This window comes from Talpa europaea (assembly GCF_964194135.1).
Source record: "Talpa europaea genome assembly, chromosome: 7".
NCBI classification, from domain to species: Eukaryota; Metazoa; Chordata; class Mammalia; order Eulipotyphla; family Talpidae; genus Talpa; species Talpa europaea.
The window spans coordinates 61,124,147-61,649,360 of NC_140074.1; the positions used below are offsets into that span (position 1 = coordinate 61,124,147).

The 525,214-nt window shown below is 42.3% G+C and overlaps 4 protein-coding genes and 1 pseudogene across 8 annotated transcripts; 2 read left to right on the top strand and 3 right to left on the bottom strand.

The window, feature by feature from the left end:
* Window positions 1–109,193: 109,193 nt before the first annotated feature.
* Window positions 109,194–402,603, top strand: PALM2AKAP2 (PALM2 and AKAP2 fusion; the record flags this gene model as incomplete). Of its 4 annotated transcripts, XM_084238937.1 has the most annotated exons (11): window positions 109,194–109,238; window positions 169,604–169,684; window positions 177,324–177,454; window positions 213,545–213,659; window positions 214,537–214,558; window positions 219,697–219,798; window positions 283,803–283,888; window positions 375,410–377,792; window positions 393,296–393,474; window positions 397,573–397,611; window positions 402,505–402,603. In XM_084238937.1, 11 exons carry the CDS (start codon window positions 109,194–109,196, stop codon window positions 402,601–402,603), a joined length of 3,282 nt encoding a protein of 1,093 aa, XP_084095063.1. The 4 variants fall into 4 exon arrangements, with proteins under 4 accessions (XP_084095063.1, XP_084095064.1, XP_084095065.1 ...); XM_084238938.1 differs by lacking the exon at window positions 397,573–397,611; XM_084238939.1 differs by lacking the exons at window positions 283,803–283,888; window positions 375,410–377,792; window positions 393,296–393,474; window positions 397,573–397,611; window positions 402,505–402,603 and adding an exon at window positions 228,315–229,054.
* Window positions 142,622–143,150, top strand: LOC311172691 (leukocyte elastase inhibitor-like; annotated as a pseudogene). The gene has a single exon. The product of its transcript is annotated as a leukocyte elastase inhibitor-like (transcript).
* A 22,548-nt stretch (window positions 402,604–425,151) lies between the features above and the next one.
* Window positions 425,152–429,830, bottom strand: LOC311173715 (uncharacterized protein C9orf152; the record flags this gene model as incomplete). Its single annotated transcript, XM_084237802.1, has 2 exons — window positions 425,152–425,651; window positions 429,638–429,830. 2 exons carry the CDS (start codon window positions 429,828–429,830, stop codon window positions 425,152–425,154), a joined length of 693 nt encoding a protein of 230 aa, XP_084093928.1.
* A 17,331-nt stretch (window positions 429,831–447,161) lies between these two features.
* On the bottom strand, window positions 447,162–458,932 carry TXN (thioredoxin). Its single transcript, XM_084238499.1, has 5 exons — window positions 458,884–458,932; window positions 454,495–454,599; window positions 453,646–453,705; window positions 447,921–447,986; window positions 447,162–447,278 (listed from the first exon to the last, which is right to left on the bottom strand). The coding sequence occupies exons 1-5, from the start codon at window positions 458,905–458,907 to the stop codon at window positions 447,216–447,218; spliced, it is 318 nt and encodes a 105-aa protein (XP_084094625.1). The 5' UTR covers window positions 458,908–458,932; the 3' UTR covers window positions 447,162–447,215.
* A 24,214-nt stretch (window positions 458,933–483,146) lies between these two features.
* On the bottom strand, window positions 483,147–501,578 carry LOC311173716 (thioredoxin domain-containing protein 8-like; the record flags this gene model as incomplete). Its single annotated transcript, XM_084237803.1, has 7 exons — window positions 483,147–483,209; window positions 484,130–484,195; window positions 494,212–494,277; window positions 497,570–497,629; window positions 500,171–500,324; window positions 501,331–501,380; window positions 501,546–501,578. 7 exons carry the CDS (start codon window positions 501,576–501,578, stop codon window positions 483,147–483,149), a joined length of 492 nt encoding a protein of 163 aa, XP_084093929.1.
* Between the last annotated feature and the right edge of the window lie 23,636 nt (window positions 501,579–525,214).

Here is a 525,214-nt window from a genome sequence, read left to right on the forward strand (position 1 = left end):
TTCAAAAAATTTTTTAATTTCTTCTTTGATCTCCTCATTAGTCCAATGGTCTTCCAGTAGTGTGGTTTTTAATCTCCATGAGGTAGGAAAGTTCCTTGCCTTCTTTTTATGGTTTATTTCTAGTTTGATGCCTTCATGGTCAGAAAAGATGGTTGATATGATTTCAATCTTGGTGTATCTGTTGATGTTTGTCTTGTGCCCCAGTATGTGATCGATCCTGGAGAATGATCCGTGTGCGCTTGAGAAAAATGTGTACTCCGTTTTTTTGGGGTTTAGTGTTCTATAGATGTCTGTTAAGCCTAATTGCTCTAGGTCCTTATTTAGAGCTTTGGTTTCTTTACTTATTTTTTGTCTTGTTGATCTATCCATTGTTGATAGTGGTGTGTTGAAGTCTCCCACTACGTATGTGTTTTCTCTGATGTCTGTTTTCAGAGAGGACAACAGTTGTCTGATATATTTTGGTGCTCCTTCGTTTGGTGAGTATATGTTAATGAGTGTTATTTCTTCTTGAAGTATTGTCCCCTTGATCATAATGTAGTGACCATTGGGGTCTCTTTTTATCTTTTTGAGTTTGAAATCTGTGTTATCTGATATAAGTATAGCTGTTCCTGCTTTCTTTTTTGGTCCATTTGCTTGTAGGATTGTTTTCCATCCTTTGACTTTGAGCCTATTTTTATCTTTTGTAGCTAAATGTGTTTCCTGGAGACAGCAAAAGTTTGGGTTTTGTTTCTTAATCCAGGCTGCAACTCTGTGTCTTTTTATTGAAGAGTTTAGTCCATTTACATTTAGAGTTAATATTGATATGTTAGCATCTGTATTTGCCATTATGTTTGTCTTTCCTTTGATTTTATTTATTTATTCTTTTAATAACTTTTTTTTTTTTGGCCTTCTTTCATTGTTATTCGTCCCTCTGAGGTTCTGGCTTTAGGACTCCTTGTAGTATTTTTTGGAGTGGGGGTTTAGTTGCAATGAAATTCTGGAGTTTCTGTTTGTCTGGGAAGGTCCATATTCTTTCTTCAAAGAGGAAGGAGAGCTTTGCGGGATAGAGTATTCTTGGTTGGCATCTGTTTTCTTGGAGTCTGTTGACTATGTCCCTCCACTCTCTCCTTGCCCGTAGTGTTTCTTCGGAGAAGTCTGATGTCAGCCTGATTGGTTTTCCTTTGAATGTTATCTGTTTCTTCCCTCTTGCCAGCTTCATTATGTTTTCCTTGTCCTGGATTCTTGGGAGCTTTACTATTATGTGTCTTGCTGTATTTTTCCTTTCATCGTGGAAGTTTGGTGTTCTTCTTGCTTCTTGTATATCAATTTTCAGCTCCTTCTTCACATTTGGGAAGTTCTCTTCAATTATCTCTTTGAATATTTTCTCTGTTCCTACATCTCTCTCCTCTCCTTCTGGTATTCCTATAACTCTTATATTTCCTTTCCTCATGGAGTCAGATAGTTCCCGAAGTCTTTCTTCGTTCTTTTTCCTTCGTACTTCTCTTTCCTTTTCTGTTTTGGTTCTTTTTATTTCTGTGTCTTCAAGATTACTTATTCGTTCTTCCATTTCATCTATTCTGCTTTCATTGCTTTTCCCAGAATTCTTTAGTTCTTCCATTAATTCTTTGATCTCCTGCATTTCTTTTACTTCCCTCTTTAGGGACTCAATTTCTTTCTTCTGACCATTGTTTTCCCTCTCTAGGGACTCAATTGCATTCTTCTGATCGTTGATTATTTTTCCCTTATCATTGTTTTCCTTTATGACTTCTGTCAGTTTTTTAATCACGGCAATTTTAAATTCTCTTTCTGGAAGGCTCAGAAATTCTTCCAAGTTATTGTCTTTGCAATCTGGGGGCTGGCTTTGTTTTTGTGGTGTGCTTTTTCTCTGGAGAGTTGCTAGGTTGCGTGTGGTTCTTCTCCTCCCTACTGTCTGTTTTCTAATTTGCCGTATGCGTTGGGACACTGTGTTGTTGGGACTGGCCGGCATCTTGGGTGGGCTTCTCTGTTCCCCTCTGGTTCTTCCAGGAGTCATCTGTCAGTTTCAAGCAGCCTTTACTGGAGAAAGGTCCCTGTTCTAAAATGTCGATGTGGGGACACACTCCCCTGTGCGCCTGGTCTGCCCCGGCGGTGGGTTCCTGCTCCCCTCTGGGCTTGGACTGCAGGCCAGAGGGGGTCTGGCGTGGGCGAACTTCCCCCCCCCCCCCCCCGCTCACCTCTGGCTCCTGAGGAAGCCTTCTGCAGGTAGTCTTTACTGAAGAAATGTCCCTGTTCTAAAATGGTGATGTGGGACACACTCCCTGCGCGTCTGGTCTCAGGCACACTCTTCTGCGCGCCTGGTCTGCCCCGGCTGTGGGTGCTCGCTCTCCCTGTGGGCTCAGACTACTTGTTCGGAAGGAGCCCGGTGTGGGCTAACTCCCCAGCTGGCCACTAGCTCCTTCAGTAGCCTGTGCTGGGGTCAAGTCGCTAGGTGGCGCCAGAGATCTCTCCTAGAGCCCTTGGGGAGCTGATTTTCCACCCCGTGGGACAGGGAGCAGAGCGGGGATGGTAGGGTACACCTCAACGGCTTTGGGGTGCTGTGTCTGCCTTGTGCCCCACCGTCGTGGGGAACCCACGCCCCTAATTTCGTGCCCCGGGTCTCAGTTCCAAAGCCCTCAGTTCCAGGACGCGGGCTGTAGCCCAGATCAGTGGCGCAGGAATGGCGCCTTTTGAATCCTGCTCCCCTGCCTGGGCGCCTTGTTCCTGCTCACTCAGGGAGGGCCTCAGCGGTCTCCCCGCAAGCCTAGGTCGCAGGCGCGTGTACCTGGGCAGCTGCGATCCGGTCCGGATCCGCGCCACTTTCTGCGCAAGCTTACCGGGCGGCCGGGGCTGTGTGCTGGCGCTGGTCTCCTCCTGGGGGGCGGGGCTCTCTTCAATGGCGCCTGGAGCTCACCTCCGCGGCGGATCCTGCAGGGTTCGCCTCAGCTCCCGTTCACGGGGTGTGGTGGCTGAAATAGTTCCTTTCCACTCACAGTCCCACTTGCTGTGTCCGTTTTTCTTGTTGGGCGTTTTGGTTTGTTGTTTCCTTCCTCTCTGCAGGTCGGAGAGTGCTGACTTTGTGGGCGGGGGAGGGAGCAGGGTTCTGCGCTTCCCTCCCTTCTGGTCCTCTTTTATGGCCACTTTCTTCTTCGGGCAGTTTGCTGGAGTCGTCCGTTTATCTTCCGTGTCCCAGTTCTCACTGGGACCTGCCGCTTTTCCTCCCTATTAACTTTTTTTAATGGGAGATCTTACTCGCAGCGTCTCCTCGCCGCCATGTTGCTCCGCCCCTCACCTCAGTCCATTTTAAAGTACCATCTTTTTCTAGCTGGGGTCCTAACTCATGCCATTTGTAAAGGACAGAGGTGTTTGAAGTCTTCCAAAATCTTGCACACTTCACATTACTGTGATGGACTTGGGCAATTTTTTGTTTGTCCATATATTCTGGTCATTGGAACTCAAATATATGAAACAAGTATTGAGAATTGTTATGAGTTTGCTACTTAAAAAGAAGTTCCAGGGGCCTCCCTGGTGGCGCAGGCGGTTGAGCACAGTGCTATGAAACTGTCCGCAGCCTCTGCAGTGCGGGTTCGATCCCCGCCAGCCTGCAAAAATCCCACATGGAAAAGCAGACCTTTCCTGTCTCACCTGCTGCTCCCCTCAGCAGTGTATTTCATCAGTCTGCCTGTTCTGTTCCCTGCTCTGTCTCTGGTGAATCCTCTCACCCTCCCGTGCATCTGACCTGTACCCCGGTTCTTGTATAAATAAATCTTAAAAAAAAAAAGATGTTCCTGTTCTATAAGCTACCAAAAATATTTACTTTCCATTGAAAGTGTTATTTTTTAAAACTAATAATAAAAATACCCCCATCTTTGACTCTTTCAAGGAAAGACCAGTCTCAGTTATAAGGGGATTTAATTATTTTGTTAAAGGAAATGAAATTTTTTCCCTTTCATTATATATATCACTAGTCAAAATTCTATTTTTGTGAGATCTTTATAGTATTTGACTAATTGTTTAAAAGTGTAATATATTAACCTATCAGAAGTATATAAATGAATGTGCCCTAAATTGTTCCCAAGTCAATAAAGTCTTTCCCACCTTATTTAATCTTTAACGATAGTATAAAAGCATTAAAAGATAGTCTAACCAAAAGGCATGTTTTATAAGTTCTGAATAAATGGACATCATAGTTCATACTTGGAAAATAGAGTTGTTTAGGCTTCTTATCTTGCTTTCAGTACCTCCATTTTGCTGCCAGTTATGTTCATGTATTCATTAATTTAACTCATAATCGTTAAGTACTATGTGCTAGACATTGTTCTCAATATGAATATGACATAGTGCCTGACCTCACAGAAACCACAGTCTAGTGAGGAATAAACATAAATGTGAAAATAAACATAATTGATCAAGTACTGTGTAATCAAGTGTCCTCCTAGGGGAAGGTTTGATGGGCTACTGTGTGAAGTACACAAGAAGGAGACAGGCACCTAAGTGCATGGTAGGAATTCAGGGATTCTAGATGAGGCCAAAATCCAAGCCTACTTCTTGAGATTCATGTAGCATTAAAACATGTTCTTAATGTCTGGACTAATCATTTTACAACTGCTTAAGCCAGTTTCTAAACAAATAGCCAAGCCAATTACAATGTTAAAAACTGGTTTGGACAGTGGACAGTCCTCAAATGTTTTTATTTGCACTAACAAACCTATGACTAGGACTGCCGCCTCATCCATTCATGCTGCAGTATCTTGGTGAATGCCTGCCCCCTTGAGGAATCAGATACTTAGTTTTTCAGATGACAGTGCAAAGAGGGAATCACTAAAAAAGGAAAGAAAAGCAAAGACAAACAAAAAATTAAAACAGAACAAACAAAAACATATGAAGACTTTCCAGGCACTGCTAAACCTTTTGATGCTTGATTTGTTTTAGCAATCTTTGTTGAAATCATATCAGAAGCTTCTAACCATGGAAAGGCACTTAGATCTACCAGCTCATAGCTGTGAATAATTTGGGGAAGCTCTAAAAAAGTTGGTCCAGAAACAGTTTCCACGTCCCTCATCTTTCCAATGCTTCATCTCCTATCTTTGAAGAGGGAGGCACATAGCATTTAAAGTTAATGACATCAACAATTAGGTCTCATCTCCTCAGAGACTCCCACTGCTATGTGCACACAAAACACCTGGGAATAACGTTAAAAGGCAGATCATGATTCTGTAGGTTTGGGGCAGGGTTGGGGAGTCTCCAGTCACAGATTTCCTATGACGTGCTGCTGCTTTGCCCAGCACGCTGAGTGTCAGTGTTCACACCATACAGACACAGAGCTGGGCTGTGAGGGTGACCTCCCTTCCTTCTCTCCGACTGCTTCATAATCCTCAGTGAACTAGAGTTCAGCATCTCTCTGTGAAAGAGGTCAGCTTGGTATAACTTGGCAGTTCCATGTGAATAAAATATTTATTTTTCTTGGAAAATCAGGACAGGATAGAGGGTTGTGGAAAAAATGTGTGCGAGGTAAATAAACATAATCTTTTAAATTATAAATTTGAATTTTTTTGTGGTCATAAATAATTTAAATTCTGAAAGTATTTTCTTTGGCCTGTTCCTTCCTATTTTAAAAAAATGACCAGTGAATCTAATTATCTATGGCCCCAAGTATTTGCAAATCAGTAATGTCTTGGTGTAAATGTCAAATTATGATTCTGTGAATGTGATTCTCATGTGAATATGATATATTAGGATCAAGAAGCTTCTGGTATTTAATTTTCTGAACAAGATCAGCAAGCTTGGGGATCCTTACCATTGAAATCTGGGGAAGAGCAACCTATTTCCTAAAGGGTAATTCAAGCAGGCTATTAAGTTGTGTATTCATTTATGTGGAATGGGGTATTATTCTGAAAACACTTTCATTGTTATGAGAGCTAAATAGTATAAAGACAGCATATATTTGAGAATTAAACTATACAGTTTATGGTTCAATTATAGATTCTTGATTGCTAAGTGAGATTGAAGAAAAATAAACAATGGCTCCCCACGCTTTGTTACATTTGGGTGAATTAAAGCACAGCTGTTAAGGGCTCTCGCTATACTCTCCCTGCCTTTCTGTTAGTGTCACTCTGGATCTTGAAATCAGAAGCATTTTATTCTATCAGGTTGGTGTGCATAGGACCTCAGGGCACCATGATTTGGAGGGTTGTGTCTGGGGAATACAAAGATCAGGGGTTGTGTTTATTTGTATGGAACTTTCTACTTTTTAAGGCCGTCTTCTAAAATGCTAGCTTCAGATATGTATATCTGTATCTTATTGTGGTAGTTTTCCTTTCCTTCCATTCATCCTTCCCTTGGGAATTATAAAAGGATTCCTAATACCAAAATCTTCAAGTTCAGGGAAAAATTTTGGCCCTTGTCACCTGCTGCCCAAATTTTTTTTGTTTAGGAAATTAGTCCAAGGTTACAGTGAAAGAAATTTGTACAGCCCTTCTTACAGATGGAGATGGAGGAGCAACACACACACACACGCCCACACACTTTTGTCTTACAATGTACATGTCATAAAATTTACATTTTCACCACTTTTAAGTGTATGGTTCAGCAGTGTTAAGTATTGTCTCACAATGCTGTGAAATCATTATCACTACACTTTCCAGAAATTTTCAAGCATATGTAACAGAAACTCTAGCCATTATACAATGACTCCCTATAACTACCCATTATACAGCTCCCCTCCCCCAGCCCCTGGTATACTACTTTGTCTATGAAATTGCCTGTTCTAGGTACCTCAGATAAGTGAAATAAGACCATATTTTTCCTTTTGTGACTGTTATTTCATTTAGTATAATGTTTTCAAGATTTATCGATGTTGTAGCATGTATCAGAATTTCATTCATTTGAAAGACTGAATAATATTCCATTGCTGAATAGTCCTTATTTTATCCATTCATCTATTGATAGACATTTGGGTTGAGGTTGACAGAAAATTTAACCATGTGAAGAATACTGTTATTAACATGGTTTTACAAATAACTGCTTTTAATTCATTTGGCTATAAGCATCAGTAGATAGCTATTGAAAATGAAAGACTATTATGAACCAATTACAGTATTTTCTAGAAATTGGGATTACAGAGGAAATGGACAGAATCCTAGCCCTCATGAAAACACATGAATGATAAATATACAATTTTAGATACTAATAAATCGTAAGAGAAAAGCAAAATTGATATCTGAGGGGTGGGGTGAAAAGTGGACCTGGGCATCTTCACTTAAGATTGGGGTGAAGTGTGTTCCCTATAGAAAGATTAGCTAGTAGAAAGTCTGAGATGGTAGTGAGAATGGTGGTGCTGTAACGAGCTGTGGAGTTGGGGGGTGTGAGGGAGATGGGGTCAGAGAGGTAGGCAGGGACCAGGTCTGTGGGGCCTCCTAGGCTACTCAGGGTTGGGCCCAGGCATTTTGGGGACTTAAGTTTATATAATTCTGTAGGGTCCTTTGAAGAGAAAGAATGCAAACGTATTTCCTTTTGCAATTTTGCAATGCAGTATATGTTTTAGGGGAATAGTTTCATACCTCCTCAGAAGCATGTCACCACTCCATACCTACCACCCAAGCACCCACACTCCTCCACCATAGTCCACTGGGGCCCTCCCCTCTTTCTCCTATCTCCCTCTATTCCCCTCTGGAAGCTTCAGTTTTGCAGTCAGATTTCAAGGGTTTATTTTGGTTTGGTTTTGTCTGTTTCCTTGCCTTGTTTCTTTGTATTCTACATATGAGTGAAATCATCTGGTATTTGTCTTTCTCCTTATGGCAAATTTTGAAAAAACATTCCTGTTTCATGTAAACATATGACTAGCTCCCTTCCAGTGCTCACAGAGGCAGCGCAAGTGAGGGGCACTAGCTCTCAAGCTCCAGGAGCTCCATAGTAATCTGCCTCCTTGCTGCTTGAGTACTAAGGCAACTTTTGGGGAATTGAAAGCAGAGAAGTGACATTTGATTGGTAGGATGGAAAGATAGCTTTGACTGCTGTGTGAAGAATGGACTGTAGGGGGCAAAAGAGGATGCAGGCTATAGAAATGTGGTTAAGATGTGCTGGTGTTTGGTAGAGCATAGTAACAATTGTGATGGTGAAAAATGCTCAGATTTGACAAGAGTCTCTGAGGAGAGAATTCAAAACTGGGATTACTAATGATGTCTGGACAAACCCTATATTGTTGCCTAAGAGGAAGTCATTCATCTCATTTCACTTCAACTTCCCCAGTCTCCTGACTCACCATAATATTGCAGCAAGATTGTCAGTGAAATTTGGGAGCTAAATGGTCTCTTTACTAGGCTGTGTGATGTTTACCTAGACCAGCAACAACCACCTGCCTTACCGTTGAAGTTTCAGTGTCTGGGGACTGAAACCTTGAACATTGAAGAAATAAATGTGTTCTATAAAACAGACATCAGGTACATACTAAAGGTCAGAGGCTCCAGTGTCAGGATCTTTGTAGTACACTATTCACATATATATTTTTTTAAGATTTATTTATTTATTTATACAAGCGCTGGGTACAGTCAGAAACACGGGAGGGTGAGAGAATTCACCAGAACCAGAGCAGGGAACAGACCAGGCAGACTGATGAAATACACTGCTGAGGAGGGCAGCAGGCGTGTCAGGAGAGATCTGTTGCGCCATGTGGGACCCTCGCCGGTGGCCAGGGATCGAACCAGCACTGCAGATGCTGCTGGCAGCTTCGCAGCCCAGCACTCAACTGCTACGCCACCAGGGGAGGCCTTCCACATTTTTTTCAAGAAAAAAATTGCTAGTCACTCTGAGATTGTTCCAGATTCAAGAGAAAAGCAGTCATTTATCATTTGTAGTTTATAATTGCACATGTCATCCACGACCTACCTGATGGTCATTCCTCTGAGTTGTGAGATATCACAGCTTTTTAGTTTCTTGAGGAAGAAAAATGTTCATGTCTCAAAACCAGCATATTTGAGAGATAGGAACCCTGGATTAGAGGCAGGAAGAAAGACTTGACTTGGTGCATGCTAAGTTTGAAATGCTTGTTAGCATCCAAGCAGAAATCCTGAAAAAGCAGAAGTCTATATGAGTCTGATGTTCAGGGAAGTTAAGCACTAAACATACAAATTAGGGAATCATGTTTAAGGTCATTAAGGATTGGATGAGATCACTTTGGGACTGAGTATAGATAGTGTAGATAGAGGTAAGATTCAAGTTGACTACAAAAATTTTCTGATAACCTATAGTCAATAATTTTCATTACCTAGCTTGAACTGATAATCTCAATAAATCACCCCTGATAGTTCCCTCACCCCCTCTTTCTATTTATCTATCTATCTATCTATCTATCTATCTATCTATCTACCTACCTACGTAGTACTATATGTGTATATTTAAAATGTATGCATATCATAAGGAGATTTAGGAGTTAGGGGTGTAGTACATAAATGTCATTTTGTAATTAAAACTCTTAGCAAACTAGAAATAGAAGAAAATTGTCTACTACAAACCTATAGCAAACATCATATTTAATGATGAAAAGTTGGAAACAGTCCCTTCTAAGTCACAAATAAAACAATAATTCCACCAGGATGACTTTAGTGAAATGCAGAACTAAAAATCCTAGCTAGGCTATAAAACAAAATCAGAAGTATGAGATGTTCGCCTCTAACATCTCCATCATACCAGGACAGTTCAACTTTAACATCCCAATCATAATTGTTTTAATTATAACATACAAACAAAATTTTCATACCTCTTTAACCAGAACACTTTGACATGAGGCTTTTGCTTAGTTAGCACTTTCTTCTTTCCACACTTACCTGGACACAGTTGGTGTTTACATGCCCCTTAAGTTGCACGACTTGACACTTACCATGTCTTATCTTCATAAGATAACTAGCATCACTTTTACCATGCTTGTAGAATTTTTTTGAATGATGATGGAAGACTCCCTTGATGGTATCTGCCCATCAGTTTCTAAGACAGCCTGCCATGCTAAATATCTTGCCAGAATATCCATAAAACACTAAAAAGACAAACATTTTCAATACCAAAAAATAGAGGCAAATCACTTATTTTACCCTCTGCAAGCAATTTCCACTAATTATAAAGCCTATAGAATTGGGAAGAAGAAAGCAGCCAGTGTCCTACCTATGCTTTGCCTCAGAAAGGGGGTAGCTTCACATCCACAAAAGAAAGCAAGTAGAGTCCTTCCCCTCCCTTACTCTGTCCAAGCCAGGAAACCAGTCACCTTTATCTCTTTTCATTTCAAGGCGTATATTCTATGACCGCTATGCCAAGAAAGCAGAAAAGAAGCAGAGGGATTATTTTTTGTACACTGTAATCTTGGAGTGTAACTAATGAGGAAAGTGCTCTAGGGCAAGGGAAAAAAATAATTGGATTGATGTTAGTATCTTTGTTAAGATCAGGAATATAGTAAGGAAGAGCAGATTTAGATGAAAAATAAAAATTCAGTTTTGTACATGCTGAGTTTGAGGTTCCTGTGGTGTTTTATTATAATCATTACTATTTCAGGTGCTTTTAGATTTTATTCATGTTCATTAAGACTATTCAAATATGTCCAAGGGAATAACCTGTAGGCACTTGGCCATGTGACTGGTTTTAAGCCAAAAGTGATATAGATTTGGCAGACATAGAGTAGTTGAAGTCAAGGATATGGACAAAAGAAGAGGAAAGGGTCCAGATAAATCTCTAAGGAGCACTAACAATTTTTTAATACAGCCAAAGGAGAGGGACAAGCAGAGGGATGGAGACATAAGAGAGGTGGAAAAAAGTCAAGTGGAGAGCAGTGCCAGAATCCAAGGGAGTACGTTCAAGAAAGAGGGAACAGTTCGTGGTGTCAGATGCTTCAGATTAAGACAATAATTCATTGTGTAAACTGTATTAAATATTAAGTAAATGCTGAGAAGTGTTTGCTGGAATTTGGTTGCTAGCTGCCATTGGTTATTTTGGCAAAGAAGTTTCAGAGGAGTGGCGAGGACAGAAGAGAGCTTTCCATGGGTTGAGTGAATAATTGGAGCAAAGTGAATGCCATAAAATTCCTTCTAGAAATATGACTTTGAAAGTAAAGGTAATATGCAGTATCTAGAAGGTTCTGTAGGATCAAGGGAAGATTCTTTTGTTCATAAGAGAGGTGAATACATTTATATGTTTAAAGGAAGAGAGATAGACATAGTAGAGAGAATAATGATTAGTTCCCAAAGGATGACCCCAGGGAGGAACAGGTAAATTTATTGGCAAACCATTCAGTCTGTGAGTCATAGGACCCAGTTCAGAGGTTTCAGGATCCTTTAGTTTTAAGTGAAATTATTTTGATGTAGGGATCATAGAGGAACTTAACATACGTCCTCTGTGACTTAGTTATCAAATTCTTAGCATACCAAGGTGGGGTTGACTTTATCCGACATTTAAAAATTGACCTTTCTTCTACTACAAGCCCGAACTGTGGCATGCATGCAATCAGTAACATTAATAACATTAACAGAACCACCTAGTACAACTTGTTTCTAAAAACACTTTGAGAGGATGCATTTTAGTAAATGTTTGCTATTTCTTAATTGTTTTAATAATATAATTGACTAAGAATAGATGCATGGTAAAATGAAGACAAAAGGAAAATTAGGTTTGGAAATGGAGATTAAAGCTGAACAAGAGGGACATATACACTCTTGTGTTCATTACAGCACTGCTTACGATGACCAAGTTGATGGAAAAACCTAAAAGCCCAATGACAGAGTGGTGGATTGAGAATATGTGGTGTATATACACATTGGAGTACTACTCAGCTATAGAAAAAGATGAACCCTTGCCATTTGTGGCAACCATAGATAGAACCAGAGGGGATTATGCTAAGTGAAATAAGCGAAAAAGGAGAACAAATTCCTGATGTTTTCACTCACATGTGGAATATGGAGAAACAAAACAAAGGAACTGACAAAACGAAAACAAAACAAATCCTAGAAATATGACTGCAGAATTGGGGCTGCCAGAGAGTGAATGGGGGTGGGAACAAGGTGGGAAGGAGCCCAGCGATCTGTGGTTAAAAACTGTGGGTGCTTGGGTAGTGGTAGTGGGTGTGCTGTGGAGGTGTGCCCCTATTCCCCTAAATCATAGACAGTGTTGTAAACCAATGTTACCTCAATTAAAAAAGAAAAGAAAAGAAAGCTGAGCAGGATTAGCATGCAGCAATTAGATACCACATTGTTCTCTTTACTTGCTAAAGGTGGGCTGCAAATTTGCCTCTAGGCTTGCCAGCAGCCAGGACAAAGAGGGAAAAACAAATGGTTACAAGATTCAGAATGCCTGAATGACAAAAACAGCAGACTGTTGATTACGGAGAATTTTTTTTTTTTTTAATACTGTGAGGAGAGAAATTTCTCTTATGTTCCCACAATCTATACAAGAAGGGGTCATAGGAATTTCCTTGAAGTGCCCTTCACTGAAAGTAGATCACAAAACAGCTGCATGTGTTACTTTTTATAGAATATAGTGGTAGCACAGGTCATTTAATAGGCACTAAGTACTTAAAAGATTCTGCATACTTTTTGTAAGTCCTGGATGTGACATCTGTCACTCCATGGGTGGCCAGGGTTGATTGGCAGATGTGGCTGTCTATGCAGGTGTCTCCCCTTCCTTCCTGCCCCACGTGCGTCCTTCTGAAGCTGTGCACTCCATGGAGGAGGATGTCTTTTCCCAAGCAGCTAGCCAAAAGACTTTTTTTTTTTTAAAAAAAAAGATTTTATTTATTTTTATATAGAAGCACTGGGGTGCCAGACAGAGGTGTGGGGTGGGGGGTAAGAGTGGGGACAGAGTGGGGAGCAGAACAGGCGGATTTATTGAAATACACTGCTGAGGGGAGCACCGGGAAAGACTGTTCTTTGGTTAAGGGTATAGGGGTAGCTGTGCTCCCGAACTAGACCCTCCAAACAAGTGCTCACAAGCCTTGTTAATATAAGTTTTGTTCCTCAAACATCATCCATTCTTCAATTAATTTTTATTCCCCTTAAAAATCTATGAAATAGCCATGATCCGCATATCATTTCAGAATGAATGAGAAAATGATCTTTGCGTCAGTTTCCTTTCTCATTATTTACCAGCTTACCATGCTTTATGCTCAGTCTAAGAGAAGTGAAGCACTTGGTACGAGGGGCCGATAACGTTGGCTTTCATTTATGATCATTAAAATTTTCAAATGGAGTCCATTTCTCAGGGCACATGCTTATTATCTAAGAGAGATAATCTGTGGTCTTTGCTAGTATCCAACCAAGACAAGGTACAGAGGAAATTAAACTTCTGGGAGGAGGAAATCATTGTTGGCCCCAATGTTATGGTGACCTTTTTATATTTTCTGGCTAGAGTTAAGGCAGAATTTACACTGCTGATGATTTGGTTTGATAAGCACAATGAGTGTAATGGATGCTTATGTCATAGGTGACTAGAAATCCATGCCTTTTTTTTCAGTGAGTAATCTATTTCTCTGAAATACTTATCTAAGTGTAAGATTCCATGTGTAAAGCTTTTTGAGGTGAAAACTCTGAGAAATGCAATATGGCAAAGGCAGATTTGAGTTTAGGGTTTAGATTTGCCCTATAGGTGGGATTATAGAAGCTCTCTTTACCTTTGTGATATCATTTTAGAAATCTCCATACACCAAAAAGCCCTCCCAGTGTCATGACTCTGTTACTGGAGACGAGTCCTCTACGTGTCTAGAAATAAATTAGCTCTCTCTTGATGCTTCTTTCTATGAGTATTTCAGATTAAATATTGCTAAGCTGTCGCTGTGGGTGGCTTTCTTTTGAGAGCATGGACTTGAATGAAAATGTGTTCATTCTTAGCTGTACCAGATTAGTGGAAAGGTATTCTCAAAGCCAGCTGTCTCAGAAGTGAGAAAAGCAAAGATTTTATACTAAGAGAGTAGTGTTATGGGATGGGAACAGTAGTGGTTGGGGATTTTATACTAAGAGGGTAGTGTATAGAACACGAAGCCAAGTGAAGAACTTGGGTCTCGTTTCTGAAGCAGCTAGATGATCTTGTGTTTTTCTTTTTCTTTTTTTTCTGTTTCATGCATGAAAAACTTGCCCTTCACTGGATGGAAGTCAATAACCATTTCACTCTTGCAAAAGGAGCGCATGTCTACAATGGGTCCCTGTCACCAATCTTTACCTTTGGAAACTGACTTATATGATCTGTGGAAAGCAATTGAACTTCTAGACTTCAGGTGCCACTTGAGTATCATCTAGACTAAGTTATTTGTCTTTTTCAAACCCCATTGGGAGATGCAGAGTGACCCCAAAGCATAGAAGGTAAAGCTCAAAGGTCAAATAGGTTAGCATAGTCTCCAGGTATGTGAAGGTGTGTATTCTCTATCACAATTGAACCCACATTAAAAAACGCCACCCCCCCCCCCCCGGTCCTCCCCTGGTGGCTCTGCGGTTGAGCTCTGGGCTGCGAGGCTGCCGCAGCCTCTGCAGTGCCGGTTTATTCCCCGGCCACCGGCAAGGGTCCCACAAAAAAATAAAAAAATAAAAAATACCCCCCAAAAGACTAATTATAATAAAGTAAAAATCAAAATCAACAAGCAACAATAAACCAGAGACACACTATGGGGGGTGGGGATGGCAGGGAATAAAGGAGTAGGATCAAAACAAGGGTGGTGGGAATTGTATGGGGAACATAACCAAGATGAAAATGCATACATTGTGCAAAAATGAAAAATGATGTAAAAATATATAAAATTAAAAAATAGGGAAAAAAATGTCCCCTATTCCAAAAGTTATGCAACTTCCGTAGTTGATTTTTTAGAGTCCTAGATAAGGAGATGCTCTTTGTTATAAGATATATTGTGATGTAGACACAGGCCTCCCGTCGTGCTTGACATGGCTCTTGCCCTTCACAGGTGGAAGTAAATTGCCATTTCCCTCTTGTAATTCCTAGATGTGATATGGTAAAGTCACCTTGATCATTTTAAATAATTCATTCATAAAATGGACTAATAATCCTGTCTTTGAGATTCATACTGGATGAGAGTTTTTTTTCCCCCTGACTTTTACATGCTAATGTTATTTTATATTTCATTATATTTATTTATAAAACTGGGAATGGACCAGTTTTCACCGATGACTCATGTGCATTATAGTCCACCAAGATTCCAGGTGCTTCTGGCTACACCTGGATCTCCCCAGTCAGCTTCCTCCTGCCTGATATTTGCATGGTTTAGTTTTGAGTCAGATGGTGCACATTATATTCAGATTTCATCCTTTCCAAATGACTCCCGGGCATGTACACAGACAGGGAGATGTGCCCATCTGCATGTGCCCAGACTCAGGTGCAGATGGCCCCCTTTTGCTCATATATCATCAGAGCAGATCAGTCACACAGGAGTGCACACACACCTGTGCTCACCTGCTCGCAACACATGGTTGGAAATGCTGTTCCATAGCAGGTGAATGTCCATGTGCAGTTGGCCCCAAAGTGCAATTCTGGCTTTGGGTATTATCTCAGAGAAAGGTCTCTACTGTGTGTTAAGAATAACCACTCCAGGCCTCCCCAGTGGCGCAGCGGTTGAGCGCTGGGTTGCGAAGCTGCCTGCAGCCTCTGAAGCGCCAGTTCAATCCCCGGCTGCTCCCCGGCCATGGAAGGAGGGTCCCACATGGCGCGCAGACCTCTCCTGCTGCCCGCTGCTCCCCTCAGCAGTGTGCTTCGGTCCTTCTGGCTGCTCTGCTCCCTGCTCTGGCTCTGGTGAATTCTCTCACCCTCCTGCACTTCTGACTGTACCCAGTGCTTGTATAAATAAATAAAAATAAAAATAAAAAATAAATCTTAAAAAAAAAAAAAAGAATAACCACTCCTAGGGTATAGACCAAGAGTCCTTAAATATTTTTTATGTGCCATGGATCTCTGGTGGTTTGGTGAAGTTTATGGATGCCTGCAAGAATCCCATAGAATATAAACAATTGTAAAATTAAAAATTATATTGAACTATGATCATTAAAATATTAAAAGAGGCAAAGTTGTGGTACAGTAAGACATATACATTTTATTCATGGGTTAAATACCAAGACTGACAGCATTTTAGATGACTGATTTCAGAGCTGTGGTGAGTATAACAGTTATGTCAGTATACCTGCAACAACTTTTTTATTATCTTTTTATAAATTTATTATTTTTTAAATTTTCTTACATCATTGTTCATTTTTGTACAATATTTGATTTCTCCCCTCATGAGGACTCCCCATAATTCTCCCACCACCATGGCACCCATGACCATCCCCGTAGTCTGTGTGCTCTTCCCTCCTGCAGCAGTTTTAATGTACCATGAAAATGCCTGTGATTTGTATTGGTGACAAAGTCATAGGGATACTGCTAATCCTACTGTGGTTTGTTACCTACATTCATGATCGAGGGAAATGCTAAATTTCAGTTAGAGGTTAATGAAAATCAATACGTAATTGTTTTCCTATACAAGTTCAGGGGTCTCCTGAATTTGAAGTGATGTTAGGAACCCTAAGTTTAGATAGGTAATAATGAAAACAGAAGAAAAGGTAAGCATAGTGAAAATGGAAAGCTTTCTTTTACAATAATAAAGTCATATGAATGTTAATTGCATTTCAAACCACTAACAATAAATGTGTTGTAATTTTCTGGTTCACATAGTTTTTCATGTACTGTGATCTCAATAAATATCTGTTGAAGAAACTAACAAAAAGCATTTGCTCCATTCATCTATCCCTTGCTTTTTTCCTGAAGTGGACAATGAACTCTTTAAGGGTGCATTATCTGTCCTATGACAGAGGAATTCAGTGGATGTTTGTTGACTGATAAAATGTTGATGTGATACAAAATAATATCTGCATTAAGTCAGAGAACATCTTCAAAATATCATGTTTGTTTAGTTTTGTAATATCCTATCAGATGGGAGAAAACTCTCACTAATTTCTGGCAGAATTCTTTTCTGTAGCCCCTACTTACTGAATATTTGTTGTATGTCAGGGATGAAATGCCTTTTTTTAAATGTTATTTTTGTTTGTTTTTAAAGATTTATTTATTCATGCACACAATAACTGGGGTACAGGCCAGATGCGCATGAGGGTGAGAGGATTCACCAGAGACAGAGCGGGGAACAGAACAGGCAGACTGATGAAACACACTGCTGAGGGGAGCAGCGGGCAAGACAGGAGAGGTCTGCCACGCCATGTGGAATTCTTGCCGCTGCAGAGGCTGCAGATGCTGCGGACAGCTGCACAGCACTGCGCTCAATGCCTGCACCACCAGGGGAGGCCCTGGAATGCCTTTTAAAATAATAAGTCTGCAGATATACATGCTTTACATTCAGCAATGCACAGCAAATATTGTGGAGAGTTCATGTGTAGTAAGTGATGGCAAATATTGCACTAAGCTTAATGGCACTATGAGGGTATAGAGGTGAACATAATAGTGGCTCTTGTCTACCCATAGCTTATAATCCAGTAGGGTGGAAAGTATGTCTATGACTAATTATGAGACCAGGTAAATAGAGCAAATGGAGGAATCAGCATGACAAAAGGCATGCGGCAGGAAGGAGTGTTGTGTTGTTTTTGTTGTTGTTTTGTTTTTTTTCTGGGAATGGTGAATTTTCAGAGCAACTAATCTTTGAGGAAAGAAGGAGGGGAAACAGCAGAAGGGAAGTCTGAAAAGGCAGTTTGAGATATGAATTGCAGGACTGAGAATTTTAGACTTATTATGTAGATAGTTCAAGAAACCCATCACTGCCTTCAAACTGCATACTAATTTCATCTCATTCCAAGTGACTGTATGCTAGTAATGATGATTTATAGGAGCCTCTTAGAACATTGTAATGAATATTGAATTTTTCAGATGAAGTTTAATCAACATTCCAAATCCTCAGTAGAACTATTGTTCAAAGAATTCAGGTGACTCTAGATTTCTGGAAGGAACAGAAGCATCTAAATGCCATCTTTCAGCAACCTAATGGTGCTAAGCTGAAGCTCGACCTTGCTGTGAGACTCTGGTTATCATTATAGTGGTTCATAGTAATTTTCTTCAATTGGAGATTTGAGAGGGTTAGTAACACATAGTACTTAGTAATATGTTCTAACTTCGTTCTCCTTAACTAGTTGAGGTAATTAGATAATCAGTCACATCATCTACCAAAAATATGTTTTTCTTGTAATCTGTGGGAGTATATTTTTATCCTTCCAATGTCCACAGAGAGAAAAGATTTACCTCAGTTTATTTGACACATTTGTAGACCTTAGAGAGGACCCAGCCAAGGTATTTGCTCAAGGCTGCTCCCATGTGTGCATAGTTATTAGGGTACTTGATTTTTCTTTGGAGCATATTCTCCTTCATGTGAACTTTTTGCTTTGTCAGGTTTCTGGGGCCTCTGACCAAGTACCTTATGTGTTTTGCACTGAATGAAGTAGTGTTATCATTGGTGAAGCTCTTTCCTTTTCTTACCTTTATTGCTGAACTTCCTTCTTGAAATGGGGGAAGAGGCTTCCAAAAAGATGCACCCATGTGCTAACCCCCAGAACCTGTGAATGTGACCTTCTTTGCAAAAAGAATCTTAGCAGATGTAATTAAGGATTTTAAGATGAGATCATCCTTGATAGGGTGGGCCCCAAATCCAGCACTGAGCTGTCCTTAGCAAAGACAGAGGGAGATTTGAGACACAGAGACACAGGGGAGAAGGCCATGTGGAGGTGGAGCAGAGCCTGGAGTCTTGCAGCTACACATTAAGGAACAAAGAGCATACCAAGGAATACGACAGCCGCTAGAAACAAGGAAAGAGATGAGAGCGGAATTCTCCCTTAGAATCTCCAAAAAGGAATCAAAGTAGATACTAATAAATATTTATGGATCAAATGAGAGGCAAATGAATGCTTCTAAAAGGTGCATGATGGATCAATTCATCAGGCTGCCAAGAAATCCGGCACTGCAGGGGAGTTAATGAAAGGTTGAAACTCTCAGAGGAGAAACAATTTCCATTGTAACCTTTGTGATGCCAAATATGTTCTGTAATAATTGATTACGTGGTTCGAGACTCCAGTTGCTATCATCATCTCTAAAAGACCCCATACTCTTTGAATACTTCCCCCTATCAATCAGTAAGGGTATTGATGTCCCTTACTTGTGGTGGATGTAGACTTTAAGAATCTCATTCCCAGTAGAGGGCTAACAAGATAAAAACACCAAACAAGTTCAGTGGTTCACTCTGGGGTCCTTAATACTTCTGATCTTCACTTTTTTCCATCGTAAAATGGACAAAAATAGTATCTTTCTCAGAACTTTTTGAGATCACAACATACTATAGTTGTTACACAGGTCTTTAAGAGGGCGCAATAAATAGCATTTCTATTACTTTCCTAAGTTCTAAACAATTCAAGAAATAAGACAAAAGAAAGAAGCAAAAATCTCAAAAAAAATATCACTTTTGTGACTCATTAAGGCTAAGATGACACCTAGGTGAGAAACTAACCCTGGCATGGGACATACTTACCCCTAATGTGTCGGGCTACACTGGACTTTGCTATGGTGCAGAGCCTGTCTCCTAAGGAGTGGAGCAAACCACATGCTTCCTTGTGGTCTTGCCCACTGTACAGAGTAAGAGGCAGGGTTACATGCCATTCCTGCCACAAGTCACTATTCGGCTAAGTGAGACCCAGGGGAAGTGTGAATGAGAGGTAGAAAGAGGCCAGGAATGGCATGGAAATAGAGCTTCTGCCATATGAGCAGAACATCAGGAGTGGGGAATTCTGTTTTCTCCACGCATTAGGACTATGCCTGTGCTCGGCCACATGGCCTTTCCCCGTGGGCAGGGACCTGTGGGTCGTCTGCATGGGCCATTCTCACCCTCATGAGACTGTCCTCCGTGCCAGCTACTGGGCACCAGCACATCATCCTGACTTGGCTTGTACCCAAGTTAATACCTTCAATCTATAAATAGTTTGCTTTCTAGAAATATATACTTTAAAAATCTGTAGTAGTTGGTAAAACATCTTGAAAGAAACCAAATCAATTACAGGTACATTGTGTTTTGATCATTATGATGTTAAAAGACTCAATCTTTCTTTTCTGGATGCCGGCTTAAGAAAGAATGTCTGAAATTCTTTTTCTCTCCCATCTTCCTCCAAAGTTTCATGTGTCCTCTGCTCTAAATTTATTCTCTCAATCTCAATGAATCTGGCTGGCTTTAAGACTCTATAATTTTGAAATAATCTTCTGTTTTCCTTTAACTATTGTAGCTTACTACTGCATATTCAGGAAAAACACACAATGTTCACAATTTGTATTATCTATGCAATTTTAATTTTTCTCATACATATTTACTTAGGGTCCCTCCCTTCTCCAAATGGAATTTGAAAATAAAATTAACATAGGGTACATGGAGACCCAGGATCAAATGTTCTAAATAATACATATTTGCTCAATGAATACAACTTATAATTGAGTGAATCATAAAAATTTTGTTCTTAATGTGTACATAACCCATTTGGGAACTGGTTGAAAACTTACAATCATTTCATATACTATTCTGTGATAAACAAAAAAAAAGATCCTGGTTTTATCTGTTAGATGTTTTGTAACAGCAGTTTTGCCTGTCTGTGATATTTTCCTGACTTCAGCGTGGGCATGCTAGCCACTTCTAAGAATGAAAAATGAGCATGGATGTTTCAGAACAAAAGCTATAAAAATGACTTCTAAGTGCCTTCAAGAGGAGCCTGGAAAATCTTGAAAGAAGCAGAAGAGGGGTAAAGTTGAAGGGGCAGGGGAAGAATTTGCTATTGGCAGAAAATCAGAGGAGGTTAAAACATAACCCCAATATAAAATATACTAGTATTGTCCTCCAAAACACTTAGATCTCTGAGATGCATGAAGGTTGTATTTGAATTTCTCTCTCTCTCTCTCTCTCTCTCTTTCTCTTACACACACACACACCCCTTCATATATTCTGTAGCTAATTATAATTTTTCTTAGGGCAAAAGCTGAGTTAATGGGTGAAAATGCAATTGAATTAGTATGATTGGATAGTAGCTTAGAAAAATTCCTCCTATCTCCTTTGATTTTCTTTCCTTTTTGAGTAATTTAACTATATTTATTTACAACATAGACTCATGGGTTGTGGGAGGTGGAAGGAATGTTCTCCTAATTCTCTAAATTCTGTTTTACGTTTACTTGAAGAGGCCTGGGGTGGACAGATGTTTATCACAGGGACTTCCTTGGTCTTTGTGGAGAGTGCTAGCCATTAGAATCTGAGCTGACCTTCCTTTATCTTCATAGTCTTTTGATTTTTCATATCGTCTTTTGGAACTAAAGGCAATACATTTAGTGTCCCTACCCCTGCCATCTTAAGCCTTTCTCAGATGTTGGAAGAAACCTTTCACATTGCAATAAGCTTACTCCCCTAACTTACCGATATATCTAATTCTTGTTCATCTCATGAAATGCCACAATTAAGGGACGCAAAAGTTCAGCTGAATAAATGACTGTTCTTGGGAGGGATATTCAATATTATCAGATATTTATTCACCTTAACTTAATCTGTAAATTTAAAATATTGCCTACAAAACCACTAACACTTTCCGAAGAGTGTAAGGAAAAAAATCTGCCAGAGTTAAAAGGGAGATCCTGAGAAGAGAAGACCAATTAAGAGTGACCAGCTCTCCATGGATCATATAAAGTTACCCTTATTAAAACTGTGCAGTACGTAGTCAAACTTAGACTCTGAACAAACCAATGAGAAAGGAGAATCCAGAAATACACTCAAGGACACATAGAAACTTAGTTTCTCCTAAAAGTACCATTTCCTTAGTGAAGAAATGATTAATTAATGAATGTATCCTGTTAAGGCAAATGGGATTCCATCTGGAAAAAGATTTAACAAAAAAATGGGATACCCACTTTACTCCTTACATTACCGTAATTCTAGTTGAATCAAAGATTTCAATTTAAAAATTAAATCATAAATATCAATAATCACTGGAGAATTTTTATGATCTTGGAAACTTTGGAAGCATGACACAAAACTGAGATCCTTTTAAAAAGAATGATACACTTGATTGTTAAAATATTTATTAAATTTCCTGAAATAAAGTCAAAAGTCACTTTGGAAAGATCTCTATGTATTTTCACAAAAATGGCTAAAGTCATTTACTATTAAGTACACTCTGAATAAGAAAAAGAGCAACAGCCAAATAAGAAAAAAAGGAGTCTAAGTAGGCAATTCACAGAAAAAAATAGCTTTAAACATTAAAATCTTCAAAATTTCTCATGACAGAAGTTGAATTTACATTGCAACAAAATGCTATTTTCTACTTATCATAGTGAAAAAGACTAAAAAATATAGCAATTTATATTTTCAGCATGGGTGAGAGAAGACAGAAACTCTCACATGTTTTGGGTAGGAGTGTAAATTGGAGAGCAATTTGGCAATATCTGCTAAAATTTTAAATGTTTATAGCTTTTAGACCTAGTAATACTACTTCTGGGCATTGATCATTTTGGTGGTACTGACACATACACAGATGCATATGTTTACAAGGATATCAGCATTGTCTGTGCTTGCAAACTTGGAAAAGACCTCATCTTCTTTGAGGTGCTCTACCTAAGATTCCCTTCCCTGGGCCACAGTGTCTCCCTCCATCCACTGTTACTGTCAGATGCTAGTGCATGCATCTTCAGCGTATTATCCTCAACTGACAAGGACCTTTTCATCTGGAAATGACTGGGAGGTTATCCTAGATGTAACCCAAAGCCAGTGTCTGACATATGTGCTGTTACTAAAGCTCAGCACCCTTTCCTGGTGCTGTGCTCCAGAGTTCCGCAGGGCTCAGGCTGAAGTTAGATGTTATAAAAATACATTTTTGCTTTGCTTCCTTTCCAGCCATCTTTTCTCCCTGGCTTCTGTACAGGTTTCTTTTGAAAGCATTTTTCCCAGAAATCACTTGCACAGGAGTCCTCCTCTTGGACTCTACTTCTAGAACGTCTAATCTAAAACAATCCATGGGCTCCCCTCCCCCGCCCACAGAGGCGGCACTCTCCGACCAGCAGAGAGGAGGAAAACAACAAACCAAAACGGCCAACAAGAACAAACGACGCAGCAAGCGGGACTGTGACTGGAAAGGAACTATTGCAGCCACAACACCCCGTGAACGGGAGCTGAGGCGAACCCTGCAGGATTCGCCGCGGCGGTGAGCGAACGGCTCCGGGCGCCATTAGAGAAGAACAAAGACCCCGGAGACGCGCACACGGCCCGGGCTGCCGGTAAGCTTGCGCGGAAAAGCAGCGCACTTGGCGCACTTGAAAAGCAAGTGCAGACCGGGATCGCGGCTGCCCAGGTCCCCGCGCCTGCGACCTAGGCTTGCGGGGAGACGCGCGGAGGTCCACACTGAGGTGAAGGTCCCTCCCTGAGTAAGCAGGAACCAGGCGCTCAGGCACAGGAGCGGGGTGCAAAAGGCGCCATTCCCGCACCACTGAACTGGGCTACAGCCCGCGTCCTGGAACTGAGGGCTTTGAACTGAGACCCGGGGCACGAAAATTCGCAGCGTGAGTTCTCCACGACGGTGGGGCACAAGGCAGACACAGCACCCCAAAGCTGTTGAGGTGTACCCTACCATTCCCGCTCTGTTCCCTGTCCCACGGGGTGGGGGGAGGCGAAAAACAGCCCCCCAAGGACAATAGGAGAGATCTCTGGCGCCACCTAGCGACCAGGAAAAAAAAAGTCACTAACACCCCATAGAACAGGAAATTTCTTAAGACTGCTTGAAAAGGGCAGAAGGCTTTTGGAGGACCCAGTGGCCAGCCGGGAAGTTAGCCCACGCCAGGCCCCTTCTGACCAGCAGTCTGAGCCCACAGAGGGAGCAGGCACCCACGTCCGGGGCAGACCGGGTGCGCAGAAGAGTGTGCCTGAAACCGGAGGCGCAGGGACTGCATCCCGCTTCGCCATTTTAGAACAGGGACATTTCTTCAGTAAAAACTGCCTAAAACCAGCAGAAAGCTCCCCCAGAAGACAGAGATGGCTCCTGGAAGAGCCAGAGGGGAGCAGAGAAGTTCACCCAAGATGCCAGTCAGTCCGAGCAACACAGTGTCCCAACGCATACGACAAATTAGAAAACAGACAGTAGGGAGTAGAAGAACCACACGTAACCTAACAACTCCTCAGGAAAGAAGCACACCACAAAAAGAAAATCACTCCCCAGATTGCAACAACAGCAACTTGGAAGAACTTCTGAGCCTTCCAGAAAGAGAATTTAAAATTGCCATGATTAAAAAAGTGATAGATCAGAAGAAGGAAATTGAGTCCCTAAAGAGGGAAGTAAAAGAAATGCAGGAGATCAAAGAATTAATGGAGGAACTAAAGAACTCTGGGAAAAGCAATGAAAGCAGAATAGGTGAAATGGAAGAGTGAATAAGTACTCTTGAAGACACAGAAATAAAAAGAACCAAAACAGAAAAGGAAAGAGAAGTACGAAGGAAAAAGAATGAAGAAAGACTTCGGGAACTATCTGACTCCATGAGGAAAGGAAATATAAGAGTTATAGGAATTCCAGAAGGAGAGGAGAGAGATGTAGGAACAGAGAAAATATTCATGGATATAATTGAAGAGAACTTCCCAAATGCGAAGAAGGAGCTGAAAATTGATATACAAGAAGCAAGAAGAACACGAAACTTCCACGACGAAAGGAAAAACACAGCAAGACACATAATAGTAAAGCTCCCAAGAATCCAGGACAAGGAAAAAATAATGAAGCTGACAAGAGGGAAGAAACAGATAACATTCAAAGGAAAACCAATCAGGCTGACATCAGACTTCTCTGAAGAAACACTACGGGCAAGGAGAGAGTGGAGGGACATAGTCAACAGACTCCAAGAAAACAGATGCCAACCAAGAATACTCTATCCCGCAAAGCTCTCTTTCCTCCATGAAGAAAGAATATGGACCTTCCGAGACAAAGAGAAACTCCGGAATTTCATTACGACTAAACCCCCACTCCAAAAAATACTACAAGGAATCCTAAAGCCAGAACCTCAGAGGGACGAATAACAACGAAAGAAGACCAAAAAAAAAAAAGTTATTAAAAGAATAAATAAATAAAATCAAAGGAAAGACAAACATAATGGCAAATACAGATGCTAACATATCAATATTAACTCTAAATGTAAATGGACTAAACTCTTCAATAAAAAGACACAGAGTTGCAGCCTGGATTAAGAAACAAAACCCAAACTTTTGCTGTCTCCAGGAAACACATTTAGCTACAAAAGATAAAAATAGGCTCAAAGTCAAAGGATGGAAAACAATCATACAAGCAAATGGACCAAAAAAGAAAGCAGGAACAGCTATACTTATATCAGATAAAACAGACTTCAAACTCAAAAAAATAAAAAGAGACCCCAATGGTCACTACATTATGATTAAGGGGACAATACTTCAAGAAGAAATAACACTCATTAACATATACTCACCAAACGAAAGAGCACCAAAATATATCAGACAACTGTTGTCCTCTCTGAAAACAGACATCAGAGAAAACACATACGTAGTGGGAGACTTCAACACACCACTATCAACAATGGATAGATCAACAAGACAAAAAATAAGTAAAGAAACTAAAGCTCTAAATAAGGACCTAGAGCATTTGGGCTTAACAGACATCTATAGAACACTAAACCCAAAAAAAACGGAGTACACATTTTTCTCAAGTGTACACGGATCATTCTCCAGGATCGATCACATACTGGGGCACAAGACAAACATCAACAGATACACCAAGATTGAAATCATACCAACCATCTTTTCTGACCACGAAGGCATCAAACTAGAAATAAATCATAAAAAGAAGGCAAGGAACTATCCTACCTCATGGAGATTAAAAGCCACACTACTGGAAGACCACTGGGCTAACGAGGAGATCAAAGAAGAAATTAAAAAATTCTTTGAATTGAATGACAAGGAGGACACCAATATCCTAAATGTATGGGATGCAGCAAAAGCAGTAATAAGAGGAAAATATATAGCAATAGAAGCTCACATCAAAAAACAAGAAAGAACTCAAAGAAACAACCTAATCTCGAAGCTCAAAGATCTAGAAAAAGAACAACAAAAAAACCCCAAAACCAGTAGAAGAAAAGAAATAATAAAAACCAAAGCAGAAATAAATGAAATTGAAACTAAAAAAACAATCCAAAAGATCAATGAAACCAAGAGCTGGTTCTTTGAAAAAATAAATTAAATAGACAAACCCCTAGCCAGGCTCACAAGGAAAAAAGGGAGAAAGCACAAATAAACAGGATCATCAATGAAAGAGGAGAAATCACAACGGACACAGCAGAAATCAAAAGAATAATCAGTAACTACTATGAACAGTTATATGGAAACAAGTTCAACAATCTAGAGGAGATGGACAAATTCCTACAACTCTACAATCACCCAAAGCTAGATAAAGAAGAAATAGAACACCTAAACAGACCAATTACAATTAGCGAAATTGAAATGGTAATCAAAAACCTCCCCCAAAACAAAAGCCCAGGACCTGATGGATTTACAAATGAATTCTACCAAACATTCAGAGACGAATTAGTGCCTATCCTTCACAAACTCTTCCAAAAAATTGAGAAGGAAGGGACAATACCAAACACGTTCTATGAAGCCAACATTACACTAATACCAAAACCGAACAAGGACAACACAAAAAAGGAAAACTACAGGCCAATCTCCCTAATGAACACTGATGCAAAAATCCTCAATAAAATTTTAGCCATCAGAATCCAACAATGTATCCATAAGATAATTCACCACGACCAAGTAGGATTCATTCCAGGGGCACAAGGATGGTTTAACATCCGAAAATCAATCAACGTTATCCAACACATCAACAAAAAGAAATATAAAAACCATATGATAATATCAATAGATGCTGAGAAAGCTTTCGACAAAGTGCAACACCCATTCATGATAAAAGCCCTTGAAATTCTTGGGATACAAGGAACATACCTCAACATCATAAAGGCTATCTATGACAAGCCAACAGCCAGTATCATTCTCAATGGTGAAAAGCTGAAAGCAATTCCATTAAGATCTGGAACAAGACAAGGATGTCCACTCTCACCACTGCTTTTCAATATAATACTGGAAGTCCTAGCCAGAGCAATAAGACAAGAGAAAGACATCCAAGGAATCCAAATAGGAAAAGAAGAAATCAAACTACCACTATTTGCAGATGATATGATAATATACATAGAGAACCCCAAAATCTCCACAGAAAAACTAATTCAACTCATCAATCAATTCAGTAAAGTGGCAGGATACAAAATCAACACGCAAAAGTCAGTAGCCTTCCTATACACAAACAATAAATCTGAAGAAGAAGAAATCAAAAAAACCACCCCTTTTATTATCGAAACAAAAAAAATCAAATATTTGGGAATAAATCTAACAAAAGAGGTAAAGGACCTATACAAAGAAAACTATAAAACACTGTTAAAAGAAATAGAAGAAGACACAAAGAAATGGAAAGACATCCCCTGCTCATGGATTGGAAGAATAAACATTATTAAAATGGCCATCCTACCAAAAGCAATATACAGATTCAATGCTATTCCAATCAAAATCTCAATAGCATTCTTCAAAGAAATAGAACAATTATTGATGAAATTCATATGGAATCACCAAAAACCCCGAATAGCCAAAGCTCTACTGAAAAAAAAAGAAGGAAATGGAGGCATCACACTCCCAAACTTCAAACTATACTACAAAGCCATACTCATCAAAACTGCATGGTATTGGAACAAGAACAGACATACAGACCAATGGAATCGAATAGAAAATCCAGAAATAAACCCACAGGTTTATGGTCAACTAATCTTTGACAAAGGAGCAAAGACTATGCATTGGAGCAAAGAAAGTTTGTTCAATAAATGGTGCTGGGAAAACTGGGTCGCTACATGCAAAAGAATGAAGCTTGACCACTACCTCACACCATACACAAAAATCAACTCAAAATGGTTTAAAGAACTAGACATAAGACCTGAAACCATAAAATACATAGAAGGAAATATAGGCGAAACACTACGTGATTTGCACATCAAAGACATCTTTACAGACACATCACCCAAAGCAGTGATAGTGAAGACAAAGATAAACAGCTGGGACTACATCAAATTAAAGAGCTTCTGCACAGCAAAAGAGACAATAACAAAAACAAAGAGAAACCCCACCAACTGGGAGAACATTTTTGCACACAACACTAATGATAAAGGACTGATCACAAAAATCTGCAAAGAGCTGATGAGACTCAGCAACAACAAAGAAAATAATCCAGTCAAAAAATGGGCAGAAGAGCTAAAAAGAAACTTCTCTGAAGAGGAAATGCAAATGGCCAACAGACATATGAAAAAATGTTCAACATCACTTGTAATCAGGGAAATGCAAATCAAAACTACCATGAGATACCATCTCACACCAGTGAGAATGGCACATATTAAAAAAACTAGCAACAACAAATGTTGGCGAGGGTGTGGAGAAAAAGGAACTCTTCTGCACTGTTGGTGGGAGTGCAAACTGGTCCAACCACTATGGAGAGCTGTGTGGAGATTTCTGGACCTACTAAACATAGAGCTTCCATATGATCCAGCAATTCCACTCCTAGGTATTTACCCAAAGGACACAGAAACATCAATTCCAAAGAGCACCTGCACCCCCATGTTTATAGCAGCACTGTTTACAATAGCTAAGCTTTGGAAACAACCCAAATGCCCAAAAATAGATGACTGGATCAAGAAGATGTGGTACATATATACCATGGAATATTACTCAGCATTCAAAAAAGATAAACACATGCAATTTGCAGCAACATGGATGGCGCTGGAAGGGATCATGCTCAGCGAAATAAGCCAAAAAGAAAAAGAAAAATACCGGATGTTCTCACTCATAGCAGGAATCTAGAAAACTTAAATAAGGGACCAGGAAAATGAATATAAGAAAGTGAAAATCAAAATCAACAAAAAACTATGAACCAGAGACACTTTTTGGGGGGTGGGAGTGGGAGGGGAGGGATTGGGGTCAGAATGGGGGGGGTTGCAATTGTATGGGGGAATATAAAAATAAAATTTATTATTTAAAAAAAATAAAAATAAATAAAACAATCCATGAACAGGGGACTGGTTAAATTATAATATTCCATTTGTGGAGTACTACTTACTCCATTAAGTGGAATCCAAACAGCTTTTTGTCCATTAAATAAAGAGACATCAGTTCTTGATACATTCTTATAGAATGTTATTCCCTCTCTCTAAAACAGAGTGAATAAAAAAGTTGCAGATAAATATGTATAGTATAACACCATTTATGTTAAGTTAAGAAATTTATAAATATATTTGAATATGAATCTGAGTAAAGCCAAGAAGTGATAATAGTATTTACTTGATGATAGGGAGCCTGGGAGGTGGAGAGAAAAAACCTGAGCACACTGCACTGTATCCTCTTTTCTGCCTTTTTAATATTTCACCATGTAAATAAATTATCAGATTATTTTATGGTAATGATGTAAAAGAAAAAAAAAACATTAGTACTATCAAATAACTTTTGGCTTTGGAGCATGTTACTTACCATAAGTCTTTTGTCTTGCTCTCATGAACAAATAACATTAAAAAAATAGCTTTTCAGGACTCTAAATTGAAACATATGTATTTGGAGTCTTTGGAGGGTGCTTTAAAAATTATTTAACTCTCTGTATTCTTAAGGGTTCTCTTTGCCATTTTAATTTACTCACTAAACAATTTCCTTATAGATAATGCATAACTTTCAACTGATCCTTTCTAAATGACCACAAATTACCAAGTATCTTTGTTCAAATGATTGTGCTTTTTCTAAACTTGAACTTAATTACTATTCATTTTACTGTATTAATTATGATAGATTTCTTACTTCCTCCATGCCCATGACCACATAGTCTTCACACTATTATTATATTTGGCCTTTGGTTACTAATTAAATACACATATCTGATGTGAATTACGCATTATATCAAATATGCTGGATTTAGAGCTTAAACACAGAAAGTAATGAAAATAAACAATCTTAAAACTTGAGAAAATACATTGTCTTTGCCTCATTAAAAGAGGTTATCACTATAAAAACTTTTTTCCAACTGAAGCATAATGGAAGATACCACATGCTCTCTCTCTCTGTCTCTCTCTCTCTCTCTGTCTTTCTCTCTCGCTCTCTCTCTGTCTCACTCTGTCAGTCACTGATAGTCAATGAAACCAGGGTGTGTAACAACAAGAAATTGTCCTTCATCCTTTAACTTCATAGATGCTATTTTTGGAAGCAGGTAAAGTACTCTTCCAGAGTGTACCACCCTGCTGTCACCTGTCACCATCTCTTTCCCCTGCCACTTTTGAATGATATTCAAAGATGGCACAGGAAGGTTGGTGTGAATCCATCCTGGAGGTGTGGCTATTTGTCGTGCATTACTTTTAGAACACATTAAAAGATTATGTCAAGTGAGAAGGGAGAGACATAAATACACCCCATTCATCTTGTGCCAAACCCAGATATTTATAGATGATGTGTTTTAGATGACTGTTTTTTTCAAATCCTTTTAAAATTGCTGATGTGCTTCTTTTTTTCCAATTACATTTAGTAAGGTAATGTTGGTTAACATCATTATTCTGCATTGGGGGTTACGGGTTCAAAATTCGACGAATGGGGCCTCCCCGGTGGCACAGCGGTGGAGTGCTGGGTTATGAAGCTGCCCGCAGCCTCTGCCGTGCCGGTTCGATCCCCAGCCGCCAGGCGAGGGTCCCACATGGCGCGCAGACCTCTCCTGCCGCCTGCTGCTCCCCTCAGCAGTGTACTTCCGTCCTTCTGCCTGTCTGCTCCCTGCTCTGGCTCTGGTGAATTCTCTCACCCTCCCACTCTTCTGACTGTACCCAGTGCTTGTAAAAATAAATAAATAAATCTTTAAAAAAAACACCCCAAAAAACAAAAAACAAAATTCTACGAATGTATGTTTTCACACAATGCCCACCACCAGTGCCCTAATAATGCTCTGCCATCTTCCATTGAACTTCCTTCCTACCTCATTTCTTTTTTGTTGCCTCAGTTTTGCAGTCAAATGTCAGGGGTTTATTATACTGAATGGAAGAAAATCATTTTATAGCTATAGAGTAAATCTGTGGGTAAGTTATGGAACTTTTAAAACCATTTCTTAAGAACATTTCTCATTGGGTTGAATTTAGAAATTCAAATGGCCATATATTTATAACTTTTCATTCTCTTTTGCAATAATGTGGGTATTTAGGTCAGTATTCCCAGTAAAAATTGAGAGAGGGATTAGAGGGAGACAGGGAGGAGCACAGGGGACTGAGGTGATGGTGCACGGGTGCATTGGTGAAGGAAATTCTATGGGGACTACACCTGAGGGAGGGGGAAGCAAATATTGTTTAAAAATGAACAATGATGTAAAAAATTAAAAAAAATTAAAAATTATTCAGCATTACATAACTTATTACAAATATAATTTTTTGGCTTCTCGTAGTAGGAAAAATTTTATTTGGGGTCTGTGTGTGTTGTGATTAAAGAGAAAGATTTTTCTTACTATCTAAGTTTTCAATATAGAGGTATTCCCATTCTTAAAATTTTTTTCATTGCATATCCAATATGTTTCAGGCATTATGTTTTTCTGGCAATTCTAATATGTTCTGAAAATGTCTTAAGTGACATTTCATAATGGCAAAATTTTTAGAAAAGTTCATATGTATGTAGTCTTTTCAAAATAGCATCTTTGTTCTTATCAGAACTGTGGAAGTCAGACAAACCCTGTCGTGAATTATATGACTAATGAAGAATCACTGGGAATAATTTGCTTATTTATTCAAATCAGAATACAGTATTATCTAAAGGGAAGGGAGAGAGTTACTGTGAGAGGCTCCACAGTGTGGTTGTGTTTCATGGAGCAGAATCCTTAGATATTTAAGTTCAGTGTCCACAAATGATTCAGTGTGATAGACAGTAAAGATCTTTCATTGTAGTTGAAAAGGTATACAAAATTCTTGATCTGAATGATAGCCTGAGATATTTTAAATAATTCTGTGGAAATTATTTTGACTGTTCCACCCTTGGATACCAGAAAATTCTCTTCTTTTAGCTCCTAAAATCACATTAACCTGCTCTGAGCCTCTCCACTCCTGACTAGGGAAGTTCAAACTCAGTGTTTTGTGGGCACTTCCCTGACCTAGGGAAGTACAAAAATTGAGGGGTTCTATAGACTCCAGACTGTTGGGAAGAACTGGCTTGTCTTCAGTTCATATTGATCACCTCTGTGGCCAACCCTTGTGTCCTGGATTTTACCCTGTGGAGCCTTCCAGCCTTGGGACAGTGGTGAGGGGACATCTCTGAGAGAATAGATAGGTGACTTCCTGACATGGAGTTTAGGACAGAAAAGTCAAGTGCCCAGTGGCCGAAAAGAGAACAGGAAACACCTTTCCCAGGAGGCAGCCTGACGGGGGAATTCAGTTGGTGAGGAGAACTGGCGCTCAGATGCGAGCGGTTCTGGATCTTGGCTATGAAACCCTCAGCTTCATGCTTCTTCCCAACTTTCCCACTTAAATAGTGAAGTCAGTCCCTGGTCTGGATAACCTCCCTATGTGCGATGTATCAATGACTGAAATCAGATGGGCCATGACTGTAAATTCACTCAGATAAATGTGCGAATTATTGACACGGTCCAGCTGAATGGGGAGAGGAAGCAACATTTCGCTGGGGCAACAACCCAGGGAGAAGTTTTAGAGAGAGGATATCGCAGAGTGGGGACTCTGATGGGAAAATTCTTTACCCTCACAGACTTAACTGCACGGGAACACAGTAACTCAAATTTAGGGAGGCCAAAATGGCCATAGGGAGCTAACTGGGGGGACTGTGGGATACCCCTGATCAGTTTCCGGGCCTTGATTTTTCATCGTCTTAGACCTGTCACTCTTTGGTCTCTTTTCACACTTACAGTAGTCTCTAAACCCAGCTCTGCCACTGTCTGCTTTCCTCATTCCTGCCCCCCTGCTCTGCTCCATCCCAGAGGCTCTGAGACAACACATAACCATAAAAACCTCATTGAGCATCCATTCTCTTCCACTTGGCTCTCACCAGTGCCTGACAAGTCTTCCCTCTATTTCTCCTTGGCAGGTCTCCAAAGGGACTGCTTTAAACCATTCCTCTCTCCTTAGCCCCCAGTCCTTCCTACTGAGAATCAAAATGTTTGAGAATCTGGTGTATCTATAGCTTTGCACTCACCAGTATTGCACCTTCCCTTCACTGTCTTAACTGTATTTACAAAATAGAGACGATAATCAATAGAACTTAACCTCTTAGTATTCATAAGCCTGGAAGGGTAATATCTGGAAAGCACTTAGTGTGTGAGGACAGGGCTCCGTGAATGTCATCTGTGTTGGTGGGCAAGCTCCCCTTAAATGCTTGAGCAACCTCATTCCTTCTTTGCCTGGGAAATGAAGCTCCCTCTGTCTAGTCTCCTTCAGCTCCTTGAGACTAACCTCCACTCTATTTCTGCTTAATCACCATCCCAAAATGTACCCACAAACTGGTATTCTTGGATGCATTGGGTTTCTTGTTCCCACAATTATCTCCACCTTCACTGTCATCTTTCTCGACTTTCAGGCAGACTGGAGCACACTTAGTGAAATGCAGCCCTCCCTTGGATTGCCCTGCGCCACTTACTACTGTGTTGCTTGGGTGGGTTCTCCGCTTCTCCCTGTGTCATAGTCCACGGTTCAGTTCTTAACAGTTTGGTGTTGGCTTTTGTATGACTTTGCTCTGAAAACTTCCACTAGATGATGAGTAAGAAAAATTGTTGCTAAATGTCTCACATTCTGAGAAGAGCCAACAGTTGGAGCCAGACACTTCCCCATAACTTAACATCAGGAGGCAGAAGGCAGATCTGCTCCTTTAAGTGAGGTGAAAGCATTGAAAAGCAGGATCTGGCATGCTCAGCGCAGGGCCGAACTCACTGGGTTTATTTTTAGATTGATTTTGGTTGTGAGAAAATATTGCTTTGGCTTCTGGTCCTGTCTGTCTTTTAAGCCTGGTTCTTCAACCTGCTAGCAATTTAATGAACAGATTAATATTCTTCCAATCAATTATTTTCCTTCCATGGTTCACTTCTCTATTTGCAACTCAACTTTTGAAACTGTTAGTAAGTGAATGTGGGTTTCATCCCAAAGTACCTCTGGGAGTCATCCTTCGAATTCTATGGGCATTTATATGTTCAGTGACTACTCTTCTCATCCATTATCTCATTTATTCCTCATATTAACTTAGTGGCATAGATACCGTTAGTTCTCCTTTCACAAACAAGGAAACAAATTATTTGGAATAAATAACTTGTAGATTCCAACCCAGGCCAAACCCGGTGTCCTTCATCTTTGTGGCCCCGTCTCTGTTTTCACTACCTCCACATCTTATCCATCATCTACGAGCAGAAGTCCCCCACTCCTCTCCTTCTATTCTCTAACTTCTTTATATAGCTTGGGCATCAGTACCAGATTTTTTCATAAAAGTGTTGTTGATTCCTCTGTATGAAAGTCTGTGCTACTCCCTATTGTCTAGACACGCAGACTTCAGCCAAGCATTACGGCTACATTTGACACCTCCTTTCTCTCTGGCTGTATTTCTCACTAATTCTAAATAAGCCCATCACATACCGCACAAAGCGCTGTTTTCTATTAGTCTGGCTCAACTTACTGCAGACAGTAGGCCCTCCATAAATCTTCTTAATCTGGAGACAGACTAAAGACAAAATGTTGAATTCATTCCTTAATCATAAACTTCAACTTCCATGACAATGATGATTTGGGGAACAATAAAATAAACATCAAACATCATATGAAAAAAATCTATTAGAATGTGATATTCTTGGCAGGAAACCATTTCAGAGTGGGGAATCTTTGCTAAATATAAACACTTGTAAAGACATGTACCATCAAGACTTTATTTTGGATTCCCCAGGATTTTTATTTAGAAGCTAAAGAACTCACAAGGCTATACAATTCCTGGAATGGAATTTAGTTTTACTTTGTGAAATCAATCTGGGCAAGTCTTCTTACACATGAACATTCTTAGAAAGTCTTTGAACATTTATTCTTACTCACTTATACTGGTGGCAAGAAGTCCAAAAATAAAATCACCACGAGGGTCTGCCTGCTTTCTGCTTTAGTTGCACTGGAAAATCTCCAAGGAAAAGTGGATGAAAAGTTCTCTTCTTCCTCTCCTGTGGCCAGCACTGAATAGCTTAAGCATAGATCAGGGCAAGGTCAGGCATGATATGATCCAAAATGAATCAAGGAGGCTGAGCAAGAGATTGTAGAGTTCTGGATTGCACTTGTCAAGAATGGATCTGGAAAACAAGGGCAAGCAGGGAGGGGCCTGGAGAGATGGGGCCATTCAGCATGGGTACGTGAACCCTGCCAAGGAACCAAGTAGAAAGGCCCAGCCTGGCTCCTTTCTTTCACTGTTCTTCTCCCTCTAATGGAGTAGTTGGGGCTCCAAACAGATCCTGATCATCAGCAAGAGGAATTGAAAGATCTAGAGCCTACATTCTGGGGCAATACAGCATGCCCCCTTAAATGCTGGGTCTGGCTCTAAATTTGGGCCCTAAATGTGATAACTTGTGAGACTGTCTGCTCAACTTCTGCCCACTCATCCAAGGTCCAGTCTAATACCAGGATGACTGACACCTGTCCCTTCTCTCCTTATGCTTCCTTATGCCTCCCATTTGTCCTTTCCAGAGGGCTAGCACTCCAATCTTGTTGCTCTGAGCTTTGAGTCACCTACTGAGCAACACTCCTGGATGCTGCTTGTTAATATGGGCCATTGCCTGTTGGTAAGGGATGATTGATAGAATTCAGTACCATTCTTCACATCTCTTACAGGTAGAGTCTTTGCCCTCAGGGCCGCCTTCCCACCCACATGACCCAAGGTCAAACCTTGACCACATGCTGGCTGCACCAGACTCTACTTGCGAGAGGTAACAGGAGCTGAGGAGGCTGTCAAAGGCTTGGGCATAGCCTCAAGACCCACAGAACCTTGGAAAGAAAGAATGGGTCAAAATCCTGGACTAATAGATAGCAGGAATCAGGGAACACTCAGGAGACCATGGCATTCATTAGCCCACTGGGTGCCTTTGTGCAACATAGAAATACTCACTCCTTTAGGTTGAACAATTAGAATAAGCTCTCTTCCTCTGGGTGGATACAATCTGTAATGAGTTGTATGATTGCCCTCCCAAAATATCCAAGTCCTAACCCCCAGCACCTGAAATAAAGTTGTTGGCAATATGATTAATTTAAGTCTCTTGAAATGGAATGCATTTAGGTGACCCCTAAATGCAATGCAATGATAGTGGTCCTTATAAGAAGGGGAGAACCACAGATGCAACCCAGAGAGAAGGCTTTGTGATGATGGAGGAAGATTGGGAGGGGGAGGGAGGTAATATTTGCTGATCACCTGCTGGGAATTGTTATTTCTCTGATTTTACTGAATGACTGTCAGCATCTACCCCCAAAGGATATTTATTTTCTTTCCTCGTCCTGGCATAAGCAGTTGAAGGGGCAAGAAGACAGCTCAAATCTTTACTCTTCACTTAGTTGAACTTTGCTGAAAGAATGTTCGGAGCCTCTTGAAGCAGCCAGTGGCATCTGCCCTTAGCTCCTTGGGTCTTGCATGGAGGATAACATGAAATTACTTGCTAGAGAGGACAGAGAAGGGATAAAGCAGGAACTAAAGCTTATAAATGCTACTTCTCCAACATGGCCATGGAGATCTACTCTGTATACTATCTTACATTGAACAGTATATACATGAAAAACTGATTTAAGACCGTTTCCATGATGCATGCAAACATTTTAGCCACGATTTTGATCTCAGTAGGAATTCAAGTGGGAAAGGGATTCTTTATTCCAGTCTTCCCATATTTGGATGTTATTGCCTTTGCCAGGGAAGAAGGAATAATTTTGTTTTCATTAAAAAAATAATAGGGCCTCCCCGGTGGCGCAGCGGTTGAGCGCTGGGTTGCGAAACTGCCCGCAGCCTCTGCAGTGCCAGTTCGATCCCCGGCTGCTCCCTGGCCACGGAAGGAGGGTCCCACATGGCGCGCAGACCTCTCCTGCCGCCCGCTGCTCCCCTCAGCAGTGTACTTCGGTCTTTCTGCCTGCTCTGCTCCCCGCTCTGGCTCTGGTGAATTCTCTCACCCTCCCGCACTTCTGACTGTACCCAGTGCATGTATAAATAAGTAAAGTAAATAAATCTTTAAAAAAATAATAAAAAGAAGCAACAGTGGTGTTGTTAGCCTTGGTTAGAAGAGAATGTGTTCACATGTTCCACCAAGCGGAGTCTGTCTGGCTTCTGAAGCACAGGGACATCCTACGTCTTCTGAATTTGAATATAAGAGTTTGTTGAAGTCTGGTAGTACTGTGGGAGCAACTTAGTCCCAGGCTTTCCTTGCAGATTTACTCTCTTTTCCTTCCCAGCCGAAACCCTCTCCCACAACCATGCTTTGCCAGACCCTGGGTCCGGCCCAGAGGTGTTCTAACTTGATCCTCCTCTTTGTATTTGTTGGAGGCAGAGGTACTAGACTAACCCTGCAGGTCATGTGCCTGGAACTGCTCAATCCAGAGGTCAGTTGGGATGGAAAGAATATCCCAGAGTCCTGGAGCAAACTGAACCCCAATGATCAATGCAAGTTCTGCTCAGTGAATGTAGATGACAGCAAACTGGAGAAAGAAGGCCCAGACTTCTCAATGACACATTTCATTATAAAACTGCTTAAAATGAAGGTCTTCCAGAAGCCATTTGCACAATTTCCACTTAAAAAGGAGATACTTCCCCTCTAAGTGCATGAAATCGTGCTGGTGTATTATGTTGGAGTTTACACTGATTAATAAAATATGAAATTTGAAAAAATAGTAACATGCATTATTAAGAAGATCTTGAAGATTTTTAAAATCTTTGTGACTCTTGTATAAGGTGATTACTCAAGAGTCTCCAGAGCGCAAGTAATAACTATGCACAGCTTGTACATTTTTCATTTGATTTTATTTTGCAGTTTTGTTACATCTGTTTGATGGGTAAGGGAAGTCAAAGGCCTTTTTTAAAATAAACCTATTCTTGTGTGACATTGGAGGATAATTTGTGTCTCTGAGTGGGGGAATTGTGAGAACCCAAGGTTGATCCTGAGCACCCTGGTCATAGAGGTGCTCAGGTTCCTGATTCTGCAGTACCCTGAGTTCAGGGACAAAGAGGAGAAAGGGGTGGTTATATTCTGTACCCCTTTGAAACTGACTTATGAAAATTGTGGAACCAAGTGGAGGCTGAGGACACAGGCCTCCTCCACTCCCATCACTTCTTAGGGAAATCTGAGCACATATCTGTTGGATTCAGCAGATGCTATCAGCCAATCCATTGCAGTTCTTTCAGAGGAGACAGCAAAATCATGGCATTTATTATCTTTAAGTATGTATTTATTAATAAGACTGACTCTAAATAAGTGAATCATTTGCTGAACTATCTCTGTGGTGTACACCTGTCCTTGTGTGCATGCTTGACTGTGTGTGTGCGCACGCGTGTGCATGCACATGCATGTGTGTGAGCAACTCACAAAAAAGTGGACTCTAAAGGGTTTGGTTCTGCCTTCTGAACAGACAGATACATATACATTGGAATGATGAATTTGTTCACCCAATAAAATAGAGGTAATATAAGAATCTTCTAGTCTTTATTCCCCGTCTCAGCATTACCAGACTCTCTCAGGCAGAAGTTCATGGCTTTGATTAGAAGGTAGTTAAATAAAGATACTAAAGGATTAGCTAAAACATCATCCATGTGTTATCCTAGAGTCAGCAGCAATAGCTACCAACAAAAGAGATTCATTTCAAAACCTTTTGTTAAATAAGCTGATGCCTGAGTCATGTCTTGACATCTTTGAAGGGAGGCTGTTTTATTGCTATCCAGGATGATATTGATAGACTTATGGAATAGTTTTCCTGGTCTCCAGAAGCTTGTCAGCCTTCCAATGACATGGTTTTTCAAATAATTCAGCAAGTCAAGTCCATCTGGAAACAGTTGTTTTGATGCCTTATGTCTTTCATGTAACCCCTAATAAAGGTTACAGAAAGAATATGGTTTGCAGCAAGATTAGGGGGGGTCCCAAAGTGGTATTTAATGCCCTACTGACATTCAAACAAGTCATCACCTTCATCTTTGGAAGTTTGTGTGTTAATACAAGCGACCACAGAGGTTTGGACTTATGGACTGTTTGCCCCAGAGGGGCTTAGTGCTCCCAAGCCCACCTCTCAGTCCCTGAGACATAATCTCTGTGGTTTTCCCTCCTGGTGGTCTCCAGCTAGCTCGGGTCTCTGTAGACTCAGGGGAAGAGATACTAACCACTTCCTAAGGTAGCCTATTTATATTGCTAGGACATAGGTCAAGGAAAGTTCTGTTGAGCTGAAAAATGTTTATGCAATATTTGGTCATACTTCTGCTTTCTAAAGCAACAAAGAACAAATCTCTTTCTCCATGAGCTGCATAATTAGACAAAATGGATAGAGATACTGGGTTTGACCTTGCTCCTTCACTTAACTGACTTGATAATTTAGAAGCCCCCAGAACCTTGGATTCCTGCTCTCTTAGGTAAAGATCAGAACCACAGTCACCTTGCTCATTATGTGGTTTGAACCAAATAGTATATTTTATTTTATTTTTTTTTCACTTTTTTTTTTTTTATAGAGGCATGTTTTATTTATTTATTTATTTGTTTGTTCGTTTGTTTTGTTTATACATGCACTGGGTACAGTCAGAAGCGCGGGAGGGTGAGAGAATTCACCAGAGCCAGAGCGGGGAGCAGAGCAGGCAGAAGGACCGAAGTACACTGCTGAGGGGAGCAGCGGGCGGCAGGAGAGGTCTGCGCACCATGTGGGACCCTCCTTCCGTGGCCGGGGAGCAGCCGGGAATCGAACCGGCGCTGCAGAGGCTGCAGGCAGCTTCGCAACCCAGCGCTCAACCGCTGCGCCACCGGGGAGGCCCCAAATAGTATATTTTAAACACCCATCATAGCACCTGGCATATCATGGACATTTACCGAATGTTCCCTTTTTCCTTCTATACCTTCTATATTTTTCAGTTCTTCATACACTTGAAGACAGCTTGTTGTTCCTTTGGACTTTTCTTTCCCAGCCTCTAAACTGTACATTAAAGGATGGAGTTGAAAGTGGGGGTTGGGAAATAGCTCAATCAGTGTTTCCTAAAGTGTTAGTATTGACAGATGGTGAGAAAGATTCTTTTTAGATAGCACATGAACGATAATTTTACAATTAAAATTTCAATCTTTTTCTCCAGATGATACATTTCATGGTTGTCTTCTATTATGGCGGAAGAGACTTTTTTCCTTACATGGTTAGTGATATAAAATTTGCTTTAAAAATAAGTTTAAGAATAAAGGTGAAGACCTAGGGGAAATGCCTGGAGGGAGCAGCCACATCTAGAATGGAGCTGGGGGAGCGAATCAGTGTCTCAGCAAGGAGAACCAGGAAGCATCAGAAAGGGAGAGAAAGATGAGAAACAGTAAGTCAAGAGTGATGCCAGTACACTGGAAGGGCTGCCGGTGTCTCTCCCATGGGCCTGGTGAGGAGAGAGATTAATTCACTGTGAGAGCATAGCTGGCACCCAGTGACCAGACTGGGTTCATCCTTGGCATGGTCCCTGGGCTCCCAGGAGTGCCTGGAAGACACTTACCCCTCCCCCACCTGCATACACCTGTCTGCACTTATCGTGGGAGGCCACAGGGAACTCGGCCCACTTGGTGGCTTGTTCAGGGCACATGGTGTGCACAGACTTTTTGACATGGGGCTTCTATATGGTCCCAGAGACTGGAGGCGCCCTCGCTGCTCTCCCCACCACCTGCACATGGCCTTTGGACTGTGATCACAAAGTGGCAGCAAGCCAGGAAGCCAGAATGTGCGGTCAGGAACTACTGGTCACCAGGGAACAGAGCCTGTGAACAAAGGGCTTCCTGGGCTGCTGGTAGGGGGCGCGGGTATCAGGGGTATTATGCTCCCCTCTCCCAATGTGCTCTCTTGGGTTTCCCCTGAAGCTTTCTACTTGCTACTGCTGGAGAGAACAGAACTCCAGGGAAGAGGATCTAACATAGCAAAATGAGCAGATGAAAAAAACACAACAGAAGGCAACTTGAGGCCTCCAAGGAACATGTCCCCATAGGAGGGAACAACTCTCCAGCACCCAACAGACTCAATCTGCAAAAATCAGGGATGAGCTTGAAGAGGAAGAAATCCAGAAAAAAATCCTGTTCTCAACTGCAACAGAAAGAATTGAGTCCCTTGGCATTAACTTAACAAAGGAGGTAAAGGACCTATACAATGAAAACTAAGATGTTGTGAATAGAAATAGAAGAGGACAGAAGGGCAGGGACAGGGTCAATAAGTCATCCTACACAGAGCAGGAGATAGGCTCAGTGCAGTCCCTACCAAGACTTCAAAGGCATTCTTCAAAGAAAGAGGACAAACAATACTGAAATTCACGTGGCCTCACACAGGACTGGAATAGCCAAAGCCATCTTGACAAAATGGAAGGGTGGCAGTGTCTCCGCTACGAAACTATCTTGTTCCCACAGCCGCTGCTGGGATTGTTGGCTGCTGGCAGCTCTCAGGTGAGTTGCTCTCACCTGAAGACCAGCACCTTCCAGACTGGCAGAAGTGGGAGGAGAAGGCCTCTATCTCCCTACTCAAAGCAGAACATTGCAAAAGGCCCTCCAAGTGCTAGAGCGCCCATGGGATTAGCTGTCTGTGGGGTGACTGAAGACGTTTCAATTCATCCCCTTTTTCCCCACTGTGGGTGCTCACCTGGCACTCCTCAATAAACTTTCTGCACATAGATCTCCATCTTAGTGTCTGCTTCAGAGGGAATCGGATCTATGACATTATCCCAGGTCAATCAAATTCTCAGTCTGTGCTATTTCCACTCATATAGACTATATAGACTCTCAAAAAAGGAGAGATAAAGAATAACTGGCACTTGTTGAACATCTTCCAAGTGATGTATTTTAGGGTATTTTTCTTTATTTAGGACACTTTATTTATATTCTAATCTTTATATCAACCCTGTGCATTAGCCTGCTTTCCAGATGTCAGTGCAAATGATTAATAAAAATTGGAAATGTACATGCAGAAGAGGTCCAGTCAAAATGGTGTTTGGATTTTAGAAGTTCAGTAAGTCGTAGCAGAGGCAAAGCGACAGCTTATGTGACTTGCTCTTGAATTATCACCTCAGGCTCATTTACTTCTCCCTGCCTGGGAACAAGTTTGATGTGGAGCCATACAACCAGCTCTTGGCTTTCTGTTCCCAGGGCCACATCCTTCACTCAGCTTCTGCACAGGAGCCTTCCATTGCAAGTCAGCTACTCTGCTTTCCATCTTCTTCCCTGAATGTAGCCCAGCCTAGTACCTGCCTTTGTCTTTTCCTTGGTTTTTCTTCAGAAATGTCCATTTGTCAGCATGTCCATTATATCTCTTTCATTTGGTTAAAAATTTATCTCCTTCAGAAGGGTTACCTAATGTGACCTCCACAGACAGAATTCAGCTCCCCAAGTGCTGAAACTCTTAGGGTGGTTTTAATTGTCCTGTCTTCATTCACATCTTGTAGGAGGTTGTCCTTAAAGTTGTGGAAGCTTCTTCTGTTGGATATTTGCTTGGGATGGTGGTCTAATCTTACTACCATTCTGAATCAACTGAGAAAAAGGCACAAAAACCTCAATTTGTAATACTAAATTTGTTATGCTAAAATTAAGAGTTTTTGGACATTGGCTTAGAGGAAGCAGCTCTGGTTTTTGACTCATTCTCTTCAATCTGGACTCTGGGCATTAATTCAGGTGTGGTTAGTACATGGGGGGCAGGATCATAGCAAGATTCCAGGGTCTGTTTGTGTTCTGGAAGGTACAGAAGAAAGCAAGAGGCCAGACTAGTTCAGTCTCACCAGGAGGACAGAGAAGCCAGTGTAGCAAGGAGGGAGTGGGAAAATGAAATGTTCCTTCAATACCATGTCCTCCTGGGGAGGTGAGGGGACATCTTCTCTCTTCTGTGGACATACGAGGACAGAGTACACTGGCCTCCCATACCCTTTCTGAGTAGATGTGTGTGCTGTCAAGTCAACCTAAGTGTCAGTTCCTAAAGGGAAGCATCTTTTTTTTTCTCCCATGCCTTCACCCATAAGAACAGTGTCTCAAGCTTGACATTATGACTTGTGTGCAGTACCAATGCTCCTTAGTATAACAAACCCAGGAAAGTTAATTTTAAACAACTTTATTAAGTGGATGTACTCTTCTCTATTTATTGAGCATCTGAGATGGCCATGTGACTTCACCTTGTTTTTTTGGATACCATTGGACTTGAACTTTTCTGCCAGGACTAGACTTTCCTGACAGGAATTTATCATCTGCAGCTGGGAAATCATTGAACTGTCTGAATATTTTCCTATGTGAGCGAATTTTACGTTAGCCAAGGCAGAAGTAAGATTTTAAATAAGCCCTAAATGGTTCCATGATGTAATCCTAGGGGTAAGAATTATACAAAAATGACTGAAAAGTAAAAGTTTTCTTATTGTGGTAGCTCTGTTTGTCAGAACTCTCTACCCTTTATGTCACACTCTAGAGAGTCTTAATGCATCTTCATATGTTTACAGCATTATCAAGGATCAAAAGCACATGAAGTAGAGCATAACTGAATGTGGTTCCTATTGACCATTCAATCTTCACTAGACGTAATGAATTTTTATGTTAAGGCCCCAATAATGATATTTTGGTTATTCTCATGGTTCCACTCGCTAGGCTGGCATAAAAGTTGCCTGGTAAAATACAGGATGCCCAGTTACATGTGAATTTCAGATCAATAACATAATTTTTAGTATAAATATGTCTCAAATATAGCAAATTATAATATATGTGTGCACTCTGCATTTTTACTTCTTAATCTGGCAACTGTAGGCTGGCAGGAACCTGGAAAGCCCTTTCCCTCCTTCCCAAAGAAAACCAGGTCATGAGTGAAAACTTTAGTCAGGGCATAGGGGAAGGAACATGTTTTTAGTGGTACCAAGGTCAAAGTAATGTACATTGCTCCATCAAAAACTATTCTCCCTTTGAAAACCAGAAAGAGTTATAGGAAGGTGGGCATAACCAATGATCTGCAAAAAGTGAGAAATAAAGCAGATGTCCCCATATGTGCATATCCAGAAAACCAGTTGGCTTATTTGGACAAGTTTGGCAACTGGTTGTGTTGGCAACTGAATCATATACTGAGCAAGGGGAAATTCAGATAAGAAAGGGAAGTGGATGAGGAAAAGGAATTCAGGATAGCAGAACTGCCTTCAGTGAGTGGTTCTGGCAGGATGTCTGGTCATCTGATATCCAGTATTCAAAGTTACAGGCCTTGGTTTGGATTGTTAACATTTTCCAGTAAGATCCAGTGTGGTGGGCCAGTCATAAGAGAAAGACTTAGAGACAGGGTTGGCATGAGTCAGATATGAATTCTGACTCTTATCCCAGTGGAGAAAGCATGATAGGTGATGGTGAAGGAAGCTGGCAGCTAGCAAACAGGATGACAATTTTGGACTCCTGGACTTGTCCCAGTACTCTAAGGATCCTTCCAGGGGGCCCCTTGGGTTAGGATCTAGTCTAGGAGTGGAGCTGTGGTATGACACATGCTGTCTGCTTAGACAATCTGACCAGAGTCCAGGAGGCATGAAGTCCATGAGACAGATGGAGGAGCCAAGATCTGAGTAACTTGGGGGAGGCTGGGGTAACAGTCACAGGATTGCCTTCATTTGTGCCAGGAGTGTGTTGGGGTAAGGAGAGGGGAGAACAGACTATGTACGTTTGAAAAAAATAGCAGAAACAGTTGGAGAAGCAGGACTGATTGAAAGAGGAAAGTAGAGGCCAAAAAGGCAAGTGAGTCATCATATAAAGATAGCACTAGAAGCCATAAAGGTCTTCTTTCCTTGAGAAGCAGAAATAATTATGAAAAGGGGGGAATAAGCTTTTATAAGTTGCCTGTGATCTCTGACTAGGCTCGCAAGCTCAGCAGGAACCTGTTCTAAAAAGGCTTTTATTGGGGAGAGCTCGTAGGTTGAGCAGCCTAAGCTTTCGACAGAGGGGTGCGGGTTTCCATAGCTGAGGTCTCAGCTGATTGAACTTGATGTAGTTTGCCTTGTGCAAAGTCATAGAAATAATTCCAGGTGCACTGGGGGCATCCTCAGAGAGAGTTTTGGAGATGTGAGTGAGAGATTAAAAGAGAAAGTAAGAGAGATAAAAGGAGAGATATAGGAAGATAAAGAGACTGCACAAACATACAGGTATTATTTGCCTTTAGTTCCACTGACTTAATGTATTTTGATTCAACACCCTGAAGATTAGTGTTGTCTAGACACTGCTACCTATTTTTTTTTGATATTTAAGTTAAATTTTACACAAAAATGATTGTAATGCAGTTACACACTTCTCAAAGACTTTCCTTACTCATTTGCTTTTTACTGAGTTGATTTGAATTAAAATGTTCAAAGTTTACTGTGTGCATGTGAACAATGTTGGCCTTGAATCAACTTCTAAGTGTAACTTCTAGGTACTTCTCATTTTCAGGAGTTGAGATCTATTGGGGTCACTATTTTCTCTAACCCGGTAAGCCTGAACCTGTCTTTGGTTTCAATGTCTGGTCCCTGGTGAAGAGATGTTTTCTTGCTCTATGTTCTTAAATGAAAAAGAAACTATTTCAGAATGACTTTTCTCACGTGTAGAGTTGACACTGAGGCAGAAATGCATTGTTCTGGCAAGGAAAAATACACTAATGGGAGTGAAATGAAAACACTCATTTTCCAAATTCAAGACCAAACCCTGGAATTTAATCATCTCATAAAAATAAACCATTTGAAAATTACTTAATTCATCACTGATTCAGCCTGGAAATTAGATATCAAGGAACAAAGACAATAGAGCTCTGTTAGCATGAAAATGCCAAACCAAATCATGTTTAGATTGAGTCTAGATTAATAGACAATCATAGTGTTCAATCTAAAGAAAAGTTCTCTTTCCAAAGAAGGTTCTTGGGGTCAGCTAGGTATACTGCCAAGTGCATCAGAGCATAGACCCAGGCATCTACTTACAGTTTCTCAGGCTGATGTATCAATCCCAGGCAGGCAAATAGTTAATCACGGGTATGATGTTTATTGCCTGTGCATGAGGGATAGATAGACATCATGCTGTGGTCCAAATGTTTATGTTTCCCCAAAATTTACAAGTTGAAATTTAACCGAAGGAGGTGGGAAATTAATGAAGTCATGAGGTTGGAGCCTCACTCATGGGATTAGTGCCCTTATAAAAGAGATCCCAGAAAACTCCCTTGCCCCTTCTACCATGTGAGGACACAGCGAGAAAATGGATTCTGTGAACCAGGAAGTGGGCCCTCACTGATAAAGAATTTGCTGGTGCTTAATTGGTCTTGGATTTTCCAGCCTCCAGAACTGTGAGAAATAAGCCACTCAGACTACGGTGTTTTTTTTTTTTTTTTTTTAAATAATAAATTTTATTTTTATATTCCCCATACAATTGCAACCCCCCCATTTTGACCCCAATCCCTCCCCTCCTGCCCCCCACCCCCCAAAAAGTGTCTCTGGTTCATAGTTTTTTGTTGATTTTGATTTTCACTTTCTTATAGTTATTCATTTTCCTGGTCCCTTATTTAAGTTTTCGAGATTCCTGCTATGAGTGAGACCATCCGGTATTTTTCTTTTTCTTTCTGGCTTATTTCGCTGAGCATGATCCCTTCCAGTGCCATCCATGTTGCTGCAAATTGCATGTGTTTATCTTTTTTGAATGCTGAGTAATATTCCATGGTATATATGTACCACATCTTCTTGATCCAGTCATCTATTTTGGGGCATTTGGGCTGTTTCCAAAGCTTAGCTATTGTAAACAGTGCTGCTATAAACATAGGGGTGCAGGTGTTCTTTGGAATTGATGTTTCTGTGTCCTTTGGGTAGATACCTAGGAGTGGAATTGCTGGATCATATGGAAGCTCTATGTTTAGTAGGTCCAGAAATCTCCACACAGCTCTCCATAGTGGTTGGACCAGTTTGCACTCCCACCAACAGTGCAGAAGAGTTCCTTTTTCTCCACACCCTCGCCAACATTTCTTGTTGCTAGTTTTTTTAATATGTGCCATTCTCACTGGTGTAAGATGGTATCTCATGGTAGTTTTGATTTGCATTTCCCTGATGACAAGTGATGCTGAACATTTTTTCATATGCCTGTTGGCCATTTGCATTTCCTCTTCAGAGAAGTTTCTTTTTAGCTCTTCTGCCCATTTTTTGACTGGATTATTTTCTTTGTTGTTGTTGAGTCTCATCAGCTCTTTGCAGATTTTTGTGATCAGTCCTTTATCATTAGTGTTGTGTGCAAAAATGTTCTCCCAGTTGGTGGGGTTTCTCTTTGTTTTTGTTATTGTCTCTTTTGCTGTGCAGAAGCTCTTTAATTTGATGTACAGACTACGGTGTTTTTGTTAACAGAGATGGTTTATGCTTTCTCTAAACCCTAGATTCTGATTCCACAAAACAATCAAATCCCTAAACACTAAGGAGTCTAACTGCATATTATCTTATGATTCACTTGACATTTAGGATCTTGCTGTGGGTGAGGGCACCAATATGGTTGTTAGCTATCATGTTGATGGTATGTGTAGGTGAGAATTAATAGAGATTTTGAGCACTGGAGGCATATCCATGCTTCAGAAGTCTCTTAATGAGGTGGCACACACAGAAAACTGAAGTAAATAGTGGGGGATGCTCACATCTAAGGCAGCCGGCCTGAGTGCTTAGCTTTCGTAGGTTCTTGTCACATGGCCTGAGGGCTGGGAGGATTGATAGCTTGGGCATCAATTTATAACCCACAGCAGCGGGGGCATGCATACTCTATCACATTAACCACAGAGTGCTGGACTAGAAAATGGAACTTACTATGGAATGGAGAGTGACTGTTATTCAATAAGCATGATAGCTACTTAAAATAAGTTTAATTTTTATTATTTTAAGAATTGTAATTTTTTAAAAAGATTTATTGATTTATGCATATAAGAGCTGGGATACAGGCCAGAGGTGTATCGGGTGAGAGGATTCACCAGAGACAGAGTGGGGAGAAGAGCAGGCAGACTGACTGAAATACACTGCTGAGTGGAGCAGCGGGCGAGACAGGAGAGGTCTGCTGCGCCATGTGGGTTGCTCCCTGGCCAGCCAGGGATGGAATTCATGCTGCAGAGGCTGTATATTGCTTCATAGTGCAGTGCTTAACCCCTTGTGCCACCAAGGAGGCCCAGAAATGTAATTTTTATTATTATTTAGTTGTAAGAAAATTACAGAATGAATCAGCAGGAACAGATTTGAAAGGGGTGAGATAAATTGGTGACACACTGTTTCTGAGGTATCTCTGGGACGTCTGTGTATGAATAGTGAGGTCTAGCTAGATACCCAAATCTAAAAGTCCTGAAGGAAGTCTGGGCTTGGAAGTCACTAGCTTGTATAGAGGAGATTTGAAGCCATTTGGTGAGATTTCTCTCAGAGAATGAGAAAAGAACCCTAGGATGGAGCATAGTAAAACACTAATGTTTGAGGGTTTGGCAAAGAACAGGAGCTAGCAAAATGTATAAAGTTCATTTGGAGCTACTTAAAAAGTGATTTAGTGTCATTTCATAAATGAAAAACATGACAAATTAATGTCCATGTGTAGATATAATTTGTGTTATGACAATCGTAAATGTAGGCAAGGGTACACACATAGAGTGGATTTGTTCATTTATTCACTTATGGTACATGTGTTCATTCTTTTAACCAGTGTTTACTGAACACCTACTGTGTATCTAGACTTATGACCACTGGGAATAACAGTGAGCAAACAGGTCCTCTCCCTTCCGTAGTAGAGTTTTTGTGGTATCTCACACACACATGCACACACACACTCACTCACACACATACCAGCACCACACCACACTAAATACTTTAGAGCTTGCTCCCTAAGACATTGAGCAGAATGTAGAGGGATCTGTGTTTTCAATAGGATAAGATCCTTTGTCCTTCCAAAGGATTGCCTGTCATTGCCACCGATATATTGTTTTGGCCCTGTTGTTGTGTTTGTCTTCACTGAAAAGGTTAGCTGAAAAGTTGAATTGCAGGATTGTAACTAAAATATGCTTCCCTAAAAGGAGTTTCCAGCTAATCAGTAAACTGAGCTCGTTTGGCATCTGTCTTGTATTACTAAGGAGCTTGGCATCTGTAGGCTGAGCTCATACTACGGCAGCATCCACAGGACCTTGATCTGCTGTCATACTGTCATTTCTGGATGACAGGGGAGCAATGGAGGTCATGGTTCACAACTGAGATGGCAGGTTCTGAGGATAGAACCCTCAGCGCTCACTTTCAATTGGAAGCGCTTTCATTTTAAACTCTTGTCAGAATATTCTAACTCCGATGAAAGCAAAGGAAAATCTTCCCTCTATCTTTCCACCTTATCATTTTTCCCAGATTATTATTTTCTCTTAAGATTTTCTTAGATAATTAGGAGATCAGAGATTTCCCCCACTTTGGAACCTGTATGTTTTGGATCCCTAATAAGCCAACTCTATCTCTGGAATTTTCTATTTCTATTAGTGGAACTACCCGTCATGTCTCTAATCTCTTTGGTTGGTTGGTTTGAAGTAATCTACCATGTAGGAGATTTTTCTTCCTTTATCTGATTGTCTTCTATTGTCCGAATAAGACCAAAGTGAAATACCTCCATGATATTGGAGATGGGAAGTTGGGTGAGATGAGTGAGAAAACACTTTACTTTGCCCAAAATGTTGGCTGTCCTAGTCCTTTTTATTAATGAACTTGGAGTAACCTTTGACTCCTTCCTCTTCCATCATCTGTGATATAGAGTTAATTATATATGAAGTTAATTTCTTAAGGTAAGACTTGTATGTGTGTTCCCCCAGGCAATCATGCTCACCCATTCAGACTTGGTGGCTTCCACCCCTGAATTCCTATAATTTTGACTGCCAAGCACTGCCCAGAGCAGACCTTGCAGGGCCACTTACCTTGCTGTGTATGTAGTGTGTGCTGCCCAACCCAAACATTGATGCCTTCAACAAATATTTATTGAATGCCACCTTGACACCATGCCACACAGTAGCAAAAAAAAAAAAAAAAAAAAATCAAGACCCCCTCTTCCTGTCATGGACCTCATGGACCAATAAATTAACAATTTAAGTGAGGAAGCCATCACTGAGGTTAGTGGGGCATGGCAGAGAGGTCTCCAGACTCTGTGTGGGGGATCAGGGAAATTTGCTGCAAGGACACTGTACTTAACATGAGTCATGAGGATCTAAAAGGAGCTTTTCAGGGTGACAAGTAGAAAAAGAACAAGGGGAAATAAGATATCTAATGGGAAGAAATTTCAGGAGAATTGCAACTAGTTTGTAACCCTAATGTACATACCACTTGTAAAGAAGTAAAGGGGGTGCAGATGAACTCATGGGTATGAGCTTAATGAAACAAAGCACAAATTTCTGTTGAATGTAGGCTTCTTTTTTTTTTAAAGATTTATTTATTTATGCATACAAGAGCTGGGGTACAGGCCAGAGGTGTGGGGGGTGAGAGGACTTACCAGAGACAGAGTTGGGAACAGAACGGGCAGACTGACTGAAATATACTGCTGAGGCGAGCAGTGGGAGGGACAGGAGAGGTCTGTTGCATCATGTGGGTTGCTCCCTGGCTGGCCAGGGATCGAACTCGGGCTGCAGAGGCTTCGGATTGCCTCATAGTGCAGTGCTTAAACCCTTGAGCTAACAGGGAGGCCCAAATGTAGGCTTCTTAATGGCAGGGATTTTTCTGTTTATTGATGTATCCCTGTTGCTCGACTGTTCCTGGAATGTGTTCAATAGGTGTTTGTTGTATGAAAAAAAAAAGTATAAATTATAAATTTTTATAATTTTTTATAAAAATTATAGAACTTTAAGAGTAAAAAGAAAATTTGATTAAATAAATAGCAATACCATGTTCTGGACAGGGAGACTCATATTGTAAATATGTCATGTGGCCCTAAAATAATGTATAAATTTAATGCAGTTTCAGTTAATGTCCCAGTGGGATTTTGTGGTACTTGAAAAATAGCTTTAAAAATTCATTTGTATGCATAAATGAATGAGAATGGCCAAGAAAAATTTGAAAAATTAAGAAAAATGAGAAGGGAGCTTGCTTAACTCGATCAAAAGTCAGTATATAAATCTACAGTAATTAAAACAGTGTGGTAGTAGAGCAGAAAAATGGAACAGAAGTATGTATCCTGAAACAGACTCATGTGCATGTATATATATATATATATATATATATATATATATATATATAGTTAGTTAGTTAGTTAGTTAGTTAGCATATAATGGTAGCTATAGTATTTATTGACTATTTACTATATGCCTGGCACTGTTCTAAGCATTTTGTATTACTCAGTACTCAAAAAATCCACGAGGTCATTTCTTCTGTTATTCACATTTTACATATAGCAAAGCATATGTAGTTTGTGTTATAAGCAAGCTAGTGAGTGGTGTACAGGGTATATGAATCAAAAACCTTTATTTTCAATCACAATAAAATGATCTTCCTGCAGGTAGAAGTAAGGGGAACTCAAAAATTAAGAGATTAACAAATTTTACTACATAAAAATCTAAAGCCACAAATTGAAAAAAAACCAAAATTAAAAGGAAAATAAAAATTAGGAAAATACTTGCAAAATACATGTCAGCAAAGGGGTACTACCCATAGTATATAATGAGTTATTACAAATCAATAAAATGTGAACATTTCAATAGAAAAAGTAAGGAATCAGTATGAACAGGTCAATTCATAGAAGAAATATAACTGACCAATGAACATGTGATAAGATGCTCTCTCTCAATGACAATCAAAGAGATGAAATTTATATATCATTTTTCTCTTGTCAGTGTGGTAAAGAGATAGCAAGAGTTGCCTAGAGTTGGCAAGAACAAGTTGGTGAGAGCAGTGCCATGTCAGAGCCTGAGGCAAAAGTAAAAACTAGTAGTATTGATCCTGCCTTTATATAAAAAATTGATAGTAGCTAATCACTTTTTTTGCATTAATTTGATTTTTAAAATATTGCATTAAAATATTTTTTGTCTTGATTACTGAGTTTTTTTTCCCCCTATCCAAATACTAAGCAGGCCTGACCCTGCTTAGTTACTGAATAAAGCACATTCAGCATGGATTGACTACAGGCAATTACTGGATATTTATTATGCCTCCTTAAATTTTGTCCCCAAGGTGAAGTGATTTACTTATCTCATCCTATTTCCAGGTCTAACTGGAAAAATGAGTTATTACTACCTTTGAGAATGATTTGCAAATATAAACGGACATGTTAGATGTATTTAGCCACTAATATAGCAATCCTTTTACTGGAAAGTTTACTTGCTGGGCATGTACAAAGCAATATATATATACAGGGATATGCATTGTAGTACATTTTGAAAGTAAAACTTGTAAACTTATTTTTATTGGTTAAAGTACAGTGCATTTGTGTGATGGAGAACTATGCAGGCATTAAAAAGAATGCCACCTCTGAAGGAAAGGATATTCATGTTATATTAAGAAATAAATAAGAAAGCTAGAGTTTATAGAAATATTAGCATGTAGTTGTAACTATAAAACAGTAATCCTAATTATACAACATACACACATCTCAAAAAACTCTCAAAGAGTAATATAAGTCTTAGAGTAACATGAAAAAGTAGCAAGAGGAAATAGTATACTTTACAAAATATCACATATTTTGGCAGCTCCTGTAAAAGTCTGTATGGTATCTCTCAAAACTTTTTTTGCTAGCTCACCTCATTCTAATTTTCTGACATAGTTTCTTTTTTCCATGGTAGTAGTAAGTGCCTCACATGCCAGAAATTAATCTATCCTGTCCCCCAGGCCTCCAGTCTTTAATTCTGTAACACTACCCATCATTTAGGAGGCCTGTTGCCTGTAGCACATTAACTTTTTTTCCCTAAAAGTCAGGTGTAAAGGACATTTGTTTTTGTTTGGAGAACTCCTCAGCTTACCAGTCTACTCCTCCCTGTGGAAGTTAGATTCTTGCTCTTCCAGGCTCCCTTGCAAGTAGAGTGTAGACATGTGACCTGGACTCAGTGTCACCAATCAGCTGCTCAGTCTGCTGTCATTAGCCAGTGTGGGGGATGTGATATCTCCTTTAGATCAGCTCTGCAGTATGAGTGACTTAATATTCTTTAATCACAATTCTTGCTTAAATTAGTGAAATTTATTTTCCATTACTTGCAGCTAAAAATTCTGATTTATATGTACATGGACATACATATGTATACATATGAGTGTGTGTGTGTATATATGTATATAGAGTTGGCGCCTTTTTATATTCATTTTATGGAGAAATCTGATTTTAACACTCATTATTACATATTCCTGTCCTCCCCTGAACCCCCCCAAAAAGCCAACTTATATGTCAAGTCCAGTTGTTATATTTTGGGCAACGTTATTCATGTGTAGCTACGTTGTCCAACGTGGGAGCTACCAGGCACATCTGGCTATTTAAGAATGAGTTAATTTAAATGAAATAAAATTAAAAATTGAGTTCCTCAGTATCACTAGCCTCATTTCAAGTGTTCAGTAGCTACAGGTGGCTCTTGGGGACTGTATTGGACAGTGAGATGTAGAGCATTTCCATTGTGCCAGACAAATTCCATTGGACAGCACTATCTAGAGGCATCTTTTGATCTTAGAGTTCACCTCAATGAACCATCACAGATAGTAAAAGACTTTGGAATATATTCATTGCAGTATCTGACCATACCAAACACATTTTATGTTAAAAGGCAAGTAATCTTCCTAAATAGACCAGGCATGCACTATTTAAATTGTTCTTGCTTGCTTGTTGTCTGTTTTCCAACCTTTCTCTTCCCTCTTTCTTGCCAAACCCATGTTGGTGAAGTCATTCAAGTTGTTTGGGCATATGTTATAAGTCTTCTGAACAGATTTGCCCTGTCAACTAGGGCTGCTATGAGCATAATGATATAATTCAGGGGAAGGGGGATTTCATATTTGTGACTGGTCTGAGTGAGCCCTGAGATTAGAGGAGTCTATGATTTTAGCCATTTGACTTTGAGCAATCATACAATTGCTGGATTCCAGTTCTCCCCCCAGACTATTGAAAGTTGAATGAGATCATTTCTAAATTCTCTTCCATAACCAACATTTAAAAATTCTTTGATTCCATATAGAATCCCGAAGACTTTATTGTCTTTTTAGGGGAACTAAGAATAGGGTTCTGAAGCTGGTAGGCAGTGGTCAGGGAGGAAGAGATGATAATCTAGAATGATTCTTTATTCAAGATTTGATGGACAATAGCCCTTTTTATGGGTGGCAAAGATTAAGATGTGAAAGACAGAACAAAAAAGTGACAAGTTTAGACTACAACCTCTTTCTCTCACATTACCCCATGGTTATATTCTTATTGCACTGTAGTTAATGTTTAAAAGTTCAGATATAACTTGCAAAGAAGTGAAATTTTAAATCTGCACTTTCTCTTTGGGAGGCCCAGCTTCATGTTTGGCAACTCATTCCTTGCTGTGGGAACACAGTCTACCCGAAAATGATTAGATTATTATTCCAGATAACTAGCTGTGTGTTCTTTTTAAAACATTCAGACACATATTTCCAAGCTACCCATTTAGGTCAGCCACCTGGTCTATCCCAGAGAAAGACTGTATGAGTCCCAACAAAAGGCTTTCTATTCAGAAATTCAAACACACACAGTGTCAACCTGTTTCTGTTGACTCTCCTGCTCCTACAGCATTTACTACCAGGTTGAAATGTTAGGCCAACTTTGCTTGTGAAGCAAGGGTATTCTAGGTCAGAGAATGTTAAGTAAGCCCTTGTAGATTTGGCAGCTTGGAGCATTTTTAAAGTACTTTCTATCAGGAAAACGGACATTCCTCATTGTCAGTAGGGAGTTATGTTATGATCACAACACTTATTGTCATTAACATTCATTAAACATTTTCTATGTGTTAAGTACTTTATTGACATCCCCATTTTACAGATGTGGAACCAGGCCTACAGAGAGAGGTTTAGCAGTTTGCCTGCCTTATAGCTCATAGTGAATCAGTGGTATAAAGTTGAGAGGATTTGAAATATGGAGCTGTTGTACCATTTTGCTACCCTGTGTAGGTTGAAAATGATTATAGCACATAGAAGGAAGATGCAAAAGAAGCTGGGGAAATCTTGTGCTAATGATGACAATTGAGCTGTAAAGGTAGTTGTGTCCAAACCAGTTCTACCCCTGCTCTTTGAGCTTTGAGGGGTTGGTGGAAGCTGCTCAGGGTCAGTTTCTTTTTCACTTGCATCTTCAAGAATCTGCTCAATACAGACTTTCCCCCTGAATGTTCCCAATACAAAGATACACAACCTTATCCAAAGGATAAATTTCAAGTTGGGAATCTATAGAAAAATAATTCATTTTTTGCTCAGATACAAAACCACATCTCCTCGAACATGACCTTTGAGACCTGCTTGGGTGTGGCGGTTCTCATGTCAGACTCATCCCCCTTACCTCGTTCTGGACCCTACGCCAGGAACTGCGCTAGAGAAATAATTTAATGTGGCATTTCACTGAAACATCCTGTAGATATTTTAGGTATTTGCACAGGGAATTTTTTGACCTTTGAATAATATATGTGCTGAGAAAGGTCTTGGGATATTTTAACATGTTGAACTGAGATAGGACTGAAGGGGTTTATTTTGGTCTCTGTTGGCTGCTACTATTTTTCAAATCCTGTCGGAATTTTTTGGCTTCTGTTAGACACTTTCAAGATTTTTTTTTAGTGCAACATATTTCATGGTATTCTATTGTCTCTTTATCAAAGGTGGCAGGTAGGTCGTTGATTAACTTTTCAGGAAAAGACTTCATTAGTACTCTAGGTGCATGTCTGCTGACCTGCCCCACCCAGCCACCTGGACCCCGAGTAGGCACTGTTAACTGTATTCCAGACCAGGTGCCAGGTGCTTAGAGTGGAGAAACTTCCAACATTTCAAACCACTGCTTAATTCTTGAGAGAAAGTACAGGTGATTACAAGCATGAACAGGCTAATGTAGCCAAAGGCATCTTGAAGGCTGGCTTTCTCCCACAGATGGTTTTTGATGGAGGAGATAAAGATGATCAGATCTAGGCATCAGCCCTTTAGCAGAGGAGACCAAAAGTAATTCTGCTGTCAGTGCAGTATGATTGACCTCAGCCTAAACTGAAGATTAATTAAAACCACATGTACTTTGGCCATTCTGCCAAAACACAAAGAGACAGATTCTCCCAAGATAGTCCCTAAGCTGGAGTTTGGCATCTTTAGAAGAGCTGTTAAAGTCTCTGTGCAAGTAGGCTACTAGGAAATATATTCTGAACCCAGAGGACTCTTTGTGTTGTTAACCAGTTTGGGGGTTTCTAGATATTTCCACTTCTGGGATTCCTTTGTTCTCGATTATGCCATGGAAGAATTCAAAGCCAAGTCTTTGCAGAAGAAAAATAAAGTTTATTTAGAGACAGGATGAAAGTACACCCAGGGAGAGATCTGGGAGGACAAATCCTGAGTGTTTTTTACCCCATTGGTGGGTGCTTCTGGTTTTTATGGGGTGCAGAAGACTGCTAACTTCATCTCTTCTGGAGTGAACTGTGCAGGCACTCCTAGGGGGTTGTTGGTTTTTTTTCAGTCTAGACAGCAGTTTCTAAGTCAATCCCCCTTGCACTATGTAGTTTTATCAGCCCCAGCAGCAGGGCATACATCAGGTGTCCACTAATTATCTCTTAAGGAATAAAGGCACTGAAGTAGTGAGCAAATGCCTTAAGGAGACAGAAACCACCTTGCAGAGAAGACTTCTGAAGCTAGTGAAATAAGGGAGGAGGGGTGGCAGAAAGGGATTATAATCAAAGGGAACAGTGTATATATATATATAAAGGAATGGAGATATGAATTTCAAGCATAAATTCATAGTAGCAATCCATGAGTAAAATCTTGCATAAAGTAATAAATGACAAATCTTCACATTCAAAGTACAAATTAAGCCCAATTCATAAATGTCCTGCCATGGATATTGGCAGAAGTTGAATGTTAGCCAAAAGTAAGCATTTTATTAGGCCAATTACCTTTGTAAAGTGATGAGCCATTTCTGGAAGTTGGCAGCTTCCTCCCTGCTTGTTTTTTGTAAAGGCTGTTGCATAACGTCGACTTATTCTAGAATGTTGCCTAGGGCTGCATGACCAGGAATACTAATGAATCAAGGGTTGGACAGGAAAATACACTAACTTTCTGTGTTTGATAAAGTGGGAAATTCTTCTTGAGTTGGTCTTTGGCAATTTCTTTTTTTCAATTGGTCTTTGGCATACTTTTGCCAACAGTGTACTTCTGAGACATTGGATTTGGCTAAGAAATCTAAGATAATTCTTAGCAATCACTATATCTTTAAACGCATTTATCATCCTCTTCATAGTTATATGCATACAGAGTTCTTAAGGAATAATAATCACACCACTACTCTGCTCCATGGCATGCTTCCTGAAGGAAAATGGGAACATAGTCATTTCCAAAAGTCAGGCCACTGGGTTTACTAAATTTTGCACCTTACTTAAGCCAGGGTAGAGATGTCTGCAGTCTTTCTGACCAACCACACATCTTGAATAGTACTCACTTATCAAAGGAAGTAAAAGCCCTGTAACATCCCTGATTCTAATTACCAAACCATCTGGTGCAGATTTTGATAGTCAATCTTGAAGTGCTTGTCTCTGTTTCCAATTGGGGACCCATTAAATGCTAGTCAACAATCCTGGAATATGAATTTCCTATTAGGCCCTGCAGGTGTTAACGAACCACACAAGTATGCATATACTTGCATATGCATGTACACACAGACACACACCATCCATGCTGAGTTGTTTTGAAGTAATTGCAGAGAAAACTGTGTCTGACTCCTGATTTTTAACTCACCATCCGTTCTGTGTCTCTATTGCCAATGAATAATGGAATCAATATGCTACATGAATGAATGAACTTATAATGGACGTGTTTCTTTTTTGTGTGTCAAAGGATGCAGTTATTTTTTAATAATTTTTAAAGATTTATTTATTTATTTGTTTGTTTATACAAGCACTGGGTACTGTCAGAGGCACGGGAGGGTGAGAGAATTCACCAGAGCCAGAGCAGAGAGTAGAACAGGCAGAGTGAGGAAGTACACTGCTGAGGGGAGCAGCGGACGGCAGGAGAGGTCTGCGCGCCAGGATCCAGTTTTTGAACAGTCTGGAGTAGCTTCGTTTTCAAAAACAAATCTAACATTTATCCTGTCTCATTTTATCGCCCTTCTAAAAGTAAAGAAAAAAATTATGCTTAGTAGCTAAGCAGGTGAAAAGAGAGGCCATGATACACGTGTATAAAACCTATATAAAATGGTGCAAATCAGAAACTCACTAAGTGTACCTTTCTTCCCCTAGCTTGCTTTTAATTAGTGTCGAAGGCCATCTTCTCACCTGCAAATGGCATAAACCACCCTGAGTCCCCTCTGTGATTGACAGTTTATAACCCTATGGCTTTTATCTCCCAGACAAAAAAACCAACTCTATCTAAATCTGCCCTTATATTTAATCAAGCATTTTAACTTACTCATTTGGAGCTCAATCTGGAAATTTTCATGAATTCTTTCTTTCTTTAAACAGCTACTGCAGAGAGTGATTGTGCAACAGAGTAGGGGAAAGATTTTTGTTTTTGATGTTTCAGGAAATGGAAACTTGCTGCTGTCAGCCACTTAGTCAAAATCCTAATTTCTTTTGTGCCAAAAAAGAAGACTTGTAGTGGACTAGAAGATGGTGCTGGGTAGCCCAAATATATATGCAGCAGTGAATGTCCCATTGCATAGGAGTTGTGCCTGGGTTTGTGAAGTTGCTCTAAAGAACAGCTAAAACAAATTGAGATGATTTAACCTTGACTTAGTGTAAACCCAAGGGAGAAACCATAATTATAACTAATTTCTCTTTTTCTTGGCAGAGTGTAGAGACTGTTCTGTTTTTATTTCAAGTAAGGTACCCCCTTTACTCTATCTTCTTTTTAGGTTGTGGCTTTAAATGTTTTAAGAATCTAAGTCATTTTCTTCTTTCACTTATGTCCTAGGGAATCAATCTAGACTGCCAGAAGCAATGCATCATAACTGGTATCTTGTAGCTAATAAAAATAGGGTATATTACAAATTGAATATTTAATCTAACAAGATTGTGCTAATAGGTAGTTATCAGGCACTTATATCTATTTAAATTTAAATTAATTGTAATTAAATAATATTAAAGTTCCACCCCTCAGCCACACTAGATGCATTTCAAGAGCTCAGTAACCATGTGTGGTTAATATCTACCATATTGATAGCATAGATGTAGACTGCTTTCCTCATTGTAGAAAGTTCTATTTGAACATCCTAATTTTAATAGTTGGAATCAAGAGAGGAGTTCTTCAGAATGTATAGAGAGGCAGGAGATTCTTGTCAAACTGTTTCCATGACATTTTAATTTCATACTTCTTAGCCACTGACATCTTCAGCAATGAAGTTGACTAATAACCCCAGAGGAAGAAAAGTAAAGCCAACTTTCCTATTATTTCCAATGTGTTGGTATTCCCAAAGTCTTACATTCTTCTGCAAAGTGGCCAAAAGCATTTGTGGCAGGTGGAAAGCACCCATCTATTAAATAACTCCAAAGCCCTATTGCAGTGAACTCAGCCATTCTCATACCTGGAGAAATAGATGGAAAGCTCTCACTTCCATATTGATAGACATATTTACATTAATCAATCAGTGTGGGAAAGAAAGAAGCCTTGCAAGTAGGAGACTCATGGGCTGAACTGTTTCTCAAAGAGCACAGAAGAATAATAGCAACTCCACAACTTCTCAGATTCTCTCCTCTCAAGATAAGGCACATGAGAACTTAACCTTGTCCTCCAAGTGTAGCTGAAAGAATATGTTCTTTTCAGCTCTCTGTGCTCTTGTCTTGACTTTGGCAGGAGTTGCCCTCAGGACCCTACTATTGTCCTGGACACTTGAGCCTTTCCTGAAGCTTTCCTTGCTCCTTCCCTGAAGCTCCATTGGGGCCGTGCCCACCCTGTTCTCTAACAATTTACACTCAGATGGAGATTGGATTCACTGTCCTCTATGATCTCCCAGCACTATAGGAGAGGACACATTGTATATGTGTGCCTTTGCACGCTTGGAAAGCATGCTGTCTGAGGATTGGAGGCCATGTTCCAAAGACTTCCCATATCTGGTGAGCCTGGATTAAAGGCAGCTTCATAAGACAAAACTCCAGCTTGAATCATGTCTTGCAGGAGATCAGAAGGGCAGAGTTTAGTGATTTCCATTTTTAAAGCTGTGGAATTGGTCACAGAAAGGCTTGATGAAATGCCTGTAGTCACACAGCCAGTTAATTGTGGAATCAAGAAAAAAAGTTTTGACTGAAATGCCTGTTGCGTGACAAAGAACTTTGTTTTCATCACTCTGTTCTATTCTTCATAAACCTCTTTGTGTGCTGAGGGAAAAGGAGAAGATGGTGTAGATGCTTCTTTTCACTTAATGGATTTTCCTTGGAACATTTGTTAGTTTTGTTAAAAGCATCGGTGGCAAGTTGGCTTTCATGTACCTTGTCATCAAACTACCAGTGGGAAGAAGAGAAGCAGAATAAAGAATCGTTCTTTCCCTGTGTTTCAGACTGTAACTTGGATTTGCCTTCTGTTTGTATGCAATAGCCTTCAGAAGACCGCCCAGCTCTCTGGTTCTCAGATGTTAAGGAACGGGGCCAAATGTGAAGAAGAAAGCCAAGCAGGCATTTCTCCCACGGTGGTTATCTTTAGTCTAAGCTGAGGTCATTTCCCACTGTGAACAAGTTGCCTGCTTGTGGGCTCTGTGCCATGTTCACCCCAATTCCTGGGATCTGGAGGGTCAACTAACCCAGTGTCCAGGATCAGACTTCTTCACAGGCCTAACAGGGTTAAAATCCTTTGTATTTATCTTGCCTTTATATACTATATGGGAAAGAGTCCGCAGGGGACCTGCACACACACACACAAAAAAAAAGATAAAAAGAGTGGTCATAAACACACACATATTGATTAATGTAAATATACACACCCACTGCAAAATGATCTGTTTTCTGTAGTGAATATGATCATGATAACAATAGTTCATTTAAGTTTATTTATATATTTTTATGGAGGTATATTAGTTTATAATACTGACTATGTTTCAGGTATACAGGTACATAACAGCACGTACATATCACACCACGCTCGCCATCCAATTGTGTAGTCACTGCCCACCACCATCCAGTCCACGTCCTCTATCTGGTCCATTGGGAAGCATGTTCAAATAATGGTCTAGATGTTATAAGACTCTTACTACAGTCTTCATGGCCAAAAAATAGTCTGAGCCTGTGTTTTGGGACTGTAACTTGGATTTACCTTCTATTCGTATGCAACAGCCTAAATGAGTTACCCTTAATTTTAGTAGAAGACAGTGACACACAAGCACTTTCATTTTATAACTGAAAAGATTTGCCTGCTATTTTCTGACGGCTGGAGAAAGCATCTCTTCCCTGGACCAAAGCTCTAAAATATTGATATGAATGTGCAATCCATTTACAGTCTATAGAAAAGAGTAAAATCACCCTAAAGAACCAAAGAGCTACCCACTTTAGCCATATCTTTTGCATTTTAGGCTTATTCATTCTAATCATTGGCAGCTTTGTGGAGAACTGGAAAGCATTTGAAAATTGAGAAGAAAGACAATAGAGCAAAAGATTCATTTATCTAAGAAAACATTTATTTGGAATGGTCTTTGTCCAGAAACAGGCCTTCTCATCCTAAACCCTAGGAGGAAGGCTAGGGAGGGATCACTGTTCTGAATCAGAAGTCTTCAAAGGGATACTAGGAGACATACCAATGTAGTGGCTTACAGAGATGCAGTGTAAGATATAAGGGCCAGTGGTCTGTATAGCAAAAACATGGGACCAACATCTCAGGTAGCCTGAGTGGTTATCACAACTGGAAGGAAGTGATCAGGGGCTCAATTTGTCCTGTGAGAACACAGCTAGGACTGTGCCCTTTAAAACTTGGGGAAATTTTAGGATAATGAACTGGCTTCTTGACCATGTAGCCAAGGGCGAGGTCTGGCTTGATTATGCGTAGAAGTGTCACTTACTCTGCCAAGTGTGTATCTGAAAAGAGACAGAGGAAAATAAAATGTTAGAGACAGCAGCCGCAGCAGCAGCGGCCACTATAAACTGAAATCAAGCATGCTAAGAGTCCTGCCACAGAGAAAAAGTAAGCCAGGCACACAGGAATGAAAGGTTGAAGAAAAACAGACCAGGTCTAGAGATCGGGCTTTGCTAATTTTAGCTAGGTGCGTTTACTGACCTCATGGTAACAGTAATTGACAATCCAACAAGAATAATAACTAGTAAGAGTAACTGACAAAACGGCAAGAATAATAACTGGTTAACACACTGTAATTAGTGAATTTTGACCCGATGTTGTTTAGCAAATCTCTTAAGTAGTATGGGGCCACAGGGTTCCAAAGCTTGTGTTTTCAAAGAACCAAATTAACTCTGTTCAGACATTATTACTAATCTTAAAATAGGCAGTCTCCATGCAGTTTTAAGGTTTTATTCCAACTGTGTTGGAACCAAAAAAATTTGAGACCAAATAGATGAGACACCAGCTTGCCTGGTACCTCAGTGTAAAAAATCTCTTTTTTTAAAGATTTATTTATGCATACAAGAATTGGGGTGCAGGTCAGAGGCGGGGGGGTGAGAGGTTTCACCAGAGACACAGTGGGGAGCAGAATAGGCAGATGTACTGAAATACGCTGCTGAGGGGAGCAGTGGATGAGTCAGGAGAGGTCGGCTGCACCATGTGGGTTGCTCTCTGACCAGGGATCAAACTCATGCTGCCGTGGCTATGATAGCTTCATAGTGCTGTGTCTTAACCCCTTGTGCCACCAGGGAGGCCCCCTCCATGTAAAAAATCTTAAATGAGTTTTCCAGATGGCAATAGGCACAGACAATCATTGTATAGCTGGCCTCTAAAATGAGAGTGTTTGTGATACCAGCATTGCCAAAAATAATACTCGTAAATGAGCACTATATGTAACCTACTATATTTACCAATCATTTCTTTATATAATCTTGTGTTTCTCTCACAGAATAACTGGAAGGTAGAATATTATTCCCATTTTAAAGATAAGGATACAGTGGTATAGCGTGTCAAGTGGGGTCATCCTCCACCTTTTCTCACAATTGCTTCCAGAACCTACTACTAAGAACTTATTGTTTGGGCAACCAACAGCTGTACCAGAGCTTGCTAATTGATGTACTATTTTTTTAATAGTAAAAAAAAAATTCATATTTAGAATCAGCTAGCTGGACTGTCTATATGGGCCCAATTTTGTGGGCAAGATCCAAAGCAGTGATAGTCAAGGAGTCAGTTGAACACATGCCTTCTCTCCCTTGGGTCTGATCAGGGTATTGAACTTGGCCACATGAATGCCCTAGAGCCTGTTTTATCTGGTGCTTGTTGGCCTTGACATTCACTATGAATGCAAGTGTTTTGTCTTCTGTCTTCTTTATTGCTGACTTGGTCTTTGGGGGAACTTGATGATGGCATAGCAGTCAAGCTCATTTCTCCTGGGAGCATTCTTCTGAGGATATTCCAGAATATTTGGGTTACCTTCAGAGCTGCCATGTCCTGGATCTCTGGAAGATGGGTGAAATGTGGATCTTCTTCTTCTTTTTTTTTTTTTTTTGATGACTGTGGCTGCCTCTCAGCCTTGATTTCTTGGTCTTCTATACTTTCTTTTGACTTTGGCTTTGGGAGGGCAGGGAATTCTTTCTTTATGGTTGGTGCTATCTTCAGGAAAGTAATAGTGCATCATTTTTGAAGAATCATTAGAAATAAAATACATGCAAATAAGAAAAAAATATTTATTTATAGGATAATGATTGTTTATGTAGAGAATCAAGAAACCTACAAAAAGAAATCTACTCAAACTAATAAATGAATTTAACAAGATCCAAGATAAAAGGTCAATTTCCAAACATCCAATGTTTTTTCTACATACTGCATCGAATAGTTGAAATATGACTTTAAATATTCCACTAACAAAAGCAGAATTCCTAGAAAATGTTAGGATCTGATTTATCTTTAAGAGAATCTGCTATCCAGCAGAAAAGGGGAGTCAATGAGAATAGTCACTAGGAAAACATAAAATGTTCTACATTTCACTGCAGAGTTGAGACTCCTCAAATGAACCCACTACACAGGACCCAAGTGGTTAACTTTCCCAAAGCCACACAACTAATATAGCCCACAAACTGGATTATGAATTCTGGTCTTTAAGATTTAAACATCTCTGGTTTTCACACCCAATACCTCTTTTCTCTCCATGTGAGCTGTGTGTGGTAGACAATCTACTGAGTGCCCCTAAATTTAAAGATTCTTCTTGAACTTCTAGCACTTCCATTTGATTTTAGGTTGGCTTCCAAAGTCTAATAATATAATACCAGCTCATATTTGCACCATATGTTTTACTAAGCATCCTCATATATTCATTGATTTTCACAATAACTTGTGGGTAAAGAGAGACTAGAATTGCCATTTCAATTTTATAGAAAATATATAGATTGACTCAGATGGGTTTGTCTCAAGCAAGGTCATGTTGCTTATGAATTGACAGAGCTAGGAACAAAACAAAAATCTGCTTCCAATACACTGATTCACAAAGAGCACCAGACTTGGCTGACAGGCAGATTTCATTGCTAGTGGTTGAAATATTGACTTATGCAATATCTGAGCATTGAAACAGATTTAAGAAAATGCAAGTTGTTACATCTATTTACTTACCCAGTACTCCAGTTTAGATGGGGGAAGGGAAGGTAGGACTCGGGTTTTAGGGAATGCTGTCGGGTTTATAAAGAAATAGCAAATTCATTTGTAATAAATACATTTTATAAAATGTAGATGTTGTGCCTGAAAGCTTTGCTCAAAAGTTGAACTCAGGTGAAATGGTAAAGGTGGTCAAAAAGTATAAACTTCCGGTTGTAAATAAGTCATGAGAATGTAATGTGTAGCCTGATGGCTATAGTGAATAATACTACAATGCATAATTGAAAGTTGCTAAGAGAGTAGATCTTAAAAGTTCTGAGCACAAAAACATTTTTTGTAACTGTGTATGGTGACAGATGTTAACTGGACTTATTGTGACCATTTTGCAACGTATTCAAACATTAAATCATTATGTTGTATACCTGAACCTAATATAATGTTTTATGTTACATGTACCTCAGTTAAACAAAAAGTTGAACTCTTTCTTGATTTAGAGGTATAAAGATCACAGATTTTTCAAACTTCAGAATTGGAAAGTGTTCTAGTTAAGCCCCCTTTCCAAACTGATGGAGCAGAAGCTCTAGAATTTTAGCTGATCGCTATGGTCATATCCCTTCATTAGTTGCAGAATAGAGCTTAGTATCCAGAGCTAGACTCCAGTCCAGTTCTGTGGTACTGCAACCCCAAACCTGAGAATGTTTCCCCTATGTTTAGTTTGCATTAGAACATTTTAAGAATACCTTTTCAGTCTCTGGCTCTGAATGGCTGTGATGGTGGTTTGCAAATGTTGGCAAGTCAGAAACTCCATGCCTGACCCCTGTCAAGGGCCATGGGGAATGGGAGTTCTGTGGAACATGGGCCACTCCCAGGGACTTGTCATTTCCTGGGGGTACCTCACCCCGAATACAAAGGACAGTCTCACCTCTTAGCTTACTCCATGACTTCTTTTCTTAAAGGGCTTGTCCAAGCCATAAAGATCCTTGAAAATATTGCTGAGTTCTTTGAAGTATGTTGTTTATTTTTCCTGAAACATATCTATTTTCTATCTTGTTTGTGTTTTAAGATGCAAGTGTCTTGACCAGCAGTAGGAAGGAAAAATCTAGTAAAAAATAAGTATTTCAGCCCAATGTGGTATTTCTCATATGATCTACCATCACCATCTCCATTTATTTGCTGATTCTTTAGTTCTGTCAACAGCTACATACTACATACCAGAAATTGTTGTAGCTGCTTGGAAACAGCAGTGAGCAAAAACCACGTCCTTGCTATCAAGAAGGTTTTATTACAAGGGGAAAAGACAGACAATAGCCAAAGGTATAATTAATGTTTTGTATATCATATCTAGAATGAGTGCTATGACAAGAAGTATAGTGAGGAAGGATAGGGACTATGGTATGGGTGGTGGTGGTTGTAATTTTATACAGGATCGTTAAGTAAGGTTTCTCTGCTAAGGTAGCATTTATACAAAGACCTGATGGAAATGGAGAAACAACACATGTAGCTATCTGTGGGAAGAACTTTTCAGACAGATGCAATAGCAACACATGGTCCCTGAGTTAGGCAACTGCTTGGCATGTTTAAGAACTAGCAAACAAGGTCCATGTGGCTGGAATGGTGTGAGTGAGGTGGAGAGTGACAGGAGTCAGGGTCAGGAAGGTAGTAAGGCAGGTCATGTAGGAGCTTACAAAACATTAGGACTTTTTCTTAATTTTAAAAATTGAGGTGTAATTTACATGCAATAAAATATATAGATCTCAAGTATTCATTTTGAAGGCTTTTAGCTGTTATATATACCCTGTAATCACCACAAAAAGCCAGATGTGGAACATTTCCCTTACCTCAGAAAGTGCCCTATGAACCTTTCCAGTCTATTCACCACTGTCCAGAGGTAACTGTGTTATGATTTTTATCACTGTTCTTGAGCTTCATAAAAAAGGAATTATGCAGCATGATTGCATTTGAATCTGGTTTCTTTTACTTAATGTTTTGGAAGTTCACCTATGTTATTGATTATCAGTAATTCATTGCTGAGTGTATCGCATTATATAAATATATCATAGTTTATCCTTTGTCCCATTGATGGGCCTTTAGGATATTTCTTGTTTTCATCTATTTTGAATAAAGTTGCCCTGAATTTTGGGGTACATTTTGACTATCATTTCCCTCATTGCTCACCCCCTGTCTCTGGCAACAGTCTGTTCTTCTTGGCTTCTGTGATCTCAGTCAGGAGTATCCTGAATAACTCACCTTGTATATATTTTCATTTGGTTTAGGTACATATGTAAGAGTGGAACTTCTGGGTCAATGGGTGATACATTTTTTTTTTTAAGATTTATTTATTCAAAAACCGGTGTACAGGCCAGAGGTGCGGGGGCTGAGAGGATTCACCAGAGACAGAGCGGGGAACAGAACAGGCAGACTGACTGAAATATACTGCTGAGGGGAGCAGTGGGCAAGACAGGAGAGGTCTGCCGCACCATGTCGGTATCTTGCTGGCTAGCTGGGATCGAACCCATGCTGCAGAGGCTGTGGACAACTTCACAGCACTGCGCTCAACTGCCTGCCCCACCAGGGGAGACCCGCAGGTAATAACATTTTTAACTTCATAAAAACTGCCAAATAGTTTTCCTAATTGGTAGTGCCATTTTACACTCCCCTCAACAATGTAGAAGAATTTGGTATTGTTTGATGGATTTGTTTGTTTTGTTCTAATCTTTCTAGGCAGTTTGAAATATATTTTTTAAAGTTTTATTTATTTATTTATATAAGAACTGGGGTACAGACCAGATGCGTGGGAGGGTGAGAGGATTCACCAGAGACAGAGCAGTGAACAGAACAGGCAGACTGATGAAATACACTGCTGAGGGGAGCAGTGGGCATGACAGGAGAGGTCTGCCGCACCATGTGGGACCCTCGCCGGCCGACCGGCCAGGATCCAGCCAGCACTGCAGAGGCTGCGGACAGCTTCATAGCGCAGCTCTCAACTGCCTGCGCCACCAGGGGAGGCCTGACAGTTTGAATATTTTGGATTGTGATTTTAGTTTACATTTATCTGCTGACTTTGGGTAGTGAGCGTATAATTTTGAACTTTCTGGCATCTACATATTCTCTCTTTTTTTGTGTGTGTGTGCAATGTCTGTTCATGTGTTTTTCCCAGTCTTTTAAAATTGGGTTGTCTTTTTATTGATGTTTTTAAAATATATATTCTGATAAGTATCCTTAACAGGAATCTGTCTGCCTGTCTCTGTCTGTCTGTCATCTATCTTATACACATCACCAGTTTGCATAGGTCTTTAAAATTTTTTTTAATTGAAGTAGCTTTGCATTATGACATTATATAAGGTTCAAGTGAGCATCATTATTTTCTTAATGGTACCTTCTGATTGGCATAGATTTTTAATTGGGATGAAACCCAATTAAAATGACTAGTACTTTTTGTGTCCTGTATAAGATCCATCTGGAATTAATTTTTTTAAAAGATTTATTTATTTATACAAGAACTGAAGTACAGGCCAGATTCGCAGGAGGGTGAGAGGATTCGTCAGAGACAGAGCAGGGAACAGAACAGGCAAACTGACGAAATACACTGCTGAGGGGAGCAGCGGGCAAGACAGGAGAGGTCTGCCGCACCATGTGGGACCCTCGCCGGCTGGCCAGGATCGAACCAGTGCTGCAGAGGCTGCGGACAGCTTCACAGCACTATGCTCAACCGCCTGTACCACCAGGGGAAGCCCTGAAATTAATTTTTGTGTATACAGTAAGGTAGGATGCAGTTGCAGATTTTCAGTTTCAGCAGCACTTGTTAAAAATGCTTTATCTTCCCAGTGAATTGTCTCTAAAGAAGGAGTTTGTTTTTACTCCAAGTGAGAAGAAAACTGCTGGAACATTTGGAAGAGCTCTCTGCAGGCAATTAACACTTTCTACCTTGCATAATAGTTGTGTGTATATTTTAAAACACACCCACACGCACTTTGAGAACAGAGACTAGATCTTATTTGGAATTTTATCCCCAACTTTAGCACACAGCACAGTGCTTGGCACATTGTAGGTACACAATGAATGAATTCCAGTGAGTAACAGCTTTTCTCCATCCTCAATTAGCACATAGGCGTACTCATTTGTTTATGTTCTATGTGGCTCCCACGCAGACTATTTCCATTTAGGTTTGTTAGTCTGAGATGTACAGGATATTTATAATGTTTATGAGGATTATATGTCTTTGATCCATACCACAAAATATATACTATTTCCTTACATGGTTAACTTAGCTTCTATTTTTGTTCTCATTTCTACTTGTCATATTTGGGTAGAGAAGATTAAAAAGCAGATGTAGATGCCAGAGTATGGCATCTGGATGTCAGCCTTCTTGCAGCTCTTCCACCTTTCTTCTAAAATGCCCAGAAAGACTCAGAAACAAGAAAAATGCTCACAGCCCTGAAAATTATGGTTGTCAGACCACCTATTGCCTAGGTCAGCACAGCAGAGAAGAAGGCAATGGAGAAAGGCTTTCAGGCCTCTCCAAAGGTCTTCTTACAGACACTCTTGCTTTGTTCCAGTCAGAAAACTGAGTCATTTTTCTCCTACTTCTGAGGATCAACGACAAAGCTGTTTCCTGTCCACCCTTCCTTCTTTCTCTGTCCACCCATCCTCAACAACTCTCCAAAACCAACATAATGGAAAAAGGGAGAGACTTTTTCTCTCCCTTGAAACATGAATAAAGCCTTCATTGCATCCTGGGAAGTGTAATTCCATAAATTTGTTGCTTAGGAGGGCCCACAAAGTAAATTTGTGGCAGAAATACTCATATATGGGGTTGCGGTTTCTCAAGCACTTGAGTCACGGTCTCAAAGAACAGACAGTGGGAATAGGAGGAGGAACCCTGCTCCCCGCCCCCCAACTTACAGGATAGCAGAGCTGCATTAGAATCTGCAGTTTGGGCAGAAGCTGCATGTTCACCTCTTCTCCAACTCTATGAGCTACCCTAATTTAAATAGTCATACTGAAAAAAATCTATAATAAAAAAGACTACTTGAACCCCAGGAAAGGGAGCATCAAAATTAAAAATTCAGAAGGAAGTGATACCTCTGAAAATTGTCTATTGCAAGAAACAGAAGAAAATTTCAAAAAATAATTAATATCAAAATATCTTTTGAGATTTAAGTCTCTCTTAAGGTAGGTAATACTTCCCCCTTGCATTATGGTTGTTTATGAGGTGCATTTCTTACTACATATCCACACACACACATTGAGAACAAGGGATATCTGACTCCAAAACCTAGTACAATACTTGGCACATGATAAGCTATCAATAAATGAATGATTAAATTTCAGCAAATGACAAAATATGCTTTTTAAAAAAAACTGGTTTAGTATGTGGATATAATCATTTGTATATATGACATATGGCCTCTAAAAAATAGAAAATGATAAAGTCACAAAGATAGGAAGGAATGAGATGTTTTCATTGTTTGCATATAAGAAGACCACTGGTTTATGTCAATTGATTTTCTAATTTATGTGTTGTTTCAACTAGTTTTTTTTAGTAGAGTCTTTAGGGTTTTCTATGTATATTATCATGTCACCTGCAAATAATACTAGTTTTATTTCATCTTTCCCAATTTGGACTCCTTTCATGTCTCTGGCCTAATTACTCTAACTAGGACTTCCAATACTAAGTCGAATAGTAGTGGTGAAAGTGGACATACACATCTGTACCATATCTTAGTGGAAAATGTGAAAGCTAATATATTAAGATCAGAATTAAAGTCCTTATTAGAAGTATTGAATAACTGAACCAGTGGAGGCTCGAACCAGTTGGAAAAGAGAAATTGGAAATCTCACTCACAATGCACAGAAAAAGGAAAAAGATGTGTTAATGACAGGAGAGATGACTATGGAGAAAAAGGAATAGAATTCCAACCCAAAAATTATGGGTGTTTGAGTTAGTAAGTATAACCAGAACAGGAAGAGTTATAAAGACTTTGAACAAACAGTTTTCTGTACTGTAACCAAGAATGTGGTTGTCACACTCCAGGCAAAATGAATGACATTATTTCTGGCTCATGAGGATAAAGAAAACGATTTTGCAAATCCCAACTCACACTATCTTGCTTCATGACCTGGGGCAGTTTTCTGAGCCTCAGTTTCTTCATCTTTAAAGAAGGTTAGCAGTGAGTCACTAAGTCTTTATGATTCTATTGGGGTTTTGAGAGCTAGAGATTCTAAAATAGTGATTGACTCTTCCAACATCTCATTTTCAATAAATCAAGCAAACAGTGGTTATAAGTCCTCCCAAAAAAGACCTTACTTCCTTTTAACCTCATTTGCTCATTTAACTGGGATTCCAGGAATGTTGCAAGTACCCCAGACGTTCTCTTGGTAACATCAGGACATCAAGACCTCTAACATCATCCACTTCTTGCTCTAGTCTCACATACAGAAAAGCTGAACTGAGTTACATTTTCCCTGAACTTCCTTACATTCTTGTGTGCCTTCACCCCCAATAATTTTTGGCTCCCCAACCCCTCCTTTCAGCATAGGCACCAAACAACTTCTCTGACAGCTTATTCAATGTTTAAGCCACATCTTATTCATGAACACAGGCTATCTTTTTGCACAATCTGAGCCCAAACATGAATTCTTAGGAACTACCATTCATAGAATGACAAGATATCACAGCCAAATCATTCAGACCACCCTGTCACTTGTGGTAAGTATGAACTCACTTAAAAATGGAGCTCATTGTTTAAAGTTCTCACTTCCTAAGGGACTGGATTTGCTGCTTAGAATGAATGCTACTACTTCACCTCTTTTCTTCCTTGATCTCTGAGTCAACTCTAGTGACTGTGTGTGTGTGCATCTGTGTGTGTGTGTGCAGACATGGACACACTCAGTTCCCAGAAAGAATAGAAATAAATTTCACCAGTTAGAATGTATGCTCACACTCTCTCCCGTCTTGCTAAATCCCACTTCAGGTCATCTCAAATGTTACTGAACTTCCAGATACTAGCCACAGTAAAAAAAAAAGGGCAGAAATCATCAATTCTAAGAACAATAAACATATTTAGAAAAAAAGCGGCAGACAGTAAAGACCTCTGGGAAATGTTTCAAAGGCGTCTTCTCTGCACACGAGCCTGCAGAGGCCCAAAACTCCTTGGCTTCTGCACTTGATTTACACAATGGTCTGGGTTGCCCCACTTGTGACCAGGCAGCTTGGCTCTGGGCTTCATAAATTCAGACCCTAGAATCCAGTTTATTTGTGTTATGACTCCGTCCAAAATGTCCCAGGGAAGCCAACTCCCCTCACCCCATTAAAAAGGTATACTACATATTTTCACTAGCCTGTGGAGATTGGCTTTCAGAGGTAACAATATGTGCTTTGTTACTCCACAAGTTTGCCATGAAGTGTGCTGGAATCTTTGCCAGGGGTGTGCTGCTCTTTCCCAAGAGGTTCACAGCCCTGAGGAACACTCCAGACTGCTTAATGGCCTGCTCCAGTCTTGCCTTTTACGGTATTTTCCTTCTGCACGAGGGGATGACAACCACTTAGAGTGTCAGCCAGCGAGGAACAGATGACAGCAGAAACTCCACTCTGCTCCTGGTCCCAGGATGCCCTTTCTCCTTGAACTATTGGTCTTTGAGCCCACTCTGATAATGAGTTTGAGATTGCCAGTAGGTGAGAGGGAATTTGGAGTCACTTAGAAAAGCAAGCCAGATAATTCTACTTTAGAAAGCACAGAAAGTCTCTCCCCCTCCCCCCTAAGATAATAAACACAGGGCACAATAAAGCCCCAAATAAATGGAAGAAAAGGAGCAAAGTAGAAGCTGCAATGTGTGCTTCATCACATGTTAGTGTTTAATTTAATTCTGTCTTTAGGTCAGAATGAACAGTAAATGTTTATTATTTAGTATTACTAATTTTTAAAAAAGATTGATTTATTTATTTGCACAAGCACTGGGTACAGGCAGAAGTGTGGGAGGGTGAGAGAATTCACCAGAGCCAGAGTGGGGAACAGAACAGGCAGACTGATGAAATACACTGCTGAGGGGAGCAGCGGGCAAGACAGGAGATATCTGTGCGCCATGTGGGACCCTCACCGGCGGCTGGGATCGAACCGGCGCTGCAGAGGCTGCCGGTAGTTTCGCAGCCCAGCGCTCAACTGCTGCACCACCAGGGGAGGCCCTAATTACTAATTATTAGAACCATATTGGAGTGTCCTTGTACTCTGAGAGTCTAATGCGCTATTCCGCTAGCATAATGCACTAGAAATATCCACTGGAGAAGAGAGGATGATCTATATCTGGTTCAGGCTTTGTTGTACATGCTTTAGATCTAGTATCTGATGTAATCATCACAGCAATTATCCTCATTTTTCAGATGAGGGTACCACCTCACAGAGAAGTCAAGAAACTTGCCCAAAGCCACACAGCTAGTTTATGGAAACTTAGCATTCTAATCCAGTCTGGCTCTAGGAGAATTTTGACATAGATGGGAACACTCTGGGTGTGGCAGAAGTAACAGAAAGAGCAAAGGCAAAGGCCTGGAGGAGGAAACAGATAAATATTGGACTGGAGCACATGTCAGAGAGTGGTGGGAAATCACACCAGGAACAAAAGCTGCCACAACATTGTGGAGGGCCTTGGATGCTGATGTGAATGCACTGTAATTATTAGTGTCACCACTGCTAGTACAGGTCAGTATTTGATTAGTTTATAGAAATTGTTTATGGCGTCTGTGCTAAATACATAATAATCTGTCCCTGTTTTGCTAAAGAGGTCATTAGCTGACAAACTCACAGCCTTATTTCTCTTTGCCCTTGTCCTACAAATGGCGATGTCAAAACAGCCACACTGGTTTTCAGTTAGTATCTGGTATCATGTCTTTCATTAAAAAATTCCTTCTTAAATGGATACTTTATTCTAGAAATGTTCCTAAATATATATTCTACCCAATTTCTAAGTAATGGCTTACAAATATTTCTGGGTAATGATGTCGTGGAGTTCATGCAGAATTTAATATGAAATCATACATAATCATACAAAATCCTAAGAACCAAATAATCAAATCATTCTTCCTGCTAGTCACTTGCATGTTACAAAACAGCATTTCTGAGTAAAAGTCATAATCAAGTAGGATTTTACCAAATGTTGCCTGTGTGTGCAGTGGGTCAACAAATATTAAATCAGGAAGTAAGGCTCTTTCTATTTCTGAAATATGATGCCTCCACACTTTTGAAGGCTAGGATATGTTTCTGTAAAGTTATTCTTTGACTTACTTCATTTAGTACAGTCACCTTGTCACAGAAGCAAGATTTCATCTTTTTAATAGCTGTATAGTATTCCCTTGAGTATGTATACTCCAGCTTCTTTGTTCAGTCATCTGTTGAAGGGCATTTGGGTTGTTTCTGGCTATTGTGAATAATGCTGCCTTTATTTTTTCTTTCTTTTTTTTAAATAATAAATTTTATTTTTATATTCCCCATACAGTTGCAACCCCCCCGTTTCTAATCCCAATCCCTCCCCTCCCGCCCCCCACCCCCGCAAAAGTGTCTCTGTTTCATAGTTTTTTGTTGATTCTGATTTTCACTTTCTTATAGTTATTCATTTTCCTGGTCCCTTATTTAAGTTTTGGAGATTCCTGCTATGAGTGAGACCATCCGGTATTTTTCTTTTTCTTTCTGGCTTATTTCACTGAGCATGATCCCTTCCAGCGCCATCCATGTTGCTGCAAATTGCATGTGTTTATCTTTTTTGAATGCTGAGTAATATTCCATGGTTTATATGTACCACATCTTCTTGATCCAGTCATCGATTTTTGGGCATTTGGGTTGTTTCCAAAGCTTAGCTATTGTAAACAGTGCTGCTATAAACATAGGGGTGCAGGTGTTCTTTGGAATTGATGTTTCTGTGTCCTCTGGGTAGATACCTAGGAGTGGAATTGCTGGATCATATGGAAGCTCTATGTTTAGTAGGTCCAGAAATCTCCACACAGCTCTCCATAGTGGTTGGACCAGTTTGCACTCCCACCAACAGTGCAGAAGAGTTCCTTTTTCTCCACACCCTCACCAACATTTGTTGTTGCTAGTTTTTTTAATATGTGCCATTCTCACTGGTGTAAGATGGTATCTCATGGTAGTTTTGATTTGCATTTCCCTGATGACAAGTGATGTTGAACATTTTTTCATATGCCTGTTGGCCATTTGCATTTCTTCTTCAGAGAAGTTTCTTTTTAGCTCTTCTGCCCATTTTTTAACTGGATTATTTTCTTTGTTGTTGTTGATCTCATCAGCTCTTTGCAAATTTTTGTGATCAGTCCTTTATCATTAGTGTTGTGTGCAAAAATGTTCTCCCAGTTGGTGGGGTTTCTCTTTGATTTTGTTATTGTCTCTTTTGCTGTGCAGAAGCTCTTTAATTTGATGTAGTCCCAGCTGTTTATCTTTGTCTTCACTATCACTGCTTTGGGTGATGTGTCTGTAAAGATGTCTTTGATGTGCAAATCACGTAGTGTTTCGCCTATATTTCCTTCTATGTATTTTATGGTTTCAGGTCTTATGTCTAGTTCTTTAATCCATTTTGAGTTGATTTTTGTGTATGGTGTGAGGTAGTGGTCAAGCTTCATTCTTTTGCATGTAGCGACCCAGTTTTCCCAGCACCATTTATTGAACAAACTTTCTTTGCTCCAATGCATAGTCTTTGCTCCTTTGTCAAAGATTAGTTGACCATAAACCTGTGGGTTTATTTCTGGATTTTCTATTCGATTCCATTGGTCTGTATGTCTGTTCTTGTTCCAATACCATGCAGTTTTGATGAGTATGGCTTTGTAGTATAGTTTGAAGTTTGAGAGTGTGATGCCTCCATTTCCTTCTTTTTTTTTCAGTAGAGCTTTGGCTATTCGGGGTTTTTGGTGATTCCATATGAATTTCATCAATAATTGTTCTATTTCTTTGAAGAATGCCATTGAGATTTTGATTGGAATAGCATTGAATCTGTATATTGCTTTTGGTAGGATGGCCATTTTATTAATGTTTATTCTTCCAATCCATGAGCAGGGGATGTCTTTCCATTTCTTTGTGTCTTCTTCTATTTCTTTTAACAGTGTTTTATAGTTTTCTTTGTATAGGTCCTTTACCTCTTTTGTTAGATTTATTCCCAAATATTTGATTTTTTTTGTTTCGATAATAAAAGGGGTGGTTTTTTTGATTTCTTCTTCTTCAGATTTATTGTTTGTGTATAGGAAGGCTACTGACTTTTGCGTGTTGATTTTGTATCCTGCCACTTTACTGAATTGATTGATGAGTTGAATTAGTTTTTCTGTGGAGATTTTGGGGTTCTCTATGTATATTATCATATCATCTGCAAATAGTGGTAGTTCGATTTCTTCTTTTCCTATTTGGATTCCTTGGATGTCTTTCTCTTGTCTTATTGCTCTGGCTAGGACTTCCAGTATTATATTGAAAAGCAGTGGTGAGAGTGGACATCCTTGTCTTGTTCCAGATCTTAATGGAATTGCTTTCAGCTTTTCACCATTGAGAATGACACTGGCTGTTGGCTTGTCATAGATGGCCTTTATGATGTTGAGGTATGTTCCTTGTATCCCAAGAATTTCAAGGGCTTTTATCATGAATGGGTGTTGCACTTTGTCGAAAGCTTTCTCGGCATCTATTGATATTATCATATGTTTTTTATATTTCTTTTTGTTGATGTGTTGGATAACGTTGATTGATTTTCGGATGTTAAACCATCCTTGTGCCCTTGGAATGAATTCTACTTGGTTGTGGTGAATTATCTTATGGATACATTGTTGGATTCTGATAGCTAAAATTTTATTGAGGATTTTTGCATCAGTGTTCATTAGGGAGATTGGCCTGTAGTTTTCCTTTTTTGTGTTGTCCTTGTTCGGTTTTGGTATTAGTGTAATGTTGGCTTCATAGAACGTGTTTGGTATTGTCCCTTCCTTCTCAATTTTTAGAAAGAGTTTGTGAAGGATAGGCACTAATTCGTCTCTGAATGTTTGGTAGAATTCATTTGTAAATCCATCAGGTCCTGGGCTTTTGTTTTGGGGGAGGTTTTTGATTACCATTTCAATTTCGCTGCTTTTAATTGGTCTGTTTAGGTGTTCTATTTCTTCTTTATCTAGCTTTGGGTGATTGTAGAGTTGTAGGAATTTGTCCATCTCCTCTAGATTGTTGAACTTGTTTCCATATAACTGTTCATAGTAGTTACTGATTATTCTTTTGATTTCTGCTGTGTCCGTTGTGATTTCTCCTCTTTCATTTGTGATCCTGTTTATTTGTGCTTTCTCCCTTTTTTCCTTTGTGAGCCTGGCTAGGGGTTTGTCTATTTTATTGATTTTTTCAAAGAACCAGCTCTTGGTTTCATTGATCTTTTGGATTGTATTTTTAGTTTCAATTTCATTTATTTCTGCTTTGGTTTTTATTATTTCTTTTCTTCTACTGGTTTTGGGGTTTTTTTGTTGTTCTTTTTCTAGATCTTTGAGCTTCGAGATTAGGTTGTTTCTTTGAGTTCTTTCTTGTTTCTTGATATGAGCTTCTATTGCTATATATTTTCCTCTTATTACTGCTTTTGCTGCATCCCATACATTTAGGATATTGGTGTCCTCCTTGTCATTCAATTCAAAGAATTTTTTAATTTCTTCTTTGATCTCCTCATTAGTCCAGTGGTCTTCCAGTAGTGTGGTTTTTAATCTCCATGAGGTAGGAAATTTCCTTGCCTTCCTTTTATGGTTTATTTCTAGTTTGATGCCTTCATGGTCAGAAAAGATGGTTGGTATGATTTCAATCTTTGTGTATCTGTTGATGTTTGTCTTGTGCCCCAGTATGTGATCGATCCTGGAGAATGATCCGTGTGCACTTGAGAAAAATGTGTACTCCGTGTTTTTGTGGTTTAGTGTTCTATAGATGTCTGTTAAGCCCAAATGCTCTAGGTCCTTATTTAGAGCTTTAGTTTCTTTACTTATTTTTTGTCTTGTTGATCTATCCATTGTTGATAGTGGTGTGTTGAAGTCTCCCACTACGTATGTGTTTTCTCTGATGTCTGTTTTCAGCTAGGACAACAGTTGTCTGATATATTTTGGTGCTCCTTCGTTTGGTGAGTATATGTTAATGAGTGTTATTTCTTCTTGAAATATTGTCCCCTTGATCATATTGTAATGACCATTGGGGTCTCTTTTTATTTTTTTGAGTTTGAAGTCTGTTTTATCTGATATAAGTATAGCTGTTCCTGCTTTCTTTTTTGGTCCATTTGCTTGTAGGATAGTTTTCCATCCTTTAACTTTGAGCCTATTTTTATTTTTTGTAGCTAAATGTGTTTCCTGGAGACAGCAAAAGGTTGGGTTTTGTTTCTTAATCCAGGCTGCAACTCTGTGTCTTTTTATTGAAGAGTTTAGTCCATTTACATTGAGAGTTAATATTGATATGTTAGCATCTGTATTTGCCATTATGTTTGTCTTTCCTTTGATTTTATTTATTTATTCTTTTAATAACTTTTTTTTTTTGGCCTTCTTTCGTTGTTATTCGTCCCTCTGAGGTTCTGGCTTTAGGATTCCTTATAGTATTTTTTGGAGTGGGGGTTTAGTCTTAATGAAATTCCAGAGTTTCTGTTTGTCTGGGAAGGTCCTTATTCTTTCTTCCTAGAGGAAGGAGAGCTTTGCGGGATAGATTATTCTTGGTTGGCATCTGTTTTCTTGGAGTCTGTTGACTATGTCCCTCCACTCTCTCCTTGCCCGTAGTGTTTCTTCAGAGAAGTCCGATGTCAGCATGATTGGTTTTCCTTTGAATGTTATCTGTTTCTTTCCTCTTGCCAGCTTCATTATTTTTTCCTTGTCCTGGATTCTTGGGAGCTTTACTATTATGTGTCTTGCTGTATTTTTCCTTTCGTCGTGGAAGTTTCGTGTTCTTCTTGCTTCTTGTATATCAATTTTCAGCTCCTTCTTTGCATTTGGGAAGTTCTCTTCAATTATCTCCTGGAATATTTTCTCTGTGCCTACATCTCTCTCCTCTCCTTCTGGAATTCCTATAACTCTTATATTTCCTTTCCTCATGGAGTCAGATAGTTCCCGAAGTCTTTCTTCATTCTTTTTCCTTTGTACTTCTCTTTCCTTTTCTGTTTTGGTTCTTTTTATTTCTGTGTCTTCAAGAGTACTTATTCGTTCTTCCCTTTCATCTATTCTGCTTTCATTGCTTTTCCCAGAGTTCTTTAGTTCCTCCATTAATTCTTTGATCTCCTGTGTTTCTTTTGCTTCCCTCTTTACGGACTCAATTTCATTCTTCTGATCGTTGATTATTTTTCTCATATCATTGTTTTCCTTTATGACTTCTGTCAGTTTTTTAATCACAGCAATTTTAAATTCTTTTTGGAAGTCTCAGAAGTTCTTCCAAGTTACTGTCGTTGTAATCTGGAGGGTGGTTTTCTTTTTGTGGTGTGCTTTTTTCCTGAGGAGTTGTTAGGTTGCGTGTGGTTCTTCTACTCCCTACTGTCTGTTTTCTAATTTGTCATATGCATTGGGACACTGTGTTGCTCGGACTGGCCAGCATCTTGGGTGAACTTCTCCGCTCCCCTCTGGCTCCTCCAGGAGCCATCTCTGGCTTCTGAGGGAGCTTTCTGCTGGTTTCAGGCAGTCTTTACTGAAGAAATGTCCCCGTTCTAAAATGGCGACGCGGGACTCAGTCCCTGCGCTTCCGGTCTCAGGCACACTCTTCTGCGCGCCCGGTCTGCCCCGGCCGTGGGTGCCTTTTCCCTCTGTGGGCTCAGACTGCTGGTCGGAAGGGACCTGGCGTGGGCTAACTTCCCAGATGGCCAGTGTCTCCTCTGGGAGCCTTCTGCCCTTTTCAAGCAGTCTTAAGAAATTTCCTGTTCTATGGGGTGTTAGTGACTTTTTTTTCCTGGCCGCTAGGTGGCGCCAGAGATCTCTCCTATTGTCCTTGGGGGGGCTGTTTTTCGCCTCCCCCCACCCCGTGGGACAGGGAACAGAGCGGGAATGGTAGGGTAAACCTCAACGGCTTTGGGGTGCTGTGTCTGCCTTGTGCCCCACTGTCGTGGAGAACCCACGCCCCGAACTTCGTGCCCCGCGTCTCAGTTCCAAAGCCTTCAGGTCCAGGATGCGGGCTGTAGCCCAGTGCAGTGGCGCGGGAATGGCACCTTTTGCACCCGCTCCCGTGCCTGGGCGCCTGGTTCCTGCTTACTCAGTGAGGGACTTTCACCCCAGTGAGGACCTCCGCGCGTCTCCCCGCAAGCCTAGGTCGCAGGCACGGGGACCTGGGCAGCCGCGATCCCGATCCGCGTTTGCTTTTCAAGCGAGCCAAGTGCGCCGCTTTTCCGCACAGCTTACCAGCTGGCCCGGGGTGTGTGCAGGTCTCCTCCAGAGTCTCTTTGTTCTCCAATGGTGCCAGGAGCCGTTCGCTCACCGCTGCGGCGAATCCTGCAGGGTTCTCCACAGCTCCCGTTCACGGGGTGTGGTGGCTGCAATAGTTCCTTTCCACTCACAGTCCCGCTTGCTGCGTAGTTTGTTCTTGTTGGTCGTTTTAGTGTGTTTTTTTCCTCCTCTCTGCTGGTCGGAGAGTGCCGACTCTGTGGGCAGGGGAGGGGAGCAGGGTTCTGAGCTTTCCTCCCTTCTAGTCCCTTTTATGGCAACTTTCTTCTTCGGGTAGTTTGCTGGAGTTGTCTGTTTATCTTCCGTGTCCCAGTTCTCACTGGGACCTGCCGCTTTTCCTCCCTATTAACTTTTTTTAATGGGAGATCTTACTCGCAGCGTCTCCTCGCTGCCATGTTGCTCCGCCCCCTATTTTCGATGATTGCCTTTATTTTTTCAAATTACTTTTTTCATATTCTTCGGATAGTACCTAAGAGTGGTAATACTGGATCATATAGCATTTCTATTTTTAGTTTTTCAAGGCATTTTCCATAGACACTGCACCAATTTATATTCCTACCAAGAGTAAATGAGTTCTTTTATCACAACACCCTCACCTATAATTACCACATGATTTCTTTCATATGTGTAATACAAATGCCAATGCAAATGAACTAACTAATCATGACAAAATATCTCTCAGACTCCGTGGAAAGTAAGTTGAGGAGAAGATGGTAGAAAAGGGCTGAGGGGGTCAATTTGATGGTGGGAATATCACTTGAACTTTGGTGGTGGGTAATGTGAGGCTTATATTCATAGAGGTGAGAAGCTGTACTCCCAAAATCTATGTAGTAATGTAAATCAATAGTACAGCAATAAAATTTAATTTAAAGTGACTCACAACAATAAATAATTCAACCATATAACTCATCTGTAGCCTTCATTGCAAGTATCTTCCACTGCTAATATTTTTTTTTCCAATGTAATTGTTTTCTGTTTTTTAAAATATTTTATTTTATATAATTCTTACATCATTTTTCATTTTTGCACAATGTATGCATTTTCATTTTGGTTATATTCCTTATACAATTGCACACCCCCCTTATTTTGACCCTAATCCTTCCTTTCTCCACCACCCCCGTCCCGTATGTGTCTCTGGTTTATAGTTGCTTGTTGATTTTGATTTTTACTTTGTATTAATTAGGCTTTTTCATGGGCCCTTATTTAGGTTTTCTAAATTCCTGCTATGAGTGAGACCATCCAGTATTTTTCTTTTTCTTTCTGACTTATTTTGCTGAGCATGATCCCTTCTAGCTCCATTCATGTTGCTGCAAACTGCATGTGTTTATCTTTTTTGATTGCTGAGTAATATTCCATTGTGTATATATACCACATCTTCTTTTTATATTTAAGAGTGCTTCAAATTCAAATCTTGGGCTTAAATGAAAAAAATTCAGAAAGAAGAGAGAAGGAAATATATGGGGGAGGGAAATTGATAAGATTTTGGCTCAGATGGTTTGGTAGGGGATGAGTAGCATATGTGTGCATATGAAAGGAAAAATGTAGTAACCCCAGATTGTAATTAAAAAAAAAAAAGAATTACAGCAAGAAAAAAGCCTAAAAAACATGTTAAAGCAATGTAGCAAAGGGAGATGGGGTAGATCACCAATAGCAAGTACCAGCATTTTAAGATAAATAGAATTGACTGGGTAGCCAGATAGCAGGTAGATGGCTACCTGGGTCATTGTATGTAGCTAGATATTTAGGTACATAGTTAGGTAGACAGCTACCACTAGATTTTTAGTAATTTAGGTGCGATGTTTAAAGTGGTTGCCTCTATAAAGTAGGATCTCAGGGGATTTTTTCTTCTTTCCCATAATATATCCCAAATTTCCTTTTATTCAGTTGTAAAAAGAAAATGTTCCAAATTCCATATATGGTTTCAAAAATAGACTAAAGGTGTCTCAGGCTCTTAAAAAATAAAAATCAAACAAATAAACAAAAACAAAAAGTTATTCTTTTGATCAGTTTCACCAGCATACTTACCAGTTCAACTTTCATGCTGTCAGAACATCTTCTTTTTTACACACTTAATTTTATTCTAGTGCACTAATTTAATCAATCACCTGTAATGGAATAGTGTCGTGAGTTTTCACTGTACTAGAGTAACCGAGCAGATGAGGAGGAAAAGAGATGCAAGCCATGGCAAATCTGCCCGCCCACCCTGGTACCTTCCACTTGTACTTGGCAAATGGGCTGCCCTTTTGCACTGGGGACCCTTAGGCTTCCCTGATGCTCATTTGCTGCATGGCACTGGAATGTGCAGGTAACCAGCAACTCGTAAGAAGAGGAACAAGGGAAAATGGCCTAAGCGAGTCTACTGGTGACAGTTCCAGCTTACCTTTATCTTTTCTACCTTGATCAAATAGTGTGGTGCTTATAGCACCACATTAGAAACAGTCATGGTGTTTCATAAGTTCGGTGGCTAATAGTACGTGCAACATGTCATGTCCTCTCATGACTTATGACATACGGTACCTATTGATGCTCTGGATCCGGGAATTAGTTAGATGTTAGGGTGGGATGTGTTTCCACTTAGGGTTCCCAAGGTGATGGGGCCACCTACCTAGAACTTGAGGTGATGGAAGCAGCTCTTGTTTTTCCATCTTTATCCCCCTGACCTGCCTATTAGCCTTTGTAGGCATCAGCCTGAAAGGTCAGTGTGTCCTTCAGAGGAGCCCAGATCTTTCTCAAGATGTAGGATGGCATCTCCAGATTTCTCCAAAAGTCCTTTGAGATTGATCAGGTGCCCTGCTGTATTATAACCACTTTCCTGGGCTTGTGCCATCCCCAGTGCTGAGAAATTATCACTGGACCAGGGATCAAGAGATCTGGTTCTTGTCTAGACTGCTATTAGCCTGCTCTGGACAAGTCTTTTTCTTACCTGGGAAATGATGAACTTTCTGATTTCTAAGGTCAGCTATATGTGAATTCCTTTAGTAAGTGTAAATATGTTTTTGTCATCTGGGCATATAAATCATAAAATCTTTTCTAAGAACTTATAATTTTATAAATATTCTCACTGTGCAAGTTAAAATATTGGGTAATCTGGTTGAAAGATTCAGAACCATTGTGTTGTTTTGAATTAAATCAGTGATCTCAACCTCTGAAATTGATATTTGCTGAGTGTAAATCCCATACAGAGCAGCAGTGTTGAGCACTGTCATTGGGATGCTGGAATTCAGAGGTAGATAAGTCCGGGTCCCCTACTCCTAAGGAGCTCATAGTAAACCTGTCTCCTTCGGGTATTGGGAGCTTTGGCTAATGTCAAAGGTGTCTCTGTTGGATAGGTTGGGCTTCAATTCCCAGTTTTCCTTCAGCATTTAGAGCCTAAACAGCTCCAGACTGGTAGACGTCATCGACACGTCTTTATTGCTCCCCTGAGTGAAAATTGTACACTTAAAACCGCTTGAGCACAGGAGCAGTGATTTCAGTGTGACCAATATTGCCAGACCTCCTGATTTATCAGGAAGGAGTCAGAAATTGAGATTGCCTGTAGCTGAAGGGCTATATTTAAGACAGGAGAACAGAAAGGCAGGGAACTGCATGAAATAAATGCCAACAAAAGCTTTATTGGAGCGTAAGACTGTTGCAAGGATGCTCCCCAACACTAGCATGATTGGTTCCTCATTAAGGAAGAAAATAAATGAAAAACTTAGCATTCCTATAACTCTTCAAAAGTAGTATAATGTAGGACCTTCCTGGTGGTACAAGGGGTTAAGACACAGCACCATGAAGCTATCGCAGCCACTGCAGCACAAGTTCCATCCCCAGCCAGGGAGCTAACATGACACAGCAGACCTCTCCTGACTCGCCCTCTGCTCCCCTCAGCAGTGCATTTCGTCAGTCTGCCTGTTCTGTTCCCAGCTCTGCCTCTGGCAAATCCTCTCACCCCCTCCCCACACCTCTGGCCCAGTTCTTGTATACATAACTAAATAAATCTTTTTTTAAAAGGTAGTACAATGCAAAGAAAAGCAGCAGCAGAAGAAAAGGGAGCAAGAAAAAGTTCTGCTACTCTATGGAAAAAAAAAACATGTAAAATATGAAGATACCCAAATTGCACCTGAATTAGAGTGTCCAGAGGTGGTCAAGCAGTAAAGACAAAATTTATTTTCTTTGCAGCTTCGGGAACTATAGCGGCTGCTATAGGTGTGTGTGTGTGTGTGTGTGTGTGTGTGTGTGTGGCTGTGTGTGAGTGAGTGTGTGCGTGCGCCTGGATAAGTGACTTGGACTAGGTAAAAGGGAGTGGTTGGACTGGGGAAAACTAGAATGTGTCTTTTTCTAAAGAGAATTAGCAAATGGATACTACTCAGATCCAGAATATTGTTGCCATGCAGAAAATTTAAAATGCTGTTAGCCAATTTAAAACATTCTTTCTAAAGACAATATGGTCCAAAACAAACAAGCAAGCAAACAAACAGTTTCAAAATGAAAAAACAAAGAAACATGTCTTGGCCATTAATTTACAATTCCTTTTCTAGAGCGACTTTGGGATCTTTATGTTTAACATTCATGATCAGAAGCAGCAAGCACAGTTCAATACACGATTCTTTTCCAGTGAAGAAACTGACAGAAGCTAGAGCAAACCAAGACTCTCGAATCCCCACCCTACTGCTACTTATGGCTTCTTGAGCAAACCATACAAGCTACTTAATGGGCTGTGTTCATGTGGGTCTTTTAAAATATACCTGGACCCAGCCAGACAACCCTGCATTTGCACAGACAGTTCTGTTTAATTTGATGTCAAGTGTTTTTATTCTCAGTATTTTAGGGAGAGAATGTGTACACTGAGGGGGAAGTACAGTTGAGTGGGGCATATGTAAGGACATCCTTGGTTCTGAGACTGCCCTAAATATCCATAGTAAAAAAAGTTTAACAATAAATTATTCAAATACTCATTCATTCTTGAAACATTTTAAGGATGTTTACATTGAAACCATATGCCTCCTCCACAGACAGCCCCCATTTCTGTTGATTTTACAGCTCTACTGCTCACTTCAGTTTTGTCAGTAGAGTCTTTGTTTCTCTCACAAGTAGAAAGAATGTATCTTTTGTTTGCTTTCCTTTGCCATCAGTGTGACCAGCTCTGGAGGGGACTCTGGCCATGCTGTGACTTGGCTAGTCTCCCTTTCATTTCACTCCTGAAAGTCACGTGCACACTTGATGGGAAATCGTTTCTGATATACCATGAGCCTGGACTTTTCCTTGAGCCCTTTGCAATTTGGAATTTCACAGTGGTTTAAGCCTGCTCCCAAGTAAAGAGTTGAGTCAGTTCAGGGAACCCAGTTCTTAGAGCAAGACAACACCTGGATTTCTAGGGACGTTGTAGCCCTTGAAAAGTGTCATCTGAACCCCAAACTTTTATTTCTAATCTGAACTGAATCCATAGCCAAACAAAGAGTTGGACACATGTTTGTTCCAAAACCTGCAGTTAGTAGTCTGCAGGATGGGGAGCTCTTTACTCCCAAGAGTATACTGTTCTGTGTTGATTGGCAGTTGAAAGTGTGGCAAGAACCAGAAAGGAGAAACATCTAAGAAAAAGCAAATGACAGAAAGATTACCTAGCACACCTTTTCTGCTCAGACTTTTATATGACCTTGCTCATCCATTCATTTATTGAAAAGCATTCATTGAGCATCTGTTTCATATTTCTAGGCTTTATGCTAGGTTTTGTGAGAGAACAGTATATATCTCATGATGGGGGAGACGAAAAGTCCAGAAAGTAATAATATGGCCAAAAATAGGAAGGGAAATACATAGGATGATGGAATACCAGAGCAAAGCATTCCATGTAGACCAGGGAAATAAAAGTAGTGAGAGAAGACTTCTGGGAAAAGGTCATGCTTGAAGTGACAGTAAGTAGTAGTTAACTAGAACAGGGCTTCTCAACCTTTCCTGTGCTTAGGAACCATCTGAGGGTCTAGTCATACTGAAGGTCCTGATTCTGGAGGTCTGGGAAAAGTCTGAGGTCCTAGCTCTTTAGAGAGCCCCACACTGCCCATCCCCCACTGCCATGGGATGCTGCTGAACACTTTGAACAGCAAAGAGCTACATGGTGACTTGGTGTGGGAAGAAGGAGAAGAACATGGGGAAAGCAATTCAGGCAGACAAACATGCAGGTATAGGAGTACGTGGAACTTTTAGGAAATTGCAGACAGTTCAGAAAGGGGGAACACAAGGATTTGAGAGGGAAAGTGGCTAAAGATGAGTTTGAAGCTAGAAGCAAAAAATTGGTCCTGAAGGACTTTGAAAGTAGTGCTAAGGATATGGGACTTTTTTCTCAAGGGCAAGAGAAACCCATTGAGGAATTTTAAGCCAAGGAGGGACTAGACATTGTTTTAGAAGCACCACACAATCCCATACTAGAGGCAGGAGACCCCGTGACGGGTAACTGTATGAATCCAGTTGAGAAAGGGCGAGGTCGTGAACCTAAACAGTGGCAGTGGGTAGAACGAAAAAGCAGCCAACTTTGGAGGAATGTGGAGGTTGAATCACGAGTACCAGGTGATCCAAGAAAGGAGAGGCATGTTCAAGAATTGCCTGGTTTTGGGCAGGAAATGAAATTCACTCACTCTTTGTCAATGCTGCACATAGCTTCCTCTTCCACAAGGTCAACATGGTGACTAAGATAATGAATCAAGAGGGAGCTTTCAAGAGAAAATACTAAAACCAAAGATGTGTTGGTCATGATGGCTTGATGCAAAGCCCATGTTACTTTTATTGTGCTCATTGTTTCTAATGGTCTTTGAAAACCTCACTAGAGAAAGCAGGAAGGGAAGACCTCATGCTCATAGAGCCGTGGAAATCCCCCTGCCTTCAGCTGCAGCACTGGGGAGAGCTCATGGCTCCAGAGTGTCAGAATGACTGGTGTGTGCCATGGTTGTTTCCAAAATAACCCAGGTTTCCTCTAACAAATGGGAAAGGAGGAGAAGTCTACTCATCTTCCCCCGTTTCCTCTTTCCAAAAACATTTTATTTTATATCTTTTTAAAAGATTTATTTATTTATGCATACAAGAGCTGGGGTGCAGGCCAGAGATGCAGGGGGGTGAGAGGATTCACCAGAGACAGAGTGGGGAACAGAACAGGCAGAAAGACTGAAATACACTGCTGAGGGGAGCAGCGGGCGAGACAGGAGAGGTCTGCTGTGCCATGTGGGTTGCTCCCTGGCCTGCAGGGATCAAACTCATGCTGCAGAGGCTGCGGACAGCTTCATAGTGCAGTGCTTAACCCCTTGTGCCACCAGGGAGTCCCCAAAAACATATCTTAAGAAAGCAACTGAGTACCTGTCAAGTGCTGCCCTACTATGTAGGGACACTGTGACAAAACGGACATTTCTGCCTCTGAACTTTCTGTGAGATTCAGAGGCTGTCTGCATCTGCTGATGTGACGAAGCAAGCCAAGCCTGCAATTTCTAACATGTTTCAAACCACTTCACAGATGTGTGTTATGAGCTCTTTTCAGATTTATTATGAATGCTTTTCTGGGTATTATGGGGAATTTGATCTACATATCCCACAGTCATTTAAAGTTACCTCATCAAGGCATTTAGAGGTCTTACCCATTATTTATTAAAAGACAGAAAGGATTAATGAAGCTTAAAAGTCACCCAGTGAGTCTACAATTTATTTTAAAAATTTTTTTGAATCCTACTTTTAATTTTAAAAGTTAAAAATACAGTAATATTCTTTAGATTTCAATAGTAACATAAATTTGTCATAAAATTTTTGAAAAATAGAAAAGACTAAAGAAGAAAAAGAAGAAATCATAATTGTACCTGTTCTCTCCCCTCTCCTCTGCCCAGAAGCTCTGCCCTCTTGGTGCACCTCTTTCTCATCTCAGAGACAGGAATACACATTTAACTTTCTGATGATTGATATCATACTCTGTACACTGCTTTCTCACTCACTATGTATTAAACATCTTCCCTTGACCCTTTTTCCCCTATAAATTAGGTTTTACTGGAATGTCAAGTATAAAACATATGACATGAGAGATGAAGCTGAAAGGGATCTTCTACGATATACAAAGCACCTTACAAAATTAAGTCCAGCTAGGTTAGTTCTCTAAGACCCCATTGTTAGGAACAGAGCAGGGTTACAATCTAGGCCTTCTTATATGAAGTTCAGTGTCATGTTACTATGAATCCTAGAGCAGAGTCCAGAAATTGGAAACTGAAAATAGTTTCAGAAATCATCAACCCTCCTAATTCCCTCTTTGAGTGTGGATGTGCATATGTGCATGCGCGTGTGTGTTAAGAACACTTAATGTGAGATCTACCATCTTAACAGATTTTTTGACATGCAGCATGATACTGTTAACACGTAAATGGATAATACAGTATTGCTAACTGTAGGCACAGAGTTATATAGCAGATATCTCGAACTTACTCATCTTACATTTCACTTGTCATTGACTGTCTCTTTCCCATCCATCCCAGCCAGTTTGAGCTGTTGTGACAAATTGCCATAGACTTGGAGAATTAAACAACAGAAGTTTATTTCTCACAGATGTGGAGACTGGGAAATCCAAGGTCATGGTGTCACTATGGTCAGGCTTTGGTGTGAACTTTCTTCCTAGTTTCAAGATGGATTCTTCTTGCTATATCCTCACATAGGGTGAGTAGCGAGAGAGAGGAAGCAATCTCTAGTGTTTCTTGTTTCTTTTCTTAAGACCACATCATTGTAATCTTTATTCATGGTATTATAATCTTTGGGCTTGAATGATTATTGGTGCATTGGTGTTGGGCATGGTGTAGAAACATACCTAAAGAAGTGTGAACCTATACTCATATCACATACAGTGCTGGATGTAAACCAGTGTTACCACCATAAAAATAACAATTAAAGTTTTTTTTCAATTTCCACATAATGTTGCAAGCAGTTAACTTTGCGGGGTAGTTTTATAGAGCCTTTTATCCTCCTGCATAACATTTGAGTATTTATGGGAAGCCCAAGGAACATCTTAGAAAAAATGATTTTTCCACCTTGTCTATCTAATTCCAAAATGTCCATATTAAAATGGATGAAGTCATCATTATGTGCTTTAAGACATCTGGAAATTTATCTGAAAATTGCTCCATTTTTTTAGTCATGTTTTGTCGTCTAAAGTAAGAATGACTAATAATTTTCCCCCCATCATCCACCATTTTGATACTTTCTTCCTCTTAACCACACAAACCACACTTTGGTTACCCATGTCTACTGATCTACATGCTTTGCCACCTCATTTTTTTGATTCCTTATTTTACTCATATATATGAAATCATTCAATATTTGTCTTTCTTACTTTGCTATATGTATCATTCTCCTGAATGCTTTCCAATTTGAATTCTTACCATGAAATGGTAACATTTCGCCTTTCCTTATAGCTGAATAATATTCTATTGTGTGGCTATAGCACATCTTCTTTACCCACATCTCTAACAGTGGACTTGTAATTTACTTCCAAATCCTGTCCATTGCAAATAATGTCACAATAAACATTGTGGAGTTGATTTGTTTTGTATTCTTTGGATAGACACCCCAAAGTAGGATTGCTGGATCATATAGTATTCTCATTTTCCATTTTTAAAGGTAGGTTCAGACCTCTTTCTAAAATGACTGTGCTATTTTACACTCCCATCTACATATTATATGTAGGGAAAGTCCCACTAGGAAAACAGAAGGAACTTGTCTATGGTTACAGAACTTAATAATAAAACGGGAGCAAATCCTAGGTTTCACACTTTCTTTCCATTGCTTTATTACTTTTGGTTTTATTTATTGGCTTATTTATTTTTGAGTAGGTTAAATATTTGCATGACTAAAATTCAAAAGTCACAAGGATTATATACCAAAAAAGTCTTCCACCCATCATCACCCCATAGATTTCCCCTGTAGACAAAATCTGATTGCTGACAAGTCTTTCTTTAGCCTAAATGTTAACATAATGTATACCATTCTGTATTTTGACTTCTGTTTCTAATAGTCCTGGGTGATTACTTTTTATCAGTAAGTGAGGAACTTTCTCATTCTCCTTTATAGTGAAGTAGTCTTCTACTGTATGATGTACAATGACTCATTTAACCCTACTCAGGGATATTTTTCTGCTATTAAAATTAATATTTCAGTGAGCAACATGGTATACATATCATTTTGTAGAATCAGGTTTGTGAAAGTAAGATTGCTTGGTCAAAGTCATTGTATTATTAATAGGCCAAATGGTTCTCCATAAAGATTGTCTCAGTAGTAACTGATTTTCCTACCCCCTTGCTAACACATTAACAACTTAGTACCAAACTTGGTGAACTTTGCTAGCCTGATGAGAACAAAATACAGCAGTTTTAATTTACCTTTCTTCTGTGTAAAGAGTTTAAGCATCTTCTCATGTTTCAAGGGGATTTGCATTTTCTGTTCTGTGAACTGTCTATTCATTTCCTTTGTCTTTTTTTTTTTTTTTACTGGATTGTTGATTTTATCTCTTACTGATTTATAGAAGCATATACCAAGAGAAATAGTCCTCTTACTAATTATATTGAGATTGAACATCTTTTCATATGCTTGGGAGCCATTTGATTTTCTTTCCTGAACTGTCTGTCTCCATAGTTCTCCTGTTTTACTTTTGAGATATTCATCTTTTTCTTCTTGATTTGTAGAGTTGCTTATGAATTATAGAACCCAGATTTTTGGACTCCTGTTCCAACTGCTTACACTTAACCTACTGACATTGTACTTTTCTTCATTTCAAAGACTAGAAAAACATTTCATAAGTGGACATGTAAGCACCAATTTCCTAAACACCACAAATCCAGAAAATACTGTCTCAAAAAGATTGTGATTTTTTTAGGGAATATGATAATACGAATCATTTCATCTCTGGCAAATGCATCACAATATTCAAACTTTTAGAATAGAAAAATAAACCCATGATAAATTTTACAAGTAATTTATAAACACATGCTAGAGTCTAAGATAATTGCTCATAGTTGGTAGAGAAGAAAGAAAAATCAAGTGATTAATTGCAATCTTCAGACCCAGTTTAAATACAACTCTCCCATGAAGTATGTCTTCAGCTGTCTCTGGATGGCTGTTTTTCTTGCCTCTGAAATCCCAGAGAACTCTGTTCCTCTCTCAGGGGAACTGTCAGGGTCTGCTTTTTTTAAATAGTTTCTCATATAACAATATTCCCAGGAGCACTGCTAATTTCCTGTACTGATCATAGATTTTTCCTAAAGGAAGGCTCAAAGGTCCCAGATCACACTCTTCTTTTTGTTAAGTCAGACTTATTGAGGTATGATTTATAAACAGTAAAATTCACCCTTTTAAAGTATCTAGCTCAATGAATGCTGACAAATATATACAGGTACAAATCACCTCCAAAATCAAGATTCAAAAAGTTTCCATCCCCACAAACTATTCCTTTGGACCCCTCGTTATCAATCCCCCCTCTTCACTCTGCCCCTGTCAATCACTGATATGATTTCTGACTGTATAGCTTTGCCTTTTCTATAGTGTCATATGAAAGGCCTCATACGTGCTGTCACTTTTTGTGTCTGGCTATTTTTACTCTAACTGACAATATTTTGCAATAAACACAGAGGAAACAATTTTCCCCTTCGTTTGTGGTTAACTGGCTGTCCTAGACAGAACCCCAGTAAGTGGAGAACCAAGACTGCACCGAGCTCTGAAGAACTTGGTTTTGTAGACCTCTCAGGCCTTCTCTTCCCCAAGGCCTAGGAAGGGAGAATTAGCAAGATCTGTAAGCCCTGTTAGGAAGAGGTTCTCTTTTCATTTACCCCTGTGAACCAGAAACTCACACTGTATCCACCTGATAGTAGGTGCCATTTAAATAATGATAAAAGAACCAGTCAAAGAGGGATCTGCCTCTCTGCTCCTTCTAATGTAAATGTACTGAATTGTCCTTCCTAATAGCTCCCAGGGATTTTCAAACTGTTTTATTTTTAAACTTCCTTTTTTACTCACAGTAAAATAGAAATGATCTCTCAATCCCTAAGATTTTGTATCAGGCTACATTATTGCAACACATGCATTGAAGGAGTGTGAGTTCCAACTACCCCTTTTGGATTATCTGTCATTTGAATGAAGAATTTGGTTTATGTTCCAGAGATAATATTCAGTTAATCATTACTTGTCATGTTCTGTATCTTAACTCTATAACATAATGTGAATATCTAGAAATAATTTTTTGTTATTTTTTAATGTTTTATTGATTTGCCACTCGTTTACCTAACTATATGATTTGGGGAGTACAGCTTCACATCTTCATATGTGCACATGCTTCACTCACCCTCCACCAAAACCTGTCCCTTGCCTCTCCTCTGTCCTCTTCTCTCCCCAGTTCCCTCTGGGAACCGGTATGTGTTATTCACACAGTCTAAGAATTATTCTGTTGTTTTTCTGGTCTGTTCTGTTTGGTTATTTATATTCTGCAAATGAGTGAGACTGACGGGTAACTGTCTTCAATTTTCTGACTTATTTCATGTAGCCTAATTACCTCAACATTCATCCATTTTTGTCTCAAAACATACTATTTCATATTTTTAATAGCTGAGTAGTATTCCATTGAGTATATATTTGAAAGTTTTTTGCAATCATACCTAGACACAATTTTAATAAATATTTAATGTCTTTGATATATTTTAATGTAAAATAGACTATATACAAAGCGGTATTTTTTTTAAAAGATTTATTTTATTTATACAAGAACTGGGGTACAGGCCAGAGGCATGGGGGGGGGTGAGAGGATTCACCAGAGACAGAGTGGGGAGCAGAACAGGCAGACGGACTGAAAGCACTGCTGAGGGGAGCAGCGGGTGAAACAGGAGAGGTCTGCCGTGCCATATGGGTATCTCCTTGGCCGGCCAGGATTAAACTGGTGCTACAGAGACTACGAACAGCTTCACAGCGTGACGCTCAACCCGCTGTGCCACCAGGGAGGCCCTATAAAGTAGTATTTTTAAGAAAGGAAAAATAATGATATTTTAAGTTTCTGACAATAGGATACTTGGAAAATTTCTTTCCAAATAAGGTTATTGCTTTTCTGAAAACATTCTGAGTGTTTGAAACCAGGTGAATATGTGAGGAATGAGCACAATATTGCTTTGTGGAATGTTGTGAAATGATGTCTGAGAACAAAGAGACTGTGAAAAATAGCATTCTATCCTATAAACCCAAGTCCTTCCCAAAGAGGTTTCCAAAGTATTTCAGGCCTCAGGGAAGTTTTGAAGCCTTTGGATTTGTCATCCCTTCACATAATTCCATCTCCAGATGGTTCTCATTTTGGCTAGGAACCTGAGTGAGAGTAAGTATAGTGGTGCACCTAGGTTTAAGTAGCCTTCTTTTATTTAAAATATTTGTCTGTTTAACATCCTGGGTCTTTCCAGTGAAATGCCATCCCAGAGTATAAGAAAATTGCTTAATTCTAGTTCTTAATGAGTCAATGGGTTGTGTTCACTGGCAGCTTCACCAGCCCAGACCCACAGAGGGAATTGTAGGAACGGCAAATTTCTTGAAATAGCAATATGTGCATCTACATGGTGATAACACAGCAAGCTCTGCTTCATCATTGCAACCCTGGCGACTGAATTTGCTTGCCATGGACCAGAGGACAACTTCAATTATTAGAATTATTATGTGCTTTTTGGCTACTTGTCTTGAGCTGAGGGAATGGAAAGTTTTGGAAAGAGAAGTAGCAAGGCAGCATGGCTCAAGTGATGTTTTGTATTGGAAGACATGGTTTCCTACCAGCCCTTCCCCTGGATACTTTCCTTCTCACTCTCGAGTGGGGTGGGGAAAGAGGCAGGACAGGTCAGGGGATGTTGAGTGCAGAGACCTGAAGATATATTAGTATCCTGAGGTCAGAAGAAGCTTGAGTCCTGGAGGAGCCCAAAGAGGCAAGAGCTCACAGCCAGTGCTAAGGGAGAAAAGGGCAGCGAGACCACTGTTCACACAGTCGAAGGGGTGGGGGCCACTTTAAGGGCCTATTTGGGGACAGTTGAGGGACTGTCGCTGAGAATCAGGTGCAAAGAGCAGGAATGAGATTTGGGCAGGTTAGCATGTTCCGGGATATGGCACGGCATGCAAAACCAGTGGAGGCTACTCAGGATGGAGGCCCTACGGCTCTTGCAATCCGGAAGGCCAATTCCTTTGCCCACCCATCAGATGCCCCATTACTTACCTGGTTCTAATAAATTATCAACTCACATCTGCCCCTTCCTCTTCAGGTCTCCTGCTCCAGAACCAGGAGCTAAGGCCCCAGACTGCTCCCAAAGGACCATGTGTAAAACCCTGCTGCTCTGCCACCTACCAGGCTTGTCGCCCTGGGTAAATAAATGACTGATGGTCCCAGTGCTTCAGTCTCCTCATCTGAAAGTTGGGGATGAGCACAGTAGTCATCTTACGGGATTGCTGGAAGCACAAGCACTGAATGAACTAACACTTGTGAAGCACTTCCAGGGTACCTGGCTTAGAGGAAGTACTCGCTGTTGCTATATTCCTTCCCGTGGCTGCCCTAACAAACGATCACAAGCAGGGGACACGAGGCGTAAAACAACAGATTTACTTATTGCATCAATTTAAATTGTGGCTCCCTAAGTCTTATTCCCAGAGATTTTGATAAAGTCTATCTGGGGCAGGTTCAGTGATTTGTGGAGAAATTAAAAGTACAAATTCTGACTCTGGCATTTCCCCTCTGTGTGATCTTAGATAGTTTCTTAATTCTTCATCTCTGAAGTGGAGAAAGTAATAGTAACTCCTCATAGGACTATGCTGAGTTAATATAGTTGTAAGAATAGTTTGTTATATATGTGTGTGCTCAATAATGTGACCTTTTACTCCTCCTCCTTCTTCCTCCTTCCTCTTCTCTTCCCCTCTTCTTTCCTCTTCTTATCTAAATCAGTGGTTCTTTTTTTTTTTAACCTTTTTTAAAGATTTATTTATTTATTTTTATTTTTAAAAAAGATTTATTTATTTATTTATACAAGCACTGGGTACAGACAGAAGCGCGGGAGGGTGAGAGAATTCACCAGAGCCAGAGCGGGGAGCAGAGCAGGCAGAAGGACCAAAGTACACTGCTGAGGGGAGCAGCGGGCGGCAGGAGAGGTCTGCACGCCATGTAGGACCCTCGCCCGGCAGCCGGGGATCAAACTGGCACTGCAGGGGCTGCGGGCAGCTTTGCAGCCCAGTACGCAACTGCTGTGCCACTGGGGAGGCCCAAGATTTATTTATTTTTATACAAGAGCTGGAGTACAGGCCAGAGGATTCAGCAAAGACAGAGCAGGGAGCAGAACAAGCAGAATGACTGAAATACACTGCTGAGGGGAGCAGCAGAAGAGAGAGGAGAGGTCTGCCTCGCTATGTGGATTTCTCTCTGGCTGGCCAGGAATCAAACCATGCTGCAGAGGCTTCGGACAGCTTCACAGTGCAGCACTCAACCCGCTGCGCCACCAGGGAGGCCCTAAATCAGTGGTTCTTAATTCCAGCTGCATAATATAATAAATCTGGGATATTTGAAAACAAATCCTATAATGGTGTGGCCAGCGGGGAGGGGTATTTAAAGCACCCCAGGTCTAATGTGCTATCAAAGTTGGGTCTCAGCAGGCTACAGATCAGCGCTTCTCAAACTTGAATGGGGACGTGAATCACTAGAGGATCTTACTTTGATTCAGAAGTTTCAAGTTAAGAATCTGCACTTCAACTAAGATGTCGCTATTGCTGCCCAAGTAACACTATAAGCAGACTTACAAGAAAACCCACTGAATTCAAGCAGACATGACCCACAGCCATGAGGGTTCAGTGTTAACAACAGGACTAAGTGTGAGGAAGGCCATGTGGCTCCTGCTTCCGTGCTGGGCTGTCACACTTGTAGAGCCACACTCTGCCTGGAAACACCTCAGCTCCTCCCTCGAACAGCCAGACCCTGGGGGCGATGCAGACAGACTCTCACTGGCTTCTCTGATAAGATATGTCATATGAACATTCATTACTGTCCCGGGAGTCCTTTCAGAAGACATTTAAGGAAATGCCGCACACTTAGCTCTTCAGATTGTGGAACTCAGGGTCATCATTTTGCCCATAAAAGGAGCATTTGTGTATCTAAGCTGCTGAGTCAGAGACCCTTCCAGGTGCAAATAGTATCACTGCCTCTGTTTTGACACTAATGTCTGGAGTGTTTTCCAAACACCATTAAATGGCAAAGTCCCTGGCCCTCTTATGGTCCAGGTGTAACAGTTCAGGGACCTCCATTCAAACTGAGCAAGTGATGGGGTGGAATATTAAAACCAGAGCCTGCTAATAGGCATAGGGTATTCATTCTCCAGTGCAGCATCTGTGTCTGCATCTTCCTGTGACTCATGTGGCTTCTCCAAAGAAGCCCCTCGCCAAGATAAGCAGAGACCTTGGCTGCGGTGTAGGCCTTGGGGTTCCCAGTATCATGAAATCACCCTGGAGGCGGCACTGTCAGTGTCTTCACTTGTCCTGTGTGTATTTAATGTTACTTCATCCCTCTGTGGAGTATTGACTAGGCACAAATGGCAAGTCACTGATTACAAAGACTCATTTTCACACGAGAAACCTATCTTTTAGGTTTTCATTTCATATTTTGTGATTCCTAAAATCTAGAATAACACTAACTTTTTTAGAGTACATGCATTATGGATCCTTCTCTCCTCCAATCCTGGATTGAAAGTTTCCAGAATCTATCCATGCATTGATTCCATCAGTGCCCATCTCTGCTTACTCCCCCAAAGTTCCTTCTGCCGGGTAAAGTAGCGCAGTCACAGATTTTGGCTATCAGAACATGGACATCTTTGGAGGCCATTATTCTGTTTACACTTCCACACCGTGTCAGTATTCTCTCATGTGGCTCTTGCATGATCCTCCATTGGAGGATCTCACATCTTCCTCCTCTCTTAGCCCTTACCAGAGGGATCTTTTAAAATGTAGGCAATCACCTCACAGCTTATCTTAGCCTTAAAATAAGGTCATGACCTTAGCCAAGGTCATGATCTGAGACCACTCACTGGACTCTGTCTTCTCTGCTGTCCCTCCTGCTCCCTTTGCCTCTGCCACCCCGGACTCCTTGCTCTTCCTCCAAAATGCTGAGGCTGGTCACACCGCAGAAGCTCTCCATGAAGTCAGCTTGGGACACTCTCCCTCACTCTCCCTCAGTGGCTCCGTCACTTGCTCCAGTCAAGTCTCTGATGGAAGATCGCTTCATCACTCCTCCCTTAGTGTAAATGGTTTTCTTCAGAACAACTCTGAAGCTATTGTAGATTTCCCTACTTGTAAGGTCTTTCTCCCATCCCTGGAATACAAGTGCAAAAGGGCAGGTTCTTTGTTTTGTTTTCTGCACATCTCTAGCTGATGTGAGGTATGTAGCCAATGCATGTGCAGCAAGAAGAGGAAGGGAAGGAAGAAAAAAAAAAGGAAAGAAATGATGGGAAAAGCTCACTTAGTTGACTGCCATTTTGATGGTTGTTATTTGAGCTCTTTTTCTGTAGGGAAGATAATATTCCAAATACCTCAAAAGGAATGGTATCACTTTTACAGAAACTTATAGTTAAATCACCCCAGCATTTAATAGTCCCACATAGGCATAAGCTTCCCACATCAAGCTCTTTTCCTGAGATTATCACTTCTGCCACTTAGAAGCTATGTGACCAGAAGCTCTCTTTGCTCCACTTTCCTCATCTGTAAAATGGGTATGAAAATAGTGCTGTTAGGTGGATTACATTATTTTATATTTGTAAAGTACTTAGAAGGGCTCCAGGGACAGAGCAAGCATTATGTAAGTGCTTATTTAATTAGACAAACCAAACTTTGACACTGAAAGTAGAATAATTCTCTTGAATATGCAGTTCAAATTTTTATTTAATTTAGAAAGACATTTGGAAACATTTAGGTTTTTACTTAAATCAGCTTGTATCTGCTTTATTATATCTAGGGAAGTACTACTTTACACCCCTGTTAAAGTCAAACTGCAAAAGCAGATCTTTGCCCATTTTTTTCCCACCAATGCTCATATTCTTACCAAATAAGTATTTCCCCTATGGGCTAGAGCTGTTACCTTATTTCTTAAATAATGGGATTATTAACTTTAGAATTTTCCATGTTGAGAGGGGAAGTGTGTGTCTCTGGGCTGCTCAGAAGTCTGTCCTGAAAAACAGTATCACCTGCCCAGCTTTCCAGGTTGTTGCGGTTTGAAACCCGACACTGATTTGTCGCTTGTCTCATTAGGTCACAGCCTTCGAAGGGCTGCTTCCCTCTTATTAAGGAAAAGCTTGCTCCATTTGTTTTGGCTCCAACCAACCTAACAGTGTCTTTAGTTCAGCGGCAAACTGTTTTCCTTGGAAGCTGGAGATCCAGTGGTTTTGGATCAAGCTTGAAGTCTCGCTGGAAGTTCCAAAGTGGAAGTAAAATGACTTCACCCAGCATTGGTGGAGGAAAGTGGGACAGATCTATGGAAAATGGATTTTGAATATTGGAGGATTTTCATAATGGTGCCTAGTGAGGTGGAACCAAATCCTGTTAAAGGTGATGTGAGCACACCAGCTTATTCTAGTCAAGTATAATATCCTAATATCTAGTTTTAGTTTTTATTGCTTCCATTTAGACTAGAAAGCTAATCCTGGGAGGCAAGAATGGATTGAAAGGATACCTGTAGTATATAAATGCAAGAGAGAGCCCTTTTGGAGGAGACTAAGTGAAGGCCTCTCTAGAAGGACTAACAGCTAGTTAGAGGTCAGAGGAAGGTTGGAGGAAGCTTTCTTTGGAATAAAGACCATGGAGGAAGCCCATGCCCAGGGAAGGGGGGTTTCATTGTGCCCGAGCATTTTTCTTCCAGCAACCATGAGTGGACACTAATAGGGGCAGGTCTCCAAGCGGACACCAGGAGGCTTGGGTTCAGTAGCTGGGCTGCCGGCTTGAGCAGAAGCTACCTAGACTCTCAGGGCTATTATATGAATAACCAAGGTGCACTTCTTGGCTCTTTGGAGATAAATCCATTCTCACTTGTCTCTTCCAGTTTCTCTGATGTTTTAGTTTCTAGAACAGAGTTGTTTTTGTTTTTTTTTAACCTGATGTCCATGGGTCTTCTAAGAGTGTCCATGGAAGAACTCAAGAGGTTCCCAAAAGCCCAGAAAGTGTATACAATATGTTGTGCACATGCACATTACTCTGGGAATTCATTACCAATACTTAACAGATTCTTGAAAGGATTCTCTGATCTGCGCACTCCCATAGCTTAGAATCACTGTTGGAGATGGGGCATAAATCACACAGTAGAACACTTTGTACTGTTGTCTCCTTCAGTCTCTCATGGCTGGCGTGGAATTTGGCAAAGCCATTCAAAAAGATCTGCACAGCATCAAAAGACCTTGGATTGCAAACTCTAGTTGTAAGAAGCAGGAGTCCAGAACATTCATGAATAAGTGCTGGTTTAGTCTGAGGGCCATTCTGGACACACCTAGTATCTTAGCTCAGGCTGCTATAACAAATTGTCACAGACTGGGGGACTGAAACAACAAACATTTATCCCTCACCATTCTGGAGTCTGGGAAGCCTGAGATGAGGGTGCTGACAGATTGAGTTCCTAGGGAGGACCCCTCTTCCTGGCTTGCAGACAGCTGTCTTCTTGCTGTGTCCTCACATGGCTGAGAGAGAGAGAAAAGCAAATCCTCTAGTGTGTCATTTTATAAGGGCACTAATCCCATCACGAGGGCTACACTCATGTGACCTACTCACCCTTTCCCCTAAAAACCCCCTCTCCAGATGCCACCACCTGCAAGATTAGGGAACCAACATGAGTTTGAGGGGAAAACAAACTTGCTGCCCATAGCACCTGATGCTGGGCTGGCAGAGCAAGCAACTCAGGAGCTTTCTCTGGAACCAGGCACATTTATGTGGGCACACACCCAATGGGATTAAGATGTCAAGGAGCAAATAAAATTACGCTTGTTATTGTAAGAATATTCATTGACCACCTATGATAGATATGCTTGGAGCTTTAGCTATACCCCCTCAATTGATCATCACCATAATCCTATGATATGGAAACTCTTTCCCATTTTTAAGGAAAGAGTAATTTAAACTCAGAGAAGTTGAATAAATTTTTTAAGTTCGTTAAGTGGTAGAATTGCGATTTAAGGACTGGATTGTCCAAGCCCTGCTTCCTCACAACTTAACTAGTTTTAATACATGCAAACAACCACCATGGTGCCCTCATGGGGCCCACAGCTTCATGGAGACACTGATTAATCTACGAGCTCCTTCAGCACTTCAACTTTATGATTTTTAGGCTTAACAAAGAGTAACAAGTCCAACAAAGGATTTGTAAGTCACACGCCATGGTAGGAATTGGGAGGGATAACCACTTCTCCTTCCCAAAGGGACTGCCAGGCATACCCCAAGGGGGTGGGATTTCTGGAACTCTGTAGAGTTAACAAGAGGAGACTTGGAACGTCAGAAAAGGGAGGGGGAGACGCATTCCAGGCATAGCTCCTCGCAGTATGAGAAAATGCCAAATTTGGAGTGGGACAAACAGATGAAGAAGGTGTCAAGTTCTCTGGGGAGGAGTAGGGGGCAGTGGGGCTAAAAACAGGGTAGCCCTCTGGCAAGATGCTGGGGTGACTCAGCTGAGCCTCAGACAATAGAGGGCATGTCAGCACCGCAGGAGCCTCCTGTCCTCCGCCCCAACAAAAGGAAGTGCCATGCAAGGAAGGGACCCAGTCCCAGATAAAAACTGATTGTCTGCTCCACAGGGAGATCTTTAATTCTGGCCGAGGAATCTTCAGTCACAGGGATAGCTACCTAAGTTGCCATGACTTGCCTACTTGCAAAAAATGCTGTAACCAGGGCTTGACTCAGGGGTGAGTGAAGAGTAAGGCATTTGAGGAGGAAGAAGGGAAATCCTGAAGGACCAACATGAAGTGTCTGGGCCCCTACCCAGCATCACCCATCCTACATGCAATTATGGGCGTGCAACACTGAATCCAACCCAGATCATGCAGATCATGGAAGGCAACAGCCTCCCTCTCCTCCACCCCCATCTGAGGAAACTGCCCCAGGAGAGGAAGCAACTGGAGAGACACCAATACAGAAGGCAAGCTCAGCTTTCAGAAGTGGCCCTGCCAGCTGCCTGCTGCGCTCCTTCAGGACACTGCTTTCACCTCGGAGGCCTGGAGAGCTGCTGAATCTCTGTTTCCGGAGGGTTGGGACAGACTGGGAACCCATGGGAATTAGGGAGCTGCTTTTTCTCATACACCAGACCCAAAGTCTTGTTCCTGCTCACACTCTTCTCAGCACAGAGAGTGCAGATGCTACAAGAAAATGCATCCCTTTGTCAAGTCGGCACCAGCTTCCTTCTTGGAGCCTCTGAAGTAGCCACCTCCACGTGCTGGGGCTCCCCAGTGCTCCTGGCATCCAGCCAAGCAGCTGCCTCTGTGTTGATTCCACCCCCACCTCCCCAAGTATGCCTTCCCCACTAGTGGGATAAATTTAGCTCTGAATGAAGGCAGAAAGGAGAACACATTGATGTAAACACAGACCAAATAGCTTTCAAATATAAGTTTGACATACACAATTGGCAAAAAAAGAGCCAAGTTTTTCTATTGCCCTCTCTCCTACTTCTCCTTGCGTCTGGAGTCGCATTCTCCAATCCTTGCACCTTTTAACCTAATTAAATATGTACATCAGAATGAGGGGCTGTGTGTCTTCAGAGTGGATAAAGCAGACAGGACTAGAGAGACTGAGGAACTTCGAGGAATCAGACCCTCGGGGCCATCAATCATTTTCATTCACTGGTTTGATTGTCAGAAACTTGGAAGCCTCCTTGTCTTAGGTGCTAGCAGAGTCTTCTGTCCTGAGGGCTGAGGCTATGGCTGCTGTAGATTGCTGTGCAGCCCTGCAAACATATCCCTGCTGGCTAGCCATCTTGTCCCTAAGCCTAACTTTGAAGTTATCCCTTTTGCAACACTCACACTCACAGAGAATTTATAGTTCTTATTCCTGAGTTCATTCAATCCTTACAAGAGCCGTATGGGAGAGTTAGATATCCCAGTTTACAAAAGGAAAAACCTCAGCTCATAGCAGTTAAGGAACTTTTCTGAGGTCAAACTAAATTGCAGTTAGGATTAGGATCTAGGATTGAGGTGTTGTCTTGTGCTCTTCCCACTATGTAGCTGTTTTGGGGAAAGGCAGTTTATCCTGGAAGTCCAGCTTGGGATGGCAGGTATATTAGTCAGGAATGGTTTTTGAGAATGACTGGCCATCCTCAGTAAGACAGGTTCAGAGGGGCTGGACACGAATTGTGTGCATTTTATTAGTGAATAGGGTGTGGGCAGGCTGGATTCACATCACTTCCAAAGGGCATTAGGAGGGCACAGCAACCATAAATGGTAGAGCTGGAGCTAGGCTTTCTGAATTTCATTATTCATTCACCAGCCAGTAGGGCGCTCAGATTTATCAATAGTTGGTAGGCCCCTGTCCCTATAACACCCACTCCAAAAGAGATCACTCTCTTTTCAGCTGTGCTGACTTGTAGAATGCATATGGCGTGATCAAAGCACTGCTAACAATGAAAATGTCGATGACCACACTACAAAAAGGGAGTCCAAGCTGATGGGGCATATTGTGGTCTTTGTAGTAAGGCAAACCGGATGGGCCCCTAAGCTCTCTGAGAAGCCAATGACCCAATTGTGTCTACTGGCATTAACAAAACCACAGAAGTTCCTGATCTTCCCAAAGACTTCTTCTTGTAACTAATGCACACCCAAACCTGGAATCAACTCCACTGAGGAGCCTTGCATATGCGGGCATGTAGCCATCTTTTCCTAGGAATTCGTCTTTCTCCTCTTAAGAACTCCTTTCTCATTTCTTCTTATTTACAATTATTAAATTTATCTACCCCCAAGCATAAAACTGTAGGTGTGTGTGAATCACTAATCACTGATAAAGAAACATCTAGAAAGTCAATGGCATAGAGCAGTCTTCCCTTTCAAAAGATGAAAAAGAGGAATTTTATGTGAGGAATTTGAAGAATACCTATAATTTACCTATTTTCTAAGAAAAAAGGAAGACTACATAAAACAGTAGATAAAAATCAAGTCATTTATTTGACATTTTTCTGGGTGTCACACCCATCTCCCACTTTGTAGTCCCACTTTTCAAAACTTTTATCAGTAACAAGACTATTAAGAGGAACATGTGAGTATCACAGCAAGGTAAACAGAGAATGATCCCCTAACCATTCATCTCTAATTCGTGAGTACTCTCCTTATTCATCAAGCTTCCTCTAGCAGCTGGCAAAGTCATTCAACTGACATTGCAGAGCTGACCAAGAGAAAAGGAAGCCATCAAACTGAAATAGTAATGTTCATTTCTAGATAGATTTCCAGTTGCTTATTTTGAATCTGCTACATAAAGACCTTCATCAGCATATACTTTAAGTAATATCCAGCCTAGTTTATTTCCCACACTGGTGCTCTGTTTTCTAACTTCTTTCTCTGTCTCCTCATGTCAAGGAGGACACTCTTCAGATGTATCATTTGACTCCCATAGGAAAAAAAAAAAAAAAACCAGCACATACATGAAATCCCATTAACTCTCCTAAGATGTTCACAACCACAGGAACTGAAAGAGTTCCAAGCGCAGTGTCCTGCCCTTTGATTCTGTGCAACCATCGCATATGCTTTGAATGACCACACATTTTAGAAGATCCTATGAAAGAGACAGTTCTGAAAATACACACATTTTGGAGAACCCTGGCATTCCTTTTTAAATTACTTTAGTCAAAAGAAAGCTTTGGGTTGCCATGAAATCTCATACCCTGAGCTACTACTCAGCAAGACTTTAGCTTTTATTCACTCAGTGTGCCTTGGCAAGTCATTTTCTTCTCAGTTTGCAGAACTCCTGTTTTCTCCACAAGGGAATAGGCTGTGATCATCTGTTTCCTAAAGTTCGCAAGTCCTAAGTTGCCCTATTAACAAAATCTCTAGTTTACAAGTCTAGCATTCCTTTTTTCTCTCTGCATAGTGCTTTACAGTGTAGCATTTAGGGAAAAAACCATTATGCCAATACAGACAGTGCCTGTGCAACATTATTTAATGCCCCAGCAAGAACCAGTGATTTTTTTTTAAAGATTGATTTATTTATGCATACAAGACTGGGGTACAGGCCAGGCGTGTGGGAGGTGAGAGGATTCACCAGAGACAGAGTGGGGAACAGAACAGGCAGACTGACTGAAATACACTGCTGAGGGCAAGACAGGAGAGGTCTGCTGCACCATGTGGGTCACCTCTCCGGCCAGGGATTGAACTTGAGCTGCAGTGGCTGCAGATATCTTCACAGTGCTGCGTCTTAACCCCTTGTGCCACAAGGGAGGCCCAAGAACCGGTGATTTCTAATACACACTATGCACCATTATAATGTATCTTTCCAGATTTTAAATGTGTGGGATGCAAAAATTACACCAATGTTAGCCCTAGGCTATGAATTACTTGTAATGATAAACCACAGCTTAATATCTAGTGTAGAATAGCTACCTAATAAAAGTTCTTTAAAGAAATGGCATCATTTGGGTTATAAATGTCTGTTTATAGATTTGGTAATGGATTCAGTGATTTTAAAATGCTACAGTTTAGAAATTTGAGGAGACAAGTGCAGGAAGAGGAGAAAATCTTTTCCTTCTGCCCTTTGGCCAAGTATCAGCTCTTCATTTCATATGCTTTCCTGTGTCTATTTAGTCACAAGCAACAGAAACCAGTTCTTGATAGGAACAGATAAGGCATGGAACAAAAATGGATTAAATAGCTCACAGAATAACTGGGAAGACCACAGAGGGAGACTTGGGCATTGGGCAGAAACAAAGGTGAGCAACCAGCATGTAAGATTGTTTAGTGCTATGTCTTCCAGATCCTTGGCAGATCTATGTGCCCAACTGATCCCAGACTCTATGCCATGTCATACCTTCTGGGATCTGGGGAGCCAGCTTCTGTAATGGTAGGTGACTCACTCTCAAGGATGGCTCATAATTTGGGACTTTCTCAATGATGTAGAGGGGTTCACCTGTTGAGCATCCCTCAAATATGAAAAAGTGCTATATTTCCATCTGGTCGAAAACCCAGCTCCAGTATTCTGAATTTCTTCTCTCTTCTGATGATCCACAATGCTGAGTAAACACAATCACTGCATATCGTTGGCTTTCAGGCAGTTAAAAATCATAGATGTGCACATAATTGGTCATGAGTCTTTTCTCTATTCCTAGTAAACTCAATCAGTGCAGTGGTTCTAAACCCATCCTTACTCCCCACCTCACCCTGTAGAAATTTAATTCTGTACCTATATTCAGAGAAATGTTCCCTGAGAGAGTCTGATATGTACATCTGGTTAAGAACCATCTTTTACCTTTCTCCATCTCTATTATTTGGACATCTCCCCACCCCAGCCCATCAGTCTCAACCAATGACTCTTCTATCAACTAGGAAGGCAAAGCTATCTGATGCAAATTCACTCAGCTTCTCTTTTTTAGCCCCAAATTTCTTCTTTACATTCCATCCTCCTTCTGTACTTCCTTCTTTCTAAGGCTAAACTAGCCACCAGCGCTCACCTGGATATCCTCTGGTTGAATCTGAGACTCTGACTAATACTTACCTTTCCTATGATGGTGTCTTTGGCCTCACTTCCTGATGTCTAATTCCTTTTGGCCCTGTAACATTCAAGTCTCACTTGACTTAACAACCCTTCAACTCAACCCTAACCCTCATGAACCACCTTCCTTCTACTCTGCCTTCATCCTTTACATGCAAAGGTCTACAAGGAGGGGTTTGCACATTTGGATTCTTCCTTCCCACCTCTCATTCTCAACCCCCTGTCATTGCTTCCAGGCTCGCCCTCCACATACACGCTGCTCTCCCAATGTCACCATGGCTTCACCACTGCCCAAAACGTGAGCTCTTCTTAGTCTGTGTCTTTCTTGACATCTTGGAAGAAAGTGACTTTGTTCAAAACCCCTTCTGTCCAAGTTTTTCCCACTCAGATGATACTTTTTCAGCTTCCTTTGCTAGGCTTTCTCCTCTCCTTGTTCTACTTTCTCCTCTCCTTGTTTCTACCTCGGCCATTCCTATTTCTTTTCTATAACCTAAAATTAGATGACACTGGTGTCACTAATCCTGATTCTCCTAAACTTCAGAGCTTTCCAACTGGTCACATCCAGGCTGCTCAAACTCTTCTCCTAGTCTGTCTCCCCTTCTATTTCTCCTTAAAAAAATTATTCTAGTAAACTATACATAACATAAAACTGACCAGTTTAACCATTTTTTAATATACAGTTTGATGACATTAAGTCCATTTACTTTGTTGCTCTCCACTATTCTTTTTTTAAAATCTATATATAGCTGGGGGTGAAGAGGAGAGAAGGTGATTTCTCTTTGTCTACATTTTTTTCTTTTTAAAAAATTGATATATAATTGACATGCACTATTTTAGTTTAAGGTGTACAACATAATGTGTCAATATTTGCCTGCACTGCAAAATGATCATCATAATGACTATTGACTGTCTTTTAGTAACTTTCAAATTTCCAACACCGTATTATTGATTATAGTCCCCATACTATATATTACTCTTTGGCTTATTTATTTGTATATTTATCTTGTAACTGGATATTTATACCTCTGCTCCCCTCTGCCCATTTCTCCCATTCCCCAACCCTCCAACCCTCTGGCAACTACTAGCCTGTTATGTTTTGTTTTGTTTTCATTTATTTATTACTGGGGCCTGCCCCGCCTCCATAACACAGCAGAGCCTGCTGTGGTGTCGTCAAGAGCATGGGCTCCAGACAGTGTGTCTGAGTTTAAATCCCAATTCCATGACCCTGAATAAATCTCTCACACTGTCTGGTCTCACTTTCCTTATCCTGTTATTCTCTCCACTTGTGGGGTACACAGTCACTCTGCTGAAATAACAACAGTTTTGTTTATTTGTGAGCAAACACCCCTCAAAGGACTTGTCCACCTGGAGCTGGTGCTGGAAATGAAGAGAAAATGAAATGTTTGAAGAAAGTAATGGGTCTCAGCCTGAAAGCAGACGAACTGGATATATTGGAGGAAGATGTCAAATGTGGTGTTGGCTTAGATTTATGACATAAACAGCCCCACCCACCCACAGCGTTTTGAAAAGGAAGGGAAAACAATCAGTAAAACTATTTGGTGATGGCTTCAGTCTTCAAGCAGAGTAATAATTGCTCAGGTGACTGCCATGAAAGTTGAAAAACCTGGATTTAGTTAAAATGCAAGAATTTGCTCGGGAAAAAGGTGTTTTGGGAGAAATGTGATGTGTATATCCTTTAGAATACCTTCTTAAGTCTTTCATTTAGAGACTCATGGATCTAAAGAGGTCACATTGCATTTCATTCATTTATGGAGGAATGCTGGCTTATTAATGTAGGGGATTCTAGCAAGTCCTTCCTGAGTGTTAAGAACTATTTTGTTTGTTTCTAGCACTTATTTCCTTTCAGATGGGGCCTCAGCCCAGGGCCTGTCACAAAAGATACACTTCATACTGTCTCCATTTTTGGTAAAGAATAGGTGAGGTATTTTTGGTGACCAGATCTTACTTTTCCTTCAGAGACTGTGAAGTAATGACTCTCAAAGTGTTTCAACCCAGAATGTCACAGGATAATAAGAACAGATTACCCTTTACCGAGCACCTGTATGTACTTTATCTCATTTATCACTGAGGACAGCTCTGTGAGGTTAGCCGTTGTGGGCATCCATTTTTCAGATGAGGAAACTGAGGTTCAGTTGCCAAGGTTTCCACAACTAGTCAGTTGTGGAACCCAGCCTAGCGGAGCACCCATAAGGACAAATTCTCAACTTTTTCTAAAGCACATTTGCCTCACAGAGGGGTGGCCTGTTCTAAGTTACACCCTGCCCTTGCCCAGAGAGATGTTTGGGAAACTGGCCAAGGCCATCAAAGCGGCATGTGGGCGAGGAAACGTCCCCACGCGAACGGAGCCCAGGCATCTGGCAGCCAGAACCCCCGGTGGTCACAGCCCTCACGGAACCACACAGACTCAGGGCCCATTTTCTGCTAGAGGTCCCTCAGCTGGCGTCTGTTCCGCCGAGGCGCCACCTTGCCCAGCTCAGGCCCCAGCGGGCGCGTGTTTTCTCGGGCGCGCCAGGGGCGCACCTAGCAGCTCGCCGTGCGCGGCCACCCAGGTGCCCATCCGCGCTCGCGCAACACGGGGCGCCTTGAGGACCTTCCTGCGGCGGCAGCCCCGGCCTCCCCTGCCAGCCTAGAGCTGTCCCGGGTCGCTGCCGCGGGTCCCCCACACCCCAGGGGCGGAGCGAGGCGCCGAGACGTCAGGGCGGCGAACGAGCACGGGCCAAGCGCGCCCTCCCGGCGGCTGCCCGTGGCCCACGTCCCCGACTAGCGCGCCCGTGAGATGCAGTTAGCGGCGGCGCTGGGGCGCAGCCAGGCGACCCGGCGGGAGGGGGCCAGAGGCTGAGCCCGGGCCGAGCCAGCCTGCGCACAGCTCTGCCCTCCACCCCCGGGAGCGGATCCACGGCCGCCTCTCGGCTCTCCCCAGGGTTAGAGCAAAGCCCCCCCGGGGTGCCCATCAGTTTCTTTGGGTGACTACAGCGTGTGTTTTGTTTTTCTTTCTTCCCCACTCCCGGTGTGCCCTTCTCCAGGATGGCAGAGGCGGAATTGCACAAGGAAAGGCTGCAAGCCATAGCAGTAAGTCCACTTTCATTTTATTTTCTTCTCTATTGTCCGGGATGGAAGGGGACCCCGAGTGTTTGGGGGCGATCGGCATTCCAGCACAGTAGCCGCAGGGCATGTTTTAATATTTTGGCCATAAAAGTCTGTCAGGGCTCCGCTATGCTGCTTTTGCTTTTGTATGTCTGTAGGCAGAAACCCTCAGGGCGCACTTTGGGCTGGGCATTGGACTGTGGTAGACCGGCTGAGAAATAACTGTAGAGGCTTGCTAATGCGCTTTGGGGAGGGCAAATCCTGGAATATTATCCCCAGTGCTCAGTCACCCTCTGACTTCACACACTGGAGGAGAGAACGGTGACGAACGGCGGCTGCCATCCTCTCTGCGGAAGCCGGTCGCCTGCTAAGTGAAAAACCAGCAGTTAGCTCCGCTGCCAGCCACATGGTAGAACCTCCTCCCAGAAACCGGGAGTGAGAATTTCCCCTGCTCTGTTTGATACTGACAAGGGCACTGGCCAAGAAGGGTATGAGGACTTCTTATAACCACGGGCTACTGGGAATAATATTCCAAGAGAGCCTCCTTCCACCGGGTGTGGATAATGAAAACCTCTTTTCAGCATACAAAGGAGCGACCCGTTTTGGCAAAGTTTATATGCACTTTCAGAAAAGCATACCCATGTTTCTTTGGTATAAAAGAGAATTCACTGAGACCGCCCAGATTTGAGCCATCTTGCCACAACGTTGCCAATGATCCACAGATGTGGTATTTTTGCTGGAGCCACCACAGCTGGATTATATATTTCCTTTGCAGATGAGGGAATGATTACTGCTGTTACATGAAATAATAGCAATTAAAAGAGAAGGTCTGTTTACATGTTGGCATAGAAGAATCTCCAGATTCTCTCCCACCTATGTGCTTTTATTTTTGGTCCAGGAGTTCCCTGGAAACATGTAAAGATGTTGGAGAAATAGTGTGTAATGTTTTGGAAGGAGAGGGTATTAAAGTGTTTTCAAAAGTCTTTGGACAGATTCTTCATTGGGAAAATGTGCACAGGCCTTTTTTTTTTTAAAGAAGCATTTGATGTGGTCTCTGTGGCTCTGAGACCCCTTTATAAAGCTCTTAATATATTAAATAAAACTTTACCACTGAAGTGAGAGAGACACTTGTTGGCAATGTTGAAATGCTGTGGTTTGCCTGGGCCATCTTTGAACTTGGACTCCAGAACTCAGAAGTGTTTTTCTTTTCTTTCCCTCTCCCCTGTGCCTGTGTATTTTGATGGTTAATGAAGCTGTTCATGGTTTCCAAAGTTAGTGGCAAGGCAGTGTGGCCAATATATCATGGACTTGATAAGAATGGAGATATTCAGTTATTGTGCCATGTAGCTGGTGGATGTTTTATATAAACTGAATAATAGGCTGCTTTAGCTGTCCAAGGAGTGGCTGCTCCAGAGAATGTTCTGTTGCTCCCATAGGCTGATGCTGGAGGTTACCAACTGTCACATTTTCTGCCTTTGCATGACCAGCTTTACTGGATGCCTGAGGAACAGCTGAGCCCCATGAAAGGGCTTGCTTTCTGAACAGGGAGCCAGTAGCAGCTAAGGCTGGGGCCACCCCTTTGCAAGTGGGACTGGGTAATCCCAGCAGGGGCCAAGTAGATTTTCAAGAAAGATTTAACTAGTCTTTTGGAATTCTCTTGGATGTATAAGAATATTAAACCTCAATTTTTGTTTGTCCTGGATACCTGGGAAGGTGGTGATGATTCTTAGCAACTTAACATATATATGGTTATCAGTGCAGATTTTCTAACAATGAAGTCTGAATGTGTGTGTCTGTGTCTGTGTGTGTGGGGGGGGGGCGGCGGCGGGAGAGAGAGAGAGAGAAGAACTAAGAGACAGGAAAGGGAGTAGGAGACTTGTGACCACATCAATAAATAGTTCCGCGCCATGCTGGCACCTAGAGCACTATCTCCAAACTCAGCAAGCCTGCCTCACTCTGCCATATTCCTAGAGTTCTCAGAGGATCTGAGGAGCCAACCAGCCTGCACTCACAGTCCAGCACTCCTGAAGCCTATCCGGAGATAAGAGGGTGGAGAGAACAAATCTCACCTCTTTACCAATTTGAACACCTCTCGAAGACATAGAGCAGAGAGAGGGGATTCTAGTCTGTGGTACCTTGGGCATTCTTTATTCTGGCCCTCAGTTTCTTCATCTGTAAAATGGACTCATGAGATAGGCCTCATGGACTGGTTGGAAGGTTGAGATGTGGTATCCATGGGAAGCACCTGGCAGGGAGTTGCCCTTAGATGGTGTTGGGGCAGAGCCCCCAGTTCCTCTCTACTCTGCTACCTTGCCCTGTGGGTGGCAGCATCTCTGAAGCAAAAAGAGTCCGAGCTGCCTTTGTAAATTCTTTAACTCTGAACTTGCCATTTAGGGAACATTATTTTTATTCTTTTCTTTATCTATGCCCAGAGTCGGTTTCTCTAGCTGCTTCAGACACAGGTGCAGGGATCCATTTGAAGATCACCCATCACTCAGCAGGTGCTCTTCTGGGAAGGTACTGGCAACACCAGAAAGTCAGAGTCCCCAAGTTCCAGCCACCAGAGGAAAGATTTTAGCCTTTGCACACTAAGTTCTGAAAGGATAGCTGTCCTGTGACCTGAGATATTTGTCACATGATTATCTGTGGCATTTTTCCCCCAAGGGAATCAAATATTCAGAAATGACAGCATTTTAATTAAATTTTTCCAGTTAAATCCAGAGATTAATCAATGAGGAAGGATGTATCTGATTCTGTTTCCTTCTAAAAGAAGAACGTGTCCAATTTTGACAACTGAAACTACTCCCAGGGGCTCCGTTCATGTGTAGGGTCACCCCCAAAGTTGTGATTTTAGAAGATAGCAATCTGCCTTTGTGGCAGAATGAGTTTGAATGATAACTCCAGGGAATAAAAATATAATGCCTTTTATGGAGCATTATCTATTTAGGAAGACACCATGTGAAGTGTGTGTGTTTTTTTTTTTTAACTTAAATGGCTAATAGTCTAATGCAGGAAATAGGAACACACATAAACAACCCCCACACAGCGCCAGGAGTATTTCGGCAGGTGAGCACACATTTGGGGTCTGCCAGCCTCATGAGCTGTGGAGCTGTTCCCCAAAGAGAAGGGGTCTGGGCCAGTCCCAAAGATTGGGTGAAATAAGGTATAAAGTAATAAATACAGTGACCTGCCCAAAGAGCAGAGGCATTAATTTATTTATTTGCTGTTAGTATGTTATTTATTTGGAGCACTTAGTATGAGAAAATGGAAAGCAAAAGCATAAAGAAGGCAGGAGCTAAAGGCATAGACTCAGTGATAAGATGGAAGTAACGTTAACACGCACTATGTCATTTAATACCACTAACCAGCTCGTGAGGTAGGTACTCCTCTGTTATCCATATGTTATAGATGGAGAACCCAACAATAACAGATAGTGTCAAAACTGGGATTTGAACCCTCACTACTGCCCTGAACTGCTTCCCAAGAGGGTGGCCACCTCTCACACCTTTCCTGTGAGAACACTGTGTAGTTCGCAACCTCAGTGTGAATTGATGAGGGAGAAGCAGACTGGCTACCAAGACAAGCCAGACAAGCTAGGAGGCCCTCATTCTTGTGAGAGTCTTCAAGACTAGGTTTCTGTGCATGGGAACATCCAATATAAACTCTCACTGAAGGAGTAACAGTCTTTTGGGGGACAGAGCTACTGTATCTCACTGGAAACCAGCTTTGGGGGAGGACGTTGTTATGTCTCTGCATCCAAGAAGAAGATAGTCTTCCTTGGGTGTGTGTGAAAATACTAAACATTTCAGAGGTCAACTTGGCAGATGCCTGCAGAGCCAGCCACATGGACAAGGCTTCAGGGGCCAACGTGAGTGTGTTCATGCCTGCTGAAATATGAGTGTCAATCCAATCTCTGCTTGCTCTTTAGGGAATTTGGTCATTTAATAAGAACTTAACCTGTGGAATAACAAGAATGATCGTGTACATTTGTGTAGCACTTTACAATTTATGAAAATCTGCACATTATTTTAATTCTAGGCTGTCCAGGGCAGACCTCATTATCTCCACTTTACAGCTGAGTGTGGAGAGGTTTCCAAGCTCACAGTGAGATGTGGGAGAGTTCTGTTAAGTCCAGTCTTTCCAACTCCAATTCCTTGTGTTAGTGACACATCTGGCCATGGAGGGGGTAATGTGATGTGGGCTGAAGCTTCCTCCAGGATCTTTCTGAGTTGAAGTTCTGGGGTGGGTATAGGAGAGGGTTGGGCTTGAATGTAAATGGGCCTGAATGTGTCTTTATGGAATTCAGTCTTTTTCAGACCTCAATTTGGGCCCCTTTGTTTCTTGAAACCCTCACTCAGAGAGTGCAGTTTCAAGGCCCATGTCTCCCACCTAATCCTGTTCTCTGTCCTGAGAAGGCCTGGGTATGGGTGAGCAGCTTAAGGTTGACTCAGGTCTTTAGTTGCAGTGAAACACATTGGTGTTTCCTTGGGTTCATCTGTCAGTACCCCTTTTTGCCTTGGAGTGATCAAGTCTTGAGTGCCAGCACTGGAGTGTGCGACCAGGAGCCAAAGAGACTAGTCAGTCTGCTTTTGATGATGGCCTCTTCACTTGGCTTGCATAACCTGGGCAAAAGTTTTTGCTGTGATTTATATGTGATGCAGCCCAGTCCAGATTCCCAAGTCAGGGATCCCTCAGATAGTTTAGAAACCCCAACCCCAACCCTATAATAAAAAAACACTGTGATTCTTCCTCAATAAAATTTTAGCTATCAGAATCCAACAATGTATCCATAAGATAATTCCCCACAACCAAGTAGGATTCATTCCAGGGACACAAGGATGGTTCAACATCCGAAAATCAATCAACGTCATCTGACACATCAACAAAAAGAAATATAAAAAACATATGATAATATCAATAGATGCCGAGAAAGCTTTCGACAAAGTACAACACCCATTCATGATAAAAGCCCTTGAAATTCTTGGGATACAAGGAACATACCTCAACAGCATAAAGGCCATATCTGACAAGCCAACAACCAGTATCATTCTCAATGGCGAAAAGCTGAAAGCATTTCCATTAAGATCCGGAACAAGACAAGGATGTCCACTCTCACCACTGCTGTTCAATATAATACTGGAAGTCCTAGCCAGAGCAATAAGACAAGAGAAAGACATACAAGGAATCCAAATAGGAAAAGAAGAAGTTAAACTATCACTATTTGCAGATGATATAATAATATACATAGAGAACCCCAAAAACACCACAGAAAAATTAATTCAACTAAATCAGTTTAGTAAAGTGGCAGGATACAAAATCAACACGCAAAAATCAGTTGCCTTCCTATACACAAACAATAAATCTGAAGAAGAAGAAATTTAAAAAAAATCCCTTTTATTATTGAAACAAAGAAAATCAAATACTTGGGAATAAATCTAACAAAAGAGGTAAAGGACCTATGCAAAGAAAACTATAAAACACTTTTAAAAGAAATAGAAGAGGGCCTCCCTGGTGGCGCAGTGGTTGAGCGCTGGGTTGCGAAGCTGCCCACGGCCTCTGTGTCGCCGGTTCAATCCCCGGCTGCTCCCAGGCCCCTGGAGGAGGATCCCACATGGTGCGCAGACCTCTCCTGCCACCCGCTGCTCCCCTCAGCAGTGTACTTCTGTCCTTCTGCCTGCTCTGCTCCCCGCTCTGGCTCTGGTGAATTCTCTCACCCTCCCGCGCTTCTGACTGTACCCAGTGCATGTATAAACAAACAAACAAACAAACAAACGAATGAATAAAACATGCCTCTAAAAATAAATAAATAAATAAATAAAAGAAATAGAAGAAGACACAAAGAGCTGGAAAGACATCCCCTGCTCATGGATTGGAAGAATTAACATTATCAAAATGGCCATCCTACCAAAAGCAATATACAGATTCAATGCTATTCCAATAAAAATTTCAATGACATTCTTCAAAGAAATAGAACAATTATTGATGAAATTCATATAGAATCACCAAAAACCCCAAGTAGCCAAAGCTCTTCTGAAAAAAAAAAGAAGGGAATGGAGGCATCACACGCCCAGTCTTCAAACTATAGTACAAAGCCATAATCATCAAAACTGCATGGTATCGGAACACGAACAGACACACAGACCAATGGAATCGAATAGAAAATCTAGAATAAACCCACAGATTTATGGTCAACTAATATTTGACAAAGGAGCAAAGAATATGCACTGGAGCAAAGAAAGTTTGTTTAATAAATGGTGCTGGGAAAACTGGGTCGCTACATGCAAAAGAATGAAGCTTGACTACTACCTCACACCATGCACAAAAACCAACTCAAAATGGATTAAAGAACTAGACATAAGACCTGAAACTATAAAATACATAGAAGGAAAATATAGGTGAAACACTACATGACATGCACCTCAAAGACATCTTTACAGACACATCACCCAAAGCGGTGATAGTGAAGGCAAAGATCAATAGCTGGGACTACATCAAATTAAAGAGCTTCTGCACAGCAAAAGAGACAATAACCAAAACAAAGAGAAACCCCAACGACTGGGAAAAAATTTTTGCACACAACACTAATGATAAAGGACTGAGCACAAAAATCTACAAAGAGCTGATGAGACTCAACAAAACAAAGAAAATAATCCAGTCAAAAAATGGGCAGAAGAGATAAAAAGAAACTTCTCTGAAGAAGAAATGCAAATGGCCAACAGGTATGTGAAAGAATGTTCAACATCACTTGTAATCAGGGAAGTGCAAATCAAAACTACAATGAGATACCATCTTACACCAGTGAGAATGGCACATATTAAAAAAACTAGCAACAACAAATGTTGGCGAGGTTGTGGAGAAAAAGGAACTCTCCTGCACTGCTGGTGGGAGTGCAAACTGGTCCAACCACTATGGAAAGCTGTGTGGAGATTCCTCAACCTGCTAAAGATGGAGCTTCCATATGATCCAGCAATTCCACTCCTAGGTATTTACCCAAAGGACACAGAAACATCAATTCCAAAGAACACCTGCACCCCCTGTGTTTATAGCAGTACTACTTACAATAGCTAAGCTATGGAAACAACCCAAATGCCCCAAAATAGATGACTGGATCAAGAAGATGTGGTACATATACACAGTGGAATATTACTCAGCAACCAAAAAAGATAAACACATGCAGTTTGCAGCAACATGGATGGAGCTAGAAGGGATCATGCTCAGCGAAATAAGTCAGAAACCGGATGGCCTCACTCATAGCAGGAATTTAGAAAACCTAAATAAGAGACCAGGAAAAAGACTAATCAATACAAAGTAAAAATCAAAATCAACTCGCAACTATAAACCAGAGACACACTATGGGGGCGGGGAGGAGGGAGCGGTGGGGAAAGGAAGGACTAGAGTCAAAATAAGGGGGAAGTGCAATTGTATGGGGAATATAACCAAAATGAAAATGCGCACATTGTGCAAAGATGAAAAAAGATAAGAATTATATAAAACAAAATATTAAAAAAAAAAAAACCACTGTGATTCTTGTGGGCACCATACCCATACATATCCCTGGTGAGCCTGTTTTGGTGGCAGGCACCTGGTAAAGGACCCCAGAATTGAAGATCTTGGCCAATCATTTGTATTCTTCTTCCTTCTCAGAGACACTGGTGATGGTCTGCTTCTAAAATTCCAAGTTAAGGCCTAAAAATAGTTTGCCCAGGATATTAGAGTGGTCCTGTTTGGGTTTGCAGGGCTGTGCAGCAGCTAGGCCACAGTTTGGGCATTTGGAGTCATTACTGAGTCTGGGAGTGCCAAGGCAGGCCTTACATAAACATGCACAAAGGTCATACACCTCTCTGAGTATTTCAGGCTTTAGTCTGTAGGGACAAAGAGCAGCTGTCCTGGCAGGTGCTCAGATAAATACAGGAGCCATCTTTTAAATAGCCAAGGAAGAAAGTTTGTGTACTGTGATTTGTCAATATACAGAGGAAAAGTAGGGTTCAGTAAGGCATTTATACACTTTTGGAGGGGACTGTCCAACACTTTGGTGACTGCTGTTGTTGATCATATTTCAATGCTGATCCCTTTTAGGGGTGTTGATCACTTGGTTGGCAAGAAGAGTGCATCATGTGGTGTGACTTTGACTGAGACAGCAAGTGGGCATTGGTGCACAGAGATAATGGACCACTGTCAGTGCCTGTCAGTGCCCCACACAGCATGGCGGGTTATAAGCATTGAGTTTGGTGTCCAAAAACCTCGACTTAACTCCTGGCTTTTCCAGTATCTGAATGACCATGCTGTCCCTCAGTTTTCTCGTCTGTGAAATGGGGATAATGATGATTACTATCTCCTAGAACTATTGTGAATGGTATTTGAGATTCATGGGGGAAATGCTTAGAGCAAGGATATAGTAAATGCTCAGCAAAAGTTTTATATTTACAGTAAGTGAATCAACAGATCATAACACAGGCATCTTAAACACAACATGGACTCAGAGAGCCAAAGGGGTATTATTCACCTTAGCATATATAATAACTATATAATATTATACATTATATAGTAACATACATAATATTATATATAATAGCATATATAACAATATATATATAATAATATATATTCACCTTAGCAATATAATAACTACTGAGAGTTTGAAGCATGAGGACAGTAATAACAATAGAAAGGATTTGTTTAGAGTAATCGGGTAGTGCAGACTCACAAAAACTCAAAAAAGCATGTAGCATAAATGAGTGACATAGACTCAGTGGGAAATTGTGAGGACCTGGAGAGCAGATGGCACTTCTCAATTAAGATACAGCTAATTTATACCATGTGAAGACGTGGGTCTTACATTGTCACATCAACTCAAATCTTCTCATTTTCAAGAGAAGCTAGAAATCTGCTTTTGAAAAATGTAAGATCTCCCATGTAAAGAAGAGTAGCCTCAACTAGTTTGAAAACTTAAAAAATAATTGTGGGCATACTAAAATTCTTTTTGGCCAACACGTCACCTTTTGTGACCTCCAGATGTTGTGGAGCTTTGAACTTTACAATGTGCTTTCCTTATGCGTTCACTTACTTGCATTTCATAAGAATGCTGTGAAGTTGTTCTGCCCACACATCCTAGATCTTTCATAATGTTTCAAAATCAGGATGCATTTCCACCAGAGCTTTGTGAGTTTGTTGTCCAAATGTTTGTTGGATCATTGGAGAACCTGTGTTGGCCCCATCTTTTGACATGAAACCCCTTGCCATCACTAGCATTGTTGTAACTCGAGATTCTCACATTTATTTAGGTGATTGCTCTCTCAAAATCAACAGAAAAATATAAAAAACAATCATACCTTAATGTGGGAAATTCCTGTTATTACAGAAGACTCTTTCCAAATAGTACCCAGGGTCTGCAAATCTATGCCATCACTGGTCACTCAGGGCGAGACGATTTTGATTTGTCATCACCTGCAAGTAACAATTTAGGGAGATTGGATGCGGCTCAAGATTTCTAGTCACAGCAGTAACTGCCCTTAGGCTTAGCTTTTTGCCAGATTCAGTGTAGAATCTTGATTCTCAAATTTGAATGTACTAGGATCACCTAGGCTGCTTAAAACACAGAGTGCTGGACCCCACTCTCAGGACATGTCAGTGGGCCTGAGAATTTGCATTTCTAACAAATTCTCAGGAGACACTATTCCAAGCTGCAGCTGCTGTTCTTGGGAAGACATGTTGAGTGCCCCTGGTGAAGTGGTAAGAGACCAATGGTGAAGGCAAAGCAGGCCTGGGTCTTGATAAGTGCCACATGCCCTTTGGGAGATGCCCAGAAGTTTGTGAGGTGTGTATATTTTGAAAAGATGAGATAGAATAAAAGACCAAATTCTGTTTTAATTAATGAGAGAGCCCACCTACATCAGTTTGAAAGTGATATGATTGTGTTCTTCTTACATCAAGTTACTGATCAGAAGGTACTTGGGTACTTGCTTTTAATCTATTCAAAGAAAATGGAATTTCTATCTGTCGATCACTTCAGGACACCTGTTTAAAGGGAACGCTTGGGATTGGCTGACTAAAACTATGGGCTACAAAATTTATGTGTGGAGGCATGCAGGGGCAACCTCAGTGAGGCCAGAAGTCATGCAGCAGAGCAGATGCCCTCCAGTACAGTGGGGGCTCTTCAAGAGGGCAGGGGGCATCATATAATATGCTCTATGGATTGAAAGGCCTACAGCCTATCAGACAATCGAGTCTCATGGCAGCCTCTCCAGCTCAGTCCTGACTCTCCGTGCAGCTGTTTCCCATGTGGGACACTGTAGTAGGAGACCAGGATAAGCAGCAACTGAGGTTCCTTACTCAATGCTGTCTAAAGGATCTCTTAAGCTAGTCTGTGTGTACACAAGCAGGGCTTGTCATTGGCATATCAAAGAGAAGTTTATTCTCACAAAGATGTGATACTGTCTTCCCTCACTCTGATTTGTAGCATTCATTGTTGGGCCAGACCATTTATTTTTAAAAGGATTCCACCTCCGCCAAACTCTTATCTGTCCTAAGCACAAAGCACAGAAGCCAGGCTGTGTAGGATGAGGTCTAGGAGAACATGGACGGACTGTGGGTGATGGCCGCAACGCCAGGTACCTCTTAGAGGAAAGTTTGCTCATGAGAGCTGTGGGTTTGGACAAATACCGCACAGCTGAGGCCTATTTCTGACAGGAAATGCCAGCAGAAGCAGAGGTTTGTGTGGGGTAGAGTGTGTTGGAGTGCATGTGCCCTTGGTTAGTTATGATGTCAGCCTTTTTCATTAGTCTCCTGTTGAATTAAAATGTTCCAAAAGGGATTGAGTGAGAGAGTGAGTGAGAGAGAGAGAGAGAGAGAGAGAGAGAGAGAGAGAGGCAAGGATAGCCTATTTGTGTAATGCTTGAAGATACATTAAAAATGCTTTGGGGATCGTTTGACTCTGGATCAGTGCTTCTAGAGCATTGTATGTGCTTAGCTAGAAGATAGGAATAGGGAACCTGGTTCCATCCCTTTATACAAGACAGACAGGGAAAGAAAAGCCAGATGTGTCTCCAAGACAAAGCCCTGGCTGCAGAGAAGGCCCGAGGGCCAGACCTCAGAACACATCTTCCCTGTCTGTCATTCCCCTCTGGCTGCCTATTTCATTACCCTGTGGGCTTCCAGGCTCTTGTCAGTCTGGACATTACCAATTTCTCCAAGGCATTTGTAAAACCTGTCCTTACTTTTTTGCTGAATTATACTAGTTTACTTACTATTCTAGGTGGGTGGGATTCCCTGCCCGCCCCCTCTAAATTATAACCAGTCATCTGAGTAGTCACTTTATTTTTAAATTCAAGGCTGAAACCCAAAACTTTGAGGGTTACAAAAAATGTTACTCTTAAGAGAAAAACATATGCTTTAAAACTTAACCCCTTTGGTGGTAGACCAGGGATCTTCTTTCTTTGAGTTTGAGCAATAATACTAATAGCTTTAAGTCAAATAGCTGCTACATGGGGGTTCAGGTTTTAGGCAGCTATGACAGTGTATCTTGGATGTGACGTGATAGAGAGGTTGGGATCTAGGTTGAGATGCCTCTTGGTTAAGATTCTTGGGGTCAACTCAGTGGCCTCCCCAGGTTCCTCCTGGTTGGTCTTAAGCATTGAGTTTCTATGACCTGATGGATCAGCTTAGACTGATAATACTGGCCAGCTTTAACAGGGTGGAGAGTTATTCAAAAATTTCCTTGCCCCTGGAGTACTGTGAGACATACAGGATCTGGAAATTGAAAAAGAGTATAGAGTTCCCTCCAGAGATTAAAAATAGAGCTACCATATGATCCAGCAATTCCACTTCTGGGTATGTATCCAAAAGAAATAAAATCACTAACTCAGTTATCTACATGTTCATATTCATATTCACTGCAGCATTATTCATAGTAGCCAGGAAAGAACCTAAGGGTCTGTTGATAGATAAATGCATGAAAAAAAGTGAAAGCTAGATATGGATGTACAGTCATGCCTCACTTAATGACATTTTGGTCAATGACAAGCTGCATGTGTGGTGGTTTTCCCAATTAGGCAATATCATATAGCCGAGGTGTAGAGTGAACTCTACCCTCTAGGCTTGTATAATTACACTCTCTGATGTTTACACAATAATGAAATTGCCCAACACATTTCTCAGAACTATCCTAGTTGTTAAGTGACTCATGACTATATATATACACTGGAGTACTATTCAGCCTTAAAAAAGAAAAAACCTCTGATTGTGACAAGATGGATGGACCTTGAGGACATTATGCCAAGGGTAATAAGCCAGATACAGAAAGTCAAATATAGCAAGATCTTATTTATATATGGAATCTATATATAGAATATATTAAAGAATGTGAAATTTGTAGTAACACGAAGTAAAACGGTAGTTACCAGAAAAGGGTTCTCAAAGGGTACAACTTTAAGTTAAAAAATGAAGAAGTTCTAGAGCATGTACAGCATGGTGACTATAAATATAATTAGTAGTAATGTATTGTGTACTTGAAATTTGCTTAGAGAGTAGATCTCATATGTAATCATCACACACACACACACACACACAAATGGAAACTATGTGAAGTGATGGGTATGTTAGCTTGATTGTGATAATCATTTTACACTGTGGAGTAATATCAAAACATCATTTGCACTGCAAGTGTATACAGTTGTTATTTGTCAATCATACATCAATAAAGCCGGGGTTGGGGGAACGACCAGTTGAAAAAAAGATCTTGAAAGCTGAAACTCATAGCAGTCACCCGGAGAGAAAATAGTGCTTATCCTAGCAAAGAAAGGCACACTGGAAGATAGTGAGGACCCCATCCTATTCCATGTGTGCCTCATTTTTCTTTTCCAGCTATGTAGACACTCTTGCTTCTGAACAGTGATATGTGAGCATAGGCATTCAGATTTAACAGGGTTCATCAAATAAAACTCATAACCAAACCTAAAGGATATTTAACAATTGTCAGGGTAAATCTCGGGGGGTACTGGGGTCAGTGAAGTTTTTCTATAAAAACTGGAGGTTGTCTGTGGAATATAGTCTCTAATCCTCCTGGTTACTACAAAGAAGAATCAGGTAGCCTGGTCACCCCCATCCTTATTCACACTGGAGTGGGAATGGTAGATAGGCCATCAGTATCAGACGGAATAGGGAGAATGAAGAGAAAGTACTGGTTCTGATGACATGAGCAGAGGAAGTGAAGGTCAAAGTAGTTCAATTGCTCAGTTACCCTCCTGTCCCTGCCCTCATCTCTGTTTTGTCATGTCACTGCTCCAATCTCTGGATGTTTCCAGCTCTCCATCTGCTGTAAGCCTGGGTCCTCAGAGAAAAACTGGAAATACAATAGTTTTTTTTTTAATTTATTTATGCATATAAGAACTGGAGTATAGGTCAGAGGTGTGGGGGTGGGGGTAAGAGGATTCACCAGAGACAGAGTGGGGAGAAGAACAGGCAGACTGACTGAAATACACTACTGAGGGGAGCAGCGGGGAAGACAGGAGAGGTCTGCTGTGCCATGTGGGTAGCTCCCTGGCTGGGGATTGAACTCTTGCTACAGTGCCTGCAAATAGCTTCATAGTGCTGTGCTTAACCCTTTGTGCCACCAGGGAGGTCTGAAGCATGATAGTTTAGAGTGGGACATCTTCCCTACAAGGAGACTGAGTACCTCAAGCTCAGAAGGTAGAGTAAAGGATAGTAACCTCCTCCTGTAGCTTCTTTTAAGGGGATGGAGGAGAGCCTCCCATTTCCTGTGGGCTAGACATCCTGCTGATTGCCTTCATTAGGCTTTGTATGCCAGGCTAACCTGACACAGTGACTGAGCTCGTGGGACTGGTGACCCAGAGGGCCAGCTTCTAAGGAGGTAGGCCACACTTGACTCCAGCAGACCATTGCTTTGTAGGAATATAAACCCAGGATCTCTACTTTTTCAAGAGAGTCTGGAAATCCAGCTTTTGAAGGAAATTGGTTGATGTTTAAATGTTCACAACAATATAAACACTGTGAGGGCCAAGGCAAACATGATGAGATCGTCACACAATGTGGGCTGGATTCAGTCCCTACCCCAGCCCTCCTGTCAGCCCCCACCCTTAGCCACCAATCTTTCATTTCTGCCTTCCTCAGCAAGTTTTATTTAATTTGTAAAGCCATTAGTATTAAGGGGGTTGGGATAAGAGCTTGAAGCTAAGGGACATCTTGGGCGAATAGGTGGGGTGAGCCTGTAAGAGCCCCTTTATAGTAGAAGCCAGGGCCTATGGCAAGGGGCCCTGTAAAAAAATCCATAGCCTTGGTTAGAAGTGGGACTATTTAAATCTGTTACCTACCTGGTATCATAAATGCACCCAACAGTTCCCTGTAAGAATTAAAAACCGAAAGCTCTTTTTAAAAAAATTTACAAGGGACAACAGTGACCATGTGGATAGATCTACACGCCTCTGAATTTTAGCAGGGTAGATTTCATGGAGATTTGTGTAAGCCAATCAGGACACAGGACAGTGAGCTCCATCACTCGCAGAATTTCCCCAGGAGGCAGTGTTTTTAAAACTATCAAATACCGGAATATAAGTAGTTCTGCATGGCCCCACCTTGCACCCCGACTTTAAGGATTCTAAGAATGAATCAACTAGGGGTGGGAGGGCTGACCAGAACAGGGAACTGGGGGGACCAGTTTTGGAGGGTAACTGTTTCATAGTGAGTGTTCCTCCCATACTGATGACTATTCCCCAATAAATACCTTCTGTTTCAGCCTCACTCTTCACTTTTCTCTAGTAGAGCTGTCACATTTAGCAAATAAAAATATTGCCCAGTTTTCCACAGACATGTTATATAAAAAATTATTTTTTGCTTATCAGCATTTCAGATTTAACTGGGCGTCCTGCATTTCATCCCTTCACATACAAGCTGCATTCACATCTGAGGCCAGAATCCACTTTGTCTAGGTCTGTGTTTCATTTCTTCTATTGTGAGTAAGAAAATACAAATGATTTTAAAACAGTAATTCTTGTAGGGAGGACAGGTTATATATTGGGAGAAAAAGAATACCTTTTCAGTACCTTAATGTGTTTTCAAGAAATGTTTTGTGATCCACTAGATATACTGGAAAATAAGAAATGGCTTAATTTCTTAGTGTGTTTAGGGAGGAAGACACTTGGATTTCAGAAATTAGAACATTTACCAGCTCCCTTCTACCCCTCCCCCCACTTCTTTGGCTCAACCTTTGAATAATACAGATGAAACCAGGAGAATGTTCACCCTGGATGAGTTTAAAAATATAGATGAAATGCTAGCCTTCAGCCGACCGGCAATCTTCTACTACTAAGTGGGCAAGATGAGCAAGGTGGGCCAGTAGCTGCAATCAGATTGGTCCTAGCCTGTACATTTTAGTGAAGAGAGTCGTGGTGGTTGATGTATTTGTCTTACTGGTTTTTTCATTTATCAATTTTACCAATGTGGTCTCAGAATCACATTGAGACAAGAAAGGAAATCAATTTTATATTACAGCTGCAGAGTGAAGACCAATGGAAATTCTGACTTTCTGCGTAGACCAAAGGTCAGCAAACAGTAGCCCCAGGGCCAAGTCTGCCTTGCAGCTGGGCTCCATGAGGCCAGGGACCAACACAAGGTTGTTACATTTTTAAATGGTCGGGAAAAGATTTTTAAAGAATATTTCATGACGTGAAAATTACGTGAAATTCAGATTTCAGCGTCTGCACCTAAAGTTTTATTAGAACACAGCCACATCTATTCACATATAAGTTGTCCAAGGCTGTTGTTCTACAATGGCAGGGTCGAATAGTTCTAAGAGAGACCAGGTGGCATCCAACCTAAATACATACCATCTGACTCTGTATAAGCTTCAGCAACTCATGGTCTGGATGATACATCTTATAAAGAGGGTCCTACTTGCCATCAAGGCTTTGGGAATCTTCGCCATAGATGTGGTCCCTATTGCCGGCAGTCCAGCAGCCTTTTCACTCTTTCCTGGGTTACCAAGATGGGAAGCTTGTAGTTGTCAAAGAGCTCACATGTATATTTTGCTACTGGAGAACTTTCTGTTGTATGCTCACCTAAGCCAAATGCATATTGTTTTCTTTTGAAAGCCCAGAAAGACGGATCTCTCAGTGGTAACAGTTTGACCCATCTAAAAATAAGTCATTATATTTAAAACCTTTTTTTTTTCCCCTACTGGCAGAGGGAGAGAGAGTAGAGGGAAAGCCCTGGTTATTCTCCAGATCCTGTTTTCTTTAACCTTGGAAATTGCCAACTCCCTCCCTCTGATCTCCTGTGGGACTTTTAGGGTCAGAATGGGAGTTAAATAACACAATAGCCATATTCCCTCAGTATGAGCAAGAAGTCAGTGAGGCATCTCATGGTACTTTGATAGCCCTTCACCAAGGGTCCTCACTTCCCAGAACCCCTGGGGGGCAATGCTTCAATTAGCAAGTGCAGTGACCACCAGGTGAAAGCTGCCAATGGCCTCTGGTAGCTGAGCCCATGCTGGTTTCTCTCTGTCATCAAGTGTTTCCTTTCCTGCCCCCTTCCTTCTTTTGTTCCAACTACAATTTTGAGTCGTGTCTCTGCAAATTTCCAAAGGAACTTTGGTGTCTTAGTAAATATTTTCTAATTGCCCAAGGTTTGGGGAAGCTAGCAGAGCAATAATTGTGAAATCAGGCCAATTTGGGACTTGGGCTGGCCATGTGACCGTGCAACGTGTGGACACTCCTGGTTGCTCACTCTGCAGATGGATGGCTTCTGTCCTCATAGCCATACATACGCCTGACCCCGAATGTCTCCATCTGGGCTACTATGGAGCAACTGCTTGGGGAATAGGAAGTCAACCATGTAGCGTAGGGTTTCTCGACTGTGACACTATCAACATTTTGGACCCCATAATTCTTTGCTGTGGGGAACTGTACTGTTCATTGTAAGCAGTTCCGTGGTCTATACCTATTGTTTGCCAGTAGAAGCTCCAAGTCCCCAGGTGAGAATCAAAAAGGTCTCCAGACATTTCCAAATGTCCCCTGGGGGAAAATATTTGTGTATACAGAGCTTTTTTTCACTAATATCTCTGTAGAGATTCATTGCAGTCAGGCCTTGGCCTACAGTTGTAACTACTCCCAGGGGGCACCATTTAACGGGGTATATTTGCTAGGGCTGTTGTCCAGCAGGTTTCAGAAAGGTGTCTTGAGGAAGGTGGATCTTTCCAAATCTCACAGAATGGCCATATGGGCTAGTGGAGGTGCTGTCGTTGGTTTGATGGGGATAAGCCACAGGAAGCAAAAGGAAAGGAGTAAAGAATATAACTTCCTGTCTCTCTGCCCCACTTCATTGTAAATTTCCAGAGAACAAGGATGACATCATTTCATTATTTCCCTTTTGCTGCCTTCCATGGTACATTTTACATAGTGTCAAACCTTTTTTGGTGACTTTAAGCAAAATTTGTTAAGGTTTTAACCTGTTAGGCAAAACCTCAGCCTGTTTAGTATCTTGGGCCCCTTTGCAGACCCTGTTCCCAAATGAAGTCACTTTTTGAAGTACCAGGGATTAGGACTTCAATACAACTTTATTGGAGGTGTACAACTCAACCCAGAATAGGTGTCAGGTGGCATATACATCTCATAGCAGTGGCCATTTGTTCCCTACTCTGCTTCTGGCTATGGCAACAGAAATTGTGTCCCAAGGAAAATGGCCTAGGGACCCACAAGTAGTGCTTGCCTTTTGCCACTAATGCCTCAAGCCTCTGCCTTTTTTTCACATGCATGACTTACTGTTAGTACCCTTCAGTATCCCATAACACTCTGTCTCTAGTCAAAGCCTTTTTTCTGGAAAGGTGCAGAATATTCACATTAAGGTGTTATGGAGAAAGCTTCATTCCCTCCCCCAAAAGCCAGCTAAAAACAGAGGGCAAAACTGTAAACTACTGTAATCACATGAGTTCAGACTGGCAACTCAACCACTACTGTTTTTTTTTTTTTTTGGTTTTGTTCAGGACCCTGGCCTGTCCACCTACTCACCATCAATAATGAGCAAAATATTCCTCCTGTATTCATGGCTATTTAGAGCTTCCAGAATTCTTTCACTTCCATTATCTTGCTGGGACATCTGTGAGCAGGACAAGTATCATTTTCTGCATTTTATTTCAGAGAAAACAGAAACTCTGCAGAATGATTTGTCCAAGCTCATGTTGGGATACATGATCTGTGTCTCTACCCCAGCTCTTTTCAATATCCCCAGCATGCCTGCCTGTTGTGCCCCCATTTCTCCTGTTTTCCCCCCCCCATTTCTCCTTCGTGTCTCACAGAGTGGTCCATGTAGCTCAAGTCCCAGAGATCCACTGATCCCCTTGCTCTCTCTAGGGTCTAATTCCAGCCCTCCTATGCTCCCCAAGAGGTCAAAAAGTAGCCTAGACATTGTAAGAGTGATTGAAGTGTGGGAATTCTTTGTTATAAGTTTTAGACCAAAGTTGTAGCATGGGCAAAGGCACAAGGCTTGTGATGAAACAGAACAGCCTCAGGAAGTGACAAGGAGTTGAATGTGGCTATAGCACACTGAGAAATAAGGCTTGAAGAACAGGGGACACTGGATGACGGAAGGCCAAGTGTGCCAGGAAGGGGCACTACGAGGTCCCATGGGTGGCAGGAGTCACTGAGGGTCTGTGGTTTATCAGAGACTGCTCTAGTGGCAGAGTGGAGGGGAGATGAGGCAGAGGGCACTCCAGGTCCCTGTGCCAGGCCCTGTCGCTGCCAGTGCGGGTACATTCCTGAAGGCCATCCATTCCTTCTGTGCAGGGTCACCTTTAGCTTTATCATCACTCAAATCATTCACTTTGTACTGAAACCCTGAAGAAGCATCTTAACCAAGTTCAGCTGAAAGCTTTCGAGCCGATGGAAACCAATTTAGAGTTGGAATGTGGAGGCTATTTCTGGACATTGTGACATCCTGTTCAACTTTCAGAGGAGCCTGGGAATAAAGGGGTGACTCAGTCTGTGAGCTTATTTTTAGGGGAAGCTGAGAACTCAGTCTGGAGCCTGTCAGAGTCCCCAATGCCTGTCAGTGCAGAGTGTGCAGTTGGTGAGGAGATGGCTGGTCAGAAATGCTGTATTTACCATCTGCTGGTGGTTATCCAGCACCTCCTACATACTCATGTGAGGCTTATTGATTTGAAAAGATGGAAATGAACGTAAACAAATCTCAGGGCATTTACATTTGAGAACTGACTTTAGGAGTAAAGAACTAATATCCTAAGAACTCGTGATTACTGGGCACTTAGTATATAGTTCACATTATGGTAAGCGCTTTGCACAAATATGACATCAATCTCATCACTCTGCTAGAGATATGGCATTGTCATCACTGTTTTAATAGATGAGGAGATGTTACCCTAAGGAGGTTAAACTCATGTAGGCCCAGGTAGCTGAGTCCACATTTGAACTGAGATACAGTTTCAAAGTCTGTACAAGTGAAGACTCTGGGTTGAGTAAATAAATGGCTCATGTACTTCTATGCTTTGATTCTATGTATCACTGATTGATCATTGAATTAATTCCTGCTTTTCTCATATTTGGCCTCAGGATCCTTCATAACATAGTACTCTTGGTAGTGATGATAACCAACTAAACATCATTATTGATAGTACTTGAAATAAAGTCTATCTGTCATCTTAGTTTTATCTTTGTATTTGCTCAAAATGGAGTCTATTAAGTGTGAAGAATTTTGTTGTTGCTTTTAATTTCTACAAATCTATTTATAATCTTTTACTTCTAAGCACTTACAAGAAGTGGAGAATTCACACAGTTTACATTTACTGTCAGTGGGGCCTTTGTATTCTTTAATAGGGGATCCAAATTGCCTTGGAGGAAGAGTGACATTTTATTTTTTTAATTATGCATATAAGAACTGGGGTATAGGACAGAGGTGCAGGGGGTGAGAGGATTCACCAGTGGGGAGCAGAGCTGGCGGATCTACTGAAATACACTGCTGAGGGGAGCAGCGAGTGAGACAACAGAGGTCTGCTGCACCATGTGGTAGCTCCCTGGCCGGCCAGGATCAAAACTCATGCTGCAGAGGCTGTGGATAGCTTTACAGAGCTGAGACTTAACCCCTTGTGCCACCAGGGAGGTCTGAGAATGACATTTTAGAATTCAAAATCATGATGCGAACAACTGACTTATGATTGGTGTTTGTGGTGATGAATAGGAGATGGAGAATGAACCTTAAGAATGCCAGTTATTTTAGCAGCGAAGCTTTCAGGTAGAACAGTACAGCTGATTACAGGGGGATCACGAGGTGGGGTGAGGGGTGTAATGGGCAGGCTAAGAAAGGAAGATGATGGGACAGACTCTGGGGGAACTTGCTGTGTTTTAGTTGCTGTGAAAAATATCAGCCCAGAAGACTAACCTGTTGTCCTAAAATATAGCGCCATGGGGACTGGAGGTCTCAATGGAGAGAAAGGCACTCTTTAAAAGCAAGCTCTAATCAGGAGAAGGGAAGGGAATCTGCAGGATGATGATGATGAAGGAAGGACCTAGTACCCAGCTAAGCATGAAGAGATAGCTAGCAGTCTGTCCAAGAAGTCCATGGTCAAGGGCTAAAATGGAAACATTAAGAAATGGTAATAGAAATGTACTGCTTAGAAACTTGGAGATTGCCATGATTTCTTCAAGATTCCGGATCATTGTGCTGAACCAGGGTCGACTAGCTGAACAGGTTGAACAACTTAAATAGATGGGAGATAGCACATGTGAATTGACAACACAGGGTCTGCTCAATAAGAATAAAATCCTTTTGCTTTAGAAGAAAAAAAGAAAAATAAAACTAAAGTCAGTGCCCTCCAGAGGCTGCCAGTAGGATCCTCAGGCACAGGTCTAGACTTTAGGGCCAGCATTCCAGGTGCTGGGACTAGGATGGGTAAGTAAAACAAGACTCAACTGAAATATGGTAGTCAGAACTGATGCCAGAATTCAGGACAGAACTGGAATCAAAATGCTATTGGTGGGCCTCTCTGGTGGTTCAGGGGTTAAGTCTCAGCACTATCAAGCTATTGCCAGCCTCTATGGCATGAGTTCAGTACCCGGACAGGGAGCTAACCCACATGGCGCAGCAGACATCTCCTGTCTTGCCCACTGTTCCCCTCAGCAGTGTATTTCAGTAGGTCCACCTGTTCTACACCTCACTCTGTCTCTGGTGAATCCTCCTATCCCCCTCACCCCCACACCTCTGGCCTACACCCCAGTTCTTGTATGCATAAATAAAAATAAATCATTTTTATGAAAAAAGTGCTATTGCTCAGGCTGGATCCCCTCCCTCTGATTGCATCTTACTATGCCTTATTTATGGTGTATAATGCAAGCTCAGGAGCCCTCAAAATCATTTGAATCCAAGCTTGAAGGAAGAGGACTGGAGTCAGCTTTACCTTTCCCCTGAAGTGCTGGTGGTTTGCCAAGCAGAGATCAGAGACCTGGAAGACTTCACAGAGCTGTGTAGTTAGACATCCTGTCCAGTCCTCTCTTGATGTGGGTTCTGAGGGAAATACGGTGTGCCTATGGGCTTTATGGAAAGGGCACTGAAGCCATAAAGGCAACTTAGTGACAGTAAGAAGAGGCAGGCACCACAGGCCACAGGCCTAATCTCCCATCTCTCACCGTGTTCTCCCTCCCCAGTAGACACTGGGAAGAAGAGATGGAGACAGCAGCCTGGAATTTGTAGTGTCTGTGTTTGATGGGCAGGCACTCTTGGGAATTGAGAAGGTAATGAGATTAACAGAAATCTAAATAAAGACAATGGCCGTAAATATGCTCCTTGGAATTTGGAAGACCTGGGACTGTGTTTCTGGCCAGGACCGTTAGAGTCCAGAGAAAATCAAACACTGTCACCTTGCAGCTTTTCTGGCCACCTGGAAACCCCACCTTTTCCAAGGCAGCTCCAGAGAAAGAACTCCCACCCCTGCTTTGACAGCTGAATTGGATGGCTGAGTTGTGGCATGACTGTTGCCAGAACCACTTGGATTGTTTCCCCAAGAGGCTGAAGGAAACAGCCAAGTTTCCTGCTTTACCCTGAGTGAAGCAGAAATCTTCACCTGCCTGAATGTTGTTGTTCTGTGTCACCTCCTCACTGGAGAAACTTCATTAGCACCTCCCGCAGTTTCTTTCATGCCACGGAGCGTGGCACCAAGGAAATGAGATAGTCAGCATGGTGTCGCTGCGGCTCACAAGTAGTATCATCTATTTTGATTATGTTTTAAAATTCAGTTTACACACGATTTCCGTTCAGTTAATTAACTCCAAGCCATAATATCAATCTGGATTCGATGACTCTGATGTCAATAGGTTCTTTGTCCAAAATTATATGTACGTGCCCAACAGAAGTCTATCTCTCTAATGTGGAAATCATAGAACTTGGTTGTCTTCCCCATAGGGTTCAACAGTCATTATTTATGCAGTGGTAATTAAATCAAGTCATTATCATCTGACTTTTTTTTGTAGTTGAAGCAATTTTTCAATTTCCTGCCTTTCTTGCATTACTTCCAGGACACATTTTCCTGGTTAGCTGACAAATCAGATGGCAAAGCAAAGGGAACTGGCAGTGTTCAAAATCCTGCGGATTTTGGGCCTCCTCTGGTAGCGCAGGCGGTTGAGCTCAGCTCTGTGAAGCTGTCCATGGCCTCTGCAGCGTTGGTTTGATCCCAGTGGCCGGCGAGGGTCCCGCATGGTGCGGCAGACCTCTCCTGTCTCGCCCGCTGCTCCCCTCAGCAGTGTATTTCTTCAGTCTCCCTCTTCTGTTCCCCACTCTGTCTCTGGTGAATCCTCTCACCCTCCTGCGCCTCTGGCCTGTACCCCAGTTCCTGTATAAATAAATAAATAAATAAATAAATAAATCTTTAAAAAAAAATCCTGTGGATTTTTACCCAGATCATAATTGGTTGATATTTTTCCTTTAGATTTTCCAGAACAAAGGATCTCAATAAATATTTTAAAATGTTAAATTATTTTAATGTCTTTTAAAAATGCCCTTAATCTCAACACCAAACATAATTGAGGGATTTATTCATGGATTTTGTGTAGTTGCGACTAATCTCCAGCTAACTTTTACTTTCATTTAACACTTTCATGAATATTTCTCACATTGTTATAAGCTTCTCATAAGTATAATTTTAATTGGTTAATTAGGAGTATATTTGGCTTTCAGTTACAGAAAACCAGAGAAACAATGGTGTGAGGTTTTTGGTGGTTTTTTTTTTCCCATTTCATGGAAGAGTAAATTGGGGCAGTTGCAGAGGCTCTTGGGATAAGGTTCTGCTCACTGAGGGCACAGGAATGCTGGATGTTCTGCCCTTCTCAGGGACAGCCACGAGCCTTCCCTGAGGAGCAGGAAGAAGGGGACTAAGTTACATCATCACCCTAGTTCAAGATCTAGGAAGGTGAGTTTGATAACTTTCCAAACGCTGCAGTGGAGGAATGTGAGTTTCTAAGAATTAAGTTTGGTCAGAATTAGAATTGCCATGTCAAAGAACAGTTAATTATTTTTTCCCTAAATTCCAGTTTGATCGCTAACCTGATAAGCAACAGGATTTAAAAGCCTGTGCTCCCATAACAGTCCTCTAATTTGTCTCTGTAAGCACAAAGGCACAAGTAGCCATGAAATCAGCATTAAAACCCAAACCAGTGGAGACCAATTTTGAGAAGGTAGCAGTCGACCAAAAGATAAGGAAAAATTCTTTGACATTTAGAGATGGTCCAGTTTGGAATGAACACCTTGCCAGGAGAGTGAGCAAGTTGTCCCCAGATGCAGAGACTGAATAGTTGGTGTGTGGTGGAAGAGGCAGTTTTTGCATCTGGTGAAGCAGACCAGGTAATCGCTGACATCTATCCATTTCCATGATTTTAAAATAAGGAAACACTGTTAGAATACTTCCCCAAGTTCTCAGGGTACCATCCATGCCGTGGAATCTTGCGCCAGTATTGTTTAAGTCAGATATATGATCTGAAATGTCTCTGGGCAGAGAGCGTGCATGGCACAGTAGAACTCACCTCTTAGGCTGCCTCCAGTGCCTTGGGAAAGCTCGGCCTGGGGTTTAAGGCCAGCCACATCCTGGGTTAGGCCTGGAAACTACATCAAAGTTATACACCCTTTTCCACACTACCTGCTAGCATGACTCTATTATTTTTCCTGATGTGAGGTTTTCCCTTTTATGCCAACAAAATGTGCATGTTCCTCATGTAGAGTACAACAGGGACTCTGTGCTTGATATCACTCAATTATAAAACAAAGAGAAATACAAAACCATTGTCCCTTTGATTTATATGCAAAAATGCCCAGACCAAAACCAAAAGTTTCACTAATGAAAATCATTTTATGTGAACAACATAAAACTGTCAAGTGTCATCAATAAACAAGTGAGTCCAACTTTTTATAATTTAGTCAACAAATATGTTTTCAACATCTTCTATGGGGTAGACACATTGGTGGGTACCAAGAGTGTCACAGGAAATGTAACACAGTCTCTGCCCTCATGGAGATTTCATTGTAAAGGGATGGGACAATTTTAGAATGGACAGCGAATATCTATTGTATCATCCATGTTCATAGTATAGGAGCTTGGAAGTATAGGGGAGGACACTGCTACAAGGCAGCCTTATTAATAATGTGATATTTGAGCTGTGACACAAAACCAGTGAGTGGTTCTTTTGGATATCTGGGAGAACCACACTCTTGGCAGAAGGCACTGCAAGGGCTTTGGCTCTGAGTTGAGAGTACACTTGGTGTGTTCAGGAAGCAACAGGAAAGCCATTGTGGCAGGAGTGGAGTGGGTGAGAGTAACAGAGATGGCCCCAGAGATGTGGTAGCCAGAGCCAGATTATCAGTCGTCTAGATACTGGAGCAGAAGTCATTTACTTCAGGTGAGCTGAAATCTGCTGGAAGTTTTAGAGCACAATATAACCTATTTTTAAAAATGGTTTATTTTACCTGCTATGATGAAATAACTTGGTGAGGGTCAGGTAAGTGTCGATGCTGGGAGGCCACTTGGGAGGATGTGGTAATTCAGGAGACAGATGAAACCAATGCACCAAGATAGTTCTAGAGAAAATGGTGAATGAAGTAGGTGTTGATGGTACAGAACAGGGCATTTCCTCATTGAGAAGTAGAATGTGAGAGAAAGAAAGAAGTCAAGGGCTCTCCAAGAACCTTGGGTTAAACCCTAGGTTAGAGTTTCACTTTAGTGAGATGGAGATGACTATGGGAAGGGAAAATATGGAGGGAAAATATGCAGTCAATCTTAAAAATATTGGAAATGCGTATTTGATACCCAAGTGGAAATGTGGAGTAGGTGGTTGGGTGAATGAGTCTGGAGTTTAAAAAAGAGGTCAGGGGTAGTGTGTAAAGAGAGAAATGAAGATAGGAAGTGGATAAGAGGCAGTGAAAGGGTGATGAGATCAAAAGAGTATAGAGTATTATGCATTATTTGTTTTTATAAACTAGATTCCTTTTTATAAACAGAATCATATTTCTAATACACAAGGGAAAGTGACTATGTTAAACATATAAATGTTTACATATGAAACTTCCTGTGTACTAGTAATAAGTATCTACTGGTGTTGTGTAGTAGTAATAATTATCAACAAAAATGTTTATGTTGCATTTTCTTAAAGCAAGTCGAGGTATATCTGGATAAACCCCAGGGCAGCTGGCTGACTGGTAGGGATCTGGGTGGAAGCCACATGGGAACTAGGGGTCACTGGCCCACTTCCCAGGGCTGAATTTGAATACGCAGCTGGTGCTCATTGGCCGAGGGAGCGATAGTTTTGGTCACCGTAAAAGCACTAGTGATCAGTGGAACGTCTGGTCAGAAGGGCAGGGACTGCTGACAGGGAGAGGGCAGCTGGCCACCTAGAGCTAGCATCTGAACGATCAAGGAAAAAGAAGCTGATAAGAGTTGAGGACAGCCAGCAATGGGGAACTCCTGTCTCAGCCTGGAACAGGGTAAGAGGCCTGGTACTAGACAGAACCATGGAGGGGGAACAGCAGGGAAAACTGGTCATTCCTCCTGCCTTGTCAAGTCTGGATTTGGGGACCAGGATTGTTTACGGAATCTAATAGGCAGCAAAAGTCACTTAGACAAAAGGGAAGAACTTCACAACAACTTTTCCCACTGTGGTCTTCACTGACTCATGTATTGGGTAGCAGTGAGCCTGAGGGTGGGGGCGCTGATAGGTCCAGCTGCAGGATCTGGGAAAGGCAGGGGCAGAGGAAGTGAGGAGGGTGGACGAGTAACAGCTGCTGTCTTCCTCTGCACAGATGGAAGCCCTAAATACCAGCACACCATTTATTTCATCTGTGGCAAAATCCATGTTTGTTTCATCCAAGGCCCATTGTCTGTATTTAACATAAAGCAGGACAGGGTGAGGGGAAACCACAGGTCCTCCTCTTGGCTTGCCAGCTCTGTTCTTGCCTAAGGCAGGTGCATGTGACCTGTTAGAGCTGAGAAGCAGATGACTGTACTGGGTGAGTCCTGTTTCTAATCCAGCAGCATCATGGCCTTGTCACAAGACCTTCCATGTTTGAGTCTCCTCATCCTCGATAAAGAAATGGCAATACTTCTCTCAGCAGCGTGGGATGCGAGATAAGGAAGTGCTTGGAAAAATGAGATATGTGATACAGCTGGAAGGATTTAGTGGTAGGTGGGGATCCAGGGACCCCGGCCTTGCAAAATGAAGTGAGGTCATCACAAATTAAGCAGACCGAATCAAATCTTTGATGGTTGAATGATTTATAAAAATGATTGCAGGTCTGTCCAAGTGAGCAGAGCTGCCCATAGTAGCTAAATACAATTTCTAGACCAGATCAAATAAAGGCAACTTAGAAAATGGTCATTTCTGTAAATCAAGTGGTAGACTATCAATGACCTCAACTTAACCAGAAGTTTCCCCACAGGAAGTGAAAGAAAATCCACCCTGTGGCTGCTGAGGCTTGATTTGTCAAGAACTAAGAAATCTGCACAGAATGCTGCAGTTGCCCATCTCTCATGTTTGCCATAATGAACTGGGGCCCATCTAATTCAGAAGCCAGTAAGATGTGTAAGTCACATCTGGAGAATAGATGGTCAGATGGCAACCCCAATTGCCAACAATCCACAACATCCTCTGTGGAGAAAAAGGAAATCTCCCGCATTGCTGGTGGGAGTGCAAACTGGTCCAACCACTATGGAGAGCTGGGTGGAGATTCCTCAACCTACTAAAGGTAGAGCTTCCATATGATCCAGCAATTCCACTCCTCGGTATTTACCCAAAGGACACAGAAACATCAATTCCAAAGAACACCCGCACCCCTATGTTTATAGCAGCACTATTTACAATAGCTAAGCTTTGGAAACAACCCAATTATCCAAAAATAGATGACTGGATCAAGAAGATGTGTTACATATACACAATGGAATATTACTCAGCATTCAAAAAAGATAAACACATGCAATTTGCAGCAACATGGATGGCGCTGGAAGGGATCATGCTCAGCGAAATAAGCCAGAAAGAAAAAGAAAAATACCGGATGGTCTCACTCATAGCAGGAAACTAGAAAACCTAAATATGGACCAGGAAAAAGAATAACTATAAGAAAGAAAAAAATCAAAATCAATAAATAACGATGAATCAGAGAAACTCTTTGGGGGTGGGGGGAAGGAGGGGTTGGGGTCAAAATCAGGGTTGCAATTGTATGGGAATATAAAAATAATTTTTAAAAAATCCACAACATCCTCTGGTTGCGTTTTTCTTCTCTTAGCTGGTAAGTGCCTGGCTCATGGCGAGGGTGAGCATAGTTCATATGCAAATAGGCACACAGTGCACGCTGTATAACACCTGGTGCCTGCTTGGTTCCATGGCACTGCTGTGCTTTCTCACCTGTGTGCACATGGAGGTGTAAATGGACCTGTACTTAAATGGACAGTGTTGAGAGCCACCGAGGTTGAAGACCATAGATCTGCAGTGCATTTGCCTGCATGGTGGTAGGATTTTCTCCAGCAGGGTGTGGCATCCTACAAGAGCGTGGAGTCGGGAAATGAGGATGGGGGTTTACCCCTGATTTGGGATCTTGTCAGATAAAAGTTAAGGAGGCAGGGTAGTTGAGAATGTAAGAAAGCAGAGGTTGGAAATGAGTGTTCACCTGGTCTTAGTCAAAAAAGAGATGAAGGGAAGGATAGGAGAGCTATGATGGAAGAAAATAAAGACAGTTGGAGAGGAGAGGGCTTGAGAAGACTCAAAAGCAGGTGTGCTGAGGACAATCTAGTGAGAGATAGAAGGAAGAGAGGCTGTGGTGGAGTCTGGACCTTTGTTCCTGAACATTTCGTTTGAGGATGAGACCAGACCTTGGCAGGGGTGGTTCGGGAGATGGGTGATCACCATCGTCTGAGATGGGGTTGTCAAGGAACCGTGGGAATAAGCATTGGATGAGTCGCACACACAAACACTGAGGTCACCCAGCATGATGGTGGGATTTGATATGGATTCTGTGAGCCAAGGAATGAAGTCATCAGTGGATATGAGGAAGTGACCACAAGGTCCTTTGGTGAGAGAGACTGGGAAGGATAAAACCAGGGAATAAGCATGACTATTTCCATGAGGGCAGAGAAGTCATGGTCTGGAAGCAACATTAAGGAGTAAAAATATTGCCAAACCCACTTCCTGATCCGGATGCAGTCCGGTTTAAGGGCTCATGTTCTTGAAACTGTTCTGCACTGTTCACTGAATCTGAAGCTAAACTTGCAACTACCAGTTTTTTATTTTTTGCCTGGAGGTGATACCAGTGCTTTTCTAATAAAAAGAAACGGTGGGAGGTCATTCATTCTCAGCTTGATTCAACCAGATTTATTCTTCTCTACTGATTTTTCCAAGTTAGCTGGTACTCAAAGGAACAAATCTTAGGCCCACAATTTAACAGGAATAAAATGACACGAACCAAAAACTCTTTTAATGAATGCAAAATAGTCTTTTAAATCTCTAGCTCAAAATTTAGGTTACAGTGGACACTTAAAATATGAAAACATTGCATTTGGCACTTTTGTGGCTGTTTAGTTGACACTTCGGCACAGTTGCTGGACTTTTGGTCTGCTCTGAAGCTAATTTTGAACCAGGAATATTCTGTGCATATGTATGCTGGCCTGCTGCCTCTACTGCATGTCTGGTGTCTGAGCCCACCGGTTATACATCAATTATTAGCCCAGAGAAAAGTAAATACCTATGAACCACAAGGTAGCAAGTTTAATCTAAAATCCCTCTCTCATTAAAGGGTTCATACTCTTTATCAGGTTTCTTTTTTCAATTAAAAAAAACAAAAACAAAAAACAAACACTACGGTTAAAAAACAGATGATCCAGGTTTGTGGAAATTCACCCCCTTTATGCTCTCTGTTCATGGGTGTAGGTAAAAAAACGGAACCCAGGGGTGCTCAGCATTCCTCAGCACCAGCCTGGTGACCGTTGAGTTTCATTCTGTTTGGTGACTTGATGTACAGTGAAGAAGGTAGCACAGCTGCAGACCAGCTGTATTTCATTTGTGCTGGGAAACAGGGCCCTTTTGTCTGTTCCAAATACTCCTGACCCCCTCGCTCAATTTCATGGACTTTCATTGTTAGTGGAAACGTAGTTGCTGAAATACAGGTTCAGTCTGGCAGAGCCTGCCACTCACCAGGACTTCTGGGGACCTTGGGGTATTGAATTTAAGACAACAAATCTCATCTATGATAGTGGCAAGGTAATGAAGTCACTCAGTGGATTTCCCACGTGTTCATATGTGACTTCATTCATAGAAATGGTTGATACCTGAACTACATTAAGCAATCCGCTCACTGTCTGAAAACATGAAAGGATGTAGTGCCCCCTAGTGGCAGCAATTTCTTAGCATGTGATGGCCCCCACACCTTTTGTTTCTGGAATGGACTAGGGTATTAATGAACACACCAGTGACTGCATTTATTAAATGTGGGTAGCAGTAAAACAGAAAGGTATAAATGGGCCTTTCAGATATCTTAATTTGCTACACAGTCTTTTAGTGGTGAAGGTAATGGCCCTGAACATAGCTTCGGAACTACAGAAGCTGCACAGATTAATTATATGGAAACTAAAGTTTTCAGAACTAAACTTTTAATGAAAACAGAGGGATTGAAATTGGAAGGGGGCATATAAAAAAGCTTCTAGAAATGGCTGTCAAGTTATTTTTAACTGGATGGTGGTTATAAGGGTGTTTACCTCATAAGAACTCACTCATAAGCATTGATTTTATGGTGTTTTCTATATCTGTATTTAATAAGAAGGTTAAAAAATACAGAAATTTCTGAACAACCATGGAATATCCTATATTTATAGATCTTTTTCAAGAAAGCTTAAGTGCTATGACATGCCTGGTTTTGATACTTGCTTTTGTCATACTTTCAAATTAATGCTTAGGTACCAAACAACCCCTGCATTGACAGGCCTGGTAGCATCATTTAAACCTCATGAGTAATTTACTTCAATAAGTATATCATGCTTTTTAATAGACTGTGTATTTTTTTCCCTGTTGTGTATTGAATACGAGCTTTATATTCTGTGGTACATTTCCCCCTTCCAGCTCTTCACAGAATTCCAAATTCAGTCCTGCACTTGGGACATTCATTTGCCATGGAATTTTGGTTGCAAATTCATTTTTGTGACAAGCGGGAGAAACTAAAAATTACTTAGGAAGCCATCCATCCATCCATTAGAAAAAGTCTCAAATTCAGAAAGATTGCATTTTGTTTTAAAACCATGAGGTGACCGGATACATTAGTAACACAGAATATTTGAATTTTCTTCCAATGGTGAGAATGCCTGCAGAGCATTTTATGGGAGAAATTATTTAAGAGTGATATACATGATGGTAAGTCACCATTGGATTGAAGTGTTAAATCTAACATTGCTTAATTCTAAGTTATTTAATTATAACTAAATTTCACCAAGACACAATGCAATTGAAACATTTATCTTGAAGGAAATGTCAAAAAGGTTTTCACATTCTTATTATCCAGACAAGAAATGAGAAAGAAAACAAAACAATGAAGTTGAAAGACCGTAATTGATTCCAGCAGTCTTCACCAAGTTTCCCTAATATCTCATTAGCTGTTCGTGGGGGGGGGGGGAAGAGCAAAGACTCCTTTCTAGGTTTTCAGTTTAGGAAATGAGCTTTTGATCTGGCCAATCTGATCTTGAATCTCCATCACATCTTTTACCCTGACATGGATAGATCTATCCCCCACCCCACCATAGATGAACAGGATGCAATAACCACAAACATTCCACAGGCAGCTCCTTCTACATCCACCTTGGAACGCTGCCAGATTCCCAGTGGTTTGGACACACACACACTTAAATAAAGACTGAATTATGTGTGTGTATATTATATATATTAAGCTGGGATTCTGGGAGTGGTGCTCTTTTTCTTCATAGCACTGCATTTGTGCAGATCAGCCACATTGACTTGGACTAAACTGTCCTTATTTGCTTGACATTGTGAGACCACCAACCACCAGCCACCAAAAAACTAACCTTTTAAAAGGCACTAAAATTGAAGAGAGGGAATGTGCATAAGGAAACATGGATTAGGTAGTTTATTTTAACATTTGCAATAAAAAAATTATAAATAATTCAAAAATAAAATAGGAAAATGGCTAAATATGATATGTTCATAGTATGGAATACTATGCAGCAGTTTTAGTAGTAAAGTAGACCTATTATGTACTGACTTAAAAAAAAATCTACATTTGTACACATACCTTATGTAACTACATAAAGAAGGGGCTAGGGATTTTAGAGAAGATGGTGAAAGGCGCTTTGGTATTGTTAGGACTTTTTAGATATCAAAATTGTTTTTATATATTATTATGTGTTCATATTATTATTATATTATTATGTTCATATATTATTATTATGTGTTATAAAATTTTTTAATTTAGTCAAATTTAACCTCCTTTGGAAACTACTTTTTATTTTATACCACCTGAGAGTAAACATACTGATACAGTTGAAGTTTCTATGGTAACCTGAATTTTTTATCTCTTTGGACCTTTTAATCTAAAAACTGTTTCAAAGGAGGACATATGGGGAACACCTTTTCGTGTGTCTGCGTGGGTTGTTCTTGGGATGGGGGATATCGTCTCAGTCCAATGTGTTGCTTTATTGTGATACTTTAGGGTTAATTTCAACCCTTCAAGACCTGCCCTTTATTAGCTCACCACCCCTTGGTAAGGAAGGTGAAATCAAATGCCTACTGTTTCCTGGGACTTTAAAATCAGATGCTGTCTCGATACATCTCACTCAAGATTTCACCAGCCCCAGTCGGTCACTGGGAGAGACTCACCAAAGATGCTGGCTATACTACTAGCTGCTCCTTTGTCCTTTGAGTTCTTGCTTGAGAATAGATCTATGTCCAAGACCTAGGGAACCTCAGTCTTTGGAGGAATCCATGTAGTGACTACAGAAAGTGGGGCGGCCTTTTCCTCTGAATAGCAGTTTGCACAACATACACCAGTGGCTTTCTAGACCTGGTTTTCATTACTGAAATATTCTATCCAGGGGCAGCCGTGGAAGCTGCCTGGACATTTCAATTATTGCAACAGGCTGGAACTCATTTACTTTCATTTGCAGCCCAAAGCTTTTCCCGGCTGGGTTCCCAATTACCCTAGCAAACTCTTAGATATAACAGCATCCTTATTTCTAAGAAGTTGGTCTATATCAGTCTCCTCAATTTCAAATCATTTTTAAAGTGCTCCCCTGTACTGCATCAGGCACAGATTCTTTTTCCAATTCCTAACAGTGGAAGTGACCACCTCGTTAGCACCGGATTGTCCAGGCACAGACTAGATGCTGAATTATATTCCCCAAACAGCTGAATAAATGAACATTCATTTGACCTGGGAAAATGAATGGGCTTCCTCCCCACCACAGACACATTGGAACTGCTCCTGGGATCTACCATATTTAGGAATTGCTCAGAAGTCACTGTGCCTCTATCTACCAATTATACATTCATTCATCAAATATTAAGAACCTACTCTGGGCCAGATACTGTGCTATTGGATAGGGATATGATGGTGTGAAAGTCACAGACTCACAATCTAGCAGAAAATATATTCTGGTGCAGATGGAGGGTGTTGTGTGACCCCCCCCAACATATTGATAGTGATGTTTTCCCTGTTGCCCGAGACCTCTGACCCCACGTTATTATCATCTTCTCCCTGGACAATCTTCCACAAAGGGGGAGCCTGTTCTCTTAGGTACTTTTGTAAAATGTTCTCCTTGTGTCAAAAAATTAAATGCCATCCAGCCCTCACACCCAAGCAGGAGCCCAGCCAGCAAAGCATCCGCTTTCATGGAGCCTCTGAGCATAGCAAATACCCATTTCACTGCGGACCTGTTCCTCACCTTGAATGAAAGCAGTCCTGCTGGAAACATCTTCATTTCTCCCCTAAGCATTTTTTCAGTGCTGGCAGCGATCTTCCTGAGGCCGCAGGCAGTACTGTGACACAGGTGACCACAAATCTTTATTTCAATACGGTTGAGGAGAGTCAAAGTTTCAGAGTATGATGCTGCCGTCAATGAATATGAAGCTCAACCTTTCATTTTTGCCCTGGGTTCTTAGCTTCAACTCAGAAAATGTGTGACCCTGAATTGGCCAGTGTGGATTTTCGGCTTGCCTCTGGAGATGTCAGGAAGGTGATAAATACGTGGGTGAGAAGGCAGACAGAGGAATAGATTCTGGAGTTGTTGGCTGCAGGTGTGGTTGAGAGCAGGACTAAACTCGTGCTGGTGAATACCCAGACCCTCATTTTCAAAGGGACCTGGCAGAAGAAATTCATGGAAGAGGCTACTGTGGATGCCCATTCAAACTGAATATGTGAATTCAGCTACATAAACAGTGAAAACAATAGAGCAGCTACGTGGACCACCCTAACAGCGAGAAGGTCAGTGATTACCTTGCTATTAATGACACTGTGGATGAGTGTACAGGTCTGAAGAAGACTGAAGGACAACTGGAAAAACTGGGTGTGTGGACCAAAGCTGAGAATATGGGTCACATTGAAGTCAATGCCACTTGCCCAGCCTCAGGCTGGAAGAGAGCTACAATGTCAGCTCCCACCTGACCCGCCCAGGGGGAGAGGATCTCTTTAACAGTAACGAGGCTGATCTGTCTGGCATATCAGGAGCCAGTGGTATTTTCATATCAAGAATTGTCCACCAGTCTTTCATGAAAGTGAATGAGGAGGGCACAGAAGGGCGGCCACCACGGAGCCACCTCCTTCTGCATTCTGATGCCAGGGGAGATCAGGCTGACCATCTCATCTTTTTCTTGATTTGTCACAATTCTTCAACTAATACCCTGTTCTTAGAGGGATGTTCTCCTTAGAGACTATAAATACAAGGCTGAGCTTAGAGTTTTATTATCTGGATTTATAACGGTGACAATTTTCATTTAACTTTTCCAACAAAAATACTATCTAAAAACACAACAAAACAGAATTGTAAAAAACAATGCCTTGGATTTAATTGCTTATAACAGGCACAATGGGACCAAAGACCTTTTTTTTTTTCAATGAGAAATACTTTTTCATAAGTTAATATTTATCCTTCTAGACCCACATGCCCCTCTTATTCATCTTCTGCCCATGCAGCTAATCAGATTTGAAGGGTAAAATAATACCAGGCTCATCATTGCATGTTACATGAGAAATGTATTAGTTAGAAGCCTGGGGTTCTAAGAAATAGAGACCAGATTGAACTAGTGCAAGGAAAAAGGGGTGGGTTGTTTTAAGGGTGCAGGAATGTCTAGCAGAATCAGAAACAAATATGTAACTGGGCCTAAGGAAAACATCAAAACTGGAGAACAGAAAGCCACTTAAATGCTTTCTCTGTCTTTCATCTCTTCAGCCATCTCTCCCTCTTTCCCTGAGACCCCCTCCCTGTACCCTCATGTCCCAACATCTCTTTCCTCACTTCTGCTTTTCTGGTGCATGTGGTTGATCAAATATGGCTGCTCCAGTGTTTCTAGGTTTATATGTCACAGGTCCAGGCACATCACAGAGACTCCCTTCAAATCAGGTGTTGCCAGAATCCAGGGTCATATTGTCCCAACATGACTCCTGGAGGTCACTCTTCTGAATGTCAGTAAGCGTCCAGAGAGGAGGAATCACATCTTGAGGACAGACATGCCCCCAAAGATCTCAAGTATGCCTGGGTCTGCAGATACACATGTAACAAATATACCCAAATACGGAATCCATATGAGAGGTTGGAGTTTTGACTTGAGCTGCAGAATCTGCAGGGTTTGCGTTGAGATTCTGAAAGCAGCTCTGTGTCTGAGCCACAATACATGATACTAGCCACGGATCCACTTTTAAAGAACTCTGAGATCTTGAGCAAGTCCTTAAACTCACTGAGCCTTATCTTCTTGTTTAAATTGAGAGTCACAGGGCCTCCCTGGTGGCGCAGCGGTTGAGCGCTGGGTTGTGAAGCTGCCCACAGTCTCTGCAGCGCCAGTTCGATCCCAGGCTGCTCCCCGGGGGAGCACATGGCTGCTCCCCGGAGGAGCACATGGCGCGCAGACCTCTCCTGCCGCCCGCTGCTCCCCTCAGCAGTGTACTTCGGTCCTTCTGCCTGCTCTGCTCCCTGCTCTGGCTCTGGTGAATTCTCTCACCCTCCCGCACTTCTGACTGTACCCAATGCTTGTACAAATAAATAAATAAATCTTTAAAAATAATAATAATAAATAAATAAATTGAGAGTCACAGAGGCAACTTTTGGTTATGTGAAGGACCATATTGTCAGAGAAGGAACGGGTGTGTTACCTGTCTCATTCTACAGGTGAAACCAGTGGAAACAGTCAGTGGTAACAGTGGCTGAAGATCCCAAAGAACTGTCTCACAATCAGGTTGCTCCACCAGGGCCTGGAAACCTCATGGAGAGGTTACCCTTGTAACTGCTAGAGGTCCAAGGGAAACTTAAAATGACCTATGGGGTAGAGCTACCAGTCCGTTCCCTAGGAGAACTGTTTGCATGTAAGTGTGGAGGGTGTGATATAGAAGTTATGAGCACCATATGCAAATGAACATTTTTTATATTGTCTTAATAAAGAGGGTTATTTTGCTGTACTTTCTAAGTTCTTTCAAAGTCTTCAAAGCATTGTTTTTAGTGTTTGTGTCATGAGTTTTCAAGGTCATTAGTGTGAAAAAGAAAAAAGGGGGTGTCTAAGTGACATGTGCCTCTCTTAAAAACAATGCCAAGTGGGTCTCTTCACCCTAATGACTGTAATTTTTGGAATTCTTTCTCCCTTCCTTAACTTCTTTGTCCTTTCTCCTATTGCTAGACTTTCAGAGGTAGGGAAAGGACTAGGGGAGAGAGCATATACCTGAAGTCCATCTTTAACCCTGAGTCCTACATGTGGATCTAGTAATAGGATGTCTCTTCTAGTTCTCTGGCTTGGCTTGCTATGCTGATAGCTCAATGTCACTTCTCTATTGTCCTAATCTCTGCTATTGTCACTGCATATCTATTTGTCTCCGCATACCTGTTCTTATTAGTGCTGCTAATGCTATCTTGTTTAAGGAAGGAAAGAAAGTTTCGATATAACTATAGGAGTTTCCAGCTTCCAGAAGGGTTGTGCTCCAAGTGACTTGGTCTGTAAGTGTAGAGATGGTTACTCCCCATGCCAGTACATAGTCATCAGTTTAGCACATATTGTAGTCGAATGAGCACTCGTTTCCAAAGAACTTGGGATAAAAAGGAGCCTTAAATACCTAGTAATGAAATAAAACAACTCAAATGTTGAATAAAAAAGCAGTGTTTTTTAATAAACAGTGCTTGAGGAAAAGCATGTTTAATTCAAGGCGGTAAAGGGAGCAGATGAGTCTCTCATGGAGATTCTTAAAGGAATTCTTGGCTTTCTCGAAAATTTAGAAGATAATGACACTGGCACTTTATTATGCTTAATTACACTGAAAAACACATATTTGATATGGTTATAATTACTGGTGACATTATTTGGATTTCTTTCTTTTTTTACTTTGAAAAAGGAGCAAGGAAAAGAAATTGCTCTGAACAAATTGGGTAAGAATTGAAAGAAAAAGGGGGAATGAGAAGAAAAGTAAAGAAGATATGAATATTTGTGAAAAAGATTGCCTGAAGGTGGGAATAGGGGATGGGGAATGGAGAATTGATGTTTCTGGCAGGACTTGATCTTGTTACTGGGGGTGATTGAAGCCAAGACCACGTCATTTTTCACATCATTCCTAAGTGGGTATAATTGAATCAACACATCATGATTGAGTTCTAGGGCAGCAATTCTCAAAATACAGTCCTCTCAATACTTGATCCTCCTGATTATGAACTGAGATAAGATTACAAGTTTTGGTGATGAACATATTGTAGTGTTGATGTTGATTTATAATGCTATACACCTGGAACCTATATAATATGATGTAAATTAAAAATAGTTTAAATATGAGTCCTTGTTTAGATGAATGATGAATGGTTCTATAAAATAGAAGTCATTATATGTGACTAAGAATTGCTAGACTAGCCCACTGAGTGAGTTATTAAGGGTCTTTCTGAAATCAAATTGGCATGCTACCACAGACTCTAATTAGGCCAAGGACTCTAATTAGTTTACTGAAAAGTCTAACTGCTATTCAGCAACAAAGCCCCCATAATGCAGCATGCATGTTGGTCATTGGAATTGCCAAATGGGAAAGACTTGGGATGATGAAAGTGGGCAGTTATCAAAGCAGCTAGAGTTATTGGTTGAATAAAGCAATTGTCAGTCCTGGCTGGCATCACCGTTGATTCCCACAATTGTCCGTATAGTGTGTTTAAGAGTTATAAGCTGTTGGACTCCGTGATGATCTGTTCAGTAAGGAGCCACCCTCTCCCCAGCAGACTTTGCCTTCATCTCATTGACAGAAACTCATTACTTGTTGCCCTATTCCATTCAGGGGCAAAGGGAAACAAGACTGTGAAGATTCAGCCCTTGGAACCAGAACCATGGCTGACCCAGGAAAACCACACAACTATGTTTACAACACATTACATAATATACTACATGTATAAAAATTCCCTATGGTTAGTGAACTTGTGTAGATTCTCTTCTCTTCTTGGGATGCCCACCTCATTTTCCCATTGGTCCGGGGAATACAAATCCTGTTGTCTCATCATCCCAGAAAAGTCCAATGCCCGTCCTCCCCCAAGAAGCTAGACAGATGTGGTAGTGTATCTGTAACATTTAGTGCATTTATTGTTTCCTCACCTGCTTTTCTCTATTAGATAGTGAATGCCTTGAGGACTGCAAGAGTGATTTTTCTCTCTTGGTTTTCCCAGCAACCTAGAACAAAGAGCACAGCATGTAGTTGGTGCTTGTAACACATATAATTTAAAGAATCTTGGGACTGTCCCCGTCACTATAGACAGAGGTTAAAAACTGAGATCTTAATGATCTTTACTTGCAACAGAATTCTGGGATTAAAAAAAAAGTATGAAATTTTCCTTTGTAGCTCCCAGAAATCTTCTGTTTCATAATTTCCCAACTATCCTGCTGCTGTCTTTCTTTTCCCTATCAGGGCTACACATCCTCTGTCTCGATGAGCTCTGTCTTTGGAGTAGGAGGTGGGAGACATGTGAGTTAATTAGTTGAAGTTTCTACTGGCTTCTGTTCATGAATTTAGTGTTTGATCTGTTTTCCATACTTCATAGCCCCTAAACACAAGCCAGCTTTCTTTATCTGGTGGTAAAACAAAGAAGTGATGACTTGGTTCCCAAAAGGAAGAAGAAGTGTCTGTGTTGAATTCCACATGAGATGCTGTCATTGGATACTTCAGGAACACTTTAAGGGACTGTTAAGGGTAATTTTGATTGTGGGTGATTCCCCCCTTAAACACTGACTCAAAACTGAATATGACTTTGTTGGAGATATTAACTTCATTATCCAGATAGACTCCAGGGTTGGCAGACTTTGTGACTGCATAGTGTATGCGGATAGGGTCGACAAGGAGGGCAGGGAAGGGCCTGGCCAGGTCAACAAACCAGGGCCATGTGTTAATGTTTGCATAAGGAAACACTTGTAGGCCTAGGATTCTGATCGCGATCCAACTGCCAGTTTAGGTTGAGCAAAGCTTTTTCATGCCTACCTTTCTTAGAGTAAAATAGGAACTATTTAGGAAGGGAAATAATCAGCTAAGCATTTGTTCCATTCACTGAAGAGAATGGAGTGTTTATTTAATTTTATCTAAAAAGTCCCAGCCAACAGTTCTAAGCCTAGATTGGAGTAATAGAATGGCCTTGGGGAGGGGGGAGAGTGAAGAAAATGCCTGTTTTTAGCATCTGCTGCATGCTGTGTGCTGTATTTAATACTTACAACAACCCTAAGTGAAAAAACTTAACAACTCTCTCCGTTTACCACAGTGCAGCTGAAACTCAGGGATGACTGAAGGTCATGGTCATGCAGGGAACACTGACAAAGCCTAGCTTAGAATCCAGACCTGTCTCAATCCTAAATTTCCACTTTCCTTGCTGCAGACTCTTAAGATTGACCAAGGGTGAAGGTTGATGGGGACAGGTGGATGCTACTCCAGAATACATAGGACATCTGGTTTAGGGGTTCCATATCAGGAGAAGAAGTGGATTGTGAGTCTTCGGGTTCCCAGCATCATAGAGAGAAAATTTGCTATTGTGGTTAGTTGCTGTTGAGTTGAAGGTGAGGTGCTCAGTGGGTTTCCAATGCAGTCTTTTCTTTCCCATTGATAACTATAAGCCCCATCACATTCCCCCCCCATACACACACAGATGAGTGCTCATGCATGCATGCACACATGTGCACACACATGGAGCATGCGTTTTCCCTCTCGTAAGGACTCCTTCTGTTGCTTCCTCCCACCATAGCAGTGTGTGCCACTCTGTGGCTAAACTCTACCTTATGTCAGGACGCTGACCAGTCAGAACCCTCCACACAGGTCCAGAGAGTATGCCTTACTCATCTTTTTTTTTTTTTAAAGAGGCATGTATTTTTATTTATGATTTATTTATTTGTTTGTTTGTTTTGTTTATACATGCACTGGGTACAGTCAGAAGCGTGGGAGGGTGAGAGAATTCACCAGAGCCAGAGCAGGGAGCAGAGCTGGCAGAAGGACCGAAGTACACTGCTGAGGGGAGCAGGGGGCAGCAGGAGAGGTCTGCGCGCCATGTGGGACCCTCCTCCGGTGGCTGGGGAGCAGCCGGGGATCGAACCGGTGCTGCAGAGGCCGTGGGCAGCTTCGCAACCCAGCGCTCAACCGCTGCGCCACCGGGGAGGCCCTATGCCTTACTCATCTTTAAACCCCTAGCCCAAGAATGACAAAATTGTTTGGGTGATTTTTGATAAGTAACATAGGCGTCCAGCTGATACCTTTATGCTATCTTCTGTCCTGTTGTGTGGGTACATAGTAAATGAAGCTGGAAAACGTCTAAATCACAATGAAAGTATTTCTAGCAGAGCCAGTCCCCTGGGAGAGGCTTGGGAATCTCCTTTGTTGGCTCTTTAGACAATGGGCTCTTTGCTGTACTACCTCACAGTTAGTGACAGAAGCAGTTAGAGAAACAGAATAAAGAAGTCTAAAATTATGCATGCCCTCTTCACTGTTTATAATTGATATGCCTGGTGTCCCCTGATAATCGTTGGAAAATATTGAGCTTTACCATGCTTAAAATAATTCATTTCTCCGATAAGCAGACTATTTAAGTCACTATATAACTCTATCTTTTCGATGACTAAATTCCTCTTGTTTTTGTCTCTGTAGAGAAAATGATCTAAAACATTCTTGTTTTGGGTGACTTGAGCTGTCAGTTAAATTTAAAAAACCAATTATTTTTGAGCAGTAGAGCTTTACAAATTCTAAAGTCACAGTCTGGAAGCCATCCAGGATGTAAATATTTCCTTTTGGGGTGAATACTGTCAGATTCTTTCTGTTTCGTTCCAGTTCTGGTGTCCCACCTCCCCTCACTTAGAGACAAGGGAAAGCCTCACTAATTGGCAAGGCTGAACAGGTGTAGCAGATTCAGTGCATGAAGAAGTGAGACCCTGATCCTCTCCAGGGGACAAATAAAGAGTGTGCTTGTGTGGGGCAGTATTGAATGCATGGAAAGTGCCAGAAATGCCCCAGGTTTAATTAAGGTTTGGCAAGTCTCACTACCTGAGTTCTCATCCAGGCTCAGTCACTTAGTATTTGTTGATTCAGAACCTCAGAAATGCCCTAGGATGAAATTCAAAATTGACCCCATATAGACAAGCAGAGACCAGAGGGGCAGATGCTCCCAATTCATAGGTGGGCCCTTTGAGAACAAGGGAATGAACTTATGTACAAGGCTCAGCTTGGGCAGCTGCAAGACAAGTAGATATCTATACCCACCCGCCAAAATTTAGAGTCACGTATGTAGTCCAGATGGTTTTGGTAACACATTACCTGCTCAAGGCTGTGTCCTTGATGTAGCTCTAGTATGGTTATGGGGGGCAGAAGGCTATTCCAAGGACAGGGGAGGGTGGAGGGAAGAAACCTCCATTGCCAGGTCAGGTCCCAGGTCAACCAGATCACCACTTTCAACACTAGTGTGTAAACATGGGTAAGCTACTGTGTCTAAGCTCTATAAATGCTGGTAACCACGCCCACTTCATGAAGATGCCGTGTGAGGAGAAATGAGCTGTTTGTGTCAGTCTGTAGCACGGTGCTGGGTTCACACTAGGTGCTCACTTGATGTCAGTTATTAGCTCTTTGGAACTTCTTACTTCATTTTTCTAAGGCTACACTGTTCTTGCTTTCCTGCCAAACAGTAATCCGGGGCCAATTGTCATTTTCTTTCTTTTTTTTTTCAGTTGTCATTTTCAAAGGAAATGTTATTTGAAAGTTAAGGAAAATATACCTACAGATATAATTTCAAAGTAAATTTCCATGTCCCTAGTGAAAAAAAAAATGTCTTAAGGCTTTCAAAGAACACCAATTTCTATCCAGAAAATTTCTCAGCAGTTGTGACAAAGAGCTCTTGCAAGACCCAAATTTCCTTTATCCCAGCAAAACCACTCCTCAGGCACAGATTACCTGGCATGCTTTTATTGAGGTTCTCAAGTGTAAGAGCTTGTTCAAATGCATACATCAGAGCCCCATCCCTAGAGAGGCGTTCAGGGTCTGGGAATGTGCATTTGTCAAATCCCAGGCAACAGTTGCTACAGACAGCCAGACAGCACTTTGAGATCTACTCCAGGCCAGGTGTTTCTTCATCCCTGCAGCACCTGTCTCTGCGGGACAGATGCCCTCTGCTCTTTCTCCTGCTAGAGCTGGGGCCCAGGTCATGCCTTCCTTCCACTAAAGATTAACTGACTCACCCTTCAAAACCAAGTTCCAACCATGGCCTGAGAACCTTCAGTGTGGTAGGCTCCAGGATTGGTCTGGTACTTACAAAGATGAATTCAGTGCTAACACAAAGCTCACAGTCTAACCGAGGTGCCCTTCAGAGAAAGGTGTCTTCATGTAATGAAGATGTTCACGAAGCATGAAAAGAGGGCTGACCCGGGCTAGTCTGGCCTCATAGGATCTGTCCAAAGGTCTCTGCATCTGATCTGTGGGCTCACCTAGTTTGAAGATCCCCTTGAGCATCAAGGAATGTTCCAGGCCTAACTCATTTGGGGATGATTAGTATATATGGCAGGCAGTATTCATCTGCGGAGAGATCCTACACATCCCAGGAAGTTAGCATCAATGCTCTGCCAACACTAAATGCCAACGCCCCCTCCTCCCAGTAACTGTGACAGTCGGGAAAATAAATGCCACCATGCCATTTTCAACACCCCAGGTGAGCTGATACTGCCCTAGGGTGGGGGCATCCACCCAGTCCTTCCTCACTTTATCTGCAGCTCTGCTCCCTCCCTAAGTGACTAGCTCCCTCCTGGCTGTGCTGCAAACCTGCAGTTTGACAATGACACAATTTATAATTTAACTTACAGCATGGAATTTTATATACAAGTGAGTTAACATAATATCAACCAAGAGTCACTTTGTAGCAGGGAAAAACCAACTGGGATTTCAGAAGCACCTTAATCACTTTTTTTTCTATAAAAGAGAAGTTTTCTTTCTTTCCAGTGACATGTGGATGAACCTTAGTGGGGTTGCCTTAGTGAGTAAATCCAGTGATTTCTAATCAGCGTCTGTAAAATTGTACAGAATCTGAGGCTGAACTTTGTGGTGGGAAGTGCAGTGGTTCTTGGAGAGCAGAGGGGCCACCTGAGGCCTCAATTTGTAGGTGCCTCTCGGTGCTGCATGGGCTCCCCACACCGGGAAGTCAAGCAGAGGATCACTTTCTGCTTACTGAATGTTAACCACATGCCATGTGCTGTGTTGATGCCAAGGAGAACCTCTTAAATCTTCAGCAACACCCACAGTTTTAGCATCTTACAGTGTGAGCCATTAAGACTTAGCCCCACCCCAGCCCACCCCATTACACAGCTGGGAATGGGGTATGGTGGAACTGGGAGCCATAGTCAGGCTGTCAGTACCTAGAGCCAGGACTCTGGGACACTGTCCCACCTGACTTCTCACCTGTCCTTTGCTAGAGTCATCTCTTTTCTCATTCATTCTCAGAGCTAAGGATTTAGTCTGATTCCCCCCGATTTTAAATTCTTCAACGATAAGCAGCACTATGCACACAAACCTTTTCTGCTTCGTGTCAGGAAAGGTCTCTACATAGATGCCCTACTGCCACAACGCCATGAGGTCTGGGGCTGCTATTGTGGCTAGGGTGGTGGCCTCTTGGAGCTGACATTCAATTTCTAGTGGTCTGATAGGTGAGACAAAGAGGAGAGGCCCGTGGCAGAGGCAGAAAGAGAGGACAGGTTAAAATGAAAAGAGGGCTGGAGCTGGCATTAAGAGACATGGGTTTAAATCCACTTTAAAATGTATCCATTGGGTAACACCATCCATGTGCAGATCCTCTGGGCTTCAGTCTATTCACCTGTGAAAGGGGGTTACTTACCCGGTAGGGCAGTTGTGACAGATCTGAGCAATGGGACCAAGGAATCCAAAGACAGATGCCCCCAGGGGTGGGTGGACAGGCAGTTCTTGGGAACAGGGGTAGAAAATCTTGGCTTCTCTATTTTAATAAGATGTGAATAAGAGATGAAGCTTTACTAATATCTAATATGTGGCTTGACCCTGATACCCACATACTTTTCATGATCTGGGCAGATCCTGAAAACAAAGGTGGAGTTCTGGAAGTGGAAGGGGTTGACAACTCCTTCAGCACTCTGTGGTGTTTTGTAACAGTTTATCTCTGCAGGTGACGTGGGCCATAGAGTGCATACCTGGTTTAAAATTAACAAACCTTACCAAACTGAAGATGTGTCTTTAAAAAGGTTTTTGAATAGAGACCATGAATTAAAAACTAATGTTAAAATGGTAGAGCTAAAACTTCCCTGGGAAGGAGTTTTTTAAAAAAAGAAAAAAAAACAACTCCATTAAGATGTAAAAACAAAGACAGGTTAATCATGCTGGATAAAAGGTTGACCCCAAGAAACCCAAAATTATCAAGAAGACTCTTTGAACTAAATACTTACATCTATTCTCATTAACAGTACTATTAGTTTTTAGTGAGAGTAGCATATGATTTCTTTTACAAATTATCTGCTTTAAGTGCACATTTTGTGCATATTCTATAATGTCCACATTAGTTCAGTGGCACACATATTTTATGTTTATCTGTTATATTTAGAGACAGAAAGACAGATGATAGAGAGAATACAAAATATTTTACACATAAAGGTGTGTGGAAAAAATTGTAGACTACCATGCATAATACATACATAAAATATATGAAGCCTGGCACACAGGGCACATTCAGTAAGTGTTGGCTTCTATGCTCTTTCCTGCTGGAATGGAGTCTGGTTCTGGAGTGGAGCATGCTGGTTAAAGGAAAGTAGCTGCCTTGACTTCTGGAACAAAGTACCTCTCAAACCAATTGGCTGTGCTACCCAAGGCCTGGCCCCATAACAGCTGTTCACACCGAGCCAGGAGCAGGCCAGCTGGCTGCCCATTAGTGCCCACTTCTGTCACCACTGCACAGTTGTCACGGCGCTGGCACCCCACCACCAGACACAGCCAAGAAGAGGCACCAGCGTCAAATATTTGCTGCCTATCTCAACTACCACACCAGTTCCTCGATTCTACAGTTTTTCAGATTTGGGGTCTCCTCCTCAAACTCACTTGTGACCATTCATTTATTGGTGAATCTGAACAGGAAGGCAGTTGCTCCTCTCATTGGTTGGACTGCAGGAGTTAATGTGCTGAGCAGGTAGTTTGCCCAGCCTTCTGCTAAGGAATTTTCCAGAATTATTTCGATATTGTAACAATGACAGGAGGTAAGTCCTTCTACTAGTTCCACTTTACATATTAGCAAACTAAGACTTAGAGAGGTTAAAGGAAAGCAGTTTTTATTTTCCAAAAGGAAGTAAACTAAAGACAAAAGAGAGAAATGTCAGCATCTGGTGGGCCTGAGAGCCATTTCCTCTATTTCCAAAGCCCTCTTAGTAAGGGATTGAGGGATTTTGCCATCCTAAATCTTCAAAATAGAAGTGCCTCAGTGCAGTGTAGGATTTGGAATGGAGAAAAGACATTTGAGGGGGAAACAAGGGTGTAAGCCAAGGGCAGCAGTTTCGCTAGCAGCACCCTATCAACGTGAACTTCTTCGTTTTGGCAAATGCATCCTGGACCTGCAAGATTGACATCATGGAAAGTTGAATGGGTAAAATTTTTATGAATCTAAATTTTTTTATAAATTATAATTTATATTTAGCGTTTTATAAATAAAAAATTATCCCCAAATAAAGGTGTATTTAAAACCAGATACGGCAAGGTCGTGTGTAGGTTTGTGGACAGGTGTGCTTGTGCAGGGTGTGTACACAGTCGTGTGTGTGTCCAGCACTTGAAACTCAGCCTGCACGACATGCTGCTGTCCCTGGGGCCCCACCTGGGGTGCACACGGATGCCAGCGAGAGGGCAGCTCACACGGTTCACACGTGACGTGCCCGTTCCCTGCACGGTCACGGCTCACCTTTTCCGAGATGGTCACGGCTCACCTTTTCCAGGATGGTCACATCTCACCTTTGCTGTAGAAATGCTGTGTCATGGGCAGTGGTTCTGTCCCCCACTGTCACGTGTCAGGAATGGGGGTGGGTTATGCGTACCATATGGAGAAGAATTCACAATGAATAATTTACCCGAATGCTCTTTACAGGTCAGGTCATTTACAGCAACCTTTTCGTGAGTGCATTTGAGGACCCCTGCTGGCCTGTCCTCATCCCCCCCAAAGGGAAACCAAGGGTCCCTTGGAGCCTGTGCCTAAATGGCAAGCCGAGGAGCTGCTGGCCCCAGCCGTTTGCTTCCTTAACGTGTGCTGTGTCAGTGCAGAGAGAATGTTTTGATTGTCATTGAACTAAGGCATCTCCAGCGGCAGGAGGCTGGAATAGAGGCCCTTCACAATTTGGGAGGGAGCAGTGGATTCCCCAGATGGTTCCGAGGCAGCCATAAAAAGTGCTTAACTTGCTAAAAATTGCTCTATTAACTAGATTCAGGGATTTTCAGGGTTTATGGGTTAGACTGTTAATTTTGTGCTATTTCTCAGTATCATTGCCAGGGGCCCCCAGTGAGCACAGGAAATGTGTGTGCATTCTTTTCTGAGCTGTTCTTACGGAGAAGAAAAATGCAGTCCTAGGGAGAAGGAAAATACCCACTCTTCTGAGTGTTTTCCACGATGATTTACAACTCCTGCGCCGTGCTGAGGGAGGACTCACCCTCAGGCGGAGTGTGCTGTCTGGGCTCAGCGTCCCTGAGACAAACAGAACTTGCCAGGTGTGTGTTTGTGTCCCTCCCGCCCTCATTTATTTAGTAAGTGTTTACCAGGCAGCAGACGTCACCCTGGGCAGGATACAGTACAGGACATTCAGAAGCTCCCAGACTCAGGAAGCGCCATGTAATGAGAGGAGACTATTAAAAACAAACAGAATAGTAAACATATAAGCCAGAAAATCCTAGACTGTAGAGAGCACCTAGGAAGAAAACACAAGGAATACATGGATGTGATGGAGCGGGCTGGTATAGGGACGGGTGATTCGATCAGATGCATCAGGATGGTGCCTTTTGAGTTGAGATCAGAAGAAAAAGAAGGATGTGGGAGAAGAAGTGGTAGGCAGGATGGGCCAGTGTGTCCCCTGCCTCTGATCTCTCTGAGTCCTGCACAGAAACTGTGGCAAAGGAGAAATCCAGAAGGGAGCAACATGCCCGCAGCTTGGGCTGGGGGAGAAGCTCCTGGTACCCAGATTAGTTTGTGATAACAGGAACCTGCCTCCTCTCGAGGAAGGGAAGTGGGCACAGATTGGTGCCGTGACTGCTGTCCAGACCATTCTAAAAGACTCTTGAGGTGGTGAGGGGGCGGAGGGAGGCGGGTAGGCAGCCTCACTGCTGAGAGTTCAGCAGCTTATGAGAACTCTCTGGCCATTGTGCTTCTATGTTGCCCGAGTTCACAGTTGGTGGCCAGCCCTCACCGAGCTTTGTGATGTAGGATGTAGTCAGAAAGCAGAATGCAGCAGGCCCCACTACCCTATATCCCTGAAGCCTTAGCTTTTTTTTTTAAATATATTTAAAAGTGCAGGTTTATTAGAAAAAGGGACAGAAAAATAAAGAAGCACCTGCATAGTCACAGGTGGGCAGAGAACTGCTGCTGAAGTGTGGGCTTAGCATCACTCCTTCCACCCTCCACACCCTGGATGTGTACCCATCTGAGCCTTAGTTTCTTTCTCTACAAAGATGGTGAATGGCCACCTTCTTCTTGGTGTTGTGAGACTTAAACAAAATAATCCCTGACACAGTGTTATCCACGTCCATATAACACTGAGTGAGAATCCTCTCCCTGTGCTCTCCCCTTTCCTCCAGAAATATGACATACACCAATTATAGACAATTTCTTTTCTTTTCCTCTGCAGCAGCTGCATTCCCAGCCAAAGAGCATAATATGTATCAGATGTAGCTTTTCTTTTTCAGATTCATAGTGCCTGTTGAATGTTGGCCCCACAGCTTTCTGTCCTTTGGACAATTTCCATTTTCCACAAGTTCTTCATGGTCGGTGGCACGTGGCATTCTGTTCTACCAGAAATGCTGCCAATGGGGAGCAGGTTGCATCAGTAACATCTGTGTGTAGTAGACCAAAGATGCCCCCCCCCCAAGATAGGCAAAAATCTCTGGAAACTGTGAATGTGACCTTAGTGGAAGAAGAATCTTTTGCAGATATAATTAAGTTGAAGATCTTGAGATGAGTATCCCCTCCTGGATGAACCGGGTAGATCTTAATCCAATGACAAGTGACCTTATAAGAGATATACAAGAATGACAGATGAAAAAGGAGGAGGCAGGGTGACCCACAGGCAGAGATGGATTGCTGCAGCCACAAGTCAGGGAGTGCTGGCAGCCACTGGGAACCAAAAGAGGCAAAGGATGAATTGGCCCTTAGAGCCTCTCAAGGGCATAGTGTCCTGCCAACACCTTGATTGTTCTCATGTGTTTCTTGGGTAGCATTTCCTTTTGCAAGATGTTTGGCTTTCTTATGTTAAAAAAGCAAATGAGAAGTAGAAACATGATGATAGAGGTGGGAAGAAGCCTGCCACTTGCCAGGTTTGTGATTTCCCATTTTTGTACTTTTTTTTAGACTTTTCATTAAATCAAACCTTTATCAGATCTCAGCATGGTTTCTTCAGTCTTCACCCTGATCAAGAACTTGCCTGAAATAAGTACTAATAAAGAGCATGGAAAGTTCCAGAGCAAAGTAAAGGATAGAAGAGTCCCCTTGCTCTTTCTGCATAGGGTGCCCCTAAGGAGGCTGAGCCAGTTTCAGAGAGACACATGGGCCTCCCAGATTCTCACTAGACCTGAGTCCCTCCCATGTCTCAGAGGGCCATCAACCACTGAATGAGATGGAGCAGGGAGTCCTGGGGGGCTTTGAAGGTCTATGAGGGATCCCCTTTCCTGCAGTGAGTAGGCGGCTGTGGGCCTGCTTAGGCCAGATCTGCTGCTCTTTCTCTACTTAGCAGATGTTGTCAGTGGAGCCTGCATAGAAGCAACTCATTCTCAGGGATGATCTTTTCCTTAGCTGCTGTTTTTTGTTGTTGTTGTTGTTGCCGTTTTAATTTTGAAAGTTATTGTACTCTTGAGGCATTTAAACAAAATTTTAAAGCGCAAATCTTGTTTACCTTAGACCAGTGTTTGTATAACCAAACTCCTACCATGTCCCTCCTGCCATGGTCTATCACCCATATTCTGGGAAAGAAAATAGTAACCTAAACTAATCCTACGAGAAGGAGCCTCACAAGAAGGGAAGAGGAAACAGATATTAGCTTGCAACGATGGTAACTATTGCAGTGAAGGAGCGGCATTGACTCTTGAGGGCCATGTACAAACTAAGTGTCAAAAATCCCATCGACATTTGGCTGAAACCCAGACTATGAAGAGCAAAGAAAGCAGAGATTCAACTGCAAAAACAGAAAAGTGACTGACCCGGGGCAGAGTCTTCTAACAAAATTTAACCAAATTGCGATTTCAGACTGATGAGGAAAGAGCTCAGGCCGGCTGAGGTGGTTTTACATTCCAGGCAAACAGATCCAGGTTGTCAGCCTGGGTTGAGAGCTTGCCACATGTGCCCAATGACTTTCCACCTTGGCTTGTATTAAAACTCGCTGGGAGCATTTATAGCCTCCAAAGCCCAGACCAATAGGATGGAAGTCTCTGGAGGTGGGGCTGGGCTTGGTGCTTTTTAATGTTCCTCAGGTGATCTTAATGGTCATCTAGGGCCATACTCTCTGAGGAGAATTAAGGGCAAGGCATGGAGGCATCGGCCAACTCATGCATGTGAGGAACTGGATGAGACTGGAATTCTGACACTAGAATAATGATGTCAGGGCACCACTTACATGGTATTCATAGCCAGAAATCTCAAATATCACCCCAGACAGCAGCCTTAACTCTGGAGGGTTTCTGAAGGAGATAGACATAGGGGGGTTGATGACTGTGACAGCAAAGTACCACTTTATTCTGAGCCACACTTAGCAAGAAACCCATCTTACCTTCTTTCCCTCCCATGAAAAATCTCTGGTTATCTGGCTTGGGGAAAAGTGCTCCTTTCCTGAACTACAAGAAAGCACTCCTGACGTGATGTGATGACCACTGCTGTGTGGGGGAAAAGAGATCAAGTGGGAGAGCACCTCACCAGCTCACTGCTCCATCGCTCAGGCGGAAGAGGATGCTACACAGATCCACTCCCGTGGACTTGTGCTTTGGAAGCAGGGACGGATCCCCTCCTGTGGAGGGACCACTTCAGGTGTCTCCAGTATGATGAATCAAATTATGTCCTCTCAGAAGCAGGGAGGACTCAAGTAGGAGAATGGGGGAAAATGGAAACGCCCAGTCCCTTCTTTTTTATCCTGTATAGTAAAGCTATGTTTTATAAGGAGTTTCCACCAACTATCGGCTTGAAGTCTTTTAAGGGAAGACCCTTGCCAGAAAATTCTTGCTTGTCCCAACTGGAATCTGGAACATAGAAAAAGACTGGCAGAAAATTGGAGCACAGCCTTTGGTTGGCATATCCTAACAAGAGAAAGGAGAGCAGGAACACAACAGCATGGCAAACACTTCCCTCTTGGAGATGGGCTTGTTTCTGCCACTTGAGAAGGTTCGCAGAATAAGATAGCCCTTGGGGCTGTCCCAACAGGCAGCTGCAGGGAAAGAAGCTGTCCATGAGAGTGATAGCAGAGGAGAATCCAAAGCTCAATATGAACCTCCTGGGACCTCCAGAGACAGCTTGAGTGGACCAGCGCTGCAGAGAGGCAGAACATGAGAGGATTGCTTTCCACCCTTGGCTGATGCTGAACAGAAATCTGCTTGCCTAAAGATGATGGCAGACATCTCCTGAACTTCACCATCATGATCAGGTGACAGCCAGATGAATATAATCACACCACTAGATTTGAAGTTTCCCTGCTATCTTATGATCTGCTTCTGAACAGCCTGGACCCAAGGGATTGAGAATAATCAATACCTAAATTAGCAGGTCATTGCCTGATGGCTAGTTCTGACACCCTAAAACTAAAGGGCTAAGTACTTTAACTGGGTCACTTCTAGTAGTGGGTAAAAGTTGTGTGACCCTCACTTTCTGAAAATGCTGTGATAATACATTATGGCAACCAACAGCTCTCTAAGAACTGACCACAGGAGGCAAGGTGACTACTGAAGTCAAGACATACACATACCTGATTTCACATAAACAAGTACAACATAGTGGTTATCAACACAAAGCCAGAGTGCCAGGTATGAATTCTGGCCTGCCACTTAAATCTGGCCTTGGGGCAAGTTACCTGGCCTCTCTGTACCTCAATGGCTTTATCTGTAACTGAAGGGTAATATGTTCTGTCTCCTCCCGTTGAGACTTGGGTGGATGAGTTGATGTGTGTAAGTGCTTTGTAGCTTTTCACAATTATCGATTCTTGATGTTTAACAGTGACAGCACCTCACAAATCACCCAAATCACATGGATGGACATTAAAACCTCTGACATTTCAATATATATCTTTCTACTGTTTTCTTTTTTTTTATTAAATAATAAATTTTATTTTTATATTCCCCCATACAACTGCACATGCCCCATTCTATACCTGTTGTTTTTGTCTTTTAAAAGTGAGATCATCTAGACATGCTCTTTGCTTTTCAACTGACTTCATTAAGAAGAGGTAAAGGACCTATACAAAGAAAACTATAGAAGAAGTTTTAAAAGAAATAGAAGACTCAAAGAAATGGAACGACATGCCCTGCTCATGGGTTGGAAGAATTAATATTATCAAAATGGCCATCCTACCAAAAGCAATTTTCAGATTCAATGCTATTTCAATGGCATTCTTCAAAGAAATAGAACAAATATTGATGAAATTCATATGGAGCCACCAAAAACCCGGAATAGCCAAAGCTCTCCTGAAAAAAAAAGAAGGAAATGGAGGTATCACACTCCCAGACTTCAAACTATACTACAAAGCCATAATAATCTGCATATTATTAGAACAAGAACAGACACATGGACCAATGGAACTGAATAGAAAATCCGGACATAAACTCACAGATTTACGGTCAACTAATCTTTGACAAAGGAGCAAAAAATATGCAATGGAGCGAAGAAAGTTTGTTCAATAAATGGTGCTGGGAAGGGCCTCCCTGGTGGCACAGGCGGTTGAGCGCAGCGCTGTGAAGCTGTCTGCAGCCTCTGCAGTGCTGGTTCGATCCCTGCTGGCCTCAGAGCAATGCACATGACAAGCAGACCTCTCCTGTCTCATCTGCTGCCCCCCTCAGCAGTGCATTTCGTCAGTCTGCCTGTTCTGTTCCCCGCTCTGTCTCTGGTGAATCCTCTCACCCTCTCGCACATCTGATCTACACCCTGGCTCTTGTATAAATAAAAAAAATTAAAAAAAAAAAACCTTTCTCTGGTGAATATTAAAAAAAAAAATGGAGCTGGGAAAACTAAGTCGCTACATGCAAAAGAATGAAGTTTGACTACTACCTCACACCATGCACAAAAACCAACTCAAAATGGATTAAAGAACTAGACATAAGACCTGAAATCATAAAATATATAAAAGGAAATATAGGCAAAACACTACATGACATACACATCAGTATCATCTTTAAAGACACATCACCCAAAGAAGTGATATTGAAGGCAAAGATAAACAGCTGGGACTACATCAAATTAAAGAACTTCTATGCAGCAAAAGAGACAGTAACCAAAACAAAGCGACACCCCACCAATTGGGAGAAAATTTTTGCACACAACACTAATTATAACGGACTGATCACAAAAATCTACAAAGAGCTGGTGAGACTCAACAAAAACAAAGTAAATAGGGCCTCCCTCGTGGTGCAAGGGGTTAAGCACTGCACTATGAAGCTGTCCACAGCCTCTGCAGCATGAGTTCAATCCCCAGCTGGCCAGAGAGAAACCCACATGGTGAGGTGGACCTCTCCTGTCTCGCCTGCTGCTCCCCTCAGCAGTGTATTTCAGTCAGTCTGCCTGTTCTGTTCCCCACTCTGTCTCTGGTGGATCCTCTCACTCTCCCCATCTCCCACCACCTCATCTCTGGCCTGTGCCCCAGCTCTTGTATGCATAAATAAATAAATCTTTTTTTTTTAAAAAAAAAGAAAAACAAAGAAAAACAAAATATATAATACAGTCAAAAAATGGGCAGAAGTGGGCCTCCCTGGTGGCGCAGCTGCCTGCAGCCTCTGCAGTGCCAGTTCGATTCCCGGCCACCAGCGAGGGTCCCACATGGCACGCAGACCTATCCTGCTGTGCCCGCTGCTCCCCTCAGCAGTGTACTTCGTCAGTCTGTCTGTTCTGCTCCCTGCTCTGGCTCTGGTGAATTCTCTCACCCTCCTGTGCTTCTGACTGTATCCAGTGCTTGTATAAATAAATAAATAAATCTTAAAAAAAAATTGGGCAGAAGAGCTACAAAGAACTTCTCCAAAAGGGAAATGCAAATGGTCAACAGGCATATGAAAAAATGTTCAACATCACTTGTAATCAGGAAAATGCAAATCAAAACTACAGTGAGATACCATCTCACACAGTGAGAATGGCACATATTAAAAAAACTAGCAACAACAGATGTTGGCGAAGAAAAAGGAACTCTCCTGCACTGCTGGTGGAAGGGCAAACTGATCCAACCACTATGGAAAGCTGTATGGAGATTCCTCAACCTGCTAAAGATGGAGCTTCCATATGATCCAGCAATTCTACTCCTAGGTATTTGCCCAAAGGACACAAAAACATTAATTCAAAAGATTGGGATTGGCTTCTTTGAACTTGGTGTAGATTCTTGCTCTTATTGGACTTTCTGGAGATCCATAGATAGGGCCTCAAATACTGTATTAAAATACACAATGTGTGTGGGAATAGGGAGAGTATATTTCATTGGTGATGGAAAATGGCATCTCAGTGCTTCATTTACATTTCTTTGGTCATTAATATTGCCATTCATTTCCCTATATTTTATATGGAACTATTGTATCTAAGATTTCCCTATATCTTATATGAAACTATTCCTATATCCTGTACAAATTCCCATTGATTTATAAGAACTCTTGGTTTATTAAAAATCATAGCATTTTGACAAAAGTATTGCAAATAATTCTCTGATTGACACTTACCTTTGAGTTGTTAGGGTTAGTTAGGATCATATAAATCAGTTTTAAATTTTATATGGTGAACTGCAGTCAGTATGCATGTTGAGGCTTCTTTCTGTACTTTATGTTTAAAGTCCTTTTCCTAAAATCAGATTGTCACTGTACTTTCTCATTTTTTTACATTGCCTGAGTGTATCTAGAAATTGTATTGGTAGATGAAGATTTTGTACTTTAAACCATGTAGTACAACAGCAGCAGCAGAAGAAATAACCCTCTTTCATTATAGAATAGTAAGCACGACTTAGCTATGTGATCATTCTAACATTAACAGTGCAAAGAAAAGAGGTACAAATTTGATTCCTTCTAGAAAACAAATTCAGTCATAATGAACTTCTGCTCACAAATAGCAAGTTATTATTTTTAAAACCTGAAAGGCATCTTTTTAACCTGAAAATACAGAGAAATAGTCTATGATAAGGACAGATTACCCACGTATGTTTTAAGAATAGCTGCAGTTAGTTATTAACAAAGTGATAGATATTTTCTTTCCTTTAAAATCCCCATGGCCCACTTGGATTATGGCTATTAATGGGAAAGACTGTCAAATGCTAATTAGCTATTTGAGTCCTATTTGGTACTTGTATTTATATCATTTAAAATACAGAATATGGGCCTCCCCTAGTGGTGCAGCGGTTGAGTGCTGGGCTGTGAAACTGTCCACAGCCTCTGCAGCGCCGGTTCGATCCCCAGCCACCAGCGAGGGTCCCGCATGGCGCGACAGACCTCTCCTGCCTCCCGCTGCTCCCCTCAGCAGTGTATTTCGTTGGTCTGCCTGTTCTGTTCCCTGCTCTGCCTCTGGTGAATTCTCTCACCCTCCCACGCTTCTGACTATACCCAGTGTTTGGATAGAGAGAGAGAGAGAGAGAGAGAGAGAGAGAGAGAGAGAGAGAGAATACAGAATATTTTTGGAGGGCAATTTAATCCTATCAAAGTCTTAAATGCCCAAATCCTTTAACACTTCTACTGTTGGAAATGTACCCTATGGATATAGTCACAAAAATGTATCTGCGATGTCTGTAGAGAAAGAACCATTGCAAGAATCATTTATAGTAGTAGGTGAGACACTGGGAACCACCCAATAATCTACCAGCAGCACACTGGTAAAACAAAATAAGCTACCTCTCTGAACTACCATCAACAATTAAAAAAAAATGTGATTGCAAAGAATCCATGTTTGATAGAGAAAAATCTGACACCTCACTGAGTAAGAAGCCAAAAAGCAGGAAGTATATGGTGTAATTCCTTTTATGTGAAAGAATCAAAGATCCTTATGGATATGTTGGTGTATTTGTAATTTTTTTCTTGAGTAGATGCTTTTAAAACCTAAAGGAAGGGAGTTGATGGAGAGTTGATGGAGAGTCAGCTGTTCATTTCACTTCTTTGTATATTGTTTGAATTTTTTCACCATGCACATTTATGAATTAGATTTATATTTTTTAAATGTTGTATCTATTGGGGCTAGTTGATTTCCAGGAGATAGAGACAGAGACAGAGACAGAACTTCCCCAGATACTGGCATCTAATGAAACAATCAAAACACTATTGACAGGGCCTCCTCGGTGGCGCAGCGGTTGAGCGCTGGGTTGCGAAGCTGCCCGCAGCCTCTGCAGCATCGGTTCAATCCCCGGCCACCGGGTGAGGGTCCCACATGGCTCGCAGACCTCTCCTGCCACCTGCTGCTCCCCTCAGCAGTGTACTTTGTCAGTCTGCCTGCTCTGCTCCCTGCTCTGGCTCTGGTGAATTCTCTCACCCTCCCGCTCTTCTGACTGTACCCCAGTGCTTGTATAAATAAATAAATAAATCTTTTTTAAAAAAATACAAAAAAACACTATTGACAACAGTCAGAGAAGGTGTGTATGTCTGTGTTTGGAATTATGCTGATTTCTTGGAGTTTGTGTTCCTTGGCTGTCATCAGGATGTGCATGTTGAGATCTCTTTCTCTTTTTTGTGCATGCTATTTTTCTTTGTATTTCCAATGACCACAACTATGGTGGCACCCCAGTCCTCTGCTGCACAAGGCCTGAGAGGAGCTGGTGGGAAAAGCTGCTCAGTGTGAGTTCCATGTAGTGCTCACTCCTGCTTCCTGAAGAGGGATATTCCTGCAGACCTCACTCAGGCTCCTAGGATTGCACAATCAATCTAGAGGTGCCTCTGCCCCATACTCTTACTGTCAACTAATTTTAGAGCAATCAGTTCTTATATTTAGCAGCCCTGGATTTTTAGACTCTTGTCTATTTGTGAGTCCAGTGTGATAAATTGGGAGATTTCCCAGCACTACCCTAAAAAGTGTAAATGGGAGGGAAATATTTTGCAGTTGTTCTTATTAGCTGATTCAATCCCTTGGAAATGTCTCCTACCAGCTTTGAAGTAAATGCAGTTATTGGTTCACCTTCAGTACTGCTAAAGGTTCCAACCCAGACTCAATCTATTTCCGTTTGGAATTAGGAAATGCTATCAGATTTTGTAAGTGGCCTTCTGTTTGAGGGGTTGGAGAGATTTGACATCAGAATGTCTTGCCTTTTCAACATCTCATTTGTCCTGGAAGGTTTTTGGCATATGCACATGAAAAGGGCATGGGTATATGTTTCATGTGTCCTGCCTGGAGTTCACTCAAATCTAAACAAATGTTAATAGCCCAAACATGTCTCTGTGATTAAGCACCATGAAGTCAAACTATCTGGGCTTCAGCCCCTGCTTGATCACTTCCTAGATTATGGCCTTGGACATGTTTACTCATTCTAGCTGACTTTTCTCTCTTCTCATCCATAAAGTGGGGATAATAAAGGCACCTGCCTCAAAGTGTTCAGAGGATTCAGTGAAAAACTGGGCTATCTAAATTCTGGGATATCTTGATGGCAACAGTTCCTCGAGTGGGTCTCCTGGTGCCTTCCCGCTGCTGGGTTCTGGGGCCATCAGTAGCAGTACAAGTTGGAAATGGGCCTCAGCGGAGGAAACACCATACCTTTGCTTCTTACTGTGCTTCCTGTTGAGCCTCTTCCTCTCTCTCCCTGTTTCTTGCAGGCTCACTTAGGATCCCTGCCCTAGTCACCATTTTGTATTCCCGTTACCCTGTGGCAGCTCAGGCAGCAGGAGAGAAGAGGGGGTCTGTCTGAAGCTGCACAAGGGTGAAGATAGGCTTCCCTGACTACTTTTAATCCTTCTTTCCCTCACACTTACTAACATCTTTGAATAGAGCATGCTCTGTTTATAGGGTGCTTTTACTATGCTAAAGGTTTATAGTTTCCTAATATTGCAGTACTTCCAGAAAATACTTGCAAGGAAAACATGTAATTTACACAAAGAATCAAAGTGACTTGCTAGGCTTCCCAGATAGTGGAGGAATCTGGACATCTTCCTAGTGGATTGAGATTGTTTCCTTCCAGATGTCTCTTGAGACATGTTCCCCCTGAATGATTTGCTACTGTCAGCTCATTATGCTTTCTCTGGAATTTCCACTTCCCCCAGTCTTCCTCCCCAGAATGAACTTTTTGTGATTCTTTCCCAGAATTAGCTTTTCCAACTCTTCTCTTATATGCATATTAACCATGATCTATCTAGTCCATGTGAGCTAATGTCTGCACCAGAAAGGCACTCTGGTTTTGTAGACTGATAGCTAATGCTTTTTCAATAATATATTTTATTGCTATTGAAATAAAGAGGACAGTTTTATAATGCCTTTGAATGAAGGATATGAACAAACAGAAATACGATGAGCGGAGGCAAGCATGTCACTTAGAAATAGTTACCAAGTACCTCTCACATGTGTTCACCATACAGTGCCTGGGCTTAAATACATCAGCCACAACCGTTGTCCTTGTGAAGCCCATAGCTTAGTAAGAGGGAGCTCTGTGAATCGTTAACTGTATCAAGAGCTAAAGTGCTCAAAGAGGTAATGTAGAAAGATCCGCAATGCTTTCATCTTCTCACTGTGCCTTCTCAAGATGGAAGGGGAGAGAGGGAGCTCTCTGTGGTTTCTTTTGTAAGGGCACTAAACCCATCCATAAAGGAGGGCTACATCCTCATGACCTGATCTCCTCCCAAGGACCCCTCTTTTAATAACATCACATTAATAATTAGGTTTCAATGTATGGATTTTGGGGAACACATTCAGTATACAGCAAACATAGCATTCAATTAGCGTTCTGGGGAATACTGAGTCATTAACATATCATGTACTACATCTTGATTCTGTATTTAAATGTAGGACAACCGCATATCTCAACAGCAAATGGGGAATGAAAAAGTCCAGTAAACCTCCTGTTGGAAATTTCTAGAATATAGAGGAGGTTCTTGTTTCTGGGATGTTGGATATATGGGCTCCCCTCACTAGACCTCACTTATCCTGTTTACAGTCTTATGCAGTATGTTCTTGGACATACTCTGGGATTAAACAATACAGTTATGCACCATTGGTTGGCATTCTTTGATAAATGGTTTGTTCCAAAAATCCACAGGCCTCACTTTAGCAGAAAGATTATATCTCTGACTTGAATATTATCCAATAACTTGAAATTATAGGCTAATCTTTCTTAAAATTCTATTGCAAAGAAAAATTTGGGGATAAAGCAGATTACTGTTGACTTGAATAGTCGTTTTGCAAGCCTATGCTTAGTGTCCTCAGGAGACCATAAAAGAAAAGCTCCTGTTAACACAGAGCTGACTTTAGTATTAGTGTCTTCTCTAGCATTTAACTTTGCATTGGAAAATACTGTTATGTCTTGCCTAAAAAGTTTCTCCCTGAGTATGTGAGTAAAGGGAACTAATTCAGTGCGGTAAACGTCTCAGGAAACCAAGCCAGTGTACTTTAGAAAGAAAGCATTAAACAAGTAAGGTATCATAGGGGCAGCCCTGTTCTTAAATTAATCACATTGATTTACTTATTGTCTACATTTGAGAAGCATGAAGAAGAAAAGTGTGATATGTGCATGCCAATGAAAAGGTTATACTGTGAATAAAGGGGGATTACATCCCTCTGAAATCACTTTTGAGGCATACCTAAAAGAAAGTAAATAGCACTTATTGAGCATTTACTATGTGCCAGGCGTTGTTCTGGGTCTTTTACATATGTCATCTCATTTTATCTAGTTCCCCATACATGCATGGTCTAGGTACAGTTATTAATTCCTTTTTATGGACAAAGAGACTTTAGATCCAGGGAGTTGTTCAGGTAGCAAATGGTAGACGTGGTAGCTAGACCCAGACAGAGCTAGACCCAGCTCCAGGCTTCATCTTTATCATGACCTCAGCAAGCCCCACCCACATGAAACGCTCCCGTCAAGGCAAAGGATAGCAGTCCACCTTGCATTGTTTGGTATATCTGATGGATGATTTGTCCTACAAAATATGAAATTGTGTTGTATTATTTATGCCAATACATGATTTTTAAAAATATTTTTCCATTTTTTTATTGTGGTAAAATACATATAACAAACTTTACTATCTTAACCATTTTTAAGTGTATAGTTCAATGGTATTAAATGCATTCTATTTGTTGTGAAATCATTATATAGATGGTTTGGATGAAAGAGATCTAACCCTAGAATTTCCCACTCTTTAATTCTCTCATATTTTGCAGTTTACAGCAACTGTCTTTTCAATTGAGACAGTTTTATTCTTTGTCTCCAAATTAACACCAAACAGAATATTACTCTGTGTGTGTGTGTGTGAGTGTGTGTGCACACATGCGAGAGCCTGTGTGTATATGTAGAAGTCGCTTTTCCTTCTGGATTAAATTGTTGCAGCTTGGCTGAGTGAAGAGAATCTCTCCCACTCACCGAGCATACAGCAGACATGTTAGGAGAATGCTGCTGCTTGCAACACACCCAGAGCCAGAAAGGCAGGTGACACTGCGTATGTGCCCAGCATCTCTGGAAGTGTCTGTGCAGATGTGTGCTGCTGCTGCTGCTGCTGCTGCTGTTGCTGCTGTTGCTGCTGTTGCTGCTGCTGCTGCTGCTGCTGCTTTCTGTCTTAAAATTCCTGGAACCAACACCCACCCACTCTTATAGCGCTCTCTCTTTATTTTCAAGGAAAAAAGAAAGAGGCAGACTGAAATAGAAGGCAAGCGGCAAGAGCTTGACGAGCAGATACTTCTGCTGCAGCATTCCAAGGTAAGTGGCTGATCCGCGGACCTGTTCCATTATTAGACATGCAGATCACACTCCAGAGAGCTGGGCAGAGCCTGCCCTGGTGTGAAGGCGCTCCGCCAGCTGAACTAGCCCCTTTTCATTCAATTGGGAAACCATCTCTTGGCTTTTCTTGTGAATTTCTCAAATCCAGGGCATTGTTACAGCATTCCAATTTCTGAAAGCATGATAAGATTATAATGTGCATGTGGACCGGGTGTGGGGGGTGGCATGTGCATGAGAAGTGTGATGGTTATATATAGAAATTGGGTGAGGATTTCCACATGGTGGGTGAGGCAGTGTTTCAGGGCTGGGTCTCTGGTGCATAGGTGTGTGAGTGTGTTTCCAGAGGCTCCAATAAATACATTGAGCATAGTGTTCTTTTTTAAGTCAAAATAATATTTTCTTTCTGAATATGGAGAAAGGGAGATAAAAGCATATTGATCTGGTAAAAGCTCAATCCTGGGTATTTTAGATTATTCATTTGCTTTGTTTGTACTTAACCAGTGTTTTATTAGAATGAGCAGTTGGTCAAAGGCAGCACTGAAATTGTTTGTGTTGGTTGTGGCTCCATTACTGGGTGGGGGGAGAGAAAGAGAAGGAGGAACAGGGAGAGAGAGATACAGAGAGACAGAGAGAGACAGAGAATGTTGATTTATTTTTCTTTAAAACATAATACACTTGAGCATGGTAATTGATTACAGCCCAAGAGAAAGCTCTGTCACTGTCCCAAGGGCTCTACTGGTTGCAAAATGTTGCTTTCTGCAGGCTCAGGAATAATGTGATCACATCCCAGTGGCCAGCCAGGAGCCGCTTTCACCTTCCACTGCTCCTGGGCATTTTGAGGAGAGCCTCCCGCTCACCTCAAGTTGCTGCAACATTACACATATGGAATGCATTGATCAGAGGGCTGGCATTATCTGGACTTTTTTCCTAAAACATGGTGAATCTTTATGGTTGTCTTTCCTGTTATTCTGTAGAGGACTGAATTGTGCTAAATGAATCCTCAAAATGTGAATCATCAGCAAGCCAACTACAGGTCTCAAATAACAGTATGACCTAAATCTGCTTAGCGTATTTATCTGTTTCCATTAACTTTAACCAGAGAAGTGCATTTAAAAAGGAAGAAAAGCAGCAGAACACTGAGACTGTTGCCTGTTTCTCTCTGCTCATCATGTAAATTCTCATGGAGCTTTCTTTGTAGGAGGTTGTGCCATATCCCATATGCTGTTGCTCTTGTCTTACAACATTCCTGGAGGAGGGTTGAGGGCTGAGATTAGTATCCTCTTCTTACAGAGAGGGAGGCTTTAAAACACTTTCCAGAACTGAATGAATTGTTCAAGGTCAATCTGAGCAGAGCTGAGCCTCTGGCTCAGAGTACAATCAACTCTCTCCTTATCAGAGATGAAAATGAACTAAAACCCCAGTGAATTCAAGCTCACTGTGGTTCTTTGCTTTTGCATTCTTTGAATCAATGGCCCGGTAATACACATTTCTTCATTATGAGTGCCAAAAAAGATGCCAGGGGCTCATTCACTGCTGATATCTAGCACAGTATTGAAACATTCTATTCATGTTTTATCTGTCCATTTTTGCATCCATTCACCTGTGTATTAATGATTCATGTATCCATCCATCCATCCATCCATCCATATATTCATCAATGAATACATCAGTGCACTCACCTAGCCAGCTATCCACCTACCCAGTTAAGAGAGACAAAAATAAACATGACAGCATTGCATGGGAAAGTAGTGCAACTCCTTCAAGAACTTGGAAACAAGGGAATCAGATAGTTCTTCATGGTTACCCTGGTAAAATTCTCACACAGTTGATGAGATTGGCTATTTAAGAACTTTCACCATGGTAATCTTGCTGTAGTTTGGAAGAGAAAGAACTGGAACCGATGGTAATTTTATAAGTGAAAACCAATGCATTGTAACTTTCTGCCCTCTGGACAAGGCTAGTGTAGACAGAATGAGGGTGGATTGCCAGCCTTGAAAAGGAGAAAGGAAAACTCAGAGGTCCCCAAAATGGCCCATCTGATACCACACTGGAGTGAAACCCCAGCTGTGGGAGGTGCCCAGTTTCTATGCATTGGTGAGGTGGGGTCTGCAGTTAGGCCAGAAGAGTCATCGGCTTCAGTGGCCCAGAAGAAACTTCCCTTCCAACTCTCTCTCTAGTTCTGAGTCTCTCCTCTCCAAAATAACTGAGTTATTTGAGTAAAAGAAAAGTGGTGCCTGATAAAGAGATAGAATCACTTCAGGCACCAGAAAGGTGCCTTTAAAGCAGTTGACTATTGACTGAACTTGAATAGCATGAGTCATTATTCAGCTTCCGGCTTGGCAGTCTCATCCCTGGATGGGAGTAAATTCATTGAGGTTATAGTTTCTCTAGAGCCTCTGGGTGGACAATCAGCTGGCTTTCTCCCAGCAGCTGGCAGACTTGTCCTCCCCTTGTCCATCCTCAATAATAGTCAGGATTGTTTTGAATGTCTAACATGTGCCTGGTACTTTAAATGTGTCCCCTCAATATTGACCGCAGAGCAGATACTACTCTTCAGTCTAACAGCTCAGGGAACAAACTTGCAAGCTCAAGTAATCAGCCCAAGAACTTAGAGGCTGCAGGTGGGGGGGCTAGGTTGAAGCCCAGGGCATTCTGCCTCTGTGACCCTGATTTCCCCAGGACACTGTTTCTTCAAATGAAACATTTCCTGTTGAATAATTTGTCTAGAGAGATGCCAGTTACCATCATTGCTGTCTCTTTTACCCTAAGTTTATTTTCACAAACTCCAGAAAATTTAGACCATGTGGAGACTGCCACAGTGCTTACTGGTAATTCCTTCAAATAGAAAATATTAGGAAACATATCAGTAATTAATATTTATTTCACCAATTCACAAAATCCCAGATGCTCTCTTAGAAAAAAAAAAGTCAGTGCAAAGTTAAGTGGAAAAGCATTAGAATTAGATTTTATATTTATTAAGATGGAATTCTCATCAAATAGTCTGTGGATACTTTTTCTCATGCAATGAGGTATGAATTATTTAGATAGAATCAGTATTTTTCAAAGCAAATAAATAGAGTGCAAGATAGCAAATTTGATACTTACATACTTAATGAATAGTTACTAACTGCAGTATAGGGTTTTATAGTGAGTAACTACACAAAGCAGAGTTTGATTGCTGGATATGTGGACAATGAATCCTATAATGCAGTGAGGGACCAGTGTGCACCCCCGGATAATTAGGGAACCTTTGGGTACTTTGAAGTTCTGGCCAAATTAAACTCAGATTTCTTTTTACAAGATCTTTAGCTATATTTAGTATTTGATATTTGTGATGTAATTTTCCAAGAACTAGTCACATATGGAACCAGTAAGCAATTTTAATAGCTGTATTATTTTTACTGATTATGGAAGCAAGGGCTATATCGTAATTGCAAAAGTATAGGAAAATGTAAAGAAAAAAATATATCCACTGTATTCTCACCACTCAGCTATATAACCCACATAGAGGTAAATCCTTCTATACTTTTCCCCCAATCTATTTATTTCTACAAATTAAGATATATAACCCTATTCACAGGCCTCATCAGCCTATGAATAAAATAAAATTATATTAACATTAGTATCCAAAACACATTAACTTTTACCTCTTTTTGGTTTTTAATTGTTGGATTTTTGAACTAAACAAACAAAAATTCATAATTTGTTTGTGAAATCACAACTGACATTCATTTACTTCATGATTTCTGACTTTGATATCATCCTTGGAAAGAGCATTCCATCTAAGCTCTTAACATGCTGCTTCTATACTTCAATGTTATTAATCCATCTAGAATTTATTTTCCTATAAAATGTGAGGTAGGAATAGAACTTTATTTTTCACCAATGGTGAGCCAGTTGTCTCAACATGATTTATTGCTTAATTCACCCTTTTCCTCAGTGACTTAAATGCCTTCTTTATCACATATATATTTTTCACTTATACTCAAGTCTGCTATTTGTAGATTTTTTTATTACATTAACCTGCTATTCCTGTGCCAATATCATCCTCATTTAATCCCTCTCGCTTTTTAATATATTATAATATTTCATAAGGCAATAACCATCATTATTCTTCTTTTGAGAAATTGTCTTGGCTTTTTATTCCATGGAAACAATTATTTATTTTTATTGTTTTTATTATGTGACTTGTGATAATGTGAGTTAAAAGAATAAATCAATGACTGCATTATATACTAGAACAGACTAAATTTAATAGTCCTTCTTTCCTCTTGGTTAGATTACCAGAGATTTGTCTATTTTATTGGTCTGTTCAAAGCTGCAGCACAGAGTAGGCACTCAACATACAAGGCCACATGAATTCCTCAGGGACTGTCATATTTATAAAGGTTTGTGTCACGAAGTCAGCACTATCAAATTGCTAATACCATATCTTCAATATATAAGCTGTCTTTGAATTATTTATATATGAGCTGGGAACCCTGAATAGAGTTTTCTTCTAGTACAAGCATTGAAAATTATCAGTATATTTTAAAAACCAGTCTTTCCTTTCGATAAGACTGAATAAAAAAAATTAGACTAAAGAGTGACCCTGGGAGATATTTATTGTCAAGCCACCAAGGTCATTTTCTGAATAACCTGAAGGTATTAGGAACCTTGCTGCAAAGATATTACAGTGCCTCTGACTATTGTGAACCTTTGGTACTCATTTTAGACTTTTCCTGATTATTAGTATGTGTGAAAAGCCAACTTAAAATTAAAAATATTGGACAGGCAGTCAGGGTACACAGTGTATATATCACATATGCATAGTTTTCTGGTAATTCATTCATCTGACAGTTATTATCCTCATGTCATCATGCCAGCCTTTGTGGACAAATGAAAGATACAGCAGCTATTCTGGGGGACTTGGGGTGAGTGGGAGAGAGATCACCCATATAGGATCTGCTGTTAGACATTCTAGAAGTGGTTGTCCCTGTTAGGAAGTAGGTCAGTAGCAGCCAGTGATTTTGTAAATCCTACTTAAGGGGGAAAAAAAGATTCTTAATTGATGGTAAGCAGAGGTGGATAGCAGAGTGCACCTTTTGGCTTCAGATATCAAATGCACACTTTCTAGATGTGTGACCATGGGTAAGTTACTCAATAGTAGCTCCTGCATCCATCCCTAGGTGCCAGACCCTGAAGACATAGCTTGGAAAGTCCTTACTTTCATTGAGTCACTGTTCCTGAGATGGGGATGCAGGAAGAGAGGCGGGTTTCCCAGAGGATACGGCATTCCATCTTGGATCACTGTGTCTGGCCAGCCAGCAGGAATGCTCATGCATTCTTCAGGCTTTTGGGTGCATTCGCAGGTTCATCTGCATCTGCTCAAATTGCCATCCATGGACCAACAGCCTCAAAGACAATGTCACCTGGAGCTTATTAAAATCCAGATTGCAAGCCCTACCCTGCACTTTACAGTACTAGCATCTCTGCGGGTGCAGCCCTCGAGTGGATCTCCTGGTGGTCCTTGTGTCTACTGACATTTAGGAGGTTCTGTTCTAATTTTGTTTTCCAAGGCTGGAAGGGCCCATATAGCATGAAGCAGATTTACTTTAGGAGTCTCTCTGTCTTACCCCTGTCAGAGCTCTGTTTGTCCAGCTGCCAGCTTTCTGTCGGCCCTTTCCTTCTCTGCCTCCACTTGACAAATAAGAATTCTTGATAGTTCTTAGCACCTGTAAGCTGTGATACATTTTTTGGTGTATGTTATTTAGATAATAAGAGCCAAAAAAAAGTTTGAGTTTTCACTTCTGCTGAGCTCTGCTCGTCACTAAATTCTGAAACACTCAAGCCAGCCGGAAGAGCCAGAACAGTACTGGGAAGCTCGTGCTTTGACTCTAACACCATCAGTCCTCAGAGACAATGGGCCTCTGGAATAGTTTAAGGCAGAATTAGAGGCAGATGTATTGAATTGGTGGTTTCCCCCAACAGCATTACTTTGGGGGCAGGTGGAAACCCAACTATGCTTTTTTGGTTTTTGAAAGCCGAAACTTCTCTGTTGAAACAGACTTCCCTGAGACCAGTTCTACGACCTTGTCATGTTAGCCCTTCTCTCCCTAGCTCTTCCTCTGCCATATTCAGAGAAGAGGCAGATCTAGGGACACATATGCTACCCGTACTTACAGTCACCAGTTTATCTCAGTTAACTTCAGTCGCCAGAGGTACTAATTGGTGGTTGAGGCTACATCAGCAGAAAGGACAGTGTTCGACCCTCCCATGGTGGCTGGAGGTATTGTGTGAAGAAGAGCAGAGAGAACATTTCCTAAGATGAGCCATTTCCTCAGGCTGCAAGAAGCCGGGCTGTAGAGCATCCCTGCTGGGGCAGAGACAGCTAGGGCTGTCATGTCCATGGCTGCCTTTCCAGAAGGATCCACACATTAAGACCAAGGTTGCCAGTGTATCCATCTCCCAAAAAAGTAATAAGGATTTTACCTCCTATGAATTGAAGTAGGTTAATTTCAAACATTTTAGCACAGGAAGCAGTCTGAAAGAGGTAATTAGAGTGAAAGAAAACACCCACCGAACTAGACAGTGGGGTATGTCTCTAACATTGTGAAATCCATGATAGTTGCCTTTCTACACCTCTTAAAAGCAAGATACACAATTCCATATTTTCTCATTTTTATGTGGGATTAAGGGTTACTTATTATAAAAGTATGAACTGGGCCTCCCCGGTGGCGCAGCAGGTTGAGCACCGTGCTGTGGAGCTGTCTGCAGCCTCTGCAGTGCCGGTTCAATCCCGGCTGGCCAGCCGGCTGGTGAGAATCCCACATGGCACGGCAGACCTCTCCTGTTGCACCTGCTGCTCCCTTCAGCAGTGTACTTCTGTTGTCTGCCTGTTCTGCTCCCTGCTCTGCCTCTGGTGAATCCTCTCACCCTCCCATGCTTCTGGCTGTGCCCCAGCTCTTGTATGCATAAATAAATAAATCTTTAAAACAAAAAATCTTAAAAAAAAAAAAGTATGAACTGCTCATCATTCACTGGAACAGGGCTAGGAGTGACAATGTAAAGGTGAATAAGGGGCAGTCCAAGCCTTGGAGGAGCTGGGAGGCTAGAGGATGAGCAGATATGAAAACAAATCATTTAAGGACAGTCTAAGAGTTCTGTGAGTATCCAGTAGCTGCCATCTGTCTTCTAGGGACCATGTAAAGGAGCTCCTTCCTCTCCCCCCCAGGAAATCCTTTCTCACATCTTCCTTGCCTGTTGTTCATTTTAGTGAGTTTCCCCATGCCTTTCTCATGAGTTTTTTTCATTTTCTTTCTCAAAGAAGTGATTACTTCCTCCATACCACTGACCTAAACACAAAAACTGTTTCATTCTACAGTATGTTAGGACAGTGACATGGCTTGGGTGCATGAGTCTAAGACTACTGCTAAGAATGGTTGGGAATCATTAAAGATTGAAGATTGGGTTAGAGGGAAATAGCCCAGTTAGTGAGAAGGTGAAGGCAGAGATTCAGGGGAACACTGATTGTGGGCAGAGCCGAAACAGGGTGGGACAGAGAAGGTGCTGCCCTGCTGATGGAGCAGAGGGTGACACCAAAGTCTCATCTAGGGTTTTCTTTCATTCAATCTCACAGTCCAAATTACTTCGGGAAAAATGGCTGCTACAGGGTATACCTGCTGGAACTGCCGAAGAGGAGGAAGCCAGGAAGCGACAGTCTGAGGAGGATGAGTTCAGAGTTAAACAACTTGAAGATAACATTCAAAGGTAGGTGGTTTCCAGCCCAGGGACCCCATGTTTAGCTTCACAGTGCATTGACCACTACTTTCCACTAGGGGTTGTGCTCAATGCCATCACCTTTTCCAGAACTCTAGAATTGTTTTCCACAATAGAGTACATTGATATCATTCACAATTTTCCAGATAACCCACAATTATCGACCTGAGTATGAAAAATTGTGTTGGCTTGTAATGCGGCACACTGAGGTCTTCGTGGGCCAGTGGGGTGTTGCAAACTGCTTGCCCCTACATGGAAGTCCCTTTGAAGTTGTTAGCATTGGTCTTTTTCCTCCTTTGGATCTGGTTGTTAGTTATTGCTGTTGTCCTGAGTCCATTTTCAAATTTTCTACATTTGAACAATTTTCAGTGGAGAAACTGTAGCCAAAGGTCTTAGAATTGAAATAAAGAGTAGAGGTTGAATGAGTATCCTTTTGGGTTATGTGCTAATTGCTCCCCACATTAACTTTGTATTATCTATTTTCACTGTTCAGCCTGGCTTTCTTTATGGTCCTTTCATTCTTGGAAATAAGTGACCTTCCTGTAGTCAGTGGCTGGCCAAGCTACACAGGAGCCAAAATGTAGGTTTCCACTTGGGAACTGTAGCCATGCCAGTCCCAGGACATTAAACCAGAGATATGAGATGTGGGTGGAGGGTGGTGAGTGTCATTTCGATGGCTTAGAACCAAATCTCTCCCTCCTCCCCACTCCATCTGCTTGAAATTTCACTCTGGAGAGCTTTGTCTCTTTTTCCTAAGGTTATAAGTTCTTTTAAGATATGATGGGTAATGTCACCAGAGGGAAAAGCAGACTGACTCTAGCCCCAAAGGCCTATGTTCCTACTTTTCTTGGGCCTCAATGTCCCTTAAAGAGTGTGTAGAATAGCTAGGCTAACCTTTGCTTGTGGGAAAACTGCTAAGAAGTTTGTATAGAGTAGCTGTGCAAATATATAAACATATCAGTGCGTACACACACACTTTTTCTTAGAATTCAAAGGGTACCAGGTAAACTATTAATTGCCATTATACTCTCTATATAATCTCAATCATTGGGAAAGAGAAAATTTTGATCTTACAAATACAGGAGCCACGTTTGTGAGAACAAGTACCTCCTGACTCCAGAAAGAAAAGGACTTCCTATTAAAACCCCAAAGATAGGTAGGGATGGAGGTGGGATGAACAAACTCACAGTGGCTAAGCTGGTTGCTTCTTAGGCAGATGAGGAAAGGACTAGTGACAATGAACTGGAGAAGAAAAGGTCACCCTGAATGCTTTTATAGAGGGTTTGTTTGTCTCAATATGGTAAATCCATGGTGCTTTCCACTGCAGAGAGAGTTGACACATGATGGCATCTCTTTGTCTTTCCTCTTGTTAAGAGTTCTGTCATTTCCCTGTCCCTTTCTTACTGGGTTTACATAATCACAGCATATGGGTCTGGCACAAAGCAGATGCTCCATAGTTACTTGTTGAAAGAAAGAATTGGGGTTGAATACACTGTGCCTTGGAGACCCCAACCTGGCAGAAGCAGCCTGGTAGATCACTGCCAGTCCAGTTTGACAAAATCCTAGGAACTGAGTGGTCTAGGCAAGGTCTGTTCACAACAAGGACAACGGGCCTGGTTTCTAGTTCTGGGTGGGCTGGTGTCATCTTGCTGAGGAATTCCAGGCAGGACTGGAGAAACAGGATGAGAATCCCAGGACCCCTCCAATATGGGGTAGTCAGCGTACATATGCTGTTTATACCTGGTTGGCAGAAAATTGAATTTACCATAATTAACCAAAAAAAAAAAAAAAAAGCTAACCTGGCTATCTTTTCTTCCTTGAGCCTGACTTGTACACCCATTTCATTTAGTAGATGTTGTTATAGATGGAAGTCAAAATGGATTTGGAAAATAGATCGGTGCTATGATCTGTTTTTCTCTAAGTGGCATTGGAAGATGTTTTTCCCCTACTAAATTGGTAGTTGCATCTCAACTGGAATATAAATATGTAGTTATGCTGGCTTATAGCAGATAAATCTCCCCTGTGGGGTGAGCCATCACCCACAGATAGAGTCTTAAATTGAAACTCAAGTGTTGGCTAAATTGACCACTAGAGTGAGTGTGAGGGTTTGGGATTGGCTTATTGTTCAGGTGGGCCTGGCCATAGTCAGAAAAATAAAGAAATCCTCTTTCCATCTTTTGAGTAAACAAAAGCTCTCTCAATGTATGCACATAATCTCTTAGAACCCACTTAAGAGATAGATACCCAGTCAGAGACAAAGCAGTCATAACAGCCTAAAAGGATGGCAGTGGGGTGCTTACGGGACATTTCCTTCTGCCAAAGTCAAGGTTTTGCTGTGCAGTGGTCAAGTGGACTGATGGTTTGCTGGGGAGGGACTGTGTGTGTTCCTAGAAGCTGCATTTCTGTAGGTGCTGCCTGTTAGCTCCCATTCCACCTCAGGCCTCCTCAGGAGGGGTTCTCCCCACTCTGGAGGTTGATTTCTGCTTCTCCTCAGTTTATTCACAGTTTCTCTACTATAGTATTTAGACTCTTTCAGCTCTGTGCCAAGGGAAGAAAGTATTACCCACAGTTCTCCTTAAAGGATACTAGTCCCCTAAGCCAGTTCCTGTGGTCAAAAGTAGTTTGGTTCTCTCTCACAGTCATAGTCACACTCTAAAGGCTTGTTGTAAACACAAGCATCCTACAGTTTTACAAGGTGCATGTGGATTGGCTGCTCTGGCTCTGCTCCTTTTGGCTGAGCTTGACCAAGTGACTCTAAGCTGCAGTTAGAGTCTGCACGGTGTTCCCTGCACTAATGAGATACCACAATTCTTTGTACAGCAGCGGCACAGAGGCAAAAGGAATGAGCAGAAACAAGTCTCAGAAACTACCCATAAACCACTAGCCGAAGCAAGTCAATGACTGATGCCACACCCACAGGGAAGAGACAGACAGAGCCATTAGTGGAAGGAGCTTCAGAATTATGTAGCAAAGAGCACAGATATAGGAAAGGGTAAAAATAGGGCATCATTCAATCTTCCAGAAACATGATTGTTCAATGGAAAAACTGGAAATATTCGACTGAAGGGTCCAACTTCAGAGAAAGAGCAGAGGAGCAACTTAATAAAGAAGGTGAACTAAAATCACTCACAAATTCAGAGCGGAGGGGAGAAGAGTATAAAAGAGAATATGAGTGGGTTCAAGATTATTACATGCAGAATCTGATCTTTATATAATAGGATTCCCGGAAACTGCCTACAGATCAGATGCAGCAGAAATGCTAAATAAAGGAATTCTAAAGGAAACTCTCTGAAGCAGAGCATCAGTCTTCAGGTCTTTAGAATTGGGTCCACTCATCTAATTCCCTCCCCAGCAATTAGATTCTCCTAAAGAAGTACATGACTGCTTGTAAACTGTATCATTTTTTTGTACTGTTGTACCGTGAAGTTATTCAAGTCCCTGCTGGCCATCTAAGAGTAACTCGGAGAACCTGAAGGAGCAACAGAGATTAGTAATTAAAGAACAAGGAGAATTCCCACAAGGGGGATGAAGGGAAATCTGGGTCATTTTTTTTAGAACACACACACACACACAAATTATAGCAACCTAGCTAAAAAATTTAAGTGCCTATTGGATTTAGGTCATGTCTTAATTCTTTGTGTTTGGCCATTCTGAAAGACTTCAAATAATGCACAAGAATTTGCAGTTAGCCATCTGTGCCTTCCATATCTTTAAGAAGAAGGAACATAACCATCTTTCTAATTCTGATTTCTGAAATTGTTTACCATGCTACTAGTCATAAAAATGTTTCAGATTTACAGACAAATTTCTTCCAAAATGTGATTTGTAAATTGGTGGTGGTTTGAAATTGAGAATGTTGTCTCTCTTCCAAAGCTATTATCTGTGGTGTTCAGATTTTGAGTACAGCCCACAGCAAAGGAAAAAAAAAAAAAAAAAGGAAGGAAAGCAGAAAGGCAGGACAGAAGGGAACTAGACTATAAATCCTGGGCATGAGAATCACCAGGAGCTTTGTATTGAAAAAATGCAAATTCCAGGAAATTTGGATTCAGTGACCCAGGTGAGGAACCCTGGAGTTGGTGTTTATTAAAGAATGCTCTGCATAATTCTCTTGCACAAATTCAAGAATGATTGTTGTAAATAGAATAAAATAAACCACACCTAAAATCCTATTTTAATACCTAGAAACCCCAAAAAGGAAGTATAAAAGTAAATAGTATTTATAGGAAAATAAATATAGGAAGATATATTGAAGAACCCTGACCTTTGACCTCATGCTGATGGGAAGCCTACTGTTCTGACTCAAGGAAATCTGAAACCTGCATTGGGACTCCTGTAGGTGGGAACCGAGCTATCTCTCTGGCATGGAGTGAAGGTCTCTCTGCCACAGGCCCCACAGTGGGGTCAGGCTTTCATTTGAACTTGATTAGAAACAGCCTTGGTTTAGTCGGCTAAAAAGGATACAGGCCAGAAATGCTGACTACATTCCCAAAGGTCAGAAAGTTCTACAGTTTTTCAAAGATTTCTGGCTGAACTTAAGAATCCTACAGCCTTGAACATTGGTGATGACATCCAAGTGGCTAGATATGAAGATTAGTCATGGCAGTGGATGAATCAGGCGGTGTCTTTTGCTCTTTTCCCCGGGCAATGTCAAGGTGGCCCTACCTATTGATTCTACTCTTGGCTCACTAGAAACCAGAGGTAAAATAGGCTTTAACATAGGCTTTATTGAAAGTAAAATCTATACACAGATTTATGTTGAGTACTTTTCTTTAATATTTTTTTTTCTTTTTCAATATGCTGAATGTGTCCATTTCTGTGAGATCTGTTTCCTGTTAGAATGTCGTAGCGAGAAAGCCCAAAGAATCATATCTGGCTCAGTTCCATTGTCAACCATTGTCCAGGCCCGCACTAGAGGTGATGGGTCCTGGGCACCACATGTGGGCCTCACGTGGATGCCTCTGAAGAGTTTAGGCAGGTAGAGCCACACTAGCCCACATCTACGCTAACCAAAGTCCTCTTGCGTGCCTTGTGATTTCCGCTTTATGATTCTCTTTCTAATTTCATCAGGTTTTGTTCAAGTATTTGAAATCTCATGTTCTTAACTTTCTTTGTGAGAGAAATATGGGAAATTTTGTGCTGACTTGGTATTGCCCCAGTGAAGATGAGAAACCTCATGGAGTAGAAATGAAAATGGAATGGGCTATTGCAAGCCAGGGTGCTGATTCCACCTCTGATGATAATTTGCTGTGTGACTTTGGGCAAGTCTCTCACTGTCTCAAGTCTTGATTTCCTCATGTCTTCAGGGAACAGTCTCCCAGGATCTTACAGCTATCATAGTTTGAGATCCCCTAATTTGGCCAGAGATTCCTTTTCTGAACAACTATATCTATGCAGAGAAATGTCATTGTTGTAGAAACAGATTTGGACACAGGCCAGCATTGGGGAAAGAGGTTGAGTTTTCAGGAAGCAAAAGCCCTGTATGTGAGTAACTGACTCATCACAGAAGAGACTAAATCATCTGAACAGCTGTCAGTTCTCAAATATATCATATCAAACATAAATTGAATAAAATATCAAAGTCCAAATTACTAACCCTGAAGAGACCATTCAGCTTTTTGAAAGGGAAATTCAAGATGCAAATGGTCTAGTAATTTCTGCTTGTGACGAAGATTCGTGGAATGCCTCTGTTGGTCTCTCATGGAATCCAGAATTCACTTAATTTTCCACATTCTTAAGAAGCTCAAAGCAGAAGGCTGGAGACATCAGGCGTAAGCATGTGTGTGTTATATTATGGGATTCTGGAAATTGAGAAGATGACAGTCACCCACAAATAACTGTTCCAGAAAAGGCAACCACAGAAATGCTCACTGGAATCACAAAGGATACTTGCTTAGGATTCATAGTGTTCTTCCTATTTACTATTTTTAACTCCGTGATGCACTGTTCTTTCAAAGCAGGGCGTGGAGCACTCCACACTGGCATTCCACATCTGTGGCCCCCCCCTCACGGTCACATTCTGCAGTCCAGGCCTGTTCTCATTCCCATTCTTTTTGTTTCACCAGAATAAAACCATATATGCTATGAATCATAAAGTGGTAAAGTGCACTTTAGCTCTAATCTTTACTGGGCTTTTACTCAGCTCAGGGTACTGACCTAGCTTTTTGGCCTCCTTTTAACTCATTTATTTTCTCATTTCATCCTCATAGAAGTCTCATGAAGCAGTGGGGATGGTGATGATGCCCTTAACACAGTTGGGAGAACTGAGGCTTAGGAGATAAAGTAACTTGCTGCCAAACACGACCCAGGAATATAAGGAGGAGAGTATTTGAATTTGGCTCTCTCTAGCTCCAAAGCGTGTTCTGAAAAAAATCTCAACAAGAGTTAGGTTTTTGAGAATTATGATGATCAGTGAAATCACACTAATGTTCACCTTGTTGTAGGTGGATGGAAAGGTGAAAGGCTACTCCTCCCCCCCCCCCCCCAAACGTCTCTTCAAGAAGCATTGTATTGTAGCTAATGGGCAAAGACTAGAAATCTAGAAATGCTGGGCTTGGATTCACCGAGTGGATTTTATGTGAGCAGTGAGGCTGCCCCCTTCAGCTTCTTTTAGGAAGTACAGGTTCCATTTTAGGTTTTGGGCCTTTGCCTCTTTCCTCAGTGCTTGGCTCTTGAGTGTACTTTCTTGGCTGTGGACAGCCTAATTTTCTGCTGGAACGAGTGTGTGGTTATATAAATGGCTCCCAACATACCATATTGATTAGTAATCTGGTCCCAATAACCTGACCAATCTTTTTTTGAACCCCAGTTCTGCATTTACGAGTTGTTGGCTCATGAGCAAGCCATGGAATCTCTTTGGACTTGAGTTTTCTCACTTGTACACTGAGGATAATAATGCCCACTTTGAGGAGTTGTTGTAATGTTTAGAGGTCATGTGCATTCATGAAGTGCCAAGTCCAGTACGCTGGCAGTAAGAGTAATACTATTGTTGCTGGTTTCCACCCCCCCCCCACTCCATCCTTTTAGAGCAGGGTCTCTTAATTTTGGGCTGGATAAAGTTTAGTTGTGGGGGTTTCATGTGCTTTGTAGGATGTTTAGCAGTAGCACCACCCCACACCTCCAAGCATTACTAAATGTCCTGAGGGGATGGAGGGAGATTAAAATAGCTCCCAGTTGAAAACCACTGCTTGGAAGTCTGGATGAAAATCATCCCATCAAGTCATCTCAGAATTTAGACTCCTAAAAAGATTGATGAAGCATCATTAATGATGCTCAGTGAAGAATGACATAGAGGGTTTCATTTGCTTGAAAATATAAGGCTTCTTTCAAGCATTGAGTCATGAAAGTCAGTTCTGAGTTAATAAAGACTGGTTCCTTTTTTTTTTTTTTTTTTTGCATCCAATGCTGCACTGATTTTGCAAAGGCAGTGATTTTATGGCAGCTCATAAAGTCACAGAATCTTAGAGTATACATAACTGACGTGTTATCTGGATGCTCCTAACTGATGCGTGAATTTGCAATGAACTGAGTGAGGGGGAATTAATTGACAGTCTCTCCCTGAAGGCTAAAAATGAAGAAATCTCACTTCCTCAAAAAGTAACACCCAAATCCACTCTGGAACAACTCTTATAATTATAAAGGATCCTCCACTGGGTGAAGGTTAAGTTTCCTGCAATGTTCACCAGCTCTCTGGCCCCTACTTTGCCCTTCTTCCCAGACTGAAATCTGGATGCTTATGGTTTATGTCCAGCTTAGGAAGCTGAGGCAAGTTGGAGGGTGCATCTTACGTTGCACTCAAGTGTGCCCACTCTGCATGTGTGTTTCTTAGGGGCAATAGTGCGAGATCCTGCTGCTAGATGTTTTGTGAGTATCTTGCCTTACTTGGGTTTTGTAGATTCTATTATAATTGCCTTGTTGTTGGCCAGATAAGTTGGGTTTGAATTGTCCAGAGTATGAAAATAGTGAGATAATTTTACCCATACTCTGAGACCACCTAGGAGCCACGCTTGTGGAATGCCTGCATACTCCACCTCTTAGAACAATTGCTGTCCTTGAAGGAATTGTGCAGTCAACTTTCTTGGCAGCTGGTCCTAGGCTTTTTGGCTTATGACTGCCATTCCTTAAGTTTCCTCTCCCCCTAAAACTGAAAATAATATTTTTCTGCTCCTCTAGTTTGTAATGTTATAATTTCTGATCCCTCCATATTTTTGATGGAACGAAAACACCAAGTGTCCAGTGGATATTTTCCTTTATGGTTTTTATCAACTTTGTGTGCTGAACACAGTGGGTGGTCTGTCTGGTCCTGCTTACAACATGGAAGTCTTACAGGCGAGCCTGAGGGCTGCGGGTCAGTGGCCATGGGCACTTGTTGGCTGTGATGGTGAGTTCACATGCTCAGGCAGCTTGACTGGACACCTCCAGCACCGGGACCTGGAGCCAAGTCAATCTCAAGGCATGCTGTATCCCCTCTTTTTACTGTGTGGATCCTGGAAGATTTCTGTGAAACTGAGGATGACTGAGACTTGTCACAGCCAGGCCTGACTCTACTCACCTTTCTAGTTTCTCCTTCCCTTGGAGCTAATCCTTAAGCGCCCCCAAGGCAGCAAATGAGAGGCAAGATGCACAAATGCTCTCCCATTCTAAGATTCCAGTTCCCTGGCAAACTCATGCAAGGGCAGTAGAAGAAACAAAAGAAATGCCTGTCTCCCTCCTCTACCCAAAAAAGCAAGCTCTGCCATCTGGATTTGTTGGAGCTCTCACCAGACGTGTAAACCATAACACTGGGGATTGAAGGCCAGGTCAGAAGAAAGGGGGCATAGTAAGAGGTGAGGACACAGCAATAGGTTTGGGACACATTAATTTAGGGGGGATTTGCCTGAATCCTCACTCCTGTCCTTTTTATGAGAAACTATTTTTAGTATATTTGGAGCATGTGTGCAGTTAAAATGAAGAATGAGGCTCATTGTGCTCACAGATTTGGAATCAGGAATTTGAGCAGAGAACATTGGGGATGGTTGGCCTCTTCTTCACAATGTGCAGGGCCTCCTCTGGGAAGACACAGATAACAGTATGTGGGGGGGTGGTACAGGGAGTGTACCCAAGAGGCTGGGAGATGGAATCGCCTGGAGACTTCATTGCATGTCCAGGAACTGAGCTAGGGGGACTCAAAGGCTGCAACTAACACATGGCGTCCCTGCAGGCTTGACCTGTGCCCGCATGGCAGGTGGGTTCTGAGAGGGAGCACCCAAGGGGGAGTGTCTGGAGAAAGGTAATTGCAAGGGACCCAAGTGAAGTTACAGGACTCTGTCCTTCCTCCTTGAAAGTCTCATAGGACCGACTGCTTCTGCTGCATCTTATTGCGTTCAGCTAAGCCCCTAAAGCCAACTCAGGTTCAAGGAGAGGGAAATTAACTGTATCTCCTTGGTGGGGTGGCTGGGACATATTGCAGAAGAGCATGGGAGATGGGAAATATTTTTGTAGCCAATTCCAGAAATACAGTCTGCCTCAGAATCTGTGTTTAGCACGTATTTGAAGCTTAGCCTTTATTATTACGTATCTTTTGTGTGAATGTTCCTTTTATGATTATGTTGTATTCTTCTTTATTTTATTAGTCTTAAATTCTTGCTTAATGTGGCTTAAAAAGAGAGAGCGTACTAAGGAGTGTAGGCCCAAGTGTGACTTAGGGAGGGCCATATGTGAGGTGGCCAGACCACTGTGCCTCCTACCAGCAGAAAGATCTCCCACCTCAGGCCTCATCTTTTCATCTGCTTTATAACAAAATCTTGGAATAAAATCCACTCCAGGGGGTCTGAAGTCTCAGCTTTGTTCCACCCACACAGAAAAAGGCAAAGTTAAAACTGAAATGATGGCTAAATGCGGCAGTGTGTGGACTCTGCCTATGAGGGCTCGGGGGCGCTCCTGCCAGCAAAGATGGTCACCCACCCGGGTGCCTGGAAGAAGGCCTTTAAGCACCACCACGCCATGTGACTTGAGCTTGCCACCTTAGCCACGGACCTGACCTACGTGCCAGTGGCACCCAAGGCCAGTGCTGAGCCTCGTGACTCTTTTGTGCAAATTAGAAAATGCAGATCTGCTTGGGGCCGTGGCCTGGAAAGAGCAGTGGCTGCGCACCAGCTTCCTGGCTCCCCTCGGCCAGCGTCCTTGAGCCAGAGCACGTCCTGCTCCCTTCTTGGTCTCCACTGGCCTCCTTCTTGGTCATCGAGGTGTGCCAGTTCCCCCCCACACACACCCCATTCTGAAATAATGTCACGTAGGGCTGAAGAAGATAGAGATGAGCTTTTTACAGGTCACCAGGGAACACAAACATATAATCCATCAATTAGAAATGACGGGAAAACTCCTGTCATGGACATTCCAAAGGGCTCTCTGGCGCACTTCCCCAGTCGGGCACTTGGCACTCAGATTAGGCTTCTGCAGAAGGTGATGTTGAAGAGAATGTATTTTCAGCTGTTATGAAAGTGTTTTTATCTTATTTCATTACAATACATTTCATTACCTTTCAAAATAATACGTTTTATTGCCTTTTCTTCCTTCTTGGCTAGAATGTAAATTCCATGGAGAGCAAGGACAGTACTGGTGCCCTAAGGCGGATGGAACAAATAGCACAAACTTAGTGACTTAAAATAGCAGAAATTTATTCTCTTCCAGATCTGGCTACCAGCAGTCCTTGTCACAGTGTCAGCAGGGCTGTGCTTCCCCCAACCCCAGCCCCCAGGGGCTCTCGGGGAGGATCGGTCCTGGCCTCTTTCAGTTTCTGGTAGTGCCAGCCGGTCTTGCTGCCTAACTGTAGTCCCTGCTTCCACCATCACATGGCCCCTGTTTTCTCCTCCCTGTGTTTTCTCTTCTGTCTCTCACATGGGCACTTCTCACTGTAGGGCCTACCCGGACAGTCCAGAACGATCTCCTCTTGAAATCCGTAAATTAATTACACCTGCATGGCTGCTTTTCCCAAATAAAATCCCATCACAGGCAACAGGGATTACAGTGTGGACATATTTTGTGGGGGCCGTCATTCAGCATGCTGCACCCACTGTATGTATCCCAAATGCTAGGGATACGCCTTGGGCTTAAGTTGCTTGATGATTATCTTTTAACTGAATTGATCTGCATCAGCCTTAGGGCGTCCATAGGAGTGTCACGTGCTTCAAAAACAACATGTATGTCACATCGGGGGTTGTGACTCTAGGCCTGGGTATCAGCATTACACTTGCTAGCTTCTGTCCAGAAGAAGATAATGATGATAATCATTAAAAGAAGATAATGAAAATAAGATAAACTTATTGGGTAGTGGTGACGATTAAATTACCCAATGCAAAGGGTTTAGAACCATCTAGGACATGGCGCCCAATAGGTTTTAGCTTATTTTTTAAATAAAAATAAAAGAGTGAAATGACAATGTACTATCTAGAAATAACCCCACGTTATTTGATTTTACCAGACTCCCTCTCCACTTTTAGAAACAGCTGAGAGAGATGCCACCACCCTAAGAGATGCCACTGTTTCAGAAGTCAGCTCAGCTGGCCATAAACTGGCAGGGACTCGGAAGCACCAGCGGGGAAGCACCACTGGGCAGGGCAGGGCAGGGCAGGGCAGAGGGAGGGGCAGCAGGGAGCACAGCTCTGAAAGCCCAGTGGCCACTGCCTTGCAAGGGCTGACATGGGAGATGAAAACCAACAACTACAAGGCAGAACAAGTAGGACAGTGTGATTTGAGAAGAATCCAGCCAGCTATGTGGCTGACCAGTTTGAATAGGGTCGTGAACTCAGAAGGCATTATCTTTTTTAAAATATGTGATATTGCACTTTGCAGTGACTTACTGAAAAAAAAAAAAAAAGTCTGATTTTTTTCTTAGCGATGCCCTGCTCAGTCCTTAGGGGACTGGCTTTGTTAGAGAAAATGGGTTAAACTCAGTACTATGGGTGGCTTCCAGCTGGGCAACTGTTTAATACCAGGCTGTGGCAAGATGAGGACAGAAATCCTCAGTAAGGTGTTTGAAAACTTTTACAGCAATTTGACGTCACTATGACAACCAAGTGGGTACATTAGATCCATGACATTCCTTTGTTGGGGGCAGGGGCAGTGAGTCTCCTGTGTCATGAGCCAAGTGCTAGTGTTGGTCTATGAAATAGGATAAAATCTTAGGCCTAGATCATTCTTTTATATATATATATTTATTTATATTTTATTTTATATAATTCCTACATCATTTTTCCACAATGGATGCATTTTCGTTTTGGTTATATTCCCCATACAATTTCCACCCCCCTTATTTTGACCCTAATCCCCCTTCTCCTCCCTACGCCCCCAGTATGTCTCTGGTTTATAGTTGCTGGTTGATTTTGATTTATTTTTTTATTATAATAAAAAATTTAAAAAGTAAAAAAAAAACTTAGTCCTAGAGAGTTTGCGAAACACAATTGCAAACCAAATTGCAGAGAGATGAATAGGTGCCCAAGACCTCATTTTTCATCTAAGTGGTTAAATATTGTCATTCCATTTTTTTTTTTTTGCACCATTTATCTTTAAATTCAGTGGGTACTTGAGTCTAAACTTGAAGTCTTTAGACTAAGCCCCTCCCCATACTTCTCACCTTAGTGATGAGGAATCTGAGGTCAGGACAGGCTATAGGACTCTCAGGATGAGCCAGCCAAACTTTGATCTTCCTGGAACTAAACCCAGGCCCCAAATGCTCTCTCCGAGCTACTGCTCATTACCTTTGGCCACTGCAAAAGCCATTTTAACTCTTAACAGGGAATCACAAATTCCAAATTAATGCCCCAGAATGATAAGATTGTCTTGGTAGCAACTGCGTTGGTAAGATGCGGGGACACAGCTCAGGCCCTCCATACAGGGTAACCTGTTGGGGTCTTCTTTGTTAAGCAAACATAGGAATTCAACACACTGATGTTTTAATATCATCCTCACACATTTGTGATCTTGAGAAAATCAGTTAATGTCCCAGCTGAATCTGTAAATAAGAAAAAAAAAAAATTTTATTCCCCTGGGGACATCCTAAGAATTTTTGTTTGGCAGCAAGAGGAAGCCTAGAGAGATAATTTGGTGTGAGAAAGCAGAAAGAAAACTTTATTAGAGAAAAAGGGTTAAACTCAGGGTTACTCCAAGTGCTGTCAGACTCTCCATGGTTAACAAGTTGTTCGAGAGCTAGAAGAGACCCTTGGCACTTGACTTGTTCAGCATTGTGCTGGGAATCGTACAATTGAGTGGCTTTTCTTTCAGCCAGCACTATTGTGGCCTTGATACTATTAATGGACTCATGCATGGAGGGAGTGTGGCCATCTGAGGACACCATCCCTCTCGCTGGAGACTCAGAGGCAATCCTCACATCCCAAGGACAGTGGCACTAAGGTTCCCAATGTGTCCTGTGTTGAGTGGCGTCAGTGCAGTTCTCATAAATAATGTTATTAAGATGCTCTGAAGGACTCTCTTCAGACAGTAGACCGAAGGCCTCTCTTCAGACTTGCTGACCTTCAGATGCTCCTGAAGGCCTCTCTTCAGACTATCTGACCTCCAGATGTCCCAACTGAAATTTTCCCCAGTCAACTTTGGCTTCACTTATTCATTAGCCCCAAGAGTTTTTTGTCATTCCGTAGATGTGAATCCATGCTAGACACAGAGTCCCAGTAATAGGGTATGTGGGTTTTCCTCAGAGTTTAAATACTTACCACCTAACCTTTCCACAGAGAGTGCTGAAACCAACCTGGCATCCTAGAGGGAGGCAGAGTGGTGTGTTGTCCAAAGCAAGCATTTTCCCTGAATTTGAATCTCTGCTTCACCACTTCCTGTGGCCTTGGACACTGGTGACTTGGTGTTATCCTCCCCTGTAAAATGGAAGTACTCGTAGTCTGTACTTGGAGGATTGTTGTGAGGATGAAATGAGTTCACACACATGGAAAGTGATCAAAATAGTGTCTGGTAGTGACAAAAGTTCAAAACCTATGTTTGTGTCAAGCAAACAAGGTGATTCTCAGACCAAGAGGGTTTAATTTAGAGCTGATTTGTATACTAAATCATCCTTCCTTTGGTCAATATAAATATAAATATAGATATATATTTATTTTTTTCTTTTGGAGGGGGAATGGGTAAGCTTCCCTATCACCGTTTTAGAAATGACCCTTGTGTTTCACACTGCCCATCTTCTCATCAAAATTCCCCTTTGTTTGCTCCCAGCTCATTCACTAAGTTAGGGAGCTTGGAGGTTACTATTTAGGTTAAATCTTCTTTAGTTGCTAGAATAGAGGAATTTTGCAGTAAAATAAATGATAGGTAATCACATTAACAAATCAAAAAGGTTTGATTTAATAGGGCAAGAAGTAATTACTTCCGTTTCATGAAATCTAGTTGTGGTTATCTCTGTTCTCTCAGAAGAATTGATATGCATACATCTTTTTTTAAAAAGAATAATTTGAACAAGTAGGGCACAAAAGCAGTGGTGCCCTACTTCCTTTGCAATAGTTGTACCTTCACACCTGCCCCAACTCATAGCTGGTTCAAGCTCTTGATATTTCAAGTAAAAGTATAACTTTGACTCTGAACCACATTTGCACACACACTCCCATTCTCCAAAATTTTCTTCCCATGCCAGTTTACACATGAGGAAATGATCTCAAAAGACCTCTTTCTTATTCATTCAGTGACACGTTTTGTAGAGCACTTAATTTGTAGCCCGCTTTTATGTATGTTAGAATCACCTCCTGCCCGGACTAATTTATGTTCACATTGATAGTAACCAACAGGTTACTACTTTTGTTAGGACACACCCCACATTGCTTGTTGAATTATTACACCCTTCAAAAATCAATCTAGAGATTATAAGTTGGAAATTTTGATTTAAAAAAAAAGACAAAGCAATACTTTGTAAAGATTCTTGTAAAGTGTAGCTAAGCTCGGAACAGCCAGTGCTTATATAATATTCTTCCTATCCTCAGACAGACCATTGATTCTGTTCTCCCTTTGCACTATCCTTCCCCTCCTTCCCTTTGTGGAGCATGCATTCAACCATCCAAAACATCTCCATCTTCTCACTTCCCATTCACTCTCCTAATTGACCTCTGACCCTGCACTAGCCAAGTCATCAGTGACCATTTAGTAGTGCCATAGAGATGGATCCTCACCTAACTTGACGGCAATCGAGAATGCTGATTGTGCCCTGTTTCTTGAAATACCCACTCTCCTTAGTTTAATTGATATGACAAAACCTATGCTGTGGTCATCCTTGAAATGTTGATTCTTTGAGGATCTTATGGTACTATTCTCCATTCTCTTTGAATGATATCATCATTCCCATAGCTTCTAAAAGCAAACTCTTTTATCCTAATTTTGTCTCCAGAGTTACCCATACAGCTAACCATCTTACCAATTTGTATGTCTCCCAAAAACCTAACACTCAACATGTGAGAAATTGAACTTAATCATTTTATCTAAATAGTTCTGTCTCTTTGTATTTTAATCTTATTGAAAAGTACCACTGCATGCTCAGTTGCCCAAATTTAAAACCAGGGTATAGATGTTTGTAACAATTTCCCTCTGGATAGGCTTTTCTACCTGAAAGTTGGGGTGTCTTTATGTCCATTGCTTTGACATGTAATTATATGAACTAAAGGAAAGAGATTATTTTCTTGGCTTGGCTTTCATTTAGCTCAACATGTGGATAAGTGCTGCCATGAACAAATGTCCATGCTGACAGCAAATTGCTCTGAGTTGTTGATATAATGCTCATTTGGATCAATATTATTAAGTAGATTCATTGAGCATCATACTTAGGAGTGCTGAAGTTGTAGAAAAGAGGTCCAAGTCTTCTCCCCTGTTCTTCCAGTTCTAATAGTCTAGGTGCCTGAGGAAACAGGGATGTAGTAGGTGCTGGAAAATGTCATTATCTATTCTCAAGATTGAAGAAGTTCAGAAAAAGGAGTGATCACTGAAGCCCACAGGATTTGGGCTTTTATTCCAATGGGATTTGGTTAGATTAATCTTTCTAAGATTTATTCAACTCACTCAATAAAAATTTATCAAATATGTGTGCTGGAGGCCAGCCTAGGATAGAGATAAGAGATGAAATGACATAATCAATGACTGCCCTCAAGAGACCTAGAATCCATTTAATTATAGCAGAGACAAGTCTTCAGAAAAGTCCCTTAACTTTTGGTATTCAGAAAGCTCCTGCAGCTTTTGGACTTATATTTCTATTGCTCATGAAACTTTTGATGTTAGAAGGTTCCCTTCCAAGAAGTATTTCTTACCACAGAGAGAGTTAACTTTGACTTCAGACAGTACAGTAGGGTTCCAACCCAGAACTTTTAATACAGGAATATTTTAAAGCTTTTAAATCTCTCTTCTGAAAAAATAAAAGCTATTGCATCAAGTTTGATATGCTTCAATTAATTGGAGGAAATTCAGGCTCATAGGAAACCATTGATGCTGGGACATGGGCTGAATGACTGTCATTGAGATGGAGCCAGTGCACATGGATGTCTTTGGATATAACCTGACAGGAAAATGGGGGCCCTTGCTTGACCTCCTTTGACCCATTTAGCCTCAAGCCCTGCAATAAATTTGACTTACTGAAATGATTCAATCTTTAGGAGATGCTGGCCACATGGCCTGTGTTGAAATGGAGCTTAACTGGCAATGTCAGCTGGTTGTCATGGATGCTCTGTGCTGACCCAGCTCATTTGGCTCTTTACAACTCAACCACCTGCTGTAAACAGCTGAAGGGGGCGCCTAGCTCCATTTAGATGTTGTCACTATCTCTGGTATGTTGTCTCTCACTTGGAAGGGAGGCAGTGTGGAAACAGGGAGGAAAATCAACAGTGGATTTGCTCTCAGAGAGTCACTGTCTCCATCATGAGCAGTGTTCCAAGCCTGGTGGGCTACGGGGTGGTCTTTCTGCACGGGATCTGCCATCTCTGTAAAGACAGCATAATCCCAGACCTATGTATAGAAGCATCTCTTCAGAAAAGACTAGAATAGTAGATTGGAACTAGATCAGAGAGAGCTTTGAATACCAAACTGAGGGGCTGAGAATTTACTCAAAAGGTCATGGAGCATGTTTGAAAGTTTTAGAGCAGGGGAGTTGTGTAAACCCAGTGGTGAGGACAGGGTGCTGATTCAGTGCTACTGCTAGAGGAAGGGAGAGGTGGAGAAGTCAAGGATGGACTGGGAACCAGCTGGACAGGTGATCAGGTCAGGTTGAATTTTGCAGGAGTGAGATGGAGAATTACTATTAGAGGATGAATCAGAACACCAGAGGGCAAATAAAACAGGTCATCCAGCAATCTCAACATCATCATACCTGGGCCAGAGAAAGCATTTGGCATAGGCAGCCCAGAGTACTGGCGCATTCCCAGGGAGAAGTATTGCTGAACCCCAAAGGAAGAGTTCCAACTTGGAAACCAGCTCTAAACCTATTCAGTTTTTTTTTTTTAATGTCAATGTTATCTCAGTCCTGAATAGAGTTCTATCATGAGTTGGGGCTTCTCTTCCCCCCAGGACTCTGCATGACTGAGCAGGGCCTTATTATAGGTGGAGTGAAGAATATGTTCTTCAGCCTTGACTGACTTTAGTCTGAAATTCAGCTCATTGTTTAATTTCATGAAACCCTGGGCAAGCTACTTAACCTACCTGTAAAGCTACTTAACCTACCTGTAAAGAATCAATATGTATCTCATTTGGCTGTTGTGAGGCTTAACTTAGTTAATATATATATAAAGTGTGTAATCAGTGTCTAGCAGATAATGGATTCCCAGAACCTATTAGTATCTGTCTTTTTCTGTCTACAAAATCAGAGCTTGTCCTCTGAGGATTTTATCTCTAGCCAGAGGCAACGGCCTATTGGGAGGGCATGACCAGAACAGCAGCATTCTTTCATTATGATGTCAGTTCTGCTTTTCACGTTACATGCACTGGGTTCCTGCAAGGCTGTACAGGAAACCATCATTTTAATGCAGTTAAGTAGCTGGGCATCACAGCAAGTGAGATGTCATCATTGCATTCTTTTATTTATGCTGATTCTGTTGAGTTCAATTCATTGAAAATTGGGGTGCATCTGTGAGCTTTCATAGCCACACAACCACTCCTCAGCTAGCACTCAGAGTAGAAGGCCCTTTGCCTCATAGTAGGGCCTGACTGTCTTTTCCTAGACTCTTACTGTGCCCTTGGCCCTGGCTGGCTTGAAAATCCAGATGCATATGACATATTATCTCTGGGAGGACTCTCTGTCCAGAAGGGAGCACAGCTGTGCCCAGATGAGAGGAGAACATGGGTCAAGTGAGCTCACCACGCAGGACCCACTCACTTCCATAGTACCTAGGATCCACTTCGTATAAGTCCTGTGTTGGGTGCCAGGGTTCCTGAGATGACGAAGTTCCAGCCTCTGTACTTGGAGCCTCGCAGACTTGGTGAACCTTTCCTTAGGTTTGAGCTCATAAGCCAACTATCACTCCTGGCCCTGGGCCCCAGGGGAAGAGCTGCTCCTTACGTGCAGTGCTTCAGAAGTACAGTGCCGGGGACACTCACCCGTGGAACGGTGTGCTGAGACAGCCTTGGAAAGGGGCCAGGTCCTCGCCCCTGCTTTGCAAAAGTGGAAATAGCCTTGAACTTTGGGATCCTGTCAGAGCAGTGACTGGCCTCCAGTGGTAGGGAGGACATGTGCTTTGGGAGGGGCTGGCTGTGTGCGGGCTAGAGGGTCATGGTGAGTTGTTCACAGCTGGCCTTTTGGGGACACCTCCTGTAGCCTCGTGGTGGTGTCTTAAATCATGTGGCTCCAGTAAAAGCAGTGGCCTCAGTGAAGGTGATTCAGATATGCCCAGACTCTGTCTCTTAAAGTCTCAAACCTTCTCAGCCAGTTAGAGAGCATACAAGTTAGTTTCACAGGTGATGAAGCTTGGCTGGAAATCTCTGCACCCAGCTATAGGGGAAAGTTCCTTCAAGAAGAAGAAGAAAAGTGTTCAGCGTCTCTGAGCTTTCTCTTCCTCAGTAACCACGTAGATACCAAATCCATAGAATGACAGCAGTTTGTTCCCAGATACCTTTCCTCAACTCCTGAACATACGATCCTGTTTACCTGAGTCAGGGCGCTGTGACTTCACCTGCCACTAGATGGCGATCGTGTATACCTGAGTCAGGGCGCTGTGACTTCACCTGCCACTAGATGGCCCCCTAGGTGCACATAAACCTCTCCTGCATTAAGAATGGGAATTAGATTTTTCCTTTTTTTTTTTTTTTTATGGACACGCGCGGCGCGCGCACACACCTTCACTTTCACTGTCCATGAACCCCAAAATCAATTCTTTCATTTTCCTTTTAGCATGCAAATGACTGGACTTAGACTCTCTACAAAGTTTAACATAGAATCTATGGGTGTTGTAGTAATAGCATCTTTTGGGTCACAAATCACATGATTAAGAAGCTGAATTTGAATTGGTTCTATTAAGTCGAACATTTTTGTTAGTCTTGTAAAGTAGTCCATGAAGTTTGTTTGTTTGTTTGTTTGTTTCAACATAATAGTCTTCAAGTTCACTTTTCAAAAAACCCTGGTGGAGAAAGGAAAGGCAAGCATGAACTAGTACTCACTGGATGGCAGGCGATGTTTTAAATATGAACTAATTTCACTTTCATAGCTTTGAAACAGCTCTTCCATGTATTTTTTTTTACAATTTTTTAAAAATTTTTATATTCCCCATACAATTGCACTCCCCTTGTTTTGACACCAAACCCTCCTTTCCCCGCCTCCCCCCAACCCCCTTAGTGTGCCTCTGGTTTATAGTTGTTTGTTGATTTTGATTTTTTTTCTATCTTATAGTTATTCTTTATCCTGGTCCCTTGTTTAGGTTTTCTAGATTCCTGCTATGAGTGAGACCATCCAGTATTTTTCTTTTTCTTTCTGGCTTATTTCACTGAGCATGATCCCTTCCAGCTTAGCTCCATCCATGTTGCTGCAAATTGCATGAATTGATCTTTTTTGATGGCTGAGTAATATTCCATTGTGTATATGTACTGTACCACATCTTCTTGATCCAGTCATCTATTTTTGGGCCTTTGGGTTATTTCCAAAGCTCAGCTATTGTAAATAGTGCTGCTATAAACATAGGGGTGCAGGTGCTCTTTGGAATTAATGTTTCTGTGTCCTTTGGGTAAATACCTAGGAGTGGAATTGCTGGATCATATTCTTCCATGTATTTTTTTTAAGATTTATTTATGTATACATTCAAGAACTGGGGTATAGGCCAGAGGTGTGGGGGGGTGAAAGGATTCACCAGAGACAGTGTGGGGAGCAGAACAGGCAGATTGACTGAAATACACTGTTGAGGGGAGCAGTGGGTGAAACAGGAGAGGTCTGCTGCACCATGTGGGTTAGCTTCCTGGTCTGGTAAGGAATGAACTTGAGCTACAATGGCTACGTATAGCTTCACAGTGCTGTGCTTAACCCCTTGCTTGTGCCACCAGGTAGGCCTTCTTCTGTGTATTATGACCATCTTGTAGATGGGGAAACTGAGACTAAGAAAAGTGAGGGGTGTACCCAGAATTTCAGCTAGTAAGTGGCAGAGGAATCAAACTCCTGATCCTGGCTTGTGTGCACCACATCCCTTGTCCCTGTCCCTCACCCCTAACACTCCCTCCTCTATCACCCTTCACGCTCCTCCATCAGAAATAATCAGGGGAGGCTTAGCAGAAATCATATGACAGCAAGAAAAATATTTGGACACTGACTTCTTTTTTTGTTTGCCTTCCTCACAATTTTCTTATCTATAACATAAGAATAAGACAATTCCTAGTTTCTGTCAAAAAACTTTGCAATCTCCAAAGTATGACCAAAGTCTTCTATTATATTGTGGGATAATTTGTATTTTGTGAGAATATGAGAATTCTCTGTGTCCCAGGAGGCCTGTGATTCTTCACTCATTCACACAAAATACATTTATTACTGCTGCATGAGACCTCCCATATCAAAATGTCTGTACTATTTCAGTAACATAGATAGTCTGTCTTAAAGTCCATTTCAGTTGAGTGCTGCAGTAAGATTTCCTTGTGCTTTCAGCAGGCAATTAATCCTTCTTAGCCTCAGGATCCAGAAATAATAGACAGTGTGGGGCAATTTCAGGGGTTGCATCCCAGCTGAATAGGGAGATGGCCAGCGTCACTTCTGCGTAAGCCAAACCTTTAGGGAAAAACAGATCATTAAAAAATATATATGTTGGAACAAAATGTACTATTTTATATATATTAAAGAGTTTCTATTTCAGATGGCTAATCAAATGGTCTCTTTGACAGGGCTTCAATGATAGGCATATATCTATGGATACATTTTAGGGGGTATTCTTCTTTGGGACCTGATACAGGCCAATTTTGTGTTGCTTCTAAGATCTTCTTTAATTTGGTTTGAGTAATGCTGTCAACCCAGATTTTGATCCCTGCACATGACGGTTGTATGCCTGGAGGTTCTCATTGGTAAGCTGTTGGTATAAGGAAAATCCTGTTTTCCTTCTGAATTTGAAATAACCATCACTCTTCTTCAAATTGTCGATACACTAACAGTTATAAAACAGAATCAGGGTTGATCAGTTTAAAAGGATAAAATTCATCACATTTGTCTTTAGTTTTATCTCAGAACCCTACCATACATGTTTTGCATATGATCTTTTTTAAACTTCTGTTTTCCATAGGACATTGGCCACTTAGCTGCCCCGAAGTCCTATTTCCCAGAGCTATGGTGGATTTCACCACCAAGTTGCTTCCATCGCTGCCTGCCTGGCCTGCAGGCGGCAGAAGGCATACATGAGCCAAGGCTGGGGGGAAGTAGCTGCTTCTATCTCAACACCTGCACCACCAAGAGAGGGTCCCCTAGGACTTCTTGCTGGCATTCTAAAGACAAAATATCTCTATTATATCTGTAAGATCAAAAAATGACAGGGCGATGCCAGAGGGACTCCTGTGAATGTGCCAAGAGGAAACCAACAGTGCAGGGTCGCCATGCGCCTAAAAGCTGGCAAGACTCTCAAGGGGGACGTGGTTTCAGTGGTGACTCACTTCTCAGCTGTACAGGAGAAAGGAAGCCTCTGGTTTGCCCACAATCTGATGAGCCTTAGTCTATCCCTTCAAGCCCTTTCCTGTTGCAGCCACGTGAGGGCAGTGATGCAGCTTCTCAGGCTACAGAGTAGTTTTCCTTGCAGGAACTTGTGGATTTGAGAAAAATGTCTATGCTTGGAATATTTTAAATTAGGGCCTTGAAGTTCAAATTCATGCCTGCTGGCCACCCCTTTACATTGACCATAAAAGGTTGCTGAAGGGCTGGCTTTGGCTGTATTTCCTCCCTTACCCCACAGAGAAGAGCCTTCCGGTGCTCTCGGAGTTGGGCAGTGCTAGGAAGTAGCTGAGAGAAAAGTGGGAGAGAAGGAAAAGTGGAGGGTCTTGCTAACCTCACACAAACTCTAGTCACTGTGCTTCCTCAGTCTACCTTTGCATATGGTTTCACAATGTAATGTTGCTCTTTTTTTGCAGGATAGCTTGTGAGTCCACATTAGAGAAAAAAAAGTTTGACTTACAAAGTCCTCAATGCTATTCTAACATAAAAATCAATAAATGCTTCCTATAGTAGTTCATGCCCAGTGCGGCCTTATTATCTCATGCCTGGACAACTCTTAAGGTCCTTTAGGCTTTTACTCTTTACCTCTTTACACATACACATCCATTTTCCATACAGCTGCCTGTGGGGACTTTGTAGAACATAGTCGATCTTCTCACTCCTTTAATACAAACAGCTAAACAGGCAAAAAAAAATCAAATGGTTTCTTGTTGCCTTCAGTCTCAAACTTAAACCCCTTAGTGTGGCATTCCAGAGCTGTCACATCCGGGGACTTCCCTTCCCCATCACTCACTTCCTATCCTGGGCACGCTTGGACGAGGCAAGTCCTAATCACTCACTTGAACCCTTTGCACATTTCTGCCCCAGAACCCCTTTGTCTATGTCCTTAGCCCACGATGCCTTCTCAGCTCTCTGCCTTGATATTTTGTTCCTGACCCTTTGAGCTCCTAGGAAATGCTCCCAGCTCTTCAGCTCCCTAAGCCGTGTGGCAAGCTCTCATCTTTGCATTCTCACAGCATTTTGGGCTTCCACTTTGAGCTCCTCCAAGCACCACGTTATAATTGTTCATACACCTGCCTCCCCCATCTGATGACTAGTCTCTCAAATGTATACTCTGGGCAACTATTACTATACTAGCTCAGTGCTTGCTTGATAAGTAATTCACAAATGATCCAGAATATTTCATACTTCTCTCCCAAGGCCCAGAAACTGTGGTTTCTGCTCTAACCACCTGGACCAGAAACCACCCCTATCTTCATTTCAGACCCTTTCCTCCTGACCAGGTGCCTGTTCTCTGAGCCTGGCTCCAGAGCCATGGGTGCAGCCTAGGCTCCTGAGAGGAAGAGGCAGGCTCAGGAGCTACACCTCTGAGAACAGGCCTGAGAACAATAGCAGGAAGTGTCCGAGTGGGAAACAATCAGCGGGCACAGCCCATGTGGAGGAGCTTCCTGATTGGCTTGATTTGTTCTGAGCAGGAACTCTTAGAATAACTTTGGAATTATCCCAGTGGGATGACAAATTTCTCCGCTAAGGAGGAACTGTCACCTGGTAATGTCAAGCTTGGAAAACATGGTTAGAAAAAAAACCAAACCTAAGAGGAAGTTGCCTTTAGAAAGATGGGAGATTAAGCCTGCCATCTCCTGCCACAGCTCCCCAGACCAACTTCCTTCTGCATCTCCACCTCAGGCACAGTAAAGCTGTGAACTCTACCTCCCAGATGGACAGTTGTCTCCCTTCTGGGGCCCAAAAGCCAGAGGTGCTATTTGTCTTTGGGTGACCTGTTGGGCAGAAGCCCAGGCTGGAGGTTGCAGCAGGTGGAAATGCCCCCTTCAGAGGCACACTGCACACTGATGTGCACTGGCTGTGTACAAAGCATCTTGTAGGCACTGTGGAGGCACAGCAGGGCACCAGAAGCTCTCGCCACTGTCACGGAGCAGTGGTTTCTGCACCACACTAGGTTCTATGGAAAGGCCCAGATGAAGCAAGGATCAGGGGGAGGAGAGGGGAGACTCACCCCATGTCCCAGCCAGAGCCATTCTCTTTGATGAGGATGTTGGAAAAGAAAATCATGCAGTGGAAAGAGGAAATGCTCTAAACATTGGAGCAGGAGTGCTTTTGTTTACTCTTGGAAGGAGGCATCACAAAGCAGTGTTAAATATCCTAGACTCCTGGAACCACCAGACCTGGCTTGGGATCCCAGCTCTGCCAGGATCTGTTGGTCGGTCATAGGTCCCTGAAGCTTCTCTGCCTCAGGTCCCTCATTTCCCAAGTGTGCTTTATAGTAGTGTTCTTGCAGATGGCAGAGGACTGAATAATGCTTACAAACTATCTAGCACATTGTCTGGCCCATGGTAAATGTCAATAAATGTTAGCTATTTTTACCATTACTACTCTTGAATATTAAGCACGTTTTTTCAATGAGTAACTCATTAAGATACTGACTCAGATATCTCGAAAGTACCATCCGTCTCCCTAGAGTAGCCTCCAATATGGACACCAAAAAATGTGTCAATGATCCCCAATGCGAGCATTTATAAAGGCTGCAGCTGAAGCTGTGGATGTGTGCACAGAGGCGAGCGGGAAACCAACTCAGCAGGAAAGCTGCAGCAGAGTGCTGGATTTAGACACAAGCAATGAGTAAACAGGGATTTGGAAGAGAGGAATGCGCCACATAAACAGTTTTCACAATCAGATATGAAAGCTCTTACCCTTCCTGCGTGAAAGGATGAACTCAAAGAGAATCATGAGGTGAGATGAAGTAATCACTGACGGTCCATCATTCTGGCCCAATTCCTGCATGTCTGTATGTCCTCCAAGGGAGGTGAGCCCTGGAGTAGATGAGACCATCACACACCCACACCCCCACACACACACACGCAACACAGGGGGTCAGGTGAAATGATATATTTGAGATATTTGGGGAAAAGAGTAAAAGGTCAAGGAAACACAGTATGTGTCTTCTGCCTTATCGCAGCAAAAACAAATATAACAAACTTCCTTTTTTTTTAATAGAAGCATGTTTTATTTTATTTATTTATTTGTTTGTTTGTTTGTTTTTTGTTTATACATGCACTGGGTACAGTCAGAAGCGCAGGAGGGTGAGAGAATTCACCAGAGCCAGAGCGGGGAGCAGAGCAGGCAGAAGGACCGAAGTACACTGCTGAGGGGAGCAGCGGGCGGCAGGAGAGGTCTGCGCGCCATGTGGGACCCTCCTCCGGTGGCCGGGGAGCAGCCGGGGATCGAACCGGCGCTGCAGAGGCTGCGGGCAGCTTCGCAACCCAGCGCTCAACCGCTGCGCCACCGGGGAGGCCCCATAACAAACTTCCTTTTAAATCAGTTTTTTTTTTTCCTTAGTAAGTCCAGAGTTGATGTCATCTTCTTTTTATTGAAGAAACCTTAGTTTCCAACACTGTATATGATTTAGGAATATAGGTTTACACCTCCTCAGATGTATGTACCACACCACACCCACCACAAAGCACTGACAAGCCTCCACCCTCCGCCCCTTAGCCTTGACCCTTTGCTTTCTTTCCCTCTCCCACTCTGGTAACTTCATTTCTGTTTTCAGAATCCAAATAATTTGTTTTGTTTTGTTTTGTTTTGTCTGTTCAATTTGCTTTGTTTCTTTAGATTCCGCAAATGGTATGGTAGTTTTTTCCCTCCTCCTGACTTAACTCCACTTGGCATAATCCTCTCAAGTTCCATCATTGCAAATATCAAGATTTCATCTTTTTTAGAGCCGAGTAGTATTCTATTATATATATATATATACCACATCTTTTTTATCCACTCATCTGTTGATGGGCACTGAGGTTGCTTCTCTGTTTTGGCTACTGTAAATAGTTCTGTAGTTAACATGGGGGTGCATATATCTTTCTTAATTAGTGTTTTCAGATTCTTCAGATAGATAACTTATGATTGCTGAATCATGTGGTAGATCTATTTTTAATCTTTTGAGGAACCTGTGTACTGTTTTTTTTTTAAGATTTATTTATTTATTTATTTATTTATTTATTTATTTATTTATTTATTTATATTTATACAATAGCTGGGGTACAGACCAAAGGTGTGGGAGGATTAGAGGTTTCACCAGAGACAGAGTGGGGAGCAGAACAGACAGACAGACTGAAAGCACTGCTGAGGGGAGCAGCAGACATGACAGGAAAGGTCTGCCCCGCTCCATGTGGGAATCTCCCTGGCTGGCCAGGAATTGAACTGGCACTGCAGAGGCTGCGGACAGGGGAGGCCCCTGTGTACTGTTTTTGACAGAAGCTGCAAATACATTTCCACCAACAGTGTACAAGCTTTCCTCTTCCTCCACAATACTTGTTGTTTATACTCTTTTTGATATAGGTCATTCTCACAGGTATGAGGTGATATCTCATTATGGTTTGGTTTTGCCCTACCCTAATAATAGTGAAAATGAACATTTTTTGTCATTTGCCTGTTAGCTATCTGTATGTCTATTTAGATTGTCTGCCCATTTTTAGATTGGGTTATGTGTTCTTTTGCTGTTGAGTTGTGTGAGTTCTCCATATATTTTGGATATTAACCTCTTGCACATATGATGTGCTAAGTTGCTGTTTTGAATTTTTTGTTTTAAGAATCATTTTGAATAAAGCAATAGAGCCAAAGAGTGTGTCTTGAAGCCACTTCCAGTTGAGAAACAATTTATGCATTTGCTGAAACATTCATTAACTCAACCAGCTTTTCTTGAGAAGTTTCACTGAGCCAGGCTCCCTCCTAGATGCTAGAAGCCATATTCAAAGAGAGATAAAGAAGAGATAGTTATTACCTTCAAGAGATTTGCAAACAGGAATCAGAGAGGAAACCTCAAATCCATAAACAACTGATTCAAATACAATGGGATAGGTTGGTGATAGAAGTATGTCCCCAAGATATGGCAGCAAGGAGGAAGGGAACTTTACAGGAAAAGTGGCAGGGAAGACTTCCAGAAAGAGATGATACCTAATCAGATTCTTAAAGGATGAGTAGTTACTACCTAGAGGATGAGAAAAGGAAAAAAAACAAGGGCAGGCCAGACAGAGAAGAGGTGTGAGCACAGGCATTGAGGCAAGCAGGAGCACTCTGTGTACAAGGGCCCACAAGGAAATCATTGTTTCTGGAGGTAAATGAGAGGCTGGAAGTGTGTACACTGAGGGCCTTGTACCAGAGAGCCTGTGAGGGGTTTTCAGTAGGGAAGTGCAGATGTGGTGTGTTAAGGTATATTCTGGATTTGAGGGTGACGGGGCTGGTTAGAGGTAGACAGGTTGCTTAGAAGGTTGCTGTAGGCATTTGGGAGAAAGGAGAGAGTCTGTAGAGGAAGAGAAATGAAAGGCACTTGTGGGTCAAATTGGCAGGACTTGGTGGCTAACATACATGTGTGGCAATTACCAGAGAGCACTAGTGAGAAGCCAAGATACCATCCAGGTTTCCATCTTAAGTAGAATGGATTGGTGGTGATGCCAGCAACTGAGCTATAGAATGCCAGAGGGAGGAATGTTTTTATGGGAAGGATGAGTTTGGTCTTGCAGATGTGGGTTTGAGGTTGTTGACCATTCAAGTGGAGACTTTCAAAATGCAATTGTACACAGAGGCTAGATTCAAGAGAAAGACTGAAGATACAGGTTGGGTAAGTGTCAGCATGTAGGTGGGAATGAAAGCATGAGGCCAGACATGAATGGCCAGGGATAAAATGTCAAGCAAGAAGACCAGAGAGCCAGATGAACATTTAATGAAGGAGTAGAAGAGAAATCCTTATTGAGAACATGGCTTCATGGCCTCTGAAGTAGAAAAGAAAAATCCACAGTGTTTGAAAAAAAAAAAAAATGAGGAAGTCAGTTGGTTCATGCTGAAGAGCAGAACTATTAGAAGACTTGGCAGTTAGGGCCTCATGGACTTTAACAAGAGCAGCCACAGCAGAGTGGTGGGGGCAGAAGGCAGAGTGGAATAATATGCCAAAGGATGACTGGGATATGAGGATGCTGAGGCAGCCAGAGGAGGGTGCTTTGGGGGGAAATCTGGAAATGAGATTGAACAGTAACTTGAACAGGATGCAGGGTTCAGAGAAGTTCACTTATTTTTAGTGAGAGAATTTAGTCCTATTATTGGCCTAAAGGGAAGGAGGCATGTTGGAGAGAGGTTGAAGCTGGGTTGGGGGGAGGGCTTATTGATAGATACCATCACAGGGAAAGTCTGCACAAGGTCAGGTACACGGGTGGAGGCCTGGTTCTTAACAGGAGAATCTCTGAGTCAGAGTTTGAGCTAAGAAGACCGGATGAGACTTTCATTCTTCCTACAGAAAGAGACATTTCTTGGGAATGGAGGATTTAAACTACTGGATAGTATACTGCTTTGGAAGTAGGCCATCTCATTTTTATGTAATCAAAACTCTATTTCTGATGAGACAGAATCAAACAAGAATCACACTCAAGAAGTCAATATTCAGTGCAAGCTCAGAAGTGATTTCCTATGGCAGAAATCAACTTGCACAGATTCTGATGGGATAAGTCATCAGGTTTCATTTTCCCAGAAGAAATAAATAATCAGGAGAAGGAGAGATAGGCTGGTCCCCACGGACTAATGAAAATGTATGGAAAGAACTTTTTATTCACATTTATTTAGGATTAAATTGGATTGCACCAACATCAGTCATGAAAAGCACAGATATCTCCTCGCTCTATACTTAAATAAAGCTATAAATCAACCCCATATTAATGTTTTTTTCTCAATGAATATAAGAATTACTATACTGGGGTCTAGCAAAACCAAGATTTAAAGTATGTCTAATATCACCATCTCCAGACCTTCACTATAGAATCCCTTGAACGTGTGTTTTTGGTTTGCATTCACTCAACAAGTATGTACAAGAATGATATGAGGTACAGTAATAAAACCAAACGTAGTCCTAGCTCTCAAGAAGTGTGTACTGGGTGGGAGGCAGGCAGAACTGGGGAGGATAAATGCATATTTCATGTCGCTACCTGGTGAGGTGTACCCAGTCCCTGTGAGGGCTAATGCTGTGGGAACCCATGGGGAGTGAGCACATCAGGTTGAGGAAGCTTGAGAAGAACTTTCTAAAGAGAGCATTCGGCTTGGGCTTTGATTATTAGGTGGTTCGCAGCAGATGGAGCTGGGGGCAGGGAGCACCCCTGACATTTTCACAGAGCAGTTTGTAGCCAGTTTGGACTGAAACCAAGGGAAGGTGAAAGGCTGGGAGGGGTAAGGGCAGAGCATGGAGGGTGTGAATTTCTGGCCTAAGAAGTGGGATTGGATTCAGGGAAAAGGTGAGGGGCAGCCATCAGGAGACATTCAGCAAGGGAAAGGATATGAGCTGTGCTTTCGGAATTCTTAAGGGGTCCATTCTCCGCTATATTACGTGGAAAAAAAATGAAATGGGCTTGAGTTTCCACTGACACCATAAGTCAAGGAAGGTCCTGTTCTTTCATAAGGAGAAGTGGAAATCCTCTGTTTATTTAAGGGCCATTAACATTTTCTCACAGTAAACTACCCAGCGATGTGCAGCGATTCTAGATAGACTCATCTAAATAAAAGGAAGCTGTTTCCTTGTAATGGAGTCACAAATGAAAAATATTTGGGGAGTGCCATAGAAACAAATGCATTGTCTTCCTGAAATAGGGAAAATTAATTCTGAAGCATCTATTTCTGTGAAAATAAACAAGATTCTTCCCAATGCTCTACCTTGAATAGAGGAAGAGAGAAGCATAGAGATGTTAAGACAGAAAGAGAGGGATAGAGATGAAGGGGTGGGGGCCTACATATTGTTAGAATGGAGGAAGGGGTCAGATAATCAGGTCTCAAGCAGAATTGGGGACCCAAGTGGCAGGAACTAATGGCACAGTCTTCAGATTCCTGATGTGGGAATGATTCACCCCAATTATTCTCCATTCATAGGTCACTCCTCTAAGATGCTGGCAAGGGTCCAGTTGACTTAGGAGAGTTATATCTGCACTCCTTTTCTTGGGGTGTGGGGCACTCTGATCAGTAATTTCTCCAGATCTACATGGAACTCTACAGGATTGTTTTCCAGAAGAGGGGCTGAATGCTGTTCCCAAAAAGAAAGGGGTACTGGTCCTGAGCAGGCTACCTGCCTACCACCTGTCACCACACTCACTTCTGCACCACACAAAATGTGTCTTGCATGTAATTGAAATGGATGTATAAGGGTTATTAGCTCAGGGCACCGCATGGTGGAGGGAAAGGTGTTTAAAGTGTATAGACAGCCCAGTCTTGGCCTTCACTTTCAAGGGACAGAACTTGGGCAGTAGTGAAGGCTACAGAGACATGTGAAATCTGAGAACATTTTTTTTTTTACTGATTTTTTTAATTGAGGTAATATTGATTTACATCACACCTCCCCAGCTTTAATTTACCACAGCACACCCAACATCAAAACACCCATGATCCTCCACCATAGTCTACTGGGCCTCCTCCCCTCTCTGCTCCTCACCCATCATCCTCCCCTTCAGGTAGCCTCAGCTGTACAGTCAGATTGTTAGCGTTGGTTTTGGTTTAGTTTTATCTGTTCCTTTGTTTTTGTTCTCTGTAGTCTACATGTATGTGAGATCAGTTGGTATTTGTCTTCCGCCATCGGACTTACTTTGCTTAGCACAGTTCCCTCCAGTTCCATCCATGTTGTCACAAATGGCAAAAGTTCATCTTTTATATAGCTGTATAGTATTCCGTTGTGATGGTCAACACTGTTCAAGGAAGGAGTGGGTTGCTTTTGGAGGCGGTGAGCTTCCCAGGTGTGGAGAATTTCAAGAAGAGTAGGAATTCAGCTGAGGAGCTTTATGTTTCTGAAAAGCAGTTAGGTTAAATTGTTTCCACTCCCAGCCTGAGCGTTGGTTCAGAAAGTATAATACTGGGTAGGAGACTGGGAGTCCCCACCACACACTCCTAGGCAGAACTGACTATTCCTCAATGCACCTCTCCTCTATCATCAATTTTGTAGGTTTTTGCTGTAACTTAGGTGTTTACTTGGCTGTTCTCATCACTTTCCCAAGAACTCTCATGACAGACACTGGGGCAAAGTCAGCTCTGTGTCTCTGATGCTCATCACAGAGCCTGATGGAGAAAAGGCACTCATAGAAGGTTGGATGAATGGCTTTTGGAATGAGAGAATGAACGTTGCACTTCCTAGATCAGAGTCCTTTGTGTTTTCCTGTCAGGATAAGGTAGATTTTATAAGACCATTTGGCCTTATCTCCAGTAAATAAGGCCTCCACAGCTGCAGTGTGTCATCTTTCCTTATAGCCTATCACAGCCTGCTTTTTGCGAAAAGGAAACCGAGTGAGTGGGTCAGGGGCTGTTATGTGCACCTGTCTCAGCCTAAAGAGCCTCGATTGACCTTGCGTATAAATTACACTTCCTGCCCAGACTTTATTTTTAGCTCGGCAATATCTACTTGGCTCCTCCAGGGAAGACTGCATTAGATTTTGGTCATGAAACTACAAAACAGTGGCGTTTCTGGTCCCACTAAGATGACTTTTATTAACCCTGTAACTGTTCTGGGGATGCTCCTTAATGCAGGGACTTGGGTTTTCCAGAGAAAGATCCTGTCTCGGACCACCCAGCACCCAAGAATCTGTCCCAGAGGCAGATATGCATCTGTTTGCTGTTCACTCTGACTGATTTAGATTTATGGAAACTGTTAATTTCTAGAATTTGTTCCCTTTGGGGTGAAACTCAGTTGTTATCGTAAGAGTCTAGATTCTTTTCATTCCCCCCCTCCATTTCTTCTCAGTTACATGGTATCTTGACCCAAATCTTTAGCACTTGAACTATATAGCTGAGAGGACTGAAACCCATAGGGGCAGAAGCAGGCCATGGAGACAGTGGGGCCAGCCAGCGGGCATCAGGTCACAAAGAATTCTTAACCATTAAGGCTGCTTTAGCAGTAGCAGAAGTGAGTTACTTAGAGGCATCCTGGTTTTTTTTTTAAGTCAGTCATTTTTAACACCATCTTGTTTGTGTTGGAGACTTTTATAAATACCTAGCTCCAAGTCCAGCCAAACAAGCTCCCTAAATATTGGTTGAATCAAATGTAAATAGACATTGGAGTGCACCCATGAACCTCTTCTTTCGACACTTGAACAGTTGAGGTCCAGCTGCTTCCTTATGCCTCAGCCTGTGAAACTCTGCCTTATCAGCACTAGACCAAAGGGGGATATTTTAAAAGGCAATTTGTTGTTTTTATTCTGGTTAGATAAGGAACACACGAATTTTTTAAACATTAGGAAAACATTGGAATTGTATCCCATTACCCAGAGACAACGACCACTGATATTTTCCTATTTTCTCAATCTTAACCTTCAAGAGTGGCTACCCTATTCCCTTGCAGGTTTCTTTGAGGATTGGACAAAGTGGCACAAGGATAGCTTTATATTCTTTTTCAATCCTTAGCTTTAGATATTATTTGAAGATAGATCTGATGTGTATTATTGATATGTATTACTGAGTCACATTTTTAGCATATATATTCTTATATATCCTTATATACATGTTTTATATATATGTATATATATACATATATATATAATAGCTGTATCAGCATTTGTGGCAATAATGCTATATGACAACATATTCTCAAACTCAGTGGATTGAAATAAAATCATTTATTCTTGCTCACATTTCTGTGGGTAGGCTGGGTGTTTGCTGATCTAGACTGGTCTCAGCTGAACAACTCTAGTGAAGGTGTAGTTCTTACCTACAGGACCTAAGGTAGGGACCTACATTGTCCATAGCTTCTGCCTCTGGGTTGGGCTCTGGGCTGTTCCCCCATGCTCTTTCCAGAGCCCAGGCTGAAGGGACAGCAGTTGCCCAAGAAGCTTTTTGATGGTGCTGGCAGATGCTCAGGAGGACAAACCCAAGTGGGCAGGCAAATTCCAATCTTCTGCTTTTGTTGTGTCTGCTAACCTCCCATTGGCTAAAGTAGGTCACGTGGCTAAGCTCAAAGTCAAGGGGCAGGAAGTACTTCCCACCTACTTTCAAGTGCAAAGCAGATCTCAAAGCTAGGTGTATATCCATGAGTCAATATACTCTTTTCAGAGAGGTAAAGGGGGAAGGCAGGGAATATGTTTGACAACAACTGAGTCTGTTCACATTCTGACTACCAGCGGAGGTCCTCTGTCCTTTGAAATTCAAATGAAATCTGCTCAGAACCCATCTGGTCACTGCTATCATTCAGTCTATCCACAAAACCTCTGGCTTGGAACTCCTCTATTCATTGATTAGTTCAGTTGATCTAACTGTCCAGGTGTGTTGTCCCATTCTATGCTCAAATCTCTTGCCTTAATTGCCCCAGAAAAATTTGAATAGACATAGAAGATTTGCTGAACATTTAGAGTATCAAAGGAGTTTTATATTTTTTTTGTTTATATGTCTTTGTCACTTGGCCTCCACATCTTTAGATTCTGTTTGAAATTCAACCCACGCTTCTCACGATAAACTTTGTTGACAAACACATCCTGATCTCCAATCTGGAAGGTCCCTTCTTGGCAGAACCACACCTTTTTGCAGCTTGGTTTCATCATTCAGTATACGTTATTAACCATTTATACCCTCCCCCAAGATGAATTTAGTAGGAGAAAGGAAGAATGTATATTCTAACCCAGCATTTAAAGTTACTAAACCTAGTACTATCAATATTGGGAGCCAGGGCCTCCCTAGTGGCACAAGGGGTTAAGACACAACCTATGAAGCTATCTGCAGCCACTGCAGCATGAGTTTGATTCCTGGCCAGGGAGCTACCCACATGGTGCAGCAGACCTCTCCTGACTCACACGCTGCTCCCCTCAGCAGGGTATTTCAGTCAGTCTGCCTGTTCTGTTCCCCTCTCTGACTCTGGTGAATTCTCTCACCACCACCCCCACACTGATGGCCTGTACCCCAGGTATGCATGCATAATAAATAACTGCATAAATAAATGCTTGTATGCATAAATAAATAAATCTTAAAAAAATTGGGGGCCAGATAATTCTTTCATGTGGGTGCCTGTGCACTGTAGAATGTTTAGCAACATCCCTGACCTCTACCCGCTGGGTGCCTGTAGCACCAACTCCATTTGCCTTGACTTATGAGCACCTGAAATAGATCAGCATTACCAAATACCCCTGGGGGATAAGATCACTTTAGTTGAGAACCACTTTTCTAACATATAGTAGACATAAGACCCCTGATAAACCAAAATAATGTGCCAATAAATGTTCAGAGAACCAAAGTTATTTCCTGGTGGTGAATTTTTAAAAGCCTAATAGGGCTGAGTGATATCTGAGCTGAAACTTCAAGAATGGTTAGAACTTTCAGATGAATTTCTTGGAGGAGGGGAAAGCCTAATGTACAAATCAGTGAACAAGTAGTAGCTCTGTTTAACAAATCATAAAGTGAAATAGGCAAGTCGGGAAGAGTGGTGGCCATATAAGTACTGAGAGGCTAGATGCCATAGGGCCTTGCAAGTCATTACAGGGTCTTCCACTTTTACTGTGAATGAAATGATTAGTATACTGGAAACTATTTATTTGGAGGGGTTGCAATTGGATGTTTATCATAACTCAATTGCTCCAAAGTCTCACCCATCCAGACATTTTTCTGAAACGCCCCCAAAAAAGCAGAAAAGGCATCTAAGGGGCACAGTGCATCCCTAAATAAACCCATGTGGCAATCTCAGTGGTTGGTACCCCTCAGAAAAGCTCACGTTGAACTCTTCTTTTAGGGCTTATTCTAGGGGACAGTTCCGGATAGCAGGTTAGAAGCTGGAAGAGGAAGAAGGGAGTGAGGGGCTCATACAGGCAGGAGTGGACTCTGCAGTGCAGCACAGCTGCTAGCATGATGGAGGGAAAAAGACCAAAAGCAAAGTGGAATGAATGAATGAATGAATGAGATCAAACCAAGTAATTCAAGAAGCATGGTAGTCTGGAGTCCTTTAGGCAAGCAAACATCCATCCCTTCATAACAGCCCAAAACATGGCTGCATAACAGGCCACCCCAGTCTGCTGACATGCCTGGTATTTAACACGGCAGGATGTGTGTGAAGCTCTGTAGACTCCATTCAGTGAGAGTCTGCGCAGTGGTTAGGAACAGGGTCAAGAGTTAGACTTCCCCGCTTGAGTCTGCCCTCCAAGGTTCTGCAATAGTAAACTAGTTTCTTAAACGTTGGCAAGTTCTAATAATCTCATTTGTGAAATGGGGATTCCCTACTTAGGGAGTCATTGGGAAGGTTAAATTAAATAACCCTTGAGAATTTTTAGCTGGGTTCTTGGCACAGATTTAATGCCCAATCAGAGTTAAGGGTTTTTATTATTGTTTCATTGAAAGAGTACAGCTGCTGAGACTTGCCCCACATCATAGCTATAGCTGCTGTTCTGGAATATTCCCAGAGTCTCTGGAAGTACTGAAATTTCCCTTTCAGAAAATATATAAGATAGATCTGAATAATGAAAGTTCCAGAAGAATAAGCCAGTTGTGTCCTCTCCCCTCTATTTGGCAGTAGAGGCCCATCCACTGGGGGAGATGACAGCCAGTTCCCAAGGATTCTGGCAATCAGCCATCTCTTGGGATTTATTCCCTTTGAGCAAGACTGGCCCTTTACCCTTTTGCCAACCCAACAGAAGAGAGTTATTCTGAGACAGCTACAACTTCAGATTTTATATCCTCTTTAAAATACCTCCCTCCAAGTTGAGAGTGTGCATATTAGTCAATTTGGAGGGGAGACACCAAATCACATTGCAAAGTGGTGGTGGTGCCCAGTGGAGGCACAGGTGGTGGTTTTCCATTGACTCTGGGGCAAAGCTGAAAACACAGGGCTCTCTGTAATATGAAACGTTGGCGTGGCACCTCAGCGTAATGTATGAGACTGCCAGGAAGTCAGCCCACAGGAAGGGGCTGCTCTCCTGCCCAGGGATGGCAGGACAATAAAGTGACCTATCCTCTGTTTGTGTGTTTTCCAGGCTGGAACAGGAAATACAAACACTAGAAAGTGAAGAGTCCCAGATATCTGCCAAAGAGCAAATCATCCTAGAGAAACTGAAGGAGACAGAAAAATCCTTCAAGGACTTTCAGAAGGTGAAGAAAACAAATGTGAATTCTATATGGGGAAGTCAGCTCTAGCAAAATGGTGCCAGCTGGAGAGACCCATTGCTATTGATGAGATTGGGCCACAGACTCTGTGAAATGAGGGCTGATTATGTGAGGACCCATGGCAAATCTGAAACTGAGGGCAGCCTGGCTTCAGATGTGGGACCTCCTGGTCTCCCAGGTAGCATAGATAAGAGTCTTTAACACCTCTACCTACTGTCTGACCCCTTTATGTGCCCAGTGCCTGAAACTCCTCTCCCATTGGACTCTAGAATTCTAAAATGAATTATTTTTAATGTTCCCTGTGGTTTTAATTAGACTCTGCTTTTAAAGTCTTTCCTTTATGAAAAGACTAGAGGCAAAAGCATAGCAAACAGACAAGATTTCCAAAAAATAATGTAAAAGCATGAAATTTTGCTATGTATAAACACAGGTGCTGCCACGAAGCCAGGAGGGAGCACTCTATAAAGCCAATAGGCTCTGCCTCTCTCAGGCCCTTCCTCCATTCTGTGATTCCTGTTTCTTCAGGTGCCCATCAGCCACAGGAAATCAGTCTAATCAAATGAATCTTTATATGTTAAGATTTCCTGATAAGGCTTCTCCAACACAACCAAGCGTATTTGCTGGCTAAATGGAAATAAGTCTGTGTGGGAGAAATTCAGTATAAGGTGGGAATGGCAGAGTCTTCCCTCAAAATTTGGAATCGCCATTTTCCAGAAGAAATTGAGAGCACTGGGTTTGCCCACAGGGGTCAAATTCTGGGGGGGGGGGTGTGTGGTGAGGGGAGGGGGGCTAGGGGACAGAATGAATGAGGGCTGGTTCCTCCACTGTGTAGTAACCCTCTGTCCTGCTTTTGTTTCCACAGAGCTTCTCCAACACGGATGGAGGTAAGTGAAGTGATTGCTGCCCATCTGGAAATGAATGTTGTCATCCCGGTCAGCTTAGCGGGTTGCATTAGGACGTGTTGGTTCGTAAGGGCGTCAGAAAGAAGGGCGGTGCTGTTTGCAGGCCACTGAGGAGGTTCATGTCCCTCATTGTCATCGCCTCTCTCGCTCGGGGACAGTCTCTAGTCTTCCACAGTTGGCCCGGTGGTTCTCCTTCCCATTCAACCCCAAAGGTTCACTGCTTGGGCCTTTCTTGAAAAATGCTCAGCCAGGTCTTGAGAAATGCTCAGATCAGGACCAGTCCTTGACAGACACTAGCCCATGTGTACTGGTGGCGAATTCCCCAGATGATAGCACACATGTGAAGAGCATCATCTGGTGCTGAGGAAAACTTTCCAAGCCCTCTGGGTTTCTTTGAACCAGAAAACAACAGTTTCTCCAGCCTTCCAGGGAGATGGGACTGGGCAGAACTCCCTCCCTGTGAGGTAGGGTTGGCCTGGAGCACATGAAGGGTAAGAGCAGGGCCTGGCTCCCTGCCCCCATCCTGATAGGAGCAAGACCCTCCCTTTCCTACCTCTACCCTTTTGGTCCTTACCTGGGCCGTGGGGGTGAACTTGGGCCTGTGTACTTCCTGTCCTTTGCCTTGTACCCCTAACCTTAACTGCAAACTCATGAAAACCACGTGATTCCCACTTTCACTCTGGGCCTCAGCTAGTTGGAGCTGGATCAGCTCTCCTCCTCTTACTCGGTTCTTAGAGAAAAGTCAGTCTCTAAACTAGGAAGATGATCAGGACCTGAAATAAGAGTTGGCATCAGTGTTTTCCCAGGATCATTTGGAAAAATATGGGAAAGGGTTTAAAAGTGCAGAGGTGTATCATGCACTTTTCTGAATTAGCTAAGATGCTTGTATTAAGGATAATTCTGACTTGGACCAAAAAAAAGTTTGGGGTGTATGTGTGTGTGTGTGTTCCCAGAAAGTGAAAGGCAGGATATTTGGAGTTTGGTTCACTTGTCTTTGGGAATATATTAAATTAACCCTTATGCTCCCAGGGCACGTTGACAGAGAGAAGTCAGGGTCAAGCCACAGGGACTCAAGAAGGGGCACCTGCAGCTCCAAAGCCTTCTCTAGGATGCAGCCAAATCTGAGCTGTCATTCTGTGCTTTGGAAATGGGCATAAACTGCCTGTTTGGGGGACTTGGGGGTGGCAACATGGAGCAACTAGCAAGCTTGCCTGGCACCCGAGACCACCTGAGGCCGTGCACACTGTCAGTCCTAAGTGTCAGACGGGTGGGGTCAGACATTGACCCACAGATCCGCAGACACCCACTTACCGGAAGGGTGCACATTTACTTCTTGTGCTTTCATTTCATTTTCTCCTTTCCCTTCCTAAGCCAGGGCCTTTCTTAGATTCTTCTCTGTGATGAGGGAAGGGGCGGAGCCTGCACATCATGTCTGCAAGGCGGTGTGAGACGTGAAACTATATTATAAACTCATGTCACTGCTCTTTCATGTTCATCCTGAATTCTCTGTTTCTCCTGAGTTGTTTCCATCATTTCCATTCATTTACCTACACAGTTCCTAGAGGTGAGAAAACTTATGGTGACTACAGAGAGTCTACAGACAGTTGTCCTCATGTTTGTCCTCCTTCCCTTTTTGAACTTGGGCTTGAGGCTGCAAGGTGCTTAGGGATCCTCAGACACATCAGGGATTGTTTTTGTGGCTTTCACTGTCACCCTGAACTATGACTCCTGCCATCTGTGGTCAGGGAGGACCATTCTGTCACATCCACAAACCAAGGGTGAGGTTTAAAGGAGGGAATATGTCCTACCAAGAATGTGGTCATTGTGGTCATGCTGTGGTCTGAGGGTAAAATCTGGAGCACAGGCAGCTGAAGGTCTTTGGAACCTGATGATTTTCTCATTCTCTGATTTCAAAGTAGCCAAGGCCCTCTTAAATCAACCCACTGTTGTTGCTGAGAGCTAACAAAAAAATAGCATAAAATAATAATGCCTTAACAAAGCAACCCAACTTCTGAATCCAGCTAGGATCATGCAGCTCTACAAAAGGCTGCAGATAATGCTACAAATAATTAATGGGGTGCCAGGAGATGGCTGTTGGTGCGTGTGTGCCATGACCCACTTCAGGTGTCCTATGTGTGGGAGAGGAAATAAAGTACTAAAATGCTGGATCACAATTTTGAATGGAATTTCCTGGCCATATACATTCTGATTTCCCCCTCATTTTCTCCCTTCTCCACTCCCCATATTATGTAGCAGAATCTTCACCCATTCATGGGTTGTTTTTCCTGCCCTAAATAGACCCTTGTCTAAGCTGTAGCTCGCTTATAGCATGTGTCTAGTGCTAAATCTGTTCTTTATCTACTGAGTAGCTGATGTAGAACTCTTGACTAGAATGGGTAAAGGGAAATGTCTGTCCTGGGCCTATCTCAGTCCTTACTGTACGATACTGATCTTCTTAGTGTACACCCACCCCAGTCTGTGGTGGCCTGGCACCCTCCCCACATCCATATCAGTTGTTAGAAAACCAAAGTATGTCTTCCATGGCCCAGAAGTCATATTTTCATCATTTTTTTCCCTCTAGCTTTGGGAATTCATGTCTTCATAGCTTGTGCTATCTATGAAGAAGCATTATCTTCAATTCTGCTCTGTATTTGACTGTACTCCACTTCTCAGACAATGGGAAGCATAATGAGAGGCAACCCTAACTTTTTCAGGAAGGGGGGAGTTGACTGATTGACATTATGTGAAGAGATTCTTCCCATGGGAGCTTTGACACCCTGTTTCTTACTCTTGTGTTGGTTTCTGAGACTCCTCCTAGCTGTACCACCTCAGGGTTTACTACTGAATGGTATGTTGAGAGGCCAGCCCTCTCCTCCTCCTCCTCATGCCACATTCCTCACCACTCCCTTATCTCTAGCAGGAGCCATGTAGCTTCGGCGCCCCTTCACCACCAGCACCACCAAGAACTGTAGTCCTCAAGCTTGTGGCCATTGAACATTGGGAAAAGGCAACTCCACCACCTGCTCTCGTCTAGCAGGGAGCTGCCTCACGGGAGAGGCTGAGACATAAGCACTAGAAAACACATGCTCTTTCAGACACAGAATCCCTATCTGCAGCTGCCTTTTGTTTCTAGCTACTGAAACTTTCAGTATTCAGGGATGTCCTAGAAACTCTGTATTTAGCATAGAATGCGCTAGACACGTATTCCTGAGGTCTCACCTGGTCTTAGTGGCTTGAGTCTCCATTTCATTTGATTGGAGATATCTGGAATTCCTCAGTGGAAGTTGGTAGTTCTGCCAATATGCTTGGATTTATTATATCTTGTCCCCCCAAAGCTGTCTCCCCAGCCTTACATTGCTGCTCTGTTCTTCCCATGGGCCTCTGTTAGCAATCTACCTCTAATCCCTCAGGACTGGGTTATCCCAAGTTGATACTCTGTCTGGTTTTGCCATGTGCAGGTTTGGGGCCCAGTCCCTTCATGTAACTCCACACAGAGGGAGTAAGTCAGAGCCTAGCTTTAAGAACAACGGCAGGTCAGTTCAACCTAGAGACACAAATGCAACTTCACACACACATGGCCACACTCAGATCCTCTGACTCAATTCCTGGCCCATCTTCAGGGGGTCCTGCAGGCTGATTCATAGCTTTCTCCAAGCCACCATCATCTCAACTATCCACCTTCCTTCCATCCAGTGGAGGACCTTCAATCTTGTCTGACCGACCAGGGTCCAAATGGCAACACACATAGGGTCCAGGTCTCACTCCAACCTAAGGCCTGCCTGTCTACTCTGGATTTCTTCTTCCTTCTCCCCAATGGATATGAAAAAATCTATCCCCTTAGGGAAACTGCACCCCCCCCCACACACACACACAGAAAGTGTCCTTTGATCTAAGAACATTATAGTTCATTTATCAGCATGTATTGGATTGTTGAGATTCACATGTGAGTCAGCAAACCATATAGTTGGTGTAGAATTGAATTTACCCTAATCCTTATTCTGTGTCTACTCATGGTCCTTTCCAGAATGAAATTTAAATTTAAAAACAAAACAAAACAAAACAGAAACCTGACAGAACTAAGAGATTGTCAACAGGGATGCTGAGGATGGAACAGACAGAAGAGATGTAAGGAGGTAGGGGCTAGGAGACTGACGGGATCCTGGGTGGCGAGGGAGGGCAGTGAAGGACACTGCCTGAAGGCCTGGATGAATTGTGTGCCAAAGGAAATACAGGGAACAGGTAAAACAGCTGATGCACCAAGATGAGAACTCTGTTTTGGACATGCTGAGTTTGAGGTGATTGTGGATGTTCAGTGGAGAGACGCAGCAAGCAGGTAGCTGTCGTCTGCAATGAGTGAGGGGCATTCCAGGATTCTATGACACGGTGATGGTCATGATACAGGAAGGAGTCAGCTCACATAGAAGCCAGTTTTCTAGACTTTTCCTTTGTTTTCTCACTCGCCTCTGAGAGATGCACTAGTTCTCTTTGTCTTACCTCAGTGGTTTCCTTCTTTCTTCTGATATTTCCCCTGCACATTTCTTTCAGCTGAGCCTGTGGTGAATCATGGTGTTTTTATTTGAAATCTCAGAATTTTCTGCCTAAAATGCCAGCCAGGAAATTGAAATTGTGGGCTCAAGTCTGGGTTGTTTATTATTACTATTATTTTTTATTTTATGCCTATAAAACTGGTCCTGTGAATGAATCAGGTATCTCACATTATATTTATATTTCAGGGAATGAGCCCTAGATCTTTTACGTCTGTGGAACACACATTTCTAGTTTGATGTCCCATCTTTGGTCATTCCCACCTAGTTGATATGGCTTTTATCAGCCTCTCTAGTTTCTTCCCCCTGAAGTCATTGTACTTAGAATCTAGAGCTTTCTGATGAATCTTTTAATACATAATGCAGTTGTGGGGCTTGAGCACTCTGGCCGGGATCCCTCTTACCTCAGCTACTCTGCTGAATGCCAGTCGCTGGGCAAATGCTTGTCTTTGTTTACCCTGATCTTCTCGTGCCTCAGCAGCCCATTATGTAGGGCAGCAAGCTGCTGTCTCGGCAGTGAACCCATTGGGTCTCCCGACACTGTGCCTAATTGTATTCCCTGTTCTCTGCTACCAGATGCAGTAAATTACATTTCCTCCCAGCTCCCCGACCTGCCAATCCTCTGTTCACGAGCAGCAGAGCCTTCACCTGGGCAGGACGGGACCAGCAGAGCAGCTGGTAAGTGCTGGGGAGCTATTTGGTTTGAATGCTCAGACTGGCCATGAGGCTTACATTTCTCTGAGCTTTATTAATGAGGGATGCCCAGATATCCTTACATAGTGGGACCCTGTCCTCAACCCAACCTCAGGGATAGAATTTACAGAGGCCAAGCAGGGCAGACCCTGGGCCCTAAGGAGTAAATGAGGACCAAATGGGAGGGATTATTTAGAAAACCAGTTTTCTCTCCAGCTTCAGAGTCGCCTGTCTCTCCTTTTTGTGCTCTTATTTTATCTGTCCTTATTCTCAACGTTAACCTAAGCTCTGTCCCCAGGGATTTTTATTTTCCATATGTATGGAATTGTACAATATTAAATGAATTTTAATGGGAGCTGGGTGGAGAGCATTTTCAAAGTGTCTAAGTGCGTTGCTGGAATCCATTGGGAACTGAGCTGTTTATATGTTTTGAACATATATTTTCAAGTCTTCCCATTTCTGGAGTTATTTCTTAGCTACTGTGGCATATTGGGGGCGGTGGAGTAGCAATTTCGAGAACATGTTTCTGGCTAATGTTTCTTACAATTATGAATTTTAGAGAATAATGCGTTCGTGGCTGTCAAGTACACAGAGAACTGTGATTTGCTCTGTTCAATGCGATTGTGACTCAGAAATCAGAACTAGAAGGATGTGAACAATAAACCTCTGTACCTTTTGCTCTATGCAGAAATGCACTGAGGGCCAGGGGTTAAATGAAAAAATGAAATGCCCGAGGTTATGTAGTTAGTGACGATGTAGGCGAATTCAAACATGAACATCAGATTATGTTTTATAGAACCTAGGTAAGTTTATGTTTAAAAGAAATCACACAATGGGAATTTTTATAAACCACAGGACAATCATGAACTTTTAAGTCAGAGGAAGTCTTTTATAGAGGCCATCTAAATACTTTATGAAACAGATACTCTTAATTTTATTATAAAAGTGAAATAAAATGGCAAGTAAGTATATCCGTTGTTGTCATGTGCACTGATCCACTTTAGGATCTCCTGCCTCTGTGAACATCTTAGCATATTCCTTTTACATACAGACTCACAGAATCCTAGAGTTGGGTGGGACTGTAAGAGGTATGTGGTCAAACCAGGGCACGGGCCACAGAACCCTGGACAGTAACAAGATGGATACAGCAGAAATTGCAGCCTCCAGTTGTCAACAAAGGAATTATTAGCAGTGTCCTAAGCTGCAGCCTCCTTTGCATGCTCCGAGGTGCCCTTTGGAGCTCAACTCAGGTAATAACTGTTTAAAAGTCACACCTCCCCACTTGTTATTAGAGGTGAGGGTATAGGCAGGTCTCATCCTTTAAGCCTGCCCGTCTGTGCCAATGCAAGCGTCTCTCATTTTCTTTTTTTCTCTTTTCCTTAATAAACTTGCCATGTGCTGCAGAGGAAAAAAATAGAGATGTGGATGTTGAAAATTCCAAGTAGTTGTGGCTGAACAATTTCTCATTCCTTTTACATGTACCTGCACTTCATGCAAAGAATGGACGGGCTCAGGCAGAGACTAGGCACAGTGTATGAGAACTAATTTTTAAGAGATTTTAAAGGGATGTGAGCAGTGTTATTAATCAAGGAGTGTGAAGTCAAGAGCGGTGTGTTACTGGGATTTTAGTGCTGTGTGTGGGAGTACACGTACTGTCACAACCTAGCATCCTGCAGACCCTTATGTTTGAAGATAATGCAAAGTCGTTAGCATCTGAAATAACAAATGCTTTCTTTTTAAAAAGGATCTTTTAAAAAATAAGTTTGCATGTGTTTTTATTGATTTGTTAAGAGCTCATTTGCATAAAGACATCTATCTTGGAAATGTATATAAGCAGAGTTGTGAAAGGAGTTGCATTTGATGTGGTTAACTCTTGCCCAGGCTGTTTTGGGAACAGAGTGTTCAGATTCCTTACCAATTATGGTGAACAGGGACTACACAGAGCGTGGATAGCAAGCCAGCTAATGACACTTGTCACTAGAATTCTCCTACATACAAGCCATCCTGCTTTAGGAATGCCCATTTGGAAATTTGTATAAACTGAGGGCTATTTTTATAAATGTCACTTGTCATTATCAGCAGTATGACAAATATTCCGGTTGTTTAGAGTTTGAGAGGTTTAGAATTCCGTATAAATTGGTGTTTATTTTTCTATTTTAATTTTAATTTTTTGTTGTAGATTTACAACACTGTATATGATTTAGGGGAACAGTTTCACAATTCCTCAGATCTCTGTCACCACATACGCCCACCACCAAAGCATCCTTTCCTCTAGCTCTTAATGGGTATTTATTTGGAATCATTGCTTTTCAGAATTAGGAGGCTTCGCTTCCCTTGTTCAAATATAGAAGCCGAGGGGAGGCCCTCAAATCACGCCGTGCCCCGCTGTGGCTGGCGCTTAGTCTCCCTTCGAGTGGTCCAGTCTGTCTATGATTGGCTCTGTGGGGAAGTCCTTCCCTGATGGAGCTATCATTCCTCTGCCTTCACCTTCCACCCATTCGCCCTACCCCCTGGAGCTACTCAGAACAATCTAAGTTCTGATTTCCCTTTTAGTTTTGAAAATGACTATCATTTCCTGTTTTTCCATATCCCTTCGTGAGCATAGCCCGTCTCTTCAGCTGGTCCCCACATGATGAGACTGCTCTAAGACATCCCTGTCCCCTGCCACCCAGTCCCTCTCTGAACACTACTCACCCCACGTTGCCTCTTGTCTTTCTGGGCAATGCTCAGAGCTCCCCAGTGCACTTGGGGGGGGTGGGTGACCCCCCCCCTCACAGAGCAGAGCAGACCATGAGATTCAGATCAGGGCCTTTCAGCTTCAACTTCTAAAGTAAAGCCGCTAAGTCACTTGACCGTGTTCAGCCTCAATTTGTCATTAGTGTAGTCCCTATTCCAGAATCATTTGGGGTGAAGCATGCAGTCTGCCCCACACCCCCATATACATACTGTCCCACCTGCCCACTAGAACCTACGCAATTCTTTATTTCTCCGTCTCATAAAGCAAGAATAAGAATGAGCCATGCCCCTTCTCGTCATTGTAGATTTGATGCTACTGTCCAGTGCTGTCCTTGTGAGTGGTCAGGGGTCCCATGGAGTTCCAGGAGAGCTGGAGGGAAGGTGGGGAGTGAATGAAGTTGGGGATCTGGTGGTCAGGCCTTGTGTTGTCTCCCGCTTCAATCACAGATGATCTTCCTTGCTTATGTTTACATATTGTATTTCTGTGTCAGCTTTCATTTGAAAACAGCTGTAACAGTTTTGAAAGCAGGAACCTCTCATCTGTATTGTCAGTACTCTTTAGAGTGCACGGCTGTGGCACTTTACTGCCTCCCTCTTCTCAGTGAATTGATTGTCACCTTAAATTGGAAAAGCCAGCTCTTGTTAGTTTTCATCATTTCGCTGATTAAAACGTTGCACCAAAGTCAGAGGCATGTGGCACACCATTAGGAGGTCTTCTGGCCCTCGGGAACCCTAAATCGACAGCTATGAAGCGTGGTCATCCAGCAGTTATCCTGACACCTACGGCATATGTTTCTGTAAAGGAGTGTAAGGGACTTGATGATTCAGACAGGCTGTATCTTTGACATTTTCCAACTAGCTCTAGAGACCTTGAACACAGCCAGCGAGTGGGGAGGAGCTGAGTCACGGGCTTCAACACTGGTTGGGTTTCCTAATTCATGGAACGCAGTGACATGTTTTGCATGATCTTGCCTTGACTCATGTCCCCCAACCCCTTACTTATGTCAGGTGTTCTGCCCTAGACTTCTTCCAGCACTTACAGTTGCTCACTGCAACAACTGAAGGTCACAAGAGAGCTCACAGCGCCAGGGGAGTGAGTTTGAACTGGAGTCAGGCATTCTAGGCTCCCACACCCATCTCTGGATCCTGCAGCACGCAGACACAAAAGCTCTTCATTCCACCCTCACCCTGGTTCTAGGCAGGGGTCTTCCCCAGGAGCCTCCCATTCTAGCCCTCTCCTGGATGTTTTCTGAACCTAAAGATTGAGATTGTCAATCTCCTTTGGAGTCTCTCTGCATTTGCAAGGAGGTTCTATTGACAAGAGAGTGATGAGGGAGCAAGAACCAAGAAACCAAACACAGAGGCCCAAAGTCAAAGACCCAGTTCAGTCATTTATTTCTCTCCTTTTGCGGAAACTACCCACTTTGGTTCTCGTTTTTCTTAATGAAATGCACATTTTACTCCGCTGTCTCACTGGGTTGTTGGACTCCCCAGAAGGCCTCCTCCCATGAGCAACACCCCCTCCTCATTTTTTTCCCAATAAGATGAGCACAGGCACTGACCCTGTGACCCCCGCCCCTGCACAGCCTGTAGTGCGCTTGCACCATCGGGAAGCTTGAGGGCACACAGGGCAGAGAGTGCTCTTGGGTGAGAGATGAGGGCGTGATGTCAGTGAGATGTCTTTTCTATGCACTACTTGGCAGCAGTGAAAAGAAGAGTTTTTCAAATTGTGTACATGAAAAAAACATTGAATTTAAAATGTAAGTCTTATTTTCCAACTGGTTATATTCACCCTTTGAAATAGTGTTGGCTAAGAATCAGAGCAATATATAAATGCTTATCATAGACAACACATTTAAGATAAGCATTCACACTTCCTGTGTGGTTTTCTGAATGTCTAAATAACACTCTCATATATGTGTCCTTGAAATCTAAATATTGTCTTTGTGTGGTAAGTCAGAGCTTCTCAAAATGTCCACTGAGGTACTCCTTTCTAGAAAAGAGAGGGAAAGCAGACAAGGGTTCTGAGACTAAACTCTGAAGAAAGTAGCTAAAAATTTATGGTTCCTTTGAAACGTTGTTTTTCTGTGGGGAAAAAATATAGATGTTGTATTTTATGGTATAACATATCTAGGCTTACTTGATTATAAAATGTCCTAAAATGTTATACCTTCACAGTCTACAAATATTGCAAGAATAGAGTACTACATGTCAATATAAATATATAATCCTAATTAAACCTGTCACATATGATTGAGTCCCAAAGTGATTTCACATTCAGCAAGATATCGTTCAAAAAAGGAAAATTAAAAATCAGAAAAAAGGAAATATTAAAAAGTAGGTTTTTTCCTGGAGGCTATTAAAAGGAGTTCAATTCAGATCTCCACCCAGAAGCTCTTCTCATATTTCCTTTCCTTTCTTTTCCTCTTCCTTTCCTTTCCTCCACATAGCACTCTCTCCAAACCACCATCCATCACTACAGCCCTCCGTTCCCTCTCTGTGCAAATCCTAACAGCTTTTATTTACTATGTCTTCCACTAAACTCCTGCTTTCTCAGTTCTTTATTGTATGGATCTATTTCTTTATTGTATGGATCATCTAGTAAAGAACTTCTCCTTTCTGTCCAGTTTCTGATTCTATGAACAGGCAAAGACAAAATGAGATTTGGGACAAGAACGGTGGAGAGGGAGAAACAGGACCAATAGTTACAGCATTCTCAATGGTGGGTAGAAACAGAGGCTTGTTTTCAAGATGCCCATGTTCATAATTTGTATTTTATTCCATAGGGATATAAAAATAGAAGTATCTGTTTTATACTTGGAATTGATCATAGGTCAGAGTGTCATTTTGTTCACATATTACTGGAAGTTTGGGGATCATTGAATATTGTGCCTACAACTGACAATCATTATTACCTTTTTTATTTGTAAATATGTCCCATGAGTGTGTTAATAGTGATGGGACATAATATTTCACCTAAAACTGTTGTGCTTTTTAGTGTAAATGTATTATTGAAAGAACAAACTTTTGGAGTCCATACAAAATTTTAAATGCCTATTCTAGTTCTCTGATGATACATCTTTTGGAAAATCAGGAAATAATTGAAACAAGTATTTCTCTTGATATGACCATAATTGTGTGAGCCCCTGCAGCTCAAGAACCAATAGTGGTTGACCTCCATTGTGTCACTTAAGGAAACTCAAGATTTTCATGCTAAATAAGTGAAACTTTCAAAATGGACACAATGAAAATCAGCATTGGATTTTGCTTCACAAACTTTTTTGTTAAGCATTAACCATAAACAGATTGTATCTTATTATGCAAACAGATGGAACAATTTTATTGCTGTTTTTATTAACTAGTTCAAACAGTAATTACTGTGTGTACTTTTTCATTGGTGTCATATTATACAAAGTGTTTCTGACTAGATTAAGACAACCAAATTAGACTTTTTAATTAGTAGTATTTGTTTCACAGGTGTGTATATCAGGTAGGAGAGGAGGAAGCATAAAAGATGTCAGGCAAAAATAACGAGCCTACACAGATCCTAAAAATCAATGGGAAAAATAAAACATCTCTAAAAGAATTCTTCTACTGGGCAGAAAGTATTTAAATGCATTCAGATAGGTTCAGAAGAAGTGCTCAGGTTATCTTAAAAGAGAGATGACTTAGAAATGGAAGGCTCAAGAGAGCTTGTGGAAGAAGGGGCAGTGACCTGGACATTGATGCACAACCATAGTGGGATGTATAGAAGGTCAAAAGATGGAAATCTTAACAAAAGCAGGAAATTTTTGGGATGGTGTTTGGTTGCACGAGGACAAGGGGGTTGACATAACAGAAGAAAGAGTGTTTGAATCTTCTTAACATGGATGGGGGACTTGTAGTCATTCAGAAAGGGATAAGGACACTCGGCTGTGGTAACAGAGATGTGACGTAGGACACACGTGCCAGTGGAGAGGGATAAAGAGCAGCAGAGGCAGACAGAAGAGCAGGCGTGGAGGTGCCCAGTATCCTAGAACAGCAAGAAGTTTGCTGTGTTTGGAGAGTGTGTGCAAGGAGAGAGGGCCTGCACGCCAAGCCTGGAAAGTAGGCTCGCAGATGAATTCTGAAAGGATCGTACGCCAAGTTGAGGGGTTGTTTATTCTATACAGACACAAGGAACCAACAGCAGGTTTATAAGGTAACTCTGTGGGCAGGACAGAGCATACAGGCAGGGGCCACCATAGGTCTACATCATATGGTCTTTGATTTTTTTTCTTTTTCTTTGTCTGAAATTTATTTTCTTCTTTCTTTTCTTTTCCTCCTCCCTATTTTCCCTTTCCACAGTCTTTAAAAAAAAATTCTTTCTCCTCATGTCATTCAAAAGCAGGGTTACCTTTAGCCCTCTGACCATGAGAGAGAGTTGTGGCAGGTGAATAGGAGACCAGGCTATTGTGCAGAGAGCAGGAGAGACTCAGTCTCCATCAGTGGTGATGGAGAGGTGCTGAGGAGATGCCTGAAGGTAGTCCTGAAGTAGAATTAGTTACTCCCAGCAGTTGTTTGGTTACAGGTAATTAGTAAGAAAAGGACAAGCCAGATGTGACTCTAAGATTTCGCTCTTGAAAGATGGGTGGTACTGGTAGAGGAGTTTTGGGGAAAAAAAGTTGAATTCAGTTTTGAAGCTGCGGAACTGGATGTATTCATGGATCATCCAAGGGTTGGCAGCCTGGGGACAGTTGGCTCTTGGGTCTAAGGTCCAGTTTCCTCCAATCCAGAATGTGCGCCTCCCAGGAAGACTCTGAGGTAACAGATTTGAAAGGATGGTGTGTGTCACCAGGTCCACAGCACAGGAAGGAGATGGTTCTTAGCAAGGCCACACTGGCAGTAGGGTTGGGGATGAATTGAAGAGGGTGCAGGAAGTTGGGAGGCTTAGCAGGAAGACCAGGTAGGAAGCTCTTGCAGAAGTTTAGGGAAGAGGAAGAAACTGAGGACCTCAGGTGGAGTGGTGACAGTGGCACAGAGAGAAGGCCACAGGCGGGACAGCTAGTATGGGCCAGAATCACGAGGACTCAGCACTGTGTGCATGAAAGAAGAAAGAGCTTCTGTGATCATCTCCCTCAGACTCTGGTGTCATGAGATGATGCTTCCTCTTGTTCTTTTTCCAGTCCTTGTTTTAGAAATCTAGCTACGGAGTGAAGTACTCACAGGACATATAATCTGACCACTTTGGTAGCTTTTCCTGTTTCCTAGTGCAGTGGAAGATAGCCATGTCTCACCTGTACAAATTCTCCTATTCTCCATTAATTCTTTGCCTAGTCTCCATTAATAATAAAAGGGGAGTGTTGGGAAAACAGGAGAGCACTGGTAAAGAGTTTAAAAGCAAAAAGATTTAAGATTTTGGAACTACCTCTTAACCAAGGGCTTTAAAATTGCCTGTGGGCCTCAGGTGAGCTGTCCATCAAGGTGAACTGCATGTTGCCATCCTTCCTGTTCCTCCTTACACTGGATCTCCACAGCCACATAAGGCCTTATTTGGGCAGGTCTTCTTTAGACGTAGGCATTCCATTGAGATCCGGTCACTCTGTGCCTCTTTCTTCCCAGTACATTAAGCTGCTGTGGTCAAACACAAACGTAACCACCTCTGTCCACACGTGCACGCACTCTAACATGATGCTTGCCACTTAGACTAGGAAGGGCACAACACCTTTTTTGTCTGTTTGGCAATTAACCATTCACTGGCTTTTTTTGTTGTAACATGCACTTCCTTTCTCTTGTTTTCATTCAAGCTGTGTACGCCATGGAAATTAATGTGGAGAAAGACAAACAAACAGGAGAGACCAAGATTCTCTCTACCGCCACGATTGGCCCAGAGGGGGTCCATCAGAGAGGAGTCAAAGTCTGTGATGATGGTACCAAAGTAGTGTATGAGGTGCACTCAGGAGGCACCGTAGTAGAAAACGGAGTGCACAAATTAAGCGCCAAGCACGTAGAGGAGCTTATTCAGAAGGCTGGACAATCAAGTTTGAAAGGAGGGCGCGTGTCAGAAAGGACTGTGATTGCAGATGGGAGCCTCAGCCACCCTAAGGAACACATGCTCTGCAAAGAAGCCAAGTTAGAGATGGTACATAAGTCTAGGAAAGATCATTCTTCTGGGAACCCAGGGCAGCAGGCCCAAGCCCCCAGCACTGGAGGCCCCGAGGCAAATTTGGATCAGCCAGTCACCATGATTTTCATGGGCTACCAAAATATTGAGGATGAAGAGGAGACTAAAAAGGTGCTAGGCTATGATGAGACCATCAAGGCTGAGTTGGTCCTCATTGATGAAGACGATGAGAAGTCGCTGAGGGAGAAGACCGTGACGGACGTGTCCACGATCGATGGGAACGCGGCCGAGCTTGTGTCCGGAAGGCCGGTCTCTGACACCACAGAGCCCTCATCCCCAGAAGGGAAGGAAGAGAGCCTGGCCACAGAGCCTGCCCCAGGTACCCAAAAGAAAAAGCGCTGTCAGTGCTGTGTTGTCATGTGACCACTTCTTTCTTCCCTGTTCTCCTGGGCAGCCTCTGCTCTCCACCACTTCCGTAGACCTCACTGTACCACTAACTGCAATACTGTGAACTGGAAGCAAACACCTGCCTTGCCTTGCAGTTGGATTGCTTTGATCTCTTTTATTTTTTTCCCTTTCATTTTTTCCTCCAGTTTCCTCACCTGAGAGAAAACGTGCATGTGTGTGCTTCATTCTTTCCAAGAACTCACTTTTCCTCTACACCTTTCCTTGTGTCTTCAAGAGTGAATCGATTCCTTACTGCTCGATTGGAATGGACTCTTCATATCAGCCAGTTATATAGTAGCCTTAATTCACTTGACTGGAATTGAACCCATAGGCACTGGGGGTTTCATTTTATAATGTGTTCCTGTAATGTAGTCACTCACCACGTCGCTAATTTCTCACTGGCCTCCTTTGCTGTGGATCTTTGCTTCTTATATCTTGTGGGGCAAAATGCTGTTGGCTCTAGCTGGTGTAGCCAAAAGCGGACCTTACTTAGTCTGTCTAATCTAGGGTGATGCTTTTTGCTGCCTTACATAAGCTTCCAGATTACAGTATTGTGCATCTATGGCATTCCTTCTGTTAAAACTCAAATGAAGTGGATGTAAAAGGAAAGAACCAGTTCTTGTCAGAGCTGAAATGTAGGGACTGATCGCATAACCTGCCCTTCAGCAGCTGTCTCTTTCTCTTTCTATGGCTTACCTGATGGATCCTTTCTATACAAAGCACCATTTTTAATTTTCTAAGGACATGAAACAAATATTATTTTAAGCATCAGTAGTAATCTCCAAACTTAGGCAAACCCATGAGGTTTGCTTCTATGATCTCAAAGAAATGTAAATTTTTATATTGTTTCCTTTTTCATGGGTATTTTCTGATCATGTTAATCTACTTTCAATGAAGGGATCATTTTGAGGAGTATCTCTGCAGTGACCACATCGCTCCAACAGTCTCTCTGGCTGGCAATGGTCACTGTGGTGCTCCCTTCACTGTGGATGGTGCTGTAACTGCATTCCCTGTTCCTCTCTCCTGCCGGTTGATTACAGAGCCTTACATCTGGACTCTTTTCTTTCTGTCCCCATGAGAAAGAGAATGTCCCCAGAACATCACTATGGAGGTTTAAAAGGAAACTTTAAAATGTCAAAAAAAATTTTTAAAGATTAAGAAAGACTTATCTTCTCGACATAAAATATTTAAACTCATTCAATAGATACTGAGTGGCACATAGCCTTTTAAAGTATTGTTTCTTAAAATTCTGGGAATTCCAGAAAGTGAAAGAACAGTTTTTTCTAGAACACAATGAATACTTCTTAAAATAACGTCTTAGCTTTCCCCCAAAGGAGCCAGCCACATGTGGAACAAAACCAAAGGGAAGCAATTTAGTAAAATAATAATATAATATAGTAGTGAAATAAAGGTATAACATTTTAACTGATATTAATAACTGAGGTATCTTAACTTTATTTCCCCATGTTCACAGCATTTTTGCAAATCATTCACAAAATTATCTGTGTTTCATAGAACATAATTTCAAAGAGCATACAGTAAGAACACTGCATCAAGTCTAACCTCTGTGGAAAGTCGATGAGAGGAAAATAAAGTAGCTTCAGAGAGTTTTATTACAAAGCCAATTAAATTTGTCCTAAGTCGTTTTCTCAATGCTGAACTACTTGTTAATATTTTTAATTTCTTGGCTTGAAATTATAAATACTCCAGTTGGAAAGGGAAAAAAACAATTATTTCAAAGTTAATTTTTCTCAAATAATTACATTTTTAATGAACACATTTTATTACCAATATGTAAACAAAAAAGTTTTTAAAAAGAGATAAATAAAGGACCTAGTAAGTTCTGTTTTCTAAGATGATTCCATCCACACACAACTTGGTTTTTAAAATTATCTCTAAACGTCAGGTTCACTGGAGCAGCTGCAATTAAATAAAACTGCTCTATTACCTAGAAATAACATTTGGTTTAGTTGGCTCTAAATCTCACAGTTTTCAGCTTCACGTTCCTCAGTAAATGGTCAATGAAGCATCACTTAAACGACAAATAAAATGCCATCGAAATTTACATAGAAAAAGTTTCAATGTTTTGGACAATCTGTTATTTTAATTTCTTTAGGACAGAAGCAATCTAAAAGTTTACCATAGTTTAATATATTTTTTCTCACTTGGAGTTTAAAACTATCTTGGGCTTGCTGCTGGATAAACAGATAATTTCCTGAAATGTCCTACCCCTCAATAAGTGAGCTAGTTCTTCAGGAAGGACAGGATCTCTCCTCGCACTGCAGCAGTCTTCGTAAGAGCCAACCAACCAGTGATCTGCAGTCTCCTTCATCCATTATTATTCTAGGAATTAGCAAATTATATGAACTAGACTTCTGTTTAACACTACACTTATTAAATGGTCCTTAAAGTAAGATGTGTTGCCTTTATTAAGGTGCTCTGTGATGACCGCTGTGGGAGAAGGTGTGCTTAAATGTGGCATATACGTGTTCCTATTTGGCATCATTTTCCTGTCGTAATGGAGGAGTCAGGCTCAGCCAGTACTTTTATGGGATGAGACCTATAATCCCACCTACAACAAGTAGTGAAAATATAAACTGATTTGCAATTGTTCTGCCTTCCCTGCTGTTAGTGGCATTCTCTCTGTGTAAACTTTATTATGTATGGTGTCACTCCCTTCAAAAACACAGGGTATTGAGTTACATAAACAGACTAATTAGCGATTCAGTAATGAAGCTGCAAAATCTTGTTCCTTTTTAAGCTAGTGGTTAGTTAGGCTTTCTTTTAAAGCATATAATCAGTTCCCTTTTAAGAGAAAGGAGGACTATTTCCCTTGTTTATATAGAGATTTTTAAGTATAAATTTTATTTAATTAAAGATACTTTAATTGTGAAAATTTAATTTAACAATGAAGTTATTTAAAATTTAAAGTGTTAACCTTACATACCCCGAAAAATCTTTTTCTCCAGTTTCATTGAGAGATAATTCGCATATAGTACTGTATACGTTTAATGTATACAACACAATGACTTGAATTACATATATTGTGGATGAAAAATCTTGATGACTTATATGTAATTGACCATTCCTTCATTTTTGTTCCTTTAATATACAATAGGACAAACTAAGGGAAATTTTTTTTACCTTGTACCTTTTTTTACCCGTAATTATTTTTTTTTCCTTATATGAGCAACAATTATTAGCCTCTAAATGTGATTTGATAATGTCTAGCAATGTCACTTAATTTTGGGAGTAGAAAGGATGAGGGTCTATGGAATTCCCTTCAGGCCAAAACAAAATGTGTGTTCTTAAGCCTCCTGAGAAACCTAAAATTATTCAGACCTTCAGAAAATTCAAATTTTAGACTAGTTACTTGCTTTGACTCCTTTCTAAAATGTTGATTCAGATTCCCACCAATTCATTTTAATTTCTGGTGGTAAATGTTTTTTCCCCCATATTCAAATAGAATATTTCAGTTAAGGTCAAATTTTTATAAAAGGGGAAAAACATGTAAGTATAGTTTCCTAGGTACACTATCATCTCTGGAGCAAAACATCGAGGCCAATTATGAAGACAGCTTATTTCTCTTCACTTTCTGTAAATTTCATTTCAAGGTGCCCTTGACAATGGTCATTGATTTAATGCCAGTTAACCAATGGGTAGCAACAGAGGAAGGAAATATGGTGGGCATCAAAAATCGAACCGCTACACCAGTACTTCTTTTTTAAAAAGCATTAACCCTGTCCATTCAACATACAGATGAACACAGACAAAATATGCACTGAGGACTTTTGTTCTTACCTAAAATCTAGATGCTCAGCCAAATCTGCCACTGGACCCAGGGTAGAGTTCAACTCACCAAAGGGCCCATTCTTGTAGGAATATTCTCACCTCCTGCGGTGTGGGCTTGTTTACAGTGAAAACCATTCCAAGGCTAGCAGCTTTACATTGTATTTTTGCAACATACACGTTATTGAAACCACACATTCTCCCCGTATTTAAGAAGTTTCAGAAATTTGTAAATATGCACTCTTTTATTAGCTTCTTATTTTACTAATGAAGGTATATTGAACTCCACTGATTAGGACAGAACCAGAAAATACCTTTTGTCCTGTTGGCTAGTACTGCCCAGCAGGTATATGGAGTCTGGAACATACAACAAAACAGCTCGAGGTAATGAGCAAAATGAGAGCTTTTGTTCTTGCTGCCAGTTCATTCATTGTGTAGTCCTCTTCTGGGGTTATCAGAAAAACTTTCCTGCATTTTCTAAGGGAAAAGTCTTATTAGGAGCACAATGCAGTCATGTGTCTGTGTTGTCGCAGCTGCAACAAACTCCGTAATGAGGTCCCATTTTAACAAAAACCAAAATACTTATTATTTGAATGTAAAAAAGTGTAGGATAAAGATTACATCCTAAAAATTGCAATGGAAAGTTTCACTGGGGATTCTTAGACCAGTCTCGCCACCCCCACCTCCCCACTTCATTTTTATGTGTCTTAAATAGGCCTCCACTTCCCTCTGCTCTCCTAACACAAGACGGTCAGAATTGTAGCACAGAAACTTGCTCTCAACATGAAAATATAACATGTAATTTTGGGGACCACAGACTTTCTGCATTAAAGATCTGGACAGCCTTAACTTTTATAAAAAAAAAAAAACACAACAACAACAATTTTTTCAATGTTCTCTTTTACTAGCAGGAAAACAGTGTTTCCTGATATGAATGACTTTTTTATATTTTGTGACTATTTTCTAAGTTTCTACAGTTTGAGGTGTGAATGGTCATCTCCCCATAATGCCTCTTAGTCATTGCCTGGGCTTTTTTTTTTTTTTTTTGCAATTCACTACATTTTTATCAAAAGTAAAGCATCTCTCATGAACCATGAAATTCTCCCTAGATTTCAGGCAGTCCGTATGGTGTAAAAACAAACAAACAAACAAATAAACAGGAATACAGAAAGAAAAGAATTACAGGGTGGCTTCCTTTTCGTTTTCCTATGGTTAATGTACTGTATGGTATATATGTTTACAGAATGTATCTGCCTTGTGATGTTAACAAAATGAATGACAAAAAAGTTCTGATGTGCCATTTGAAAGTTTGCCTTAGTATCACTGTTTATGTTCTTCTTTTCTGTCCTTTAAAAAAACACAGGTTGTATTCCAAAGCTGTATTAGCACAACATTCTCTTCCCCACCCCTACCCAGTCCTCATCAGAGCTGTGAATTTCATCACAGAAGCCTTGAGGCTGAACCTTGCAAGTGTGGCTCAAGGGAAATTAAGGGGGCATGGCTTGGGCACTGCCTCTGCCCTGTCACTGACCTAACATGTTTCTGTGTTGTCATCTCCCATTTCTGGGACAGGCCACGTGACCTCCTGCAGTCCTTCCCGCTTTGAGGGAAGTGAACTGCGGACCTATCTGGGTCTGGGAGCATATTTTTAAGCACAATTGGCATGAAAAAGCAAGAGAGAGGGACTCAAACGGTGTGACTGAGCCATAACTGAGGGGTGTGCCCATTTGTTCTAGTCTAAGATGAGTAGCATGTGGGTGAGAGTAAGGAGTGGCTATAGAAATGGAATAGTTTACATTTATGTATTTTTTTAAGGAAAAATATTTTTATAATGAAATCTATATGCATTATGAAGCTTGAGTTTGACAACACCCTTGATTAACTTATTTCTGCATTCCAGTAAGCTAACTTTCTGGTGAGTTCTGTAGCGACAACCCAGGCCTTGGGGAGCATGAACTAAGGTCCTGTGACCTGGCCCTGCACCACCACTGCATGAAATCCAATGCTTCCAAGCAGTCCTAGGTCATAAGGTCAAACTTTCTGTACCTGTCATTAGATAAAATGGCTTGATAGTTCCCTGGGCTATGCCCTCACTACTCCATAATGATTTTTTGAAAGTAGAGTAATTTTAAATGCAAGCTAAGTCTGATGATTACCAAAGTCCAGCTCTTTCACACATTTGAGGAGTAATTGCTACATTAGAGATGAAGGGACCACTCACTCTGGTGCATTTGAGTATTACAGGTGATGTGGTGAGTCAGAGCATCTGGCCATCTACCGTCTACATAGAAGTGTGTTTTATGGATTTAGACACATCAAACCAACAACAGAAGACTTAACAGCCTTGCAGGTATCAGTGGGGCTGTGTCATTTTTTCAGAGTTAAGAAGAGATAGGAAAGAGTTGTATTTGTCCACCCATAAAGAAGATTCTGGTTTGTTAGAATTCTTGAGTGTTCCCCCCAACTTTGTGCCAAATTCTTAAGTTCCCATCCCAGCCCCTGCAACTTGATTTTGTGAAGATTTTCACCCTCGCCCATTCCTCTATCTGGCTGACAGAGTGAGTGAAACCTCAGAATCTGCTCACCTCCCTGTTAGGTTCTTGCAAGCAGCTCCTACCCAAGGATAGGGCATTTTTCTTCTACCCTTAAAGACAGAGATCTTTTTTCCCAATAAGGCAAGGTTATAAACAGTCTCTGTTTTGACAAAAATAGCCCCTCTGGTTCCCATGCAAATCATTTTAATTCCTGCATCCTCAGAGTCCCTCCCAAAAGCCCAACTCAAGCGCAACTGCGAACATTGATGTCCTGGAGACAGCTCCAGAATGAAAGAACTATGCAAGTGTCTGAAGGTGCTAAGGGAGAGCCACCTTCATCTCTTATTACTAAGGAATCCTCTCTTAATTTCGAGGTGGGGTGGGCAGAAGACCTGCAGTCATTTGGTTTTGCAATGACAAGTCTTTCTGTACAAAGAGGTCACTGGGTTAATGCCTGAAGTGAACTGTTCTCTGTACAGCTCCAGCTCCAATTCTGTGATATCCCATTCTGGCAAGTGGAAAGAATCCTATCCTTTGTGGAGTTCTGGAACATTCTTTCCCTCTCTCAAACTCCTGACTTAGGAGGCTCAAAATAATACAGGGGTTCCAGAAAATGTTGTGTCTGATGCAGCTTTTCAGTGAATGTAGATTGTTGATGGAATTTCCAGCTTTAGCAGCTCGCTCGAGATGAGTGACATCTCTGTAAATATATCCACTTTGTGTTTGGTTGGGGGGTGGGGTGGGAGACTGTCGTGCTTATTCTGAACTAGACTTGCTGGACTAGCTGCTGTACTTTGTAACCTGAAGTGTACTTTGATTGTTCTGTCTCCTTCAGATGAAAAACAAAACAAAAACCAACTTCAGAAATAACACTGCCAGCAACAGCCCATGCTGTACTTGTAGCTTCTCTCTGTTCCTCTGTACAGTATTAATATACAATAAACTGCCTTTTCACTGCATCTACCTCTGTGTGTCTGTGCCCTGATTCTTTCCTCTTCTCACCTGCCATGGTGGGTGTCAGTCCGGACCGCCTGGGGAACGCCTTCGATCCCTCACTAAAACTAAATACTAATCAGACACCTTTCAAACCAGCATGCCTCAGACTCACCTGGGGGAGACTGCTAAGAATGTGGATGTTCTGTCACACCTCTGGAACTCATATTCAGATTCCTGGATGTGGCCCAGTCACCTGCATTCTTAGCCAATGTCTCCAGATGATTCTGATACATGTAGTACCTGACCAATCCAGGGATTTGTGTGCTCCTGGATGGGAATCCTTGCCTGTCCCAGCTGGTTTCCACACTAACCAGATCTCCTAATGTTTCCTCCATCTAACCTCTTGCACATCTGTGTCCATACCTGTCATCCGTTTTCTTGTTCCTTGCAAGACACCGGCAGTGCCATTAACCGTGATTCCAAATTTGGTTTGCCCCTTAGTAGATTTAAATAGTAAGTCTTCTAGTGCAGCCTTCTAACAGAAGCATCTGAAGACACCTGGCTTTGTTTCTCCTCTTGAATCACAGTATCCTCTATCTAGAATGGAGTCAGCAAACCTTTTCTGCAAATGGACGGGTAGCAAATATTTTTTACTTGGTTGGCCAATTGATCTCTGTCACAACTACTCAACTCTGTCTGGAGCAGCCATATACTTACATGTTCCAATAAACTTTATTTATTGAGTGTGGCTATATTCCAATAAACTTTGTTAAAAAATAGCCAATTGGCCAGAGTTAGCCCACAGGCTTGTAGTTTGTTGACCCCTTGTCAGAAAGGTGACCTGGCATATCGCAGGTGCTCAATAAAATGTTAAAGAGTGATTGCAGGAAAGAAGGAACAGATGTGATTCCACCCAAATAACTGTCACAGAAAGTTGTCTTCATTGAGGGTGTGGAATAAATGAGCTCAGCTGAAGAATTCTTATCTGTTTGGGTTTTCAAACAATTCTTATCTGTTTGCGGTTTTTTTTTTTTTTGGTGATGTCTTTGTGCATAAAAGATAATGGTAAATATTGACACTTGAATGGTGCTTTGTAGACTACTCAACCTGTCAACCTGCCAGGCTGAAATTATTAGAGTTTCAACCAATAGAAGACAAGGAAGTATGAGGACAACTTGTCCTTTTCAAAAGTGCTGTCAAATGTACAGAATAGGGCGATCAGTATGCTGATCCAAGTGTTTGTGAAACTAACTTTTATTTGATCCACCCACACAGCAAGTAACAAGACTTTCTTACATTGCCCTCTTTTTGAAATATTTGAAATACTCTTTGGTGCGTGGACATGTAGACTATGAACACACTGTACATGTGCAACTCTAGGGCATATTGGTGTTACACATTTGTAGTGTAGAACAAGCTGCGTGATTGCATGGGTCCCTGATGTTGTGAGTTAAAGGAAATTCAATTTATACAAAGCACTTTGTAACCAGAAATAGATAACTAGTGTTTACCTATAATGAGAAAGTATCTAATCCTCTGCCAAATGTCATGTCTCACCCTTTCCAAATGTAAAGATTAAAGACTGTTTGGGTTCAGAACCAGTATAAAAAGGAAAATTTCTTTTCCTGTCTTTGGGTTCGTGAAGTCTTTTGTGTTGAACCATCTGAAATTACCATTTTGTAAGTCAATAATTTTGAATAGTGACTTGGGATATAGCTCAATCTAATATTTCTATTCCAGGCATCATTGTTCACCATGGAGGGCAAAAGAGTAACCAATGAACTCTAACTATTACAGGAAGAATTTAGATGAGAAAGAACTTTGAAAGGAAACATGGTTCAGAGCTACTGACACATACCTAAGCCTTTCTCCTTGGTGGGTGAGATTTCCTTTAATCTTACCGCAACCTTTAAGGTATACATGAGGAAATTGGGTTATGGAGATAGTAAGTACCTTGCCCAATGTAACAGAGCTCAAAATTGGAATAGAGATGGGAGGGACAAGTTTCAAACTCAATTCTCTTCACGTCCTCCACACAGAAGGCTATGTGTCTTGCACACAGTGTGGGTATGCAGCTGATACAGGATACAGAAAGATTTGGATAATGGAGCCATCTATGCAAAAAAGACAAAAAGCACTAATTGTCATATTGACCTTTGTCTGTTCAAGCAACTGCTCTGTAAGAACACCACCCCCTGGAGGACGGGAGGTGTCTGCAGCACTTCCATCCGTGAGTGGAGGGAGAGGGTATAACCATCCATTGTTCTCATTGCTTGATGGTTATTCTTCCCCATTCATAAAATGAATTAGCAAAACTGCCCAAAACAACCATGTATAGTGTAGTAGTGGCATGCCCATCTCTGACTAGTCAAGGTAGTTTTGTTGTTTGATGATGAAGATGGTATTGCTATTATCACTGTAGTTTCACCCACATCACAGCAGTTAAAAGGAATAATACCCTAAGGCATTGAGCAAGTGCATTTTTATCTGGACTTTATGACTCTTCTGCAGTAGTGAAGAGAGCACACTTTCCCAACAGCCCAGCTCTTCTCCTTTTTTCCCCAAATGATATAAACACCCAATTTTAGGGGCAACACACAAAAGCAAGATTTGCTATGTAGAAGTTATGGTTTTAAGATCTTTGAAGAGAAATCATGTGGTGCAGAAGTCACAAAATGTCTGTCTATAGGCCAGATCCTGCCTGCAGTTATGTTAGTTTTGTCTGCATAGTGTTTGTAAATCATTTAAAATTCATTGTCAATAATAAATTCTCATAAATGAGAGAATCTCTAACATAAGATATTTCTCACTTTAAAAGCATGCATTTTCAGCTTCTCCTGACATTTCATAGCTCTGTCAGTAATGGGCCTGTTCTCCTGGCTACCCATTGTCTGCAGCTAATGGTAGCTTGTCTTTTAACAGGAACCACACAGCCACCACTTCCCATTATCTCACTGCTGGCCAGCTTCATTTGTTTCTATCACCTTCCTGGCCCCTGTTAGCGTTTGAATATGTTGCCCCTTAATCTGTTAAAATCTACTCATTTTATGTTTGGGTCAAATAAGTCTGAGGTGGAGATGAGACCCATAGCAAGGTAAGAGCAGAGCCAGAACTAGAATGAAACCTTGTAAAGTCAGGAATGGACCACTGAGCAGGTTTTCTGATCCCATGTAGACCGTGTAAAGGAGGAGTCAGAGTCCTCAGTGGTTTTTTGCAGGTCTTTTATTGGGGTTCACCAAGCATATGGCAGGCAGGGGTGCTGGGGGGCTGAGAGGCTAGCAGTCCTCCCAGCCCCCAGCAAATCTTCACTCTATCTGGGCTCTCTGGCGTTCTCTGCTTCTGCTTTGGGCTTCTTCTCTTTCGGCTTCTACTTCGGCTTCTACTGGTGTCCCCATGACGCCGCCCTTAAAAGCACAGTCTTAGCCCAGGTGTACCCACTTCAGGTGCCCGCCATCAGGCATGCATTCAGGACCACAGGGTTCCCTCATCTATCCTGATGGCGGGAGGGCAGAAAATCCTGATATTTTTCCTTACCCTACAAACCTCCTGAACACTTTTGGGAAGAATGAGGCTTTGCTCTGTTTGAATTTGAATCTAATAGAAGCATTTTAAAATTCTGAACAGACTATAGGCAAAAAGCCAGTATCAGAAATTTTCTCAAGACTGGTGACCTCATTCACAACTCAAAAGAACAAAAATCCATTTTCTTGTAACAATTTATAATGCATAGATTCTTTTCTCTATCCCTGATATTAAAGGACCAATATAATGTTTTAAGTACTTTGTGATTTCATGTTTCATGGTAAAAAGTTACATTCCTGGAAAAATTAACAAACTTTGTAGTCAATAGTCAAATAGTTCCAGGGGGGCTTCATATTCCTTTTTAGAAAAAATACCTATACAAAGTCTATATAGATTTAAATTTATATGTGATCTCTCCCCTCCTCACCCATGGCCTTTTATCATGTTCCTGAGGTCATGTGGTCACAGGATAGTAATGTTCTCTAGTGTTTACTTCCTTATCTTTTTTTTTAAAGATTTATTTATTTATGCACACAACAACGAGGGTACAGGCCAGAGGTGCGAGCAGCGAGAGGATCCACCAGAGACAGAGCAGAGAACAGAACAGGCAGAATGACTGAAGTACTCTGCTGGGGGAGCAGCAGGTGAGCCAGGAGAGGTCTGCTGCGCCATGTGGGTAGCTCCCTAGCCGGGGATCAAACTCATGCTGCAGTGGCTGTGGATAGCTTCAAAGGTTGCGTCTTAACCCCTTGTGCCACCACGGAGGCCCCTACTTCCTTATCTTAACAAAGAGTAATAAGAAGTTTCACAATTCAAAGAACTGATACAATAATAATCTTTTCTCTTATGCCTTTTTTGTCATCAAAAAACAAACAAAAAAAATGGTGTTTTCTTTTGAAAAAAATAAACCAAAAACTAATCAAACTTAAGATAATTGTTGTATTTCCCAAATTGTGTTTTCCATTTCTGAGTCACTAAGTATTGAAACTATGAGCAGCAGACCATCTTTTCAGACCAGGGTTCATAGGTCACCACCAAAACAACCTAAAGGTCAATGTGATTGTTCCAAACTATCAGAAAATGCAGATTCCATTTCTTAAAGAAATATTTCAGGGCCTCCCCGGTGGCGCGGCAGTTGAGCTCTGGGTTGCGAAGCTGCCCACAGCCTCTGTGGCACTGGTTCCATCCCCGGCTGCTCCCCGGCCACCCGAGGAGGGTCCCACATGGCGCGCAGACCTCTCCTGCCGCCCGCTGCTCCCCTCAGCAGTGTACTTCGGTCCTTCTGCCTGCTCTTCTCCCCGCTCTGGCTCTGGTGAATTCTCTCACCCTCCCGTGCTTCTGACTGTACCCAGTGCATGTATAAACAAAAAATGAAACAAAAACAAACAAACAAACAAATAAATAAATAAAACATGCCTCTATAAAAAAAAAATTAAAAAAAAAATATTTCAAACCAGAAGAAGAGGACATGTTCAATTCACTCTTTTTTTCCCTGAATTCTAGCTGAACCCTAACTATGTTCAGAAACTCATTATTAGATTCTGGCACATGCATTAACTCAATTTTTCCTAACCTTCAACTTTTGGATATTGCCTAAATATACTTGTCCTGTGTATATATTACCTAGACATATTATTGAATATTTTAAACACTTCTTTTACTTAAATTTATTTTAAAAGTTACTTTATAGCTCTGTAACTGTTAAATAAATGTAAATTGACATTTCTTCATTTCCAGCTGTAGATAGTTGTCTCATAAGATAATTATCTAAGGCCAGATAATTATCTTTGTTAAAGAAGGACATTAGGGCCTCCCTGGTGTTGCAGGCAGTTGAGCGCAGTGCTGTGAAGCTGTCCGCAGCCTCTGCAACATGGGTTCGATCCCGGCCAGCCGGTGAGAATCCCACATGGCACGGCAGACCTCTCCTGTCTCGCCCACTGCTCCCCTCAGCAGTGTATTTCGTCAGTTTGCCTGTTCTGTTCCCCGCTCTGTCTTTGGTGAATCCTCTCACCCTCCCACGCCTCTGGCCTGTACCCTGGTTCTTGTATAAATAAATAAATAAATCTTAAAAAAAAAAAAAAGAAGGAAATAGCCAACTTAAAGAGGCATCAAAAATATGCCTCCCTCCCTGTGAGATCATGAAATAAAAGAGAATCAAAATGGTAATAACTGTTTCACCATGTGGTCAGTGTTATTTATTGCCTTGCTGGTTTACCCCTAAAATATGGGAAACGCTGCCAGATTGCCTCCCCTCAAAAGCCTTCTTTCCTCATTTGTGAAGATTAGGGTGAGCAACAGGAAGTAAGAGCAGAGACACACCGCTGGGATTCAATCCCAGGGCAGGGCAACTTCAAATTATTTCTATTACACCAGCGTGCCTGTCACGCTGTTCCTTTTATAAGAAATGAGTTGAACACACATCAGTAACAACAAATCCTCCAGTAAAGATCTCCATCATTTAAACAAACAAAAGTAACAGCTGTTCCAGCTAGAGCTGTCTCTGGTGTCAGCAGTTTTTCACTGATGAAGGCCAGATCAAATTGGGCTCTTCTGCCTTTACTTGAGCAAAGTTACATCATGAGCTGTGAGTTTCCGGCTAGACGGGGAAAGCATGAAGTATGCAGGCCCTCATGGGCCCAGCAGCTGGCTCCACTGTGAAGTACCCCCACCTTCTGCTTCATCTGTGTCTCCTGAGCTCCAGCCAACTGAATCCGGCTCAGACTTCTTGGTTGACTCTTAAAGAGTCAGGGAGTTCATCAAGGCAGACTGCAGACCTAGAGAATAAGTCAGCACTAGAGAATAAGTCTCTTCTTTCCACCTTCTCTATTTTTTTCTGTTGAACAAGTCTTTTTCATGTGAGATGTATTCCCGCCTATAACATGAGTTGAACTTCTCAGTAAGTTCTCCTGGGAAGCACCCTGCAATAGCTCTGTGGTTCCCATTGCTTGCTTGCTGTGTGTTGGAATCTAGGACATTTCCTTAAAAATAACATTATGCTGGGGCCTTACCCCAGAAATCCTGATTTAATTGGTGGGGGTGAGATCTGTAGTATTTATTAAATGGCTCCAAAATGTTTCTAATGTGCAGCTAGGGTTGGAAACAGCCGCACAGAAGAGCCCAGGGTAGGAAGGAATGGGTCCAGGCTGAACACTTTGTCTCGACTCTGCAAACTGGTGGGGGGCACAGAGGGAAACTTCCCCTCCCTGTCTGGGTTCTTCTAAGACTGGAAAGAGGAACAAATGAACATGAGAAGATTAGTAGGAGAAATGGCCAAAATGGGGCATGTACATGGATATAAATTCTAGGAATAATGGAGCAGACCTGGGACATTTCTCCTGCATTTTAGGGACCTGGCGCTTCAAGGGGGAAGTGGAGGTGTGATTATATGACAAACAAGTAGGGGTTACCTCACCCTTACTGTGAGAGTAAAGGTGAGATTCTTAGAGAAGACACGATAAGTCTACACCTGGAGGAGACCTCCCCAATGACATTCTTCTGGGTCATAGTGGAGATACATTGATTGCTTCTCTGATTACAAAAAGGGCAGAAGTTTAGGTTGTGATGATCTTTTCTTCAATTAGGGTAGAGGTAAGGACTTCGGCAGGGACAGAAACTTTTCCTCAGCCCCCAGGGATCTTATTGCCCTTCGCTCAAAATACTCTGTATGCCAAAGAGCAGGCATCTCGAGGAAACAGTTCTGAGACCAGGTCTAATTTAGGCACCTCCAAAACCAAGAAAAATATGTAGGCTTTGGAGTCAGGACCAAAGTCAAATCTCAAACCTGCGTATGAAATTCCGTGAAGGAACACAACTTACTGATCGTTAGAGTTTACCGTGGTTGAAACACTATATGTTCCCTTTAAAATATGAAGACTTGTTTAATTAGGGACTAATGCCTAAGGTCTTTCTGATTCTGTCCTGACTCTGAGTTTGGGAGACTTGGTAGATCCCTACCTAGTGTCCTGGGAAGTGAGTACAGCAGTTGCACACCCCCTCCTGCCTGTCCTGGGTTCATTGGTGCTGTCCTTTCCAACCTAGCTGCCCCTGACAATCATTTGGAGCGTTTGTTACATGCTCATCTATTCTAGATGGTTTCTCCAAAGGAACCTCGAGTATTTGAACAACAGAATGTCAGTGCTTCTCTCTGCAGACAATGGATGCTCTCGGTAAAAATTTAGCTCCTTCTTTTGTGCCCACTGGAACTGAAACTGAAATCAGTAAACCAGGCCTGCTTCTTAATCGCTCTATGTCTTTGGGCTAGAGCCTTTGTGCTCTGCAGTGTGCCAGAGACAGTTAACTAAACATAAGCATACTTGTATTGATTCAGAGAGCTTTAGAAACAGTAAATAAAAAGTTAGTCATGGAAGTCCCCAGCTGAATGGGATTAGTTTGGTTGAGGGTAGTTAGGTCCATGTCTTTTTATCTACCAGGAGAAAATTCCCCTCTTCAGGTTAGAAGAAGCAGGAATCTCAGATCATTTTCTGAATCAACAACTGGGTACTGGAATCTATTGTTCGAAGTGTAGAAGCATCCATCCCAGCATTGCCAAGGCAGTCCCAGCTTCATTAGAACAGGGAATTGCTGCTTTATTCTTTCCTTCTAGAATCAAATCAAACTCTTCTCTCTGAAATTCAAAATTTGCCAAAATGTAGCACTTCTCTTCCATCTCCATGCTCTACCAAACCTTACTTCCATGGATTCCCTTTTTTAATTAAGGAGCCCACCCCACCCTCACTGGACACATTCACCCCCAGCTTTCCCTATGCTGCTTTCTACCCATCTTCCAATAGTCCCTTTCCTTCCTGGAAGTAAGTGAAGTCTTAGTTATTCAACTCAACCAACTCAACCCTGCTGAAGTGCCTTTGTCTCTATATCACGCAGTGAGCAACCTGAACAACCTCAGGTGGCAACCCTGCTGGGAAGCTCCACTTCCATTACCCAGCAGCTGGAACCGATCTTAAATAGCCAGCCACCCTCAGGGTGACTTGGCTGTCTGTTGTCTGCTTGCCTAGTGACATCCACCCACTCACATACCCTTGTCCTATGAGGCACAGGAAAATTATTTTATCTGTGCTCTGTGGTTAAACCTGCCTGAACCTACAAAGGGAGGTTCAGTCTCTCTGCTGTCCTGATAATAGAAGCCCCAGCCTGTCTGCATACCATCAACCCCTACTTTTCTGACAAGGGGAGAAATTAAAATCACAACTCTCTTTTATGGCAAGCATACTCAGACACTCAGATTCACCTTCCTATTCTACTAGTATTAACAGAGTGCTGATTAAATGCCCTGAACTGCACTGAATATTTTGACAAATGTTATCTTATTTAAATTTTGCAAGAGGTAGTTCTTTAAGGTCTATGGAACTGTCACCTCATTTTCCATGTGGGCTTCAGAGCATTTGTGACTTGTGTGAAATTATTAAGCCAGGATTCATATTCTAGTCTCCAGATCTTAAATCCAGAATTTTAAGAGCCCTCATGGTGTGTATATTGAAGGTATTAGGTTTGCACTTGTTCTTGAGCAATGAGTGTGGTTGTCAGTAAGCAAGAAGGAGACGCTGGGGAGGGCCTTCCAGAGGAGCTCATGGATCCAAGGGCCCGAGGTAGTTCAGGCTGTGTCTGGCCATGTGACTGGATGGGACATGATGAACTGAAGGGACAGAGGACATGAAATAGAGAAGTGGCTTGGGGCCAGGATGTGGACTGACAGGGTGTTCCTCAAGGAAAAAGCTGTAAACTGAAAGTTCAAGGGCAGGTCCGTGGATGTATTAGGTTTGGCCTTTACTATATTGACTCACATAATATTTTATTTGGTGTGGTTTTAATTGGAGTTTGAAACCAACACATTCCACAATTTTATCTTTTCTTGAAAAAAGCAAAATATCTAGACATAGTGGATTGGCATTCCCAAGAGGCAGGAATTACCTGGATTCGACTTCACCTGCCACCTTTAGATATCTGTTTTCCTATGGGCTTTTAGGAGCCATTTTAGACCCAAGCAAGAGAAACCCCTGTCCTGGCTCCTGGGCTCTAACAGGGACTTGCCTCTTCACATGCTTCCCCATGGGATGAAGAATCTTTGGGTCCCTTATTTATGAAGAGGAAGTAACAATCCCTACCATATATTTGTTTTGAAAATAAATCTTTAAATGCCTCACTCACAAAAGAATTAAAAGCAAGGACTTGAACAGATGTTTGTACCCCACTGTTCATAGCAGCATTATTCCCAATAGCCAGATAGCTTCACTGGAAATAACCCAAGTGTTCATCAACAGATAAATGGATAAACAAAGTATGGCATATCCATTCAATGAAATAGTATTCAGTCTTAAAAAAGGTATGAAATTCTGACACATGCTACTACATGGATACATCTTGAAACATTATGCTCAATGAAATAAGGCAGACAGAGAAGACAAATACTTTATGATTCGTCTTATATGAGGTTCATACTATAGTCAAATTTATAGAGGTAAAAAGTACAATTGAGGTTACCAGGCCCTAAGAGGAGGAGAAGAAAGGGGAGTTAGTGTTTGTTGCTTCAGGTTGGGGATGATAAAAATGTTCTGGAAATGGATAGTGGTGGTCATTGCATAGTATGATTAATATACATAATGCCTTTGAAGTGTACACTTAAAATTATTAAATGGAAATTTTTTGTGTTGTGTATATTTGTAGCACAATAAAAAAATCAGTACCTCATTTAGTACATGGTTATGAAAGATACTAAAAATTGAAAGAGCTAAAAAGAAGCTACAGGTTCCTCTTGCTTTATCCCACTTCCCCCTAATGAAATAACTACAGTAGTAACTGTTTTTGCTAATAACCAAAAGAAATCTGAAGAGAAGTTGTACCTTTATGGTAAAAGCTGAAATGGACAACTGGTGTCTGTTTTCATCAGCCATTCTAGGTGCAGCATCTCATTAGTGAGAGTGGCCCCACCAAACTCCTTCCCAGGTTTCATAGGAACCTCTGATTTCTGTTGGGGTTGGGGGAACCTGGATAAAGATGCTACTAGGTGTTAATGGAGGTCAGAGATGGGAGGTCACCCTTTAAAGGTAGTCAAGGGAGAGTCTGAATGGAGCTGGCATTTGAGATGGGGGTGGAAGGCCAAGGAGACCAGGTAAGGAAGCAAACCAGGCAGTTGTGTAAGCAAAGCGGAAGCTGGAGTGCATGGGGCTGGAGGCCCTGCAGTGACATTGTGTTCTCTCCTGTTTTCTGTGAAACAACAGAAATGGGAACAGGTTTCAAGGGCCTTAGAGTCCAGGTTGATCCGATTCAATGTCAGGTAGAGAAGACACTGAAGATATTATGGCAGGGAGGTGACAGGAGCAATGTTTGCAGAAAGATTAATCTGGGACCTTGTATAAAATGGGTTGGGTGGTGTGACATGAGAAGGTAGAGGCAGCCTGGACCTATTGTAGTAGTCCTAGATAAACCTGGATGGTGGCCAGGAAGAAGAAAGGAAGGGATGAATTGAGACTAATTTCAAAGGAGATTTTATATATTTAAGATGTGGGGGGAGGGGGGGAAGTGGCTGGAAAAAGTATAGCTTAGACCTGGAGTCAGGCCTCCTGCCTTTGGATGCCACACTTGTTGCTTATGAGATGGTGACCCAATCTTTCTGTCCTCGGTGTCATCATCAATAACATCAAGATGAAAGATCTAGAAATACCTCCTTATAAAGCTGTTGTGAAGAGTAAATGAACTGCATTAGTGTTCACAGAATATATGATTACTTAATAGCTGTTAAGTCTGGGTGGTAGGTATATTAGAATGTACATTGTTTTTTATTTAATTTTTAAGCATTGCATTAAATTTGGTATTTTTCTCTAAAAAGATATTGCAGGGCAGTGCTCCCTAAACTTTAATGTGTATGTGAAACTTGTGCTAACCTTGTTAAAAGACAGATTTCAGTTCAGTGGGTCTGAGGTGGGATCCAAGCTTCTGCATCTCTAACATGCTCCTAGGTGGTCCCGGGCTGCTGGTCTGCTAGGCCTCTGCTTGAGTAGCAGGGTGATAGAAGAATGGAGGCCCACCCATGTTCCAGGACAGGGCGCTACCCCGATTATCCCTTGCTGCATAACAACACATCACCTGAATCTAGCAACTGAAAACAAAGCTGTTATGACTGCTCTTTCAGGGTTCACTCTCTCTGCTTACTCAGGCTCGTGGTGTGGCTGTCAGGGGGCGGCTGGGGCAGGAACCATGTAGAAGGTTTCCTCGCTCTTTTGTCTGCTGGTTGATGGCTTGCTAGGACATCAGCTGATCTCTCTGCCCAGATATCTCCCTGGGGGCTGCCCCGTGGTGAGGGATTCTTCAGAGCCCAGCAGCTGGGTTCCAAGAACAAGTGTCCCAGGAGAGGGAGCCAGGCAGAAGCTGTGTCACCTTTTCTAGCCTCCCCTCCAAAGTCACTCAGAGTCACTTGTGTCTCTTCTGCCACCATCCATTTGTCAGAAGGGAATTGGACTCTCAAGCACAGCACTGTGTTTATAGTTCACATTATTGTATTATATACTTGAAAGTTGCTAAGAGACGCCATCTGAAATGTTCTCAACACAAAAGAAACATGGGAGAAAAAAAAAACACCAATAGGTACTTTTGGATGAAAAGCAGCTGTGTCCCTGAAAGCTGTACTGGTCCTAGATTTAACACCCCAATTTTGCCATCCCAATTCTGCCATTTCCCAGTCACGAACACCCCCCACAGATGATTTTACTTTGAATCTCAGTTTCCACATCTTGCAAAACGGCATTCTTCTTTAGAAATACGAAAGCTAAATGAGATCACGTACTTGAATGAGCCCAGCAAAGGGACAGCTTCTCGATAGCGTTGGCTGCTTGTTGTTGAATGAGAGAGACAGAGATGGGGCTGGCCTCGCTCACACCGTGTAGAGGAACAGGCAGTCATCACTGATATAAAACATAGCACAGGGCTCGTGTAGGTGTTTTTAAGTGATGAAGCCAAAGAACCATATATCTGAACATTAAAATACGATTTAATATCATTTGTGCGAGTGTCAAAAAAGAAGCAACAGATCATGAAGGTCAACCCGTATGCCAGGGAAGTGCCAAAGTGTTTGCAGATATGTCTTGACCCCACCACAGGGGCTTGCTTTAGGGTCACAAAGGGGAGATAGAATGTTCTAGAAGAAGTGGGCACGATTATAGTTAAATTTGTGAGTTCATGGGTTGTGGCGGGCCAGATGGGCTTCTTTCTCCAGCAGGGAGGAGAGGTGAGCATCTGGGTATTCAGTTCACCCACTAGAGCTTCATGAAAGCAGAGACGTGACCTTTTGCTCCACAGTAGCCCCTGTGCCATAGCCCAGCACAGAGCTTGGCACACAAAGGGCGCCCAGTCAGTACTTCCTGGATGGATTAATGAATGAACGGATGAGGGTTTAGGACCAACTCTCTGCGCTCATTTCTTCAGCACTGCAGTATCTGGTCTGTGCTGTTGTTTTGGGTCCTCACAGTCCGAGGGGCTGTGGCAGACCTGGATCTACTAGAAACCTTCTTGACTTCCACTGAATGGAAACTGGAACTGAAATTTCAGGAGAAAATTTAAATCCACACTGGCTATTTTGATGGTAATGCTAGCTCCTATCTAAGCAGCTCCCTCCATTTCCTGTTTATATCCTTAACTGAGAGGAAAAGTGACCAGATCTCTGAGGGGTGATTCTCTCTGGGGATTTCTGGCCAGATCAGATACAGGAAACGGTCAGGACTCTGAAAAGGCAAGTTCTTCTTCCTGCCAGCGGCAGCTTGACTCAGGTGGAGTGGCCAGGGTGACTCCTGTGTCCAGCCTCCTGCATCTACCACACAAACCGCACCCCCTCCGCACCCCCCCCCACCCGCTGCCCCCAGCCCCTTGAAGCCTTGGGGCTTCATGTGAAGTCAGTGTGGAGGGACAGGGTGGAAGCCCCAAGGAGTACAGACCCCTAAGGCTGCAGCCCCCCAGGGCAGCTCTGGTATTTCACTTTCAGAACACTTGACAGCAAAGGCAGTCTGTCAGGCTTCTGTCTTCTGATGGAGAATCTCAGGATTTCCTCCAAGAGACACAACAGGATCCCCAGGTTTCCAGGGAGAGACCCTAGACCCAGTTCCTATCTTGCTACAACACTGGAGTTTGACACAAACTTGGGGAATTAGCAACTAGTAGAAAACTAGACCAAAAGCAACTGACCCACTGTAGGATTGCAAACTGCAAGGCCATCTGCTGTGACAGCACTTCCCTGTAACCACGCATATATCAGCAAAAGCACACCCCTAACACATACATATACTACACAATCACATCTGCACCGCCATGTACACATGTGCACACACATGTAAACCCACAGCACATATACACACAGAATATGATACACCCACACCCCCATCTCCTGGAAAGGCTCTTTGAAGATGGAACATTTTGGCTAAGACGTGAAAAATGAAAAGCAGCCAGCCATGCAGAGAGCATTCCTGGCAGAAGCAAGAGCAATTGCAGACTCTGCAGCTCCATGACTGTCTTCAGGACTGGCGAGGGCAACTTGTGGCTCCCTCTGCACCCCATGCTTTCTCACCTCCTGCATGGTGAGCCCGCTCTCCTCTGAAACACCCTCCCCTCTGCCCTAACCTTAATCTCATTTACTGCAACTTCTAAATCCATTCCCAAAAGGTTCAATATTGGTCAACAACTGATGTGCAAGAAATAACACTTTCATTTCTTTAAATCAAATTACACTGGACTCTGCCTCACGGCTGCTGATCTGGCTGACAATTCAATCTCAGTCATTCTTGGGATTCTCCAAACTAGGCTTTGCAAGGGCTCCACACTCACATGGGGGATGGTGAGCCATCACTGGTGCTCACCTATTTGTCCTGTGACCCCATGTTCTGGCGCTCGCACTGAAGTCTTGGTGGCCACTGAGCCATGCTTAGGATCAAGTACCTTGAAAGAGGCTGGGAGCCCCTGGACTTGCATTATTTCCTTATGGACCTCAGTTTTGCTCTCTCACATCTCTCCTTCCCTGCCTTCCTCTGCCCTCTTCTCTCTTCCTTAGAGACAACCTCAATGACCTACCCCTCTGCAGGCCCTGGAAAGAAGTGTATCCCTCTTTCCCCAGGATGCCTAGCTTAGTATCTTTAATGCATTGTGGATTTTGCAGAAGACCTGCAGGCACGCTGACCCAAAGCAGCTTCTGCCACAATCCCTCCTCCCCCCAAGCAAAAGAGCTTGAGACCTACCACCTGCTAGAGGTGGAAAGGAGAGTGGATCATAGGAAGCGCCTGCACAGATGTTTCCTGGACCTCACTCTGAGGGGCCCTCTGTTCTCAGGGATGCTGTCCAGCCACCCCAGAATGTGCACTCCCTGAGAACAGTGCTTCCCTGAGTATCTGTGGTGTAGGATCAGATTTCATTTTCTTCTTTTTAGACTTATTCACCCCAGAACAATACTTTGGTAAAGCAGCCTGAAAATGAATTCTTAGAAAAAAATGAAATGAAAAAGAAAAGACAAAATACAGGTGCCCATTTAGTGTGATTGTTAGAGCAATTATAAATTGCTTTAAAAGTTTCTAAACTTGTTCTCTCCATTTCTAGTCACCTGGTGAGACTAGTTGAGAGGACACCACTTGGTGGGCTCACACTTTGAGTTCTGCCTGAGCACACCCAGGAGGGAGGACAGGATCCCCTCACCCCTAAAAATGTGAGGCTTACTGAAGTATGGACTCTTTGAGAGAATAAAGTAGATCCTGGAAGCAGAGGGCCCAGAGAGCTGAGAAGGTGACATTGAGCCTCCTTTACAGGAGCTTACAGCGCAAAGTCAAGACCGCGTCTGGTCTGGAGCCCCCTCTGGAGCAAGCTGCCTGGCACCGCATTCTGGCTCTGCCACTTGCTGCCTTGACCCCGCATGAGTTAGCTTGAGCCTCAGGTTGCCCATCTGCACTCCCAGGAGAGCCGGACTATCTCAGGGTTGTTGTGAAAGCTCAAAAACTGGCTAAGCGCATAGAGTGATGCCAGGAACATATTTACGTGCCTGAAATTATTAAGACGTTTCCTTAGAATAAAAGCTTTAGGACAGCAGGGATTTTGATTCCCTCAGTGAGGTAGGTGATCATTATCCCCATTTTCAGGGCAGAAAATTAAGATTTGGTGTGGGCTAATGTGCTCAGAACCCTGTCAGTCAATAGCAGGTTTGCGTAACTCGAAACTGCTTCCATTGGTGTGTAACTAGCCTGGCAGCAACTTCTGGAAGACTGATTCTCAAATAGATGTTGTCAATTAATTAGCATTTATTGAGCTTCTATTATGTGTCTGGCAGGCACTGGCAGCATGTGACAGACAAACACAGTTCCCACCCTCCTTGAGTCTAGAGTCAGTGGAGGAGAAAGGCAGCTGTCAGGTATGGGGATATGTGCTCCTTCAAGGGATGACAGGACACAGTGAGAGCCGTGGTGGGTCTCTGATGACAGCACAGAAGCTGAGAGCTGAGGGTCTGTGGCACATATATATGTAAATATGTATGTATGTAAATATATGTGTATATGTATGTAAATATATATATAAACATACATACACACACAGAGGAATATGTACAAAGCTCTTTTTACCCTTGATTTTCCTTCTGAGAACTACAGCTGGACAGCAGTGCACTTTGAGTCTATATCTCGTTTAGAAATTCCTAGTTTAGGGTTAGCATAGGGCTGGGCTCAGGGAGCAGACTGACTCTCAGCCCCTGGCCGCAGGCAGGCAGGGAGCCTGAAGAAAGTGTACTCCAGAGCCTCCTTGCTGACTCCGTGAGGCTCGAGGCTTGTGGCAAAGCAAAGAAGAGCCACACTTTGCTGGAGAACCCTGAGGCCTGTGTTTTCAGGGTAAGCCAGGAGAGAGAGAACAGATTAAGCAATTATATCCCTTGCCCTGTGCTTTAGTGATCAAGGTAGATATATTTTAATGCAATATTTTTGCAAATTAAATTAGCAAACTACAACCATGGGCCATCTGCCTGTGTTTGTAAATAAAGCTTTATTTAAACCATTTTTTACTAGAACTATCTCAAGTTCTATTGGAATTGTTTTATACCACTTTTCTTTTTATGTCCACACCAAGCCATCACTCACCTCACCTTAGAACTGGCCCTGCCCCATATCCATTCACTCATTATTCCTTCATCGATCCTACATATAGAGTACAGGCATCTGGAGACAGAGCTAAAGTTCCAGAGGTCTACTGTGTGTCAGGTACTCTTATAAGCCTTTGCACATATTGCCTCATTTAATGCCCCCAACAATCTTATAGGTAAATATAATTATTTTTTTTAGAACTGTACATTTTTATTGGTGTGCATCTTTTTTTTCACATTTTATTTAAATTTTATTTTTTATATTCCCCATACAATTACAACCCCCTTATTTTGACCCCAAGCCCTCCTTTCTCCGCCCCTCACCCCCCCATAGAGTGTCTCTGGTTCATAGTTGTTTGTTGATTTTGATAGGTAAATATAATTATTCATTGCATTTTACAGATGAGGCATAGAAAGGTGAAGCAGCTTTCCCAAGATCAAACAACTAGGAAGCTGCAGAGGCAGGGTTCCTATCCATGCATGTGAAGACATTGATGGAGGACGCTGGGCAGAAAGACATAATAATTCAATTCTGGGAGGCCACCACAGAGGAGGTGACCATAAGCAGGGTATTGAAGGGCAAGTAGAAGTTTGCCAGGCCAAAAAAAAAAAGATACAGGCTGTATGTATTACCAAGTGTTTTAAAGAATGGGTTACTCTGGGAAGGTCCGCTTTGGTTTCCCTGATCCTAGGCCCACCCTGGAATCTGAGCAGCAGCAAAAACAATACAAAAACCAACATCTATGGAGTGTTTACCCTATATGTACTAGGTATTGAATTAAGTACTTTATGTGTATTATCTCATTAAATCCTCAAATCAACTATGTGTGACTACTACAGATATGAGTGCTTTACAGATGAAGAGTCTAAGCTTCTTCTAAGCTGCTCTGGGAAACTCAAGTACCCAGGCTGTTGAAAGAAAATGTTCCTTCTTTTTACATAGATTAGAATTAGCCTGCTGGCCAGCTTTCAACCTCTCATTTTTGATTCCAGTTTCTTTCCTTTTCTCTGATGCTTGCACTGAGTTTTCTTCATTGTCCAGGCTCTTTATCTTGCTTTCTTTCTTTTTTATTTATTTATTCATGCATACAAGAACTGGGGTACAGGCCAGATGTGCAGGAGGAGATGTGCACCAGAGACAGAGTGAGAACAGACAGATTGACTTAAATACACTGCTGAGGAGAGCAGCGAGTGAGACACAGGAGAGGTCTGCTGCGCCATGTGGGATCCCTGCCGGCCGGGATCAAACCTGTGCTGCAGAGGCTGTGGACAGCTTCACAGTGCTGCGCTCAACCGCCTGTGCCACCAGAGGAGGCCCACCTTTATCTTGCTTTCTATCCATGTGGCTCTCACGATCTCCATCCAGACTGGTGCTTCTGCAGAATTAGGTGTCCCTGGATCCTGCCACCTTTGTTCTAAGCCCCATGTGCTTCCTGGATTTGATGCAGGCTCTATCAACAGGAGGGAGGAGCACGGCAATCACGTGTTTCCCAGTGATTCTCAGGGCTCCATGGAGACCTAAAACTACCAAATAGTACTCATTCCACCTATTAGTCAGGAGTGTTAGGGTTACAAGTGACAAAACTCAATTTGAACTGGTCTGGAAAGATCAGGTCCTTGCTGACTCACAGAGCCTGGTCACAGGAAGGGTGGGGTGTAGCTGGACTGCAGACGTGATTAACCAGGTCCAAATGCCATGGCCCTCAACTCTCTACTGCTGCCACCGCCTGTGAGTGTCAGCTTCCTCCTTCAGGCAGGCTCTCCCCACCGAACTCTCTAGCCATCTGTTTTGTTTCCCACCTCAAAATAGGGACAAAATTCCGGTGTTCCTGGGCTGTGTCAAGGGCTCCGACTGGCCCTTGTGCAGACGTCGAGGGAAATTTCCCCAGCCTGTCTGGGTTCATCTAAGGCTCACAGATGAACAAATGAACATCAGATGATTAGTTGGAGAAAAGATCAAATGGGGAATGTACATGATCATAAATTCTAAAGATTAATGGAGAAGACCCGGGATATTTCTCCTGTGTTTTAGGGACCTGGTTTCAGGAGGGCCAGGGGTTGTGACTACATGATAGACATGATACCTCATCCTTACTCTGAGAGTGAACATGAGATTCCTAGAGAGAGAGAGGACATGTTCACTGATAAACCTACCCTGGAGTGTAATCCCCCAAACTACATTCTTCTAGGTCACAGAAACAGAAACACTGATTGCTTCCCCGATTGGGAAAAAGGCAGGTTTAGGGCACGATAATCTTTTCTTTGATTAGGGAAGAGAAAAGGACTTGGGCAATGGCAGAAGCTTCTCCTTAGCCTCAAGGGAGCTCATTGCCCTTGGCTGAAAATACTCTGCATGCCAGAGCAGGGCGTCTTGTGGAAACCAGTTCAGAGACTCTTGGGATGGTCTGACTTGGGCACCTTCACCCAGCTTGGAAAATCGTCATCTCTGGACCAGATCCTTTGCCCTTTTGAATGTCCACCCATAGCCCAGTCTGGGCGAGGTGGATCGGGCCTTGGAGAGGATGTGATAGCTCCCTGTGAAACTGTCACATGGGAGTCATGAAGGATCCATTTCTCATGAAACAGAGGAGGTCCTGGGCAGGAAATTAAACCCCTCAGAGGGGTGGGTGTGCAGGGAATGGAAGGGCACGTGCCTTCTCAGGGTCAGGCCCTGAGCAGGCAGCAGCTGTAGATAGAGATTAAGCAAGAAAAGCTCCAGCCTTCCTGAAACTCACCATCTAGAAAGCAGGCCCAGGCTCACCCTTGATATACCTGGGCCAGGCAGGAAGTTCCGTGGGTCACAGCGGGAGGCCTAGCATGGGTCTCGCAAAAGCTTTGAGAAAACCTGACCAGGCTCCTTTATTCACCCACCAGCCAACTTGTAAGCATCTGCTGTATGTTAAATAATCTGCCTGTTCTGTACACACTTAGTGCAGTGGAGCCTTAAGGTGGCATCAGCAGTCAGCGGCCACCCCCGGAGTTGCTCGCAAAGCTCCCTGAGAAGGACCCTGTACCCCCCACCCCACTTCTGATGCCCCATTAGGACTTCCTTCCTCTCCTGACTCAGGTTTTCATAGGCCAAGGTTTGCATCATCCATGCAGGGTAACCTCAAGATATTAGTCCACCCTCTGGCCTTGTCCTTGCTCACTCTGAGCCGTGAGTGGAGATTCTTTGTCCATCCCTTTCTGTCATCTTTGATTTCCTGGACATTGTCCCTGGCACACCTTGGCCATCCTAAACTGTAGCTTCAAGAGCTTTTTAAAGAAATGGATCTAGAGCTGTGAACCCCCCAGATGTCTGTACGTCACCAGGGACATACTTGACTCTGCTCTGAGCCATGAGCTGGGGTTTGTGTTGCTGAAGGAAGGAGGCGGATGTCACTGGCTCCTTGTCTCCATCTGTCTTCTCCACATGCCTCTCTGCTCTGGGTCTCATTTTAAGAGTCTGGCCATGAGGGCAGAGGAAGAATCTGAGGGGCCGTATGTGGAGCTTTGTGTACAGAGTAGGGAGACCCATCCCCTCTCCATCTCTTCTTTGGTGGGAATGCGGAGGCCTCTCCCTCTGCAGAAGTGTGTAAAAGCAGGTGTAAAGTTGTCCTGCATCGTCTCTCTACTTTCCATGTTGGCATTACCTTCCCTGTGCCCGTCTCCCCAGGAGTTTGACCCCCATCTTTGTTTCCTTGGTGCCCAGCACAGAGGTTGAACTCTTCAGCTGTTTGGTAACTGTTCTCCCCATTGGCAGAACTCATGCAAGAATCAGCTCGCTCTTCATGTGAAGGGAAAGTCTGAAGTAGGAACACCAGTTATGCCAGTTTCCTATCATATTGTTGGGTTTGAAGAATGATAAGAATACCTGCTAAGGGGCCTCCCTGGTGGTGCAGGGGTTAAAGTCTCAGCGCTATCAAGCTATCACCAGCCACTGCTGCCTGAGTTCAATCTGGCCAGAGAATTAACCCACATGGCGCAGCAGACCTCTCCTGTCTCTCCTGCTGCTCCCGTCAGCGGTGTGTTTCAGTAGATCTGCCTGTTCTGCTCCCCACTCTGTCTCTGGTGAATTTTATCAGCCCCTGCACCACTGGCCTACACCCCAGTTCTTGTATACATAAAACAAATAAAAAATAAATCTTTAAAAAAATATATCTGCTAAGTCCTCTGAATGCATTTGGTAATAAGGCACAAACAATTTTTCATCGTAAGCTGATTGGAGAATATTGCTTAGATCTGTGGGCTAAATAATTTCCCTCAGCTGAATGAGGGAGCAGGCTGTTTTTTGAAGGACAGAGGACAGACATAGATGTCCTTGGGATGCTCTTAAAAGAATGGAAGGCCGTACCACACATGGTCAGATCCCTGTCACGTTGACTCTAGACTCTGAAGTCCTGAGGCCTGAAGCTGAGGCTACTCTGTGCTCTCTAAGCCTCACCTGTGCCCTCAGCTTACTGTGGGCCTCTCTGCCATTACTGTACTTGATTCTGAAGTCTCAGGAGCTTTGAAAGCAATGGATGTTCCCCTGGCATAAAGAAAGGGACAAGCTTTGGGCTATGGGTCACCTCTCCTCCTGGCCTTTGCACAAAGTCATCTCATCACCCTGAACCTCATTTTGTTCAGCTATCGGATGCATGTGATAACAACTTTGCCTGCCCTCGGGGCTAAGTTGACCTCCAAATACTAAACCACTCAAGTTCTTTTGTGAGGGGGGGTTATTCTTTTTTAAGGCAATTTGAGGGATCAAATAAGATAATTTATAAAATTTGAAAAGGGCTTCATGTTCCTTTTGGAAACAGAGGCTTTGGAAAGCAGTACAGCTTGCCAGGCCTCACAGTGCATGGGCTGGGATTCAACCTCAGTGTGTGTGTCCTCCATGTACCGGCCTCCGGAAGTCCTGACTTCTCCCCAGCACACGGCTTCTCAAGATGAATCCCATGACCACCTGGGCCCCCTGTTAAAAATGCAAGCTCATGGCCTCCCTCCAGACATGCTGAGTCAAAATGTCTGAGATTTGTCTGAGGCTCCCCAGGGACTTCCTACTGCAGGAGCCCAAGCTGCCTGGTTTCCGTGCTTTGGAGCTGCCACACACAGACCAACTGTTCTAATCTGTTACTTTCATCTCTGCCACTTCAGTAGCACCAATGCCTATTTCTGTAATGTGCAAGGCACTTCTCCAAACATTATTTTGTTTACTTAACAGACAGAACCATATAGTGGTTAAGAATCTAGTTTCTGGAGCTAAGTTGCATGGGATCCTATAGGGGCAGGACATGGCACAGAGCAGGTTTTCTGTGATCCAGCAGACCAGGTAAAGGAGAGAGTCCTGGAAACCTCAGTGGCTTTTGCAGGTCTTTTATTGGGATTTACCAGACATACGGTAGGCAGGGATGCTAGGGGGCCGGGAGGCTGGCAGGCCTCCCAGCCCCCAGCAAATCTTCACTCTTTCTGGGCTCTCCGGCCTTCTCTCGGCTTCTCTGCTTCTCTCTCGGCTTCTGCTGGCGTCCCTGTGACACCGCCCTTAAAAGCACAGTCTTAGCCCAGGTGAACCCCATCTACCTATGCCCACACCCTACTCAGGTGCCCGCCATCACGCATGCATTCAGGACCGCAGATCTGTCACCTATCCTAATGGCGGGAGGGCAGAAAAGCCTGATACTTTTTACCTTACCCTACAGATCCAGTCCCAATTCAGGTGCTGGTTAGCTATGTGACCTGTGCCTCAGCTCCCTTCCCTGTAGTGCATTCTGCCCTATAGATTGTTATAAGGAGCAAAAACTTCAGTATATATGAACCACGTAGATTAGTACCTATCACGGAGTAGGTGCTTAAATAAATCGTATTTTGCAAATGAGCACGTGGGGGTCACCTTCTGTAGGATATCAAGGTAGTAGTCAGACCACAGTCCAAACTCGGGTTTTCAGGCTTAGTTTCCAATTTTTTGTAGATTTCATTTTTGCTTGCCTTTCAAAGACACTTAGAATTTTTTTTTTCCACTTAGAATTTAAAGCAGCCAAAGTGCCTGGAACCCAATCAACCAACAAATATTTACTGAATGCATGCTAGTGTGTGCTGTGGGGGGAAGCAAACGGATGTGATTAGCTACAACTGAACCTGCTTCTGAGCTGCTGAAGGGTCTAGAGAGCAGAGCAGTGGCAGGAGGAATGCAACCTTGAGTGGCAGCAGCTGGGAGGGAGATGTGACCACAGCCAAGGCCCGGCTGCCCACCTGGCCCCACCAGCCACACTTCATCAAGCAGTTAACAAGCGATAGCTTGATGTCCCAAGCAGTTAACAAGTGATTAACACATAAATATCACTTAGCAAACTTCTCCCTAACATCTGAGACAAGAAAGCAACAGAGTGGGAGTTTCTATGATTTTGTTTTGCTCTTCTTTGGTTCAGCTTGGTTTGGTTTGGTCTTAAACAGGGAAGAGTCAGCCACCTATCCACACACTGACTGATGGTCTTCAAGCTGCAGAAAACCAGAACACTCCTGCCCCTTGTCCTGGAAGATGGGCACAGAGCTGAAAGAGGCCTCACCTATTTCCAAATATTTCCCTACAGTCCTTTTAGGACATGTGAAAAGGGTCCTCTCCTGTGACTAAAGTGGGGACTCTTCTGAATTCCCCTGGTAACCACCCGAAAGCTCTACATGCTTATGTGAGTGAGCCCGGAAACCCACGTCTACTCCTCAGACAAAGTGTGTTCATTGTTCCGGATAACTGATTAATGCTTTGAATTTTGTTCGTATATATAATGCCAAAAGGAAGCTGAGTCCCTTCTTTTCTTCCATCCTTCATTCCTTTTTTCTATTCTGCCTCCTCTCTCACCATCTCTTATTCAGGTTTTCTCTCCTTCTCTCCCTTCCTCTTAACTCCTTCTGTTTGTTCTTATTTTCTTAATCCCACATTCCACAAGTGATTTAGGGTGACTTACAGAATAGAAACTACTGAGTAAAATATAAATAAAGCATAAAGGATCCAAATGATATAGAATATAACTTAGAATGTGCTTGCAGGGCTGCATGGATCAGTCTTTGATGTGCAGAGGCAGATAGTCACAGCTGTGGTGCAGTGGGCCAGTGGGGTTGCTCTAATTGGTTGCTGGGTAAGAGTTAATTTTGTCCAAGAAAGCATTAGAATAAGGGCTAAAGCAACTGAGACCAGTGGGTAGGGACTGACCATGTTGGCAACCTGTTTCAGTGACCCTCAAAGTTACCCATGCATAAACAACCTTTAAAACAATTTCCAAATTAGGACAGTTAGACTTAAGATATTTTGATGATTAATCACCACCAACTGCAATATGGAAAAAGCATTGCTGAGTTAGTGTCTTAATGATTTTTTTTTGCCATGTGATATATTCGCATGTTCAAAATTAGGATGGTGTAAAAGGTATATACATTGAGGGTAATTTTGAAAGCATGATCCCTATTCACGTTCAGAACCCTGAGTTCAACAAAGGCTCCAAGACTGGGAGACACTGCAATGTTGCTGGGAGACAAAAAATTTGGTTTGAGGCCAGGCTGTCTGGATAGGAGTGTCCTCAAGATTTTTCCGTTTAAAATTCTGCATGTCACAGAAACATCAATTCCAAAGAGCACCTGCACCCCTATGTTTATAGCAGCACTATTCACAATAGCTAAGCTATGGAAACAACCCAAATGCCCAAAAATAGATGACTGGATCAAGAAGATGTGGTACATATACACCATGGAATATTACTCAGCATTCGAAAAAGATAAACACATGCAATTTGCAGCAACATGGGTGGCGCTCGAAGGGATCATGCTCAGCGAAATAAGCCAGAAAGAAAAAGAAAAATACCGGATGGTCTCACTCATAGCAGGAATCTAGAAAACTTAAATAAGGGACCAGGAAAATGAATATCTATAAGAAAGTGAAAATCAACAAAAAACTATGAACCAGAGACACTATGTGAGGGGTGGGAGGTGGGGAGGGGAGGGATTGGGGTCAAAATAAGGGGGTTGTAATTGTATGGGGAATATAAAAATAAAATTTATTTAAAAAATAAATAAAAATTAAAAAAATAAACTTCTGCATGTCAGGGAGCTCAGGGCATCGAGATGTTTCATTCAGAAAACAAATAGTGAGATAAGAATTTATTGCGTCACCAGAACTGACATCCTTTTCAATGTCAAAAGGTGAAAAATCATTCCCAAAGGAGTAATTCTTACGAGATTTACCTAATGTGTATATGACTTCACCCCTTATTTCAGTCTTGACCATTTTTTGGAGCTAACATCTCCCTTGATTTTGAGATTCTTAATCATATATATATACATATATATATATATATATATATATATTTGGATTATTGCAATGAGTAGGTAATTACATCAAAGGAGAAAGCTCCAAATCACTGACATGGAAGGACTAGTTCTAGAAATAAATTAGTAGAGTGAAATATATCTCTAGTCTCTTAAGTGGGTCTTTTAAATAAGGAATGTATCTCTAAAAATCTCCTTGTATGTGTAATTATTCATATTAAATGTCTATTCCCTTAAAAAACTAATCTCTTTTTAAAATGATGATACAAGGTAGCCCTTTTAGAACTGATGAATATTTTCTTCACAACTTCAGGCATTTTATTTAATATATGTATCTGTAGGGTCAGGAAGACCACAGTGCAGGTTTTCTGATCCTGCAGACTGGGTAAAGGGGGAGTCAGAGTCCTCAGTGGCTTTTATGGGTATTTTATTGGGACTTTACCAGGCACATGGCAGGCAGGGGTGCTGGGGGGCCGGGAGGCGGGCAGTCCTCTCAGCCCACAGCAAATCCTCAGTCTATCTGGGCTCTCTGGCGTTCTCTCTGCTTCTCTTCTTCTCTCGGCTTCTGTTCGTTCTTGGCCTCTGTAAGGCAGGACAGGACACAGAGCAGGTTTTCTGATCCCATGCAGTCCAGGTAAAGGAGGAGTCAGAGTCCTCAGTGGTTTTGCAGGTTTTTTATTGGGGTTCACCAGGCATATGGCAGGCAGGGGTGCTGGCTGGGGGGCTGGGAGACTGGCAGGCCTCCAGCCCCCAGCAAGTCTTCACTCTGTCTGAGCTCTCTGGAGATCGTCCTGCTGCTTCTCGGCTTCTCTTTCAGCTCGGCTTCGACTTCTACTGCTGCTGCTGGCGTCCCCGTAACGCCGCCCTTAAAAGCACAGTCTTAGCTCAGCTGAATCCCATCTACCTATGCCCACACCCTATTCCAGGTGCCCGCCATCAGGCATGCATTCAGGACAAGGATCCATCATCTATCCTGATGGCGGAAGGGCAGAAAAGCCTGACATTTTCTTTACCCTACAGCCTCTCTTTCGGCTTCTACTGCTACTGGCATCCCCGTGACACCTCCCTTAAAAGTCCAGTCTCTCAGCCCAGGTCCAGGTGCCCACCATCAGTCGTGCATTCAGGAACCACAGGGTTCCCTCATCTATCCTAATGGCGGGAGGGCAGAAAAGCCTGATACTTTTTCCTTACCCTACAGTATCTAACCATTTAGAAAGCAGGGCACATTTGTAGATTACTTCTGCACTAAACACTGGTTATTTATAACAAAGTAGAATGTGCTTAGACTCTTGTCCTTTAAAACTCTTGATCTTTCTTTCATTCCACTACACATCGTTCAGTTAATCTGACATCTCTTTCACATCACTAAACTTCACCTCACTAAACTACCTTCAACTGGTAGTACTTCATCAAATTAAAAAAAAAAAAAGTTTCTCCTCCCCCAAAGTCCAGATCTGAAGACAGCTAACTTTTCAAAGTAAAACGAAAGCTCATATTTAATAAAGCCTTAACATAGTGTGTTCCTTGAGTCAACATTTGTGAAGCTGAATTACAGAAGGGCTGTGTGAAAACCTAGGGGGTGGGCAAAGTTCATTTCATCAAATGTAATTAAATGTTTTATGTTGAATTACTTTACTACAGCTCCTAGAAAACTTCCCAATATTCCTCATTTTCTTGGCTTTTATTTTTTGATTCAGCCTAATTTGGTTGTCAATATCATAAATAACAGAACTCAGTCCCATTGGTTAACTCTTGAGAGAGGAATTTCAAAAATAAAGGGCTATAACCTCTTAGTACGAAAATATTCCCACAGCCTTTCCATGTGATGTGAATTTGATAGGCTTCCTTTATATTCATTTTTTCCTGCTCAACATTATCTCTGATGTTCAAACAGATGCAGACAGTTTTTTTAGTATGACAACCTCTCTGACTTAGATTTTCTATTTCCCTTGTGTTTGTGCCAATTAAAGCAAGCCTCAGGCTGTGCTTATGACATATTTTCGGAATTTCATTGTGTAAGAGACTGCGTGCTTTGCACTCTTTTCCCTTAGTCTTCTGTCCTCGCTTCCTTCCAGTCCTACCCTTTCTCTCCTTTGAAGTCTGTGTGTTTGACATTTTTTGAAAAGATCTCTCATACATTTGGGTTATTGCAATGGGTAGGTAATTGCATCAAAGGAGAAAGCTCCAAATCACTGACATGGAAGGACTAGTTCTAGAAGCATTTTCTAAAACACATGTCCCTCCCCCTCAATAGACATTTCTCCCCATGTACTTTGTGCAGAATTTCATCTTAGAGACCTGACATGGTCTCCTTTTTCATAAGCTTTAAAATAAATATTTCAGCTTGAGTAATAATTTATAGAAATAGAATCTAATGAACATCCTATGATAAGCTGTTGCTGTGAAGTTGAATTTTTTCATGATCTTTTGTAGCAGCTGAGTGAATATTGACATTGTCAGCATCATGTACCTACTTTTTGTATTCTGCTTTTTTTTCCAGAATGTCACTTCACCTATACATGTCTCTGTATGTTTCAATTTGGGATAAAAATTGTTAAACTGTGGGTCATTATTTCTTCTCTAAATGGAATTATTACCTCAAAGAATACAAATGGAATTATTACCTTGAAGAATACAAACAATTTTATAGCTTTCTGGAATACTTTTGCTACAAGTAGCAGAAAATCATATCATACTTGGCTTAAAGAATGTAGTTGCCCATGGTAAGAATGCCTGTGATGGAAGATCACAACAGGGTAAGATCCTCAAGGGCCCAGCTTGCTTCCATGTTGCTGTTCTGCCATCTTGAGAGTCTTGAGGGGCTCAGTAACTAGCTCTGCTTGTGGCCACAAAATGGCAGCCATACTCTAGGCATCATTGGCTTTCATGGATATGACTACGTTCAGTGAAACATTTTAAGGACCAAGGAAATACTTCCCCCAAATCCATACCAGTCTGTTTTTCATTGTTTCATTGTTTCATTGTTTCATTCTTTGACCAGTGTCATTCCTAAGCAAGTTACGGCAAAAGGCCTCTGATTTTCTATCACTGATTTAGTGAAATATAGTATTGTGGAGGGTGCAGCTTACCTGGATCAGACGGGTTCTAGTCAACAAAGAAAGAATGGTTTATGCTACACTTCCCTTGCATGTGCTTCAGATTGTTATCTAGGTTATTATCTGGATTATTATCCCACTTTACAGTACAATCAGCAATGTCTAAGTGCGCCTGCTCCCTGACAAAGTTAAATTGCTGTCATTTTTGCCTATTATTATAAATTTGAAAGGTAATTATATAATGAAAATATTGTTTTAGTGTGTGTTTCTTTAATGATAATAAAGTTGTATGCACTTTTTTAGGATGAGTTTATCCGTTTATATTTCCTTTAGTGTTTCAAGACCACTGAATTAGAAAATCCCAATTATGTTGTAGTTGTGCAAGGGCATTTGCCTCCACTCATTATCCCTGGAGGATTTTTGAGTCAGAGACTATATCTACTGAGTCAGTCTATATTACGAAAGCCTTCTTAAAAAACATGGAAGTTTATAAATAGGAGAGAGGGGAAAAGGCAGGGAGGGAGGGAAGGAGAAGAAAGGAAGGAAAAAAAAATGGGTAAAGTTGTGTTAGAGAGTAAGTCTTCACCACTCAAGAATTTTAGGTACTTTGGGATTGAAGAAAAATTAAATCTGGAGCAAAAGCAATGCCCCTTTGTAACCCCCCCTTCATCCAAACATCAGGTCATGGGGTTCTGCCCTGCAATGACTGTAAAGGCAATTAGCCAGCACCATCTACTTGCCATAAATCTCCAACTCCAGAGGATGTTGTTGTCATGTTCTCACTTTTCCTCTCCACTTGCACTCACTGGTACTCAAGTGACCCTCTCTATTGCCATCCAGTCGGGAGGCAAGTCCTGCTTGCTGCTGTCATAGTACCCTCCCGCCCAGTAAAGTCCCCTTGTAATAGTACCCCAACTACACATTCTTAGAGTAGAGGACCATCACCAAAACAATAACAAAGAGCTTTTTCACTACTATTTACCACTCTAAATGGATTGTTTGATCTATTCCAGCCAGAGATCGTACACAGGGGTGCTTACTCCTATGGGGATAACACAGGTGAGGAGATAACACTCCTATGGGGATAACACAGGTGAGGAGATAAGAGACCCTCCTGCCCCCATCTTAACCTGCTGTGTGCACATCCTCCTGCAGAAAATCTGCAAGCTTCTATTGCCACACTCGGTCCCCATCTAAGTTGCGAGCTATCCTAGACGGCTGCCTCCCTCACTGCTAGCTATGTGGGCTTGTAGATAGTATCTCAGTCTGTCTCCCAGGATGCCCTATCCTAACCTGACTGCCCAACTGCCACTTCAATTAAAAATTGTGGTGCTAAGGGTTAAGACACAATCTATGAAGCTATCTGCAGCCACTGCAGCACAATTTCGATCCCCGGCTGGCCAGGGAGCAACCCACATGGCAAGGCAAACCTCTCCTGTCTCGTCCACTGCTCCTCTCAGCAGTATATTTCAGTCAGTCTGCCTGTTCTGTTACCCACTCTGTCTCTGATGGATCCTCTCACCCTCCACACCTCTGTCCTGTACCCCAGTTCTTGTATGCGTAAATAAATAAATCTTAAAAAAAAAAAAAGAATTGTTTCCCTAAGCAGTCACTGAGTGGGGTGGGGAACCTATTTTCTTCTTGAACCAGGATGGAAAGAATTTAGGAAGAAAACAATCTTCATGGCAGAAGGCATCTTCATGGCAATGCAGCTGCTACCCTTCCCTGTGTTGGTATGAATGGATGGCATGCTCCTCGTAAACATTCCCACATGGTGCTGTCAAAGGACTTTCCATAGGGGACCCCACCCTGATGCCATCTGAAGATGGGCGCTGGTGTGAAGTCTGAACCAGCTCTTCAGATTCTTAATCCAAGCTGCAGGAGTTACCTTTAAAGTGCTCAAAAGTTTAACAATCCTCCAAAACAAAAGTGAAGAGCCCTGACTAAATAGAAGGAAGGAAGGCAGCTTCACTTTATTCACTAGCCCTCAGACCAAAGCTACCAGTCACCCAGTGTGGGATGTGATCCCGAGTCGTGACCTGGCCAGAAACCGGCACATCTATCAGAACACCTTGCCTTTCCTACACAGTGAGATCAGCATGTGTCCTGAATCCTGTAATTCTGTTATAATATTTTTACTCTTGGAGAAAAATAAGAAGATAGCATTGAAAGATGATGTTCCCTTCGTTTTCCAAATTTCCCGTATTGCTGAGGAATTTTGGTATCCCCTAATATTGGACCTTCTCTTAGGCTAGTAAGGACTTGCTCTTGGTTATTGTCCAGGGATGTGGGCTCCTGATGGCAGTTCCTCTCTCCCTCTGATTCTGACTGTGGGGGTTTAGGAGCTCCTGGAAGCCACTGCTTCCCACTAGAGATGGGCTCTAAGAGACTCTCAGAGACTGGCTCTGAGAGGAACATCCCTGCCTTCCCAGTTGGGAGACTTGCCAGGATAGTCTTCAAATGCAGCCTTTTGACAATCTTCTCTCAGTGTCTCGCAGTTTTGCTTCTTCCTCTAACAGCTTTACATCACAGCTTTAACCATCATTATATTTCTTTAAGACTATGAGTGAAAAGGTAGAGGAGTCATTCTCACAGCTAGCAAATGCTTCCCTTAATACTGGAGTACAGTCCACCCAGAAGCCTCATTATCTCAGATCTGAAAGAAGGAAGCCCTGAGGATAACATAGCTCTGGTGTCCACTGAAGAAAGAGCTGCCTGTAACCAGACTTTGAGAGACTCCAGCCTTGTATTGCCTAGGAATATAAATGAGGAGACCTCTCAGCTGGGACATAATCACAGCCTGGAAGATGTGAAGCTGTTTTGTAGAAGAAGAAATAGACATGTGTTTGAGTCCAGAAGGCTTAGCTGGGGACAGTACTTGCATCGAGTTAAATTTTAGCTGAACATCAAGTATAGTCTGACATGAAACTCACTAAAAATGGGATGGGCGGGCCTCCCCGGTGGCGCAGCAGTTGAGCGCTGGGTTGCGAAGCTGCCCGCGGCCTCTGCGGCGCCGGTTCGATCCCCGGCTGCTCCCCGGCCACCAGAGGAGGGTCCCACATGGCGCGCAGACCTCTCCTGCCGCCCGCTGCTCCCCTCAGCAGTGTACTTCGGTCCTTCTGCGTGCTCTGCTCCCCACTCTGGCTCTGGTGAATTCTCTCGCCCTCCCGCGCTTCTGACTGTACCCAGTGCATGTATAAACAAAACGAACAAACAAACAAACAAACAAATAAATAAATAAAACATGCCTCTATTAAAAAAAAAAAAATGGGATGGGCTGTGTATTTGTTCCCCCACAAAGTCACACAGTACCACAAACTGCTTGGCTTGAAATAGCCCTGTTTTTCTGGGGTTAAAGTTACTCTCTCATAGTTCTAGAGAATTGTAATCCAGAAGTAAAGTACAAGGAGGGCTCTGCTCTCTGAAGTCCCAAGGGTTAGATCCTCCCTGGCCTCTCCCACCAACTGGTACCCAGGGCATTCCTCGGCTTGTGGCAGCGTAACTTGAATCTCTGCCTTCACCTTCACGTGGCCTTCTCTGTGCAGCTGACTCTCCTGTTACATGGACACCAGTCTATTGAATTAGGACCCACCCTAATGACCTCATCCTAACCTGCTTACATCTGCAGAGCCTGTTTCCACCTATGAGGCCACATTCAGAGATGCTGGGGGTATTAGGACTTCAGCATAGCTTTTTGGGAGAACAATTCAATCCATAACAAACTGCCTCTGTGGGAGAAAGTTCTTTACCCCCAGAAGTGTGCAAATAGAATTAGAGTGAGTGGTTTTTCAAGATGCTTACGAGGATTTCAACATTAAGTGGAGAACAGGGCTAGATGATTTCTAGGATCAGGTCCAACCAGGGCATTTCCTGATGCCGCGGGTCCTGCTGTAAAGGGACCTCACTTGGTCTAGTCCTTGTGAGATGTCAGCCACAGAGAAACACAGTTCCTGCTTCCAAAAATCATTTAAGGATGTGTTGCTCTTCACTCTCAGTTCCTGAAGGCCCTCATTGGAGATCCGTTTTCTGGGTCCTGCAACTGCTCCTCTTGGAGTCTCTGTTTTCGTCAGTACTCTTTGGGTTACACATGACAGAAGCCTCATTCAAAATAGTGCTCAAAAAAAGATTCTAGGGCCTCCCCAGTGGCGCAGCGGTTGAGCGCTGGGTTGCAAAACTGCCCGCAGCCTCTGCAGCACCGGTTTGATCCCTGGCTGCTCCCCGGCCACCCTCACCGGAAGAGGGTCCCACATGGCGCGCAGACCTCTCCTGCCACCCGCTGCTCCCCTCAGCAGTGTACTTCGGTCCTTCTGCCTGCTCTGCTCCCCGCTCTGGCTCTGGTGAATTCTCTCACCCTCCGCGCTTCTGACTGTACCCAGTGCTTGTATAAATAAATAAAGATCAAATCTTAAAAAAAAAAAAAAAAAGATTCTATTTTCTCATAAAATTCCAAAATCCAGGGGTCTTTTTTATTTCCCCTTTTACCTGGACTCTATTTCTCAGCTTTGCTGTCCTCTTCATTGACTGTTCTCTGGGAAGCTTTTTTCCTTGTGGTGACCACCAGGACTCCCTGGGTGAAATCTCGGCAATTAGCAAACTCACTGGGAAAGCTGCCCTTGTCCAGCATTCTAAGGAAAGTTCAAGGACTGACTCTCCCTGGGCCAACTTTGTCACCTTGCTTTTGTCACATGCCTGTTCTGAACGCACTACCGGGACTCTGCTCACTTCCTGGGGAAGGAAGTTGAGGAATGGAAATAGCCCTGTCTGAGTCACACAGATTAGGAATGGAGGAGGGTAGCATCCCCAAGGGGAAGAAAGGGTGCTATTGACATAAAGAGGAAGCAAGGCTGGAAAGAACAAGCAGCAAGGACTCTACTCTGAGTCCTTGGTGCCTTCTCGCAAACCACTTATGTCTTTCCACAGAGACAGTTGAAGATCAGTCCTCTCTCTCCCTCTCTCCCTCTCTCCTCCACTTAATAGTTTAGCATCTGTCTTTTGGTTTTCCTTTCCTCTTTCCTCCCTCCTACCCTCTTTGTCTCTTTCTACCGATTTCCCCCCTTCTGAGTCCTTTCCAACAGAACTCATCTGATCCCCAGGCCTGCAGTGTACCCAGAAAGTACTGGTCCCCTTTAAGAGTGAGGAAGGAAGAGAAATGGAGACAGCCAAGATTGGGTTTCTTTAGCAGCAGGGGCAAGGGAGGAATTCATGTTAGTAATTTTTGTTCCCATCCTATATCAAGTCACCAGAGTAATCTTGTGTCATTTTGACTTGTGGCTGCTTTTAAACTCTGCTTCTGCATCTGGGGAAGAAGTAGCTGCATTTGCACACAATGGGAAAAGAAGACTTTGGGTTAAAAACACTGATGGAGAGTCGTGGACGCATCCCAAGCGTCCTGTCAGTGTCTGCGTTTCAGCTTCCAGACTTCTTTTGTGGGTCAAGCCAAACTCCCAAATGGGTTTTTAAACTTGAGAAACATCAGGCTTGTTTGTTTCCAGTCATACAAGCACTCTTGAATTGAAAACAATGGATCATAAAACGATGTCAAAACTAATTGCTGTCTTTTATCCTTTGCCTTCAGCACAATCAGCCCCAAGGCAGTTCACACTCAAACCCTTTAAACAAACTAGCCCCATGTACAAACAGACTGAGAAGAGCATTTAATATCCCAGCCAATGGCTTTGGGCCTGTCTCTGGAATCCATCTAAGAGATGGATTCCTGCATGGCTGCTCTACTCCTCCTCGCTCTCTGACTCAGAGGGCAGCTCTGGTGCCAGTCCGGCCATGCGCCTGGGGTGTTCCCACTATCCAAGATGTCCACTGCCAATCTGGGACTCTCTTGTCTTATACCCTGGCCCTGTGGTACCCAGTTGGAGTCATCTGCTTCGGCTGCTTAAATGATTGAAATTAATTTTGTCGGGGCCTCCCTGGTGGCGCAGGCAGTTGAGCGCAGCGCTGTGAAGCTGTCCGCAGCCTCTGAAGTGCTGGTTCGATCCCCACCAGCTGCGGAGCAACCCACAAGGCAAGCAGACCTCTCCTGTCTCACCCGCTGCTCCCCTCAGCAGTGTATTTCATCAGTCTGCCTGTTCTGCTCCCCGCTTCATCTCTGGTGAATCCTCTCACCCTCCCGCGCATCTGGTCTATACCCTGGTTCTTGTATAAATAAAATCTTGCAGATGGTCTCACTCATAGCAGGAATCTAGAAAACCTAAATAAGGGACCAGGAAAAAGAGTAACTATAAGAAAGGAAAAATCAAAATCAACAAACAACTATGAACCAGAGACACACTATGGGGGGTGGGGTGGGGAAAGAAGGGATTGGAGTCAAAATAAGAGGGGTTGCAATTGTATGGGGGAATATAGAAATAAAATTTAAATAAATAAATAAATAAACAAATCTTTGAAAAAAAAGAAATTAATTTTGTCAAGGTTCTGGAAAGGAGAAGTCCAAGATCAAGGCGTCTGTAGGTTTGCTTTCCTCAGAGGCCTCTGACCTTGGCTTGCCGCTGGCCATTTTCTCATGTGTCTGCACCTCTGTGCACACACAGTCCCGGCGCCTCTCCGTGTGTCCAGATCTCCACTTCTTAAATGGACACCTGTCAGATTGGACCATGACCTGTTCTAACAGCCTTGTTTTAACTCAATCACTTCTTTAAAGATCCTGTCTGCAAATACAGTCACATCTTGAAGGATCAGTGTCTAGGGCTCCAATATAATGAATCTTGGGAGGCACACAATTCAATCAGCAGGCTAGTTGACTCTCCACCTACAGACCCCCAAATCTGCAAAAAATCTGGAACCAGAAATCCCCAAGTGTCTAATTTCTACATGAGCCTAATTAAGAACTGATACTTTGGAGGCAAGGAAGGGACCACATCTTCACCACTATTTATGGAAAAAAGAACTGAGCAAGCTAATTGTGATCTCAGCCATGTGAAGATTTTAAAAGCTTCTACTTAGAAATAAATATATGCTCTTTCTCTTGGCAACGCTTCTTAGCCACATTGCTCCAATATTCCTAGAAGTCACTTATGTAAGAGTACAGCCACAATGGTGTCACAGAAAGAGGATAATGGTCATAATAACTACTTGTGAGTGCTTGATATATTCCTGACACCAAGCTCAGGAGTCACATGTATTATCTCCTTAATCCACACCAAAACCCTAAGGATTTCCAGTTACAGTCATACCTCATTTTATTGCACTTCACTTTATTGTAATTCACAGATAAAACACTTTTTACATGTGGGAGGTTTGTGGCAACTCTGTGTCAAGCAGGAACATCAGCACCATTTCTCTTTTTTTATTTAAATTTTATTTTTATATTCCCCATACAATTACAACCCCCTTATTTTGACCCCAATCCCTCCTTTCCCCACCCCCAACCCCCTAGAGAGTGTCTCTGGTTCATAGTTGTTTGTTGATTTCGATATTTTCTTTCTTATAGTTATTCTTTTTCCTGGTCCCTTATTTAAGTTTTCTAGATTCCTGCTATGAGTGAGACCATCAGGTATTTTTCTTTTTCTTTCTGGCTTATTTCGCTGAGCATGATCCCTTCCAGCTCCATCCATGTTGCTGCAAATTGAATGCGTTTATCTTTTTTGAATGCTGAGTAATATTCCATGTACCACATCTTCTTGATCCAGTCATCTATTTTTGGGCATTTGGGTTGCTTCCATAGCTTAGCTATTGTAAATAGTGCTGCTATAAACATAGGGGTGCAGGTGCTCTTTGGAATTGATGTTTCTGTGTCCTTTGGGTAAATACCTAGGAGTGGAATTGCTGATTACAAGTGATGTTGAACATTTTTTCATATGCCTGTTGGCCATTTGCATTTCTTCTTCAGAGAAGCTTCTTTTTAGCTCTTCTGCCCATTTTTTGACCGGATTATTTTCTTTGTTTTTGTTGCGTCTCATCAGCTCTTTGTAGATTTTTGTGATCAGTCCTTTATCATTAGTGTTGGGTGCAAAAATGTTCTCCCAGTTGGTGGGGTTTCTCTTTGTTTTGGTTATTGTCTCTTTTGCTGTGCAGAAGCTCTTTAATTTGATGTAATCCCAGCGTTTTATCTTTGCCTTCACTATCACTGCTTTGGGTGATGTGTCTGTAAAGATGTCTTTGATGTGCATATCATGTAGTGTTTCACCTATATTTCCTTCTATGTATTTTATGGTTTCAGGTCTTATGTCTAGTTCTTTAATCCATTTTGAGTTGGTTTTTGTGCATGGGTGTTAGGTAGTAGTCAAGCTTCATTCTTTTGCATGTAGTGACCCAGTTTTCCCAGCACCATTTATTGAACAAACTTTCTTTGCTCCAATGCATATTCTTTGCTCCTTTGTCAAAGACTAGTTGACCATAAATCTGTGGGTTTATTTCTGGATTTTCTATTCAATTCCATTGGTCTGTGTGTCTGTTCTTGTTCCAGTACCATGCAGTTTTGATGATTATGGCTTTGTAGTATAGTTTGAAGTCTGGGAGTGTGATGCCTCCATTCCCTTCTTTTTTTTTCAGGATAGCTTTGGCTATTCGGGGTTTTTTGTGATTCCATATGAATTTCATCAATAATTGTTCTATTTCTTTGAAGAATGACATTGAAATTTTTATTGGAATAGCATTGAATCTGTATATTGCTTTTGGTAGGATGGCCATTTTGATAATGTTAATTCTTCCAATCCATGAGCAGGGGATGTCTTTCCATTTCTTTGTGTCTTCTTCTATTTCTTTTAACAGTGTTTTATAGTTTTCTTTGTATAGGTCCTTTATCTCTTTTGTTAGATTTATTCCCAAGTATTTAAATTTTTTTTGTTTTGATAATAAAAGGGATTTTTTTTTATTTCTTCTTCTTCAGATTTATTGTTTGTGTATAGGAAGGCTACTGACTTTTGCGTATACATTAGCACCATTTCTTCCCAACAGTCCAGATGATGGTAGCATTGTTTAGCAATAAGGCATTTTTTTCATTAAAGCATGTACATTCTTTTAGACATAAGGCTGTTGTACACTTACTGAACTATCTATAGTGTAAACAGAACTTTTATATACACTATGAAGCCAAAAAATTCATATGACTGGTTTTACTGTGATTTATTGAAGTGGTCTGGAACTGAACCTGCACCATCTCTGAGATGTGCCTGTAATATCTTCATTTTGCAAGTAAATAAAAGGAAGCCTTAGAGTGGTGAAGTAACTTGTCATGGTCGTGTGCTTCTCTTGCCCATTCCCACAGCCAGTTACTAAACAGCTTTGGCCAAATCAGTTTTTTCAGTTGATGGTTTAAATTTAATCTGCTGCAAATAATCTTTTTTTTAATATATTAAACATGTGTGTTTTCTTCAAATGATCTTATTTAGAAAAGAATTCAAAGTGGGATTAGTTCACAACTTTTCTGTGAACTAACAAGATCCTCATGAAGGACCTGAGGGGATTAAGCAATGTTGGGATTATAAATGCAGATACCATCAGGGGCCAGACAATTAACATTAGTGAGTTACATTGACCCCCAAGTAAAACAATGGAGTATAGTGGAGACTGAGGCCCTTGAAAGCAGGCAGATGTCATGGGAAAAAGATGGAAATAGTCACTTAGCTCTTGGTAGCTATTGCCATGTTGAACTAAGATTTCACTAAACCTTCTAATTTTCTTCAAGAGAAACTAGGTGTTGGATATTAATGTAAATTTTTAGAAAGTTTAAATAATGGCAACTAAGTGATTTAAAACAACATGCAACAGTACCTTGCAGACTAAGCAGAGCATGTGTACAGGCTAGAAGGGCTACCATTCACTTCTGTACTGATTATTGTCCAAAGAATCTTCCAAAACTTTCCAAAGGGTTCTTTTTGGATATTCTCTCCTATGCACATCTACTTGATTCAAATGGGTTTTCTGAATGACTTGGTGAGTTCCTTAAGTCACACCACACTACCATGACCACCAGCACCACCCCACCCTAGAGAAAGGAGGGGAAGTTCTGGCAGGACGCCCAGAACTCAGGGCGGAAAAGTAACATCCTGGCTACCTACTAAGGGATACAGTGAGGAAAGGAGCAGGGCTAGAAATCAGATTGCCCAGAAGAAGAAAACTGCCTCCCACAGGGCCAGCTCCCTGAGGGCCTGGGCCAGGTCTTCCTAGCCCACCTATGGGTCTCCAACCTGGTACCTGTCACACAGCAGAAATGTGAGAAATGGATCGAATGGGAATGATGTGAGGACAGGTACAATGAAAGTTGATGATGGTGATGATATAGAAGACAGGTCTGTGTTGGGGCACCCTCTCCTCAGAGGACCCAAAATGGTACACTTGCAGTGGGACTGGAGGGGAGGGAACAGGTGGGTAAGGCATGGATGAACCCTGCTTCTTCATGTTTCCATGCTCTCTGGTCTACCGTCAATCCAGTGACACCCTTTTCAGAGCTCAAAGAAGGAAGGTCACAGCACACCCAATAGATGGCTCACCCTCCAAATTGCCCAAGACCCCTATATACCCTGTATTTTAATTATTAAAAGGTCAGTGCATCTCCTCTGAACAGAAACTGGAACCAAAATGGTGGCTTGGGTTTTTATTTAATTGTATGTCACACTGTTGAGTGGATAAATATCAACTATCTTTCCAGCCTCATAAAATCAGGCTGCCAAAGCTAGTTATTGGGACGCTGTAGAGCGCATATAAGTGAATCGTTACTGGCCTTGGGGAGGAGCTCTGCAGAATGGTAATATCTGCAAAATAATGTGAGAGTAAACCAGGTTTTAAACTCTTAATTCTTGAACCTCTGAGTGGGGAACCTGTTTGTCAACCTGTTTGTCAGTCCCCTGAGTTTACTGTAAGTTACACAATTATCTAGTTTTGTCTTTTCCTTTCCCAGTTATCTATTTAATTTCTGAGGACTGGTTCAGGCCAGCCAAAACAACCATTTTCAAAATTGGTTTGGGCCTCAAGAGTCTTGTAAAACTCGTCTTAAACACTGTGTTATGATCCATTTTTTTCTCTCATATGCATGCAATTAGAGTCTGCTTCCCCTTCATATACAGAATGATGCTTAAAATGCACCATTGGGGGATAGAGCCAGAGATGAAACACCCAGTTTTCAGACACACTCTCAAATATTGTGCCAGAAAGAGGCTCTTTTCTCCTTGAAGGGAGGTTCAAGATTCCTGAGCATAATGGCAGCTGAAAAATGATTACAGCTTTGTGCACAGGTGTGTACACATGTATGTATGCACATGGCTGTGTGCATGGGTTATGCATGTGTACATGCATGTATGTACATAAGTGCACATTATGTGGTAGGTAGGTGAGCACATGTGTGCACATCTGCTCACTCTTAAGAAGAGGGGTGTCCCGTCTTGCCCTTCTGACTATGAGCCCCGTAGTTAGCAGAAGTGATAGCAGTAGCACACTGCCACGTGAGCACAGGAGTTGGAGTTTTATCCAAATCCCAGATCTGCTCCTCACTTGTTTTATTTCTTGAGCAAATTATTTACCTCTCTAAGCCTCATTTTTGCTCTCAGGAAAATGAGGGAAAAATTGTGCCTACTTCTTTTGGGGTTTTTGATTATTAGTAAGATAATATATGTCAAATACAGAACAGTGAAGAACACATTTGTTATTACTGTTATTTGTTCTTATGCCCCCTGCTTCCCGGTAGAGAATTGGGTAGAATCTGTACTGTTTTCCAGTCAAGGGCAGTGAGTTTCTACCTCTTCTCTACATAATTGCCTCTAAGATCACCCACATTTTTCCTGAAGTTTTTGGTGGGTGTCTACACCGAAGGTGGAGCTCAGAGGCTTAATTCTCTCCATCTTTCAATAGTTCAGCAGTTTAGATCACCCTCTGCAGAACTAGGTTGTTCCAGAATCCCACAGGACCATGTCTTAGAGTTCTTCCAGCAAGAAAGGAGAGCTGCCTGATCCTATTTGCCACAGAAAGGCCCTCTAAACCCCTAATAATTGTTTGCTGAATTGTGTTAGATTAGACTCAGGACCAACCAGTCTTTTATGTCTCCCTGGGGATCCAGCCTTAGAACCTTGATTTGATCTGTACAGTGTAAGCTCAGGAGTCTTGAACAGCAACATCTTGACTCTTCTTTTTTTTAATATGTCCTCAACCTTCCTGTTCCCCTGTCTCTGGTGTAGTAGTGAGATGTACTGATTAGCAAATAGCCTCTGACATCAGAGTACTTGGATTAAAAATGGGTTCCCTCTCTTACTGATACAGTTATTTTGTGTTCCTTAAGCCTCAGTTTTCTTACCTGTAAAGAGAGAATGATATTGTATCTGCCTCACCTATCCGCATTGGATGGGACTGAACGAGATGATGCACATAAAGTCAGAGTCTTGGCCCCTAATATGTCCTCAGTACAGATTAGCTGTCAGGACTGACATTTTTGTGGCCATATTTGTGGAGAGAGCAATGGCATTGAGAAGGCAAAGGCACACCTGGTAAGATGATTAGGTTTTCCCTGTACATCTTTATACTCCCTGAACATCTACCCCTCAGAGGCACCAGAGATTTCTCTCACTTAGGCAGGTACAGGTGGAGGTGCAGGTCCAGTGACCTGGTGAGTTTGAAGAAAATAACTTGATCAAAAGGTGGACCTTTCCCTTTCCCAGTGAGCTCTCCTCAGGGTGAGGCGTGGAGGGGAAATGCTGGACCACCGTTGCTTCTAGAAATCTCTGGGCCTAGCCCTCGCCTCTCTTACAAGGAAGAGAAAGTTGGGGTGCCAGGGCGAGGAGGAGCCACCACCTGGAGTGGGGTGGGATGGGGTGGGGTTACATCCTGCCCTACTCCTCCAAACCCCAGGGTGGGGCCTCCCATCCAGAGGAAGCAGGCCCCATCAGCTTATCCTTGGGTGGGGTTTCCCAAAGCAAAATATTTAAAGGCAAATCATTGTTCTGAAGTTCCGCTAAGTTTTAATGACCACCCTGTTGAGAACTCCTCCAAGAACAAAGTGAGATTTCTAAAACCCACAGAGAGCCAAGGACAATTAAAAGGCTGAGAACTATCTGGCCCAGTCTCAATTCCAAGAAACCTGGGTGAAGAAGAGAGCTAAGATGCTGTGGGGCATAGGCCTTACCCTATTTTCATTGTCATCAGCAGGTCTCTATCTTTTGTCCATAAAATGAGGTTGATATAACTTGTGTCCTAGAAGAATCCAGGTCTAGGAAACCTGGTCTCTTTCAGCCCCAACTTAGCAACTTCTTTCTGTGAGATCTTGGTGCATTTTTCCCACCTCAGGTCCTCAGTTCTCTCACTGAGACATGAAAGGCTGTCTCTGGACTTCCTCGCAGTTGTGTCTAGGTCAGTGGGCTGATGAGGGTAGAGTCAAACGTGTGATGAGAAGAGAATAGCTTGGATAGAAAGAAGGTTCCATGTATCTGTGAATGCCCCACCAAAGTCCCAGCAAACAAAAATTACACTCATAACAACTGGAGCTCATCCTTCATGCCTGCTCTCCTCTCCTTAAACCAAGCTTACCTCCTCTTGTCCTTGCTTCTCTTCTTAAACCATTTTCTGGAGTCTTTTTCCCCCAAACTGGTTGTGACCCATCTCTTCCTAGGACAATCTTTTCCAGCTTCCTAGTCAACTTGACCAGTGACCTAGTCGGTGGTGAGGGCATGACCACGACCAGGAAAATGTCATGGGAGGACTCCTCAGAGGACATTGTAGAAGGGACTTCTAACTTGATAAGAAAGTAGCATATAAACCCTCCACACCCCTTCAACTCCAGTTTGGTTGGGGAAATATTTATTGAGCCACAAGTATCTCCCTGTGCTGACTGAGGAGTGAGGTGGGCCTAGACTGGGGGCTGGTGAATGGACGGCCCTTTTATCAAAGTGCTCAGGTCTCTTGTCCCACACCCCCCTCACCACCAGGCATCTTATGTCTGGTGAACTACTTCTCCATGTGTTTTCTATGAAGGCTACCAGACTTGCTCTGGAGGCCAGAACCAATTAGTCTGCTTATTTCTTCAACATCTAGAGTGAATCAACTCAGAAGTGTAATTTTTGTACATAATCCTTAGTACAAGTCAACAGCATCATCTGGTACTTAGAAAAAATGGTCTGTTCCAAGGCTGGAACAAAAAGTGGCTCCTTTGGCTTCGTGAAGGACAGTACTATATTGTACTTTATGAGAGATTTAAGGACTTTTCAAGTCAGTTTTGATTATGCACATATACACCTTTTAACCTTAGAACCTAAAGATTTCATGTGATGCTACTAAGCTATGCAGTAAACACAGGGCACAGAAGGAACAAAGAATGGCCACAAAGAAGTACAAAGTATGGACCAGTGTAATCTGATAGAGGAGACACAATTTAAATGGCACAACTGATTCAGAGGCTAGAACACAGATTTATCTAAAGAAGTCTCTCTAATGGGAACTAGAGATTGATGGGGAAAGCAAAGTTGAAAGTCTCTCCTAAGGCTGGTTAGGTTTTGCTGCTATAATAAACAGTCCCCAATTCCATGGCTTAAGACAATAAAGGTTTTGTTTTCATTCATCCAACATTAGCTGTATCTCTGATCTGTGTTATCCTCGTGCTGGGACTCAGGTTACAGAATTGCCACTATCTAGAACATTGCCATCCACATTGTAGAGGAGAAGAGTTTTGGGGTGGGGAAAGGAGAGAGGGATTCTAGACAGAACTAGTCACATGACCTCACGACCTCTAAGGAGGCCAGGAAGTAAGATCTGGTTGGTTACATGTCTGCAGGAGGAAAGAGCTGGAAATGTTTAGTGAGCAGCACTAATGACCACCTCTGCCATCCACTCTGTCCAATGATCTATTTAAAATCTATCGCATAAGCTAGGACAAAGGACCCCTGTCTTGTAAATAAGGACATATGTCCACTTTTCCTTCTTATGCTACTTTCATCTGGTAACACATGATGATGCCAGGGATTCTGGGTACCGCTACTGCCTTCCCATGCCTTCCCAAAAATACATCAAACTGACAAGTTTTATCTTTTATGATTATACACGGAGTTATTTAAATGTTTGCATTATAGTTATGAATTTTGGATTTTAGCTGTGCAGAAATTCATCTCAGGAACTCAGACATGAAAGCAGATTGAAAGTTATTGATAAAATCCTAGAACTGAAGGAATCTCAAACCAGCATTCTAAGCCCTCCCCTTGTCCACTTGCAGTATAGTGCATTTACGTGTCGGGCAGCAGAAATCGTTTTAGAAATGGAAATGGCATTCTTACATGTATGAGCAGCCTCCTATAGAGAAGGGTCATCTCAAGGCACGTATAAGCATCTGTATATCCTCAGAATGAAAGGGTCTCCTGTTGACAAAGAGAACTGACCAGTAGCCTATCATATCTAGCATGTGGATCTCATAGCCCCTCCATGATTCTTCTTATCATGTCCTCTTCAGGACCACCTTTGCAGGGACCTCCCATGTGCACCTGACCACTCTGCTCTCTCTACCTTGAGGTTCAAATGTGGGACCTCATTCACTTGCCACCAAACAACAGCAACACAAGACTGTTGGGTAGAATAGATCTCTCCTGGGGTGTGATAGTGAGAGGAGAATTACATCCAGACAGCATGAAAAACAATTTAAAATTGATTTTTAAATGCGACTCTTTTCAATAGGCCTTTTTATTGCCCCCTGGGAATTTCTTTCTGCAAATTCTTGTTCTAGCTTCTTCCAATTTCTTTCCTTCCAAATGGATTTTTCCCTTTTTCTCTCTCCATTAGGTGGGACCCACCTTTTCATACCCCAGTGGTCCATAAAGTTGCTTTGTTCTGCAAAATACAATTTTCTCTGGAAGGAATTTTGCCTCTAGCTTGTATAGTAACATTTTTCTGTCCTAACAATTTATTATTAGCATTAATAACATTTTTAAATTAAAGTGTTATGTCTGTTTTCTCTTGTGCCATGAAATGATAGGCTCTCTAATTTGAAGTGTTTCTTGATGGCAGGCCAAAATTTTCAGAGCACATGTATATTATACACACACACACATATGCACACATGTACATATATGGTGTCTCACATGTACACATGTACACATATGGTGTCTCATATCTTTTTCTTATGGCCGTATACCCTTTAATATAGTATTGCTGGCAAAAGAAATGGTTACAGAGCAAAGATCTTTCCCAAAGTGGAATAATGTGTGTGTGAAATTTTAATGCAACAAACAGAAAATTATATTATATATTATATATATTATTATATAAAATATTATATATTATATAATTATATAAAATATAATTATATGTATTTTTTATCCAAAAAAGAACTTTAAAAAGAAAAACAAAAAAAAAACTAAAATCAAACAAAAAAGTATTCTATCCAAAAAGATTTTCATCTATAATTTTGGTTATTGATTGTATCTGTTTTCTATTATTACAATAATGCTATTTGATAAATTGTCCCAAAACTCGCTAGCTTTTATTGTCATACATCTGCAGTTGAATTGAGAGTTAGCTGCTCTAAACTTGGCTTAGCGATCCTTGTAGATCTGCTCCAAAGTGCAGATTAGATCCAGGTCTGCTCGCTCATTCTTTTGCGGGCCAAGTGGGTCATGTCTTTTTTGTGTTGAAGCAGAAGTTGAGAAAGGCAAGCTCCACCTCACAAGCCCATTTCAAACCTTTGACTGCATCACCTCTATTCACATCCTGTTGGTCAAAGCAAATATCAATGTAATACGGAAGAAATTTCTCTCAGAGCTAAAGAGGAGAATGAATATTTGCTGAATAATAATTCAAACTCTTCCATAAACTAAATATCACAGGAGTGACTGCCATGCCCAATACCTGTGCTTCTCTTCCAGCCAGATCCATCAGGCCCCAGTGATCACTTAAACCAGGAAGGACTATTCGTTAAATGCAAGGCCTGTCAGACAATCCATTCCTGCAGGAGCAGACTTTTCTCCCAGAAAAGCATTAAAGACAAAGCTTACATCTTCCTTGAGCAGTTTCTTGTGAGACAATTATAGAGCAAGCCACTAAGCTGACCCAATTTCTACAACTTAATGAGAATTATTTGCACCTTGCAATAAATTGTAACCCATAGATCTTGAGTGTTCCTTTGTGCATATATCCTGCAAAATGAGGCTTTGAAGGATTCACAATATTAAAATGGGTAATATAAGCCATGCTAATATATTAAAATTTTAACTAATTTCATATTAGCTTATTTAAAGTGTCATGTAATTGCAAACAATTGTTTTTGTTTCACCACATGTTTATCCTTACAAAAATGCTGGAATATTGAATTTTTTCCTGTGCCTGTCTCTGGTTTTCTGATTTAGCACAGAGGCTGGTAAAGTATGTCTCTGTAAAGTTTTATTGGTACCCAACTCTGCCTATTTGTTTCCATGCCATCTGTGGCTGCTTTCACACTACAATAGCTTCTTAAGAAGTTGCATTAGAAATGGCATGATTGCAAACCTAAAATATTTACTATGTGGCAAACGGAAAAAATGTACCAATCCTGTTTTAACATAATGCTAGACAGATGAAATTTTGAAATTTGGGTTATTCACACAGATCTAGAATGAATATTGTCCTTGAGTTATCCCAAGGGAAAATTATTTGAGGAAATCAGTAATGTAAGCAAAATTTTACAATTTCAGCCTATTTAAGAAGGCAATATTTTTAATAATTTAGCTTATGGGCACTCATCTTCAAACAAATAATTATACCAATTATAAATTTGCATCTGCCTGTTAAATAAGCCCCAAGAAATCTTACTGTTTTTAGCTTTTAAAGAGATTATTTTAGGGCCTCCCCAGTGGCACAGCAGTTGAGCGCTGGGTTGCGAAGCTGCCCGAGCCTCTGCAATGCCGGTTTGATCCCCGGCTGCTCCCCAGCCACTGGGCGAGGGTCCCACATGGCGCGCAGACCTCTCCTGCCACCCGCTGCTCCCCTCAGCAGTGTACTTCGGTCCTTCTGCCTGCTCTGCTCCCCGCTCTGGCTCTGGTGAATTCTCTCACCCTCCCGTGCTTCTGACTGTACCCAGTGCTTGTATAAATAAATAAATCTTTTATAAATAAATAAATAAATAGATTGTTTTATCTGTAATAATCTATGTTTTTTTAATATGTACTATCGTACATACATTAACATTTTGTTAATATAGATTATTCTACCTTCATTCACACACATAATATCAGTACCATCTGAATTCATGTAGCCTTACTATATTGTGTTCATGGGTACTTCAAAATACCAGTCCCTGATTTCATTTTGGAAGTTGGAGAAAGTGACCTTATGATTTGCCCTTTGTCCATTCTTGGAGGTCATCTGACAGCTTAAGAAAAAAAAAAAAGGAGGGCCTCCCTGGTGGCACAAGGGGTTAAGACGCAACCTATGAAGCTATCTGCAGCCACTGCAGCACAAGTTCGTTCCTCCGCCAGGGAGCTACCCACATGGTGCAGCAGGCCATTCCTGGCTTGCCCTCTGCTCCCCTCAGCAGTGTATTTCAGTTGGGCTGCCTGTTCTGCTCCCCAGTCTGTCTCTGGTGGATCCTCTCACCCTCCCACACATCTGGCCTGTACCCCGGTTCTTGTATGCATTAATAAATAAATCTTTTCTTTTTTAAGATTTATTTATTGATTTATACAAGCACTGGGGTACAGTCAGAAGTGCAGGAGGGTGAGAGAATTCCCCAGAGCCAGAGTGGAGAGCAGAACAGGCAGACTGATGAAACACACTGCTGAGGGGAACAGCGTGTGGCAGGAGAGGTCTGCGCGCCATGTGGGACCCTCGCCACGGCCAGGGATCAAACCGGCGCTGCAGAGGCCGTGGGCAGCCTCGCAACCCAGCGCTCAACCACTGCGCCACTGGGGAGGCCCAATAAATAAATCTTTTAAAAAAAGAAAAAGGGGGGAAAAAAAGGACCGCTACTATTTATCAAGACTGGGAGGAAAAGGGCTCGAAACAGGGGAGGGAAGAGCAAAAGGGACTATGGTGATGGTTCACGGGTGAACTGGTGGTGGGAATTTTACGAGGAATATACAATGAGGTAAAAGATATAAATAAAAAATAAATAATTTTTTAAAAGACTGGGAGAGAAAGCATATATAGATTTCAAAAGAGAGTGTCAACTCTGGGTTAGTTTAGGCAGGGATGTAGAACCTAGGGTGGAGAGTGATCTAGAGTTGTTTTGATGGGATGTTGAATGAGATTCAGAAGTTTGTGTTTCTATGTTCTGGGATTCATTTAAGGCCCAAATAAAACCTTAATTAGAAGCCTAGATTCTGGAGGAGTTCAATCCACTTCTTCTCCACACTGGACCCGCACCTAGAACTGTCTAGAAAACACAGGATTTAGACAGTGGACTCCAAAGTTGGAAATTAGGTAGAAACAAGGGAGGTGCGAAGCGACTTCTGAAAGGAAGCTTTCCAGTGGTATCTGCCAGGCAGGCAGGGGCTGTGGATCATCAGTTTCCTTTACAAGTCATGTGGGACTAGAATCTGTGAAATGACAGTTCTCCATCCATGTCAGCTGAACGCACTTGTTCAAATGCACTTTGTTCAATGTTGCTTTTTTTCTTTCAGGAGTTGGATGGGAGAGTTTGCTGCTAAAGGGAGAAGAGACAGCCTTAGGGGTCTTAGAAACATCCAATGCAGACATGACTATCCAGGTAAGAGATCCTTCCTCTATTTTGATTCTCAAAGTGCATCTTTAGAGTAAAGTGAGCCCATGCTCTAGGGACAAAATGAGTACTGTCTTCTACCCTGCTGGATTCACTCTATTCCCTGAATCCCTAGTGAGTCAGTGGGAATAAGGTTTCCTGAAATTCGGGATCTGGAATAGGAAACCACCTGAGAATTAGAATACAAGATGGGTGGTTTCCAATGAGCCTGAGGTAGGGTCCTCAGGGAATATCTACCCACAGGGTGTCAGTAAGTGGATAAGTGGTGACCCCAGAGGGACAGTAAAGCAAATCTGAAATTTCTGAATTATGAAATTGAGCCCCACTGTGCATTGTGGAGAAAGGTCAGAGAGGCAGAAAGAGCTTTGATCTTGACTCAAGATTTCCACTGATGTCAGTGGGAAGGCAGCACATGGCCCACGCCAGCTGGAACACTCATGGCCAAAGCTTTACAAAATGAGTCATCTGGAAATCAAGCTAATTATCACTGTTCAAATTAAATGCTTGAATTTATAATCATCATCATCTAGATTAAGGAATCTGTAGTGTAAGTTATCAGAGCCCCAACCACCTCCCCTTTTATTACTGGATTAGACACTAAGGAACAGTCTTTCTCTCTTGGAATTCTGTTTACACTTCAGTTAACAAAGACTGGGAGTAGGAGGGCTCTTAAATATTTTTGCTCAAATAATGAGAATTTAAATATATACCACTTACGGGTTTTTCTTTGAAAACAGAAAGTAAAGTGCCTCGTTTTTAATTGCAATATAACTTGAGATATTTCATTCCTGGATTTATTAGTAGGGTTGAATGAAAAACTATAAAATATAAATGTATTCAAGCTTTCCTTTGTTGTGGGAAGGCTGAACTTACATCACTTATGTTAAAAACGTCAGGGAAAGCAAACAAAAATACCACAGTGGAATTAAAAAAAGGTGGGATAGTAACCTGATTAGTTAAAAAAAAGGAAAAAAATCAACCAATCTAAATAATAATTATCCAGTGTTGAAAATTCATTACTTTATTATTATGTTTAGCAGAATTTGGAAGACGAAAATAGAAATTACAGTGCTGTATATTGGTGTTTCACTGGTTATTATTGCAAAGACAGAAATCTATCACCATGTTGGATAGAGAGAAATGAATGTTGATAGTAAAATTTGATGGATTTAAATTTTCTATTTTGGAATCTATCTTCACTTTAAGAATTAAATTCTGTATATACCACATGAGTGAAACCATATGGTGTTTGTCTTCGTCTGGCTTATGAAAACAAACATATGAACTAAATAAAACAAAAATAAACTTTTGGACTCTAAGCTAATTAGTGGTTACCAGAAGGAAAGGAATAAAGGGTGAGGGTAAATCAGGAAAAAGGGGACAGTGGTCTGTGAAGAATAGATTTTGGGCTTTTAGCTGTGATCTTCATACAGGATATACACATGCTGATTCTCAACAATGAGAACCTGAAACTTACATCGTGTTACTTCAATAAAAAGGGGAAAAGTTCTATTTTCCAGCATTAAAAATCAAAAGAATTCATTTCTGAGTTGTGTCGCTATCATGCTGCACAGACACTTAAGTAATCAGAAACATTGGAGTTTGCTAAATAAGAGCAAAAAGCACACTCTATTAGAAGCAGGTCTTGTCCAGGGGCCACTGAATTGTTAAGGCTGCAACTTCACCAGTCTGTTCATTGGTACCAGATCTCAACTCAAGTTTTATTTGGCTCTATCCAGCTTAAGTGTGATTCTCAACCTTTCTCTTCTCTTTTATTGAGTACCTGGGAATTTTTTTAAAAATAAAAACAGGCTTTTAAATTCACAAAAACTGAACAAACTCTGAGGATTGAACACCATACGCTTTGAAAAGTTGAAGGTCCAGGTTGGAGAATTAGCATTTTTTAAAAAGATTTATTTATGCATACAAGAGCTGGGGTACGGGCCAGAGGTGCAGGGGCTGAGAGGATTCACCAGAGACAGAGTGGGGAGCAGAAAAGGCAGATCTACTGAAATACACTGCTGAGGGGAGCAGCAGGCGAGACATGAGAGGTCTGCCTCACCATGTGGGTTGCTCCCTGGCCAGCTGGGGATGGAAGTAGTGCTACAGTGGCTGGCAATAGCTTGACAGCGCTGTCTTTAACCCCTGCACCACCATGGAGGCCCTGAGAATTAACATTTTAACAAGTGTTCCAGGTGTCTCTTGTGATCTATTTGGGACAGCAACTTAGTGTGGCAATTAAGGCGGTTGGGAATGGCCATCAGCCCTCCTGCACCAGGCCTCTCATTGCCCAGCTACTCTGAGACAGGATGTGGGACCTCCCTGTTCAAAACCTTTTGATTATGTTCCTTTGAACACGATGAAGGCTGCTCTTGGCGTTCCTGATGGCCTCTCTCTAACCACGATATCATTTCTAATCCTGTCTGCCACCATGTCTCTCTCTGTGCCATTCTTGTCCTCTCCACCCAGTCTCTTTGCGCCAAAGTGATCATCTGAAAAGTCCAATCTGATCATGTCTATCCTCTCCTCAAAGCCCCGCCTGCCCTCCCCATTGTTCTTAGAACCAAGCCCACGCTCCTGTAGGTGATGTGCTTTGTAAAATTCCATGACTGCTCACAGCTTCCTTGAATTTCATCCTCTCCCTTCCTCTGCCACCCAGCCTGGCTTGCTTTGCTTTATATCCCAGTCTTTGGTTCAAATACTCCCTCAGACAGACAGCACTTTCTGACCTTGTGTGCTACATGAGCTCATAGAACCTAGCACTGCTCCTTCCTAGCCAATCACATAAATACCCATACAGGTCATGCATGCCAGCCAAGCTCCCCTGTACAACATCATTTCCATAAGAGCCTGCACCCCAGCACCTAGCGAGAGGCTAACTCAGGTGCAACCGTCACCACTGGATGAACAAATATTTGAATGAACAAATGAAGACCAATCTTTGCCAGATTTAGGCTAGAAGCGCTGACCTTCTTCATACTTGGGTTCTCAGCTCAGGGTCTTTCTCCCGTGTCTCCCTCCCTGCTCCCCACCCAGATGCCACTGTCCTCAGAGCTGTATTTGTCTTTTACTTGTTAGAGCCTCTAAATTACAGTTCATTTTCTTGAACATTCTTTTTTTTTTTCCTTTGCACAATGTTATCGAGGTGTATAATATACATGTCATCAAGTTCATAATTTTAAGTGTGCAATTCAGTTATTTTTAGTAAGTTTACTATCACCATAATCCAGCTTTATGACGTTTTCCTCACTCTACTAAGATTTCCTCGTGCCCTATTATAGTTAACCTCCATCCCCAACCCAACCCCCAGCTAACACTAGTCTACCTTTTGTGTCTTTAAATTGCCTGTTTTGGACATTTTGTATAGGTGGAATCATCCAACATGTGGCTTTTACGCAGCTTTTTTCCACTTGGCATAGAGATGAGGTTCTTCCATGGTACAGGCTCTATCGATGTTTCATTTCATGAGGAGTAGGATTCATCTCATGGCTGTATCAGTTCTTGGCTTTGGTTCATTCACAAGTTCATGGGCTTATGGATTATTTCCACTGTAAACTATTATGAACTATTATAAATTATTATGCCACAAATATTCGTATGCACATCTTCTGGGGACATGCATTTTCACTCATTTTGGGTGTGCACCCCAGAATGGACTTGCTGGGTTATATGATAAATCTCTGTTAAACTAGTTGAAGAACTATCAGATTGTTTTCCAAAGTGGCTGCCCCCACCAGCAATTGGTGAGGGTTCTAATTTTTCCATATCCTAGCCAATGCTGGCCATTATCTGTTTTGATTGGAACCAGCTTAGTGGATCTGAAGCAGCCTTTCATGGTGGTTTTAACTTGCATTTCCCTGGTGGCTAATGATGCTGAGTTTCTTTTCATGTGCTTATTGAGTGGGTTCTGTTAGTAAATGTTCCAACACACTTGGCATCTTCTCATTGCAGGTGCTCAATGTTTTTTAAGCAAGGGACCCTCTTCTTGACTATGGGAGAGGGTTCTCAACCACTCTCAACCACTCAGCCACTCATCATCCTTTGGATCACTGCCATCACCCCTACCTGTGCCCTGGCTGCTCGCAGGGATGGGGGAGGGGGTTGGGGGGAGTGGCTCATTAATCTCCTTCTTTACATTTATTTTTATTGCTTTCTCTCTTTTCTGTCTGGTTATTTTCCCTCCACACCACAGCTTTTTGCTTTAATTTAATCATCTTCACTAACCTATTTGTGTTATATATTTTGTGATAAACTATATGTACGCTACACCTAAAATGTACGTAACATAAAATTTACCCTTTCAAACATTTTTAAGTGCACATTCTTTGACATGATGTCATTCATATTACTCTGTAATCATTCCTACTAAGACCCCCAGAACTTCTTCATCACCCCAAACTGGAACTCTGTTATCTTTAAAAACTAGTTCTTTTCTCCCTTCTATTCATCATTGAATTCCTCATTCTGTCTTCCCTCCAACTCTAAGCAAACTCTGAGTGTCTTATTTTATATGTAATACCCTCTAGTTGTCTACCCAAAGGAATTTTAAATACTTTTATTTGAAATTGTAAAAATGCCAGTAAGATGGCTAAAATAGTAAAAATGCCAGTAAGATGGCTAAATCTCAAACTAATATGTTAATGTCCTTTGGAGAGGCAAGCTAGAAAGGCAGTCACTTTACATATTTAAAAGTAATGTTTCAAAATAAAGTTACTAGGAAACTGTTACATGCTAGATTTTTAAAGAGTTTGCTGCCACAGAGATTCCTTTCTTCTGGGGAGTGAGGTGCCCAGTGCCAACATAGTGGAAGTGTCTTGGCTTTGTTTAACTGGGTGAATTGCTGGAACCACAAATTACACCTGTTTGGCTCTGCAGTCTTTTCTTGGATTTTGTTTATTTGGTGCCTACACAAAGCTGTATCAATCCAAGTTAAAGAAATGGTGACTTAGCTGCCGTTTTAATGAAATATACCAATTTGCTCTCTTGTTCTATTTAAAGAGACTGAAAACTAAGTGTTTGCAAAAAGGGATATAGAAGGGCCTCCCTGATGGTGCAAGCAGTTGTGTGCAGTGCTGTGAAGCTGTCCGCAGCCTCTGCAGCACAGTTTGATCCCAGCCGGCTGGGGAGATACCCACATGGTGCAGCAGACCTCTCCTGTCTCACCCGCTGCTCCCCTCAGCAGTGTATTTCAGTCAGTCTGTCTGCTCTGTTCCCCTCTCTGTGGGGATTCACTCTGTGAATCTTCTCACCCTCCCGCACATCTGGCCTGTACCTGGTTCTTGTATAAATAAATCTTTAAAAAAAAAAAAAAGGAGCACAGAAAATTCTAGTAAACTGGAATTTTTCTCTGAAAGAAACTTAGTACTTATTTACATTTTTTTTAAAGATTTTATTTATTTATACAAGCACTGGGTACAGTCAGAAGTGCAGGAGGGTCAGAGAATTCACCAGAGCCAGAGAGGGGAACAGAACAGGCAGATCAACGAAATACACTGCTGAGGGGAGCAGCGGGCGGCAGGAGAGGTCTGCGAGCCATGTGGGACCCTCCTCCGGTGGCGCGGGAGCAGCCAGGGATCAAACCAGAGCTGCAGAGGTTGGGGGCAGCTTCGCAACCCAGCGCTGAACTGCTGCACCACCAGGGAGGCCCTACTTATTTACATTTTTAAAATACAAATTGAGGCCTGTTAAAATTTTTAAGAATTTGAGTAAAACTTGATTTGAATGAAGAAAAGACTTTCCTAGAGAAAGGTGGAAACAAAGAAAGGAAGTTATTGGCTGTTTGTGATTGATTGTCCTGTTAGTGACTCTTTTTGATTTCATAAGCTGGAGGAATTTATAGGTTTAGATTTGGTTTTCCTTATATAGGCCATGGCATTTAAGCTACCACAGCCTAATGGCCTGCTAGTTTGATTAATTTAACAGTATATACAACATTTCTTACTCGTGCTTAAAACGAGAAACAAGATGTGTGCCATATAGGCAAGTTGGAGATTCTGGCTGTAATAACACCTTTTGAAAATGGCATGTTTCCTATCATCAAGGAGATAGGAAAATCACATTAAGAAAAGGATGTTGCTTCTCTATATGTAAAACTCACTGCCTGCCAGGAGAGAGATTGTTCTCCTGGAAGGGCAGATGTTCTCAGTTACAAAAGGGGAAAAGCATTTGGACTCTTCCGGTGGTGAATAGAGGCCACAGGTTACAGCTTTCTTTGGACTTAGCTTTCAAAAGCCATTCTGCTGAGGGCCTTTTGTTGCCAGCTGTGTTGAGCCGCTTGGCCTTTGTATTTCATGGAGACATTGAGGATTGTTTTGTGTGGGGACTCTGGACAAAAAGACACATTTGGGACCAAAAGTCCTTTCTACATTGTATACACACAAAAAGATTTCTCTGAATTTACCTCACGCCAAAGGAAATGTTTCATTGTATATTGTTTTATTCCTTAAAACTTAAGGACAGTGCATCACAGAGGGGACAGTAAAGATAGGATTTATGGCTCTTATATGGCTAAATTTTCACAATATCCCCTGTCTGAGAATCACTGATTTTTTTTTTTTTTTTTTTGCATAGAAAAACTGGGGTATAAGCCTGAGGTGCAGTGCAGGGGATGAAAGGATTCACCAGAGACAGAGCAGGGAGCAGAACAGGGGGATTTACTGAAGTACACTACTAAGGGGAGCAGTGGGTGAGACAGGAAAAGTCTGTGCCATATGTGGGTCAGCTTCCTGGCAGGTACTGATTCAGGCCATAGCAGTGATAACCTTGAGACTTAACTCCTAGGCCACCAGGGGCCAGTAGGTCCCTTAATATTCATGTGAAAGGCTCTATTGTCAACTATATTTGCTACATTGTTGATAGTTATTATTATTCCTCTGTGTTACTCCTTATTTGTCAAGTAAATGAAGTCACAAGCTTTGACAGCTCTCAATTATCTATGTCTAGGTAAGGAATATTCCTGATGTATTAAAAGGCTCAGTCTTCTTTGTCATGTTATTTCTTCACCATGTTCGTTTGTCAGCAAAGGTAGCTGATATGACTGAGCATATCCTGTGACCTGAGTGCTGTGCTGGGTCCCTTCATGTACCATCTCATATAATCTCCAATGTGACCCTACAAAGGAGAACTGTTATTAGTCCCATTTTACAGATGTGGCCACTGTGGCAAGGTGAAGTTAAGGAACACATCAAAGTGAACATTAGAACCCAGGTAGAAAGGCTTTTTTTTAACCTTTTTATATGCATATTGATGAATGCATGTTCATTTTACTGTTAGCTAAAACAGGAGAGCTACAAGGATGGGACAGGAAATACTACACATCCAGTTACATTTGAATTTTAGATTAAAAAATGAAGAATTTGTTAGTATTAGTATGTACCAAAGATTTCATGGGATATACTCATATAGGAAATTGTTTATTGGTTACCTAAAATTCAAATTTAACCGTATGTCCTATATTTTAACTTTCTACCTCTGGGGAGGGGTATTGCAAAACGGATAAAAGGAAGTTCTTAGTGTATTTGATTGTTGTGGTCTGGAACTGTTAGCAGGGTTAGGATTTTTTGTTGTTTTACTATGACTTTATTCATTTTAGGAATGCAATAAATTATGGTAGGCTTTAAAACAGTCCTATATATTTTCAGTATACGCAGTATACTGACACCTATCAGCAGTATCACATATACGGATAGCCTGTCTTCTGATACACTTTTATCCTAGAAATTAAGGCTCCCAAATGTGACCCTTATCCAGATTTGTACCTCATTAATTTCTCTACAAAGTAAAACCAAGATTCCCTTGGGTTGAGAGACAGAGTAGGGAGGAAACCAGGGGGATTTACTGAAACACACTACTAAGGGAAGCAGTGGGTGAGACAGGAAAAGTCTGTGCCATATGTGGGTCAGCTTCCTGGCAGGGACTGATTCAGGCTATAGCAGTGATAACCCTGAGACTTAACCCCTAGGCCACCAGTAAGGAATGGGCTTCAGTTTGTTTGTCTTGAACTCAAAAAATCTCTCCTTCAGTCTGAGCATATTATGATTTTTCTGTAGCATGGTCTAGGATTTTCATTTTAGCTGGGCCCTCAGTGTTGACCTGATTTCATTTTCTGCAGATAGTTTCATCATCCCAATTTTTAAAGTGTTGATGAAATATTCTTGTACTTTACCAACTCTATTGCTTAGGAAATCTCTCTCTTGCTCAGTGGTCACCTCTTAAAATAGATGACACTGGCCTGGATATTCCCAGCAAGAGTTCTGAGATGTTCACAAATATTTCCTGAACACACCACTCTGTTTCCTTTATGCACATTTCGAACGTTCCAACAGTGGGAGAGACAAATGATGATAAAGCTCTAGAAATAGTCTCTTGTTGCTGTCTATGTATGTCAGAGCCCAATGGCAGATAAACCTGTCTTCTTGTGAATGACCTACCCCAATCCAACTAACTTTGAGACAGGGTCCATTTGCAAGGACCAAAATCTGTGACTTCCCACAGAACCAAGCTAAGCAAATCAAACACAGAGCTTGGCAGAAACCATTGGTCTTCAGTGCTCTTGGAAGGTTGCCAATCTGGTTCCCACTCAGGCAGAGATTTATTTAACTAGTTGATTTGTAAATAAGTTGTCATTAGTGTCCCCAAGGATTTGGGATAGTCCCAAGTTATTCCTGAAAAACAAATTATTCATGTGGCCATTTACAGTATTCTTTGTCCTTCTGAAACAAATCAGCAATCACAGAGATCTTATAAATCTTGAGTGAAATTCTCAGGAATATCTGCTGGGTGCATAAGCAGAAAGTTCTTGCTTCATCATATAAACACTGAAGCTTAAGTGAACATCTAGTGTCCCTTTTGATCAAGTAGCTGATGCCTTCCCTATTTATCCCTTTTTGTTGTTGTTGAAGTAATGTTGTCTTATTATATAGGCTTCAAGTATACAGCCTTTTATTTAACTTATTTATTTATATTGTTATTGATGTACCATTATTTTACATCCTTGCTAGTGTTGACAGTATAGGATCCCCCTCCCCCCACCAGGTATAGTTACTCTAGTCCTCCTGCTACCAAAGCACTCATAGGCCCCACCATTCCCCTGTTTTCTCCCCCTCTATGCACTCTCTAAAAGCCAAAGATCAGGGCCTCCCTGGTGGTGCAAGGGGTTAAATCCCAGCACTATGAAGCTATCAGCAGCCACTACAGCATGAGTTCAACCTCTGGCCAGAGCAGCAGACCTCTCCTGTCTCGCCCACTGCTTCCCCCAGCAATGTATTTCAGTAGATCCACCTGTTCTGCTCCCCACTCTGTCTCTGGTGAATCATCTCCCCACCTCCGACACCTGCACCTCTGGCCTACAGCTCTTGCATGCATAAATAAGCAAAATACACCCAGCTCTTGTATGCATAAATAAAATAAATCTTTAAAAAAATTTAAATAAAAAATAAAAGCCAAAGATCAATGGTCAGTTCTCAAGTGTTGGTTTTAAAGTTTGTCTTTGACTCTTTGTTTGGTTTTTCTATATTCCACATATAAGTGACACCATGCCATATTTACCTTTCTTCTTCTGGCTTATTTCACTGAGCATAACACCTTTTAACTTACCCGTGTTACTGCAGATGGCACAAGTTTATCTTTTTTGACTGTTGAGTAGTATTCCATTGTGTATATATACCACATTTTCTTGATCTACTCATCCATTTTTGGGCATTTAGCTTGTTTTTCTGTCTGGGCTATTGTAAATGCTGCTGCTATAAACATAGGATTGCAGGTTTCCTTTTAAATGTGTTTTTGTGTTTTTGGATAGATACCTAGGAGTGCGATTGCTGGATTGTATGGCAGATCCAGTTTTAGTCTTTTGAGAAACTGCCACACTTCTTTCCATAGGGGCTGGACAGTCTACAGTTCCACCAGCAGCTTGGCCATACGTATGTCTTCTTTGGAGAAGTGCCTATTTAGCTGCTCTGGTTCTTTTTTAATTGGGTTACTTGTTTAATTTTTGTTGAGTTGTATAATTTCTTTGTAGATATTTGATCTTAGTTCCTTGTCATATACATGATGTGCAAATACTTTTCCCTTTCAGTAGGGTGTCTCTTCATTTTAGTTACTGCCTCTTTCACCATGCAGAAGCCTTTTAGTTTGATGTAGTTCCAATTTTTCATATTCTCTTTTGTTTTACTTGCTGAGTGAAATCATATGATGTTTGTCTTCCTCTGTCTGACTGATGCCACTAAGCATAACACCCTCTAGGTCCATCCATATTACTGCAAATGGCAGGATTTCACCTTTTTTAATATAGCTGAGTATCGCATTGTGTATATACCTCACAACTTCTTTACCCACTGATCTGTCAGTAGACACTTAGGTTGTTTCCAGCTCTTGGCTATTTTGAATAGTGTTACAATGAAAATGGGGGTGTATATATCTCTTCACACTGGTGTTTTCATATTCCTTTGAAGAGACACCTAGAAGTGGGATAGTTGGACCATAGTTTTTCTATTCACAATTTTTTGAGGCATCTCTGTACTGTTCTCCACAGTGGCCGCACCAATCCCCATCCCCACCAACCTTGTGCAAAAGCTCCTTTTTCTCCACAATCTCTCCAACACTTGTTTCTTGTGATTCCATTCATTCTCACAGATGTGAGGGGATTTGTCATTATTGTTTCCATCTCTTTCTTCTGCCATCTTCCAATGGCCCTCACCCTTGCTTCTTCCTATAAAAACATGTAGTGTATATGGTAAAACTCATGACACACATTCATATTGTAGGTAAAAAGAAAATGTGACAAGAGAATTAATTCATTGGCCAGAAGAAGAGAAACTGATAGATTCACCTACCAAGAATTGGGCAGTTTTGATGTCAGTTGAGCTGCTATGGCAACAATTGCTTCTTAGAAGTAAGCCAAGTAGAGATGTCACGTTTGTTGTAGCTTCACATTCTTATGTCTATTTCGGAAGGGGAAAAAAAATGTGCCAGCAACTGCAGTCTCCACTTCCTCTCCCAAAGAAATATGGGCTGGAAAGTGGAATATCAGAGCAGTCATCATACTCTCCACAGACTCCTGTACTGTGAGTTTGACCCTAACATGATGAGTTTTCTAGTGAATTTCAATATAGAAGAATAATGAGAATAATAGCTTACTGTTTTCTCAGGCTGTCCCCTGTGTCCTATACCATCTGAGTACTTAGAGCATTTGTGTTATTTAATTTTTACCACAAGCATATGAGGAATGTAATATGAGTATCTTCCATTTACAGAGTACGAGAAGGAAGAGAGAGACTAATCTAACACAGGCAGCCCTTGCTCTTATGACTGTGTCCATAACCCGTAGCACCAAATGATGATGTTTCTGTGTAGACATGTAAAGAGGGTCTCACAGGCCCTAATCACTAAAGAGCTTTTCTGTAGTTCTTTCTGCAATTGTTCTTTGAATGCAAAGCTGGAGTTTACTGGTGGGAGAAGATTAGATTTTCATCCCAGAGAATTGGTTGTTTTTGAGGTTTGCCCTTGGGTCTTCATCCTATCAACATTCTGATTAAATTTTTCATTATTATCCTACTGCAGTGATTCATGAATATGATAAAATAGAACTGTCTCTTCGGTAAATAAGGGAAGCTGGGCCTACAGTGAATAAATAGACCTTTCATTGTATCTGGAAAAATTCAGCATACTGTTATTCTGCATTTTTTATTAGGAGACTGCTCTAGCCACCATGCCTGAGTTTGGGGCAGTTTTTTCATAGTTTTTCCTAAGATATTGGCATTTCTATGTTATACAATATTTGTTAACTTTCAGGGGGAAAAATCCACTCATTGAATGTTGTGTTGCATGCTTTTATATGTGGCAAACCATATTTAAATAAGCTCAAATCTTGAGGGTGATTTTTCAAATTCATGTCAATAAATCCTGAGGACATTTTGGAAAAAAGCTTATTTAAGTTGAGAAATAGACAAACATTCATCTACTGAGAACTATTATTTTTATTATTCTTAATGTGTTTTTAAAATTTGGTTCTTCCAAAGAAAATATAAACAAATCCCAAATATGAAAAAAATTTCCAAGTTTATATTAGATTTATCCCAGGAGTGACATAGGAAAATCCCTCTTAAGAGAAATGCATTGCAAAAGAAGAAAAGACTCTTTTTCTTTTTCAAATAAAAATATGCATGCTTCTAAGCATGTTTCGTAGATTTTGATAGTTTATTAAAATAAAGCTATCCTCCATGTGGATTTTATAACTTTCTTATCCTTGATAGTCATTGATCCACCCTTCCTATTTTCTTTTCTCACCTTCTTCTTTCCCTTCTTCTCTCCTCTATTTCCCGCCTCGCTCCTTCCTTTATTTGCTTCCTACATCCTTCCTTCCCCCCTCACTCATTTCCTTTCCCCAGATTCAAGCGCAGTTATTTTTCCTGCATTGTTTCATTCAGCATTCACAATACCCTATGAAATAAGCACCCTCATGTATACTGATCTGTACAACAGATGGAACTGATCCTCTGGAAAGTCAGTGACTTTCCTAAAGTCACAAAAATCTGTTAAAGTGGAGTCAGGATTCAGTCCTAGTTTGGTAATATTCCAGAGCCCATAATATTTTATATTCTGTATAATGAATAAGTATTTCTTTTATAATCGGGAAAATATTTTCATTAAAATTGAGTGACAATGATCCTCTAGTAGAAAAAAATTGTTCAAGAACTGACCTGATCCTAGACCCTCTGGCTTTTTGGACTGGCCACAGCAAAGTTATGCAGCAGCAAATTGGCACAGATTTGTAATAACAAGAGCTAACACCAACTGAGAATCTAAAAGGAAGTTTCTATTGGCTCTATTAGCATTAATTCATCCTGTGCTGTCACCACAAATCCATGATATGGACACTATGCAGTTGTTCCCATTTTAAAGATTAGGAAATTGAGGTACAAGGGGGTAAAGTAAGTTGTGGAAGGTCCCACCTGAAATCACTGGAGGATGAAGATTGAGTCTTCAGCCCATATGCACCTAACACCATGCTAGATCTTCCTTTTTTGGGGAATTCTGAGCCAGTTAACTTCACAAACAGCCCTTCACATGGAGTCAGATCTATAGCAAAGAAAGGACCGCAGATTAAGCTTTCCCTACAGAGGGGATCAATAACTTTCACATTCTTTATGCAACTGACATGTCTGAAAAGTGGCATATCTGTGATTCAGAAGCAAAGGTGCAGAGAATTGCTACAGACAATATAAGAGAAAAAGGGGAGGTCAATTGAACTTGCCCACGGTAAACGTTAGTAATTTGGAGGTCAACATGATTCTTTCATATGAAATACTAAAACCTTCTTAGAAATCATCTTATAGAAAAATTTAGTTTGTATAGTGTTTTAAAAGTACATTTTTTTATTTGCTGAAAAGTTCAAGAAGTACTTTACCCAGTGTAGTTGAAAGGGCTGTTTTGTTGAGTTGAAAAGGAAATTTCCTGGAAACCTGATCAAATGGGGATTTTTTGGAGCTAGTCAAAACAGACTCACTGCTAGGAGCATCTGATAGATATGTGTTGATGTGTTCCAAGTTCATTGCTTCGTGCCTCACTGCTGGGGTAGCTCCCCTTCCAATGACATCTGCAATCTGATTCCATCATCACTCTTACCCCCACCCAATGACTATTGCAGTTACACTATTGTCATCTCTTGCCCAGATCATCCCAAGACTTTCTGAGTGGTCTCCTGACTGTTCTTTTCCCGCCACAAAGCAGCAGCTGCAGTGACCTTTTAAAAATCTAAGTAAATGAGTGGCTTTTTATCTTATTCAGGAAAAAAGCACCCAAACTATTCATCAAAGTGGCGAAGCCCTCATGATCTGGTTTGGTCAAGCTGCTTCTTTAATTACGCTCCCTGCCTCCCTCCATTCACCCAGTCCCCTTCAACCATGAACGCCTCTTGGTTGCTCCAAACATGGCTGCTCAAAGTCTCCACAGCTGCTGTTCCCCATGCTGAAATGCTTTTCCCCTCAATATTCCCTGGCTCACTCTCGCACTTTTCCACATTATTCCTCAAGTGTTACCTTATCAAAGAGTCTCTTCACGATCATGAAAGTAGTATTGTCTGCCATCAATAACTATCCCGTTCCCATGCTTTACTTTTCTTTATAAAAATAACTACCTCCTGATAATAATATATTTCTAATAGCTACATGGAATCATAATCTCTATATTATTAGAAATAATATATTTTTAATCATTAATTCAATTGGCCTTTGAATTCCTTTTCTATTATTTATTTTTTAGTCTTTCTCCATCTTTATACCCTATGAGAATAGAAACTCTATAAACACAAAGATGTTTAATTCTGTTCTTATCTATTCAATAAATTTTAATTAATGCCTACTTATGACCAGCTATGGGCTTCTAGAAATTAACAAAGGAGTCTATACCCTGTACTCATGTCGATTACATTTTGGTAGGGAGAGGTAGATAAGAAACAAATAAGTACATACATTGTATGGAAGATGGCGATAAGTGACTTGGAGAATAGCAAATCTGAATGTTGTAGGGTGGGGTGACCTGATTATGACCGACAGAGCTATAATAAGAGATAGGTCAGGATTCAATCCCAGGCCTTTGGATCTAGAGTCCCTGTTTTTCACTGACACTTCACTAGACTGTGAAATGAGGAAAGCACCATGGATGACATACTGTTTTCCTCCTAGCTCTAAGTCCCATGTCTCTGACTGTTTCAGATGCTCCTACCCATCCCAAGCAAGTAAATTCCTGACAGAAAGCAGCAGCACTAACAGCAACAACTATGTAAACACACAGTTCTCATCTCTGTACTTGCCTCTCTTATCTCAGCCAGTCTATAAATTACTTAGCAGTCAGGCTCCTCCATGCCTGAGTCAGAGCTTTACTCATTTATGCTATCTGTCTGGCTTCTTAAGTTATTTGAAACTGCAGTGTCGGCTCCTAAAATTAACTAGAAAGAAAGAAAAGAAAAGGAAGGAAGGAAGGAAGGAAGGAAGGAAGGAAGGAAGGAAGGAAGGAAGGAAGGAAGGAAGGAAGGAAGGAAGGAAGGAAGGAAGGAAGAAGGGCAAGAGGAACAGAAAAGGGATGAGAGAGGAGGGGAGGAGCAAACCAGAGGAGACGGAGAGGGAGAGAAGGCAAAGTGATGACTCGAGCTGGAGAATCTTCAAAGATAACGTGGGTGTGTGTGTCTTGGTTGACTTTATTAGAAGCTACTGTGGTTTCTAAAGTAATTTTACTTTGGCCACAGTCCCATTCCAATAGAGACTTTTAATGTGCTGTGGAAGCAGTGATTAACATTCTCCATAATATAAATGATCTTAACCCTTTATAATCTAAGAGGCTACTTAGTAAGTCATTAACTCACTCTGTGTACATAAATTTAGAATGCCTTGAGCTTGTAATCCCATCATCTTCGGTGAACTTACATTAATTAACATGTAACTACTTTACTATGTTCAGGATCGTGGAAGGAAAAGACCTATTTTCTCATTGGTTAGGTCTCAGTATTAAAAACTTTGATGAGTAAGTCAGAGGCTGATGCCAATACTACCTCTGGGATAATTAGAATTAGGAAAATTTTAAATGTCAAGATTTAGTCTTTTTTTCCCCCCTTAATAGTACTAAAAATCCTTATGGGTCTTTCCATAAATTACCAACTTGTACTTTAAAAGTTTTGGGGAAACACTTAGAAATTACTAGGAAAGGTTTGCAGCTCCAGATTTTAAAAATAATTCTCCACCTTACCTAAATTTGATAAGGTGTTAAGCAGCACTGGATAAAACAGTAGTTGTGATCTAGAGCACACATCACTTTTGAGATACAAATTTGAAATACATATTCTCTGGTTTTACTCCTGAGAAAGGTCCTTTACGACTCCACACTGGTGGCTTGGTTCCCACCAGCTCATCTGTGAACACGCAGTGAACATTCCAAGTATACTTGGTATATTTTATATTTTCAATGCCACATCGAAAGAGGACCTTGTTTTTACACTATGTCTCCACCAGAACATGAACTCTGGAGTGTTTACTAGTTTTTTTATTTTTTATTTTTATTTATTTATTTATTTTTAAAGATTTATTTATTTATTTATTTATTTATTTATTTATTTATGCAAGCACTGGGTACAGTCAGACGCGCGGGAGGGTGAGAGAATTCACCAGAGCCAGAGCGGGGAGCAGAGCAGGCAGAAGGACCGAAGTACACTGCTGAGGGGAGCAGTGGGCAGCAGGGGAGATCTGCACGCCATGTGGGACCCTCCTGCGGTGGCCGGGGAGCAGCCGGGGATCGAAGCGGAGCTGCAGAGGCTGCAGGCAGCCTCATAACCCAGCGCTCAACCGCCGCGCGAACTGGGGAGGCCCAATTTACTAGATTTTTAAAATGCTTCATTTGTTCAATAAAATTAAGTTCTCAGTCAAGAAACAAAGAACTGGGGGCTCATAGGGTTTTGCTGTTGTGAATTACCGAAGGATACATGAGTACCTTCTTGTCAGAACTCAAGATGCTGAGGATGTGAGGCCCCTAGTACTTAGTCCTGTGTATCTGGCTTCCCTCCCCAGGGGGACTGTGTCCTCTTTGTGGGTGTCTCTCTCTCCCACCTTGTCTTTCTAATACTCAATAGCCCGCTTTCTCCATCCTTGTCACGGGATTTCCCGTGTTCCTTTCCCCAAAAGATTTTAGTTTGGATTATTATCTGACTTTCTCTTTATAATGGTGTCATTTGTGGGCAAATAATGGTGTCAACAGTGGGCAATCTGGATGACAGAATGTCACGTTGTCAGTGTAAAAAAGGCATGGCCTTGTTGCCATGTGATTGATACTAAATTAAAACATCTCAATGGGCAAATGTTGCTTGGGTTTTGGAATGTTTCCTTGGAGAGTTTTTAAAGGTCTTTGGAAAAAAAGAGTCTTAAGGGGTGGGGGTGAATGTACTGTGGTCAACATTTCCTTATGTTAGAGAGTTTGGCAAAGGAGAGGCCCAGATGAGGATGCAGGGAAAGGAAATAAATGTGGAACAGCAGGAAAGGAACTTATTCGGGCACAGGATGCCAGAGACCTGAAAGGAAATGAAGGAAAGGCAGGCACTGAAAATTAGGCCAAGAACGGGAGTAAACACAGTTCAAGAGCCAAGTGCTCTCATATGACACCATCCTTGCCTGTGCATTCACCGCTCTCTCCTTCCCCTGCTGATAGATGACTGTGTCCACTGTGTGTGACTCCCGGACAGGCTGTGTATCAGAGTCAGATGGACAGACTAAATAATAGGGATGCCAGATCAATCCCAGAATCCTTCCTTCCTTCCTTCCTTCCTTCCTGCCTTCCTTCCTTCCTGCCTTCCTGCCTTCCTGCCTTCCTGCCTTCCTCCCTCCCTCCCTTCCTCTCCCCCTTCCTCTTTCTCTCTTCTGCCTATTCTCCATGTGAACTACCTTGGGAAATACTGACTTGCAAAAATTTTACAAACTGACCACCACTCAACAACCCAACCTACCCTTAAAGAAGAGATGGTTTTAGAAGGGTGATAAAATGGAAATCATTGAAAAAAAAAAGAGCCCATAAACTGACACATGTCGATATTATGTTAAACATTCAGAAGTTGATAGTTAAAACAATCTATGGATGCATCATCCTTTGAATGAAAAGGCAACATTATCTAGTGATGATCTTCTTGTCCTTAAATAAGAACCAGAGATCAATGCAGAAATGTCTGCAGTGGGAAATCCATAAATATACAAAACATTCAGATGAATAGGGTATTTGAATGCAAAACATTTGATGCAAAAACAAGCAAATGATGTGTGTGAATCCAAGGAGTTTGTTGGTTCCTTTTATAATTAAATCAAAATTATTTGCTTCCCTATATTAAAATGTTGGAGGTTGTCAATTACTATTATTTTTAAGGATTTTTAACTCAAGTGGCTAACTCTGTAGAGTGGAGTTAGTTCTAGTCATTTCTTGTTCTGATTTTCCACTTTGTTTAAATTATTAATCTCACATCTGTATTGCCTGACACTTGCCCTGCACCAAGTCACATACAGGTCCCTTTTCCAAATAAATGTTTTATCTGAGGTATAAGACACCACAAGTGCTCACATCACAACATAACACAGCAAATAAAACTTAAATATTGTCTTTAATTTCACTATCTCTGTAGTCAGAATTTCCCATTAACTCTTTCCCACCACTCCAGTCTTTCATCTGACTCCATAGAATCTTTAAAGTTTCTTAATTATCAAAGTGAATTGCAGTTTCAAGTGTATAACATTTTTTTAAATTTTAAGATATATTACCATTGTCATAAGCAAAATATATTATCCCAATACTTACTTGTATTTCTTTAATTATGAAGAATTTGAACATCTTTTCATTAGTTTAATTGCCAAAAACATATTTATGGATAAATAACTAGTTTCCTTTTTTTCTACTAGGTAGTTGGTAATTATTGGCTTGTAAGAACTCTTTACATATTAGAGATAATAACACATTGCTATGTATGTTGCAAATATTTTCCCTATTTTTTTCTTTCCTTAGGTTTTTGTTTTAATTTTATTTTTATATTCCCCATATAATTGCAACACCCTCCTTAGGTTTTTAATCATGCATCTGGTTCCAAGGGTATGCCCTTGAACTTGTGATTATTCCAAAGTTCAATGACCTCAACCGATGATCACAGGAAAACCTCACACATATAGGGTAATTGGTTTGATGGGGGCCAACCTTTTGATATTAGTTTTCTTTGCTTTTCCATCTTATTCTTACTTTTTTTCCTAGCAGGCCTTTTTTTTTTTTTTTAAAGTTCTTAGGATTATACCCAGCTGATGCTTTCTGGTCTTCTCCTTAATAGAAGGAAATGGCAAATCCTCTTTTATGAAGGACCAGTCCTAGGCCCTCCTTTGGATTATCAGATTAGTTCTCTGTATCTCTCACTTGTCATTTTTTTTAGCTTCTACACTTCTGTAGTTGAGGGGCAAAAAGCTACTGCTGGGTCATTATTTGTTGAATTTGGATTATTTTATTCAATTTGGGAGAAAGAAAAGCCTGACAATCTCTGTCTAGTCTCACTCCTTTCCCAGAAAACTTACCTTTATTTTTGGTGTTTCTCTAGTAAGTGTATTCTATTTCTTGGGCCCCCCAGAGACTGTTCTTGCTCAGAAGCACAGTATAAAGTGGGCCAGCAGCATGGCGGAGGCCACATGAGCACTTAGGCCATAGTGAAGGAAACCCTGGTCTCTCTGACCAACCAAAACATCCACAGGCTTTGTGTCCTAGATGATGTAGGGCCTTTGGGAGCATTTAACACTTATATATCCTAACCTTTTATTTGCTTCACTGTGCTTCTAAAGTTTATCTAGGAAAAGAAATGTGCTTCTTTGATAAAATATTCTCACCTCTAATAACCATTATCACATTAAGAGATATACAATAATGAACCTATAGCATGTGCTTGGTAACCAAGCCAGTCCCTGTCACCATGTTTCTCACTTCCATGTTCTTAAGACTCAGGAGGCAACTATTAAAACACAGCTTCCCTGGCCCTGCCCCCAGAGAGTCTGTACTAGTAGGTAAAGGTGAAAGCTGCATTATTTTAACTAATGCAGAGGTAGTTCTGACACCTGTGGTCTTTGGGGTCCTGGCTTTGAGAAATGTTTTCTTAGTCCATCAAGAGATCTCAGCCTTGGGCCTCCCCTGGTGGCGCAGCAGTTGAGCGCTGGGCTGCGAAGCTGCCCACAGCCTCTGCAGCACCGGTTCAATTCCCGGCCGGCGGTGAGGGTCCCACATGGTGCGAAGACCTCTCCTGCCGCCTGCTGCTCCCCTCAGCACTGTGCTCCTGCAGTCTGCCTGTTCTGCTCCCAGCTCTGGCTCTGGTGAATTCTCTCACCCTCCCACGCTTCAGACTGTACCCAGTGCTTGTATAAATAAATAAATAAATAAATAAATAAATAAATAAATAAATAAATATTAAAAAGAGAGAGAGAGAGAGAGAGATATCTCAGCCTCAGTGCCAGTCACATTTGGGATGAGAGAATCCTTTGTTCTTAGGGGACTGTCCTGTACAGTTTAAGATGTTTAGCAGTATCCCTGCTAAACAGTATCCCTCTAGCACCACCCTCCCCTCTGTTGTGATGATCAAATATATCTCCGGATACTGCTAGGCATGCCCCCAGGAGGTAAAATCATCTTCAGTTGAGATGTCAGACACAAGAAAATAAATGAAAAAAAAATTAATTAAAAACAGTTCATACCCTTGCATTGATTTCATTGAACAAACTAAAGAAATATTTTTGAGCACTTGATATGCTAGCAGACCTTTTATATGAAAAATATTTAATGTAATCACATCTGTCAGTTTAATACCTTATAGCTGAAAGAAAAAGAAATATTCTTGTGAAGTAATGTCTACTCAACGTGCATATTTCCTAAATTAGTATTACCAATAGTGTTCTCTAGGATATAACCAAACACTAAAATTAGTTAACAGAACATTGACATTTCTATAGGAAAGAAGTAATTCAGAGTAAGGTCAGTGTGGTTTTGTTCTAATAATGAAACAAATTTAATTTGTAAACTTTACTTATTCTAATTTGGGACTATATGAAGAAAGTGTATGACCTACCTGCTATAACACTGTGCAAAATCTTTGTTGTACCCAAACATGCCCATTTCGATGTGAACTTTTCACACAATACTAAATTGTTGAAAAATACATCACAATGTAGGTACTCAAATATTCATTGCTTTAAGTCAGTGACCTGAGGAGCCAAAAGGAAGGAAGAGGAGGGGGGGGGGGGGAAAGAAGAGAAAGAAAGAGGAAAGAAGGGAGGGAAGGAGGGACAGAGGAAGGCAACAAAGAAAGAAATTGATGGAGGCCTAAACTCTGTAATCTCTGGTCACTGGTCAGTAAATTCTATTGAAATTCAATAGTGTAACAAGAGACAGGCATACAAAAAAGATGGAGAAGCAGTTGCTAATTGCCAAAAAAGGAAGCCAATTGACATTCAGGAACCCTGAGAAGAACAGCTGATGTCTCCACTGTAGATTTTATTCCCATTTTTGAGTGAAGATGTAAATAAAACAGGAAAGAAGCCATTTTTATTTTTAAAGTGTCCTTTGAAGAGCATGCTCTCTGGGCAGTTGCAGATGATGTCATTTCTTTGTATTGGAAATCGGGGACCTTAGTGCACTAGGGAAAAAGACCCAGACCCGGGGGCCGTTGTCACCGCCTGCTCTGGTTAGCAGGCAGAATTGACTCTCAAAAAGAGCACCCTAGGGTCTTGGCCAGGGGACAGCCTAGGCTGGAAAGTCCTAAGAGAGCAAGAGGCAGTGACTTGCAAAGCTGGAGCGAGACAGTCACTAGGAAAATGAAAACATCATGCATGCCTCATGGAAAGTTTGAATTCAAGAAATCTGACTTTGTTATTTCCCTCTCCCAGGGAATGTGCAAAGTAAGATAGCTGCATGATCTTTTTTGGGGAAAAATGCTGTTTTCTACAAGGGGTCTTTCTGGATGTCCTTAGTCGGTGCATTTTCAAAGGGTCATTAACATTATTTAAATATTCATGGTGGGGGAGGGAATTACAGACTGAAATTTCAGACAGCCCGGGAGTGAGGGGTGGCTGGCCACCCGCCTAATCGAGCCCCACGCCGTGTATCAGCTGCCTCCTTCCTCGCCGCTGGCTTTGTTAACACGCGCGCCTCGCGCCAGGTGTCACGACGGGGAGGGCAGCAGGAAGCCTCTGGAGGTCAGTGACATGAAAGCATCCCTCCCTACAGCTCAGTCTCCGGGCCACATCAGGGAGAGCCCCAAAACACACGGAGACCCCCTTTCTGGTCACAAAGACGCACTCCCCAAAGGTTTCCAAGCAGCCCTGTTTACCCAGAGGCAGCCGCGGCGCGGGGTAAGGGCTGAGGGACTCGCTCCCTCCTGGGTTGGAACTCAGCAATTGCGGGGCTTGTGAGCGCGCACGGGCACTCACATACTTCCCTGGACACTCGCACACACGTTTGTCTACACCGACACACGCACGCACGCAGACACGCCCACCGCTGCCCTAACGCAAGTGCACAGAAACACGCGCAGAGCCCTCGGCCCAGTTCAGAAGCACGCCGCCTCGCTTGGCCTCTCCCTCCATCCCCCGAGCCCCCACTTCTCTCATCTGGCCATTGGTCCATTTCTTGGGGTACACACTCCGTCAAAGCCCCAGGGAGCAGTGGGAGGAAGGAGCGGGCGCTCCAGCCCGGGGCGGACCGTGGGCGGCGCCGGGGCCGGGGGGCGGGGCGGGGGGCGGCGCTCCGGGCCCTCCAGCGCGCCCCGTGGCCACCGCGTCCGCAGATGCGCTCGCCCCGGCCCGGGGCTGCTGCGCGCCTTTCCTTGGAGTCTGTCGGATGCTCCTAGGAGAAGGCAGTGGCCACACCACGCGGGAGCGGAGCCCGAAGACCGCGTCCCCAGGATCTGGCGCCCAGAGGTGGGTGTCAAAAGCTGGGCGCGGCGGCCCTGGACACTACGTCCCTGGGGCGCCCTCCTGGTGTTGGGGGCTGGGGCTTGGGGAAAGGGTGGCCTGAGACAGTCTGGAGATTTGGGGAGCCCTTGGAAGCACCACGGACTTTAAAGGGCTTTTTATGGCCCTTGCCCTGCGGAGCGTGTGCGGGGAGGGGGCCTGTCTGGAACCGGCTGTGGCCATGTGGCTTTGAATTCCCAGATTTGGGGGAGGGCAAGCCTTTCGCTGCTTTATTCAGTACTTACATATGCTTTTTAAAAAATGAACTTATGAACCCTCTACACACACACACACACACACCACCCCGGGCTGTACAGGAAAAGCAGTGAAATCAAATGCCTTGGCCGCCTCCCCACACCCGGGAGCTGCGGTGGATGGAGCCACCGGCTCCAGCTCGCGAGGACGACGCGGGTCTTTCTTCCCTTCTTAGATGGCAGAGCTGGGGGCATTTTCGGAAATCCTGAGCTTTGCTGGGAGACTGAGACCGGGGAAGGCCGGGTCCCCGACTAGCCGGAGCCTTTTTGGACTGGGGTGAGGGTGGCTGAAATTGAGGAGCTGTTGCTGTGCTAAGAGGCAGCCCAACGCGCGGGAGGGAGCCGCGTCGGAGTCCAAGCTGAGCCCTGAAGTTTGACCTGAGGCTGGAACCCCAGCTGTTAGGGTCTGTCGTTTTAGTTCAGGGTAAAACTGTTTAGGTCCGTCTCTTGGGGCCCTCTGGGGAGACACTTTGGAGATTCGATGGGGCGGGTTGTGGTGGTGAGCGCTGGACAAGCCGAGCTTATGATGAGGGTGAAAGCGCGCGGGCACGAACGGGAGCAAGGAGATGCTGGCCGCCCCGACAAATCCTAGAGAAGCGAAGTGAAGGACAGAGGACTGCATCCAAGTCCGTGAGAGCCCGGAGCCCGGGAGCCGGCGGGGGGAGGCGGGGCTGCGGGTGGGGGTGCCGGCCCGACCGAGAGCGGTGGGGCTGCCATCCGAGTGAAAATCCAAGGCGGAGGGGCGGCTGCGGGCTGTGGGGAGCCAGGCGGCCGGCAGGACTGGCTACGGAGCGCCCCCTGCGCTGAGGACAGACACTCCCGGCTTTGGGAACCCTCCCCAGTGCGCAAAAATAGGGCGTCTGGGAAGGACGTTAGGAGGGACGTTTGATTATCTCTGCAGACCTGGTAAAGTCAGTTTCCCGCCTGGGTAGAATGGTGTGGCGCTTACAGGCTGTGGGGTCACACTGTGACAAATCTGTACCCTCCCCTGTAGCATTTTTAAAATGCAGCGACGTTAATTTGGGCAAACTTCCTCTTTTTTCCCTTCTAACTGTATTTACCTTTGAAGAGATCACTCTCTGACCCCCGTCCCTCTGTCTGTGCCTGTCTGTCTGTCTGCCCCTCCCTCTCTCCTGTACTTGTCTTTCTATTGTATATTTTATATTCTTGAATCTTCGAACAAATTAACTTCTAGGAATCTTCATTTTAACACAGGTAGGTTCACACACACCCTGAGGCAGAAGAAGTTCAAGACCATCACTCACCATTGTGAGTGATCTCAGGAATTTTTTTTTTTTTTACTTTGTTCTAATTAAAGCGCATTCACTTAAGCATCACACTTTTCTTCCTGGAAATGTTCCCAATTTAATTATACACTCTTTCTCCTAGTCTGGCAGCTTCACCAACATTGATCGATAAAATTTCATAACAGCGTGTCTAGAAATGAGGTGTATCTAGTAAGGAGTTTCTTCTTCTTCTTTTTTTTTTTTTTCAGTCTTACAAGAATTAAAAACTTGTCCTAAAGCCTATTATTAACAACTGTCTACTGCCAGCTCTCTCCTCCCCACTTTTGATGCTAGTCCTTTCCTTAAAGGGTATCTTCTCCTGTGAGTAGTCACACCCCAAGATCCTTGTCGAGACTGCAACTGTTTGGGGCTACACTAATAAAATGAGTCCCTGAGCCAGGAACAAGGAGAGTAATACTACTTGGGTCTCTCAGTCCCTCTCCCAGCAGAGGGTACATTAAGTGTGGGATGTTTCTATGGAGTTCATTTCAGCTTCTTTCTGGGATGCTGGATTTTGAGATGGGACAAATATTTTGAAATACCCATTATCTCATAGTTCTGGCATGACAGTTGGCACAGACTCCAGAGTTCAGGGTAGTGTCAGAATTTATTTCACTTTCATAAGTGGTTTATTCTGACTCAGTAGCTTCAGGATCTGTGGCTAATGAGATGAAGCAGGTTGTCCTCGGTATCGGTATCAAGTGAGGGGGAAAATGATCCACTATTTGTTTTAACTCTAAAATTTTAAGTATTTTATTATCAAACTAACTTAGGGAGTGTTACTTTTTAAGATGTTAACACCTTGGACTTTCTAGTTATAATCATTGTCTAGATACCCATTTTTGCAGATGTGTTAGATTCTTAAAACTACCATGTCCCAGATTTCTATCAATGTTGTCCTTACATGTCTCTCCTTATTAGGGCAATGAGAAATGTTTCAAATAAAGATGAAATTGAATTTAGGATGGAGGTTGTGTTGAGGGATTTTAATAATTGAAAGAGGAACTTGTTGAACACGTATTTCTGAAGTCCAAGAACATGGTCTTTGTTCTTTAATTTTATGCATTTAAAAAATATACTACTTGACTCTGATAGAATTGATACACTCTCTTGAATTAGCATCTGAAATGGCTTTCTTTGATCTTAAGAAACATGGGCTTTACCATTTGCTAAAGTTATCTATATGGTATCCTGGCTAACTAGTGGAAATTTGAGTAATTGATTATACTTATCAGATTCTATACTTTTAATAAGTGCAAACATAAAACCCAGATGCAGATTTTCTGTGAAGCGTAATAAATATTGGGCTGAGGAGCCCTCAGGGGAAGCAGCCTCATCTGCAGCACTGGATAGCTTGTACCTGAGGAATTCAGTCTCCATGAACCATGATAGAAAATGCACATTATGTGTCTTGTTAGCTAGTCCCCTTCTAAGAATACGTAAGGCTGCAAGTTTTGGATATTTGCCCTTTGAACACATTTTTCAGGAATGTATTTTAAGAAAGTTGAAAACATCTCTGTTCTAGCAAGAAAATCCGCTATTTTGCTTGAAGAGAAAGTTCTAGAGTTTGTCTATGTGACTTTACAAGTCCTTGATTAACTAGAATACTTGAGAAATGGAGGGCTCTAAGTATGACAATAACTAAAGTTGAAGCCTAACCTAAAAACTTTTTTTCAACTGGTGATGAAAGTATTTCTAAGATGTAATGAATGACTATCTTGCCTTTTGCCTTGCTGAGTTTAGGTGGTGATTACATTGTTGTTTCCCTTGACAGTTCAGGATTTTGTCGTCTCAGTGTGACATTAGCATAGATGCAAATTATGATTTATAGGAGTGTAGGAGTATAATTGTGGAACCTACCCCAGGACAGACTCTGGGGGCTGGCTTTTGAGAAAACTAAAATCCGCCAAGCGAATTTCATTTCTGTTTTTTATCCCACTCTTTTAATAGTAGATTGTCATAAAAATCAATCAATCAACACCTTATCATTTTCCTACAATATAAAATAGGTCCAGCAAGCGGTTCTTTTTTCCTTCTCAGATTGAGGATGTATTGACCAGAATGGAAAGCATAGAAGGGACTGAGGAATTCTTGGGCCCCACACCTCCTTTTCCTTTCACTACTCCCCTCTCTCATCTAGGAGCACCCTAAGGGTCCTAGGAGAAACAAAACTGGCATGTTTTTGATGGGAGTCTCACAATGACCCAATGGGCCATGTAATTGGAGGCGGTGCCATGTGGAGACAGATGCTATTGATTTCCTTATCCAGGGCAGGGATGGGGGATGGGGCACTTACCCCATCACTGAGGAGTAGTTTTTGTTTTGTCTTGTCTTTTAAGTAGTAGAGGAAATGTATCCTGGTTGAGAAGGTTATGGTGTGAATGCCAGAGATGAGAGATACAGAACTTAGTGGGGAATGTCACTGTCCATTGAACCTTTTTTAAATTTTAAATGTGGGTTGGGACTTTGTATTTAGCTTTGATGCTTGATTGGAGCAGACTGGGTGAGCAAAGCCATCTATGCAAACACTGTAATAACATGCTAGCCATTTAGAAGTCTGGTGGGGACCATAGCACTAGCACCTTGGCTAAATCTTCTTTAAGATCTGGAGCATGTCACAAAAACTGAAACTTAGTTCTCTTTATAAAAATGGGAATACAATAACTGCCTATTTCAAAACTGTTTTAAATGAGATATATATTAAGCCCCTTGCATATGTTGTATTTCCCCCCAAATTGGTCATTTTCTAAAGTTGATCTCTAGTCTTCTTTTATCTTTATGGTAGATGCAAATAATTAAACAGTTTTTATATATAAAGCTAATTTTTAAAATCCCAGCAACTGTGTGGCCTATCAAATGGAGAAGCTTTGAGTATGGATGTTCTCCAAACCTGATTTCCCCTCCCAACCCCCCCCAAGTTATGTGCAGATCAGGGGGTTCCTTTGGTAGCCATCCTATCTGTGCCCCAAGCCTCTTCCCAGGTTGTTTGTGGTGAAGCTATGGGGCTCAGCCTGAGCCAGAACTTCTATGGCAGGGATGGCCTTGGACCTTGGGAATCCCCAGCCTGAGGCATTTTAACCTGGGGAGTCTGCCTGACTTCATTCTCCTCTCCTTACCAAAGCACTTACACTGTTGAGGCTTTTTCTATGATTTCTTTATGCTTCCTCTTTTCATTTTAACTCAGAATTTGTTCCTCATTGGAAAAATGGACCCACATTTTCAGGACCCTAACACTGGACTTTAAATTTACGTAGTGATCTACAGTGTGATGCCTGCCAGGGATCTCCTTGAATTGCTTCAGGGCTCTTGTGCAGCTATGTATGTGCTCACTCTCTCACCAAGGAATGAGGATTAATATTTTAAGCAAAGATTTGTAGTGAAGGTTAAAATAAAAAAAAAAAAAGATTTTCAGAAGAACCCCAGAAGCCTAGTGAATCCAATCTTTTTTGTTCTGCTGTTTAACTTTTCATGGATTTACAGTAGGGCTTGCTGGTTGGGTAGATTATTGCATAGCACTGTGGGGCAGACATACCAGAGACATTATTTTGAGTTGATCTCTAAGCACTATAAATCATTCTTTCAAACAAGCACATGTGAAAGGTATCCTCCACCCTTGCTCCCAGTTCCTCCACCAAATCGAGGTGCCAGCCAGCACTGGGTACTGGACTAGGATAAACCTGTATATTTAAGTAAGTGAGTCTGTTAGAAAAAGCAGCTGGGGATTCACAAGCAACATTATTTCAAAAGCAGAAATTGTAGCACTGAACCCAGTTTGTGTTGCCTCTGCAAGGTTTCTTTTTAAGTCATTGTATGCTTGGAGGGAAGTCCCCCCTTAAGATTTCCATGGGGGCTGGGGAGACTGTCCAACTCAGGTCCCGTGACTCCAGTGTCTACTGTTTAAGGACCTCCATGCAACATCTTGGGAATCTGCCTTGTTTGCTTGGGCAGCATGTCTGCATCGGGCTTCAGTCCCCCAGCACCCACAGAGAGCCCTGGGCCCTGGTGCTCTGTCGGGGCTCACACATCCGGCAGAGAATGGGTGCTTCCTTGTAAACTGGCTGTGAGGAGATGCCAAATAGAACTTGAGAGGTTTTGACTCAGGGTACAGGCCGTACAGGCCTTAATGGAGATTCCCCCAACCCCCTACGTATAGTCCTAGCTCTATCCTAGCAGAGAAGGACCTGTGTGGGGCCCAGGTCCCCAGTGAAATTCTTAAGTAGACTGATGGTCCCAACCGGCCTGCCTTAGTTCTTGAACAATGTCATTGCTACTACCCAGTGGTGATCCTGGGACCACCGCAGCAGGTCTGTAGGCTCTGCTTGAGCTTTCTGCCCCCGGTGGAGCCCCAAACCTCCTTATCTGCTACATAGAATTGGTGAGAGATTGAGTCAATGTATAAAGATAGGAATGCACAGGTCCACCTGTCTTTGAATTATTTAGTTCTTCCCATGGGATTATTACAGTGCAGAGAGAGGATAAACATGGAGGTTAGAGCAGTTTTCTAGAACTTCCTATGGCAGAGATGACCAAGGACCTTGGGGAATCCCCAACCCTGTGACATTTTGACTTGGGGGGAGTCTGCCTGACTTCCTTCTCCTTTCTTTACCCCAAAGAACTTGCACTTTGGATGCTTCTTCCATGTTTTCTTTATGCCCCCCCCCTTTACATTTTGAGTAACTCAGAAATTGTTTCTAATTGGGAACAGTTTCCTTGCCCCTCTCCCCGCTGCCACCCCCCACCCTGCCCCTCATCAGCCTCCCAAGTAAAGCACTGCCAGGCTGCACCTGGCTGAAATGCAAGTCAAAGGTGTGAGGATGAGCAAACCACACTTTACAGAGGGCACTTAACCGACTGCATCCCTCTCCTAGCTCACTGAAACATCTGCACAGTGGAATAATGCAGAAACTTTGTTTGGAGTAAGTTTTGAGAGACAGCCTGTAAGTGGAGAAAGATTCCATTGTTCAGCCCATTTTATGTGGGGGCTGAGGGAGTGACTTTCCCAAAGGAATAAATCTTAGTTCATATTCTAGAAATTCAAGTACTTCCCAACCCTGAATTCAAAAGCTCTCTCTGTATGTGTATTAAAATCAAGGTCCATGCACCATGACTGTGTGATCCCAAGGCTATATTTAGTCTGGCAAACTTGAATTTTGCATTAGAACATTTTATCCTTGCAAAGGATAGCAAGAATTCTCCTCTGACACAATTGCAGATGAGCAGGAGTTTTTCATGGGGGTGGGGAAGAGTATGAACAAAACTACACTGGAAATTTAGTTTGTGTCCAAGAAGTATGTGATTATTTCTGTTTGGGACCATTTTTCTTTAGAGAAAAGTTCAAGTCAGTGTTAAATGCAACACAGTGATAGCCTTCAGTGGGAGGCATTGGCTTTGCATGAAATCACAGTGTATACATTGTTTTAAAATATTCTTTCATCATATACTTCTCTAGTAAAACAACTCACAGCCTCCAAAGGATGACAGATGTTATAGTATAACCACCATAGAGGATACAAAGAGAGCAACAAAAGGAGAAGAAATCCCTCCTCTCAGGCACCACTCAGAATGGAATTTCTTTTTTAGGGAATTCCTTGTAATCCCCACGCCCCCCAACCCCCAAACTTTGCTGTTTTGATGCTTGAATTCCCTGGAATCCCCAGGGTTGCTGGGAGGAACTAAAAGGCAAGAGGAAGGAAACTGACTTTTTTTTTTTTTTTTGAGTGCCAGATGCCAAAATGGTTGCTTTATCTCCATTATCCTACTTAATCCTTCCAATCACCACCATTTTTCAAATGAGGATGATGAGGCACTTGGAGGTAACCAGTCAAGGGTCTCAAGGCTATATCATGTCAGGTCAGTTTCCCTCCCAGCTTCCTCTAGTTAAATCAGTACTGTGGTCCAGGAGCTACTGAAACTAGAGAATCCTGAGCCCCATCCAGACTATGGAATCAGAATCTACATCTGTATGCATCACCTGAAAAGCTCTGCCACCTTGGAGTAGGACTTGGAGAAGGAAGATTCAGCGGTTATACTATGAAAACTGACCAAGCCTCAGGACTAGAATTCGGTACACTTGACCAGAGCTTCTAGAAAGAATCTCTGTGTGATGCAACTAAATAAATATGAACAATGCTCAGGACAGCTCCCTCCACCCCAAGCCTACGTACAAGCCGCAGTCTAGTTGTCCGTATCTAGAATTCACATCCTGTTAGATAAGTTTCTGTAGCTTCAGATATGTGCAGGTCTCTAGCAAGCATATCTTAAATGAGATGGTACAAATTGCAGTGTTATGCAAATGGGATTCTTTTTATTGGGATTTGAGAAAAAGAGCTTAAACTTGCTGCAAGAAAGATTTCCCTTAGACTTTTGAAAGTGGAGATGTTTCAGAACATGTGTCCACCACTGGAGGTGCTAAGAGGTGGCACTTCCCTGAATCCTGCTAGGCTACTACGCCTTGGTTATTTTATTTTAATTCCTAAACCTGCTGGACCTCTGCCCTGTCCTTTAGCTCCCAAACAAGCTGTGCTGGGTCAGCTGTGCCCCCTGGAGGCTGGGGGAGGAAAGGGAATCTGAGACTGGTGAAGGGAGGTAAAAACTCCTTCCCTGTGCTACTCCCTGTGCCCTGGGATCTATGCGTCTCCCTCTCTTCTCACTCTCCTCCTTTAATTCCACCAGGCTGCAGCACTGTCACTGGAAAACAACTGTCCTTTTCCCCTTCTCTTCCTCTTACCTTAACTTCTGGTCCGAAACTGTCTTCTCTCCATCCATGGTCCCTTCTCTCCTTTTCTGTCTTTTGCCCTTTGTGAGCTGAAAATCAAATTGAAGCAAGACTGGAAAGTGGAGCCAGCATGCTCAATGTATATTAGGACTGTGTGGAGTTTCAAAATGAAATTGTACCCAGTAAAGAGCCCGTGCCACAGAGCTGCTACAGTGGCTACCTGCTTTCTTGTATGACTCGATTATACTTGCTTTTGAGCTCCAGAATTTAATTTCTTGCTCTGTTCTAGTATGTTTCCAGCTTTCTTTCATTGTTGATATCATAACAATCATTTCCTAATACTTCTCAGTGAACATTATTAGGGAAGTCGATTTTTCTAGACAAGTTTTGGAGACGAACTAGATTTATAACCAAGGTGTTCCGAGCAAAGAGAACCTCTTTGCAACTTTCTTGTACCTCCTTTTCATGACTTTCATCATCCTTTGCAAAGAAAGGCGGGGCCACAGAAGTGGAGAGGGCCAGAGGGAGGTATGTGACTGGCGGCTATGCAGAGCATCTACTTAAGCATTGGGAATCACAGGTCAGAGCAGAAGAGGCCAGAGAAGAGGCTGGGCTTCTGGCCAGAGTGCAGTGTGTCTTCCCAGGTCTGGGAGCCTGTGTTTTTCCAGCAGACCAGTGGCTATGCTCCAGAGGGCTTTAAATGGGCAAGTGGGGAGTTATGGGGAATTGTGGGGATCAGTAACATGAGAACAGTTACTGTGGAGAACTGATACCTGGTAATTGATTCCTAGTAATTGTTTTGAGAAAGTAGTTAAGAGATCAGTAAAGAAGCTCCTCAACTTAAGGTGAGGTTACATCCCCATGGACCTATGGGAAGTTAAAAATATAGCAAATCAAAAATGCATTTAATACACTTAATCTGGAACATTGTAGCTTAGCCCAAACGACCTCCAGCTTGCTCAGAACACTTACATTAGCCAACAGTTAGGGAACTATTTTGAATTTTATCTCAAGAGTAATTCCTTCCTCTTCTCATCAGAAGCATCTTGTAAATGTGATGGCAAAAAAGCAAAAATATAAAATACAGTTTCCAAAAAGCCTTTGCAACACTATAGTACACTATAGAGTGTGGGTTGTTGACCCTTGTGGCGTGGATATCCGACTGTACATCTTTAACCTGGGAAAAGATCAAAAACTCAAAATCAGAAAAATGGTTTCTGCTGAATACACATCACTTTAGCCCCATTGAAAAGTTGAAAAATCGTAAGTGGGGAAAAATCTGTATTAGAAAACAATTTTGTCTTTAATGTCCATCTTTTTTTCCCATTGAATATTGTTATTTTTGGTGACTTTTTAAAATTAAATTAACATTAGTTTACAATATTATATATAATTTAGTGGCTAGTTTCACACCTCTTCAGATGTATGTTACCACACCATACCTATCACGAAAGTACTCATCATTTTCTACCATAGTCCATTGGATCCCCTTCCCCCGCTTTGCTCCCCACTCCTTACATTCTCCCTCTAGTAGCCTAAATTCTGCAGCCATATTTCTAGAGTTTGTTTTGTTTTATTTTTTCTGACCCCTGTTTTGTTTCTTTGTGCTCCATATAGGAGTGAAAACTTCCGGTACTTGTATTTCTCCTTCTGACATTTCACTTAGCATAATTCCCTCCAATTTCATCTATGTTGTCACAATGGACAAAATTTCCTCCCTTTTTATAGCCAAGTTGTGTGCCATTATGTATATCAAATATCAATCTTGAAGATTATAAATGAGAGGAAGAAAACCATAGATCTGAACTGAGAGCAGTTTTCATTACTGTAATCAGCAGCTGAGTAACTGTTATCCAGGTACATCTTATTTTAGCTGTACAACCACCCCTAGATACAGGGGCATTTTCATCCCGTTGTAAAAGTGAGACACTGCAGATAGGAGAGGTAAGTTGAATCAGTCAAGGCCCGATCCATGGAACACATATTTTTCCTCCTCACCTTGTTTCTGTGCTGACTCCTCAATAAGAGAAAGAATGGGTAGGTCCAGGAGTCTTGACTTTAAATATGGTTAGGATGTTTGTTTAAACTCTGAACATCCATTGCTGGGGTCTTAGTCCCTTTGTTTAAGGGCAATCTCTGCTTGTATGTCTTCTTCTAGAGGTCTTTGTCTCTCTGGGGTGCCACTTCTCTCCAGCCATGCCCTCTAGCCATACTGTCCTGTCTCATGAACTCCACAAGGCTCTTCATGGGCTTGATAATATCTGTCATGTCTTATAAGATCCACTAAACTTTTACTGCCGCAAATGATACCTTTCACAATTAGCCTGGGAACGTGGTGAATCATCACACAATTGACTGCTGCAAATACTTGGTCAAATGCAAAGTAACAATTACTGGGGCTTTGTGAGAATGGACCTGAACCAAGGACAGAGTTTATATGAAGAGGAAGGCATAATACAAAATGTGCACGATTGAATCAAACCTTGAACCTTTAACAAAGGGCCCGTTTTCATCTACAAATTATGATCAGGTGTTTTTCCGACAAGGGTAAGGTTGAAAAAGTTCAAGTTTTTATATTTCTTCAGTGATTTCAATCTTCCATAAAAGCAGATGGAGATGAGGTTTAAGAGTGAATTTAGAGAGTGTAGGCAGAAATGGAAAAAAAGAGTGTAAGCAATTTCCTTTTAATGAATATTGAAAGTTGGACCCTATTTCAAGTACTATATATGTTTTGTTATATTTGACCTTATGATATCCTACCGGGGAAGACACCACTATTAAAATTTTTGTTACTAGTGAAACTGAGGCTCAGGGCCTTAGGAAAAGGGCATATGACTAGTGACTAGGTGAGGATTTGAATCCCTGTTCTGGCTTTTTAGAGCCTTTTAGTCATTATCCTCTCCTCTGTCTTTTAGTGCTTAATATGCACTAAGCTTGCCCTTATCTGTAGTTGGAAGTATGAAGCTGTTCATTAACAAAGACTTGCAAAGATATAACATTTTAACCCTTACATAAATTAGCTCAATTTGGTCTCCAAGCCTTTAGCCTGTCAACTAATAAAGTATTTTACCTCTGTTACTTTTGGAGCATGCTCACCTTGTAACTGCATCCAAATAAAGGTTTTAGAAGGTGCTAGGCTGTGGGAAGGGGTCCATTCAGATACCAGCCTATACTGGTTTTAACTGTGATGGCCAGTCAAACATCTTTATCTCTTTGAACTAAGTGTCTGTCCACCTGACCGACCCAGTGGGAGACTCTCTGCTGGTCTGTGAAGGTGTGGGCAGTGCACAGGAATCCTTGAAAGCTGGGAATCTGGAGCCTGGAAAAATCTCCTCTCTGAAGTCTTGCCAGTTCCCTTAGGAGCTTCCAGAGAACAAAGCAAAACACCCAGAAGTAGAGGGAGACAGGACCCTCTCTAGAGCACCTGTCATAAACTGTTTGATGGCTTACATTGTTAACAAATCAGGAAGAACCATAACTCCCTGATGGCTGATCCCTGAAGCCAGCATTTAATGACAAGCCTGCCTTCCTACCTAAGGAGGAGTAAGGAAGAGAGAGAGTGAAAGAAGACAGTTATTCAGATCTCAAAAATGTTTAAAAAGTAGAATGGGGAGGAGGGATGGAGAGTTAGTGTGTGTTTAATGGGTCAGCATTTCAGTTTTGCAAGATGGAAGAGTTCTGTGGACAAAATGGTGGTGATGGAGGCACAGTTGAATATACTTAATGCCACCAAGCTGTACATTTTTCTGTAGTTAAAATGGTCAATTTTGGGCCTCCCCAGTGGCGCAGCGGTTGAGCGCTGGGCTGCGAAGCTGCCCGCAGCCTCTGCAATGCCGGTTCGATCCCTGGCCTCAATCCCTGGCCGCCGGCGAGGGTCCCACATGGAGTGCAGACCTCTCCTGCCGCGCCTACTGCTCCCCTCAGCAGTGTCCTCCGTCTGCTGCCTGTTCTGCTGTCCGCTCTGGCTCTGGTGAATTCTCTTACCCTCCCGTGCTTCTGACTGCACCCAGTGCTTGTATAGATAAATAAATAAATCTTTAAAAATAAATAAATAAATTTTAAAAATGGTCAATTTTATGGCATATAAAATTAAAAAAAAAGCATAATCACCAATGAAGAATTTTAGTTTTATTTCCTTTGTACAAATTCAACTTCTGTTAAAAAGAGCAAAAAGATGATATCCAAATGATAAAAATGTAAAAATCATTATAGCCATCAAAAAGAAATGTTCATGGAAAACTATTTTGGAAGCTACCAGAGAAAAGCAGACGGGAGTCCTGAAATGGTGGGCAGGCTCACTTCCCTCTGGGAAGCACCTGGCCTCTGAGTCTGGCCTGGGTCTTGAACACAGCGTGCCTGAACACCCAGGAGTGAAATGGCTCAGAGAGTGTCTGAAGGTGCAGAATGGCGCCCTCTTGGTGGTGCTGAGGAGTTGGGGTCACATGACTGTAGTTTGAAGAGTAGCACGTGAGCTGGCTGTGTTTTCCCTCCTTTCCAGGCAGCTACCTGGCCCTGCGGCATCTCCTTAGTCACCTGTCTCATCAAAGCAGCCCTGTGACATTACATTTCTCAATATTGTGTGCTTTGCAGATTGACTGGCTTGTTGCATTTCCAAGTTGGAAACTACCTCTCCCCATCTTTGTTTTTGCCACAGGGACTCCATAAGGGAAAGGATAGATATCTGGACTTGTCTTTTGCATTGAGAGCACTAGCAGGCAGGACCCACTCTGGCCTAGCTTCTGGAATGGGAAGAGGGTTGCCTGTGCATGTCAGAGACACAGCTTCTTAGAGTTTGCTGCTTCCTCAGGCTCCAGGGCTGTCAGGCAGGGCTTGTTCCAAGTGACCCAGGGGCTGCAAGGCTGCAGGCATATCAGCCGCCTGGCTTCCCCGCAGTAGGCTTTGGTGCCCTGCCAGCAGGTGACAGCCTGGGGAAGGCCAGCTTCCGGACACCCGTTACACTGTGTGATGTCTGCCTGCCAGCCCTGACAAGGCCTGGGAAGCATTTCTACAATGGACACTCCTCCTAGTCCTTGCCCTATTTGTTGGATTTTTTGGTTTGTGGTGAAATACATGTAACATAAAACTGACCATCTTATCCATAACATGTACAGTTCAGTGGCATTAAGTCCTTTCACATTGTAAACTTTTCCACCTTGCAGAATTGGAACACTGTCATTAAACAACCACATCCTGTTTCCTCCTCCCCTTCAAGCCTCTGGCAACCTCCATCCTACTTTCTGGCTTTATCTGAATATTCTTGGTGCCTCCTAGAAGCGAAGTCACAGTGTTTGTCCTTTTATGACTGGTTTGTCTCAGCAATGTCCTCAAGGCTCACCTGCCTCCTTTTTAATATTCCCTGGTAGCCTAAGGGTTAAGTCTCAGCACTACCACCATGAAGGCCCACCACGAAGTTCTGAGTTCGATCCCTGGCCAGGGAGCTAACCCACAAATGGCACAGCAGACCTCTCTTGTCTTGCTTGCTGCTCCCCTCAGCAGTGTATTTCAGTGATCTGCCTATTCTGCTCCCCACTCTGTCTCTGGTAGACCCTCTCACGAAGCCCCCTGCACTTCTGGCCTGAACTCTAGTTCTTCTATGCATAGATAAAAACATCTTAAAATAGTAGTAATATTTCCAAATATATTCCATTGTAAGGGACGTTTTGTTTCCTCATTCATACCGTGATAGACACTGGCATGCTCCCACCTTTTATCTCGGCCTCTTTTTTCTTGAGAGGCATAATCCAGCTCAAGGAGTCCACTGTCTAGCAAGCGCCAAAGCACAGACACTAGAAAAATTCACTCACGATGCAAAAGTTTTATGAGATGTCCGTTCAAGACATGTCACAAGGTGCAGGTAAGACCATATTAAAATATGGAGGAAGCAGCATCTTGCCCACTCAGAATTAGCCATTTTATCTGTTTTAAATATATTGGTCTTGGGCCTCCCTGGTGGCGCAGGCAGTTGAGCGCCGGACTGTGAAGCTGTCTGCAGCCTCTGCAGTGCAGGTTTGATCCCGACTGGCCAGGGAGAAACCCACATGGCACGGCAGACCTCTCCTGTCTTGCCTACTGCTTCCCTCAGCAGTATATTTTGTCAGTCTGCCTGTTCTGTTCCCCATTCTGTCTCTGGTGAATCCTCTCACCCTCCTGCACACCTGGCCTATACCCTGGTTCTTATATAAATAAATCTTTAAAAAAAAAAAAAAAGCTTAAAAGAAACCCTACATTTAAAAATAAATAAGTAAATATATTGGTCTTACCCTCTGAACATTAGTAAGTGTATTTGCTACAGCCTTGCAAGTGTTTATGGGGCCTGTTCTGTCCTGCTTCACTTTTCTTTAAAATTATGGTCATTTTAGCAAATACAGTACTTGGGAAACAAGATCAAGTAGGAACATGCTTTTTATTTATTTATTTATTTTATCAGAGCATTGATAATAAAAGATCGCCTAGTTTCCTTATCATTGCCTAGTTACAGAATGAGGAAGAAGTACTGTTAGCAGATAATCTTCATCTGATTGACAGGGAGGGAGCTTTCTAGAACTCTGGGCAGATTGGAGAGAGCAGGCTCCAGTCTCCTGGAGGTCAGACACCATTGCCCAGCTAGATAGTGCTGTCACAGCTGTTCTCTCCCCTAAGGATTTCATATTTCAATTATTTTAATCTCAAATATTGAATCACTCTAGTAATAATTAAAAGAATTTCTTCAAGTAGAAATAAAATAAAATTGAGTGGTTTGGCTGAAGGCTGAATTTCTCTGTTAAAGGATGCCCTAAGGTATTCTAGAAAGTACGTCTGAGACACATCATCTGGCTGGTGTTGACCTTTACTCCATTCCTGTTTGCCTGCTTGGTATTTCCTACCCGAGGAGTTCATTGACTTAAGGCAATGAAATCCATTATTAGCTGAGAGAAACAACATGAGTCTCCCTTACTCCAACAATAGATTTTGTAAATGCATTGTACACAGTTCACTCTCTCTCTCTTTTCTCTCTTTCTTTTTTCTTTTTCTTTTTTTTTTTAAAAAAGGCATTTGAGGGGAGTGGGTGTGAACAGAGGAATTTCCTCCTCCACCCTGGCTGTTGCTAAGCTGTAAACTAATATTGTGAGAGAGAAAAAATATCAAGCTCTCAACTTTCCTTGGCATATTTGCTTTGTGTTTTTGTTTACTTGTATTAATGAAAACTCCCCTGCAAGGGCTAGTGAGAGCTGAAGAGTTTGTACTTTAACTTGCAGACTTTGCTTGGATGAACTCAAGATGTCTCGGCATCGTATACTCCTCCTGGAGGTTCTTTTTACACCTTCCATATTATTCTGTTGTTGTCTTTTTGTCATCCCTTCTGATCAACCATTTCACTTATGTTGATAATTGCTCAATGTGCTGGGGTGGAGAAGGTATGCTGTGCTGCCTTTAAATTCATTTGGAAATTTATTTTCTCTATTTGAATTTTGATGCATTTCTCTTTGTCTAGATATCTTGAGAATGACATGGGAGCAATGGTTAAAATGCCACTTCTGTGCTTTTTTAGGCAAGGGAGGATTTAGCATGTGAGAATTTCCCAGATTGAGGTTAGATTCGTATTTGTTTATGTTCCAAACTTTTTTTGGTAAGACCACAATTTCGAGTATCAGAGGAACTTGGGGCAGATAGAATTTCATGGACTGTATAATCCTTTTGGGTTGTGTATTTTACTCAAATAAGCCTTCATGATGGATTGGTTAAATAGGCCAGTCTCCAGCAGATTTCACTTGCTTAATTTTATTCTTTGGTTCTTTTTGTTTTCCTGATTAGAGAGGGCAGCTGACTAGCATGAAATAAGAGGCATGGGTCATGGTGCAGTATTGTAATGGGCTTGGTAACATATCACATTAATGAGATGATATGGGAAGCCCACTCCACTGCTCCATGGGGTGGGGGGGGGGTGGTTCTGGGGTGCTCTCCAGTGAGGTCAGGATTAGAGTTTTCTCAAAAGAAAGCAGCTCCTCTGTTGATTGCCTTCCATCTTGGTAATCACCTTTCCAGATACAGCCTTTGGTTGTCTCAATGTAGAGATGGCTACCAAGAAGGGAGCTTGTAGTATGGAAGCCAGAACATATTGTAGGAAGGATGTTGGCATTTTTCAGTGTTTGCTTGACTTAATTTGCAAAATATTTTATTCTCTTAAGTTACAGAAGACACATCAAGATCCAAGGTTACAGTGTCTAAAAGCACTAGATGTTAGGAAAGCAGCCTGAAAAGGTGGGAGGCCCAGAATAACCTCATTGAACTTATTCTTCCCAAGTCTTGGTTTTGTTAACTGCATAATGGGGGCTAATGGTATCTATGATGAGCTGTTGCTCTTAAGAATTAAGTACAGTAATAAATCCTAAGTGACTGGCATATGCTAAATGCCTAATAAATACAAATCCTGCTCCCTTGACCTTTCATAGAAGTGTGAATGTAGTTTTGAAAGCTACAGATATTAATTATTATTTGGGTTTGCCTCTTAGCTGACTTTATTTATCCCAGGTACAGAAGAAGAATATTCTTTGGTCATGAGACAGGTATATGTTTAGAATGCTAAGTCCATTGCATAGCATTCTTGTGCCTTATTAATGTGAATCAACTCTGTTCTTGGGTTTTAAGTCACTTACTAGGTGATCTTGCAAGCCCCTGTCTGCTCCAAGATTGAATGATGTGTGCATTTGCTGATTGGCTCTAAAACCACGGGATGACTGGAGATGCTGAGGAAATGACAGCTTCCAAACAGTCCGTTGACTCACAGAACCTGTGACTTTGGGAGGGCAAATGAGGCAGAGCTAGAGCTGCAGCTAGTGACTCCTCAGTGGTCACTCACACTCACCAATTTCCGCCTGTTCTGACTTATCAGGAATAACATGAACATGATTCAGAGATGGTTTCATGAGAATTTTTATTTTGGGTGAATCATCATCTGGTGACTATTTCCACTTTTCTAATGACATTTCATCAGCTCCAGGATGCCCACCCTTTATTGTCCTGACTCATTAGGCTGCTTACTAATTAATAAGGGACTCTGGGGAGGAAGAGGGTTGGCAGACATCCCTACTCAATGGGTATCCTGGCAGATTCCCGAGAGGGAAGCCTGTGATCATGACTTCCAGCAAAACTGCTACCAGCCTTGGCCAAACTCCATTGCAGAGAATCTTGCAGCTACTTTAATACATTCCTCGTCCCCTCTGAGGAGGCTGGGCTGACACCACTTGCTGCCATTTTGCACATAAAAAAACTGAGTCTCAGAGAAGTTAAGTGAATGGTTCAAGGTCATGTATTTGGATTCTGTAAACTTTCAGAATATATCTGATAACCAAAGTTAGAAGAGAAGGGAAAAAGCAGAAAGACTCTCTTTTTTAAAAAAGATTTATTTATTTATGTATACAAGAACTGGGGTGTAGGCCAGAGGTGTGGGGGTGAGAGGATTCACCAGAGACAGAGTGGGGAGCAGAACAGGCAGATTGACTGAAATACACTGCTGAGGGGAGCAGGTGAGACAGGAGAGGTCTGCTGTGCCATGTGGGCCAGCTCCCTGGCCAGGGATTGAACTTCACACTGCAGTGGTTGCGGGACAGCATCAAAGTGCTGACACTTAAACCCTTGCATCACCAGGGAGGCCCCAAGACTTTCTCTTTTTAAAGAGAAAAGTTTCTCTGTCAACTCTATTGTTGGATAGTTTCCAGAGAACAATGATATCATTTTTTACATAAAATATTCAGCTTACTATGTTTATAATTATTTTTGCAATTTAAGACAATGGAAAAAAAAAAGGACTGTATGAGTCCTTAAGTCCAGTTCTTCCAGTTTTACAGACCAGAAGACTAAGACAATTAAATAATTTGGTCAGTGTGATAAACTGACTAGTGTATGATGTGTTTCAAGACTTAATAAACTAAATGTGATGACTTAAGCCCGAACTAGCTCAGGTGACTCCCAGGCTTCACTGCTGGGAGGGCCCCTGGGGCTGTGAGACCCTGGTCATCACGAGCCTCTGGGCTCCTCTGTGACGTCGGGCAGGTCACTCTTCATCTGAGTGTGTGTTTCCATCTGTAAATGGGAATAATAATAATATCCATTGTCCAAGGTTAGAATTAGTAATCAGAGATAGTGAATTAGGTAGAATCCATCTGAAATTGCCACTTTTATAGATTGAAGATGTCAAATATCAGGAATTTCCTGTGGTTTAACCTAATGCATAAAAAATCTGCTATGGAACTCTGGAAAGACTATTTGAATTGTAATAGGGGATAAAATATAATTCTTATGGCTATTATATTTAAATTCCAAATGTCTATTTTCTTTTCTCAAAAACACAGGGAACATGAATATGGCTTTGCATTCTTAAATGTATACAGGTGCCCTCTGACTTCGGAAAGTCTTACCTTCTGAGTGCCCACTTTCCCTCTTGGGCCCTGAAATGGGTTCCAGCTTTTCATCCGTCATGAACTGAATTGAGTCAGCCCATGACTTGGTGCACTCCCCACCACTGCCCACTCTACTATTGCTCCCTTGGATGGATAAGGTCCTTCCTCTGTTATCCCTCCTTCTTCTAATTTCCTTTCAGTAAAAATCAGTTTTTAGGTTAGAAGGTTTTCTAGTGCAATAACTGTCCTGCCTAACTGTTGCCTAGAAAAATGGGTTGCTTTTCAGGATTATTAGTACCGTCATAGTTACTTATTGGGTAAGTTTTAGCTAAAACTTTATCTATGGAATTTCATTAAACTGAGGTAGTATTACAAGTGATAAGAGCCTGGATGGAGTAGATTTTTGGGAATAACTGTTTTCTGGGTATCACTGTGTTGTTAACTGAATGTTTGACCTTAGACTTCCTATGACTTGCTTATAAATATATATGATCTATGAGATCATTCTAAATTAAAAAAATGGTTATTTGTGATTCTTTTACCCTCTCATATGTATAGATAATGCAGACAGGGAGCGTTAAGGAAACAGTGAAAGGTAAATTATCGTTAGTTTGTGTTATTGGTTCATTTTATTGGATTTTTGTAGTATTCCTTTTCATATATTATCTCTGAAACAATATAACACTCCACCCAGTCAATACTTTGTTTAAGCCTACTGGGAAAATGTAGCATCTTAACTACATTTCATTTACAAAGCAAACTGCTGACATGGGCAAGAGGTCTGGGGTGATAGTGTGCAAGTGGAAAAGACCCATCAGGATTCAACCAGTTTTCTACTCTCAAATGGGATAAGCTCCAAGTTTCTGTTGTCTTTTGAACAATTTTTTAAAAAGGAAGCTAACATTTATGCAAAACTCATTCAACAACCTTCTCGTGCCTCATGGTAATAAGCATCTCTCTGCATACATTTTCAAGATTTATCCTGTCTCATTAAAACTGCAGGTGTGTGTCATCTGTTTTGCTTGTCTGCATAGTGTTATTACTTGAATCTTCTTAGACTTGCAATCTGGATAAAACAGGAAGTAGAAGACATGGAGAACTTGGAAGGATAAATTCCACTATCTCCTTGTGGTGTGTGATGTGAAAGGGACAGGCACTGCCTTTTGATGCCCTACTAAGAAGCCGGATCTAAGGCAGAAAGATTGAAATGACTGTCTGATGTTTCATTATTTAGTTAGATTTCTAAGGGAGCCATTAGAGGAGGGACTTAGAAGTGGCTGCAGTGGTTCAAGTCCAGTGTCCTCAGAGGGCAGAGGCAGTGTGCCTGAGGAAGGCAGCCTCATTCCACCCTAACCTTTCTTTTTTTTTTTTTTTAATATCATCTGGTAATATCAATTTTATTCTTTTTTTTAAATAATAAATTTTATTTTTATATTCCCCATACAATTGCAATCCTCTGAGCTCCCTCCCCATCCTTCCCCCTTTGTCTTCTCTGTGGGGTCAGGCTTCTACAGCAACCTTTCAAGATCTGGCACTTACCTTATGCTCTGAGAGTTTACTAAATGAATGCTTGTGACTCACAAACTGCAACTCATTAGCCAGTGTGACATGTGAGAGAAACAGGATGGGATGTCCAGCCATGGTCCAGGCTGCTGGTGCTTGAAGCAGGGCGTAGCCACACAACGCTTCCCGCCCCTGTGTGAAGGATAGAGGAGTGCCCAACCCAGGCCAGGAGGGCTTACACAGCCTCTCAAATAACCTGAAGTCAGGAAGCCACCCCGCCCATTGTAGCTTGGTGTGGTGGCCTTGCTGGCCCCGCTCTCTGGCTCACCAGATTCTGGGATGAGCAGAGCAGGGTGGTCCCTGATCTATCAGAGGTCTTCAAAAAATGCCTGCTGCTAAATGTGGATCTTTCTAGAATCATTCAGACGATAGAATTTTCCTCTGGTGTCATTTGTGCAAAGAAAGAAAAACTGAAGGTAGATCTGAGAGAATTACTTGTCCTGTGTGTTCTAGTGTCTGAGAATGAAGAAAGGGGTGGGGAGGGAGAAGGAGAAGACTTTGGATTTGGAGTTAGAACACAGTCATCCTTAGGGAGAGAAGTGATGTCTAATTTTGCAGAGCAGTGTTGATAGGGCACAAATACCATAAAGGTATATGCACTACCAGAAAGCAAAATCTGTCCATGTGATTTGTGCCCACATAACCCACTGGGGGAAGCTAGCTCTTAAACTACCTCTGATAGTTGCCCCCTCTTCCTGGGCCTGCTCCCATCACTTAGGCAACTCAGTCACTCCCCCTGTGTCCTGAGTTCTGCCCTAGGTTTGCCTTGATCTGGCATCCCAAATGACCCTTCTTTGGTTTACCTACCTAGTGTTCCCCTCTCTTCCTTGCCTGTGCCTGTCAACTCCATTTTGATTCCATAAGACAATGTATTATTTGAAAGTGGAAATCTAAGGCAATGAAAAAGAGTAGAAATGTTTATTTTTAGAGCCTTCACTCAGGCCTAGGAATTCACACAGCTACAAACCCAAACTGTTAAGTGTTTATTGCCTTAGGAAAGCTTTCTCCCATTGTTTGCCAGGTACAAGAAAGGAAAATTACAATGGATTTTGCATCACTCTTGTAATAAGCTCATCATAAATTCTAAAGCACAGAATGAGCCTTTATTGCAAAGCCCTGAAGCTTCCATCTGCAAGCCCATCTTAATGACAGACTGTCTGTTCTGAATAAGGGTGCGTCAGTGCTGGTCTTGTGTTTTCGGACCCACGCAAAGCTTTTGGGAAAAAATGCTTATATATAAAAGATTTCTTATGCTTTTTTTCCCATGGGGGTCCCTGGAAGCCCTCTCATCTCAACTGGGCCACTCAAAGTGAGTCTCCTGACTGGGGCTGAGAAATGCCACGACCAGCGAGGCTTTAATACCATGTGCTACCTGGACTCACTTTCTAAGTGACCCACTGACCAGCGCCAGGGTTACCCGTGCTTGCTGCTTTTTCTCACCTAAAAGTCCTTTGTTAAAATAACAAACAAGAAAGTTCTACTGACATTTTAGTTGCCAGCCCTAAGGATGTAAGTAGAGGGCAAATACTATTTGTTTTCACTGTTCCCCAGGGTTTGCAAGTCACACATCCAAATGCCATCACTTCTGTAATGTGTGTGATAAAAGCAGAGTTATTTTTCAAAATTGCAAGGCCAAAATTATGGGAAACTCCCCACAAAACTTTTTTCTCTGTGTGTGTTCTGAAAAAATCTTTTTAGGAACACTGTATTTCTTCCTTTTTTTCTTAACAATGATTTTTTTCCCAAAACCAGAACTTTATTTATTATTAATGTGTCAATCATTTACATGTATATCTAAGTAACTTTGGAAGTTTGTTGTCACATTTCCCTATGTATTTCTTAAATATATTGGAAAATATAAAGATGTGTTCATCTGTTTTGGAAGCTGAATTGATTGCTACCAGGACATATCTGTCTCACCAAAGACAGGGAAAAAAAGCATAATTAATACATATTATTTGCAAAGGGAACATTGTAAGTTTACAGTGGAGGAAACTGGCAGCTACCACCTAGTCAAACACTGAAAGTTAGCATCCTAGTAATTGGACAGTGAGATGAATAGGAAAAAAACAGTATTACTTTTATAATAATCCCACAAAAATGCATAACTTATACCTAATCATGAGGAAATATCGGATAACCTCAAACAAAGGAGCATTAAAAAAAAACATTGGTCTGTAATCTTTAAAATGTCAAGGTCATGAAAGACCAAAATGTCCAAGTTGAAGGAGACTAAAGAGATACGAGAAATAAATGCCATGGGACACCCTGAGATTGGACCTCCTTGTTGAGTAGAGCATCGCCTAGACAACTGTTGAAGTTTGAATGGGGTAGAAGTTTAGACAGTAGGTGTCAAAATTAGTTGCATATTTTCAGTCTATTCTGTGGTTAGGAACAGAAATGTCCTTGTCTTTAGGAAATGTAAACTGAAGTATTGGGAACTATTGGACATCGTGTCTGATTGACTCCAATGATTTAGAAAAAAAATACATGCACAAAGCATATAGTATTCTAATTTTTAGGACTGGAAATATGTAAAAGTTAGTTTTGTTTTATGCAGAGAAGAACTGGGATATAGACCAGAGGTGCGGGGCATGAGAGGATTCACCAGAGACAGTGGGGAGCAGAACAGGCAGATCTACTGAAATACACTGCTGAGGGGAGCAGCGGGTGAGACAGGAGAGGTCTGCAGCGCCATGTGTGGGGTAACTCCCTGGCTGAGGATCAAGTTCAGGCCTTAGTGGTAATAGTGCTGAGTCTTAACCCTAGGCAGCCAGGAAGGCCTAGTGAAAGTTATTCTTATAAGAGACAAATTAGAAAGATATGCTCTTTCATATGTGCACAACTGTTTATGCAGTCAGCTTGACAATCTTGAGAGAAAGTTCACTGACGTTTGGAGTGCCACCCTCTTCATGCACCAATCCTGACCTCTGCCCCGACTCTTCTGGTTTGAGTGGAAAGTAATTTCAAATACATCTTGAAATGTCCTGATGGCTGCTGTATAGAGAGTTTAATATGTTCAGTACTAGACATCCTATCTTCAAATTCATCTGACATGGAGTACTAAGGTAGTGTATAAAAGTTTTTGGAGATGGAATCACATGTTTATGTGACTCCTGAAAGTATAATTTTCCCCTAATAGTTCATATTTCCTGATTATGAATATGTTGCATATTCATGCTAAAATGATAAAAAGAGCAAAAAGATAAAAAGAACAAAAAGAAAATAAAGCTCAGATAGTTCTCCCACTGAGAAGCCACACGCCACTGGTAACATTAGAACCCAGCTCAGAGAAGGTCTGTGAACTGCTACAGTGATGGAGGAGGTGAACTGGGAGGGAGGCAGGCCGGCCTCCATCTCCATCCTCTCATCACAGACCAGGGCTCTTTTCCTGAGATCCACTGCCTTATTCATAACTCTATATCTGGGGCCTCCCTGTTGGCACAGGGGTTAAAGACAGCACTATGAAGCTATCACCAGCCACTGTGGCATGAGTTTGATCCCCAGGCAGGGAGCTACCCACATGGTGCAGCAGACCTCTACTGACTTGCCCGCTGCTCCCCTCAGAAGTGTATTTCAGTAGATCTGCCTGTTCTGCTCCCTTCTCTCTCTGGTGAATCCTCTCACCACCCCCCACACACCTCTGGCCTATACCCCAGTTCTAGTATTCATAAATAAATAAATCTTAAAATAAAACTCTGTACCTGGAAGTCCCAAGCTATTTGGGCAAATGTTGAATAAACCCCAAGTTGTCCTATAGATAGATGTGTCTTGATAGAGACCAGGCATTGGCAAGCATTTCTACAAAGAGCAGAGAGTAAACATTTTAGACTTTGCAGGTGATAAGGTCTCTTTTGCAACTACTCAGCTCTGCTGCTGAAACTTGAAAGCGGCCTTAGATAATATATAAACAAACGGGAGTGACTGTGTTCCAGTAAAGTATATTTACAAGAACTGGTAGCAACCAGATTTTGCTCTGGTTTGCCTTTACCAGTCAGATTTAGAAAATCAGTGCATTTCTGTGGGGGGGCACTGGGTGGAGTGTGATTTTCATTCCACTGGTCACACAAGGATCAAGGAGCTTTTTTCTGTTCTTAGCCATAGTGAAGAACACTCTAATAGCTTAGACCTGGCACACAGTACATACTTGATACTGCTTGCTGGACATAGGAGCATTTCATCTATAGGTCTGTGTTTACCGACAATGAATTTTTCTAAAGTTAGAATTTTCTAAAGTTATGCCTATATATTTTTTAATGACTTTTTTTTAGCACCTATGGATTTTTTATCTTGTTTTTGTTTCATGATGCTTAGAAATGACATTCAAAGCAAATTAGGAGAAGAGCTTTTATCCCCAGATGTAGATTTTTAAAAAAAAAAAATTCATATATTCTTAGTGTTTATTATATAGCAGTTTGTTATTTTATTTTCATTCTCTTGCCCCGAGGGTAGTGTTCAATGACAACTCTCTTTGAGGATTTAGATAGCTTTTGTTTTAATTAGAAAGACACATTGCTCACTCACACTCTTGTACTACTTTTGATGCAAATAAAAATCAAGACTGAAAATGCATTTGTTCTTTAAAAAGTAAACATCTGTCCTTTGTAACCTAGAAAAGAGCCAGCCTGTGAATACACATGGGGCGTTTGCTCCAAAAATATGTCTTGTGGTGTAGAAAATGGCTCTGGTGGCCTCCTGACCCTGGGCCCGAAATGCATTTAGCTGGTCTTTGCCCGCAAGGGCCAACAATAGCAACCTCATAGGACAACTCATTTTAGGAAACGTGTGCAGTTTATTTGCAATATTGCCCTGGGCAGTTCAACTTTGGCTGAATGAAGATGTTTTCTTTGCAAGTCAGTACTGTGTTGCCCTTCATGATTGTTTTATATCAGCCTGCCAGGAATTATCATATGTCATCTGTAAGTGTTGATGAACTGCCTCAACATATCCTGGCCCTGGTCAGCCTTTCCTGTGGCAGAAAACAAATACACCTTTCAGATGTAGGGTGGAGAGTAAGGGGACATGTGACTGACTTCTGTCATCCGCTGCGAGATGTTAGGTTAATCTTCAGACTCCCCGGTTTTTCTACAAGGAATTGAATGGGAAAGACCTGGAAAGAAAAGTCATTGTGATTTAGACAGCGAAGAGAGCAGCATTGTCAGTGTTAGAGGATGCGCAGCGGGCCTAGAGTTGTACCTGCCCCTCTCTACTGCTGCCTACTGGGAGTATCTGCAGACTTTGATGAGAGGGGTGGTGTTCCCTATCCCAAAAGGTGCCTTTTTGTTCTTTCTCATCACAATGCAGTTTTTAGAACATGCATTTGGCAGTTACTATGAGCAGTGCTCTGGGCTAGGCAGCCCTGAGGATGGAAGCTGGTAACCCATGACTGCTGTTAATGTACTGATAACTTGAAGGCTGCATCTCAGCAGGGAGCCCAGTGGCCGTCATGGAAATTGAAATTGGCAGGCCAGGTCTTCCTTGTGTTCTGTTTTCCTAAAAGGAAAAAAACTTCAGGGAGTAAAAGTCATCATTTTATGTCATTAAGAGAGGATTCAGTATGGGCCCCCTCAGTATGGCGCAGCGGTTGAGCGCTGGGTTGCGAAGCTGTCCGCAGCCTCTGCAGCGCCGGTTCAATCCCCAGACACCGGCGAGGGTCCCACATGGCGTGACAGACCTCTCCTGCCGTGCCCACTGCTCCCCTCAGCAGTTTATTTCGTCTGTCTGCCTATTATGTTCCCCGCTCTGGCTCTGATGAATTCTCTCACCCTCCTGCACTTCTGACTGTATCCAGTGCTTGTATAAATAAATAAATCTTTGGGAAAAAAAAGAGGATTCATTAGAAGTTGCCAAGAACATTGGTAATTCTAGATAATCAAAACCATGGAAGTGGATGTCAGATAGGATAAGAGACAGGAAGCCCGTGTCAGAGTCCGCCTGGCACACATTTTAGCAGTTATGGCTCGACACGGGAGGTCTGTGCTGAAGAGAGCTGTCATCCCTGGTGATGTTTCAGATCTGTCTCTAAATGCCGTGCCTACTTGTATTAGAATGAATAAGTTGAATTTTAAAGTGTTTTAAGCTTCTCAGGAAACCAGTGAACACAAAGTTGATGTCCTTTCTAATGTATGTTTGTGTTTACAACACAAAGTTGTGTTCTAAGATTCTGTATCTTTCCGGAGATTAAATGAACCCTAAGTATTTCAAGTGAATGTAGAAAGGTTGCTTCTTCAGTCTTGTAATTTATAGAAGCAACATGAAGATTTTAATAAGAGATGGTGATTTTTCTGATACTCAATTTGCTTAATCTTTTAAAAATTTTCAAGAAAATGTGTATTTTGGAAAATCAGTCAAATCAGTTCAGTGTGAAGATTTTCCTCTTGATGAATCCACGATTGTTTTACACTTGAGCATTTCATTGAGAGTTATTTTTGTTTGCATTGTGGGACTTACACTGTTTAAAAGGGACATTTTGGCAAGGCAGGGGTGGAACTGAAATCATGACTTGTGTGTTACCTATAATCATTTCTCTCTTTTAGGTCCCTATTTTTCTTAGTGGATTATGTTCTTAAAATAGAGCTCCCCACATTTACTCTGCAGCTCAACGGAGCACATAGCATTTTGTTTACAGTTTAGGTGAATGTTCTGTAACATGAATCTTCACAGACAATCCCAGAGCTGAAAGGGCTCTGAGATGTCAGCTAGTCTAGGACTCCGCATCCCCTTCCTACATGGTCTTTCTGCCAACAACAGGGCAGCGTCCAGTGGCAGCCCAGTCTATAGTTGGGCAGTGCCCAAGTGACAGAAAATTCTCCCTCGTACCAAACTGACTTCTCTCCTCGAGCTTCATCGTTGTTAGAGCTTTCACAGACTCTGCAATGCTTGTTTCTATGACAGCCCTTCCGCAGCTGGAGATTTGAAGCAATGTCCTCATGCCCCCAGCAACTGGCTTCAGTCTGAGCCAAGCAGTCCCTGTTGTGTTTCATTTGACATTGAAATGCCATCACTCAGCCTTCTTCAAGAACCTGTGTTTTGTCCAGAACCTCACTTCTGGCTAGTAGTTTTACACCTTTGTTACTCTAGCCCAAAGGCGAGCAAGTAATAACATCTTGATCAGGTCCTGATGCAGCGGGTGAGGTGAAGACCCTGCAACTGTTGAAAATCATCCTTGAAATCTCCAGTAAAGAACAGTATATAGAAACAACACATGGTTTGGTGGCAGTAACCTTTTATAATTGTTCTTATCTGCCCTACTAGCCTGGCCTATAGAGTAGAATTAAAAGGAAAAACAAAATCTTATCTGCAAAACACTTCTGCATAAAGAAGTAGATAGAGCACTTGCATCTGCTTTTGCTCCCTACCAAACAAAACCTCATTCAAGGGAGGTTTTTTGTTTTTGTTTTTGTTTTTTTATTGTCGTGAAAGATGTGCAACATAAAATTTACCTTTTGAACCTGAAAAGGTATACAGAGTAGAAAGTATTAAGCATTGTCACATGCCTGGGCAATCATCACCATCATCCTTCGTAGACAGTTCCTTGAAAAGCTGCAGAGAAGAGCTTGGCTACTGACCTTCGAGGATAGCATTTGTTGCTGTGGCTGATCAGCACTGCCATTGCTGTCCAATGGGCATTGGATTCATGGCCCCATGTTTGCGTGTATACGCATTGGGTTGTAAAGTCACTCCAAATGCTGTGACTGTGTCAGCCTGTCTCTGGCAGCCATGTGACCTTGGCTCAGTTGACATCATCAGGCTTCTAGACACACACAGTATTTTCCATCCCTGTCCTACAGAGTGTATTTGTATCAAGTGCTATGCTCATTTCCAAATTCTTTATCACCAGGGCATCTCAAGAAACATGGAGATCATTCAGAAGCAGACCATCATTTCATCCCTTTTCTTAAAGCCTCTGTCACATTGCTCTAAGCATAAATCTTAGGCATTCAAGGACTGAATGGTCTATAATTTCATTCCACCCCTTTCTCTGTGTTATTTCTTGCCACTCCAAACCTCACTCTTTACACTCAGTAAAAGCAATGTATTTGCCATTCTCTGGAAGTAACCAGCCATTTTGTGTTTAAGTGACTTTGTGCTTGCTATTCTTTCTGCCTGAAATTGCCACCCCCCAGCATCTTGTCACTTTTTTTTTAAGAGTTCTTCTTTTTTTTTTTTTAAGATTTATTTATTTATTTATACAAGAACCAGGGTACAGGCCAGATGTGTAGGAGGGTGAGAGGATTCACCAGAGACAGAGTGGGGAACAGAATAGGCAGACTGACACTGCTGAGAGGGGCAGCAGGCGAGACAGAAGAGGTCTGTCGCGCCATGTGGGAACCTCACCGGCCAGCCGGGATCGAAACGGCACTGCAGAGGCTGCTGACAGGGAACAGAACAGGCAGACTGACGAAACACTGCTGAGGGGAGCAGCGGGCATGGCAGGAGAGATCTGTTGCGCCATGTGGGACCCTCGTCCAGCAGCCGGAGATCAAACTGGCGCTGTAGAGGCTGCGGGCAGCTTCGCAGCCCAGCGCTCAGCTGCTGCGCCACCAGGGGAGGCCCCCATCTTGTCACTCTTAACCTCCACCCTAACCCATCATGACAGCTTAACTCTGTTCCCCCTTCAAGATTCAGCTCAATCAGTTCTTCCTCCAGGAAGCCTTCCCTGACCACCCCAGGATGGTTGAGTTATCTTCTTTTGTACTCTCATAGCAGGGATAGAGGCTCAGAGCTAATGTTCTTCAAGCTAATCATCCTAACACTGTTGATATGTCTGTCTCTTCCAGGAGGAGGTGAGCACCCAAAGGGGAGAGAGGGGACCTGGGTAGCTTCTGTCAGATGCTGGACATAGGTTCACAGCCCTGTGTCCAGCATCTAATGGAGCTCATTCCCACTAGGGCCTGGACTAATCTGGGGGTCTTCAAGGCTGCAGCCCTTTGTTCAGAGGAGGCTCTTCCCCTCCTTGAGAGTAGCCTTGGGTCTGTTCTTGGAGCCAGGGCCTCCCAGTCTCCAACTTTATGTTCTTGGCTTGGAGATTCCTTTACCTCATCATTTGAATGCAGCACAGGTGCTATGGGTGACTGTGGTTTTATGAAGGAAATGTTCTGATGGGTCAGAGTTCTGATAAAAGCAATTTACAATTTACTCCTTAAGATACATGGATTTCCTTCTCTTTCCACCAAGGAAGCCAGGTAAATTGATTCAGTCATTGACTGAGTCAAATATTTACCGCTCTGTGCCAGGCACTGTTCTGGGTACTTGGGAGACAGCAACAAATAAGAGAGAAGGGGTCTCTGTGTTCAGGGACCTTACATTCTAGAGAATGAACAATAGAAAACTAATACAGTAAAATCATGTCAGTGGTGGGAAGAGAAGGGTGTCTGTGTGAGGAGGCTGTGATCAGGGAGGTCTCTTTTAGAAGGCAGTTTGAGCTGAGACCTATTAGCAAAAAGACATTGCTTGGCTGAACTGCACTGTCTAATGTAGCCACTAGCTACACGCCATTCTTTAAATTAATTAAATAAAAAGAGCTGGTGCTCTTCAGTCACCAGCCGCATTTCAGGCAGTCAGTACTCAACAGATGGCTGGTGGCTACCGTATTGGATAGCTTAATAGAGAACATTTTTCTTCATGGTGGAAAAGTTTTGTTGGACTGAACTGAGCTAGAGAAAGAATATTCAGGATGAGGGGACAGCAAGATCAAAGACCCTAGGGCAGGAGCGGATTGTTGGTGGGTCAGAAAGGCAGTCGTACTACTAGTGAGCAATGGGGAGAAAGGGTGCTGGTGAGGCTGGTGAGATGCCGGGAGAAATGATGTGTGGGTTATCATGAAAGCGCTTGTTTGAATTTCAAAGAACTGCCTCCTTAAATTATTTCACTTTGTTGATCAATTGGAGGTGACACCGAGACCAGATAAGACTGATAGAATTTTTTAAATAGAATGGAAACAATCTCTAGAAATAATGTATGTGAAAACTAATGGGGAGAAGATACAGCAAGTCCTGGCAGGGAGATAGATGCTGTTGACTCCAGTAGCCAGTGGGTAAGTCAGTCACATGCTGACCTTTGAACTTTGAGGGAGCTGGCCATTCCAACTGAGGCCAAGAAAGTAATTCCATGTCTTTCCCCAAAATCTCCTAAAAACATGATAAAAAAAAATCCTTCCTAATACAGCCCTTAGTAAAAGTAGTATTTTGATTTTTGTGTCTTAGGAGGCTAGAATTATATCTTGTCCCACAACAGGGACCTGGGGCCTTGACTTCATTTTGTATCACTTTTCATGAAATGCTCGTCCCTTTTTGCGCCAACCTCTTTGCTAAACTGGTTTTCTTCCTCTCTTTGTAAAGGTGCCTTTGTTTGAACTAATAGAGTTACTTGTCTTTACTGTAAACAGTGTCCAGTGACTTTCCTTACTGTGGAGAGCCAGCGGCTTTACAGGAGGAAAAAAGTCTTGAAGGTCACTTTCTGGCGTTTGTATGATAAAATAAGTCATCTTGACTTAAAAAAATTAAATAAAAAGAACTACATACCACTTTTTCAGGGCTTGTTGCCCCACTACATTTGAATTCATCTACCTGTGAGCATTTGTTGAATCATATTTGATCTGATAAAATGTAATCTGATCATTAGTAGCTCTGTAAAAATAAATACACTCGACTCCTGTTTCATTTGCCCTTGAAGGCGCTAATATGGTTCCAAATCGTACCTTAGAATCGGAGACGTCGGGCAGGTTCACGTTGCAGCCGGGTGCTTCCTGGGGCAGCGCCTGCCGGGTCCGCGGGCACCAACGCGGGTGCCAGCTCAGCCCCTCTGCACCTGAAACGCCGTAACCTGGCACCGGCTGTGTCCTTACAGCGGATGTCCGACCCAGGAAAGGGAAACTGGGCGAAGCTGTAGGAGCAGCTGGTTCTCAGGATCGGGTGGTAGCGGGAGAGTTGGGACATGATTGCCACCTGGATGCTGTTCTCGCTGTTCACGGTAGGTCTCGGGGGGACTTGCTTTTCCTGCCGACCTCTGCTGTGTGGGAACATACACCTTTCCTGCCTCCAGCTCATTAAGGCACATATCCCGTTATTCTTCAGGGAAATTACCTTTATCAACTGGAGGCGTTGGAGTCGCCCAGAAAGAAAAAGCACAGCCCTAGCTTTTCAGGCTCTGGAAGTTTTCTGAATAGCTAATGGTTTGCTTCTGTGGCCAACGTTTCTTTAAGAAAGCTAGAGCAGAGAAGCTCAAAGGCTGTAACTATGGTATTCTGCTTCAAGTTCCAGTTTTGCTGTCAATTATTTCTCTTTACCTAGTAATTACTGTAACACTATAGCACCTTCAATTTGCATAGCATTTTTCTTCTCAGGGAGGCCAAGCTTGAGTAGAAACGTTCTCTGATTTTTACCTGATGATTTGCTGCTGTAATTATTTCTAAACCAGTTAGCAGTGATTCTAGGCGCATTGCTGGGACACTAGGCATATAGCTCATAAGCTGTGGATTACAAGAAAGGTATAGATGCCATGCTTTGAAACCTGGTCAGATTATTTGTGACTGACCTTGAGCATGTTGACAAGCTAGGCAGGCCTGGGTAAAGCTAAATAATGTCCTTCTTAGGATCTAAAAATGATTCTGTGAACTCCCTTTCACTTCTGTCTAGGCATTTTATACCCCCACAGGTGTCTAGGGGGAATTTTGTATTTGGACACTTTTCTTAGCCCAGGTTGAAGTGGAGGGGGAGATATTATACAGTCTTGAACCTATCACTATCATGATAGTGAGGTAGAGAAAGGAACTGCACGCTTGAACCCTTTCAAGTTCACAAAGGTTAGATATTATCCATGGCCAATATAGACTGTTGGAAAAAAATTCCTTTTAATTTGAGTGGTAACTTCATTCTCGGAATTTTTTCAGATTTGCCTGTCCTGGTTTTGTAAAGTGATGTGTGCAATCTGCTGATTCCAGACATTTTGATGTGATTTTATGTATATAATTTTATTTATACACAAACCCCCTCTTGCTCTACAGTGTTATTTAGTCAGATGCATACGGTTCAGAATCCATTACCACAGTCAAGATACAGACAATCCATTTACCCCACAAATATATTTTGTTTTTGAATTTCTGTTGCCATACTTAATATAGACTTTACTGTTATTTCTGAAGATAGTCATTTTATCTGTCATTTTACTGTTATTTCTGAAGATAGAGTTATTTGTTATTTATAACAAACAACACAGCCCTATCTCACACTTTCCATGCATAAGGGTTAGTGAGATGTTTGAAGCAAGGTTGATTTGCTGATTTTTTGCTCAAGGAGTTATAAACAGGAAAATTACACTGTCTGATTAATCATTTCTTTATATCATTAAGTATTAGATTTGAGTGGAATAACATATTATACAATGTATAAAGACTATTTGAAGAAATTTATAATACTGTAATTAAAAATAAAAATTAAAAAGTTAATTTTTTGCTGTTTAGGTTTTAGATACATAAATTTAGTGTGGTGTGAAAGAATGTGATATGCTGCTGGAAGCAAGGACTGTTTCACTCAAACTGATTTACAAGAGGGAATTTGATGGCTCAGTTCATTCTAGGGAACAGTGATAGGCTTCAGGCACTATGGGATCCAGGGGTTCAGATGATATAATCAGTGTCTCTTTTCCCCCTGTAGCCATGTTTTCCTCTGCTGGCTCTGTTCTTCGAAGGCTGTTTTCCTTGTGATATCAAGACCGTAGTTCTAAACTTTCATCCCATATTTTTCAGTTTCTTATAGCTCCCACCAAAGTCAGCTAATGGAGTCTCATTGTCTCTGGTTGACCTGATTCTTGTGGTCCAGGCAGGTTGTGGCTGGAGCAGTGGGGTGAGATGCAGTGTTCTGATTGTCTGGGCATGGACCATGTGCTTACCTGCAGAGGTAAAGGGGTGTGTCAGGTCCCCTAGACCTCAAGACAGAGGGGGTCGTGACAAAGTCCTTCAGGGGAACCAAGGGGCGGGTATGTCAGGCAGATCAAAGTTGCTTTGTCCTCTACAGCAGGCATGTTCAGGCCATGTAGTCAGTTGTTTGAGATTTTTTTTAATTAATCTTTTTTTAAATAAACATCTATTCTAAGCTAACTTTCTAAAAAGCAAAAGTTTTTGGTATTGATGAATTTTTTTTTTTTTGGCTTGTAAGATAACTATTTATTGGCTGTAAGATGAAATATTTTTGGAGACTAGTGGAAATTGAGTGACTGGTAGGACTCTGCTAAATCAGGTTGATGGGACAAAAGAAATTTGTTCCTGGCTCATTAATGAATAGGAAAACTGGCATCTGAGGAAAAGAGGAAGGAGAAAAGCAGAGCAGAGATTTGGCAATTTAATGAAAATTCAGTGCTGATTAGCACAGCTGAAAGAGCAGAAATATTGTTTTGCATAGAAATATGCTTGGAAACTCATGATGAGAATTCATGAAGGTTAAAGAGTGGAACAGTTGATCTAATCATGTGGCGGTGATCGCCTCCAGGATCAAGTCCAGATTCCAAAATAACAGCATTTGTGACCTGTTGCCTGTCTCCCTCACCAGCACCCTTTCCCCTCATTGCCATCTTATATTTTGTTAATATCCCCAGCCCTTGTGGTTCTGAGCCTATAGCAGGTAGGGTTACACCACCCTGTTTTATCACCTCTGTGCTCACCTTTCTGGCTTACTCCTATTCATCCTTTAGGATGCAGTCAGATGCACATTTTCTGAGAAGCATTTGCTAACTGTGTCTCTCTGGTTTAAGAATCGCTCCTCTGTGTTCTCATGATATCCTGTGTGCATCTTTACCAGTACTTCACAAATCCTGGTTGTTTTATCCCAATAGGGATATCTGACAATGTTGTGAGACATTGCTGATTATCATGTCAAGTGGGTGCTACTAGAATCTAGTTTATAGAGGCCAGGAAGCTGCTGAATATCCCATGATGCACAAGACAGCCAGCAACAAAGAATATCTAAATGGGATTGAGTACCCTGGGTATGATTGCACTTGCCGCATTGTTTGATGCTTCTGTTTGGAGTCTTCTCAGCTCGGCTGAGGCCCATATTTAATCTGCTTCTTTGCATCTCCTACATCAAAATATCGGTGCAGGATAGTTTCTTAGGAAAGAGTAATTTGAAGTAACTGGAAAAATGAGAAGATGAGCTATTTCTTAGTTTAGTTCCCAACGAACTCATGGAAAAGACTGGTCATTTCAAAGAATAAGGCTAGGAGACCCTACTCATATTGTACTAGGTCCTCTTAGACCTCATTCTGTATTTTGCCGCGCCTGTGTGTTCCTGCTCTTTTGCAAAAAGAACTTTGGTGTTTACTATAGCAAAGAATGGGCGATCTTAAAAGAAGTTACATTACACTTAAAAAATCACCATATCATTATTAAGGTAATATCTCCTCTGGCTATGAATGATTTAGGAATGGGTAAGTTGTTCAGATTGAATATTGATTTTCACAGATTTAGAATCTGAGAAAACCCACAAAACACCATCCCCCTGAAGGATGGGCACTTAACATAGATTAGGTGATTGAGTGCTCAATAAATGTTTGTTGAATAAATTTAATCCTAATGCTTTGAGGGACTTAAAGTAAATTTACTCCAAAAAAACCTCTTCCGAATCTGTGCATTTTCTATATAATAATAGTGACTTTGTAGGTTCTTTGGGAGCTCTCTATCATTTTGTGCCAAACAGATGTGTGTTGGGGTTATTTTATTGTTTTTAGTAATGACCTAGGTTATAATGCCCCTGTAGCAAGAGAAATGAAATCTATAAGAAACTTTTCTGAAGCTAATGGACATGAAACTTCTGCGGAAATGTAGCTGGATAAAATTTCCTTCTGTAGATGAGATGATTTTATGAATTCTTGGAATGCTAGTTCTAAAAGTTTGGATCTAGGGAGCATCAGATATGCCTGGTTGCGGGATGGAGGGTGATGCATTGTAAACATGAACTTTACAACATTCTACTTTTAGTTTGGCAGAAATTTATGAAGTTGCACCTCTGAATTGGGGTCTATTAGGTGTTAGAGATACAAATCTCAGTCTCTGAGAGATATCCTGCCCATTTTTTAAATTATTATGGTAAATATTTAACATAAAATTCATCATTTTAATATATAAATTTCTATAGTATTAAATGCACTCACAATATTACATCACCATAACCACTATTTCCAGAATTTTTTTACCATCCCAAACAAAATCATACAGTATTTTTTCCTTTACTGTCTGTCTTCTTTCACGTAGCATAAAATTTTTAAAATTCATCTACATTGTATATATAAAAATTTTTTTCCTGACTAAAATTCCTGTGTGTGTACCACATTTTATTTATCCATTCATCCATAGGTAGGCACAAGTTTTTCCTACCTTTTGGCTGTTGTGAATAGTGCTGCTGTGAACACTGTGGCACAATATCTGTCTAGGTCTTTGCTTACAATTCTTCAGAGTGTTATATTTGGGTTTAAGTCCAGTTTTACATTTTTTATGGGGAACTGGGCATTTCAATGCATCCTTTAGCTGCTTCCGGCCAAGATTTCTGCTAATGTTTACCTTTACTCCTGACCATTGTGCTTTTCTCTACTATATATGTGAGGATCTGAATTGGTAAAATTTAATGGGAAAGATAAAGGAAATCAGAAAATAACAATTCTGAGAGCAGAACTAATGAATCTTCGACATTCTGACTGCCAACATTTTCCTTCTTGTGTCAAGCATCAGTGTAGACAGCAGCGTTCTCTTTCCCAGGAGCTTTTTGCCTGGGAGCAAGAGCCTGCCAAGATATCTCAGAAAATCCTCATGAAGACCTCTCCAAAAGCCTTGTGAGTGGGGGGACACGGTCCAAGTGGGTCACCTGAATACATGATGCAGAATGGAGACCTAGACAGTAGGGGACAAAGCCTCACCATGTGATCTGTAGCCCCCCACCCCCCATAGCTTATCTATTCCATTAAACCTCCAAATGAGTAACCCTGTGATGTCTGATAGCACTTGCTGGAATATAATTTCCACTTAGCATGGAGCAGGCTGAGCAGTTTCATGCATCTGTGTATGGAGGGTAATGTGTTTCTCCTTGGTTTATCTGGACTGAATCATTCTTCCTACTCCCAAAACAAACAACCACAACAACAAGAAAACTGCAACCATAATGCCAGTTTCAGGTTCAAGGGCCTATGGCACCAGATGGTGATGGCTGATGTGATTAGAATCTGGTTAATAATCTGCCACTGGCTCTTCCTTCTGGCTGGCCTAACAGAGACTTCTTGGGGTTTCATGCATAATGCATGACAGGCAATATTCTTTACCTACCAGTCAGTCATTTATTGAGATTCCGCTGTGTGTCAGGTGCTGGAGACCCAACAATGAGTCAGATGTATCTCTGCATCAAGGGCGTACAGTCTAGGAGTCTTTCTGCTACTTCCTGGGAAAGAGACATTTTTGGCCTAGGACAGCAATTTGTCAAAAACATGAAAAGAAAGACTTGATATTTTATTTTTTTATTCATAGCAATCATGACATAATAAGTTAGAAACTTAACACTGTCAGAGTCTTATTAGAATCACAGAATTTTCAAACTGGTGAAGAGGTTGACTCTGCAGCAACACTGCCTGGGTCCACAGCTCAGCTGACTTCTGTAAATTGGGGGTAGTAATAGTTCTAATGTCATAGGTTTGTAGAGGTATTGCGTGAATTAATTCACTCATAGTGTTCAGAATATGGCCTGGCACTTAAAAAGCCATGTTACCTTTAAACTTCTGATTCATTCATTCATTCATCAAAAAAGTAATGGTTGCGCAAGTCTGTACATATACTAAAAATCACTGCATTGTACACTGTAAAAGAGTGAATTTTATGGTATGTGCATAAGACTTCAATGAAGCTGTTATGAAAAGAAAGTTCATTTAGGACCAATGATGTGCCGGGCACCGCCTTTTAAAACGAGCAAGTAAGTGACTTGCTGAAGGTGAGTGAATGCCAGAGGTAGTTGTAGCACTCAAGTCCCCTGGCACACAAGACAAACTCATGTTAAACTGTTAGGGATAAAACCAAGATTGCAATTCAGATTGGAATCTGAAGTCTTGTTCTGTCCTGGTGTTGTAGAGCAAACCCGATACAAAACGGGGTGCCTGACTGTGGGTCCTCACCCGCGCGCTTAAAAGGGCTTATCAATGCTCTACTGCAGTCACACGCGAAAGGTTAATAAAAGGTTTATTTACAAGGGAAGGGGAAATGAGGAAATGTACAGCTCAGGGAGGAAAGTGGGAAACAAAGTTTTAAACGAGTCCTACCCGATCCACCGATCAGGAATCCCAAAATGGCACTCTGAGAGCTGGCCGCCAGCCAGGAGCCATGAAGCCAGGAGGCGAGCGATAGCGAGCCCCCCAAGGCCCATGTGTTTGGTTTTTATATCCAACCTGGCTGCCCAACTCCACCCCCAGGTCCCAGCCACCTTCCCTTTGGTGGTGATAGGATTTGTCTTTCCCAATGTCTTGATGGCTTTAGTCTGGAGTGGGGGTGGGGTCCACAAAGCCTGTATGGGATTAACTCAGGACATCATTTCCCCCTAACAATTGTACTGAAGCCAGCCTTAAGTTAAAGGATAGTGGTGCTATGACATAAGACCTTAGCATCATACTTTCACAGGCTATTTCCAGCCACTTCCTGCACCCACTACACACCTCTGTGTTTTGCAAGACTTGAGACAAATATATGATGAGTGCCTATATAAATACACGATGCAAAATATACCAACATTCTTCCCACCCCTGCTCTGGGCATAGAATGAATACTCTGTCATTCTATGGGCATAGAATGAACATTTCAGGTGGGTTTTTTCAGTAAAGCTGTTGCTTCCAATTCCCCAGTTTTTGACATCTAAGAATTATAACTTCCTATAAAAAGAAGAAAAAAAGAATTATAGGTTCCTATTACAAGACAGACAGAGACAGACAGCATTTAAAAACCACGCCTACTCACCACCAATACTGAAAACTAGTTGTTTCTTTCCTCATAACAAAAAAGTTTTACTCATTCTTGAGATTTCCTAGCTAAGTTTAAAGATCCAGCGTACATGAGAAGAGAAGAGTACATTCGAAATAAAATGGTATTATTTTTTTCCTGCTGAATCCATTTCTATAATAATAGAAACCGGTTTAGATCCAGAGTTGCCCTGCAGGTATGGCCTCCCACCAGCCTCCTGGTTTTTCTGCCATATGCTTTGTTCTGGGATTTCTTCCTTCTCCTGACATCTGGTATTCAGGATAAGGGAAGATGACTTTTCCCTGAAGGGGTGAAATTACTATCAGGAAAAATGCTTCAAGATTCCTCGCATCTATAAATGAAATATTTTTCTCAGTGTCCTGAGCAACTGTCTTCAGGAAGGAAACTTCAGAAGTTACAAGTTTGGGCCCATGTATTTCCTCAAAATGAACTTGAAATGCTGCTTCTTTCTGTGGTCCAGACAGCATCGCCTTTCCTAGCAGCTGGGAGGCATTACCTCACCACCATTTAATGAATGCGTTTTCCCCGAGGGAGTGGAATTGTAGCTGAGTCTATTATAAAATCTCGTTTGCTTTGCTTGAATCTGTTCGAGTCTGGAGAAGACAAAACCTGAAAAACGAAAGTGGTAACATAGACCTGTGAGCTACTCATCTAAATCAAGTTTGCCCCCAAACTGTTCTGATTTGGCAGGTAATAATCATAGTAATTTTGTTCTCTTATGATGGAGAAGGCTTTTAACTGAATGCCATTGCTTGTGAGTAGGAGCAAAACCAGTTGTAAACACCTTTTACCTTCCCCTCCTACTTGCTTTTTTTCTAGGAATTTAGCATCTAGGGCATATAATTTCACCCTGGAGGCAGAGAGCTGGAGGGAAAGAGTAGAGGGGCATGATTAAAAAGAGAATCCTTCAGTTCACATACACACACACACACTCCGCAATTTTTTTTTCTTTTTAATTTAAGCATTTTATTAAGAAAGGAATAGAGAAGTGGTTACAGAGTCACTTCACCAGCAACCTCAGGCCTTCTATAGAGTTAGACATTTGACCTTAACCTAAGCTGAGGCTTGAAGGGCAGGGCTGGTAGCACTGGGCCCAGGGAGATGAGAAGGCTGTGTTGCTGCTGTCCTGGGAAGGGACACAGTGTGAGGAAGGCTCTACAGCAGCCCCTGCCTGTCTAGAAGGAAGCTGAGATTGTCCTCCTGATTCAGCATTGGCCCATGGACTAAGTCTCCTCTCAGTCGCATAGAGAACAGAGGCAACTTATAATCTTTGAATAAAAAATAGATTCAGATTTTGGTTCAGATGATAGGATGATTGTCATCCCCCCATTTCCCCAAGACCTCTGTTTACAGGGACTGGGATGGGGCCCTGAAAAAAGTCATCGGAAATGGGTGGCTTAATTTTCAGCCCTCTACCATGGCCCAGATATGAAATTCCTCATGCCAAAGAATGGAAGATCGTGCCACTGGGCCTGTCATAGGTGGACACCAAAGCATTGCTTCCTGGCCCCATGGAGACCACCCAGCAGCTCTTGCAAGACAGAGATTGTTTTGAGGATTTGTGTCAAGGAAACTTTTTAGAAGTTATCCTCTGAATAACTTACACTGGACACCTGACAAGGACAAGTGAGGTTGACCCATTCACTTCTCTACCTAGAACAGGAAGGAGTGGATACTTGCAGCTGACTTGAAGGCTGGCCTGGGGACTTACCATGAGGCTGAAAGTCTCTGATGAATGGAGGGAGGCTTCTGGGGAGGTGAGTGGAGTATGTTCCCGGAGCCAGGTCAAAGTGCCTTCTGCCTTCGGTGAGATGATCCATCCAACCTTTCCAGAAATCCAGACTAGAAAAAATGTGATCGAGATTATGAAGAACATTTTATAGGAACTGACCTTTGGAGAGCCAACAGGCCTCCATCGGGCAGCTGAGACCCCAGTGTGACTGCCTCCCTAACAGATGTTAGCCCCTCTTGAGCTTTTTCTATTCTATTAGGGATCAACCTTGCTTAAAACAGAAATCTTATAGAGCAAGGCATGCAAGACACAAGGTTGTTCCCAGGAGCTCTGCTGGCTTGTTTGGGGTCCTGCACACTCTACACCCCAAGTACCCTGAGGGTCAGGAATCTATGTCCAGAAATGATTCCCCCACTCCTCTGACTATTTGCTGAGACCTCATCCTCTCTGATTGTCACTTTCTGGATCTACTTGAAAGACATATAGAAGGAAGAAAAAGGCACCTAAGACAGAGGGCAGGCAGCACACACCTACTCACACTTGGGGCTTTTGGACATACGCTCCAGTGACTTTCTCCACTTGAAACCCTGGGACAGCTGTTGCATCAGCCCCTCCGGCCTCCCAAGAGAGAGAACCCAGCCGACTTCTGTGGGCCGGCCTGAAATCATCCACAGCTGTTTGCATGCTTTTGAAATGAGACTGGAGGAGTTTCAGCAGAGGTTAATCTGGCAAATCCTTGGTATGAAATATTTTCATTTCGTGATTCCCTTTCCTTTTGGAGGTAATGTCTGACCCACTTCCTAGGCAGCCCGTTGCATGCTGGTCCTTAGGAACTGTGGGTGTCTTCTCCAGATCCCTCCTACTCCACCACCCCACTGGCTGCCATGACTGTCCCGTGTGCAGGCACCCTCTGTGCATGTTACACACGTGACCTTCTTGGGCACAGTGACACTCCAGGGACCGTGTTCTCGCCCCATTTTCAAATAAGGAAACCAGGGTTCGGTTTGGTTTGAAGCTGAACCCCACATTCTCCACACCTCTGCACTGCCCTTTGCATTTGCATCCTATGAGCCCTTTCAGCCTCCACTGCTAATCTAACCCCACCTGAAAGCAGAAACATCCTCATTAACAGAATAACGCCTCCCAGGATCAAGTTCCTCTATATACTAGAGGCTGTTCAAAAGAGGCAGTGTATTTGGAAATAATTCGGGGATTTATTATTATGTATTAAACATTAGAGAACAAGCTTTATTAAGCAGAGAATAAATTTGCCAGTGTTCTTGGCATTGTGTATTTTGTTTGTGTTATCTCCAGGGCTAGATTTATAAAGATTAAGAAAAAAGATCAGACATTCAAAGTAATTGCAGGCCTGGCTCAAGTTCATTGTTTGTCTGGGTCTATGGAATCCTGATCCTCAAGGGCTTGGGCCATGCCTTCAGGATGCCAGGCAGCCTGGGCACTGCCAGTGTTATATGGCAGGGAGGGAGTCTCCTGCAACCCCCAACCTGCCTTCTCTAAATAGGTTCTGCTGCATCAAAACAAAGCATGCTGTAGTGTGTAAGGCCTTCCTTCAGTGGAAAAGAACTTTAATACAATTAGTGTTCAAGAAAGAGCAGAGAATCGTTTCCACTTGAAACACCCCAAGTTCTAAGGACTCACCACAGGAAGGTGAGTCAATGGGGAAATGAGTGCTGAGGGGCTAGTTTTAGCAGGGTAGGTTACGTAATTCCCTCTGGTGCCTCTTGGGGCTCTTGTTAAGTCATCTCCATCTTTCACTTCTGTCCTTCCTGATAGAGAAGGGGTAGGGATCGGTTGCCTTAGCAAATTCATGCCCTGCCTTTAGGCAAAGAGCATTTCTTATATCTGCTTCTCAGATACAAAACCTTTGTGCCTTTGTTATAGGGCAGCCCTGATATTGAACGGGTTGCCTGGCTGTGGGTCCTCACCCGAGCGCTTAAAGGGACTTATTAATACTCCACTACAGGCACACACAAAAGGATAATAAAAGGTTTATTTACAAGGGAAAAGGAAATAAGGAAAATGTACAACTCAGGGAGAAAATAGGGAAATGAAGTCTTTAATGCGTCCTACCCGATCCGCCGACCTGGAAACCCAAAGTCACTCTCAGAGCTGGCCTGACGTGGCGAGCTGGCGGGGAGCCAAAATGGGGGACCCCCCCCCCCCAAAGCCCACGTGTCTGTCTTTATACTCACTTGGCTGCTTAACCCCACCCTCAGGTCCCAGCCACCTTCCCTTTGGTGGTGATGGGATTTGGAGTTCCCAGTGTCTTTGGCTTTGGCCTGGGGTGGGGGTGGAGTCCACAAAGCCTGTATGGAATTAGCTTTAGGACATCCTTTTCCCCCCTAACACCTTCAGCTTAGAATAAACTGTATGCCAAAGTGGCACACACTGGTTTTTGTTTTTCTTTCATGTGTGTGATTGTGGGTTCTTTATTTTTCATTGAAGTAACATTGGTTTAGGACACTATATAGAGTTGGGTATAGAACATTATTATAAATCGACATCTGTATGTCCTACATTATTTTTACCACCAACAGTCGAGTTTCCATCCTTCACCCAGGCTGTTGAGTTTACCTGTTTACCTATTTCTTATCCCCTTCTGGTAACCACTGTTTTTATCTTCCACATACAGTAAAATCATCCACATACAGTGTCTGCCTTTCTCTGTGTAACTTATTTCACTAAGCAAAGTGGCACATTTTAGGGGTGACATGGTCTGCTGCCCTCCACCAGTCACTATCCACCATTTCTTCTAAGTTAATTTCTTGTAACTTCTCTGGCTTCCACCTCAGAGAACGGGCTTCTGTCCCTTCACCGCTGAGTGAACACTTCATCTTTCAGTGGGCAGCTCAGTTGTCACTTCCTCACAGAAGCCTGCCCTGACTGCCCCACAAGCTCACGTTGCCCACAGAGGCTGTGGAAGCACTGAGTTTCCTCCTTTCAGAGCACTTATCACACCTGCAACCTGACATTTATTTGGATTGAAGATGGCTTGTTTTCCCACTGTGGTAAATTTCCAGAGAGGGACTGTCGTGCCTGGCCAGCTTCATTGTGCCCAGTCCAGTGCCTGAAGCACAGTAGGACTGACTTGCAAGGGGGAATGAGTGAATGAATGAATGAATGAATGGCACAATGCCCAGCACAGTATTGAGATCCCAGGCTCCTGTTCTGTGTGAAAGTGACAACAAGGGAGACATGAAATTGCTGAACAGCTCAGATTTCGTAGAGGTGGTGTTAAATTTAAAAGGAGTACTAGTCACCTCACTTTAAGTTTCCACACTTGTAGGCCCTTGGTGGAGCAAATAGCCTATGCAAGGCTCTTTGAGGGGAGAGGGACAGAATTGCAAAAATTCTGCTTTTCATAGAGCCTTGATCTTTCACCTCATGTGAATTCTGCTTAGGAATTAGAATTTGGAGTAAGGCTTGCTGCTGAGAATCTTTGAAATTTTCTCTCTGGCATATTTTTCCAGTTTCTCTTGAGGAAAAATGTCACTTGAGCATCTGTGTGGCATTTACATAAGTAGGACCTAATAAGTTTATTGGTTTGAAATTTGAATGTTCTCCTAGGTACTCGAACCAAAACCTTTGGGATTAGATAGAGCTGAGTCCTTGTTCCAGGAGCCTTTTCAATGCAGAGAAATTATTTGCTTTATTGGCAAAAGATTCCCTTTTTATTTATTATTTATTATTTTTTTAAAGATTTATTTATTTATTTATTTATGCAAGCACTGGGTACAGTCAGACGCGCGGGAGGGTGAGAGAATTCACCAGAGCCAGAGCGGGGAGCAGAGCAGCCAGAAGGACCGAAGTACACTGCTGAGGGGAGCAGCGGGTGGCGGGAGAGGTCTGCGCGCCATGTGGGACCCTCCTCCGGTGGCTGGGGAGCAGCCGGGGATCGAACTGGCGCCGCAGCGGCTGTGGGCAGCTTCGCAACCCAGCGCTCAACCGCTGGCCACCGGGGAGGCCCTCCCTTTTTATTTTTATTACTTCTTACTTGCTCAGATTCCTTCCTTCCTTCCTTCCTTCCTTCCTTCCTTCCTTCCTTCCTTCCTTCCTTCCTTCCTTCCTTCCTTCCTCCCTCCCTCCCTCCCTCCCTCCCTTCCTTCCTTCCTTCCTCCCTTCCTTCCTTCCTCTCTTTCTTAAATTTTACTTTTATATTCCCCATACAATTACAACCCCCTTATTTTGAACCCAAACCCTCCTTTCCCTGCCCTTCCCCCCATAGAGTGTCTCTGGTTCATAATTGTTTGTTAATTTTGATTTTTTCTTTCTTATAGTTATTCTTTTTCCTGGTCCCTAATTTAGGTTTTCTAGATTCCTGCTATGAGTGAGACCATCCAGTATTTTTCTTTTTCTTTCTGGCTTATTTCGCTGAGCATGATCCCTTCCAGCGCCATCCATGTTGCTGCAAATTGCATGTGTTTATCTTTTTTGAATGCTGGGTAATATTCCATGGTGTATATGTACCACATCTTCTTGATCCAGTCATCTATTTTTGGGCATTTGGGTTGTTTCCATAGCTTAGCTATTGTAAACAGTGCTGCTGTAAACATAGGCATGCAGGTGCCCTTTGGAATTACTGTTTCTGTGTCCTCTGGGTAAATACCTAGGAGTGGAATTGCTGGATCATATGGAAGCTCTATGTTTAGTAGGTCCAGAAATCTCCACACAGCTCTCCAAACTGGTTGGACCAGTTTGCACTCCCACCAGCAGTGCAGGAGAGTTCCTTTTTCTCCACAACCTCGCCAACATTTGTTGTTGCTAGTTTTTTTAATATGTGCCATTCTCACTGGTGTCAGATGGTATCTCATGGTAGTTTTGATTTGCATTTCCCTGATTACAAGTGATGTTGAACATTTTTTCATATGCCTGTTGGCCATTTGCATTTCTTCTTAAGAGAAGTTTCTTTTTAGCATTTCTGCCCATTTGTTGACTGGATTATTTTCTTTGTTTTTGTTGAGTCTCATCAGCTCTTTGTAGATTTTTGTGATCAGTCCTTTATCATTAGTGTTGTGTGCAAAAATGTTCTCCCAGTCGGTGGGGTTTCTCTTTGTCTTTGTTATTGTTTCTTTTGCTGTGCAGAAGCTCTTTAATTTGATGTAGTCCCAGCTGTTTATCTTTGCCTTCACTATCACTGCTTTGGGTGATGTGTCAGATTCCTTTTTTTTATTTCATTTTTTAATATATATTTTTTACATTGTTCTTCATTTATTTTTTACACATAAACTTATGCCATTCATATTTCTCTTTTGAGGCCATTGCTTCCGTTGCCTTTCAGGCCTATGTCAATATCCCTTGCCATCTAAGGGAGGGCGGGTAACATCTTGTAGGATCGTTCAAGTGTCTTCAGGAAAGGTAGAACCCATTGAATTTCCTCAGGAAACTCCCATATTCTTTGTTCTCTTCCCTCCTCATCCATGATCTAAATACAACCCAGGGGACTTTCAGGAGTTCTGCGTTTTTTTAAATGAAATTTTACTTTTTTAAAGGGCACAGTGTCACATCTTGAGTTCAGTCACAAACTGGATTCTGTCCAGGTGTTTGTTTGGACTTCAGATGTTAGTCCCAAACAAATTGAGACTTAAGTGGAAACTGGTTCAGATTTGGTCATGTTTAAGATTCTTCCCAGAGCACAAATTGTCCCTTACTTGAAGCCACTCTAAATGCAGTTCTTGAATCTTGAATCTCTGAGTTCCTAGTAAACACTCAGGGTAAAAACAGTTAACGATTAATCTGCTTATGTTCCAGTGACTTGAAAAATAACCATCAACACCTCTGAGACCTCCTCTTATCAAGTTCTGAAGATGGTTTTTATAGCAGGTGGAAGGCCTTGGTTTATCAGCTCCACTGGCCTGGAAACTCCTTAGGCTCAAATATTTGGGATGAGCAGAATGAACCCAGCCTAGGAATTCCAAGAAGGCAGAATCAAGATAGAGAGCTGCCAAAGCTCACAGATGTGGAATGAAACCACCTGATTCCCTTGGCCTGTGTCCTGAGCGTGTGAGCCTACGTCCAAGCCTGGACGCACTTGAGAGTTTTGTACCTGTTTTGAACCTGGAATTATGCTCCTTTGTGTATTTATCTGTGAAACATAATGATGAAAGATCCAAGCTATCTCATGTGACTGCCGTTGAAACCATCTGTGTTAAGCTTCCTAGTGCTGCAGAAATATGACATAAGCAGGTGTGTGTTTGTGTCCTGAGATGATCTTGGCCCTTTCTCTCTGGAACTCAACCCCCTAAATTGAGATGTTAGTTGACAGATTGATCAGGCTAGTGATATTATCTCTTAGATGTATGGTATCGTCTATGCAGTATCCCCCTTTTACAAGAGAAGAAATAAAGATGGCAGAAGAAGCAAAGCTAGAACTCCTACATTGTAAATTCAGTTAGGGTCTTTGTACCTTTCAGTGGTTGGTTTCCTGAAGAGTTTTACCTTCAGGACTGATAAACTGGAAGCTTAAAACACATGCACCCTATGTCTTCTTTTAAGATTGGCTTGCAGTAGAATTCTTGGGTTAATTGTACCAGAAAATGCGCACAGCATCAATTTTGATGCAAATACTTGCATTGAAGCTCCTGTGCAAGTGGTTCCATTCTAGCCTCTACACATTCGTATTATTACTACTTAAAATTTGGTTGCTTTGTACATCTTATTGGGAATTGAATCAACTTCAGTGTATTCTGTCCCCAGAGCAGCCTCTGATTCCAGGTGTGTTGAGTCCATACTGCAGCAAGATTGGTGACTAGGAAAGGGGGAGAATCCCCAATCAAAAGTGGAGTAGAGAGGCCAGGAGGACAAAGGCTTGTGTTGCTTGTGTGTGTGCACAGCACATGTGCACACTGACATCCCTCAGCAGTTCAGAAATTGGATTTTCATTTAGTTCTCAAACAAGTGGCTTGTTTATTAAACTGAAAGCTTCTATCTCCATTAGGAAATATTCAATTCCAGCAATTAGCCCTGAGGGTTAAGAAGCCTCCCTCTTTTCAGTCTACTTTACTCTGTTCCCGAACAATGCTTTGAAGTGCTAGGAGCTCCTAATGGAAGATAAGTCATCAATTAACCTACCGGAAGGTTAAACTAAAAACAGACTTTTCAAGGAAGGGATTATCTCTTGAGTTGTTAACCACTGATTGACATTATCTGTCTGAGATATATTCTAATGCAAAGGCTAATCTGCACCCAGGCAGAAGGTGACAGAGGTGCAAAAGTATTCTAGTTATGTGGTTTGTTTTTAAAGTCTCTGTAGAAATTAGATCTTAGATCACTTGAGGCTGGGGTGGAGATAATCATAGTTTCCTTTCCAAACACATAAACATTTTAATTCCTTCAAGTGGTCCTAATACTATTAAATTGCTTTTTTTGTTTTTTTTTAATAAAAAGTAAAAGCATGTATTTTTATAACAATAATAGAAGTATTAGAACTATTATGCAGATGAAGCAGAGCTGTAAATGTATGCTTGAGATATATGTAAGTCAAAAATAAGGTTATTTTGGTTTTTGTTTAATTTTTAAATAGTGAAAAACCATAGTTAATTTGCACACAACTTTTCTGGAAAATATCATTTCATAAACTATTTCACTGTTACTTTTTTTGGTATAACTATAGTTTTCTGGTATGCTAATGAACTGAAAGGGGCTATTATAAATTTATTACCAAAAATGTAGAAAGATAGGGGAGTTATTCCACTACCCTAACACAATTAATAGTCACTTTATTTTCTCCCAGTCTATTTTCTCCCTAAATTTGCTACAAAGATGTAATGCTGCCACCTAGATTCTATTTCCCTCTTCGTTTAGCCTCATAAGATATCTCAAAAATAATACCCCATATTGCCAGTGTGTACAGAGTTTTTATTTGGGGTGATGAGAAAATTGCAAGTATGTAGTGAAGATGGTCACACAACATTGTAAATGTAATTAATGCCATTTCATTGAACACTTAAAATGGTAAAAATAGCAACTTTAGTTTCTACATATTTTATTGCAATACTTTAAAATTATATAAAAATTGCAGCTCCAAATTATTCTTTTCTGAGAAGTAAAGCATCAACAGAATTTGGAGTTTGTAATGCTAGGAAAAAAAATTAGTGCAGAGTTTATTTTTCACGGGATTCAAAATTTAAAATTGCTCAATACTATTTAAGGTTGACAATAGGGCTGTAATTCTGAGGGAAAATTTAAGCAGTGAGGTGTTATATTCTTAAAACTTCAGAAATCTTGAGATTGAGAGGTCAGCTTTCAGGTTGGGGTAATTAAAGCCCTCTCTTCTCACAGAAGCTTACTTCCTACTCCAGTTTTCTGGGAAGGGAGTGGAGAAGATAGTGGTGACTGCCCTAACTGTCAGTGACTGAGGCGAACATCTCCGGCTAACCTCTGGGCAACCGTTCAGGGGTCTCAACTATACCTTTAGGTCCTAGAAGGACCTGCAAGGTGTGACAAGGTGAGCAGTTGTTCATTCTCTCCTGGTGGGAGACTTCAAGATGCGGTTGACGAAGGCCTTGCTGGAAAGTGAGAGAGGGAAGGGCATGCCAGGGCGGAGGGGTCAGTGAGGCAGCTTAGGAAAATAGGTGAGGTTTGAAAAGGGTGATAGGCCCTTAATTCAAGAGTCTGTTGTTTCTTTAAAAAAAAAAAAAAGTCCAAGTGATATTTATTGGGACCATTTTATACTTTGGGTTGCTAGGGAGCTCCCCAGTTAGGGCTTAGTAAGTTACAGGTCCTCCGGAACAGTCAGTACCTGAGCTTTTGTTGGGGAAAGGAAGACCCAGAGCCAGGCACAGAGGCCCTCTTGATCTGGAGCACTCACTGGGCTGCCAGGGTTCAGATCACAAACTGGGGCCATCTTTCTGGACTACACACCTGACTTCTTTCATCTTTGGCATCTCTGGTCCCAGAAGTGGTTGTTGTGGTGCTTTCATGTTCTGAATTCTTAAGTATTGAACTGATTTGAATTGGGCTCAGTGTTCAAATATCTCACATTTTCTTGGGTTATTGTTTTGTTTATAACAAACTCTGAAACTGATGGCCTAGTACATTACTGGCTAAACATGAATTAGAGAGTGAAGTCAGGAAGTGATTTTTAAAGAATGCTTTTCATAAGAGGTTTGGCTATGTTACTGAAAGGAAAACATATGCTAACTTATGTGTGTTGACTTTGTGCAGAGACATTGAAGGAGGTGAACTTAGTGGGAAGCTTACAAACCTGTCTTTGAAGATTAAGCCTCCCTCCCTCCCTCTCCCTCCCCATTCCCTAAGGGCCAAATGACTTGCTGAAATGAGATGCAAGAGTTTAGTCCATTCTGAGGTTCAATCTGAAAACACTAATGCAGGGAGTGTGGCTTGGGGCTATATTTTTTATTTTGTGTAAGTTGTGCTTTAAAAAACCAAGGAGGGAGGAGGGGAAAATGGGGGAGCAGAGATTTAGAATACAACAAAATGACATCGTGGCCCAAGTCAAGTCTTGGCCTTTCAGTTTCAGCAACCTTTTAACATTTCACAGCTTGAGGTATTTGTTGGTTGCATGCCTGCAGCATTGAAGCCCCCCAGCCCCTGTTATTTCCTGTTCTTGAACCCCCACCTCTGCCCTGCTTGTTTGGAGAGGGGTCCGTGTCCGGAATGGCCTGCCTGCTATTGTAGTCCAAACTGTGTACAAGACAAACATTCTTGGGAGTGGCCAGACATTAGCTAGAGAATTCCAGTGACTCAATTGAAGAGAAAGCCACTCACCTAGACATTTGCAGAAGAACTCCAGGCATCTGAAGTAGGGGCCGATGGCAGACACAGCTTTTTATCATTGCCACCCAAAGTACAGCTACGAGCTCAAAGTGAGTTCATGGATTCCATGAGCCATGGCATGGCACATGTCTTGGGAAGGTAAAAAGGACATCAAGGTTTGCTTCTTTAGCATGAGCTTCAGAAAGCTGGACAGGCCAGGGTTTAGAGTTCAACTCTGCCATTGAATTGCTCTGTGTTTTTTGGACAAATTGCTTCAGTGTCTTCATCTTCAGAATAAGGAAGTATATCCAACTTCAGGGCATTGGCTGTGTGCAGTTATTGAGATAATGTATATAGAGGGCATAATAAAATGTCTACATTTTGTCATGTTCAATTAATAATTGTTAACTGTGTCAGCCATACCATTTGCATTTCTTGTAAAGAAATCTAGCACACAACTAAGCCAGAAAGGCCATGGGAAGTTTGGAATTTATCTGGAGTATATAGTAATATAGATACAGAATCTCAGCACTAATCTTGTTTGATAAGACTCTGTCCAGATTATTCTGCCTTCTACCTTCACATCCACAGGAGGCAGGATGGTAGTTAAAGTCCATGAGGGAGATGGTCTCGTGTTAATCTCAGTCTCAACACTTACTGCTCGATGTCATGGGACAGGTCACTTAAACTCTTTGAAACTCAATTTCCTGAGTTGTGCCATAGACATATCAAGAGCCCTGGCCTCATAGTTTGGTTTGGAGGAATAAGTGTAGATTGTGCATCAAAATAGCTTAGCAGATCATGCACATATAAGGTTATGATCACCTGATCTTCAACCTCTGCCAGAGACCCTCAGGTCCTGTTGTTCCTTTGCCAGCTTGGCAAGGCTCATACCCATAGCCATCTCCCAGACTTTGCAGCTTTTGTCTTCCCAAACAGGGATCAGCATTATCCATGTGTGCTTCTGCTCCGGCAAGGCTCTTGGTAAGCCTGCAGCCATTGCCGTCTGAGAATGCCCTTGTACCACAGGTATCTCTTCACTCTTCCTCTTTTGTCTGTAGTTTTAAAAAGCACAGACACCATGGGGCCACCCCCCTCTGACAAGGCTAGAAAGATCCTATTATGGCCTGGCTGCTAGAGTGGAGAGCAAGAATAAGCTGCTGTCTCCCCATGCTCTCTCAGGCCATCTTTTCCTACAGCCTCGGAAGGGAGGCATGTTAGTTGCCCATTGCTGCTATAATACATTACTCCATACTTAGTGGCTATGGCAATCAGGAACCAAAAGCCTGAAATCAGGGGTGGTAGGGTTGGTGCCCCCAGAAAAGGAGCATCTATTTCATGCCTTTCTCCTAGTTTCTGGTGGTGTCAGTAATCCTTGATGGGTGGTGAATCAATCCAATCTCTGCCTCTGTCTTCACATGACATCCTTCCTCTGCGTGTATATGTATGACCTTTCTTATAAGAACACCAGTCCTTGGATTTAGGACTGACCCTCCTCCAGTGTGACCTCATCTTAACTAATTATGCCTGCAAGGACACCATTTCCAAATGAGGTCATAGTCTGAGGTTCTAAGTGGACATGACTTTTGGAGGGACACTCATTAACCCTTTGCAGTAATTGTCACACCCATTTAACAGTCAAGGAGCTTGAGTTTCCTTGAGGAGAAAATCCTTTGCATAAGCACCACGCAGTTTGAGATACAAGAAGATTCAAATGCTGAACTGCTTTTCTCTAGACTCCTGTTCTTCCTGTTGGATCATCTTATCACACGTAAATAGGTGGAGAATAAAATGATCTACAAACCATGGCAGCAAAATTGTCAGCAGCCATTGGCCACTAGATCAAAGAGGGCCTGTGGAAGGTAAACAGGATGAAGCAGAAGCTGAGCAAGCAAAGGCGACCCCCTTCCTCGGTACAGGTTCTCAGACTTTATCCTGTTTCCATAATCAGTATTGCTTCTAGCCTCTGAACTACACCGCTCTGCTCCCAGGCATCCATGGCTGGGCAGAAGATTGCTCACAAATGAGACGTGAGGTGGTGGTCAGGTTAGGTCAGCCCTGAGCAAAAGGAAGGAGCATGTTTCTTTGCATGAAGCCTAGCACCCTCCCACAACTCCCCCTGCACCCCATCTTACTGCTGGCTTATTCTTATCGCGCAGCCCCTTGGTAGAAGGAGAAATTCCATGCTTTCCTTCTCCTGCTGAGGTTCCTTCCTGGCATTCAGAGTCACAAAAGCAGTAGACGGAAGCAGGTGACTGGCCCTTAGCTGCCCCCAGGGCCGGGCTGCCCAAACTTTTCCCAGAGTGCGGTCCAGCAGAACTGACCCAGGGCAGAATTGGGAGAGCACAGAGCTGAGGGCAGCCGAGGGGTGACTCATGTGCTCCTCCTGATTCTGGCTTAAGCACAGTATTAGGGCAGTCAACAGGAGCAAGGTCCTCAGTGTTGTGGGTTAATTGCTCTTGGTTTAAGCCACATGTGGACTACTACCAGGCTCAGAATCCTATGCTTGCTGCAGGAGATAGGAGCAGAAAACTTGGGTGGGCCTGACTTGAATTTTCACAGCTTGACTGCCTGCCCCCATGCCAGGGCCCTATGTCCTGATTTAGGATCCCCACTTAGTCCTTGTGGAACAGGACTCTCAGATTAACCATCTGGACTTTCCTGGAGTTCTCTCTTCCTCCCAGAGTATATTGAAATGAACTGGATCCATTGCTGCCCAGTCTGGCTTCACATATGGTTTTGTGCTTTTGAAGAAACTTAAGAAAAGGCCATTTATGAGTTTACAGAGTGAGTAGAAGTTCATAGTGACACCAGCATCCACGAGGAGGCCAGTCCCTGGCTGCTAGGGCCTTGCAAGAGCTCCCTGGTAATCAATAGGTAACTGATTCAATAGGATCTTTTTCTTGTTGGTAGGTGGTAGGTCCTTTTGTTGAGTTTTCTTACAACTCATCAGGTATATAATTTAGAAACACCTTATGATTGTTGGGTTTTCCTTTTTCCAGAATTGTGAGTGATGTCTTGGGGGATGTGAAAGCTTGCTGATTACACATGCTGTCTTTAAGCAGGGAAGAGCTTGATGGATAAATCTAGAAAAGGTTTCAGTTCCATGTTAAATGCTGCCAGGTCTGGCAAGGGCTGGGAACCTGGTGACAAAAGAGAAGGGATTTCGAGGAAGAACTGACATTTGGATCCAGGGTTCAGGATTGCCTTGATGTAGTTATCCTCAAATCCCTTAGCATTCACTTTCTACATAAATAAGTGATGTTTTTGCTTACCAAAGACAAAATGCAGCAAAACAAAAATGTTATTTTTAAAACTTTGAAGAACTTTTAGAACAGACAATTGATTCAAATTCACTAAAATTGCGTGTGTGTGTGTGTGTGTGTGCACGCTAGCACATGAGCACCTGTCTGTTTTAATCCACCCATGTGGGTGGTGGTTATTAGATTGACTCGCTGCACATTTAAATTGAATGGAGCAAAGACAAACTGCTGAGAATAACATTGCTGAGAATAACAGATAAAGCCAGTCTCCAATTTTTGTTCTCTTCTTGACTTATCAGACCTTAGGAAACTTTTTCAATGGGGGTTTCCTATGACATATCCCGTCTGTGACATAGCTCGTGAAATTCTGTGACATTTGACTCCCAAAGAGGAATTTGGCTACTTGAAGGGTGTTTCACAACTTTTCTGGGAATAGGCAGCTCATGGAAGGAAAATGTCTATGAATAACAGCAAATCAGTTACTTTTCTTTGATGGAAAAAGAGGATTATGTTGTCATACTATTGTGTAAAGTGAGAATCTGCTCCTAAAAAATATGATAGATTACAGAAAGAAAGCTCAGCTTCCTTGAGAGAAAGTCCATATTTTGATAGAGTTCATGACTGAGTCAAGACCTCGTTTCTTGTTAGAGGGGTAGAAAATGGAATGGAAATAAGCAGCATGGTAACACTTAATAAGTAGACAATCCTCGGCCCTTTTTAAGCCTAACTAGATTTAAAGCTCAAAATATGTGACTTGTTGATGTCTGATAACTTTCAAACGTTACATTTCTATTTGCAAAAGTAATACATGCTCATTAATTCAAACTTTTATAAAATAAAAATTATAGACTCCAGCTTTAATCTTTCAACACTGAATTCCCCCCATTTTCCGGGGTTATGGTTAACTACCCTTAATATATTGATGTGATTCTTCCAAACAATATAAATGATGCCCTTGGTTTTTGGACAACAATCTAATCTCCAGGTGCCTAATCTCCCAGCATGGGCACCGTATTTCATTTTAGCTTTTGCCCATCTCTCTGTCTTACTATTTATGTTTTTATGTATTTAATTCTTTTTTTTTAAAGTTAACACATGCGTGTGGCTTAAAATTTAAAAGATGTAGAAAAGGACACAGTGAATATATGTTCACAAATCTATATATACAGTCTACCCCATTCTAGAAAAAAAAAACATTGTCAGCAGTTTCTCCTTGGTCTTTCTAGGTCTAGTCTCTGCATATAAAAGTACAAATATACAATTAAATACTAGATTTTCCACATTCACTTTTTTGTTAACAAAAGTAGCATTGTACCTTAAAAAAAGATCCTTTTTAAGGTCTAAAGTATCACTATATTTGAATATAAGTTCTTGGAATGTCTGGGTTAGAGATACTGTATCTTAAAGTTGGGTACATATGTCAACATGTCGTGTAACTTTGTAGAGTTAGATGAAGGTAAATCTTTCCTCCCATATTGATAACTAATTTTACAGGTGGAAAACTTACCTCAAAATTAAATTTTGCTTTTCTTTCACCTGAGTACAATTGGACATCTTTTGTATATTTAAGAATAATTTGTTTATTTTTGGTGGCAACTGTCCACGTCCTTTGCCCATTTTTGCGTTTGAGTCATTGATCTTTTACTGGTTTGCAATGGATCTTTATAGATCATAAATATGAAACCTGTGTGGTAGGAGCTGCAAATATTTTCTTAGCTTGTATCCATCAATATTTTCACCAATTTTTTTTTAAAGATTTATTTATTTATACAAGCACTGGGTACAGTCAGAAGCACGGGAGGGTGAGAGAATTCACCAGAGCCAGAGCGGGGAACAGAACAGGCAGACCGACGAAATACACTGCTGAGGGGAGCAGTGGGCGCAGCAGGAGAGGTCTGCGCGCCATGTGGGACACTCGCTGGCAGCCTGTGATTAAACTGGTGCTGCAGAGGCTGAGGGCAGCTTTGCAGTCCAGCGCTGAACCTCTGCACCAGCAGGGGAGGCCCTGTTTTCACCACTGTTAATTGAGTCCTTTCACTGTGGGACAAGCGCCATGGAGGGCACTTGTGTTCCATGTCAGTTCCCTAAGATCATAACGGTGCTGGACCCACTTTACAGAGAGGGAAGAGCCCCAGTCTATTGGATACCTGTATTTGTTCTTAACCAGAACTCAGCAACCCTTTGTGTGCACATACATTAATATAGCTTCATTCCAGGTCACTGTGCAGTTATAATAACATTCTTTCTAAAGGATGCCTATCATTCCATCAGTTAAGCAAATGGCAAGCTTCAGATGCTTCTTATTCCTACATATTTTCATTGCCGGCAGGTTTACATGATTATAGACGAAATGGCAATGCATCTCTTCTAAAGCCTTGCCCTCTGTGATGCCCCATGATGGTGTGCACCTGTGTGCCTGCAGAGCTGCGTGCACAGTGTCTGCAGTAGCAAGCAGAGGGGCCCTTGGAGTCTAAGATCCTTGACTTAGATCCAGTCTAAGATCCAGACTCAGTGTAGAAGTGAGGTGTATATCAGGCCTGGTACTGGGGTACTTTTGGAGCGGTATTGGAGGGTGTCAGAAGGTGCGCTGGGAGACTGTAGGGTGCCATGGGAAGGGAGAGGCCTCGGGAATTGGAGGACTATTCCTTTTCCAGTAGTATGATGTTTCTTACAGGAATAAATGTGATCATGGCTTAGGCGTAACTGGATGTTCTGCACATCCGCGCCTGTTCCCAACTCCAGCCCCTTGTTGTCAGGGACCTGGGGCTGGGGGATGGGGGACGGAACTAACTGAGTAGGTTTCCTTCAGCTTTTCAGAGGAAACTCCCATTGTCTTCTCAACCATCTCCCTCAATAAATTAAGGGCTGGGTATGTCTTAGTTTCCCACACTTTATTCCAATTAGAGATTGCTTTGGGTAAACAACCTCCTATTTTAAATTGTAAATATTTCCATTAAATTCACATCTAAGTATAAATTGCTTTAAAGACCTGGAGACTTGGCTCATGCTGAGATGAGTTTTTTTTTTTTTTTTTTTTTGTAGATGGGACTTGGAGGGGGGATCCTACCTGAAAGGTAGTAGGGGACAGGCAGCCTGGGAAGGAGGAGGTGGCCCTGACCTTTTAGAAACTTTGCCTAGGCCCAAACTTTCTACTGTGTGTGCCTGGAATTGAGCCTTGGAGCAATCTGAAAAGCTGCAGAACTCCAGCTTCCCGAGGCCCCAGGAAGCTAGGAGATGAAGCCACCGGTGAGGACAACACCTGCTCCTCCTGGCCTCCTGACCGCCTGCCTCCCACTTTGCAAAGCCAGGCGGCAGTCTGCATCCGCTGATTTTGAAGCTGGCCTCTGCCCATTGCCTACTTTCATCTAGTTCTTCCTGATCACAGCAAAGCCATTTTGGGACATTCTGTCATACAGAGGTACATAAATGGGATGACTATATCTAACAGAATAAACTCCTTCAGCTAAAGAGATAAAGCTCTGACAAAGGGAATGTCTAAAAATGGACTAAGTTCCTTCCCTAAACCCTTGAAATCTCTCTTATATCAGTGGCTTCCAGGGCTGCTGCAGCTACCTTCCACCCCCGCCCCCTTGACTGACCTGCTTTCCTTGGCTCTGCCCATATCCTCAACGGACTCAAAAATATCCAGAACTTCACCTTTGCCCCAGGTTCATGCTAAAATCACAGAACTAGAGATTAGGAGCAGGAAGGACATGCCCTTGGGGGGCTTACCTAGTTTGTTTCTCTCCTTTCACAGACAGAAAACTGAGACCCGAGAGAAGACACAAACCCAGAAAAAAGAAACAAGCCACAAAGTGGCAGCACACAGTTTAGAGACAGTCCGTTGCTGCTTTACATCTGCTTTTTAATTTTTCCTTTTTGACCCTTGGTTTAACGCCGTCCACTTCCTGGGTCTGTTCCCTTCTGAACTGTTCCCTCCTGGGTCTGTTCCCAGTGTGCCCCCCCAGGGGCCTAGCATGCCATAGCGGGGCGAGGGAGTGGATTCCAGCCACAGCACCATTCCTGACCAGCTGTGTGACCCTGGGGAGGACTGGTCTGCAGGGACAGGGCCCACCCCTGTATGGAATGGGTGAGGATCCTCACCTTGCTGTTGGTGGAGAGGTGGGTGAGAAGGTATGTGAGGGGGTGTGGCACAGCTCTGGCCCATGTAAGCAGAGACCTGCTGAATGCTGGTCATAGCTCAGCCTTGCAGGGTGACCTCAGACCCCTGCCTCAGAGGCCTGGAGGGTCTCTACTTCCAAGCAAGACCAAACTGGCTTCACTGCCCGCCACCCCCTCCCCCGCCTCCACCTCTTATAAGGCACCTTTAGAGACTAAAGAAAAGATCAGGTTATAGCATCAGGAAAATTAAACTGGCAATAGCAAGTTATTTTTATAAACTCATAAAAATCACCCCAAGCTCAGAGACTGTGCTGAGAGGGCTGCGCAGTGTGAGGTGCGTGCTGCTGGCTTCCGCTCTGCTGATTTCTGCCCAGAAACCCCGCTGCCATCAAAAAGTGGGGCAACTTGCCAGTCTAATTTCTCCCTCTGCCTCCAAGTAGAAACCACTTTTATGGTGTGCCTAACTGTGAGTTTGCCAGTGTTTTTCTAAACTCCACCCAATTTTGCAGCAAGAGGGAGGAGTGTGTGCACATACAGATCTGATTGCATGAACGTGTGTCCATGTGTGTGTCTGTGTGTATTAGTTGCTGCAAGTCCTGTGGTACCATAAAGTACCACAAATTGGGTGCTTTAAACAACAGACGTTTATTGTTTCAGTTTAGAGACTAGAAGTGCAAAACCAAAGTACCAGAGACATGGTTTCTTCTGAGGACTGTAGGGAAGGGTTGTTCTGGGCCCTTCTCCCTGGCTTAGGGATGATCCTTCCTCCTATGTCTCTTCACTTTGTTTCCCTTTTGGGTTTGTCTCATTGTCTGAATCTTTCTTTATGAGGGCATTAGTCGTGTTGCATTAGTGTTCACCCTGATGATCTCACGTAGCTTGATTACCTCTGTAAACAGCATATCTCCAAGTAATATCGCGCTTTGAGGTACCAAATGTTAAGATTTAAACATATGGAGTGGGGGGAGGGGGAAATTTAACCTGTAACTGGTGTGTGTGCACGCGTGCATGGGTGTGTGCTTATGTGTGTGTGTGCATGTAGTGAACTCCCAATTCCAGACAGAACCATGCCCCCTACTTAGATAATAGTACTTTAAGAGCACATTCAGTTCTTTCTTTTGTGAACAGGGTAAATTTTAAATAATTTTTTTACCAACCTCCTCATGGGTACAGGGGGGCAGGTATGAATATGTTGAGTCCTGGTGCTACTTTTGCCTCTTTGCTTGCAGACACCTTTCTACAGAAGACCCTGCCCTAGTTTGTCATTCTTTAGCAAAGCCACGCCACCTTTGGTGTGGATTTCCCCACCTCATTTTACTTTAGACTGTTAAGTAGCACCTTGAGATGCCTTTGGCTAAAATGCCTTTAGAAAAACATTCCTGTTATTCCAAAAGTCATCATCATAAAGTCAGTTTCAGTAGTGCTCACTGGTGACTTGGTATCAACAGGTCAGCCACTAAGAAACTCCTGAAATTTATTAAAATAAATTTCAACGTATTAGGAATGTCATTTAGATGGTTGTAAACAGTTTTAAAGTGTGTATGTTTTTTGTCTTCTCTTGAGAAAACCCTGCTTGTTCCTTCTTTGACTTGTGTTTTGGGGGAGGGTCACAGGAGGTGGATTACAGTCAGCCCAGTGGCCCTAGCAGAGCAGCTCATATGCTACCTGTGGGCTGCTTCCCTGCTTCACCAGGACAAATTGCTCCCCAACTGATCTCGGACAGCAGGCTGCCATGACCATGAGTGGCCTTTGTCCTCTTCCTATTCAGTTAGCTATACATTTCAGTTCTCTTTGTTTTTTCAAGGATCTTACCGAAGAAAATGTGTTATTCATGACCCTGAATGAACTCAGCATTCTGACTGACTTACTAGTCAGGCAGGCCTTAAGTTATGTCTAAAATTTGGACAGAATTGGGGCCTCCCTGGAGGCCTAGGGGTTAAGTCTCAGTGCTATCACCACTTATGGCGCAATAGACCTCCCCTGTCTCATTCCTCTCAGCAGTATATTTCAGTAAATCCACCTGTTCTGCTCCTGGTGAATCTCCTGCACTCTGTCTCTGGTGAATCCTCTCAACACCCCCCCAACACCTCTGGCCTACACCCCTATTCTTCTGCTCACTAAATAAATGAATGAATGAATGAATGAATGAATAAATAAATAAAAATTCAAAATTTGGACAGACTTGAAGACAAGGTGGGTGGAACCCAGCAACAGTGCTAGGAGCCATATGGAATTCCTGGGTGTGGAACTGACTTCCAGGTTCTGTCAGTCTTAGTGTGTAGCACTAGATCTGATGCACTTCCTATGAATGGGGAAGGATGAATAACTTTTATTTTCTTAACTTTCTACAGTGAGCATTCCCCTCTTTCTCTTAGTTTACTAAACATCTTTACCGCAAACAAGTGTTAGATTTTGTCCGGTGCGTTTTTCCTGCATCTATTGATATGATTTTTATTTTTTTCTTTCTTTTTTAGCCTGTTGATATGATGAATTACATTAATTGATTTTTCAATGTTGAACCAACTTTATGTATGTGGGGGAGATCCTACTTGCTTATGGCATATATATATTTTATTTGCTAATATTTTGTTGAGGATTTTTGCATCTATGTTCATGAGAAATAGTTGTGAATGAGTGTGAGAAAAATACTATGGTGAGGGCCTCCCCGGTGGCGCAGTGGTTGAGCGCTGGGTTGCGAAGCTGCCCGCAGCCTCTGCAGCGCCGGTTCGATCCCCGGCTGCTCCCCGGCCACCGGAGGAGGGTCCCACATGGCGCGCAGACCTCTCCTGCCGCCCGCTGCTCCCCTCAGCAGTGTACTTCGGTCCTTCTGCCTGCTCTGCTCTCCGCTCTGGCTCTGGTGAATTCTCTCCCCCTCCTGCGCTTCTGACTGTACCCAGTGCATGTATAAACCAAACAAACAAACCAACCAGCAAACAAATAAAGCATGCCTCTATAAAAAAAAAAATAAATAAATAAAAATAAAAAAAAAAAGAGAAGAAAAATACTATGGTGAATGAATGAGGGATATGGTTCTGACACCCGTATCTACCTGAGGCAAATGTAGATTTTTCTCTGTGTGTGTGTGTGGCAGAAGATAAGGGTGTAGCTATTGGAAAGTGGAGCAACTTCCCTTAGACAGTTCTTAAAATTAGAGCCCTCATCCTTGACTTCAAATTCTTCTGTCCCACTTCAGCACCAGATATAATGTCACCCTTTAAAATATATCTTACAGGGCCTCCCCGGTGGCGCAGCGGTTGAGCGCTGGGTTGCGAAGCTGCCCGCAGCCTCTGCAGCGTCGGTTCGATCCCCGGCTGCTCCCCGGCCACCGGAGGAGGGTCCCACGTGGCGCGCAGACCTCCCCTGCCGCCCGCTGCTCCCCTCAGCAGTGTACTTCAGTCCTTCTGCCTGCTCTGCTCCCCACTCTGGCTCTGGTGAATTCTCTCACCCTCCCGCGCTTCTGACTGTACCCAGTGCATGTATAAACAAACAAACAAATAAATAAATAAATAAAACATGCCTCTATTTAAAAAAAAAATTAAAAAAAATAAAATATATCTTACAGAGGCACTAAAAGAAATGAAAAGTGCTTGTGAGATAACATGAAGTACAACAGTTGACTACGAAATTGCATATACTGTCTGGTCTTAACTAAATTAAATACATATTTCTAAAAGCAGACTAATGGGAATACAATAAAATACTAACTTCCTCTGAGTGGTGAGAGGATGAATAACTCTTATTTTCTAAACTTTCTACAGTGACGATCTGTTCTTTTACACAAGCACACTCTATAACTTGAACTGTCATCAGGATCATTCAGATTTTTTTGCCACCTCAAAATCACCGGGATATTAATTCTTTATTTACTCAAGGCCCTTGTCTGACTTACTTTCCAAGAGTCGGGGGTACCTGGTTCCTCTCAACACTGCCAAGTTCCCGCCTTCCCCACTCAACTCTGAGCACCATTTGAGTCGGGAGAGCTGCCACTGCCCTCCAGGCTCTGGCCAGCAAGGGAGGGGCCAGGCCTCTTGGAAGGGGGTTAAAGTCCTTCTTTGTGTGAATGGCCTTTTAGGGAGCAGAGGGAGGGCCAGCTGTGACATCACACTCTTCAGTCAGGAGACTCAGAAGGAATTTGCCCTGCCTGAGCTGGTGCGCAGGAATCTGTCTGGAAAAGGAGGCAATTCTGACTGGGGCCGGGAGGCGCACGCTCTGGCCAGGGTAAGCTGAGTCTGCTGACCTATCTTATTGTGCTTTTCTTTCTAATCTGAAAGGAGAGAGGGTTCCTCTTGGAGGCCAGAGTCTTTGTGGAGGAGGGACTCGGAGCCGGGACGGCAGTGCTGGGCTGTGGAGTCCTTTAATCAGTGGGCAGTGGAGCTCGGAGCTCGGGCTGGAGACTTGCTTCTCTTTTTGCAAATCTTGTAAAACACCCAGTTTTCATGCTGAAGCTCCGCACTTCACACACAGCAAAGATACATGCGTGGCAAAGAGTCATCTGTGGCAGATATCGCTTTGAAAATGATGCGTGAGTGTGTGGCAGAGTGTGTGTCCTTTTGCAGGGTGGAGCTCAGCGACCCCGCAATGCTGGTGCTGGGTTCACTAGTTATCACCTTGTGTTTATTTAGCCTAGAACTAGCCTTCTGTTTCCATGTTGTGGAACTCACCACATGCACCGAGTGGCTTTCGAGATTATGAGAGAATGTGTGTGCCTGTCTCCTGAGGAAGCCAGGGGATAGAAGGAGAACCTTGTCTGCTCTGTCCAGATGTCCAGTCACCTGTGGACAAAGGGTTAATCGCACAAGCATCTGGCGCTGCTTTCTCTTCTCCTGGCACTCAGCCTCTGCGTAGTGGATTTCTACTGGGTCCACAGAGGTGCTCAGCTTTTGCTCCCAGCCATTTCTGGTTGGCCAGGCATGCACCCAACACCCCGAGCTATTTTAAAAACAAGAGGGACAGACACAGTGAGGTTATAAAGCACTAAAGCTAGGCTCGCTTTTGCTTTCGCCAGAATCAGTTACCCTCGAAATTTCAGGTCGTTAGAGCGAGTTTCCTCTGTGGCCTTGATCCTGCTTTATTCTGGGGGTAGGGACTGCCCTGTTGAAAGTTGAAAGTTTCACAGTGAAAAGGGCTTTTGGTGGGAAGAGTGTCCCAGGGGCTTCTTGATAGAGCACAGCGTTGAAGAAGCAGCGAAACTGAACTTTCTTGGAGCTGAAACGCACCATCTCTCCTCCTTCAGGGGAAACCCTGAAACCTCCCAGGGGTTCTCAGTCACTCTCACAGGGAGTGACTTGGGTCTCCAAGTCACTGAAAGAAACATGTCTTTCACCAGCCAAGGCAGAAAAGCAACTGCTTCCTTCCTCTCCTCCCTCCCCGCCCCTCACCCTCACCACACACACACTCTCTTCAGTTTCTTTCACTGAAAGCCCAAGTTGTAAATGTGTTCATCAAACAACTCCTTAACATTTTCCAGATGCGCAGCCTGACATTTGAGCTGGTGGCTTTTCAGCAGGGTTAGGGGACGATTCACAGGGCAGGCTGTGGTGTTGGGGAGACCTGGTTCCACTTCACACTGACCGTGCTCCTTCCCCGGGAGTGGGAGCCAAGAGACAGGCTAGCCTTGTTTCCCATGAAAGGGGGATCCAGAAGGATTTTCATCCTGTCCTCAAGACTGTCCTTGAGGCATGAGCCAGATAGAATAGCAGGATTGGGAATCACTGTGTGGGCCAGTGCCATAGCCCCTCTCAGCAAGAAAGACTGGGCCTGTGTGGATAGGAACCGCATTTTAGAACAATCCTAGTCACAGTTACCTGTGATAGCTTTGGGGCTGGAGGTCATGGGGGGAAACCCAAAAGACATTGTTAGTGTTAGCCCCCTCAATTAGGTGATCACAGCATTAATTGGAGCCTGCCTGCTCTAAATGCAGCCTACAGCCCCCCAAACTGCTTGGGACCTTAAGTCTGTCTTCCATCAGCCAGAGGGGTCGCAGGCCTCCTTGGGGAGTGACTAAGCCCCCGCCTCCTACCATCAACACAGGCTCCTGGGTCTGCAGGCAGGAAGAAGCTCCACTGGGGGGTGGAAGAGGAAAGGCTGACTGGGACTGGAATGTGGCCAGGTTATCACCCTGGCCTCTCCCCTCCATTTCCTGGCCCAGAGAACTGAAACCGAACCAAGAGAGCCACCCTCCTCAGACCTTCCCTCTGGGTTCCTTCAGTCCTGCTGCCTTCCTGGCTGCCCCCAATCTGCCTTGGGGAGGGGGACGGGCAGTTTGGGACTGCGGCTGGGTACGACAAGCTGCCTGCAGGACAGCTGCTGAGATGCTTTGGTACAGTCAACTTTCTTATGAACACAGTCTGCTGTTGAACAGGGCTGGAGTTTTCTTTCCAGGGATTGCTACAGCACTTGCTCTTGCCTTTTACTGTTTGTTCTCTTTCTGTGAGTTGGTACTCTCCCCTTCCAAGGCTGTAGGCTTCTTGGCCCAGAAGGGGACCACATTAACTCTAGGGACCTCCCACACAGGGCTTGTCACTCTGCATGTTCTCAGTTCATGCTAATCCTGCAGAAATGCACTTTAACCTCTGCAACCTCTGTGTTCCCCTCCCACACTCCTGGGGATCCCTGTTTGGGGAATCAGACTCCCCAGACCTCCCAACCATAGCTCCACCCTGGTCCCTCCTCTTTTGTCATGGAAATATCCCGAGAGTTCTGGAGTCCTGCAAGAACCATCCTAGAGGCTGCCAAGCCTGGCTACAGAACCAGTTCTTTGCTATGAGTGGCAATTGTGCTCTGTATACTAAAAACACCACTTGGGGAAAGAAACAGGGGTTAGGCAGGGAAAGTGGAGACGCTTCCTGGTCTCACAGCTATGAGGAAGTTTTATTTCATAGCCATGCCTCTGTTCCTGGGCCATGAGTGAGCTTGTATTTTTGATGGAACTTAAAAATAACTGGATTAAAGGATCACGTCACCTATTACCTGGGGAAGAGGGTTTCTAATTTAAATCTTGTGCTTTAGTAGGATGTAATCTGGGTTATTCAGAGCGTGGAAACCTGGGTGCGCAGCAGGAGCCGGATGTTGGTAGTGGGCGTTGTCAGGAGGTAACAGTCTGAGGGTGCTGGGTCAGTGGGGAAGCTGTCAACACAGAGCGTGGGCTTGGGAGTGAGTAGCTCCTTCAGCCACTTTGTCCCGGTGGCAGAGAACACATTTCTGGTGACCCCTTGGTCCAGGAAGACCTCCTCAGAAAAATGCATCTCTTTTGAGTTCTTTCTGTTGATGATGTGCCCAGCCACAGGTGCCCCAAGGAGGAAGAACCCCCTGATGAACATCACCCCAGCCTGCCAGGCGGCAGGGATCTGGTGTGTATTCTGTGACTTAAACAGCCTTCTAGATTGTCATCTGTGCTACTGACTGTGGTATGGAGAAGGTGATGAGCACCTATGTTGTATATTAATCCATACCCTAACCGACACCCATTTGCCTTGCATAACTTGTAAACACTTTTGGGTAAATAGCAATTTTAGATACAACCTGACTACTGGGTTATAATTAAAGCAGGTCTTAAGGCAAAATTCTGGCTCTCATATATAGACATTTAAATTAAAAAAACATTTGTAAAAATAGGTAGAAAATTTTCAGCTCTCTAAGATTCTAGAGGTTCCAACCCCACCTTGTATGAAAACAGATGTGGCCATTTTGCAGACAGAGGATTCTATTGCTAACGGGTTCAACACCAGCTTCCTCTGAACCAATGGCTGGGGATCCCTCTGCAATTCTCAGACCTCAAGGACCATCCCTAAAAGCGAATGAGCCAAAGTGTTCACTTTGGGTGTATCCTGTTCATGAAAAGGTAGAGAATATCTCTAAAACACAAATTTGAGCACCACCAATGTCACCTCTTTCTAACATTCGTTGTGCTATTGGCAAATCCCTAAATTCATGGGTGAAAACCCATTCCTTACCTTAATTATGTCAATTAGCAAGGCCTCAGGGGGACTGTGAGACTTAAAGAGCTAAACTGAGGGAGGAAGGCAGCCACCTGTGGAGCATGGGATTTCTGATTCATCCCGATGTGTGTGACGTGTGTACTGTGTGTCGTGTGTACCGCTATCCCAGTGTGTGTTCCCGGTGAGGAAGGCTGCCTGGCCCTGGAATGTCATTTAAACTAATTCCAGACACCAGTGCTATATTATATGGTATCTGCCCAAGTCTTTTAAAGTAAATGGTGGACCTCCTACCCACCGTTAGCTATTTTAGGAAGCCACAGACCTGCAAGCATTCCTGTTTGGACTGGAGATCTAGCGGGGAATCTGGAAATCTCACAGGAGCCCCTTGGCACCTTAGTTTTTCTCTGACCTTTGAAAACCCAGCTTAGTGGTTCTTTTGGATCTTCCTTTTTTTTTTTTTTTTTTTTTTTTTTGCTTTGGAGCATAGAGCATATCAGAAAGGACTTTCCAGTCCATTTAATGAAACTATATTTTATCTGAATCTGAAATCAGGTTCACTTTATCTGAAGCTTGGACAAAATCCTGGTCTTTCTTAGCTTCAAAGGAAACAATAAACATTTGAGTTAAAGAAGACATCACTTAACTAGTATCAAACCCAGATTCCTGCCAAATTTGGACTGTGGGATTTCCAGCCCATCTCCATTTACCTAGGTAGTCACTGGTGGATGGATCACATCAGGCCATCCTGCAAGAAGGTGAATTCTTCTTGCTGATAATGGGACTCAGAATTGTCACCTAACTTCACAAAAATTCAGGGCCTCTGTTGTCTGATTGTGAATCAGTAACGCAGAGGTATTTGTCTCTCTCAATACTTCTGCCCTAGTTGGGATTTAGAACTGCTGCTTCCAGAAGTAGATGCAATTGAGTATCAGGAAGAGTTTTCTGAATTTATGGAAAGAAGGGGGAGGAGCCCCAGTAGCTAACAGGAAGGAAAGTCTCTTTCCTGTTTACACCCCCCAGTGTCTAGATTTTTCAAAAATGTGTTGGAAAGGAATCATCTCAGATTACATGGGGTCCCCAAACTTTGACTTTTAACCAGTAATTAGCATTTCTTATAAATCTCAGTTTGACACATCACAGAAGACATAACTCATGAGACTCATCATTTATGACTCAAAGCTAAAGGTAGTTTTTTTGACACTGTAAAAATGTACTGTCAAATGCTATTCTCAGACTTAAAGTTTTTAATTGGAACAGATGTTGCTAGTTCAGAAAGTAGGCCTTGCAAGAGTTGATATAACTTTTTTTTATAGAAGATTTATTTATTTATGCATATAAGAACTGGGGTACAGGCCAGAGATGTGGGGCAGAGGGGTGAGAAGATTCACCAGAGACAGAGTGGGAAACAGAACAGGCAGACTAACTGAAATAAACTGCTGAGGGGAGCAGCGGGCGAGACAGGAGAGGTCTGCTGCATCATGTGGATAGCTCCCTGGCCGGCCGGGGATCGAACTCGTGCTGCAGAGGCTGCGGATTGCTTCATAGTGCTGTACTTAACCCCTTGCGCCACCAGGGAGGCCCTGATATAACTTCTAAGTTCAAAAAAAGAAAAGCTGATGGGGAAATCTGTTCATCCAAATTCAAACATTCAGGAGAAAGGTAGTTTTGAGGTAAGGAGCAAAAAATGTGTCAGGAAATGCTGGGAAGACAGGCTCAGTCACTCCTTTCTCTGTGATTACCGATTACAGATGGGTACAGGCAAGTGTTTCACTTGGGCCTCATCAGAATAAGTAAACTCCAAAATAGACTTACGGCTTCCTAGGAGTTTAGATAATCCGATTGTTTTCCAGAGAAAAGAACTCTTCTGAAGCTTGTTGTCACTGCTAGTCTCCTTGTGGCCTTCACAGCAAACTCCCTGCATGTTTGATGAATGGATTAACACTAAATGAACTGTAGGATGAATAACTTGCCTTTTAACTTCTTTTAATGTTACATTGCCCTCTTTCTTCTTATGCCAGCTTTTATCAAGTGTTTTAGTTTCAATAGCGCTGTGATTTTTAACCTTATCTCAGTCCCAGCTGCTTCTTACAGTTACTTACATTTTTCTTTTTCTTCCCCCCACCCCACCCACCCCTGCAAAGTTAACAGGGACAGAAAGAAAGCTAATATTCTTACTCCCATGAAGAATATTAATACTAAATCATTAATACTAAATATTAATACTAAATGAAGCCAGGCGTGGGAGTGTCACAGATAATCGGATTCTCATTTTAGCAGTATTGTGTGTCTTTTTGTTGGTATGTTTATGCCAGGAATAGCTTTCTGTGGAGTAAGGCTAATTGTGACCAAGGTTTACTTGAAATTGAATGGCAGCCAATAAGTTTCAGGCATTCAAATTTTCTGTAATTCCTAGTGACGCAGACGTTACTGACAATTGCCTTCCAAAAGGAAAGTTTAATGCTTTTTAAACGGCATGACTCTTTAGTCATAAAGTGTTAATATTGGCACCAAATAAAATTTAAATCTGTTGATTTAAAATAAAATAAAGATATTAACAATTATGAAAACTAGCAGTATTAAGTGCCAGGCTTTCATAAAGTCCAGACCTAGACTGGAAAGTCATCTGAAACCACACAATGTTGACAAAGACAGGACACTCATTATTGTTGCATCTTACTGAAAAAAGAATATATATATATTTAATGCATGTTAAATATATATAAATATATTAATATAATATAAAATCTATAAATATAGAATATAGAAATATATTGATATAAATATATAATATATAAATATTAAGTATATAATATATTTAATGTATATATAAAGGCATATATATATATATAATTGGTTTAAATCAGAAGAGGGATATGGAAAATGAAGGGTGAAATAAACCACCAATTCATGGATGCCATTCTAGTTTATTGATAACTGAGAGTTTTTCAGCACTCTGATAGCAATGCACAGTGCATAGAATGGACTAGTCTATGCTTAAAAGAAGCATAGAATTATGCTTAAAGGTCAAATAAACAAAAATTATACCATATTGCAATTTTGCCTTTTTGTGTCCATAACATCAGTTGCACTAGAGACTTGAGACAAAGACAAAGCTGACCAAGCTGCAAGTGAAATCCTTGAGAATACAAATTTAGCTCACAATTTACCACTGGATTATCTGAGATACTCATTTGATATGAAAAAAAATCCTAGACATTCAAAATTAATCTATTAGTGCCAAATAACAAAATCATATAGGAGTGATAGTTGATGGAGAAAAGGACACATTTCAAGACATTAAAGATTGGTTTTCTCATTTAACAACAAAAGTGGAGCTCTCACATAGTAAACCTCTTAGGAGCTAGTGGGAGGGACTACTGGCCACTAGATGTTCAAAGCAATACATTGTTTTGATGTCATCTGGGAGAACAGAACTGTGCAGTCAGTGGCTTGGTTACTGGCTTTGGTTACTGTATTTGTAATGCACATGGTCAATTACAGGCCTGGTCGTGGGGCCTGGAAGCCATTAAGGAGCCATTGAAGGAATCTACTGTTTTCCAATATTTAATTTTGGAAAAGTTTTTCAAAAAGTTTCTAATCTCCGTAATAATTGCATTACATTTGGCAGAGAATTATGTTTTCAGAATATTTATTCATGCAAAAGGACCTTCTTTTTGCAATTGTAGACCTAAAAATAGTCCTTTTACAATTCTGTAGTAGTTTTGATATGAGAGAATTTGGAAGACTCTGCAAAATGGCTATGTAATCACTTCTACTTAGAGGATATTCAAACTATCGCTTGAGATGATCTGAGTCTTTATTTAGTTTTAAATTAAAAAATGGGACTACCATTTATTCAAAGTGCGCTGGGCTTCCAGTCAACAAATAGAATCTATAAAATTGATGGGTTTTATAAGTACCTGCTACCCAACAAAATGAAGATGTGATGGATTTCCTTCCAGTTAATTATCAGTTAACTTCTCAGTGTTCACATCCATGAGAGATGAGGTATCTAACCCGGACTTTGTTTTCTGTTTATTCTAGAAGCCTCCCCAGCTTTCTGAGGATGATATCCGGCTAAAGATCGAGAGAGAGAACAGTAGTGCCAACCCCCCGGAGCCTGCTCCCTGCTCTCTTCCCCTAGATCATAAAAACATGGAAATTGAGGTCTCTGTTACAGAATGTAAAAGTGTTCCTGGCATCGCCTCTCCACCACATTCCATAGACCACCCCTCCCCTTTCTATTCACCCCCCCACAATGGCCTCCTCGCTGATCACCATGAATCTCTGGATAATGATGTGGCCAGAGAGATCCGCTATCTAGACGAGGTGCTGGAGGCCAACTGCTGTGATTCTGCCGTGGACGGAACTTACAACGGCACATCGTCCCCAGAGCCTGGAGCAGCTGTCCTGGCAGGCAGTCCCAGCACCCCCGCACACTCAGCCATACCATCAGAACCCACTAACAGGGCCACTCCCAGGCAGGCCCCTCCTCACATTGAACTCAGTGAAAGCAACTCTGACGACATGGCAGAGGGTAGAAGAGCCAACGGCCACTCCCCTGACCAGCCCAGGGATATGCTGGGGGACAGCCTCCAGGCCCCCGCGAGCCCCACCTCCTCCACCAGCTCCCGGTGCTCGTCCCGAGATGGGGAGTTCACGCTCACCACACTGAAGAAGGAGGCCAAGTTTGAGCTGCGTGCCTTCCACGAAGACAAGAAGCCCTCCAAGCTCTTCGATGATGATGAGCGTGGGAAAGAACAATACTGTGTCAGGAAAGTGAGGCCTTCAGAAGAGATGCTGGAGCTGGAAAAGGAAAGGAGAGAACTCATCCGGAGTCAGGCCGTGAAAAAGAATCCCGGCATCGCAGCAAAATGGTGGAATCCTCCCCAGGAGAAAACCATCGAGGAGCAGCTGGATGAGGAGCATCTGGAGTCGCACAAGAAGTACAAGGAGCGCAAGGAGAGAAGGGCACAGCAGGAACAGATGCTGATGCAGCAGCAGGTACAGCAGCAGCTGCAGCAGCCCCCACCAGCGCTCTGCACGGCCCCCACATCTGGCTTGATGGAAAATGCAAAGGAGGACATTGTCACGGAGCAGATAGATTTCTCTGCTGCTCGCAAACAGTTCCAGCTGATGGAGAATTCCAGGCAGACCGTGGCCAAGGGCCAGAGTACACCCCGGCTCTTCTCCATCAAGCCCTTCTACAGGCCTCTGGGGTCCATCAACTCAGACAGGCCTTCGACCATTTCAAGACCAGCTTCTGTCAGGGCTGCTCCAGAAGACAGTGGCGCACTGGCGGCCAAGGAGCAGCGAGCCAGCTGTGCCCCCGAGAGCCAGTCTTCTATGGGAGGAAGCCAGGGCAGCACTCCTCAGGGGAAGGAAGGGTCCTGTGGCGAGCCCAAACGCGGGCCCTTATCTAAACTGTGGGCAGAGGATGGTGAGTTTACGAGTGCCCGGGCTGTCCTCACCGTCGTCAAGGATGATGACCCTGGGATTTTGGATCAGTTTTCAAAGTCAGTCAATGTCTCTTTGACCCAAGAGGAGCTTGACTCTGGTTTGGATGAGTTGTCGGTGAGGTCCCAGGATACCACCGTCCTGGAGACACTGTCCAATGATTTCAGCATGGACAACATCAGTGACAGCGGGGCCTCCAATGAGACCACCAGTGCCCTTCAGGAAAATTCACTGGCTGATTTTTCTCTACCCCAGACTCCCCAAACTGACAACCCCTCAGAAGGCCGTGGAGAAGGTGTCTCCAAGTCATTTAGTGATCATGGTTTCTATTCCCCATCTTCCATGCTGGGCGACTCTCCATCCGTGGACGACCCCTTGGAGTATCAGGCTGGCCTCCTGGTGCAGAATGCCATCCAGCAAGCCATCGCTGAGCAGGTGGGTGGAGCTGTGCCAGAAACCAGCAAGGGTGGCGCACAAAGGCAGGGACCTGAAGCTAGAACTGGGGCTCCCAGCTCTGAGAAGCCCCAGAGCATGTTTGAACCACCTCAGGTGTCCTCTCCTGTTCAAGAGAAGAGGGACGTATTACCAAAGATAGCACCTGCGGAGGACAAGGCGCTCAGGGAAAGGGGAACCTCCCAACCACTGCCAGCGGTGCAGCCCAGCGGCCCAATCAACATGGAGGAGACCAGACCCGAAGGGGGCTACTTCAGCAAGTACTCAGAGGCCGCTGAGCTGAGAAGCACAGCCTCGCTCCTAGCCACGCAAGAGTCTGATGTGATGGTTGGGCCCTTCAAGTTGAGGTCAAGGAAGCAGCGGACTTTGTCCATGATCGAAGAAGAAATCCGAGCAGCCCAGGAAAGGGAAGAGGAGCTCAAGAGGCAGCGGAGAGTCCTGCAGAGTACCCCGAGCTCCAGGGCCAAGAACGCACTGTCCCTGCCCTCCCGATCTTCCTGCTACAAAACAGCCCCAGGTAAGTGAGTGCCGCACACTCAAGGCAGATGCGGGGGAGACTGGCTTGTTCCAGCTTATAGGTGTCTGTGTGGAGCCATGCCTCTGTGGTACTGGAGTAGGAGTCTGGGGGACAGCAGCATAGGATTTGAGCATCAGGGTCATGCAGCAGGAATGGTGGAGGCTCCTCTGGACGAGCCCTGAGCCTTGATGGTGTTTGCCTCTTCCTAGAGGACGCACTAACTCCTCTCTTGTCATTTTGTTCTGGTCTTGGTGTGGTAGAGAGAATTGTTTTCTTTGAAGGCGCTGTCTCATGGCTGGCGGAGGGGCTGAGTCAGAGTTTGCCCGTGCGTGGACTGTATGGTCACCATCAGTTTTGGTAGTTAAATTGGCGCCATCTGATTTGGGGGGTGTACTCTACTCACCCCTTCTGAATACAGGGTCCCTTCCCTGCAACGACAGTCTGATCTTGGTGTTGTGGAGTGGCCCATAGAAGATGCTTTTATCCATTTTCTATATAGTTGAGTTTGTCTTCTTTTCAGTCACCACAAAGCACTTACTTCAGAATCGGGTGGTTTTATCCATTCTTGTCCTGGGGTCCCCATGTGGGGGAGTTGAGTTCCTAGAGCTAAAGGCAGGTCTTAACCACCTCCCATTGCCTGGGTAGGCCCTGTCTCAAATACTTTGTCGGGAGGGTTGGTATTAGAGTGGTTACTACCACTGTGGACAGTGGTGTGATCAGTAGTTTTTATTTCCCACTTGGGTGTGATGGCAGTCAGATCCACACACCCTGCCTCAGGGAGGTGTTGCTGCAAGTGTAAGCTGAAGCCCATGAACCGTTCGTTAGCTGTTTGTGCTGAGAGAGGTGCAGACATTGAGAGTAAGCACTTGCAAATTCTCATAGCAATTTGGCTGTCTTGAAATCCAGGTGTGAGATTTGACTTGCATTATTCTTGTCATCATTGGCATGTAGCTTGCTCCATTTAGATCTGAATCCCACCTTGATCCTTGGCTTTCATCAACTCTGCAACAGTGCCAGGTAACTTCTCTTTATTAATTTCTAAAGTTTGAAACAATCTCAGACCTAAAGAAAAGTCTCCAAGGATAGTGCAGATATCTTTTTGACTAGGAACCATGGAGAGCCAGTTCCCAAATGATGCTCCATCGCCCCTTTTTCTGTAGAATGTTCCTCATTTTGGGTCTGCCTGATGCTTTCACACAATTGCATTCAAGCTATGCATCCTTGTCAGAAAGCCACAGAAATGATGCTATTCCCTTACTGTATGCAGCCAGGCAGTACATGGTATGGATTTGTCTCATAAGGACAGACACTACCTTGTTTCATATGATGTTGATTTCAATCACCCAATTGAGGGAGTGTCTGCTAGGTTTATACGCAATGAAGTTACCTTTTCTTTTTTGTAATTAGTAACTATTTTGTGGGGAGTTACTTTGGTATTATGTCAATCTCATCTTACTTATCAGACATTTTATCCATTATCTATTTGAGCCACTACAATCTCATTTCTATGATACAATGGATTGTAATCCATTCCTATCATTATTTCTATACTTAATTTGTTCAGCTATAGTCAAGGGAGCCCTTTTGCGCCACCTTCAGTGTTCTTTTAACATGTCCCCATTATTCTTTGGACATATCCTTAATTTCTGACCATGAGATGCTCTGTCTTATCTTACTGATTCGCTGAACACAGCGAATTCTACAAAGAGCACTAACACCCTTTAGTGGGGAACAGTATTCAGAAACCAAGATCTGCATGCTTGGTGTGCTCACTGCAGTTGGATTGTAACTGCTCCCAAGCACTCTCAATCAACAGAATAGAGAGCATACACATGTGTGGTGTGTATCTGTTTGTCCATCTGTCCATCCGTCCATCCTATGACCTATCTACTTCTTGGTCACAAGAACCATGAGCTCATCTTTAATTCTAATCTAATCACAGGGTTCACATTCTTCCTTTCCATATTTGTAACCTCCTTAATAGTAAAATACCGGATTTCTATTATCTTCAGTATATTATTTTATCAGTCCTCTCCAGACACTTATATAACTAATCTCTTGTTTTCCTCACCAAACTTTGGCTCCAGTATCACTTTCTGGGTGGCCACTTAATGATCATCCTCCTTACCCAAGTTGTGCTCCAGCCCTGGGTCGAATCCTACCCTTGTCCCCTCCCACCTCTGCTCTGGCTCCATCACATCATTCTGGGCCACTGTGCCTCTTCCCACACACCCAACTTCCCGCAGACACCAAACTTGTCACTCCACGCAATGACTTTTGGACTAAACTGCTCAGGAAGGAAAGGGAAGGGAAGAGGAAGCAGAACACAGTGACTTTCTTGATAATGGTTTTTTTAATTATTTCAGGTAACAGAGCAACATGCAGCTGAGCATTTGAGGCTAAGAAAGTTTGCAGGGGGAGATTTATTTTGGAGGGGGGTCACCCATGCATAAACAGGACTGGTTGGCTTAGTTGCCAAATTACTTTAAATTCTTGTGGGCTTAGCACAGAGATGCAGTTGGGCATTGTGTACAGCATCTTAAAATTTTTGTGCCACTTGAATTCAGCTGCGTCTGAATCTTACTTCACAAGTAAGTGACTAAATGGCTTGCAAAAGAGCCCACAGTCTGATGAAGGAAGTTTCAGCTCCTGCTGCTCATATGGAAGTCAAGCACCATGGCTCTCCTACAGTTATAGCTGACTGCACCTACCTAGCCCTCCCTTTGCATTATTTCATTCTGGAATGTTCTCAGTAGCACATATATACTCAGTGGATCCTTTCTGTCTCTCTCATTCACTGCACCTCTTAATTGAATCCCTCACCACATTGCATCCTCTACTTTACTTCTCGTAGATGAACAGTTGTGTGATATAAAGACATTTCCACACTTTCCTGTAGATCACTGACCTGCTGGTTTCTGTCACGCTTCCCCACCAGGCTTAAAACAAGTTAAGGTCTTCATGTTTGCCCCAGCAGCCAGCCCAGTACCAATTTCTTTGGCACTTCTCTCTATACTAGAACTGACTTCCCTCTCTGTATCCCATCCCCTCTATGAACCCCTGAATTCCAGCCCTTTATGTAAGATGGTAATTGGCCCATGCAAGTCTTCACACTGAACAGAGTCAAGATAATGTCTGTGCATCTCATTCCTTCACATTTATCTCTAGGACAATTAATTGGGTGTCAGGGCTTCTCAGAATCACAACACAAGTTGAAAGAAACTGAAAGCAAAATGCAATTTTTCTATCCTTGCCTGGAAACCTGTGGAGTAATGCTTGGCTGCCCAGTCTCCAAGTTTGGAGGAGGCTGACACACTAGTCTGAGTATCCAAATGGGACGATTCATGGCCAGGGTCAGAATTGCTGGCTCCAGTTTAGGTTTTGTGAATGAAGATGTACTGCTCTCCATCTTGTGCCAGTAGAGGTGACTCAGCTGATTTGTTACATCAGATCGGTGAGTCAATATTAGGTGATGAAAAATGTAATTTTTAACTTCTCCTTGAGTGGAAATCTTGCTGGAGATATGCTGGAATCCTAAAAGCTTAAAGCATATAAAATCTACTTAGAGTCAAAATGTATTAAAGAAAGAGAAATGTACTAATTCTTCACATAGAACGTTATCCAGACATTATGTCCATTCTCTGGGTATTGTAAATATCATTTTTTGTTTGTTTCCCTACCTTTCAAAGTAGGAGGATTATAGCGTTTCTTTAAAAGGATGGAGTCTTTTTCAAAGACCAATTGTAAGGAAGTCCAGAAATATCCAGAAAGTTGTCCAGGAATATTATCTTGTTGGTCCTTATTTGATTTTTAAGGTAAGAGGGTCCACTTAAATAAGGTTTGTGTGACCTTTGTTCGTACAGAGATGAGCAGGGCAGGTGCTGCCCTTCCCTCTGGGAACTTACAGTTCAGTAATAGAAACATCCAACAAAGGTGTCCTTTGCTGACAGAAGCAGGGAGACCTGCAGGAGCAGAGAATAAGGAAGGCCACCTCACTGGAGGGACAAGAAGGCTTCTTTCCTTGTGAAAATTCCATCTAAGCTGAGAACTGAAGGAGTGGAAGTTGGGCCCAGAGGGTGGCTAGAGATTGTTCTCATGGAAGGCAAGGCACCCACAGAGGTCCCAAAAGGAACAGAGAACTAGGCAATATTTGAGGGGTGGAAATAAGGCAGGATGGGTTGAAGGTAGGGAGTTAAAACAAATCAAAGTTGCCTTGGAGGCAGCCAGTGAAGAACAGTGTACGTATGTTAAAGGTATTCAAGTTTAGACTTTATCCTGTAGGCCAGTGGGAAGCCAGTTAAGGCTCTCAAAGGGGTACTTACCTCCACACATTTCCTTGCTGTCCTGACTTCCTCAATGAGTTGATGGACTAAAGGGCTCTCTGCTATAATGAGTTCTTGGCACTGCCTTTTATGGTGCTTTTTCTGTGTGGGAGCATCTCTGGAGGCATGGTGCACGCCATCTTGACGGTGACGCCATCTTGACGGTGACGCCATCTTGACGGTGACGCCATCTTGACGGTGACGCCATCTTGACGGTGACGCCATCTTGACGGTGACGCCATCTTGACGGTGACGCCATCTTGACGGTGACGCCATCTTGACGGTGACGCCATCTTGACGGTGACGCCATCTTGACGGTGACGCCATCTTGACGGTGACGCCCGGTGCATTGTGAGAGGCCTGAATCGCAAGAATGAACACGCATGCTCTGGGTGTTGATGTACTTAGGCAAAGCAGAGACAGGAAGCACTCTGGCGGGTGCACCAGTAATTTCACACAGTACTGTAAAAGGCCCTCCGAGAGTGAGTTTGGGAGGAAAAACCTAAACATTTTATTAAAGTTACAATGGAGAACTATTTCAAATGTCTTTTCACATTACGGGTGTCAACAGACAGTTCTCATTTTAGTGCCTGTGCCTATTATTAGATATCCTGGTTTCACTTCAAAGTTCTAGACATGACAGAGAAACTCAGTTAGTTAGGTGATGATTAGTTTAGCCGTTTCTGTTTTCATGCCACATGTAGAATGGCTCTGCCAAGTCAGAGAGTTTGCCCGGTGGGACTGCACATTATGGACAGTGCTAAAGGAAAAGAGGTGGATTTTGAAACCCATAACTTGGAGTGTCTGCTTAGCTCATGTCTTTTATTATATGGGAAGATGTGATAGCTTACTTTTTTTTTTTAAGCATTCCACACCAGTGTGGTTATATTATATTCATCACAGGAAGAGAATGTCATATAACTTTGCACAAAACTCTTTGACACCCTCAATAGATTTAGGAGACAGGTCAAGGCTGACTTTTTCCTTTTATTTATTCTTAGCTTACTTTTTCACATATTTTTTTTATATTTACTTCCTTTGGTAGATTATACTGAGTGGGTATAATGTACCAGATTATATTTTCTAGCAGTCATATAATTCAAATTTTAAGTTGATCTGTGTAGTCGCATATATGTGACTTTATTTACTTGTAATTGAATTACTTTTCTATTGAGGTAATGTTGATTTACAAGATTGTATATGATTTGATTTAGGGATATAAGTTCACCCCTTTTCTGGTGTATGTTACCACATCATACCCACTACCACAACACCCATAGGCCTCAACTACATACTTTTTTTTAAATTTATTTTATTTTATATAATTCTTACATCTTTTTTCATCTTTGCACAATGTATGCATTTTCATTTTGGTTATATTCCCCATACAATTGCACCCGCCCTTATTTTGATCCAGTCCTTCCTTTCCCCGGCTCTCCCTCCCCCCCCCCCCAGTGTGTCTCTGGTTTATAGTTGCTTGTTGATTTTGATTTTTACTTTGTATTAATTAGGTTTTTTTCCTGGTCCCTTATTTAGGTTTTCTAAATTCCTGCTGTGAGTGAGACCATCCGGTATTTTTCTTTTTCTTTCTGGCTTATTTCGCTGAGCATGATCCCTTCTAGCTCCATCCATGTTGCTGCAAATTGCATGTGTTTATCTTTTTTGAATGCTGAGTAATATTCCATGGTGTATATGTACCACATCTTCTTGATCCAGTCATCTATTTTGGGGTATTTGGGTTGTTTCCATAGCTTAGCTATTATAAATTGTGCTGCTATAAACATAGGCGTGCAGGTGTCCTTTGGAATTACTGTTTCTGTGTCCTCTGGGTAAATACCTAGGAGTGGAATTGCTGGATCATATGGAAGCTCTATGTTTAGTAGGTCCAGAAATCTCCACACAGCTCTCCATAGTGGTTGGACCGGTTTGCACTCCCACCAGCAATGCAGGAGAGTTCCTTTTTCTCCACATCCTCGCCAATATTTGTTGTTGCTAGTTTTTTTGATATGTGCCATTCTCACTGGTGTGAGATGGTATCTCATGGTAGTTTTGATTTGCATTTCCCTGATTACAAGTGATGTTGAACATTTTTTCATATGCCTGTTGGCCATTTGCATTTCTTCTTCAGAGAAGTTTCTTTTTAGCTCTTCTGCCCATTTGTTGACCGGATTATTTTCTTTGTTTTTGTTGAGTCTCATCAGCTCTTTGTAGATTTTTGTGATCAGTCCTTTATCATTAGTGTTGTGTGCAAAATGTTCTCCCAGTTGGTGGGGTGTCTCTTTGTTTTTCTTATTGTCTCTTTGGCTGTGCAGAAGCTCTTTAATTTGATGTAGTCCCAGCTGTTTATCTTTGCCTTCACTATCACTGCTTTGGGTGATGTGTCTGTAAAGATGTCTTTGATGTGCATGTCATGTAGTATTTCGCCTATATTTTCTTCTATGTATTTTATGGTTTCAGGTCTTATGTCTAGTTCTTTAATCCATTTTGAGTTGTTTTTTGTGCATGGTGTGAGGTAGTGGTCAAGCTTCATTCTTTTGCATGTAACGACCCAGTTTTCCCAGCACCATTTATTGAACAAACTTTCTTTGCTCCAATGCATAGTCTTTGCTCCTTTGTGAAATATTACTTGACCATAAATCTGTGGGTTTATTTCTGGATTTTCTATTCTATTCCATTGGTCTGTGTATCTGTTCTTGTGCCAATACCATGCAGTTTTGATAATTATGGCTTTGTAGTATAGTTTGAAGTCTGGGAGTGTGATGCCTCCATCCCCTTCTTTTTTTATCAGGAGAGCTTTGACTATTCGGGGTTTTTGGTGATTCCATATGAATTTCATCAATAATTGATCTATTTCTTCAAAGAATGTCATTGAAATTTTTATTGGAATAGCATTGAATCTGTATATTGCTTTTGGTAGGATGGCTATTTTGATAATGTTAATTCTTCCAATCTATGAGCAGGGGATGTCTTTCCATTTCTTTGTGTCTTCTTCTATTTCTTTTAACAGTGTTTTATAGTTTTCTTTGTGTAGGTCCTTTACCTCTTTTGTCAGATTTATTCCCAAGTATTTGATTTTTTTTTTGTTTCAATAATAAACGGGATTTTTTTTATTTCTTCTTCAGATTTATTGTTTGTGTATAGGAAGGCTTCTGACTTTTGCATGTTGATTTTGTATCCTGCCACTTTACTAAACTGATTGACTAGTTGAATTAGTTTTTCTGTGGAGTTTTTGGGGTTCTCTATGTATATTATCATATCATCTACAAATAGTGATAGTTTAACTTCTTCTTTTCCTATTTGGATTCCTTGTATGTCTTTCTCTTGTCCTATTGCTCTGGCTAGGACTTCCAGTATTATACTGAAAAACAGTGGTGAAAGTGAACATCCTTGTCTTGTTCCAGATCTTAATGGAAATGCTTTCAGCTTTTTGCCATTGAGAATGATACTGGCTGTTGGCTTGTCATATATGGCCCTTATGATTCAACTACATACATCTTATACAAATAATGTTCATAGGGAGTTGTGACTTCTGTTGCCAATTTGGCTTAAGATTGCATGCGAAATGATCATTAATATTATTATAAAGATTATTGACTGGGCCTTTTTTCTTTCCCCTTCATTATATTCAAATAATAAGAAAAGTTCTAGACAGCAAAAATATATATGTAAGTTCATGAAGCAGAGTTTGATGACTTGTTCCATTCTCAACTGGAGTTGGATGAGGCCAAGTCTCACTTGAGATGCCTTCATTACTCCACAGTAGAAGACCTTGTGTTGACAGCTGATGGGCGAGTCCCTGACAGGGCCAGGTAAGAGAAGGCTCTCTTTCAGGACTGTGCAGTGCCTGTGTTTCTGACAAGGCTGGCAGGGAATGTACAACTTGTCAGGACCCAGATGACTGTGAAGGTACTAAAACCTAAAGTGGAACATCCTACAGGTGGTCATCATCCGCTGCCATGTTTTCTGAGCATTCTGTGATGACACAGGTCTAATTATGGTAGCTGTGACTTACCAAGACCTTAAAGCTATAGCTGTATTATATTAGTTATTTCACACACATTTGTTCTTTTTTTTTTTTAAAGATTTATTTATTTATTTATACAACAACCAGATGTGCAGAAGGGTGAAAGGATTCACCAGAGACAGAGCAGGGAACAGAACAGGCAGAATGACCAAAATACACTGCTGAGGGGAGCAGCAGGCGAGACAGGAGAGGTCTGCCATGCCATATGGGACCCTCGCCGGCTGGCCGGGATCGAACAGGCACTGCAGAGGCTGCAGACAGCTTCGCAACGCTGCGCACAACTGCCTGTGCCACCAGGGAGGCCCCACAATTGTTGATTTAACCTCCTAGTTGCGTTCTAAGATATAATATAAATTAGCTAAACCATCAAGACCAGAGAGATTCTGAATTTTTCTCATTTTAGAAAAGCCAGAAGTGTATATTGCATTAAATATTTAGAAAAGCAGTGCAATGCATGTGCAATTACTTAACATACCTGGTGGGAGCTAGGCCCGCATGCTATCATTAAATTTGACTTCTATAAAACTTGGGAAGTTAGTTACTTTCATTGGGACATTAAAGACTAAGAAGAGCCTCCTGCCTTACATCAGGTTTTGTGCCAAATAAGTTGGGAAGAAATTTGGTTTTCTGATTTTTGCATTGTGTATGAACCTGTAGTATTTTTTTTCCTTTTCAGAAAATTAATACCACCAAAGCCCAGAGAAATCAATTAACTTGCCCGAAGTCACTCAGCTAGGAGGTAGTAGAGGCGGGTTCAAACATAGGCTCACTGGACTCCAAAGTTCATATTCCTTCTACATTCTTTCTTGCTCCTGCGCTTGAGGTCTGTGAGTTTTGTAGTAACAGCTCCCTTCTCCAGCCATGAGTGACTGAACTCAGTCTCCTCTCCCCACTCCTGGTGTCGGGCCTGAGCCCTGCATCCTCTTGGATCCTTCCTGTGCCTTCTTTTTGGAACCACTGTAGCTCTAGAATCCTCTGAATGCATAAGTTTGCTCACAGAGGTCAAGACTAGTGCTCAAGTGACCAGCAATGGTTCCTCTGTGCTTCTAGAACTGAGTTCCAGTGCCCCAAATGACAATAGGCAAAATGGCTGATCTGCCTAAAGATCGGAGCAGATGGCGGAGGGACTAACATGTCCATGTCAGTATCTAGTCTGGCTACTTTTCTTGCCCCAAGTTCATCCCCAGAAAGCAGCTTAGTCATTCGCCCAAGCCCAGCTATTCCATGCTCCAATTTAAGAGAGCAGCTTCTGAAAAATCTGACTCAACCACATGCAAAGAAGGATGCAGTTTTGAGCTGAGTAAGAAAAGATGAATCAAAGGACCTAATTCTTACAAGATACTGTTCATGCCTAATAAAATCTCTGAGCTAATCCAAGTCTGGCCTAGGAGCAGGAAGTCCCCAAATGGCTGGAGCTCAGGACAGGAGATGACTTACTGGTGACTTGCTGTGTTCTTTGCTAAAGATCCTGGCATTTCGGCTCCATTTGATCTTTGTGAGTCAGCTACTACTTAAGGGCGGGGAACTGGGGCCAGGGGGCATGGGTGGGCTCACTGGACAGGTCATTCCAGCACCACAGAGTACATTTATGTTTCAGGTAATTGTGTTTTGTTTCTCATGACCTTGAAGTTAAATTTCAGAGTCTTCCCAAAACTACTTGTGTGCATCAAACACAGATATTCTGAGTCTCTTTCTTTGATTTCTCATCCCTCAAATAAAACTTCATTCCTGATTTTTAAAAAACTGGTCTAAATAATTGTGTGCCCAAATGTGATTGTCACATCTCTGGATTTGTACCTAAAGTTCAAATCCGGAGTCTACTGCTTGCTAGCTTGAGTGCACCCCTATACATCTCAGTTCCCCACCCTCCAGTAAAACGGGAATAAAACAGTGCCAATCTCATCAATAAGTTAAGACAGTATCTCATACATGAAAAGCTCCCAGTGGTTATTGTCATTGTTATAGTTATTAAATTTTAAGAAAAGGCCTAGAAAATCTTGGCAGAATTACTTAGGAGTTATTCTTCAGCAGCTACCATGACCTGAAATAAATGGCAGAAATTGCATTATAAAATTGTTTTCTATTCCCAGTTGGGATTGTTTTCATATTACTTCCTTGGAGTTACAGTTTCTAATACAAAATCTGAATTCAGGAATTCATTTGCAATCGTCAGCCATGAGTTCAGAAAAAATGCATTTGGTGACGAGTATTACCATAAAAGCTTTTCTCTTTTTTTTTTTTTTTTAAATCTTTTTGGGGACCATGTGGGGTGGAGGAGGATGTCAACTTCACCCAGCCAAGCCCAGCAATGTAGAAATATGTTGGACCAAAAGCTCTTGATGGGAGAATCGCTATTTAACTTGAAATGTAATTTCAAAAATTTCAGTTTTGCTGCTTTGGTCTTCAACTATGTTTTCCAAGAGCATCAGAGCGCTTTCCTTCTGGGGTTTTCATCTTTCAGTTCCATTTTTAGGAAATGAGCCAATACCAGAGCCCTCCCCCACCATCCCCCCCCCCAACTTACCTTTAAGTAATAATACTTGGAAGTTTCTCAGCCATGTTTTGCCAAGCAGGAGGGTTTCTCATTTCTGAGCTAGGTTTATAATACAAAGATTCATATCCTTGCATTCTCCCACCCCTGGGGCCTTCAAAGGAGGAGATGAAAGGGCCGGGGACCAGCTCTCTGTCTGTGGGTCACAGCGGGAGCCCATGTACTCAGGGTCTGACAGGCAAATGTCCTCTTCTAGCGAGAGGAAGTGAAAATGAAAATGCAAGCATGAGTTCATTTCTTCCTGGTGGCTTGCGACGTTTGCAACCTCACCGCCTTGCCGCTTAAAGAAAGGAGGTCATTGAAGGAGGCCTGGGCCCAGGCATGTCATCCGGTGGGCGTTTTTGTTCTCTTGGTTTGGTTTTTAACTAAGAGTGGGTAACGGCTTTTTCTTTTCTCTTGAGAAATGTAGAAACAAAGGACCTTTGATTTAAAATTCAGACACCATGTATGTGGAATATAATCATTACCAAAATCAAAAAGTTTGACCAAAATACTTTTCTAACCTTTTGGAATTCCTTACTCTTGGCTGTTTAGAAAGTAGACCTGTTCCCCACAGAGGAGGGTTTGGGTGGTGAGGGATGGCAGCAGCCGCATTCTGGGGTTCCCTAGGGTGGGAGGAATTGTGATTCTTCTCTCCACCCCCATTCTCCCTGTCAGATGCCCAAGGGAAATCCGTCTTAGAAAATCTGGAAGTGTAGCCAAGGCAGGACTTTCTTTCTCTGCACCAGAAGGGTTTAACTATTTATAATAAATAAACAGGAAACACAGATTCATGTTTCTTACTTTTCTCTTCCACTCATGACGTGAGACAGCGCTTACCACTTTGGAGTAAAATTTTGCCTCCTCCTTTGCTCCTTAGTCAGCCTGGCAGTGCTACTGCCTCTGAGTGAGTGTTGCTGTGGAGACAAGACAGGGTGGGGGAGGTGGTGTGGGCTCCTCCGCCCCCCTGGGTGCCACACACTACCTGGTAAGATGGAGAGGCTTGTCGAACTGCCTTGACCTTGAAGGTTAAAGCAAACACATCTGCTTTTCTTAGCATGGTTAATAATACTTACAAGAAAACATTTCTGGTTGGTCTTATATTTTAGAATTAATTTGTGCTTATTGTAGAAAAAAGTAAGAAAAAAAGAGTAAAGAAAAAAATATGTGAGTTGTAATTCTATCCACAACCTGCTTGGTTGTCTTTGATGCACACAGGTGCATGGAGGATAAATATTGGGTTTATATTTCGGTTGGTATATTTCTATCGCTGTTGTGACAACTTATCACAAATACAATAACTTAAAACAACACAAATTTATTATCTTACAGTTGTAGAGGTCAGAAGCCTACAATGTGTTGGCTATAGGACAAGTGTGTCTCCCTAAAATTCACCCACAATGTGATATTTGGAAATGGACGCATTGGGAAGTAATTTGGGTTAGAATGTGGTTGGGAAGATGGGGCCCTCGTGATGGAATTAGTGCCCTTGGAAGAGAAGACACTGGAGAGATGGATCTCTGCCGTGTAGACACAGGGAGAAGGTGGTTGTCTGCAAGCTCGAGTCCTCACCCTGCTGACACCTTGCTTCCAGAACTGTAAGAAAATTCATTTCTGTTGTTGAAGCCACCTAACACATGGTATTTTGTTAAGGCAGCTCAAGTAGACTGAGGTTGTGTTTTTTCTCAGCTAAAATCAAGGTATTGGCAAAGCTGCATTCCTTCTGGAGAGAGTCCATTTCCTTCCCTCCTCCAGTCCCAGAGGCTGTCTGCATTCTTGACTTGTGGCTCTTTCCACCATCTTCAAAGCCAGCAGTGTAGCATCTTCAAATAGCTCTTCCAGCCTCACAATCATATTAACACCAAAACCTTGCAGAAATCCTCTGGTGAGAAAATTTATCTCTCTCTCTCTTAAAGATTTCTTTAACCCAGTGTTTCCCAAATGTTTTTGACCAATGACTTTGTTGGCAGCATTGAGTACTAGCTTCCAAAGCTAGGGTATAGGACACAATTCTAGAAACACAGTTTGGAATCATCCCAGACAAATGAAGCTGTGTACCCTCAAACACCTTTATAAGCTTAAGGCTAAAAGGACTCAAGAGGGAAACATTGGAACAAAATGATTTTGAAGTAAACTCGAAAGATTTTCTACCCTCCATTCAGAATTCTGACCTTGCTTTGCGTTGTTGGTTCCTCATGTCATTTGTAGGACTCAACGTTGCACCAACTCCCTGCTCTGTCAATGTCAGGTTTCAACCTTTGGTCAAGGCCAACAGAGGTCTGCCTCAGGTCTGCATGATGATTCCTAGGGACAGTTTCTGGGGTCCTTCAAGAGAGCTGGTGTGTAGTGAGGCCACTTTGAGCTCTCTTCAGCGATTCAGTCACTCACCAGGTGAATACTCCTATAAGAGATGGGGAAGTGGAGAGGGAAACTTTGGGTGCTGGAAGTGCTGGCTGAGATGTATGCCAGTGAGCTCCAAAGATCACTACCACTGTTTGGAATTCTAAAAGGGTCTGTCCTCAGAGCCAAGAAACTTCGAAGGGCCCTACAGGGAGCAGACAAGGAGACATATAAACTTCCCAGGCTTCTGGGCACAGACATTCGCATCACGTTCATGCAGGACTCCCTGTGTTCCAAGCAGTGGTGGTGTCCGCAGTGGGGAAGAACACTAGTTTTTTCACATCCTGATTGAGAGAACCAATGGCTGCATACTAGGTCCTTCTGGAATGTTGGGTGTGAAACAGCCCCTCCAGCTTTTCAGCAGTCGGTGTCCTGTTCCTCAGAAAGCACAGAATTGCTGTGTGTGGTTTGAGGCCTACTGGGGACAGAGAAACCTGACCAACTTGACTTCCCTTGATACCAGCCAGACTGGCGACCACAAGGCCAGGCATGGGGCACAGTGTGACCTTTATGTGGGGGCCTATGACAGCTTGCTGATGTCCTGTCCTGGCTTGGTTATTTGAAGCCTCATTATCTCTCGAGTTCTCAGTCACCATCTCTTCCCAAGCAGCCCATCCACGCCTAGGCCTAGGCCTGTCTGTCTTTCCTGGTACTCTTGTGACCTCTAGTGGTTATATCCAGTAAAACCTACTCCAGAGATAGGTTTTGATTTTGTGGGAATATAAAGAAGACACAAGCAGAAAATATGTTTCATGTTTAAAGCATCGCTTCTCTACAGTGTTTTAAAAACCACTTCCCACATAATCCTTAAGTGTGATGGCCACATGCCTTTCTTCTTAATCAATAAGAGTTGATCTTCCCAAGAAGAGCAAAATGGTTGAGCTAGAAGGAGCCTCTAAGACAACCTCTTCCCAAATTCTCTTTGACAGCTGGGGAAATTGAGACTTGGAGAACTTAAGCAACCAGCCCAAGGTTGCAGTGAGGACATTCAGCGATTATCATCACCACACAGCTAGTTCATGTAAGCGCAGGAGTTAAAACTCGGGCTTCCTGAACACCAGAGGGCTTTCCAACACCCACATAAAGGAGCTATGCCCCAAATATACCCCTCACCACCCAGAGACCCCAATTCACTTGTGATTGCAGCTACATCAGGCCTTTGCCAATTTGGGAGTCGGACGGAGAAAGAGGAGTTGCCTTCAAGGGCTCACATGAGTTTAACCTTTCTGGCAGTTTCCAAACTCTTGGACATGAATGGCCCCATTTATTTTTGTGTATCTTCACATACCTTGTACACAGGCTCTATCTGTGTCTCCCTCAAAGGCGTGGTAGGAAAAGCATGGCTGTGGCCCCCAAAGACACAGCTCAGAAGTACATTTGGGACTCTGTGGCAATAAAGCCCACCCCTTTTGGGGCCAGAATCAGGGCCAGGCATTTCCCCAGTGGGAGGCATGATGTGGCTCTGGGCCTGGTCTCTGTATCCTAATTATTTCCTACAGGGCGTTTCAAACACTAAAACCTCACCTTTCTCCAGGCTGGAAAAGTCTTTTCTACAGCAATGAAGCTGGCTTTGCTGACATTCATTCCTTCAGGTCTGGGGGTCTCAAACCCAAAAGCTTTCAGGACCCTGGCAGGTAAGGTAAAAAATGAAGCTGGCCAGCGTCAGATGAGGGTGAGCTGGGAAGGACAGGCCTGGTTCTCATCCAAAGTTTTGACAGTATGATGGTGGCCGTGCCAAAGACCTATGCACATCACCTGACAACAGGGAGCCTCTGACCTAGAGCAAAGAACCTGGTGAGGACACCTCCGCGCACGGCCTGCCTGTGGCTGACCCCTAGCTCACTCACCTGGGAAAAGCAGGTCTCTAAGGCTTGAAGGCTCTGCCACCTCTGGCAGTCTGACCTATGCTCTGTGATGGGGTGCACGTCCCCAGATCAGCTGGGCCCAGTGTCTGTATTGTCTGCCTGACGTGTGTTTGAAAATGCCTGACAGGCCTCTTTAGTCTACCTGCCTTTTTAGCACTGGTTTCTTGAGCTCTTTGTTGGATGGTTTGTGACATTGTCCTTAAATGCTTTGACCTCTGTGATAAAATGACCTGCACTCCACCAGCAATCCAGGCCCATTCTCTCTGCCTTTTTTGTTTGTTTTTTTGCCAGTTTTCTGTTCTTTCTGAAAGCAGTCACAAGCAGACAAGCTTAGAAAGGGTGTTCTCTTCGTGTTGTTTCAGGGAAAATAGAGAAAGTCAAACCTCCTTCATCCCCCACTCCTGAAGGCCCCAGCTTGCAGCCTGACTTAACCCCCGAAGAGGCTGCCGGATCCCAGCGGCCCAAGAATCTGATGCAGACCCTCATGGAAGACTATGAGACTCACAAATCTAAAAGGCGCGAGAGAATGGATGATAGTAGTGTAAGTTTTTCCTCCTTTCCTCTTTCCCACCTGTAAGGGCGTCCGGTGTCCACGCAGACATGGATGTTAAGTGGTTGTGTGGCCTGCGTCGTGGCTCCATAACTGTTTGCAAATGTGTGGTTTAACGTGCCTGGTGTTGGGTTTGGGTTGTCGTCTTCACTCTTAAAGACCTTGATCCTGCAAGGAGGTCCTGTTGCTGCCAACGCGAGCGTGAGCCTGCTTGCAAGGCTGTTAGGTGTGTAGAAAACACAGGGGCAACGGGGAAGAAGGACAGAAGCATCAAGAAATCTTCCCAGGCACCAGGGAGCTGATTTCTACCCCCTGCCTTGCTCTGTAGAGATGTTATTTCTCTAGAGAACACGCAGATGCTGTTCCTTCAGGGCCTACTATCAATGTGACATAGTACCCCAAAGACTAAATGCCTTTGGGCCTGTTACCAAGCCCCTGTGTTCAGTTTGGCAGGAAAGAACCATTTCAAATGAGAGTTAAAAACCACGCAGCTGCCCTGCTACCTTCAACTGCAAGGACTCTGCTCATGACAGTCACATGACAAGGCTGGTATCTGTTCTGTGGTTTCTTTCCCCAAAGGGGACTTCTATTGTCCCTGAGGACCGCCTGGCCTCAGTCCCTTACCCGCATTCCACCTCGAGCACAATAGCTTGGGGAGGATGAAGGTGCTACCCAGCTTCCCCAGGACACTCTGGCTTCATGCCTGTTGTCCTGGTGTCACTCTTCATTAAAAATGAACAATGATGTAAAATATAGATAAATAATTTTTTAAAAAAAAGATCCCCCGTTTGCATGATAAATTATTTGATCACCTTAGACTTGAATGCTGTGGGGCTCACAGCAGGCATCCTACACCCACTCACTGCCTTCCAATCTGAAATTGAAAGCAGACTTGGAAATACATTACTTTCAATACGCAGTGGTATAGAAAGAACACAGGCAAACATGTCTACAGCTTTCTGGTGGTCCCCTTGGCAACCCCCCACCTCTCCTTCCGGTTTGCACCTAAACTACCTGGAACACTGGCAGGTTGGAGAGTTTCTGGACTGTTCCCCACATTGGACAGTGGGTTGGGACCTGGCTCTTGGTGGCTGCAGGGCATTTCCACTGCAGAGCTCCTGTCCTGAACCCTTGGAGCCTTTTCTGCCCACTTGAGCCATCTTTCACAGCCCCCTTAAAAAGCAGATTTTACCTGTGGGCATTTTCTGGAGCCTGTGATCATTTTGCAGCTGTGTTATAAATGGTGTGTTTTCTCCAGAGATGCCCATATACCACACACCAGCAAGTGAGCTGTGTGGGCCTTTAGTGTCAAGCTGCAAGAGTTAACAGACAAAATTACACACAGCAGTGAAGAGCCTGCTCTTACCCATGTCATAGGCAGAGGCCGGAAGCCTCCTTCGTGCATACTCCAAAACCCAGGCAGCCAGCTAGCAAATGCCAGCCAGCCGGGATTTCCCCTTGGCATTAAGCAAGTGACTGGAAATCGGTGTTTTCATGCCCCGATTGCTCCACCTACGCAATGGAGTGGCAGCCTCTCGCCATTTTTCTCAAGTAAATAAACATTTCAGATCAGGAAGAACAGCTGTTAATATCCCCAAACCCTGAATTCAAGGTCAAGTGGCTTGCACTGTGGATGATATTACAGAGAAGCAAGATTGTTGTCAGTGAAAATTTTTAGGAACAGAGCAAAAAATATTTGATCTATTATATCGTCTTTTAAGAGACCCAAATCTGAAAGAAAAAGAAAAGGAAAAAGAAAAAGAAAACTCTAGTCAGATTGCTTCTAAAGCAAATCCATGCCCAGAGCCATCTGCTCCCCCATCTCTTAGCCCTTTTCAGTCAGGGGAATCTTTCCTGTTGTATCTGCACCAATTACTGAAGAATATGTTGAAGTCTCTGCGTAGGAATGCACACGCCATTTTTCCTGCTAGCTGACCTGTGGCCCTTCTCCATTTTTTCCCCTCTTACCAGAAGCAGAATCAAAGGGAGCAGATGGATTTGCTTGGAGTTTGAGTTGTGGAGCTGGCTCCCAGCCCCTTGAGGCCCTGGTGCACAATTCTGGGGCAGAATGTGGCTTCGTAGATTCTCCACCTGGAGAGCCTCAGATGACTCACACGGCTCCAGTAACACCCCAGCACCTCCACCTGCCAGTATTCCTTCCCCAAAGTCACTTGTCCTCACCATGTGTCCCCCAGGGCCAGACTGAATTTGCCCACCGGAAGTAGCGAGCTCTTTGGGATTTGAAGGCAAAGGGTTCTTATTGCTGTGCTTCTCAAAAGGGAGGCAGACTTAAAATGGGGTTAATTGGGATGGGTGTACAGTGATACTTTAAACACAAAGTTATTAATGTGTGAAGGAAAGAAGAAAGAGAAGTCAGATGAAGCCATGCCTGCCACTTGATGAATAACGTTTGCCGACCTACCTGAGAAAAACATCTTTGCCATCAAAACAGGAGCAATGTTCCCCGCACCCCAGAGCAGTCATGCACTCTGGAATCCTAGTCTCCACTCAGGGACCTTCAATTTTTCCACTTTTTAACAGCATTTGGTGGACTTTTTCATGCTGCTGAGATGTCCCTCTCTCCTGCTGGAAACAAGGAGAGGATCTTGGCAGGAGATGGAGTGTTAAATTATGAACCTCTCTGTGGAAACATTTGCCCTGGTGTCTCTGTGTTGGTGACATGAAGTCATCGGTGACTCTTCTGCTCATGTTTAATTGTTTAAAAAAGTTGATGACAAGAAACTGGTAAAGCCCCTTTTCTCAAAAAGAGCCTCAAACAGCCATTCTGGTTGCTGGCTCAGAACATGAGCAGGGCATCCCCTCAGTAGCCACAGTCCTCGCCCACTGGGCTGGCTTTCTTGTTCTGCACGGCATAGTCACTAAGGCCTGTCTCCATGCTTAAGGCTTCAGCCAGGCCCCGTTTATCAGTGGGTCCCTGGGCTAATTTTTGGGTAAGGACAGTGTTATTCCCCACCCCATTTCTTACATATCCTGGACTGTCACATTAACCAGCCCATTCAGGGCCTTTGTGAGAATTCCAAAAAGGCATATTTTTCCTCGGTGGAGACCCAGGCTTGCACCAGTCACATAGTTCTTGAGCACGCACTGCACACCCAGCTACAGTCCTGCGCTGACTGTGGTTTTCTCTATCTAGAAATGTTGTCTTACTTGGAAATGTCCTTTATCTGGGCCCGATGCCTTCTCTGATCAGTCATGCAATTTGGAACAGACTAATGAATTATAGTTTCCCACAGGCTTTCTCAGTGCCTTGCAAAGGAAGGTGATTGGTCTATGGTGACCAATGCCCCAAACCAATAAATGCTCCCACAGTTCTAAGCAGTGTAAAAATGCAAGGCCATTTCCACAGGTCTGGAGGGGTTCCCTAAAGTCAGTCCTTCTACCTCATTTCCCTTAGCCAGGCCATTTTCCCCCGGAGCTTTTTCCTTGCGGAGGTTTTTAGTCACCCTCAGGAAGGAAAGGGTCGTTTTAGTTCCTCCATGACCACTCTGCTCTCAAGAACTTACCCGGTCCCCAAGACTGTGATGATGGAGGTTGTGTGGTCTCACTAGGTCGTGCCACCCTTGGGTCAGCTTCAGACACTCTGCCTCCACAAACCTGGCATTCAAACCAGCTCCTGTCTGTGGGAAGGATCATTTTTTCATGATCCAATACCCTCTAAGTCTGTTTTGGGGCTCAGAGAACCCTGCGGGATTTGCCTACAACTGCCTATAGATTCTAGCAAATCCCGAATGCCCAACAAGGACCTTGTTTGTGGGCCTCTGGTTACACACAGGGAGGAAAGACTGGTGTTAATTCATGCATAGAAAATGGAAGCAGCCAACCTTGGATTAACAAAGGATGGGCTTATCTGATATTTTTATTAATGAATCATAGTGAATATACTTGCTCCAAAAGATACAAACCTTTGAATAAATGAATATCAGATGAACCGGTCTTGGTGTGGGTGTGTGATGGTTTCCTGATGTTACTACCTCTCCGCCACTCCCCGCGTGGGGCTGGTTCCCAGCGGGGGGCATTCTGTGAGTGTGTCTGCCATGCACTAACCCTGGTCTTTTCCCTCTCTGCCAGTACACCTCTAAGTTACTGTCTTGCAAGGTGACTTCCGAGGTACTTTTCAACTTGTTTGTCTTGGTCTTCCTGCATGCCTGGCCCAGGTGCATGCTGTTGTGGTTTGCCATTTCCTGTTGGGTTTAAGTGGAAAGACAAGAAAGCCGTTTGTCTCCATATTTATTTCATCCTGCTTGTTCTGAACTGGGGGGACTGTCTTGGGCCGTCGGAGTATGCACAATGAGACTTGCTGCTGTGCTTTGTTGTGCGGTGGGCGTGGGCAGACCTGGCCCGGCTCACAGGTCTGGAAGATGTTTGGACCAGAGGGCACAACTGGTGGACACTGACAGCACATGTACTCTGGCCTGGTTACATACAGTGCTGTCCCAAAGGAGGACCGGACTGTTGATCCTAACCAGTCCTTCATTTTCCTTCACAAATCCAGAATGCTCCATTACACGGCACTAGGGTTAGTTATTCCAGAAGTGAACCATTCCAAACACCCCCCCACCTTTGCCCAGTTTTTAAACTTGTATTTTTGTCTTGGCTGCTTCAAGCACAATATTTCTCTTTACCCCCCCCCCATTTTCTGTTTGTTTTTTTTTTTTTTTGCTATAAGAAAGCACATGCATTTAAAATTTTTTATTTCCACAGCATTGTATTATTTTTAGTTTAAAAGAATTATTTCAAGTATACGGAATTACAGATCTTTCATTCCTTTGCTCAGTGAACAACTGAGAACCTACTATGTGTCAAGCACTTTTCTAGGTTTCAAGACTATAGCAGTCAACAAAACAAAGTCCCCGATGTCACAGAGTTGGTACTCAATTGTTCCAATAATATGACATCATATAAAAATAAAACCATCTATACAGGTTTCTCATTGTTATCACTTCATGCTATTGTCTTTATATTTTGTAAAGAAATTGATATTGCAACTCAAGCCCTCTTGTTACTTCTCCCAGTTCCCATTTCTCTGTTTCTAGAGTGGTAACTATGCTGTTCATCATTTCCATGCATGTTTTTATATTTACATGTTTCTATACAGAAATGTATATGTTTATATACAGAAATTGTTTTGACTTTGCATGTTTTGAAACTTACTATAAATGGTATCATATATTATCCTCAACTCCTTTCTGTGTGCTGTCTGCACTGTGTTTAGATGTGTCCATGTTGATACATCTAGTTCTAAATCACTGCTGTATAATATTCCCTTGGACTGTATCATTATTTATTCATCCTCCTAGTATGGAAATGTAGGTTGTTTCCTCCCCCCCCCCCCACTCCTGCAACCCCCATTACAAGCAATACTTCAGTGATTGTTTAATTATATCTCTGTGTACCTTTGGAAGAATTTGCTTCTATATATCTAGAAATAGAAGCACTGGTTATAGAGTCTATACTTCCTCATACTCACTACATATTGTAAATTATTCTTCAGATGGGTTCTGCTGCTAACCTACAGCATCATATGTTTTTAAAATCTCCCTCTTTAGCAGAAGAATTGTAGTTAACTATCCATGTGAGCTACTGATTACCAGGAATTTTCTTTCAAAATCATTCTTTTGAATAAACATAGTTAAGAATATGAAAATCTGTTCAAATATAACCAAGGAAGATAAAACTAGGTCTAGTTTGTCTTCAGTTGAAGAAAAATTAAGGAAATAAAATACTAGCAAATATTATTTTACATGTATCTTTTATTTCACTTTTCCCAAATAAAAGTGCCTGTGTTGTTTGTTACTTAGTATTTAGCAATCTACTTGAATTGCCTATGCATTAGAGAGAAATAATAACATTACAGACTTGATCAAAGAGAATTGATCTTCCCTCCACCAGACCTTATATTTGTGAATGTGATGAAACCTGAGATCAGGCCTATTATTTTTTTGTTTCTCTCCATTTCTTTGCACAGTATTTATCACCCTTTCTGATACTCCAGTCTCCTTATAGCCACTGAATAGCAATGTAGCTTAGTGTTGCCCAGAAGCCTGGGGCAACTCCCCACTCAGAGTTCTAGGTTCAGATCTTCACTTTCTCCTGCTGAGCACCATTGGTAGAGTTACTTAGCCTTCCTGTGTTTCAGCTTCTTCCTATTTAAAATGGAGTAATAATAATAGGAAACCCATAAAATAGTAATGAGGATTTGAACAGTAAGTGATTCTTAGAACCCCTGAGGCATTGTTGTTTATTGTTTTGTTGTTGTTGTTGTTGTTGTTGTTTGCATGGGGGGGGGGTTGGACCAGAAAAGAAAGGACTGGATTTTAGGAAATAAAAAGCTCTGGATTTGCTAGTGATTTGTTCTTATACGAGTGTGTGTGTGCATGCGTGCATGCACGCGTGTGTGCACGCGCGCACACACACACACACACTACTCTGAATTAACTCTGAAGCAGCTGCTCATTCATATACCTTTCCCAAGGACTTGGCATTTGAATTTTTAAAAAGCCAGTTCAGGACAGCTTCACCCTGAACCAGTCCTAGATCATATGCCTTGTGAACCCAAAGACAGCTTCGTAACAAGGTCACTGACTATTTTGATAATGATCCATTTCATGTTCTTGGCTGTGCCATTCCTTAAAGCCTTATATTTCATTATAACTAGACTGTGTTAAGTGGTCATACAAACTATGGGAATGAAAATTAAAAAGGGGGAGTCATGATTGGCATAATTACTTTATTTGGTCTGTAAAAAAAGATTTCTGTACCCAAGCTTTGCTAAATGTTCCACAGTTTTAAATATGTTTCTCTGCCCATCATACTTTTTGTGAGTAAGCTCCATGGGGAGAGAGAGTCTTCATTCCTTGACATTTTGCCTGACACTTGGTAGGAATCCAATAAAATCTGTGAGATGATAGATGGGTGAATTGTAACATGGGTTCCTGAAGGAGAGAGTAAATGAAATCTGTTCAGGATGTTTGACAATTACAATAGGGCTTAAGTAAAAGATAAGGACTTCTGAAAAAGATGGGAACCACTTTTTCAGAACCTTATGGATTTAGAACTTTGGCTTTTTGTAGACCTTTCTGTTTGTCTCTATGCTCTGCAAGGCAAACAGATGGCCATATTAGACATCGTATCTCTCCTTATTAATAAAAAATGCCTAATGTTTGAATAATGCTTTAGAGTTTATAAGCCCCTTCACATTGGCTGAAATAATAATCATCAGAAATCTTCCTCTGCACCCAGAACTAGGCTGAGTGCTTTAGATTCATTGCCTCATTCTGTCCTTAGGTCAACTCTATACTGCAGTGTTTATTATTCCCACTTTACATATAAGGGGACTGAGACACAGGCAACAGTAACTTTCCCAAAGTCACAGTCATTCAGATTTAAATCTAGACTTGCCTGAACTTCAGCATCTCCCTGTCTTCTAAGAAAGCCTATAAAGCAGGTCAGGTACTGTCCATTTTACACATAACATAAGTTGAGTCACAGATCCCATAAACAATAGCGGGGTACTCCAGAAACTCAACTGGAAGTGAAGCTCAGGACTGCATGCCCAAGCACCTTGTCTCAGTACCATGTTACCACACGTTGACCAGAGAATCCTGACTGTACCTAACTTGCAAGCACGCTGCCCTGAAGACTTCCTATTCTAGACACTGAGTAAGTGATGTGGCACACTTACACACGAGACACTTAATGGTCTGTGTGCTTAATAATGAACATTCACTCAGCAGTCAGGACTGAGGCATCCTGCATGTTGGCCCAGCTGTGCCTGCTCAGAGGACTGAGGAAGGCTTTCCAGGGAGAAGAAAGCACACAGAAGCTCTGGGAAGTCCATTTATGTGTCTGAGTTGCAGGATTTGGACCCAGACCTTTAATCTACAAAATCTGCCTACATCTGAACCCCCATCACTGAGTGCTACACCTCCTTACTTCTCAGGAGTTGTCCTTGCCAAAGTGATTGCTCTTAGGAGAAGCCAAGCTTGGTTCTGCTAGACTTTTCAAAGTCAGAACCTGCACATCCCAAACAAATGCCACAATGATTTAATTGGTTGGCATGCATGGGCTTGCTTTTGGTGCCGTGTCATGAACTTGAGCCTTTTCTCATTTGCTGGCAACCTAAATGTCATTCACATGGATCTCACCTTGATCAAACTAAAGTTGGAGACAATTGGCTAAGGTTTCTCCTTAGGAGTCCACAACTAGTCCGTGACCCAGAGGGAAGGAGGCCTATGCAGATGTTGACACTCCATCTTTGATATTATCAACCTTTTGTTTTACTTAGGAGCACCTGTGGCCCAAAAGTTGCATTAAAGTGCTCAGATTGCTTCTTATTGGCCCAAAAATCTATTTTTCTTTTCACTTTATGTATCTTTGATGTTTATACCAAAGTAGATTTTCATGTTATAAAAATATGGTCATAGCTTATGTAGATCCACAAAGCCTGATGGATTGAATCCATCCATAGTGGTTCAGTTGTCTGGAATGATTTTCTGGTTTGCTTGTTTACAGAGAGACTAAGATAATCTATAGCTGTACTGTCCGATATGGTTCCATGAGGATATTTAAAATAAAATTAATTAAGATTAATATGTAGCATCTCAGCCACACTAGCCCTATGCCACATGGCTACCATATTGGATGGTGCAAATATAGGATATTTCCCTCAGTCAGTGCAGATCTGTGGCACATAGAGGTCTGCTTTGTTACCTAAAACCTTGCTGCAGAGTCAGCAGGTCTGCACAAAGAAAATTGCAGAACATTTCAGGAAGTCACTCTTTATTGAAAATTGTTGATCAAATAGCAAATGAACGATGGCTATGAGATGAATGCAAACCCAGAACCCTTCCACCCTACCATCTTTCCCTATCTCCTACCTCTCAACCTTACCAGACACTTACTTTCCCCTCTCATTAGATGCTGTTGAAAGAGGGAGAGGAGGAAAGAAACAGAGAACCAATATCCATGAACCCTGCCTAATTTTTCTTCCTCTCTTTTTAGGTCCTTGAGGCCACACGGGTTAATCGAAGAAAGAGTGCACTGGCCTTGCGCTGGGAGGCAGGGATCTATGCCAACCAGGAGGAAGAGGACAATGAATAATAAACTTCCTTCCACCCAGGAAGCGTCTTTGGTGCTTGGGTTACCAAGAAACCAAAACATCAACACATCAAAGCATTTTAATGGAATATTTATTAAAGTGCAAACAAACTCAGCAATCCTTATGTAGACCAGCAGCTGCAATATACAGTGATGAAAAATAAAATGAAAAAAGAAGTGCACCCATCAAACTCTTACCTCCCAAGAGTCAAAAGAGAAAGGGATTTTTTGTGACTCAAACAATTGCCTGGTTTTGGACCAATCCACAATTGATCCAAAAGGACAAAGAAGTGACAAGCAAATCCACATGGCTGCTACAGGCAGAAGCGAGACCAGCCTTGCTGGGTGATGAGGAAGAACAGTGGCGATGGGGCCATTACAGAGCAGGGGCCCATGAGCTGTGCTATCTGGGCCCAGGCTACTTCTCTGCACCGGTTTCCCACCCATCACTCCCAGCATCACAGGTGTTGGGTTAACTCCATTTACTCCAGCAGCCATAAAGTGAATAATATTTTTTTTGTCTGTATTTGCCCAGAAGAGGCCATTATGATTCCATTTCTCTTACATTGAATTGTTTTTAATTGGGAGCAATTAATGATCGCAACACATAAAACACATTTTTAAGACAATATGTTATATTGCAAACACAATCTATTCTACATTAGGAGGTTGAGAAAGGGGGAGAAAGCCAAACCAAATGGATTATTTTAGCTTTAGGATCTCGTCTGCTTATAATATTGACTGATCTGCAATTTATGAGAACACATTTTCAGTTATGTTTCTTCATATAAAAACTATTTAGTGGGCAACAACTATTTTTATGATGGGATGGGGGAATATATACATGTATAAAATCTGTACACATTGAACAGCTTGGTTCAAGATGGTAGGGGTATTTTTAGAAAGGCAATAATTGAAAAAGGGTGAACTCTGCCTTAGAGAGATAGACAGCAAGAAATAAACAGGTGTTTATAACTATATTTTATACTATAAAGTGGACTTTAGAGGTAGTAAGGGAGAATGATAGATTATTTTGGATCAGTTAGAAATGACACATTAAGGAAAGGTCATGAAGGTAAAGATGAAGGGAGAAAGTGAGAGAATAAAGGAATCAAGAGATATTATTTTTGTTGAGCAACCAGTGTTTTTCAGGATTATACAGAAAAAAATATAGAATAGAACTCTAGGCTTGGAATCAGCTACAAATCCTAAAGACTGTGTGTGTGTGTGTGTGTGTGTGTGTAAAAGTGTGCATGTGCACGGGTGTCTGTGTTTGTGATGTGTATGTGCTCACAAGTAAGGGTCTGTGTGTGAAGATAAAAATTCCAGAATGATCATGGGACAAGGGTGTACAGTTATTTCCTCCAGAGCTGTTTTCCAGCATTAGGAGTAAGTGAGAATTTCTTTTTTATGAAAAGGGATATAGAGGCACTGAGCTGATGCAGTATTTGCGATATTAAATTGACGTAACATGGTATTTGCATGAGTCACAGTTGCAAAGTTTTGAGCAGTTTTGTAATTGACATGTAGGGAAGTATCATATTTATTCTCATGCTTTGTATTCATGCTTAGTATACTATAGAAGAAGCCAGCTGTATTCTTTCTGTCATTTAAAGCAATATGACCAGGGTATTCAATAATCGGATGCCCTTAATTTCTGGATGAGAAAAATTTTCTGTTTTCTGGCCATTGGCCATGAGAAAAAAAAACTGACCAGCCATTCCCTTTCTCCCCCTTTGTTTTAAAAGAGAGGTTTTAAAAAAGCAATAATCAAGTCAGACCTCACTAAAATTCATTTTTGTTTTTATATTGTATGTCACAAGCTCTAATATGTTATTCTGACAAGTAGGAATTTCACAAGATTTGTATGTAATGTTATGCACATTATCTTTGCTCTTTTTTGACTAGTGCTGACTTTAGGGGAAGTCTTTATTCATAGACAAGTGGTGGGCACAAAATAAAAATGGAATTGTCTGATAACTTTCAAGGATTCTTGAAAACTGCGAAGGGAACCTTTAGCTTGAAGCCAAATTCTACAAATGGGCTGTTGGCACCATGTTTATGTAGTTCATACTCATAGGTAGTCTGAATGAATCTTCAACAAAATGGACTAGCCACTGGAGACACAAAGTAAATTAAGATCCCTGCCACAAGAAATTCATTTTTCCAGTGGAGGAGGCTAACATGGAGACAGGCATTCCCAGGAGGATAAGATGAATGTTAGATTAGAGCTCCTGACAGCTAGATGGAAATGACCAGGAAGGATACTTTCCCTGAGGATTTCCAAGTTTCCAAGAATCAGACAGGCAGGGTGGCAGCCTCATGCGGTCCCAGGCATGCAAGGATGGCTGGAGAAGAGAGTGATGTAGTCTGATGCACAAAAAACAAAAGTGCTTAATGTTCTTTGCACTGACAATGGATCTAGTAGAGACCCTAGACGTGATATTGATGTGATATGGACAAACTCCCCCTCTCTCTCACCAGAGGAAACTGTCCAGGACTCTGCTGAAGTTTTTTGTTCTGTTTTGAAGGAAACCATGTACTTATCTTACATCTACCTTTGAGAAGAGAATCTCAGTGAATGAGAGTCTAGCAGGCAAAACAAAGGACTTGCATTAGATGCAGACAAGTTGATTGGACCAGAGCACTGACTGCATAGACTCAGGGAGCCCAGGTCCTCTGGTCCAGGCTCCACGTGGAGGTAAGGCAACAGATGCAGAGTTTTGTCACCCTTGCACAGTCACAGAGCTGCTTAACTGCGGCACCTACATCTCTGACCTCTGCCTGTTCCCTTATATTGCCTTCTGGAAGAATAACTGCTATTCCTCGCTCCACTCACTCATAATCCCATTACAATATAAATTTCAGTTGCCTTGGAAGAGCCAGATTTTCTCTGCACTTTCTTGAGATTTTTATTCATTCAAAAAACCTGGGGCCACTGCTTTGTACATAGCACTGTGCTAGGCTCTGGGACCCCAAATGAATCCCTTTAACTTTCCAAAAACACAACAGACCCAAGGAGGAAAGTCACTCCTGCCTAATCCAGTTGCGAGGAAAAGGCTAGTGAACAACTTTCCTTGGATGCTTGTCCCTGCCCCCAAATAGCACGCGAGCTTGTTAATCTCAACTCTAACAAATGTTTAGATTCTGTAGCTGTTAAAAGCTTTCCTGAGAGTATTTCATTCCGCAGTGTTTAGAGATGCTCACTTTCCTCTGGAGCTGATGAACTACTGACTTGCCTTGGCTTTTTCATGCAGAGATTATGGAAACAGGGTTTGTCAGTGGCAGGAGGCCAGGCTGCGTTCTGCTGGGATGACGCAATGCAATTTCCTTGCCTCTTTACACCCATGCATGCTGCCTGCCCTCGACAGTAACATATAAGCAGTATATATAAATCAGTGTCACATATATACACAACACGCACACACACTCATATAAAGCGTAACAAGGAACGCTGAAATAGTGCTGACTCTTGTCTCTGAAGACAAACATTTTTTTCCAACTAAAGAATGGATGTAATTAAACTATGTATTGAAAAAAAATAAAATAGCCTAAGTGTTTAGAGATGGTGACTATATCCAGTTTTAGTGACAGAACCAACTTCCTGAATTTTAAGCCTTCAGTGAGTGAGCTGCCAATTTTGATTTTGTGTTGCTCTTTACCCAGATGATTTTTTTTTGGAGGAGGAGGGGGGAAAAAGCAGCAATCCTGTGTTTGCAAATTATGCTCTGTATCTGGCTCTCTTGTGTATGTTAACCACTTAAATGTTATTATCCTGCTTCAGTTTTATAGTGATTGTGAGGCATTCAATGCAAGTATACAATTATTTTCTCATTAAAAACCCGGTGTGTGTGTTTTTATAAAGATGGCTCCTTGGCAGTGGGGCTGGGGGAGAGGTCGGGACACTGGCGGGTCAAACGGTGGTGCCCTGGGCCTCTGGTGTGTGTGGCAGGATCCGCTTTTTGCACACGTGGAACCCAGAAAGCCAGGGTGGCTGTGGGGCATCGCTGTCAGGCTGCCCCCATGCCTGTTCTGTGTCCTGTCCCCAGCTGCACTGGCCAGCACCCAGAAAGTCCTGCAGGACCCACAGAAACCATACAACTGCCTCTCAATGAGGCAGGGAGACAAAAAGCACAAATGGTAAAAGTGAGGTTTGACTTCTGTCTCTAAACTTTTTTTTTTTAAGATTTATTTATATATATAAGCCAGAGTTAGGGGGCGGGGGAGGTGAGAAGATTTACCAGAGACAGAGTGGGGAGCAAAACAGGCAGACTGACTGAAATACACTGCTGAGGGGAGCAGTGGGCAAGACAGGAGAGGTCTGCTGTGCCATGTGGGTAGCTCCCTGGATGGCTGGGGATCAAACTCATGCTGCAGAGGCTGCGGATTGCTTCGCAGTGCTTGATAGTGCAGAGACTTTAGCCCCTGCACCACCAGGGAGGCTGTCTCTTTAAACTCTTATTTGTAATTCCATTGCTGGCACCTGTGATGGGTTCTCCTCTGACGATCCGGGCATTCCAGACACCATATGGAGGTCAGGTAAATGAGGAAGCTTCTTTCACAATCTCCTGCCCTCCTCGGTTTCCTCATCCCTCCAGCCCCCCTCAATCTCCTGTCCATACCTCAGCCCCCCACTCTGGTGCCCTGATCTGTCCTTACCCCTCCTCTCCTTCCCCTAAGACTTCTTTCTCCATGTGTCCCCATTTGTGTGACTTCTACCAGCCCCCCTTCCTCCCTAACCTGCAACCATATCTTCCTGTTCTGAGTATCTGGGGGTCCTTCTGAACCCCATCATATGTGACATCTTTAAGCTCTATTTGGGAGAGTTTAATCTGGGGTGCGGGGATAGACAGCTCCCTTTTGTAAGTCTGATAAGTGTGGGTAACTGATGAATCACTGAGACTGGCAACCCTTCCCGTGATTTCTGTGAATCTAATCTGTTTCTAACAACTCCATGGGGTGCGCTGTGATCGCCCTTTTGCATGTCAGAAAACTAATGTAAGGGAACTCGTAATTTAAACTTGAACCTCTGGGCCTCCCAGGTGGGTACAAGGGGCTAAGCACAGTGCTTGAAGCTATCCTTAGCCTCTGCAGCACAATTTCGATCCCTGACTGGCCAAGGAGCAAACCACATGGCGCAGCAGACCTCTCCTGTCTCACCTTTCTGCTCCCCTCAGCAGTGTATTTCAGTCAGTCTGCCTGTTCTGCTCCCCACACTCTCTGGTGAATCCTCTCATCCGCACCCTCCCCCCGCCCACACCTCTGGCCTGTACCCCAGTGTATGCATAAATAAATAAATCTTTAAAGAAAAAAAAAAAGCAAAAAACTTGAACCTGGGCACTTCTGACTCAAGGTGTCGCTCTTTATCCCTCCTCCACAGCTACAATTGGGCCACCTCACATTCAGGGGCCAGGGGTCCAACAGACCTGATGTGTGAGATCAGGCTTCCAGCGTCTGCTCCCACTGTGCTCCCAGGCTGCAACAGGGGCCCATGTCTGGCGGGCTAGCAGGGGCGGCAAAGAATTGTCTTCGTTGGCATCGACACCCTCTGGGCTCTTGGAGGTCAGTTCTCCTGAAAAGCAGTGGAGATGCTTAGTCAGATGCACTGACTAAGGACCCCCATTGCCATAAAGGAGCACAAAGTGCCCACAGCGCAGCAATGAAAATGTGCCCAAGTTGAATTGCGATGGTCATACAATTCTGCATTTGCTGCAACGTCATTGCACACTTAACATGGGCACAACCTATTATGTGTGGATTAAGCTGTGCAGGAGAGAGAGAGAGAAAGAGGAAATACAGGAGCCAAGATAAGCATCCAGGAGGCCACACTGATTAGGTTGAGAGGAAGGGAAAGAACTTCCCACCTGCTGGAGGCCGCACTAACCACCTAGAAGCAGAGATAGTTTGCTTTCCAGGGGTGGAGGGTGGGGGAGGCCGGGGGGGGGGGGCTGCTGTGGAGTCAATGTCTGGCTTTCTTTCCCTCTGTCATCACAACTAGTATTTGGGGTTTTAGGCATCCAGGAGAGTCAGGGCACAAAGGACAAAGATTGGGGGGCAGGTGTGCAGGCCTCATTCTTCAGTGTCGGTGGGGAGTGGGCGCCACTGGCCAGCAGCCCAGGTCCCTCTCCCAAAGTGTCATTGGTGGCAAAGAGATGATCACCATGGGAAGCACAGGTTACCCTGGAACATTGCTCATCTAGTTATGGGGTTCCTGGGTCCTAGCGGGTAGAGCCTACACACTGCCCTTCACAGAAGCCACACAAAACTTAGAATGGGCCACGCAGGCACCGTCTCCTTGTGGCTGGGAGCGTTCAGGGACTTTGTGCCCGAGAAAGGTTTGCATGATACAAATTTTATTTTTTTTTTTAATCACACCAAGGTAGTCATCTCAGTGTCAGTTAACCTTGAGGCAAGAGTTCCCCAATCTTTATTCCCCTGGATGGTGGGTGCTTAACACCTGGGGTGGCCCTGGTGCTACCTGGAGAATCGAAGTTCCCCCCCCCTTTGCTTTTTTCCCCCTGCCCACCACTCACACAGCACTGTCCCTCTGGTGTCAGCTGGAAGCGCTGAGCGCCTGTGAGCCCAGTTTTGGAATCCGAGCAGCTTCTCAGCATCACCTGGCAGGCTCGTTAAACACAGACTTGGTTCCCAGGGTTTCTGGCTCTGGGTGCAGCCCAAGAATTTTCTAACCAGTTCCCTGGTTAGATGTTGCTGCTGCTGCTGCTGTTGCTGCTGGTTCAGGGGCTTCCCCTTGAGACTTACTGGTCTGGAAGGTGAGAAATGAGCAGATTCTGGATGTACCACTTATGTCTGAAAACTGGGGAGTTTATACAGGACCTACAAGCTGGAGGTATGGTCACGTGTGCTGGGCTGCTTTGAGTGGGGTTTGGGAAGGTGTTTTGTGTGTTTGTGTGGGTCTTGGTGAAGCAGAACTTTCAGGCTCTCCAGGGAGGCTCCTCTGGCTGGGACTGGGAAGGTGCAAAAGAAGATCAACAGGGAAAGGTCAAGGGATTAGTTTGACCATGAAAATTTTCTTTGTGTAAGGTGAGAGCAAAATCAGACCTCAAAAATGTGAATTTGGTTGTATAATTTGTGGCAAGATCTAAATAGAAGAAGTAATTCTTATTGGGGCAGAGAGCACTTCTCAATCCTGACTTCATTTGAATCACCTGGAGAGCTCTGGCCCTCGGATTCCCTAGGTGTTGGTTGGAATCCAGCCATGACTGTGCATTAAGGCATGACATGGACTCTAACATGGCACTTGGGTCTCAACTCCAGAGATTCTGGGTTATTTCCTTTAAAAGGGGCTCAAATGTGTGTCAGCAGCCTGCGTTGAGAGTCACTAGCCTCGTGGAGATGTGGCTTTGCTTCATGTTCTGACTTCTGAAAATTCTTGGGGACAACATAAAAGTGAAAAGAGCAAAAGACCTGGAAAATTCAACCAGCCCCTCTTATTGGTCCCAGGAGACAGAGGGCAGTGTTGGGGGGCTGGGGGGGCTGGCAAAGGGCCTGTACTATTTCTGCTCTGATGCCCTCAGCTCATCCCCCTTCTAGAAAGCCTCCCAGCTCTGGCTCACAGCGGCCCAGCTGCAAGCCTTTTGGGTGAAGTGAAGGATAAACACGCTGGGGGGTTGTAGAGGCAGGCAGGACCCAGGCCATTCTTTTTGTTTGTATGTAAATAAGAAATCATTTATGTGATAAATATTTTAAAGTGAAATCAATCCCCAAAAGATACAAATTACAAACTTAAGTAAACAATATTTAAAATATGGCTAAATTGAGACAGAGAAGTTATAGTAGAGTAGTGATTCCCAAAGATGGTTCTGGCTGGAACGCTGAAAAATAATTTTAGTTAAAAACTATTTACTCTCTAATCATGCAGGTGATACATTTACAGAAGCGATCAAAACTTCAAAACACACTTATGTCAGTCTTTTAAATTGAGTCTTATGAAAAGTGTTTAGTGAAAGTCAAAAAGATTCCAGAAACTCATCAGTGGAGGGTCAAAAATTGCTAGGAGCAGGCCTCTCTGGTGGCGCAGGTGGTTAAGCGCAGCTCTGTGAAGCTGTCTGCAGCCTCTGCAGTGCAGGTTCAATCCCCGCCAGCTGTGGAATTACCCACATGGCAAGGGAGACCTCTCCTGTCTCCCCCGCTGCTCCCCTCAGCAGTGTGTTTCAGTCCGTCTGCCTGTTCTGTTCCCCGCTCTGTCTCTGGTGAATGAATCCTCTCACCTTCCCGCACATCTGACCTGTACCCGGTTCTTGTATAAATAAATAAATCTTTAGAAAAAAATTGCTAGGAGCTCACAAAGAGAGACTTAAGGAAAAATTTCCAGGATGAGGACGCAGGCTACGGATATCCCTCATTGATAAGGGGGAGGGTGAAGTCGAGCTCTGTTTTCAATTGACTTTAAAATGTTTTGTCTGCAAGTATGAAATGTGTCCACTAGGCGACAGTAGTCCCTAAAGTGAAAGCAACTCCCACAGTCTTGCGCCTTCCTGGGGCGTCAGGAGAACGTTCCCCACCTTTCACACAGACAGAAATCCACCAAGATTTACCAAAACTGCCACAGTGACAAGCAGCATACATGGAGGTCAGAGGCGGCGCTTTACTTACATTTACATTTCAATGGAAAACTGTTGCCACCAGGTGGCAGCAGACATCACCCTTCTAGCAATAATGGTTCTTAAGGGCTAGCTCTGGCTGGGCTGAGCCGGTCACAAGGATGATGCATTCAATTCTTACAACATCTCTTTGAGCTGCCTACTATTCGTGTCATCTCCATTTTACAAGTGGGAAAAATCACGCTTAAAGTTGGTAACTTGCTCCAGGTGCTATGACCAGTAGTGAAAGTAGGTCAAAACCCAGGCAGTCTGCCCCAAAACCGGTGCTTTTACCCTTAAACTTGCTCATGAACTTGATACAAGCAAGCAAACCTCCAGTCTTGGTCCTGGGCCCATTGTTTTCTGTCAGACCAACACAGACAAGGCCGTGAGAGAGAGAAGACTATTGACAGCTCGAAATTCAGGTCTGTACGGTAAAGCAGCCAGGGAATGGGCATGTGGGTGGGGCATTGACAGTCTGTGCTGGAAGCTGGCACTGTTGCTAAGAGCCAACACAACCTAAAGTTCTGGTTCATTCCCAGTGCATCCCTGAGTGCATAGGCACGAGATCTGCCTTCTAAGGTATCACAAATGCTTGAGTTATGCAAATGTCCAGGGTTCTAGCTCCCCAACCTGCATCATCTGTTTTCTTTGGCTCTTTTCATGTTACGAACACACATGCATGCGTGCAAGCGCAGATTATGGAATCACTCCAATTCTAGGTGTCTGTTTCTGTATTGGGTAGAGGAAAATTTAATTGTCAAGAAGAGCCCCAATAATTAATTCAGTGGCTGAAAGAAGATAGTTTATTTCTCACATTACAGTCCAAGGGGAGCATTCAATGTCTGAGGGCAGATTAGTTTTAAGAGGCTACACTCTTTCCATCCTTTCATCCTTTCCCTCTATCCCCCCCCCACACACACACACACCTGTTGTCATGGGGATGGTCCAGCTTCAGGAAACAGTAAGATGCAGTAAAACCATTTACTGAAAGCCTAGGTGTGCTGGCCCCCTGGGTCTGCTGGACCTGCGGCTTCCCTTAATTAACTAAGATTGGCTTCTAGAGGTTAGGAAATAACAATTCTAGAATTTCTACCACCATCACAGAAGCTGGAAGGAAACAACTCAAAGGAAACCTAAAGGAATAAGCTGAAAAACTTGATGGAGGGGGCACATCGTCCGCATTACACAGTCCATGCAGAGCCTGTGCCTTTGCAGTTACAGCAGCCCCCATATGGGAGGGAGTTTCTGCCCTGGTGGAGAAGAGGAACGAAGGGCTCCCGGATGCTCCTGCAAAACCCTTGGGATTGATCAGGATTGTCCTGGTCTCTTCACACAGAAGATGACAGGCCTGTGCGAGCACAAGGGCCATGGAAATCCCTGTATTTCCACATGCCCTGCACATCCTGGGAATGGGTGGCTGCAGTGCAGAGGCTCATGGGAGGTTTTGTCTGGACTCTGAGCCACAAGGACAAGCCCTCAGAATCAAAGAGCCTGACTAGTTGGGATGTCTCTCCCGGGGCCCGGAGGAGGGTTTCCGGAGCCTTCAGGGTCAGCAGCTGTTTGTCCTTATGCTGGTTACTGACTCTGAGAGGCAAGATGAGCCCAAAGAAGATGCCAGTGGTGCTGACTATGTGTGCTGCTTGTGCAGGTCAGCTCAGCTGGTCTGGAATGACCGCTCATCTCCAGCACTGCCGAAGCAGGGCACTGACCCTGAGCCAACTCTCCAGAAGGTATTAACTAAAGATAAAGGACATTCTGTAACCACCACTGGGGAGTTGTTTGGGGAAAGATGTACCAGCCACAGGCAAAGCTTAGTCATAATAATTGGATTCATGATATGCATCTGGCTTTGGTGCAGCCTGAGGGAAATGTGGGGGGAGTTGACACTGAAGGCCCTGTTGCTGGAATGGGCCTAGAGTCCCAGTTCACTGTGTAAGACCCCACCTTTGGGCTTGGAGCTGCGGGTGCTGCTGGCTCACTGGTGGTGGGGTATATATAGCCTGTGAGCCCCACTGATGGGAGCACAAAGCAGTGGGCGCCTGAGAGCCCAGGTTCCATGGTGGCTGTGTTGTGCCCTTGACCTGTAACAGGCTGAGAGTAAACTGAGCCCTTTTGGCGGTAGAATATTTAGGGCCATTGATGTGTTATTAGCACACATCTAGACGTCCCTCAAACTTCCATTGCTACAAAGCTTGGTCTTTGGCAATCCCTGGGTCACCTGAAATGGTGAGGGCTCTTGGCTCTAACTCTCTGGGCTCTTTGAACGCTGTCAGAGGGAATGTAGGTGATCTCAACCCTTGTCTGCAGGAGAGGCCAAAGCATACAGTCCTGAGGACAGCTGGAGGAAAGAGCTGGTTACCTGCCCTCTGACACGCTCCTTTCCAGCTCTATGATCAGGAGACTCACTCCAGTTCCAAATGAGCCATCATCAAAGTGGAGGAAAATAAGTCTGGGGAGCAAGTGAGTAGGGATGACATGGGTACAGGGGGTTAAATGAAAGAGTGGGGTCAGTATCCCCCAAATGGTAAGGTAGACTTTTCTCACAGGCCCAGAGTGGGCCTCTGGTCACCCTGATGTGGGAACTAGAGGTCAGTTCAGGTCCCGGGAGGCTGGGAGGTCTATTACCATGCCTTAAGGAATGCAGACCAACCAAAGGTTTCATTTATTTGTGGAATATAAATAACCAAAGAAAATACCTACAGTAAAGCAAAGCAAAACAATTCTTGGACTTTGTGAAAAATATACTGACTACCAGAGGGAGTGGGGACAGGGGGAGGGTGGGGACAGGAAAGAAGGGGATAGAACATTGGCAGGAGTGTTTTGGTGGTGGGTGAGTGAAGCATGTGCACCTATGGAGGTATGAAAATGTTATATATACATGTAAATGACTGACAAATTAATAAGAATAAGGAATGCATATTGTTTTGGGCTAGGAGTGAAGGCCCTGAAAGCTAGAATCTTCTGTCCTTGCCTACACCCTTCCCTCTTCCAGGAAAGGAAGAAAAAATCTTCACATCCTAAGCTTATGCCCTTTTCCCAACCAAAGGAGCATTATCTGCTCCCCCTTTATTTTTCAAAAAGATTTTTATTTATTTATGCATACAAGAACTGGGGTACAGGCCAGAGCTGTGGAGGGTGAGAGGATTCACCAGAGACAGAGTGGGGAACAGAACAGGTAGACTGATGAAATACACTGCTGAGGGGAGCAGCGGGCGAGACAGGAGAGGTCTGCTGCACCATGTGGGTTGCTCCCTGGCCAGGGAATGAACCCACACTGCAGAGGCTGCGGATAGCTTCACAGCGCTGGGCTCAACCCGCTGCACCACCAGGGAGGCCCTGCTCCCCCTTTAATGACCCAGAAGAAAGTAGGTTTGAGGGTCTCATCCAATTCTATGTTTATCAGTAAAAGTTCTCTAAGAAACTCATTTCTGAGCTCTAAGAAACTCAGAGGTCACCCCTCTCATCTATCACGTGAAGTCTCCCCCTCGGTTTCCTTGACATCCCAGGTCCCCAAACACAGGATAGCCCTGGTCCTCTCTGTTACTCTTTAGAATTTATTTACAACCATGTCAGTTCTCCATTCCTAGGTTATTAAAGTGTTTATTTTTCCTTCTAGTCTAGTTCATGCTGTTCTGATTACCCCTCCGGGCCGAGACAAACCCAGAGGGTATGGAATGATTTTATTGGCAGGCCTTCCAAAGTATGCAACTGCTGGATCTCATTTAACATAGGTCCTGGTTACAGGTCAGGGAGCAGAGCGAGATCTCCTGCAGGGACTCAATCACCTGCATGGAGTGAGAGGGGACAGCAGGGGGCGCCATAGGCCATGGGGACGGGTGAACAGCACCCAGGCGGCTGCTGATGGAAGAGGGATGCAGTCAGAGATCCAAGGGGATCTGGAATGTCCATTATGCAAACCTACCTAACTTAGAGAAGTAACTATGGAGGTGAAATTCACAAACACCACGAGCCATGTTAAAGTGAGCAAGGCAGCACTTACAGTACATTCACCACGTGGTGCAACCAACACCTCCATCCAGTTCTGGAACATTTCATCATCCCAAAAAGCAATCCCACGCTCATGACGCAGTCTCTCCCCATGCCTCCTCTTCCCTGGCAGTCATGGGTTCTGACTGCGGTCTTGCCTGCTAGGGCATTTCGTGTGAATGGAATCATGTACCACGTGACCTTGGTGCTGGTTTCTTCCTGCATTACATTTGCAAGTTTCTTCCGAGCTGCTGTATCAGCATGCCCCTCCTGGTTAAGTCTGATGGTACACCAGTGTGTGCCTGGCCAGGCTTTGTTTATCCGTGTCTCCCTCCAAGGCACTTGGCTGTTTCCACCTTCTGGCTCTGTGAGGGGTTCAGTCGTGAACACGCAGGGACATGTGGGTCCCCTGTCTTCAGCAACTTGGGGCATATACCTAGGAGTGGAGTGAGGGGTCATGAGGTCATTCTGTTTAGCCTCATACATACCCTTGACCCCTCCCCCCACACCAGAAGGTGGCCTTTAGAAAGCTGATGGGGGGAACATGAGTGAGCTGGGAGACCCAGCCCCCTACAAAAAGGGGGTGTGCTCCAAACTGCCAGGCCCTCATATTCAAAGGGGGCTCTCAAGGAGCTTGTTCTGTGTTCTCTGGAGTTTGGGGTACATGGGGGTATTGAGAGGAGCCATGCCTGAGCATTTCCAAGGGCTCCTGATCTTCGGTGGAGATTTCCCTCTGTGTGTAGAGGAAACTGCGTGTACCACCTCCCCCCCCCCCCCCCGCAGAAACTGTGGGTGCAGGGAAGGCCCCTCGTTCAAGAGAGGTAGTATGAGGTTTCCTTGCAACCTGTCCATAAGGGCCTCCTGGAGAGGGGAAGGGACTGCAGGAGGAGGCAGAGGGATGGGAAGCATCCGCCTGGGCCAAAGGGAGGTCCCAGTGATGAGAGGTGAGTCTCCAAAACCAGGAAAGAGACAGTGCAGGCATTTAATTCCTTCCCTCCTGTCTCCTCCCTCCTCCCAGCCATCACCTGCCCTAATCATAGAGAGGCCTGAGACTCTTCTAGGCAATTTGGGGAGAGATCTAGAAGCTCAAGGTGGGAGGTCAGCTAGCCCACCATCCACCTCTTCCCACAGTTACCCAGAGCTGAGGAGGAAGAGAACCTTTGAATGAAAAAGGACTTTTTAAAAATGACACTGGAAAGGATGATTAAGTTCCAAACTGACCTTGTGTTTGTTTTATGACTTAGCGTGGCCAGGAGTGCATTTTAGTCCTATGAGTAGTCAGGAAAGGGAGAGGTTGTCCATTAATTTCATCCATAGCTGTAAAGGGAAAAACAGAACCACTTATGATTGTATGCTGTTCAAAGTGTTTCCTTAATTACAAAGCATGTGGGGGCCTCCCTGGTGGCCTAGGGGTAAAGTCTCAGCACTGTCACCATTACTGCTGGATCCAGCCAGGGAGCTGACCCACATGGCGCAGCAGACCTCTCCTATCTCACCCGCTGCTCCCCTCAGCAGTGTATGTTTCAGTAGCTCTGCCTGTTCTGCTCCCCACTCTGTCTCTGGTGAACTCTCTCACCCCTGGCACCTCTGGCCTACATCCCAGTTTTTCTATGCAAAAAAAAAAAAAAAATATATATATATATATATATATATATATATATCTCATCTCAAAGCATGTGGCCTGTTTATCTGTCCCCTTTGTCCCAGGACAAAGTTTGACTTGGGTGAGATAGACACTCGATACCTAGAAAAGCTCTCACTTCTCTGGGTAAAAGACTATTTACTTGCTAATCACACTACACCAGCCTCGCTGGGCCAGCTGAGACTTGGGGCTGTTGGACTGAAGGGGAGCGCCTCTGTGCCCTTCCTAGGGCGGCCTGCAGGGGGTGACTTTTCCTCCTTGCACCTCCCTTCCCTCTTCAGGACAACAGGATTGACTTTCTTTGAACCAGGGAAGAAAAGTGGGGCAGAAAGTTCCCGAGTAAACTTGTTGAAATGGCATAACTTCTCCAAAACGAGTGAGCCATTCCCCATGCCTCTGTGCAAGTGCTTGGACACTGATGGGGATTTTTTTTTTCCTTAAAAAATATCTACAGGGGCCTCCCTGGTGGCGCAAGGGATTAAGCACCACACTATGAAGTAATCTGCAGCCTCAGCCTCAGCAGCATGAGCTGATCCCCAGGCCAGCCAGGGAGCAACCCATGTGGCGAGCAGACCTGTCTCGCCCTCTGCTCCCCTGTCTCGCCCTCTGCTCCCCTCAGCAGTGTATTCAGTCTGCCTGTTCTGTTCCTCACTCTCTCTTGTGAATCCTCTCACCCCTTGCACTGCTGGTCTGTACCCCAGTTCTTTATGCATAAATAATTTTTTTAAAAAATCTACAGAGAAAATCGACGAAATGTGGACCACCTACACTGATCTAACAGGAACGTGGGGATGGCCGGGTAACTCTCCTGCCTGCCTGTGACTACACAGATGCCTCTATTTTCGTCTTTTTCCTAATAAACCTGTCCTTGTAAAATGTAAAAAAAGAAAGTGGGGAGAGCCTGCCTGGATCGTGATTGCATCAGCATTCCTGCCTCGGAATCCCCCGGAAGACTTGCTACAGCGGACTCCCTGAACTCACGCCCAGACACCCCCAACCCCATTTCAAAGTCCGTAGGTCTGGGTGAGGCTAGAGATTTCATTTCTGTCTTGTTGCCAGGGGGCACTCTGTCTTCAGGTCCATGGAGCACACTCGAAAGCCTCTGAGCCAGGGTAGGGCAGGGATGCTGGGACACCACGCATCCCCGGATGGTTAGCATCGCCAAGCCTGATGGTGTGGTTTGTGTGCTCCAAACACTGAGCGACCGTGGGTGAAGTAGGGAGAGGTCTACTAGGAGGAGGCACCAGTCAAGGTGATGGGCATCAGCAGCTGGTGTGTTTACTAGTGTCAGGAAGGCACAGAGCAGGTTCTCTATGACCCTATGCAAACAGGTGAAGGCACAGTCCTGGACCCCTCGGTGGCTTTTCAGGCTTTTATTGGGATTTATCAGGTACACGGCAGGCAGGAGTGCTGGGGGGCCGGGAGGCTGGCAGGCCTCCCAGCCCCCAGCAAGTCTTCACTCTATCTGGGCTCTCCGGCCTTCTCTCATGGTCTTGTTCTCTCTCTCTGGCTGATTCTGTTTCACTCTCTCGCTTCTTCTCTTTCTGCTTTCTGGTTCTGTTCAGCTCTCCCCTCCTGTTCTCCTTGTTCTGGGTCCTGTGATGTTGCCCTTAAAAGCCCAGTCTCAGCCCAGGTGAACCCACCTACATATGCCCACACCCTACTCCAGGTGCCTGCCATCAGGCATGCGTTCAGGGCCACAGGAATCCATTATTAATCCTAATGGTAGGAGGGCAGAAAAGCCTGACGATCATTTGCCCTACAACAAGCCCTCCAAGGGAGTCCGGTACCTACCCTCGAGCAGCTGGGCCTGGAGCTTGCCAGGAGACACGGGCCATTTAGGCAGAAAGCGGCCCTTGCCCCCTCAGTGGCAGAGGCTGTCTTTGGGGACCAACAAAGTTTCTCTCCTTAACCACACTCCAGCCAGGCCTCTTCTCTTGGGCAAAAACATCATTTCTAATAATTCAAGGCCATATCCCTGAGAAAAGCCTTGTCCTCCTTCCTTAAAGTGCCTTCCTGAGAAAGGTTAAGGTGCCGACAGAATTTACTGTTTATTCCAGCAACACCTGAAGAAGACAGGGCCCGGGCCTCTTGGCCTGTGGGAGGTTAGGAGCCTAATTCGCTAAGCGCCTCTTAGCAAACCCAGGTGGGTTTCACAGAGGCCAATCCCACCCTCCCCTCTTTCTGTAATTTCTCATTTCCCCAAATCTACTGGATGTCTGTCTGCTCCCCTCCTCCTCACCTCCTCCTCATTCTCCCTTTAAATATGTCCAGTCACCTCCGTGCAAATCAAAGTCACCCAGTCTCCTCTGTGCAAATCAAAGTTGCTCAGTCACCTCTGTGCACATCAAAGCCTGGTTCCCTTCAGGCTCCTTCCTGCTGCAATAGCACAGCATGTGATGCAACTCTGTCCTCTCCCCTTCAGTGTCCAGCTTTATTTATCTTTGACAGGACATTTAATATTTATATGGAGGCCACTCCTGCTTCCCCTTCCATGGGAATAAACATTGGACTAGTTCTTCTCAAATCCAAGGGGAGGGGAGGGCGGCCAAAGAGGCTTTTAAAGATGTTGGTGGTGTCTGTAAGAAGCTGGACTAGATAATTGCTCAGTAAAGAAGCTGCCCTGTGAGGGGGCACCTCAGTGGGGAAATGACACCACAGAAGAGCCCAGAAACGCTCCCAGCCTGTTGGGCCACTTCTGGGCATGCGCCCTGGGGTTACATTCCAACTGTGGTGTGGGCTCTCAGCTTTCTCCTCCAGGAAATAGTGAGCTTATCATTAGTCAGGATCTAACGCTTTTGTCTATTATGGTGCCTCAGGGCCAGTGTGGTGAGGCCCTGGTTTTTGGGAAGGGCTAGCCATGATTTTAGTCACCTGTTCAAACAGGACTGGGACAGCTCATCCTACAGGCTGCCAATTTCTTTCACCTAAGCTGCCTCAAACCTTCTCACAAAGGACCCCAGTACTAGAGCAGCAGCTGAGGACTGAGTTCCTCATCTGCAGAAGTTCATGGAACCTAAGTCTGTCCACACCAAACCTGCAGACCCAGAGCTAGGTCAGTGTAAGGCATCAAGGGAATAGATGCCTGAAACTACACTCACAGGCATCACAGAAAGAGCTGCCTAAGCTCCCAGGATGCCCTTCCTACCCTGCAGCTGAAGAGCAGGGAGTATACCAGGGGCGGGGGCGGGGGGGGGGGTAGGGGGGGAGTGAGTGAGAAGACCACGCCCCTTCCTCCAGTCACAAAGGTATAAATCAAGATTGTGCCGGGGCTCGGTAGGTTTGTGGGATCTGAATATAGCTTCAAGTGCCAAGAACTGGAATGAAATTGCTTGGTGTGGGGGGTAACTAAAAAATTAGGAATTGGGGCTGAGCTGACACAGGGGAGCCTACTCCCTAGCAGAGACAGAGCAGAAATGACAGTGAATGAGAACAACCCTCAGGTCCCCATCACCACCCAACAGGGCTTATTATCACCTCATTTTTCTACTGGGATATCTGTGGTGCTGAGAGTTAAGTAACTTGGCCAAGATCATATCTGCCAAAGTTCAGGAAAGATTGAAGTGCAATTTGTAGTAGCCCCATGGGGGAGGCCTCACTGGGGTTGGAAGGCTGGGAGACCCTATGGTGACCTGCCTAATACAAGGTTACAAAGTGCTAAAATGGCTGACACCAGCAGGAGAGGTTAGCTCCAGGGAGAAAAGTTAGCTCCAGTCCTGGGTTAAGTCAGAGAAAGTCAGAGTCCTGGGAGATGTGACAGCTGAAAGGGAATTGGAGCCCTTTGCTGCAGCCAGTTTGACAGCTCAGGGGGTTGGGAGAGATGTGTGAGTGTGTTGAGAAATAGATTTTTCTGGTCTAATGCTCCTGGCAGAAGCAGCATTGTGGAAAGAGGTATAAGGATTCAAAACCAGCTCTCCCCACCCCCAAGCCTTCAAGCTCTACCACAGGCAACACTAGATCCTTAGCCCCACCCAGGCATGGGAATGTGACCCAGGCCTGAGGACAGGGCCAGGCCTCTGTGGCAAAGGCACTCTAGCAGCTTGGTGGTGGTCATTAGGTGCTGACCTGAACATGCTAACCCTGACTTGGCCTGCCCTTGGCTGAAAAGTTTTCTGAACTGTCTCTTGGAATCTGGGTTTTTAAACCCATGTTCAAGAAATAGCAACTCCAGAATGAAGAATGTGGATTCTAGACAATGAGCATGTGTAGAGGGTTTGTAATCAGGGGAGTGGCCTGTGCAACCTCTTGTACTATTTTTTTTTTTTTTGCTCCTTCTGGTCTGTGACTCCATATCACCCCAGTTCTCCTTTTTCCTAGTGTTTTTCACTGCCTCTTCCCTCTATACCTTCTATTCTAAGTAAGAATTAGGAATTTTTACATATTTCTAATCCTTAGAGATTTCTCTACTAAGTAAACTGGGAATTTTCAGGACTCATTTGGGATCCTGTTTCTCTCTTCTCTGCATGGGCAAGGTCCTCCTTCCTCATCCTCATGACCCATGTAAATTCCTATTTCTAGATCAGAACTTGTCTGCTTGTTAGTTCATTCATGTCTCACAACGAACTGTATATCACAAGCATCTAAAACTCAGTATCCCTCAAACTGTTCTTATAAATTCCCTTCAGTAAATCCTATTCACTCTGTCTCCAAACTATCTATCAATTGTACCCACTTTTTCTCCACCTCTTTTGCTCCCTCCCTGGTTTGAGCTAACACCGTCTCTCCCACAGAACTTGCCCTGGCCATTTCTTTCCTGATATTACCTCTTAACCTGCCCCTCAAACTCAATTCTCCATAGAACAGCTGGACTAATCTCATTCAACTGCAAATCAAATCATTTTAGTCCCATATGTAAATCCTTCAATGCGATTTATTGTATTCATGGTAAAATCAGTAATGCACCGTGACCAGGCTCCTATGTACCTTGTCAGCCACTGAATTTAGCCATTAGCTTACTCACCTTTCCATTTCCCCTCTCCTTTTGGGCACGTGGGGTACCTTTGAAGTGAAGATGGGACCATGTGATTAGTTTTAGACTCTAAAATTCAAGCAAATGTAACCTGAGAGTCAGTACATGACCATTAATGCACCTTCTTCTGTGGGCACAGTGATTGGGAAACCACTACTTTATGGTGGTGCCATAAGATTGAAGCAACCTGAATTTCTGGTAATACAGGTAGGAAAGTTGCCTTGGAAGTCCACCCATATCTACAGTAGACGCTTCATGAATGAAAAATAAGCTTCTGTTGTGAGCAGAACATAGCCCAACCTGATTGATCAACCACATCATCTCTTCTTGGTCACTAATGTTGAAATACTTGTTTCAACTCCTGAACTACATTAAGATCTTTCACCCTTCAGAGCCAGTGCTCATCATTTTCCCTCTGCTTTGAGTGATTTTTTTTTTTTTACCTCTATTCATTATTCTTCACTGACTCTTCATGGAGAACACAATAAAGAAAGCTAAAAAGTTAGTCTGGAAGAGTCTGCAGGTTGGGAGAGGGAAATTGTGACAAAGACTAATCTGGCTGACTGGCATTTACTGAACACCCTACATGCTAAGTCTTAGTCTCTGTGCTGGGACAATACGATGAATTATTGTTCCTGACATAAGGAACACTTAGACTGGGGGTGAGCGCCCCCAACTACAGGAGGAATGGGAGAAGGCAAAGGAATCAACAGTAATGTAGACTGAAGAGATAAGAAAAGGAAGACTTAGAAGAAGCCAATGAATTTGGAGAGGAACTGAGAAGCAGCCTGCTGTGGGCCCATGAGCACATGTGGAAGGGAAAGAGAGAGCAATGCCGAACTTTTTTTTTAAGAGATTTTTTTTCAAGGTTTATTTATTTATGCATACAAGAACTGGGGTACAGGCCAGAGGTATGGGGTGAGAGGACACACCAGAGACAGAGCGGGGAACAGAACAGGCAGGTTGACTGAAATACACTGCTGAGGGGAGCAGTGGGCGAGTCAGGAGAGGTCTGCTGCACCACATGTGGGTTAGCTCTCTGGCTGGGGATGGAACTCAGGCCATAGAGGTGATAGTGCTGAGACTTAACCCCTAGGCCACCAAGGAGGCCCCCATCTGGTATCCTTAGCCAACTGGACCAAGAATGGAAAATCAAGAAAGCGTGTAGATAATTAAAATATTTTTGTCATCCCCAACCAACCAAAACCAGAACCAAACAGACAGAGAAGCATATGAAACCCACTGTGATTGTGGGTAACTGCTGGAGTCCTCTTTTGCTTGGAGAGAGGAGGGTAGCTTCCTGGCTGGGGATCAAACTCGTGCTACAGTGGCTGCGGACAGCTTCATAGGTTGTGTCTTTACACCCTTGTGCCACCAGGGAGGCACTTAAGAGATTTTTTAAAAGATTTATTTTTATTTATTTATGCATACAAGAACTGGGGTGCAGGCCAGAGGTGTAGGGATGGTGAGAGGATTCACCAGAGACAGAGTGGGGAGCAGAACAGCCAGATCTACTGAATACACTGCCGAGGGTAGCAGCCGGCAAGACAGGAGAGGTCTGCTGCGCTATGTGGGTCAGCTCCCCGGCCATCCTCATGCTGCAGTGGCTGGCAATAGCTTGATAGCACTGAGACTTAACCCCTGCCCCATCAGGGAGGCTCAATGCTGAACTTTTAAAAATAAACATTGCTGCCTCTTACAGAGAGTGCCAGGAATTTCTATGCACATTATTTCCAGTCTGTTCAAAAGTGAGGCTCATCTCCCTCACTTTACACATGATGAAAACCAAAGCTGAGAGGTTGGCCCACATCACGCATCAACAGTGGCCAGATTAAAACCCAGGTCTGCTGGCTCCGGAGTCCGCACATACACCCTCACTGTGGGGGCAGGGCAGCAAGACCCTGCATGCATGCCAAGCCTGCTAAAAGTTTTTGAGCCATGAAGAGAGAAAAATTGTAAATGATGTAAAAGGAGGGAAACCCTCCTTATTTGTGGAAATCTTTAAAAAAAAAAAGCAAAGAGCAAAGTTGTTTTTTTTTTTTTTTTCCCTAGAAAATATCCTTGTTTTTTTATTAGGCTGTGAAACATCAAATGACTCTTGTTAATTATTCAGAAAAAGAATGTCGATGAATCCCCAAACTGGAGTGATTTTCCAAGGAGCAGGCACAGGCATATTTTTGACAGATAATGACATCCTTGGTCAATAATTCTGGATGTGGAGGGGTAAGACTGGGTGGTGATGGATTTAAAAGGAAGATGGGAGTGAAACTTGACAGAGAGACTCTCTGTTAAGAGAGAGGCAGGAACAGTAACTTAGGTGTGTTTAAATATCATCACAAAGTTAAAAATTAACCAAGAAAGGCATATTTCTCTCTCATCGGCCAAGTAACATCTGCTTTACTCTGGGGCTGAAAATACATTTATCTTTGATCCTTGGAAGTATCTGAGTGATGGGAATTTGACTGAGAAGAGCAGTGCATGGGGAACTCATTATTTTCCAAGCTGGAATATGTATAAGACTCCTTTTGTTCAGGCTTCTGTTACTATATATCATCAATGAGTGGGAATTTTTTATAAGAATGTAATTTGGCGCATGGGGAGGGGAGAAGGGAAGGTGAGAGAGAAGAAAGGAGGAGGGAGGAAGGGGAAGGGAGGACAGAGAGTAATGGAGAGAAGCATGGATGGAAATAAGTCTGTGAAAAGGCTGGCTGTGATGTCTCACTGAGGTGACAGATGACCAAGGCTTCCTGAAGACCTGAAACAGTAGGTGGCATTGGTCTGACCCTTTCTACCCATGCTGATGATACTTGGAGAGGCTCAAGCTGAAATTCTGTGGTCACCAATAATGAGCATAATGGCATCTAAGTGAACTGGCCTCCAGGCTCAGCACTGGAAAAAAGGCAATTCTCAGAACCCATCTACCTCAGAATATGTGAGAAAACATCAGAAAATATTGAAAACAAGATTACCCATACCCATGGACCTCAGGTCAGTGCTAAGGTGCTCCCTTCAGTTCTAGGGGCTAAACAGATGTCCCAGTGGACTCTGCAAAAAAATGCTTTCCCCTCCGCCCGCCCTCCCCAGCCATGGGGCTCCATAGTGGTGTCTTAAACACACAGACAGCGCCCTCTCATCCTCAACTGTGAGCAGTCTCGCTTGGGCAGTCTCTTCTTTTTTGGAGGACAGGACCATGTGCTCACTGTGCAGGTCACATCCCACAATTCCTGCCACTGAGCTAGTCCAGTTCTGCTCACAGCTAGAGGCCCTTTTGGTGGCTGTCTCTCCTCTGGTCTCCAGTGAGGTCAGAGATGGCCTCAGGGTTGAGATAACAGACTGTCTCCAAAGCTTCAAACTGGGCCATATAGGCCCAGGTTGCGGGCAGCTTGGGAGATTCTGGGCGTTTTCCTCTGGGGAAATGGGTAGTGAGCTGGTTTTCCAGACCTGTGTGGGGCCCTTCTGGCAGGAGGGCACTGAAAGCTGACCTTCGAAGCAGATCCCACAGCCTCTGTTTGGGCACTGTCCACCTGACAGGCTCCCTGAGTCCCCAGCTGAGTCATCTGGTTGTTCTCAAACACTCCTGGGTCTCCTTCCTGAGGGATATTTTGCTTCGATGCCATGCTATATTTTGTTTGATGTTGGGATTCCTGGGGGAAGGTTTGGAACAAGCGATGCGTCTCTAGGTGCTGGTGCCAGGGCGACTTCAGCGCCTGAAGACAGCCTCCCCCGTCCTCCTCGACTGCCTGGTCCACCTCAGGACCCGTCTCTTCCGGACACAGCGAGTGCCTCCTCTCCTTGTTAATCCAAACGCTGCTGACCATGGCCTCAGGGGGAGCCACCGTGTACTCTCCTGAGGAAGCAAGGACAGTGGCGTCACCAAAGGAAGGTACATGGGCAACTCTCATGTGGGGGTCTCGGAGTTTTCAGGAAGGCTTTGCCCCAGACTTAGAAAGTCCGGGTACCTAATACATGGAGGATATGTGTGTAATGGACACACTTTGACCCTTCTCACACAAGCTGTCTAGGGAGACACAAACACACACACACACACCCCATACATACAAAACCCCCACCCTCTCTCACAAACACAAATGATTCTTTCATTCACCTAATATTTATCGAGCACGTTTGTGCCAGGAGTGACTTATTCTAGCTTCTGGGAAGCAGTAGACATGGAGACAAAATTTACACCTTCATGAATGTGTGTGAACGGAGAAGAAAACAGGCAAGCGAATATATAATACAATTTCAGGTGGTAACCAAGGCTATGGAAACGCTCAGGCATGATGGAATCTAATAATAAACTTCAGTGTTTAGAGGGAGGGAGGGAGCTTCGGATGTGCCAGGGAACCATCCTTTCTGGCTGAAAGAATAAGAAGCAGGAGGAGGAAGTTGGCACATGGGGTCAACCCCCACCACAAATGGGGATTCACACATTCTCCAGTGAATGGAGAAGCTCCTCCCACTCCTCTGAGATTATGATGATGGCACTCCCACCCAGATGGACATGGGTGAAGCTGTGTTTGGAAGCGGTGTCTTTGAGGACTGGCCCAACCTTCCCAGTCCCACAGACACGGCTTCTGCCCCTGAAGCCTCTGTTCCTCTGGATGGGCTTCAGGGATGAGCACACAGGCTGATGCTCTCTTCTTTCTCAGGGGTGTGTTGGTACAGCCTTGTGGGATATGATTGTAGGTTATCAACTCTTGGGGGCAGCGAGGGTGGCGGGAATGGCCAAAGGCATTTTCCTATGGGAAGGAGGCCTGTTTCCAGCCTGGACTTCCCTCTGAAGTTAGGGAGGCCGCCTCCTGCTCTGGCCTTCTCTCTGCAGGAGGGCCGTAGGTGACTGAGTGCTTGGAGGCTGCGTGAGGAGATGGTACAGGAGTAAAGTCAGAGCAAGAGCCCAGAGCTCCATTTGTAGGAATCCAAGAAAAACAGGACCTAGTAACAGCCTAGTAAACACAAATTCCAGGGTAAAACACGGTTTGTACCTGCTGTGGAACTACTATTTTCTCAGCATGACCAACATGAAACCTTTGCAAATGTCCAACATGGTGTGTACTCATTTGAGAACGGAGGATGACGTGGGCATGATGGAAGAACCTAGGGGCCAGGATCCCTTCCCTCTAGGGGTTTACAGGAAAGGGCCCAAGGTGGACAGGCAGGTCTTGGCAACAGAGAAACCCCACTATGTTGTCAGCCCCAGCCAGGGGTCCGCAGAGGAGGAAGGAGCAGGGTGGGTAAGAACAATGGACTCTGCCCTCAGAGCAGACCCTGCTGAGGAGCACAGCAGGGGTGGTTCATTGTGTTCAATCCACAGCGGGAATGTGCCACCCTCCTCTCTCCAAGCAAAAGAGGACTCCAGCAGTTACCCACAATCACAGTGGGTTTCATATGCTTCTCTGTCTGTTTGGTTCTGGTTTTGGTTGGTTGGGGATGACAAAAATATTTTAATTATCTACATGCTTTCTTGATTTTCCATTCTTGGTCCAGTTGGCTAAGGATACTAGATGGGGGCCTCCTTGGTGGCCTAGGGGTTAAGTCTCAGCACTATCACCTCTATGGCCTGAGTTCCATCCCCAGCCAAGGAGCTAACCCACATGTGGTGCAGCAGACCTCTTCTGTCTCACCCGCTGCTCCACTTAGCAGTTTATTTCAGTAGATCCTCCTGTTCTGCTCCCCACCCTGTCTCTGGTGAATCCTCTTACCCCCCACACCTCTGGCCTACACCACAGTTCTTCTACAGAAGGAAGAAGGAAGGAAGGAAGAGAGAGAGAGAGAGAGAGAAAGCAAGAGAGAGAGAGAGAGAGAAAGAGAAAGAAAGAAAGAAAGAAAGAAAGAAAGAAAGAAAGAAAGAAAGAGAGAGAGAGAGAGAGAGAGAGAGAGAGAGAGAGAAAGAAAGAAAGAAAGAAAGAAAGAAAGAAAGAAAGAAAGAAAGAAAGAAAGAAAGAAAGAAAGAAAGAAAGAAAGAAAGAAAGAAAGAAAGAAAGAAAGAAAGAAAGAAAGAAAGAAAGAGCGAGCAAGCAGGGGAAGGGACATTTTGAATTCCTCCTTGATTTCTCTCTTGGATGAAGGATGGAATGGAGATCTTACAGAAGTATTCTCTCTTGAGAATGCTAAATGAAATTTACCTAGAAAACACCCAGCTCAGACAGGAAATCCCACCCCACTCCCTTTCTACATGAGATGAATCACACACCACCTGAATGTGACAAAGCCTATGCCTTGGGTCACCAACCACTAGTGCAGTGGAGTTTCATAGACTTTGAAGTCATTCAAAGTCTCCTGGAGCCCTTATGGGGCAGCAGGGACCTCGTTTCTAGAACGTAAATCCTCTCCATAATCTAAGACATGAAGCAAGCTAAATCTGAGGCCCTTCCTTTCAACAGTCAGCTCTCAGAATACCTAACCTTCCAATTGTGCCCCAAATGTCTTAAGACATCTCAGTGATGACTCTGTCCTCCCGGGTTTCTGGTGGCACTGGGTCAGTATCTTCTAAATCCCCTCTTCTCACCTTTATAACACTAATATCTCCTGATTTTCTCCCCCCATTTAAGAAAAAATTTCATTGTGGTGCAGCATATGTAAATGTACCATCTTAACCACGTTTAACTGTCCAGCTCCGTGGTGCTAAGTACCTTTACATTGTTGTACAACCAAGCTCCAGAACTTTTTCATCTTCCTAAACTAAAACTGCACTCATGAAACAATGACTGTCTATTTCCCCTCCCTCTGCCCCTGGCAACCACTCTCCTTCTTTCTGACTCTATGAATTTGACTACACCAAGTACCACCTATAAGTGTCCTTTTGTGCCTGGCTTCTTTCACTTAACATAATGTATTCAAGTTTTGTCTACATCCAAGCCTGTGTCAGAATTCCCTTTCTTTTTTATGGCTGAGTAATATTCCTCTTCCTCATGTTAACTGCTTTCTGCCTTCTTCTGCTCCTCCTTTACATATTTGAGTATTCAGGAACTCTAACTTTCTTCTCAGTCTCTTATCACTTCACACATTGATCCTTCACAGCTTTATCCATGCCTGCCTGCTCTTCAGCAACACCTACATGTTGTTGACCTCTTATCTTTTTGGAAGGGGAGATTTTTTTTATTTATGCATACAAGGACTGCGGTACAGGCCAGAGGTGCGGGAGGGTGAGAGGATTCACCAGAGACAGAGCGGGGAGCAGAACAGGCAGACTGACTGAAATACACTGCTAAGGGGAGCAATGGGCGAAACAGGAGAGGTCTGCTGCACCATGTGGGTCAGCTCCCTGGCCGGGGATCAAACTCTTGCTGCAATGGCTGCAGATAGCTTCATAGTGCTGCGACTTAACCCCTTGTGCCGCCAAGTGACCCTGGCTACTGCACAAGGCTAGAATGAGCAAGCTCTGTGAGCCGGGGTGCCTGTGCGTCCCTGAGTTTTGGGCTACCTTTGACCAGAGCCCAGGCTTGGAAACACCATGTCTCCTCTAGAGAGCCAGTTTCTCTGGTTTGACCTAAGTGCTTAGTGAGACTCAGCCAAGAAACAGAGCTCCCACCTCCCCACTAGGCCCAGCAGCCTCGTCAAGCCCCACTCACCAGGTGGACCAGAGGTCAGAACAGAGGTCAGAACAGAGGAGCAGAGGCCTGAACAGTGCTCTGCCGCCAGGTTCCTGGCCGGGCCTTCTGGCTCAGCTAGAAGGGGGACCAAGCCAGACAGACCCAGCCTCCCTTCCGCCCTGAGCCTACTGTCCTGACTCCAGAGAGCCTGCCGAGCTCTGGCCCTGCCCTGCCTGCAGCTCAGCCTCCCACAGCCAGGCCCTCCTCCCTCCTCTTCTGCCCCAGCACCTGCCAGCCCTACCTTTTCGGTATACCACCAGGTGGGTCTGGGACCTCTGCTGCCGTCTCAGGCCTTCATACTGGGCTCGGAGGCGCTGGACGCTGAGCAGGGGTCTGTTCCCCACGGCCTGAGTCCCAGAGCCCTCAGCCATGAAGGGAGACCCCAGCTGCCAGAAGTGGGGCAGGGTAAGGCACGGGCAGGGCAACCCCTTCATCCGGACCAGATCCGGGAGAAAAGCAAACACAGGTGGGGGCGGGGGAAGAAGGCAAGGGCGGGCCAAGGGTGGGTGGGGAGGGGAGAGGGAGGCAAGGAGGGAAAATGGAAGGACAAGGAGGAGGGAGAAGGAGAAGGAGCAGGTAGGCAGAGGGGGGTGTGGGGCAGGGAGAGAAGGGGGAGAAGAAAAGTGGGGTGAATGTCAGGTCAAGTAGAAAGGTGGACGCAGTAAAGCTATGGAGAGGGGGAAAGAAATGTGGAAGGGAGTGAGGTGGTAGCAAAAGTCCAAGGGGAGAAGCAAAAGTCCAAGGTAGGAGGAAAATTGAGGAGAAGGGTATCTGAGGGGGCGGAAGAAGAGGAGGAAGAAAGCAACGGTGGCAAGAGCGGTTAGTGGGTGAGAGAAGGGGGAGCACCACAGGGCAGGCAGTCGAGGAAGCCGGGAGACTGAGGGCCAGGGGAAGGAGGGCCTGGAGAAAGCAAGAGCAGCTGCTCAGAGACCCGCGAGCTGAAGGAGTCGCCTTGTTCCAGGTGCTTCGGGGTTCAATCCTAAAGTTTAGAATCCAATTCCAAGAGCTACGGTGAACTCTCCGGTTTCCTGGCAGCTGAAGCTGGTGCCGGAGAATGCCAAATGCCTGCTCGGTGCACGCCTCGCCAATGGAGCCTGGCGCTCCTCAGCAAACAGGGCGGGTTTGCACTTGGCACAAGGAACACTCACAGCTGGTGCCTGGGGAGGTGCGCGCTGCAGTCATGCCTGAGGGAAACCCAGTAGCCCTGGTGCCCCCAACATCTCTACTCACCCCACACATACCCTCCAGGAGAAAGCCCAGCTCCAGTCAGCTGTGGGGATGACTGAGCCCAGGGAAGCCTGTGTCCCTAGCGTGCACCTCTTTGACATCCAATGCAAGCCTGTGGTCTCAGCATTTTCCAGGCAAATAGTAATTGGTATTTACCGTACCCACAGCTGGGCGTGCCCCTGCCCTCGGCCCACTGGCTTCAGCCTCTCTCACCGTTCTGGGGGCTTGAAGTCTAATATCAAAGTGTCAGCAAGGTTGATTGCTCCCAGGAGCTCACTTCTCACTTAGTTCTGGAGGTTTTTTGGGAACTCTGGCCTTCCTTGGCTTATACAACATCGCTTGATCAGGCGTCCCTGGAGGCAAAGGGGTTAAAGTCTCAGCGCTATCAAGCTATCACAGGCCACTGAGGCATGAATTGCATCTCTGGCCAGGGAGATACCCACATGGCGCAGCAGAGAGGAGAAGATGGAGGTGGGGAGAGGAGGAATTTTTTTATATGTTACTTTTGAATTGCCTATGGCCTTTGGGTCATCAGAAACGTGATAGATCTCAGCTGGAAATGCAGATAGGACCATTTGTGTGACACAGTTCATTATAGAAAACGTGTATCCATCAGGCAGGTGTATAATAGAGAATGAAGAGATAGTCCAAATCAACCCTTTCTTTTCCTGCTCCGCCTTCCACGTTACTTTGTTCAATCCCGCACTCAACTGGCAGAAGAGATTCATACTTTCTTTCTGCTCTGTTGTCCCAGGTTCTAACTTCTTTTGGTGTCTGGCCATGAGTAAGTTCTAACTATTAAAATAAGGAGTGAGTGGTCTAGGTCGATGGAGCTTCTACATAACTACTACTTGACATTATTTCTGAGTTATTATGTTTTCTTAGGAAGCCTCTCCCTTTCCTCACCTGCACAGTTATCATGGTTTGGGTTGGGTGGAGCTTCATTGGCCCCACTCCTGGAAGAGGATTTTGGAGGAGAAATTACCCACTCTGTCTCATAGACCACACAAGAACAGAACTCTTCAGCCATTATGTGTCGTAGAATTGAATGAAATTCTTAGCTGAAGTCTTAGAAATGAATGAAATTTTCAGTCTAGGAGGTATCTGTCATGGAGATGCCAGCCTCAGAGGAGACCAATATTTAAGGGAAAGACAGAAGAAAGAAAGTCATCTTGGAAACTAAAAAAAGCAAAATCAAAAAGATATGGGGGAAAAAATCAATAAAGTGGGACATCTGAGACTGTAAGGAAGGAAAAAAATGTCACAAAAGCTGAAGGGTGGCCAAAATAGGGAAGACCATGTCCTGAACTCCCTACTTGCCCTGTAGCATCCAAAGTATCACCTGTCCTAATTCCTAAATGATTAAGCAATTTCAAGGCTCAAGATAATAGAGAGTTTTAAAAAATTTGTGCTACATAAGTTAGACTCTTTTTTCACCCCAAACATATTTTGTATAAGTTACTTTTGCATCTTTTGTTTACATTACTCCACAGACTTCTGGCACACAGTTCATTACACAAAACCATTACAATGAGCAAAGAGCTGAAAATCTTATATGCTCTGAGAGCTCTTTGTTCTTTGTTAAGCAAATGCAAAGAGCAATTGAAACAAATGATAGTGCTTTGACACTTGGTCACATTTTAACCAAAGGCTGTATAAGTCTTTGAAGATTCGATTCATGGTACAGAAATAATGGAATATTTTGTAGTCTTAAAATATAGGTACATTTAATTTTTGATTTAATTTTTTAAATTTAAAGTATAAATAAAATTTAAAACATTTTAAATGAACATAACATAAAATTCACCTTTTTAACAACTTGGAAGTGAACCATTCAGGGGCATTTAATATAGTCATAATGCTGTGTTGCCATCACCTCTGGTTACAAAACATGACATCAGCTTGTTACAGGGCAACCCCAATGTGAAATGGTTGGCCTGACTATGGGTCCTCATCCACGCATTTAAAAGGGACTTATAATGAGACTCAAATGCAGGTACACAGAAAAAGGGTAATAAAGGGTTTATTTACAAAAAAAGGGGGGGGGAAATGAAGAAATGAATAGCTTAGGGAGAAAGAGAAAGATAAATTGGTGAAATGGGTCCTTCCAGTTTCACTGAGCTGGAACCCTAATTAATAGCAAGCTGAGAGCCGGCCAAAAAACCAAGAGCCCCCAAGACCCACATGTCTGGTTATATACCAACCCTGGCTGCTCAACTCCACCCTCAGTTCCCAGCAACCCTCCCTTCGGTGGTGATGACATTGTGGGATCTGTAGTTCCTGGTGTCCCGGATCTCCTTGGTGTGAGGTGCAGGTGGGGGGGTCCATAAAACCTATTTGTGGAGTTTTTTCAGGACATCCTTTCCCCCCAACAAACGCGCATGGAAACCCCATACCCATTACCAACTTATTCTCCTTTCCCCTAGGTCCTCAGTCCCTCTCAATCATTAATCTACTTTCTATGGATTTGCCTCTTCTGGATATCTCATATAAATGGAACCATGTAACATGTGACCTTTGCGTCTGACATCCTTCACGCAGCATGAAGTTTTCAAGGTTCATCTGTATCGTGGCATGTATTAGCACTTCATGCCTTCTGTGGTTGAACAATATTCCATTGTAGGAGATAATCACCTTTTGTTTACCCGTTGGGTGGTTGATGGACAATTTGGCAGTTAATAGCACCACTGGGAATAGAGCTGATACGAATACATGTGTAGGTTTTTGTTTGAATACCTGTTTCAGTTCTTTGGGGGTACTCTGCTTGGAAGAAGACTTGCTGAGTCATACATAGAGCTATTGTTTGTTGTTCTCATTGCAAAACTTCCTTGGCTGAAATTGTGTTGCCATGTGATAATATTAAAAGATTTCCGCACTGTGGGCTCTGTTTTTTTGTAAACATGCAAAGAGCTATGACCTCCACATGCTGCCTTTGCATGTTAGTTGGTTCATGTGTTAGGTTTTCTGGAAAGAGGATCATACTTGATGTTTCTTCATGTAATGACAAAATAACTCCCTGGCTAGAAACAAGATTTTCAAAGACAAGGACATCTCCTGACCTTTTTGGCTTTCTTTTTCTCCACTCTGTTACTTCAAATAGAGTAAAAGTTTATTGTGAAAAATGCACAAAAGTTCTTCCAGATTTATTTTGTCAGAGTTATCACCTATGCATGTGCTACTTTATATAATGGTTATGTAAAGTTATTAAGTGAGTTCCAGAGGTAGTTTAGTGATTATGTGGGTGGAGTTTACAACCAAAATGCTAGAGTTGAAATCCTGGCTCTGCTGTTTAAAAGTTCTGAAATCTTGTCTCCCAATCTCTCTGTGCCTATTTCCCCATGTGTCATATGAGGCTAATAACAGCACCTCTGTAAGGACACAAACTTCTTAGAATAGCGGTTGGCAGGAGGTCAGCAGATAAGAGTTTTTTGAATGCATATTCACAAATTCCTCCAGACAATGGCAAAAGCTTTAATCAAGATAAGTTAATGGTACAAGTTCTTCTAAAGGGAAATCTTACTGATTTTAGTATCGAATAACCTAATTGCTTACAAAAATCAAAAGATATATTACAATAGTTAAAAACAATTTTATCAATGATAAAACACAATGTACTATAATCATAACAGCTCCCACTTTTTTGGTCTTAAAGTCAAGTTTCCAATCATTTAACATTTAGTCACGTAACAGTATTGAACAGACATTATTATCATAAAGCTTGCAGTTCCGTGGAGGGGATAAAAATGAAAAACAAGATGACTAACAACTGCATAATGTCAATTTATGATAAGAACGAGGTGAAGAGTATACAACAAATAAATTAACTAATGTATATAAAGCTCTATGGGGGAGTTCCCGGCCTTAAGTATTCCGTTATAAATGTTATCTATGATGATTTATTTTATTCCAATAATTGTTATCATTATTGTTTTTTCCACCAGTTTCCAAAAAAAAAAGTCCATCTTAAAGTTTCCTGCCCTCTAGTGGGGACATTGAGTCATAGCCACACAAGCAACTGAGTTAATATTTTTGCAGTTTCAGCTGCAGTTTAGTGGGCTCTGCTGGTTGTGTGGTCTAGCATTGTTAGGGGGAAAAGGATGTCCTAAAGCTAATTTCATACAGGCTTTGTGGACTCCACCCCCACTCCAGACCAAAGCCAAAAGACACTGGGAACTACAAACCCCATCACCACCAAAGGGAAGGTGGCTGGGACCTGAGGGTGGGGTTAAGCAGCCAGGTTTGGTATAAAACTAGACACGTGGGCTTTGGGGGGGTTCCCTTTTTGGCTCTACGCCAGCTCGTAGCACTTTGGGTTTCCAGGTCGGTGGATTGGGTAGGACGCATTGAAGACTTTATTTCCCTATTTTCTCCCTGAGTTGTGCATTTCCTCAATTCCCTTTCCCTTGTAAATAACACCATTTATTAACCTTGTGTGTGTGCCTGCAGTGAAGTATTAATAAGTCCCTTTTAAGCGCGTGGGTGAGGACCCACAGCCAGGCAACCTGTTTTATATGGGGCTGCTCTGTAACAGCACTGTACTGGATGCCACGAGACACCAGCCTGCCACAGGGCCCCACGCGTTTGTGAATTCCTGCAGAGGCTTTCTTTTTCTTTTTTTTTTAAATTTATTTATGCATACAAGAGCTGGGGTGCAAGTGGTGAGAGTATTCACCAGAGACAGAGTTGGGAGCAGAACAGGTAGACAGAAATACCCTGCTGATGAGAGCAGTGGACAAGACAGGAGAGGTCTGCTGTGCCATGTGGGTCACCTCCCTGGCCAGGGATCGAATCCATGCTGCAGTGGCTGTGGATAGCTTCATAGTGCTGACGCTTAACCCCTTGTGCCACCAGGGAGACCCGCTGCAGAGGCTTTCTTATGGTGCTCAGTGCCTGTGACCTAACTGCTGCCTCTGAAGTCATGTACAGTCAGTTGCCTGTGAAGTGGTCAGGGGTGGAAGTTCTCCTGAATTGGGCTCCCCAAATAGGAGCGTGACAGGCCCAGCTAATCAGCCTTCAAAATAGACCAAGACAAAGTCAACTAATCCACAGTCCATAAAAAGAGATGGAAAGTATTTGAACTGTGATGATGGCAGAGTCAAGAAAGGCTGTACTGCCCTGCCAGAGCAGCCTCCCAGGCCAGAGATACTGCAGAAGCCCTAGGGAAAGTCTAGAAGGGGCTTGAGACTGCTGCATTCTTCCTACTTTTCTTTTTAAAAAAATATTTTATTTATTTATTTTTACATAGAAGAAATGGGGTGTAGTCCAGAGGTGTAGGGGGGTGAGAGGATTCAGCTGAAACAGTGGGAAGCAGACCAGGAGGATCTGCTGAAACACTGCTGAAGGGAGTAGCTGGCAAGTTATGGAGAGGTCTGCTGTGTCATGTAGGTTAGCTCCCTGGCCCTGGAACAAACTCAGATCACAGCAGTGATAGTGGTGAGACTTAACCCCTAGGCCACCAGAGAGGCTCCTTCCTACTTTTCCTTAAATAACTTTACCTTAAACCTGAGTTAACCCAGTGCCAGCTTCAAAAGCCAAACAAGAATGCTTTCAATACGCCATCTATTTCATCCTTGCCCGCCTCCTAAGCCGCAGATATTTTTATCTCCACTTTGAGGTTCCCAGCTAATTACTGGCAGCACTGAATTTGCACTCCTTTCTGCTACCAAAGTTCATGTTTATTCTACTACCCGAGATAAAGAGATATTGAGATAAACTACATCTCGTGGTATTAAAACCTGAGCTGAATGGAGATAGGGGATTCGATATTCTTCCACTTATTGCTAAACCCTCTTTTAAAAATAAGTGGGTTAAGCAACTTTAATCAGGTTATCAGACAATATTTTGCGTGAACTTTAAAGTTAATTTAACATCTAGGGGCAATTTGATCTCTTGCTTCATAAACTTGAAGCTTTCCTTTAATCAGCTCATTCTGAATTTTCTCATGGATAGAAAACCTTCCCCAATAGTTTGACCCACATTCCTGGGCATTGTTTTCTGTTTTAACCATGGTCAGGTGACGTCCACCCTACAGTATTTTACGTGAGCTCAAGTGCTCTTAATCCTGACTGCACATTAAGAATCCCTTGATTTACTTTGTCAAGTTACTTGTGCAGGGGTTTCCCCCTACGCCTACTGAATCCCAACATGGTAGGAGAGGCCTGGACATTAGTAGTTTAAAATTTGCCAGGGTGCAACAGAGACCAAGAACCACCAAACACTGAAAATGGTGATTAAGCCACCGAATTTTGGAGAAACTTCTTTCTGCTCACCCTCCTGGTAGGTCTTTTTGCAGAAATGCAGATGTGTGGGAGCGCTTGGGGCAGGGGCTGGAAGAGGGAGCTGCTTTAGGTCTCTGTCTTCCTCTGATCCCCCTGATCTGAGGTCTCAGCCCTGTTGTCCTACAAATGTGGCCTGAACCTGCAGCCGTGCTCTCTGAACCAGAGGCAGGGAAGTAGAGAGAATCTCCTTTCAGAGACTCTCAGCTGGACTCACCCAGCGCTGCCTGACCTGTGAATGTTCCCTGGGTCGTGAGCTTCTGCCTAGCCTGTTACTGACTTGGCAGGCTCTGCTCTGTCCTCCGCCTACACCATGGGTGTCTGAATAGTATGTTGATTTGTGCCCAGACTTAGATGTGGACAGTAAACCCCAGGGAACTTACTGCAAGTCCTGCTGCCCTCTGCTTTTGTTTTCATCAAAGATTTCCGCTGCCTCTACTGACTTTTGAATCCCAGGAAGTTTTGCTAATGGCCCCTAGGCTTGCAGAAACCACCGAATTTGAATTAGCCAGATGAGAGTCCCTGCTAGGGTCTACCCCAGGGGATGTTAATCTAGTGATTCTCATTACCAGCACATTGAAATCACCTAGAGAACTTTAAAAAGTTTGCCGATACCTTTGCCTTGTTTGTAGCAATTCAGTCAGACTCAGAGTGGGGTGGCAGGTGTCGGTACACTTTTGAAGCAAACCTAGTAGAGGTGGAGCCAGGGTTGCGAATGACTGTTCTAACGTGTCCGCTGCCTCCTATGGCCTTTCTTCTCCTGCTTCAAAATATCTTAAGGTTCCTTTCCTAAAGCATTTTCCCAGCCTGTATCCCAGAGACGGCAGGCAGACTGCAGGTGTGCCTCAGGTCGTTGATGGGCCCCTGGGCTCAGCTACAGTAGCCCCTTCTGCGTCCGCCTGGCTGCCTGAGCTAGTGGTGTCTGCCCTCCTCCCCCTCAGTCTGGTCTCCCCGCTGCCCACTGCAAGGACCCATGGAGATGCCAGAGGACCCCAGAAGTTCAACCCAAGGTATGAGTGGTTGGGGAAGAGGGAGTAAGGCGGGCTGGGGTGGGTGCAAAGCTTGGGGATACAAGCTGTATCCCCAAATCTGTCTTCTGATCCAGGTTTGATTCTTTTGCCTGCATCTGACTTGCCTGCCCTCTGCCAGGTTACAGGTGATGGCTAGAACAGTGCGGTGTGCTGTGGAAACTAGATGCATGATAGGATCTTCAAATTGTGACTTGAAATTGAATTTGAAATCTGTTGGCACTATCACAATGAATTTGTTTTTTTAATTTAGCCTTGCATACTTATTTTTTTAATAATTTATCTTTATTTTACATCACTGTTCATTTTTGTACAATGTTTGATTTTTCCTCTCAGGTGTAGTCTCCGTAAAATTCCCACCACCAATTCACCCCTGAACCATCACCATAGTCCCTGTGTTCTTCCCTCTCCTGTTTTGATCCCACCCCTTCCTCTCCCCTGCAGAATGTCTGATTTATAGTTGCCTGTTAATTTTGGTTTATTTATTGTTATATTTATTGTTATTTTTTGATTTGGTTTCCCTATATTCTTCCTATAATTTTCCATCCGTTATATTCTTCCATCCGATAATTTTCTTTTTCCTTCTGACTTATTTCACTGAGCATAATCCCTCCTAGCTCCATCCACATTGCTGCGAATGGCATGAATTTATCTTTTTTGATTGCTGAATAGTATTCCATTGTTCAACAATGAATTTGACACTATCTTGGGTTAATGAAAGAAAAGAAAAAGAAACTGACTTTCAAAATATGATTTCAGAGAATGGTTGTTAAATACTTTTAAGTTGTTATCAACTACTTGTGATTTAAGTTTTGTTACTTGTTCATAGTTACTGAAGTTGTTTTTTAAGAGATGTTGGGTTTGGAGACTGGGGTCCCTGGGTTAACTCTGGGAAAAATTTCATCAGAGCTTCCCTTTCAGCACCACTGGCGAGTTTCCCAGGACAATTTCTCCTGAGACAGAGGCGTTAGTTATATCCAAAAGGGGTAGGTTTACATAAAAGGGAGAGACGAATAATGGACACTTGTATAGACACAAGTGGGCAGAAAGAGCTGCCCCGAAAGGGACAAGTTTGTTGAAAGAGGGGCCTGCATAGTCAGAGGGGGATGGTCTTGGGGGAGCTGCCTCAGCTGAGGGAGGTCAGTGAAGAGAAGCCCTCGCTTGGTCATAAGTCACAGATGGGCCGGGGGACAGCTGCCCCGTGCCAGTGCAGATATTGCAATGGTATAGTCATCTCTTTGGGAGGGACTCATTCCTTTGTGGAGTGGTTTTATTTTATTTTATTTTGAGTAACTATGTAGAATTTGAATAAAGGACCAGAGACTCTACAAAGGTTCTCAATCTCCATGTCCTCACCTCCAGTTTTTGGTCTGCCTTCTGCATATGACACTGTAATGCTGTCTGACACCTGCTCAGGTCTGTGCCTCTGCAGACTAGGCCCCGAGGACCTTTCACTTCCATAGCTGGTTTAATGACTATGTTTATTCTATCAGTACCTTAAGCTCCCGGTGTTGTGTGATCCAGGTTTCTGGTCTTGAGTGCCTCCTTTCCAACTTTTTTACTCTTAACCTCCATCAGTTACTAGCTGTAATATGAAAAGAAAAATGCAAAAAGTTGAATTTGGACTTGTTGCATAACCTATCCAAAAAAATAATCTTTAGGATCTTCTGTTTATAATATTCTATTGTCTGCAAAAAGTGATAATGTCACTTTTTCTTTTCCTGTTTGGATTTCCACTATTCTCTATGTTTGTCTGATAGCTCTAGCCCAAACCTCTAACACTAGTGAAGATGAAGTAGTGATAATGGACATCCTTGCCTTGTGCTGGAGCCTGTGGGGCTCTAGCTTTGGTTTTCGCCATTGAGGATTATGTCGGCTATTAGTTTGTGATATGTGGGCTCTATTATATTGAGGTAGGTGCCTTCTTTCCCCATCTTGTTTAGAGTTTTTAATCATAAAAGGATGTTGAATCCTATTGAATGCTTTCTCTGCGTTATCTGTAATATCTATTGATATCATCATTTTTTATCTTTACTTTTGTTGATATGGTGCATCACAGTAATTGATTTATGTATATTAAACTATCCTGGGATGAATCCCACTTGATGATGGTCTGTAATCCTCATGATAGACTTTTGAATTGATTTGCCAGTATTTTGTTGAAAATTGTTGCATCAGTATTCATCAAGGATATTGGTCTATAATTTTCTTCTACTATCTTTGGTTTCAGTATTAAGATAATGTTGGCATCATAAGACATATTGGGGAGATCCTTTATATTTTTAAAATCAATTTCAGCAAGGTGGCCATTAGTCCTTTAAGTCTGATAAAATTCATTTTTTATTTATTTATTTATTTTTTTAAATAGAGGCATGTTTTATTTATTTATTTATTTTATTTGTTTGTTTTGTTTTTTGTTTATACATGCACTGGGTACAGTCAGAAGCGAGGGACGGTGAGAGAATTCACCAGAGCCAGAGCAGGGAGCAGAGCAGGTAGAAGGACCGAAGTACACTGCTGAGGGGAGCAGCGGGCGGCAGGAGAGGTCTGCGCGCCATGCGGGACCCTCCTCCGGTGGCCGGGGAGCAGCCGGGGATCGAACCGGTGCCGCAGAGGCCGCGGGCAGCTTCGCAACCCAGCGCTCAACCGCTGCGCCACCGGGGAGGCCCTGATAAAATTCATTTTAAAGCCATCTGGTCCTGGCTTTTATTTTCTGAAAGGTGTTGGGTTACTATTTCAATTTCCTTGTCTGTTCATTTCACGCATTTCTTCTTGGTTTAGTTTTGGTAATTATTTATATTAAAGGTTATTGAGTTTATTGACATACACTTGTTCATAGTAATCTTTTTGTATTTCTGTGTGTTATCTATAGTGATTTCTCATCTTTCATTTGTAATTCTAATATTTTTCCCTCTTTTTTTCTCTTAACCTAGCTAGGGGGTTATCTATTTACTTTCTCAAAGAACCAGCTCTTGGTTTCACTGATTTATTTTTTGGGGTACAATCTTTTTGCTCTCTTTCATTGCCATGCTTATTTTTTATTTCCTGGGGTTTTATTCTTTTTCATGTTGCTTTAAATGTGATAAAGTTCCAGGGCAGGGAGACAGGCACCCCAGAACCCCCAAACCTTCCCGCTCTAAATAGGTTCTGACATCTGCTACATCAAGACAAAACACACTTGAGTGTGTTAGACCTTTAATGGAAAGGAACTTTAATACAATTAGTGTACAACAGAAAAAAGGGAAGAATAAAGTTTCCAAGTCAAGCACCGAAGTTACCCACCCCTTCATGGGTGAAAGCCTGGCCAAACAGGCTTGGCCCAAAGCTTGGCCTCTGAGGCCCAAAAGCCCACTGCATGTCTAAAGCACCTTCTGGTGGGGATCCATAGAAAAGGGTCAGAAACAGCCAGGTAAGTCTGGGAGGAAAAGAGCAAAATCAAGATAAAAGCTGCCATTGTGAACCTCCCCAGTATCATACCCACATCTGTTTCAACCCGTCCAGGACCAAAAAGCAAGTGCAGCATCTTCACGTGTCTTTGCTCCAGATCTCCTGGCTCCTCATTCTTCTTCCTTCTTTCCCTAGTCTCCTCTCCAGCTTCTCCTCCCTGCTCAGCTCTACTCTTTCTTGGGTGGGGCAGGGATCCTGGAACCTCCCCTCCTCCGGGGACCACCCTGTTACAATAATTCGTTGTTTACTTGGTATTTTCCTTGATTTTATTTTTTAAATATGGGCCTGTATTTTAATTATCCATACCTCAAGACCAATTTTGCTACATCCCATAGATTCTTAAAACTTCTAATTTTCATTCATGTCAAGGTATTTTTAAATTTCTGCTTTGATTTCCTCTTTTGTCCAACTAAGCAGAATGTTGTTTAATCTCCATATATTCAAAGTTTTTCCTGTTTTTTTTTCTTATAGTTGATTTCTAGTTTTTTGGCACTGGGATCAGATGCTAGGTGTAATTTCTTCCTTCCTTCCTTCCTTCCTTCCTTCCTTCCTTCCTTCCTTCCTTCCTTCCTTCCTTCCTTCCTTCCTTCCTTCCTTCCTTCCTTCCTTCCTTCCTTCCTTCCTTCCTTCCTTCCTTCCTTCCTTCCTTCCTTCCTTCCTTCCTTCCTTCCTTCCTTCCTTCCTTCCTTCCTTCCTTCCTTCCTTCCTTCCTTCCTTCCTTTCTTGATTTATTTACTTTTATACAAGAGCTGGGGTATAGGCCAGAGGTACAGAAGGGTGAGAGAATTCACCAGAAACAGAGTAGGGTGCAGAACAGGCAGAAAAAGATCCATTCTATTTATTTATGCGTACAAGAACTGGGGTGTAGGCCAGAGGTGCGGGAGTGGGGGGAGGTGAGAGGATTCACCAGTGACAGAGTGGGGAGCAGAACAGGCAGATCCACTGAAATTCACTACTGAGGGGAGTAATGGGCAAGACAGGAGAGGTCTGCTGCACCGTGTGGGTAGCTCCCTGGCCAGCATCGAACTCATGCTTAGGTGGCTGGCGATAGCTTGATCGTGTTGAGACTTTAACCCTGCACCACCAGGTAGTCCCCTAGGTATAATTTCACTCTTCATTGTTTCATTGACAACAGACTTGTGTCCCAAGATACGGTCTATCCTTGAAAAAAGTGTATATGCCCCAGTTTTTGGGTCAAGTGTTCCATAGGGATCTGCCAGACCTATTTGGTCTAGCTCCTCATTTAGAGCTCTTGTTTCTGTATTTACACTTTGTCTTGTTAAACTGTCCATTGTTGTAAGTGGGGTAACTGTCCATTGTTGTAAGTGGGGTAAGTATTGTAAGTGGGGTCCATTGTTGTAAGTGTTGTAAGTGGGGTATCAAGGTCCCCTAGTATTTTTGTGGTGTAATCAGTATCTCTAAGTTCTGTCACTAACTGTCTTAGGTATCTGGGTGCTCCATCATTTGGTGCATATTTATTGTATTAGACTCTTAATCATAATGTGTTGTCCTTGTTTATCTTTTTACCTTTCTTAATTGAAAGTCTTTTATCAGATACAAGTACAGGTGTTCCCAGTTTGTTGTTGTTGCCATTTGCTTGTATAACTGTCTTCAATAGATTTAATTCTAAGTCTATGCTTGTTTTTGTTGGTGAGTTTCTTGTAAACAGCAGAATGCTGGGGTGTTGTTTTTTTTTTGTTTTGTTCTGTTTTGTTTTTTGTAATCCAGTCAGCCAATCTGCATCTATTGACTGGTGAGCTGAAGGCATTTACATTTAAGGTGATAATTGAGATTTAAAAAAAATTTTTTTTTCAGTTTGTGTTATTTTTGGAGGACTTCCTATTGTTAGGTTCCTTTTCCAATGTCTTATGTGTTTTATTATTTTTTGTTTGAGTGTTTTATTGAGGTTAGTATATGATGGACTATTTGTGTGCTGCATTGCACGGTCTAGTCTCTGGCTACTTTCCTCCTCTTTCATCTTAACTCGTGTATCTTTTGCATCAGTATTCATTTTTACTTTATAACCCCTTCAGGATTCCTTATATATGCAGCTTGGTTTTTTTTTTTTTAATTCTTCTAGATTTTTCTATTTAATGAAGCGCCTTACTCTTCTCTCTTGATTGTTAATCTTGCTGGGTAGAGAAGATTCTGGGCTGGAAGTCTTTTTCTTTAATTACTTTGTATATCTCTTTCCAGTCCCTTCATGCTTATGTTTCTGTTAAAAAATCTTGACAGTCTGCTTGGCTTTTCTTAAAGGTTACATTTTTACCTCTTGATATTTTTAGTATTCTATCCTTATCATTGATTCTTCACAGCTTTCTTATTTTGTCTTGGTTACGCCTGTTTGGTATTATTTTGTTTGGAACTCTGTAGACCTCCTGGATTACAACTTCTGATTCATTTCCCAGAGTGAGATTGTTTTCAGTGATTATTTCTTTAAATAAGTTTTCTATGCCTTTTTCTTTTTCTTAGATCCCCATGATATGGATGTCATTTAAGTTGTCCCAGAGTTCTTACATTTTAATTACTTCTGTACCTTGTTCTACTCTTGTGTTCTATAGGATTGTTTTCAAGTGCACTAATTCTGTCCATTGCTTGTTTGTTACTAAGGCCCTCACCTTTATTTTTAAATCAGTCATTATTTCTGAATGTAGCTGCCTCATATTTTCATTATCTTTATTCTGTTGTTTTTAGAGCCTGTTTAAGCGCTAGAGTTGGGGCTCCTTTCAGGGATTTTTTTGGTTCTAGTATTTGTACTGTGTTCTTCTGTTGCCTCACTTTCCATTTTGTTTTCGTAAGGATAAATTTTCAATTGTTTTTCTAGTTGGTGTAGTAGTCAAAGGACTGGTACCAGAGAGAGGTGCTACTTTTAAAAGAGGGCAGGGTAAGAGGCATCAAAGGATCACCTCAATATTCAGGAACCTGAAATTCGTTGTAAAACTTTTTGTCATTCAGGGAGGTCACAGGTGTTTCAGAGAGCTCAGCCTGAGCTTCAGATTGATCCCTTCTGTAAGGAAGTCCAGGGGCTCCCTGACCTGACTCCAGCTACAGCTGTTGTTGTTATGAACCCCAGATTCAAGCCAAGAGTCCTCATTCTGTACCCTCGGTAGTGCTTCCAAAAACATGCTCTCTGTCCTGATGCTTACTCATGTGCCTCCTCATCTAGTGCAGGGCTTTTAGGAACCTTGATGTCGGCATGTGCCCAAATCAATAGCTGCATGGGATTCTGCACCGAAGCCACTGCTCCCTCTTGTGGTTTGCACTGCCTTGTTTAAACAGTTCACTTAGGAGTTTTTTCCTGCCCTTTCCAGTCAGACAGAAGCTCCTATTGTATACGCCCATAGTCAGCTTTTCTCTTGGGGTTTTGGCTCATTTCACATCAGTTTTGTTGTGTGTACCTAGGGGGGAACCCAGCATCGTGGCTCTGCTGCCATCTTGCCAGAGTCCGCCTTTTCTTTTTAATGCTGGTTTCTTTTGTTATGCACCTTTTCAGTTTAATGTAGTCTCCTTTGTTGGTATTTTTTAGTTTTTCTTGCTGTTGGAGACAAATCCACAAAGATGTCCCTAAGATGAATGTTAAAGGGCTGATTACTGTTCTATATATTTCATTGTTTCAGGTCTTATATTCTTTAATCCATTTTGAACTGATTTTAGCATATGGTCTAAGATAGTAATCTCATTTATGTGACTATCCATTTTTTTCCAGCACCACTTACTGAAGACTTAGCTTTTTCCATGTATGTTCTTGGCTCCATTGTGGTACATTAGTCTCCCATTTCTATCCCATTGATCTGTGTTCCTGTTTTTATTCCAAAACTATATTGATTACTGTAGCTTTGTCATAAAGTCAGGAAGCATGGGTATCTCCATTTTTGTTTTTTGCTTGTGACTGTTTTGGTTATTTGTGACTGTTTTGGTTATTATCATTGTGATAATTCTGTGAAGAACATTCCTGGGCTCTTAATAGGGACTGCATTGGTTTAGGAAAAATGGCCATTTTGGCAATGGTGATTCTTCCAATCCATGGGCATGGAAGGTCTTTCCATTTCTTTTTGTCTGCAGTTTCTCTCAACAGTATTTTAGCTCTCAGCATACAGGTTGTCACTTCCTTAAGATTACTGATAGATATTTCGTTCTTTTTGTTGTGATTGTAAATAGTAAAGTCATTTCTTTGATAATTATTTACATATAGAAAAGCTACATTTCTGTATATTAATTTTGTATCTGCCACTTCAGTGTATTACTATTTTGTGCTTTCATTGGAAAGTAGGTTCCCTGCCTATTTGCAGGTCATTTTCACCCTCAGGTCTCAGTTTAGTCTCCTGTCAAGACCCTGTCACCCATGCCATCCAAAGATCCCACCACCTCCTTCTCAAATTACTGTGCTATTTGTTTGTCTTGGTTTCATAGAATACAGCAGTCTGTGGTTTACTTGTTTGCTTCCTCTTCTAGAATTACATTCCTTGAGAAGGGTATCTTATTCCTAGCCTAACGCCTAACAAAATGCCTGGCACATAATAGACAGACAGCTAATAATGAGTGAGGTGAGAAACTATACAACTGTAACCTATAGTGTTATAAACAAATGTTACCTCAATATACATACTTTGATATCTGTTTTGCACCTTAATTTTAGATGAGGTAAGGACCTGTCATTTTACCAGTTACTCAGACTGTTAAATGAAGAGGCAGCGGAGCAGTTAAAAGCCAGTACCTAGAGCTCAACTCTCCTTTGGTTCAAATCTCTGCTTCTCCACTGACTAGTGTGATGCTGGGGAAATTACTTCACCTTTGGTTGCCGGTTTCCTCACTGGAAAATGGGGACTATAGTACATACCTCAAGATTGCTGCAAAGAATAAATCCCAGCCAATCCTTGGACAACATGAATTTGGATTCATGGGTTCACTTTTATAAGCAGTTTTTCTTGTAAATAATGCCATCTGTACAGTATTAGTAAATGCATTTTCTTTTACTATTTTAACTTTAATATAAATAAGGTACATAATACACAGAAAATGTGTTGATTTCACTAGCAAGGCAAGTCAATATGTAGGCTATCAGTCAAATTTTGGGGGAGTCAAGTTATATATAGATTAACTATGCAGGTTAATCCCACCCCCTTAATTATCCAATGTAATTCACTCTGTGATTTTCATTATACAGATTTCATAACTGTTTCTTTAAGCATTCTTTCAGCCCTCTGCTGTGTAACTAGTAACTTCCCCACCCTTTACCGGTGATGTTGGAACTTCTAGCTGAACAAAAAGCCAGTTTAAGGTACTGGGGTATAGTATTTGGGGTTACTCTCCTGTGCATCACCTATGAAGAATTCTTAATTATTATAACAGGACTCAGTCACAATATTAGTAAAATTAGCAACTCTATGTAACCTTTGAAACAGGCATTTCAACTGGAGATAATTCTTCCATGGCTGATTATCAGTTTTGATCATGCTGAACCAATCTGGTATCACAAAAGGTTTGTGCACTAGAAAGAATACTTTATCTTGTGTAAAAAAAAAACTCAAAATGTCAGAATTTTAGCATACTCATTTTTCTGGAAATACTCAGAAATAGTAATAGAAAAAAACCTTAACCAGAAGCCTACAGGTTACTAAAAAGTGATCAAGAATACATGGAAATAATTAGGACATTAAATATCTAATAGTCATTTATTTATTCTGAAAGCTAGTCAGACACCAGTTTTAAAAAGGGTAGAATTAATATTTTATTTTCATGTATAATCAGGGACAGCTGCAAATAAGTCTGGCTATTTAATCTGTTTTTGTAAATAAAAAAATTACAATTGTTACAGCCGATGAGTGGTTTTCAGAAAACATGATTAGATTAATTCATTAATGGTGGCTTCAAGTTTGTCCTTATTTGCTCCAGAAAATTCACCCACCTGTTAAAAGAGAATATTGAACCGACATTAACTGTATGTAGCATTTTAATATCAATTTTGTGCCTACTGTCACAATAGGCCTTAAGAACAGGGAGGCAGAGGGTCTCCCCTGGTGGTGCAGCGGTTGAGCGCTGGGCTGCGAAGCTGCCCGCAGCCTCTGCAGCGCCGGTTCCATCACCGGCCGGGGAGGGTCCCACATGGCGCGCAGATCTCTCCTGCCGCCTGCTGCTCCTCTCAGCAGTGTACTTCGGTCCTTCTGCCTGCTCTGCTCCCCACTCTGGCTCTGGTGAATTCTCTCACCCTCCCACGCTTCTGACTATACTCAGTGCTTGTATAAATAAATAAATATTAAAAAAAATAACAAAAACAGGGAGGCAGACCATAGAGTAAGAGGAAATAAACACCCCTGGATAACACACAGTTCCTTTTCAGTTAAAAAACCCAACAAAATTAAGAAGTCCTCAACAGATGTGCATGCTTTTTTTTTGTTTTGGACACAACCTCTATAGACAAAATGAAACTGACAGGACTATTTAAATACTCTGCGAAGTAGAAAATGGGGATATGCTTCTCAGTGGGAAGGAACAAGCCCTTCAGTCTATTCAGTTATGTTTTCCAATCATCAAGGTCAGATGTACATACCTTTTGTCCCTTTTTAAAAAACTGGAAGGTTGGCATGCATTTGACTTCACAATCTGAAGCGACATCCTAAAGGTGGGGGGACAAAAACAGGACTGAGTGTCAAGCTTTGACAGAGTCAGAACCAGATTCTTTCCTGTTATCATCCCACATTAGACTTTTTTTTTTTCTTTTTAAGTGAACAGGACAGTCAAGGCCCTGGATGAATTGTGGACGAGTTATCAGGAAATCGGAAGATGACAACCTAGAAGATGCAGGAAGGACTAGTTTTGCTAAAAGGTTGGAAACTGGTAGACCAGGGAGCTGAATCTGTCCAGGTAAGTTGGCTCATGAATAAAAATAAAACTCAGAGCTGGGTGCCTACTAGCAGATGCCCCTTGAATACTTGGGAATACTGGGCTTACCCATCCTGTGCTTTTTGTACTTGGCCACCAGGTGGAAATCACTCCTCCTGGGAGCAGCTGGCATGAGTCCCAGAGAAGGAGGTGCTGGGGTTGGGTTTTGTACTGGGATGGGAGGGCAGTGGTCTTGGTCTGCTCCCTTGCCACCGCTAATCATAGGAACATAAAGGGTGGAACTGAGGGCTTACAAGACAGCAGGACCTCGGCACTGATCACAACTTTGCAGATGGAAGAGCTTTACCAGCAGAAAACAGTACCCCAATCAATGGAGTGACAGGTCTATCTGATTCTGGATGTCTCATTCCTCACTCACATTAACAGCAGCATCTGCATAGGGCACCAATGCTTAACTTGCAAAAAAGCAAAAACAAAAAATTCAGAAAAAGGATAAATGCTCAGAGGTTGTGTTAATGCTTTGACATAGATTGAGTGTTTTAAAAATCATGGCCATTTAATTAAAAACTAATTGTAAATTGGTAAATTTTCAGTTAAAACATTAAAAATCACTTTCATACCGAAAGTGAAGGTTGTTAAAGGTGACAAGGGATTCCACGTCATTATTTAATCCTCTACACTGGGCTTGTAGGTTATTTCTAATTTATGAACATCCTTGTGAGGAAATTCTCAGACACATCCCCCCAGGGCAAAATCTTAAAGTTGAATTACCAGGTTGAGGAAGTCATTTTCATTTTTAATTTCTTGAATGTGTAAGTATAATCTACGTTAATGCAGGAAAAACTTGAGGAAAAGCCATACAGTCTACCAGCACCTATTAAATACTCACTGTAGCATACATGAATCAGCTCTTCCCTATGAAAATGTACAAATCATTGTTTATGGTCCCACAGCAGTCACTGTATGGGATCATCATTTTAATTAATCCACTGGTCAATTATGGGAGGCTGTCCTTTTTGCCAGACACATTTTTAATCTTCATATACAAATCTCTTTCCCCACTTCTTGAGGTAGAACTAAAAGAACATGCTCATTTTTAAAAGCTCTAGATAAAGATTAATAGAATATTTTCCAAGAATGTGTCCACTTACCATGTTTATTAATTTGGCCATCCACTTTTTAAAATTTTCATTATAGTTAAATCTATCAGCCTTTTCCCACCCTATTCATTAAAAAGGTCTTACTAGATTTAGCATCAGACAGACTTTGTTCTGTAACCAAACTGTCCCAGCCTCATTTCCTTAATGGCAAAACAGAAAACAAGTTGTCAAGACTGTTTTTGAGATAAGGCGTTTTTAATGTACTTGACACAGTACCTGTCATTTCTAAATGTTCAGTATTTTATAAGATTTGCTTAAATTTCTTCTAGATTTCACTTGGGGAGGGGGAAAGCATGTGGTAGAGATGCAATATAAAATGCTCATCACGAACACTTTTAAATAGACTTGGTTCTACTGTTTTGGACTTTATTCTATTCCATGAACTGCCCTATCCTGGTTACATAGGCCACAATTAATGCAGCTAACATATTTCACAGAGCATTTCATTTCCCACCCCCCACAACTTTTCTCCCCAATGTTTTAGAATACTTTCCAGGATCTATCTATTAATTTCAGAATATTGAGGCTAACTTTATCTCAGTCTGACACACCTTAAGAAAGTGGGACAAATGTAGGAGCACTGACATCCAGGAACACATGACATTGGTATGATGGAATAATCATCAGTGAGATGGATAAAATTTGTAATCTTTATTCTTTTGTCAAAATGAGGTGGTGATGTTTTTATTGATCAAGTTCCAAAGCAACCAGAAGATCTACTCCTGTATCTGAATAATTGCATAGGGAAAGAACCCACTGCCTCCTGAAGGAACTGCCTAGTGAGTAAGAGCTAGCAGAGGTTGTTGCTACGTGGATGTGGTGACCAAAAATGGTCTGGAATTAGTTTAATTTTTAACTCTGCAACAGATTGATAAGGCTATTTCGTTGGTGTAATAGCTATTACAGGTACTCCAAGAACAGAACAATACTGTATGCTGCTCAATCTTTAGAATACAGAGGGGCAAAGCCAAAGGCCCCCTATTTGTGAGGTCGCTTAAAGGTTTGGAAACTTTGAGGGTGTTCAAGAGACAACCAGTTCAAAATGGTGACACCTGGACTAAGTCAATATTAGTCCTATTTGGGGGTGTAGGCCTGAATTGTAGCTTTAGCCTATCCCAGAAATGTAACCTCACTGGGCAATCGGAGTGATCTGCTCGGCGGTAATCTGCCTGATGGACCCCTTTCCTCCCTGACAGGAAGGTGACCTTGGCTTATCTAGCTCCTTCTTATCTAGCTCCTTTCTGTCTATAAAAACCTTTCCTTTTGTACAGTTTGTTGGAACTCCTATTTGCTATCTGGGAAGCTGCCAGGTTTATGAATTATTTGATAACGCCAATTACATTCTTAGGTTTACTCAGTTGAATTCTGTTTTGAACCACGGGGATGATGCATGTGCCAGCCAGACATAGAGGAGCATGGACATACAGCAGTCCTGGATGGCTCTGCAGAGGTCCTGGAGGAAGCAGTGGGAGCAACAGGCAGGGTCAGCCTGCACACACCCTCCTCTCCTGGCTACAGTCCTGACCAGCTGAATGGGGGTGCTAATACCAACTGTCACGTCATTTAATCCTCACAGTAACTCCATGCAGAGGGCTTACTGCAGCATCCAGTGCAACCAAAATTCATTTAGTTGCTACCTGGTAGGACAATACTAGCCTAGAAGTTTCTCCAGTCCTTTCCAGGTGCTATTTTCAACTGGCTACGAAAACCATACAGGAAAAATAGGACTAAGTTAGGTTAAACCAGGGAGCAAGGTCTTTTTCGCAAACACATGCTATCTATTCTCAGTAAAAAAATCTCTCCAGGACACATTAGAGTAACTTCACAATCAAAACTACTACATGGGGCCTCCCTGGTTGTGCAAGGGGTTAAGCACAGCACTATAAGGCCAAACACAGCCTCTGCAACACAAGTTTGATCCCTGGCCAGGGAGCTACCCACATGGTGTAGCAGACCTCTCCTGTCTCACCTGCTGCGCCCCTCAGCAGTGTATTAAAAATATAGATACACATGACTAGCAGGTGTGCTAGGTAAAGGGGAAACAAAGATGAACAAGACAGATTCCTGACTCTAAGAAAACTACAAAACAGAAATAAGACTTACTGAATCTATAATATATGCCAGGTACTGTTGGAGGCACTATCTTAATTCTGACAACTACCTTATGATGTTGGATTAATACTGTCATTACAGAGAAGCAAAATGTGGTAGCAGAAGATAAATAGCTAAACCTGCACAGCTAATAAGAGACCAAACAGCAATCAAGCAGCCTAGGGAGAGAATCCACCCTATTCTATTGCCATTTGCCATAAATAAGGGGAAACTAACCTAGTCTGGGTTACAAAGAAAATGGTTTATGGGGGAAGAATGTGAGGCAGATGAATAGGATTCAGGTAAGAATAGGGTAGGCAGTAGAAGACCACACAAGATAGAAGAATGAATCAGAAAATGTGGAGAAAATAAGCAATTTGGTGTTGGTAGAATTTAATTGCTCTAACAAAGGCAGTGAAAGGTGTTTTGTATTTGCTCAGGGACTAAGCAATCAATTTTGAGAGGCTGAGGAGAACTAAGGGCTTAAGAAGATCACCAGTTGGTGGAGCCTCCCAGGTGGCCTAGGGGGTTAAGTCTCAGTGCCCTCACCATGAGGGCCTGAGTTTGATCCCCGGCCAGGGAGCTAACTCATCAGACAGGCGCGGCAGGCCTCTCTTGTCTGCCTGCTGCTCCACTAAGTGCTGTAATCCCTCTCCTGTCTACCTTGCCCCCCCTCCTCCCCCCCTTCCCCCTCTCCCCCCAACTCCGGCAAGCCAACATGAGCTTAGCTCACTCCAAAGAGAAAATTGGGAAAAAATTGTATGCCCCTACATGTAAGAGGAAACGAGGGAGAGGTTGCCATTACACACAAATGAAATGGAATAAGAGGAAATTATGTGCCAATATTGGATGTTTATAGTGTGAGAATGCTAAAGTGAGCCAGTCTCTGGTCTGGTGTGGCGTGGCGTGGTCTGGTGTCGTCGTGTGGTGGGATGTGTGGCCGTGTGGTGTAGTGTCGTCGTGTGGTAAACAAAACCAGATGCAGTAGACAAGAGATGTGCTCAATGGGGAAAAGTCACGCTCCAAGTGTAGGCTGAATTATCAGCGAGTGAGGGTGCATTGGAGAATAGAATTTAGTGTGGAGCTAGCAATGAAACTTATGATTGTCGCTTTCCACCTTGGCATTAAGTCTCAGCACCATCACTACAAAATGAAAATAAAAATTAAAAACATTTCAATCTTAGGTCTGTGGTCCATACTAATTGAGTGACACTGATTGATGACAGGGATCACTTCAACTGAAGTCACAAAAGCACAGATTTTTGCAACTGAAACTTAGCTAATACCTTTCTGATTACATTACATCCCCGCCAGGAAGCATGATACCTATGGCACAGCAGACCTCTCCTGTCTCACCCACTGCTCCCCTCTCACCCGCTGCTCCCCTCAGCAATGTATTTCAGTCCATCTGCCTGTTCTGTTCCCCACTCTGTTTCTGGTGAATCCTCTCACCACCTGTACCTCTGGCCTATACCACCCCCCACTCCTGTTCTACACCTAATAAAGGCAGCACCAAGGATTAAATGAATTAACACTACCCACAGCACATACCAAATGATAAACATGCATTTGTTCAACTGAGCCAACCCTGGCATCCCCACACCCAAATTATTCTCTCAGACAGCTGGGTGATCTATTGACTGAAATAAACCAAGACTGAAATAAACCAAGACTTGAATAGGCTTATGAATATAGTTTCTCGTGTCGCTGTTCACAAGGAAGGTTAAAAATACCCTTCTTCCCAATTTAGTCATACCATCATATCTACTGAGATTTAGTAGAGACTAAAAAAGTAGAGACTAATTAAAAGTTCAAACATTCAGACTAGGGACCAGGTAAGCAGAAAAGACATACATGTTCTCTGACTCAAATTCCTCTTAATAATTTGGCACATCAACTGAGGTCTGATTGCAATTGGGCTTCTCAAAATGCTAGGTCAATCTGTAGGCTTCTAGAAAGATAGGTGATAGAGGCACAGAAGTCTCATCTGCTTTGTATGTGATGTACACAACTCCTGATATCAGAGATTAAGCTCAGAATTGGCACAATTACCTATTTTAGAACTTTTAGCTAGGGTGATGGTTCTAGGAGTACTTGACATGTTTATGAGAACCAGCATTGTGCCATTCATCGAGAAAGGCAATGTGAGCAGCTCAACAGTCTTCCAAATCAGGCACGTACCTGACAGTCATCCACATCAACTTCAAGGAACACCACATTGGTGTACTTTTCAGAGAGGGCCTGGAAAATTTAAAAGGAAAAATCCACAAAGATTTAGAACTGGGTAATGGTAGTCCACATACACAAGATTTTTTTGAGATTGCATTTTAAAAGTTCAGGTCTAGGAAAAGGAGAAAAGGGCACGTACATCATCACAGGCGGGCAGGAGAGCTGCTCACAAGCTTCTTAAATGGACAGTTAAAAGTAGACTAATTGGGCCTCCCCGGTGGCACAGTGGTTGAGCGCTGGGCTGCAAAGCTGCCCGCAGCCTCTGCAGTGCTGCCAGTGAGGGTCCCACATGGCGCGCAGACCTCTCCTGCCGTGCCTGCTGCTCCCCTCAGCAGTGTACTTCGTCGGGCTGCCTGTTCTGTTCCCCACTCTGGTGAATTTTCTCACCCTCCCACGCTTCTGACTGTACCCAGTGCTTGTATAAATAAAATAAATAAATTTAAAAAAAAAAGTAGAGACTAATTAAAAGTTCAATCATTCAGACTAGGGACCAGGTAATCAGAAAATACATACATGTTCTCTGACTCAAATTCCTCTTAATAATTTGGCACATCAACTGAGGTCTGATTGCAATGAGAACCCATGTGTCAACTTCATGAAAAAGACATTCAAAGACATGCAAATTTTGAAAGTTGTTCTCAATCTCAAGGGGTTGCCAGCATCAAATCTAAATTAAGTTGTATTACTTTTATGCTAAAGATCTGACCCCCTCAAAACCCTTTAGCTGTAGTTTCCTAGTTCTGTGACCACTAACCTCCCAAAACCACATCTCTTACAGAGCAGAAGATTTTTAATACTCACGTGAAAGAAAGGCTTGATCATTTTGCAAGGCCCACACCACGTGGCTGAGAAGTCAACAACTACGAGTTTATCTCCTGCACCATTCAAGGCGTCCTGAAAAGCAACCTAAGAAGAAGAGAAAAGCACACGTTACATGCTTCATTTCCAAAAAGGTTTGATAAAACTCGAGAACATGCGACACAAAGTACAATGTGGAAGTCTGGCTTTCTGGACCAGTTTTTTAGCAAAACGCCAAAACTGATAAGTTTGAAACACTATTACTCAGTGTTGTAATTTACTTGAAACAAGTATCTTGAATATTAATATTTGTCTCTTCAGGACTATTCATAAATAATTAGTAATATCTTTATTCCAACTAAACAAAATGAAAATAAAAATTAAAAACATTCAATCTTAGGTCTGTGGTCCATACTAATTGAGTGACTACTGATCGATGACAGGGATCACTTCAACTGAAGTCACAAAAGCACAGATTTTTGCAACTGAAACTTAGCTAATACCTTTCTGATTACATTAATATTATTGTGTAAAGAGCCAGGGAAAGAAACTCCAAGCTCCCTCAAACCCATCCACTCAGCCCATCAATATTGACATTAAGCTTATTTCCTTGCAGTCTTTTCAATTGGAGTTTGCACAGTTGATATCAAACTGTTTATTTACCTTTGCTTTCTGCCCTTTATCTCAAAAGTTTACCCTTATTCATTTGGTCAACAATGAGGAGAATAACGGTTTTAGTTTCTCATGATGGTAATTTCCTTAGGTATTATTTGCATGAAGAATTCATGTTAATAACATTACCAGAAGAATAATCAAGAACTCCTTACCATTATCCTTGAATAATTTACTAAAGGCTTTGATACTATACCCCTAGGAAACTAACCTTGTAGTAACAAGTGATTTTTTTTTTTTTTTAACCACAATTAGTGCTGACCAAAGCCAGGGCAACAAAGTCTAAACACAAACAACTATATCTAAGTCTAGATTTTCCTCAAGGGAAAAATGCTGGTCACATAGTTTTTAACTAAACAAAACATCCCCTTCCTTTGAAAGCTAAGAATCCTATCAGATCTGGTTCACTAAAAAACAGTGAACAAGACACCATTAAAAACAAACAAACAAACAAACAAACAAACAAACAAAAAACCCACTAAAAAACCTAAAGTGAATTCCCATGGATCATAGTTCTCAAGAGTCCTAATTTCTACCTCATGGGGGGAGTGGGAAGGGTGGGGATGGCAGGAGAGTGCCATTCACAAATGGCATTCCAAAGAATGGTAGGTCATGACTTCTATAACCTACTATCTGGGGAGATGTGGATTTGGGTGGGGGTGGTAGGGATGGTAGGCCAGGGAGCTTATGTTCAAAGTACAGAAATTATTTTTCCAAACCATCACTTTTTCCTTCAAAATAATTTTATCAAAAGTTTTCCCTAATGTATGTGTTTTGTTTTGTTTTAGGTCAAACCAGCTACATTTTACTTGATGATGCAGGAAAGAAGTCAAGGAATGCTCACAATATCTGGTCAGTTGAATTGTGTTTTCTGAACATGGTTGAGCTTGGTGGGATTTCTTTCAACACAGAGTGTATTTCAACCACATTCAAAGGCTCCAAAAATTCTGATTCAAATTCAAGTAAAACTTCTTAAAAGAGGCAACAATAACTTTTGGTTTAACTGAACCTGAGCTACAGAACCAGACATGTGCAGACTGCACAGCGAACGCCTAATCAGGATAAGGATCTCTTATCCTGATACTCAAGTTTGCTTGTAATAGACATCAGTTTGGAAAGGATCAGGACTGTCTTACTACAAAGCAATCCACAATTTCTAGCACCCAGAATCTAACAATGAGTATTAAAAAAAGTTCCCATCACTGACATTAAACATTCCAAAAACAAAACAATGTATTTATGGTAAATAAGAGTGAGTCTAGCATCTTTTCCTAAACATTTTCAGTCCCAAGGAAATGAATCACCAGAGTGGTTCCTGAAACATCTAGCAAAATACCTGTGTGTACAAGACTGGAGTTCAGTAAATTAAAAACATCACCAATAAAAAAAAAAAAAGTGTGATTTCCTCCTCATGGCATTTATAGCCCAGTGTATAGCCCATTTATAGCCCACTCCTGTCTGAAACAGATCCCAGTGACTCTCAACTGCCAACGCAGTGCCTTCAGCCAAACAAAGGCTCCAGCTTTCATCCACCTGTATAGAAATCTAAGGTGAATTTCAGTATTTACAAGTAACATTCAAATTAGTTTCACTTTGATTAATGACTCTGGATCAGTTTTGAAGGTCAATTGAGTACCAGGGCCTTTGGGCCCAGGCTTCAGTGCTTTTTTAATCAACAAATTTCCTGTTACTCTTGTGTATTTTCTTACTAATGGAGGAGGGTGCCACACTATGACCACTAAGAAGGGGGAAAGCAGGTGTGGATCAGTCCATCCTCTGTGGTGTATGGATTCTGAGACAACTAATACAGCCACTCGAAGGTCTTCTCACTCCTTTAATGAGTTCTCACCTGTTGGGTTATACCCATCAAGGCCTGGAGAACACTCACCCTCTTCACACTCCCTGCCTGTATTTGTCACTCAGTGGAGAGTGAATAAAAGCATGTGGAAAAAAACTAATTATTAGGGATAACTCTCTTCAAATAGGAGAGGGTTGTTAATTTTAGGTAAAAGCTCATACAACAGAAAAAAAAAAAATGAGGATCCCATAAGAAAAAAACTAGGCAAGTAACAGGTGACCATTAGCCAATCAACATATGTTGGGGGGTAAGGGCAGAGTCACAAAGTATCAAAGATCAAATGAGAACCACATCCTTTCCTCTTAGGATTTAGCCAAAGTGGGGGGCAGGAAGGAGGAGCTCAACTTCATGTTGCTATAGGTGCAGTGAAAGGGGCACCCTAGGCTTGAGCTGCATTAACATACCTAAAGTTCACATTCCTCGACCCAATCATGCTCTTTATTATGAAGCAAGAGTCTGAACTCTGCACAAAAGGTTATGAACAAAAATATTCACTGAGGCATGGAAAACTGCCTCCATGTCAGCGATGTGTTCAGATTCTGAAATGATAGCTTTCCAATTACATGAGAAGCGTTTGGGCAAAACTGGACAGAAAAAAAAAAAACGCTCAGAAACAAAAGAGCATACACAAAATAACCAATAATCTCAACTACCTGTGGCTGCTGCTAGAAAATCTCTCTTCTTTCCAACATTCTACAATGATCATACATGTTTTCCCTTCATAAAAGTAACAAAGGATAGGGCCCATTACAAGAAAACACTCGTTTCTGAACCCTCCCCAGCGTCTAACAGGTCAGGGAACCCAAGGCGGACAAGGACCCACCTAGCCCCTGCTTCCCTGGGGTGGGGGGCGTCGCAGGGGCAGCGCTTTCAAAGGGTCTTCCACTGCTCAAGTACCATCAATTTTCTCTCACTGTCCTAAGCGGGTTTCACCATTATTTCTTAAGGGGCTACAATGTACCAGATACTGTGTCAAGGTTCTAAGTTTCCAATCAGGAGGGTATTTTGCAATAACTCTGGAACGAGGTGACACTTTCGGGCTGGGGCTTTCTGAAAGGCCAGAACCGCCATGTGGGTGCCCAAAGGCCGTGGCGCACACGCGGGTCAAGTCTGCTCCCACCAAGTACAGATGAATCACAGAAGGGTAGGGCAGCGGGGGCCCCGGGGCCCAGGGTTGCGACTGAGTCATTCCAAAACCAACGCTGCCGGAAACGCCCAGCGCCGCAGGAGGAGGAGTCCCGAGGGCGCGGCCAGGACCTCACTTCCTTGCGGCCACCTGGGCCGCTCGGCCTCCGGGCCCGGCATGCGCTCGCGAGAAAAGGGGGGTGGGGGGGGTTCCCAGCCAGGAACCTCTCCCAAGGGGCGGGCCCAGCAGGGGGGTCAGGAGGTGAGGGAGAGGGAGGCAGCCCTCCGGCCTATACCCGTGCCCGAGGGAGCCCACCTTACCCAGCGCGGGTGGAAGGAGTCACTCTCCCGGGAGGGTGTGGCGGTCAGCATGCCCCGCGCTCTCCACGGCCCTCCATCTTCTTGCGCGGGCCCGCATCCCTTCACCCCACCCAGGTTTCCCGGGCGGTGGGTGCAAGACGCACAGCGGGGGCATTCTCCAGGCGCCCTGGAGCGGGTAGCGCAGGGCACCCCGGCACCCCGAGCCCTCTCTCCAGGGGCCCTCGTGTCTCTCCTTCCTTCCTACAGGGCAGGCTCGCCCGCCTGGGGCGCGCCCGCGCCCCGCTCCCGCAGTCCCAGGCCGAGCCGGCGCGTCCCCTGCCCAGGGCTGCGGGGGGCTGCCTGCCCACCTCGGGCCCACCACCTTCCCCGCCGGGGAGGCTGCGCGTCGCGCCCCGGCCTGCCCCGGGGGTACGTACCTTGCTGTCAATCTGCTTCACCATTTTGGCTGCAAGAGTCTGACTAGCGACCGTGAGAACCGATGGAAGCGGATCCAAAGAGCCGGAACCGAGCTTGGAAACGAGCGCCGCCCTCCTGCGCTTTATACGCGGACTCCACCGGGGCGGAGCGGACGGGCGCGCGCGACGTGCGTGTGGCGGGGGCGCGCCCGCTCGGGCCTCCCGCGCCCGCCAAACCCAGCCAGGCCCCGCCTCTCCGGATCGCCCCGCCGCGGGGCCCCCGACTGGACCGCTGCTGGGGGCGGGGCTGGCTGGGCGGGGCTCCGGGGAGCCCGGCCCGAAACCCGCGGCACCGCCCCGCCCACGCCCAGCCGGGGGTGGGCATTTGCGGGTGCCATCGGTTACCTAAGAGGCACCTGCATTGTGCTCGGGGCAGGGCGACGGCGAGGCGGAGGGCCGCTCGCAGAGGCGCGGTCACCTGGGGAGGGGTCAGGCAGGCTGGATCGAACGCACCCGGGCTGGAGAAGGGCCCGCCTGGATAGCGGCTGGATTCCTTACAAGGGCCCGGCACGGCCGGGTCCTCCAACCCCGCGAACCCCACAAAGTGCTGCGTAATGGTAACCAGGAAGTATCTCCACGTGTGAGCCCCGGCAGGCTATCGAGAATATCTCCTCTGCCCGCTTTCGCGTTCTTTCACGTTGGTGGATAAATCCGCTCTCAGCGTGACACAGCAGTTTAGACGGTGGACTGGGCTAACTGGACTTTTAGAGCAGAAAGCTGAGCTTGAGAGCAGAGAGCGAGCTTGGTGAACTTTGCAACTTGGTGACACAGTTGTGACCCTAAGCAGGTCGTCACTGGCCAGTGCCTCAGTTTTCCTTTTTGTAAAATGGGAATCATGATCTCTATCTCATGGGGTTGATGTGTTTGGAGGATTATAAAGTTCTTGTAAAGTGATTAGGGCAGTGCTTGGCACATATCAAGAACCCAATAAATAGTTCTATTTATAATAGTTGTGTGTACTAATGAGGCTTGCTTGGTGTCGTGGGGGGGGGGGTCCATGATGAACTTGGGCACCTTATAGTTATAATGGCACCAGAACACACATTTGTGTGAGGGTTTGTTTTGTTTTGTTTTGTTTTTTTTCCTGCCACTGGTAGAAGCCTGGAAAAGAGAATTAGGGTGTTTGTGCTGGTACCAGGATGCATGTTGCAGGCTGCGTCTGGCAGGGCTGGGGATTGTGGAAGATACGTTCCCTGGCATTTTGAAGCAGTTGGGCCTATCAGCTGCTGGCATTGGAGGTGATGAAGGTGTTCTGCTGGAGAAAGGAAGGAGAGTCAGCAGGGGGGTGGGATGCTGTGGAGGTGGAGCTGGAGGTGGAGGTGTGCAAGCATGCATTTGCATCTAGGTGTGATTGACTGGGAGGGTGAAATGCTTCCTGGCTTCTTCCTCCCTTCTTTTTCAAACTGTAGCAAAGAAACCAAGAGGATACTACACTACGAACAGTCCAAGACAGGATGGATGGACTGGTCTGAATGCAGCAGATTTCCCAGAGAGCAAAGACTATTGCGACAGACAAGAGGTCCTTCGGATACCAGGGACAGAATATAAAATCTTTTTCTGCTGCTGTGTCTGCAGTCCAACTTACGTCCCAGCTTCTGGGTCTATTGGTTGTTGCAATTACATGGAAGGCGACAATAATTGAACAGTGGGAAGGAGAGTCACAGATCTCTACTGGCCACCTTCAGCTGATACCTCCTCTTCAAAGACCTTCCAAATGTCAGGTGACTCACTTGGAGGACATACTGGCCCTTCCCCATCTCCACAGGACTAATGGAGAGTGGATATGGGGGATGTACAGTGACAGAGAACAGGGAAATGGGAGTTATGTATATGTTAGTATATGTTATAATACATGTTAAGGGCTCAGACCCTGCAATTAGATTCCCTGTCCTCTCTACTGAGTGGTCCCCTTTACCATTCAGTAGCTGTGTAACTCTAGACAAGTCTAAAAATAGCCTGTCTCAGTTTCCTCTTCTATGAAATGGGGGTAATAATACCTCATGGCATTATAAGGGTTGAGTGAGCTAAAATATATGTAAAGTGCTTAGAACCATAAGTGCTATATAAATTGTGATTACAGACTATTAAATGGACTGGTGAAATCTCCCTGGGATGATGATAGAGGAGGGTGATGGTCAAAGTCTTAAGTGAATGAAGTAATCAGGAAATTAGTAATGAACAGTGAATGCTATAATGCAAATATCTAAGGAAAAGGATTTCCCCCAAAGGATGAAAGAAATGGGCTCAACCTGGCCACAGAAAAAAGTCCTCTGCCAGTTGTAGCAAGGAGGTGACATTCTATGAGAAGAGGGAGGTCAAGGGAATTCTTTAGGGCAGCCCCGTAATGAAGCATAGTGATCTGGGATAAGCGTCCTGGGGACCTTAGTAACAAACTTTTACTCAGTTCCTGGTATGCAACTTAGTACCTGATATGAATCATGTGCTGCCATGAGGCAGAATGTACCTGGGGGGTCCCATGACTACTGAACCTTCACTCATCCTTGGTATGCAACTATACGACTACCTCTCAGTATGTAGCCACGTTATATCTGACCATGTACAGCTACCAATGCACACCCACCCAGAACCTTGTAGAAAATGACAGTGTATATAAGCCCCTGACTGCCTACCGATGGGGCTCAGCTTTGGGATATGAATCTGCTGAGTCAGCACCGGTGCATTAAACCTGCTCTTGTTAGCCCTGGTGTCCACATTTCCTTTGTGCCATGTTAACAGTAAGGGAGGAGATTTGCACAGAGATAGAACTGAAGTAAGAGAGGTTCATGTGAAGGCCTTCATTTGGGGAAATGGTTTTGCATAATAGTCAGAACTCTCTTTATCAGAAGAAATTCCAGCTCAAAAAAAATTCCTGACTTAAACCAAAAGGAGAATAATACCTCATATTACCAGGAACACCTGAGCCCTAAAGATGTCATAGGGCACCATCTCTATTGTTTCATTCTCAGCAGGCTCTCCACCTTAAGTAAGAACAGCTCAGACAGCTCCAGGCTAAGGTTCCTACCAAATTAGTACCCCTAAAGGAGCATTCCTTTCCTTTGCTTAGTAATTGTCCCAGAGGTGGGTCTTCATGGATCTAAGCTGGGTGGGGGTTAGATGGGGCATCAGTATTACTGGAATCATTCAGTTAGGAGTGGGAAAATCCTCTTGGTTACCAGAGAAAGAGGGAGTAGAGAGTCCTTTCCCAATAAGTAGAGTTCTTTCCCAATAAGTAAGAAGAAGAATAGAAATGAATTTCATAATGATTTCTGGTTTCTGGGTTTGGTTTCTGAGTCACCTCAGTCTGAGGTTCCATCGGGGGTGAGCTCCATCAGGGGGTAGGTCTGCTGCCTTTGTTGGGTCCAGGTTTCTGAAGGTGTTCTCAGATCACAGACTTCTCTAAGTATGGCCTTTAACCACCTCATTCAGCATAGCTGGGGGAACTTGAATATGCCCCAGGTTCCTGGACCACACCCAGAGAAGGAAATGTGCAATTTAAAGAAGCATGCCAGGGGATTAGGTACACTTAGGATTGATTGACTTTTTCCTGGGATCTGTAGAGGGAGGTTCAGCACTGTTAAGCTAGATGACTGTGTCTAGCGTGAGAGATGAGGACACAGAGAACACAGGAAATAATATGAAAATGGTCAAGAAGATGGCGGAAATCAAAGAATAAGCACCTATGTGTGGGATAATCAGTAAGTGCCAGGCCTGGAGCTGGATGTTTTGTATCATTCTTCTCAATATCCCCAAGGATATCATTCTCCCCATTTTACACAACAGGAAACAGAGGTTCAAAGAAATTATCTTGTCACTCCAAATATACTGATTCTCATGTTCTGTTCATAAAGGGGAAGAATGATGAGAACAATTTTCAAGCAGTCTATCCACTGCTTGAATATGATATATCTTGAATACCCCTCAGTTCATCAGTGAAAAATATCTAACTTTCTTTATGCTAATTTATGAACTTGAATATTTGAATTTGCAAAAACTCTTCTTGAATGTTAATTCCTAGTTGGGGATTTTCAAGTGCTAATTTGAACACTCCAGGAGTAGACATCTGATTAGAGTATTTCAAATATTAACTGTTTATGTTTTAAAAACTAATTGACATATAAACATGTTCAAGGCTAAGCATTTTAATATAAATGTCAGTCAGTATAACCCTGGTAAATACCTACCCTGAAACCCACTGTGAATACCTAACCTGTACCCCACTGTCCTTTATATCCTCTAGTGTGCTGGGATCATCTTCCTTCCTGGCCTCTCAGACCTTGGTTATGCACTCTACTAGAACCATTGGAATTTATCAAGCTCTATTATATTCTTAATTTCTCAAATGCTTTCTTTTGCCTTGCCTGAAACTTTTGTTCATGTTCAGTTTCCAGGCATGTTAGGACTGCTTTCAGGCTCTCTCATTCAAAAATCCCATGGATAGGTCTATTAAAAAAAAAAAAAGGAAAAGAAAGATTCTTCACCATTACCTTACATTATACAACAAAACAAGATTATTCAACCCCTCTAGAAGGTGATGTTGGAGATAATCTTTGCAACCTTGGAAAAGGCAAATATTTCTTGGGCAGGACACAGAAATTATTAACTGTAAAAAAAAAAGTTAATATATTTGCCTTAATTAAAAATTAAAAAGCTTTGCTCTTTGAAAACCTTTGTTTAAATAAAGTAAAAAGGCAAGTCATAGTTTGGGAGAAAAATATGCTCAATACCTATATCTAAGGGTCACTTCTAGAGAGTATAAGGAATTCTTACAACTCAATAAAAAGACAAATGACTGGCAAAACATGGGAGTAGATTTGAACACACACTTTCCAGAAGGAAATACATGAATGACCAGCAAATAAATGAACAGAAAAAATATCAGTCATCACAGAAAGTGAAATTAAAATCATAGTGAGTTAATAGAACGGTAAAAGATTGATAACATCGTAATTATAGATTAGCTGACAATAACTTCAATGCTGATAAAGGTATAAAATTGCATAATCACTTTGGCAATTAGTTTGGTACTTTAAATTTTTTTTTAAATGAAATTACACATACATTTATCATATGGCCCAGCACATTCCACTTTTAGGTATCTACCCAAAAGAAATGGAGACACATATCCACAGAAAGACTTACATATAAATGTTTGCAGCAACTTTAATCATGATACCCCCAAATTAAACCCAAATGTTCATCAATGCATGAACGACTCCTACTACTCCTGCTAAGAATAAAAGTGGTATATCCATATAATAGCAAGCTTCTTAGCAACAACAAAAATGAACTGCTTAACAAGAACACAATAACATGGATGAATATTAAAAATGCTATGCTGAGTTTAAGAAGCTGACACACAAATACTACTGTATGGTGTGAATCCATTCATATGAAGCTCTAGAATAGATAAGAGTAATCAATTGTGATAGAAAGCAAATCATTGGTTTCCTGACACTGAAGTGGAGAGATTACAGAGAATACAGGGAGAGTTTTTGGAGGTTACACAGATCTATGCATTATTCACAATTCATGGAACAATGCACTAAAAATGGTACTTTTTATTTCTTATGGGTATAAACTATGATCCCAATACAGTTGATTTAAACAGTGAAAAATGTCATTTCTGAATTATTCTTTCTAGGCATGAAACCAGCCTTAAGACATTAAAATGCATTTATAACATAACCAAGATGGGATAAATGGAAACCTTTTAGCAGGCCATATAAGTTGTAAGCATTATAAAAGAAACAGAGCATGCAAAAGAAGATATTCCTTTTATAGCTATTGTAGTCTGCAGAGAGGATATAAAATATTAAACACATACAATCCAGTTGGGTAATCTGCCATATTTACCCCAAATCCAGCAACATGGAGAACCACTGTGGGAAAAATACAAGTCAGTTGAACCTGGTATACTATTTATAAAGGACCATCTCAGGAGAGTCTGAATAATCCACAACTAAAAAAGCAGTAGCTAAGAAAGGCAGGGTAAGAATTCTCACACCCTAAAAGCCTGTAAAAGATGTCAGCTCTCACCGGTCCTACTCAACATTGTACTGCAGTTAGGCAAGAAGAAGAAAGAAATACTACCCAGTTTGGAGAAGAAGAAGCAAAATCATCTCTATTTGTAGAGGATATGATGTTGGATATAGAAAATCCTAGGGTTCCTAAAAACTACAAGAACTAGTAAGTTCAGCAAGGATGCAGGATATAAGTTCAGTATACAAAGTTAAAAAAATGAACTATCTGGCTAAAAAATTAACAAAGGAAGCCCAAAATTTATACAGTAAAAACTGCAAAGTATCATTGAAAGAAATTAGCAAGTTTGAGAAATGGAAAAATGTCCATTTTGTGGATTGGAAAAAAATATTATTAGGGTACTTCCCAAATGAAACCCATAGACTCACCAAGTCCCCATCAAAAGCCTGGGTGCTTATTCTTGTTGTTGACAAATTCATCCTAAAAATGTATATAGAAATGTAAGTGAGGGCCCCCTGGTGGCACAGGGGGTTGAGTGCAGCGCTGTGAGGCTGTCCGCGGCCTTTGCGGTGTGAGTTCAATCCCTAGCCGGCTGGGGAGCAACCCACATGGCTCAGGAGACCTCTCCTGCCTCGCCCACTGCTCCCCGCAGCAGTGCATTTCAGTACATCTGCCTGTTCTGCTCCCCACTCTCTGTGGTGAATCTTCTCACCATCTGCGATGCTGGCTGTACCCCACTTCTTAAAAAAAAAGATTAGGGCCTCCCCTGGTGGTGCAGTGGTTGAGCACTGGGCTGCAAAGCTGCCCACAGCCTCTGCAGCGCTGATTCGATCCCCAGTCTCCGGCAAGGGTCCCACATGGTGCACAGACCTTTCCTGCTGTGCTGGCTGCTCCCCTCAGCAGTGCATTTCGTCATTAAGCCTGTTCTGTTCCCCGCTCTGGCTCTGGTGAATTCTCTCACCCTCCTGCCCTTCTGACTGTACCCAGTGCTTCTATAAATAAATAAATAAATCTTTAAAAAAAAGATTAAAAAAATGAATGCAAGAGACACAGAATAGTCAGAAAATCTTGAAAAAGAACAAAGTAAGACTCAGACTTCCTAATTTCAAAACTTACTATTAAGCTACAATTATCAAAACAGTCTGGTAATGCCATAAAGACAGACATTACATATCCAGGGTAGAATTGAGAGTCCAGAAATAAACCTATAAATCTATGATCAACTGATTTTCAACAATAGGGCAGGCCCATACAATGGGGAGAGGATAGTATCATCAACAAATGGTATTGAGACAATTGGATATCTATATGCAATGCAATGAAGTGGGACCCATAATTCAGACCATTTATAACAATTAACTCAAAAGGGATCAAAGACCTAAATGAAAGAACTAAACTTTTAAGACTCTTATAAGAAAACATAGTATAAACTTTGGTGACTTTGGATTAGGCAATGATTAGATATGACACCAGAAGAACCAGCACCCAAATAAAACATAAATTAGACTTCTTCAAAATTAAAAATCTGTGTGCCTCCAAGGACACCATCAAAAAAATGAAAAAAACTTTCCATACAGGGGGGAGAAAATATCTGTAAATGATATACTTGATAAGGGACTTACATCTAGAATACATAAAGAATTCTCTTTTTTGCATTTTAGCAGTTTTAAATGAAAATTGTATATAACTTTATTCCTGCATTTTCTAAAATTTTTCTTCCTTATATTTACATTTTTCCTTTCCAGTATGGTGAGATTTGACTTTATATTCTAGAATCTTTTTGCGGTCTTTGTCTAGTTCTAGGATGAATGCCCACAGGGACAGTTTTCTGCTGCACTTGTTCAGGGTCTATGACATACTTCTTCCTGTAAACCTGGACTACTTTGCTAATTTGTTGCCCTTTGTAGTGTCCTTGAACAACCTGAACTTTATTAACCTCTGGATGAGCATGTATCAGTTCTTTGGGAACTGGGGATGACATAATTGCCTAGAATGTGGGAAGATGCATCGAAATGCCTTTTTTCTGGTTTTTGCTCTGGTCAAAAGTCACAAAGGGATTGGCCTCATTTTGTCTGCTGGTGCTTCAGCAATGGCCATAAAAGGAAAGAGATCTATATAATACTTCTGGTTTTGTGCATCAAGAACTCTCACAACATAACATAATAGTAAAAAAAAAGACAACTCATTTTAAAAAATGGGCTCAGTTTTTGAACAGATATTTCTCCAAAGGAGATATGCAAATGACCAATAGTCACATGAGGATATGTTCAATGTCATTAATCATTAGGGAAATGCAAATCAAAATCACAATGAGATATTTTATGCTCACTAAGACAGCTATAATAAAGGGCAGAAAATAACAAGAGTTGGTGAAGATATGGGGAGTGCTTATACACTGTTGGTAGGAATGAAAATTACTGTAGCTGTTGTGAAAAAATAGTTTGGCAATCAGCAATAGGCAAACTAGAGTTACCATATGGCCTAGTAATTCTACTCATAGGTATATGCCCAACAAAGTTGATAACATATGTAGATTGTAACTTGCACATGAATGTTCATAGCAGCATTATTATTAAGAGCTAAAGCATAGAAGCCACCCAACAGATGTCTATCAACAGATGAACAAATAATGAAGTATATAATGGAATATTATTTGACCATAAAATGGAATGAAGTTGTGATAAGTGTCATAATATAGATGAACCTTGAAAACATGCTATGTAAAAGATGCTAGACAGTAAAAGATGCTAGACAGTAAAAATTATTGTGTAATTTCATTTATCTGAAATGTCCAGAATAGGTAAATCCATAAAGTCAGTAACTACATTAGTGGTTTCCAGAGGCTGTGGGAAGGAGGGGTGGGAGAGTGATTACTAGGAGTATGGGGTTTTCTTTTTGAGGTCTTAAGAATGTTCTGGAATTATAATACAACTTTGTGAATATATTAAAACCAATAAGCTATTAAAATGGGATATCTATTCTGCCTTCATCAAACCATCCAATGCAAACACTTATGTTTTGTAAATTATACAGAAAAAGAAATAAAAATCCTTCCAATAGAAGCCAGGTGTGTCCATTCCTGAAATTGTATTTTGGAAAGGTGTGTCTCTCATAAAGGTGTGAATGAACGTGGGTAAGATCTTTACCCAATGCTACTGATTAGTGGTCTGGAGCTAAGAGTCACCCTGACTATTGTGGGGAGAACAATTTGCTTCTCTGTAACTACCAGTCAAACAGAAAGTATATATTTATGATAATCTGCATGGGCATTGGTGTATCAAATCAGGCAGTGGCACTCTATTAACAATCCAACTATGTACAATTATGCCTATGAACAACTAACCTTTAAAAGAAGAATGATCCCATAGGAGTTTTATGTGGTTGAAGCCTTAAGACATAAAAGAAGTAAGAGTTCAATTGAAATACATGTTTGCCCAGAATGTCTAAACCTTGAACTATTTAGCAATCACCCAGCTACAATGAAGTAATTAAATGGTCCAACAAGTACATTCAAAATGACTGGCAACTTTGAGGGTATGGCCAAGTTGTCACTAGCCAAGATATACATTATCAGTAGATTTTTTTAAAAAGATTTATTTATTTATACACACAAGAACTGGGGTGTAAGCCAGATATGCAGGGGGGTGAAAGGAATCACCAGAGATACAAGGGGGAACAGAACAGGTAGATCTACTGAAATACACTGCTGATGGGAGCACTGGGCAAGACAGAAGAGGTCTGCTGCACCGTGGCCAGGGATCGAACTCATACTGCAGTGGCTAACAACAGCTTGAAAGTGCTGTGTCTTTAAGCCCTGCACCACCAGGGAGGTTATATCATTGGATTTTTATGTTCAATCGCCCTTTGCTTTTTGTTTATCACTGTAATTTGGCACATGTTTGCAAGGCACATGTTCTCTCATGACCCTCTTCCCAGGGAAAAAGCATTCGTTTTTGAATTAGATTTTTTTTATCAGCAAATGGGAATTGAAGACACAAGAAATTTTTTGAAAAGTATCATTGTAAGTAATTTTATCACATGTGAGGTCATGTTTATTTCACTCATAAAGGATATCTTTACTTCAATAAAGCACTTAGAATGGCTGATTCACATAAAGGTGTTTATGAGTTTATGACTGATGGTTTGGAAAAGCACTTTTCAAATAAAAAAATTCAAAATGCTTACTAGAAAATACAAAATGCAAAATAATGAGGGAACTTTGACTTGAATGAAAGTATTCTGGCAAGAATGTATGAGGTATAACATTTAAATTATGTTTTAAATCACCAATTTTGTTTTCCATTAAAGTTTCATTTCTATACTCATCAAAATGAACTATAGTCAAATAATATATTGGAAGCCTAAGTTCCCCATTAGTAAGATATTTAAAGGAAGGAGAAAAGGGAAAAATTACTATGTTATCACATGCAATGATCGAGTGGGATTTATTGCAGGGATGCAAATGATAGTTCAACTCTGCAAATCAATCAGTGTGCTACTCTCCATTAACAGAATGAAGGATAAAATGTATATGATCATTTCAACAGATTCCAAAAATAAAACATTACACAAAAGCGACATGCATTTATGATAAAAACTCTCCACAAAATGGGCATACCGGGAATATATCTCAACCTAGTAAAGGCCATCTATGATAAGCTCATAGCCAACATTATACTCAATGGTGAAACTCTTGAAAACTTTTCCACTAAGATCAGAAACAAGAAAAGGATGCTCACTTCCCCATTTTTATTCAACACTATATTGGATGTTTTTGTCTGAGCAATTAGGCAAGAAAAAAATAAAATGTATCCAGTTTAGTTTTATAAGTCAGGATCAGCTGAAGGAAAGGAAAAATGCAAATAACAGAAAGGTTTTGTCTATGCCAGAATTTTGTAATCTTTACTTCATAAGTCATCTAATTTCCTAGAATTGTCTTCACTTTATAGTTGAGTTGAAGTAGGAGAAATTTCATGAAATACCATAAGCCACTGACAAAGCAAATAGCAAAAAGCTTGCAAACAGCTCTATTCTCCTAAGATTCAGCCTTTAGAAGGCAGCAGCATTCTACTTTTGCTTTTAAAATGTTCATTCCCCTTTTGTGTTTTTCATGCGGACATCAATGCTGAATGACAGGTTCAAATTTTTGTAGTGAATGGTGGCTGCTATTATCAAGGTTCAGAGTTGTAAGTAGCTGAAGGCTATACTGTACGATTTAGTCGCACAGAATTTCTAGCTGTTATGCAGAACTAGGCTTGGAAACTGAGCAGGAAAGCAAGGGAGGAGGGTAGCATGGACCACAACAAAAACAAGCCACAGACCCAGGCTGGGAAGGAGCCTCCTGCCATTGCCACTAAACCCTTTGCTGCTGCTGGAAACCAGAGGCCCCTGGATTGAGGCTGTCAGATAAATACAGGATACTAGTTACATTTGAATTTTAAATAAACAATGCATCACTTTTTAGCATATGTATGTGCCACACAATATTTGGAACAGACTTATCCTGAAAAATCACACTAAGATTAATTTTTTATCTTAAATTCAAATTTAAAAAGATACGTACTTTATTTTCTCTTTAATGCATGTTCTTCTCTTTCTCAGTGCCTAGTAGTCTGTGACTTGGGGGGCCAGGAGTGACAATATAATTCTCTTTGTCAGCTACTGGCTCAAGAACCCAGATTTAAACTGGCAGGAGATAGCACCCTGTTGGCCATGTTGTGGGTTTCAGCATTAGGCTGGTGACCCACCTGGTCAAGAAGAAGAGAGAAAAGTTGGCTGGAAGATTTAAGGGCATATTACCTTATTTCTGAGGTCTGCATTTTAGAAATGAGCTCATCTTGCTCCAAATACTATTTTGTGTACTTGTGAAGCCTGATAACTTGGCCGCCATCTTGCTTCCAGCCCAAGATGAAGAACCTACAGGGAAAACAAAGGCAGAAAGCCACACATTAATTGCAGAGAAATGGGGCTGGAAACAGTGGATTCATTCTCCTGAAGCCGGTTCAACATCTGGACATTCAGTTATGCTCACCAATACATTTTTATTTGGTGTAAGCTATGTCAAGTTGGGTGTTCTGGTACTTGCAGCCAAAGGCAACCCAACTGGAGAAAGTGTTCATGAATATTTAAGACACTTTTGTTAGCTTATCTGGTTGAATTTGCCAAGTTTAACATAATGTGTTTTGATTGAACTAGAAATGATTGCTATTATGAACTTGTGAGGCAAAATTAGTATTTAAATTAATGCAACACAAACAAGTAGAGATCCATTTCATTAGGCCAGGAAGAGAAGCAGCTTATGATTATTGCCAGATTCTTGCTCTTTTTGCATGAATGCCCGGAGGATGAGCCAGCCTCTCCGGGAGCACCCTCTGGGGAGGGAAACACTGAACTTTCTGGAAAGGCCTACAGTACAAACATAAACAGTATTTCAGAAATGTTTACCCTCTTTCTTCTTAATTTATGCAGTAGACAGTTGCTGCGTTGCCCTGCCTAGCAACACTCCCCACATTTTTGGGTAGCGACACCCTGTTTCCCCTGGATAACTCTCTCTCTCCCCCTATCCCTGTCATCCTGTGGGAGTCAGACATGCAGGTACCATACCTGCTCCCTACCATGTGGGAGATACACAAGATGGAAAATCTCTGGTGTCGTTCCTAAAGGGACACTCCATGGGATGCTGCTCCTGAGACCCCTGGAAATATCTCACTCCTGTTCTTTCTAAGTCTTGGATCTCAATTCCCCACCCCCACTGCCACCCTGCCATTCCAGGTGGCTTGGCTTAAAGTAGTCACAGTGATTTTCTCTTGCCTGCTGCCAAAACCCAAAACTCACACTCTCTATCAAAACATTTCTCCAACACAACTGAGTCTTTCTTTAGGAGTTACAAGTTTTATTGAGTTACAATTTGTATTTTTACTAAGCAGGTATGAATATAAGCCTGCTAGAAACCCGTTAAAACAACGTCTATCACATAATCAATTATTACCATATAATCAATTTATTAATAAAAACCTTGTTGGGAAGTAAAGAATTGAAAATTAAGGTGCCTTTTAAAAATTTATTTTAAAAACAATGTGTGCAAAGCTCTGTTTAATCGTCACCACAATCTGGTGATAGAAATGGAATCATTACCCCCATTTTACATTACCCCCATTTTGTAATGGGCACACAGAAAAGCTATGTCACACACTCAAGGCCACACAGTAAATGGCAGTGCTGCAATTCAAACATGACCGTTTGACTCCAGCCTCTGCCCTTATTCATTGTGTAAAATCTGCCATCGTCACAATCCTGAGACTTCTAATGAATAAGTGTAGATTATACGCAAAAGCCTCTCAGTGACAGAATATCTTCCAGCCCATAAGCAAGAAAGATCAACAGAACTGGCTGAATCTCCTGGGTCCCCATTTTCAATTTTTGAGCCAAGTGCAAACTTCCTAGAATTTTCAGGGGGAAAATATCCTCAGCTAATCAGGAAGCAAGCATGAGCTAAACCCAAACACCTGCTACTGTTTTTCTTTCACTGTTGCCAGGTGCTCCGGGAGCAGCAGTGGATCAATAAGCAATTAAAATGGAAACTGAATGTAATTAATTATATGACTAGCTTATTAAGTTTATTTCCATTAAAATTGCCCCATAAAACTGGAGTGTTTTAAAGGCAGTCATAGAAAAGGGGAGACAAGAGGGCTGAAGTCTTTTTCCCATTTGACTCAGCTATGAGTCATAGCCTCCACGGTGTGAATTCTCTCTTCTCACCATTATTAACTCTAGTAAATATTTAACTCATTGGATCACATATTCATTCAGCCAAATGCAGTGAGTACCTGCTGAGTGCCAGGTCCTGTCCTGGGCACTTGGGGGTACTGCAGGGGCAGGCACACAGAGACCGCAGCCCTCACGATGACGCTTCACGGCTTCTCTGCGGGGAGTTGTGATTTCCAGACCATTGAAAAAGCTTGTATTTCTCTGAGCCCCTGATTGCTCCTATCACTGTAATGAATGAAAGAGTGGCTTCATCTGAGGGCTGTGCTGAGTCAGTGAGGCCCTGTAACATCAGCCCTTCCAGAGCTGTGGGCACCGAGGTGAAGGCTGCCCGTCACAGGCGATAATATCTATAGGAAATATTCGTTCTTGTGTGCCCAGCATTTATAGGAACAAACTGCACTTCATGTACTCTAACACACTTAATTCTCACAACCTGACACCTACTAGTCTTAACTAAAATTGAGGTGTCTTGTAAGCCTGTCCTGTTGTGTGTGATGGGGTTATTATCTGACAATATCATAGTTGGGCATGGCTGTTACTGTTCTCAGCATTGAGGAGAATTACGAGCGTTGTTGATACTGCCTGTGTTATTTGTTATTTGTAATGTCTTCCGGTTCTTGCCTGAATCTTTCTGTTGGCACCGACCAGGAAGATGATCTTGCATAATGGGTGCCAATGGTATGGCAGTATCACTCTCAGAGAGGGCCTGAGCAGGTGAGGTGTGCGTACTGAAGTGCTTTTCTGTGAAATGATGCTTGGCTAATCCTCTGGATAGAACAGAGGATGGTTTTGTGTGGAAAAAAGTCTCAGTGATAAGGAAACACTTTGCTCTAGTTTAATTGGTGTTTTATGATGTGATGTGTCTTGTAATCAAGGGCATCTTGGGCTTAATAAAATACTGAATCATTAGGCCCTCTTTACAAATGAGGAAGCTGAAATACAAGAATGTGATTTAATTTGCCCCAAATCCCACAGCTAGGATATGACAGAACCTGGACTTTACCCTGAATTGTGTGGTTGAGTCCACACTCTCAGCTAGCAGTTTTGTACTATGATATTCCCCAGTATTCATGCCCTGTTGAAGAAGGTATTGCAGTCTGATTTACTCACTTACCCAAGTAAGATTTATCAGGTACCTTGTCTGTGCCACATATTAACGTATGTGAGGGACAAGTCCAGTGGGGAGCAAGAACTTGGAGCTACCCTTACGGAGAATATGTTTCATAAAGGGACTGAGTCTCTACATCAATGACAGGAATAAGTTTAAAGTTGCAAATGTGTAGTAACAGGAATGAGAGGGATGCAAACTTTTAAAATATAAAATGAGGAGTCCTTTCATAATGTGGAAAATCAAGGAAGGCTTCCTGGAAGAAGAATCCTTTGAGGTAAAGGTAAAATAGGCAAAGAAAGTAGAGGAAGGAGCACCTTAGAAAGAGGAAATAGCATGTGATGAGAAAAGGTTAGCACCTTCCCATATTGGAGAGAAGCCAGGATGGCATGCATGGGCATGTGTACGTCTGTGTGTGTGTGTGTGTGTATAGGTAGGTAGGTAGGGGTCTGAGTGATACAAGATGAAGGTAGGGAAATAGGCTGGTAAGATCAAGCATGGCCCTACAGGTCCCTGATCTTGGACCAGATCATGGTCTTTGTCCCTGATCTTAGACCTGGTCCCCAAGATCAGGGACCAGGGCCATGTTAAGGATTTGTCTTCATCATGAAAGTAATGATATTTTTGCCAAAGTTTAATTGTCCCATTTATCGTTTCCTAGTTCTAACTCTATTTCAGTAAATCTGAGACTGTTCTAAAGGCTGATTTACTCTCTCTAGACAGGAATCAATTTCCTGAAAATCCTTGATAAGCAGCTATCCATATATAAGGTACAATTATTTCCCTTGCTATTCAAAACTGTTCTTCTCCTGCTCTGGTTAAAATGCACTGAAATACACATGAGTCAGGGTTACTTAAAACAACTTTAGATATGGTTATCTCAGTCCATTGGGACTGCTATAACAAAATATGATCAAGTGTGTTTTGTAAACGGCAGTTTATTTCTCACAGTTCTGGAAGCTGGAAGTCCAAGATCAAGGGCCTGGGATTCTTCTGGGTCACAGACTTCTTGTGGTATCCTCACATCGATGCGGCTTGGGAACTCTGTAGGATAATAAACAAAGTTTATTTTCTTATATGTAAACATGTGGCATAGAAATATGCATGAAGTGTGCTAAGATCGTGTACATTAAATATAGCACATTTAATGAATTCAAAATGTATTTTTTTCACTAAAATTAGGATGTCTAAAGGAATGTCACATATTGTCAGTATCTTTTCTCTTTTATTGATAACTAACTAGTGTGTAGTGTCTCAGTTCAATGAAGTAGAGAGTGTAAGAGTCAAGTTTCTAGAAGTGGAGGCTCAGGCAAATATTGGGGTTTATGCAGCTCATTGAACAGCCTGTAAGAAGGATGTAAAGCAAAAGAGGGAAAAGACAGAGGCATGGATGATCTTAGTTCAACTCTAGTCTCTGCTGATCCAAAGGAAGTGTGTTCTGAAGCTTCACTCCATCATGTTTTTATACCCTTGAGGCAAGGGACCTTTTGTGCCCCCAAATTAGTTGGTCATTGACTATGGGCTGCCTTTTGAGAGATCATAACCTTCTGAGCAAAGAGCTCCCAACAGACTATAATATTCTCAGAAGTGGTGCATCTGGGAGATGTTATTAGTCAATAGTCACAATAACTAGTTGGAGGGTTTCAATTTGGTGCAGGGACCTGGGGGACACCACAGCATTCACTATAGGAATCTTGCTCAGCCTCATGGCCCACAGCACCCACAAAGTAAGAACTAGCTGCTCTCTAGAAGAATAATCATTGTGTTATGGCATGACTTGCAAAACCCTCAGCAATATTCTTTGAGCAGACTCAGTCACCCAATGCCCAAGTGCTATCTCCTAGCTGTTCTGTGAATAGGGCAATCAGGTGCTGTCAGAAGCCACACCCGCCACGGGCACAAAGCCATTCCTTTCTGTGTGTGGCAGATCTGGTTTCTGATGGAATCCACACATGGAGCGGGGCGGGGGGGGGGGATGGTGGGCAGGGAGGGGGTAACCTAAGGGAGGCATATAGACCGATTCAGGCCATGACTCTTCCCTAGTTTGTGTTCCTCTCCCCTCTTCTGTCTTAGCTTGCTCTGTAGGTGGATGACATTCCCAGATCTAATCAAGGGTTTAGACAAGGATAGAGTAAGTCATTTATATCAATTTCCCCCAGTGCAGTGACAACAGCAGTAAAAGCAATGACATAATCAACAATAAATGTTTTCTGGGCATTAGGTGTTTTCCAGTCCCTAAAGTTTGTGAAAGAAGGTATCAGTGACCTTCTGGTTAAGAAAGGCTAAACCTCAATTTTTGGATCCTTCTAAATTGGATTGTTCGAGTACCCATTTAAGTTGACTAAGAAATGAATACTAAACTGATCGGAGAAAATAAAAGACAATTTGGTCAATATAGTCTCCTATAGACATAGATTTACCAATAGGGACACTGACTTAATTAAAAGAGACACAGTGACAACAGAGGAATGGGATCTTAAGCATACAAGGCTGAACAGGAGCTTAGAGATGGTGAAAGGTTCCAACTTTCTAATTGTACGTGTGGAAAAATTATCACTGCTAAAATAAATTGTCCAAAAATAGAGAGTACCAAGAAGATGTGGGGTATGGAAGTAAAATGATGTCAATGAGGACTTTTCTAGGTTTAATTCCAGGTATTTTAATGTGGAAATACAAATTTAATGACAGCTGTAGTCAAATTAGGCTAGGAGTGAATAGGGCTAAGCCTGGAGATTGGCTCCTGTATGCTGATTGTTCATTTGCTGAGAGTAATTATCAATCACTCTGAACTATTTTCTTGAGCAGTTCACAAGAAAGGTACCATCACCATCCCTATGGAGGTGTGTTTCCAATGGTGGGTGTCTGTGATTCAAGCATATATTCAAATAGAATGTCTTGGTGGGAAATGTGAGAAGAGCAGTTTTTATGCCCAAACTGATTTTCTCTATTTTAAGGAGGTGGCGGCTCCTACTTTATTTTTCTAGTGTTTATGTGCCCAAGCGTAGTCTATCAATGATTTATGAAAGACACCGTCTAGTCCATTAGTCTTATACAAAGGTTAATTGCTGATTGCACCCTATCCTACTGTGGTTAAATATTGTCAACTTTATGAAAAACAGAAAACACTGAATATTTTAAAATCTTCAGTTTGCTGAGATGTCTATTCTGTAACTACTCTTTAACACATTGTCTAGAGGTGGATGGGGATAGAAAAGGAGTGAAAAATAAAGCAGTTCATGTTTTCAAGAAATTATAATCTGGTTGCAACATAGGAAACACTTTATGTACATGATGCCATTTAATACATCAACTTTTTGAAGGTAACATTGTAACCTGGTTTGTAGATGAGAAAACTGAGCTCCAGAGAGGGCTCTGACCCAGCTGCTGCTGAGTCATAAGTGCAAACCAGGTCTGCCTGATTGGAGAGCTTGTGATTCTTCTGTGACTGCACAGTGTCCTCACAGCAAAACTTTAAAGCAAAACATGGTGATTAATTGCCCCCTGATTAAGAGACAGAACTGGCCCCAACATGGAGTAGATTCATTCCTGGTTGCTGCTGCTAATTATTCTGCCTGGCTTTGGACTCAGTCTACTAAGTTCTCATCCTTATAATGTGATTTGTGTGGGAGCAGATTACAGACTTGCAAAGTAAATAGAAACCGTACAGTATGTGACTTGTTATTATAGTCATTTAAGATGGAGAAAAATGTAGATACCTTTGCTCTTTTCTATAGGTACAGTTTATACATTCGGAATGCATTCAATTTGATCATATTACCTTTTCTTCTTTAAACCTGCAATTCTAGGTAGAAATAGAAATGTATTCCTGAGGTCAGTTGAAATCCTAGAGTTCCCTGCATGAGGAGTCATTCATGCAATCATTCATTCAACCAATAGTTACCAAGCCTCTACTAAGTACCTATAAACTGTCCTGGGTACTGCATGTGGAAAGATGGACACAGTCTTTCTCTTTAGGAAAGTGAGTCTCATTGGGGCTTGCTATACAATTCCCAGATGTAGTAAATAAAAAACACAGGCTACCCAGTTATATATTGCATGAGATATTCTTACACACACAAAAAAATCCTTCATTTATCTGAAATTCAAATTTGTCTAGGCACCATGTGTTTTATCTGGCAACCACAGGCAAACATAATAATTGATGGCAGCTCTGATGCATTTGCACACAAATTTATACACATAAGGGAAGGACTACCTTTCCCTATCTGTGATGGCTAATGGAGACTTCCCATGGCTGTGTGAACCTGAAGGAATGATGCTTTTGCTGGGTGATCTTGAGATAGATTTGACAGGCAGAGAGGGAGGGAGGAAATTCCAGATGCAGGGAAAAGCATCATATGAAAATAATGCCTGGGGTGTACTGATGATGGGAGGAGGTCAGAAATGAACATGAAGGTCAGAAGTGTTATAGGGAGGCTCATTTCTGGAGTCAAAGCTGATAGAGGGCAAAAAGGAGAGGTGCCCAGGGACAGCGAGCTGTTTCAAGAGTCCATGCCACCTGCATGTACGAAGGAGAGATTCTAGTGTGCTAGAAGATTTTTAACAGAGAAGTGTGTGTGTGTGTGTGGGGGGGTGGATTTCAAGTACTTCCAAGTCAAATTCTGAAATCACCCATCCCCTCATGGGCAAAAGTCCAGCCAAATGGGGGAGGCCCAGACTGCCATGACTGAGGCCCTCAAGCAAAGTTGCCAGGATTCCAAAGCACTGCCTGGTAGGAAGGTTAGGCAGGGCCCAGTGGGCTTGGCAAGAAGAGTCAAAATGTTCCCAATGCGCCGTACATGCCAGAGCCACCAGAAGGCCAAGATACTGGCTGTCGTTGTCTCTGAAGAGCCTTCCTGCCAATACATTAAAGGTGCAAGGAGCAAAGCCCAGACACAGCCGGCTGACATGTCTTCCCATTTCCCACGCAATGGCTGCCTCGCTCCTTCCTCCTTCCCAGCAGCCCCTCCTGTTCACTGCATGCTGGGAGTCATAATCCAGGTACCTGAGATGTTGGCTGTGTGGGAGTAGGGAAGATGGCGCCTGCTCCCGCCTTCTGAGTGTTCCTCCCCAAGCGGATGTACTGTATCCTGTAACAATTCCTGAAGGGCTGTGGCAGAAAGGTGAATGAGTCACAATTTTATTCTGTCAATCTATACTTTTTCCCTTCATTTTTTTCCATATAATTAGACTTTGGCTAAATTGTGCTTTACAAAATATGGGTCCACTGACCATTATTATTGAGAGAGGTAATTTCAGACAATGACTTGTGGTAGTGTGAGGAATGCAGTATTAATACTCTTCACTCATATTTTTTTAACTCCGCTGACACAACTTAAACAACAGGAAGTGAACCTATGGCTAAGGGAAGACCACCATGACACAGTGAGAGAGAAAGAGAGAGAGAGAGAGTGTGTGAGAGAGAGAGAGCACACTCAAACAACTTTTGTTTTAGCATATTGTTATAATTGTTCTATTTTGCTACTGGTGATTGCTACTCTTTTACTTTGCCTAATTTATTAATGAAAGGTTACCATAGGTATGTATATACAGGAAAAACTGCATCACACACAAGAGTTTGGTTTTAAACATGGGTAAAAAAAGAAACAGATCCCAAGTAGAGTTGTTCATGCTGAACACCCCCAAGACTTAATACCATTGAGACTATATTCTCACCTGAGGCCTTTTCTGTGTTGATGGAGTTGTTTTCTGGAGAACAATCCCTATTTTAGGAGAATGAGTAAAGTTTACCAAGAGAATAGTCTCTTCCCAGAAATGCAATATACTGCTTAAAATTTCCTTGACTGCCCTCTGACCTCTCACTCTCATCTACTCACAGATTTCTTGTCTTAAAAGCCCTAATAAGAAATTCAAATGAGTGCTTCCTCTAAAAGGATACCTCATTTGCAAGTTTTTTCTTGACCTTTTGTTCAGTTTCTCTATATTTCACACATTAAGTGACACCATCCAATATTTATTTTTTCTCCTGACTTATTTCACTTAGTATAACCTCTTCCAGCTCCACCCATGTTGCAGCAAATGTCATGAGTTTTTCTTTTTTGACCCTTATGTCGTATTCCATTGTGTATATGTACCACAACTTTTTTATCTACAGGTCTTTGTCATACAGCAGGGGAGGGAAAAGAGATGGGTCAAAACAGTGGCAGGAAGAGCACAAGGGACTGTGGTGATGGGTCATGGGGTCTAATATGTTGGTGGGAGAACTATAGGGACTACATCTGATGGGAGAAATCATGTACCTTAATGAACAACAATGTAAGAATATTAATAGATTAACAAAGGGTATCTCATATGAAAATCTCAAATATTTGCCTTTGAAACTTGATTTTAAAAAAGGGCTCAAGATTTTTTTTTAAATATTGAGCACTCATGAAACACCTAATAACTATTGGTGTCACACATAGGCTTTCAGGAACATTCCTGGAACATCTGTGTCAGGAAGATAAATTCCTTTGACACAAGCATAGTAGGTGGAGGATGATACCAGAAGGATTGATCATGGCAGTCGACTTTTGCTTTGAGAAAATTTTTTCATATTAGTTCATCAGTTTTTTATTTTGTCTAGTACCCCTGGGTCTACATCTGGGCTTGGCCATTTACTAGCTGTGTGATCTCAGGCAAGATGCTTTGTCTCTCTGACCTCCAGGCTCTGTACAATGAGAACAGTGGTCCCCATCTCATAGGGATGCAGGAGCATCAAATGAGATAGTGTGGGGGATTTGGAAGCCTCATTGTTGATTAAAGGGTTCTATTTGTTTTTTTTTTTTTGTTGTTGTTGTTGTTACTCTTTGTCTCACTGATATTTGTCATCAGTCTTTTAAATATTTTATCAGTGGTCTTTTAAAATGAGCATCAGAATCATCTGGATTCTTCCATTCACACCCCAACCCCACCCAGCTTCTGATTCAGGGTATCTGGAGTTGGTGGGGTGGGGCTGAGAATGTGAATTTCTAAGTTTCCAGTTGGTGCTGAAGCTTCCAGTTGGTGCCAGAACCTCACCTTGAAAACGCCAGTCCTCAGTCATCCCTGATAAAGATGAAAATTTGTGGTGATGATTTTCAGTTTAGACTCACTAGAACCCATGGTAAGAAATATATTTTACATGTGACCATATACATATAAATCAATGAGTTTCATGAACTATACCTATTACTACAGTAAATACACTGATTTTTAAAAGAAAATGCTGACCTACTTAATTAATTACATCTTATGAACCATTATTGGGTCATGTCTCAGATGGAAAATACTATTTGTGCCTGATAGGTACATAGTGCATTGGCAAAAAAGTACAACTCATCATCAGACAACAGGACAAAAATTGTGACTTCTGGCTTTCTTTTTCTCTCCCCATAGAAAGGCCATTATAAAAGCACGTACCCTTTCCTTAAGCAAGAGAAATGACGTGGGGATCTTGGCTGCTGAAAGTGAGATGAAGACTTTGGTTTCCAGGGAAGTCTCTTGGGCTCTAAAGCATATCCTTTCTTATCGTTTAAATGGAAGGCAGGTCTGAAATAATAGTGAAGGAAACTAAATAGCTGCCTGCTCTAATACGTGCTGCAGAGTGTAAAGCACCAGACGCTGGGCATGGAATTCATCTCCACCCTGCCCCTCTCTAAAGACATTTCCAAGGCTGCTCTTTGCAGAGGAATAGTCACCTGGGTAAGTTGGCTTCAGTATCCACATGCCCTCGACTGGCATTTCTCAAACTTGCACATATTACTCTGGGGATGGGGAAGTACTTTGCTGGGGTGACAGGTATATTCACTCACCTGTACTAGTCCAGTGCTGGTGTAGCCCAGGGGCTTCATCATTACTCTCTGGCCACACTCATTGCCCTTCCAGCAGCCTGGCCCTCCAGGGTGGTTAGCTTTAGGTTGCCATGCCTGGCACGGCAATCTTGCCTGGCCCAGCCTCTCTCTGGGGCTCACCAGGGCTCAGTAGCTGCATGTCTGGGAAACCAGAGGGAAGAAGACAGAAGTTCCAGCCTCCTTGGGCTCTTGCTTTGGTGAGGTCAGGGGCAGGGAACACTTATTCCCCTCTCCTGCCTGGTGAGCTTACACATCTAGGCTCAAGATTTGTAGGACAGGGGCCCTAGAACCTTCCATCCTTACTCCATGATGAGGTCAGGCTGGAGGGAAAGAAATATCAGGCTTGATGTTGTGTCAAGGCAGACAAGCAATCAGACCTTCAAACACAGTGCGCAGCCTCCTCACCCCATGAAAGTTCCATCTGCCCCATTGGGGGTGAGGGTCTGGGCTGGAAATTAGCAAAGCACCACTAAAAGTACCTAACTTTTTTTTTTTTAAAGGAACAAAACTTCTTGGAACCAAAATGTTCTTGTAACCTTCAAGTCTGAGTCTGTTTGACTTTGAGACCAGCCAATTCCATAAACTTTTTCCTCTTTCTTAAGATCTCAGTCAACAGTCATTGCTTCTAATCTCATGTGAAGCCTTCCTATCTACCTTTGGAGTCTCCGAGCCAAATTTTATTTTAGGTATCTATTAACAATGCTTGGCTCAGAGTAGGCACCCAATAAACATTTTCTTGAATAATTAATAGATATTCCTTTTTGCTTAAGTTAGCATCTGTTGGCTTCTGCTACTTTATACCAAAACATTCTAGTAAAACACATGGATTCTATGTTTTGCCAAATCTTTGCCATTAATAGCTAGGGGAAGCTTTGTCTGCTCTTTGAATGAAGATCCCCCACATGGGCATGGTTAGCATGAGAATAAGCCATCTTCTCTGGGCTGTAAATGTCAGAGTTATTTTAGAGAAAACAGGAACAGGAACAGAAAAAGAGCAAAATTACAGGTACTAAAAGGATTTTCTGGATTTTGTTTTTATGGGATTTTGTTTTTTTAATTTCTACAAGAATTTTAGAAATGTCATAGGGGAGTGAAGATGTTTGTACACAAACAATGGCTCCACTGGGAAGAAGCCACCTTATAGTCGGAGTCCACAGAACAAGAAGGAATTCATCTGTTTCTTGATCACTGCGAAGATTCCATCTTCAGTGCTCTATGGAAAACCCTCTTGATGACCTGGTATTACTTAGCTGTGGAGGGCCTGTCTCTGTTGTGAGTGTCATAAAAGTCTTTGCCTTTGTCATTGCCTAAGGGATGCCCTTAGAAAAGTGGGAAGGCCAAGTTAGAGAGTGGGAATGACACAATCTCTGGTATCACAAGAGTCTTAAGCCATTCTGCAGTCAGATTGCAGTATGTAATTCAACTTGTCAACATTAGGAGAATGATATGACATTAAGTATTTGCTGGAAATAAAAACACAAACACATTTGCTGTGGTCTTTGGAAATGTTGCAAGTGTATTTTGCCTTGGGGATCAGCTTACATTAGTTGTTGAATCTTCACTTCCAATTTTTCAGCATCAGCACCACAAAATTCAAAAATCTGTTCACAAATACACGAAGGGGAAATATTTATTGGTTCAAATATTGCAGTGATGCTGAAGCTTTTCCTCGTTCCTGTTTGTAAAATTATCCTCTACTCATTTCCCTTGTCTGGAGGATACTTTAAACATATTTAACTGAACACATTATATTCCTGATGTCCTAATTATTTGTCACCTTTCAAATTTGTTTATGCTAATGTTTTACCTGATTTTTTATATTTCTTCGCAATATTCCTCTAAGATCCAAAACATAAAGAATGGTGTTGGAAATGAGGAAAACCACATCATTGAAAGGTGCAGAACCTTTGTGCTTTGTTATTGAGGTTGTTAATTTTCACATACAAGATTTCCAGCTATGAAATGGCCTGTGATTTCCTCTTCCTGGACATCTGCCCAGGTAATAGTATTCTATTCACTTGATTCTAAGGAAGCACTTTCTCTTTTCAGATTTTCACAGCTTTGAATCAGGAGGCATTTCACAGTCAATGGTATATTTTATTTGGAGCACTTTTCAGTAGTATATAAAAGAATGCTGCATCTGTCATCTTACATTTGATGAAATATGGAAGTTAAAGACCCTTACTATTCATTATCAAGTTAGCCAATTATAAGAGGTTGCTGCAGAGAAAGAAGTATGGGGGTAATCTGAAGCTGGATGTGGGTGAAGACTTAAATTTCTAGTGAGGGAGGTTTTAGCAACTAGAAAGGGTGTGAGGGCTTTGGGCAGGGCTTGGAAAAGTCTAGAATTAACTTCAATGCACATTGTGCAACAGAGAAGAAAGTAACCCCACATGCAATGATCCTGCTTCCCCCGGCAGCAGCATTCTACCTGGGTGCTGCCAGAGGCCGCTGTGGTTCATTCTCCTCCTTGAAAGTAAACCCCAGACTTGTGACTCCATCTTGATCCCATTTCACTTACCGGCTCGCCCTTGAATCCACTTCCATAACAGCAAATTGCTCTTTTGAGTCTTGAGCATAGGTTTACCTAAGTGTGGGTGCAGAATTTCATGATTTATCTGGGTTGCCTCTGTAGCCATATCCTTTATAAATATTCTCTTGGCATTGGCTGCCAGGGGAGAAAGGTGTCAGAAGGTTCTGTGCAAGTCTTCATTTCCTAAGAGTCAGGTGCCTACTGGATAGCAGCTTTATGTATGAAGGGAGTGTCATAATCCTCTGAGACCAGAGCATGGGCCAAGAGCAGGACTCCTGGCAAGAACATAGGTAGGGTTTGTCCACCTGAATGATGGGACTTGGCAAGGAGAAGGAAAAAGATACTAAGCTTAACCAGGTAACCAGTGTGCTGAGTCCATTTCTAGGAAGAGCAGGACCAGCATGAGGCAGAAGTCTGAGCAGGCTCTGTGAGGCTGGAGGTTGGGCGAGAAGGGAATGCTCTCTGAACTCATTTTACATGGGAGCAGCAGAACTTCCTAAATAGCTCAATCTGCTCTTCAAACAACATCATTTCTTCTCTCTTTCCTGGGACAGGATGGAATGCATGGTGTGAGAAGCTCGGGGATTCTACCTGGCTGTCAGTCTGTCTTTCCCTGCCTGTCACCACATCTGCAGTGGCTATGCCTGCAGCAGTTGCCTTGTGGCTTCTGTTCTAGAGTCCTCCTGAGCCTCTGCCCTCTCTTCTTCTTCATTCAGCAATGGTTCGACTCAAGCAAAGGCACATGTAACAGCTGAGCAGAAGAAGCACAGTAAAGAAGGGATGAGTCATTCCCAAGGTATGTCTGTTCCCTGGGAGCACCGCCATGGAGAGCTAGACAGTAGCCTCAGCCCTCACTCAGAAGATATTTGTGATACCCTATGGCAATATATCTTGTGGGTCTGGTTATGCCTGCTTCTGTTAAGACCTCCCCCACAGCCAAAGGGCAGTGTGGAAGCCTTTGCTGGGGCTGGGGGAGGCAAAAGACAGGCTTTTTTTTTTTTTTTTAAAGATTTATTTCTTTATGTATACAAGCCTCCCTGGTGGCACAATGAAGTCTCAGCACTATGAAGCAATCGGCAGCCACTGCAGCGAGACAGGATTTTTCTTCAGGGAGGAGACTTCCCCTTACACAGGGGAGGCAGAGTCTAGGGGTATAAGAAATAGGAGGGGCAGGGGCACAGCCCAGAGAAGTGATTTCCAGGAGGGGTGATTTCCATGACCATGAGCTGTGACATGCCTGTGCTGTGACAAAGGGCTGGCAACAAGGGCAGCCAGTAGCCACAAGCCCAATAAGAACCTTGGCTACTGTGGAATTCGACTCATCTTTCTTTTAGATGCTTTAAATCTAGCACAGAATACTCTCACCCACCCTCTACCTGAGCCAGGAAACCAGGAAATGTAGCGAAGGCTCCATTTAAAAAATTCCTATATATTCAGAAATTGCAGAAATTAAAGGCATACCATTTAGAGGATTATTTAAAAAGAGACCATACCTGTGTGCAGATTAGGACAGTTTGACCAGGACCCAGAACCTCCCTTCCAAACATAACCCTGTATTCAAAGGGCTTTTTACCATACTAGGGAGAACAGCCTATGAATTTTTCATCACGAATTACTTCAGCCTACTTTTGAATTTTTACAAATTAAATTCTACAGTATATATTCTTCTCTGTGTAGATTCTTTCACTCAGCATCACACCAATGAGATTTATCATTCAATTTTTCCAGGGTTTACTAATGTCCCATTATGTAACTGTAACCAACAATGCATTCACTTGGGCCATTACCAGTAATGTTGCTAGGAACATTCTTTCCATATCTTTGGGGAGATATTTTTACAGGCTCCTTTCCTGTTGACTTTTGCTGTATACCTGAAAATGGGATCCCTGAGATCAACATCAGTAGATGTTTGGCAAAGTGATTTTCTCAAGATACACTCCACTAGCAGGGGAGGACAGTTCCAGCTGCTCCGCGTACTTTACAACACGTGGTATTGCCAGTGTTTTCCATGTTAGCCATGTTGGTGACTGTAGGTGACATTACATTGGTTACTAGATTCCTTGGATTTTAACTCATCAACATTCACTTCGAATTCAGCAACAACTGAGAGCTTGTCTGTCTCCAGGCTTGTGCTTCTTAGGTCCTTCTCCCTAATTCGCCTCAAAAGTACAAATCCAGGGCCTCCCCTGGTGGCGCAGCAGCCTCTGCAGTGCCGGTTTGATCCCTGGCTGCTGGGCGAGGGTCCCACATGGCGCGCAGACCTCTCCTGCCGCGCCCACTGCTCCCCTCAGCAGTGTATTTCATCAGTCTGCCTGTTCTGTTTCCTGCTCTGGCTCTGGTGAATTCTCTCACCTCCTGTGCTTCTGACTGTACCCCGTGCTTGTATAAATAAATCTTTAAAAAAAGCAAAACACTCCTTTTTTAAAAAAAAGTACAAATCCAGTAATGCTACCCTTTGCAAAATTCTCCAAGGTTTCTCCATCATCATAAAATCGAAGTATCTTACAGTGATTCCTTGATTTTGTCCTACCCCCCTAATTGTCACTCTCTATAATAAATTCTGAACTCTTGAAACTCTCCCTAGTTGGATTCATTTATTCATTTAATTTAACAAATAGTGAGTGCCTGCTATGAGCCAGACATTGTGACAAAACAGATAAAATTGCTTTGTGGTGCCCAAAACTCAGTAATCAAGATACTGTTTTAATAACTTTTAAAGTATGAAAAATGAATGCCAGAAATTCATGATAAATAAAACATCAAAAATTCAAATAAGGATAAGATTCCACCCTATCCTTGTAGTGTCTGGCTTCACTTGCCTTACCCCAATTCCTGACCTGGAGAAAAGAGGTACACAAATAATTAATGCCTTTCAGTCACTAAAGCCAAAGTTGAGAGTAGCATCTTCAGCAATGGTGCTGGAGGCTGCTAATGGTGATAAATGATTGCTGCCCCTTTCTGACATTCTCTTCATCTCACTTAGTGCTTACCTCTTCCAGTCCATTAATCTTTGTCAGTGTCTCAGCTGCTTATGGGGCTACTAGGTAACCTTCTTTAGGGAGCTGCATCCTTCAGCTGAAGACCACGAGAGTTTTTTTCTTCTTAAGCAGAACCCCGTCTGTACCTAACACAACCCCTAGCAGGGTGAATGTAACTGGGTAAGTAACATGCGACTATCAGATTACTATTGTACTTCTTAAAAGCGTGTTAGTGGTTTCATACTTTTAAGTTTCTATTTATGAATGATCAGGGAGAATGACATACAGGTAGATCCTATGGTGCTAATAATAGCTGCATATTATAGCAGGTACTAATTCTAATGCTTGGCAATTCATTTACATAGAGGAACACAAATTTTCATGACAATCATTTAAAGATGCATAGTATGGTCCCTAATTCCCAGAGCAGGAAACAGCCTCAGGAAGACTGAGGCACATTCCCAAGGTTGCCCACTAACAAGAGGCAGATAAGGGGCTCAACTACAGTCATCTGACTACATAGGCAAAAATTAGTCTTAGACTTTTTTATTTTTCAGAAGTGGAATAGCATTTTTTTTTTTAATGAACTTGAACAACAAGCATTTGGGAGGTGATTCTTCAGGTGATTCTCCATCCTTCTCACTTCTGGTTGTCTCACTATTGTCCCTGACTGGCCTTTGAAGACAATCCTATCCCCTTGCTAGTTCACCCTGGAGCCAGGGAATGTGCTTGCTGGAAATGACTTCTATGACCTCAGCAGGAGCCCTGCAGTTCACAAGCACAAGACCCAGAGCTTCCTCCCACCTCATAGGACAGCTCAGTTCTAATTATCCATCTAGAGATAATCTATAGCACCTGTGTTGCCACATCCCATCACTCTTCCCAGTGGACTGAAGTAATTTGGGAAGGCATTTTATTTTGATATCATAGGATAAAAGATAGAGACAACTTTTGAATTTGGCCCATACTTACACCATTGGCCAAGAACTGCTAAGTCTTTGTTTTTCTGCCTTTCCCCTACTTTGGGCTGGAATCAAAGTGATTAACCCTGAGGATCTACTGGTGGACTTTAGAGAGTCATAGAACACTCTAGCACTAGATGCACCTTATGGTTCATGTGCATATGTGTATTTTTCTGGAGAGTTTATAGATTTTTATCGGATTTTAAGAGGAGCTCCAAGCCAAATTTATGAATGGCTTAAATAGAATGTAATATAATATTCTGGTTGCAAAAATCAGTCAAGTTTTTGGGTGCCCTCCCTGGAAGATACCACAGAACACAGTTTTAAAACAAACAAACAAACTGCAAATTAGTCATCTTGGGATAAAATATGATGTTCCAGATGAAAACACTGAGGAATACAGCAAGGAGGAACAAGCCCGCATTTTTTATTATCTGGAATCTGCTTTGCCTTTCCTTTGTTATAAAACTGTGAAATGATTACAGTTGTTTATATCTCATCCCTACCCAATATTCATCCAACCTCCCCATGAAAACTCCCAGCACCAGGGAATTTGCCATGGCCCTACATTGTTGTTATGTAGCTTCTTTTGTTTTAGTTTTATTTAGTTTTTTTTTTATTTAGTTTATGTTTTCTTTTGTTTTAGTTTGTTATAGTCTATATCTTTTGAGAATATTTGAAATGAGCTGGAATCACGGGCAAGATAAAATAGTAAATCATTAAAAGATGACCCAGTGTGGGGACGGCGGGTGAGAGAGGCCAGGAAGCTGCAGGTGAGGGAGACTCCTGCATTTGAGCAGAGGAGGTCATATGGACAGTCCTGGCAGCAGTGGGAAAGAGGAGCCCAAGGGATTCCCTAAGTCTTCTGAATCTAATGCAAGGGAGCAGATCATATTTTCAAGGGAGGTTAATGTTCTGCTAAATTGGTGCTCTATGAGGAATTATCATAAAGCCTTTTACACAAAGCACATTTTAAAAGGCATAATGCACAGTGGTTCTTTGCCAGATGTTTTACCAGAAATGCGAAGGCATTTCTTATACAATTCCTTAATAGAAACTGGACTTTAGGTTTTCTCTACTGCTAGATAGGTAGTCCTTCACTGCTTCAGTAAGTCATTTTTTCAGTTGTACTGTCCTAGATGAAAGACAGGAACACACTTATGGAAGCGGTCTCAAAAAAATGAAGCTTATTTTTCTCTACCCCAGGTACCACTACTACCCCCAAGTAGTGGTATTTCTGGAAGCCTTTCTAAGTCAGTTCTATTGAGAGAAGAAAGAAATTTACATGGTCTTTTTGCCAAGTCACTCCAAACTTCTTCAATTTCCAGGGATTTTCCTGTGCAGACCACCGACAGAGATCAGGGCGTGGGCATAGATTTCAGGGGTACCATGGATTGAATGCCACTCTCTAGGTGCCATGATAAAGTGAAGATCTTGTAGTGTTATTCAGGCACCAAATGCTGGGAAATGAGTCAAAAGAAGTAAAGGATTTCTGATGCTGTCTCTTTAGAATATTCTTTCCCGTTGTCTTTGGCCTTTGTCTTGTGCACAGAAGATTGATATTTTCTGTCAAATGGAGCCACATCAGATATCTTTTCTTCTGCAGGTCTTCAAGTGATATGTAAATTGATCCAGGTGTGAATCTCTTTGGAGCTATGATTACATGAAAAAGCAAGTTTTAGAAGTAGACTCATTTGTATTTTGTGATCTCAATGATCTCATGTTTTGAAAAACAAAACAAACTCCACAACCAGGATGCTAAGTTAGTAATATCAATGAGAAATTCAGTTGTCAAGAAAATGTCTTGGGACATGGGTATTCACAAGATAATCAGAGGCTTCTGGGATGACTCTGGAATTAGAGTATGGGGAGGTAGATCAGCTTAATGGACAGTATCATCAATATGGTTAATTTTATTTTCCATTAGCTAACTGGCAGAAAATTCAGATCTGATATCCTTAATGGTGCCTAGGATACAGGCATTTTGTTCTATCAATTCAAAAGGGATTCAGTCTGTAGATAACAATTAAGACATAATTGTTTTTAAGAGCCCAACTGAGGGCTTTTCCACCTCCACACAGAATTGAGAGCAAGCAGGGCCAAGCCTTTCCTCAAAAGCATAGCTATGGATTTGCTCAAGAAGCTAGGTGCATTATCAGTTGGAAACACATAAGTTTTATTTCAGAAAATGGAAAGCAAACTGTTGTAGCAGCAGCTATCAAGCAATATCATCTATAGAAGAGATGAAACCAGAAAACTCTTCTGAACTAGAGAGAAACTTTCCTTGAATTGTACTGGCATGAGTACAAAATCAAAGAGGGAAGGCAGAGCTGGCAGTGAGATGCAGGGCAAAAAGCATAGGATTTGGGCTTTCATTTGTTCACCCACTCTTTAAACAAAACCAAATACGTGTTTTCCATGTAGGAGGGATTCTTCTAGATACTGGTGTTTCAAATCAAGCATAAACTCCTTCAAGTGCTTGGACTAGTAAGAGAAAAATGCATGAGGTTAAGATCCAAGTCAAACAGAAATGGGCTTGGAAAGGAAGATTGGATCAAGATTTTGGAAAACTTGAAATTAAGACTTGAACACAGGGCCTAGTGTTGATTCTGTAGGCAATGAAGGAGGACATCAAATGTAAAATAAGAGAATGACATACATGATGTTGTTAAGGATCTAGTTGTTAAGGATCTATGGAGCTAAGTAGGGGGTGAGGAGGTCTACTGGAGTGATCTCTGTTAAGAGTATCTCCATCTAGGGGCCTCCCTGGTGGCGTAAGAGGTTAAGCACCACACTATGGGGCAGTCCGCAGCCTCTGCAGCGTGAGATCGATCCCCAGCCGGCCAGGGAGAGACCCACATTGGCACAGCAGACCTCTCCTGTCTCGCCTGCTGCTCTCCTCAAGACATAACTGAAAATAGCAGGAGAAAAAGAAACCAGAGGAGAACTTTGGGGAGGGACTCAGGGGTAGAAGCCAGAAGAAGAGAACATATCCATTACATAGAAGATATTTGGTTAACCGAGGAATATAAAGATTGAAAAATGGCTATTTAAATTAGACTCCAGGAGACTCCTTGGTGACTTTCAAGAGAGTAGATGAGGTAATGAGTGGAAAATAACAGTTGAAAAAAGTAAATAATAGTCTACAAAATCAAGAATTAGGGCATGAAATGAAGAAGGGTAGTCTGAGTATATTTATTAGAAACATTCTGGTTGCAAGTGACAGAAATAATCACCCAAATTTTTCATTACTAATGAATCTATGAGATACTTAAGGTTTCTTGCATGAAGAGATTTAGGGTTCAATCAATGTCAGCAGAAGCTGTTGGCTTGACTTTGTTTTTCTCTGTATGGTGCCTTGATTTTCATGTTCCCTACAGTAGCAAACTATCTGTAGTAGTTTTACCTTCTTATCTTTCCAGGTTCAAATCCAGTGAAATCAAAAGCAAATGCTTTTTGCCTAGTCATTTAAGCAAAGTCCTGGAATTTGCTCTGGTTGGTTTGGATTCGCTTTTCTGGCATCAAAATTTCATTCCTGATGGAGATGGCGTTCATGGATTGGTCTAAGTCAGAATATAAAGCCCTAAAGAAGCATTTGGACGAAGAAAGGAAAGGGAAGGTTTCCTTGGAGAAATTGACAGGTAGGTGGAGAAGTTGAAGGTGCTTTTGTTAAATAGCTTCAATTTTCAAGTAAAAACTTATGAAAGGCAGTGTTATTTTTGGGAAACATTATTTAAATCTATCATACCAATTATATTAAAGCAAATACATACAAATAGAAACTGAAAATAAAATTCTGCAGCTAGCATATCAAATGGTATTTGAAACAAAGAAATCTGAACTTAGAATCTGCACGATCGGCCACTCATCTGTATTTCCTGGTGATCATTTTTTCTTTCTTTCTTTTTTTTAATCTTTCCAATGGGATTTTTTAAAAATAAATTTTATTTTTATATTCCCCATACAATTGCAACCCCCTTATTTTGACCCCAATCCCTCCCCTCCCTGCCCCCCACCCCCCTTACTGTGTCTCTGGTTCATAGTTTTTTGTTGATTTTGATTTTCACTTTCTTATATTTATTCATTTTCCTGGTCCCTTATTTAAGTTTTCTAGATTCCTGCTATGAGTGAGACCATCTGGTATTTTTATTTTTCTTTCTGGCTTATTTCGCGGAGCATGATCCCTTCCAGCACCATCCATGTTGCTGCAAATTGCATGTGTTTATCTTTTTTGAATGCTGAGTAATATTCCATGGTATATATGTACCACATCTTCTTGATCCAGTCATCTATTTTTGGGCATTTGGGCTGATTCCAGAGCTTAGCTATTGTAAACAGTGCTGCTATAAACATAGGGGTGCAGGTGCTCTTTGGAATTGATGTTTCTGTGTCCTTTGGGTAAATACCTAGGAGTGGAATTGCTGGATCATATGGAAGCTCGATGTTTAGTAGGTCCAGAAATCTCCACACAGCTCTCCATAGTGGTTGGACCAGTTTGCACTCCCACCAACAGTGCAGGAGAGTTCCTTTTTCCTCCACATCCTCGCCAACATTTGTTGTTGCTAGTTTTTTTTTTTTTTTTACTAACATGGGAGGAATTCCATACTTTTATTTATTTTTTTTTAAATTTTATTGTTATATTCCCCATACAATTGCAGCCCCCCCATTCTGACCCCAATCCCTCTCCTCCCGCCCCCGCCCCCCTAAAAGTGTCTCTGGTTCATAGTTTTTTGTTGATTTTGATTTTCACTTTCTTATAGTTATTCATTTTCCTGGTCCCTTATTTAAGTTTTCTAGATTCCTGCTATGAGTGAGACCATCCGGTATTTTTCTTTTTCTTTTTGGCTTATTTCGCTGAGCATGATCCCTTCCAGCGCCATCCATGTTGCTGCAAATTGCATGTGTTTATCTTTTTTGAATGCTGAGTAATATTCCATGGTATATATGTACCACATCTTCTTGATCCAGTCATCTATTTTTGGGCATTTGGGCTGTTTCCAAAGCTTAGCTATTGTAAACAGTGCTGCTATAAACATAGGGGTGCAGGTGCTCTTTGGAATTGATGTTTCTGTGTCCTTTGGGTAAATACCTAGGAGTGGAATTGCTGGATCATATGGAAGCTCGATGTTTAGTAGGTCCAGAAATCTCCACACAGCTCTCCATAGTGGTTGGACCAGTTTGCACTCCCACCAACAGTGCAGGAGAGTTCCTTTTTCCTCCACATCCTCGCCAACATTTGTTGTTGCTAGTTTTTTTAATATGTGCCATTCTCACTGGTGTGAGATGGTATCTCATGGTAGTTTTGATTTGCATTTCCCTGATTACAAGTGATGTTGAACATTTTTTCATATGCCTGTTGGCCATTTGCATTTCCTCTTCAGAGAAGTTTCTTTTTAGCGCTTCTGCCCATTTTTGGGCATTTTTGTTTTTGTTGAGTCTCATCAGCTCTTTGCAGATTTTTGTGATCAGTCCTTTATCATTAGTTTGTGTGCAAAAATGTTCTCCCAGTCGGTGGGGTTTCTCTTTGTTTCTGTTATTGTCTCTTTTGCTGTGCAGAAGCTCTTTAATTTGATGTAGTCCCAGCTGTTTATCTTTGCCTTCACTATCACTGCTTTGGGTGATGTGTCTGTAAAGATGTCTTTGATGTGCAAATCCCATAGTGTTTCACCTATATTTCCTTCTATGTATTTTATGGTTTCAGGTCTTATGTCTAGTTCTTTAATCCATTTTGAGTTGATTTTTGTGTATGGTGTGAGGTAGTGGTCAAGCTTCATTCTTTTGCATGTAGCGACCCTGGTGATCATTTTTGAACATTTCTCCAAATGTTGCTAGTATTTCATGAACATTTATGTGAGAATTTCATCATGTCCTTTTTTAAGATACTCTTTGCATGGTTCTGCCCCGGAAAGGATAATAATGAGACAGATGCACTAAATGGGGAGATTTGTTATATTACTGCATTTTTAACCCCTCACCAATAGGTGCAGTTCAGAAACTATGAATTACATTGCTAAGTACTAGAACTACATGGAGGTTTTTTTTTTTTTAATCCATCTAGGATACCCAGATGTTTTTTAGGCTCTCTGATTCTTAATCTAATACAAGTCTGCCAGTTACCATGGAAACATACCTTCTGGGTTTCCTTGAAGAGTAGAAACGTTGGTATTGCTCTGATGTTATACATTTCAGCCAACTCCTAGGGAAAAAATGAGTGGCATGAAGTCACAAATTTGGTGTCTCCTCTCTGTCCCAAGTATGGGGCTGGGTAACTTCTCATGCGGTATATCTGACAGCCCAGGGAAGGCTGATACATTACAGATTCTCCTGCAAGGAACCTTTAAAAAATGTACTTTCAAAGCCTTTAGGAATGTTACAACAGAAAATGACTGTTCCCAGCATTCCTGAGCTTTCCCAACCCAGAGTTCTAGGCAGGGAGGTGGAAGGTGGAGGTGGAAACACAATAGATGACAAATGACATGTTACATTTTTAAAATATAAGGTGTATACAATATTACTTTGATACATTTGTATTACAATATTACCATTAGGGCAATATTGATCACATTATATTATAGTACAGTGTTACTGTTTATATTCACATACTGTGCATTAGAGCTCTATGACTTATTTACCACTTATATAAGTTTATAACCTCAAACACTAACTGGAAGGTAGTTACCCTAACCTTCCAGTAACTACCATTTCACTGTCTGCTTTTTTTCCCCACTAGTTTGACTTTTTTCAGATTCCATATGTAAGTGATATATTCTTGTCTTTTCTGTCCATTGCATCTGCCCTAGCACAATGTGCTCAAGGTTCATCCATGTTGTTGTAAATGACAGGATTCCTTCCTTTCTAAGTAAAGTCTATTTGAAAGATCTTGTGAAAGATTACAGAGGTGGCTATAGTAGAATGCAGCATGGAGAGAACATACTCAAAAAATATGACAGAGTCAAAGTCTCTTTAGAATTCATACTGGAGATATGGATGATATAATGGCCTAGCATTTACAGTCCTATTCCTTTAAGCCCTAGTTCTCTTCACTACCCAGCTGTGATAGATTTGGAACAAAAAACAAAACTATGTAAGAATTCCAATTAGTTTAATCCATACAATCTGTTTTTAAATTGTCAGTTTTTGTGTATCTTGTTTAGGAGTCAAAACAAAACTAGCACCCACATGGTCGACAGAATTGGACTTTTATAATATACCTGTCATTTTATGGCACTAAATCTCCCTGCCACTCAAAGCACAACCTCTCTCCTTCTTTCTTCACTCTCACTCATAATTTTCATGACCACAACAATAATAACTAATAAACATGAGGATAGAAATTTATACATTTTCTTTCACTTTAAAATACTAAGAACTATAACTGAAAAAGTCAAACAAGGGCCTCCCCTGGTGGCACAGGCAGTTGAGCGCCGCGCTGTGAAGCTGTCCGCAGTCTCTGCAGCTCTGGTTCTATCCCGGCTGCCAGTGAGGGTCCCACATGGTGCGGCAGACCTCTCCTGTCTCACCCGCTGCTCCCCTCAGCAGTGGATTTTGTCAGTCTGCCTGTTCTATTCCCCACTCTGTCTCTGGTGGGTCCTCTCATCCTCCCGCGCATCTGGCCTGTACCCCAGTTCTTGTATAAAATAAATCTTAAAAAAAAAAAGGTCAAACAATAACACAACATTCATGAGGATGTAGAGAATCAGAACCCTCATACATTTCTGGTGGGAATGTAAAATGATGCAGCTACTCTGGAAAACAGTTTCAGTTCCTCAACAATTTAAACACTCAGTTACCTTATGACCCAACAATTTCACTTCTAGACAGATACTCAAGACATGAAGACATACACATGTATATTTATGTTGTTATTATTAAAAATAGTCAGATGGTGGAAACAACCCAAATGTCCCTCTATAGATAAATGAATAAATAAATAAAAGATAGTATTTTAATATTAAGCAATAAAAAAGGATGAAGACCTATGGTGACCACTAAAACCCCAGAAGTGTTTCTTCTTAGAGTGATGAAAATATTTTAAAATTGATTGTAGTGAGAGTTGTACAATTCAGTGAATACAAAAAAGATAATGAGACTTGTTGTGTAATCTGAAAGCATAGTGTATGATTCAGCTCAAAGGGATATTAAATCCTGTCACACTTTAATGAAGTTTAAAGGAAATGGAGAAATAGGCCTCCCTGGTGGCGCAGTGGTTGAGCGCTGGGTTGCGAAGCTGCCCTCGGCCTCTGCGGCGCCGGTTCGATCCCCGGCTACTCCCCGGCCACCAGAGGAGGGTCCCACATGGCGCGCAGACCTCTCCTGCCTCCCGCTGCTCCCCTCAGCAGTGTACTTCGGTCCTTCTGCCTGCTCTGCTCTCCGCTCTGGCTCTGGTGAATTCTCTCACCCTCCCGCGCTTCTGACTGAACCCAGTGCATGTATAAACAAAGAAACAAACAAAAAACAAAAACAAAGAAAGAAAGAAAGAAAGAAAGAAAGAAAGAAAGAAAGAAAGAAAGAAAGAAAGAAAGAAAGAAAGAAAGAAAGAAAGAAAGAAAGAAAGAAAGAAAGAAAGAAAGAAAGAAAGAAAGAAAGAAAGAAAACCTGCCTCTATATAAAAAAAAAAAGGAAATGGAGAAATAAAACTACAATTATGTTCTGGTCACTATATCACATGTTTTATGTATTTATCTCATTTGATATTCTGTTAAGTATTATTCCTCTGCTTTATAGAGGAAAAAGCTAAGTTTATAGAGGTGAACTGGTAATAGGTCACACATGTATTAAAGGACAAAAGGGGCGAATAACAGATTTTTAATTTTTATTCTTTTTATTTTGTTTTTATTCTAAAGCTCAAATTCAATTGAGCTTTAATTGATGAAATTGAATGTGTTATTATAACTTTCCTCATTGTAAATTAATGTTTGGAAGAGCAATTTTATAGACACATTGTGTGTCCAAGGTACAAAATGAGCAAGGTAAATTTTGATTAAGGCGGATTATTTGGGGAACACGAGGAAGGAAGGAGCAAGAGGGATGGATTTCCTGGAATTCCTTGTGAAGTCTGAAAAACCCACAAAACCATAAGATACAGCAATGTAGAACGGGGAAAGCAGGTCTATTAAAAAGTTTTCAATGCATTAAGTTTTAGCAATCTGTTAGAGAGGTGAAAATCATTTTTCCAGGCAACTGGAATAGAGCAACTCTGCTGGGTAGGATTCTGGGGCACATGGGATTCAGCACGTGGAAAGAATTCTGGGATTGATTAGCAATGTCTGCCAAAGTATGGGCAGGAAGAGGACTGCAGGAAAACCAGATCTTTGCTGCTCTTATTTAAGTAGAACAAAGCCTATAAGAACACTATAAGGGAGTTCACCACAATTTATCAGAAAAAAATAAAAACCTGTTAAATTGATTATATAATCACTGAGACAGAGCCCTCAATGGCATTGCATTAGGACTTTATGTATCCACACGAAAGGATTCAGGATTCTTACCTGAGCATCGTCCACGTCTATACTAGCAAACATTACATTTTGGTACTGCTGTGACATTGCCTTCAAGATAAAGGGAAAAGAAATTCCCTATTAGTAAGTAATAACATCAAAGCAGATACTAGAACTACTTTTTGGCAAAAAACAGGAAGTGAGCCTAAAGGTCATTTAAAGAGTTACGCAGCATTCTGACATTTTAATATTGCCTGGAACTTGAACCATCGGAGTCCAATTGTCAGATGATGCCAATATCACATAATGTTCAGTGGCAGACCCAGAGTCTTTATGAATCAAGATTAGAATTTCAAAGTTGGAAAATGGCCCAAAGCAGAGAAATAATTAAATGCATGGGATGGGTCCAGACTTACCTATCAGGCAGAGGGAGAGACAGCCGTTTCCTGATAGGGAGTCTGTCTTTAGTGATCTTTAAAATACAGATCTTTGGGCCTCCCTGGCGGCACAAGTGTTCAAGTCTCAGCACTATGAAACTATAGGCAGCCACTGCATGGTGAGTTCGATCCCTGGCCAGGGAGCTAACCTACATGGCACAGCAGACCTCTCCTGTCTCAATGCTGCTCCCCTCAGCAGTGTATTTCAATAGATCTGCCTGTTCTGCTCCCCACTCTGTCTCTGGTGAATTCTCACACCCTCCCCGGCAGCTCCCCCATGTGCCTCTGGCCTATCCACCAGCTCTTGTATGCATAAATAAATAAAATAAATCTTTAAAATACAAATCTTTGAACCAAATTCCCCAACACTGCCTCTACCTTCTCCTTTTGCAGACTTTTAGGGAGGTGGTAGTGCTGGTGGTAGAGGCCCTTAAAAGAGCTATTGTAAATCTATTTGCACTAACCTAATTGCTTTCTGTCCTTACTCCCATCTGTCTGTACTCTACTATATATTCAAACTAGATTTTTCTGGTCTCCTTTGCCAGCTGTCTTCCAGTTACTTTCTCTCAGTGGGAAGCATTTGCAAGAAAAAATAAGGTGGTAGATGGGAAGAAGTAACTCTCTTCTGCTTCTATTTTGTCTGGTATCTTCTTTGGCAGCTGCAGTGATGATGGTGTTGGTGATGGGGCAGGGGATAAAGGCTACATCAGCTGTGGTCTGTAAGTGTCTGTTTCTTCTTGTGTTTTTTTTTTTTTTTCTTTTTAAAAACAGCTGTGCTCATACTTTAAAGACACTCAGCAGCATACCAATTTGTTCATTTTAACAGCATATTTCAAGCATTTCCAGCCATCTGTTTCAAACGGGTGACCCCTCTGATGGTAGCGTGAGTGTGTACAGCTTGGTCAAGTGGAGACACTAACAGATGGAGCTGTTGCTGGGGGAGGCACCCATGGAGACGCAGGAAGAAGCAGGGCATCGGGGGACCATGGGTCAGTAAAGAGTTCTGTAGCAGGGGTTAGTCCCAGTTGTTTGTCTGTAGAATGTGACTGAAGTGGGAGTTTTATTTTCAGGGACCCATCAAGCTGGTCAAATTGGGGGAAAACTCTTGACTAACAGGCCAAAGGCCTTTGGAGCTTAGATGTACTTTTCAAATAAAGAAATGGTCATAAAACCAACAACCTGATTATAAAATAGGCAGAGGATCTGAGTAGGCATTTCTCCCAGAAGACATACAGATGAAAAGATATTCAGCATCCCTTATTATTAGGGAAATGTAAATCAAAACACAATGAGATTTTACTCCATGCCTGTTAGAAGGGCTATTCTCAAAAATACAACAAACAACAAGTGTTGGCAAATATTTGGAGAAAAGGGAACCCTCTTACACTGTTGGTATGAATGTAATTGGTGCAGCTACTATGGTAAATGATATCAGGATTCCTCAAAAATTAATAGAAATACCATATAATCTAGCTGTTCCACCATGAGGTTATTACCTGAAAAATATGAAAACACTAATTTGAAGAGAGATATGAACCCCTATGATCTTTGCAACATTATTCACAATGGCCAACCTACAGAAAAAATACAAATGCCTGTGACAGTAGATGAGTATATAAAGAAATGTGATATAGATACACAATGGAATACTACTCAGCCATAAAAAATGATGAAATCCTGCCAATTATAAGACCATGGGTGGACCTAGAGGGTATTTTACTGAGGAAATAAATCAGATGGAGGGGCCTCCCTGGTGGCCTAATAGTTAAGTCTCAGTGCTATCACTGCTACGGCCTGAGTTCAACCCACAAACAGGGAGCTAGCCCACATATGGCATAGCAGACCTCTCCTGTGTCGCCTGCTGCTCCCCTTAGCAGTGTACTTCAGTAAATCTTCCTGTTCTGCTCCCAACTCTGTCTCTGGTGAATCCTCTTATATGATTTAGGGAATCTGAGGCGGTATGAACTCTTTTGTACCTCTTGATGTTATTGGCAGAATTATCTAGACAAGTAGTATTAACTGTCTGGTGTGTGTACCAATTACCTAATTAAATCTTGGTATATTATCTTTAGGTTAATTGGGATGCTTCAAAAAACCATAATTCCATAATAGCTCATAAATGCCACACCTAAGCTTTATTAAAAAACTTATTTGGGGAATTTACATTCCTTCTATGAAGTGAAGGAAAGATGAAATCAATATTGGCAATACTTACATGAATAAGAGGAGAAATCCTTTTGCATGGACCACACCATTTTGCTGAAAATTCAACCACCACAAGTTTGTTTCCAGCAGCTTTTAGAAATGCTTTGAGTTCATCCTGAGGCCAGAACAAAAATGAGGAAATGTGCATGGTCAGCTCATAAAACCTTGCAGAGAATGACAGCTTAGTTTTAAAAGTCTCAACTAGTACCTAACCCATAGTTTAACAAATTTGAGGTTATAAGAACATTTCTTACGGTTTCTCTTACTGAAACCCCAGAGCACTGTAGCGACACTTGTTTGCATTATGAACAGTGTCTTTCATTAGCTATTTCATACATGGTTTACTTCCCACAAAAAGTCCCTAAAGAATTCAATCCTGATTCATTCCTGTGCTTCAATGTTCCCTAACTGGCACATGGTAAATCCTAATGGAGTGTCTAGCTGATGAATGAATGATTTGCCAAGATTGGTATTCTGCTCAAGATTTAGTTTTCTTTCCTCAGTAGAATTACAACAGTGGTAGGACATTTACTCTATTACTGGGATTCTCTAATCTTTATAACCACACTGTGGAGTGATCCTCATTTTTCAGATGAAAAAAGCTAAAGTTTGTTAACGTTCTCATGGTCAACTGGCTGATTGGTGTAGCTGGGATTGCTAACCCAGGCAGCCTGACTCCACAGTCCATTTGTCCATTGCCTCAACCACTACACTAAATCAGGAGGGATCACTAATTGGATTTAGTGAAGCAGAACATAACACTCGAGTTAGGGATGGCATAATTCCATACAAATGGCATCCCTACTTTAAAGTAAGGGAGTCTTGATAATTATGTTACCATTTGGTTTAGTTTCAAGTCGGCGTGGGGCAGGGGAACTGCTTGAAACTGATGAATAAATAAAGATACACTCTCTTCCTTTACCAATATTCCTCTAAGATAAAGGGTAATTTTTCAGAGAGCCAGGCCAAGCCTCCATTTCTCACTTACTTCTGAAGTTGTTAGGTTGAGGCCATTCCCACAAGTCCCCAAACCCTTCACTTTTCAATAGTTGTTTATGTTGGCCTCACTGGACCCATGACCTTGATTTGATGCATGATCCATGACCATGACCTTAATCCATGACCTAGGAGAGAAAACCCTCCTAGTATGTGTACTGATGCAACATTTACCTGTTGAAGTCTACCATATGACATGTACTAGACATGCTGCTAGCATACAACTGTGGACAAAAACAAAACAAAAATTTCATCTTCATGGAGCATACATTTAGAGGGGGAAGCTGCTGATAAGACCATAAAGTACAATATGTTGTACATTAGTGCTCATTGATAACAGAGATAAAAGGAGAAAAACAAAGGAGGAAGGAAGCTGACAGCTGAATTACCATAGCAGCCTGGGTGACCAAGTCCACCTCCATGAGGCAACTTTCAGTGAAGAGCTGAAGGAGACACCAGGTCCTCAGGAGACATTTCTGAGGAGGAGCTGGAAAGGGTTTCTCAGAAGTTGAGCGAGAGCCCACGCTATTTCTCAGGCTTCTCAGAAAATTAAAATAATGACCAAAACATTAGAATATGTGAGCTATTTCAAAATATTTTCTCATCACAGATGCCGTCTTTCAAACGGATCATCTTATTTTTGTGACCTTATGTGGAGCCACATTTGGAGAAAATGTCAGAAGTCTAAATCTGAGGGATCTGGGAGATAGAAGGCCCAGACTCTGTGGCCTCCCATAATGAGGCCTGGCATCAGAATATGGTTTTAGAAAGTAGTTTTTAAAACAGTCACCAAGGAATTGTTGATACTGATGGTCCTTGTTTTCCCTATTCTAATACCAAGGCATGTCTGAGTTTCTGTTTTCTTTCCTAGGATAAGAGAAATATGTGGACTCTTACTTCCATCGAATTTTCCAGGGACATCTACGGTAGAATCAGTGGTGTCTGGTATAGGGTGAGATATGTGAGGAGTTGGCCTAAATCCAGCCAGAGTCAGAACAAGAAATGAGAATCAGGGAGGAACAAGACCCTTTTTTGATCAATGTATCATTGCCCACTCCTTTAGATGGTGCTTTCGCTCAGAGACAACACAAAGAGTAAGAATTTAAAAAATCCCTTTACTAGAGAGCAGTGAGGGAGCACTGGATGGGGGAAATAATTATGAAAGTGTATCACACCTTTCGCAAAATGTTTTCTTGAAAAATACCAATGAAGACAAAGAAGTACTTGCCATATTTTTAATAATCTTCATCGTGATTTATCCCTGGGATTTGCTGACGACACTCTTGTTGGTTAGTTGGCTCAGCGGAGCTTTCTCTTATTAATTTAGGATCCTAGCTGGAATATAAGAGTAAGTTCACTGTGACATCATTGAACATGGCATCTCAGAATCTAGAACTTGACAGACGTGGATCTCACCTTACTTTGGACCATGACCAGTTAATGTGTGGCAGCCAAGAGTCAGCCAACTGCAATCTGTGCATGCAGAATCAATAATCTAGTTCTGTCTAGTCTGTCTAGTTCTTATTTTTTATCATTGTTTCCAAGGCCCCCTCTCCCTTCCCCAACCACACAACCACCTTATGAGAAGTCACCCAACCACACTCACCTTATGTGGGGAGCAGCGGGCAAGTCAGGAGAGGTCTGCTGCGCCATGTGGGTAAGTCCCTGGCCTGCCAGGGATTGAACTTGTGCTGAAGAGGCTGTGATAGCTTCATAGTGCTGTGCTTAACCCCTTGCACCACCAGGGATGTCCCAGAGGAAAGATATTTTCATTTAGAATTAAGAAGAGGGCCTCTCTGGTGGTGCAGCAGTTGAGCACTGGGCTGCGAAGCTGCCTGCAGCCTCTGTAGCGCTAGTTCGATCCCCGGCCACCGGTGAGGGTCGCACATGGCACTCAGACCTCTCCTGCCGCCCACTGCTCCCCTCAGCAGTGTACTTCGTCAGTCTGCCTGTTCTGCTCCCTGCTCTGGCTCTGGTGGATTCTCTCACCCTCTCGCACTTCTGACTGTACCCAGTGCTTGTATAAACAAATAAATAAATCTTAAAAAAAAATGAACTCTTAAAAAAAAAAGGAATTAAGAAGAGATTATTTTTCAGTTGAGGAAAATACTAATGACTCAACCTAGATGATGGTTTTCTCATAAATTTGGTTTACTGACTCATAAATTCCCCTGAACTTTGTCATGTTTTCCCAGTTTTTTAGGAAGTAAAGAAACAACTTTTATATACTGGCAAACTTTTTCTATATAAAAGATGATATCTTAGACTTTCTGGGCCACATGCAGTCTTTGTTGCCTATTTTTTGTTTTTATAATCTTTTAAGAAAGTAAAGACCATTGTTAGGTGGTGGAACTCAACAAAAATAGTGATAGTTTGCCAAACCCTGAACATGATTAATATTTTTCAGTCTTCACTGTCAGAAGAAAATCCAGACATGGTCATGGCTAAAGTTCCTCAGATCTTTAGAGCAACAAAAACAACAAACGTGGGAAATAACAGAGTTCTACAGTCAATAAAAACAGCAAAAGCCTTATTTTTAGTTTTACCATATGCAGGAATGAGCTGCCTGCCTTCCCTTTTGTCTTTAGTAGCTGATGCATGAAGTACGTTATTTCTTGTTAGAACCACAGACCAGGTCGGTTTTGTAGTAGGTATTTGTCAAGTGCCTCCCACCACCTATTTCTTCTGACACCAAAAACACACAGATTTTTTTCCTATGGGCAAATGTATTCCTCCTCCATTTTACAGCAGCTATGTCATTTGTATGAGATTAAACTAGGCTTAAATCAAGGGTGAGACCTCATTATTTTAATCCAACCAGCAATTCTTTTTTTAAAAAAAATTTATTTATTTATGCATAGAAGAATTGGGGTGCAGGACAGAGATACGGGGGGGTGAGAGGATTCACCAGAGACAGAGTGGAGAAGTAGAGCAGGTGGATCCACTGAAATACACTGCTGAGCGGAGCAGTGGGTGAGACAGGAGAGGTCTGCTGTGCCATGTGGGTCACCTCCCTGGCCTGGAATTGAACTCAGGCCATACAGGTTAAGCCTGAGACTTAACCCCTAGGCCACCAGGAAGAACCCCCAAACAGCAAATTCTATCTTAGATATTATAGTTAATGAAGAGAGCAAGAAAGCAATTCCTAGCACTTGAGACAGAGTTGCTAAAATTTTCTCACACCATCTGGAAAGAGAAGGCTGGCAGGCAGCTAGTATAAGACACATGGGGAGCCCAATCCTTGTTTGGGGTCAATATTTTAAAAGTGGTGAGCAGACATATGGGAAACCTGTTTTATTATTTTTCCGTGATATCTTGGTTCATTGGAGTAAGCATTCTGAGAAACTCAATCTAGGTCTGGAATTTTCATTTTCTTAGACACCAAATTCCTTTATTGTTTAGAGGTATTAAATTGTTGGTATTTTTGATCCTTAACTGAAGAGCTTCGAGATACAATATAATAAATGTTTCTCCACTTGCATTAAACTGCAAGAACTATGACCTAACATCATTATTAGTATTTAAAATTTTCTCACATAGGGTATAAAATAATAGAAAAAAATCTAAATTTAGAAGAGGGGAATTTTATTTCTGAAATATTCATTTACCAACTGGCATTCCAGTGATCTAAATTTGCTCCCAAGTCTCTTAACTGCCTGATATGTATCAAGGGAGAACATGGAAGGAAAATAAGTTTTGGACTCAGACAAATGTTATTTTCCCTTTTCAAGATATATGATAGGTACAAAACTTGGATAGAATAATTGGGTTTCAAATCTGAGTGCTACTGTTGTAAGATCTTCAGCAATTTATCACTTATATAAGCTTCTATTTCCTGATCTGTGATATGGGGATAATACCTCCTTGGGATATGGTGAGAATGAATAGATAAAGTCTCACCAAGTGTGTATAATTCCCCAAGTCCAAGTCTCTGCCTTTTCAAGTTCATGTTTCAGAATGAGCATTTGTACCTTTTAGAGAAAGTAAAGCAAATAGCAATTCAGTGTAGTTACCCCATCTGAGCTGCCAGAACATGAGATGGAAATGCAGCTCAGGTTGTGAATGAGCTGTCCACAGCCTTTAAAGGCACATTCTGTTCAGCAGACACAAGTTTGGTTTTGCCCCAAGCAAGTTCACTGCAAGCAGTTTTGCTGCAAACATTTTCACCACATAACTATGGCCATAAGACAATTTTGCCACAAAAAGAAAAGCACAAAAAATAAAAGTAGCACATTCAAAAGCAAACTCTGAAACTTAAAAAGTTAACAAAATACAAAATCTTCTAATATGACTATACTGCAAAAACTACAGTCTTTGAACATGTTTGCAAATGTGTGCAGGTACACAGCGATACTTGCAGAGAATGGATTTTCTTTTTGGGAATTGTCTCTAAGCACTTGTCTCTCAAGTCTTTTCATTACACATTTTTTTTTCAAGGATCAAACTCACTGGAAGTGTGAAATCAGAGCATCAAGTAGACAAATGAAACCAAACTGTAAACCAGTTCTTCTCTCTTTATAGCAAATTGCCTTAAGATCCATCATTTCTGTGGCAAAAATGCTTATTGTGTGGAACTTGAGCCAAAACTACCTTCAACTGATCATACATTGGGCTTTTACACATTGGCATTTTTAGGAATAAACAAAACTTCTTTCTCATCTTGAAAAAAGTCCTAGGATTTGGCAACCCTGAACCTTCAGTCCAGTACTGTAGGATAACTGCAGGTGGAGAGAGTAGTGACTGCACCTTGCACTTTCATGCAAGATGACCCTTGTCCCCGCTATTTTGAGTAATTTGAGATGGATGGACAACATACCATTTTTATTGTGAGTGTGTAGCTATTTTTCTTCTACAAGAATAAAAAGAATTTGAATTATTCCTAATGTCTTCATGCAGTGTACATTTCATTCCTTTTCTGTTTGCCCCTGGGGTGCAATACATATTAAAATTACTTGCCTGGCTTCTATTGGCATTTGAGTTTGAGATCTCTCATTCTGATACTTCTACCATCACAGCTAGGAACTCCATGCTTGATTATCAATGGAAGATCCTATCAGTTTCTTCTCCTCCTTTTTCTCTTTTTTATTGAAAAAAGAAAGAAGGATGGTGATATACATTGAACATCTTTCAAGCCTCCAGTGGGAAGCATTGCCTTGAAGGGGGAACCCAGTTCTAGGTACCATTTTCATTTGTGTTATCTTACAAGTACCCAGTTAATGAAGGCGATTGTTTGTATTCTACAGGTGAGATGACTTGGGACCAGCAAGAGAGGGTAACTTCTCCTGCTAGAATTAGAGTTCATGCCTGGAGGTCCTGCCATACAGGAAGAAACACAGGGTTACCTGAAATATGCAGGTCCTTTAGGACACAGTATAGCATTGGTTGAGTTGAATTCAGAGGCAATTCCTTTTTGTTTTCTGCCTCAAGAAGACATCTACCATTTCTACTTTCCTTTCCCTTATCAAATAAGCTCTTTTTGAACTTCTCTCCATTACATGTGAAGAGAAGATGGTACAGAAATAATTCTCAGACGCAGCTACTGCCTTAACCAACAAGTACCAACCACATCCATGTATTCCCAGAAGCTGAGCAAGGCTGGGCCTGAACTTCTGCCCTTCAGCACTATGGCGTATAGATTTTCCATAGAATTTGCCACTAGTCAGTTTGCCCAACCCAAAGCAGGAAGAAGACAAGTTGCTGGCTCATGCCTGTTTAATCCCAACCAGAACTAAGCACAACCAAATTCCAGAAAATGACCAATTTCACAAAAATATCCACTCTCTTACATTTTGCAGTGAGAATACTTAATGTGTGGCAGAGCAAATTTCTAGTTCTGAGGCAAAGCGCTTGGTGAAGCATTTTCTAGAAAAGAGCAACCCAGATTTCCCCTTTCTCCTTGACTGCCCTCTTTGTTTCCCTGACATGATCTTACATGTACTTTCCTAGACTCATTTCTGACCTCATTGTGGGAATCATGAAGCTCCAGGACTGCCTGGGTGGAGTCTCTTCCTCAGAAGACAGGGCTGTTGTGTCCTGTTTTTTGTTTTTTTTTAATTTATTTAAATGATCCTGGGGAGGAATACTTTGCATGGGTGGGGAATTTTAAATCTTGAAAAATCAAGAAAAACAGAGTAAGAAGGAAAAAAGAGAGAAAGGAAGGGAAAGAAGAAAGCTGGTGAGAGGCAGAGGAGAGAGGAAAGGCAAAAAGGACAAAATAAAAGAATTTTTTTAAAAAAACAGAATAGTAAATGAAAGGAGGACAAGAGAGAATTTTCTACAGAGAGGGTAAAGGATTTTTAAATTATTTTTTAAAAGATTATTTATTTTGCATACAAGATACGGGGTACAGGCCACAAGTGGTGGGGAGGGTAAGAGGATTCACCAGAGACAGAGTGGGGAGCACAACAGGTAGACTGACTGAAACACACTGCTGAGGGGAGCAGCAGGTGAGACAGGAGAGGTCTGCTGTGCCACGTGGGTAGCTCCCTGGCCAGGGATCAAATTCAGGCCATAGAGGTGATAGTGCTGAGATTTAACACCTTGGTCACCAGGGAGGCTCCATAAAGGATTTGTAAGCAGGATTTTCATTATGTGGAGAAGGGTGAATGCTCTTTAGCGCTATAAGATCTTGCTATTCAAGGTCATGTATGGGCATTAGCATCACCTGGGAGCTGGAGAAAAATGCAGAACTTCAGGCTCCATTCTAGATGTGTTGAGTAAGAATCTGTACAAGATTCTCGAGGTGATTCTTGTGCTCACTGATGTTTAAGACGCACTGCTCTAGAGGTAGACTTCTATCTAGGAGCTGCCTGATCAGTGGATGAGGGGTACCGGTGTAAGCATTGCCTGGGAAATGTGAGAAATGCAAATTCTCAGGCCCCACCCAGGTCCTACTGAAACAGAATCTCAGAGGGTGGGGCCCACAAGGGTAGGTTTTTACTAGCCCTCCAGGTGCTGCATGTTCAAGTTTGAGAACCACGGGGCTAGAAGTTTAATAACGATGCATCATAATACCAACACCATCATAATACTAGAGTAGCATTCAAAATATTTAATAGCCTTGGATGTTTAATATTGGATTCTGATTAATCAGAATGGACAATAGCTGTGATTCTGCCAGGTATTAGTCCTTTTAGTTGATGGATCTGGGGGAGATCTAAGATTTCCTATGGGAGAGATTGGATCAACCTCTGTGAAGTGGAGCATGGGGACAGGACTGGGGAGTAACCCAGTCTGTATTCCCTAATTTAACCAGCAGCTAAGCTGCCATTCCTGCATTTACCAGCCTAAGCACAACCTTGGGATGCTGATGAAAAATTCAGCTGCTCTTCCCAGACATCAGGTGGACAAATGCAACCTTTAGAAACAAGGAATTTAACAGAAGCATAAGTTTATTTAAAATAAAAAAGCATATTTGCTCAGATTTTCAGCACTGAGATGAGAATTTAGAACCTTTAGTGATTTCTTTACTTCTGGCAATGAAAACCCTGCCAAGTGCCTGGGGCTAAGAATAGAATCAGGACAGGACAGGAAGGAGCTCTGTTATCTGAAAGGCAACTTGGCACTGGCTCCAGGTCAAAGGGCAGTAGTCACAGTGGTGTAGAGTATGGAGTTTGCATAGTGTGAAGAAAGAAAAATGGCAAGAGACCAAGGATTCAAAGACAGAGAAGGACCATTCTAACTCTCTACCCAGGCTCTCAATGTGCTTCAGGGAAGACAATAATATTCTTTGTGTTAAAAACCTTGCCAGTGGCGAAGTTTTCACAAACCTGAGTTATTGCATATGATAAAACAGTTATTACTATCACAGGGTGATTTTTGCCAGCATGGGGTGAACTCCTGTCTCTGGCGTATGTGGTCTGTGACTGAGTGCACTGCTGTAAGCTACGCTTGGATGATAGGAGGAAAACCAAATGTCTTAGATTCTGATCCTAAAAGTCCTTGAATTTTTGTTCCGGCATTGAGAGAGCTGGAACTTAGAGACTGAGGTCAGGGAAATGCATTCTCCTGGTAGAGAGGCAGTTGGAGTGAAGAAAGGTTACATCAGAGTCGGTTTAAATAATAATCTGCTTGAATCAGGAAACTTACACCATGAAAACAGAAATGGACCTCCAAGTGTCCTTGGGTAAAATGAGGCATGGGACTCACTAAGAGAGAATATGGAAGGAAAGAATTTACCAGGACTTGTCTTTGCTTCTTTTCTATTGAAAGATCCTTTCATTTTGTAGGAGGAAAAGGAGTCCCACTTCTCATATCCTTCATGTAGGTCCTGGAGAAGAATCCTTGCAGGAGGATTAGGCTCTCCCATCAAGGTATGAAGTGGTAACACTCATCTTATTGTAGCATTTCAGTTACGCATTTTTTTGGCTAGCTACATGGTAACGACCAAACACAAAACATTGTTACTGGATGTTAAATATTGTCAAATACTTGGGAAATAGTTATCTGTAAAATGTCTTAGTATCTTATCTGTAAAATGAGACACATAGATCAATATTTAAAGTTCTGTAGAGTTCTAATGTCTTAGCAAGAAAAAAGTCCCTGCTAAATTGAGGAAAACTGCTTCCTTGGAGAAGGCTACCACCGGGAAGGGATAGGAGGAGGGGAGACAACATTATTAAAGGTGTCCACAGTGTATACTGCTTTGTGACAGATTTTATGATGTAACCTATAGGAACCATTCACTTAAAAAATGTGTATATGTGGTTATTAATAAAACCACAAAAAATTCAAAAGCATTTTCCAGTTGATATAAGAATATAAAAATACTTGTGGGGAAAGTGCTTAAAGCTGGAGTACATAGGCTTATACATCTAAAGTTTAGAAATGACTGTGCTAGAGTATTTGAGGTAAAGACACAAGTAAAATTGTTACCATTAGGTGAGTGAGTAGAGATTGGGTATTTGGGGTGAGTCCACTATTCCCAGGAATGGGTAAAAGAAGAGGTTACTAGTTAGGATGAAGAGGCTTATTTAGGGGAGACCTTTCTATAAGTAATTTGAGATAAAAATTGATTATTCTGGATAGGTAAAAGCCAGTTGTTCTAACTAGTTAAGGAAATAAAGAACAAGAAGAAATTATGGTTTACAGTTAAAAGGGGGGAATAATTCAAGTTACACATGTATTTGAAGCAGCCAGTTCTGTATCTTGCAACTACCTTGCATCCCGTGATATGGTTTGGTGATATTATGCCACCTTCTAGAAAAAAAAATTAAGTATAACAGAAAAGGCAGATGATCTGAGGACAAAAACCATTTTAAAGCATTTACTTTTCTTCGGGCATTTCAAAAACAGTTTAAAAAATAATGTGTGATATTTTAATTAAAAGAATATAAATATTCTTGAAGAAAGTTTTGGAGAAAAGTACAAAAAAAGTAAGAAAAAGTAAGTCATAATCCAAATGAAGAAATACTTTGTTACCATGTCACTGTATTGACTTCTAGTTTTTTCTGCATGTGCACAGCTATTCATTAATTTGGGAGCATGCTATAAATAGAAGCTTAAATATACTTCGAAAACAATTTTTTTAAAGATTTATTTATTTATTTATACGAGCACTGGGTACAGTCAGAAGTGCGGGAGGGTGAGAGAATTCACCGGAGCCAGAGTGGGGAACAGCACAGGCAGACTGATGAAATACACTGCTGAGGGGAGCAGTGGGCGTGGCAGGAGAGGTCTGCTTGCCATGTGGGATCCTCACAGGTGGTCAGGGATCAAACTGGTGCTGCAGAGGCTGCGGGCAGCTTTGCAACCCAGCACTCAACTGCTGTGCCACTGGGGAGGCCCTGAAAACAATTTTTTTAACTGAGAAAACAACATCTTAAAATAACTCACTGATTTTCTCCGTGTTGTAAAGCACGAGCCATGGACTTTTCCTTCTGCAATTTATGTAACCCTTTTCCTGAGCAAAGTAGTATTTTCAGCAACTACATTTTGATCACAAAACCATTCTCAAAAGCATTTTTTTTTTTTTTTTGAGTTGGGAGCCACTTTACAGTGAGAAACAAATCCACATTAAATGAGGAAATTAACTCCAGGGACAACTCATCTAGGCCCTTTGCCCTGTCCCACAAAGCTGGGCAGAGCAGTGATGAGACTTTACCGTACAAGGCTCAATCACTTGAGTGTCATCTGGGGAAACCTTTCAGCATCCACAAAATCATGTGTAAGTGACAGAGCAGCACCTATCCCACTGGTCTGGGTTCAAGTTGCCCATTTCTTCAAATAATTCTTTACTAGTCCTTACAGCAGAACCACCTGCATTTCATGAACCACTTTGAGGGCCTCCCTGGTGGTGCAAGAGGTTGAGTCTCAGCACTATCAAGCTATCAGCAGCCACTGCGGCCTGCATTTGATCCCTGATCCCCAGCCAGGGAGCTGACCCACATGCCACAACAGACCTCTCCTGACTCGCCCGCTGCTCCCCTCAGCAGTGTATTTCAGTAAATCTGCCCTGTTCTGCTCCCCACTCTGTCTCTGGTGAATCCTCTCACCCCCCCATACCTCTGGCCTATGGACCAGTTCTTGTATGCATAAATAAATAAATCTTAAAAAAAAAAAAAAAAGAAACACTTTGAGACTCAGCTTTTGAGTTTCAAAAGTTTGAGTTGAAATAATTTTTCTGTAAAGGGCCAGATAGTCACACAAAACCTGCCATGTGCACAGTGGTCCAGTGAAACTTGATTTACAAAAACAGGCTCTGGGCTGGATTTGGACCACATGGCCCACAAACTAGATTGAAATATAGTTAAAGAAAGCAAAAATACCCAATGAGACATGAATAAGTAAGCATGTGAATCACCACCTATCTGGACACTGGGTTCATCCTAGGAGGGCGGAGTCAGCTCTGGGTACTTTCAAACCACTGTCATTGGGATGAGTTTGTCACTGGGATCCTGGGATCCTGGGCAGATGGCTCCCCCATTACAGAACATTTGAATAACAACCACATTTCCTTTCTGTCTCCTTGTTTATTAACCAGTCTTTCAAATGCTAATTTAGTTTAAAGAGAGGAGAAAGTTTCCTTGGAAAAAACTGAACTCCGAATATGTCTTGGAATACTTGTGTGATAGTGAGAAAGTTACTTAATTTCTCTAAGCATAAGTATTTCCACTTAGGGGCATTTGCTCAAACCATGGTTTTCTGGAATGCTGGTGTTCCTTGTTGAACTGAGCTGTTCTGCTGCTAAAATGCAGTAACTGTGGGGCCTCCCCTGGTGGCGCAGCAGTTGAGCGCTGGGCTGTGAGGCGGCGGTTCGTTCCCCGGCCTCTGTAGAGGGTCCCACAAAAAAAAAAATGCAGTAACTGTCTTTTTCTTTAACTTCAGGGGAAGCCAATACATGGAAGATAATTTAATGCAGTAACTGTGTCTTTTTCTTTAACTTCAGAGGAAGCCAATACATGGAAGATAATTTCCATTCTTATATATTTCTTCTTTACTTTTTGACTTGCTGGTACTTGCTGATCCTGCACTTTTAACAGTGATGCTTCCCCACCCCCTGCCCCCACTTACCCATCATGACATCAGCGGGAACCCAGGGACCTCAGTCTATTCATGGTCAGAATACTCAGCTTTCTTACCCCTTTCTCTACAGCTTCATGTATGCAAGTCTGAGTCTCTGACTTGGCCTGGGTTAGGCTCCTGCTCTTTCTGTTCATATGACCGTTCTACACCTTCCCACCAACCAGTAGAGAAGTCTGTGCTTTCGCTCAGGCCCCACTCTGCTTCCATCTTCACCCAATCCAGCCCCTCCTGTACTCCACCAATAACAGTAGTAACAGTCCACAGGCGTGGCTGATAGTCAGACACTGCCTGCCCCAGAGCTTACAATTAGTTGCTATGTAATTTAAAATGTCAGTAGTTATCACCGTTCCACAGACGGCACCATGAATTCTGGTGGCCCCTAACCTAAGCAAGTTGGAGAACTGCTGATCTATGTAATGGGGCTAAGAACACTTAATCTCCCTACGTTCCCAATTTAGTATGAGGATCAAATGGGATTATATATATGGACACTGGCTTTGAAAGCTATGAAAAGCTACAGAAACCCATGACATTATAAGTGTCATTCATTTAACACTGAGCAAATAGTGGGCATAACTGATCTGCACCATAAAGGTGAACGACATGATTAAGACATTTAGAAGTTAAATCGAACCTAGCTTTTAACTTTACTGAAATGGAGTTGCTCCTTGGCCTGTTTGAGCAAAATCTTCTTCCAGATTTTGACAGTGCAATTTCAGTATAGAAGCAAAACAAGTGAAGTAGAGGGCTTAGAGTATATAACTCTGTAATTAGATTACCTTTCACCTCCCATCCGCTCTTTCTCCCTCCCTTCATCTCAAACCATGCTTTTGTATATGCAACAAGGCAAACAAAAGGGACATAGAACAGGAGATTAAAGTGTATGTGAGTCATTTTTCTAGAGGCTGTTGGGTGATTGGTGTTTAGCTCAATCAACTGTGACTCCCTAGACCTTTCATACAGTCTCATTCTTTTCAGTGACACTCGCTGGGACCTATGCCATGGTTTAATTTGAGAACCCTTCCACAAAGTACTGCCCAGCACAGGAAAGGCAGACAATATGCAATTCCTAGCTTGCCTAATATGAACAATTCTGGGATATAAACCTCTTGCAAGACTCTCCCTTGGCACTGGAGTTGGTAGTTAGCCAGTCAGGCTTGTCACTTGAAAGTAGTTTGGTGCTTAATCAAAGCTCTTTGCTGTCTTCTCTTTCGATCACGTCCTGGTTACCTTCCTTTCTCCCTATAATCCTCCTTCTCTGAGAGATAAAGACGAAACACAGAGCAAAGCCCACACAGTCATGTCTAGGTGATGATATTACAACTTCCAAGAATGTAAAATTATGAATGGAAGGTTTCAAAATGAAGCACAAGGCTTTATTTAAGTGGGCTAGTTGGGGAGGGTCTGGGAGCAGGCTAGGAGTATCTGAGAATAGACAGAGAAGAGGATTTTGGGGGGATGTAGAGAACCAGAGAAGGGTCTCTGGTGTAACCTGGGGGATTCTGAATGGAAAAGGACTGGATTTCACATACAGTCTTAATAAGGTGTTGGGAATGTGGCGGTACTACCTGTCAATCTTATGCACAACTGATGCAACAATGAGTGTGGGGTAGAGGGATTTTTCCTCTTTAGTAGAGTATTATAAGCCAGTGTGACAGGCACAGGTCAACTTCAGGCATATGGATACCTGGTGGTGGGAGGAGAAATACAGCAAATTCTGGAAGGAACCTCATAATGTACATTCTGGAGATGTCTCATTTTAAGTCAAAGAGAAAAAAGAATAGCAGATGTTATTTATTTGGGAAAACTGTAGGACATCTTAGGGCCTCCAGAAATAGCTGAGAACACATTAGGGTGGGCTGAGTTGAAGGTTCTACAACAGCAACTAATGCGCAGTGGGAAACATATCTACAATACATAAGGTTCAAGGTCAAGTCTGGATTACATTTCTTCCAAAATAGAGATGGTGGGCATCGTACACCTTTGAGGAAGCTTTGCTGCTTCAGGTCACCAGGTTAAATTCCTACTTCTATGTTGGCTGGATAGTCTTAACACCTTTTCTCTGAGCCAATGCTATTCAGAAATTAATCCTTGCAGGGCAATACAAAGTAAGACCAAAAACAAAGCAAACGGTGCCTTTAGTCCAGGTGTCCTCTTTCCTTCCTTTAAAAGTTCCTCCTTTTGCTTTATCTAACAGTTTTAAAAGACAGAGGAGAAAACAACTAAGTTGGGGGTTGTGAAAATTCACAATACACATGAAGAAACTCAGGACTTGCCACCTTGTGGGGGAGGGGTAGTATCTGGCAACAGAGACAGAGAGGTGAGACTTCTGGAGGAAAAATGTATTAAAAGGAGAAGGGGCAGAGGAGAGAAGGAGGGTGTAGGCTGGTTTCTCTCTACCATGTCAGGAAGCATCTACAAGGGTTATCATGAAGGAGTGGGCAGGCAGGCCTGATGTTTGTCTAGAGAAGGACCAGAGAGCAAAGTCTATTAAGTTTTTATTTTATTGGCCTTATTTGAGACACAATTAATGGGTCATTTTTATTTTATTTATACAAGCACTGGGCACAGTCAGAAGTGCGGGAGGGTGAGAGAATCCACCAGACCCAGAGCAGGGAGCAGAACAGGCAGACCAACAAAGTACACTGCTGAGGGGAGCAGCGGGCACTACAGGAGAGGTCTGTGCGCCATGTGGGACCCTCACCGGCAGCCGGGCATCGAACTGGCACTGCAGAGGCTGCAGGCAGCTTTGCAGCCCAGCGCTCAACTGCTGCGCCACCAGGAAGGCCCAATGGGTCATTTTTTTTTTGGCTTGTCTGTGTATGTTCTTGTATGTTTTTGCTCAAGAGAGAGATAGCCAAGATATTCAACAAACAGCATTCTCCCGGGATGAATGCATCTCAAAGTCAATGGAATATAATTTTACAGGCAAGGATAAATGATGAATGAATCCAGCCAGGGAAGAGTCCCAGATAGAGAAGGCATCTAAAGGCTCAAAGATGAGGAACCCATGTTCTGATTGTGGGGAGGCCATGGATACAGCTTGGAGTATGCCTAGATCCACATCTCCTCACTCTTCATACGGACAACTGATTCTTTCTTGATTTAAATGAAGTCATATGCAAGTGTTCCTTTAAGCTCCATTTCCCCACCACATTGTTACTCCTATAAAGCCATCATCCTCTGGGTACAACAGCAAAGTCTAGCCCATCCTCATACCTTGTATCTTTTTTTTTTTTTTTTTAAACAGAGGCATGTTTTATTTATTTATTTGTTTGTTTGTTTGTTTGTTTATACATGCACTGGGTACAGTCAGAAGCGCGGGAGGGTGAGAGAATCCACCAGAGCCAGAGCGGGGAGCAGAGCAGGCAGAGGACCGAAGTACACTGCTGAGGGGAGCAGCGGGCGGCAGGAGAGGTCTGCGCGCCATGTGGGACCCTCCTCCGGTGGCCGGGGAGCAGCCGGGGATCGAACCGGCGCGGCAGAGGCCGGAGGCAGCTTCGCAAACCAGCGCTCAACCGCTGCGCCACCGGGGAAGCCCCTCATACCTTGTATCTTAATCTGGAAAGATTCCAAAGAGAAGGATCAATGTCCAGCATTGTAATTTATCTGCTCTTCTAGGAATTGCAGTTGGAGGTAATTTAAAGGAGGAAAGAGGTAACGACTCTCTGGACAAAGGGCTGGGTCCGTGGCCAAGGCTTCATTCTTCACTCCATTCCTCATGCGTTGCTCTGGGTGAGACACTCATTCCTCAGTTTCATTTTTAAAATATGAAAATCAGAGAATCCCTGACCCTTAAGGATCTTAACTTTACAAGGCTCTTCTCCCCTCCAGTGCCAATGATATTGCAGGTAGCTGAGCTATCAAGGGTACTGACTAGGCGTCATGCAGAAGTCTGTTTGGGCAAAGGTACATTTCCTGGGAAAGAGGAATATGGGACCAAAGGTCAGCACATCAGAAGAAAAGAGAACAAAGGACTTATCAGAAAGCAGAAGACAAAGCCAGGGTGTAGGGGTATAGAGCATACTTTTTCCAGAAAGTCAGGTCCTTTGGGGCATGTTGGTGTGAATCACCAGGGAACTGGGTGGCAGGGCTGATGTGGTGGAGAAGGTAGTTTGAGTGCATGAAATGGAATGACTCTGTTCTAAGAGGCAGCCATTTACCCATTAGGAAAACCAACAGGCTTGAGGGGGAGGGGCAGGGACTGAGGACGTGCTCCCCATGACTCACACAAGCAGAATCAATGATGCTTAGAGAAGAGCCTAATCAAAATTCAGGATTTCAAAGAACTCATCTTTATCTTGATTTTATTTTAATTAGAAATAGCAGGGCTGAGAAAGGCAGACACGCAATAAGGTTTTTTCATGGATCCAGAAAACACCTCTAGAGCCGTGGGCCAGTAAATCACCAAAGCCTGTATTTTTCCATATGTCAAATATTATATTGAAGATTTAATTAGAGTGTGTCTTATTGAATCTAAGATACTACGATAACAAGATATATCATGTAACTTCCAATTACACTATGCCAAGCTATGGTAAGATACATTCCTATCTTGGAGATGTTAATGTATGTGTACACATATATAGGTATATATACCCATGTGTATATACACACATATGAACACACATACATACATGCACATATATGATGCATGAAATATGTTAACTCTCTTATCTCTATTGAAAATTATGGTTGACATTTAAGCCTAATTTTACTACCTAACCACTATTGCATCTGGGGATTTCAGATATAATATATACTTATTCAAATATAAAATAAGACTTGATTAATCATCAAGGCCTAGTCTAATACCCGGATATGAATACCAGACTCCAAGCTGATAAAACTAGGTGGGGGAGGGGCACCCATATGGTCTTGGAAGCAGGGGGGGCTAGATGGGGGGGGTATGGGAAAATTGATCTTGGCAAATTGATGGCCTGGCACAATGAGAGGCCAAGGATAAGGTGTTCCTTACCTCCAATTCCAAGAGCTTGACAGAGCAGTTATCTCAGCACTAGCCCTGCTTTAGTAGAAGCAGTTTGGGGCCCTCTTGACATGAAATCCAGGGGATCTGGAGAACCCCTCACTCCTCTCCAGAGCAGTGCTGCATCAGGGTTAAGGATTCCTGTACTTTCCTCCACTTTTAGTGTTGTTGGGGAGTTCCCCCCAGTCTAGCCCAGTTTCCTGAATAGACTATGTGGTTAGTAAATGAAAGAGACTGGCGAATAATCCCCTTGGTACTTAGTAACGGTTCTCTCAAGGAACCGTGCTTAACTGAGAAAAATGAACTGATTCAGTAAACTGTGAGAGCACCTACTTATTTGTAAGAGTCAATTCTCACAACAACAGCAGCAGTTCTATCATTGCTTCCATTTTGTAGACAAGGAATGTGATGTCTCTGTACAAGCATCTTGTCCAAATCATGTGGCTCCTAAGGGAAGGGGCCAGGATTTGAATGCCTGAATTCTGGAACTTGTCCTTTTAATCACTGCACCCATAATAACTAATCAATCCTGCCATTCAGAAGATTGAGACACATAAACTAGCCATGATATTAAATTTGCTTTAATAGGTGTACAAAGTGCTATGGAGCTCAGAGGATGAAGCAATTAAGTTCAGGGCTCTTACATATTAATAAGGAAACTGAGCTACATTTAAGTGAATGACTCAGCTACACTCTCTTTTAAGAAATGACCCATCTTATTGCTCTATAACTTCAGTCCATGGGCATCCTGGATACTACAATTTGCCTCTTTGTAGACTGAACAGCAATGCATGGATCTCAAACACAAAGTTCACCAGATAATAGCCAACCGATGTAATGCGAACATGATTTTTAGTTGCAGAAAATTTCAAACACACATAAAAGTAGAGCAAATGGCACAATGAGCCCCAGAGTACCCCTTACTTAGCTTTACATATTTATCAGCATTCTGCTATTTTTCCTTTAGCTATATCTGCCTCTTCTACTTGTTTTGTTTTGTTTTTTTGAGCATTTGAAAGCAAACTCAGGCACCGAATAATATCATCAACAAATGCTTCAGTATGACTATCTAATAGATCAAGTCTTCAAAATAATCAAGTACCAATATCCCAACCAATGAAATTAATGATAATTATAAATATTCATCTAATACCCAGTCTGTGTCTAACTTTTCTTGATTAATAAACACGCTTTTAAGAGAAGGGCTTTTTCCATAGAACCCAAGCTTACAGCAAACGTGGATTAGAGACGGGAGCAAAACAGGGGAAGAAGTAGGCAGTATTCTCTCTCAGTTCTATTCCAGCATATTTACAAAGATATAAGATCTTTCTGAGGAGCCATTAGGTTGTTAGGAAAGAAAATGAATAGTGTTTATAGCTCATCATTGAACATAACTTTATTTATAATATTAAAATTGCAAAGTAGATTGAAAACAAACGCTGACCACTATGGGAACGAGATAGCACGAGCTGAGAAATTGCTGCAAAAATCCACAAAGGGAGAGTAACGTGGTCAGTTTGCACAGGAAGCCTGAGTGGGCAAATCTTCAAGCTGTTGCACTCTTTCTCTTTGACCAAAGTAAGTTGTCACCACAAATATCTTCCAGAACCTCATCAGTACTACCACATGCAGTTATGTGCTGAATGCTTCTCAGCCCCTTCTGAGCCAATCCAGCCTTCAAGGATGTTCTCATTTTTATTTTTTATTTTATTTTTATTTTACTTAAGATGTATTTATTTATGCACACAAGAGCTGGGATACAGGCCAGAGATAAGGTGGTGGTGAGAGGATTCACCAGAGACACAGCGAGGAACAGAACAGGCAGATTGACCATAATACACTGCTGAGGGGAGCAGCCGGCGGGACAGGAGAGGTCTGCTGCGCCATGTGAGTTGCTCCCTGGCCGGCAGGGAATTGAACTTGTGCTGCAGAGGCTGTGGATTGCTTCACAGAGCGGTGCTTAACCCCTTCTGCCACCAGGAAGGCCTGGAAGTTCTCATTTTTAGCTTTCAGATTTCTTGTCTTTGATTTTGGAGAAGCAAATATGAAAACAGAACTGAAAAATTGGGTTGTTTTCCTCTGAGGTAAAATTATGTATAATATTTATAAAACATATATATTACACATAATTTTGTCAGTTTTAAACTTTTAGTATGTTTATTATTAACATACTTATGTATACACATACATAATGAGTATTATCTAAATTATTATATTTTTATGGGACTACATTCCTGGGGACATCGCTAAACGCTTTTTTATGTTATGTGAAAGCTTATTTTATTCTACTAGCCATAACTATTTCATTATTTTCTCAGTATTTATTGGGCACCTACTATATGACAAATATACACCGAGGGTATGTTGGTAAATAAGATACAATCTGTCTTCATGGTGGGAGAAAGGCAGGCAAATGATAAACATCTGCTGTGGGTTAATCTCTGAGCCATACTGGAAGAACAAATAACTCTTGGTCAGTGGAAAAATAAGATGGGGGATCTACTCTAAAGAAGGGGGAAGGCTTCATTGGCAGTATATATCAAAGGAATGGAGTTAGTAAATTAAAGCATGCTATATAGCAAAAGGTAAAGTTAGAAGAGAAACCAGGTAGAACTGTCTGGAATAAGTTATAATTTTTTAATTAGAAAAATGGGGGACAAGGATCAGTGCAGTGGCCCATGCTCCTTTGCCCTGCATGCACTTCACTCTAAATCTCTAAATTAAAATTCTAGGAACTGTATTAAAAAGTCTAAAGTCCATTGAGGAAACATAACCCGAAGCAGAACCACTATAATCTAACTAGCTTTATCTTGGGAGTAGCTCTAGGTGTGGTTTGCAAGGGGATAAGACGGAAGACCAGAAGTTAAGTGGACCAGAAGCCCAGGAGTTCAGCTAGACCAGACCCCCAGATTAGGAAGAAGGATAACTGTGACTGTGACTTGGGTAGACTTGCTTTTCCTTTCCGTTTACTCTAGAACTAGAAAAATACTAGTATAATAATACATACCAGGTCAAGAATACAAATAAGTGGGTATGTTCTTCCGTTGCTTCCTTTTTCCACTTGTTGGGGTTACCAAAATTTCATATTGGCAGTTAGGAATCAATCAGAGGTTGGCCCTTCTTCTATCTTTTACTTTGTTAGCAGCCACCTTAGCACCCAAGAATCTACCCCGTTAAATTATAAGCATATTCTTTATTTTTTTGCGTAGCCGAACTGGGGTATAGGCCAGAGGTGCGGGGTGGTGGTGAGAGGATTCACTAGAGAGAGTGGGGGGCAGATCAGGCAGATCTACTGAAATAACACTGCTGAGGGGAGCAGGAGGAGAGGTCTGCTGTGACATGTGGGTCAGCTCCCTGGCCAGGGATTCAGCTCAGGCGATTGCAGTGATAGCACTTGAGACTTGACCCCCTAAGCCACCAGGAAGGCCCTATATAAGCATATTCTTGTGACAATACAGTTATAGGCTTCTGGGTTCCATTTCTGTATTTGGGTCTATACAAGTTTCAAGTGTAGCAAGTAGTGCAGTGACTTAAGACCGAGATCATGCACTATTTTGGTAGGGATAAAAAGGTGTGTAGGTGTATATGTGTGTGTGTGTTTAAGAGACTTTCTGGAAACAGAATGACCTGTTGTTTCTCCTTTGAAATATTAATGTATCACACACACATGGGCACACACAGAGTATATTCCTTCTCTAGTTGGATACCCGCATTGCTTTGTCTATTCTACTCATTGGCATGTTGACTAAAGGAAACTTGGAATGAGAAAGGGCACGGCCCATTCTCCCTGTGTCCTATATAAGGATTCCTTGGGGTAGAGGAGGGGGGTTTAGAACAAAGTCAACAGGACCTAAGAACTCAAGACCAGCTGGTAGGAAGAACTGTGCAAGGGACAGTGATTACAACAGTGGTGAGAGCTGGGAGAGAGAGAAGTGGCACAGGTAGAGCAAATGACTTGTTCAAAGCTTTTGAGATGAGAACATACATACTCAAAAAACTGAAAGTCATTCATCATGAGGTCTTTTTGATGTTGCAATAATGACTTCTGGAACATTCTGGGCTATCCTTTAAACATAGCCTGGAGTTATTTGGTGGGACTTTTACAAAAACCAAGGCTGCCTTGTGATTAGGAACATTTTCTTTTACAAACAGCAGAAACTAAGATGATAATAACAAACCACCACTGTCATAAAGCTTATTTGGGGTGAAAATGCCAGCCATATTCTACTTAATGCCAAATCATGCTCTAGAAAGTACTGTGGATGATTACTCTAAAGCCTAGCTTGGACTTCAGGTGTCGGGCAGTCATTTCCACATCTTACAGGCATTGCTTCTCTGTACGTCAGTGTCCTTAAATGTAAAAAGAGAACTTTGTAAAATTAGCTGACACAGTTTGGGAGGGGCTGAGTAACAATGTGACCATTGCTAAATGTTAGAGACACTTATAGCTTTCAATTCTCACAACTTTATGAGACAACAGAGACTTAAGTATATATTTTTGTACCAAAAAAAAAAGTTTGACTCTATTTTACAGATTCTAAATAAAGGGCCAGATTCTTCTGAAGAATGTGGGTTGACTGAGAACTGCAGGCTGGTGGTTTTGCTCCTCTTTTGTGAAGGTCACCTGCTCCATTCTTTCAGGTTTTTCTAGTTTGGCAGTCTGCACTCTTTATGACCACGGCTGATGGGTACATTTTAACTTATAGTAGCATAAACTAGCTTGAACACTCTGTTGGGAAAGTAACAAGATCCAGTGAGCATAATGAAAGGAGGAATCTTAATGATTCAGAAGGGCGAGGACCAGGTGTGTAATTAGACAGGTCAGGGCTTAGGAGGGTGGAGCAAAAATGGTCTCTGACGAGTGGGTGCGATCACCATTTCCTCGGAAGAGAAGGGGACAGCTGCCTGGACTGTGACTCTAACCGACACCCAAGCAGCCTGTATCTATGTGTGTCTTTAAAATAGCTTGGCTTCCTTCACAAAACTTAACAGCCCACGATCACATATTTGAAGTGGCTCTGCCCGGTGATTACTGCAGTGAGGCACACACAGCTGCAATGCCAGCTGCAGACAGGTGGCCCTTGCCATATGTCTGCAATTTTTCATTATTTCCCCAACAGTCCATTTCTTTCTGGTTGCATCCAAGTCTACATTTTGGCCCCAGGTTAATTATAAGATAATGGTGAGGGTGGGGGTGGGGGTGGGGAAGCAAAGGACTGAAGTTGCTGTCACTGCCTTAAAGTCAGAGTTAGGAGGAAGTCATGAGTAATGAGTTGTAATCACATTAAAAAAAGGATTGTTTCTGCAGTGTTGGTTGTTTTGCAAGCATAAGAAGGTATTTCTGAAGTTTCCCGGCTGGAAAATTTGAGATAGTGTATCTTTTATGTTCATCTGGAGCATGGAACATACTGGAAAAATATATGGAGTTTCATTAATTAAGTTCTTTAATTTGATCATCAGCAAGTATTTACCTCTTGTGTATACCAGACTCAAAATTTATGGGTATCTCCTCTTGATAAGTCTTTATTTTTACATCAAATTAATAATCATCTTGATCTGAACCCTACTCTGAAGTTTCTTAAAGGAGTGTTTAAACAAAACTATATGGAGGCAAGACCATTACATTTACACAATAATGACAATGTATATGCCAGATTAATTAGGGCAAGCAAAATGATGATGCATGCAATAATGTGGAGCCTTTACTTCAATTAATTTTTATGAATACATGATTATGTTTATGAATGCAACAGTATATTTATGAATATAAAAGTAATATATTTGCATTGAAAATAAACAAGAAATAAGGGGAAAATTAGATAAGAAATAAAAATCACTCATGTTCCATATTTAGGGAAAATCATTAATAAAAATTGGCAATACATTGTATATACTATTTCCCACTGAATATTATGTCATAATGATTTTTGATGTTATTAAAAAAACCCTTTGTAATATTTAATGGCTTCATAACATATAATCCTATAAATGTCCCATTTTAGTCATCATGTATGATGTTGCCAACTTGCAATAATATTAAAAATATTGTGATAATTAGCTTTGTGTATAAACATCACCTCTAAATCAGATTTTTTATGGGATTGTTTCTCAGGCAGTGAACTAATGAACCAAGAGCTTACATGCACCTTTTAAAGGTTTTTGATACTTGCTGCCAATTGCTTTGAAGAACGATTGCATTATAGAAGCTCAAGAAAATGATTTTCTCCAGTTGTCAACTGCATAATATTAACACTACTACCACCAAAAGTTGCCAATTTGGTAGGCAAAAAATGATATCATTTTAATTTGCATTTCATTATTAGTGAGACTGCTTATTTTCTATCTGTAGTTCTTAGTAAATTGCTTGTTCATATCTCTCCCCTAAGCAAAATGTTTTCTTATGGATGTTTATTAAATCATAGTATTTCAGAATATTATTTTGTCATGTATGTTCTTGGTCATTTAAAATTACAGATTATGTTCAATTTTGATGGTAAGAGAAGTTTCCACATTTTGGTGGTCAAATATATTTATTTCTTTTGTGGCCCTTTACCATTTTATTTAAAATTATTTTTAAAGTCTACAATCAAGTGGATTTTAGTATAATCATAAAGTTGTGCAATTATCAGCACTATCTAGCTAAGGAACATTTTATCATCCCCAAAAAACAATTCTGTATTCCTCATTTCCTCCTTCCCCTCTCATCTTGTCTCTTATAAATTTGTCCATCATGGACATTTCATAGGAATGCAACCATTCCATGGTGGCCTTGTGCAACTGGGCTTCTTTCACTTGATATCATGTTTTCAAGATTCCCAAGATTAAAATAAACTTTTTCCCCTTCTGACTATGGTTGGGTTTGCCATATCCTTTGTCTTTTTTGAGAAGCCACAGGAACTTAAAATTTGCTTGGCTGTAGTGCATGTTAGCTGTTGGCATCAGTCAGTTGGCTAGAAGCTTCTACTACTTCTTCATACATGAGAGCATTAAACACAATTGGGTACTATTTTGTAAGGAAAAGCATTACTACAGTAAAGAAGTATCTTTCTAGTCTGAGTTTTAGAGATTAAGAATAAATTTGAAAATTTTCTGAAAGCTTTCCCTACATCTATAGAAATAACTTAATGACTTTTAGTGCTTGACATTCTGATGATAAAGGGCAGGAATAACTATACTATGGTTGAGCAATTTTTTCCTTCTCGCGGCATAAACCATAGTCCATTTGACTTGTTGACATATACCATTATCATGCATTATTGAATTTATTTATGTCTATTGTTTTTTACTATTTTGTGTTCGCCACCTGGATAGTCCATGTAAAGCAGTGGTGTTCGGCTTAGGAGCAAAGAGGCCATGGCGTCAGTGGCTGAGGAAAGCGTAGTGAAGAGAACCACCAGGACAGTGAAGATCTTTGTCACTGTCCCTGCATTTCTCCACGTGTCACAGTGAACCCTGTGCTTTACGTGGGATTAGTTTCCCCAGAGGATGGGGATGAGTCGATTGTGATTTTCAAAATCTAGTGTTTGGCTTTATTTTCCAGAAGTCTAG

Coding starts and splice junctions, on each gene's coding strand:
- TXN (XM_084238499.1), bottom strand. CDS start 458,907: ATGGTGAAGCAGATTGACAGCAAG. Junction 453,706..454,494: donor TGATCAAGCCTTTCTTTCAC/GTGAGTATTAAA, acceptor TAAATTTTCCAG/GCCCTCTCTGAAAAGTACAC. Junction 447,987..453,645: donor TTGATGTGGATGACTGTCAG/GTACGTGCCTGA, acceptor CCCCACCTTTAG/GATGTCGCTTCAGATTGTGA.